This window comes from Clavelina lepadiformis, chromosome 5 (assembly GCF_947623445.1).
Source record: "Clavelina lepadiformis chromosome 5, kaClaLepa1.1, whole genome shotgun sequence".
NCBI lineage: Eukaryota > Metazoa > Chordata > Ascidiacea > Aplousobranchia > Clavelinidae > Clavelina > Clavelina lepadiformis.
In genome coordinates this window covers 21241469-21714890 of record NC_135244.1, presented here as the reverse complement: position 1 = coordinate 21714890, position 473422 = coordinate 21241469, and the positions used below count along the sequence as shown (strand labels likewise).

The following is a 473422-nucleotide window of genomic DNA, read 5'->3' as shown; positions in this document are numbered from 1 at the left end:
GTTTGAGCAAATCCTGGCACTCGTGCCGCATGTAACCCGCAAAAAGATTTTGTGCAGTCTGCAAATACTGTTGGAGTTTTGGTACGTTGTATTTTCCAGTGCAAAAACCGTATTTGATACAGTAAAATACACCAGAGTTTTATTTAAATGGGTTGCATTAGCCACAGCCTGAGGTAAGTAGCACATCGTTGAAGTGTAGTTGTTGAAGTTGCAACTTAATCATGAGGTGATAATGACTTTTTACAACTAACGTAACAGCATTGCGTGACAATACATGCATGCGATGATTTTAGCTGTTTGTTGCAAACACAGTTGCAAACAAGTATAGAAAGTATCAAGGAATGCGTTATTAGTGGTGCGGGTAAAGCATCAAGTTGATTAGAACAGCAAGCTCAGACCTTTGCTAACGTTGGAGTTTCGCATTTGCGGCTCGCAATGTTCTCCTCAAGCTTTAATGTAGCAAATGGTATGAACGGCTTGAACGCTGCATTTTGGAAATACAACAACTTGAAAAAGTTTTCCTTTTTATTTAGAATATTGATTTTTACAATCGTTGTCAAATTACGTGTTTAATTAACCTAGAGAAGATAATTGTTGTGTTTTAAATTGCAGAGGCTGATGCGGCAGATGCACAGCTTATCTGTCTTAACTTGTTATTTAGACTTAATCTACCTGCCGAATTAATGACCTGACTCCGTGGTTGCGTGCGGTTAGAATTCTCTAACCTCTTGTCAGCCGAAAGCTCTTACGTTATTACAGATACAGTTTATCAGAAACGGTCCTTTTATTGTAGGAACTGTACAGGTTCCGAATATTACACACAATCACAAACTTAGTAATCACCGTTTAAAACAGGTCTAAAGAATTGCAATTAACACGACTAACGTACTACGTTCGTACGACTCTGTCTCTCTGTCTGAGTGGTTACTCGCGTAGAAGTTTGAGCTTATAACAGCGTGGAGCGGTGTGAGCGGAAATATCCGACATAAAATACACGAACATTTCAGAACGTGTGAACGATAAAAATAAAGCGTTGGCAATGGGGATTACATTCAGTTAAAACTAGGGCGTTTTGAAATCACCTGGTAACGTATTAAACGGCGTTTTCACATGAAGTTATTTAGTTGGTTATATGTTGATGTGATGTTAGGTTATTTCCTGTATTTGACAACACAACCCAAGGAATGTCTATCATAGCTTTATTATAATGTTGTTGAACTTTATCTCGAATAACTTACGTGAAGTTTGAAACGGGTAAGTTAATTTAGTTGCTTGAGTTAATTTCATGCTCTGGAACAGATTTTTAAGCAGCAGTGTTATGTTGTATTCTAACGAAGAAAGCTATAGATATCGATACAATATTTGTGCTTGGTATGTTGAAAAGAAATAATACGGGATTCGTCCGATTCAAGTTGCTTGATCTTGTACATATAAAGGATCGGTTAAATTATTTTCTCTGCACATCCTTTACCTGATAAAATAACAACTTAGCTACTGTCTTTAGTGCAACAACAGACCCATTGTAAGAAACGTTGGGTTGGGGCTTTTAATGACTTACTTGGCTTTTAGTTTCCTAAATTTGGGCACAGACTTCATAGTAGGCTTAAATTTTTCGCCAAGTGTAGAACTTGTTTTAAACCAAATTACACTGAACAAAAGCCGCATTAGCTGTTTTTAGTTTAACCCTAGAATGCATACACGAAAAAATTTACGCTAATGCATAACAGGGGTCATTTTGACCCGTATTGCTATTAAGGTACCTGTACCGAATAAGGCCCACCTAACACTTTTTTGAAAATAACTCAAGAACCATAAATGAGAATAGACTGAAAAATCGTATTCTATTAGTGAGGGTATATGACTACAACATATTAAAACCACAATACCTGACAACCCCCCAAAAAAGTTTTATAAAGAAATTAAAAATTCCAAAAAATGGGCCTTATTAGGAGCATAGGCTCCTAATAAGGCCCACCAATTTTGTGAGTATTTTGATTCAAAACATAGTAATAGACAACATATAACATTATTAGAAATTTCACATTTGAAGTTGTACAAACATTTAAAAAGATTCCACTAGGCGCATCAAAGTAACTGCAACAATTTGCCAACTGATGACTGGAACCACTCTTGAAGTCTGGACATCAGTTAGCCAGGCATCTTGTATGGGCCTTATTAGGCGCATGTGGCATCAACGAAAAAAATGTCACATTTTTATCATCAGAAAAATTTTAGCAAAAAAAGTGCATTATCCTTTTCAATACTAAGTTGGTTGTTACATGAAAACTTCAGCCGGCTGATAACAGTTCATTTAACCGGCCAAATTCTCACTTACTTTTTTTCTAAATTAACAAAACCACCTTAACTGCAAATATAAATGTTTTTTGTGCTCTAGCGAATCGGTTGATCACGTGACAAGGATGAAATCTGGTAAACCATCATGAATTCATCTTAGTTTTTATGTAGGGACAAAATCTTTTATTTATTTGCACGGGTTTGCGAAATATGAGCAATGGGCCTTATTAGGGACCGGGCCTTATTCGGTACAGGTACCTTACATGCAATTCTGTTTTAAAGAAATTGAATATTTTTCTTCTTGTTCTTTCCTTGTCTCTTCCATTGGCGTTATGATGACATATCTAGAGTTTTTGCTGCATTTTAATGAAACAACCGACGAAAAACAGTATAAAGAAGTCGATGAGAAAATGAAAGAAAAGTCCAGAACAGTTCACATTACAACGTATAGCCTGATTCATTCACTGCATTTGTTGCATGTGATCATGGTCACGCTGTGCTCTGGGCACACGGGTCTGCAACTCTTGAGCAACATTTTGCAATTAACTTTCTTATCCTTTGCGTGAGGACATAAGTAACACCGCTTCCTCTTCTGCAACGTGTTTGCTGTTTGTAGGGATGTACTTCGAAAAGCTAAGCCACATCTCACCATAGCCTTTCTTGTGGCTCTGTGGAGTTGAGGAATTTTCTGTCTTGTCATCATGTGGGGCAAAATGAGGCAGTTAGCAAGATCTGTTATGAAACCTCGTCGCTTTGAACCTTGTCCACTCTGATAATCAGGATATACTTGTCTGAATATGGTATATGCATTTAGAGCTGCGATGTCGAACAGATTGTAAAAGAGAACTAGAGGCCATCGGCGGGTTTATCGTTTGCAAGTAGGCCTATATGTTTAAACCATTTGGTCAACCAAGTCAAAACCAATCTTTGTCTTGTTATAAAACCTGATGATCTTAGGCCTCTTTTTTGGGTCTTCTTCGTCAATGCTTATATCGTGATGCATGCTGCGGGTCAAAACGACCCCTGTTATGCATTCTAGGGGTATTTAATGAAAAATGCATTTTTCTTGTCAAAGGTAAAATTTTACAGAACAACCGTTTTCTCATCATGTATAAGTATAAAAGGCTAACAAAGTCAAGAAAATCTAGGAGTTAATTCGCAATATGTGTTAAGCAGTTATGATGAATAGCACCGTTTGGGTCATTTTGACCCCTGTTATGCATTCTAGGGTTAAATAACCAAAAAATCACAATTTTCAGCCAAGCATTGTGTATAACCATACAACTGCAGGCTATAGCACAGCAAAATCCGACTTTTTAAACTTTGAGCCCAAAACAAAATTTTCTAAACTTTCCAAAAAGTGGCCTCCACGGTATCTTGAAAAAGTTAGTGTAGTGTAGATTACCGGATTCGTGTTACCTACAGTACTTTGAAGGGCGACTTAATTGTGCTTTAAATTAAATAGTACCCAATATCAAAGATTCTTCGGGAAACATTGTAACCTACATGGAATATGCAAATACATGCAGTGCAGCTCCTTATATGAAATTTTAATTCAGCTTTAATAAAATCGGTCTATCAGCTTCATCTAAGTATAGGCCTATAACTGTTTTCACTTTTCGGTGAAGCCTGTCTTTGGTGTGCACTGAAGCGGAACGACCCTATAAGTTTGCTCTGAAAAACAACCAAAATCAACAGAACATAATAAATTTGCCCATTGATATTTAACGCATGTATGTTGAAAATAAAATATGTGATATGATAATGTAATATATTATAGTTGGCAAATTGATAAATTTTTTTAGATTTACTTGAAATTTTTTGTTAAACGAGTAATTATTGCTGGGAACTCAAACTTGATACAAGTTCATTGAAATGACCGTAATTGATTTCTATGTCATGACCATTGAAAAGCATCAAATAGTAAAAATGTCGCAGAATGCCGATCATGAATCATGATCAAAAAACTTAGCCTACCATCGCAGCTTGTTAGAAAGTAGGCTATTGTGATTGTGATTGTGGTTGTGGTTGTGGTGATGGTTGTGGTGATGCTTTTATTGCCAGGTGAGCAGTTGACTAGGGGTATATATATAGCCAAAATTCTTGCTTCCTCTTATAGTTTGCACTTCTGCTTTGACGTAGTGGCTGGTGGCATAGGCATAGGCTTACTGTAGTAGACCATAATTCCTAATATCTAGCTGTTTTAGGCCAGACTGCAGAGTTTGGCTCAGGTGCACTCAATAGTTTTACTGTTTTCCGTGAGCTAGCTTACAGTGGTGTACTTTAGGTGCGTAATTTTGCACTTAATGAATTGAAAAAAACTAATGCGCACTCAAATTTTAATTTAATTTAAAATGTGCTGGGGTTGAATCAGCCTATAGGCTTAGTCAGGTCTAGTACGGTATACAAGTGCGCATCCATAGGTCTTGTGGAAAGCATGGCAAATGCAACCTCCAGATTTTTCAAGGTTGTGCTTGGTACATTCGAATGTATCCTTTTTTACTGTGTAAAAGGATAGCCCACAGGCCTGACTGGAAAGTACAAAAGTTTCAGACGAGAAATCTGGTGAACAAAGCTGCAAAATTTGGTGTGTACCAAAGTCTCAATTCTGCGACCGAGTAGACTGGAGAGTTTGGCATAGGCACACTCAATACTGCTTTTCATGAGTTTAAGTTCAACGTTTAAGATGTGATATTTTGTGCTTAATGACTTGGACCAAACTTTTGTGCACTCAATTTTCAATTGATTTAAAGATTAAAAAAGTCAAATTGTGTACAATACTGTGTAATTGCGCATTTCCACTGCGTCTGAGCATTTTTGCGCGCCGCACTTGTCATTTTCAGTTGTTTAACACACCCAACATCTTTGCTTAAAACGGCCATACTCTGCAGTCCGGCAGCTTGGCGACTCAACTAAAACCAGGTCCAAAAATTTCAACAAAGCAACAATTATTGAAAAATGTTGTAAAAAGTTGTTTCACGTACAATTATGTCTAAACTATATATATTGTCGGTAGATACTGTACTAATCCATATTTAGACACTCGCTGCTTTGTGACTTAATAATTCCTCATGAGATCGTGCATAACGCTTCTGGTTGAAGTTTTGTGCTCGTATAATTACATTAACACAAAATAATGACGTCATGACATGACTCACGACAGTTGGCTAATGTTGTTAATTGTTTGAATAGAAAATTCAATTATCCACATAGCCACTAGTTTAATAATCCAAATGCTGCTAGGTTTATCGTTTATTGGGCTTCCAAAATGGACGATAAAACTTAGTCTCTTTACAGCTTTAAGTCAAGTTTATTGTTGGCCTGCTCTAAAGAATTTAATGAATTGAATGAACTCATCATGAATTTTTTGGTTTTGATGCTGTATCCATCTGTCCTTAATATTCTAAATAGTGAAATATATCTAAAAATGTTTGGCAAATCGTTGGAGTTTAGTATGGTATCAGACTATCCATACGTGGACTAAGGAAAGTTTTTGCACAACAACACAACTTTGTGATGATCCATTATCAGGCATTCAACCTCAGCTACTGAAACAGCTCTAGGCAAACATTGTCAATGGCAGCACCACTGAACCTGGTTTGCAAAATGACCACTTTGAAAGTTTTCCACAACACCATCAAGTCTTCAATTTTTATAACTTTTTTCTTTGTAGTTTTAGGTTTATGTTTAACCTGTTGTAGTGTTTGTTCTAAATCTCCTACCAACGTGTTAATGGACCTTTTGAGATTATAGCCTGATGTTGGTTGGATTAAAATATCCTTCAAATTATCTGTCACGTCAAAAATGGCAAATGCATCAGGGCCCTTTCATGCCGGTAAGAATACCAGTCAAATTATAATCATTATGCCAAACAATTGATACTATTTAACTGCAATACGATATTATAATGCTAAAGATTCTGCTTTCAGTTTTAATTATGCTTTGTTTGTGAATTAACTTTGCAAGGTACATATATATATTGCATTTAGTTGATTTTCATTTGTTAAGGCTGATCAATTAGTATGAAAACAGCTACATACATAGATGATTTTTTGAAGTTATCCCAAATGTCATGATTGCCCTTCACACAGTTTTATTTTATATGAAATGTACAAAAGTTGTCGTATATTTAATGGTGAAAGTACAATTACAGGCAGTAGCCGGGTTAATAAGAAACTACGTCCTCGTTTAAAAGTTGAAATTAATCCTCCAGAAAAAACACCCGTGAGTATCAGATTAACTTGTATATTCTGAAAGCAATGAGGTTCAGGAAGCATGTTATGTTTTACTGACTAACTTTATTCTGTATTTTAGGTAACGCAGTCATCCAAAGTCCCTTTTAAAACAAGCTCGGTAATGAAAATTAACGGCAAAGATATTGATATAAAAGCAGACGACCTCACAGTGATCGAAGAGTTGGGTCGTGGTGCATACGGGGTTGTGGAAAAGGTTTGAAGCAAATTTTTAAAGCACTTATGTCTTTTCAAATATATTATTTCATCATAAAAATTCTTTAGTATTTATTTGTTGGGAAAAATGTCACCAGTTTGTTTTTCCGGAAGAATTTTTGTTTTAAATCCATCATGATTGAAATGCACATAGATGCAGCTCAGAAACACAGATATTGTGATTGCCGTAAAACGAATTCGAGCAACATTAAATACACAAGAACAGAAACGGCTTTTGATGGACCTGGACGTGGCGATGCGTTCCGTGGACTGTAACTACACAGTATGTACATATTAGTCTGTTAACTTCATCATACTCTAGCTGCAATGGCGTACTTTATACAGTTCCGTGTAATTGTAAGTAATATTGGTGCCCTCATGTATAGGTAACTTTCTATGGGGCTTTGTTTCGACAAGGAGATGTCTGGATATGCATGGAAGTCATGGACACGTCTTTGGATCAATTTTATAAAAAGGTATCAATTTGTATTTTTAGAAGGTTACCCGTACACCTTAGTGGCATCTTACAGCCTACTCATTATGTTATTTCAACTAGTCCTTGTTGTAAATAGTTAGCAAACATCAGCCTTAATAACTACAGCTTAAGTAGGCTATGTACTTCAGTATTTTTCCCTGCATTTGTATTCAAGGGTTACATGCTATTGTAACGTCCACTATAACTAGCGCCTTACAAAGCATGTCAGAGTACATTGGATTTTTCTGAGGCTTAATGTGTTCTGGTTATGTTAAGGTCAAGGACCGAGGTCTGTCAATTGGTGAAGATGTGCTTGGAATAATTGCTGTTTCAATAGTCAAAGCGTTGCGATACTTGCAAGAAACACTTCGTGTCATACATCGCGACGTAAAGCCATCCAATGTTTTGCTTAATAAGGACGGTATGTAAAAGTATAAAGTATTAGGATGCAATGTTGTGGTGTTTTGTGATGTAACTGTACTGGTCAGTTAGCAAACTACGCATGCTTTATTTTCCATTCATACATAGATTTCTAAAAACAAGTATAGCCTATACCTATAGATCTGATGTACTTTTAGAAAGCTAGATTTAGTAAACTTTGAAGCCGTATTTTACTAAATGAAGAACACATGAAACATAGTATTAATTGCAATCTAAAATCGCAAAATGTATGAAGGTAACATTGTTGTTAGCTTGGCCGAACCCTTTGATGTATTGACGTACTGTAAGAGTGCATGCAACGCGCTTGTAAAGCAATCATGGAATATATTGGTTAATTACAATCAACTTGCTTGTACCATATCAAAGCAAGACAAACTTTCTTGTCTCTCCAAGTGGTTTGTGAAGACTGTAGACGGATGCAAATGGGTTTGGTTGTTAATCAACAGCTGTTCGCCATTGCATGCAGAAGGGAGTTAGCAGCAAATTACAATGCTGTATTGGTGTCTTGATTTTGAGCAGCTGCGTTTCTTCGTATCTTTGTTGCAACTTTAAAAAATCCTATTCTTCTATCCTTGTCAATACTTTGATTCATGTCTTTTATGTGATTGGCTTAACTGTGTTATTGCGCCATTGGTTTTACCCAGCGAGTAGATGCGATTGTCCAACTGTAATTTGCCGACTATTCCGTTTAAAGCAAGTTGTTAATAAGGTTGCGTCATCAAGTAGCAATGTTCAAAAAATATCACCGTCCCGTCCCAGTGGTGTTTCACCATGTATCTTTTCCCTTGTTATTATTGTTCTTAGGTGATCAACCTTCAGTCGGAATACTGTAAATATTGCGTCATGCGGTGATATTCAATAGCGTTTTGCTGTTTAACTACCGTTATAGCACGACATAATTTAGGAAAACTGCACGAGAGTTTTGTTTAAAGTTTCCATGCAAATCAGCTGCACGCAATTCCGGTTATAAATCTCAATTTGATTAAACCGGAAACTTAATTGATCTGTTGACCACATGTTGGCCACAACACATGATGCCCCTTGGCAAACTGAACTGATTTCGGCTTGCATTAAGAATCTTGTTCGTGTGGACACATTTATTAGATTTCCGAACAACATTTCACGCAAATCGTTTTGAATAATGTAATAGACGACAATAACATCTCAGTCTCATTACGCATTTTCGTAATAACCTTTCCAGACATATAGGATCTTTGGTACGAGCGCTGCGTTTCTACGTAGCCAAGTCACTGTGTAGGACACTGGTATGCGAGCTATGTCTGGCATTCGCGGACAATGAATTTGGTGTCATTACTCATTACGCAACCTTGAATACAAGGTCGGCCGCGAAGCAAACACGCCTTCGCACATATGGCAATGGCTTGCTTAAGCAAGTTTATTGCACGCAGAGTATGTAGCGACTGCTGAACGTCGGCGTGCAGTTCTTCCGATTTGGACATTGAAGTGCACAACGCATTTGCTGTCGACGATAAAGCGCTCGAAAATTTTTGGTAATGTTTCGTAACATGTTGATGAAGGTGCTTCGTGCTTATTGCGAATTATGTTCATGTACTCTGGCGATTGGAAAGTTGAATGGCCGAAGCTCGACTTGTGTGAGTTTCGCCCAAGGTAGTATAGCAACGCGAGACCCCTTTCACACACAAACGCGATTACTTTAACCTCGAGCGATGCTGTAAAGCTCGGGCCCACCCCTGAGTGAGTTGGCTTGTAAACGTTTCAAAGATTACCTTAAAGTACCATACTTGTGGTTGTGGTCATACTAATTTGGATGAAAAACTCTGTCCTTGCAGTTTTCAGACTTTGGACTGTTTGAGTAAACATTCGCCGTCTTGCATCATTTACTGCCAGGCCCCTGGTTGTTTCTGTGAACTAGTATTGGCTCGCTGTGTCTTATACTACAATCGTCCGTTGTATATGAAAGACACTAATAATTCGGAAATAATTTCTGATTGAAAGTTCGCTTTTGCAACCACATCGTAAACACGTTTCTAATCGTCAGAGCTTACTAATTTTAAAAATTTAATTCAAACAATGAGATGCCCAAAAGGATACTTATAAGTTATAACGCAAGAATGATTGTTGTATCAGCCCAATTATTATTATCGATCGATTTTTGCGTGGATACCGCCCTTACGTTCTTCCCACTATTGCTTTCATGCCCCGTTGAAGACCGCCGTTTGTTAAGATTTCCTTTGAAACGGTGGCAGCGGTTAGCTTTTTTATGCCCGGGGGTTTTGTCAAATTTACTCGAGCGGCCATTGTTTTAAAACACCGATTGGACACCCCAAAGAGGTATGGTTGTCAAGGTGTAATGTTTCTTCCCGCCAAAGGAAAAATACCAATCTGTTACGAGTGAAATTTCATACAGCGGTACCAAGACATTGCCTTTTACGCCTTCACACCCATTTTGGTCGAAGTTGTAACTGAAACCCAGCGCTTGTGAGTCACACTCTTGTAATCATTTTTTTTATTTTTATATACAGTTTGGCTGCAGTTATTTCTTGTTTTAACGTCACACGTCATCACCTTATGTTTTATTATAACAAGGCACCAGCGTTTTTGTTATCATTTTCTTGGGGGCTTGGGTTCGATGCAAATTTGCCATGCGGGAATTTTTCTTTATTATTGCAACGTTGGAAGGTCGAACCTTATTTAGTGAGAGGTATTTCCAAGCGCTATATACGCACGCGGAATGTAATTTAACCGAATAAAATTGTTGTGACGTCATCATGTTGGAAAATCCTTTGCAACTATTTTGGCAGCCTAGTTAGGATATTGAATACGTTTTCGCACAGTTGCGCTCTGTATTGTGACGAATTTTGCTCACACTGAAATAAGGTGAGTTGATTATGAGACCGTTTTTGATTTTCAGATATTTTTAGGCTTCAACAAATGCATTGTTTTGGGGTATATTGCGATTAAATTTTAAAAGCGGGATTTCCCAGTGTCAGTTAACGCAAGCACTGCCCCCTACACCCAGCAAAACACGCCATCTTGACTTTTCTCGACCTCAGCGAAATTACGATCAATTTGTTTAGTCTAGTAGTGCATGACAAGTTGCGATGACTCACATGATGTCGCCTTTCATGTTAGATCCACGCTAAGGCTCGATATCATGTGACCAACCAATCCCTGCAATGACCTTTTGGTCGCCTTTGACTGGCTACATCTTTCACCCGAAAAATTAGTTGCTGAATTGCCACTTAAGCACGTGTCGCTTTCAATTAAATATGTTGCCCAATATTCTTACACGATGTCGCAACAGCAGTTATTACAGTATTTGACGTGGCTTTGTCCACCCTTGTTGTTTGGTTCACGCTGTCCGTGCTTTTTATGCGACAACGTCTCGCTATTTTTCGTGGAAACCCTATTTTTGGTATCACTAACGAACTAATTGAATCACTTAAAATTATATAAGTTCTAAATGGTTCACATTTATTTAAATTAAAATATTTCATCTGCAGTATCTTTTCTATTGTCAGCTAAACATGTCGTTCGTCATTCGGCAAAATTTTTTTTCCCTATATCCATGATTCTGTTCGGTCAGTGATATTAATATCAGCACCTCATCATGTTTCCTTCACGACGTAGCTTATACAGAGTGAGCAGCCTGAGTTTTGGGTGATTATGGTGTAACTATTTGTAAGCTTATATCGTGCGGTTAAATTTACAATTCAAATGGCGCGCCAACAATTTGTGGATAATCGACAACATGTGCTTAATAATTTAAATTTTTTTTCAAACTAGCGCCAAACAACTTGCAATTTGCATTTCTAACCGAAACTCAATGGAAAACCGAAAATCCATTGTTAAATTTGGAAACTTTGCTGCTTTCTGCGTGTTATTCTCACCTCTGCTCAGTGACGTAGTTCACTGTTGCATGTATGTCAACCAATTGTCGATTGAAGCAGTTATTGCATTATATGATTCAACACACGAAAGGCAGGAGGCAAATTGATATGAAAGTAGCCCATGTGACCTTAGGAATGTATTGTGAACGCAGAAATATTTAGCGCCGCGCTTCCCAGAATTTTGTACTAGTAATCAGTTTTATGCGCTAATGGGGAGAAATTAACATTTATCTTGCTGTTAGTTGCGTTTCAGTTGCTTTCCAAGACAAATTTTCCAAGAACTATGTGATGGATTTGCTGATATGAGAACGTGACATTTTAAGTTGTTATTTGTCCTAATTTTTCTTTGGTCTTTGTTTAAAAGCACAGCCATGAGTCGCTTTCAATGCACAAGTTCAAAGCACAAGTCAAATCAGTAACTCACTTCGATCTACTCCAGTAGCAAATATCGTTTGCTTTTACTTATTTTCATACAATTGCGCACTTGAGTAAATCAATAACTTCATTATTCAATTCCATCTTTTCTTGTTAAAACTTAAAAATTGATTTTAACAAAGTTGAAAAATAGCTGTTTGCACTGTCCAATATTTACGCGCAGTACTATAACGAAAAGCAAACTTTTCAAAATAATACGGCGCTTGTCTTAGATAAACTCACGAAGTTTTAGAATGTAAACGTTTGTGAGTTTCGTGGGAAAATGAAGGCATTGTTTGTTAAGGGTCAGAAGAAATAGCTTCACAATAGCTTTGTTTCACTTTGACTCCTGCATTCGTATGAGGCCTGTCTATTGTTGTGACAATTGTTACGCCATAATTACATTTACAATCGCCAGACCGTCAACTCACCTACAGAGAAGAGACTTTGTTTGTTGTCTCTCTTTCACGGCTGTTTGTTTTTTTTATTTAAATCACGTGTCTGCGATGAAGTGTGACGTGAAGCTTATCTCTCTCCTTTCTCTATTGTAGGCGAAATGCCTCAAGTTTCCTACCTAATAGGTATTAAGGCCAAGTTGCCATAGATGAGAGACTCACGGTCTATTTTCAGCCGTCAACACCCGTTTTTAGCATCACAATTGCGGTGAATGACGTAACAATGGTGTTGTGTTCGAAATGTTTCAAACCCGCGGTACTTTGGCCTTGAATGAAGCTCTTGTTAAGTCAGCTACTACAAAACTCGTCTTGTCTATTTAGGGCTTAATCGGAAACATTGTCGTGTCTATTTTTGTTTATGATACAATACAACCTTGTGTTTGTTTAAAATTTCCTTGTCCATTCACACCGGCGATTGCGTACAATAAGCTATCACATTTCATCCTAAGGGCTTAAACTTCTTGGGGATTAGTGACCGGTTGAGTAACTTCTTGACAAGACTTTTGTTTCAGTCAAGGAATAAATATCACTACCTCTTGCCAAATTATGACATCCCTCCATCCTATTTTAATTCATGCAAGTCAAGTGGAACTGACTGGTGGTTACCTAATGATTTTGATAGGGCCTCTTTGCAAGTCTACTGTATTTGCTGTTTTTCATGATGCTTTCGTTGTACGAAATGATACCTTATTTTGAGCATAAAATTTGCGAAACGTTTTTAGTATCGGTCTTCTATCTTACATCTGTTTTTTTTTCAGTTTTATTTTGGGAACGTTTCTACCGCCCCCGGTATTGTTTTTACCACGTCCACGCACACAATTTTTTATGAGAAACGGTGGACTAAATGATTCTAGCAACTCGGCCTCATAGTACCAAGTTAAGGCAGAGATTTTAAAGTAAAAGTTTCCCACGGAATTTCCCAAATTTATCAAGATTTAAACTTGTTTTAAACCAGATATGATTAAGATGAGTCCAAATTAACCATTTTAATTTCAGACATCAACGAAATTGGAGTTATTCCTAATTTTTGAACATAGTCATACAATTTTACCCATTTCGCATTTAAATCCCACACGACTAACAACCTGAAAAAGTTTTTAAGTGTAACATAGCGCAATACTTGCAGATTAGTGTGTATCACCTCCTGTATTGTATGTCGTTCAAGTTACCGTGTTAGTAGTACAGTACGAGAAACATTTCGTGGCTTTACTGTATTCAGTCTCTTCCGATGAGGTTTTTCTGGCGTTAATTGTATCACCCGCGTGTCTTGAGTTCGAAATGACCTTTACGCTGTGCGTGGCGCGCTTGCAAATGAGACAACGTCCTATTCCTGCTTTCCCCAAACTTGGCCCTTCGGCTTGTTTGTGGCTAATTGGGAGGGAATTTTTCTTGTCAAGACATTTCGAGTTCATGATGAATTTTATGAAAATGTCAAATAGCATTTGCCGAGATTTGGGGCCAAACCTGAACAATAAGGGACAGTATTGTTTACCAAGTGACTATTTCACTATATTCAAGTCACGCCACCCATAGTACAAGATAGGCTGTAGTGTTGGGAGAATGGTTATCCAAAAAGTTTATTTTAGTTATTTAAAGTTTTATTGGAGTTGGATTAAGATTAAAAGGTAGGTTTAAGTTAGATTCAAGTTGCTATGCTATAGCATTTAAGCTAGGTTAATGAGATACTGTGAAAAATAGCTTCGAACGCACGATTTTTTTCTTGTGAAATAGTGGCAGTCAATTTTATAACCTTCACTTTTCTCCCAACGGTTTATATAATATATCTTTATCACTCACATTGATAACACTATTTGACCATTTTCTCGTTTTACGACCTAAACGCATTCACGTGATGATTCATTTGAAAGAGCTTTGATATAACGGCCGATGATTCATCCCGTCTTCCGCAATTTACTAAAACTGCCATTCTCGAAAGCGGGAATTTCCCATAGTGTTTGCGTTAGTTGAATAGACAAGGTTCAGTTGCGTTCCATCAATTTTTCACTCGTTCGTGACACCCAGGTCTTTATAAATAGAACAAAAAATTTCGTTTCAGGGCATGCGCGGAGCTAACCTCCATAAGAGAAACTCACCGCGCTATAACTCTCGTAGCACCTGCCCCCAACACAAGTGATAAAAATAATCAAGCATCTTCCTTGTTTAGGTCAAGTCAAACTGTGCGACTTCGGCATTAGCGGGCAACTGGTCGACTCACTCGCTAAAACCATCGATGCTGGATGCAAGCCATATATGGCACCCGAACGCATCGACCCTGACCTTAATAAGAAGGGCTATGACGTCAAGAGTGACGTATGGAGCCTCGGAATCACGATGATTGAAGTGGCGACCGGCCACTTTCCATACGACACATGGAAGAACCCATTTCACCAACTGAAACAGGTAAAACCCTCAATATTATATTTTTTACATTAATTTTTCATTAAAATTGGAAAGCACAAAGTTTCATCCGTCCCAGTACAATGAATTGTGGACAACCCACCAAGATTATGCGTCACAAATGATTTCTATTACGTATTAATGTTTGTGGAAGTTTATACGGTAAATTAGGCTGTGAAATAGACTATATAATGAATCACATATAGCAACGATGTCAAACTCAATTCGCAACTAGGGCCACATTGGAAATTTCGAGTAAAATGGCGGCCGCTCCAACAAATCAAACATGAGCTTAGCCAAGTTACTGTATTTTAATTAGTTTATGCTTCGCAGAATATGTTGTCGTCTTATATTCCGTCACATAACGGCTATGTTCAAATATTTTTGATTATATTCTCATGTTAATCTTATTGCTTATATGAAATTGATATCCTCGCTTCAACAAATATCACCAAAAAAAATTAAATTAGTGGATAATATTGTTTTAAAAGCACTGGGGAGTTTTCGGAGACGATATCGCTTAAAATTCACGATATTTTTGAGAGTTCCTGTTTCCCGTGACCATGAACTAGTCATGAGGCTTTCGTGCTTTTATGCTGACCTTTTCATACAGGTCATCGAAGATCCTTCTCCGTCCCTGCCCGCCAATCAATTCTCTAACGAATTGGTCGATTTTTGCCGCTGTTGCTTGCACAAGGACGCCGCCAGACGACCAAATTATCGCGATCTCGAAGAACACGTCTTCATCCAATCGCATTTGCACGAAAACCGTCGACAAATCTCATCCTTTATAAGTCTCATCCTTGGATGAGGTCATCGTTACCTCACCGATCTATGAGCTGTTACGTCGTCGATCACGTGACGTTGCCAATGCAAACTCTGATCCCAACAGGTTCTTTATGACATCACAATGGTTGCCTTTGGTAAGACCGAAACCGTAGATATAGAAAAGATCTCGCAATGAGCTTTTGATGCAGTAGTTACTTCAGGTAACAAAATTCTTTTATCGTCTCACGCTGTGAGCAGCCGACTAGCACAATGCCCCAGTATTGTTAAATATACCCACTGTCTGATTGGCCAAGATTGCACTAATTTTGCGACAAATTTACTATAGTGCGTTCGTGTGAATATTTCACCTTTAAAGCTTTTTGACAACTTGACCGAAGCCAAATTTTAATTACATTTTGATGACGTCATTAAAACATTTTATGTTGTCATAAAAAGTTTTGACAGCTTTTCACAATTAGTATGAAATAATGTACAATTATACATTATTTATTGCTGTTACCCACCACAATTTTACTGCATTATGCCTTTGTTTTCTAAACGCCCGTTGAATGGAGTTTTATGGCTGAAATATTATCTTTTTAAATCAAGTGCCTTTTATAACATGTTTGATCAACTTTTCATTGCTGTCGTTATGATGAATGTGTAATTGACAGAGGCACTTTTTACTTAAATAATGTTTATTTCGAAATTGTTGTTATTTTATCGGTCGTTACCGGTTCCATGGATGTCAACACCTCATAGAATCGGTTTAATGTTACACTTTTCAAATTAATAAATGATCCTAAATTAACAAATCGCCCTAAACCTTATTAGAATAACTTGGGTTGGCGAACGCTTAAAATTATGTTAATTCGAATAGACTTATTTACAGAACAAAGATTTATAACATGGTCTTATTTATTTGCAAACTAGTAATATTCAAAATGTCTGTAAAGTTATATTTTTCATGACGAGTTATTCACTGTTTTTAAGCAACCTAAAGTTCCGTAAAAGACAGATACCGAGACCGCATCTATTGAAATTGATCTCCAGTAATATAGGCAATTCAGGACCGTATTTACATTTTCCTTTACAATATTCGTCCTTCCCGGATTATATCGCTCCTACATAGACCGATACATTGACATCACCATGAAGTTAGTTATGTCTCTAGTTTTTGTATCTGTTTTAGTGCTCGTTTTAACTTTTTTTGCCAACTTTCACGTTTGGATTCGTGCAATTTTGCTGCGCCTTCGAAATGGACTTGCGAAATATATCCCGATGATTTTATAAATCGTCCTTTATAATGGTGTCACTGGAAATGAAATGTACAATGTCATTTCTATGGATTTTCAATTCTGGAAATAATATTCTTCACCAGCCAAGAAGCGAGTTCTTTCAGCGACTTGTGGTTTTCTGTGTGGTGTGAATTTTATTCAAATAAAATTTATGAAGCGGAGAGCAATCATGCTCATGATTTATCGTTTGATCACATCGCAACGTAAAGAAGAAATTTGTGCCTTACATAGCACAAGAAACAGAAAGGAGATGATTGCTTAAATCATTGCTTGTGTGCTGCCTGAAACCCTGATGCTAAACTTGAACTAAAATTTAGGATTTTTAAAATATTTCGCATAAGGAAAGTTTCTGTTGTTGACCTCTGAACCCTGAGTGGAAATGACGTTTAGTCTCTCGACCAGTTGTCAAGTGAAGCCAGTCCGTCGGGAAAACATGAACACTATTTTGTCGCCTATCATTTGTCTTTTCAGCACAGTACTTTAACTTTTGATTCAAAGTTTGATTTCAACTGTACAGTGTCTGCGGCCGATGTTAAAATATTTCCTTAAAAACTTGCAGTTTTTGTTCAAGTTGTCCGGATCTGGGCAAATCTATGGATAGATTTTATAAAGAGGAACTATGACTAATTTACATAACGTTTTGTGATGCAATAGGCCTAGGGTTGGTATGTATGAAAAGATAAGATTTCTCTGATTTCTTTCTTACAGATGATTTTAAAAACCAGTTTGGACTTATCAGGTAGCAGCTTAGTTGGTGCTGTTTTTTAACATGGGAATTGCCCTAGCATTTGGCGCCTTTCAAAGATCCGAGAAGTATGTAGATACAAGTTGGCATGAAAACTAGTGAATAGTGTATTTTTAGGTCAAAAACCCACTTCTGTTCTTGAACCTAGGTGACAGGAGCTGGAGCTATGGGAACCATGTCATATTCCATTATGAGGTAGTCCTAGCTATCGCCTACAACTGCTGAGGGATTAGACAAAACATAATGTAGGAACCTAAGTTAGTCATGCATGACAGAGCTGAGGGTTTGACAAGGGTAAGGTCAAGCTGTACGGAAAGATACCTACTGTCTTGCTTGCTGGGTGTTTGAGAGCTTCTCTGTTCTCACAACACCTTTCCTGTTTTCTAACAGTTTGTTTTCCCGTTCGGTACCGGTACTAGGCTATTCTAATAAAAACAAAGTCGGGTTATTTTGGTAAATCAAGAATGTTTTAGGCCTACATCGTAGATTAGCAATGCTACTGTAAGTGAAATGTCTGCGCATGAGAACCTTTTGGCACCTGTGGAGAAATTTGGCTCGTTTCAAACACGGGTGGTGATAGTAGCGTACTTAACTGCAATTGTAGCAGGACCAAATATCTGGATGACTGTCTTTGTAGTTTATACACCGCCCCATCGATGCTACATTCCGGAGCTGGATGACGGCAACGAGACGTCGTAAGTTTTAAAAGAAAGTTTTAAAATACGGCGTTGTGTTTGCTATAGTCTTGGATATACGTTGTTTTAATACACGTTCTATTACACCTGCTTGCACCACATCGCAGGTGGTGAAGATTTCTATCAACGTGTACCGTCACATGAAATGCAATTTTACTAAAACTGAATACAGAGTTGCAAGCAGCAAAGTGAAATGTCGTAGCGATTGTTTTGCTTTTATCTTTCCTTAACTGCGTTTCCGCTTTAATACTCCACTTGGCTTACCACAGCGACCGTAAAATAAAAAATATTCAGGTTATCCGTGAGATTGAATGAAAGTTATTATAACCTGTAAGTATGAATGCTACCTCACTTTGTGTATGAATGCTACCTCTCTGTATGTTGAACGTGCGTCGGTTGGTTGTTGGTCGAACCTGTGGCGATGCCGGATACTTGCGTAATTAATTCGGCTTCGCCGACTCCGCTGTGCCGAGAAACATTGCAACAGAAGCTGCAGAAAATATTAATAACGTAAAATGAGATTGTTTTACAATACCAAAGTGTTGCAATAAGCACAACGAGTGCTGCAATAGACATCTTTGTTTAATACGATGAACTGTCTAACATAATCCGGACCAACTTCAGACCCTCATAAGAGTAAAATGAATAGAATGGGATTTGAAATATTAAAAAGCACGACGTGATGATAAAAACTGGTAAACTTCGTTTTAGAAGAAAATTGATGGGCTTCAAGATTGAATAAAATGGGCGATAGTATTTGACGGACAAATCAAAGAAAACAGTGCGACATGATATGTAAGGTCTTGCACGTTGAGACACAAGAAGCACAGCATTATAATGCACAATTTAGGAAGATAAACAATTTGGGTAACAATTACTAAGCCAATAGGGTCATGTAGAAATTTTCAGTAAAAAGATGTACCATTTTCAAATGCTTGTTTATTGAGACAGGAGTTTTTCAGTTTGATTTTAGTCCTCGTTCATTTTACTCCCGCTTACATCATTTTTGCATGTTTTCAGTGAAAAGTGTCAATGTTGCTGGGTGTGCAACCATTGCACTGGTTAATGTCGACTTTTGCCGCTGATTTAATATAGTCTTTGACTATATACTTAATACATCTTTGTTGAATGGCGTGGGTGCAGTTAATCTAGTCAAAGAATGACGTGTTGTTATACCTATGTAGGTAAGGTTCGTATGAAACAGGCTCGTGAGCAGCAAACACTCGGGACTTAATGTTAAAGTGGTTGGAACCGATTGTTAAATAACAATTAAATAATGTAACTATAACACACAGCAGAAGAAATGGCACGTCTAGTAGTAACGTTGCCTCGCTATATACAGCAGGATGTTTCCGGATTCGTGTTGCATTGTTGTGAAAGGACATCACTCGTTGTACCTCAAATAGCTTCGTTTGCTTGCCTGATCACTAATTAAATGTCGCCAATTACAAGTGTTTTCGGTAAGCTTTGTCCAGGCCTAAAGTTAGGCTTTAGATCACTGATTTTCAACCTTTTCTTAAGAACCACACATAGCACAATTATATTGATTTAATTTAATTGACTTTTTTAATTGTGTCAATAACTGTAGATACAACTCCAAGGGAACCATTTCCCACAATATTTTTGGAACTCTAGGTTATTAATATGAGTGCATTTTTATTTCCGGCTGTTATTTAAGTTGACTGTAACACAGTCTTTCTTTGTCGAATCTTGTTATCGAAGCATTGCTTGCCCACTCGTTTATTCACGTTCTATTTTTGCGAAAACAATTTAACAGTGCCGAGAATTTACAAGCGTCAGGTGATTGGAAAAAACGACTCAAAACCACAACCTACAAATTTTCTAAATTTAGAGTTTTTTACCGGATTGTTACTGTATTTGAACTCAAACTTCCTTTTTTTGTGTAAAACTTAACAATGCGACAAATTGTTAGTTTCATAATCACGCTCCTTGACTCCTAGAGGTTAAATCAAGGGAAAATATATTTTGGCATTAGAAATGCTCTTGTACGCCATCTTGCTCTGAGGTTGGCTTACCAGCTGCAATGTAGTTGCTGATGTCGTTGTTAGTTTTATAAGTCATCGAAAACTCATCAGCTTAAAATGTTTAAATATTTCACACGCTTTTTGTCTGGTTGATTTGTCCATTACAGGGAAGTGGATTATGTTGTTGTACCAAGTAACCTGTCCAATAGCTCGGTAGCAAGGTACATCCCCGTTGTCGATGGAAATCTACAAAAGCCGGAATGGAGTTCATGCACTCGCTACAACGAATCCACTTCGGCAGGTGACAACAAGACGATCATTGTTTGTAAATTGTGTATATTTTAATCAAAGCGTTTTTGTAGCAAATCCCCACCAGGTTAACAGAACTAGAATCGCCAGGACATTTACTTTCCTCATGGCGGCTGATATTTCTTTTACTAAAACATTTGCAAAGCTCATGTTTAATGTCTGTGATAATATTTATATTTACACGTATTTATATGTATTTTTTACACTTGTAAACATTTATATATTTTTTGTTATATAGTTACATGCCTTAATAAATTATAATTTTTGTACGTTTATGCTTATGTATATATAATGCATATTGTATTATGTATATATCAATTATATATTAAATATATGAACATTATACATATAGTTATTTATGTATCTCTTTGTCGGGTTCTGTTTGATGATGTGTGACAACGAGTTTACTTAAATGAACCATCTTTTGCAGGTCAAGGTAATGTCAGTGCTGTTAGTTGTGACAGAGGATGGAAATACATGACAGGAGAAAATGTAATAACTGCTGTAAGCGAAGTAAGTGGCTCACACTTTTCACTGAAAACACTCACTCACTTCGAACAAGTTTCGGGAACCGTAACTGACATATGAGTTTAAATTCTCAGGATTTTATTGCAATATTAACAATGAAGAAAAAATAACCAAATCTTATGCTTTATTGCAGTAGTACATTGCCAGTTGGGAAACCTCTACATTTCCTTGGCAGAGTTAAATAACTTAACTAAATGTGTCTGTTATTGTCTAGTTTGATCTGGTTTGTGATAAGTCATGGCTTGCACCTCTGGTTCCATCTTGTTTGATGTTTGGTGTGATGGCCGGGTCTTTTCTTGGGGGCATTTTGGCGGACAGGTGGGAAACCTAAGAAGCATCGCTCTGCATAAACATACACCATAGGAATTAATGCAGTAATTCATACATTGCACAACGAAAAGGTTTGGCAGAAAAAAAGTTTTACTGGGTGCCCTGGTGATCTTGTGTGCCAGCTTGTCTATTTCTGCCTTTACTCCATCCTGGATCGGGTTACATGTCCTCACCTTTTTTATCGGGCTTGGTGGCGTTGCCCGAACGTCTATTCTTACTATTCTGCGTACGTTAACATCTTACTGTTGATTTTTGCTTTTGAATATCGACTTTCAGTAAATTTTAGTATGACTTTAAATCTTGGCAGACGTTTCGCATCAATTGTTGACATGCGCAAACCGCTTCGCTAATACACCTGACTTGCAATTAAGATGTAAATTGTAATCTATATCTTTGGCAGTGAGTGAAATTACGCCGAATAAAATTCGCTACAAAGTTACCGTTGCACACATCTTGTTGATGGCGGTTGGAAGCTGTATGCTGCCTCTAATGGCGTATCTTTTGCCTAACTGGAGGCACCTGTATGGCGCAGTGGGCTTGTTGCATTTTCTAGTACTGTTTCCGTCTTTCATGTAAGTAACGCTTTTCGTATTTAAACACAACTTGAATAGGTGGCCAGTTTGTAGCAGTTCATTTTAAAGTAGAACTTTGTAACTTTTAAAGAGTTATCGAAGAATCTCCGCGATGGCTGTTGGAAAACGGCAAACTCGATGAAGCGAGGAATTTGTTGCAAAAAATCGCAAAAATGAACAATGTTAAACTTGATGAAACGAAGCTACTGGAGCTAGGACGCGACAGAGAAACCAGACTGAACGTACGCGATGACGCAATAATTCATTCCACTATCAATGCAATGTGTTGTTTACATTTAAGTATTAAATATGAATTTGAGTTACTTAACGATGTTTTGATAACTTATGCGTTTACAAAGTTTTCTATCGACAGCAGGAAGCTGAAAAGAAACAGTGCGGAAGAAGAAAGCTCTCGTACCTCGACCTCGTCCGGGTGCCATTCTTGCGAAAAAGAATTATCATTCTCTCCATAGCATGGTAAGGTAACAACATGGTATTTCCGCGTTATTTAATTGGAAAATTTGTGCGAAAAGAATTTAGGGTTAAGTTTAACTTCGCGAGTTCTACCCAATAGCGAACTTTGAATTCATTCTTATACTTGCATCAGGTTAGCGGTTAACGTGTCATACTACGGCGTGTCGCTAAACGCGAACAACCTTGGGGGGAACCGCTACCTCACTTTCTTCGCGTTGGTTTCAGTCGAGCTGCCAGGCCATATTCTCTCCTACTTTACGATACGAAAGTTAGGCAGCCGAGTGGCGTTCATGATTTTCTCTTCAGTGTGCGGCGTCTTTATTCTGGCCGTACCCCTTTTACAAGCTGGTATGATTCAAACTAACTGAATGGATTGTTTGTCTTACAAGATACAGCACTTCAACTGCCACATTGCTCAATTAAACAAAGTATAAGTATAACGGAGCACAATATATAGTTAATGTAATTTTCTATAACTTATTAAGTCGACGATACTGCTGTTATTGTGAGCAATGTGATCGGAAAACTTTTTGCGACTGGAACCTTGTCCCTGTTGTACGCCTTCACTGGAGAATTATTTCCAACGCTTTTGAGAAGCCAGTCGTACGGTGTTTGCTCTGTTGTCTCAAGAGTTTCCGCTATGTTGGTGCCCTTCCTCCTATACCTTGGTATACACTTTGCTTATTGAACACTTCGTTGAGTAAAAGACTTAAGCACGGAAGAAATAAATTCAGTTGTTATATTTATTGTTTTTTGTATTTCAAGGGGAATTGTATCACCCCATCATCCCGTACTTGGTGATGGGAGCAATTGTCATTGGTGCCGCCGTAGGAATGTTCTTTTTGCCGGAAACCAAATCACAGCCAATGCCGGATACTATGGAAGATGCAAAATTGCAAAACAGGTGAACAGCTATAACTAAATTACTCTTATGACATAGACATATGATATTAATGCAGTTTTTCTTGTTACAGATTCATCTCAAAAGTTAGATGTTGAGAAGATGTTAGAAGTCGTTTCACAAGAAATTAAGAACCGTATTACGCGTTTAATTTAAACAACATCCTATCTTCATACGATGTTGTTCACAGTTTGCCAAAGGCGTTGTTTTGTACAAAGTTTACGAAGCAGCAAAGCATCGCAAAGCAAACTCAAAATTTACAATCAAATTGTTATGATTGCTTATACTATGGTTTCGACATTGGAGTACATGGGGCAAAGATTGTTTTGCGATCTGCTGAACCCAGTGACGAATACGTTTAGGCTTCCGCGAAGATAATGTATTATATGCACGAAATTTCTTTTTACACGATATTTGATATTATATATATATTGTGATATGATATTATACATTGTGATATGATATTATGATATTTTGATATGATATTATATATTGTGATATGATATTATATATTGTCATATGATTTTATATATTGTGAAATGATATTATATATTGTAATATGATATTATAAATTTCATATTGATACACGAATGCACGATATTTCTTTTTGCTTACAGCTATTGCGTAATACCAAAAAACTGTAAAATTAGACGACTTGCTGGCTTTAGTGGACACAAGTGTGTTACTTTTTTGTTAATAGTCAAACGCAGTCTGTTGTGAAAAAGTTGAAACGGGGCCGTGGTTGGCTGGAGCTGTTAAAGTACGAGGAAGATTGTCACAGTGCTTTGTTACAAACTGGTTTGGATTAGGCTGGCCGAAGCAGACGATTTTAAGCCTAAACAACCACTTAGTCTTCACCAGCGCTATGCGTTTGACACCATACTCCGATACTCACAAGGTCATTGAAGAAATTTTTGACATTGATCAAAAAAAGCGAGATAGATGAAAAATGTGAAATATTACTAAATAAATGCCTTGCTTTTATGGATTTTACAAGATTGTTTTTTGTGTTCGTATGCAAGTGTACCATGTAAGTAAGCAACTCTATTGCCTTGTACAGAGTTGAGATTTTTGTTCGAAGATTTGCTGAGTTCAGTTTCATCCGCACATATATATCCACAATTGACAAAACGTCATACTGCGCCATGTGACGTGATGAGGTTACGCGTCACATACTGACATTTAGGCATTCAAGCAACCGTTAACAATTAGCATCTTTATTACTCAATAAACCTCGATTGATAACTAGCAGACAATTTTCAAACCGACCCATAATAGCACCAGGGCACTCGGTCCGACTGCGAAGGTGCCCAGCAACAAAGCCTGTGGTAGATGCAGTCAATCTCAGTAATGCCGGGGTAGCCACATTCCTTTCTGTATGGTTCCTATATAATTAAAATTCGCAGACGTAACAGCATCCAAGCGATACGGGTAAGCTATTGTAATAGTTACACTGTAGATAATGAATCACTAATAATTAAGCTCAGACTGCATTTCAATCGAACACATTTGATCTTCAAACATCTCTTTTTGATGGTCCAGCTTGTGTGTAACCGTATTTTTCTTCACCTGTATGAGGCAAGTGTTCTCAGCTCCTATCGAAGTACCCGGATGTAGCGAATAAATACACCAGGGATCATTACCGCCCTCCTCTGGACACCAGAGACAGCTCATTTTTTCGCATTCAGTCTTGTTGATTCCCGGACGTCCACAGCGAAATTTTTGAAAACATTGATCACAATTCAGGCATTGTGCTTTGGCAACGATAAAAAAGTAATGATAATTTTTCGGAAAATGTTATCATTAAAGATTAATTGTAAAATCGATTGTTGCATATGAAATGAAATAATTGTTTCCAATATTCCTGTACTTGTGTCCATAGACATCGGTAATATAAACACATGGACATCGGAAACATAAGCAATAAAGTGTTTATATTTCCGATGCTTGTGACTAGCATTGGTAGTAACCAAGAGTACTTACGTGTAATTTTGACTTTATCCGAATGATAGCACCAGGGTATATCATACGGGGAATTCACTTCGTCCCAGCAACAACCTTTGCTTGAACAAGTCTTCTCATCAATACCGAACAATCCGCAATACAGCCTCATGTCTTCCTACATGGTGAAAACACAAACCATGCATGCAAATAAAAATCCGCGGCCAAGTTAGTTTATAGCGTTTTCTTTTTTGAGCTAAGCAACAAGCCAATCATAACCTAACCCCTTTCGAAGTCCCAGCTTGTTTACTCGCCTCAATATTGCATTTTTTTTCTTTTGACAGGTTCTCCTCCCATGGGTAGAGGCACCAGGGTTCATCTTCCATGTCAGTGGGGCACCACAGACATCCCTTTTCCAGGCATCCTGCCTCATTGACTCCGGAATACCCGCAGTCAACCCTTAAGGAACATCTATCACAGCCGGAACACTCGGCTGAGTAGGAAATAGCGAGTTGAAAAAGAGCTATGCTGTACTAAGCTATATAGTTGGGTAAAATAATACATAAATGCCTTAAAACAAAGCACAAATGATGAGACTTTAAACGGATTTTAGACTGTTATTACGTGATGGAGCAGATTTCATCCTGTTGGAGAAGAAACAGGACGGGATGTTTTCTCCTGTGGACTCTTCCCAGCAACAATGCTCCTCCTTGCAATTTGTTTCCGTAACACAGTTATCACCACATCCAACGCGCACGTTTTCCTGCAAACGTTTATATTGTAAGCTTGGTTAATAACCGCGGCAACATAAAGGCTTAAGCCTAGAACACAGCAAATCACTCGGCCCCTAGCTATTTATTTAAGCTAAGCTATATTTATAAGCTTATTTCTCCTAAGCTATTTATAAGCATCAATTACAAGACAATGCCTCACTTCAACCATACAGTCTGTTTTGTTCGTTTGTTTCCACGGATAAAAGCATTGTTGAATATTTCCAGCCGTTTTCGGACACCACATACATCCTTGCTCCTCGCATCCGGCCCGACTGACACTGTTATGTCCGCATCTTATCTGGTCCGCGCATTCAAAACAACTGGTGCATTGCTGTTCTGAATGGTAAAATGTTAATTTAAGCCGATAGCTGTTTGCCTTTCCACTTAGCTATAACAGAGGATAGTTGATGAGCACACAACAAGAAAGAACTTCCGCCTGAGCTGATTCTGTCAAAGCTGACATTTCTAATTGAAAATCCCCAAGTATGCGTGGTTCTAGCTACTTTTTTATCATGTCAATACAAAAGGACAAGTAGGCACAACAAACTACGCTGCAATATTAAGTAAACTCACCGCTTTGAACAAGTAGGACGTGAATGAACGCTACAAATATTCCAACAATAAACTTGAAACAATCCATTTTAATGCTTATATATGATCTAAAGCCCAGTTTAAATAAAGCAAGCTGGCTTTAGCAAAATGATGATAAAATTGAGAACGATCGAAGCGTTCTAGCTAGTCCAGATGTTTCCCGACAGATGCTCTTCATTAAGAGGCGTATGACGTCATTGCCTATGTAGTAGACTAAGATTTAATCACCGGTTCACAAAAACGTCTGTTTAAGAAATAAAAAGCCCCTAAGTTTGGGTTACATAACAAATCCATCTCGTCTGTTCATTAAGAGAAAATTTTTGCACAAAAAGCGTTGGTAAATATGTCTAAGCTGTCGCTTATTGGCTACAGTTCAGTTGAAAAGACATGAATAAAGGAAAATTATTTGACTCATCCGGCATTGTGATTGCACCATCGCAGAAAATCGTTTTTGAAAATCAAGTGCAGTATATATATGGTTATAAGCATCAATTATTTTTATGGCCTCATAGATCATACGTGTCAAACTCCCGGCCCGATTTACAATAAAACTTGCCCCGCAAAATTATTTATTTTGAACATTGAACTACTTCTGGACCGCTATATCATTGTACAGTATAACTTACTTTTTTCAAGCAAGAAACAAGATTATAACAAATCGCACAAAACAGCAGCACAGCAGTTGCCCCACCATACCATAGAATAAATCGATTTATTCTAACGCTCGTAATTTAGGCTGGTTTTTTCTTTATTGTTTCTTAATTCGTTAATGCTTTTGCAAGGAGATGAATGAAACATAATGACGTTAGAGAAGAATAATCAAAAATGGCCCATCCAAAAATTGTTAAAAACATCAAAAGTTTGTTTCGCTGCCTGTTCCGATTTTCGTGTCATGAAACATTCAATTAGTAACAATCTTCCTCGGACTTTAACAGCTCCAGCCAACCACGGTCTCGTTTTAACCTTTTCACAACAGACTGCGTTTGACTGCTAACAAAAAAATGACACACTTGTGTCCACTAAAGCCAGCAAGTCGTCTAATTTTACTGTTTTTGTATTACTCAACAGCTATAAGCAAAAATAAATATCGTGCATTCGTGTATCAATATCAAATATATAATGTCATATCACAATATATAAAATCATATGACAATATCATAATATCATACCACAAAAAATGTTTAACATCAAATATATCAATATCCTGCATATAATACATTATCTTCACGAGAGCTTAAACGTATTCGTCACTGGGTTCAGCAGATCGCAAAACAATCTTTGCCCCATGTACCCGAATGTCTAAAGCATAGTATAAGCAGTCATAACAATTTGATCGTAAATTTTGATTTGCTTTTCGATGCTTTGCTGCTTTATGAACTTTTCACAAAACAACGCCTTTGGCAAACTGTGAACAACATCGTATGAAGATAGAATGTTGTTTGAATTAAACGCGTGGTACGGTTCTTAATTTCTGGTGAAACGACTTCTAACATTTTCTCAACATTTAACTTTTGAGATGAATCTGTAAAAAGATAACAAAACTGCATTAACATCATACCTGGATGTTATAAGAGTAATTTAATTAAAGCTGCTCACCTGTTTTGCAATTTTGCATCTTCCATAGTATCCGGCATTGGCTGTGATTTGGTCTCCGGCAAAAAGAACATTCCTACGGCGGCACCAACGACAATTGCTCCCATCACCGAGTACGGGATGATGGGGTGATACAATACCCCTTCAAATACAAAAAAAAAAACAATAAAAATAACAACTGAATTTATTTCTTCCGAGCTTAACTCTTTTACTCAACGAAGTGTTCAATAAGCAAAGTGTATACCAAGGTATAGGAGGAAGGGCACCAACACAGCGGAAACTCTTGAAACAGAAGAGCAAACACCGTATGACTGGCTTCTCAAAAGCGTTGGAAATAATTCTCCGGTGAAGGCGTACAACAGGGAAAAGGTGCCAGTTGCAAAAAGTTTTCCGATCACATTGCTCACAATAGCAGCAGTATCGTCGACTTAATAAGTTATAGAAATTACATTAACTATATATTGTGCTTCGTTATACTTGAACTGTGTTTAATAGAGCAATGTGGCAGTTGAAGTGCTGTATCTCGTAAGACATAAAATCCATTTAGTTTGAATCATACCAGTTTGTAATAGGGGTACGGCCAGAATAAAGACGCCGCACACTGAAGAGAAAATCATGAACGCCACTCGGCTGCCTAATTTTCGTATCGTAAAGTAGGAGAGAATATGGCCTGGCAGCTCGACTGAAACCAACGCGAAGAAAGTGAGGTAGCGGTTTCCCCCAAGGTTGTTCGCGTTCAGCGATACGCCGTAGAATGACACGTTAACCGCCAACCTGAGGCAAGTATAAGAATGAATTCAAAGTTCGCTGTTGGGCAGAACTCGCGGAGGTAAGTTTAACCTTAAATTCTTTTCGCACAAATTTTTCTTTTAAAATACGCAGATATACCATGTTGTTACCTTACCATGCTATGGAGAGAATGATAATTCTTCTTCGCAAAAATGGCACCCGGACGAGGTCGAGGTACGAGAGCTTTCTTCTTCCGCTCTGCTTCTTTTCAGGTTCCTGCTGTCGATAGAAGATGCTGTTAATGCGTAAGTTATGAAAAAATCGTCAACTAACTCAAATTCATATTTAATACTTAAATGTAAACAACACATTGCATTGATAACGGAATGTATTATTGCGTCATCGCGTACGTTCACTCTGGTTGCTCTGTCGCGTCCTAGTTCCAGTAGCTTCGTTTCATCAAGTTTAACATTGTTAATTTTTGCAATTTTTTGGAGTAAATTCCTCGCTTCATCGAGTTTGCCGTTTTCTAGCAGCCATCGCGGAGATTCTTCAATAACTCTTTAAAATTTTAAAAGTTTTATTTTAAAATGAACTGCTACAAACTGGCCACCCATTCCGGCTGTGTTTAATAACGAAAAGCGTTACTTACATGAAAAATGGAAACAATACTAGAAAATGCAATAAGCCCACTGCACCATACAGGTGCCTCCAGTTAGGCAAAAGATACGCCATTAGAGGCAGCATACAGCTTCCAACCGCCATCACCAAGATGTGTGCAACGGTAACTTTGTAGCGAATTTTATTCGGCGTAATTTCACTCACTGCCAAAGATATAAATTACAATTTACATCTTAATTGCAAGTCAGGTGTATTAGCAGGCGATATGCGCCTGTCAACGATTCATGTGAAACGTCTGCCAGCATTTACAGTCACACAGAAATGTTGCTGACAGTCGATACCGTCGTGTGTGAGAAAATATTCTTATCAAATTATTACAAAAAGTTATTTAATCTACAAAATATCAACAGTATGATGTTAACATACGCAGAATAGTAAGAATAGATGTTCGGGCAACGTCACCAAGCCCGATAAAAAAGGTGAAGACATGTAACCCGATCCAGGATGGAGTAAAGGCAGAAATAGACAAGCTGGCACACATGATCACCAGGGCACCCAGTAGAACCTTTTTTCTGCCAGACCTTTTCGTTGTGTAATGTATGAATTACTGCATTTATTCCTATGGTGTATATTTATGCAGAGCGAAGCTTCTTAGGTTTCCCACCTGTCGGCCAAAATGCCCCCGAGAAAAGACCCGGCCATCAGACCAAACATCAAGCAAGATGGAACCAGAGATGCAAGCCATGACTTATCACAAACCAGATCAAACTAGACAATAAGAAACACATTTGGTTAAGTTATTTAACTCTGCCAAGGAAATGTAGAGGTTTCCCAACTGGCAATGTACTACTGCAATAAAGCACACGATTTGGTTACTATTTCTTGGTTGTTAATATTGCGGTAAAATCCCGAGAATTTAAACTCATATATCAGTTACGGTTCCCGAAACTTGTTCGAAGTGAGTGAGTGTTGTCAGTGAAAAGTGTGAGCCACTTACTTCGCTCACAGCAGTTATTACATTTTCTCCTGTCATGTATTTCCATCCTCTGTCACAACTAACGACACTGACATTACCATGACCTGCAAGAAAGATTTATAAAGAAATGATAATGAAAATGATGATATATAAATGATATATACATAATACAATACACAGTATATATGCATAAATATAAACGTACACAAATACAATGTATAAATTATTAATACAAGTAACTATATAGCATAAAAGTATAAATAAATACGTGTAAATATAAATATTATCACAGACATTAAACATGAGCTTTGCAAATGTTTTAGTAAAATAAATATCCGCTGCCATGAGGAAAGAAAATGTCCTGGCGATTCTAGTTCTGTTAACCTGGTGGGGATTTGCTACAAAAACGCTTTGACTAAAATATACACAATTTACAAACAATGATCTTCTTCTTGTCACCTGCCCAAGTGGATTCGTTGTAGCGAGTGCATGAACTCCATTCCGGGTTTTGTAGATTTTCATCGACAACGGGGATGTACCTTGCTAACGAGCTATTGGACAGGTTACTTGGTACAACAACATAATCCACTTCCCTACAATGGACAAATCAACCAGACAAAAAGCGTGTGAAATATGTAAACATTTTAAGCAGATGAGTTTTCGATGACGTATAAAACTAACAATTACATCAGCAACTACATTGCAGCTGGTAAGTCAACCTCAGAGCAAGATGGCGTAAAAGAATATTGCTAATGCCAAAATTTATTTTGGCTTGACTTGTGACAATGAATACACGTTGATAGAAATCTTCACCATTTGCGATGTGGTGCAAGCAGGTGTAATAGAACGCGTAATAAAACAACGTATATCCAACACTATAGCAAACACAACGCCGTAATTTAAAAAAATATTTTAAAACTTACGACGTGTTGTTGCCGTAATCCAGCTCCGGAATGAAGCATCGATGGGGCGGTGTATAAACTACAAAGACAGTCATCCAAATATTTGATCCTGCTACAATTGCAGTTAAGTACGCTACTATCACCACCCGTGTTTGAAACGAGCCAAATTTCTCCAGAGGTGCCAAAAGGTTCTCGTGCGCAGACATTTCACTTACAGTAGCATTGCTAATCTACAATGTAAAACATTCTTGTTTTACAAAAATAACCCGACTTTGTTTTTATTAGAATAGCCTAGTACCGGTACAGAACGTGAGAGCAAACTGTGAGAAAACAGGAAAGGTGTTGTGAGAACTGAGAAGCACTCAAACATCCAGCAAGCAAGACACTATATCTTTCTATACAGCTTGACCTTACCCTTGTCATACCCTCAACTCCGTCATGCATGACTAACTTACTAACCTACATTAGGCTTTGTCTAATCCGTCAGCAGTTGTAGGCCATAGCGGCATAGCCTATGTTACGTTTTCTTGAATTATAGGCTTTGTCAAAGCGAAAGTGAGGAAACGTATTCTTTGAGCACGATTGAATTGCACGTGAATGCCGATAAGTTTTAGCTTGCTTGGCACAGCATGACCTCTACCTACTTGAGCTCGTTACTTGCAACTTAACCTCAGGCTGCAAACACTTAGCCTCGTATAGTTACTTACAATTGACCACCACAACGGATTGTTTCAGTTGCATGTAAAATTAGTTATTGTCGTAGCTAGATAGCTGATTAACTTAAGCTGTCACTTGAAAGAATAGCCCTGTAGCACTAAAGAAACCACAGCAAGATATTAAGCTTCACTTGCCAATACGTAAATGTAGTTAGGTGTATGTTTTCATTGATTTACGCCTTGAATGCAAACTATTCCTTGATCGGACGTATATCTACCATTTTGGTTAGGTTCTTTTTACTGCTTACAGCAGCATATCAAGCAGTCTTACTTGTCAAGTGCTTACGATAAACTTAAGCCGTCAATTCAGCAGAAGTCATAATGTCTACGGTAAGAGGATAATATCACACATCTATTTTTCTGCCTTCTCAATATAGCCTAACCTTGTCAAATGATTGTCAAAACTACCAGACGAAATCGACTTTTCGATAAGGCCCCTTCAAGCTGTGAAACTTAGACGAAACGTGACATCGTTTTTACAAGAAGTGATGGAGCTATTAGCTTTTTGTAGGGCATATATTATAACAGTCATAGCTTATCAGGGGATTTTTGATACTCACTTTAACCCTTGGAATGAATATTTACAATCTCCCTGTTTTAAACTTTAAACTGGTACTAAAGGCACTACATCTCCACCAGAAAGCGACATGTAAATGGCAAATATAAGATGGTTGTCTCACGTTACTTTCTGTGTATAATTGCAGGAAAACACAACATGATCCCTGATGACGTTTTAACGTAAATCCTTTAATACGATATTACAAAAGCCTTTCTCCAGAAAATTAAATATGTTCACTCAACATTCCGTTTCTAACAAGCATCGGTAGGTAGTTATTAGCACGATATTGCAGCTAAACAATCTGGACAAAAAACCATGAAGAGATGCAGTGTTTGGAAAATTATATCGCCGGAAATACGTTGCAAATATGGCGTCTACTGTGAAAAATTCGGCGGGTAATGCTGAGCCTTAGAAAATATAAGAACTTGTCGTTAACCTAGCTTCGCCAAAGAACAAAGTAGACGTTGCTTATGAAAAAGAATATCGCAAATTTTTAAGCCTGTGCAATTGTCCGGTCCCAATAACATGAATCTACTAGTAGCCTATATCTCCTACAATAGGCTTATAGTTTTCAAAGGCGTACTTTATAGACAATCTTGAAACGTAAAACTGATTTGCAATATTCATTACACCCTAAACAACGCTATAAGCTATAATGGAGTAGACTGTACTGGTAAAGTATCTTACAGGCTCTACCCAAACTCGACATTAACAAAATTTCTTCGTTTACCCATGACATAAAAAGACTACACTTATCTGATACTAAACATACGAAAAATTCCTTTTGATTCGGTTGATAAGAAACATTTTACACTAGGAATTGCATATGGAAAAATACAAAATGCAAAAAAGAAGACAAAACTTTAGTTTCGATTTTATTTTCCAGTTATACTTGTTTAATCATGACGTTACAAATGATACTTTGTAAACTTCAGCGGCAAACAACAATTTCAATCAATCTTTTTTGTAGTTTTAAATGGTAAAGTATAAATGGTAACATCACACGACAACATATCTAACGGATGCCGTCAAGCTAGTACCATTTTCAACTTTAACTGAGGAGTAAGACTAAGACTGCGTTCATATAAGGGAAAGACAACTAGGTTCTGTTCCTGGTGGTCGCTCCGCGTGCGTTCACACTCGCTAAAAATGTGCGTTCATACTGTGCGGGTTTCCCGACCAGGAATCACGTTAGTCGCATGTGTGAACGATTAAAAATCAGGTTTCGTTCGAGGTTTGGCAACCAGTAAAATAACAGGAATGAAACCTGAAACCTGGTTTAGGAAGTCGTCTCGGGCAGTCAGGTTTGTATCTTATTTAAAGACGAGTAGTCGGGTTAGGTTAAGGTGCAGTATTAAGTATTCCAAAAAAAAGAAGTTTTATGGGTGTAAAATTGTGTATTTTGATGGGTTTAGCCAATTTTTATAAAAGAACCAGTATTTTCGGGTATTACCTAGGCCTAATTATCTATGTCAGAACGAAGAAGGTGCCGTAGGCGGTACTGCAAAAGAGCATATTGAAAAGCTTAACCAGCTAGCCTAGATCTATATGTATGTATATAAATATGCAACAGAGGAATAGTTTGCCTACTACATTTAATCATGTACTTATTGTGTTATAAAAAACATACAGGTACATCATCCAATACAGTATTGTAATAAACAAAGATAATGTGGTAGGCCTATTGTATAACACTGTAATATAATATAATATGTAATATAGCAACTGTAATATAACACTGTAATTTGCCACAGACTGGTAAAATTTAAATAACTTTATATAAACTTATTAGGTTACTCAACTGTAAGTCTAGTACAGGTTTTCAACTCACTATTTCCTACTCAGCCGAGTGTTCCAGCTGTGATAGATGTTCCTTAAGAGTTGACTGCGGGTATTCCGTATTCCGTATTCAATATCTGCAACTAATGTATAGTGCACTACTGCACTAACTTACCCGTATCTCTTGGATTCTGTTACGTCTGCGAATTTTAATTATATAGGAACCATACAGAAGGGAATGTGGCTACCCAGGCATTATTGAGATTGACTGCATCTACCACAGGCTTTGTTGCTGGGCACCTTCGCAGTCGGACCGAGTGCCCTGGTGCTATTATGGTTCGGTTTGAAAATTGTCTGCTAGTTATCAATCGAGGTTTATTGAACAATAAAGATGCTAATTGTTAGCGATTTCTTGAAATGCCTTTATGTCAACATGTGCCGTGTACCTCGTCACGTCATTTGGCACAGTATGACGTTTAGTCAATTGTGGATATATATGTGCGGATGAAACTGAACTTAGCAAATCTTCGAACGAAAATCTCAACTCTGTACAAGGCAATAGAGTTGCTTACTTACATGGTACACTTGCATACGAACACAAAAAAAACAATCTTGGAAAATCCATAAAAGCAATAAATTTATTTAGTAATATTTGACATTTTTCATCTATTTTTTTATTTCTATCGAAAGTTTTTTCAACGACCTTTGAGTATGGGAGTATGGTGTCAAACGCATAGCGCTGGTGAAGACTAAGTGGTTGTTTAGGCTTAAAATCGTCTGCTTCGGGCAGTCTAATCCAAACCAGTTTGTAACAAAACACTGTTACAATCTTCCTCGTACTTTAACAGCTCCAGCCAACCACGGCCTCATTTTAACTTTTTCACAACGGACTACTTTTTACAGCTAACAAAAAAGTGACACTTTTGTGTCCACTAAAGCCAGCAAGTCGTCTAATTTTAGTGTTTTTTGGTATTACGCAACAGCTGTAAGCAAAAAAGAAATATCGTACATTCGTGTATCAATATGAAATATATAATATCATATCACAATATATAAAATCATATCACAATATATAATATCATATCACAATATCCTAATATCATATCACAATATATATATAATATCAAATATCGTGTAAAAAGAAATATCCTGCATATAATACATTATCTTCACGAGAGCCTAAACGTATTCGTCACTGGGTTCAGGAGACCGCAAAACAATCTTTGCCCCATGTACCCCAATGTCTAAACTTTAGTATAAACAGTCATAACAATTTGATTGTAAATTTTGAGTTTGCTTTGCGATGTTTTGCTGCTTTGTAAACTTTTCACAAAACAAGGCCTTTGACAAACTTTGGACAACATCGTATGAAGATAGGATGTTGTCTAAATTAAACGCGTAATACGGTTCTTAATTTCTTGTGAAATGACTTCTAACGTCTTCTCAACATCTAACTTTTGAGATGAATCTGTAAAAAGATAACAAAACTGCATTAACATCATACCTCGATGTTATAAGAGTAATTTAGTTGTAGCTGTTCACCTGTTTTGTAATTTTGCATCTTCCATAGTATCCGGCATTGGCTGTGATTTGGTTTCCGGCAAAAAGAACATTCCTACAGCGGCACCAATGACGATTGCTCCCATCACCGAGTACGGAATGATGGGGTGATACAATTCCCCTTCAAATACAAAAAAAAACAATAAACATAACAACTGAATTTATTTCTTCCGTGCGTAAACCTTTTACTCAACGAAGTGTTCAACAAGAAACTTGTATACCTACGTACAAGAGGAAGGGCACCAACACACTTGAAGGTCTTGAGACAACAGAACAAACACTGTACGACTGGCTTCTCAAAAGAGTTGGAAATAATTCTCCAGTGAATGCGTACAACAGGGAAAAGTTGCCAGTTGCCAAAAGTTTTCCGATCACATTGCTCACAATAACAGCATTATCGTCGACTTAATAAGTTATAGAAATTACATTAACATATATTGTGCTCTGTTATACTTATACTTTGTTTAAATGAGCAGTGTGGCAGTTGAAGTGCTGTATATTGTAAGACATAAAATCCATTTAGTTTGAATCATACCAGTTTGTAAAAGGGGTACGGCCAGAATAAAGACGCCGCACACTGAAGAGAAAATCATGAACGCCACTCGGCTGCCTAATTTTCGTATCGTAAAGTAGGAGAGAATATGGCCTGGCAGCTCGACTGAAACCAACGCGAAGAAAGTGAGGTAGCGGTTCCCCCCAAGATTGTTCGCGGCTAGCGATACGCCGTAGTATGACACGTTAACAGCCAACCTGAGGCAAGTATAAGAATGAATTCAAAGTTCCCTGTTGGGTAGAACTCGCGAAGGTAAACTTAACCCTAAATTCTTTTTGCACAAATTTTCCTTTTAAAATACGCGGAAATGCCATGTTGTTACCTTACCATGCTATGGAGAGAATGATTATTCTTCTTCGCAAGAATGGCACCCGGACGAGGTCGAGGTATGAGAGCTTTCTTCTTCCGCTCTGCTTCTTTTCAGCTTCCTGCTGTCGATAGAAGATGCTGTTAATGCGTAAGTTATGAAAACATCGTTAAGTAACTCAAATTCATATTTAATACTTAAATGTAAACAACACATTGCATTGATAGTGAAATGAATTATTGCGTTATCGGGTACGTTGACTCTGGTTTCTCTGTCGCGTCCTAGTTCCAGTAGCTTCGCTTCATCAAGTTTAACATTGTTAATTTTTGCGATTTTTTGCAGTAAATTCCTCGCTTCATCGAGTTTGCCGTTTTCCAACAGCCATCGCGGAGATTCTTCGAAAACTCTTTAAAATTTACAAAGTTCTACTTTAAAATAGATTGCTATAAACTGGCCACCCATTCAAGCTGCGTTTAATTACGAAAAGCGTTACTTACATGAAAGACGGAAACAGCACTAGAAAATGCAACAAGCCCACTGCGCCATAGAGGTGTCTCCAGTTAGGCAAAAGAAACGCCATTAGAGGCAGCATACAGCTTCCAACCGCCATCACCAAGATGTGTGCAACGGTAACTTTGTAGCGAATTTTATTCGGCGTAATTTCACTCACTGCCAAAGATATAGATAACTATTTGTATCTTAATTACAAATCAGGTGTATTAGTAGGCGATGTACACATGTCAGCAATTGATGCGAAATGTCTGCTAAGATAAGGCCAAGATTTAGTACTAGTCATACTAAAATTTGCTGACAGTCGATACCGTCGTGTGTGAGAAAATATTCTTATCAAATTATTACAAAAAGTTATTTAATCTACAAAATATCAACAGTAAGATGTTAACATACGCAGAATAGTAAGAATAGAAGTTCGGGCAATGCCACCTAGCCCGATAAAAAAGGTGAGGACGTGCAACCCGATCCAGGATGGAGTAAAGGCAGAAATAGACAAGCTGGCACACATGATCACCAGGGCACCCAGTAAAACCTTTTTTCTGCCAAATCTTTGCGTTGTGTAATGTATGAATTACTGCATTAATTCCTATGGTGTATATGTATGCAGAACGAAGCTTCTTAGGTTTCCCACCTGTCCGCCAAAATGCCCCCGAGAAAAGACCCGGCCATCAGACCAAACATCAAACAAGATGGAACCAGAGGTGCAAGCCATGACTTATCACAAACCAGATCAAACTGGACAACAAGAAACACATTTAGTTAAGTTATTTACCTCTGCCAAGGAAATGTAGAGGTTTCCCAACTGGCAATGTACTATTGCAATTAAGCATATAGGATTTGGTTATTTTTTCTTGATTGTTATAATATTGCAATAAAATCCAGAGAATTTAGTAACGGTTCCCGAAACTTTTTCGAAGTGACTGAGTGTTGTCAGTGAAAAGAGTGAGCCACTTACTTCGCTCACAGCAGTTATTACATTTTCTTCTGTCATATATTTCCATCCTCTGTCACAACTAACGACACCGACATTACCTTGACCTGCAAAAGATGGTTCATTTAAGGAAACTTGTTGTCACATATCATCAAACACAACCCGACAAAGAGATATGGTATAAGTGGTTATTTGCTACAAAAACGCATAGACTAAAGCATACACAGTTTACAAATAGTGACCGTCTTGTTGTGACCTGCCGTGGTTGATTCGTTGTAGCGAGTACATGAACTCCATTCCGGCTTTTGTAGATTTCCATCGACAACGGGGATGTACCTTGCTACCGAGCTATTGGACAGGTTACTTGGAACAACAACATAATCCACTTCGCTACAATGGACAAATCAACCAAACTAAAAACGTGTGAAATATGTAGCCTATACATTTTAAACTGGTAAGTTTTCGATGACGTATAAAACTAAATTTGGCAACAACAACTATATTGTAGCTGACAATTAAGCCAACCTCAGAGCAAGATGGCGTACAAGAGCATTGCCAATGCCAAAGTATATTTTCGCTTGGTTTAACGTCTAGGAATCAAGGCGCGTGATTATCAAACTAACAATTTGTCGCACTTAACACTCAAAAAGGAAGTTTGACCTGAATTGCAGTAAAAATCCGGTAAAAAACTCTCACTTTTGAAAATTTGTAGGTTGTGTAGATTGAAGATGGATTGATAGATTGTTTAAAATTCAACATAAATAACAACCGGAAATAAAAATGCACGCATACTAATAAACTATATTTCAAAAAAACATTGTGAGAAATGGTTCCCTTGCAGCTGCACTCTCGCGAAACTTTGCCCATGTGAAATTTGCATGCGTGGTCACTTGGTAAACTTTTAATTGTGATAATAAATCATAATCGGCCCGGTAAGATAAAATTTATAACTGAAACAGTACAACAAATTATGCTCATGGGTGCAATAGTGTGATTTACCGATATTCACATTTCACAACAAACAATCCGGAAACACCCTGCTGCATGGAAAGGCAACGTTGCTGCTGTGCATGCCGTTTCTTCTGCTGTGTGTTACTGTTATTATTTACTTCATTTAATTGTTATTTAACAGTCGATTCCAATCATTTTAACATTAAGTTTCGTGTGTCTACTCTTTTACGCTCAACTTTGGTGAACCAATTCACGACCCTGTTTCATACGAACCTTACCTTCACACGTAAAACTACATTTTATGGCCATTCTTTGACTGGAGTAGCTGCACCCACGCAATTAAACATAAACTATATTATATCAGCCATATTAACCAGTGCAATGGTTGGAAACCCAGCAACATTAACAACTTTCAAATACTGAAAATATGCAAAAATGATTACGAGAGTAAAATGAACGAGGCCTATTAGTCAAACAAGATACCTCCAGTCTCAATAAACAAGCAATTGAAAATGGTACATTATTTTACTGAAAATTTCACATGACCACTTGGCTTAGTAACTGTTGCCTAAATTGTTTATCTCGTGACCTATTGTGCATTATAGTGCTGTGCTCCCTGTGCCTCAACATGCAAGACTTTACATATCATGTCGCACTGTTTCTTTGCTTTGTCCGTCAATTATTATCGCCCATTATTCAGTCTTGAAGCCTATCATTGTTGTTTTGAAACGAAGTTAACCGGTTTTTACCATCACGCCGTGTTCAAATCCCATTCTATTCATTTTACTCTGATGAGGGTCTGAAGTTGGTGCGGAATATGTCAGACATTTCGTCGTATTAAATAAAGATGTATATTGCAGCACTCGTTGTGCTTATTGCAACACTTAGGTATTTCAAAACAATATCATCTTACGTTATTATGCTTTGCTGCAGCTTCTGTTGCAATGTTTTCCGGCACAGCGGATTCAGCGAAGCCGAATTAATTACGCAAGTATCCGGAATCGCCGCAGGGTCGTACCAACAACCAACCGACGCACGTACAACATACAGAGAGGTAGCATTCATACACAAAGTGAGGTAGCATTCATACTTACAGGTTATAATAACTTTCATTCAATCTCACGGATAACCTTAATATTTTTTATTTTGCGGTCGCTGTGGTAAGCCAAGTGGAATATTAAAGCGGAAACGCGGTTAAGGAAAAATAAAGGCAAAACAATTGCTACGACATTTCGCTTTGATGCTTGCAACTCTGTATTCAGTTTTAGTAAAATTGCATTTCTCGTGCAATAGAACGTGCGACAAAACAACGTATATCCACGACTATAGCAAACACAACGCCGTATTTAAAAACATTCTTTTAAAACTCACGACGTCTTGTTGCCGTCATCCAGCTCCGGAATGTAGCATCGATGGGGCGGTGTATAAACCACGAAGACGGTCATCCAAATATTTGGTCCTACTACAATTGCAGTTAAGTACGCTACTATCACCACCCGTGTTTGAAACGAGCCAAATTTCTCCAGAGGTGCCAAAAGGTTCTCGTGCGCAGACATTTCAAGTTGCTTACAGCAGCATTGCTAATCTACAATGTAAAACATTGTTGTTTTACAAAAATAACCCAACTTTGTTTTTATAAGAACAGCCTAGTACCGGTACCGAACGTGAAAGCAAACTGTGAGAAAACAGGAAAGGTGTTGTAAAAACAGAGTAGCACTCGAACATCCAGCAAGCAAGACAGTAGGTATCTTTCCGTACAGCTTGACCTTACCCTTGTCATACCCTAAGCGCCGTCATGCATGACTAACTTAGGCTCCTACATTGTGTTTTGTCTAATCCGTCAGCAGTTGTAGACCATAGCCTAGGTTACGTTTCCTTGATTTACAGGCTTTGTCAAAGCGAAAGTGAGGAAAAGTATTCTTTGAGCACGATTGAATTTGCAAGTGAATACCGATAAGTTTTAGCTTGCTTGTCACAGCATAACCTCTACCTCTAACTTAAGCGGTCACTTGAAAGAATAGCGCTATAGCACTAAAGAAATCACAGCAAGATATTAAGCTTCACTTGCCAATACGTAAATGTAGTTAGGTGTACGTTTTCATTGAATTACGCCTTGACTGGGAACTATTCCTTCATCGGACGTATATCTACCATTTTGGGTAGGCTCTGTTTGCTGCTTACTGCAGCATATGAATTAGTCTTACTTGCCAAGTGCTTACGATAAATGTAAACCGTCAATTCAGCAGAAGTCATAATGTCTACGGTAAGAGGATAATATTACGCAATTATTTTTCTGCCTTCTCAATATAGCCTAACCTTGTCAAATGATTGTCAAAACTACCAGACGAAATCGGCTTTTTAATAAGGCCCCTTCAAGCTGTGAAACTTAGACGAAACGTGACATCGTTTTTACAAGAAGTGATGGAGCTATTAGCTTTTTGTAGGGCATATATTATAACAGTCATAGCTTATCAGGGGATTTTTGATACTCACTTTAACCCTTGGAATGAATATTTACAATCTCCCTGTTTTAAACTTTAAACTGGTACTAAAGGCACTACATCTCCACCAGAAAGCGACATGTAAATGGCAAATATAATATGCCTGTCTCACGTTTCTTTCTGTGTATAATTGCAGGAAAACACAACATGATGCCTGCTGACGTTTCAACGTAAATCCTTTAATACGATATTACAAAAGCCTTTATCCAGAAAACTAAAGATGTTCATTTAACATTCCGTTTCTAACAAGCATCGGTAGGTAGTTATTAGCAAGATATTGCAGCTAGACAATCTTGACAAAAAGCCATGAAGAGATGCAGTGGTTGGAAAATTATATCGCCGGAAATGTGTTGCAAATATGGCGTCTACTATGACACATTCGGCGGGAAATATTGAACCTTAGAAAATATATATGCATGTGCATGGCGCTTTGCTTCCTGTACACAATGTACAACATTGGCGCGTCTGCCAGTGTGGACATTGACCAATTGAATCTGCAATAGTAAAATGGACACAGGAAGTAGCTCTAGTTCGAGGTGACTTATGACGCTTAGTCCGCCCCCGAGTATCATAATATGCAATAGTGTCGTAACAAGCAATGGGCTTACCGGTGTTGCCTGAAACCGCAAATCGCATAACCGCAAAATTTTCGTTTGTAATTTTCGCAGTTTGTTTCCTAGAACGTTGATGGTTGAATGTTGTCTGGGATCACTTTGATCTGAATGCAGTGAAGTCTCGTTACTCCGGAGTTGATTAATGCGAAAATATTACCATCTGACACAAATTATAACAAAAAACTGATTTCTTCAGATATCTATTCAAATGCATTGCATCTGATGTTTTGTTTCGGTAAACTCAATCATCTCCATCAGTTGATCCATAAACCACACTTATCTGCTGTAAGGGTTGTTAAGCTTTCAGTTACCCTAAGTCCAAACTTTAGATTAGAATCGTATTCAACTAACTCCGAAACTAAAGCAAGATGCCGTAAGACAAGTGTAACATCGACACCACTCCAGGTTTTTTGACGACTTGCAGAAGAAATTGTAAAGTTATCGCAGTGTTGCTACTTTTAATTTATACAAGTAAGCAAAGAAAACGAGATTGCGCAAAGTCCGAGGCAAATTTTATTATAATAATACGACAACTTCTGACTAGATGAGGTTTCGGCATCTGACGTCATAAAACCTGAACAAGTAAGTGTTATCGATTTGGAAACAGTTTTCGACCCGGACGAAGATTTATTTTCGCTCGAAAAGATTTTATCGGAAACAGCTATAAAGCCAGGAAATTGTGACTATTTTGTTAGAAATACAAACTTTTACGAAAATGGGTTGGCAGACACGTCAACAGCATGATGGTTTAATATCTTTCAATATATAAACCTGTCGTTAACCTAGCTTCGACAAAGAACAAACTAGACGTTACTTATAAAAAAGAGTATCGCAAATGTTTTAAGCCTGTGCGATTGTCCGGTCCCAATAACATAAATCTACTAGTAGCCTATATCTCCTACAATCGGCTTATAGTTTTCAAAGGCGAACTTTATAGACAATCTTGAAACGTAAAACTGTTTTGCAATATTCATTACACCCTAAACAACGCTATAAGCTATAATGAAGTAGACTGTACTGGTAAAGTATCTTACAGGCTCTACCCAAACTCGAAATTAACAAAATTTCTTCGTTTACCTATGACATAAAAAGACTACACTTATCTGATACTAAACATACGAAAAATTCCTTTTGATTCGGTTGATAAGAAACATTTTACACTAGGAACTGCACATGGAAAAATACAAAATACAAAAAAGAAGACAAAACTTTAGTTTCTATTTTATTTTCCATTTATACTTGTTTAGTCATGATGTTACAAGTGATACTTTGTAAACTTCAGCGACAAACAACATTTTCAATCAATCTTTTTTGTAATTTTAAATGGTAAAGTATAAATGGTAACATCACAGGACAACATATTTAACGGATGCCGTCAAGCTAGTACCATTTTCAACTTTAACGGAGGAGTAAGACTAAGACTGCGTTCATATAAGGGAAAGACAACTAGGTTCTGTTCCTGCTGGTCGCTCCGCGTGCGTTCACACTCGCTAAAAATGTGCGTTCATACTGTGCGGGTTTCGCGACCAGGAATCACGTTAGTCGCATGTGTGAACGATTAAAAATCAGGTTTCGTTCCAGGTTTGGCAACCAGTAAAATAACAGGAATGAAACCTGAAACCTGGTTTAGGAAGTCGTCTCGGGCAGTCAGGTTTGTATCTTATTTAAAGACGAGTAGTCGGGTTAGGTTAAGGTGCAGTATTAAGTATTCCAAAAAAAGAAGTTTTATGGGTGTAAAATTGTGTATTTTGATGGGTTTAGCCAGTTTTTATAAAAGAACCAGTATTTTCGGGTATTATCTAGGCCTAATTATCTATGTCAGAACGAAGAAGGTGCGGTACTGCAAAGTAGGCGGTACTGCAAAAGAGCATATTGAAAAGCTTAACCAGCTAGCGTAGATCTATATGTATGTATATAAATATGCAAGTTAGGAATAGTTTGCCTACTACATTTAATCATGTACTTATTGTGTTATAAAAAACATACAGGTACATCATCCAATACAGTATTGTAATAAACAAAGATAATGTGGTAGGCCTATTGTATAACACTGCAATATAATACAATATGTAATATAGCAACTGTAATATAACACTGTAATTTGCCACAGACTGAAAAATTTTAAAAAACTTTATATAAACTTATTAGGTTACTCAACTATAAAGCCTAGTACAGGGTTACCATATTTTCGGGGCCTAAAATCCGGACACTCTTTGGTGCCCACTAGCCGTTTTTAAATCCGGACGTATGGCAACCCTGCCTAGTACAGCTTTTCAACTCACTATTTCCTACTCAGCCGAGTGTTCCAGCTGTGATAGATGTTCCTTAAGAGTTGACTGCGGGTATTCCGTATTCAATATCTGCAACTAATGTATAGTGCACTACTGCACTAACTTATCCGTATCGCTTGGATTCTGTTACGTCTGCGAATTTTAATTATATAGGAACCATACAGAAGGGAATGTGGCTACCCAGGCATTAATGAGATTGACTGCATCTACCACAGGCTTTGTTGCTGGACACCTTCGCAGTCGGACCTAGTACCCTGGTGCTATTATGGTTCGGTTTAAAAATTGTCTGCTAGTTTTCAATCGAGGTTTATTGAGCAATAAAGATGCTAATTGCAAGCGATTGCTTGAAATGCCTTTATGTCAACATGTGCCGTGTACCTCATCACGTCATTTGACACAGTATGACGTTTAGTCAGTTGTGGATATATATGTGCGGATGAAACTGAACTCAGCAAATCTTCGAACGAAAATCTCAACTCTGTACAAGGCAATAGAGTTGCTTACTTACATGGTACACTTGCATACGAACACAAAAAAACAATCTTGGAAAATCCATAAAACCAAGGCATTTATTTAGTAATATTTGACATTTTTATCTATTTCGCTTTTTTTTATTTCTATCGAAAGTTTCTTCAATGACCTTGTGAGTATGGGAGTATGGTGTCAAACGCATAGCGCTGGTGAAGACTAAGTGGTTGTTTAGGCTTAAAATCGTCTGCTTCGGGCAGCCTAATCCAAACCAGTTTGTAACAAAACACTGTTACAATCTTCCTCGTACTTTAACAGCTCCAGCCAACCACGGCCTCGTTTTAACTTTTTCACAACGGACTACTTTTTACAGCTAACAAAAAAGTGACACTTTTGTGTCCACTAAAGCCAGCAAGTCGTCTAATTTTAGTGTTTTTTGGTATTACGCAACAGCTGTAAGCAAAAAAGAAATATCGTACATTCGTGTATCAATATGAAATATATAATATCATATCACAATATATAAAATCATATCACAATATATAATATCATATCACAATATCCTAATATCATATCACAATATATATATAATATCAAATATCGTGTAAAAACAAATATCGTGCATATAATACATTATCTCCGCGAAAGACGCGGGAGCCTAAACGTATTCGTCACTGGGTTTAGCAGATCGCAAAACAATCTTTGCCCCATGTACCCCAATGTCTAAACTTTGATATAAAAAATCATAGAAATTTGATAGTAAATTTTGAGTTTGCTTTGCGATGCTTTGCTGCTTCGTAAACTTTTCACAAAACAGCGCCTTTGACAAACTGTGGACAACATCGTATGAAGATAGGATGTTATTTAAATTAAATGCGTGGTACGGTTCTTAATTTCTGGTGAAATGACTTCTAACATTTTCTCAACATCTAACTTTTGAGATGAATCTGTAAAAAGATAACAAAACTGCATTAATATCATATGACTATGTCATAAGAGTAATTTAGTTATAGCTGTTCACCTGTTTTGCAATTTTGCATCTTCCATAGTATCCGGCATTGGCTGTGATTTGGTTTCAGGCAAAAAGAACATTCCTACGGCGGCACCAATGACAATTGCTCCCATGACGGAGTACGGAATGATGGGGTGATACAATTCTCCTTGAAATACAAAAAACAATAAATATAACAACTGAATTTGTTTCTTCCGAGCTTAACTCTTTTACTCAACGAAGTGTTCAATAAGCAAAGTGTATACCAAGGTATAGGAGGAAGGGCACCAACACAGCGGAAACTCTTGAGACAACAGAGCAAACACCGTACGACTGGCTTCTCAAAAGCGTTGGAAATAATTCTCCAGTGAAAGCGTACAACAGGGAAAAGGTGCCAGTCGCAAAAAGTTTTCCGATCACATTGCTCACAACAACAGCAGTATCGTCGACTTAATAAGTTATAGAAATTACACCAGTTAATTATTATCACGGTTAATTATTACAGTTGAAGTGCTGTATCTTGTAAGACAAAAAATCCATTTAGTTTGAATCATACCAGCTTGTAAAAGGGGCACGGCCAGAATAAAGACGCCGCACACTGAAGAGAAAATCATGAACGCCACTCGGCTGCCTAATTTTCGTATCGTAAAGTAGGAGAGGATATGGCCAGGCAGTTCGACCGACACCAACGCGAAGAAAGTGAGGTAGCGGTTTCCGCCAAGATTGTTTACGTTTAGCGACACGCCGTAGTATGACACGTTAACAGCCAACCTGAGGCAAGTGTAGGAATGAAGTCAAAGTTCGCTGTTGGGCAGAACTCGCGAAGGTAAACTTAACCCTAAATTCTTTTTGCATAAATGTTTCAATTAAAATACGCGGAAATACCATGTTGTTAACTTACCATGCTATGGACAAAATGATAATTCTTCTCCGCAAGAATGGCACCCGGACGAGGTCGAGGTATGAGAGCTTTCTTCTTCCGCGCTGTTTCTTTTCAGCTTCCTGCTGTCGATAGAAGACGCTGTTAATGCGTAAGCTATGAAAACATCGTTAAGTAACTCAAATTCATATTTAATATTTAATACTTAAATGTAAATAACACATTGCATTGACAGTGGAATGAATTATTGCGTCATCGCGTACGTTGACTCTGGTTTCTCTGTCGCGTCCTAGTTCCAGAAGCTTTGCTTCATCAAGTTTAACATTGTTCATTTTTGCGATTTTTTTCAGTAAGTTCCTCGCTTCATCGAGTTTGCCGTTTTCCAACAGCCATCGCGGAGATTCTTCGAAAACTCTTTAAAATTTACAAAGTTGTATTTTAAAACGAACTGCTACAAACCGGCCACCCATTCAAGCTGTGTTTAAATACGAAAAGCGTTACTTACATGAAAGACGGAATCAGTACCAGAAAATGCAATAAGCCCACTGCGCCATACAGGTGCCTCCAGTTAGGCAAAAGATACGCCATTAGAGGCAGCATACAGCTTCCAACCGCCATCACCAAGATGTGTGCAACGGTAACTTTGTAGCGAATTTTATTCGGCGTAATTTCACTCACTGCCAAAGATAAAGATAACTATTTACATCTTAATTGCAATTCAGGTGTATTAGCAGGCGATATGCGCCTGTCAACAATTTATGCGAAACGTCTGCCAGCATTTACAGTCGAACTAAAATTTGCTGACAGGCGATACCGTCGTGTGTGAGAAGATATTCTTAATAAATTATTACAAAAATTAACCTAGTCTACAAAATATCAACAGTAAGATGTTAACGTACGTAGAATAGTAAGAATAGATGTTCGGGCAACGTCACCAAGCCCGATAAAAAAGGTGAGGACATGCAACCCGATCCAGGATGGAGTAAAGGCAGAAATAGACAAGCTGGCACACATGATCACCAGGGCACCCAGTACAACCTTTTTTCTGCCAAACCTTTTCGTTGTGCAATGTATGAATTACTGCATTAATTCCTATGGTGTATATTTATGCAGAGCGAAGCTTCTTAGGTTTCCCACCTGTCCGCCAAAATGCCCCCGAGAAAAGATCCGGCCATCAGACCAAACATCAAACAAGATGGAACCAGAGGTGCAAGCCATGACTTATCACAAACAAGATCAAACTAGACAATAAGAGACACATTTGGTTAAGTTATTTAACTCTGCCAAGGAAATGTTGAGGTTTCCCAACTGGAAATGTACTACTGCAATAAAGCACAAGATTTGGTTACTATTTCTTCGTTGTTAATATTGCGGTAAAATCCAGAGAATTTAAACTCATATATCAGTTACGGTTCCCGAAACTTTTTCGAAGTGAGTGAGCGTTGCCAGTAAAAAGTGTGAGTCACTTACTTCGCTCACAGCAGTTATTACATTTTCTCCTGTCTTGTATTTCCATCCTCTGTCACAACTAACAACACTGACATTACCATGACCTGCAAAAGATGGTTCATTTGAGTAAACTCGTTGTCACACATCATCAAACAGAACCCGACGAAGAGATACATATATAACTATATGCAGTGTTTTTTTAAGGTGTTTTGGGGGACCGAAACGGTCCCCCAAATTTCTCCAGCGGTTTCCCAAAATTTGGACTTGCAACTTACTACTACTATTTTTTGGTATTTAAATGAAACACTTGCGGTCTCTTAAAACTACTTAGCGGTCACCCAAACCAAACCTTATAAAAAACCCTGACTATATGTATAAAGTATATACATTATATATATAAATATAAACGTAAACAAATACAATGTATAAGTTATTAATACAAGTAACTATATAACATAAAAATATATAAATGTATACCAGTGTAAAAAATATATATAAATACGTGTAAATATAAATATTATCACAAACATTAAACATGAGATTTGCAAATGTTTCAGTAAAAGAAATATCAGCCGCCATGAGGAAAGCCAATGTCTTGGCGATTATAGTTCTGTTAACGTGGTGGGGATTTGCTGAAAAAAACGCTTTGACTAAAATATACACAATTTTCAAACAATGATCATCTTGTTCTCACCTGCCGAAGTGGATTCGTTGTAGCGAGTACATGAACTCCATTCCTGCTTTTGTAGATTTCCATCGACAACGGGGATGTATCTTGCTACCGAGCTATTGGACAGATTACTTGGTACAACAACACAGTCGACTTCGCTACAATGGACAAATCAACCAGACTAAAAACGTGTAAAATATGAAACCTATACATTTTAAGCTGGTGAGTATTCGATGACTTATAAAACTAACAACGACATCAGCAACTATATTGCAGCTGGCAAGCCAACCTCAGAGCAAGATGACGTACAAGAGCATTGTCAATGCCAAAATATATTTTCCTTTGATTTAACCTCTAGGAGTCAAGGCGCGTGATTATCAAACTAACAATTTGTTAAGTTTTACACAAAAAAGGAAGTTTGACCTCAATTACAACAATCTGATAAAAAACTCTAAATCTGAAAAATTTGTAGGTTGTGGATTTTAGCCATTTTTTCCAATCACTTGACGCCGTTAAATTCTTGACGCCGTCAAATTGTTTTCGCAAAAATAGAGCGTGAATAAACGAGTGAGCAAGCAATGCTTCGATAAGAAGATTCGACAAAGATAGACTGTGTTAAAGTCAACTTAAATAACAAACGGAAATAAAAATGCACGCATATTAATAACCTAGACTTCCAAAAACGTTATCAGAAATGCTTCTCTTCGAGTTGTATCTATAGTTATTGACACAAACTTGACAAGGTATACTTCTTTATAGAGAAAGTTAAACCAAAATTATTGTCCTATGTGTGGTTCTTAAAAAAAGGTTGAAAATCAGTGATCTAAAGCCTAACCTTAGGCCTGGACAATGCTTACCCAAAACACTTACAATTGGCGACATTTAATTAGGGATCAGGCAAGTAAATGAAGCTATTTGAGGTACAAAGAACGACGTCATTTCACAACAATGCAACATGAATCCGGAAACATCCTGCTGCATGGCGAGGCAACGTTACAACTAGACGTGCCGTTTCTTCTGCTGTGTGTTGTTTACATCATTTAATTGTTATTTAACAGTCAATTCCAACCACTTTAACATTAAGTCCCGAGTGCCTACTGCTTTATGCTCAACTTGGTGAACCGATTCACGATTCTGTTTCATGCGAACCTTACCTACATAGGTAAAACTACACGCCGGTTATTGACTAGAGTAGCTGCACCCACGCAATTAAACAAAGACTATATTAAATCAACCGTAAAAGTCGACATTAACCAGTGCAATGGTTGCACACCCAGCTACATTAACAATTTTCACTGAAAATGTTTTACTGAAAACGTGTAAAACTGAGGCAAACGCGAGTAAAATTAACGAGGCCCGATTAATCAAATTGAAAAACTCTTGTCTCAATAAACAAGCATTTGAAAATGGTACATCTTTTTACAGAAAATTTCTACATGACCCAATTAGCTTAGTAATAATTGTGGCCGAAATTGTTTATCTCGTGAGCTCTTGTGCATTATAATGCTGTGCTCCCTGTGTCTCAACGTGCAAGACACATCACATCATGTTGTACCGTCATGTAGTACACATCATGTTGTACCGTCATGTAGTACACATCATGTTGTACCGCTTTCTTTGATTTGCACGGATAACCTTAATACTTTCTATTTTGCGGTCGCTGTGGTAAGCCAAGTCGATTAATAAAGCGGAAACGCGTTTAAGGAAAGATAAAGGCGAAACAATCTCTACGACATTTCGCTTTGCTGCTTGTAACACTGTATTCAGTTTTAGTAAAATTGCATTTCATGTGACGATACACGTTGATAGAAATCTTCACCACCTGCGATGTGGTGCAAGCAGGTGTAATAGAACGTGTATTAAAACAACGTATATCCAAGACAATAGCGAATGCAACGCCGTAATAAAAAATTTAATTCTTTTAAAACTCACGACGTGTCGTTGCCGTCATCCAGCTCCGGAATGTAGCATCGATGGGGCGGTGTATAAACTACAAAGACAGTCATCCAGACATTTGGTCCTGCTACAATTGCAGTTAAGTACGCTACTATCACCACCCGTGTTTGAAACGAGCCAAATTTTGCAAGAGGAGCCAAAAGGTTCTCGTGCGCAGACATTTCAAGTTGCTTACAGCAGCATTGCTAATCTACAATATAAAACATACTTGTTTTACCAAAATAACCAAACTTTGTTTTTATTAGAATAGCCTAGTACCGGTACCGAACGGGAAAACAAACTGTTAGATAACAGGAAAAGTGTTGTGAGAACAGAGAAGTACTCAAACACCCAGCAAGCAAGACACTACATCTTTCCGTACAGCTTGACCTTACCCTTGTCATACCCTCAGCTCCGTCATGCATGACTAACTTAGACTCCTACATTATGTTTTGTCTAATCCGCCAGCAGTTGTAGGCCATAGCCTAGGTTACGTTTCCTTGATATATAGTCTTTGTCAAAGCGAAACTGAGTAAACGTATTCTTTGAGCACGATTGAATTGCACGTGAATGCCGATAAGTTTTAGCTTGCTTGGCACAGCATACCCTCTACCTACTTGAGCTCGTTACATACAACATAACCTCAAGCTACAAACACTTCGCCTCGTGTAGCTACTTACAATCGACCACCACAAAGGATTGCTTCAGTTGCATGTAAAATTAGTTATTATCGTAGCTAGATAGCTTGCAACTTACTAGCTTAAGCGGTCACTTGAAAGAATAGCGCTGTAGCACTAAAGAAACCACAGCAAGATATTAAGTTTCACTTGCCAATACGTAAATGTAGTTAGGTGTACGCTTTAATTGAATTACGCCTTGAATGCGAATTATTCCGTAATCTGACGTATATCTACCATTTTGGGTAGGCTCTGTTTGCTGCTTACTGCAGCATATCGGGCAGTCTTACTTGCCAAGTGCTTACGATAAACTTAAACCGTCAATTCAGCTGAAGTCATAATGTCTACGGTAACAGGATAACATTACACAATTATTTTTCTGTTTTCTCAATATAACCTAACCTTATCAAATGATTGTCAAAACTACCAGACGAAATCGGCTTTTCAATAAGGCCCCTTCAAGCTGTGAAAATCAGACGAAACGTGACATCGCTTTTTACAAGAAGTGATGTAGCTATTAGCCTTTTGTACAGCATATATTAAAGCAGTCATAGCTTATCAGGGGCTTTTGATACTCAGTTTAACCCTTTGAATGAATATTTACAATCTCCCTGTTTTAAACTTTAAACTGGTACTAAAAGCACTACATCTCCACCAGAAAGCGACATGTAAACGGCAAATATAAGATGGTTGTCTCACGTTACTTTCTGTGTATAATTGCAGGAAAACACAACATGATGCCTGCTGACGTTTTAACGTAAATCCTTTAATACGATATTACAAAAGCCTTTCTCCAGCAAATTAAAGATGTTCATTCAACATTCCGTTTCTAACAAGAATCGGTAGGTAGTTACTAGCAAGATATTACAGCTAAACAAACTGGACATAAAGCCATGAAAAAATGCAGTGGTTGGAAAATTATATCGCCGGAAATATGTTGCAAATATGGCGTCTACTCTGACACGTTCGGCGGGCAATGTTGAGTGTTAGAAAATATATATGGATGTGCATGACGCTTTGCTTCCTGTACAGCAGACATGTGCAACCAGTGGCCCGCGGGCCGCAGTGCGGCCCGCCAGGTTGTTCAAAGCGGCCCGCGTGGTGCTCAGCAAAATGTTAGAAGTTCATACTAGCCATCACTATTTGATGCAGTTTACATCAAAGCAATGGAAATTTTCGCATTTTCGTGTCGTGGACTACATTAAATCTATTTCTTAACTATATAAACTGCATAGGAAAGTCGTTTTATGATACTAATTTTTTCTGAAAAAATCATGTGGCCCGCGTTGTCATTCAAAATTTTGTATTTGGCCCTCCAGTGAAAAAGGTTGCACATGCCTGCTGTACAGTATTGGCGCGACTGCCAGTGTGGACATTGACCAGTTGAATCTGCAATAGTAAAAAGGATACAGAAAGTAGGTCTAGTTCGAGGTGACTAATGACGCTTAGTCCGCCCCGGAGTGTCATAATATGCAATAGTTTCGTAACAAACAGTGGGTTTACCGGTGTTGCCTGAAACCGTAAATCGCATAACCTTGTCATATACGCACAAAATTTTCGTTTGTATTTTCGCAGTTTGTTTTCTTGAGCGTTGACGTTTGAATGTTGTCTGGGATCACTTTGATGTGAATGCAGTGAAATCTCGTTACTCCGGAGTTGATTAATGCGAAAATATTACCATCTGACACAAATTATAACAAAAAAACTGATTTCTGCGGAGTAACTGAACTGACTGAAAGACTGAAGTAACTGAACAGTAACTGACTTCTCCGGAGTTGATTAGCCTAATTAAGTAAAGTTAGTAGATCGATGCTCATCTGAAAAAGTGAATAAGTTTTTCCAGAAACTCTCAAACTGTGTTCTATCAATTTTTACCAGAATTCTGGGAATTGTTTCCGGACTTCATGATTTTGCCGGAGTAGAAACACAAGGGAGCCTGGCTATCTTCTTCCTCTTCATCCTGTTGGGATGGCGACGTGGATTGCTTTTAGGTTGGCCTAAAGCCAAGACTATTAGTCTTTCTGTTAGACTCCTAGACAATTGTCTTTGACTCCGTTGCGTTTGCTGTCTCTATAATGTTTCTTCAAATCAACACCAGCTTCATAAAGTCTAATTGTTATATTGTCCGAATAGGTTGTATCAAATTAGAAACATTTTCATCATCTTTTCACATTTAAACAAAGCTATAACTCCAATTCAGTAATGATTTCAATTCCGAATAATTCAGCAATAACTTCAATTCAGCAAAACAGAAGAATCGGAAAGAGCGAAGAGAAGAGAAGAGAGCGATTTTACCCAAACAGTAGTTTTTATACTCCCGTGTTTGACCAATCAGAAAATAACATGTCATTTTTGCATTGCTACGTATAACCTATGACCAAAGTACCATCAAAACGTTACACCGTAAAATACAATGCTACTTGAAACACTTCAAACTCCTTTGTTTGAATAACTGCTTTAACCACGAATAATACATCTGTTTAAATATTCAATTGCCTCTAACTGGAGAAACACACAATCCGCTTATTAAAATGACAATTACATAACTATTTATAATTTGTTATGACGCCACAATCCCAACAGCAATTTATGTCAGTGCACTCTGTTTTGTTGATTCCGTCGTTGATTCTATCCTATCACCCCCCTGTTTCGTAGAATATGTTTGTTTCATATTTATGCAATAGCTATTGTTTACAAAAAGCGTAGTTACACTTATATTTGGTTTACTGAAACAGGTTCAGAATTAATAAAATTTCGTGTTTCTTCATCTATTTTATAGCAAAATGAAGGCAGTGCATCCATGAGCATTTTGTTTATTTAAATTCTAGGCCAACTCGTCACTTATAATGTCGGTCACGTGTACTGTAAAGCAACAAAAGATTCTCATCAAGTTATGAGGGCATATAAAACTTGAAGTTTGTTGACTATAAGGCTTATAGCATTTGATTAGGTTGGACAGCCATTGCAGGTCGTGTAACTCATAAAGCTTCACCTCAATATCGCAAACGTTGGTCCTTTTCTCAACTGGCTTCCAGGCATAAACACACCAAGATTCTTCACTTTTTATCTCATCAGGACACCACATGAAGTTTCTCATTTCGCATTCAACCTGTGCAATACCGTAGTTACCATAGAAACCGTAGAATCCTTTCAGTACATTCTTCACAGCTGGAACAACTTGTATTCGCACCATTGAGTTTTGATAACAGAGTGCAAGTCTTTGAAAATATTTAATGCACAAACCTGTTAAAATAATACTGGTACAATAAATGAGTTTTGCCTAATTCATAGCGTGTTTACTCACTTCCTTAGCTGAAACTAATAAAACCGAAGCCAAGGCAAATAATACAACAACTTGCATTTTGGTGCGTTGGTGCGTCCCTGCATGCCCTTAAATGATCTTGGAATTTTGGTAGTTGTTGTCAGATTCGTTCCAGATGTCCTGGAAACCTGTACCAAAGAAACGGAAAAGGTTATTAGGCTTTGATGTGGTTGTTATACAATGTGGATTTTAGTTATAAAGGTATTGGGGAAATTAATCTGGAATATTTAAAATGATATTTTTATAGTTATTTTCGTACCCACAAAAATAACCTGCAGTGTATACGGTAACCTACCACCAGTTGGAGTTCGTACGGCTAGGCAAGATACCGTACGGTATAATTTGCCGTGCCGTAAGATTCAACCTACTTTACCATCACATTACCTTTTATATGCTCGGGTAAAGGCCATGGTGCAAGTTTGCCAAATATTGTGTCACGTTTGATGGTGACTATGACGTCATACAAATATAATGTGCATGACGACTTGAGTTTGATCCTACATGATCCTATAGACATCTCACGAGAACAATATTTGGTTGGGAAGACAAGATTGTGTTTTCTTGTGAGTATGATGTTAACATTACGCTTAAGATATATGTATTTGGATCATTGTAATTCTAAAGTGCGTTGTTGAAATGTTCAGCGATCAGTTTCCATGTGATATTTTTTTAAATAACTCTGTGTAATGTGTAATTGTTTGCTGTGTTGATTCTCATATTGCCTTTCTCAGTGGTTTCTCGAAAACTTTTACGTCATGCAATTTGTGAAAATATTCACACTGCAACGCAAGCAAAAGATTCTTTAAAAACAAACCTTCACCGAAAGCTTTTGCGCAACCTGACAAATGAAAGTAAAATATTCAATTTGTTTACAGACAAGAACGGACGAATGCAAAACCGGAAAATCGTGACTACACTAACAGGCAATCATTACTTTAACGGAAATCATGCGCCAGACATATCGTCATCAAGATGCCAGTTGTTGTTGTTGTTGTTTACCATGCCCATCGTTAATAAAGCAGGAATCAGTAAACGACTAAACATTATAACACGTTGAATTGTTTTGCAAGATGCATCTGGCAGAAATGAAACTCACCAGATCTCAGTAAAGCAACACATTGTTCATACAGCATCGGGGTCAACCTCTTTGTGGGGTATTGTTTAACACAGGGCTTCACTCATGCACAAGCAGTGTTGAAGTAAAAAGTGTTTTGCGATAAACAATCTTCAATTTATATTGATGAGCAGAAGCCACGTATTTTGAGAGTCACTGCAAGTGGGCCAAGAACCATGAAAGGTTGAGAACCACTGGTACCATTAAGACCTTATTTTTCAGAAAATGTTAAATGCTTCGGACATTGCAGGGGCTACAGTTTTGCATTTGCATTGAGTTTTGCTCCATTCGTACTGAATTCTCAGAATTGAAAGATGTTTTGTGCGCTTCTGAAGTGGTTTACTGGAAAGTCATTCACTTAATTATGCAGTCACTAAATTTGCTGCAATGAGCGGACGACAACAACACGAGACTTGGCTTGAGCTCGGCTCGAGCAATCGTTACATCACGATTTTAATAAAAATCGCGACAAACGTAAATTACTGAATCTTTAAAAAGACGAGGTTTTAAAATTAAATATTGGCACAGTGGTTTTAAGAAGCTTTATACACAAACGAGTTTTAGATTTTTGTAAAACGTAAAAAACGACTCAGCACTATTTGTTCCAATGCGTTCTGTGCACTATAATATTGGGGCCTATGTCATTAAGTCACGCTTTCGCATTAGACCTTTACGAGTTCTTTCAATTGGTTTCTTTTGCAATGAACAATTACTTACAAGACCCGGAGCTAATCTGATCATTTGGTATTCATACAATATCAGCGAGAAATATTGAAAGATTATCACGTCAAAATTTTTTATGGCTTTTGTATTGGCTTGTATCAACGAACTAAACCCCTAACTCCATTTCTCAAGAAGAATTTACGGTCGGAAAACTTCACGAAAATGTTACAAATAGCAATACAGAAAGTTTGCTTCAGTCCAGTTTTTATTTTTCGGTAACGTCATTTTTTTATTGCACACTACACACGACGTTTTGCATTTATATCAAGCTTTCTTATGCTTTTATTTGGATGGGTTGTAGCACCATGGGACACCAGCGGTGTCGGATTGGGCCCAGCAACAGTTGTTAACGTTGACACACTCGGATTCCTCGATCCCAAAGTAACCACAGTCTTTTTTGACATCATCCTTACGAACAATGTACAAAAAGTTGATTAGCAAAAATAGTAAAACAGTCATAACAATGTTTGTAGATAAATGTATATTGATTTAATGAAGTAAGTCATATAAAGTGGTTATTGAGTCGAAAAACGTCTAAGGCTAAATAATCTTGTCCAAATCTTAATATTTCAATACGCTTTCGTATACCTCTACATCACATCCGGCAGGTTGTTCGATGGGGTAGCTGTAAAAGCAAGACGGTTCGTTCTCTGCTTCACACCAGAGACAACCCTTGGCCGCGCATTCTTCCTCGGTCATGCCGTAGTAACCACAGTCGTATTTCTTGTAGCAATTGTCGCAGCCGGAGCACTCAGCTGAAAAAGCGACACGAAATTAACTCAGAAAAAAACAAACAAATTCATTTTGAGAAACGTGTGTCTCAAAACTTCGCTTTCCGACGTTTATCAGACTTGTGAGGAAACTTACGCGTGTTTATGACTTTGCCGGGCATGAAACACCAGGGAGCCTGACTGTTTTCCTCCCCCTCCTCCCAGCAGCAATTGTTGTCAGTGCACTCTGTTTTGTTGATCCCGTAATAACCGCACTCTATCCTATCACCCCCCTGTTTCAAGGAAAATGCAAGACTTGGTCATGTGCGCCTTACTTTAAAAATGGTTTATATTACATATAGCAACTAATCCGCAGTGTCTATAAGCGTAATTAAACTGCGACTGCCGCTAAATTAACAGCTTATTTTGAGAGTTTTCCACAGAAAATGATTTTGATTTTGCGTTGGTTTGCGTTAAGTGGAATATATATGAAATGAAACTCGAGACAACTCACGTCAATAGCACAAACGCCTTGTTCTTCGTCAACTGGCTGCCAGGGATGGAAGCACCAAGGTTCTTCGCTGTCAATCTCACCAGGACACCACATGCAGCTTCTCAGTTCACATTCATCCTCTCCAATGCCATAGTAACCGCAGTCGATCTTCTCTGAACATTCTTGACAGCTGGAACAACCTTTAAAGAATTGTTAATTTTATGACAAAACAGTAACATTTTGGGAGAAATATATGTCCAACACCAACTCTTATACATTAACCAACAAAAGTTTTGGCCACTAAAAATTGCTCTAGATACTGTAGAGGTTTAGTGGACTATGATCATAGATATTTTAGTCACCTTCCTGGGCTGAAACCACCAAAGCAGAAGCGAAGATAAACAACACAACAAATTGCATTTTATCTGCACACAATAGAAATCGTTAAGTTTGCTTTAAGAAATATTTAGTTTTGTAGATTTTAAGTTGCAGTAAATTCTAAAAACGAGTAAGTTTCGAGTTTCTAAAAGTAGAAAGTTCAGTAAGAACATGCTTCATATTAAAGCTTATGATAATAATAATAATAATACATTATAGGCATAGACCTACTGCACGAACCTTTTTGACGTTCTCAGTTGTCTCCAACAGAATGCTACAGTCAATGATACGACAGTAATTTTGCTTCAATGTTTTAAAGGATTTAGCAGAATATGCTGAGAAAAAAGGATATTATAAGCACGTGATTCATCCGGCATTTTATTGGAAAGATTATGACAACCGCCTGAGTCAAACTGGTACACATACGAGCACCAATCACGTTTGCCGGAAAGAAAGCTTTTCGTCAGTAATCTCGTGATTGGCTAAATCGTTTCGCAACCAGCAGGAACTGCCTTGCAAAACAACATACGGGCACGGATAACGGATGTGTTTTATGCAATCTCTCTGAGACCGGCCTGAAAAGATTATTTTAAACCAACTTTTGATGTGGATAATCGAATTTGCTTGTGAAATGCTTCACAAATAAACTGTTTCATAAAACGTACAAGTCGTTTCGTCATTGTTGGAACAATACACCGTTACGTGGTGACGTTGTGATTTCAACCTACTTCTAATTCCCATCTTTGGCTTTATTACTGGAAATTAGCTGATGGACATTTAAAGTTTCACCTGATGGTTTGTGTAGATGTTTAAGTTATGTTATCTATGCTATGTCTATTTTATAGTCGTTCTTTGAACTCATTAATGTGTTGGCGTTACAAGCATTGCCGCGTCAGCTAGATAGCCCTTTTATTTGCTTATTGGTAATTCTGGTAAGTCTAATGCATGCTTTGTCAGTCACAGAAAATATGCAACGCGGTTAATGTTTATTTTGCGCTCTTTAAAAAGCGCCTCACCCATCTGTATTCAAGGATTAGTTAACTGATGGTGCACTGACACAGTATATCTGCTGAAAAAAGCGATGTCATTTGAAGTCAGTAATGAAGCACGTGCACTCCAGAAAGCAGTTAACAACAATCATTTATGTCTGTATTAGCGCACAGTCTCAGTTTTCATTCTATACCATACAACCTAAAGTTCCAATCGAGTTCCATCAAACGTTATTATCATCAAAGCTGTAGTTGCACAGTAGTTCATTTATAATCGATTTGCTGGGCTTGTGGTATTATAAGAAGGGTCGCCTGTAAAATTCCAGAATACATGTTAACCGGCGCAAGCCGGCCGAATCCGGAAGTCACCCTTCGACCATACAGTAGTTCACCAAATTGTGTGTATAAATGTACAAAAATAAAGACAGGCTACATGGTTTGTGGTGAGTGTAAAATGTCTATATGCAGACTTTTCAAAACTTCTCTTTTATTGATTTCATCAATATATCTTTTTTAGTTTATTTGCCATTTCTTTAAAATTGCTTTGTAGAGTTCGTTTAGTATAAATCCGACAATGCTTAAAATTCATCAGTTCAAACTAAAAGTATGCTGATCACACTGACTGCCACATATTAATTGAACCAAGATTGCTTATAGTTATAGACTTAGTTTAACAGTTCAACCGTAAAGAACTTTTGAACTAAGCTTATCTACGCTTACAAATGCGACTGTCAGCATATCTTGCAGTAGTGCAAGTTGTTTGAAATCTTTTGGAAATACTACAAAGTATACAAAAATGTCTTAGATCTGGGGTCACAATAAATCATGAAAAATTGCCTACTTGAAGTGCCACCAATACTTGTTCGTTCAAATCAGGAATACGCAGTGGTTCAAATCAATATTGGGCTTGGTAGCGTTCATCTTAAGCAGATAGATGGCAGCCCCGTGGAACTTGATTACTATCGAAGATTGCTTCACTTGGATTCTTCGCCCTCAAAGGCGTTTTTTCATCTCATCCAAAATATTTCAGAAAATCTAAAAACAGAGTCTTCGATGTCAATGCCATCTCAAACAAGCGATTTATTTTTGTAGTTCCTTTCAGACGTCACAAAAACCAATTTTTGTTTCTGGTGCGAAGATGTCACATAGATTGCATACAATTATATGATAAATGCCTATATTTGATTTGATATTGAGTTGGTGCTCAACCGGCCAACCCTCTAAATTTCAGAATAACAAACGCAGCCAACAGTTGGCGTACGGCAAGTCAAGTGTTTATGGCTATAGGTCACGTATAGTACAAAAGAGATACCTTCTTTGTCAAACTAATTATATTATGGTCATTTTTGACCATTTTTACCTGGTGTGGATTTGCATGCTTTTCAAATGCAATGTTTGATCGTATAAAGCAATAAATCAGCCTGATTCCCAACACCAGCTTTGTTTTCTAATTTAACATTTCTTTAATAATATGCAAATCGCAGTTTTACTAACAGTGACGTCATGCGTAAACTAACCAGAATGAATCATGTAAGACTTACAATAGTGACGTAATAATAAATTAACGAAGACCAGGGTTGGACTTAGTCAGCGCTCAGTGACAACATTTCTGCTTCTCATAGCTGCTGGGTTTAGTGGCTGGTAGTGGTACGTACGCAAATCAGAACCGAGGAGATTAGTTTCCCGGGGTGAAGTGCAGCTTTTGGTAACTTATCGTGGTTCAAAAACAACAGCTTCTAGCACAGTGCGAACAACTGAAGAGGCTATAATGCAAACCGAGCCAATTATTACAACATTGACATGCATGGCTTTTCTGTTGGTGAACACGAGCTTGGCCTTCAATATTGAAGGTGGTACCAAATGTTTTGCGCATTCTCCTTCCACGCCGAATAGCTTTTTCGGATACCAGTTCTCAGTTGCTCAACCGCTGGCGCCAGGGTCAGATGACATCAAGTAAGCATAACTGTATAAGGTAGGCTATAGTTCTAGAGCGAGTTGTAAGAACAGCTTTGTGTAGCTTACTTTGTCCCGCTGCACTTTTTGAAACAGAACTTAGGTATAAGCTCGAAATAATCTTGTTCTTTCTCTTGAGGTTAATCCTAGGCGCGCCATATGCCATCCAGCGGCAGCAGACAGGGAAAAACCAACCCATATCCTCAAATTTTCCATTGCCAGAGAGACTTAGTTCAGGAGATGTATTCTCGTGTTCCGTAAAATTGTTATCTCCCTATCAAAGCTGCACTTCGGTGATGCCTGAAAGGCCAAATAGATCCGCGAACCCGGATGTAATAACAGAAAGAGATGGGTTTGGTTTGACTTTAGCAAGCCCAAGGAGTAGCAAAATTCTGACGGTGAGCTGGACTTACCGGCATTGTCATAAAATGATATCCTTCGGAGAACGCATGCATTACGTATGCCCGCAATTTACATCCATCAACTTTTAGGCTTGTGCTCCGTTTCGTGCCCGAAGATGCTCCGACAGTTTCTTCACACATGGAGCTTGTTATAAATCTCCGGATTTTGGAAGTAATTGGGGAGCAACACCAAGAAGCATTTCCTCTAAAATGGATCCAGGTATAAGGAAATATGAAATTAAATTTCAACTTAAGTCAGTGAGACTTTATGAAATTTTTGACCAACATGATTTTCACATGAAATTCTACAACTAGAAGCTTAGCGGAATAAAACATATATTTTGATAAAACTTTTCTAGACCCTATTAGATAAAATGGTTACAAATAATACTTATAAACAGAATGTGATACCAAGCTAGACTTGGTTTTTCTACTGGACGGTTCAGCAAGCGTGTCAAAAGACGACTTTCAGAAAGTTCTCGAATGGTTGATCGCTGTTTCATCTCGTTTTGACGTCAGTGGCACAACAAACATTGGCGTGATTCAGTATTCACATTATTACATGGATATTGATGAGTAAGTTAGGGTTTATTCTGAAAAGGAAATGAGCATTGTGTGTTTGTGTGTAATTGTTGTAATAGCTATTGGCCTATTATGTCCAGAGGTGGGCAGTCGGTACTTTGAAAGTACCGTCGGTACCGGTACTTGGCAAAAAATGTACCGACGGTTCCGGTATTATTTTAAAAACGTATTTCGGTACTTTGTCGGTACTCGGTACCGGTACGTTTTGTATAAAAGATGCTGTTGCAAATGCAATGCTTGCCGCTACTCGCTAGTATGCCCCCGGTAAAGGTATGGCCTATGTGACAAAACATAGGCATATATAACGTTAATCGCTTGCAATTTTACTTGACATTTCTAGCTTAAAAAAGATCAACAGATATTAAAATTAGCATTAAGGATTAATTAACATGTAGTTTTGAAACATACTTGTTAAATTTATGAAATTATCACGTAAAAAATACCGAGTACTGGGACCGACAAAAATTTCTTGAAAAAAGTAATTCGGTACAGAGATTTGGTACTTTTTTTCAAAAGTACCGATGGTATCGGTACTGAAAAAGTACTGCGGTACAGTAATTCGGTACTACCCACCTACGATTATGTCTTTCTGTGTTGCAGCCCAGTGGAAGCATCACAATTCTTGGAGACAGAAATCGCTATCGGAAAAATAAAAGATTTTAGCAATTTCACGGTATGGTTAGGTCATAGACTTAGGCTTATATCTTAGGAAATATTCAGTAGGCTAAATGTTCATCAGCACCTCTGTAGGCTATATCAGAAGATTTAAATTTTTGTCTTTGGGCGGTGGAGTAACAGGCAGTTACGCTGAACATAAAAGTCATAATATTTAAAAAAAAACTAACTTACAAGTTTTGAATGTTGTATTTTTTGAAAGCTGGAACATTTTAAAAGTAGGCTTATATCCCACATACGGTAAAGCAAGTCGACAGACCCTGAGTGACCTTTACCCACTGTATCTGCAGGCGGCAGTCCACCAAATACAACGTCACGGGTACACAACTTACACTGCTCATGCTATCAATAAAACTGTGGAGGATTTTAAGAATTCATCGCGGTTCCACGATCCGACAACAACAAAAATCATGATTTTGCTCACAGACGGACGGTAAGAAGTTTAGTATTTTCACATAAATAACGCATGAGAGAAACCTGGCCTGTTATTTTAATTTTGAAAATAAGTTTTCTTTAAATAAATTTAACATAAAAAGGCATATGTACAGTATACGTAGGCTGTATACAGATCTGACGATGTGGATTACTTGGAGGCTTCTGCACACTACGCCAGGTCATTCGGAATCATCATTTTCGCGGTCGGAGTCGCTTCTTTCGCTGAGGAGGAACTCAAGGTGACAGAATACATTTTTAGCAAAGTAATCTTGCTGTTTGGCAAAGTCTGTTTCGAGCTCTTCATTCTGATGTTACGGAGGCTAACGGTCTCCTCACTCTATCTATAGATTAAATTGAAGTTATAACTTATATTTTTGGTCGTCAGGGTATAATTATTTTGTGCACAGCAGGCTATTATTAGCCTACTATCTTATGTTTTGTAGTCCTACTTCTATTGTCATAATTCTTGCGGTCATGATCTTTTTATTGGCTAGGCCTACCGATTTTTTAAAATATGAAAGTAGGCCTAAGTTAATGACCTCTAAGTATGTCGTACAGGTCATCACCGGGAATCATGCGGATATGGACGAGAACGAAAACACCTTCGGTTTAGAGAACTTTGACCAGTTGGTGACTACAGTGACCGCCTTGCAAGAGTCAATGACTGAAGTGATGAAATGTTTGTGAATAAAATCTTATGTTTCAGTAAATTTACAGCATTCTTTTGAATTATCAGTCATTTTTAGTTCCAGATGGATCAACAAGCCGGAATTTGACAAACGAGTTACAGCAACCGCACGTTGGACTTTCAGCCGCATATTCAAACGTAAGATAGTTTAAAGCATGTTAATGCTTACACATGAATGAAAGTAAATCTAGCGTGGTTGTCTGTGCATTGAATGTTTGTGTTCAATCGCTGTCGTGTCGAATTGTCCAACAAAGCAATCTAACGCATCTGGATTCAGATAATTCATATTTCGCCCTATACTTTCTGGCAATAACCCTCTAACACCGTGGCCCCACGCCAATAAACTTTGGCAACGCCAAAGCAAGTACTACCGACTCCCTATGTAAGAAAATGCCAAAGAAAGACACGACAATTTATGTAAGAAAATGCAACGCCAAAGAAAAGAAAACAAAATGTTACCACTATTCACTGAAATTACTTGGTAACTTTACCGGTGTAAGAGGTAAGTGCTTCCATCGAAACACAAGCGCATAAGTTTACCGAAGATATCTGAATGCAACATTGGCTCGCATTCGCACAGGTCAGTGTCTATCAACAGTCAAAAACTATTTTAATACAAAAACCATAAACATATATATCAGTGCATTCACATGCCTAGAGATGATTGTCGTATGTAATTGGTACAGAGTTGTATCGAGTTAGTAGTAAGCAAATATCAGTATATGAGATGGACGCTTTCACTCAGCGTAGAGAAATAATATTCCAGTTTTTCTTCAACTTCTTCTGGGTCGGTCTCGGTCTCGGTCATACTCGAATCGAGCAATGGTGGTGAGATCAGATCGGAAAGGGGGAAATCCCTGCTCCAAAATGCGCTGCAAGTGTTCTACAGGAAGCGAGTATAAAGTGGATATCACTGATTCGGGTACAGCTTGCAGGATTAGACATAATTTGTAACGCATTAAAATGAATTATGCCAAATAAATGCAGGAAAGTTAACAAGGGAAGCTGCATTAAATTTTCAATGCTAGCAGTTTGTTCTTCAAATTATATTAAATTATTATTCGTTTCATTATTATCAATCTATTATAAGATGTCAGATTTACTTTGCCATATTCGTTGCTACCAGAAGCTGTAACCCTCCATGTAACGGGCTGTAGGTTGGACAAGTAAGCCGTGATTTCATTGTAGGAGACCGCGAGAGAAAAGACTTTGCTAAAATCAACATCTTCATCAAGGTAAGTTTGGAGCGTGGACCTAAAGAAATAGACTTCAACAAAAGGCTGGCAATATTCATAATCGCTCAATAATCATAATCAACAAGAGTCATAATCGCTGACAAAAATCACCTTATCAGTTTGCTGATTTTGTTCAAAGGAAGTTGGAGAAAGACACGACAGTTAGCTGTGAGCTCAACAACATGGTGGAGATTTTGGATGCCTAAAAATTTCCGCCTCATCTTGTCAGCATCAGTGTCTTTGCTGGATGGTACTGGAAAGACTTTAGCCAACTTGGCGGCGGTGGATAGACGATGCGTGACGAAGAAGTTAAAGTAGTCATGTGACAACTTATCGAGTCCAATCTCGACCAAAACTTGAATTGGCAGTGTTCCGTTAAGCGAAGGAGCTTTTGCTTTTCCCTAGGTCACAAGGAGTTATAAACCACATGCCAATAAGCAACTAGTTGGTTGCCATCACTAAACAGCTGACAATAGGAAGAAAGCACGCTGATAAGTGGCACAAAGAAAAACTATAAATGGATTTTGGAAACAAACCACTTTTATTTTGTCAGGCTTGAATAATAAGGTTTATGAATTAATTAAAACAAATTCCACTTTTTACAGCACAACATTGTACAAAAAGGTGAGGAGTTGCCTGGGTGGCAGTTGCAGCTACACTAGCAAATGATACCAGGCCACTACACCAACAACCTAAACAATTGACAAGAATATCTACCTACATGCATGCTTAGCTTTGTCTACGCAAACTTTTGGGTCAATTCTGTTAGCAATAAGGACATATTCTCTCTGCCGTATTTAGCTTCACACCAAATACATCAGTAGCTACCTCATAAGATTGCTTGATCAAGTCAGCCATGATGGAGTCACTTGTCTCGTGGAGCCAGAAATGTGATGTTCGACCACTCACTATCTCGTCTATTATGATACTGAGACCATTTTTCAGTTCTTGCAAGCTTTGAGAGGTCTAACAAAACCAAATCAATTATGAAAAGTGCATGGACCAGTGCGGGGGTGCTTTGTGCAGAACTAAACCTACCTTCAAGACGTCCCACATGCACTCTGTAAAATCTAACTCTTCTCTTGGGACAATGACATTGAAGAGAATGTCTTCATCCTCTTCTGAATCTTCCAAGTTGAAAAAAAAATTAAATTAAGTATTTTACAAACAAAAAAGTAACAAAAAGTATCAAAGAAGCATATGCATCTGAAACATAAGGTGTAACAACTTACAAAGGAGGGGTTGTAAAAACACGACGGCTTTATAATGCTAGAGTGCAAGGTTGCATACTGTTACACTACATCTACTTTAACGGATGGTTGTACCAAGTAGAATTTCACAAATAAAAAATTAAGACGAGCAATAGATTGTTTTATATTCACAATCGATAACCATATAAATGTTAAAGCTATGCAAATGCTTGAAAGAACTTTTTATATACTTTTTTCTTGATCATCCAACTTTTGCTCTAGCATTTGTGAAGTTTTATAACCATTGAACACTGCTATGACCTCTCTGACCCTGGCAATAATGTCCTTCTTCTGTTTCTTTTCAACCTGAAACAATAAGCAAGCACTAATCAATATCCAAGAAAAATTCAACAACATTAAAGATATCAAGCAAAGTTGTATATATATGTTTTCGTTTCCAAAAAAAAATTATCTTTAAAGAAATGGGCATGATTTACGTTCTATAAAGCACACCATCGTAACAATAGAAAGGTAGCAGAATGTAAAAAAATATACTCTCACGCAGCGCTGAATAATGTTAAAACTAAAAAAGCAACAAACCTCATCAAAAGCTTCTTCCGGTGCCCACTTCACTTCCTGACTTGGACCGAAAACACTGAGTAGACCTGCAAGTTGATAGATCATTCAAGTTGAAAGAAAATAACGTGAATAAATACAATAAAAGCTTTGTCTCCTCCAAGTGGTAGAATCCCATTGAATTACTTTGCTAAAATGATGACCTTTACCAACAATTCATATCAATTAGCTCTACTACGGTATCATAATATTTATTACTGTCGATGCATGGTGTTGTATAAATCAGGGGTTACCAATTACCTTGTTGGTTAATAATTGTGTTTGTGTGATATGCAGTAAGTGATAAAAATATGATGTTAGAAAATATTGTTAAATGTGGACTAACATGTGACATGTCGAGGCTTATACAAGTCCAAGTAGTAACCAAGACATACTTGTCTGCAATGAAAATATATTTTACCTTCTAACACTTGAACATCTTTATACAAGGAATATGCTGGGCTTCTAATATCGCCTGGTACGGGACATATATTGACATTCACTGAAGATATGTACTGGGGGAGTACTTCAAAAACATCTCTCACCTAGAATGTATATTAAAGTAATTACAATAAAAACACTTAAGATCTCTCCTGCACCAGAGAACAAAGCTTTAAAATATTCACAACCACAGTCTTACATTTTTTCGTTTTCACAAATAAAAACATTCTAAAGCTGAATAATAACATGACAGTGACTTGTCCCCTCACACTATTACGCTAAATAATATTCCACATGATCAACTACAGAAACATTTCGTTACCAAGGAAAAATACTTAACACAAGTCACAACAGAAGACAACAATAAAACATCGCAGCATGCTGTGAATCACAGGAATTCAAATATTCCTTCGTACCTTCTTGCAAGTTACATCGGCAGTGATTGATGACATGTCAAGACCCATTTCAAGTGATTTCAAGATAGAGCTGCTGGCGCCAAATAACTGAAAGTGAGAGAATGACTGAAATACAGAGGAAGACGACTCTGGCAGTTCGCCACGTGCTCCCAGCATGTGTGGCTGATATAGGATTGGGTTTGTCAAAAATTCAACTTTTTTTTTCTCCCACATTTGCGATGGGAAAGGGCCTTTACAGGTAATCGTTTCCACAATGAGAAAATTTTCTGTGGCGATCTTAACTGCTGTGTCATATTGACAATGCACTAGAAGCCCGTATATATTGTTGTTGTTTTTGTGCCCGTCGCAAAATATAAAAAGTGGCAGTAATGCTTGGCACTGTTCGATGTTCTTTTTAAAGGAAATGGCAAAATAAGAGAAAAACCTCTGGCCCATTTGAAATTCAACAAGATGTTGAGGTTCAAGAACAGTCTGTCCAACGGTTTTACTATTATCAAGGATGACATCTTCAGACGATGAATTGTTGTCATAGATCAATGGATTTCCGTAATAATTTTCTTCGCTCAAGCCGTTATCATTACCACAGTTGTTTGTAATCCGGTCGTTTTTTACAAACATGAATGCCTTCACTTTGCAATTATTTTTGCCAGATATATTCGTATAAACACGCTCAAAAAGATCCAATCCAGTCTGGCTGGTATCTAAATTTGGGATTTTATTTGCCAAAGTACATCCATTCCAGTTTGCCACACCGTCACGATTAAAAGCGTTCAATGCAGAAAAAAAGGCGTCCATTATAAAATAGATAAAGGTTGTGACTTAGCCTATTGAAAAGTGAAACATTTAAACCTGAATTCTTGGAGACAACCTAGCCTACACTACAAACATTGTTCATAAGCAATAGCCTATAAATATAATGCAACTTCCCTCAGTAAGACAGCTACTCATTCAAACTGTAGCCTAAAAGCCCGAGTTTAGCCTAATAATGAAATTAAAATTTTACAAGTTTGGACTTTGCCGCAATTTTTATTGGGTAGCTTTCCCGAATACAAGAAATACTTAATTATAAACATCTTATAACACCGATATCAACAAACATTTTACGATATAGTTTGAGTACAATCCGCTGTTATCATTGTTTATAACAAAAATGCATGTAGCCAAGAACATGTCAAAATCTTTAAAAATTGTGTAAAATACAATGTTTTGTAGCGTACATTAATACTGTTTCAAACGCAGTTACACAGTCCACATTCACGTTTCGCCCGGAAGTGAAACACCTTGGTACAGAGCTATGCACTAGGAATTCTAAAGTAAATCAAAAGTACATAACACAACATAACTGTCTGGAATAATGAAAATAAATCTTTTTTGTCTCTTTCTCCATCTATTCTATAATAATCGATTGTTGTCATCTCAGAGGCAAGACGTTTTTTATTTGGTGATGGCTCTGATCAACTGATTGCAAAACAGCAAAACGGACGTCGATGTACAGAAGTTGACTTGTACCCAGAGAAAGCTGAAGCAAAACTGTGATATCAAAGGTCGCTCATCATGCTCAGGTTTGATGTTCTGATATAATGAGCATTACTTTGACAAAAAATCAGTTATGTGGTGTCTTTTTCATAAAATTTAGTGCCTCTACTATTAAAATTAGACATCCCAATTGGCTTTATTAAAACACTGTGTTTTCTAATATTCAGTAATTTTGAGGTTTGATGTTCTACGCACGTTAAAGCCTCCCATGCGGCGCCATTAATTTTTTGCTCTTCTTCTTGAAAGTTAAAAGTCAAACACCGAAAAGTGATTTTGAAAACAAGTGAAGAAAAGATGTCGTTGACCTCGAACATTTTTGAATCAAACTCATCCGAAAAAAACGTCCCAGCGCTTTTTACCACAGCTCCTCATTCCTCCAAAAAGCAACGATGAAAAGAAATTGGCAATAATTAAACTTCACAAAAAGTGGGCATTGGCCGCATTTGCATGTTATTTAAAATACCAGAACACGTTGACAGGTCTAATTCAAAGCTCGAAATCGAAGATAAGGTCTCAGTCACTGTCGGAAAAAACAAAAATCCCGAGTACGCTTGAAGCGTCTCGGGAAATTTCGTTAATTGTACATAATCATGACGTATAATTTTGGTTAACCGTTGGGGACCAAATGGTTTGTGTGGTGAAAAAAATTCCGTTATATAACGCCTTGGTTATAAAAACTTAGAGATCCCACTTGGCATCATTAGTCTACTAGAATTATTTCAGGCTGCAAAATTGTGTCGTCAGTAGGCGTCATTGGTATACTGTGAGTGACCAACAAAATAGCAACCAAGTAGGCCTAGGCTATTTCAAAAATTCGTTTGGAATTGGACTTTATTGCCTGCAGACGCCATAACAGATATGTCGCGAATGAGCAGCAATTGTTGATGAAAATTATGATTTCTGTTTTATTACATCACCAATAAATAGATATCAGCATTCCACTATATCGCTTATAAACGTTCGTTGTGGACGCTAAACTGTAATAAGATGTTCCACCGTTATAATTACAAACTTTCGTCAACTAATTATTAAACTAAGTAACAAACAAAAAATCAGCAACGTTCACGCAATTGTCATCCAAATCATGTTCATTTCATGCAAGAGTTCCATTCAATGACAAAACGCTGGATACGGAGACAATGAAAGGAAAGATTTGTAAAATGTTCGCAAAGTTACTTAACAAGAGGTCTGTCGCATCGCTTGTCCATGTTCTCTGGGTCGCAAGGCATTGGGAACCTATCAGGATCAATCTTGTTCATATTTCGCACCAGGAAACTGAGCGCGTGCTTGCAAGAGCCTAGCGGGGATTTCCAGTAACGACATGTTTGAGAATGATCTATTAAAGCATCTTTACAGGTGCATTCGTATCTAATTTCGAAGTTGTTGAAAATAAACTTTGTATTGCAATTGATATGCGCTTCGGCGTAATCCACCTGCATGTGACAAAAAACGCGTTTTTTTAGCGTGAGCTTTGTTAGTTTATACTGAAGTACCGTGCAATTCACATTAACTTTGACTCGCCTTTAACGTAGTGAAAGGAATTACGCTTAGGTCATCCATTAAAGATTTCCATGATATGCAACCTGATAAATAAAAAGTCAAGAAATATAAATCTATGGTTAAATATGTTGCAAACATTACTTAAGTGCTTTAGATATTGTTACATATTTCTTGCATTTATACAATTTTTAATCATATTCTAAGCGTACAGCGTGGAGGTGTACATGTCCAATGATATGATTCATTGCATGAAGTGTAACTTTTTCCCTGTGAAATAAAAACTTATTTAAAGTTTGTTAACAAAAGTTATATTACAAAGGTTTTTATTTCCATCTTTTCGATTTGCGATGATTTGCTATAACAGAAAGGTCTTAATCTTCAGCAAGATGTGAGGCAATATTTTGTCAAACTAACTTCAATTATTTTGTCTCCAGTGCACGCAAAAGTGCAAGTTGATCCTACTTTGTTGTCGTTGCTGCATTTTATTTCCATGTCATCTGGCAAAAACAATGACGGGCAATCTACAGTGAGAATATTGTTACTAATCATGCTGAAAACTGGAACTTTTTTACGGTTTGTTTATGTTATTTCTGTATGAAACCTTTCTTGTTTCAAAACGTTTCCGTGAAATTTGAAAGATTTTGTCGTATTTTGGCTGACAATTTTAATTACTACATTATATGGAACAGCATTCGGCTGGTCACTTCTTCGATTAATTGTTTAATATTTATTGATTAATCGATTAATTGATACCATAGTTTTGAAACTTTTTAGATCTTACTTATTCTCTTTCTACCTTTCATGTATCTTACCTCTTATCGTACAATAAGGAATTTCCGACGATCAAAGGTTAGAATGGTTGCACACCGAGTGAGCACCACCCTGTTAACGTAGACCAGTTGTTATTTAATACTTGTCTTTGCTTTAACAACAAGGTTTAAATGGCTTCATTATTTATGTTGAATGGATTTGATTCAGCAGCAAACCACGCACTTACAGAAAGTTTTTTGCCGTTTGTGCATGCAAAGTAGCAAACTGATTCCATCTTGTTGGCGTTCGTGCATTGCACATTGAGTCCATCGGTTAAATTTAACATCGCGCAACGTTCTGTGACTAAACACGAATTTGTAGATAACAGAATCAAATTTATGGTTATAGATTTTGTACAACAGAAGCTTACATGGACAAACGTTACGGTCAATAACAATAACTATCATTGCTTTTATTTTTCAATACCAGCATACAATAATCGAAAGATGTTTTTCTGCTATAAATGTCACTTGCCTTTTAGACCGCTACGATATGAAATTGAAGTAAAAACGGCTGACAAAGAAGCAACAGCCAAAAAGAGAAGAATCCCTCCAATTATTATTAGACCTTTCTTATGCTGAAATGGTCCTGATAAAACTATTTGTTTAGGCTCTCTATAAAGTGTACAGTATTTAAACCTAAGTTATAGCAAATATGACAGTGTCGTCGTACCTTTCCATGCAAGACTGACTCCACGACAACCGATTTTGGGGCATCGAATCGTATTAATGAATTTACCGTAACATTCAAATTGGTCGGAATCTTTTGAAACAAAATTTGATGTCAGCTTTTAACAAAAATTTATAGAAAAAAATGTTTATAATAAATATTTATAGAAAAATACAAAGTTGGCGAGTGAATGCATTTTCTGTGATAAGAACGTTACTGGATCGAGATAAAGACAATTTATCGTCATAACTGAACGGGCAAAACCTGACAGAAGTCGTTCATCGTCGCGTGATTCGGTTTGTGTTCTTGGGGTTTTCACAACATTTTCGCTGTATCCCTGGGAGTAAATTTCTTCCTGTTGCTTCTTATTGTGTGGTAGCTGAATCAGTTCTATTGGTTTCGTTTGAGCCATCACTCAGGACTGTTCATCTACTTTTTAGACTAGAGTTTTTTTCCAATTGAACTGCTGATCAAAGAAAGCTTAATTTAAGCCTGTCCTAGAAACTTTCCATAAACAATCTCACTGATATTCCGTTCAATAATTATCTTTTGTTATATTTGACGTTCTGTGAACGGTCTAACTCAATTGAAGCGAGATAAAAACGTTTCACGAGTTTACATTTTGGGGCGCGTTTGAATTATTTTGCAAAGTAACGCAAATCAAGATGCAATCTGATAGACCTCGCTGTTATTCGGTTAGTTCCAGTCTGTTGCCTTTGTTTAGAGCTTTGTAGTTGGTGAATGAGTCGAAACAAGTGCAACGCTGTTGTCTTTTAAGATCACCAAAATTTCCCCAGTCTGTTGTTCCACCTCTTTTAAAAGGTTTCGTTATTTCCAGTTCCTATTTTATTCGAAACAAAAGATTAACAAATATTTTATAGGGTAGTTTTTCTTTTTGGTCTTATCTTTGCAAACGAAGAGAATTTGAATAAATTGCATGAGCTTCTTGCATGCTAAACATCAGCCAATTTTGTTGTTAATTTTGCTGTTGTGACAATGATGTTAACATTTCACTGTTTGTGGAATCTTCAGTCATTCGCCCATTATCATTGTGTACAAACATCGACGGAATAAAAGTTTTGTTTTTTGATCAATTTTTGGACTTTTAATCTATCATTCTTGACAAGGACCATTTCGGAAAAAATTAGCGTTTGGATTAAAATAAAATTTTACCGATTTTATTATTCGAAGTTAGGTCGTATTCCTTTTACGTAATAAGATATTGTTTCACATGTTTGTCACGTGTCAGGTTTGATACAAATCGCCCAATAGAGACATATAAGAAATTGATTTTGTGTGCACGAGAGATGTGGTTCAAAATTTATGTAGATGATGATAAAGATTTGGTTTAGTGATAAACAGCATTAACGGAAACAACAGAGCAAGAAAAATATGACTTCGTTTAAATTTGACGATTGACGAGTGAATGCGAGATTTAACTCTGACGTAAAAAACCGCTGAAAACCCCTTTATTGAAAATCTAACGACGTCACACTCGAGCTTCATTCAATAACAGGTCAACTGAAAACAATTTGAACAAAAATGCACTGGTTCAAGTTTCGCGTTGCAGCGGGTGTTTTATCTTGTCACATTTTTAGCTAAAACTTTTCTCGAAATTTGTCACCAGATTGTTGTTGCAAACACGTTCATTTGCCTTGTTCGGCCCACTTTGTAGCCTACGACTGAAAGCAAAAGACATTTTTTACTGAGATATAATTGATTGGAATAATTTGACTGGCTACGTTTATCTGTAAGCAGATAACGATTTTGATATTGTTGGATGGACTATAAAGACAAGCATAAGTTTTCAATTTCTAAGAAGAATCATGACCAGAAAGAGAGAAGCAAAATTAAGTCAGTGGATCCGATATAGATTAACTATATTGCTGGTTTAGCTATAAGAAGCATCGTTTAAAATTTCTTAACCTCTTTTGAGTATGCAGTGAGCTGATATCAGGTCATATTCATTAACAAGTGCTATTATATAAGCGCCCTCTTTTTAGATGACAGGTACAAACATAGACAACATACAGTAGGCATAAGTATTTCAAATGTCAACAAAAAAAGAAAGTCTACACGAAGCATCGACTCTTCGTACAAGTTCAGACACGAGCGATCTTTTAGGCTGTGGGAGCTACGCAACAGTACGAAGATGTTATTTTGAAAAGATTCGAAAAACGGTTGCTGTAAAGTGTTATCACCTTAAACCAATCAACGGTGATCCGAACAAAGCTTTGCAAAAGTAAGTGCGTACTAAAGTATAAGTAAGACTATAGTATAAAACTAAAAGTAAATACTTGAAAGGAATTCTGTTACAAGCGTTAAGCTATATGTTGTGTAACAAAAAACTGTTAATCTCATTTGTTCATAGCGTTCAAAGGGAAACAGAGGTATTAAAGCGACTGAATCATCCAAACATCGTGAGTTATATCGGCTTTACTCAATGGGATCATTGCCACGGAATTATCCTGGAATATCCAAGTGCTGGCACTTTGGACAACTTGTTGGCCGACACTAGGATAGTCATACCTTGGCTACCCCGACTTAAATTTTCCTGTGAAATAGCTGACGGTCTCTTTTATTTGCACGACCACGATCCAAAGAGAGCTTACATCCACAGCGACTTGAAACCGCAGAACATTCTTCTGTCAGAGAAACTGGATATAAAAATAGTCGACTTTGGCTCCACTCACGTCTTTCAAAAGCACAACGCGACAACCGATTCTTTGTTCCTCTCACACACGACACAGCATACAGAGTTATATTCAGCACCTGAAGTTTTGAAGAATCCAAACGCTAAAAGAGATCCTTCATCTGATGTGTACAGGTTTGTTACAGTTCATCTTAAGTTTATCACGATTATATGATATCTATATACCCGTTCCACAATCACAACTTTAGGTTGAAAGTAAAGCGTTATGGGTGGGATTTTGTAGTTTTTTATGCTTTCTATTATTTTCACAGCTTTGGAATCGTTTTGTTTAATATCATTACAAGAACTAATGGATTTGGTGGCAATCCATCCGCAGCCATTGTTGAGCTCATTAAATCTCGGGGACAAAAACCTAACCTGAGAAAAGTGGACGAAATTGACTTAGTGCTGAAGCAAAGAGAAAACGAAATAAACTTGGAGATCTTTAAGGATTTGAAAATGTGGATGGAAAAATGCTACGATTTCAATCCAGAAAAACGTCCAGTTATGAGACAGAGTATAGCATAAGCATATATTTGCAATTATAGTAGACCAAAAACATTTCTTCATATAACTTTCAAAAGTTTTAATGACACTCAAAAAAAATTTGTGCAAACGTTTCTGTTTTATCCAGTAAAAGAAAAACTACACGAGAAACTGATGGTGATTCAAGAAACCACGACAATATCTCTCAACAACGAAACTCGCGATTTCAAGAAAAACGTTTTAAAAAGTTTAGACACACAATCAAGCTGCATTAAGGTTGGTTTGGACTCATTTGAGCATCCGTTTGAAAAAGTTCTTCTTTCATGTCCAGGTATGTCAACAAGTCTTATTATATCCGATATTGCTACATGATTACAAAAGTGTGATGTAGTATTGTAAAAGAGTAATAAAAAGCGTTCCCTTGTTCATTTTGAAAGATAAATGTAAAATTATTTGTGCTCATACCAGTTTGTGCGCCACTATTTACACATTGGTACTGTCTGATAAAGCCATGTTTAAACAACAGAATTCCTGAACGCATTATAGATTGATTACGTTCATCATTTCTTACTTACAATTGCAATTAACCAACCATATAATTTCCAGGGTATCAAACCACATCAGTTAACGACGCCTCGACTGACAATGGGCAAATGGAACTTACCCAGCTCCCACGTGAAGATAACCAGCAGATAGAAATTGAATGCCCACCGAACAGCGAATATTCATTGAACAACGCAGAGGGACCATCCTTGCTAGAAGACGGTCAACGACTCTTGTCAGGTTTTAACATTTTGATAAACTTGAAAACCAATTATAAACATCAGTTTGCTTCAACTAACTTACACTCAGACCCATATCGTAGTTAATCATATTCAAATCATTTTCATTCGAATCAAGTTTTATTAAAATTTCGGTTGAAATAGATGCTGAAATGAAAGGTGGCGGAAACATTTTTGGAACTAGTAAATGTCCTGACATCTTTTGTCGTGGAATTTATAATAAATGGAAAGGTAGGAGTTGAAGCGTTTTTAAGAGTATTTATGTCTTACCATCTTCCCATGCTATTTTATATAACACGTTACACTTCACTTTTCAATACGCAATAATATTTTTCTAGAATTTTCTGGCCTTCAAAGATGGTTTATTATCGGGGTGCCATTGTTTCTCTTAGTTGCTGCTGCTATGATACCAATTTTCATTTCAAATTCGCACGGTATCGTTGTCTTCATCCAAGCAAACAATATTTAACATCTTACACTGCTATCCTTAATGACAGTTTTTCATCCCATTTATTCACAGAATGCCCAACTTTGAACCTAACCAAAGGGCTGAAAATGAAATGTGTAAATGGTTACAAGATTGGATCTGTTTGTGACTTTGCTTGCACCGGCAACGCACTACTTCAAGTAAGGAAGCGTATTCAGTGAGCTATGTTGGTTGAAATAATTAAACTTACTAGATGTAACAAAAACTAATGACGTTACGTCATACTTTTAACAGGGTGTTAGCGAAATAACATGCGAAAGAGGTAATCTTTGGTCTTCCGGAATTCCTAGCTGCAAAAGGAAAGGTAAGGCCCGATGCTGACCGCAAAAAATCTCAGGTCTGTCTATTAAACTACAGTTATATGTTTTAGATTAAAAAGTTTGTTTAGGTGTATCTGATTAAATCAACAGTAACATCAGTTCTTTTGGCATGCATAAACAAAAGCAGCAAAATTTTAGCAGCAAAACATACTTTCATAGAATAGACATGGTGCCTGAATTAAACCTGAAAAAATAGTTTGTATTGACGTAAAACAAATGCAATTTTTTATCATAATTTTTTACCTTTATCACAGAATGCTTTGCAATAACTTTGCCAGACAACATGGAAATGAAATGCAGCGACGATAACAAAGTTAGATCAATTTGCAATTTTTCATGCACTGGAGACAAAATAATTGAGGTATGTGACCACAATTATGGTTCAAATCTTAGAATATTATGTGTAACGAAACCGAATTTCTAGTAATAAGATTTTTATAGTTATACAAGACCACAAAAATTTCAAAATAACTTGCTCTTTAACAGGGTTCAAGCAAAACAAGATGTAATGAAACAAGTCTTTGGTCAACAAGAACTCCGACTTGTAAAAAAGGTAAACTATAACAAAATGTGCACGAAATAGCAAAAACCTTATAAGTTCAAACCAGTAAATAGTTACAGCTTATTACGTAAATGTTCAAAAAAAACTATCTTGGCTTCATTTTTCAGGTTGCATATCATGGAGACCTTTCATCCACAGATTTGACATAACTCCTTACAAGCCATTCAATGTGAGTGAAAAGACGTTTATATATATTTAAAAACATTCATAATTATCATTCACCTTTGTGGTTTTGACAACCTGCTTTTACTGCGGTTCATCACACACAGGTGAAGTACGACGAAGCAAATATAAAATGCAAATCCTCTCTGAGATTGGTCAATTTGAAATTTGTTTGTAATTGTGAGTGCCGGGATGTTTTATCGGATAATCTTTACATTTGCCATTTCTGGGCTTCCATCACCGGTTCTTGCGAACATGCGCTCAGCTACCTGGTGCGAGAAATGAACAGGATTGATCCCAGCAGATATCCAATGCCTTGTGACCCAGAAAGCATGTATAAGAAATGTGATAATTCCTAAATTTATTGCTTTGCAAAAGTTTGAATTTTTTACCGCTTTGGGACATTCCATGCGATTTTTGCCTCTCTTAGATAATATGAAACTGGTTTTGCAGCAACTTCCTTACTATATTTTGTTGGCAATTTTTTCACAAAGTGTTTCCACATTTTTATTTGTCATTTTCTACAAAAATACATACAGTTTCAATGAAAAATTTTCTGAGAAGAACGAGGCAAAAGACGCGCACTCAGAAACTGCTATAGTAGAATCAGTCATCACTACACGTTACATATTTAGCTGCTAGCTTATAGTTTTATCAAAACTGATTACATAATACCGCAACTTTTGATCTGTCTGCAGCCCGAGATGAAAGATAAAGAAACAATAATTAATATCTTATACAAGCAAAGAGAAATTGTTAAAGCACTATCAGGAATAATTATCTATCGCGCAAACAAAATAAAACATAAGCTCAATAAATATTGCATAACTAAATTGGTAAGTTGTATTTAATTATCTTAATTAACGTTATTAAATCGGTAAGATCGCGCTTTTAAAAACGAGTGATGGAGAAAAAAATTAAACAACTTTTAGCATGAGTCACCAATAAAAGAAGCCATATTACGTCATACAACCGAGGAGGAAGCGTTGTCAGTTCGAAACTGTAAAAACTTCATGTGCCTTGCTTTGATTTGTTGAAGAATAAAGTTCATGTGGCTTAACTAGGCGCTGTTATAGTTTGATTGACTTTTGTCACAACCACTAAAACTTGTTTCTATAACTAAACTAATCTTACTCATAGTATTCTGGATCGTCAAATGAACAAGCATTACCCGAAAGTTACTTTATCGACTTATGTAACCACCTTAAGAGTGGTTTCAAGTCTTTCGAGAGAGTGCAGTTAAGTTTCAATCAAACTTTGTTAACAAAATTAACTAAGCTGCTTACCTGAATTTTCTGTTACTTCAATTGCCTATACCTTGAAAAACGCAATCTGTCGGTGGTATAGTCATATTTAATGTAACGTCCATTTTAGGCCTTTGTTTTTTGCATATCATTTCTCATCGATTTTCTATTTTAGCTTAATCTATTAGTTCAGCCTTCTGTTTTCTAATGCTCGAGTCGGCATAAATCTTGGTCGAGAATGTTTCGCATCGCTAAAAAACCGAAATCCAGACATTTCTAACAATTGAATGATATACACTAATGCAGGCATGTGCAACCTTTTTCACTGGAGGGCCAAATACAAAATTTTGAATGACAACGCGGGCCACATGATTTTTTCAGAAAAAATTGGTATCTTAAAACGACTTTCCTATGCAGTTTATGTTGTTAAGAAATAGATTTAATGCAGTCCACGACACACTTGTGCGACAATTTATTGAAAAACTGTGAATAATTGTCGATGGAAGATGAGGAAACTAAATTCAGTCAAGCGTATTTAATCACAGATTAATGTGATTTTTGCATTGCGTTGCGTTTTTCTCGCATTGCGAAATTATGCAACGCAGCATTGTTGCATCACAAAGGGCAATATTTCTATACACAGCGTGCGAAAATTTACATTGCTTTGATGAAAACTGCATGAAATAGTGATGGTATGAAGTTCTAACATTTTGCTGAGCACCACGCGGGCTGCAAGGACCAACCTGGCGGGCCGCAGTGCGGCCCGCGGGCTACTTGTTGCACATGTCTGCACTAATGGAATGATACTGGCGTATAGCGGCCGTTGAATGGTATTCTTCCTGTCGCTAGGTGACGCTCTCGAGTCAAGGAGAAATAAATGCTCTGCCTCAGCATCTACGTTTGTCATGTCACTTTCAGTTCTAATTTCAGACGTTGACCTTTGACCTTTTGACTCTAGACCTTCTTTATCTTGAGTGCTTTGATAAAATTCAGATATAGAGGCTATGTTATGAGCGAACTATAGCCTGGCAAGCACTCACCATCTGTAGTCAGATGGAGTCAAGCAATAAATGTCTAATTTAAGACACTGACTTCATTGCATAGTGCGGTCTATTAAGACTCAGTGTCTTTACCGCAACTCCATATAAGAAGCCGTAAATAAGTAAATGAGTGAGTGAGTATGTAAGTGCTTTAAGTAAATTTCAGTCCAGCACAGTCTACATTGATATATTTATACAATCACAATCAGATAATTACAAGTAAAATTACTCCACGAAAATACTAATACACAACATTTCTGCAACGTTGTTAAGTTAGCGATCTTTCACATTCCTTCTCCATGTTCTCTGGGTCACAAGGGACGGGGTATCTGGCAGGATCAATCTTGTTCATATCTCTTACCAGGAAACTGAGCGCGTGTTCGCATGAACCGGAGGAAGACCTCCGGAAATGACATGTTTGAGAACGTTCTGTCGAAACGTCCCTGCAGTTGCAATTGTAGTTAAGCTCCAAGTTGTTGAAACTTATCTTTGTATAGCATTTAACGTTCACATCACCATACTTCACCTGCGTGCAATAAAAATGGATTTCTGAGAATCTGGGTTGCTTCTGAAGAGATGTCTTACAACTGTCGCTGAGAGAAACTTACGTGAAAGTTAGTGTAGGGTAGCACGTTCATACTATCCATTAAAGATTCCCAAGACAGGCAACCTGATTTTTCAAGCCAAGACAAACATAATTTAAATTTAAAATATAAATTGCCAACTATTACTTTATTAGTTTGGTATAGTTTTGTTTATGTCATATGTTTTTGTTTGGTATATACGGTATAGTTCTTACAATTTGGACTTATAGTACTTATAGTATAGTATAGTATAGTATACTTATAGTATAGTACTTATAGTATAGTATATATAGTATAGTATAGTACGTAATCAAACTTTTTCTCTACCAGGAACCTTCCCGCTTTACAGCTAGTCACTTAGCTCTTTTTGCCTCATTAACTTTTAATAGCATTTTCTCTCATAAAAACATCCATCTTACTCTAAAACCAAAACGTAACTGAAAAAAAACCGTGGCCCAGCCGAGCACAGCACTGCACCAAACAAATTCCACGTGATGAAGGAATCAACATTATTAACATTTAATGGCATATATCTTAGATAAAAACGACCATCTTTCCACCATAAAGGCAAAACGTAGACTAAATTAACTCAACCAAAACTTTCCAGCCGAGCAACAAACCAAACACAGAATTAATCTTGGCCACATAGCAAGAAAATAAGCGTGGGACGTTAATTACCAATAGGTCCTCAGGGGTAGTGCGGTAATGCGGAACAAGAAATAAGCTAAAAAAAACCTTGCACGTGTAAATGGTAAAGAAGTGCGACAGTGCGAGAGAAGTTATGAAAACCGACAAGTATACACAAGTACACATAAATGAAGTAATGAACAGCACCAATAGAAACAGATGACACACACATATTGGACTAAATCACTGTATAATATAGTGCAGTAGAAAAACAGTGCACGCACACACTAAGGTAAAAACTCCATAACAGTTTACGGGGTAGTAAATATAAAAACAAACACTAAATAGTCATAAACAACTTACACCGTAAACTAGTGCTTTACAAATTGGGTGTTACAACATTAAAATGTAGTGCTTATAAAACTGGTGTGAAAAATAATCCCGTGACATATACAGTATAGTACTTACAATTTGGAGCTGCTGATGACCAAAGATTTGATTCGTTACATGAAATGCTACCTCCTCCCTGTTAAATATGAAGTTACATAACTTACAGATATCAATAAAATCTTTTGTGGAGTTGCAAAAACTCCTAATCGCTTTCTGAAATGTTTCTACAAACAAATACGCAAACCCGCCATGGTTCATATCAATTATTTCGTTTTGAAACAAATATCGAACCATTCTTAAGTAAAATGTGAATAGTTATAAGTTATGTCATATTTACAAGAATTTTCCTGTCTCCTGTGCATGTAAATGTGCAAATTGACCCAATCTTGTCACCATTGCTGCATTCCATTTTCAAGTCATTTTTCAAAGTTAACACAGGGCATTCTAAGAAATAGTGTTTTGTTAAAGATACAGCTCAAGCTACAAACAGGCCTTGTCTTAATAATATCTGTGCATTCTATTGAAAGTCCATCGGTTAAATTGAAGTAAAAATATTCGGAAAATAAATAGGCTTTAAATTAGAAGTCTATCTGACCGGAGTTTGATAAACCAGTTTAAAAAAAAGACATAAAAGTTTGGTATGAATCAGGGGTCGGCAACCTTTTGCTAGTCACGGGCCAAATGTCGAGTGTACAACTCTTTGGCGGGCCGGAAATTTCATTAATACTATAATTCACACTCACTTCAGTATATTACGCTACATTGCTGCAATCTCAATTATCTCAATCATACCAAACACAAGAAGAGCAAAATATATGTTTTCACACTTCAACAACACAGCATTAATGTGACACGGCATCTCTGTTTGTATCTATAACGACTCGTCTAGCCTACAGACAATCTCGTACTTAGTACGAGATACTAGTCTACCGCCTTCGCACCAGTTTTATGGTGTAACAATAGACTACTACGACGTTCTTATGGCGTAACAATACCCTAATTTTTTCAAACTGTGCTAACACTGCAGTTTGAAACTCAATAAAAAAGGGCGGGCCGTATTCTTGTGATAACTAATTAATGTGTCTCGGGCCGGACGATTTCACATGGCGGGCCGGATCCGGCCCGCGGGCCGTAGGTTGCCGACCCCTGGTATAAATTAAGCTATTCCTATTTTTATTAGTAATTTATAAGTTATTTCATCGCTACAGTCATTGTATAATTAGCCTAATGCATTAGAGTCCTTTCCGAACTCAGACAATTTTGTAATAAGTTTACTTACCTGATGTATCCTGACGTTGTAAGTGTGGAATAAGATATGCTGACAAAGATACAAGACCGAGGAGTACAAGAGGCCATCTAATAATTAGAAATTTTTTAAGTCCAGATAATTCTAATTAAAGCAGTGTAGGTACTTTGATACATTTATTCACGTTTCAAGAACGCTTTTAAATGCTATTAAACGTTCATTCATACCTTTCCATTTATCAATAATTCCATGGCAGCAGTTTCTGGAATGCTTAGATGTATCAAACAATTGCTCTTCGCTTTTCACTTTATCGGTATCTATGGGGGGAACAATTCATGTAAAACTTGCTGTAAGCAACAATTCTAAGGAAAATATCAACGCAACATGTTTTTCATTTAAACCTGACAGAAGCAATTGATTGTCTTTCGACTGTGATGGAACGAACGGATTGTTCTTGGAGTGTATATCTGGTAGGGAGGATGCAATCTGCAGGCGGTCATATGCTGGCGACAGAGTAAGTTCTATATGTTCATGTCGACGCAAAGTTTCATTGCATTGGTCCTGTTGAAAACCTGAACGAAGCATAAAAACCATCAGAAGTAAAAATGAATTAATGTGTTTAGGGATAGAGTTTGTACCGAACCTTAGCACCTATCACTTATTACAATTGACTAATTGTCATCTTCCGACTATCTTTAATTGTGATCTAACAACAAGCTACTGCAGGGGTCGGCAACCTTTTTGAGCCGCGGGCCAATTTGATAAAATAAAATATACTGGCGGGCCGTAACTGCCGGGACAGCTTTTCTGAAACGCGAATATCTTACCCTTAAATCAGGGGTCGGCAACCTTTTGCTAGTCACGGGCCAAATGTCGAGCGTACAACTCTTTGGCGGGCCGGAATTTTCATTAATACTATAATTGCTAAATGCTAACACTACAGTTTGAAACTCAATAAGACACGGCGGGCCGTATTCTTGTGATAACTAATTAATATGTCTCGGGCCGGACGATTTCGCATGGCGGGCCGGATCCGGCCCGCGGGCCGTAGGTTACCGACCCCTGAGCTACTGATACTATTGTTTGTTCCCTTACTGGTACGAAAAGTAAATACTCCGTGTAAATTCTTGCCTCCGCTTGACATTTTCTGTAAATAAGTTAATATTAACTATTAATATTAATATTAACTAACATATAACTATGGACGGAATGAAATTGAAACTGCAAAACAAGAATACTTGTGCCTCGGCTAATCTTTTAAAATTTCTTCCAAATTATATAGGTTTTTGCAAAACGATAAAAAATCTCTACTATGTGCAATCTCTGTATCTTCCATTTTTGTAAATTGACAAACATACGCGTCGAATTCTACTGCGTTAACCCAGTATATTAAAATGAAAGAGATATTTTTTAGGAAATCAAAAAGATGCAAAATAGGATTGACGTCGATATGACGTTTTGTATGTAACGTTATTACAATATAAATTGTCTTACCATGCCTAACACAACTTAAAATGAAGTGGTCCTCTTTTAAGCAAATGATTGCACGCTCCGCCAGATATAAATGAGCTCGGAGTATCCTGATATTTTGCAGGACACGCCTGACTGATTTTGCTAAGAAAAGCATGTTGTGGTGCAACCTCATCCAACGCTATTGTTCAGTCTAATTCTGCTGTACTTTGTTATGCAAACGTTCCATTAAACTTTTATAAAAACGTTTTTGAGTTTTTTCCCGCGTCTATACTTTGTGCTAGCTCAATGATTTTGACAACGTAAAATTTCGTATTACGTAACATTTGCATAACCAAGTAATTAATAAAGTACGCTGTAAATTACGTCCTTTGTGCTTTTTGTTTGTGCTGAACCACACGTTGCATCGTCGGTCGTCAATTGTGAAGAGGTGATTACGTGGACGTGGAAAGAAAATGAAGCTCTTCATACAGTGAGTCACATTAAATACGTCAACGTCATCGTACATGAACTGATGCTGTTTAAACAATTAAGTGCCCGAGTGAGTGCGCAAACTTCTCTTAGCACACATACATGAGCGTTGCTGCAACATTGTACCGAGGGAATTTATTATCATCACCGAAGCACTTCCAAGGTGTCTCTGGGAAGGTTTCAGTCGAACGCCCTCGCTTATCCATCATGAATTTTATGGTAAAGGGTGCACATTTTCTTGAGAGTTCGTTTTATTTATTGTTACTTTCGTATAATTGCATTAAAGGAAAAAATTAACTGGCTTAAAAACATTGTATGATGACGCCAATCTTGAGTCTTGTGCTATGAGAGGATGGCAATGTGTGTGCATTGTGCAGTAATTAGACACGAGGTTAACATCATCAGCACCAAATGCCCTTTATTGGAATTTCAACTAAATTTGCAGTTAAAGGTGGAATTAAAGTTCGTGAAAAACCTCGATCAATTTTACGCAACTTGTTATAAATGTTTTTTTGCATGTTCCGAAAAGTTTCATGCTGGCAATTAGCAGTAATTGTTGGCAAAGTCCCCGTGAAGGATATAAAGATGCATTTTTGAAAACAATCCTTGTCGTCCTTTGAGCCAAATTGTCTGCTGGTCACCCACATTTGATGTCGGGGCAGGAACCGGGAAACTGGGCAGCGAGGAAAATATTTGCGGAATTTAACAAGGTTTTCTTTCGCTCCGCATTCCATCAATAATTAACCCTACCCAACATCTGCTCAGATGTTTCTAAGATTTACTCGTAATTATATGTGTCTTGTTCAAGCTTTTCCTCCTGAAGCAAGAAACGCTCCACGCTCCATCCAAGGACTCGCTTAATTTGATCTTCGATTGGATGTTGCGCGAGTCATTCTACATAGATGCTAGAACAAGCTGGCTGTGACTTTTAATGCTGTGGTCTCGTGATGTATACGTGAAGATTTTTAATTTGTTCAAGATGACCGATTAAATTTATTTCCAACCTGGCTTGTGAGGTGACTTTATGTTGAAGAGGCAGTTTACGGTTTTATGACTGATCGTTAGAGCCGTGATAGTCTCCACCATGATAAACTGGTAGCTCGTAAATATCTGAAAAACTGACTGTTCACAACTGAAAAACAACTGCAGCATTCGTATCCCCACAAAAACTACCAAGTTGAGGTGGCAGCTTTAATAAAGGCGTGTTTACTCATATTCTATATTTCTTCTACCTTGCTATGCTAGGTATCGGTATGTTATGGCGAGGTAATAGATAAGCTCATGTGTTCTTTATTGAAGGCTGAAACCTCAGAGCTCACGACTATTACTAGTAAAACAGCAGAATCGTAGACTGAATAGCAAACGAGCATGCAGCGATTAAAACAAGTTTTTGCAGCGCGAACTAGCTTGAGAGCGCCAACTAACGATACATTAATAATACTTTAATGGCCGCTACAAAACAACTTGCTGCCAAAAGTCTACAACGCAAGATTAAAACAAGTGACATATTACATCATGTACAATAACACAATATACAGCATTAAGTATGATAATATAACGTTAATATCTCACATTACACTAAGTACGAAAAACTACATGATATTTTCACAAGAAACTCAAAATATTCTTCCACTACAAAGTTGATTGCATGAAGGTTATTAGAGCACTGTTGCAGGCAATGAGTTGCAGCTTGCATGGAATTCCTTGCTCTATATCAATTTATAGTTAATAGCCAGTGACCTGGTAATAAGTCATACTCCAAGGCAATGAAAAGTGGGAACTCCATTTGACCGTTAAAAAACTAAATATTGAGCAAAATAAAGCACAGAATGTGTGGATGTAATCCGATGCAAGTTCCCGGTAACACGGTCGTCCACTTTCACAAAATCGTTGAATAAATTCATGATGAACATAAAAACGAGTGGAACATAACGAGATACAGCGATGTCTGCAACAATGAAAATGTTTCACTGTAAAATGAGAACAATGCGTTCGAGAGAATGTGCATAATGACGTCATTCACAAAACTTGATGATGAAAGCAGCAAATTTTAGGGTCAAATGAGTTCAATCCTTCCGCAGAAGTCATTGTCAAGTGCGTTGTACAATCATACGCTGCTCAATACACGAGACAGTGGGGTAATTGTTCCATTTATCATCGTCATCAGATGTGTGGAATCTTTCTCGGCGATGTTCATCAACTTTCCAACATCAACCAGATTCTTCTCAAACACTCCGCTTGATGTCGTGCTTGAGCTTGTTAATGGTCTCGCAGGTGATTCGCTAAAATGAACGTTGAATCACAAAAACAATATTTCAGAAAACTTGTCTTTTAATTTACACGGAATGGAACCAAAATAAGATGGAGCTCATATGTGGATTTCTACAGCGCTTAATTTAATTTAATTTAACGTTTTAATTGTAACTTAGCTGTGTCAACTTGAAACGCAACTGCAACTCTAAAACAAGTTGGTTTTAAAATAAAGTAATAATTTTAAAATTATAACGTTTTCAGCCCAAAGCTCTTCCATTAAGGGAAAATAAATTATTAAATTTCGCATTTTGTGCGCCCAAACAGCGCAAACCACGTGATTGATGGCTGGTGTTTGATACACGAATAGTCGTACAGCGACAGGTTCATATTTATGCGTTTCACCTTTTCTAAAACGTTGTATAAAGTGTGTCAGTGACAAAACGCGATTCTTGCTTTATGTAAAATGGAATTACTTTTATTTTTTATTTGTTAATTTCAATTGTGACGTAGGTAATCGACGCAATCAGTTGAAACGGGCATCGGATAATAATTTATCACGAAGTAATGACGACACACAAGACCACACAAAGTTAAGATCAGAGGTGACGAACATGCGGCCCGTAAATCGGTTTGACAATCGCTCTTGCATGGCGAAGCATTCCGGCGAGACCAGGAATCTTAACTTTCTTTGACCTTTTTCTAATCTTTGCGCAATGCGATATCAAAAGCTGATAACACGATTGAGTCGCAGCAGTATGTCTTCAATAGATGGCCACACTTAACCTATGTATTTTTTGCGGCCGCGGGGCAGCTAAAAACCTGCCAAATGAATCGGTTGCGCTTGAAAGCTAATTATTATGCATGGGTTTTATTATTACTGTAGTTTGTTGTTCGTTATTGTTGATGAACAATTTCTTTTTTCGTTTCTAAAAGATTTCATAGTATGACTAAACAGTTGTGCGGCCGGCTTACTCAGCTGTAACTGACAAAGTGGCTCGCGACAGCGAATAGGTTCGTCACCTCTGGTTAACAATGTTCTAAAATAATTAAATTTGTAAAAATATGGAGTCCGTGTTTTAGTCAGCAAACCAACAACCAAGAGTGCTACTTACTTACCGGTTCAGGTAGCTTAGAGATAGCATCGGATATGCATTTTATTCCAGATGCACTGATCTTGCACAAGCCAATATTAAGCTCCTCGATCTTGCTGAGACAAGTCGAAATATGAGATGCTCCATCATCACCGAGATTATTGCTCCAAAGATTAAGCTTCTTCATCTGTAAAACAATATGCGGTAGATGAAGAGCAAGGAATTGTATTTTTAAATTAATACATTATATTAAGACTAAAATAAATACAATATTGCAAGCATTCTAATTAGTTTCTATAATAACAGCACAGGTAGTTCATGGATCTGCCAACTAATTTATTTTCGATCATAGATAAATAAATTTCGCATAAACGGCATCATCGGCGTCTATATGAGGAACCACAGAAACAACAAATATAAAAATAATTATAAGAGGCGAGTGAAGCATAAAAACTATAAAGCAAAAAATGTTAAAACCGGTAAAATGTAAAATGCTTAAATACAAAGTTAAATCAGGGCGAACAGTTTTCCTATCAGACAAATAGCACATTATCACTGTGATAAAGACAGTCCACTACTATTATGAGTAATCAAAGCGGCGAATCAGTGGCATGCTATGTAAACAATTGAGGAAGTGTAATCGTTATTTTATCTTTGGAAGCAATGTGTCTTGTATGTTTATGTCAGCATGTAAAAAGCTCACGCAATTAGATTCGGCATTGTCAAGGAAGGTCACCTTGCAGCATTCTGCTATGTTACCTTTATTAATGAGAAAACTATTATGATGGCATAAAACTGAGTTCTCAGGGCTGCTTTGTCATCTTGGTATTCTTTGCTGGCATTTTTGCCAAGCCACATATGCGCGTTCCATCTGCAAGTAAAACTGTTCTTCATTGGACCTACGTAAATGACGTTGCATTAGCGGTGGCTACGTACATACCTTAATCTCGGCAAGCAAGAGATTGATTAAGGTGGATGATCCCAGTAGAAACGGGGTAGATATCGTTTTCATGACCATGTTTATGTGTTTTCCGTGGCTGCCACACAATGCTCATTGGCCGCACGAGTTGGAAAGGCTGTGTTCCCGTTTCATATGAGCTGTTTGATGCGCCAAATAACGGTAATTGGTCAGTATGTTACCCAACGTTCGAGAGCGCTTGTAAGTCACGGTGGTATGTGGTTTAAAAGACCTTTCTTTGTTTCGTCGAACTGTAGAGTGCGAGCTAGTCCGTATGGCTCTGGTAACGTTATGTAAGTTTCTACGCTTTCCATCGTCATTCTTGTCATCGTCCTATTCTGACCATTTACTCTCGTTACATGAAAAGGTTTGTTTGTTGTTGTTGTTGTTGTTTGATTCTGGACGTCGTGATCTGACCAGTAGATTGCAGCGAACGAACCGGAATGACCTGTATCGACGTGTTGTCCAGCTCTCCCTGGGCATCTTGTGTGTTTTGAACAAAGGATGTGCGTAGGCAGGTGTATCATAGGAAGGTTATATGGTGTATTGTATTGTAGGCAGAGGTTGACGCTCTTTTTTCAACGTAGGAAAGAAATTACGAGCGCACTCCTTTTCGGAGGTTTATTAGTCGGACGAAATTTTTGTTTCACAAAACAACGCTGCGAACGCACAAAATGGACACAAACGTTAGGCAAATTTTTTTAGGTGTTTCAACTTCTTTAAAACTATAAATTTATGCAATTAGTGTTGCACGTCATTGACAATAATTCCTCAAATGACGTAATTATAAGGAATGGGGATGCTGCTGCAAACGTTAGGTGTAAATTACATTATTAAACAACCTACATTTTAGGTATATTTTATGCACATCAAAACATTTATAACTAGCTTTTTTTGACTCTCTGTAATCTCTGTGTAAACACAATTGAAATGCGTGCGATATCTGCACTCGGCTCTTGGCCTACATTGCCGTTTTTCTAAACTGCAATAGCAAACAACAACAACGTTTGTACAGTGACCTCATAACCGTTCTTTGATGACTATTTCTACGATCATAAATCAAGTATGGAAGGTATGGCAGTGACACTGCTAAAGTGATATCACATTGCCCGAAGCAAACGAGAAATATAACTTTCGCGTTTCGTGCAAAAGTAGATCACACACTACGTCGATAAAGTTATGGTAAGCAATAAAGTTTGGGAAAACTTTGTGAGAAAATACGTCCAATTGTGTGAAACCAAAACTCAATATTAAGTAATTACTTGTGATATAAACCTGCTTTGCCAAAAAAAAGCAACGAAAATAAAGCGCGTGGAAGAAGAAAAATTTACGGAATTACTTACCACAATGTGGCGCTTAAATTACGTAATCAGATTTTCAGTTATGTACAACACTATATATAGTGAATAAAAGAAGTGACTGCTACGAGACTAATTTCACGCACATTTTTGCTCCTCGAAGTTTATGGAAAAAAAGGAACAAAAATACACAGCAAGAACATGACATTAATTAATCGCAACTGCAACGCTAAAACAAGTTGGTCTTAAAATAAAGTAATAATTTTGTAATTAACGTTTTCATAAGTCATTCAGTCGAAAACTCTTCCAGTAAGGAGAATTTTTTTTTGATTTTTACCAATTTTTTGCGTTCCGGCCATCTTCAAAATCTCTTAATCCCAAATCGGCCGACTTAATTTTAACAAACCATTTACGCACTTGCGATTGCTTCCGTTAGAAACTGCTATATGTGTGGCAGTGACGAAACGCGTTTCTTGCTTTATGTAAAATAGAGTTACTTATATATTTGATTATATTTTGTTAATTTTAATTGTGACGTATTTAATCGACGTAAGCATGCAGTTGAAACGGACACTCGATAATAATTTAGCATAAAGTAATGACGAAACACAAGACTTCACAAAGTTTAAAATAGATCAAAAGTAACAATCAAGTGGCCCGCAAATCGGTTTGATAATCGCTCTTGCATAGCGAAGCATTCTGGCGAGACCAGCAGTCTTGAACTTTCTTTGACCTGTTTCAAAGCTTTGCGCAATGCGATATCAAAAACTGATAACACGATTGAGTCGCAGCAGTATGTCTTGAATAGATGGCCACACTTAACCTATGTATTTTTTGCGGCCGCGGGGCAGCTAAAAACCTGCCAAATGAATCGGTTGCGCTTGAAAGCTAATTATTATGCATGGGTTTTATTATTACTGTAGTTTGTTGTTCGTTATTGTTGATAAACAATTTCTTTTTTCGTTTCTAAAAGATTTCATAGTATGACTAAACAGTTGTGCGGTCGGCTTACTCAGCTGTAACTGACAAAGTGGCTCGCGACAGCGAATAGGTTCGTCACCTCTGGTTAACAATGTTCTAAAATAATTAAATTTGTAAAAATATGGAGTCCGTGTTTTAGTCAGTAAACCAACAACCAAGAGTGCTACATACTTACCGGTTGAGGTAGCTTAGAGATAGCATCGGATATGCATTTTATTCCAGATGCACTGATATCGCACCAGCCAATATGAAGCTCCTCGATCTTGCTGAGACAAGTCGAAATATGAGATGCTCCATCATCACCGAGATTATTGCCGAAAAGATCAAACTTCTTCATCTGTAAAACAATATGCGGTAGATGAAGAGCAAGAAATTGTATTTTTATATTAATACATTATATTAAGACTAAAATAAATACAATATTGCAAGCATTCTAATTAGTTTCTATAATAACAGCACAGGTAGTTCATGGATCTGCCAACTAATTTATTTTCGATCATAGATAAATAAATTTCGCATAAACGGCATCATCAGCGTCTATATGAGAAAACATAGGAACAACATATATAAAAATAAATATAAGAGGAGAGTAAAGCATAAAAACTATAAAGCTAAAAATGTTAAAACCATTAAAATGTAAAATGCTTAAATACAAAGTTAAATCAGAGCGAACAGTTTTCCTATCAGACAAATAGCACGTTATCACTGTGATAAAGACAGTCCACTACTACTATGAGTAACCAAAGCGGAGAATCAGTGGCATGCGATGTAAATAATTGAAGAAGTGTAATCGTTATTTTATCTTTGGAAGCAATGTGTCTTGTATGGTTATGTCAGCATGTAAAAAGCTCACGCAATTAGCTTCGGCATTGTCAAGGAAGGTGTTCGGTGATGGTAAAAATACGTAATGTAATCCAATGTTGGCAAAAAATACACAACGGTTGTTGCCTGTAATGATGCCACCATGTTGCTTACAAAACCCATGTCGGTGTTGTAATATAACATTGTCTAAACAAAACATAGTTCATATCGTGAGATAGGACTTGCCTTCCGCTGTATTCCATGAAAGCTTTGCTAACTGATTTTTGACGAGATTTATGAATACGTTGGGATATCAACTCTCAACTGTCTCAACTGTCAACTGCTACAATAAGTAAGTCCTGTTGGTTTCTTAAGCGGGTGGATTTGTGTGATTGAGCTCTTTTACAAGTACCGAGTTCCTGAAGATAATGTTGACTGTGTTTACAATATTCATTCATTTTGCTTCTTCAGTATTTAACACTTATTTTTTAACGCTTTTTTACAAATGCGGAGTTCCTGATTGGTTGCAATACGTCCAGACTTATTGGCTGCAATACCTGTTCAAGAAAGACCGTGATTCTGGACGTCCTGATCTGACCAGTAGATTGCAGCAAACGAACCGGAATGACCTGTATCGACGTGTTGTCCAGCTCTCCCTGGGGCACCTTTTGTGTTTTGAACAAAGGATGTGCGTAGGCAGGTGTATTATAGGTAGGTTATATGGTGTGTTGTATCGTAGGCAGAGGGTGACGCTCTTTTTTCAACGTAGGAAAGAAATTACGAGCGCACTCCTTTTCGGAGGTTATTAGTCGGTCGAAATTTTTGTTTCACAAAAACAACGCTGCGAACGCACAAAATGGACACAAACGTTAGGCAAATTTTTTTAGGTTTTTCAACTTCTTTAAAACTATAAATTTATGCAATTAGTGTTGCACGTCATTGACAATAATTCCTCAAATGACGTAATTATAAGGAATGGGGATGCTGCTGCAAACGTTAGGTGTAAATTACATTATTAAACAACCTACATTTTAGGTATATTTTATGCACATCAAAACATTTATAACTAGCTTTTTTTGACTCTCTGTAATCTCTGTGTAAACACAATTGAAATGCGTGCGATATCTGCACTCGGCTCTTGGCCTACATTGCCGTTTTTCTAAACTGCAATAGCAAACAACAACGTTTGTACAGTGACCTCAGAACCGTTCTTTGATGACTATTTCTACGATCATAAATCAAGTATGGAAGGTATGGCAGTGACACTGCTAAAGTGATATCACATTGCCCGAAGCAAACGAGAAATATAACTTTCGCGTTTCGTGCAAAAGTAGATCACACACTACGTCTATAAAGTTATGGTAAGCAATAAAGTTTGGGAAAACTTTGTGAGAAAATACGTCCAATTCTGCGAAACCGAAACTCAATATTAAGTAATTACTTGTGATATAAACCTGCTTTGCCAAAAAACAGCAACGAAAATAAAGCGCGTGGAAGAAGAAAAATTTACGGAATTACTTACCACAATGTGGCGCTTAAATTACGTAATCAGATTTTCAGTTACGTGCAACACTATATATAGTGAATAAAGAAGTGACTGCTACGAGACTAATTTCACGCACATTTTTGCTCCTCGAAGTTTATGGAAAAAAAGGAACAAATATACACAGCAAGAACATGACATTAATTAATCGCAACTGCAACGCTAAAACAAGTTGGTCTTAAAATAAAGTAATAATTTTGTAATTAACGTTTTCATAACTCATTCAGCCCAAAAATCTTCCAGTAAGGAGAAATATCAAATCAGCTGAATTAACTTTAACAAACTATTTATGCACTTTCGATTTTAACCATTTATAGTATTATGATGTAATATAAGCCAATACTTCACAAGTTAAAATATAACTGGGCCATTACGTGTGTTCGCTAATTTAAATCGAAGACTAACTTGCTACATAACTACAGTGTTGAAATAATAAAAACATCCAGCTCGGTAGTGGAGAGATTTAAAGCATACAAGTAGCAATTAGGCGAACCCGGTCCCACAGTCGACCTCGCTGTCAAACATTGTGACGTTGAAGGCGGTTAAAAACAGCCAAACGGCGCTAACAACGTGATTGAAGGCGGGCGTTTGATACACGAATAGTCGTACAGCGACAGGTTTACATTTACGCGTTTTATCTTTTTCTAAAAACGTTGTATAAAGTGTGTCAGTGAAAATAATACGAATAATAACTTCCTTTGTTAGAAACTGCTATGTGCGTGACAGTGATGAAACGCGATTCTCGCTTTATGTAAAATGGAATAACTTTTTTACTTCATTATATTTCGCCAGTTTCAATCGTGACGTATGTAATCGACGTGAGCGTGCAGTTCAAATAGACATCGGATAATTTTTAGCACAAAGTAATGACGAAACACAAGACTTCACAAAGTTTAGATCAGAGTTGACGAACATGCGGCCCGCAAATCGGTTTGACAATCGCTCTTGCATGGCGACGCATTCCGGCGGGACCAGCAGTCTTGAACTTTCTTTGACCTGTTTCTAATCTTTGCGCAATGCGATATCAAAAACTGATAGCACGATTGAGTCGCAGCAGTATGTCTTCAATAGATGGCCACACTTAACCTATGTATTTTTTGCGGCCGCGGGGCAGCTAAAAACCTGCCAAATGAATCGGTTGCGCTTGAAAGCTAATTATTATGCATGGGTTTTATTATTACTGTAGTTTGTTGTTCGTTATTGTTGATGAACAATTTCTTTTTTCGTTTCTAAAAGATTTCATAGTATGACTAAACAGTTGTGCGGTCGGCTTACTCAGCTGTAACTGACAAAGTGGCTCGCGACAGCGAATAGGTTCGTCACCTCTGGTTAACAATGTTCTAAAATAATTAAATTTGTAAAAATATGGAGTCCGTGTTTTAGTCAGTAAACCAACAACCAAGAGTGCTACATACTTACCGGTTCAGGTAGCTTAGAGATAGCGTCGGATATGGATTTTATTCCAGATGCACTGATATTGCACTTGCTAATATCAAGCTCCTCGATCTTGCTGAGACAAGTGGAAATATGAGATGCTCCATCATCACAGAGATTATTCCAGGAAATATCAAGCTCCTTCATCTGTAAAACAATATGCGGTAGATGAAGAGCAAGGAATTGTATTTTTATATTAATATATTATATTAAGACTAAAATAAATACAATGCTGTAAGCATTCTAATTAGTTTCTATAATAACAGCACAGGTAGTTCATGGATCTGCCAACTAATTTATTTTCGATCATAGATAAATAAATTTCGCATAAACGGCATCATCAGTGTCTATATGAGGAAACATAGAAACAACAAATATAAAAATAAATATAAGAGGTGAGTGAAGCATAAAAACTATAAAGCTAAAAATGTTAAAACCATTAAAATGTAAAATGCTTAAATACAAAGTTAAATCAGAGCGAACAGTTTTCCTATCAGACAAATAGCACGTTATCACTGTGATAAAGACAGTCCACTACTACTATGCGTAACCAAAGCGGCGAATCAGTGGCATGCGATGTAAATAATTGAAGAAGTGTAATCGTTATTTTATCTTTGGAAGCAATGTGTCTTGTATGGTTATGTCAGCATGTAAAAAGCTCACGCAATTAGATTCGGCATTGTCAAGGAAGGTGTTCGGTGATGGTAAAAATACGTAATGTAATCCAATGTTGGCAAAAAATACACAACGGTTGTTGCCTGTAATGATGCCACCATGTTGCTTACAAAACCCATGTCGGTGTTGTAATATAACATTGTCTAAACAAAACATAGTTCATATCGTGAGATAGGACTTGCCTTCCGCTGTATTCCATGAAAGCTTTGCTAACTGATTTTTGACGAGATTTATGAATACGTTGGGATATCAACTCTCAACTGTCTCAACTGTCAACTGCTACAATAAGTAAGTCCTGTTGGTTTCTTAAGCGGGTGGATTTGTGTGATTGAGCTCTTTTACAAGTACCGAGTTCCTGAAGATAATGTTGACTGTGTTTACAATATTCATTCATTTTGCTTCTTCAGTATTTAACACTTATTTTTTAACGCTTTTTTACAAATGCGGAGTTCCTGATTGGTTGCAATACGTCCAGACTTATTGGCTGCAATACCTGTTCAAGAAAGACCGTGATTCTGGACGTCCTGATCTGACCAGTAGATTGCAGCAAACGAACCGGAATGACCTGTATCGACGTGTTGTCCAGCTCTCCCTGGGGCACCTTTTGTGTTTTGAACAAAGGATGTGCGTAGGCAGGTGTATTATAGGTAGGTTATATGGTGTGTTGTATCGTAGGCAGAGGGTGACGCTCTTTTTTCAACGTAGGAAAGAAATTACGAGCGCACTCCTTTTCGGAGGTTATTAGTCGGTCGAAATTTTTGTTTCACAAAAACAACGCTGCGAACGCACAAAATGGACACAAACGTTAGGCAAATTTTTTTAGGTTTTTCAACTTCTTTAAAACTATAAATTTATGCAATTAGTGTTGCACGTCATTGACAATAATTCCTCAAATGACGTAATTATAAGGAATGGGGATGCTGCTGCAAACGTTAGGTGTAAATTACATTATTAAACAACCTACATTTTAGGTATATTTTATGCACATCAAAACATTTATAACTAGCTTTTTTTGACTCTCTGTAATCTCTGTGTAAACACAATTGAAATGCGTGCGATATCTGCACTCGGCTCTTGGCCTACATTGCCGTTTTTCTAAACTGCAATAGCAAACAACAACGTTTGTACAGTGACCTCAGAACCGTTCTTTGATGACTATTTCTACGATCATAAATCAAGTATGGAAGGTATGGCAGTGACACTGCTAAAGTGATATCACATTGCCCGAAGCAAACGAGAAATATAACTTTCGCGTTTCGTGCAAAAGTAGATCACACACTACGTCTATAAAGTTATGGTAAGCAATAAAGTTTGGGAAAACTTTGTGAGAAAATACGTCCAATTCTGCGAAACCGAAACTCAATATTAAGTAATTACTTGTGATATAAACCTGCTTTGCCAAAAAACAGCAACGAAAATAAAGCGCGTGGAAGAAGAAAAATTTACGGAATTACTTACCACAATGTGGCGCTTAAATTACGTAATCAGATTTTCAGTTACGTGCAACACTATATATAGTGAATAAAGAAGTGACTGCTACGAGACTAATTTCACGCACATTTTTGCTCCTCGAAGTTTATGGAAAAAAAGGAACAAATATACACAGCAAGAACATGACATTAATTAATCGTAACTGCAACGCTAAAACAAGTTGGTCTTAAAATAAAGTAATAATTTTGTAACTAACGTTTTCATAAGTCATTCAGTCGAAAACTCTTCCAGTAAGGAGAATTTTTTTTGATTTTTACCAATTTTTTGCGTTCCGGCCCTCTTTAAAATCTCTTAATCGCAAATCGGCCGAATTAATTTTAACAATCCATCTACGCACTTGCGATTGCTTCCGTTAGAAACTGCTATATGCGTGGCAGTGACGAAACGCGTTTCTTGCTTTATGTAAAATAGAGTTACTTATATATTTCATTATATTTTGTTAATTTTAATTGTGACGTATTTAATCGACGTAAGCATGCAGTTGAAACGGACACCCGATAATAATTTAGCATAAAGTAATGACGAAACACAAGACTTCACAAAGTTTAAAATAGATCGAAAGTAACAATCAAGCGGCCCGCAAATCGGTTTGATAATAATAGTAATAAGCTTGCATAGCGAAGCATTCTGGCGAGACCAGCAGTCTTGAACTTTCTTTGACCTGTTTCAAAGCTTTGCGCAATGCGATATCAAAATCTGATAACATGATTGAGTCGCAGCAGTATATCTTCAATAGATTGCCGCAATCAACCCATGTATTTTTTGCGGCCGGGGGAGCAGCTAAAAACCTGCCGAATGAATCGGTTGCGCTTGAAAGTTAATTATTATGGTCTGCTTGTTGTTGTTCGTATTTTTTTTTGTTTCTAAACGAATTCATAATATGACTAAACAGTTGTGCGGCCGGCTTACTCAGCTGTAACTGACAAAGTGGCGCGCGACAGCGAATAGGTTCGTCTCCCCTGGTTAAGAATGTTCTAAAATAATTAAACTTGCAAAAAAACATAGAGTCCGTGTTTTAGTCAGTAAACCAACATCCAAGAGTGCTACATACTTACCGGTTCAGGTAGCTTAGAGATAGCATCGGATATGGATTTTATTCCAGATGCACTGATCTTGCACCAGCCAATATGAAGCTCCTCGATCTTGCCGAGACAAGTCGAAATATGAGATGCTTCGTCGTTACCGAGATTATTGGAGGAAAGATAAAGCTTCTTCATCTGTAAAACAATATGCTGTAGATGAAGAGCAAGGAATTGTATTTTCAATCACATGAGTTGTCCAATATCAAAGCAAGGTATCAAAGGTTGGTATGGGAGATTTGCTGTTGAAAATAAAGTTGTTGTTATGACGTTATAACTTTAAAAATCTCTAGATAAAGAAACATTTTCAAATCAAATGTAAGTTAACTGCCAACAGTATTTGCAACACAAAATACATAAAATTGCCATGACCAAAATAAATACAACGTCATAAGCATTCTAATTAGATTCTGTAATAACAGCAGAGGTAATTCATGGATCAGCCAACTTATTTATTTGAGATCTTAGATATATATATATATTTCGCATAAACGGTATCATCAGTGTCTGTACAAGGAACTACAGAAGCAAAAAATATAAAAATAACAATATAGGTAAAAGCATAAACTATAAGCCAAAATCGGACGCTATTCGGCATTTCCGCTAACGAAAATAAGACCAATTTTGCTACAGTCACTACCTAAAAGTTACAAAATACGAAGGTAGGTCTGGTTACTATAAAGCAAACAGCAAAATTGATCCGGCAAAATAAACTAGCTTAGTCAAATGACGCGAAAAATAAAAAAACAATTCGCATAATTACCAAATAATGAAAATTAATATGTCACAAAGCAAAGCTAACTAAAAATCACACTAGACTGGCGTTAGGGCGATGTTTTGTAGCGGACAGGTCTAGAAGGAGCTAAGCCTGCATCTCGTCAGTAAATCAACATTTTCGCTTAGACATTTTCAAGAGTAAAACAATAACAAAGTTTAATCCAGGGATGTCCAACCTTTCATTATAGTGGGCCGCATTGTCACTTGAAATAATTCAATGGGCCGCAGAACCTATTAAATTTCAAGAAAAATGGATACATAAAGAGCTGACTGGTACATTTTAATTAGGCTAAGATTCAAAGTTCAAAATACTACTTGGAGTGAAAATGACTAGCGGGCCGCACAAAAATCTCAGGTGGGCCGCAGGTTGGACATCCCTGGTTTAATCTTTAGCACTAAACAAATTCTTGGAGCCAGCTCTTTTCTTAGAAGCGATGTTAAAAGCAACGCTCTTTTTTTTCTTTTTTAGCAACGTAATTATACGGAATGGGGCTGCTCTTACCAACGTTTGGTGTATATTACGCTGTTACAAAACCTACTTTTTGGGGATATTTTATGCACATCAAAACATGGATGACTAGATTTTTTATCTCCCTGTACTCGCTATGGAAACGCAATTGAAATGCGATCGATATCCTCAGCTCTTGGCGCACATTGCCAAATTTCGAAACCGCAAGAGCAAAAAACAACGCTTGTACAGTGACCTCAGAACCGTTCTTTGATGACTATTGCTATGATCATAAATCAAGTATGGAAGGTATGGCAGTGACACTGCTAAAGTGATATCACATTGCCCGAAGCAAACGAGAAATATAACTTTCGCGTTTCGTGCAAAAGTAGATCACACACTACGTCGATAAAGTTATAATAAGTAATAAAGTTTGGGAAAACCGAAAACTTTTGTGAGAAAATAAGTCCAATTGTGTGAAAAGAAAACTCAATAATAAGTAATTACTTGTGATATAAACCTGCTTTGCCAATAAACAACAATGAAAGCAAAGCGAGCGGAAGCAGAAAAATTTACGGAATTACTTACCATCATGTGGCACTTAAATTACGTAATTAAACTTTGAGTTACGTGCAACACTATATGTAATGAATAAAGAAATGACTGCTTTGAGACTAACTTCACGCGCATTTTTGCTCCGAAATGTTTATCGAAAAACATGAACAAAAAACACGAAACACTAAACATGTCAGAATCTTGTCATGGCGGTCCGATATAAAAGCTTTGTTTTATAAGTCGACAGCAAAGAGTCGACTTGTCATCACAGCGTTGTATTTCAAAGTCCCATGTTTTCAAAGAACAAAAGACTTATATCAAGCAACAATTGCCGCGGGACTTTTGTTTATCTCGACAATATTACCATCGGCGGTAATGCACAGCAAGAACATAACATTAATTAATTGCAACTTAGCTGTGTCAACTTAAAGCGTAACTGCAACTGCAACGCTAAAACAAGTTGGTCTTAAAATAAAGTAATAATTGTGTAATTAACGTTTTCGTAAGTCATTCAGCCCAAAACTCTTCCAGTAAGAAGAAATCAATTTGTGAATTTCGCATTTTTTGCGTCCCGGCCATCTTCAAAAATAATCCGAAACGTTGCAAAGTCTCAATTGTAAATCGGCTGAATTAACTTTAACAAACCATTTACGTACTTTGAATTTTACCCATTTATAGTATTATGACGTAATATAGGCCAATCCTACACAAGTTAAATATAGCTGAGCCATTACGTTCGTTTGCAAATTTAAATCGAAGATTAACTTGCTACATAACTACAGCGTTGAAATATTAAAAACATCCAGCTCGGTGGTGGATAGATTTAAAGCATACAAGTAGCAATTAGGCAAACTCTGTCCCACAGTCGACCTCGCTATCAAACATTGTGACGTTAAAGGCGGTTACAATCAGTCAAACACCGCAAACAACGTGATTGATGGCTGGTGTTTGATACACGAATAGTCGTACAGCGACAGGTTTACATTTACGCGTTTTATGTTTTCTAAAAACGTTGTATAAAGTGTGTCAGTGGAAATAATATGAATAACTTCTTCCGTTAGAAACTGCTATGAGCGTGGCAGTGACAAAACGCGATTCTCGCTTTATGTGAAATGGAATTACTTTTATATTTCATTTGTTAGTTTCAATTGTGACGTATGTAATCGACGAAAGCATGAAATTAAAACAGGCATCGGATAATAATTCAGCACAAAGTAATGACGAAACACAAGACTTCACAAAGTTTAGATTGTTCTGAAAAAATTAAACTTGCAAAAAACATAGAGTCCGTGTTTTAGTCAATAAACCAACAACCAAGAGTGCTACATACTTACCGGTTCAGGTAGCTTAGAGATAGCATCGGATATGGATTTTATTCCAGATGCTCTGATCTTGCACTCGCCAATATCAAGCTCCTCGATCTTGCTGAGACAAGTCGAAATATGAGATGCTCCATCATCACCGAGATTATTGTCCCAAAGATGAAGCTTCTTCATCTGTAAAACAAGATGCGGTAGATGAAGAGCAAGGAATTGTATTTTCAATCACATGAGTTGTCCAATATCAAAGAAACAATGCTTGGTATTGGTGATTTGCTGTTGAAAAAAAAATGTTGTTATGAACCTATAATTTACAAAAACTCGAGAAAAACGAAAATTCTACAGAACAAATTGGTAACCACATAGTAATTGATTACCAACAGTATTCGCAAGACAAAATCCATAAACATAAATAGAAACTGCTATGTGCGTGGCAGTGACAAAACGCGATTTTCGCTTTATGTAGGATGGAATTACTTCTATATTTCATTTGTTAATTTAAAGTGTGACGTAACAATGCAGCTGAAACGGGCATCAGATAATAATTCAGCACAAAGTAATGACGAAACACAAGACTTCACAAAGTTTAAATTGTTCTGAAATAATTAAATTTGCAAAAAACATAGAGTCCGTGTTTTAGTCAGCAAACCAACAACCAAGAGTGCTACATACTTACCGGTTCAGGTAGCTTAGAGATAGCATCGGATATGGATTTTATTCCAGATGCACTAATCTTGCACTCGCCAATATGAAGCTTCTCGATCTTGCTGAGACAAGTCGAAATATGAGATGCTCCATCATCACCGAGATTATTGTCCCTAAGAACAAGCTTCTTCATCTGTAAAACAATATGTTTTAGAATGGGTAGTTGAAGAGCAAGGAATTGTATTTTTATATTAATATAATATATTTAAGACAAAAACTAATAAATAAAAAGCTGTAAGCATTCTAATTAGTTTCCATAATAACAACAGAGGTAGTTCATGGATCTGAGAACTATTTTTTTTGGTTCTTAGATAAATATATTTTGTATACACGGCATCATCAGTGTCTATATGACGAAACATATAAACAACAAATATAAAAATAATAATATAGGTGAGAAAAAGCGTAAGAAGGTGGGTGAAAGCATAACCTATAAAGCTAAAAACGTTAAAAGCAGTAAACTGTAAAATGCTTAAATCAGGGCGAACAGCTTTCCTATCAGACAAATAGCACGTTATCACTGCGATAAAGTCAATCCACTAGCACTATGAGTAACCAAAGCGGGAAATCAATGGCATGCGCAGTAAAAAATTGGTGAGGTGTAATCGTTATTTTATCTTGGGAAGCAATGTGTCTTGTATGTTTATGTCAGCAAGTAAATAGCTCACGCAATTAAATTCGGCATTATCAAAGAAGGTCACTTTGTCGCATTCTGCTAAGTCCAGTTTATTAATGAGAAAGCTATTATGGTCGCACAAAAATGGGTTCTCAGGGCTGCCTTGTCCTCTTGGTATTCTTTGCTGGCATTTTTGCAAAACCATCTACCATCCATCTACGCGCGTTCCATCTGCAAGTAAAATTGTTCTTCATTTGACCCACGTAAATGACGTTGCATAAGCGGCATGTGGCTGTGTACATACCGTAATCTTGGCAAGTAAGAGATTGATTAAGGTGGATGACCCAAGTGGGGGCGGGATAAATATCGTTTCCATGACCATGTTTATGTGTTTTCCGTGGTTGCCACACAATGCACATTGGCCACACGGCTTGAAAAAGCTTTGTTCTCGTTTCAGTCGCCGTATATGCTAAAAATTTGCGATTTTCATGGTTTTGCTGGACTTGTGTTTTAGACCAACCAGAGGCCAGCCTGGCCGATGTTGTTATTAGTATGGGGCTTACCCTTAACAAATACCGCGTTAAAAACTTGCAGATCGCATGTTTTATTGTTTAGGTTAGCTGAGGGTTACTATATCTGAAAAGGCCAAATTCCTGACTGTCTCAGTGACCAACTTTTGCGACACCAGGCAGACGCTATTCGGCATTTCCGCTTAACGAAAATAAGACCAATTTTGCTACATTCACTACCTAAAAGTTACAAAATACAAAGGTACGTTGTATAAAGTGTGTCAGTGAAAATAATATGAATAACTTCTTCCGTTAGAAACTGCTATGTGCGTGGCAGTGACAAACGTGATCCTCACTTTATGTAAAATGGAATTACTTTTATATTTCATTGTTTGACTGAATTCATTTCTTAATTTCAATTGTGACGTATGTAATCGACGTGAGCATGCAGCTGAAACAGGCATCGAATAATAATTTATCACAAAGTTTAGATTGTTCTGAAATAATTAAATTTGCAAAAAACATAGAGTCCGTGTTTTAGTCAGCAAACCAACATCCAAGAATGCTACATACTTACCGGTTCAGGTAGCTTAGAGATAGCGTCGGATATGGATTTTATTCCAGATGCACTGATATTGCACTTGTTAATATGAAGCTTCTCGATCTTGCTGAGACAAGTCGAAATATGAGATGCTCCATCATCACCGAATTCATTGCGACAAAGATTAAGTTCTTTCATCTGTAAAACATAATGCTGTAGATGAAGAGCAAGGAATTGTATTTCAGGTCTTTTAAGTTGTCTGATGTCAAAGCGACATTGCTTGGAAATGGTGATTTGCTGTGGAATTAAATAATTGTTGTTATGACGTCGTAATTTACAAAATCTCGAGTAAAACATAAAATCTACAAAACAAATGAAAATTGATTACCAACCGTATTTGCATAACAAAAATACATAAACATGCCATGACCAAAATAAATACAACGTCATAAGCATTCTAATTAGTTTGTATAATAACAGCAGAGGTAGTTCATGAATCTGCCAACTAATTTATTTTGGATCTTAGTCGTACATATTTCGCCTAAACGGCATCATCAGCGTCTATATGAGGAAACATATAAACAACAAATATAAAAATAATAATATAGGTGAGAAAAAGCGTAAGAAGGTGGGTGAAAGCATAACCTTTAAAGCTAAAAACGTTAAAAGCGGTAAACTGTAAAATGCTTAAATCAGGGCAAACAGCTTTCCTATCAGACAAATAGCACGTTATCACTGCGATAAAGTCAATCCACTAGCACTATGAGTAACCAAAGCGGGAAATCAATGGCATGCGCAGTAAAAAATTGGTGAGGTGTAATCGTTATCTTATCTTGGGAAGCAATGTGTCTTGTATGTTTATGTCAGCAAGTAAATAGCTCACGCAATTAAATTCGGCATTATCAAAGAAGGTCACTTTGTCGCATTCTGCTAAGTCCAGTTTATTAATGAGAAAGCTATTATGGTCGCACAAAAATGGGTTCTCAGGGCTGCCTTGTCCTCTTGGTATTCTTTGCTGGCATTTTTGCAAAACCATCTACCATCCATCTACGCGCGTTCCATCTGCAAGTAAAATTGTTCTTCATTTGACCCACGTAAATGACGTTGCATAAGCGGCATGTGGCTGTGTACATACCGTAATCTTGGCAAGTAAGAGATTGATTAAGGTGGATGACCCAAGTGGGGGCGGGATAAATATCGTTTCCATGACCATGTTTATGTGTTTTCCGTGGTTGCCACACAATGCACATTGGCCACACGGCTTGAAAAAGCTTTGTTCTCGTTTCAGTCGCCGTATATGCTAAAAATTTGCGATTTTCATGGTTTTGCTGGACTTGTGTTTTAGACCAACCAGAGGCCAGCCTGGCCGATGTTGTTATTAGTATGGGGCTTACCCTTAACAAATACCGCGTTAAAAACTTGCAGATCGCATGTTTTATTGTTTAGGTTAGCTGAGGGTTACTATATCTGAAAAGGCCAAATTCCTGACTGTCTCAGTGACCAACTTTTGCGACACCAGGCAGACGCTATTCGGCATTTCCGCTTAACGAAAATAAGACCAATTTTACTACATTCACTACCTAAAAGTTACAAAATACAAAGGTACGTTGTATAAAGTGTGTCAGTGAATATAATATGAATAACTTCTTCCGTTAGAAACTGCTATGAGCGTGGCAGTGACAAAACGCGATCCTCACTTTATGTAAAATGGAATTACTTTTATATTTCATTGTTTGACTGAAATCATTTCTTAATTTCAATTGTGACGTATGTAATCGACGTGAGCATGCAGCTGAAACAGGCATCGAATAATAATTTATCACAAAGTAATGACGAAACACAAGACTTCACAAAGTTTAGAACGTTTAGATCAGAGGTGACGAACATGCGGCTCGCAAATCGGTTTGACAATCGCTCTTGCATGGCAAAGCATTCCGGCGAGACCAGCAGTCTTAAACTTTCTTTGACCTGTTTCTAATCTTTGCGCAATGCGATATCAAAAGCTGATAGCACGATTGAGTCGCAGCAGTATGTCTTCAATAGATTTCCGCACTTAACCACGTATTTTTTTGCGGCCGCGGAGCAGCTAAAAACCTGCCGAATGAATCGGTTGCGCTTGAATGATAATTATTATTATGCATGAGGTTTTATTAATTCCGCTTGTTGTTCGTTGCTGTTGATGAACAATTTCTTTTTTCGTATCTAAAAGATTTCATATTATGACTAAAAATTTGTGCGGCCCACTTACTCAGCTGTAACTGAAAGTGGCCCGTGACAGCAAATAGGTTCGTCACCTCTGGTTTAGACAGTTCTGAAATAATTAAACTTCCAAAAAAACATAGAGTCCGTGTTTTAGTCAGTAAACCAACAACCAAGAGTGCTACATACTTACCGGTTCAGGTAGCTTAAAGATAGCATCGGATATGGATTTTATTCCAGATGCACTGATATTGCACTCGCCAATATTAAGCTCCTCGATCTTGCTGAGACAAGTCGAAATATGAGATGCTCCACGATCACCGAGATTATTGTTCCAAAGAACAAGCTTCTTCATCTGTAAAACAATACGTTGTAGATGAAGAGCAAGGAATTGTATTTTTAAATTAATACATTATATTAAGACTAAAATAAATACAACGCTGTGAGCATTCTAATTAGTTTCAATTATAACAGCAGAGGTAGTTCATGGATTTGCCAACTAATTTTTTTTTGATTCTTGGATATATACAGTATATTTCGCATATACGGCATCATCGGCGTCTATATGAGGAAACATAGAAACAACAAATATAAAAATAATTATAAGAGGTGAGTGAAGCATAAAAACTATAAAGCTAAAAATGTTAAAACCAGTCAAATGTAAAATGCTTAAATACAAAGTTAATTCACAGCGAACAGTTTTCCTATCCGACAAATAGCACAATATCTTTATGATAAAGTCGGTCCACTAGTACTATGAGTAACCGAAACGGCGAATTAGTGGCATGCAATGTGAACAATTGGTGAGGTGTAATCGTTATCTTATCTTGGGAAGCAATGTGTCTTGTATGTTTATGTCAGCAAGTAAATAGCTCACACAATTAGCTTCGGCATTGTCAAAGAAGGTCACTTTGTCGCATTCTGCTATTTCAGGTTTAATAATGAGAAAACTATCATGATGGCACAGAAATGAGTTCTCAGGGCTGTCTTGTCATCTTGGTATTCTTTGCTGACACTTTTGCCAGGCCACATATGCGCGTTCCATCTGCAAGTAAAACTGTTCTACATTTGACCACGTAAATGACGTTGCATTAGCGGTGGCTATGTACATACCTTAATCTCGGCAAGCAAGAGATTGATTAAGGTGGATGATCCCATTGGTGGCGGGGTAGATGTCGTTTTCATGACCATGTTTATGTGTTTTCCGTGGTTGCCACACAATGCACATTGGCCGCACGGCTTGAAAAGGCTTTCTTCCCGTTTCATATGAACTGTTTGATGTGCCAACTAACGGTAATTGATCAGTATGTTACCCAACGTTCGAGGACGCTTGTAAGTCACGGTGGCAAGTGGTTTAAGAGACCTTTCTTGCTTCGTCGAACTGTAGAGTGCGAGCTAGTCCGTATGGCTCTGATAACGTTATGTAAGTTTCTACGCTTTCCATCGTCATTCTTGTCATCGTCCTATTCTGACCATTTACTCTCGTTACATGAAAAGATTTGTTGAACTACTTTCCTTGGGAAAGGAAACGCCAAACACTTTTCTATTAACCTTTGGTGGGCAGCGGTGAAATCTGTGTTGGTTTCACTCAACCTACGGAGCCTTTTTGCTTCTCCATAAAATATGAATTTGAAAACACGAACCGGATGGTGTGACTTTCTGTGTAAAACTTCCTTATGATAAAGATTAAACGGCCTTTGTCAGTGGGCTTGGCGTAATTTTTCGCTATAAAGCTACAGTCCCAAATTGCCGTTTTTCGGAAACGCAATGGCCAAAATAAAGCACTTACAAATCTAGAAGGTTGGTAATATCCATTCCGTCTATTGCTGTAATCATTGATGACAGGTGTAAGCAAAACATAACTCTTCAAAATAGAGTTCCATGAAAGGTTCTTTAACATTTACAACAAATAATGACAAGCAATTACTGTTGTAGTTAAACATATGTTCTACAACACAAATTTGCTACATTCGAATGCGGTTGGTGTTGGAATATGTACTGGAGTGTAAATATTTTTGAAAATAGTGAAGCCATTGCGTTCGTTTGCAAATATAATTCCAACATTAATTTACTTCAAAACTACAGTATTGAAATAGAAAACATCAGGCCCCATGGTGGAGAGAATTGAAGCATACAAGTAGAAATTAGGCGAACCCGGCCGGCAATCGATCAAGCTGTCAAACATTGTGACGTTGAAGGCGGTTAAACAACAGTCAAACAGCGTAATTGATGGCTCATGTTTGATACACGACGAGTCGTACAGAGACAGGTCTACATTTACGCGTTTTACCTGTTATAAACGTTGTATAACGTGTGTCAGTGAAAATAGTATGAATAACTGCTTCCGTTAGAAACTGCTAACTGCATGGCAGTGACAAAACGCGATCCTCGCTTTATATGAAATGGAATTACTTTTATATTTGATTATATTTCGTCAATTTCAATTGTAACGGATGTAATCGACGTGAGCACGCAGTTTAAATAGACATCGGATCATAATTTAGCACAAAGTAATGACGAAACACAAGACTTCACAAAGTTTAGATTGTTCTGAAATAATTAAATCTGCAAAAAACATAGAGTCCGTGTTTTAGTCAGCAAACCAACAACCAAGAGTGCTACATACTTACCGGTTCAGGTAGCTTAGAGATAGCATCGGATATGGATTTTATTCCAGGTGCACTAATCTTGCAATAGCCTATATCAAGCTCCTCGATCTTGCTGAGACAAGTCGAAATATAAGATGCTCCATCATCACCGAGATAATTGCCACTAAGATAAAGCTTCTTCATCTGTAAAACAATATGTTTTAGAACGGGTAGTTAAAGAGCAAGGAATTGTATTTTTATATTAATATAATATATTTAAGACAAAAAATAAATAAAAAGCTGTAAGCATTCTAATTAGTTTCCATAATAACAGCAGAGGTAGTTCATGGATCTGAGAACTATTTTTTTTTGGTTCTTAGATAAATATATTTTGCATACACGGCATCATCAGTGTCTATATGACGAAACATATAAACAACAAATATAAAAATACTAATATAGGTGAGAAAAAGCATAAGAAGGTGGGTGAAAGCATAACCTATAAAGCTAAAAACGTTAAAAGCGGTAAACTGTAAAATGCTTAAATCAGGGCAAACAGCTTTCCTATCAGACAAATAGCACGTTATCACTGCGATAAAGTCAATCCACTAGTACTATGAGTAACCAAAGCGGGAAATCAATGGCATGCAAAGTAAAAAATTGGTGAGGTGTAATCGTTATCTTATCTTGGGAAGCAATGTGTCTTGTATGTTTATGTCAGCATGTAAATAGCTCACGCAATTAAATTCGGCATTATCAAAGAAGGTCACTTTGTCGCATTCTGCTAAGTCCAGTTTATTAATGAGAAAGCTATTATGGTCGCACAAAAATGGGTTCTCAGGGCTGCCTTGTCATCTTGGTATTCTTTGCTGGCATTTTTGCAAAACCATCTACCATCCATCTACGCGCGTTCCATCTGCAAGTAAAATTGTTCTTCATTTGACCCACGTAAATGACGTTATATAAGCGGCATGTGGCTGTGTACATACCGTAATCTTGGCAAGTAAGAGATTGATTAAGGTGGATGACCCAAGTGGGGGCGGGATAAATATCGTTTCCATGACCATGTTTATGGGTTTTCCGTGGTTGCCACACAATGCACATTGGCCACACGGCTTGAAAAAGCTTTGTTCTCGTTTCAGTCGCCGTATATGCTAAAATTTTGCGATTTTCATGGTTTTGCTGGACTTGTGTTTAGACCAACCAGAGGCCAGCCTGGCCGATGTTGTTATTAGTATGGGGCTTACCCTTAACAAATACCGCGTTAAAAACTTGCAGATCGCATGTTTTATTGTTTAGGTTAGCTGAGGGTTACTATATCTGAAAAGGCCAAATTCCTGACTGTCTCAGTGACCAACTTTTGCGACACCAGGCAGACGCTATTCGGCATTTCCGCTTAACGAAAATAAGACCAATTTTGCTACATTCACTAGCTAAAAGTTACAAAATACAAAGGTACGTTGTATAAAGTGTGTCAGTGAAAATAATATGAATAACTTCTTCCGTTAGAAACTGCTATGTGCATGGCAGTGACAAAACGCGATCCTCACTTTATGTGAAATGGAATTACTTTTATATTTCATTGTTTGACTGAATTCATTTGTTAATTTCAATTGTGACGTATGTAATCGACGTGAGCATGCAGCTGAAACAGGCATCGAATAATAATTTATCACAAAGTAATGACGAAACACAAGACTTCACAAAGTTTAGAACGTTTAGATCAGAGGTGACGAACATGCGGCCCGCAAATCGGTTTGACAATCGCTCTTGCATGGCAAAGCATTCCGGCGAGACCAGCAGTCTTAAACTTTCTTTGACCTGTTTCTAATCTTTGCGTAATGCGATATCAAAAGCTGATAGCACGATTGAGTCGCAGCATTATGTCTTCAATAGATTGTCGCACTTAATCTACGTATTTTTTTGCGACCGCGGGAGCAGCTAAAAACCTGCCGAATGAATCGGTTGCGCTCGAATGATAGTTATTATTATGCATGAGGTTTTATTAATTCCGCTTGTTGTTCGTTGCTGTTGATGAACAGTTTCTTTTTTCGTATCTAAAAGATTTCATATTATGACTAAAAATTTGTGCGGCCCGCCAACTCAGCTGTAACTGACAATTAACTTACTCAGCTGTAACTGAAAGTGGCCCGTTACAGCAAATAGGTTCGTCACCTCTGGTTTAGACAGTTCTGAAATAATTAAACTTCCAAAAAAACATAGAGTCCGTGTTTTAGTCAGTAAACCAACAACCAAGAGTGCTACATACTTACCGGTTCAAGTAGCTTAGAGATAGCATCGGATATGGATTTTATTCCAGATGCACTGATATTGCATTTGCCAATATCAAGCTCCTCGATCTTGCTGAGACAAGTCGAAATATGAGATGCTCCATCATCACCGAGATTATTGCCCCAAAGATCAAGCTCCTTCATCTGTAAAACAATATGCGGTAGATGAAGAGCAAGGAATTGTATTTTTATAGTAATATAATATATTAAAACTAAAATAAATACAACGCTGTGAGCATTCTAATTAGTTTCTATAATAACTGCAGAGGTAGTTCACGTATATGCCACCTAATTTATTTTGGTTCTTAGACAAATATATTTTCCATAAACGGCATCATCAGCGTCTATATGAGGAAACATAGAAACAAGAAATATAAAAATAATAATTTAGATGAGAAAAAGCATAAAACTTATAAAGCTGAAATGTTAAAACCGGTAAGATGTGAATGCTTAAATACAAAGTTAAATCACGGCGAACAGCATTCCTATCAGACAAATAGAACGTTTTTACTGTGATAAAGACAGTCCACTAGTACTATGAGTAACGGAAACGGCAAATCAGTGGCATGCGATGTAAAAAATTGGTGAGGTGTAATCGTTATTTTATCTTGGGAAGCAATGTGTTTTGTATGTTCATGTCAGCAAGTAAATAGTTCACACAATTGGATTCGGCATTGTCCAACCGCCTTTTTGAGTTTTTCTACGATCGTCACCTTGTAGCATTCTGCTATGTCAGGTTTATTAATGAGAAAGCTATTATGATGGCACACGAAATAATTTCTCAGGGCTGCCTTGTCATCTTGGTATTCTTTGCTGGCATTTTCGCAAAACCATATATGCGCGTTCCATCTGCAAGTAAAACTGTTCTTCACTTGACCCACGTAAATGACGTTGCATAAGCGGCATGTGGCTGGGTATACATACAGTAATCTCGGCAAGTAAGAGTTTGACTAAGGTGGATGATCCCATTGGAGACGGGGTAGATGTCGTTACCATGACCATGTTCATGTGTTTTCCGTGGCTGCCACACAATGCACATTGGCCGTACGAGTTGGAAAGGCTGTGTTCACGTTTCATATGAACTGTTTGATGCGCCAGCTCACGGTAATTGATCAGTATGTTACCCAACGTTCGAGGGCGCTTGTAAGTCACGGTGGCACTTGGTTTAAGAGACCTTTCTTGCTTCGTCGAACTGTAGAGTGCGAGCTAGTCCGTATGGCTCTGGTAACATTATATAAGTTTCTACGCTTTCCATCATCATTCTTGTCATCGGCCTAATCTGATCATTTCCTACCGTTTGAAAAGATTTGTTGAACTAGTTTCCTTGGGAAATGAAACGCCAAACACTTTTGTTTTAGCCTTCGGAGGGCAGCGGTGAAATCTGTGTTGGTTTCACTCAACATACGGAGCCTATTTGCCTTTGCATAAAATATGAATTTGAAAACACGAACCGGATGGTGGGACGTTCTGTGTAAAAATACCTTATAATAAAGATTAAGCGGCCTTGGTCAGTGGGCTTGGCGTAATCTTTCGCTATAAAGCTTCAGTCCCAAATTGCCGTTTTTGGGAACCGCAATGGCAAAAATAAAGCACCTAAAAATCTAGAAGGTTGGTAATAACCTTTCCGTCTATTACTGTAATCATTGATGACAGGTGTAAGCAAAACAAAACTCTTCAAAATTAAATTGCATGAAAGTTTCTTTAAGATTTACAACAAATAATGACAAGCAACTACTGTTGCAGTTAGACACACGTTTTACAACGCAAATGTGCTACATTCGATTGCGGTTGGAAAATGTACTGGGGTGTAAATATTTTTGGAAATAGTGAAGCCATTACGTTCGTTTGCAAATATAAGTCAAAGATTAATCTACTTCAAAACTACAGCATTGAAATAGAAAACATCAGGCCCCATGGAGGAGAGATCTAAAGCATACAATAAGAAATTAGGCGAAGTCGGTCCGACGGTCGACCTCGCTGTCAAACATTGTGACGTTGAAGGCGGTTAAACAACAATCAAACAGCGGAAACAACGTGATTGATGGCTGGTGTTAGATACACGAATAGTCCTACAGTAAACCCACCACACCACACCACAGGTTTCCATATCACTCTCCTGTCCTAGCCAGACCATTATTTGGTAGTAAACCCTTAGACAGTGAAATTTTGTTGATGACTCAGTAGGTGGTAGGCGTTCTGGTGTCAAAAATGATTGGGAAGAGACTACTTTTTTTCTTAGTACTCTGTAGCGCAGTGACGAGAGGGAATCCGTCCGCGTGCCCCCAAAAATCACAGCCATCGCTTGACAACCTTCGTTCACAATGGATGCTGCTGTCGGCTTTGGAAGAAGGAAGTAATTGGCACAGTCTTTCAGAGTAGCATCACCCTTCACCAGCTTGTGAAAGACAGATTTCTTACCCACACCAAAGATTCTTGATGTTGTGTCACATCCAATGTAGGCATGTAGAAAAAGTAACTGGGAACATAATTCTTCACCCATCACCATTTTCAGTTCATTTATATTATATATGATACACTTTGTCAGCATTTACCTTGTCGAAACGGAAATATAGATCTTTGTTTGCTCGTTGCGCATAATGAAGGAGCAGGACCAACCGATCTGTGTATTCTCCAATCAACGTTGTCGAGTGTGACACTGCACTAAGAACAGCAGCCTTCACAATCGGAACATCAACTTTTGTAGGAATTTTTTTGGGGTTCAAGCCAAAAATTTCATATATTGACCCGACTAATAAGATAACTGCCAACAGTATTTGCAAGACAAAAATTCATAAACATGCCACGACCAAAACAAATATAATGCCATAAACATTCTAATTAGTTTCTATAATAACAGCAGAGGTAGTTCATGGATATCCCAAGTAATTTACTTTGGTTCTTAGATGTATATATTTCGCATAAACGGCTTCATCACCGTCTATTTGAGGAAACATAGAAACAAAAAATGTTAAAACCGGTAAAATGTAAAATGCTTAAATACAAAGTTAATTCACGGCGAACAGCATTCCTATCAGACAAATAGCACTTTATCACTGTGATAAAGACAGTCCACTAGCACTATGAGTAACCGAAGCGGCGAATTAGTGACATGCGATGTAAAAAATTGGTGGGGTGTAATCGTTATTTTATCTGGGGAAGCAATGTGTCTTGTATGTTTGTGTCAGCAAGTAAATAGCTCACGGAATTAGTTTCAGTATTGTCAAAGAAGGTCAACTTGTAGCATTCTGTTGTTTCAGGTTTATTAATAAGAAAGCTTTTATGATGGCACAGAAATGAGTTCTCAGGGCTGCCTTGTCATCTTGGTATTCTTTGCTGACACTTGTGCAAAACCACATATGCGCGTTCCATCTGCAAGTAAAACTGTTCTTCATTTGATCACGTAAATGACGTTGCATTAGCGGTGGCTACGTACATACCGTAATCACGGCAAGTAAGAGAGTGATTTAGGTGGATGATCCCCTTGGTGGCGGGATAGATGTCGTTTTGATGACCAAGTTTATGTGTTTTCCGTGGTTGCCACACAGTGCATATTGCCCGTACGAGTCGGAAAGGCTGTGTTTCCGTTTCATATGAACTGTTTAGTTAGAATTAGTTACTGTTGATGAACAATTTCTTTTTTCGTTTCTAAAAGATTTCAAAGTATGACTAAAAAGTTGTGCGGCCCCCGGCTTACTCAGCTGTAACTGACAAAGTGGCTCGCGACAGCGAATAGGTTCGTCACCCCTGGTTAAAATTGTTCTGAAATAATTAAATTTGCAAAAAAACATAGAGTTCGTGTTTTAGTCAGTAAACCAACAACCAAGAGTGCTACATACTTACCGGTTCAGGTAGCTTAGAGATAGCATCGGATATGGATTTTATTCCAGATGCACTGATCTTGCACTGGCCAATATAAAGCTTCTCGATCTTGCTGAGACAAGTCGAAATATGAGATGCTCCATCATCACCGAGGCCATTGAAGGAAAGACAAAGCTTCTTCATCTGTAAAACAATATGCGGTACATGAAGAGCAAGGAATTGTATTTTTAAAATAATATATTATATTAAGACTAAAATAAATACAACGCTGTGAGCATTCTAATTAGTTTCTATAATAACAGCAGAGGTAGTTCATGGATCTGCCAACTAATTTATTTTGGTTCTTAGATAAATATATTTTGCATAAACGGCATCATCAGTGTCTATATGAGAAAACATAGAAAGAACATATATAAAAATAATAATAAGAGGCGAGTGAAGCATAAAAACTATGAAGTTAAAAATGTTAAAACCGGTAAAATGTAAAATTCTTAAATACAAAGTTAAATCAGGACGAACAGCTTTTCTATCAGACAAATAGCACATTATCACTGTGACAAAGACAGTCCACTAGTACTATGAGTAACGGAAGCGGAGAATTAGTGACATGCCATGTAAAAAAAATCGGTGAGGTGTAATCGTTATCTTATCTTGGGAAGCAATGTGTCGTGTATGTTTATGTCAACATGTAAATAGCTCACGCAATTAGCTTCGGCATTGTCAAAGAAAGTCACCTTGTAGCATTATGCTATGTTAGGTTTATTAATGAGAAAGCTATTATGATGGCACAGAAATGGATTCTCAAAGCTGCCTTGTCATCGTGGTATTCTTTGCTGGCATTTTCGCAAAACCACATATGTGCGTTCCATCTGCAAGTAAAACTGTTCTTCATTTGACCACGTAAATGACGTTGCATAAGCGGTGGCTACGTACATACCGTGATCTCGATAAGTAAGAGATTGATTAAGGTGGATGACCCCAGTGGTGACGGGGTAGATATCGTTTTCATGACCATGTTCATGTGTTTTCCGTGGTTGCCACACAATGCACATTGGCCGCACGAGTTGGAAAGGCTGTGTTCCCATTTCATATGAACTGTTTGATGCGCCAAATAACGGTAATTGATCAGTATGTTACCCAACGTTCGAGGGCGCTTGTAAGTCACGGTGGCAAGTGGTTTAAGAGACCTTTCTTGTTTCGTCAACTGTAGAGTGCGAGCTACTCCGTAAAGCTCAGGTAACTTTACATATGTTTGTACGCTTTCCATCGTCATTCTTGTCATCGTCCTATTCTGACCATTTCCTCTCGTTTGAAAAAGTTTGTTGAAATAGTTTCCTTGGGAAACGAAACGCCAAACACTTTCCTTTTAGCCTTTGGAGAGCAGTCCAATTGTGCAAAAACAAAACTCAATATTAAGTAATTACTTGTGATATAAACGTGCTTTGCCAATAACCAACAACGAAAACAAAACGCGTGGAAGAAGAAAAATTTACGGAATTACTTACCACAATTTGGAACTTAAATTACGTAAATAAATTTTCGGTTACGTGCAACACTATGTGTAGCAAATAAAGAAATGGCTGCTTCGAGACTAATTTCACGCACATTTTTGGTGCGCAAAGTTAATGGAGAAAAATGTGTCAAAAAATACGGAACACTAATAATGTCAGAACCTTGTCATTACTTGTGATATAAAGCTGCTTTGCCAATAAACAAAAATGAAAATGAAGCGAACGGAAGCAGATCATCGTTCGTTTCTGACCATTTACTCTCGTTTCATGAAAAGATTTGTTGAAATAGTTTCATTGGGAAATGAAATGCCAAACACTTTTCTTTTAGCTTTTGATGGGCAGCGGTGAAATCCGTGTTGGTTTTATTCAACCTGCGGAGCCTTTTTCCCTCTGCATAAAATATGAATTTGAAAACATGAACCGGATGGTGGGACGTTCAGTATAGGAATAGCCGGCCATAGGCAATGGGCTTGACGTAATCATTGGTTAAAAAGCTACAGCTGGCCTCTGTTGAAGAGTGATGGAGCACGTCTATAGGCTTTAAGAGGTTTTAATTATCTACTGTCATCTTTATTTTTTGGAACCTCAAATCTAGGTGGTTTTAACCAAATCTTGTTTCTAAAGCATTTTCAATGCTGTTGATATTTGCCCCGTCGTATGATAGCGAGATAATATCATCGATAAATCTTTTAACAGCTCTGCTTTTTAAAAACTGTTCTGCAAAGGTGAAATTAATTAATACAATTCAATGTTGGTAAAAGATACAGAACGTATGTTGCCTGTAATGACGCCATCGTGTTGCTTATAAACCCATGTCGATGTTGTAATATAACATTGTCTAAACAAAACATAATTAATGTCGTGAGATAGAACTTGCCTTCCGCTGTATTCCAACAAAGCTTTGCTAACTTATTTTGACGAGATTTATGAATATGTTGGGATAGAAACTCTGTACGTCAGCTGCTACAACAAGTAAGTTCTGTTGAATTCTTGTGCGGGTGGATTTGTGTGATTGAACTTTTTTACAATTACCGAGTTCCTGAAGGCAACGTCGATTGTCTATAGCAATATTCATAATACTTAACATTTACTGTCTGCAATATGTGTTCAAGAAAGGCCGTGATTCTGCCGTGATTCTGAAGATAATGTTGACGGTGTTTACAATTTTCATTCAATTTACTTTTTCAGTATTTAACACTTATTAACTGCAATACGTGTTTAAGAAAGGACGTGATTCTGGACGTCGTGATCTGACCAGCAGACTGCAGCAAACGAACCGGAATGACCTGTATCGACGTGTTGTCCAGCTCTCCCTGGGCATCTTGTGTGTTTGGAACAAAGGATGTGCGTAGGCAGGTGTATTATAGGTAGGTTATATGGTGTATTGTATTGTAGGCAGAGGTGGGTACGAGACCGCTCTTTTTTAGGAGCAATCTTTTGAATGGCTGTTGTAGAAATGCACTCGGGATCACGTAGGTCCTTGCAGCCGTGTTGTAGATTGCGACGCGGTTGGACTCGAAGGCTGCAGCAGAGGGGCAGGATCGAGGCATTCAGCAACGCTACTCTCTGCAGATGTGGTTGCCCGGGCCCTGGTCCTTGCAATTTCTTGTGCCACGTAAAGGTCTTGTTGCTTTTGACGTAAGGAGTCTTGGGCGGCCTGGTTAGCTTCTTGGAATCGTCGCTCAGTTTCCTGCTGGATGTCCTTGCCTTTTCCCGTTCAGCTGTTTCTTGGGCTTGCCGCTTTTTCGTGTTTCGTAGATGCGTTGGGCCTCCTTCTGGGCGGTTCAGCCGCTCTCAAGTTTACTTTGCTGCGCAGTTGCTCGCTGCGAACGCTGCTTGCGTCGCCAAAAATCCTACGATCGGATACGTCAGAGACCGCTGCAAAACAATCAGTGAAATCCCAATCAGTGGTCTCACATTTTTGTCTGTCGGAGATTCTCGTCAGCGATGTCACCCTGGAATAAAAAAGCGTCAAGCAATTCCTGATAAATGTCATTGATTTTGACTTCAACACGCGGAGAGGCTCCCTCTTTCTTCATCATATACGCCTCAGCGCGGGTATGGGCTGCCTGTAGGTCTTTGTATAATCGGGAAACATTTTCGGAGTCCATGTTCTAATGGCAAATTACAAACGGAAATGAGACAAACACAACAAAGGAGATGAGGGTCGAGAAAAGCGACTAACGAACAGAAAGACAAGACAACGACGTACTTCTTCGGCCAAAAAAAAGGCAAACAAACAAACAATGACAACGGAAAAGTTAGCAAAAGAAAATGGCGTCAACGGCCTATAAATAACGAGACGGAAAGAAGTTCGAATAGAAAATCCTGAAGATCGGTAGGTTAGAGATCAGGCTTCGCTGTCGTCTTGGTTAAAAAATTTTGAAACTTTGGTCAGCAGCTAAAACGATGTTACGGAAAGGTTCCGCTTGTGGGTTTGCGCACTCCTCGTGGACACGCACCTGTTATGAAGTGACTTTATTTCCTTTTGCATCACGAGATAAATAGTTTAAGCTCTGGCTGAACCCAGACGAAATGATGACCAGAGTGAAGCAAAGCAAAAGTGCGAGGTTTATAAGAAAGGAACGCAGAAAATGTAAACTGAGTTAGCGAGTGGCGAGGAAGTAGAAATAAGGTGATTTTACGTTTCACGGTTTTCGAAAAAGAGGTGAAATAAAATTTCACAGTCAGGTCAACGAATTGCATTGTTTCAAAGTTCAGCCCAGTAGACTGAGATGACAAACACAACTTAACACTAGAACTGCAAGTAATTAAATATTTGAACCTCATGGCAAGCTACTGCATATAAAATCTGCGTGATAAAAAACCAGTCCTGGAAGGGCACTTTAACATGATCAAGGCCAGTTTGAAAAACTAACAAAATCTTTGCACAACATTTCGGCCTTAACAAAATCTATGGTAATATTTATGCAAAATGACAAACCGGTTCAGGTAGCTTATTGACAGTTGCAGCTAATGCTTCCCATCCAACCGGTGTCAGGCCAAGGTTTCTGAAGTTGCCATTGCCAAGCAGGTCTAAGCCACAACGTAACACATTTGATCGATTCATCTCATCATAATTGAAGTTCAATACTTTTGGCTGTGGATTCGAAACAAATCAGGATTTAATACAATGCTAAAAATTATAAATAAATAAATAAATCGTTTATCGTTTTAATTTACTGCAGTATTTCACATTGCTTAGTGCAAATAAAATTATATGTAACATCCTGGTGGTAAGGATATTGCCTACAGGCATTTTTACCATAAAAACAAACAATCTTACCAGGTTTGAACAATTTTTTATATGTTTTGTTATTACACGAACTCCTTCCTCAGTGATGTTGCAATTAGTCATGTAAAGTTTTTCGATCTTATCAAGGCAAGACATAATAAATGGAACTCCAGCAAATTTATTACCACTCAGATTGAGGTAACGTATCTATCACAAAAATCAAAGCATTAAAAGCATAGCAACAGATGCTTACGTAAAGTGCTTTGTGACAAACACTTTACTAGGACTTGTTTTCGTCACTTCTTTCACAATAGTTTCGACTCTTGAAGATCGAACAGTTATATAATTAGAATCGATGATCATTAGCCTAATATACAGCTAATAATCATTGTCTGTATCACAGTGATCAAGAAGATTTACAACCGGTAAGACGTAAAATGCTGTGTTCAGCCGCCTTTTTTAACTTTTTTTCTACGAACGTCACCTTGTAGCAAACTGCTATGTTAGGTTTATTAATGAGAAAGCTATTATGACGGCACAAAAATGAGTTCTCAGGGCTGCCTTGTCATCTTGGTATTCTTTGCTAGCTTTATTTGCCAAGCCACATATGCGCGTTCCATCTGCAAGTAAAACTGTTCTTCATTTGACCACGTAAATGACGTTGCATAAGCGGCATGTGGCTGCGTACATACCGTAATCTCTGCAAGTAAGAGATTGATTAAGATGGATGACCCCCGTGGGGACGGAATAAATACCTTTTCCATGACCATGTTTTTGTGTTTTCCGTGGTTGCCACATAATGCACATCGACCACACGGCTTGAAAAGGCTGTGTTCTCGTTTTAGTCGCCGTATATGCTAAAATTTTGCGATTTTCATGGTTTTGTCGGACTTATGTTTTAGAGTTTAGACCAATCAGAGGCCAGCCTGGCCGATGTTATAATTAGTGTGGGGTTTACCCTTAGCAAATACCGCGTTAAAAACTTGCAGATCGCATGTTTAGGTTAGCCTAGGGTTACTATATCTGAAAAGGCCAAATTTCTGACAGTCTCAGTGACCAACTTTCGCGACACCAAGCGGACACTATTCGGCATTTGATAGCAGCCTATTTTCTTACATCCTTACACAAGTAGCAATTAGGCGAACCGGCGGGCAGTCGACCACGTTGTCAAACATTGTGACGTTGAAGGCGGTTAAAAAGAGACAAAGAACGCAAACAACGTGATTGATGGCTGGTGTTTGAGACACGAATAGTCGTACAGCGACAGGTTTACATTTACACGTTTGACCTTTTCTAAAAACGTTGTATAAAGTGTGTCAGTGAAAATAATATGAATAACTTCTTCCGTTAGAAACTGCTATGTGCGTGGCAGTGACAAAACGCGATTCTTGCTTTATGTAAAATGGAATTATTTTCCTATTTAATTGGATGATTTCAATTTGTGACGTATGTAATCGACGTAGCCAAGCAGTTGAAACAGGCGTCGGACAATTTTAATTTATCACAAAGTAATGATGAAACAAAAGACTTCACAAAGTTTAGAACGTTTAGATCAGAGGTGACGAACATGCGGCCCGCAAATCGGTTGGACAATCGCTCTTACATAGCGAAGTAATCCGGCGAAGTCAGCAGTCTTCAACTTTGTTTGACCTGTTCCTAATTTTTGCGCAATGCGATATCAAAAACTGATAGCACGATTGAGTCGCAGCAGTATGTCTTCAATAGACTGCACACGGATTTTTTCGATTCGAGATTCGATTCGATTTTTTCGATTTTCGAATTTTTTCGCACACGGATTTTTTCAGGCCGCGGGGGCAGCTAAAAACTTGCCGAATGAATCGGTTGCGCTTCAATGCTAATTATTATTATGCATGATTTTTATTACTTTCGCTTGTTGTTCGTTACTGTTGATGAACAATTTCTTTTTTCGTTTCTAAAAGATTTCAAAGTATGACTATAAAGTTGTGTGGCCGGCTTACTCAGCTGTAACTGACAAAATGGCTCGCGACAGCGAATAGGTTCGTCACCTCTGGTTAAGATTGTTCTGAAATAATTAAATTTGCAAAAAACATAGAGTCCGTGTTTTAGTCAGTAAACCAACAACCAAGAGTGCTACATACTTACCGGTTCAGGTAGCTTAGAGATAGCGTCGGATATGGATTTTATTCCAGATGCACTGATATTGCACTGGCTAATATCAAGCTCCTCGATCTTGCTGAGACAAGTCGAAATATGAGATGCTCCATCATCACCGAGATTATTGTCATAAAGATCAAGCTTCTTCATCTGTAAAACAATATGCGGTAGATGAAGAGCAAGGAATCGTATTTTTATATTAATATATTATATTAAGACTAAAATAAATACAATGCTGTAAGCATTCTAATTAGTTTCTATAATAACAGCAGAGGTAGTTCATAGATCTGCCAACTAATTTATTTTGGTTCTTAGATAAATATATTTCGCATAAACGGCATCATCAGTGTCTATATGAGGAAACATAGGAACAACTAATATAAAAATAATAATAAGAGGTGAGAAAAAGCATAAAAACTATAAAGCTAAAAATGTTAAAACCGGTAAAATGTAAAATGCTTAAATACAAAATTAAATCACGACGAACAGCTTTCATATCAGACAAATAGCACGTTATCACTGTGATAAAGGCAGTCCACTAGTACTATGAGTAACCAAAGCGGCGAATCAGTGGCATGCGATGTAAAAAATTGAAGAAGTGTAATCGTTATCTTATCATGCGAAGCAATGTGTCTTGTATGTTTATGTCAGCAAGTAAATAGTTCACGCAATTAGATTCGGCATTGTCGAAGAAGGTCACCTTGTAGCATTCTACTATGTTAGGTTTATTAATGAGAAAACTATTATCATGGCATAAAACTGAGTTCTCAGGACTGCCTTGTCATCTTGGCAGTCTTTTCTGACACTTGTGCAAAGCCACATATGCGCGTTCCATCTGCAAGTAAAACTGTTCTTCATATGACCCATGTAAATGACGTTGCATAACCGGCATGTGGCTGCGTACATACCGTAATCTCTTTCAGTAAGAGATTGATTAAGGTGGATGATCCCATTGGTGACGGGGTAGATGTCGTTTTCATGACCATGTTTATGTGTTTTCCGTGGTTGCGACATAATGCACATTGCCCGTATGGCTTGAAAAGGATGTGTTCCCGTTTCATATGAACTGTTTAATGCGCCAGCTCACGGTAGTTGATCAGCATGTTACCCAACGTTCGAGGGCGCTTGTAAATCACGGTGGCAAGTGGCTTAAGAGACCTTTCTTGTTTTGTCAACTGTAGAGTGCGAGCTAGCCCGTATGGCTCTGGTAAGTGGTAACGTTATGTAAGTTTGTATGCTTTCCATCGTCATTCTTGTCATCGTCCTATTCTGACCATTTACTCTCGTCTGAAAAGGTTTGTTGAAATAGTTTCCTTGGGAAATGAAACGCCAAACACTTCTTTTTTAATCTTTGGTGGGCAGCGGTGAAATCTGTGTTGGTTTCATTCAAACTGCAGACTTTCTGCCTCTCTATAAAATACGAATTTTTAAACATGAACCGGATGGTGTGACTGTCAGTATAGGAATAAACGGCCATATGTAGTGGGCTTGATATAATCATTGGTTATAAATGTAAGGCTGGCCTGTGTTGAAGAGTGATGGAGCACGTCTAAAAACTCGAGGTCTTCATAATTATCCACCGCCACGTTTATTTTCTAGGTGGTTTTAACCAAATCCTATTTGTAAAGCATTTTCGATGTTGTTGATATTTACCTCGTCATATGATATCCAGAAAATATCACCGATAAATCTCTCGAACAGCTCTGCTTTTTGAAAACTGTTTAGCTTATTGGAATTGTCGCTCAGCTTCCTGCTGGATGTCCTTGCCTTTTCCCCGTTCAGCTGTTTCTTGGGCTTGCCGCTTTGTCGTGTTTCGTAGATGCGTTGGGCCTCCTGCTGGGCGGTTCACCCGCTCTGAAGTTTACTTTGCTGCGCAGTTGCTCGTTGCGAACGCTGCTTGCTGTGCTGTGGATGGACGTAGGCTTACAATCGGATACGTCAGGGACCGCTGCCAAGCGTTCAGTGAACTCCCGATGAGTGGTCTCACATTCTTGTCTTTCGAGATTCCGGTCAGCAATTGTAATTGTAATAATTGTGTAATTAACGATTTCATAAGTCATTCAGCCCAAAACTCTTCCAATAGGCAGAAATTTTTTTTTGAAATTTCGCCTTTTTTGGGTCCCGGCCATCTTCAAAAATAATCCGAAACGTTGCAAAGTCTTAATTGCAAATCGGCTGAATTAACTTCAACAAACCATTCACGTACTTGCGATTTTAACCTTTTATAGTATTATGACGTAATATAGGCCAATCCTTCACAAGTTAAATATAGCTGAGCCATTACGTTCGTTTGCAAATTTAAATCGAAAGCTAACTTGCTACATAACTACAGTGTTGAAATAATAAAAACATCCAGCTCGGTGGTGGAGAGATTTAAAGCATACAAGTACTAATTAGGCGAAGTTGGCGGGCAGTCGACCACGTTGTCAAACATTGTGACGTTGAGGGTGGGTAAAAACACACAAACAACGTGATTGATGGCTGGCGTTTGATACACGAATAGTCCTACAGCGAGAGGTTTACATTTACGCGTTTTACTTTTTCTAAAAACGTTGTATAAAGTGTGTCAGTGAAAATAATATGAATAAATTCTTCCGTTAGAAACTGCTACGTGCGTGGCAGTGACAAAACGCGATTCTCGCTTTATGTAAAATGTAATTACTTTTATATTCTATTACTTAATTTCAATTATGACGTATGTAATCGACGCAAGTATACAGTTGAAACAGGCATCGGATAATAATTTACCACAATGTAATGACGAAGCACAAGACTTCACAAATTTTATATTGTTCTGAAATAATTAAATTTGCAAAAAACATAGAGTCCGTGTTTTAGTCAGTAAACCAACAACCAAGAGTGCTACATGCTTACCGGTTCAGGTAGCTTAGAAATAGCATCGGATATGGATTTTATTCCAGATGCACTGATATTGCACTGGCCAATATCAAGCTCCTCAATCTTGCTGAGACAAGTCGAAATATGAGATGCTCCATCATCACCGAGATTATTGCCCCAAAGATTAAGCTTCTTCATCTATAAAACAATATGCGGTAGATGAAGAGCATGGAATTGTGATTTCAATCACATGAGTTGCCCAATATCAAAGCAACAATGCTTGGTATTCGTGATTTGCAGTTGAATATAAAATTGTTGTTATGACGTCATAAATTACAAAATGTCTAGAAAAAAAACATTCTGCAAAACAAATGAAGATAAGATCGATTCTCCATCTACAGTACATTGCCGTTCATGCAGTTCATGCCTAACTAACGTAGTTCCATGTTTTCAAAGAACAAAGGACGAGCTTATATCAAGCAACAATTGCCGCGGGACTTTTGTTTATCTCGACAATATCACCATCGGCGGTGATACACAGCAAGAACATGACATTAATTAATTGTCACTCAGCTGTGTCAACTTAAAGCGCAACTGCAACACTAAAACAAGTTGGTCTTAAAATAAAGTAATAATTTTGTAATTAATGTTTTCGTAAGTCATTCAGCCCAAAACTCTTCCATTAATGAGAAATAATTTTTTTAACTTCGCATTTTTTGCGTCCCGGCCATCTTAAAAAATAATCCGAAACGTAGCAAAGTCTTAATCGCAAATCGGCTGAATTAACTTAAACAAACCATTTACGTACTTGCGATTTTAACGATTTATATTATTATGACGTAATATAGGCCAATCCTTCACAAGTTAAATATAGCTGAGCCATGCATTGCAAATTTAAATCGAAGGCTAATTTGCTACATAACTACAGTGTTGAAATAATAAAAACATCCAGCTCGGTGGTGGAGAGATTTAAAGCATACAAGTAGCAATTAGGCGAAGTCGGTCCCACAGTCGACCACGCTGTCGAACATTGTGACGTTGAAGGCGGTTAAAATCAGCCAAACAGCGCAAACAACGCGATTGGCTGGTATTTGATAGACAAACAGTCGTACAGCGACAGGTTTACATTTACGCGTTTTATATTTTCTAAAAACGTTGTATAAAGTGTGTCAGTGAAAATAATATAAATAACTTCTTCCGTTAGAAACTGCTACGTGCGTGGCAGTGACAAAACGCGATTCTTGATTTATGTAAAATGGAATTATTTGAAATGAATGGAATAGAAACTGCTATGTGCGTGGCAATGGCATCGGATAATAATTTAGTACAAAGTAATGACGAAACACAAGACTTCACAAAGTTTAGATCAGAGATGACGAACATGCGGCCCGCAAATCGGTTTGACAATCGCTTTTACATGGCGAAGCATTCCGGCGAGACCAGTAGTCTTGAGCTTTCTTTGACCTGTTTCTAATTTTTGCGCAATGCGATATCAAAAGCTGATAGCACGATTGAGTCACAGCAGTATGTCTTCAACACAATGCCGCACTTAACCAACGTAGTTTTTGAGGCCGCGGGAGCAGCTAAAAACCTGTCGAATGAAAGAATATTAAGACTAAACAGAAGTACGGCCGGCTTACTCAGCTGTAACTGACAAAGTGGTCCGCGACAGCGAATAGGTTCGTCACCTCTGGTTAACAATGTTCTAAAATAATTAAATTTGTAAAAACATAGAGTCCGTGTTTTAGTCAGTAAACCAACAACCAAGAGTGCTACATACTTACCGGTTCAGGTAGCTTAGAGATAGCATCGGATATGGATTTTATTCCAGATGCACTGATATTGCACTGGCCAATATCAAGCTCCTCGATCTTGCTGAGACAAGTCGAAATATGAGATGCTGCATCATCACCGAGATTATTGTCACGAAGATTAAGCTTCTTCATCTGTAAAACAATATGCGGTAGATGAAGAGCAAGGAATCGTATTTTCAATCACATGAGTTGCCCAATATCAAAGCAACGATGTTTGGTATTGGTGATTTGGTGTATTGGTGATTTGATTGGTGTTTATGTATATTTATGTCAGCATGTAAATAGCTCACGCATCTAGATTCGGCATTGTCAAACCGCCTTTTTCGAGTTTTCTACAAACGTCACCTTGTAGCATTCTCCTATGTCAAGTTTATTAATGATGGCACACGAAATGGATTCTCAGGGCTGCCTTGTTATCTGGGTATTCTTTGCTGACACTTTCGCAAAGCCATCTATGCACGTTCCATCTGCAAGTAAAACTGTTCTTCATTTGACCCACGTAAATGACGTTGCATTAGCGGCATGTGGCTGCGTACATATCGTAATCTCGATAAGTAAGAGATTGATTAAGGTGGATGACCCCAGTAGAAACGAGAAAGATGTCGTTTTCATGACCATGTTTTTGTTTTCCCGTCATTGCGACACAATGCTCATTGGCCGTACGTCTTAAAAAGGCTTAGTTTCCATTTTATATGAACTGTTTGATGCGCCAACTCACGACGGTTTTTCAGTATGTTACCCAACGTTAGAGGGCGCTTGTAAGTCACAGTGGAAAGTGGTTGAAGAGACCTTTCTTGTTTTTTCAACTGTAGAATGCGAGCTAGCCCGTTTAGCTGAGGTAACTCAGGTATGTTGTACGCTTTCCATGGTCATTCTTATCATCCTATTTTTCTGACCCTCTAGTCTCGTTTGAAAAGGTTTGTTGAAATAGTTTCCTTTGGAAATGAGACGCCAAACACTTTTGTTTTAGCCTTTGGTGAGCAGCAGTGAAATCTGTGTTGGTTTCATTCAACCTGCGGAGTCTTTATGCCTCTCCATAAAATATGAATTTGAAAACATGAACCGGATGGTGGGACTTTTAGTATAGGAATAACCGGCCATAGGCAATAGAATAGCCGAGCCTAGACAATGGGCTTGACGTAATCATTCGCTATAAAGCTACAGCTTGCCTGTGTTGAAGAGTGATGGAGCACGTCTAAAAGGTCAAAAAGCTCGAGGTTTTGATTATCTATCGTCATCTTTATTTTTTAGAACCTAAAATCAAAACGGTTTTGACAATGAGATGTTGTTGATGTTTGCTTCACCGTATGATAGCCAGATAATATCATCGATAAATTTCTTGAACAGCTCTGCTTTTTGAAAACTGTTTTGCAATGGTGAAATTACGTAATTCAATCCAATGTTGGCAAAAGATACAGAACGGTTGTTGCGTGTAATGACGCCACAATGTTGCTTATAAAACCATGTCGGTGTTGTAATATAACATTGTCTAAACAAAACGTAATGCATGTCGTGAGATAGGACTTGCCTTTCGTTGTATTCCATCAAAGCTTTGCTAACTGATTTTTCGATGAGATTTATGAATATGTTGGGATATTAACTCTGTACGTCAGCTGCTGCAATAAGTAAGTCCTGTTGGTTTCTTGTGCGGTTGGATTTGTGTGATTGAGCTTTTTTACCAGTGTCGAGTTCCTGAAGATAATGTTGACTGTGTTTACAATACTCATTCATATTACTTTTGCAGTATTTAACACTTATTGGCTTTAATATGTGTTGAAGAAAGGCCGTGATTCTGGACGTCGTGATCTGACCAGCAGACTGCACGGTTAAAACGGTGTTACGGAAAGGTTCCGCTTGTGGGTGGGTTTGCGCACTCCTCGTGGACACGCACCTGTTATGAAGTGCCTTGAATTGCCCTTTTGCTCTACGCGAGGTTTCCGTCTTCACTGAGCTCACCTTAGGACACCTGCGTTACACTTTGACAGATATATATTTCCTTTTGCATCACGAGGTAATTGGTGTTAAGCTCTGGCTGAACCCAGTCGAAATGGTGAGAAGAGTGAAGCAAAGCAAAAGTGCGAGGTTTATAAGGAGGGAACGCAGAAAATGTAAATTGAGTAAGCGAGGGACGAGGAAGCAGAAATAAGGTAATTTTACGTTTTATGATTCTCGAAAATATGGTAAAACAAAATTTCACGGTCAGGTCAACGAATTGGATTGTCTGAAATTTCAGCCCAATACATTGAGATGACAAACACAACTTAACACTAGAGCTACAAGTAATTAAATATTTGAACCTCATGGCAAGCTACTGTATATAAAATCTGAGTGATAAAGAACCAGTCTTGGAAGGGCACTTTAACATGATCAAGGCCTAGTTTGAAAAACTAACAACATTTTTCAAAGCTACTAAAAGGCAACAGACAGTGCATGACAAAAAGATATAATATAAATGATTTTTTAACGACGCAAACAAATTGCAAGCAAATGTTAGCTTACGAAACTTTCGGCCTTAACAAAATCTATGGTATTATTTATGCAAAATGACAAACCGATTCAGGTAGCTTATTGATAGTTGCAGCTAATGCTTTCACTCCAACCGGTGTCAGTACAAGGTTGCTGAAGTTGCCATTGCCAAGCAGGTCTAAGCAACAACGTAACACATTTGATCGATTCATCTCATCATAATTGAAGTTCAATACTTTTGGCTGTGGATTGGAAACAAATCAGGATTTAATACAACGCCAACGCCAATCAGGAATGGATATAACGCTAAAAATTATAAATAAATAAATCGTTTATCGTTTTAATTTACTGCAGTATTTCACAATGCTTAGTGCAAATAAAATAATATGCAACATCCTGGTGGTAAGGATATTGCCTACAGTCATTTTCACCAAAAAATAAACCAAGCTTACTAGATTTGAACAAAGCTCTATTATGACACGAACTCCTTCCTCAGTGATGTTGCAATCCGTCATGTAAAGTTTTTCGATCTTATTAAGGCAAGACATAATAAATGGAGCTCCAGCATCACCAAATTTATTCCCACTCAGATTGAGGTAATGTATCTACCACAAAAATCAAAGCATGAAAAGCATAGCAACAGATGGTTATGTAAAGTGCTTTGTGACAAACACTTTACTAGGACTTGTCTTCGTCACTTGTTTCACAATAGTTTCGACTCTTCAAGATCGAACAGTTATATAATCAGAATCGATGATCATTAGCCTAATATACAGCTCATAATCGTTGTTTGTATCACGGTGATAAAAAAAATTTACAACATGTAAGCTATAACCTTAAACCAACAACCAATAGTGCTACATACTTACCGGTTCAGGTAGCTTAGAGATAGCATCGGATATGGATTTTATTCCAGATGCACTGATATTGCACTGGCCAATATGAAGCTCCTCGATCTTGCTGAGACAAGTCGAAATATGAGATGCTCCATCATCACCAAAAACATTGCCACAAAGATTAAGCTTTTTCATCTGTAAAACAAAATGCTGGAGGTAAAATGCAAGGATCTGTATTACCCTCTGATGCGACTACATGAGTTGTCTGATGTAAAATTAACATTGCTTGTTACAATGATTTGCATTTGAAAATTAAAATATTTTCATGACGTTCTGTTTTCATAATAATTTGCAGAAAAGGGAAATTTTGCAAAAATACAAAAGAAATTCAGCAAAGGACAAAGGATGTGCGTAGGCAGGTGTATTATAGATAGGTTATATGGTGTATTGTATTGTAGGCAGAGGGTGACGCTCTTTTTTCAACGTAGGAAAGAAATTACGAGCGCACTCCTTTTTGAAGGTTATTATTTTGAAGGCTTGATCCTGGACGTCGTGATCTGACCAGCAGACTGCAGGAAGCGAACTGGAATGACCTGTATCAGCGTATTGTCCAGCTCTCCCTGGGGCACCTTGTGTGTTTTGAACAAAGGATGTGCGTACGCAGGTGTATTATAGGTAGGTTATATGGTGTATTGTATTGTAGGCAGAGGTGGGCACGAATCCGCACTTTTTTAAGAGCAATCTTAAAAGCGACGATCCTTTTTCAACTAACCAATAGAACCATGAGCGCATTCCTTTGTAAGGGGTCACTTCCCAATAGGAAGACAATTTTGAGCCGGCAACACAGTGATTGTGACAATGTCGCACTGAAAGCGTCATATTAAAAAAAGTAAGGTGAAATAAAATTTCACAGTCAGGTCAACGAATTGGATTGTCTGAAATTTCAGCCCAATACATTGAGATGACAAACACAACTTAACACTAGAGCTGCAAGTAATTAAATATTTGAACCTCATGGCAAGCTACTGCATATAAAATCTGAGTGATAGATAGAACGAGTCCTGGAAGAGCACTTCAACATGATCAAGTTGATTACCAACAGTATTCGCAAAACAAAAATACATAAACATGTCATGACCAAAATAATTACAATGCCACAAGCATTCTAATTAGATTGTATAATAACAGCAGAGGTAGTTCATGGGGATCTGCCAACTAATTTATTTTGGATTTTAGATATGTATATTTCGCCTAAACGGCATCATCAGCTGGTATGTATGCGTAATCTCGACTATTCTCACTCAAATCAAGGTAACGTATCTATCACAAAAATCAAAGCATTAAAAACATAGCAACAGATGCTTACGTAAAGCGCTTTGTGATAAACACTTCACTGGGTCTGGTCTTCGTCACTTCTTCCACATAGTTTTTATTAAAAATTTTTATGATTGTTTGTTTTAGAGTGGACTGGAGAGTGACAATATTAGATATGTTTACATTTAATTCAACTTTTTACCTGTTTGTAATATGTTTGCTTTTATTTATAACTATTAGTGGGAATAACTGTCGATGCACAAAGCAATTAAGTTATACATTAAAATTTTTCAACAGCGTGAATGTCAGTTCCATTGTAAGTGTTGGTCAGACTAAATGTTTTTGACTGAAGCTTTTCTCTATTTCAATCGCTCTCTTCATATACTTAGTTCAAAAATGAAAATTATTTAATTTTTCCTGGAAAAAGTTGGATTTAGTATTCGTTATAGTGCTTCCGCATTATCATGTTAACTGCTTTTCTAGTTCCACATTAATTGTAATATTTGTCTATTAGATTAGACACGTAGTCTGCCAACACCTGTTCTTATAAAAAGCAAGGACTATTTGACAACGTGTGGTACCATAGCGTTGACAGACCCTAAGTCACACTTTTGCGTTAAATTAAGTTTGGAAATTTTGAAAACACTGACATTATTCTTAATCACTGTACGAAATATTTTTTGAATAACGTTTTGGATCTAAGGCATAAATCAAGGGTTGTAAGCCAACTACGGTTTGTTAAAAGAGTCAAGGTTTGCTTTTGTAAAAGTGAAAAGACATCTTGGCAGATTTGCCATTGATTTTTAAGCAAAATATTCTTCTGCTTTCGGTCTTCGAATTATAAGAACAGCTCTGTTTTATAAACAAACCACCAACATTTTTGATGAAGTGTCCGACTTCAGTGTTACATTCAATAGGTTTCCAAAAAAAAACAAAACTTACTACAACAAAAACACTCATCGGCTCACTTACCTTTTATGAATACACACTACTTAACAACATGGAGTACAACATACTTACCGGTTCAGGTAGCTTAGAGATAGCGTCGGATATGGATTTTATTCCAGATGCACTGATATTGCACAAGCCAATATCAAGCTCTTCGATCTTGCTGAGACAAGTCGAAATATGAGATGCTCCATAATCACCGAATTCATTGTCACGAAGATTAAGCTTCTTCATCTGTAAAACAATATGCGGTAGATGAAGAGCAAGGAAATCATTTCAAATTAAGTAGGTTGTCTGATGTCAAATCAACAATGCTTGGTATTGGTGATGTGTATTTAAAAATTTAAATTCTTCTGAAAATGAAGAAACAAGTCGAGTTGTAGAAAAAAATATCATGCTTTTTAACAACCATTTATTTTAAATCATCACTTATGTATCAAAAACATAAGTTAGACAAAATAAGCAGTGATTTTAATACAAGAAAAAAAATATTCCAACTCGAAGTTTGAAGCAATTTGTTAAACAACCATTTACACACAAGCAGTTCTAAAACGTACTGGATTTAAACAAATTGGTCAAAATAAACAAAATCGGTAAGGACTTGACATTGAAGTTCAACTTGCTTAATGGTAATTTTCCTTCCTTGGTCTTAAAAATGCTGTCTGTTTTGTCTAACAAACTTATTTAAAAATAAACTGATTAAATAACAAAAACTCAAAAGTGTTTGAAAAAATGATTTAAGTTGGACTAAGTCAACAAATTGCATTCTAAAATATGCATTGTCTGAAATTTCTGTCCAGCAAACTGCGATGACAAACAAAAGTCATCACTAGAGATACAAGTAATTAAATATTTGAACCTCATGGATAGCTGTATAAACTCTGTGTGACAAAAATCATTCCTGGAAGGGCACTTCAACATTCTCAGAACCAGCTCAAAAACCTAACGACACTTTTGAAAGCTACCAGAAGGCAACAAACAGTGCACGACAAAGAGACATCAGATAAATGATTCAAGGACGGAAACAAATTGCAAGTTAATTGCAAGTTAGCGTAAGTTTAATTTAAAAACACTTGTCTTTGCAAGCAAAACGTCTGATTGCAATTTGCTAGTATATATGTCAATATATATTATATTATAACTTGATAAACAACACTACTTTGACTTAAGCGTACAGTGGAAAAAATTTCTAAAAAAACTTGTTCACACTAATTATGTCACAATGATAGTTGGTTCATCTATTGTGCTATAACACTTAGCGTGATACTTTTCACTCTACACTGTTAACTGGAAAAATATAAAGGATACAATAACTAAAAATTATAACTATCATCAAGGTATTGTACTGTAGCAGCATAATCTTTATCCACGACTAAAACTCAGCGATGATTTCTCCCTGCTCAAGCCCGGGCTACTAAGCTCACCTTCGTTCAAGTCCTGGTAGACAAACACTTTTTTTAATTTTCAGATTGATTTGCCAGAACTCGGAACTATTCCACCGAAAACAAGCATTAATTATTAGTACCTTGTCCAAAAACATAAATCTCGTTTTCCCATTACGATGATAGTGTCATTGATCATTCAACATGGGCCACGATAAGCTACCGAGCCGATGCATTTAAATGAGACAGATGCATTTGCTATAAAATGTAATGAGCATATATCCGGTGTAGTATTCAGTTGGATAAAAGATAATTTCTTGTTCAAACATCTCAAGGCTGCATTAAAATGCCGGCAGGTCATACAATGAAGCCATAGATTGTTGCAAATGCGTCTGCTTTTAGGTTGTTACTTAAGTTTGGCTAACAGTTACCAATGTAACAGTACATTTGTAACTGTACAACAGTTTGGCTACAGTAACACAATACAAACATACCTTTGGGGCTATCTTCATAATAGAAACCGATAATGCTTCCAATCCTGCTGCTGTCAGTCCTGCACCATGATACACCTGAGTCGGAACAATGCCACGTCCTAATTTTAATGGTTGAAACCAATAATTCTGAATGCTATCCATCTTATCGTAGCTGATGTCAAAAACTTCTGGCTAAAATAATGAACCCATTGTAAGTCATTGACTTTATAAAGCAAATGCATAAGATATCACAATAATTTACAAAACTTTTTACCAAATTTTGCAAGTCTTTCATAACTTTGGCCAATGCTCTAACTGCTGCTTCAGTGATGTTACACTTAATCATATAAATTTCTTCGAAATTATCAAGATAATCGAAGATTGCTTTAAATCCATCATCACCAATATCACAGCCAGTGATTTTAAGAGTTTTCACCTATAATCAAATGATTTTAATGTAATATACAGAGTTGGGCAACCACTCTTGTAAAAAGAGCGTTGTTCATGCTCTAGCACAGGGGCGGGCAACATACGACCCGCGACGGGGTTTGGAGCGGCCCGCAGACAGTTTCCGGTTTGACATGATTATGTGGCCCATGGCCACGATACACGATTAATGTCGGTCGGCCACGATACACGATTAATTGATAAACGATTAATGTATTGATTCAGGAATCCGGCCCGCCAAGTACTTCATTTACTCATATAAGGTGCCAACCGAAGAAGTTGCCCGCCCATGCTCGAGCGTATCAATGAGAAAAAAAGCGTCCACTCATGCTTACGTTCTTCTTTAAAGAAAAGAGCGTAAGCATGTTGTCACTCACCCTCCCACTTATTTTGAATATCAAAAAATATTGTCACTCCGGCGCATTTCAAGACACCAATTGCATTCATATGTTGCAAACGTCCAATTTGCACTAAAAAACTTGTGTCTAATTTCAGCTGTAATTTCTCATCATTATCTGTTGTAAATGTCATAGGGAATTTCATGGAATCCATGCTAAAGAGTTTTGTTTTGGTCACACCTGCCACAAATAGTTAATAGACAACTAGAGTATTAAGAACTTTCTAGAATTGTAGATGCCAATATTAAATAATTTAGTATCCCTCACTTTCAAAGATGGCACGATAAATATCGTTTTCGCATCTTTTCAAAAGTAGATCACACACTACGTTGATAAAGTCACGATAAGCAATTAAGTTTGGAAAAAGGTTTGTCAGAAAATAAGTTCGATTAATTACGACTATAATAAATATCCTTTTTCATTTCAACTTGCCTGTAACATAAAACAAGACAAAAAGACGATTTTTTCTGGCAACTGCCATCAAAAAGAAACAAAAGTTTTGCAAAATTGAGACCCAATATTAAGCAATTCCTTGTGTTATTAAATATTATTATTATTATTATTATTATAATAAACGTGCTTTGCTAATAAACAACATTGATATCACAGTATCACCCTTACGGTCCCATAAATTATGTAATCAAATTTCGAGTTAAGTGTGATACTACTTACGAAGCATATATTGCATAAAAATACTATGTTTGCCACCAGGTATTATTTCAATAACAAAAGGAGCTCAGCTGGTGAATTAATTCTTTTATGAGCCAACATTTCGCAAACCCATGCGTGTGAGCTTCATTAAAGAAGATTAGAATATGTGAATAAGAAATATTTTTTGAAACATTAAAGTTTAAAGGTAAACAAATATATTTAACAGGTTTAAGTAAAGTAATAATATAATAGGATGTAATAAATGATAAAAAGAACACATTATTGTCACCTAAAAAACTCACAATTACTTTAGTTAAACCTGTTATATATATTTGTTTGCATCTAATTATTCTATTATTGTAATCCTGCTGTTATATAATATAATATCAAAATCCTCCTATTATTACAATGTGGCCTAATGAAGCTTACCCGCATGGGTTTGCAAAATGTTGGTTCATAAAAGAATTAATTCACCAGCTGAGCACCTTTTGTTATTGATATATCGATTAAGTTATAAAAATAACAGCAACGTGAAAGAAATTACGACATCAGGTGACAAATTGTTGTCGGCTTAAAAAACAAAGCATTTATATCGAACCGCCAAAACAAGGTTCTGACGTGCTGCTGTGCTTTGTGTTGCGTATTATGCTGCGAGCAAAAATTGTGCGTTGTTAATGTTGGTTGTGCAAAAGAAGAGCGACGAGCGAAGAACCCCCAAAAAAGAGCTCGCTCGTGGCTCCATTCCGAAAAAAAGTGACGCTCTGAAATCGCTCCTAAAAATTGAGTGCACTTTTGTCCACCTCTACTAAATCATATGGCATTAAATATCTATGGATGTACTGTATATATAACATTTTCAGTATTATTATTTTTGAACTATCTATGATGTCATAAACGAGTGTCAAAAACAAAACATGAAATTAACAGATGCAAAAACAAGTAAATCTTAAATAAATTTATAAACACCACAAATTACCTTATTGATATAATACTAAGTGAAAAAAAGTGAAATTGAATGCAATATAAAAATAAAATACAAAAATTTCATCAAAAAACATTCATTTGGGATTGATTCAAATTTGCTACATGGAGTATGGTAGTTAGTTTAAGTTTACAAAGTAGCATGTTATACCAACAACATTGTATTTAAACTTAGTGTCAAAAATAAAGATTATTAAAAACATCTGAGAACCTAAGTACTTGCACACATTGACTTACGTAAGAATTTGATCGGTGTAAGGTTTGAGGTATCTTCTGTAGAAAACGTTTACCGGCGTTTCCTATAAACTTTAATTTCACATCAACAGTATGAGGTTTAACACAAGCGCATAACACATAATTCAAACTAGCAATGTCACCAGCAATACAATTTCCAGAGAAAACAATATTAAGTGGTAAAGCCGCAGCAATTAATTTTTGAAGTGTTTCGTTTTGAGCCTCATGTGCCCAGACACAAAATTGAAGAACACTTTTAAAAGTTACTCTTTTAGAAAATTCATTGGTATTCTTTTTATACACTTTAGATATTGTATTCGTTGCAAACTGTTGCAGAGAAGAAGTATTCTTGGACGGCAAAGAACCATTTACACTTCCATCAAATAAAATAATTTCTACTAAGCGAGAAATTTTTGGGTTAGTGAGCCCAAAAGCAAACTTTAAAACAACTTCCCATCTACCATCTGAAAATTCAGGTTCATGTTGCTTAAAGTTGTCATCAACGAATAAAAGTGCAATTGCAGAAAAAAACTCTTGCCAAATCAAATGCGAAAAGTAATGAAGTTTTTTTCCATTTAGCACTTTTATCCTCAGATTGTTGTCTACATGTGAATCCACAAACGCTTGAATTGTTTGACTTCCAATTTCAAACAAAGTAAAATCCTTATCATAGAAAATAATTTGCTGGTTTTTAAAACAGTTAAGAGCAAACCGGCAAATTTTCTGAACTTCTCTTCCTATGCAATCTCTATCTAATCTCATGTTTTCAGATTCGAGAAACCACTCAAAAGTTTTAAGTATCACATCAGTGATAGTGTTCATATTTAAATAACTACCTTCTTTAGCTAAACCGATTTTGATACAATGCAGAGTTAAGATACAATTTATGGGAACGTAGCAATAGGCTTGAATATCAGGATGGTTCTCTAAATATTGTCCAACTCTGTCCGAATAATCCTTACAAATCTGCTGACACAATTTGTTCTGTGATTCACTGCTTAGACCAACGATTCGATATACAATATGAGGTCGACAAGCTTCATGCATTTCATACATTCGATGAGGCCTTGATGTTATAAACTTTGTAGCATGGCCAAGTAAATGACCAGATATGATACTTTTGATAAAATCTTCAGCGGTCGCTTCTTGAAACAACGTAACTGGTGGTGCAGACTTTAGATCACGGAATACTGCTTCATCAATACCATCCATTATGAGGATAACAGATGGTTTGCTGGATTCATCACCATTCAAATATTGTAACAAAAGCTTGTCATTATTTCCAGAATAGTATTCCCAGTTGTTTACTAAGCTACTGGGTAATAAAAAATGTAAAAGATTTGTGTAAGAGGTTTCAAAGTTCATGTTCCTAAACTGCATAAAGAATACATAATCAAATTTTATAATTTTGTTGTTGTTTTGCTTTGATGTTGTGTTTCTTGAATCAGCATCCAGAAGATTTTTTGTTAAATGCATAGACAGAGTAGTCTTTCCTATTCCAGCTTGTCCTACAATTCCAATGGAGTTGTGACAATATGGATTGCGACAATTACATTTACCTTTACTTTTTTTAGAATGTTGAAAAAGTTTGCTTAAGTCCGTATTGCCCTTGGAAGGCTTAAAGGCTTTCATCATTTCTTCTCTGCTAAGATAGTTATCCGACATTATACTGTCATCAAGTTTATTCGATTTTGTCTCAGATGTGATATCTGCAGCTACAAAACTTAGGTCTTGCTCCGGGAAAGGTGAAATGATGTAGGCAGTGTTCTCCCGAGCAGCTTTTTCTATTGCATTTCTTAAACAAGCACCTGCAACAAACAAGTTGAGCAAAATCTATATAAAACACATAAAAGTAATCGGCACAGCGCTGCAAACTACTTAATGACGTAAAATAATGTTGCAAGTTAAACGTGTAGTATAATAAGCTAACATGGTTTATACCAGGTGTGCCCAATCAGTCAGTTATGGTCTACCAGTAGATTGCAAACAGATCCCAAGTCGATAGCAAAGCCATTAGAAAAAAAAGTTATTTATGTGTAACTGTTTGTTTTGTGAGTTTGGGCAAATTAATGTTAAAGTTTTAGTTTTATTAAACTTTAACTTAGCTTATGAATTATATTATATTAACAACTAGCTTTTATGAATTACTGTTACCAATAAATACCAAGTGTTTGGGATATTAAAATCAATTACTTTTAATACACTTTCCTAGGCTTGAGTAATAATAATAATCGTAAAGTGGTATTTGTCAGTAATATGCCATTGCGATGTGTCAATGTCCTGCTTCTTAACAATAAGGGATGCTCGAGCTTGTGACTGAACGTGCAATCTGTGGCCAATACAGCTATTTATTATTTGCCTTGTACAAACGAAATGTATATTACCTTAAAAATTGAATATAATCAATTGACTGTGCCTTTGGAACCTATAAAAAATTCAATCGTTTGCCCAAGGCAAATCTTGATTGAATATCTTGAATATTTTCAAATTCAAATCAATTACCAAAAAATGCTAACAATTGAGAGGAGGTTTTCTGCATCCAAGCATTTGTGAGGGGTGGGTTTGTTACGTGACGTCTACCCCTGGCCTTACCAAAGCAGAAATTTAAACTGCAGGAAGGAGTTCTACGGCTCGGGTTCCAAATAGCGACTGTCAGAACAGCGACTGTCAATAGAGCGACCACACGACAGCGATTGATTTAAAACAGCGACTGTCAATGAAGCGACTACACGACAGCGATTCATCAAAAACAGCAACTGCCACAACAGCGACCTCACTTCTTTTATTAAATCCAAGGCTTACGCGCACACGCACTCTTTCACCCCCTCCACATATACCTTCCATCCCCCACACCTCTCTACACACGTATGCACGCACAAACAGGCAAACACTGCGTAGTGAAAGATTGAAACCAAAAGGGGCTCTAAAACAACATTTTATTTGGACTATCCATAGAAGAACGTATGAACAGTTCTCCTACATTAACAGGAGCTGCGGGGTTGTTGTCTGTTGCTTTCCTTTTCCGTCCGATGGTTTGACGCAGATTTGTGGAAGAACCAACAGCTGCTGCAACTTCTTCATTAACTTCGGTCAATGCATCCTGCACGATTCTTCGTGGTGGATCCCGTGTTCTTACTGCAGCTGTTTTTACACTGTTTTCAACTCTCCTGGCTGCCACTTCCGTAGGGTTTGGTGGATGCGTGTGGACGCCACTGCTCACTGGGGGTTGTTGTTGCTCACGATACTGAAGGCTTGTCGTTAGGCGACCTTTACAACCTGTTTTAGCACATCTCCAATTGATTGTATTTAACTTTGTTTTGTCTTTCCTGTACAAAAAGCCTTCATAACTTATCATGTCACTTCCTTTTGTTGAAATTTCAAAATCCATTGGGGCAAATTTTTCAAACGACCTTAAAATTAATGTGACACGTCATAGTGTTGCCTTCCATTTATAAATGCCCCATTCGACTCAGTGAATTCAACTCAGTGAACACGAGTTAAGTCGCTATCATAACAGTCGCTGTTTTAATGCGGTCGGCATTTATACAATCGGTTTGGAATGTCGCTCACTTGATTACGTCGCCATTATGACAGTCGCTGTTTTGACAGTCGCTATCCGGCCTGGATGCCGAATTCTACACAGGGGAGAAAATAGGAATGATAGCAGTTTTACTGCTTCTGTACCAATATCGTTCTATACCAATATCGGCTAAATATGTCTCTGTTTTGTTAGGAAATTTAACAAGTAAACTCTTCTTTAGGATTTTGAGCGTCTTTTCATTCGTTCAAGTCTTGTGTCCAATTTAAGTTTGCTATGTGAATTTCGTTGTGATATTACAATGTATATTCTGTTACGTGCCATTACAAATTTACTATGAATGTTAAGATTATCAAACTGTAAGATATAGGAAGAAACACCGCAAACAATGTGTGTGGATTTGCAATATGACACTAAACTGGTACACCATGAGTTTACCAACTTGAAAGATAGATCTTAAAAACAAAAAAGGTTGGGCATTCCTGGTTTAGATAATCGCCAATGCCATCTTTGGCTTTTTATAACTCAGCCACTTAAGACGTTCGTTAAGAAAATGTTATTACATAAATCTTGTTGCCAGTGAATTCAAAGTGAGACTTCAAATTAATCTAATTGATCATAGAAGTTTTAATGCTAAGCTAAAGCATTTGATTTAAAACAAACACATTGTATTTGGATCCAGAAGATATGAAGCAATAAGACAATGCACGCAAAATAGCCCTTGTTCTGTATGTTTATTGTTAATTTATCATAACTAGGCCGATAGTAATTTTACTTATCGCTCACAATGCGATAATTTCAGAGTGTTTTGACGAATAGGCCATTATTACCGTCGTCACTTTCACACATGGTGTTTCAGTCAAGGAAACAAATGACCCAAACTCTTTTACAGATTACCATGAAAATATATTTTCCCCTTTTAAGTTGACGTTGTATTTGTCCTACTTCTGTTCATTGTCCTTTTTTGTGTCTGTAATCTGTACATTATTATTTTGTACTCAGCAAGCTCCCAATTAAAACACCAGAAGTATTTTTTGGAATCTCCAGCTTCTTCATTTGGTTTGACTTGAGTGTCTGCTATTTGCTCTGCACTTGGTAAAATCCGTCAGAACTTCGGAAGCTTAAACGGCCAAATGTGCTTGGGTGAAATCCTGAGCTTAATCTCACACGTAAGCCTTGCAAGAACTTAAAGCTTTAATCTTACAATTGAGTTGTGAGTTAGAACACAAAGAAAAGTGTTCTTTCAACTTACTTTGTATTTTGAGGGATCACGACATATGGCCGTGAACAAACTCACCGGCGACAACTGGTAGTGGACAACTGACCGGCAACAAATTGGCCGGCGATCAAATTAACCGTGACGTAAACTGGCCGGCGATAAAATTAACCGGCGACAAATTGGCTGTCAAAAGGTCAAAATTCTAATTCACTATCTAACTTTTTTTGCAGTATGACACAGGAGCTGAAGAAAATAGGATATTAATTTTTGGCACCGAAGAGAGCAAAAGAGTACTAGAATTATCAGAAAACTGGCAAGCTGATGGGACATTCAAGGTTACCCCGCCAATATTTTCACAGGTTTACTCTATCCATGCTTCACGACATGGCAACCTTGTCCCAGCGTTGTACTGTTTACAACCGAACAAAGCACAAGAAATATATGAGCGGTTATTTCGCGCAGCGTGGCAACTGATACCAAATGCACATCCAACAAGTTTTTTGGTTGATTTTGAAATGTCTGCAATAAATGCAATTCGGATGGTGTTTGACTATGATGACCTCACAGTAAGTGGTTGCTTTTTTCATTTAAATAAAAATGTCAGGAAGCACATGCAACAAATCGGACTTCAAAGAAGGTATCAAAATGATCCAGGATTTGCACTACTGCTGCGTCACGTACCGGCTTTGGCATTTCTTCCAATACAGCATCTGATTGAGGCTTTTGAAACAATAGAGGAAGTTGTGCCTGATGAAATGCTTCCGCTTCTCGACAACTTTGAGCGTACTTACATCGGGCGTCGCTTTCGAACTCAGCTTTGAAGAGACCCGCCATATTCACATGACTTCTGAAACGTCCATGTTCGGGTATTAAATGGCGAAGCCAGAACCAACAACAAAGTTGAAGGTCACCACAATCTAATAAACAGGATGTTATCAATGCAACACCCAACCATTTGGAAATTTATAGAAGCTTTGAGGAAATTGCAGAACATAAACAAAAACAAGATTGAGGCGCTCTGTGCCCAAGGGCCTCCTGTCAAAAGGAGAAAATACAAGGATCTGGATGCGCGACTTCAAACAATCGTTGAAGATTTTGCAAACCGTGACATATTAGATTTGCTCAGAGGCATCGCCCACAACCTACAATTTGCGCAATAAACTTCCTTATTTGTCAAATAACAGTTTGTGTAAATTTTAGTGCCTTTACTATGTAGTGTCATATGTGTTTTGCAGTGAACGTCTTTTAATGTTGTTACTCGTATTTCTCGTATTTCCGGAAATATTTCTGTTAATTTTAATAAATGTTTCAATGTGTATTGAAATAAAAATATTTTTGTTAAAAACAAAGGAAATAGTTACAAACAAATATTTACATATCATATACTACCATCAAGTTAAACACAATAATTCAGCACTTGCACGGTCAATTTACCTCCCGGTCAATTTTCATTCCGGTAAGTCTGTTCCCGGTTAGTTTGTTCGCGGTCAATTTACATCACAGTCAGTTTGTTTGCGGTCAATTTACGTCACGTTCAGTTGTCCCCGGTGAGTTTGTTCGCTGTCATTTTCCCGCGGCCATATGTCATGGAACCGTATTTTGATGCAGTTTTTTATCTTATACTAATCTTGCTTAACAGTTTAGAAACTTGAGATAACAGTGTTTTCTATAGTCATGGTGACCAAAATGTCCATGTCTTGTGAGCACGTGCCAGAACAAGTGATTACAAGTTTGAATACTGTGAAGCTGCAACCATTGAAAAAAACACAGAAAAATTGTGTAAAAATGCAGTTTGCCTACCAGCAGATAAAGTTGACAAAGTATAAATCATCTGCAACCACAAAGTTTGATTTTTCAGCAGTTTTATGTGTTACTCATCAGAAACAGTGCAGAACAATGGACTTAAAAGCACACTCAGTTGTGTTCTATGGAGCGCTAGATAATAGATATTTGATGATAGATTTCTGATCATGCATATCCAGTTTGTATGTGCCTAATGCTAAAGCAAGCTTATTGCATTTTCATTTTACAAGACCAAGTTTCTGTTGAAAGATTTACACATATTCTTAACTGCTATTCATCATGCCCATGAATATTAACTAAAGTTTTTGTCATGTTACATTTGTGATTGACCAAGTATTTCAAACAAAGTTGGACAAGATTATATATAAATTCTTTGCAATATGAAAGAGTTTCTACAAGAGACAAGACAAGACAAGACAAGAGTTTCTACAGTTTCTTTGCAATATGAAACTTTTGTCTCATTTGTTTTTAAAACGTTCATCAAATTTCTGCAAATGATCGGTTAACTGTTGCTAGGTGTAAGAAACAGTAACAATTAATAATGACTTAGCTTTGTATCACCAACTAAACATTTTAAAACAAATTTCATATTACACGCACAAAATCATTCTCAATTTAAATATTTAGCCAAATCACTTACTGAGCTCTTCCAGGCTCCTGTTTTGTTCTTGACCAGATGGTTGATTATCTGCAAAGTAGAGAATCGTTTTAATTTTATTTAGTTCACAAAGATTCACAAACATTCAGTTTAGTTCAATGTGGTGTTTTCTTGCATGATATATTGGCTACAAAATATATATGTTAGCTAAAAATGTACTGAAAAAATACTGCATTAAGGAATAAATTTTGTGTTGTGGATTTTGGTACTACTATTTGAATATAAAAATAAAAGTGTTTAATAAACATCTTCTAGAGCAAAAACATTGTTGAAAATGCCAAATTTTGTAAACGATTGCAATTCCAATTTTCTTTTAATTTCCCATTTAACTAGTGATAAACATAATTTTTGAAAACATACCTTCCAAAATTACAACTTGAACATAAGCAGTGAACATCACTCGATACTGTACTGTAGTACTCAGCAAAGTAAAGATCTGACAACATTGTGCATCATGAAATATGTGTAAGCATGCTCGTACTCACATACTCTATTGTCGTTTTTGATAACAACATTATTAGCTGGTCCTTGATGATAAGAACTTCCTTTACCCTGAGAGATATTTCTTTGTTCACGAACTGCAAACAAAGTTGTGTTGTAAAAATTGTCAGTGTCAAAACCATTTTGTTTATTAAAAACATAGCATATCATATCTCATTTAGTTACCATACCATACAACAAGTATAACGATGCTTAAAAAAATATCATCACATGCACGCCCTTCCCACACATTCACACACTTAACTCCTTCAATTTCACGATGAACCGCAACCAGGGTTTAATTACGAGTTTGAGCTGAAAAGGGAGCACATCCTACTTCTGGCATTACAAAACCTCGCACCATGATAAATAGTTTTCAGTAAGCAAAAGAATGGTTCTTGGCAGTAAAGCCTGTCATGGTGGAATGCTTACAATAAAATCTTGTTTAAAAACCTGATCAAATTTTGTTTTATGTAGTTCTTGCTGTTATCAATTTTTTGTCAGCTTTAGCAGCTTATTACTAAAATAATATGATATTTCCATAAAAATGTTCAAAGACTTAAGGAGCAGGAAGCTTAGAACATAGGACATTGTTTGACTAGTAAATTGATTAGCACTGCTGCAAACTTCATCCACTGATAACAGCACCAGGTTCTGTTGATAACTTAGGCGGAAAAACAGCTTTCCAAAGCAGACAACTCACTTACAGTTTGAGATATGGCCAAAGTTTATTAATCTATGATTGCTTGACAAGTTTGCATTGGATTGGTCGATGACCTTTTTATTGGTAGAATGACATGAAATTGTGAGTAAACAGTCTTTGGATATTTCAAAATATTTAAATTATGCTAACTAACAAACAATCTTCTAAGCTTTCAAGCATCTAGCCCAGGCATGTGCAACCTTTTTCACTGGAGGGCCAAATACAAAATTTTGAATGACAACGCGGGCCACATAATTTTTTCAGAAAAAATTAGTATCGTAAAACGACTTTCCTATGCAGTTTATATAGTTAAGAAATAGATTTAATGCAGTCCACGACACACTTGTGCGACAATTTATTGAAAAACTGTGAATAATTGTCGATGGAAGATGAGGAAACTAAATTCAGTCAAGCGTATTGCGAAATTATGGAACGCAGCATTGTTGCATCACAAAGGGCAATATTTCTATACACAGCGTTATTTCCATTGCTTTGATGTAAACTACATGAAATAGTGATAGTGATGAAGTTCTAACATTTTGCTGAGCACCACGCGGGCCGCACGAAACAACCTGGCGGGCCGCTGGTTGCACATGTCTGATCTAGCCTATGTAGAAAAGTATATTTTAAAATTAAATTACATTTTAGCAAAGAAGCTCACGTTACAAACCAAGTTAAATGACAGAGAATGCTTTTATTGCTATACCCTTTCGTAACTCAGCTAGGACTTTAAGCTGGATGCACCAAGTTGTAGCAAACATATTTCATCTAATTTGGCCCACCTGAAAACTTCATTTCATCGTTGGCAAACATGCTATATCAACTTATTGGTAACTTTGGTCGAAAAATAAAGGCTAGGCGCCTAGGCGTGCACAAACGTAGACAATGTAATTCCACATCACCCAAACATTAACCAACTAGTCTTGCACAGAGTTGACAAAAAATCTAATTTCTTCACTGGCAACCCGAAAATGCTGCAATAGACGCCGATCAACTTGAATCACCTAATTTTATGTACCTCACACAATCTAATATAAAACAAAACACTGAAATAAATATTTAAAAATAAAGACCATCTTTGGTGACATCAACGTTGCTGTTACCCAAAGAATGCTAAATGTCAATACGTCTGAAATGGCATTAAACACTCATTTGAAGTAAAGCTCAAAATATTGCTAGATTTAAAGCAATCTCTTTGAGGAAACCACCAGTTGTCACCATTTGCTGATTTGTTGATAATCATAATAAAATCTAAATTTGTAACAAAACCTAAAACCCTAGTAATCTCTGATTGGACTCCAGGAGAAGGTGTGTTCTTCCCAGGCAGGACAACCTGTTTATGTGCCTCAACTTACAAAATCAATAGACCCAAAGAAACAAAGTTAGAGCATGTAGCCTATTAGAGCAATGAGTTTCCCTACACGAATCAGAAACACAACCGTCCGTGATGGCACCAAAATGTTTAAAATGATCAACAAACACAGCATAGTCACTAGTCAATGACCTTGTTGTTTCAAAGTTTTCATTTACAACAGCAAATCAAATTACAAGAAAGAAACTACACCATTTTTGATAAAAGCTGTTCACACAAATTGCTGTTTCTATGGGAGGGTGAGGATGAATTTGCACCTCTAAGAGTACTAAGGACCTCTTTGCACCTCTCTTCAACCTCAAAACTTTTTTCGATGTCCTGGGTCATAAGATTAACCCGAAGTATGTTTAAATTCCCACACCGGAAGTTCGCCTTTTTATGAGTCAATTATGGGTTTAAAGCGGGTGTTCGAGAAGCAGAGAAAGAGACAGCTGAAACTTCTCAAGCATACATCTGTTCCTTAGTTGATTACACTGGTCTACAAAAACAAAACAATTTTTAGTTGCATGAACTTTGATGATTGATTTAGGATAAGTTTTGGTTGCTGAATCCAATTCTGAGCTCAGAATTGCTCTATCACGTCAGGTTTTTTCGCTGCGCATTTTCCCCAATTTCATAAATTGATCAAATTTTGACTTTCATTAGCGACGGTACGGTGAGCGTATAACAGCAACAGATCAAATATTGTTATTGAAATCACCTATGATGAAACCTCGGCTGAAAGTTTTGTTGTAGTACTGAATGACAGAGATTTCGGTTAACTTTAATCCAATGGTTCTCAATCTTTTTCAATCACGGACCTCTTTTCGAATTTCGAAAATATATGTGGACGCATTCATTTTTCTTTGGTAGTTCATTACTTAGTTACCATCTTTATCTTTATACATCTGCCCTGCAGACTTAATCGGCTTTATAAATGCATTTTATGACAGCACCTTGCTCTTTAGTAAAACATAAACATTGTAAACGATAAACATAATATTGTTTGTACAAGGTAAAATAAAATTATGCGCTTTGGCAAATAACCCAAATGTGTGGTCATGTAAGCTTGTTTTGAAACATTAAAAGACACAGGATGTCTGCTTATCCAAAGAACCAAACTGCTTATTGTGCTGATCATGCTTAATCTGCTTATCATGCTTAATGTGCTTATCGTGCTAATTCTGCTTACTCTGAACTTGAAACTAACTTGAAACCAAACGAAAGACAGGGTGTAATTTTCGCAGTATACTTTCATTGACTTTATGGAGTCAGTTTGTGTTATTGAGTTGTAATTTTGGATTGTATTAAATACTATGTCAGCTGTCAAAAAGCGTACATGCGCCAATGACCCCAATATTTTTTGCTATATTTGTGGTTGCTTCACTGTCTCTTCTCAACGACATGAAATTACCGATTTTGTGAAAAGGTCTTATTTCGCTTACTTTAAGGTGAAGTTGGGGGACCAAGATAAAAGTTGGGCCCCTCATAAAGTATGCAGAAGTTGCGTGGAGAGTTTGAGATCTTGGTCTCAGGGCAAGGACAAACATCTGAAGTTTGGTATACCAATGATCTGGCGAGAACAAAAAAATCATCTCGATGATTGCTACTTTTGTCGTGTCAGTGTGAAAGGTTACAACAAGAGAAACAAGCACAAGCTGCAATATCAAAATCTTGCCTCTGCTCTGCGTCCTATTGCACACAGTGACGAAATACCTGTGCCTACCTTTACTCATCTGCCCGAAAGTAGTGAAGAAGAGCTTAGATTATACTCTGATTCTTCACAAACTGATAAAGAAGTTTCAGATTTAGATTTTCAACCCTTGAGCTCCTTTTCTGAGCAACCCTTATTGTTCAATCAGTCGGAACTGAACGATTTAATCCGTGATTTAAATCTTTCCATACAGGCCTCAGAACTGCTAGCTTCACGGCTCCAGGAAAAAAACCTTCTCCAGCTTGAATGATCTGTCACGTTTTATCGGAATCGAGAAAAGCTATTTCTGAACTATTTTTCTTCTAAAAGATCTTTGGTTTATTGCCATGATATTGAAGGTCTTCTTTTGCAATTAGGAATAGCCAAATATCAACCAGATGAGTGGAGACGGTTTATTGACAGCTCAAAACGAAACCTGAAATGCGTGTTACTTCACAATGGAAATAAATATGCATCGATTCCAGTAGGACATTCTGTGACACTCAAAGAGACGTATGAAAACATTAAGAATGTGCTGGAAACACTGAAGTACAGTGATCATGGCTGGGGATTATGTGTAGACATAAAAATGATGAACTTTCTGTTAGAACAGCAAGGTGGTTACACCAAATACCCTTGTTTTCTCTGCTACTGGGATAGCAGAGCCAAAGATGAGCATTGGATAAAAGATAAGTGGCCAGAAAGGAGCAGTTTAACATCTGGAGAAAAAAATATCATTCATAACCCGTTAGTGGATACCAAGAAGATCATCCTGCCGCCACTTCAAATCAAACTTGGCGCAATGAAACAGTATGTTAAAGCCCTTGGTCACAGTGGAGATTGCTTTAAGTACATATGCCAAGCCTTCTCAAGTCTTAGTGAAGAAAAAAAAAAGCTTTTAGTGAAGTCTTACTGAAGAGTTTTTAACGGCCCACAAATAAGGCAGTTGCTCAGAGATCCAAATTTTGCAGCATCAATGAACACATTAGAAGCAAGGGCATGGAATGCTTTTTCTTTAGTTGTTAGTAACTTCTTTGGCAACAGAAAGGCAGAGAACTATCGAGACCTCGTAAAAGAAATGTTGTCCAGCATGCAAGATATGAAATGCAATATGAGCATAAAGCTCCATTTTCTGAAAAATCATTCAGATTACTTTCCTGAAAACCTTGGGGACGTCAGTGAAGAACAAGGTGGGCGCTTCCACCAAGATATTAGAGTTATGGAAGAGCGCTACCAGGGCCGATGGGATTGCCACATGATGGCAGATTACTGCTGGAATTTGAAGAGAGAAATTTACACTACTACCCACAAACGAAAGCCATTAAAACGAAAATTTTCGAGTTCTTAAAGATTGTGGCATTACATTGAATGTTCAACGGTCAATTTCTAGTGATGTTTTTTAACTGAACACGAGGCTTTGTGTTCGTGTTTTGCATGATTAAACGTTCCAGCAGTTCTGATTAAAACAACCTCTACATTTCAAGGCGGTCTCTGATTTGCAGTATTATTTTATAATGAACATATAGAAATTATATATTATCTCAAAAACGTGATGTGATAGAAACAAAATAACGCCAGATTCGGATTCAGCGCCCCCAAATTAGGTAAAAAAGACCCAAACACAATCTGCAACAAAAATCGTGTTGACCAGTGTTATTAGCATCATAGGCTCAAAGCTTATGACTGCCAGGTTGGGGTTATTTGCTATGCCCAGGGTCCGACAAAAAATGGCTTTATTCTTTGGGCTGAAAAGAAGGGCAAGGTTGTTGTGCTGTTTAGGAAGCCAGAAATTCTCTGTCACTACCATCGTTATTATATCCACAGTCAGTGTGTTGGCAGTAAGTTGCCAGCGTATAGACTGAAGAGAATTACAAAGGAGGTATTCGCGAGGGTGTGGGCTAGTGGATGTTGATGATGTTAAAATTGTCTAAATTTATGCACAACCATTCATTCTCTACAGCCGACAGAGATTGTCAGACAAGTGACCATTTTAGGAAGGAGTTATGACGCTTCCAACTTGGAATGGGCTGAAAACAAATTTACCCAGTTCTACCAGGTATATCTTTTCGATATCGAACCGGATCACCAGTACATTAAAGGGGTAAATATATGCATTCATAGTAAACAGAACAATGTTTCTGAAATTAAAAAATATAATTTCGGAAAAGTTGCATTCAGAGTACTGCGAGAATATAGGCCTAATTAGCGGCTATAGCTAATAAGAACAACATAATGCTAAGCAGAAAATTGAAAGTTACAAACGAGTATTTCAAATTAAATGGGCCGGGTGGGTCTATACGCCAGCACACACAATAGCTTAAACTTAAAATCTACGTTGATTGTGCAAAGCAAAATATAGTAATTTAACGTTATGTAACAATATCGATTAAACGCCGTTTTGCCGTAAAAAGCATATTACTCGGCAATTTACCAAAGTTTTCCATCACTACTTTTTAATCATTGTACTCAGGTCAGTGAAGTTTCAAAACTTGCTATTTGGTGCGAACTTGACAAAATAATAGTGTTTTATTCATGCTTGTTGCAATACATTATAAAGACTTCTTCACAGTGAGTTACCTGTTGGGTTGTCTATTACCATAGCTGAACTGGAAGAAGTTAATTGCGTGAGGTTGGGCTGTTGTTGTCGTTTCTACAAAAAGTGGGCAGTTGTAAAATTCAGCAACAATAACATTTGGGGTATATAATTCTAATAAAACATAAGACCTAACGTAATAAAAAAGAACCAAATGTTGCAACAACTTTAATCTAAACACAAAAAAATGTCACCTTGGACAAAGTTTTAAATTCCATTTATCGTAAACAACTTGCACAGAAAAAATATAACACATAATTACTCAAATGTTGAACAACAGTTACTGTACCTTCATTGCTGGACTGGTTGTTGTCAATGCAATTTGCTGTAAATCATTGTTAGGCCGTCTGCGTTTTTCCATAGGTGGTTTTGCATTTGCATCTTGATGCTGAGTCTATGAAAAATACAAATAATTAAACATTATAAGTGAGGTAAAAATGATCTGTTGATATTTATGATGAAGCTGATGATGGCAATTGCTGGTTGGCTGGATCATTTCCAGTCTGACAGAGAAACGTAGGAGCTTGCCAATTATTTGCTGTACTTTCTGGAGGCACAAACTGCCCAAGAATCTAAAAAATTTCATGTGGATATAAAGTAGACACATAAACTTGAGGGGGTGACGTTTAAATTTTAGTGGTTGAGTGAGTTTATTTTGGTTGAAGTCCTCGTCAGCATTATGTGAGCCACATGTTATTCAGCCACCCAGGCTAGATGTTGGGGCACGTTTTGAGCAGCCACTACTGTCATCCAAAACCCTTAGGCCTTGTGTTCTAGTGGGAATACGGCATATAAAAAATCAGATGTAGTATGGTCATGATCCATGACATGTAACTGTTGTCTGTTGCAAAAAACCAAACAACTACGACAGAGGAACTGATTTCTAGAACAGTGGTTCCCAACCTTTTTAAACCGAGGGACCAGTAAAGATTTTAAAAAAATGTTCACGGACCGGCAACAAAAGATCATAGTGAATAGAACAGATATTTATAATCTTTTTGTTAACCAAGGTTGTTGTGTTTACGGGATCATCGAAAGCGAAATACACAAGTTTTACTGCCGTGAATCGGCCAAGCGTAAAATGAGTTTACAAGGAGTAACAACTTTGCAATACTATTCCCTATTGAAACTAGCTTGGCAGAAAGTAAGATACTTCGCCGACCGGCAATAAAATTATGTGGACCGGCGGTTAGGAATTGCTGGTCTAGAGTCATAGGCACTTGTCTAGTCATGTTTCAAGCGGTGTTATTAAAAGTCAACTCATAAATTTTTTGCATTTAGTGTTTCTTCACACCTTCTTCAGTATGCACAAAAAGACGAGAAAACTCACGGTTTTAATTTTATTGGCAAGTTGATAAACACAAGAGAACTCGTGGTTGGCTGCATGGGCAAGAATTCTAACAATGCCTTATCACGCTGTTAGCAATCGACATGTTCATAAATCACAAAAGTAGGTATCACAAAAATTTTAGTAAATGACAAGGGTATGTCTTACCAATGATTGGAAAAAAGAGAAAAGTTTCTTCCTGATGCCAAAAGAAAACTGAGAAAATTCATTTTTTACATCATTTATTGCCAATGGCAGATCTTCACTTTTAATTCCAGATTCTGAAAATCAATGAAAAAATAACACAATTTTTAACATGAACTAAACGTAGCCCTGCTTCAAATGAAAACTGATTTAAGATATCACCACTAACACAAGCTCATACATATATTACTGATCGACAATACATTGTTTAAATTTCGAACCTTAAATACGAATCAATCTTGTTTTGAAATAAATTTACAGATTTCAAATTTAAAAGTGGTTTTTGCCATGTCGTTCTCAGCTGACTCAGTAGAACGAAGGGTTACGTTTTTCATACATTTTTATCGTGATAACTTGCTAAAAGTAGAAGGCAAATGCTTGGAGAAATTAATCTTAAACTAAAGAAGAGTTGTGAGTAAATATATCAAACTAAGGAATTTTCAGAGCGTACACCAATAAATAATTGCCGGGTTACCAATAACAGTTTACAAGTATACACGCAATTCGTATCATTGTTTTTTAAACCTTTTATAAACTAAAACCATTTAGTATTTGGTATAAGAGCTCCGTAATTGGCTGACCACTTTGACTTGGCCATTGTAAATATAGCTCCCAAGTCCAACATTTGGACAATCCTGGTTTAAAATATATATACCCATGACCACCAAGTTCAGAGTGAGGTCGCAACCTTTTCTCGTTTGGTGCTGTTTCATACAACAGTCACCATCATGGTTAATTGCTTTTAATTTTAAATATTTGTGCAGCGTAGTAACCATAGCGTTCACTGAAACCGAGTATAATAGTCGTCTATGAAATGATTATACAAAGTAAATCAAACTTTCTGTTGGTAATAATTATAATCAGAATAATAGTGGTACCAAAAATAAGAACCAGATAGTTTTGGTTTATATTGCCGTCGAATCGCCCTACGTTTAGGAAGTTTTATTTGAATTATTTTTCTAGCATCACACACTTCATGCATTAGTTAACCATTGTGCTTATGCCTTTGCTGCTTCTACTTTCGTAAGGTACAATATTTATTCGTAGTGCTTATAGATAGAAGGAAGTATGCTTTGTATGCCGTTAACTTAAGTTACGATCTATTGCATTTAAAACGAAATAAGCCAGATCACTGTTTTTTTGTTTATACACCACCACTACGAGAAAATTAGTCTCAAAGCTGTCAAAACTTATAGCATTAATCTACCGCTAAAGCACATTCACAGCGTTTTTGAGCCTAACGAACAAGGGAGAGCAGAAAACAAAAAATGTGAGCGCATTGCATTTTGACAAAATAGCACCGATTCTATAACTGCTCGCAAAAAAGGAGGTCTTTTGTGAGCGTGCACACAATTGAGTGCATTTGTGCTCAGCTCTGGGTCTTTACACTATACCGCAAGTAAGTATTGACTGTACTGAAACGTTTAAAAACAATTAGTTGTTTAGATTTAAAAAGTTAGTTTGAAAAGCCGTAACGTTTTAACATGTGTTAGACGTAGAACTTTTTAAAAACAAAACCTTGCAATAAAATGGGCCTGTTAGGGCTAAGTTAGCCTTTTTGGCCATTATATATGTCCTAACTCTTGGACAATTGCCCGCCACTAAATATTATTTAAAAAAAACATAAAATTCTTGCTGTCACTTCTTCTTTAATTTATGGCTGACTTGTCGACAACAACATACCAGCAACAGCAGTGGCAACTTCGGGTTCCAAACCAAAGGAAACTGCTTCGTCATAAAATGTAGCCATTTTAGCAGTAAACCATCGGATTGATTTAATTCAAAAACAAATTTTACAAAACTGCCTCAAAGAGCGCCATAATAAGAATTTGTTCTGAAATGATAAAATGAAAGTATTAAAAACATCTAAAAATGATAAACAGTATTAATGCAAATTAGTTGTAACATAAATCAATCTTCTAATCCAAATCTAACTAGGCCCATATATATTTACATGAATAAAACATTTTGCCATTTCATTTTACTGTTTGCCCGTTTTCCTAATCTAACCCCCTTTCATGAACAAAGCGTTGCGGAACCTATAATTACAAGGTCAAATATCAACTATCTTTAGTAAAACTTAAACAACAAGCAACAACTTCAAGGCGCCTTCGAAAATATTTCAATTTCCAGCAGTGCACGTATCATAAATATCCCTTGCGAATTGTGTGTACCGATCAAAACATCGGATAATACTGAAGTACAGTACTATAACACTACTAAAACAGTCATTCCATAGCTACATATACAGGCATGGAACCAACCCTATCAGATTTCCACTATTTTTGTATATGTTGTTGTGGAGTAAATTCTGCAAACAGGAATGCAAAAATTATTCAAACAGCCCGGTTCCAAATTTTGACAGTTCAAAAAAAAATTTTTGGCCCATTTATGAAATTGCTCAAGCGTGAAATTTACACAAAAGATAAAGTAGTTATATATCGTCTATTTCTTGTGATAGCTTAAAAATTTAAAAAGCATTTAATTACTACGTCAACACCTTATTACATGCGTTATCATCCAACTTATATTTTATGCAGTTTAATTGCTAAAAGACAAAATCATTTATGCGTGTGACGATTATGTCACGACTCACGAGTTGTTTTCGAGATGTTTGGAATTTAATTTGGGATTTTGTAATTCAGTTGTTTACCAGACTTGATTTTTCCTTAATGACGTCAGATGATTTCCTCGATGGAACTAGTGTGCCACATATATATACTGTTGTAATGTTTTCAATCTTTCCTTTTTCCCTTTTACCGTCTCACGTGTTACTGAGCGCGATGTAACAATCAGCAAGATTTGCCCAAAGGCAAGAGCCTTTGTGTTATAATAAATAAAATTGGAACTTTATCATTTAGTAATTTGTATTGACAGAATTTAAGCAACTAACAGCATAGTCGCGCAATTTGAGAAATGAGAACTCAAACATCGAAGCAGAAGTAAAACAAGTTATCAACCATCAATAATCCTCGCTCATATTCAACAATTACCGCCAGCATATGCGGTCTTTATGACAGATGTGTTTCTTGTGTAATACTTTACACAAGTAGTGCACAAGCGAATCATTTCTTTGTCATATGCGTAACAACCTTCCACAGTATAACAGAACTTTAACTTTAAATATTTCCAAACCTTCTCCTCCGATTTTCCTCAAACCAATTTCTACAAAGAACAAATAAACTCTAGTTTTTATTTAATCCTAAATCAACCTTCTAATTCAAACTTCTATAAAAACCTTAAAAAGCTAGAATCAACCTTTTACACACCTACTCTCCTAACCTAACCCCCTATTTTGTGTGTGACGTACTTTCAGCGATATAGTCACTAGTCACACTCAGTTACAACATGCTAAACCTAAACATAAATAAATTACAAATGCTACGATGAAAAGACCAGAAGAATTCCTTAATTCTGTTGCATTGAGGGTAATAAACTGAGCATTGTTTATCATATGAGTCGAATTCAGGTTACTTTAGGTGAAGTTCACATGTGATATCATTTCAGACAGTTTCGTTTGCTTTGCGGCTTGAAACTTAGTAGAAGTCTTTAGAAACCTATTCTAGAACAACAGTAAATCTTTTAATTTTCTTTTTTTGCATGTGACAGTCACTGCTGTTGTTTACTTGGTAAAACATTTTTTACGAAAAGTCTTTGCGTGAACATGAAAATAGTAGACCTATAAAAGTGGCTTCAAGAAGCAGTGCACAATTGACACAATCACCCGCCTGAACAATAAAGAGAGCAATTCTTGGAGAATGGGGTAAGATTAGCTATTTTTCGGTTTTCAACCTATATTTTTTATTTTTTTTACGTCACAATGCTGCTTGCATTGGAGATCTAAAATACATTCTAGACCAGTGGTTCTTAAAATGGGGAGCGCGCCGCCCTAGGGGGGCGTTTAACACTCAGGGGCGCGAGAGATGACAAACTGTCTATTATATGAGCTATGTCTAAACATGCTTTCTTGACTTTCGCTATAGATTCATTTTTACTAAAATTTTTAAGTGTGTCACGATGGCAATTGTATTTTTCAAATTTGGATTTTGAAATACGTCAATTGTTACGTCATAATATTTGGTGTCTCTCCGCATTGAAGCGTATTGTTTTCGTTTACTCATTCACGCAGTCCTAGCTCGACTAACTGTTGTCTTGTGTTCTCTTTTTGCGGTGACCTGTTCTTTCTCACAACGGGGGGTTGTGACAAATGTTCCTTTGTACTTTTCTGTGGACCATTGTAGTAGCTTGCATGGTTAGTCATCACATTAACGAGTAGTCGCTCGTTTATAACTGCACATTGCCCGTCTGTAGCTCACAAGGTATAGAAAGCCTTTAGCACACTATATGACGTCATAATTATGAACTTAGGCACCATCATTGGTTTGGTAAGCGTTTAGTCTGTTGTGTCGGCCACCAAAAGAGGAAAAAATTTGTAAGTGTGTAATTTCCACTATTTAATTATTACCGTATTATTCTGATCAGATGTTTATCTTTAACTTGCATGTTTGCATACTGGTAGGCCAGATTAAAAAGCTTGCTACGTGAGAGGAGATTAAAATTAACTGCACGTTTAATTGCTATGTAGAGGTTGGGGTCGTTTAGGATGCAGAGGTTGATGCCGACAGATGCAGATACAGAGTTTTATCGGTCTTAGCTTACATTATTGACTTAGTTAACCTACTACATTAGTATCTGACTCTATTGTTGCGTGCGGTTAGAATTCTCTAACCTTTCTGACAGCCGAACGTTCTTATTATATTATAACAAATACCGTTTGCCAGAAAAGGCTTTTATTGTAGGTGCTGTACACTTTCTCAACATTACAAATAACCAAGAACACAAGTCATACGACTGTTTACACGATATCTACTGATTTGCATTCACCACGACTACAGTAGCACGGTATTACATATGTCTATAACTTCACGTCTGTGTCTGCGTTTATATCTGAGGCTCTGAGGACATCTCGCGCAGACGTTCGAGCTTATAAAACATTGTGCGATGTGCCGGAAATATATGACAAAAAAGGCATGAACATTTCAAGGCGAACATGAACATGCTAAACCTAAACATAAATAAATTACAAATGCTACGATGAAAAGACCAGAAGAATTCCTTAATTCTGTTGCATTGAGGGTAATAAACTGAGCATTGTTTATCATATGAGTCGAATTCAGGTTACTTTAGGTGAAGTTCACATGTGATATCATTTCAGACAGTTTCGTTTGCTTTGCGGCTTGAAACTTAGCAGAAGTCTTTAGAAACCTATTCTAGAACAACAGTAAATCTATTAATTTGCTTTTTTGCATGTGACAGTCACTGATGTTGTTTACTTTGTAAAACATTTTGAAGATTGAATCATAAAATTTTTTTTACGAAAAGTCTTTGCGTGAACACGAAAATGGTAGACCTATAAAAGTGGCTTCAAGAAGCAGTGCACAATTGACACAATCACCCGCCTGAACAATAAAGAGAGCAATTCTAGGAGAATGGGGTAAGATTAGCTATTTTTCGGTTTTCAACCTATATTTTTTATTTTATTTACCTCACATTGCTGCTTGCATTGGAGGTCTAAAATACATTCTAGACCAGTGGTTCTTAAAATGAGGAGCGCGCCCCCCTAGGGGGGCGTTTAACATTCATAGGGGGGGGGGCGCGAGATGTGACAAACTGTCTATTATATGAGCTATGTCTAAACATGCTTTCTTGACTTTCGCTATAGATTCATTTTTACTAAAATTTTTAAGTGTGTCACGATGGCAATTGTATTTTTCAAATTTGGATTTTGAAATACGTCAATTGTTACGTCATAATATTTGGTGTCTCTCCGCATTGAAGCTTATCGTTTTCGTTCACTCATTCATGCAGTCCTAGCTCGACTAACTGTTGTCTTGTGTTCTCTTTTTGCGGTGACCTGTTCTTTCTCACAACAGGGGGTTGGCGTAACAAGAAAAACTTTTACAAATATATCACTTGTAGAAATACTTAATTTACACTAAATGCATTTTCTTTAGTTTTACAACTATGATGTATACAAGAAGCCAGATGTTTTTGCTACTAACCTGTAAATATCCGATCAGTTTACGACGTATAATTTTCGAGTCATTAACAATTGAAAATTTATGTGCAGTGTCGGCCACACATAATAAAAATAGTAATGTCGTGCATCCGGTTTAAATAGGGTAAAACCAACGTCAGCCAGTATTAAAACCATAAAATGAAGAAAACTTAAGTTTAGTACTGATTTAATAACCAGGTACTTTAGTAATTAAACTAATTGTAGTGACACAAAATGAGTGGAAAAAAGAGAAAGTAAGACCAAAATTATCTGAAGTATTGCTTTATAGATACCACAGTGAACGGAAAAGTCGTGCTAAGCAACGACGTTTTGAGACCAAGTCGTTTGCAATGTCATCTTTATGAATATAAAGACAAAACCTAGGAACAAACTTGACTGCGAAGCCGACCTAAGATGTGCATTATCTTCTACAAAGCCTCGAATTAAACGTTTGGTTTCCCAAAAACAACTACATCCTTCACATTAATGAAAGTTAATTGAAAATAAATTGTTGTTTTATTTAATGCGTTTTTATTTTGCAATGAGGTGGGGCGTGAAATTTTTAGGTACCGTCATGGGGGGCGTGTGCAAAAAAATTTAAGAACCCCTGTTCTAGACCTTTGTAATATAGTGTATTGAGATTATAGTTTATGCATATACATCCACACGCCTCTACACATATGCTTTCAAATAGCTCAATATACCCTCACTGGATGGGGCAAGTTGAGCTACCTAGTGGAGAAAGTTGAGATGTTTTGTTGACTGGATTTTTTCTCTAAAAAGCTGGAAATTGAATTTATATTGTTCTACAAACTTCGTTTGACAGCTGGAAAGTGAAAATGTCTAATCTTTATTTATTCTCTGACAACTTAAATAGACAAAACAAATACTAACAAGGATGTTTTCAAGCAACACCAAGACACTACTTGCTAAAAAACTAACAGTACAATAAACGGACTTCAGACATAAGCCAAAAGCAACAAATGTTTCTTTGTACTTTTCCGTGGACCACTGTAGTAGCTTGCATCGTCAGTCATCACATTAACGAGTAGTCGCTCGTTTATAAATGCGCATTGCCCGTCTGTAGCTCACAAGGTATAGAAAGCCTTTAGCAGTTAGCACACTATATAACGTCATAATTATGAACTTAGGCACCATCGTTGGTTTGGTAAGCGCTTAGTCTGTTGTGTAGGACACCAAAAGATTGTAAGTGTATAATTTCCACTATTTAAATATTACCGTATTATTCTGATCAGATGTTTATCTTTAACTTGCATGTTTGCATACTGGTAGGCCAGATTAAAAAGCTTGCTACGTGAGAGGAGATTAAAATTAACTGTACGTTTAATTGCTACTGTTCCTTCCTGTGGCCCGAGGGATTTATCACCCAAAAACAACAAACTTTTCAATCTTGCCGATAGTACAGAAAGATATTAGCCAACTTTCTCCCAGTAGATGTAAATAAAGCAATAACTAAATGTGTAAAAACATATTTTAAATAACATTATCATAAGAAAGCCTAAACTTGCACTTTTCCAATGGCTCATCTTGCCTTATTACGAGCAAACATTTTAAGAACTATTTCAGGGTCTCTTATACTTTTGCACTCCAACTTTCAAAATGATTGAATGGGATGTCAAAGTTATTAAGTAAAAGAAAACAGAGTATGATATAACAATTGTTTACTACTCGATTCTGATATAGACCCCCATTAAGATGAAACAAAACCACCAGTGATTTGAAAGTTTATCATAATATGCTTCTATGATAACAATATTTGATGTGCTGACTAGTTGATCAAAAGGCTTTATTATATATTTATCAGAAATCAAGTTACTTTGTCTGTTGAGTTTTACTTAAATAGAAAAAAGAAATGTGGTTTTGCCTTTTATTTTATGTTATAAGTATTACCTTGGTGTGGCACAAATTCTGGCATTACATTTATATGCCCATTTATCAGGTGCACTGAAAGAAAAACTTTTCAGTGACAGTAGGGCTTTCAACGGCTGCTTTCATGTGGTTCACTGCGAAAAAACACACAACAATAGATTTTTGCACAATCGTTGTGCGCATGCGCAAAAATGCATTGTTCGAATTTTAATGACAAATGAGCTATAGCAGTTTTAACTGAGCACATGCTAAAAGCTTCTCATCACGTCACCAATTGCAGCCTGCTGTGTTTGAGTAGCACTCTATAACTGATGACAGGTGATGTTGCTGATCGGTATAGCACCCTGCTATTGGTGACATCATGTAGTTGCTGGATAGCGAGTGAGAGAGGCAGGGTTTGTAATCATAAGAACGGGTGTTACTGTTGTACAGCAGCCAGCTGCTTTCAAATAGCACTACTGTTATTGTTTACTGCTCAGTAATTGGCTGTTATTGGTATCAATTTTCACCAATAGCTGATGTCATTAAACAATTTAAATTTACAAAAAAGCGCGAGAACTGCACGACTCAATTTACCTCATTTTCTCTTACTGCTACTTTGTTTTAGTTTCCTTGTCTGTCATTATGTTGCCTTCTTATGGCCATACAGTATATATTTGAATTAATAGCCAACACTTTTTTAAGTGCTCCCTAATCCCTACTTTAAAATTCCCAATTTAAAATCTGATAGCACTCTTCTATAGCAGAGATGGTTATTGCCTGCGGCTGGCAAGTTACAGCCATAAAGATGTGGCCAACTCAAACACACAAAGGATATAACAGACATGCGTTTATGAAATGATCTGTGGAAGTGACTTCTTATTTGTGGTACCAATCATAGTTGTAGCGACAAGCTGAGGGCTACATCTCTAACTCTGGAAAACTAAAGAATGATTAATTATTTATTTTCACTAATGAATGTTGGCCATGTACAATGCTGTGAAAGTGAAATACAGTACAGTACAGTACCTTACAGTGAAATAAGCTAGTCGCTCTCAAAATTGAGAGTTTCTCCTTCATCAAGAGTGGGTCAAGCAGTGAATTGTTAAAGATAGGCAATTAAGGTTTAGGTTATGATGTTGTAATACTTACGTTTGGTCAAATGTAAACCGCAAAAATTGGCTTTAAATGCAATAAAAAGCAGTCAAAAAGTAGTACAAGCTGCCCTCGATAGTAAGCTTAATGTAGGCTAATGGTACAGTGAAAGCTGCACAGGGGCATCAGCCTTTGCAATATGCTTTTCTATTCTCCAGGAAATTATCACAAAAAAACACAAAATTCTAAAAAATCGTAACACAACTTTGAATTAAAAAGATATTCCAAAAACCTTTATAGTCTAATCCACAGTTTACAACTGTACAACTAAGCCAGAAGAGAGTACGATTAACTTGAACTTCTAGGCCGTAGGTAATCTCAACCAGCGTCATCGTAACTTTAAGACAAAGGCAAGTCCAAATGCAAGTTCTTAGATTAGTCAAGTTGCTTGACAGCATGCTGCTGCTGTTGCTGTTGCTTTTCTTGCACGATAGTCAGTTGAAGTCAGAAGTGTAGACTATGTCGTAGGATTTTGGCCTATGTTATGTCCAATTAGGCGTAATGTGAAGAAATTAGCAATGCGGAGAACTGTAATTGAATAAATCGCGATTGTTTTAAACATAACAAATCCGGTAGCCCAACAATTTGTGTCTATTTAGTTACCTTATTCTTTGGACAGCATACGCTACCGAATTTGGAATTGTTGTCTGCGATTACCTACATGACATCACAAGAGCCTTCAACTACGTCATAATTAGGCTAAGTTTGCGATTTTCTTTTGCGTACAATTACCTAACTAAGAATTTTTTTTCAAAACTATTTTACCAGAGTATTTAATGAGTGATGTTGTTTCCCATAAGATCAACTTGTTTTTGGATTTGCCCCTCACTTCAAAGCCTACAAAGCTTGTTCTTCAGTTCAAAAGTAAGGATTCAAACTTCGATTTTGCAATCTATGTCGTCATAATCGCATTCTAGCATTTTAATAATTCAATACCAAAATGGCGGGGACCTGTTTACCAACTACAAATACCATAGAAATCTCAAGATAAGTGAAGACAACAAAATTGAGAAAAACAAACTATACTGGCAGTAATTACGGAGTTACATTAACATTACAGACCTTCCTTGATCAGTTCAAACCTCTTAAAGCGATTTACAGTTTCGAAACAAAAACAACAAATTCAATTATAACATATTCAAAATGCAACATACAACAAAATGTTAATAAATAATAATCTCGATTCATAAGGAATCTTTTGCGTGCTGACTGGCATGAGCGCATTGCCACTACCATTAGATTGATTGCTTATATCACTGGAATTTTGCATTACTGTTTACCGCCTAATTACTAGTCAACTTCTCAGAACGAAGAACCCAGGATAAAGATTGTTGCCAGACTGTATCGTTCAGGCCAAATCATTACTATTGTATCTAATTGTGAATGTGAATGCGCTTCTGGACGTAGAACAGTAACGTTACGTCATACTACTTCCAGAAATAAGAACACTCAAAGAAAAGAATTCGGTTTGACTGTTGTAACTGTGTAAGCTCTGGACAGAAAGTTACACAAGTATAAATCGTAATCACTGTATCGCATAGTGTACCAGATAGGTCTGCTAGTCTCATAAATCTAATGACTCAGCTCATTAAACTAAACGCAAAAACCAAAAACAAGGTGTTAACACACTTCCGCTTGCTAAGATCTTGAATAAAACGATTCCCTGATGAGCTTCAACAGTCAAAATTACGTCTGTCGCATCGCAAGCCACGTCTAGATTGCTCTCCTGTATATCGTACTATCTTGTTATCGTCAGCCCGCGACGTACCGAAGTAATATAGAGGAAAGCAAATATTAGCGCTTCCAAGGGCCAAATCGCGTGACGACAACAGTGCAGGCAACATGAAACGAATAAAAACTTAAAACTCAGCTACAACGGAAGCATAAGTTCACTCGACATATCTACGATGCAAAACATGTGCAATTAAAAGTACATAAAACAATATAACTGTTTGCAATAATGAAAATAAATTCTTTCTCCATCTATTCTATATTAACCCACTTTTCGTAAATAAACAAAAATTCATTCCAATAATTGAGAAAAGTTAGAGCATTATCCGCATGTTCAAAGGAGCAGAGTTGCATGAAAAGCAGTTGCCTTGTGAGTTGTGACAAATGAATAGCGCAAATACACAGTATAGCGTTCTACCGCTACGTAGCTGTCAGTATGGCGGTCGCAATAAGTTATATCTATCCATAACTTTGTCATTCTTGTATGCGTGGTATCCAGTTAACAAAAAACCAAACCAATCAACCGCAAAATCAATCAAATCAAAACCCGAACCAGGATAAATGGCACTCATAATGACGTAACAAATATTCTCTTTCCAAATACGTTGATTTGTTGAAATTAAGGTTCATTTTTACAAAAAAAAGTTGAGGTTCAAATTTAACCATAATGACTTGTTTTTCAGTTTTGTCACAGAACAAGAGTTTTTATATCATAAGTTTCTTACAAAGTTTCCTAATTTTTCAAAACAAGAGTTTGCTCGAAACCGTGAAAATATCACCAAGCAAAGAACAATTTTGCGAACTTCGCCGAGTGCAATTTACCAGTTAATAGAATTGAACACCTAAGTTAGAAAGGCAAGTGTATAGTTATGCGTTATGCGTGAGCTTCAATGTTTTCATGTTAACAAGCGAAAGCTTTGTTGCGATAAAGCGAAAAGTTTTACTTTGATGAACGATAAAAGAATCAAAAATTCTCTTCGCAAGACGTGGCCTCTACATGATATGAGACATCAAACTCTGATCTTCGACAGATCTTACATTCATTTTAAATCTAAAAATGAACATTCTATTACTCAAACAATCTTTACATAATATCATCAGCAATCAAAAATCGTTTAAGGTTTGCAGGTCAGGAGAAAATAAGTTTGAAAAATCCCATCACGCGACCGTTGACCGCTATTTGACCTAACACGGAGTTATTGTACAATTTTTATCTTGTACCAGAAGCCAAATTTGGAAATTACAAGATAAGAAAAGTTGACACAAACACTTCACATCACATAAGCTTTTGTCAGGGCATATAATCAGACGAACTGTGATACACGAAAAGCACAAATATAAAAAAGTTTTTCCGAAATTGAACGCAGCGCTTTACCGCCACCTAGTAGTCAATGTGGCGATCGCAATAAGTTATGCTTGTCTATAATTTTGTTATTCATGTAAGTTCAGCTGTCAATAGGGGCAACAAGCTCAACCACAAAATCAGCTCAAAACACGCTAAGATGACGTATTATACATACGAACAACAAATCTCTGTTGGAAAACATTGAAAGGAGTATATACTGGGCCGGCTTTAGGTCGATGCAACTGCATTGCTGGGCACGCGCTGCATAACACAAAAAAATAACGATTTGGCTTTAAATTTCACAAATTCTAGCGTTATATTCTCACTTTTTCTTGAAAGAAAATGTTCCAGTGAGACAATGTCATGAAGATTTGTTGGGAGCTGATTCGCACAAATACATTATTTGGTTTACGTTATTATTATAATCATTGTTAAATCGAGATATTAATCAGCAAGACCACACCATCAGACAATGTAAAATTATTACGTTTTTGATGTACATTTATGTAAATTAATTAAATACCAAAATACTTAAACAGCTAAGCTTATGTTCAGTATAACCAAACAACCCAAGCAGAATAATTCCAAGCAGAAAATGTCTTTAATTTAATAGTTTAAGATTCAAATTCTAAAATTTCAGCGTTTACAGTTTTTGCTTAAATGCCAAATACCTTTCAGTATTTTAAAGTTAAATACAAGTTGTAGTAAATAGTACTAAGTTATATAGTAAACGAAAACGGAAACTATAGGAGCATACTTAACTAATGACTATTGAATGTATAGCAGCTGCAAATAGCACAAGAAAAAATATTTCTATTAAACTTTGCAAAAATCGTGTAATTGAAGACAAATTAAAGATCCAACTCAAAATTACCTGCACAAGTTGTTCAGTTAAATTAGCTTAGACTGCTTTGAATGATGCCATGTAAGCTCCTGTAATAGTTCTCACAAGACAAGTGACTTCAAAACATTTTCTGAATTATTTCCTGCTGTTAAAATCAGATCAATGAAAGCTTTGTTAGACTGACCACTGGCTTACAAAACTGATTACCTGAGTGACAAAGTGATAACGAAGGTTGACTTACAAACTACCACACAAACTAAACGGAACAGCGTTTGGATAAAAAAGGTTATACCACAGTCATTTGCTCTGTGCATACAAAGCCCACTACGCAGCCTCTCATAAAACCATGAGAAATCACTAACTTATTGTTTGTTTTCTCTCGCTCTCTTTAATCTTACGTAAATGCTAACAGACATTTGTGGCAAATTAAAATCTTCCAATATAATTTTAAAAACATGTAGAGAAAAAAAGCCAAGTTTGGGATGATTTGCGTTGTAATATTTCAGTATTTATTTGCATTGCTCATTCGCACAAACGTTATGGCAGATTTAAATGCACGTCACGTTCCCGAAGCTTTGTGGACTTGGTAATCTTTGACGTGCTCAGCTAACAGTGCTCTCTGCAGAACACCAATAAAAATTTAAAAGTTCCGGGAGCAAACATTCGCTTTGAGCAAGATACAGGTTTGAAAAGATTCTAACAACTCCACAACTCACTCTCACAAGTCCATAATAATTGAAAAAAAAGACGCAGGACGGGTTGGAGTGATTAAAACCGTCAAATCCAGCCATGCACAACTGTATCCACCTCAAACAGAAAAGCATCCTGGCCTACAAACCAAACCACAAATACAAGGTTACCTTTAGAGAAAATGCAATGTGATATCATAATAGCGCAATAATGGCGGTTTTGCGCAATCATAATCGCAACAATGCGCAATAATTATACCGATCGCTTTTAGACACAACAAGTTGACGACCAAGGTAAAGCTAGCCCGATTTCTCGTGCCATATCTATAGAATCAATGCTTATAGTGGCATAAAATATAAGCGTGGAGCGCAACCGTTGTACCTGTCGCTTTGTAAGTCGACAAATTGACGTCACTTTCAACAAGGTAAACACAAGCGAAAGACTCTAACAACTCCACCACTCACTCTTACAAGTCCATAATAATTGAAAAAAAGACGCAGGACGATTGGAGTGATTAAAACCGTCAAAGCAAGAAGCAAGAAACGCTCCACGCTCCATCCAAGGACTGTTTTAATTTGTTCAAGATGGCCGATTAAGTTGATTTCCAACCTGGCTTGTGAGGTGACTTTATTTTGAAGAGGCAGTTTACGGTTTCATGATTGATCGTTAGAGTGGGACAACCACCACCATGATAAATCCCGGTAACTGGTGTCTCGTAAATATCAGAAAAATTGACCGTTCACAGTTGAAAAACAACTACAGCATCAGATCACCACAAAAACTACCAAGTTGAGGTGGCAGCTCCAATAAAAGTGTGTTTACTCATGCTCTATATTCCTTCTACCTTGCTATGCTAGGTATCGGTAAGTTATGGCGAGATCAGATCGGTTGTTACAATCCGAGAAGTATATTTTCAGTAGATCTGATCCCAGTTAATATCCTCGCTCATATATTAAATAATAGATAAGCTCATGTGTTCTTTATTGAAGGCTGAAACCTCAGAGCTCACGACTATTAGTAGTAAAACAGCAGAATCGTAAACTGAATAACAAATGAGCATGCAGCGATTAAAACACTAAGTTTTTGCACAAAACGCGAACTAGCTTACGAGCGCCAACCAACGACAAATTAACAATACTTTAATGGCCGCTACAATGAAGCTTGCTGCCAAAAGTCTTCAACGCCAGCTTGAAACAAGTAACATATGACATCATGTACAATAACGCAATATACAGCAGTAAATATGTTAATGTAATGTTGATATCTCATATTACATTAAGAACGAAAGCTACATGATATTTTTCACAAGAAACTCAAAATATTTTTCCGCTACAAAGTTGATTGCATAAAAGTTATTAGAACACTGTCGCAGGCGATGATTTGTCAGCTTGCATGGGATTCCTTGCTCTGTATCAATTTATACTTAATAGCCAGTGACCTGGTAATAAGTCATACTCCAAGGAAATGAAAAGTAAAAACTCCATGTGACCGTTAAAGAACTAAATATTGAGCCAAATAAAGCACAGAATGTGTGGATGTAATCCGATGCAAGTTCCCAGTAACACGGTCGTACACTTTCAAAAAATCGTTGAACAAATTCATGATGAAGATAAAAACGAAATACAGTGATGTCTGCAACAATGAAAATGTTTCACGGTAACAATGGGAACACACAATAAAGCTTTCTTGAAATGGAACAAGAGTTTGCTTGAAATCGTGAAAATTTGCGGTTCAGCTTTAACAATAATGACTTTTTCTTTAATTTTGTCACAGAATATGAGTTTTTATGTCATAAGTTTCTTACAAAGTTTCCTAATTTTTCAAAACAAGAGTTTGTTTGAAACCGTGAAAATATCACCAAGCAAGGAACATTTTTGTCGAGTGCAATTCACCAGTGGTAGACGGCAAGTATAATAGAATTGAACACCTAAGTTAGAGAAGCAAGTGTACAGTTATGCGTGAGTTTCAATGTCAGGTTGTCATGAGACGAGAGCTTTGTTGCGATAAAAGGAAAAAGTTTTACTATAATGACCGATTAAACAAATAAAAATCTTCTTCGCAACTAGCAAGATGTTGCCTTTACATGACATGAGAGGTGATCTGATCGCCGAAAGTACGCATATAAATTTATTCTAATTCTCAAAAACTCATTTTATCAACCAAACAATCTTTACATCAGCAGAAAATAAAGTTGAAAGAATTACGTCACGCGACCTTTGACCGCTGTTTGATCTGTTATTATTGCACAGTTCAAATTGTTGTTAGTACAACTAGTATTGAGTGCAGGAAGCCAAATTTAGAAAATGTGCCGACATGATTTATTCTATAACCAATAGACCTAGTTAATCGTTTTCTAAAAAGTTTTTCACAAACATCGGTTTGTACCAGGGCAAAGTAAATTACTATTGCGTCATCGTTTGCTTGCTTAGCTGTCATTTGCCACCGTTTGACGTCTTAAACAAGAAATTAATGTAATTATTACTCTATCGTTCCATCAAACAAATTAACTAACTTATATAAGCATTAAGAATAGATATTGTAAACATTTTTGTGTCCAAAGCTAAAAAGTTCAACAATAACATTGAACAACAACGACTTTGAATATAATGTTAAATACGCTGTAACACAGTGTACTCAATCAAAAACAAAGTGAATTTTTTGCTTTGTTTCATCTTTTCTATGAAATCACACAAAAGAAAACCGCAAAAGCAGATAAATTGCATTTGACATTTCCAAACCAGTGTGATGTGTATTGTTACTCTGGCTGTTTCTTGTGGATTTCTTGTTGATGAAGAACGTCTAGTTCCCTCAACTCTTCACGTGACCTTACTTCGGTTAAAATGCAATCATAGCATGGAACCAAACCATACAAAGTGGGATTCATTTTTTGTGCCAATTAGACTGAAAAACGAGCGAAACCGAAAACGTTCCATTCAGTGCGTTTACGTTTACAATCTCATTGCAAACCTTTCTGAAGTCACGACGTGTTGTTCGGGGCAGATTGGTCTTGTTCGCTCACCACGCTTATTGTCATGTAGGCACCATACCGTTTCCTATTGGATTTGTTGATGTTTTAAACTTAAACTACCACTCGTTTGCATTTGAGAAAGACGCCCAACCATCCTACTGGCGACTAGAATAAGTCTAAAACTAAACAAAGTTATCAAATATTCATCCACGATTAATAGATCGTTGGACTAAAAAAGAATACCTAAAATTTTTGTAAACTTTTGCTCGCAGTATTTAAAGATAAGTGATGACGTGTAGTATTAGGTAGTATGACGTTAGAATTCTTCTTGTTACTTTAGGTGAATGCAAGGTGCCTAACCAAAGTGACGACGTGGTGTTGGCGGTTGTTATACCTTCGCCATGTAGTGTGTTGTGTGGGCTTGTGGCGTGGAGCTACACGTTCGGACGCAAGTACAACCACTCGCTGATATAACGCACAGAGATAAATAAATAAATAATTGACCGCACAAGGGGTGAATTAACAATGAAGAGCTTTCCGTAAATATTTGATCATACTATAGCAACGCTTCACCTTTGTGGTTACTGTCGTCATACACAAAGCTGTAAAAGTCTTTGTGATTGTACTTTCAAAAATCTGGTAGCAAAAAACATTTTGCTTCTGTCTATGTAAACTTGTAGCCTATCGATCAACTACAAGTACTATGATTACGCAACCGTATTTAAAAATGTTTAATCGGTGATTCCTTAGAGAAATGCAGGAATTGATGAGACTCATCTAACAAGTCAAACAAAGTGAATAGCGATTGTAATGATGTTGTGTTGTTAAATGTTATGATTTCTTTACTTGGGTGACTTCGACTTTCCTGCATTTTTCAAAATGTTTCTGGTCCCCAAACCTAGCCCGGAGTTACAAATTTTGAAAATAAACGACTTTCAGCAAAGTGAAATATTGGTTTTGATGACGTCATTGCTATTCAAATTTCGTTTTGTTGATACCTGCTTTCAGAAAGATGGAATTTTTTTTAGTGAAATAACTGTTTTATTACCTATAGCTTTATTTTTGCCATCACATCGGTCACAACGCGACCAAGTCTGTTTCGAAATTTGACTCGACTTAGTCAAGTCATAGGAAAATGTGATTCTCGACTCGAACTAAGGCAACGACTCCAATCCTTACTACATTGATTTTCGGTTTACTAAAACAAATGTAGGCTACTTTAAAAAAATTATAAAATTAAATTCAATTGTGTGCTAACAGAAATGTTTTCAAAGTTTCTCGTGCAAAACTTGCCCTCAAATTTGCTGAAACCTTATTTATTTATGACAAAACAAACAATGCTTCACATTCTCATATCAGTAGAATGAGTTAAGTCCATATGCTTACGTCATTAATCAAAACTGATTAAAATTGAAAGAATTTCACTAAATGCAACACATTTATCTGCACACAATGAAAAACGACAGCAGTAAATCAACCAACCGAACATATAGAGATTAAGTTACAGTTAATTCATCGTAAAAGGATGAGCCGAGAAGGTGCCTAGGCACTGCCTACTACGTAAAAAGATGATAATTGGAATAAACGTTTCTTTAACCAACGAACTTTCGCAAAAATGACCAAACTCCAATAATTAAGTTTAGAAGATAAGCGCTTGTGGGGTCAAATGCGGCGTCGGATTTTCCTGTCTACAGAAAGAAGCTGTAAGTGACATCGGATATGAATTAATCGCATTGGTTTGCGATTAAAATCTATTGTGGTTGTGAGGAACTGACACACTCCACCAATCTTTTTGCCTGACTGATTCTGGAAACCAGCATCGTTCGTATTCGTAATTAGACATGTACGGTGGGAATTTGGGTGATAAATTTGATTAAATGCATTGGCCCATTTTCGGTTTTTTAAATTGCCGAGTGAGCTAGTGTTTCATCTGTGGGAATCAAGTGTTGATTAACCGATTGATGAAAGTAACGTTAAATGATGCTACGCTACTTGATACCAAGTTGTCACCGTTGTTTTCTGTAAACAAAAAAATTCAGTTAAGTTATTTTATTAGCAACGGACGTAACTTAAGTCACTAATGCTAGAATTTTTAAGAAAAAATTTTCGGACAAAAATGGAGAAAGTTTTTTCCACTACCATGCTTTAAATAAACGTTTTCCATTATCAGCTATTAATTTATACTGAACCAGACAAGAAAATCACAATATGCAACAAAATAGTATTACCACTGCAACATATATCGTTGTAACAATTATCATATAACGAAGTACAAAGAATGAAAAAAACATAACTTGGCAATACAATTTAATCTTAGCGTAATTACTTACAACACAAGGTTGTGCTATAGGCAAAAGATTAACCAAAAAGTATCTCATTAACCTTTGCAAGTGGGCAATGTATCTAGAAATAGAATATTCTATGGTTTTTGGGGACCGAAACGGTCTTTTAAGTTTGTCCAAACGTCTCTCAAAAATTATACTTTTGCATTGATAATAAACAACTAGTCTTTAAAATTTGCGGTCTCTAAAAATTTCCTAGTGGTCGCCAATGCCAAACCTGAAAAAAATAACACTGAAAACACATATTTAAATTAAAAGGAGTCATTAAATAAAACAAGAAAAAATACAACTACAGTTTTTATGCTAGAAATAATTCCTAGAAGATGTGCAGAAATTATTGTCGATGGCAAGAGTTCAAGTATAACGCAAGCCACACAAAAACATTTTCTGGAATTTGATATGAACCAGGCGTCAAGATAGTAAGAAACACTTCTGCCAACTTACACCAGGAGATTCATCAACCGCCTTCCGTAATATACGTACACCTTCTTCAGTCAACTGGCAGCGGAAAACATTCAAAAAATTAATATTTTTCACACACTTTGACAAAGATTTTGCACCTTTCAATCCAATTTTGTTTTCTGCAACTTGAAACATTATCTGCAAAAAACATCCATTAATATGATATTTAAAACAACTAAGTTAACGCTAGGGTATAATTTAAAAATGGCCAGAAGGATAATTAATTTTTTCAAAAAACAGACTATTGATTAAGCAAGTAACTTTTCGAATGAAGGCTTTGTAATTTATTGCCAAGGCCTACTGTTTCAGCAGAATACGGTAGCAGCTCGGAGTGTAATAAAGTGCCCTACCTTTGAGGTACCACTCTATTCTGTTGTTGCTTTCATAACACTATTCACCTTTACACGGTTCTTCCACCATCATCTTTATCAGGTAATATAACAGGGCAGACCCTGTACCACCTGGTTATGTTTATTGCCAGACTTACTGTTTGAGAAAGTTTTTCGATTGCTCTGGACATGTCTTCTATTCCTATGTGTGTTATCCCACATCCTGATAATCCAATTCATTTAATTTTATGTAGACTTCTAGCAAGAGCTGCAGCACCAACATCGCCAATGTCATTGTCCCAAAGATAGATTCCTTCCATCTAATACATCAAATGTCATGACATATCGTAATTACTGTGCAACCACATTTCTTAAAATGACGTTTTAACTAAACCACACACAGAACATCGCTGTTTACCATAAATGCAGGTTATTTCGAATCACGAGTGTAATAAAAAGTTCACTTTAGGCATAATAACTAAAGCAAATCCTAATTATCGCAAAACCAGTGCAATTATGATTACAAATTAACATGTCACTATATATTCAACCAAACACACTCCAAGTCTTACTGGTTTTGTAAGCTGCAGAAGGCCATCGGATATGAATTCGGCACCTTCTGCTGTTATACCACTATCAGGGATATAGAGTTGTTTAATATTGCTTAAGCAAGTTGACAAAAATTGTGCTCCATCATTGTTGACTTTTGTCAAAGAAAAATCAAGATCCACCATCTGGAAACAGCAAGCAGTAGTAATAACGACTCTAACCTTGTCACGCTACATAAATCTACTTGTTTAGATATCTACCATAAGTGCAGTTAATTTGTTCAAATATGTACGATTGTTGGAAAGTTTGTTGACAAACAACTTAAACAAGCAGCCTATGGAAGATCTAGACCTGATGTTCTGGCAGACTCCCGATTACATCTGATAACGCTTTTATACCAGAACTCGTCATGTCGCAGTTTTTGATTTCCAGATGCTTCAACTTGTGCATACATTGAGCAATAGCTTTAGCTGCACGATCTCCATCTCTCACACCAGCCACAGAGAATCTGTTGAACTAAAATCAAGAGTATCTTTCAAAAGTTATAATGTAAAAAGACCTCAAAAGATGAATAAAACATACTTTTATGTGATGCGTTGAAAAACATTATTAAACAAAATCATCATTTGATAAAAAAATGTTGGAAATTGATAATTGTTGTAATGACTCAAATCATTGACTTGAATTGAGTTGACTCGAGTGACGTTTTTTGATGACCATACTTGACTCAAGTCAAGGGTTCTAAATGATTCAACTTGACTCGAGTCAAAGTCCAGAATCACTCAAGTCACGTTATGACGATTGTGAGAGATTAAAAGAACATTTTATGTAACAAAAACGAAGCATTTTCAAAAAAAAATACTCTTCGTAAGAAGTATCCAGTAGACTAATTTGTAGAAAACTATGACCTTATAGCAACCATTTTAACGCAACACATAATGTGACGTCAAAACAGTTTTTACGTTGAAAGGTATTGACTTGACTTACAATTTACATTGACCCGACTTGACTTGAGTCAGAAAAAAATGACTTGGTTACAACCTGTTAATAAGGTTTAAAATTTGCACTTAAAATTTTATGGTACTTACAGTACTACAGCACTTTACAAATTCACAAATCATTTCTACACCGGCGCCAGTTGAATTTGAGCAACTGTAATCCAACTTCAAGGCAAGATCCTCTAAATCACAAGTGAAACAGATTGGAGATGTTTGATCAGGATTTTCATAAGATAGAAAAAACTGTTTAGGTCTAAACTGATTTATCTAAAAAAAAACAGATCATTTCACATAAAAATCACAATATACAAAACAGAAAAGAATTCCGACTAATTTTAAATTTAATTACATACTTGACCTACAGACCCAAAGGTTGGTAATATGTTTAGTCAAACATCAAATGTCATGTGATTATTATACATACAAAGTGGTATTTAAACTGCTTTGCTTTTTTCAAACACAGGAACCAAGATGCTTTATTCAGACATGCATTACCTGAGCTTTTCTAAGAGCAGCAGTAAAAGTCTCAACTCCCTTTTCTGTGAACCCACAGTATGAAACAAAAAGTCCTTCCAATTTGCTCAATGAAGAAGCAAGAGAACTAGCACCTTTGTCACGAAGCAAGTTCGAACCGAGAGTAAGAGATTTCATCTACGTACACGCAGAAGTTAGTCAGCCATGCAACAATACCTGTACTTTCTAAACACTGAAAGATGTGTTCTTTACTTGTAAATATATATAACTGAACAAGCATGTATGAAATATAGACTATGATGTGCAGGCAATTATAGAAACAATTAGAAAATATTTTCAATTAGTGCCAAACTTTACAGGAGTTTTAAGCTGTCGAAGTCCATCTGATAAATATTTTGCACCAATTGCTGTTATTCCACAGTTTGATAGATCAAGTGATTCAAACTTGCTCAAATAAGTTGAGATAAATCTTGCTCCATCATCACCAATTTTTGTATAGCTCAATGATAGGAACGATAACTAAACATATGAAACCATGCAGTTTCACTTTCTATACACAAGTTTGAAATACTTGTACTTACACAAACAATGCATAAATCACAGAAGCCACACCTGCTGTTGTGATGGATCTTGCAATGAGCGTACTATGACTTTTGCATCATCACTTGTCATATCGCTGTTAGATAAATCTAAGTGTTCCAAATGTTTTAAATTATAAAGAAGTTGTGCAATAGCAGTTGCTGCACAATCTCCATATGACAGTCTTTTAAATGTGACGTTTTCAATCTGAAAAAATATTCAGACCAATTATTTCAATGAGCTGGAAAGCTTTAGAAAACAAAAAAGTTATAAAATGTTTATAAGCAGTAACCAGAGCTAGGTACGAGCACAAGCAGTTTTGAGTGCGTTCCATTTTGTAGGAAAGACCTCGAGAGTAACGCTGTTTTTTAAAAAAAAAAACAAACACAAAAACGAGCGCGTTCTCGTAATTCACTCGTCATCCTTGTTTTTTTGCACCAACAACATTGCAAATGCACAAAATGGATACAAATGGTTGGATTTTTAAAAATATCAAGTTTTGGAGTGTCTTATGACTATACTTCTATGAAAGTGACTGTTTTGAGATTAAATTTATGCACAATAAATCGCAAAAAGTTAATGGCGAAAAGTAAGCATTACAATACACAACACTAAGCACATCAGAACTATGTGATGACAATTAGATATAAACGCTTCGTTTTTTAAGTTGACAACAATGGTCAATGATAGGGAGGCTCACACAGATGAGCCAAGTTGTCATCATAATATAATAATTATAATAACATTTCTATAGCGTCATATTTTGGTAAAAAAAAACTAACCACATATAACGAATCATTTGAAAGTGAAAAATCTTAAATTGTTAAACATTGTCATCTACAATTGTAGAAGATTCTTAATACTCTACTCATCTATCACCATTTTTGACAGGTGTGACAAATCACAAATCTTTTCAACATCAGAAGGCATAAAATACCTTAGCATTTACAATAAATAATGACAAGTAATTATCAGGCTAGAGTTAGATACAAGCTTTCACTATGGATTTGCGATATAAAAATGCAATTGGTTTTTGAAAATGCACCAAAGTGAAAATATTTTGTAATCGCTAAAAAGAGCGGGAGCGTGGTACAATATAGAATTTTGTCTCAGAAACTTGAGAACTTGAGAAACTCACAAATCAATTCAACACCAACTCCAGTTATGCGATCACGATGGTAAGATGTTTTCTTAAGAAGAATTTCCATATCACATGATATGGTAATTAGACGATGGGATGCTTTCAACGGATCTTGGTAACTTAGTTCAAGCTTCTTCATCTATTTATAAAATGTAAAAGCAGCCGTGTAGATCATGCACTTTTATTGGACTTATTCAACCATGTTACTCTTAATTAAACTTGGTAGCTTTTTAACAAGTTCTATATTTATTGCTCTACCAATTATACAAGAAAAAACAAATTCTAACTTCGTTACTTAAAAAATTTAAATAGGATTTGCTCAAACTGTTTAACTTGCAAGATATTTTTTAAAAAGCCAGAGTGATCATCTTATAAAAATGCTCTTATCTAAAATGCTTATTGTAGTTAGCATATACCCAGTATAACGTGCACAAAAAATTATACACTTTTTATTAACAAAGTTTTTAACAAACACTAGAGCAGTTTGCATGTATCTAACCTGGTATGTTAAGTTATTGTCTATTGTAACGTTTATTCTCAGACTGAGTGACATTTTTGTATGACTTAAACCCGGCGATGATTCCTCATCACTTATGTCCAATGTTCCCTCTAACTTCTCACAAGTCTGAGCAAACACACTAACTCCCTGAGAGGTCCCTTACACCACTGTGAGCAACATCAGACGTGCGCACTGTGGACATTATTATGCGTTTATTTTATTTTCAATTCAGGTTGGATTTTTTCCCAACATCGCATAAATGTTTTTCGTAGATCGTGTCAACAGTGCGCATTTGCACACGCACGCAGTTTAGAGGGAACAGTGCTTATGTCCCAGTTACTGAGTCTTTGTGCAAGTTCCGTTTGTTATACAATTTTGTTTTCGTTTTTGAGTTTTAATATAGTATTGCCCAGATTTAGAACTATCTACCAGATCCACTGAAAAGTAGCAAGTGTCAGTAATGCTTTGCCCAAAGGTTTTTTCAGTGGTATAGCGCCACTGAGTATCAAACATGAAATACGAGCAGTGTTTAATGCGAGACCAGTGCACAAACCAGTCCCCTACTGAGCTGACACTGTTTGAGTTGCATGTATAACTTGCACATGACAGGTCTACAATATTCCTTGTTTTACAAACACCTACAATCTACTTTAACTGAACATACGGTTGTGTCTTTAAGAGCATCAGCAAAAGCTTTAACTCCTTTTTCTGTGAATCCACAACCTTTAACTGCAAGTTGCTCCACTTTACTCAATGAAGAAGCAACAAAGCTTGCTCCTTTATCCCCAATTGAATTGCAAGAAATATCAAGACAAGTCATCTATAACAAAAACGTAACTTTGTTGCAAAATATTAACTTTTAGTGCTACTTATCATGGACTGTAACTGTAAGCCCACATCTTGTGGGAAACAAAACCCATAATAGATTGCCATCAACTATGACATTTCAAATTTGTTTTTTATATGTTATAAAATATTTAAAAAACAACACATATGATCATATAGTAAGCTTGATGTTGAGTTACATATTCTCTTAAAAATACAACACATTAATAAAGACAGCAGGTACAGGTTGTTTGAGCGGTTTAAGTCCTTCTGATATAAACTCGGCACCATTTGCTGTGATGACATTTTCAGCAAGATAAAGCTTCTTTATTTTCCTCAAACAATTTGACAGATATTGCGCACCAGTGTCACCAATCTTGGTTCTGGCCAAATAAAGCTCCGATATCTATCAAACATAGATGAAAATGTCATAAAGAGTAAAAGAATGCAATAAAAGGTATTTACATATAAGAACATGTAGTGACATTATGTTAACCATAAAACATTGTTGCTAATTCATTTTCAGGTTCACCTACCAACCTACCAACCTTACCAGTCAATATCACCATTAACATGAAATCAGTTAAAGACCACTTACATAACAAAACAGTAACAGAAAAAAATTAAGGCCTGATAAATTCCAAATCACGTTGTAAGTAACAAATACGTACAGGAGCAGAGAGTTTACACAATCCTTCAGCTAGACACTCAGCAGCATTTTCAGAAATGTCACATCCATTAAGAATAAGACACGTAATCTTGTCTAAGCATTTCACCAAGCTTTGCATCTTTGTGAGATCAAGATTTCCTTTATTGCAAGAAACTGCAGATATCTGTATAAATAAGTAAAACAACTTTCAAAATTTTAAATTTCAGAAAATTCACAAATGGAAGTTGAAAGATCCAACCCATAGAATTAACAATAAAAGCCAAAAATGTTCAAAAAATTAAAAAATAATTCAGTTGTACCATCAAAATGCTACCAATGGAAGACATCTTTTCAAAGAAGTGTTGAAAACTGTCTTCAATAGAATTCACATGAAATTTTAAATCAATAGAATTCTTCCTCTTGCTCAGAACATAATGAAAACTGGTGATGTCACTTGGGAGCAAATCTCCGCCGATAGCTATCATAGTGGGCAATTTTTCGGCAATTTCTGGTGTCAGATCTTCATTCTGAAATTCATATACTAACGTACATAACTGGAGAAAACTTTTCAAATCAAAGCTTCTTTTCATAGAATCTTCAAGATATTTTGAAGTAAAATTCTTCAAATATGCCATTTTTCTCGCAATTTCATCATCATTGGGAGCAAACATGGTGGGAAATATTTCTTCCAACTGCTCACAAACATCTTGACAAAGAATTCCAAACATGAACTTGGTCACCATCTGCCACCAACTGGAGCCAAACTCGTGGAGGTGTTGCTGAAAGTCCTCAAGAGGCATGAACAAGATAAGGTGCATGGCGGATAAAAATTCTTGCCATATCATATGAGAAAAAAAGAAAACCTTTTTCCCTTCAATAACTTTGAAACGTAAATTTGACCTTTTGCCGTCAACAAAACTATGCAGAAAACAATCCAGGACCTTGTTGATGTTAATTCCATTTTTTTTAAGATCACCTTTTTTGAACAGCAACATTTTGTTCACAAACCCATACCAAGCTAAGGCTGGTATCTTCTTAAGTTCTTTCTGCATCTCTTCAGAATTGAGATTTTCTCGAAAATGAGAAGAATCAAGGAATAGAGAAAAGGCTGAAGTCATGATCTTAGACATTGTACAACGACTAAGTTGGTCACCTCCACTGCTTAAAAACTGATGAATGCAAAAACAAACCAGTTGGCAATTTACTGGTACATAGCAGTAAGCAAATATGTCAGGATGATTTTGAAGATAGGTCAAAACATCACTGTAAGATTCACCACAAATCTCTTTGCAGAGTTTATGCTGTGACTCTTTACTGAGACCAAGTATATTTGCCTTAAATCGTGGCCTACATTCATTGTGAAGATCATAAAACTGTCGCGGCCTTGAAGTGACATACTTTTTAGCATCTGGAAGAAGTTTACCTTGCAAAATATTCTTAATAAAATATTCTGCCGTTGACTTAGCATATTTGGAAATGTTAGAAGGTTGGGAAACAAAGTTGATATCAGCCTCGTCTAGACCATCAAGGATTATCACAACATTGGGATTGTTATCTAACTTATCAAGGACCTTATCTCTTATTTTCTCTTCTTTGATGTGTGAACTATATTCACACGAAGCACTGCTTAAAAGCAGTGGAAGGAAAAAGGTCTCCGTTTTAAAATCCATGTTTCGCACCGGGATATAAAAAATATACTGGCACTGACAATCATACATTTGTGACTTTTCTTTAAGCACTTTTTGGACAAGAATTTTAGAAAGTGTTGTTTTGCCAATGCCGGCCTCCCCGAGAATTCCTACAACATTTCCATGCTTTCTAATGTAATCCTGCTTGGCTGATTCTGTCTTGCACTTTATTTCTGCTTCATTTTTAGCTTCTTGTTGAGCAAGGGGCCATAATTGTTCTAAGGAGAGGTTTCCTTCAATTGTTTTGTACATTTTTTGAAAATCTTCTCTGCGATGATGATGTGTTGTTTCATTTGTGATAGAAGGCTCGTTGGATTCAGCAATTTCAAGTGACACCCAGTCAATGCTATGGTCAAGATCAACAACTGGATCGATGGTTTCAGAAGCATTCTTTGTTGCTTCAACAAGCCTTTTTTCCAAATCCTTACCTTTTAAAAAATAAAAATAAAATATTTACAAATTCGGTACTATAGTACCGAATTACTGTACCGCGGTACTTTTTCAGTACCGATACCGGTACCGACGGTACTTTTGAAAAAAAGTACCGAATCTCTGCAACGAATTACTTTTTCATTTTCAGTCGGAACTTCAGTCGGTCCCGGTACTCGGTACTTTTCACATGATAATTTCAAAATTTTAACAAGTATGTTTTCAAAAGTACATGTTAAATAATCCTTAATACTAATTTTAGCATCTGTCGATTTTTTAAGCTAGAAATGTCAAGTAAACTTGCAAGCGATTAACATCACATATGTTTTGACCTGGAACAATCTTTACCGGGGGCATAATAGCAGCAAACATTGCATTTGCAGCAGCATCTTTTACACAAAAAGTAGTTCAGTACCAAGTACTGACAAATTACCAACTACTTTTTTAAAATAGTACCAAATACCGGATTTTTTACATTTTTTGCCAAGTACCGGTAACGTTACCGACAGTACTAACACACTTTAACACCTAACACACTTTTTGTCTGTTCTTTGATTTCAAAAAAAGAATTATAAAATTAATTTTATCTAAATGATGCCCTTAATTTGCATCTTTATCTTATTACACGTAAGAATAAGGCGATTCATCAAGTTCAGTTTGAGTCCAAGTTGTATTCATATCACAAAAACATTGTTAGGAATGCGATTTATTCAATCATTCTTAAAATACTTAGTTAACACAAGACAAATATTCCTACCACTGGATACAAATCTGTATTAAACCTACATTATTTCTACTTAGTTACAATCTTGAGATCAAAGCAAATGTCAATCATATTTCAACAAACGGAAAGCTCAAAAAAACATAATATACTTACACAGTTCATCAATGTTCACATTTTCAACTATAGACTGATCTGTAAAGTTGTTGTATTTTTAGTACAATACAATACAATACACATTAGCATGTTGACATAATTAATTATTACATACTTACTAAAAAAATCATAACTTATAATATCATGCGAAGAACGGAGACTGGTATTTCTTACTTGTGATCGTAACTGGTCCAGAATTCATTATAACATTAGAATTAACTATGTTTGACCCTTGAATTGTGGTGCCTGTGCATTGCAGCGGTATACTTCTTTGGATCTAAGTAAAAAATGAATTAGAAGCACTAATAGCGCTGAAACCTAAATTGTATTCTCACTAATTCTTAGAAGTACATTGTATCAGATAATTGCAAATTGTATTGACAGAAAGCGTCTTAGATGTTGTTACTATGCAGCAGTGTGTAAGGTGCTATTCTGTCTTGACACTCACAATTTTACATGTTTTTGTGCTTAGTTTACATCTTGGAAAACTTGCTGTCACTATAAGTCTGAGATTCCTTTCAGTAAATTTAAGCAAATAAAATTCAGATTTTAGAGGCCAAACAGTCATATTTTTATACCTGATGATCCATTGCTTGTGAGGTTTGTCCTTCATTATCTTGTCTTTCAACATCCCTGTTGGGAAAAATTCTATTAAGGCGGAGTAAATGAAAGTGATAAAACTACACACAGAAACAATGAAGAAATTATTATAAGTGCTTTACAGTTGTAAGTACAAAGACAGCCTAAACAAGTCCAACTAATTCCGACAAAATAATATCACAAAATATTTGTTGCATAACTGTTCTTGTACATTTCAAAGTGATCAATACCATAAATATTAACCTCTGTGATCCAGTATCAAGCCTTCTTTGTTCCTTAGCATTTTCATCCATGTTTAAAAATACATCATTGTTTGTTTAATTCTGACAAAACTAATCGTGTGTTTTATAAAACTACAAAAACAAAAATTGAGCTAGTTTTCAATTACCCGTACCCACATTTATACCTGTTTGGAATTTAATTTGGGATATTGTAATTCAGTGTTTACCAGATTTGAGTTCTCCTTAATGACGTCAGATAATTTCCTCGCTTGAACTGGTGTGTCACATATAAATACTGATGTAATGTTTTCAATCGTTCCTTTTCGTGTGATCGATTTCACTGGTTACTACAGCGCTATGTAACATTCAGTAAGCTTTGCCCGAAGGTGAAAACCTTTGTGTTATAATAAATAAAATGGGAACTTTATAATTTAGTAATTTGTATAGACAGAATCAAGCAACTAACAGCATAGTCACGCAAATTTGAGAAATGAGAACTCATCCATCGAAGCAGAAGTAAAACAAGTTATCAACCAACTATCGTCCTCGCTCATATTCAAACAATTACCGCCAGCATATGCGGTCTTTATGACGGATGAGTTCCTTGTGTAATACTTCACACGAGTATAGTGCACAAGCGAATTATTTCTTTGTCATAGTACATTATCTTACAATGTGCCAAGCATAATATTATTTTTCAAGCTTTTACTAGGCTTCAAAGCTTTTTAAAGATCCTCCAGTTCAGTATTTTTGCTGCCGACTGGAATGTATGGCATTTTTTAACAGAAACTCCTGCATGCAAAGATGCAAATTTTGGTGTGATGGCGTTCAATCAAGCTTCAATTTTTTAATTTGATTATTATAATTGCCATTCAAGTAACCGGTTTTTATTTGTTTATTTTTTATAGATAAACATGAAGATAAAAAGTTCGGCGTACATTTTGACAAACCTTGTGTGTGCAGGTGCCAAATTTTCAATATGACGTATGCCAGACTGCAGAGTATGGCAAGAGCACACCCAAGATTTTTTTTCCAAAGCGCCATTGCACATCAGAACAAATCGTGTTTCCAAAAATAAAACAAGAGAATCACAAACACCGGCCAGCCTTGGGTCACGAATCGCAGTGCATACCAGCTGCTTCTTTACATACCAGCTGCTTCTTTGCACACCTGCACACCGGAATTTTGCCTCTGCACTCCTGAGATCTCGGCGAAAACTGTCATCCTCTGCAGACCGGTGCTCGTGGCCCCCGTAGAACGTTCCTATGGCCCCCCACGGGGTGGGACATTGGCCACCAGTTGAGTAAACCTGCACTATACTGTAGCTTTTGACACTTTGTAATTTGTCGCTTTCAGGTTTACTGGGACAGGAAGGTGTTGAGTGCATAGATATCTTATATATAATAACTAGATATCCAACTACCTTGCACTTGTGCTTTAAGAAGTGAAGCCAGTATGGGTCCGCCATTTTGTCAACAAGTGCGACCAGAAACGCTTTGGCGCATATGTGTTGAATGCAACATATGAAAGGATCATGTGAGATTGGCAAGTAGTTATAAAATGGAAAGACGTTTTTTTGATGCAGACGATGCTAAGCATTATTCCTGAAGCTCAATTGCATAGTTAAACGGTGTTTGACGTTTAAATATGGGCTAGCCCAGATACTGGAACCGCCCGTACCGCACCGGTATCATTAGCGAGCAGTTTGTGCAAATGGTAGGGTGTTTCTGGCATTAAATTGTGTAAAGTAATTTTTTGTTTGACCTACTTGCTTGAAGTTTTAAATGTTCGTAAATGAAAAATGTTATACTTGCTGATATTGGTCCAGATGGATAGGCTACCGGCAATTTGCAAAAATGTCGTGGTGGAGTAAGCCTATAAATTTTTTGAATTTATTCACTGGACAATTTATTTTGGTTCAAAACAGCTTCCAGATGGGAAAGTTTACCAAGTGTTCGGAAATTAAAATTAACTGTACGTATGATGGCTATTGTTTCATCTTGTTGCGAGGGGATTTCTCACCTAAAAACAGCAAACTTTTTCCATCTAGAACAGCTTGGAAACTGGCACACCAATTGGTTAAAATTGCCATGCAATAAACGGTACTCGCTGATGGTGGTCAACTGGTCAGAAAGGTCACACTATACATATATATATATATATATGTATATGTACATGTATATACTGCTTGGTTTGGGAAGGCAATGGCTACGGCCATCATCATTGCTAACATATACTGGTATTCTATTTATTATTATTATTAGCCTGTAACTGACAGTAATGTTATGGTGGTCAATATGTGGTAAAATGAATTCATGTCATAGGCAAATTGAATGAAGCTTTAAAGATTTCCCAAAAAAAACAACTTTTCATCATGCATAATATTAAAATGATTCAATTGTATTTGTTTTATTAAATCAGAAGGATTTATGAATCTTATGTGACTCTAACTTGCATTTTAATTAACACAAGATTGAAATCAGAATATACGAATGTATACGAAAAAAATTTTGCCTTTTCTTGTTGCAGTTGATGAAGCAAGCTGATATCTGTGAAAGCTTCTGTGGAGAAAATGTAAATATGAATAAAAGTTAACCTCATAGTGCTATATTAGGCTATATCGTAGTTCGTAGCTTCCAACCCTACCATCATAAAAAATTATATTTCCTAATTTTTTCGTATTGCCACACACGTATGATAATTACATATGTTAGAAAATTTTTTCAGATTATACTTCTGCCAAATATACATCTGGAAGGCTTATGTGCATGGAAGTCACTGCTCACCTCTACATGGTTATCGACTTTAAACTTATGGATTGTATTGATGAAAAAACTTATATGAATACAAACGTTTTTTTGTAGCTTTAGACGATTTTTATGTTGTTCAGTGGATTTAATTTTGGCAACGCAATATGTTTACAAAATGCATGCCTTGACACTTGGCATCATATTCTTCTTAATTGCAATTTTTCTCTGGCTGTACAGATTGAACATTCTGGTGTTAAGTTTTGATACTGACATTCCTTGTGTATTCCATGTTTGCCACCAGGCATAATTTCAACAACAAAAGGTGCTCAACTTTTGATTGGATTCTTTAATAAAACCAAAGTTTCCCAAGCCCATGCAGGTGTGCTTCATTAGAGCTTTATCCTTTTTTATTCTTTGTGTGTATTTACTTTCTTGTTTCTAAATTTTATGCTAAAGTTAACTTTGTTTGATGTCTTGCAAGCAACATTAGCTCTTATGATTGTTACAAACGAATTTAGATGAAATCTTAAAGAATGTGTTTTTTAAAAACTTCTACCATTTTTGAAATGTTTTACATAAAACCGAATTCTGTGTAGCTGTAAAACCGGTGAGTTTTGGGATTCGTCTGCAGCAGAGTTTTTCTTCCTTTGGGACAATTATTCATAGTGATGCAATAAATCAATGACATTCTTCATTACTTTACTTCAATGACCAACGTGTGAAACGTTTTGTTCAACCAGCAGTAGGCCTATTCTGTGAATTTCGTCTTTCTTATCAGTTTTAAGGAAAAGCTAGGAAGTGGCCGGTTCTGATAGACAACAAAGCAAAGAAATTCACAAGTTATACAAAACTTGTACATTTTAAAAAAGATGATATTTATCAATAGAAATGTATTGTGATACAGATAAACATTATTTTCGGCAGACAGGCAGTTTGTGTGTAACTGATGTTATCTTAATTTGCCCTTGAAAAATTGAAATCCACGATTTTCCCACCTTGTAGCAACTAGGCATAAGTAATGGGAAATGATTAGGATGGTGGACTATTGTACCCTGTTCACAATAGCATTCAGATCTTCTTACAGGGCCTATAGTCCTGTAGAATTTTTGGTCAACCTAGAAAAAATTCTTATAAAGACGTATTATATACTGTTGGAAAGATAATTTTATCAGCTTTTCAATGATAGGTTTTGTCATTTTTTTTATCTTGGGGAAAAAAGGTTATGACCAAAAACGTGCCAGGGGGTAAAACACTATTTTGCCTAACATTATAATACAATTATAAGCTAAAATACGATACCTTCGTAACAGAATACAACACCATAAATTGGAATATTACTATCAGCAAAGCAAACTAACAATAGGACAGCAAAAAAAATAAAACATAACTTTATTAAGAGGTATTTATCACACGTTTAAGGGGGTAAAAGTTGACCGAGACGGAGATAATAGGAGAGATTTCACCGAAATAAAAGGTTTTTCTTTTATAAGCAAGGTCATGTAAGCAACACATAAAAGTTATCTAAGACGTAGTGAAGATGTCTTTAGTTAAAATGCTATTTCATAGGGTATTTTGTTACAAAAATACACCAAAAATCTGTACACCCCCAGTCCTGGAGTGCCAAAAAAGCCCGGTCTTTCTTGGGTTAAACCAACTGTAAAGATGTAAAAACGATATTTACAGTTTTAAGTTCTAATAAAATATAAACACATTTCAATCAAAATCATGCAAACGCATCCATAAAATGTCTCTCTTCTTCTCCCAATTCGTCATCAAACACGACTGTAGTATTTGTGCATGTCATTCCGCAACATTCCTTGCATGACGATGTGCATGTTAAGCCCGCTTTCCGACAAGAGCAGCGTCTGTTACATGATCCCTTGCAGCTACATCGAATGATTTTCAAGACATCTTCTGGTGCAGCAGCTACATCCGTCATCACTGGAGAAAACATGTCATCTTTCTTTTGCCAACCCCATGACAAGGGTTTCAAATCTGAGTTGCTTAAAGTTCTCCAAACTTTCAGCTGCTGATATACTCTGAGGCCGTGGTGATATGCAGCTCGTGGTGATGGTGGAAGGAGAGCTGGATCAACGTGAGAACGATTAGACATGACCATTTCCTCGTACTTCTGTTTCCTGATTTGCGATAAAGTATACGTAGACGAGTTTAAAAATTCGAAGAACCGTATCGAAGCCCTACCAACTTGGTCTGGAGACACGTCGTCTTCGTAGAAAACATCGGCAACATTTCGCAAACTGCTTGATTTCAACTTCTCAAATACAGATATCTTACCGAATTTATGAATTGCTGAAGTTGTATCGCAGCCCGTAAATGCATGAGCGAATAACAAGTACTCCAAAACAATAACATCTACCTTCGCAATAATATCTCTAACTCTGTAGCACTGTCTTTGCTGGCTCATGGAACTTCTCATTCTTCTTCCAGTCACAACACCACAACAAGGCACCGCCATCAATAATTTTTGTGGAGTCCGGTTCTTTAGTCATTTCAATTTTGTCCAAGATGTGTGACTTTAGTTTTGATTTTTGCGCAGTTCGTAGAACTCCATCTTTGAACAGTGACATTGGGTACGGTGATAACTCGTAGAAGAAGTAGTCTGCAATTTCGTTTTCTGGCTTTCTCTCTATGACAACAACCAATCTCAAAAAGAGTATTAATGGATCAATGGTGATAGTATCATGGTCAATTTTCACACGGGAATTATACATGTTTAGAGAACCCTGACATGGACAGGGGAAAGAAAGTCAACTACACTTACCTCGTCGTAACTCACAGCAAATCCCAACCTTGACAGCAAAGTGTTCAACCATTTTGAAGAGAGGTGATTGTCAGTCGCTATAGCAAGTCCAAATTGCAGTGGCATTAAAGATCGTGTACGGGTTGCAGCAAACAAGGCTTGTGATAATGTTACCTGTTTAACTGGGGCTGTAACCAATTCGTTCATGAATACTTTTAGCAATTCAGGTACATGGGGGTTTTCTGTGCCAAGAATATCTTCAACTGAAGGATACGTACTGCTTTCGTGTTCATGATTTTTTATGGCATCCTTTATGAGTTTTGCTGCTGTTTTAACAATGCGCTCAGTCTCCTGAGATACATTGCTGTCTCTTTCCTAATACCATTTTTCACCTATAATTCCACTCACTCTGTCAAGGAGAATAATGTTACTCTTGCCATTTCTTTCGACGAAGCGCAATGAATTTCCATACTTTTCTTTTATTTTTATTTGGGTCATCTTCAATGAATAAGGTACCTGTACCGAATAAGGCCCGGTCCCTAATAAGGCCCATTGCTCATGTTTCGCAAACCCGTGCAAATAAATGAAAGATTTTGTCCCTACATAAAAACTAATATAAATTCATGATGGTTTACCAGATTTCATCCTTGTCACGTGATCAACCGATTCGCTAGAGCACAACAAAAATTTGATATTTGCAGTTAAGGTGGTTTTGTTAATTTAGAAAAAAAGTAAGTGAGAATTTGGCCGGTTAAATGAACTGTTGTCAGCCGGCTGAAGTTTTCATGTAACAACCAACTTAGTATTGAAAAGGATAATGCACTTTTTTTTGCTAAAATTTTTCTGATGATAAAAATGTGACTTTTTTTCTTGGATGCCACATGCGCCTAATAAGGCCCATACAAGATGCTTGGCTAATTGATGTCCAGACTTCAAGAGTGGTTCCAGTCATCAGTTGGCAAATTGTTGCAGTTACTTTGATGCGCCTAGTGGAATCTTTTTAAATGTTTGTACAACTTAAAATGTGAAATTTCTAATAATGTTATATGTTGTCTATTACTATGTTTTGAATCAAAATACTCACAAAATTGGTGGGCCTTATTAGGAGCCTATACTCCTAATAAGGCCCATTTTTTGGAATTTTTAATTTCTTTATAAAATTTTTTTGGGGGGTTGTCAGGTATTGTGGTTTTAATATGTTGTAGTCATATACCCTCACTAATAAAATACGATTTTTCAGTCTATTCTCATTTATGGTTCTTGAGTTATTTTCAAAAAAGTGTTAGGTGGGCCTTATTCGGTACAGGTACCTTATACATCATCCCCAAGTTCCTGCATCATGGAATGAAACTCTGCAACGGTGTACAAGTCCATATCATCTTCCATTTTTTTACACGCACCATTAAACAATGTCATTTTTTCAGTGGATGTTATACGAACAGGTGTCGAATACTGTGCAGGATTTTCAAACCTTGTTCTGCATGGTACATGGTATCTGGCTTCAGCAGCCACCAGGTCGTGTGCACTAAGCAGTCGTGCCTGAACAGTTTTAGCAAGTTTATCGTCTCTACTTTGGCATAAAGAAAGTGTTACGTAATATATTCCTGACGATTTTGTCCGCACCTCTTCAAATTTATTTCGATCAGGGTGCCGTTCATCAAACATACAACTATATCCACAGTAAAAACACTGCTTTTTAAAGTCGAACGACTGTTGATCTGACCGGGTCGATACTCTCTTGCTACTGGATTGTTTAGTGCTTGAGGCTGGACGTTTCTTGGATCTCGCATGGTTTCTCAAGAAATTACGGCATGATGTGTGGATATACGTAATATGGCCATTTTCTTTATTTTTCTGCAAAGTTGCTACCAGCGTTTCACAATCCAGTTTCAAAGCATGACCAATTATAGTGTCCAAAGGGTGTGTGGTAGGCCTACCTACCGTGTCGCGTTACAAAACGATGGCATTCAGCATAATCACCTTTTGTGAGAGGGAATTGTCGTCTTTTGTTATTAGCAACCGACCTCCAACTCCACACGTAGTGAATTTGTATTCAACGGTCGCTTGGATACGTCCAGACCTTTTTGAGTACGCGCTTATCTAACCAGGCAGGCTTGCAGTGAAGAAATTTGAGGAACTTTGCACGAAATGTCGGATCAGCCACCGCCGGTCGCCACCGGCTACAACCCGAATTATAAGGTTTGTTTCAAAGTGCTCGGGCAGTGAATGCAGTGTGATTGACTTTAAAAGGCTCGCCTCTTTCATTGAAGAATAGCCGGTCTAACTCCAGCAAAGTCTAAAGTAGTTTGTATTAGGCGCACCACTATTAGTATTAGTCTAACTTTTAGTAACAGAATAATCTAACAGCTTATGGATCTGAGAGTAACTTCGTCCGATAAAATAGCATTGACTTTCAGTAGCAAAATGATCTAATAACATATGTTAAAAAATAAAGTAGTTTGATAACCTCACTCAAGGTTAAAACATCGAGTTGTTTGATTCGTAGGATGCCCCAACCCCATACGGTCAGCCCCCATCCTCTGTCCATGTCCATGTGAATCAGACCCCGCCCGTCCACGCACAACCGGTCACGGTTGTCACACACACCACTGTGATGACCCAAAGTCAAGACAGTTCGATGCGTCAGGCCATTCCGGAACTACCGATGGCGCTGGCATGAGTTATCCTTTGCATCATCAACTTCGTTTTTCCCGGATTCGGTAAGTTTTCATATTCCTCCTCTAAGAGATCTGATAGTGACCTATGCTTGAGGTTACTCCCCAATACTTCTGACAGCACATAACAGTAATCATTTTACCGTGAAGTCTGTAAACATAAATATACAGTATATATACTCGTATATGTACATTGTACATCACATGAAAACACCAACATCAGGCACCATCATCGCCGGGTTCAGCGTTCTTTGCTGCGGCAACGTCGGACAGTCCGGGGTGGAAGGTTCGGGACTTTTTGCATAAACTTCTGGGTCGGAATTGCCCAGCTTCTGTTAGTTGGTTTCTTTTTCCTCGGTTGGATTTGGAGCATTATTTGGGGATATGCCTTCATTGCTTTGGCTGCTGGTGAGTACGTGTGTTTTTGGATGCTTCAAGTTGTCGTTTTATTATCATTTCAAATCAGTATTCTGCAAGATTACAATTTTGGGTTTCGTTCTTTCTTTTATAACTTTTATGCGCTTGCTATAGTTTAACATTCATCAGCTTAAACCTATTAACTCTATTACGTCTTCCTGTTGAAATAAGTGCTCTAATACCATCTCATCTATGTCACTAACTGAATACTGCAGCAGTTTATAATATTTTGCCAATTGCAAACGTTTTTGGGCTTATGGCGTACAGCGCCACCTGTGTGTTGTAATTACTCAATTACGTAACTGTAATTAGTTTTTTATTTCCGTTATTTCGGGCACGTTACAGGCTAAAGGGTCGAAGTATGAGTGTTCTCATTAAGCCATATGTTGCATGACGCTTTTAATGCACATGAACCAGGCATCAAATAGTCGCCAAACGCTTTTAACGTATTTTACCAAGTTCCGTTGCGTCTTCAAGTCACGAAACGTCACAAACGGGAATTGTTCAAACGACATTTTCTCTCTTCCAAACACCGCCTGTATGTCGTATATGAACCGTTCGTAAAACTTACCAGTAAGTAGTAGCTACAACGTAAGTTCGGGTTTGGTGCATAAAATTAAAAAACATTTTTGTTTGTCGGTCGGAAGAAGATGTCTTTCGGAAGATGTCTTCCATAAACAATAAGTCATATTTTTTATTCAATCCTGAAAAACATTTCAATTTTCAAACCGGCAAAAATGAGAAAAAAATTGCAGCTTTTTGCAGCAGATAGATTTGCGCATCTATTTCGAAATGAAGGGTGAATCAGTAAAAGGCGTTAAGCTAAATATTGTTAAATAAATTAGTAGTTAATTAATTAACTAGCTAGTTAATTAGCTAATTAGTTAATATTAAAATTACTGCCAAGTGTGTTAAGTTAAAAGTTATTAAATTCCCACCTGTGGGTTTTAATTATCTCCTTTTGATATTTTTTTTCAGCGTCGTCGGATCGCCAGGTCGTGTCTACAACCACGACAACAATGGCCGCATCAAACGTGCCGCAGCGATTACCGACTGTTTATTGAAGAATTTATATGAAGCGAATATGCTCTAGACTCTAGAGTTTTAGAAATTATAGTTGTAATGTTTTGCGAATTTGATGGAGAGTTGTATAATAAAGATTAAAACGCAAATGTCTCATAAAACCTGTAACTCTCAGCACGTGGTTGTTCAGTTTTGAGTGAGACCTGACACCAAATACAACCATCTCATGCATGATCATTGATCACAGTCATCTTTCCCGCATGACGTAGGTTTAATAATGTTGTCACATCGTAGATTTCGTGATATGATGACGTCGTTAGGGTAAGGTGTAATGCATATCTTAGTTCTACAACTCCAATGATCCCCAAACTGTTTTTATTATTCTAAGTATGAAATAATCAATCAGTGAGAAATAATCAACCAGTTGAGATTAAAATCTCCCACAAGGCTGGTCACCGCCGTCTGAGTGAGATGAAACCGCTGTAGTCACGGTCAAATAATAATTATCAGAAACGTGCAAATTTGGGGAAAATTTCTCAATTCATCATCATGAGATAAATACGTGCTCACCAACTGCTTTCCACGACTCATTAACGACGTCTTGTTTTGTAACCTTGTATGGACATTCCTTAACGAGATGTCCGGTTTCTTCGCAATAATGGCATGTTTTTACCTGGCCTGCATATTCCACCACGAACTTGTAATGGCCGAAATAAATGTAGGAGGGTGGTTTTGCTTCCATCAGGTCTTTCTTTAAAACTTTGAAGATTCTTCTTCCGTCTTTGATGCCCTTAATCCTGTCTCGACCGTGGACTGTCGATATGACCAACCCGATTCTCTTCAAAGCCTCCACCAGGCATTCTTGTGGAAAGTCAATTGGCACCCATCCAATGCTTAAGTGCGTATGAGCATCACCTTGTGCGATAACATTCATTACCCCTTCGACGTCTCTTAATTGTCCAGCAAGTTTGATGGCGGTTTCTTTGCTCATACAGGTAATTTCGACATTTTGGCCAGGTCTTTGCACGATTCCTTCTATAAACTGTAAAGGAACTCCAGTTTTGCTAAGCAAGGCGTAAATATCGGCTCTTCGTGAAGGTTCTTTTAGCCTTATCGAAACCTCTCTATCTCGGCTGTAGTTTGTCGGTGCTTGAAATCTCCATTGATTATTAACTCGTTCTGCATAGGTCTTCGTCTTTTCAGATGAAGCTTGCATCTCCATAACTAGTCTGAGAAAAGGCTTAGCCTGCCTTTGTCTTAGCAAACAAACGGGTTTTGTTGCTGTCTTCCTGATACAACTTTAATAACAATTAAGAAAGATTTATACTGTGAAGGGAAGTCAGAGTGACATAACCAATATTGAAATAATATAACTGAAAAATAAAAATAACCTTACGTTTGTGGTACGTTAGTGATACTTAACAAAAAATGCAATAATTGATAGTTTTGCTGAATATAGTTACGTATTTATTGTGTTTAAAACAGTTTTACTAACAAAATTTTTTTTTTTAGAACACTTTTAAAGATAATTACCTTGCTGTAGTTCAGGCATAAACGTTTGTCGAAAACACGCTTCTAGGTAATTGCCTACGTAATTGCTTGGCCGGCGTTTGAAGAAAAAGCGCGTTTCTAACCATTAATTAGTGAACCGTGACTACAGCGGTTTCATCTCACACAGATAGCAATGACCTGTTGGTTGTGTTAATTCTTATTTCTTGGTTTGTTCTGAATAGGTAAAATAACCACAACAGTTTGGCATTGCTGTAATGCTGTGTACTAAAGATAAGACATGTACTGACAAGACACGTACTAAAACTAATGACATCTGTATTTGTTGCTGTTATTGTTGTGCACTTAAGACATTCATTGTGACTGTAGTGAGACAGTATCGTCCATTTATTATTTTAGCATCCCTTGTGGGACTTCCCTTTTCACAACCACGAAATAGACATCAAGTTGCACCAAGAAAAAGAAAGTTTGCGCCACCGCAAGCTATTAATTATATAATTGTTAAAATATCGAAACACTGCGAGAAGTAAAGTTGTTTGCACGCGAAGATTTTTAAAATACTTGAAAGCAAAAGTTTTAAATGTTTCAAATTTTAAAGGAAATCATAGCGAAATAAAATACTGAAAAATTCTATCCGCCATGTTCTCTGTTTACAATATTTTTGCGGACAATATATATGTGTTTATTACTTTTGTTAAGTGTTTTTCATCACTTGTGCGTTAACACCACATGCAGGAACACCCGCATGTGCGTTAAATACCGCTAATTAATGACGTCAATATAATTGCTACAACTATTGACAATTGATTTTTCCTCACAAACAGTGTTGTGATGCCGCAAGTGGAATTCCGACTATTCACATAAAAGTAATGGAAACACATTTCATTCTCAAGGACTTGTGACGTAACAATAAACGCTATTGATGATTGATGCTATGAATGCTAACCGGTTTTTATTATAAAGCAAATGCCTTTACATGCACGGATAATGTATTAAATTGGTTAATTATAACTTTTGACTGTTACAAAGTGCGAAATTACTGCTGTTGAAGTGTATAATGTCCAACAGTTTCGAGCAGTTTTGCATCAACTACGCAAGTGAGCATTTGCAGCATTACTGCATCAAACACACATTCCAAGTTATAGAGGAGTTCGATATATAGAATCCTATGTTCCTGGTCGCATTTTCTCATTCAACATTGGTAATCAATTCTATCAATTTGAGAATTACTCTCTGAGACAAATAGACTCGGATGTGGAAACATTACGTCCGTCCTTTGCACCAGTAAACTTTACAGAACCAGATATTGATTTTGAAACATTTGTAGATGATTATCCTTGAGAGGAAGACCGAGGATTTGAAGACATCCAAAATATGCTAGCATCGATAAGCCATTTCAAGCTCACCCGTGATAAGTTTTACCATTTCCTAGATGCCAATAGCCTACTGATCAAATTAGAGATTACGATTTCTCTAGCGTTAGACACACAATCGAGAATACCTTCTCCAATGTGTTTTTGAGTTTTTTATTTTCTATCACAAATCCTGTTTTAGGCGGGATATTGGCTATTTTACTATTTATGGCAATGTTTTGGGGTTTTATCTTAACCATTTGGGTATTAACGTTTTACAGAGGCCATGTAGTCGACTTGGCACGATCTCTCATCTCTTGTGTCCGTCGAATCCGTCAGCCAACAATGGAAGAAAACGTCCCTCCCGACGATGCTCCAGCAAACAGAGTTGACTTAGTTGTAAGGCAGGAGGTCCGGCATACCGACGAGAATCAAAATGAACCGTTATACCTTAATTTGAGTCAACATTCGGATTGTCGCGGCGTTGACCTATTAAAGAAACATTAATAGAGAAGGCCTGCGCAACGGAGTCAAAGACACAATTGTCTAGGTCTCTAGGAGTTCTAAAAGAAAGACTGATAGCCTTTGGCTTCAGGCCAACCTAACAGCAATCCACATCGCCATCCCCACAACAATCCCACGATTAACGTTCTTCATGAACACCCACCAAAAATGTGGAAAATTCAAATTAACTAGGCTAGGCCCAAGGCAGTAAGGCCTGGTGGCTCGGTCAATCTATTTAAAGCGTGTATGCAGAGCGTGCTGTATTTGCAAGCCAGACTGGAAAGGTTAAAGAAAGGTTATAGGTTAGAGGTAATAGGGGATGGACCCTTTCCCCAGTCTGCATCAGAGTTTGGCATTTACCTATAAAGACGCACACAGTCAGCTACTGCTTTTCATGAGCTTTCAGTCTGTCATTGGCGGTATTAAGTTGTATAATTTTGAAATTAATGGTCTAAACAGAACTTTTGCGCACTCAGTTTTGATCGATTTCAAGATTAAATAAATCAAATAATGTAGGTTTATATTATTAGGCCTAGCCTAGCTATATTCCGGTAATAAACCCTTTCCGAGTTACTGTCTGGGTGGCAAGATTTTTTCGATTTCCTATAGGCTTAGCAATGGAAAATGTCGATCTACTTCCATTCTTTTTTAAATTACAAGCGTTTTGGGCATCGCATTGTAAAGATTTCGTTCAGGTATGTAACATACATGAATTTATTTACAAAATAAAGAAAAGATATTACGTAGGATAATTTTGTTTGGCATGTCTAGCAAAGTTTACAATAATCAAATAGAAGTAGTCTAAATAGGCTATAAATCGAATTGTTACATCCAAACACACTGCAGGTACCACACAAGCTCTTACACATTTTACGCTGCATCGTACACTGACCACGTAACATGACTTAGTATCGAACAAATCCAGTGCGTAGGATTCAAAGCGCTTTAAATTAAGAATTAATTAACTTATTTTAAAATTTTTTTATTGCGCAAAGGAATTTATATACTACTCACCTAAGAATCAAAGTGGATCGACAATTTCCATTGTTAACTATAGGCTAGGTGATCATAAATATCTTGCCGTCCAAAAATATGATGCCTCTAACTCGAAAAGTGTCTTTTGCACATGCATCCACTGAAGTTTATAAGTTTGCACTTCTGTTCATTGCATCCAAGCCATTTTTAGTTGTTTGGTGCACCCAAGATCTTGCTGAAAACGGCCATACTCTGAGGTCCGGCCCTTTCCGTGTTTAGGTTTAGCGATTACCAAGGATACTCTCTTAAGTGGTGTTTACTTTAACTTTTTTTATAACCTAATGGTTGTATATTTTACCTTGACCATCACAGTATATTTGTATATTTAAGCTTGACCATGGAATACGTTAAGTCGTGCAATTATATGAAGGTTTTTTTGAGGATTCGGCCATTTATTGGTCATGAAACTGTTCCAAATCAAGACCAGGTTAGTGTCAAACTGTGAGTAAAATTTTTGGACACAACAAATCCAGTTAAGTAGAGGATTGAATTAAGAGTATTAGTTAAGCGCAAAACAAAATCAATATCAGTTTATTTTGTCATGTATCTTTTTATCGGCTTTCATAGTTTTTAAATCATCATAGAAATGCATGGAAGTGTCAGAAGATGGGCATGTTTTAACGCTGCATGCACCAAAAGATTCAAACAAATTTAAAACAAGTGTTCATGGTGTTGGTGACAAAATTCAGTCATTTTTTTTACAAAAATATTTCCGCCGGATACCAGGTGAGTCACTCATAGAAAAGTGCAGTTCTAATGTTAATGCCCAGGTGTTCACTGAGAATTTGCTACTATTTAATTTGAATTAATCTACTAATTTGAATTAACTACCAATACATACTCTTGGACATATATAACATGATAGCAAAACCAATTAAAAATACAAAAATGTTTAAAAACTTTCTCTATCATGTTGCAGTCAAAAACAGTTTTTTGATTTAACTGCTCTAAAAATTGTTCAAGACTTCATCGGTGGCCAGAACTCATTAATTTTTACTTACGGCGTTACAAGTTCTGGTAAGTGATATTAAAAGAGCATTTTGTTACTTCTAGGAATGTGTTTGTTTATTGGTATTGTAGCATTCATCCTTTATGATGATAAAATTCAAACAATCCTCATTTAAACAAATCTTATAAAAATCTTTGTCCACCTTATTAAACATATGCTTCTATAACAGGCAAAACATACACAATTCAAGGATCTCCTGGCAATGAAGGTGTTATGTCTCGAGCTGTTGATGTAGTGTTTAACAGCATTGGTGAACAGTTAATCAAGGTAACTAATAGCATTTACTGATGAAACTGTCATTCTCATCTGGAGTGGCAGCACTTTGTAACATTAATAATGTTTTGCCTCTATGAAAGGTTTTTAATGATTTTCTGACTTTGCAGGAATCCAACTTGCATTTACAAAGGCCGACCAGTGTTGTGGTTCTTTCCGATGAGGAAAAAGCGGAAATGTTGCAACACAAAAAAAAAATATTAGCTTTGGCAGATGTAATTCACGACGTATATATTTTTTTGTATTTAAATGTTATGACAGTATTTACATAGTTTAATATTTAATTAATGTTTTGTTTGCATCCATGTAATATGTATCCCAACCATGTATATTACAAATGTGCATGTTAACATATATATGTAGAGTATAATTATGTAAGATTTCAGGTCCTACCGTTTTTATCCGAATATAAGCCCTACCTTCAAAATAAGACCTAGTCAACAGCGCGATGTACTTTGCTATCACTAGTAATGCAATGATGCAAGATGTAATCTTTTTACTTATTGCATTTTGAACTGTTTCATTAACGTTGTACTGCTATTAACATAGTCACATTCATACCGAGTCCAGGACAGTCTAGAACCGTCAATCAACTCATTGCAAAGTAGCGAGGCTACCACCTGTCCATCTGCTAATAACACAGTTACTGATGACAGTTCCCTTGCTGGTGATATTTCAGGGAATAAAAGGAGGTAATAACCAACCATCGCATCTCAACCCCTTTTCTCTGGCATTCATTTGAATCTAGTTCCCATACATGCATCATTCAAAGCATATATAACATATACATAACATATATAACATACAATCAATCAATGTAATCAATACTGTGTAATATTAACATTACTTTTGTTAGGCCTTCCTTTATGGAATTTGCACAAAATGTTGCCGATGATAGTTTTGTGGATATCAATGCCAAGGGACCAGTGAGGTACAAACAAATACATAACAAACGCTAATTCTAAACGTTTCGGCATAAGTTGCCGATATCCAAACTAAGGTAAAGTGAAGTTGATGTTTTGATTTCAGATACGTCATGTTCGTGTCTTTCGTTGAAATATACAATGAGCATATTTATGATTTACTGGAGCCATTGCCGAAAGACAAAAAGAAAAAGAGAACAATTCTCGGATTAGCTGAAGACAAAAAGTTGCCATTTGTGAAAGGCCTCAGAGAAATTCAGGTGGTATATTTTTTCGGTTTTAGTTTTAAACTTTACTGTTAATATACTTTATCAGGAATAGATTTATATGTTTTTAAATGTCTTGTTGTCTTTAGGTCAGTTCACGTGAAGAAGTTTTAAAATTACTTAGCATCGGTCGCAACAACTTACACATTGCTGAAACTAAACTAAACCACAACTCAAGCAGAAGGTAAAATGTTAAAGAACACGTCCTTGACTTCACTTGCCTTTTTATTGATATGCAATAGAACTGGCCTTATTCAGTTTTCTTTAAGTCGTCGATTTGTCAGATTCTTATTGCTAGCTGCAGAAGTATGTGCATCCTAATGTTTGCTTAGGTTGTTTAATTTATTGTACATTGAAGTAATTTGACAGTTCGATTTCTTCAGCAGTTTCTTTCATCCCTAAGACGTGTTTCGTTTATCTTATTATTCTTACTGTCATGAAATTAACCTATACTATATGTAACTGTGAGCATTAATTGTTAAGTAATCTACGACAAGATATAACTCAAATGATAAACACAGTTTTCGAGTCTATTAATTGCGTGAATGAACATGTTGAATTGCGTGAATGCGAATATTATAACTCCATAAATTGCAGCAACACTTCACAGGCACAACCAGAAACAATATATTTTGTATGTCACTTTGCTGCGGGGTCGAAATGAACCCTGTTACGCACTCCCGGGATACTTAAGGAAAATCATTTTTTCTTGTCAAGTAAAATTTAACAGAGACTATTTTCTCACCAAGTAAAGTCAAGCAAATCCAGGAGTTGTCAATATGTGTCAAGCAATCATGAGTAGCAGCGTTTGGGTCATTCTGACATCTGTCATGCATTCTAGTGTTAATCTCGAAAAGGTGTCGAATAAGACGAATTTATTAACATAGAAGCAATTTTGGAAAAGATTATATTTTTGCGAAATGTAGTATACAGTATATAAGAAAATATTCATCTAAATTTAAGATTTAAGAAACTATATGGCAACTTAATCCAATGCATTTCTTTAGCCATTGCATCTTTACAATTAAGACAGTCGGCATAAAAGAAACAGACAAACCTCAGCAAGCCAGAGTTACACAGTAAGTGTCTCATTATTGTCCAGCAATCCAGCAACAGGTAAAATGCTGGAAAAACGTTAACTGTACGATAACTTCTTTTAGATTCACATTTTGTGACTTGGCCGGCTCTGAACGATGGGGAAAGACCGACTGTTATGGCGAGAGGTTGAAGGAGGCTGGAAAAATTAACACGTCCTTGTTCACACTCGGAAAATGCATCGAGACACTGCGTCACAATCAGCAACACCCAGGTACATGGGCATCTTTTTAAAACTTAGTCTTATCTCCTCATTTATATCTGCAATGTTTTGTATTGAAATACGACTTACAGAAACATGGTTTACGATTACAGAAACAATGCACGCAGTGATATTCTCTGCAATGACAACCGAAGTAAAATTTGTCATTAAGTATGCTATGGACAATTGAAAAAATGTTTTCCTCAAAAACAAAATGGCGGCTTGGACTCAATAAGGAACTGCTGTCTTTAGGATAAAGAATCTGCTGACAATTCAGATCAGGAAGACGACAGTAGTGATAAAGAGCATGATGAAGCTTCCTGGAAAGAAAAGGAGGTAAGAAATTCAAAAAAGTTGGCAACACCTTTCCTATCTTCTATATGAGCAGATGACTGAAGTCATACCCATTCTATGCAAGAAAATCTTCCTTTAGCCCGGAATCAATAAAATATGATTACCATACGAGTCAGCCGTGGTTGCTGCAAAATTTTCGTCCACTCCCCAACATTCCTACGTTATGTCTTGCTTTTTGATTTAAAGTTCATATTTTTAAAATAATTCATGCAAGCACGAAAATGTTCAAAATGCAATGTGCCAATTTTGGGTGTTATTTGTACATATTAATGCAATATGTTGTTTTTAAAAGGTGATTATAATTATAAAGTGGGCTTATGTAAATTTGTTTTTCCATTGCTTGCAGTTGTACTTTAGCAAGTTTTTTATGTGAAATTTTCAATTCTATAACAGTTTTATATAGCTTGTCATGTTATATAGATTATAAAACTGTAGTGGCCTGGGTGGCATTTTTAATACCATTATATCATTTTTTGGAAAAGTACTTTCTAGCTATTGATTGAAGTTTATGAACTTGTCTTTTGAGAACACTTCAACTGTCGTTTGATATTTGGAAACCTACTCTAAATAACTTCATGTGAAAACTCCTTTTAGTACGTTGGGTTGTTCCCAGGTTGTTTTCAGCACCTGTGCTGATAAGAAATCTTTATTACAAATGCCTTTGTTTTCCTCACTGCACATGTTCTGAAATGCTGCGTTTTTCTGTTCGAAGATTTTCAATCCCATAGCTTCCCATAAGCTCGCAGCTTCCCCATTTTCTTCCCATAAGCTCGCACTATTACCGACGAACTCGGAGAGATACAGAGAGAGTCATATGAGTTTACTACGCTGGTCATGATGTTTGCAGCTCAATAGACATCTTACTAGCAGTGGTATTACTATGTTCTTGATTATGCGTAATATTGAGAAAGTGTACAGCACCTACAATAAAAACCTTTTCTTGTAAACTATATCTGTTGTGATATTAATAGCTTTCGGCTGAAAAGAGGTTAGAGTTTTCTAACCACAGGCAACAATAGAGTCAGATAATAATTAATTCAACAGGTAAATTAAGTAACATAAGTTAAGACAGAAGCTCTACATCTGCATTTAAATAACCTCTGCAAAACTATGCTTTTAAGCAAAATGCACAAGGTAACCCACTCAATACTTATAGTCATTGAAGTCAGTCGAAATAAGAAATATGTACTAGAAACATCTCTGATGGAAAGTTAAATGATGTAAAAACAGATCTGCAAAAACTTTTGTAGCAATTTTTGCAAAAACGTTTAGTACAGTACTAGGTCAAAAGTACAGTATTAGGCCTACTTGGTAAAAACTTATCCGATGTTTGGACCAGTGAATTATGCCAACGAAATATTTGTGTGGCAAAACAGAGTCAGGGGAAAGTGTCCTCCAAAAGAATAACACGGAACTGCATAAGAATAAACATATAAGGGAAACATTGGTCCTTAAGTAGGGCTATTTTAGACTCCAAGGATGATAATTTCCGATTCCCAGAATAAACAGGACCCGCGATTAACTACCAATGGATTCAAATACCACTTCTGGCACTATAATATTGTTGTGAAAGTCGTTTTATTTCACAGGTGACTTCTAGATTACTTCATCTCAGTTAGAATAACCCTAAGGCCAAGATTGCATAAATGTTAAGTTGACATAGAAGTCGTCGCTTGCCTATTGCTGCATATTTGGAACATAGACATCATAGAATTACAACACTGAAGCCAAAATACATCACAACAATGCATCAAAACATAGACATATTTACTTTATGCCTCAATGAAACATAAAAATTGTACGTTTTGAAGTTAGAGCAGAAATGCATTAAAATGAATAATTGTTTGATGGGGACCACCCATGTGATGTTAAGGAGGCGTTCAGTTTTGATGGAAACTCTGTTTTCAATCATCCTGAAAAGCTTCCTGAAGATATATGTCCTGGGAAGTTAGATTTCACGAAAAAGTTTATGACCGACTGCAGACAATTGTCTGAAAGAATCATGGATTCAAATTCGATAGGAATGGAATTGAAAGAGGAAATATCATCAACGCATCCACAACCTTCTCCACCGCTTTCACGGTCCACTCAAAGCCAACAAGCTTCTTTTAAAGTAGTGAGATTGTATGTCGATATCAGATTAAAAGCACTCCATTCCGCTTTTGGGGCTTGACTTACAGTGCACACGTTTTACAATAAAATGGTAGAAAGCCACCTTTTTCTCGCCAGCTCACCTCTACCGCCTGAAGCCCATGCGGGAGACCGCCGAAAACAGGACACGTATGAATCTGCACTAGACCACATCGAAACTCTTGAGGCGGTATAAACAACGTGAAAAACAACAGTGGACAAGCGAAATCAATCAAATCAGATCATCAAACCGTGTACACAAAATTTGGCTTCATGGTATGAAACGAAGCCGCAATTCTTTGTTTATTTATGGTAAATTAGCGTTGAAACAACCCACATTTCTTTTTTGATTCATTAATTAATTATCAATAAGTATTATGAGTGAAATATTTGACGAATGAACTTTGACGAATCTTCTGGGTGCAGCTGCCACACATTCCACCATGGCGGATCGTACAATAACATACATACATAGATTCCCACTAAAAAATTTGTAGGATGCCCCGACTTCCCCTTTCGGCAAACTGCCACTCCTTATCCAACAATATTTGGTCTTACTCTAAAATTCTAATTCATCAAACTTCCAAAACTGCTGAAACCTCAGTTTTGCTTGTGGGACTTCCCTATTCGCAACCAAAAAATAGACATCAATTTGCACTAAGCAAAATAAAGTTTGTGCCACTGCAAGCTATTAGTTATTTAATTGTTAAAATATCGAAACACTGTAAAAAGTAAAGTTATTTTCACGTCTTTTCTTCTTAAAAGACTTGAAAGAAAAGTTTTAAATCTATCAATCCTTAAAGGAAGTCAAAGCAAAAAAAAAAAGAGGAAAAAAATTCTATCCGCCACGTTCTCCGTGTACAATATTTTTGCGGACAATATATATGTGTTCTGTTATGTGGTTAAGTGTTTTTGATCACTTCCCATATGTGCGCCGCCTCCACTAATTAAAGACGTCAGTGTAATAGCTCAATTTTGTTGCCGAAGTGTTCCTGGGTTTAGTTGCATTGAAGTTACATCTGGAGGATCCAGTATTTAAAATCTATTCCTGGTTTATCTTTGATTTTGTTAATTGTGGCAAAAATAATCGATTACAGTACACCTCCGTTTTACAATCGGTTGTTATAGCAAGAGAGAGAGTCAAATTCAGTAACGCTCAAGCGACATTCGTGAAAATTATTTAGGTTCTATACAGTTCGCATCTCTGCCGTCCAACCGTTATACGATTTTCAAAATTGTGCACGAACGAAGACACGAGACCCATCAGTCAAGCTCCTAGAATAAGATTGTGACGTTTGTGGAACAATTATCTCTGCAAGTTCCTAGTTATGATAAGGAACAAACGTGTAAATGTATTCTTGACATTACTTGGTACAATTTGAAGCATAAATATTATCACCAGATCAAATTCTGTAAGATTTTTATGACAATTGATTTTTCCTCACAAACAATGTTGTGATGCCTCAAGTGGAATTCCGACTATTTACATAAAAGTAATGGAAACACATTTCATTCTCAAGGACTGGCGACGTAACAATAAACGCTATTGATGATTGATGCTATGAATGCTATAACCGGTTTTTATTATAAAGCAAATGCCTTTACATGCACGGATAATGTATTAAATTGGTTAATTATAACTTTTGACTGTTACAAAGTGCGAAATTACTGCTGTTGAAGTGTATAATGTCCAACAGTTTCGAGCAGTTTTGCATCAACTACGCAAGTGAGCATTTGCAGCATTACTGCATCAAACACACATTCCAAGTTATAGACGAGTTCGATATATAGAATCCTATGTTCCTGGTCGCATTTTCTCATTCAACATTGGTAATCAATTCTATCAATTTGAGAATTACTCTCTGAGACAAATAGACTCGGATGTGGAAACATTACGTCCGTCCTTTGCACCAGTAAACTTTACAGAACCAGATATTGATTTTGAAATATTTCTAGATGATTATCTTTCAGAGGAAGATCGAGGATTTGAAGACATCCAAAATATGCTAGCAACGATAAGCCATTTCAAGCTCACCCATAAGTTTTACCATTACCTAGATGCCAATAGCCTACTGATCAAACTAGAGATTACGATTTCTCTAGCGTTAGACACACAATCGAGAATACCTTCTCCAATGTGTTTTTGAGTTTTTTATTTTCTATCACAAATCCTGTTTTAGGCGGGATATTGGCTATTTTACTATTTATGGCAATGTTTTGGGGTTTTGTCTTAACCATTTGGGTATTAACGTTTTACAGAGGCCATGTAACTTAGTCGACTTGGCACGATCTCTCATCTCTCGTGTCCGTCGAATCCGTCAGCCAACAATGGAAGAAAACGTCCCTCCCGACGATGCTCCAGCAAACAGAGTTGACTTAGTTGTAAGGCAGGAGGTCCGGCATACCGACGAGAATCAAAATGAACCGTTATACCTTAATTTGAGTCAACATTAGGATTGTCGCGGCGTTGACCTATTAAAGAAACTTTAATAGAGAAGGCCTGCGCAACGGAGTCAAAGACACAATTGTCTAGGAGTTCTAAAAGAAAGACTGATAGCCTTTGGCTTCAGGCCAACCTAACAGCAATCCACATCGCCATCCCCACAACAATCCCACGAAAAACGTTCTGCATGAACACCCACCAAAAATGTGGAAAATTCAAATTAACTAGGCTAGGCCCAAGGCAGTAAGGCCTGGTGGCTCGGTCAATCTATTTAAAGCGTGTATGCAGAGCGTGCTGTATTTGCAGGCCAGACTGGAAAGGTTAAAGAAAGTTTAGATGTAATAGGCGATGGACCCTTTCCCCAGTCTGCATCAGAGTTTGGCATTTGCCTATAAAGACGCACCCAGTCAGCTACTGCTTTTCATGAGCTTTCAGTCTGTCATTGGCGGTATTAAGGTGTATAATTTTGAAATTAATGGTCTAGACAGAACTTTTGCGCACTCAGTTTTGATCGATTTCAAGATTAAATAAATCAAATAATGTAGGTTTATATTATTAGGCCTAGCCTAGCTATATTCCGGTAATAAACCCTTTCCGAGTTACTGTCTGGGTGGCAAGATTTTTTATCTGGGTGGCAAGAAAATGAACCGTTATACCTTAATTTGAGTCAACATTAGGATTGTCGCGGCGTTGACCTATTAAAGAAACATTAATAGAGAAGGCCTGCGCAACGGAGTCAAAGACACAATTGTCTAGGAGTTCTAAAAGAAAGACTGATAGCCTTTGGCTTCAGGCCAACCTAAGAGCAATCCACATCGCCATCCCCACAGAGTCATAAAAGAAAGACTAAAGCATTTGGCTTTAAGCCAACCTAAAAGAATCCACATCGCCATCCTCACAGAGTCATAAAAGAAAGACTAAAGCCTTTGACTTAAGGCCAACCTACAACAATCAACATCCCCATCCCCACAACAATCCCACGAATAACGTTCTGCATGAACACCCACGAAAAATGTGGAAAATTCAAATTAACTAGGCTAGGCCCAAGGCAGTAAGGCCTGGTGGCTCGGTCAATCTATTTAAAGCGTGTATGCAGAGCGTGCTGTATTTGCAAGCCAGACTGGAAAGATTAAAGAAAGGTTAGATGTAATAGGGGATGGACCCTTGTCCCAGACTGCATCAGAGTTTGGCATATACCTATAAAGACGCACTCAATCAGCTACTGCTTTTCATGAGCTTTCAGTCTGTCATTGGCGGTATTAAGGTGTATAATTTTGCATTTAATGGTCTAGACAGAACTTTTGCGCACTCAGTTTTTAATCGATTTCAAGATTAAATAAATCAAATACAATGAGACCTCGTTAATCCGGACCACTTCGTTTCGTCAAAAAATGTTGGTTTAGCGGGGTTTCCGGATTATCGGAAAGTAAAAAATCAATCAATCTTGCAAATGCAGCACCGTGTTCAAAACGCAGTATGCACCTTACTCCGATTCTAAAAGGCCAAGTTTCTGGCTGGACAGCAACTAAAATAAAATTATATTTTTTGTATGATCCAACCCAGTGTCGAACCCCAGAACCACCGAATGTAAGACGAATGCTCTAAGCCAGAAGTGACGAACATGCGGTCGCAAATTGGTTTGACAACCGCTCTTGCATGGCGAAGCATTACGGTGGGACTAGCAGTCTTGAACTTTGTTTGACCTGTTTCTAATGTTTTCGCAATGCGATATCCAAAGCTGATAGAACTAATACAACGTATTATGCAACGCAACGTAATTGACCACAACGTTATTATGCGTAGATAATCGGCTATTGTTTCGTCAACTAACTACATAGTGCATTAGGACAATCGTGAATCATTTTCGCTTAACTGTTAATAATCCGGTTTATCGGATTTTATTGCTATTTATTTAGCACATTTGTTCCAAAAATTTTGTGTTGGAGTCGGACAGCGGGGTTTCTGGGTTAAAGGGCTAAATAGCATAGGAAGAAATCCGTTCCCGGCAGTTTTGTGTCGGATAGCGGGGATTCCGGTTCATCGGGGTACGGTTTAACGAGGTCTCCCTATGTAGGTTTATATTATTAGGCCTAGCCTAGGCCTAGCTATATTCCGGTAATAAACCCTTTCCGAGTTACTGTCTGGGTGGCAAGATTTTTTCGATTTCTTATAGGCTTAGCAATGGAAAATGTCGATCTACTTCCGTTTTTTTTTTAATTACAAGCGTTTTGGGCATCGCATTGTAAAGATTTCGTTCAGGTATGTAACATACATGAATTTATTTACAAAATAAAGAAAAGATATTACGTAGGATAATTTTGTTTGGCATGTCTAGCAAAGTTTACAATAATCAAATAGAAGTAGTCTAAATAGGCTATAAATCGAATTGTTACATCCAAACACACTGCAGGTACCACACAAGCTCTTACACATTTTACGCTGCATCGTACACTGACCACGTAACATGACGTAGTATCGAACAAATCCAGTGCGTAGGATTCAAAGCGCTTTAAATTAAGAATTAATTCACTTATTTTAAAATTTTTTTATTGCGCAAAGGAATTTATGTACTACTCACCTAAGAATCAAAGTGGATCGACAATTGCAATTGTTAACTATAGACTAGGTCACTAGGTGATCATAAATATCTTGCCGTCCAAAAATATGATGCCTCTAACTCGGAAAGGGTCTTTTGCACATGCATCCACTGAAGCTTATAAGTTTGCACTTTTATTCATTGCATCCAAGCCATTTTTGGTTGTTTGGTGCACCCAAGATCTTGCTGAAAAGATCTAGGCCGCGCTTTTTATTGTGTTATTACAGTTTAATTCGTGCTACCTAATTTTATGTTGCTGTATTGCAGAGTTAATTTCTTGAATTCTCACTGATTATTTCAGGGCGTGAAGTAATAAAGGAACAACTTCAACAACTAGAAGTAATAAAACAAAAGGAGGCGGAGATGGAGAAATTGATGAATGTATGTGTAAAATATTTGGCTTGACTTAACTCTTTCACTATTAAACTAACTTTTTTACACTGACCATGCTGTTAAGAGCATGAAAGAAGCACAAGACGAAATGAGGCAGGAGAGGGAGAATTTTTTGAAAGAATCGTTCCATTCCTACCTAATGTATTTTCGGTTAATTTGGCTTAAATGTTTTCAGTTACACTTTATACTCCTCAAATTTTAGGTTTTCAACCCAGTTTTTTTCATTCACTAGACCACTTTCAAAGAATATACGGAGAAAGTGCAAAAACTCAACCAAATAATTGCGTATCTTGAAAGCAAGCTTCAAGAAACTCAAGAACTGGTAAAGAAAAAGGATACAGGTTATTATTTAAATTTGCTCATTGATGTCATTTCCAAAATCTTAATCTATAAAATGAATTATTTTGTTATTGAATTTGATTCTTCATGGTACAAGGAAGAAAATGATGTTACTGTTAGCAAAACAAGTTTTACAATGACAAAATTTATTTTAACAGTAACGTATAGCACACAATGCAGTGTTTTTTGCATTTTGAGAATAGTAAGCCTGCAACATGGCGTTGCCGTAATTCGTTACTGGACCGGTTATTAATGGCAAATATATCTCATTTCCATGTCTTTTTACATGTGAAGCTATATTAGCTGTGGTCCATTCTCTTAATATAGTTAATGTTGGAATACTTTCTTTTCTGGAATTCTGTTTTGTAATGAGTAAAGGGAACAGACAACTTTCTGGTATTTGGAAAAGTAGCGTTATAGAGCAAACAAAATGGTTTTTAACTAGATCGCAAGATTGAAAGCTCATCTTCACTTCAAACTTTAACTTTTGCTGCGTAGTTTGTTTCGTCTCACTCATTCAGGCATTCCTTTTTAAAGTTAATCACAGTTTTAACGGTTAGTGAATGCTTCAGCAGCTACAATTCCAATTTTCTAATCGGAAAACAGTGCAGCATACACACAAGTAAACAATTTCAACTATGACCATTACTTGAAACATCAGTATTTTCTATCGACTTGCAGACATTAAAGATTTGGAAAAGAATAAAACTGACAGTTTGAAAGTGCGAAAATACGAAACTTTGCACAAAGAACATGAAGATGGTGGGCGAAGTTGGCCGCGCCTTTTATTGTGTTATTACAGTTTAATTCGTGCTACCTAATTTTATGTTGCTGTATTGCAAAGTTAATTTCTTGAATTCCCACTGATTATTTCAGGTCGTGAAGTAATAAAGGAACAGCTTCAACGACTAGAAGAAATGAAACAAGCGCTTAAACAAAAGGAGGCGGAGATAGAGAAATTGATGAATGTATGTGTGAAATATTTGACTTAACTCTTTCACTATTAAACTAACTTTTTTACACTGACCATACTGTTAAGAGCATGAAAGAAGCACAAGACGAAATGACGCAGGAGAGAGAGAATTTTTTGAAAGAATCGACCCAATCCGGCAAGGAATTAACACAGGTGAGTGGCTATACATTTTGCATACATACTCATCCAAACTGAGCTGAAATGCGTACAATGAATTGTTACAGGTACGGTTGACTGTTGAGCAGTTATTTGCCAATTTGGCTTAAGTTTTTGTTTCGTGCAGTTTTTCATTTCTGTGTGTGTCCAATCATTTTTTATTTGTTTTATTTGTTTCTTTGTTTATTTATATTTTTACACACCACTCACTTAGGCAACTCTTAAGGGAAGTCCCAGGGAATTGACGTCACGCTTAACTAAGCGTCTGAAGGTCATCGACAAACTCTTTGACCGTAATGTGCGACTGTGCAAGCTTAATCTTATTACACGCATGTGCCTAATGGTGGCTAATTTCTTTTTCCTAAAGAATCGAATGAGAAAATATCGGATCATTCACTCGCTAGCACTTGAATCATTAGCGTAGTGCTTGTAATGGCGGTTTCTAATTTGGCTTTTGTCTTCAGTAACGCTTACACCTTTTCATACACTATAGATTTGCATTCTTTAGGTTATGTCACGCAATGTTGCTACAAATGCAAATTCGATTAATGCTTCAGCTATGCCTACAATTTCTAACTAAGTCTATTTTCGTTTTCATTTTTGAACGCTAAGCTCACTTAACAACATTGTCGGCATTCCTCTTATTATCTTCCTACTGTAGCGTTTAACTACTACCATGGTGTTAATGCTCAAAGTTTGGTGTTTTAAGTTGATATTGCTTTGCTGTAGGCGTATGCCCTTGTATGTTGCTGTTTCCCTTATTAAAGATATCAAAACATTTTCTAACGCAGACAGAGCTGCGTGTTGACGACGACGACGACGAACCGGCATCAACGGAAGTTGGCGTCGCAAAAATGGGCGATATTCTTAGCAGTTTACCGGTCGGCCAAGGTCTGTAGCAAGTTTTGACGTTCTTACACTAATCACTAGGGCAACCAAAAGTCAATATGGTCAATTTTTGTATGTTTCTGTTTTGTTTGATGCATGGAATGTTGTCTTATGCTGATTGCTTGTTATTTGTCTAGTGTTCTTATCACATTTCTAGCAATCACGCTGCCTATTCCTCGGGCTATAGCGACATTGTGTTCTTGTGGTTAATTACGCGCTGATTATGTGCTGTGCTTTGTTAAACTCGATCGCGATTTGCGTTTGGAGATTCATTCCAGGTTTGGGTTTGAGCGATCTACGGTACAATCGAATTTATATGTACCCCTCATCTGGCTTTGAGGTTTTGCTAAGATGCCTGCCTCGCATATTGAAATGCTCTTAAGGGGGCGTCAAACACCTAAGACTAAGATCTCTATGAATTTGTTGGACGTCCTACTTAAAGCTTTAAAAAACCTATTTAGACCAATCAGAAGGCAGCATAGCATGGCTGGTGTTGTTTTCTAGCCTGGGAATTACCCTAGCATTTGGCGTGCTTCAATGTTCCAGGTCGCGTGCAGAATTAGGCTAAAAATTAGCATGAAAGTAGCTAAAATTGGGTTTTAGACCGAAAATTTTACTGTTTCTTTTGCGCTTCTGTAAAAAAAGTTTGAATTATGGTTTTTTTGATGGCATTTTATGAAATGGTAGTCCAAAGCATACTGAATTAACATGCAAAATTTCAGAGAACCCCATGGAGGATTTTTCGAGTGATCAGTCTTTTAGTAAATGCACTGTATAATAAAACAAAGATTTTATGACATTTTTAGGTGATTGACGCCTCCTTAAATGTTGTTTTTAAAATTAGGATTGTAAACCAATTTGAAGACATGTAAAAGTTTCTCTGCCAGCTTAAAAAAAACTTTTTGTAAAAGTTGACAGAAACAAGTTTTTGAATATTTGATTTATCTGAAATAATTGATTTCCCAATTATCCCAATCCCAATCAAGATTCATCTCTTTCTGACGGCCAATTGCGGTAAGCTTAATGCCTAGAAACTATCACCCAGTTGGCAATACAGTTTGAACCGATCTAAGTTTTACCTACAAACAGATTTGATATTGTGATAAACGGCTTGCTTGCAGTTATTTGATTTTGAAGAGTTTTTTACGTGGAAAAGTTTTTAATCTGAAACATTTTTTCAAATTGATCTATCTTGTAAGAATTTTTTGTTTAGTTTTGTTTTAAACATCGACAGCTTCAGCCGCCAATACGACGGAAACGAGCTTCATAATCAACGAAGAGGAAGGAATTGTTGTCGGAGGTTAGTTGTGTGGTGTAGTTAGTAGTGTAAAACGCTGTTATGTTCAAAAGAATAGGTTTAAAAATCTATGTGTTATTTGTGTATGTGAAAGGTCATCAAAAAACATCTTCAAGATGCCTCAAAAGAACGTAGATATCTTGCGTGGTATCTTATGCAACGTAGTACTCAATTTGGTCTTAAAGTTCATACCTTCTGTTGTTCATTAAATTGTCCGCACTTTATCCACAACAAAGAAACTATGTTAATCTTTTGTCGAAAGACCAACTAGTATGAACAGAAAGAAGGCAGCTGAAACATATTCTGATTGTCTAATGCAAATTTATAAAGGTACTTTTGTTAGGTTTTGATAATTATTATATGAGTATATAGTACTATAGCCAAAATAACTCTATCTAACAGTGGTTATACTGAATATCATATCATCAATTACTGCTGTTGAATTTATTTGTTTTAGTCAAGGCATGAAACGATTTAAGAGACCAGCTTTGCTACCTGCTATTATTGCGGGCATTTAGGTGTTGAACTGTCAGTGTACAAGTTCTTCCACTTCTTCCACCATTTGCTTAATATAAAATAAAAATAAATAATTTCAACTGACGCAACGAGATGAGAAATATTTTTCATAACGAGGAATGCCAATATGGCAGTGACGTTTAGGTCTGCTTACTGACCAACAAGCACTTCCAACGTACAGGACGATAATAGGAGGCCAAAACATTTAAAGCAGCAAAGCAATAAGCTATTTTGAGTGTTGTGAAAACAATATTAACACCGTTAAGAGATGGGTGTAGAGTAGAACCACAAACTCTTGTACGTGACGTCACTTGGTTGCCAATCAAATGATTCCTCGTCGTCGCATTATAGCGCTCGATTTTTTCGCGTCACGTCTCTTTTTTTGATCCACTCTCCTTTTGTCCCTGCAATGACGTAATAGGCAAGTGTGTGATATATGATGGTAATCACGTCAACCAGTCGCAAAATTGTATAAAGTTGTAACGAATATCGTTGACCTAATACCTGGTTGTGACCTTGGGGTATTTAATATTTTTCATCCGTTCCTTGAAAAGTTGAGTTTGATTGCATTGAGTCGTGTCTTTATAAGGTTTCAATGGACCTGTTACAGATTTTCTTTCTTCAGACCGTTTGCTTTGGTCATCTTCAACTTGGTAGTTGACTTGGCCAACTTTCCTCACTACTTTATAAGGCCCTTTGTAGGGTAAATGGAATTTCCGGCATCTATCGACAGGAATGGCCGGGTTGTTCAGGAGGACACGGTCTCCTACTGAGATCTCCTTGCCGTGGCAATGCTTGTCGTGATGTCTCTTCATCTTTGCACGTTGTTCACCGAGAACCCCATCGGTAACTTGATCTGCTAACAGCAATCGGTCGCGAAGAGCGTCCATTTCATGCGCATACGGAGAAACTCCAGTGCTGTCCTAAATTGTGTTGAATTCAACATCCCGCTCCACAAACACTGGAGAGGGCAAGAAGTCATCTCCGCCAGCGTGATTAGTGAGCTTGGCCAACTCGCGAATTTCGGAGGAAGCTGGAACAACCTCGGAATCCGTTATGAAAACTTCATTGCGTTTTGGGATGATTGGTTGCGTTAGCAGAGGAACTTCTATTTCTCCTATAGACAAGCTCATCGAATTATAACACAAAGCGCAATGATGAGACTGAAGAAAGTCAACACCAATGATGAGATCATGACCCATATTGGAACACACAAGCAGATCAACTTTAAACACTAACGTTCCAATTGAGAACGAGACTTTACCTTTACCTAATATGGATAAATCACTACCGCCGGCTCCGACGAAACGTGTACCCTTCGGGGAGGCTGACAAGGGACCTTTTTCGGTAGAGCTCAACCCATCCCAGAGTGATTTCTTAACGAGGAAGACGCTGGCACCGGTATCCACCAAAGCACACACTGGCTTATCTCGGAAAACTATAGTTACAAAACGATGTAAATCTGCGCTTTCTTCGTGTCCAGTGACAACAACATTATCCAATTTAATCGCAGTCTCCTCTGTTAAATTATTCATTGGCGTAGACGCCCGTCGGCCTTTGCAATTGCTGTGAGTAGAAGTATCGAGGTTTCGAATACGTTTTGGACACTCCCTTACAAGGTGTCTTACTAAATCGCATCCAAAACACTTACGGCGGCGTCGGGCGTTGTTGGTTGACAAGCATTGATTGTCATCTCGGTATACAGAATTGCACAAAGCTGCATTCATTCGATCGTTGACCGTCCTCAGGTCGCCTCTTAATTCCGAGATTGCGTTCGCGATACGATTTTGTTTCCCGCTTTATATCTTTCAGTTTGTTTAGGATGGCAGACACATCCCGTAGTAGAAGGTATCGCCGAACAGATTTGAATCGATTCCACTCCAACAGGTGGGCATACCTGCGGAATAGTCTTAAAAATGACGTCGGCCGCTTCCATGAAGTTACGTTCGTACCTGAGAGTTGCCGGAATGCTGCTAGCCAATTGCTTGTCTCTCAAACCTTTGATCAGGCATAAATAAAGTAGTTCATTCTTTAGGTGACTGTCTTCATCCTCGGGGTAGCATCGGTCGCCGAGGGCTTTCAGCGCGTAGACGAAATCCGGTGCGTCTTCCTGAGGCAGTTGTACGCGTTGAATCAGTTTCAAGCGCAATTTGTGCGAGAATTCTGCGCCGTTGATTGCTTCGATGGCTCGCTCAACCAATGTCTTGTAAGATATGTCGTAGATATTTGTGTCCTTCCCCTGGATCTTCCATTTAAGGTTTCGGTCGATAGCGTCCAAAAAAAGGTGTCTTTTTACGTCGTCGGATGCGTCAACGCTGCCACAGTAAGAATTAAAAACTTTCAAAAACTCAAAGAGATCGTCACCTGAATTGAAACGAAGTGGTGTCATCATCAGGTTGAAAGCCATATCCGGGTATTGAGGCTCGAAATCTCTCGAGTGACGGTAGATCCTGGCGCGCTCGCCAATTTGTTACAGATTTTCTGTTGCCAGGTCCTTCTCCACCGCTTTCACGGCCCACGCAAAGCCAACAAGCCTCTTTTAATAAAGTCCGATTGTATTTCGATATCAGATTAAAAGCACTCGACTCCGCCTTTGGGGCTTGACTTACGGTGCACACGTTTTACAATCGAAATGGTAAAATATAATAAAGCAACCAGGGCAGTTCTAAGTGACCAACATCCACGACAGGTCCTCTTCCTAACCGCCCATACCCCGACTGCCTTGGAAAGCCACCTTTTCTCGCCAGCTCACCTCTACCGCCTGAAGCCCATGCGGGAGACGAAACGAAAGCAGGACACGTATGAATCTGCACTGGACCACATCGAAACACTTGAGGCGGTATAAACAACGTGAAAAAACAGTGGACAAGCGAAATCAATAAAATCAGATCATCAAAAGAAATAACAAACAGAATAAAAGTTAACTGATAACTTAAGCAAAACAAAAGCGTGGGAAGATGCACGAAAAACAAACAAACAATAGTGCGAAATATTATTTCGCCACAGACCTTTATGTGGAACCCATGTCAGCGGTGTTTTCAACTGTGACTTAAACATTATGTCACAGGCTAATCGATCTAGGATTTACATAAGCCTATATTTACATAGGCTAACTTTGTGTCGGATTGCATTGAAGCGAATAGTAAAATCGAACATTGAGAAACTTATGTCTTAGTTCCACAACGGTCCGATCAAGTAATTTTCTGGACTGGATTGTTTTTTAAAGAGTAAAAGGTTGGTATGAGTTTGTCTCTGTGGCGCAATGGATTAGCGCGCTGGACTTCTAATCTAGAGGTTCTGGGTTCGAGTCCCGGCAGGGATGATTGGCTTAATATTTTTAAAATCTTATCACTTAACTGTACGTAGGTTCATCCTAAAACCGACAAAGGCGACAGACTTGAAATCTGTTGGGCTCTGCCCGCGTAGGTTCGAATCCTGCCGACAACGGCGATATTAATTTTGCAAAATCACAAGTATATTGAGAAAAGTGCCACTTTAATGATTTCCTTTATACATAGATCATTAACATCGTACTTGTTGGGTTCTAGACTACCAGAGTACTAAAATTAATACAACGCTGTAAGCATTCTAATTAGTTTCTATAATAACAGCAGAGGTAGTTCATGGATCTGAGAATTGTGGTGCCTGTGCATTGCAGCGGTATACTTCTTTGGATCTAAGTAAAAAATGAATTAGAAGCACCAATAGCACTGAAACCTAAATTGTATTCTCACTAATTCTTAGAAGTACATTTTATCAGATAAATGCAATTTTTATTGACAGAAAGCATCATAGAAGTTGTTACTAAGCAGAAGTGTGTAAGGTACTACTCTATCTTGAAGCTCACAATTTTACATGTTTTTGTGCTTAGTTTACATCTTGGAAAACTTGCTGTCACTACAAGTCTGAAATTCCTTTGAGTAAATTTAACCAAATACAATTTAGATTTCAAACAATCATATTTTTATACCTGATGATCCATAGCTTCTGAGGCTTGTCCTTCATTATCTTTTCTTTCAACATCCCTGTGGGGAAAAATTATATTAAGGTGGAGTAAAAGTGATAAAACTACACAGAGAAACAACGATGAAATTATTATAAGTACTTTACACTTGTACGTACAAAGACAGCCTAAACAAGTTCAACTAATTTCGACAAAATAATATCACAAATATTTGTTGCATAACTGTTCTTATACATTTCAAAGTGATCAATGCCATAAATATTAACCTCTGTGATCCAGGATCAAGCTTTCTTCGTTTCTTAGGATTTTCATCCATGTTTAAAAATACATCATTGCTTGCTTCATCCTGACAAAATTAATCGTGTGCTTTATAAAACTACAAAAACAAAAATTGAGCTAGTTTTCAATTACCAGTACCCATATTTATACCTTACTTTAGAAGGCTGTTAAGATCAAGCATGTGCATCCGCCAGGTGTTTCTTTAAACCGTTAAGTGTTCCAACAAAAATGTCATGCGTTTGTGTCAACAGTAGTTTGTGCTAAATACCAATCGTAGGTAGGCCTACATGAATTTTATTGTATCGTATATATTTCGCTATTGTCTGTGGGGAGAAAAATAGATGGTGTTAGCCTTTGCAAATAATAGAAAAAATATATGTTCGTATGCAATCAACGAACGGGAATGAAGCAGCAAAACCTCAAAGACTTTTTTCAATTTAGTTTCACTTAATAGCTTGAGGTGCACTAGCTTACAATGTGACTAGCATAACACAGGCCAACAAAAAAATTTTTTTTTCAAAAGGCATGATATGTTAGATCGATTTAGGGGTATATCAGGGGCGCTGAGTCCGAAAATGCCATTACTTTTGCTGAATTGGCTCTATTTTTTGAGATATTGCTTTTTCCTAAATACGTAATGAAAAGTCACAAATGTATGCTAGTGAGTAACGTAGGTTAACAAAAACTGAAGCCATGTGAAGCAGCTATTTAGTTTTGCCCAAATGTTGAGTTGTCTGGCACAAATTTCTCGCTTGAGAGGTAAATAAGACCTTAGATTAGTTTATATCATCTCCCATCAAGCACTAACATAAGCCTTAACATCAACACATAGCATAACATTCTTGATTCGGCAACAAAAATAACGTTTTACCGGGACAGAGAAGAAATGTTAATGCAATTTTTCTCTCAAGAAGATAATTTTGTGTACTGTAAAGACATCGAAGGACTTCTTTCATCTACGGGTCTACTTGAGTATAAACCAGAAGAATGGAGGTCATTCATTGACAGCTCCAAAAAAGTTTGAAATGTGTGCTACTTCACAACGAAAATAAGTTTGCCTGTGTTCCCATTGGCCACTCATGCGTTTTAAAGGAACACTACCAAAGTTTAAAGATGGTCCTGAAGAAACTTTCTTATTCTGAGCATAACTGGGAGATATGCGTTGATTTGAAAATGTTCAACTTTCTCTTAGGCAACAAGGCGACTACACCAAGTATCCCTGCTTTATTTGTTACTGGGATAGTCGGGCCACTGATCAACGCTGGATTAAAAAGGAATGGCCTATACGTGAACAGCTTGTGCACGAAGATAAAAACATTGTAAATGAACCTTTGGTCATTTGTGATCGCATCATTTTACCCACATTGCACATCAAACTGGGTTTGATGAAACAATTTGTCAAGGCCTTAGATTAGATAAAGATGGTGCTTGTTTTGATCACCTGTGCAAAGTATCTCCTAGTCTTAGTATTGAAACGCTGAAAGCAGGAATTTTTGATGGGCCACAAATACGAAAATTAATTTAATATTAAGTTTTTCCATCACATATGACTGAAGTTGAGAAGGCAGCCTGGCACTCTTTCGTTGCAGTTGTAAAAGGATTTCTTGGAAACACAAAAGCAAGCAACTATGTGGATCTCATAGAAGTAAAGCTTACAAACTTTCAAGCTCTTGGATCAAGGATGAGCATAAAAGTTCACTATCTATTCAGTTACTTGGATCGCTTCCCTGAAAACCTTGGAAATATGAGTGAGGAACAAGGTGAAAAATTTCACCAAGATATCAAATTAATAGATGAGGATATCAAGGTAGATGTGATACTCACATGATGGCAGATTACTGCTGGTGCCTAACGCGAAGCTGTACACAAGCAGACTACAGGCGAAAGTCGTACAAGAGAACTTTCCTGCAGATAACTTTAAGCTAATTTGAGTAATTAACTAGAGTGCATCTAAGAACTTCACTAATGCACATTCTGAGATGGGTATATTTTTTCGTATAGTGTTTTGAATACTCCGTGGCAAATAAAAAAATTGATTGCTTGTTTATTTCGTCTGTTTTTACCAACTGTCGTCTTTCTTGTGTTGGCTTAGGCATACTTGGTTTGTTATTACCAAATTACTGCTATTTATTGTTTACTTCAAGCAAGTTTTAATGTGGTATTGGAAGCTTAGTCTCACACATACACACTGTTAAGAGAATCTGTTGAAAAGACGAATAAATGGGGCATTTTTTGTGTTGAATATACGGAAAAGAATAGACTTATGCAGCACTTCTTCATTTAGCTAATCTCATTGTGTCTTTAGCTTTTGCTCATTCTTGTGGTTTTAGTGCAGATAGACTTACAACAACATTTATTATAGGCTGTTCCTTAAGATAAAATGCAACCTACGTTCAAAATTAAAAGGTACCAAAAATATCAAAATTCGCTAATATCTTAAAAACTAGAGCCCATTTGCAAAAACTAATGGCATTTTCGAGCTCAGCGCCCCTGATATACCCTAAAATCGTTCTTACCTTCCATGCCAAAATTTTTTTGTTGGCCAGTGTAATATTATTTTTCAAGCTTTTACGAGGCTTCAAAGCTTTTTAATGATCCTCCATTCTAATACTTTTTGCTCCCGACTGGAATGTATGGGATTTTTTAACAGAAAATCCTGCATGCAAAGATGCAAATTTTGTTGTGATGGCGTTTAATCAAGCTTCAATTTTTTAATTTGATTATTATAATTGTCATTCAAGTAACCGGTTTTTATTTGTTTATTTTTCATAGATAAACATTAAGACAAAAAGTTCGACGTACAAACACAAACACCGGCCAGCCTTGGACCACAAGTCGCAGTGCATATACCAGCTGCTTCTTTGCACACCGGAATTTTGCCTTTGCAGACCGGTGCTCCTAACCCCCATAGAACGCTCCTATTAAAGCTGCACTATACTGTAGCTTTTGACACTTTGCAATTTGTCGCTTTTGGGTTTACTGGGACAAGAAGATGTTGACAGTCGCTCACACGAGTGTCAAGACCACACCTCTCTGAGTCTTTGGTTGCGAGCTTTCCTGCTTTGTTTGTCCCGCCATTTTCGAAGCTGAAAAAAAAACACCAAAGGGAAGTCCCCATAGTTATTTTAATTATTATCATGCAGAACTCTTAACTAAGAGAAATGAAGTTTTTAAAATTATAGCCATAAAAAGTAAAAGTTTAAAACAACGCTTTCCAAAAGTTCAAATTTTTTGTTTTTAATTTTTTGAAATCAAGCAGACCATTGAGGCCAAGTTGTAAAGTATAAGTTCATTTTTTAAACTAAACCGATATGCATAGTTCCAATTTTATGCAGAACTGACCTTTTTGTTACGCAGTGTATAGAAATAGGAAGTTTTAACTAGATAATACTTTATAGTATAGTATTTGACTACAAAATGCAACATGTTTTTAAGGAAACAAAATTTATTTATGTTTAGTTTTATTTATTGTAAAAACATTTCAAACCTATTCCATGGTCAAGGCTTCTATGCATCTGTGACATAGATATCCTATAAAACACGTGTTCCGAGCCCAGTTTGGGTCCCTTACCGTTGTCGTCAAATCTCTTCAATGGGCTTCATTTTTAATTGGTCAACAACAGTAGGAAGAGCAATCTAGTGTTTTATATAGGTATCTATGATCTATGATCAAGACTTTTAAAAGAATATTAATTTTAATGCATTTTTGGTCTAACTTCAAAACGTGCAATTTTTAGGTTTCATTCAGGCATGAAGTAAATATGTCTACGTTTTGATGTATTGTTTTGATGTGTTCTGGCTTCTGTGTTGTAATTCTGTGATGTTTATGTTCCGAATATGCAGCAATAGGCAAGCGATGACTTCTATGTCAACTTAACATTGATTAAATGCAATCTAGGCCCTAGGGTTATTCTAACTGAGATGAAATGATCTAGAAGTCACCTGTGAAATAAAACGACTTTCACAACAAACTTATATTGCCGGAAGTGGTATTTGAGTCCATTGGTAGTTAATCTATCGCGGGTCCTGTTTATTCTTGGAATCGGAAATTAGCCTATCATCCTTGGAATCGACCAAAGTAGCCCAACTAAAGGATCAGTATTTCCCTTTTATGTTTATTCTTTTGCAGTTCCGTGTTCTACTTTTGGAGGAGAGTGCCATCCAGCAACAAACAAACAAAACACACAACGGCCGCTACAACGTTACCCTGACTCTTACTCAGTTTTGCCACACAAATATTTCTTTGGCATAATTCACTGGTCCAAATTTCGGATAAGTTTTAACCAAGTAAGTTACTGTACTAAACGTTTTTGCAGAAGTTACTAGAGCTACTAAAAAAATTTTGCCGATCTGTTTTTACAACATCTAACCTTCCATCAGAGATGTTCTGATGATGAGCATTACTTTGACAAAAAAAAACAATTATATGATGGCTTTGTTATATAATTTAGTGCTTCCACTATTAAAATTAAAGATCCCACTTGGCTATATTAAAACACTGCGTTTTCTAATATACAGTAATTTCGAGGTTTGATGTTCTATGCACGTTAAAGCCTCCCATGCGGCGCCATTACTTTCTTGCAAGAATGTGAAGGTTAAACGTCAAACACCGATGAGTGATTTTGAAAACAAGTGAAGAAAACATGGCGCTGACCTCGAACATTTTTGAATCAAACTCATCAGAAAAAACGTTCCAGCGCTTTTTACCACAGCTCCTCATTCCTCCAAAAGGCAACGATGAAAAGAGATCGGCAATAATTAAACTTCACAAAAAGTGGGCGGATATCGAAGGAAAAAGCTAATTTATGGTAAAACTAAGATCGGCTGGGCTAAGTAAAAGGCAGGGCTGGGGAGCCACTGCAAAAAAGCATAGGCTCCGGAGCTATCAAGCATTCATCCACTAGCTCCAGCTCCAGCTCCGGAGTTATAAACTTTTAAACAGCGGCTCCGGCTCCGGCTCTGGCTCCAGCTCCGGCTCCGGTATAGGTTTTAAAAATAGCAGCTAAGACAAATTATCACTACGTAACACAATTTTTGTTTGGCTACTTTTTTTAATGCCCCTTTATGTATTTATCGGTGCTGAGTTCAAAAATTCAGTTAGTTTTTTCGTACCATCGTTACTTTTTGAAATACTGTATTCAAATTTTGATATTTCAGAAATTCAAATCGCCGTGCTCCTCACTGAAGTCACCTAGATTTTCTTGAAAAAAATCCAGATGCGAACATAAAAAATCCAAGCTTTTACACTTTATCATTGTGTTTATCTGAGGACCAACAAATATTCCTCCTTTTATTTTGGCAAGTGATAGTCTGGGAAACATTGAACGGATTTCTTGAAAAACTTGTCCTTGAAAATCCAAAGCTTTGACAAACTGTTTTACCAGACCTAATTTGATATGAAGTGGAAGCAGTAAAACTATTTCCCGGCTTACAAGAGGTTCCCTAATAACGTTGTACATTCCTGGGTTTTGTTTTTCCCATGTCGGCCATTAATTTTCTCATAGTGCTCACCGTCAGCTCTACTATTCCACAAGCACAGAAAGCAAGAGTATTTTGAGTAACCACCCTACAGACCAAGCAAAATTCCCAACATTTTAAAGTCACCACAAACATACCACTTAAACTGAGTGTAATTGATTTTAATGAGCAGTTGCTTGACGTTTTCATAATCTTCTTTCATCTGTAAGGAATAAGCAAGTGGAATTGATGGATATATGTTGCCATTGTGAAGTAACACTGCTTTAAGACTTTTGGTAGAACTGTTAATGAAACGCCACCACTGAGTAGGATCATGATCTATTCCAACAGCACCAAACAGGCCTTCTACATCTTTAGAATAGCAAAGATCTTCAAAAACTTCAAAGTAGACAGAAAACTCTAAACATTTTTGAATAAAGCATTTGAATAGCATTTTTGAAATCAGCGCTTGAAAATCATACAGATACTTTTAATAAATGTAGCCAAACAAAAATTTTTTTAAATTTTGTTGCGTAGTGATTAAAGTTTGTTATATTCAATACTGGAGCTGGAGCTGATAAATATTTTGTAGCTCCAGCTCCGGCTCCACAAGAAATGTTTAAAAAGGCTCCAGCTCCGGCTCCGGCTCCGGCTCCGGAGAAAATGCTTGGCTCCAAGGCTCCAGGCTCCGGCTCCGGCTCCGACTTCTCGTGCCATATCTATAGAATCAATGGATTTAGTGGCATAAAATATAAGCGTGGAGCGCAACCGTTGTACCTGTCGTTTTGTAGGTCGACAAATTGACGTCACTTTCAACAAGGTAAACACAAGCGAACAAATAAAAAGAAGGGAAGGCAAACAGTAGTAAATTGTAAATGAAGTGATTACGTGGACGTGGAAAGAAAATGAAATAAAGCTCTTCATACAGTGAGTCACAGTAAATACAAGATTAAAACGTCATCGTACATGAACTGATGCTGTTTTAAAAACCAAGTATCCGAGTGAGTGTGAAAACTTCTCTGAGCACTTATACGTTTTCATTTTCCAGTTTGAGTCGAATGAAAGTTTCTTTTCATTCGTTAATTCAGCGGGTTTTATCGAAGGCAAAATTTTATTAACGGAAGATCATAAAAGTTTACTGCAGACATCAGCCAACTCAGCAAAAATCGGGTGCTACATGAGAATTAAGTAACTGAATCGCAAATATTTTACTTTCTGAATCAAATCTGTCACAAGAAAGAGGAAGTTCTCAAAACACGTCATAATAACCTTTGTGCAAGCGCGTAGTTTAAACAATCGTATGATGTTTGTTAATCGCGTCTTTACCTCCAACACTTGTTTGTTTCAAAATCTTTGTCAAGAGCATTGTTGTTTTTCAAACTGATTCCAACAGAGAGACGCTCACAGCAATTAGTCGGGCGTTGAATTTTAATTTCGAGGTTTTTGATAAATTTCTTTCTTTTGCTGCCATAACCGTCACATATAACAACGATAAGGATCAGTACATAACAAGCTCATTACCATGTTTTTGGACATTCTGAAGCCTTATATCAAAAATTGTAATGCCCACGTGACACTATGAGTGTTATTGCAAACAGCCTGATCAAATTTGATCTCGGAACAGGAATCCTAATTTCCAATTAAATTTGAAGCTGTGGTTACGATAAGTATTTGTCAACTATTGTTATATGCCTTGAATATAAATACTACTCTTAATTAATGCTCCTTAAGTTCGATAAAGTCCGTTTTAAAGCAGTGAATGCCTATGTAGAAAATATTACGATGAATGCAAAAATAAATAGAGTTGTTCTAATGTTGAACTATTTCAATTTGCAACCTGTGGTTTTGGTACAATGACAGTTGCAGTATAATTAGTGGGCGTTGCTGCAACATTGTACCGCGGTAATTTATCATCATCACCGAAGCACTTCCAAGGTGTCTCTGGGAAGGTTTCAGTCGAACGCCCTCGCTTATCCATCATGAATTTAATGGTAAACGGTGCACATTTTCTTGAGAGTCATTTTATTTATTATTACCTCTGTATAATTGCATTAAAAAAAATTTAACTGGTTTAAAAGCATTGTATGATGACGTTAATGTTAAGTCTTGTCCTGTGAGAGGATGGCAATGTGTGTGCGGTAATTAGGCACGAGGTTAACATCATCAGCAACATTAGTTAACATTATAAATGTTTTTTTGCATGTTCCGAAAAGTTTCATGCCGGCAATTAGCAGTAATTTGTGGCAAAGTCAACGTGACCCCGTGAAGGATATGAAGATGCATTTTTGAAAACAATTCTCGTCGTCCTTCGTGCCAAATTATCTGCTGGTCACTCACATTTGATGTCGGGGCAGGAACCGGGAACCTAGGCAGAGGGGAAAATATTTGCGGAATTTATTGAGGTTTCCTTTCGCTCCGCATTCCATCAATAATCAATCTGCCCAACATCTGCTCAGATGTTTCTAAGATTCACTCGTAATTATATGTGTCTTGTTCAAGCTTTTCCTCCTGAAGCAAGAAACGCTCCACGCTCCATCCAAGTACTCGCTTAATTTAATCTTCGATTGGATGTTGCTCGAGTCATTCTACAATGGTCGCTGGAACAAGCTGGCTGTGATTTTTAATGCTGTGGTCTCGTGATGTATGCGTGAAGTGTTTTAATTTGTTCAAGATGGCCGATTAATACGATTTCCAACCTGGCTTGTGCGGTGACTTTATGTTGAAGAGGCAGTTTACGGTTTTATGACTGATCGTTAGAGCCGTGATAATCTCCACCATGATAAACTGGTAGCTCGTAAATATCTGAAAAACTGACTGTTCACAACTGAAAAACAACTACAGCATTCGTATCCCCACAAAAACTACCAAGTTGAGGTGGCAGCTTTAATAAAGGCGTGTTTACTCATATTCTATATTTCTTCTACCTTGCTATGCTAGGTATCGGTATGTTATGGCGATGTAATAGATAAGCTCATGTGTTTTTTATTGAAGGCTGAAACCTCAGAGCTCACGACTATTACTAGTAAAACAGCAGAATCGTAGACTGAATAGCAAACGAGCATGCAGCGATTAAAACAAGTTTTTGCACAAAGCGCGAACTAGCTTGAGAGCGCCAACTAGCGATACATTAATAATACTTTAATGGCCGCTACAAAACAACTTGCTGCCAAAAGTCTACAACGCAAGATTAAAACAAGTGACATATTACATCATGTACAATAACACAATATACAGCATTAAATATGATAATATAACGTTGATATCTCACATTACACTAAGTACGAAAAACTACATGATATTTTCACAAGAAACTCAAAATATTCTTCCACTACAAAGTTGATTGCATGAAGGTTATTAGAGCACTGTTGCAGGCAATGAGTTGCAGCTTGCATGGAATTCCTTGCTCTATATCAATTTATAGTTAATAGCCAGTGACCTGGTAATAAGTCATACTCCAAGGCAATGAAAAGTGGGAAATCCATTTGACCGTTAAAAAACTAAATAATGAGCAAAATAAAGCACAGAATGTGTGGATGTAATCCGATGCAAGTTCCCGGTAACACGGTCGTACACTTTCACAAAATCGTTGAACAAATTCATGATGAACATAAAAACAAGTTGAACATAACGAGATACAGTGATGTCTGCAACAATGAAAAGGTTTCACGGTAAAAATTAGACCAATGCGTTCGAGAGAATGTGCATAATTACGTCATACACAAAACCTGGTGATGAAAGCAGCAAATGTCAGGGTCAAATGAGTTGATCTCTTTCAGCGGAAGTCATTGTCAAGTGCGTTGTAAAATCATGCGCTGCTCAATACACGAGACAGTGAGGTAATAGTTCCATTCATCTTCGTCATCAGATGTGTGGAATCTTTCTCGGCGATGTTCATCAACTTTCCAACATCAACCAGATTCTTTTCAAACACTCCGCTTGATGTCGTGCTTGAGCTTGTTAATGGTCTCGCAGGTGATTCACTAAAATTAACGTTGAGTCACAAAAACAATATTTCAGAAAACTTGTCTTTTAATTTACACGGGAGGCAACAAAATAAGATGGAGCTCATATGTGGTTTTCTACAGCGCCACCTTGACATTCTACAACTAAAACTGAAAGATTCTCAAAATATTTTGTTACCTTCAGTGCTCTTCATTGAATAGGATCGATCAAAATAACCATCTCTGACTATCCAGACCAACAACCTTCGGTTTCTAGAAAAAAAAAACAACAACAAAAGGCTGAAAAGTTTTAATTGCAACTTAGCTGTGTCAACTTAAAGCGCAACTGCAACTCTAAAACAAGTTGGTTTTAAAATAAAGTAATAATTTTGTAATTAACGTTTTCAGCGCAAAACTCTTCCAGTAAGGAGAAATAAAGTTTTGAATTTCGCATTTTTTGCGTCCCGGCCATCTTCAAAAATAATCCGAAACGTTGCAAAGTCTTAATCGCAAATCGGCTGAATTAACTTTAACAAACCATTCACGTACTTGCGATTTTTACCAATTTATAGTATTATGACGTAATATAGACCAATTCTTCACAAGTTAAATATAGCTGAGCCATTACGTTTGTTTGCAAATTTAAATCGAAGATTAACTTGCTACATAACTACAGTGTTGAAATAATAAAAATATCCAGCTCGGTGGTGAAGAGATTAAAGCATAGAAGTAGTAATTAGTCTAAGTCGGTCTCACAGTCGACCACGATGTCGAACATTGTGACGTTTTTGTGACGAGAACAGCAGTCTTGAACTTTATTTGACCTGTTCCTAATTTTTGCGCAATGCGATATTAAAAGCTGATAGCACAATTGAGACGCAGCAGTATGTCTTCAATAAATTGTCGCACTCAACTCATGTATTTTTTTGCGACCGCGGGAACAGCTAAAAACCTGCCGAATGAATTGGTTGCGCTTCAATGCTAATTATTATGGTTCGCATGGGTTTTTATTACTTCCGCTTGTTGTTCGTTACTGTTGATGAACAATTTCTGTTTTCATTTCTAAAAGATTTCAAAGTATGACTAAAAAGTTGTGCGGCCCGCTTACTCAGCTGTAACTGACAAAGTGGCTCGCGACAGCAAATAGGTTCGTCACCTCTGGTTTAGATTGTTCTGAAATAATTAAACTTGCAAAAAACATAGAGTCTGTGTTTTAGTCAGTAAACCAACAACCAAGAGTGCTACATACTTACCGGTTCGGGTAGCTTAGAGATAGCATCGGATATGGATTTTATTCCAGATGCTCTGATCCTGCACCGGCCAATATCAAGCTCCTCGATCTTGCTGAGACAAGTCGAAATATGAGATGCTCCATCATCACCGAGATTATTCCAGGAAACATCAAGCTTCTTCATCTGTAAAACAATATGCGGTAGATGAAGTGTAAGGAATTGTATTTTCAATCACATGAGTTGTCCAATATCAAAGCAACAATGCCTGGTATGAAAATAAAATTGTTGTTATGACGTCATAATCTACAAAATGTCTAGAAAAAAACATTCTGCAAAACAAATGAAGATAAGATAACTGCCAACAGTATTCGCAAGACAAAAATACATAACCATGCCACGACCAAAACAAATAAATGCCGTAAACATAATAATTAGTTTCTATAAAAACAGCAGAGGTAGTTCATGGATATCCCAAATAATTTACTTTGGTTCTTAGATGTATATACTGTATTTTGCATAAACGGCATCATAAGCGTCTATATGAGGAAACATAGAAAAAACAAATATAAAAATAGTAATATAGGTGAGTGAAGCGTAAAAACTATAAAGCTAAAAATGTTAAAACCGGCAATATGTAAAATGCTTAAATACAAAGTTAAATCAGGGCGAACAGTTTTCCTATCAGACAAATAGCACATTATCACTGTGATAAAGACAGTCCACTAGCACTACGAGTAACGGAAGCGGAGAATTAGTGACATGCGATGTAAACAATTGGTAAGGTGTAATCGTTATCTTATCTTGGGAAGTAATGTGTCTTGTATGTTTATGTCAGCATGTAAATAGCTCACGCAATTAGTTTCAGCATTGTCAAAGAAGGTCACCTTGAAGCATTATGCTATGTCAGGTTTATTAATGTAAAAGTTATTATGATGGCACAGAAATGAGTTCTCAGGGCTGCCTTGTCATCTTGGTATTCTTTGCTGACACTTTTGCCAAGCCACATATGCGCGTTCCATCTGCAAGTAAAACTGTTCTTCATTTGACCATGTAAATGACGTTGCATAAGCGGCATGTAGCTGCGTACATACAGTAATCTCGGTAAGTAAGAGATTGACTAAGGTGGATGATCCCAGTGGTAACGGGGTAGATGTCGTTTTCATGACCATGTTCATGTGTTTTCCGTGGCTGCCACACAGTGTACATTGGCCGTACGAGTTGGAAAGGCTGTGTTTCCGTTTCATATGAGCTGTTTGATGCGCCAGCTCACGGTAATTGATCAGTATGTTAACCAACGTTCGAGGGCGCTTGTAAGTTACGGTGGCAAGTGGTTTAAGAGACCTTTCTTGCTTCGTCGAACTGTAGAGTGCGAGCTAGTCCGTATGGCTCTGGTAACGTTATATAAGTTTCTACGCTTTCCATCGTCATTCTTGTCATCGGCCTATTCTGATCATTTCCTACAGTTTGAAAAGATTTGTTGAAATAGTTTCCTTGGGAAATGAAACGCTAAACACTTTTCTTTCAGCCTTTGGAGGGAAGCGGTGAAATCTGTGTTGGTTTCACTCAACATACGGAGCCTATTTGCCTCTGCATAAAATATGAATTTGAAAACACGAACCGGATGGTGGGACTTTCTGTGTAAAACTTCCTTATAATAAAGATTAAGCGGCCTTAATCAGTGGGCTTAGCGAAATTTTTCGCTATAAAGCTACAGTCCCAAATTGCCGTTTTTGGGAATCGCAATGGCAAAAATAAAGCACTTACAAATCTAGAAGGTTGGTAATAACCTTTCCGTCTATTGCTGTAATCATTGTTGACAGGTGTAAGCAAAACAAAACTCTTTAAAATAAAATTGCATGAAATTTTCTTTAACATTTACAACAAATAATGACAAGCAACTACTGCTGCAGTTAGACACACACGTTTCACAACGCAAATTTGCTACATACGAATGCGGTTGGTGTTGGAAAATGTACTGGAGTGTAAATATTTTTGAAAATAGTGAAGCCATTACGTTCGTTTGCAAATATAATTCAAAGATTAATTTACTTCAAAACTACAGTATTGAAATAGAAAACATCAGGCCCCATGGTGGAGAGATTTAGAGCGTACAAGTAGCTTTTACGTGAACCCCGCCGGCAATCGATCAAGCTGTCAAACATTGTGACGTTGAAAGCAGCTAAACATCAGTCAAACAGCGCAAACAACGTGATTATTGGCTGGTGTTTGATACACGAATAGTCGTACAACGACAGGTTAACATGTATGCGTTTAACCCTTTCTAAAAACGTTGTATAAAGTGTGTCAATGAAAATAATATGAATAACTTCTACTGTTAGAAACTGCTATGTGCGTGGCAAACGTAGATCACACACTACGTCGATAAAGTTATAATAGGCAATAAAGTTTCGGAAAACTAAGGTCAGAAAATACGTCCAACTCTGCGAAACCGAAACTCAATATTAAATAATTACTTGTGATATAAACCTGCTATGCCAGTAAACAACGAAAACAAAGCGAGCAAAAGAAGAAAAATTTACGGAATTACTTACCACCATGTGGAAATTAAATTACATAGTTAAATTTTCAGTTACGTGCAACACTATATGTAGTGAATAAAGAAATGGTTGTTTTGAGACTAATTTCACACACATTTTTGCTCCGCAAAGTTAATGGAGAAAAATGAACAAAAAAATACGGAACACTAAACATGTCAGAACCTTGTCATGGCGGTTCAATATAAACGCTTTGTTTTACAAGCCGACAGCAAGGAGCCGACTTGGCATCACAGCGTCGTAATTTAATTCACGTTATATGTTTATGACAAGTGTGAACAAAACAAAACTCCTTGGCAAGCCCAAGTGGTGGTAACTAAGACCGAAAACTGTAAGAAGCGACTATGTATCGATTGCAGCCAAACAATTAACAAATTGACGCTATTGGACGGTTTTCCGCTGCCAAATATACATGAAATAGCGCATGATGTGTCTCGATTCTCCATCTACAGTATGCTAGACTTAAAGAGCGCGTACCACCAGGTAGAATTGGCGGCTAACGATAAGATTTTTACCGCATTTGAAACCGGTGCTAAATTGTACCAGTTTCACCGAATGCCGTTCAGCCTAACTAACGTAGTCTCATGTTTCCAAAGAACAAAGGACGAGCTTATATCAAGCAACAAATGCCGCGGGACTTTTGTTTATCTCGACAATATTACCATCGGTGGTAATATACACACTAAGAACATGACATTAATTAATTGCAATTTAGCTGTGTCAACTTAAAGCGCAAACTGCAACGCTAAAACAAGTTGGTCTTAAAATAAAGTATTAATTGTGTAATTAACGTTTTCATAAGTCATTCAGCCCAAAACTTTTCCAGTAAGGAGAAATAAAATTTTGAATTTCGCATTTTTTGAGTTCCGGCCATCTTCAAAAACAGTCCGAAACGTTGAAAAGTCTAAATCGCAAAACGGCTGAATTAACTTTAACAAACCATTCACGTATTTGCGATTTTAACCATTTGTAGTATTATGACGTAACAAAGGCCAATCCTTCACGAGTTAAATATAGCTGAGCCATTACGTTCGTTTGCAAATTTAGATCGAAGGCTAATTTGCAACATAACTACAGTGTTGAAATAATAAAAACATCCAGCTCGGTGGTGGAGAGATTTAAAGCATACAAGTAGCAATTAGGCGAACCGGCGGGCAGTCGACCACGCTGTCAAACATTGTGACGTTGAAGGCGGTTAAAAAGAGACAAAGAACGCAAACAACGCGATTGATGGCTGGTGTTTGATACACGAATAGTCGTACAGCGACAGGTTTACATTTACGCGTTTCACTTTTTCTAAAAACGTTGTATAAAGTGTGTCAGTGAAAATAATATGAAAAACTTCTTCCGTTAGAAACTGCTATGTGCGCGGCAGTGACAAAATGCGATTCTTGCTTTATGTAAAATGGAATTACTTTCATATTTAATTGGATGATTTCAATTTTGACATATGTAATCGACGTAAGCAAGCAGTTGAAACGGGCGTCGGACAATTTTAATTTATCACAAAGTAATGATGAAACAAAAGACTTAACAAAGTTTAGAACGTTTAGATCAGAGGTGACGAACATGTGGCCCGCAAATCGGTTTGACAGTCGCTCTTACATGGCGAACCATTCCGGTGAGACCAGCAGTCTTCAACTTTGTTTGACCTGTTCCTAATTTTTGCGCAAGGCGATATCAAAAGCTGATAGCACGATTGAGTCGCAGCAGTATGTCTTCAATAGATTGTCGCACTCAACCCACGTATTTTTTGCGACCGCGCGAACAGCTGAAGCTAGATTGATTAGATAGAACAGCAGAAACTAGCTAGATTGCACACGGATTTTTTCGATTCGAGATTCGATTCGATTTTTTCGATTTAATTTTCGAATTTTTTCGCACACGGATTTTTTCAGGCCGCGGGGGCAGCTAAAAACTTGCCGAATGAATCAGTTGCGCTTCAATGCTAATTATTATTATGCATGATTTTTATTACTTCCGCTTGTTGTTCGTTACTGTTGATGAACAATTTCTGTTTTCGTTTCTAAAAGATTTCATAGTATGACTAAAAAGTTGTGCGGCCCGCTTACTCAGCTGTAACTGACAAAGTGGCTCGCAAAAGCGAATAGGTTCGTCACCTCTGGTTAACAATGTTCTAAAATAATTAAATTTGTAAAAACATAGAGTCCGTGTTTTAGTCAGTAAACCAACAACCAAGAGTGCTACATACTTACCGGTTCAGGTAGCTTAGAGATAGCATCGGATATGGATTTTATTCCAGATGCTCTGATCTTGCACCTGCTAATACCAAGCACCTCGATCTTGCTGAGACAAGTCGAAATATGAGATGCTCCATCATCACCGAGATTATTGTCCCAAAGATCAAGCTTCTTCATCTGTAAAACAATATGCAGTAGATGAAGAGCAAGGAATTGTATTTTTATATTAATATATTATATTAAGACTTAAATAAATACAATATTGTAAGCATTCTCATTAGTTTCTATAATAACAGCAGAGGTAGTTCATGGATCTGCCAACTAATTTATTTTGGTTCTTAGATAAACATATTTCGCATAAACGGCATCATCAGTGTCTATATGAGGAAACATAGAAACAACATATATAAAAATAATTATAAGAGGCGAGTGAAGCATAAAAACTATAAAGCTAAAAATGTTAAAACCGGCAATATGTAAAATTCTTAAATACAAAGTTAAATCACCGCGAACAGCTTTCCTATCAGACAAATAGCACGTTGTAACTGTGATAAAGTCGGTCCACTAGCACTATGAGTAACCGAAGCAGCAAATCAGTGGCAAGCGATGTAAACAATTGATGAGGTGTAATCGTTATCTTATCTTGGGAAGTAATGTGTCTTGTATGTTTATGTTAGCATGTAAATAGCTCACGCAATTAGCTTCGGCATTGTCAAAGAAGGTCACCTTGTAGCATTCTACTATGTTGGGTTTATTAATGAGAAAGCTATTATGATGGCACAGAAATGGGTTCCCAGGGCTGCCTTGTCATCTTGGTATTCTTTGCTGACACTTTTGCCAAGCCACATATGCGCGTTCCATCTGCAAGTAAAACTGTTCTTCATTTGACCACGTAAATAACGTTGCATAAGCGGCATGTGGCAGCGTACATACAGTAATCTCGGTAAGTAAGAGATTGACTAAGGTGGATGATCTCATTGGTAACGGGGTAGATGTCGTTTTCATGACCATGTTTATATGTTTTCCGTGGCTGTCACACAGTGTACATTGGCCGTACGAGTTGGAAAGGCTGTGTGTTCCCGTTTCATATGAACTGTTTGATGCGCCAGCTCACGGTAATTGATCAGTATGTTACCCAACGTTCGAGGGCGCTTTTAAGTCACGGTGGCATGTGGTTTAAGAGACCTTTCTTGCTTCGTCGAACTGTAGAGTGCGAGCTAGTCCGTATGGCTCTGGTAACGTTATATAAGTTTCTACGCTTTCCATCGTCATTCTTGTCATCGTCCTATTCTGATCATTTCCTACCGTTTGAAAAGATTTGTTGAAATAGTTTCCTTGGGAAATGAAACGCTAAATACTTTTCTTTCAGCCTTTGGAGGGAAGCGGTGAAATCTGTGTTGGTTTCACTCAAACTACGGAGCCTTTTTGCCTCTGCATAAAACATGAATTTGAAAACACGAACCGGATGGTGGGACTTTCTGTGTAAAACTTCTTTATAATAAAGATTAAGCGGCCTTTGTCAGTGGGCTTAGCGAAATTTTTCGCTATAAAGCTACAGTCCCAAATTGCCGTTTTTGGGAACCGCAATGGCAAAAATAAAGCACTTACAAATCTAGAATGTTGATAATAACCTTTCCGTCTATTGCTGTAATCATTGATGACAGGTGGAAGCAAAACAAAACTCGTCAAAATAAAATTGCATGAAAATTTCTTTAACTTTTACAAAAAATAATGACAAGCAACTGCTGTTGCAGTTAGACACACGTTTCACAACGCAAATTTTCTACGTACGAATGCGGTTGGTGGTTGGAAAATATACTGGAGTGTAAATATTTTTGAAAATAGTGAAGCCATTACGTTCGTTTGCAAATATAATTCAAAGATTAATTTACTTCAAAACTACAGTATTGAAATAGAAAACATCAGGCCCCATGGTGGAGAGATTTAGAGCGTACAAGTAGCTTTTACGTGAACCCCGCCGGCAATCGATCAAGCTGTCAAACATTGTGACGTTGAAAGCAGCTAAACATCAGTCAAACAGCGCAAACAACGTGATTATTGGCTGGTGTTTGATACACGAATAGTCGTACAGCGACAGGTTAACATGTATGCGTTTGACCCTTTCTAAAAACGTTGTATAAAGTGTGTCAATGAAAATAATATGAATAACTTCTACTGTTAGAAACTGCTATGTGCGTGGCAAACGTAGATCACACACTACGTCGATAAAGTTATAATAGGCAATAAAGTTTCGGAAAACTAAGGTCAGAAAATACGTCCAATTGTGCGAAACCGTAACTCAATATTAAGTAATTACTGGTGATATAAACCTGTTATGCCAGTAAACAACGAAAACAAAGCGAGCAAAAGAAGAAAAATTTACGGAATTACTTACCACCATGTGGAAATTAAATTACATAGTTAAATTTTCAGTTACGTGCAACACTATATGTAGTGAATAAAGAAATGGTTGTTTCGAGACTAATTTCACACACATTTTTGCTCCGCAAAGTTAACGGAGAAAAATGAACAAAAAAATACGGAACACTAAACATGTCAGAACCTTGTCATGGCGGTTCAATATAAACGCTTTGTTTTACAAGCCGACAGCAAGGAGCCGACTTGGCATCACAGCGTCGTAATTTAATTCACGTTATATGTTTATGACAAGTGTGAACAAAACAAAACTCCTTGGCAAGCCCAAGTGGTGGTAACTAAGACCGAAAACTGTAAGAAGCGACTATGTATCGATTGCAGCCAAACAATTAACAAATTGACGCTATTGGACGGTTTTCCGCTGCCAAATATACATGAAATAGCGCATGATGTGTCTCGATTCTCCATCTACAGTATGCTAGACTTAAAGAGCGCGTACCACCAGGTAGAATTGGCGGCTAACGATAAGATTTTTACCGCATTTGAAACCGGTGCTAAATTGTACCAGTTTCACCGAATGCCGTTCAGCCTAACTAACGTAGTCCCATGTTTTCAAAGAACAAAGGACGAGCTTATATCAAGCAACAACTGCCGCGGGACTTTTGTTTATCTCGACAATATTACCATCGGTGGTAATATACACACTAAGAACATGACATTAATTAATTGCAATTTAGCTGTGTCAACTTAAAGCGCAAACTGCAACGCTAAAACAAGTTGGTCTTAAAATAAAGTATTAATTGTGTAATTAACGTTTTCATAAGTCATTCAGCCCAAAACTTTTCCAGTAAGGAGAAATAAAATTTTGAATTTCGCATTTTTTGAGTTCCGGCCATCTTCAAAAACAGTCCGAAACGTTGAAAAGTCTAAATCGCAAAACGGCTGAATTAACTTTAACAAACCATTCACGTATTTGCGATTTTAACCATTTATAGTATTATGACGTAATAAAGGCCAATCCTTCACGAGTTAAATATAGCTGAGCCATTACGTTCGTTTGCAAATTTAGATCGAAGGCTAATTTGCAACATAACTACAGTGTTGAAATAATAAAAACATCCAGCTCGGTGGTGGAGAGATTTAAAGCATACAAGTAGCAATTAGGCGAACCGGCGGGCAGTCGACCACGCTGTCAAACATTGTGACGTTGAAGGCGGTTAAAAAGAGACAAAGAACGCAAACAACGTGATTGATGGCTGGTGTTTGATACACGAATAGTCGTACAGCGACAGGTTTACATTTACGCGTTTCACTTTTTCTAAAAACGTTGTATAAAGTGTGTCAGTGAAAATAATATGAAAAACTTCTTCCGTTAGAAACTGCTATGTGCGCGGCAGTGACAAAATGCGATTCTTGCTTTATGTAAAATGGAATTACTTTCATATTTAATTGGATGATTTCAATTTTGACATATGTAATCGACGTAAGCAAGCAGTTGAAACGGGCGTCGAACAATTTTAATTTATCACAAAGTAATGATGAAACAAAAGACTTAACAAAGTTTAGAACGTTTAGATCAGAGGTGACGAACATGTGGCCCGCAAATCGGTTTGACAGTCGCTCTTACATGGCGAACCATTCCGGTGAGACCAGCAGTCTTCAACTTTGTTTGACCTGTTCCTAATTTTTGCGCAAGGCGATATCAAAAGCTGATAGCACGATTGAGTCGCAGCAGTATGTCTTCAATAGATTGTCGCACTCAACCCACGTATTTTTTGCGACCGCGCGAACAGCTGAAACTAGATTGATTAGATAGAACAGCAGAAACTAGCTAGATTGCACACGGATTTTTTCGATTCGAGATTCGATTCGATTTTTTCGATTTAATTTTCGAATTTTTTCGCACACGGATTTTTTCAGGCCGCGGGGGCAGCTAAAAACTTGCCGAATGAATCAGTTGCGCTTCAATGCTAATTATTATTATGCATGATTTTTATTACTTCCGCTTGTTGTTCGTTACTGTTGATGAACAATTTCTGTTTTCGTTTCTAAAAGATTTCATAGTATGACTAAAAAGTTGTGCGGCCCCCTTACTCAGCTGTAACTGACAAAGTGGCTCGCAAAAGCGAATAGGTTCGTCAACTCTGGTTAACAATGTTCTAAAATAATTAAATTTGTAAAAACATAGAGTCCGTGTTTTAGTCAGTAAACCAACAACCAAGAGTGCTACATACTTACCGGTTCAGGTAGCTTAGAGATAGCATCGGATATGGATTTTATTCCAGATGCTCTGATCTTGCACCGGCCAATATCAAGCTCCTCGATCTTGCTGAGACAATTCGAAATATGAGATGCTCCATCATCACCGAGATTATTGTCCCAAAGATCAAGCTTCTTCATCTGTAAAACAATATGCAGTAGATGAAGAGCAAGGAATTGTATTTTTATATTAATATATTATATTAAGACTTAAATAAATACAATGTCATAAGCATTCTAATTAGTTTCTATAATAACAGCAGAGATAGTTTATGGCTCTGCCAACTAATTTATTTTGGTTCTTAGATAAATAAATTTCGCATAAACGGCATCATCAGTGTCTATATGAGGAAACATAGAAACAACAAATATAAAAATAATAATATAGGCGAGTGAAGCATAAAAACAATGAAGTTAAAAATGTTAAAACCGGCAATATGTAAAATGCTTAAATACAAAGTTAAATCACCGCGAACAGCTTTCCTATCAGACAAATAGCACGTTATAACTGTGATAAAGTCGGTCCACTAGCACTATGAGTAACCGAAGCAGCAAATCAGTGGCAAGCGATGTAAACAATTGATGAGGTGTAATCGTTATCTTATCTTGGGAAGTAATGTGTCTTGTATGTTTATGTCAGCATATAAATAGCTCACGCAATTAGCTTCGGCATTGTCAAAGAAGGTCACCTTGTAGCATTCTACTATGTTAGGTTTATTAATGAGAAAGCTATTATGATGGCACAGAAATGGGTTCCCAGGGCTGCCTTGTCATCTTGGTATTCTTTGCTGAGACTTTTGCCAAGCCACATATGCGCGTTCCATCTGCGAGTAAAACTGTTCTTCATTTGACCCACGTAAATGACGTTGCATAAGCGGCATGTGGCTGCGTACATACAGTAATCTCGGCAAGTAAGAAATTGATTAAGGTGGATGATCCCAGTGGTGACGGGGTAGATGTCGTTTTCATGACCATGTTCATATGTTTTCCGTGGCTGCCACACAGTGTACATTGGCCGTACGATTTGGAAAGGCTGTGTTCCCGTTTCATATGAACTGTTTGATGCGCCAACTCACGGTTATTTATCAGTATGTTAACCAACGTTCGAGGGCGCTTGTAAGTCACGGTGGCAAGTGGTTTAAGAGACCTTTCTTGCTTCGTCGAACTGTAGAGTGCGAGCTAGTCCGTATGGCTCTGGTAACGTTATATAAGTTTCTACGCTTTCCATCGTCATTCTTGTCATCGGCCTATTCTGATCATTTCCTACCGTTTGAAAAGGTTTGTTGAAATAGTTTCCTTGGGAAAGGAAACGCCAAACACTTTTGTTTTAGCCTTTGGTGGGCAGCGGTGAAATTTGTGTTGGTTTCACTCAACATACGGAGCCTATTTGCCTCTCCATAAAATATGAATTTGAAAACACGAACCGGATGGTGGGACTTTCTGTGTAAAACTTCCTTACAATAAAGATTAAGCGGCCTTTGTCAGTGAGCTTAGCGAATTTTTTCGCTATAAATCTACAGTCCCAAATTGACGTTTTTGGGAACCGCAATGGCGAAAATAAAGCACTTGGAAATCTAGAAGGTTGGTAATAACTAGGGCAACCAGTTTTTTGACCTAAAAATTTTAAATTTTGACCTTAAAATTTGCAAATTTTGACCTTATTTTGACCTAAAAAGGTTGCATTTTCACCTTATTTTGCCCTAAAACGTTTAAATTTTGACCTCATTTTGAAAAACGCTATACTGATAGTCTCTACACTGTCTACAGCAACTTTCTAATCTAAAGCTGCATTTAAAAATGACAAAATGCTTTTCTAGTGTTGACTTTTTTTTTCGTTTTTGCGCATTAAGATTGACAACTTGCAGTTTCAAACGCAATGCCGTCACATCGTGACGTCACCAAACGCGCTGAAAAGCCTTCCCTCTTTTTGTGGCTTTGGTTCTAAGTAAATTTTGCGGGACTGGAATTGTTTGCGGTACAAGAAAAGAGAAAAACGGAAGAATAATATTACAAAATGGTTACAAAATTACAAGTTTAATAGATTTTGACCTAAAAAAAAGACCTAACGAAACAATTTGACCATATTTTGACCTAACGTAACATTTTGACTTTATCTGACCTAATAACTTCTATACCATACGTCGCACAAAGCTGAAACTTGTGTTGTGCTTGTTTCATAGCATTCTGATCATGTAAAAAAAAATTGACCATATTGACTTTTGGTTGCCCTAGTAATAACCTTTCCGTCAATTGCTGTAATCATTGATGACAGGTGTAAGCAAAATAAAACTCTTTAAAATAAAATTGCATGAAAATTTTCTTTAACATTTACAACAAATAATGACAAGCAACTCTTGCTGCAGTTAGACACACACGTTTCACAACGCAAATTTGCTACATACGAATGCGGTTGGTGTTGGAAAATGTACTGGAGTGTAAATATTTTTGAAAATAGTGAAGCCATTACGTTCGTTTGCAAATATAATTCAAAGATTAATTTACTTCAAAACTACAGTATTGAAATAGAAAACATCACGCCCCATGGTGGAGAGATTTAGAGCGTACAAGTAGCTTTTAGGTGAACCCGGCCGGTAATCGATCAAGCTGTCAAACATTGTGACGTTGAAGGCAACTAAACATCAGTCAAACAGCGCAAACAACGTGATTGATGGCTGGTGTTTGATACACGAATAGTCGTACAGCGACAGGCTAACATGTATGCGTTTGACCCTTTCTAAAAACGTTGTATAAAGTGTGCCAGGGAAAATAATATGAATAACTTCTACTGTTAGAAACTGCTATGTGCGTGGCAAACGTAGATCACACACTACGTCGATAAAGTTATAATAGGCAATAAAGTTTCGGAAAACTTAGGTCAGAAAATACGTCCAACTCTGCGAAACCGAAACTCAATATTAAATAATTACTTGTGATATAAACCTGCTATGCCAGTAAACAACGAAAACAAAGCGAGCAAAAGAAGAAAAATTTACGGAATTACTTACCACCATGTGGAAATTAAACTACATAGTTAAATTTTCAGTTACGTGCAACACTATATGTAGTGAATAAAGAAATGGCTGCTTTGAGACTAATTTCACACACATTTTTGCTCCGCAAAGTTAATGGAGAAAAATGAACAAAAAAATACGGAACACTAAACATGTCAGAACCTTGTCATGGCGGTTCAATATAAACGCTTTGTTTTACAAGCCGACAGCAAGGAGCCGACTTGGCATCACAGCGTCGTAATTTAATTCACGTTATATGTTTATGACAAGTTTGAACAAAACAAAACTCCTTGGCAAGCCCAAGTGGTGGTAACTAAGACCGAAAACTGTAAGAAGCGACTATGTATCGATTGCAGCCAAACAATTAACAAATTGACGCCATTGGACGGTTTTCCGCTGCCAAATATACATGAAATAGCGCATGATGTGTCTCGATTCTCCATCTACAGTATGCTAGACTTAAAGAGCGCGTACCACCAGGTAGAATTGGCGGCTAACGATAAGATTTTTACCGCATTTGAAACCGGTGCTAAATTGTACCAGTTTCACCGAATGCCGTTCAGCCTAACTAACGTAGTCTCATGTTTCCAAAGAACAAAGGACGAGCTTATATCAAGCAACAAATACCGCGGGACTTTTGTTTATCTCGACAATATTACCATCGGTGGTAATATACACACTAAGAACATGACATTAATTAATTGCAATTTAGCTGTGTCAACTTAAAGCGCAAACTGCAACGCTAAAACAAGTTGGTCTTAAAATAAAGTATTAATTGTGTAATTAACGTTTTCATAAGTCATTCAGCCCAAAACTTTTCCAGTAAGGAGAAATAAAATTTTGAATTTCGCATTTTTTGAGTTCCGGCCATCTTCAAAAACAGTCCGAAACGTTGAAAAGTCTAAATCGCAAAACGGCTGAATTAACTTTAACAAACCATTCACGTATTTGCGATTTTAACCATTTGTAGTATTATGACGTAATAAAGGCCAATCCTTCACGAGTTAAATATAGCTGAGCCATTACGTTCGTTTGCAAATTTAGATCGAAGGCTAATTTGCAACATAACTACAGTGTTGAAATAATAAAAACATCCAGCTCGGTGGTGGAGAGATTTAAAGCATACAAGTAGCAATTAGGCGAACCGGCGGGCAGTCGACCACGCTGTCAAACATTGTGACGTTGAAGGCGGTTAAAAAGAGACAAAGAACGCAAACAACGTGATTGATGGCTGGTGTTTGATACACGAATAGTCGTACAGCGACAGGTTTACATTTACGCGTTTCACTTTTTCTAAAAACGTTGTATAAAGTGTGTCAGTGAAAATAATATGAAAAACTTCTTCCGTTAGAAACTGCTATGTGCGCGGCAGGGACAAAATGCGATTCTTGCTTTATGTAAAATGGAATTACTTTCATACTTAATTGGATGATTTCAATTTTGACATATGTAATCGACGTAAGCAAGCAGTTGAAACGGGCGTCGAACAATTTTAATTTATCACAAAGTAATGATGAAACAAAAGACTTAACAAAGTTTAGAACGTTTAGATCAGAGGTGACGAACATGTGGCCCGCAAATCGGTTTGACAGTCGCTCTTACATGGCGAACCATTCCGGTGAGACCAGCAGTCTTCAACTTTGTTTGACCTGTTCCTAATTTTTGCGCAATGCGATATCAAAAGCTGATAGCACGATTGAGTCGCAGCAGTATGTCTTCAATAGATTGTCGCACTCAACCCACGTATTTTTTGCGACCGCGCGAACAGCTGAAACTAGATTGATTAGATAGAACAGCAGAAACTAGCTAGATTGCACACGGATTTTTTCGATTCGAGATTCGATTCGATTTTTTCGATTTAATTTTCGAATTTTTTCGCACACGGATTTTTTCAGGCCGCGGGGGCAGCTAAAAACTTGCCGAATGAATCGGTTGCGCTTCAATGCTAATTATTATTATGCATGATTTTTATTACTTCCGCTTGTTGTTCGTTACTGTTGATGAACAATTTCTGTTTTCGTTTCTAAAAGATTTCATAGTATGACTAAAAAGTTGTGCGGCCCGCTTACTCAGCTGTAACTGACAAAGTGGCTCGAAAAGCGAATAGGTTCGTCACCTCTGGTTAACAATGTTCTAAAATAATTAAATTTGTAAAAACATAGAGTCCGTGTTTTAGTCAGTAAACCAACAACCAAGAGTGCTACATACTTACCGGTTCAGGTAGCTTAGAGATAGCGTCGGATATGGATTTTATTCCAGATTCACTGATATTGCACCTGCCAATATCAAGCTCCTCGATCTTGCTGAGACAAGTCGAAATATGAGATGCTCCATCATCACCGAGATTATTGACACGAAGATCAAGCTTCTTCATCTGTAAAACAATATGCAGTAGATGAAGAGCAAGGAATCGGATTTTTATATTAATATATTATATTAAGACTAAAATAAATACAATGCTGTAAGCATTCTAATTAGTTTCTATAATAACAGCAGAGGTAGTTCATGGATCTGCCAACTAATTTATTTTGGTTCTTAGATAAACATATTTAGCATAAACGGCATCATCAGTGTCTATATGAGGAAACATAGAAACAACATATATAAAAATAATTATATAGGTGAGTGAAGCATAAAAACTATAAAGCTAAAAATGTTAAAACCGGCAATATGTAAAATTCTTAAATACAAAGTTAAATCACCGCGAACACCTTTCCTATCAGACAAATAGCACGTTATAACTGTGATAAAGTCGGTCCACTAGCACTATGAGTAACAGAAGCAGCAAATCAGTAGCATGCAATGTAAACGATTGATGAGGTGTAATCGTTATCTTATCTTGGGAAGTAATGTGTCTTGTATGTTTATGTCAGCATATAAATAGCTCACGCAATTAGCTTCGGCATTGTCAAAGAAGGTCACCTTGTAGCATTCTCCTATGTCAAGTTTATTAATGAGAAAGCTATTATGATGGCACAGAAATGGGTTCTCAAGGCTGCCTTGTCATCTTGGTATTCTTTGCTGACATTTTCGCAAAGCCACATATGCGCGATCCATCTGCAAGTAAAACTGTCCTTCATTTGACCACGTAAATGACGTTGCATAAGCGGCATGTGGCTACGTACATACCTTGATCTCGATAAGTAAGAAATTGATTAAGGTGGATGACTCCATTGGTAACGGGGTAGATGTCGTTTTCATGACCATGTTTATGTGTTTTCCGTGGCTGCCACACAGTGTACATTGGCCGTACGAGTTGGAAAGGCTGTGTGTTCCCGTTTCATATGAGCTGTTTGATGCGCCAGTTCACGGTAATTGATCAGTATGTTACCCAACGTTCGAGGGCGCTTTAAGTCACGGTGGCATGTGGTTTAAGAGACCTTTCTTGCTTCGTCGAACTGTAGAGTGCGAGCTAGTCCGTATGGCTCTGGTAACGTTATATAAGTTTCTACGCTTTCCATCGTCATTCTTGTCATCGGCCTATTCTGATCATTTCCTACCGTTTGAAAAGGTTTGTTGAAATAGTTTCTTTGGGAAATGAAACGCTAAATACTTTTCTTTCAGCCTTTGGAGGGAAGCGGTGAAATCTGTGTTGGTTTCACTCAAACTACGGAGCCTTTTTGCCTCTCCATAAAACATGAATTTGAAAACACGAACCGGATGGTGGGACTTTCTGTGTAAAACTTCTTTATAATAAAGATTAAGCGGCCTTTGTCAGTGGGCTTAGCGAAATTTTTCGCTATAAAGCTACAGTCCCAAATTGCCGTTTTTCGGAACCGCAATGGCAAAAATGAAGCACTTACAAATCTAGAAGGTTGGTAATAACCTTTCCGTCTATTGCTGTAATCATTGATGACAGGTGGAAGCAAAACAAAACTCGTCAAAATAAAATTGCATGAAAATTTCTTTAATTTTTACAACAAATAATGACAAGCAACTACTGTTGCAGTTAGACACACGTTTCACAACGCAAATTTTCTACGTACGAATGCGGTTGGTGGTTGGAAAATATACTGGAGTGTAAATATTTTTGAAAATAGTGAAGCCATTACGTTCGTTTGCAAATATAATTCAAAGATTAATTTACTTCAAAACTACAGTATTGAAATAGAAAACATCAGGCCCCATGGTGGAGAGATTTAGAGCGTACAAGTAGCTTTTAGGTGAACCCGGCCGGCAATCGATCAAGCTGTCAAACATTGTGACGTTGAAAGCAGCTAAACAACAGTCAAACAGCGCAAACAACGTGATTATTGGCTGGTGTTTGATACACGAATAGTCGTACAGCGACAGGTTAACATGTATGCGTTTGACCCTTTCTAAAAACGTTGTGTAAAGTGTGTCAATGAAAATAATATGAATAACTTCTACTGTTAGAAACTGCTATGTGCGTGGCAAACGTAGATCACACACTACGTCGATAAAGTTATAATAGGCAATAAAGTTTCGGAAAACTAAGGTCAGAAAATACGTCCAATTGTGCGAAACCGTAACTCAATATTAAGTAATTACTGGTGATATAAACCTGCTATGCCAGTAAACAACGAAAACAAAGCGAGCAAAAGAAGAAAAATTTACGGAATTACTTACCACCATGTGGAAATTAAATTACATAGTTAAATTTTCAGTTACGTGCAACACTATATGTAGTGAATAAAGAATTGACTGCTTTGAGACTAATTTCACACACATTTTTGCTCCGCAAAGTTAACGGAGAAAAATGAACAAAAAAATACGGAACACTAAACATGTCAGAACCTTGTCATGGCGGTTCAATATAAACGCTTTGTTTTACAAGCCGACAGCAAGGAGCCGACTTGGCATCACAGCGTCGTAATTTAATTCACGTTATATGTTTATGACAAGTGTGAACAAAACAAAACTCCTTGGCAAGCCCAAGTGGTGGTAACTAAGACCGAAAACTGTAAGAAGCGACTATGTATCGATTGCAGCCAAACAATTAACAAATTGACGCTATTGGACGGTTTTCCGCTGCCAAATATACATGAAATAGCGCATGATGTGTCTCGATTCTCCATCTACAGCAGGCATGCACAACTCAAAACAGTACACGGGCCGTTTTAGCGAAAAAATATTTTTCGCGGGCCGCGTGCTAACGTTGTTGTAACTAACGTGTAGCCTACTTTATATAATGTGACCGATTAACCCTTGAATAAGAGATATTGTTGAGAAGATGGTTACTGTCAAGGGACGGTTGCCTCTCGCACTACAGTATCTAGTTGTTTTTAACGCTTAGCGGCGGTAAAGCATCGGATTCGTTGATTATATGTAACTGTAACCGTGGAGAAAATGCCTGAATGAGCGAAATCACGGAATATCTCGTGGGCCGCATGAAAAGGTTTCGCGGGCCGCATGCGGCCCGCGGGCCGTATGTTGTGCATGCCTGATCTACAGTATGCTAGACTTAAAGAGCGCGTACCACCAGGTAGAATTGGCGGCTAACGATAAGATTTTTACCGCATTTGAAACCGGTGCTAAATTGTACCAGTTTAACCGAATGCCGTTCAGCCTAACTAACGTAGTCCCATGTTTTCAAAGAACAAAGGACGAGCTTATATCAAGCAACAACTGCCGCGGGACTTTTGTTTATCTCGACAATATTACCATCGGTGGTAATATACACACTAAGAACATGACATTAATTAATTGCAATTTAGCTGTGTCAACTTAAAGCGCAAACTGCAACGCTAAAACAAGTTGGTCTTAAAATAAAGTATTAATTGTGTAATTAACGTTTTCATAAGTCATTCAGCCCAAAACTTTTCCAGTAAGGAGAAATAAAATTTTGAATTTCGCATTTTTTGAGTTCCGGCCATCTTCAAAAACAGTCCGAAACGTTGAAAAGTCTAAATCGCAAAACGGCTGAATTAACTTTAACAAACCATTCACGTATTTGCGATTTTAACCATTTATAGTATTATGACGTAATAAAGGCCAATCCTTCACGAGTTAAATATAGCTGAGCCATTACGTTCGTTTGCAAATTTAGATCGAAGGCTAATTTGCAACATAACTACAGTGTTGAAATAATAAAAACATCCAGCTCGGTGGTGGAGAGGTTTAAAGCATACAAGTAGCAATTAGGCGAACCGGCGGGCAGTCGACCACGCTGTCAAACATTGTGACGTTGAAGGCGGTTAAAAAGAGACAAAGAACGCAAACAACGTGATTGATGGCTGGTGTTTGATACACGAATAGTCGTACAGCGACAAGTTTACATTTACGCGTTTCACTTTTTCTAAAAACGTTGTATAAAGTGTGTCAGTGAAAATAATATGAAAAACTTCTTCCGTTAGAAACTGCTATGTGCGTGGCAGTGACAAAATGCGATTCTTGCTTTATGTAAAATGGAATTACTTTCATATTTAATTGGATGATTTCAATTTTGACATATGTAATCGACGTAAGCAAGCAGTTGAAACGGGCGTCGGACAATTTTAATTTATCACAAAGTAATGACGAAACAAAAGACTTCACAAAGTTTAGAACGTTTAGATCAGAGGTGACGAACATGTGGCCCGCAAATCGGTTTGACAGTCGCTCTTACATGGCGAACCATTCCGGTGAGACCAGCAGTCTTCAACTTTGTTTGACCTGTTCCTAATTTTTGCGCAAGGCGATATCAAAAGCTGATAGCACGATTGAGTCGCAGCAGTATGTCTTCAATAGATTGTCGCACTCAACCCACGTATTTTTTGCGACCGCGCGAACAGCTGAAACTAGATTGATTAGATAGAACAGCAGAAACTAGCTAGATTGCACACGGATTTTTTCGATTCGAGATTCGATTCGATTTTTTCGATTTAATTTTCGAATTTTTTCGCACACGGATTTTTTCAGGCCGCGGGGGCAGCTAAAAACTTGCCGAATGAATCGGTTGCGCTTCAATGCTAATTATTATTATGCATGATTTTTATTACTTCCGCTTGTTGTTCGTTACTGTTGATGAACAATTTCTGTTTTCGTTTCTAAAAGATTTCATAGTATGACTAAAAAGTTGTGCGGCCCGCTTACTCAGCTGTAACTGACAAAGTGGCTCGCAAAAGCGAATAGGTTCGTCACCTCTGGTTAACAATGTTCTAAAATAATTAAATTTGTAAAAACATAGAGTCCGTGTTTTAGTCAGTAAACCAACAACCAAGAGTGCTACATACTTACCGGTTCAGGTAGCTTAGAGATAGCATCGGATATGGATTTTATTCCAGATGCACTGATCTTGCACCGGCCAATATGAAGCTCCTCGATCTTGCTGAGACAAGTCGAAATATGAGATGCTCCATCATCACCGAGATTATTGCCATAAAGATTAAGCTTCTTCATCTGTAAAACAATATGCAGTAGATGAAGAGCAAGGAATTGTATTTTTATATTAATATATTATATTAAGACTTAAATAAATACAATATTGTAAGCATTCTAATTAGTTTCTATAATAACAGCAGAGGTAGTTCATGGATCTGCCAACTAATTTATTTTGGTTCTTAGATAAATATATTTCGCATAAACGGCATCATCAGTATCTATATGAGGAAACATAGAAACAACAAATATAAAAATAAATATAAGAGGTGAGTGAAGCATAAAAACTATAAAGCTAAAATGTTAAAACCGGTAAGATGTAAAATGCTTAAATACAAAGTTAAATCACCGCGAACAGCTTTCCTATCAGACAAATAGCACGTTATCACTTTGATAAAGACAGTCCACTAGCACTATGAGTAACCGAAGCAGCAAATCAGTGGCAAGCGATGTAAACAATTGATGAGGTGTAATCGTTATCTTATCTTGGGAAGTAATGTGTCTTGTATGTTTATGTCAGCATATAAATAGCTCACGCAATTAGCTTCGGCATTGTCAAAGAAGGTCACCTTGTAGCATTCTACTATGTTAGGTTTATTAATGAGAAAGCTATTATGATGGCACAGAAATGGGTTCCCAGGGCTGCCTTGTCATCTTGGTATTCTTTGCTGACACTTTTGCCAAGCCACATATGCGCGTTCCATCTGCAAGTAAAACTGTTCTTCATTTGACCCACGTAAATGACGTTGCATAAGCGGCATGTAGCTGCGTACATACCGTAATTTCGGTAAGTAAGAGATTGATTAAGGTGGATGATCCCAGTGGTGACGGGGTAGATGTCGTTTTCATGACCATGTTCATATGTTTTCCGTGGCTGCCACACAGTGCATATTTGCCGTACGATTTGGAAAGGCTGTGTTCCCGTTTCATATGAACTGTTTGATGCGCCAACTCACGGTTATTTATCAGTATGTTAACCAACGTTCGAGGGCGCTTGTAAGTCACGGTGGCATGTGGTTTAAGAGACCTTTCTTGCTTCGTCGAACTGTAGAGTGCGAGCTAGTCCGTATGGCTCTGGTAACGTTATATAAGTTTCTACGCTTTCCATCGTCATTCTTGTCATCGTCCTATTCTGATCATTTCCTGCCGTTTGAAAAGGTTTGTTGAAATAGTTTCCTTGGGAAATGAAACGCTAAATACTTTTCTTTCAGCCTTTGGAGGGAAGCGGTGAAATCTGTGTTGGTTTCACTCAAACTACGGAGCCTTTTTGCCTCTCCATAAAACATGAATTTGAAAACACGAACCGGATGGTGGGACTTTCTGTGTAAAACTTCTTTATAATAAAGATTAAGCGGCCTTTGTCAGTGGGCTTAGCGAAATTTTTCGCTATAAAGCTACAGTCCCAAATTGCCGTTTTTCGGAACCGCAATGGCAAAAATAAAGCACTTACAAATCTAGAAGGTTGGTAATAACCTTTCCGTCTATTGCTGTAATCATTGATGACAGGTGGAAGCAAAACAAAACTCGTCGAAATAAAATAAAAAGTAGAGTCACTAGAGTGATGCATAAAAACAATGAAGCTAAAAATGTTAAAACCGGTAAAATGTAAAATGCTTAAATACAAAAGTTAAATCCGGGAGAACAGTTTTCCTATGAGACAAATAGCACGTTATCACTGTGATAAAGACAGTCCACTAGTACTACGAGTAACCGAAGCAGCAAATCAGTAGCATGCAATGTAAACAATTGATGAGGTGTAATCGTTATCTTATCTTGGGAAGTAATGTGTCTTGTTTGTTTATGTCAGCATATAAATAGCTCACGCAATTAGCTTCGGCATTGTCAAAGAAGATCACCTTGTAGCATTCTACTATGTTAGGTTTATTAATGAGAAAGCTTTTATGATGGCACAGAAATGGGTTCCCAGGGCTGCCTTGTCATCTTGGTATTCTTTGCTGACACTTGTGCAAAGCCACATATGCGCGTTCCATCTGCAAGTAAAACTGTTCTTCATTTGACCCACGTAAATGACGTTGCATTAGCGGTGGCTTCGTACATACCGTAATCTCGGCAAGTAAGAGATTGATTAAGGTGGATGATCTCAGTGGTGACGGGGTAGATGTCGTTTTCATGACCATGTTTATGTGTTTTCCGTACTTGCCACACAATGCACATTTGCCGTATTGCTTGAAAAGGCTGTGTTCCCGTTTCATAGGAACTGTTTAATGCCCCAACTCACGGTTTTTTATCAGTATGTTACCCAACGTTCGAGGACTTTTGTACGTCATGGTCCATTTCTGACCATTTACTTTCGTTTGAAAAGATTTGTTGAAATAGTTTCCTTGGGAAATGAAACATCAAACACTTTTCTTTCTTTCACTAAATGCGTGGCAGTGATAAAACGCGATTTCCGCTTTATGTAAACTGGAGTTACTTTATATTTTATTACTTAATTTCAATTGTGACGTATGTAATCAACGTAAGCAAGCAGTTGAAACGGGTGTCGGAAAATAATTTAGCACAAAGTAATGACGAACTCAAAACTTCACAAATTTTAGATCAAAGGTGACGAACATGCGGCCCGCAATCGGTGCGGTTGAATGCTAAATAATATTATGCATGGGTTTTTTATTACTGTAGTTTGTTGTTCGTTACTGTTGATGAACAATTTCTTTTTTTCGTTTTTAAAATTTTTTATAGTATGACTAAAAAGTTGTGCGGCCGGCTTACTCAGCGAATAGGTTCGTCACTGCTAGTTAAGATTGTTCTAAAATGATTAAAATTGTAAAAAACATAGAGTCCGTGTTTTAGTCAGCAAGCCAGCAACCAAGAGTGTTACATACTTACCGGTTCAGGTAGCTTAGAGATAGCATCGGATATGGATTTTATTCCAGATGCACTGATATTGCACTCGCCAATAACAAGCTCCTCGATCTTGCTGAGACAAGTCGAAATATGAGATGCTCCATCATCACCGAGATTATTGCCACGAAGATCAAGCTTCTTCATCTGTAAAACAATATGCGGTAGATGAAGAGCAAGGAATTGTATTTTTATATTAATATAATATATTAAAACTAAAATAAATACAATGCTGTAAGTATTCTAATTAGTTTCTATAATAACTGCAGAGGTAGTTCACGGATCTGCCAACTAATTTATTTTGGTTCTTAGATAAATATATTTCGCATAAACGGCATCATCAGTGTCTATATGAAGAAACATAGAAACAACAAATATAAAAATAATAATTTAGGTGAGAAAAAGCATAAAACTTATAAAGCTGAAATATTAAAACCGGTAAGATGTAAAATGCTTAAATACAAAGTTAAATCACCGCGAACAGCTTTCCTATCAGACAAATAGCACGTTATCACTTTGATAAAGACAGTCCACTAGTACTATGAGTAACCGAAGCGGCAAATCAGTGGCATGCGATGTAAAAAATTGGTGAGGTGTAATCGTTATTTTATCTTGGGAAGCAATGTGTCTTGTATGATCATGTCAGCAAGTAAATAGTTCACACAATTTGATTCGGCATTGTCAAAGAAGATCACTTTGTCGCATTCTGCTAAGTCAGGTTTATTAATGAGAAAACTATCATGATGGCACAGAAATTAGTTGTCAGGGCTGCCTTGTCATCTTGGTATTCTTTGCTGACACTTTTTGCCAAGCCACATATGCGCGTTCCATCTGCAAGTAAAACTGTTCTTCATTTGACCCACGTAAATGACGTTGCATAAGCGGCATGTAGCTGCGTACATACAGTAATCTCGGTAAGTAAGAGATTGACTAAGGTGGATGATCCCATTGGTGACGGGGTAGATGTCGTTTTCATGACCATGTTCATGTGTTTTCCGTGGTTGCCACACAATGCACATTGGCCGTACGAGTTGGAAAGGCTGTGTGTTCCCGTTTCATATGAACTGTTTGATGCGCCAGCTCACGGTAATTGATCAGTATGTTAACCAACGTTCGAGGGCGCTTGTAAGTCACGGTGGCAAGTGGTTTAAGAGACCTTTCTTGCTTCGTCGAACTGTAGAGTGCGAGCTAGTCTGTATGGCTCTGGTAACGTTATATAAGTTTCTACGCTTTCCATCGTCATTCTTGTCATCGTCCTATTCTGATCATTTCCTCTCGTTTGAAAAGGTTTGTTGAAATAGTTTCCTTGGGAAATGAAACGCTAAATACTTTTCTTTCAGCCTTTGGAGGGAAGCGGTGAAATCTGTGTTGGTTTCACTCAAACTACGGAGCCTTTTTGCCTCTCCATAAAACACGAATTTGAAAATACGAACCGGATGGTGGGACTTTCTGTGTAAAACTTCTTTATAATAAAGATTAAGCGGCCTTTGTCAGTGGGCTTAGCGAAATTTTTCGCTATAAAGCTACAGTCCCAAATTGCCGTTTTTCGGAACCGCAATGGCAAAAATAAAGCACTTACAAATCTAGAAGGTTGGTAATAACCTTTCCGTCTATTGCTGTAATCATTGATGACAGGTGGAAGCAAAACAAAACTCGTCAAAATAAAATTGCATGAAAATTTCTTTAATTTTTACAAAAAATAATGACAAGCAACTACTGTTGCAGTTAGACACACGTTTCACAACGCAAATATTCTACGTACGAATGCGGTTGGTGGTTGGAAAATATACTGGAGTGTAAATATTTTTGAAAATAGTGAAGCCATTACGTTCGTTTGCAAATATAATTCAAAGATTAATTTACTTCAAAACTACAGTATTGAAATAGAAAACATCAGGCCCCATGGTGGAGAGATTTAGAGCGTACAAGTAGCTTTTACGTGAACCCCGCCGGCAATCGATCAAGCTGTCAAACATTGTGACGTTGAAAGCAGCTAAACATCAGTCAAACAGCGCAAACAACGTGATTATTGGCTGGTGTTTGATACACGAATAGTCGTACAACGACAGGTTAACATGTATGCGTTTGACCCTTTCTAAAAACGTTGTATAAAGTGTGTCAATGAAAATAATATGAATAACTTCTACTGTTAGAAACTGCTATGTGCGTGGCAAACGTAGATCACACACTACGTCGATAAAGTTATAATAGGCAATAAAGTTTCGGAAAACTAAGGTCAGAAAATACGTCCAATTGTGCGAAACCGTAACTCAATATTAAGTAATTACTGGTGATATAAACCTGTTATGCCAGTAAACAACGAAAACAAAGCGAGCAAAAGAAGAAAAATTTACGGAATTACTTACCACCATGTGGAAATTAAATTACATAGTTAAATTTTCAGTTACGTGCAACACTATATGTAGTGAATAAAGAAATGGTTGTTTTGAGACTAATTTCACACACATTTTTGCTCCGCAAAGTTGATGGAGAAAAATGAACAAAAAAATACGGAGCACTAAACATGTCAGAACCTTGTCATGGCGGTTCAATATAAACGCTTTGTTTTACAAGCCGACAGCAAGGAGCCGACTTGGCATCACAGCGTCGTAATTTAATTCACGTTATATGTTTATGACAAGTGTGAACAAAACAAAACTCCTTGGCAAGCCCAAGTGGTGGTAACTAAGACCGAAAACTGTAAGAAGCGACTATGTATCGATTGCAGCCAAACAATGACCAAATTGACGCTATTGGACGGTTATCCGCTGCCAAATATACATGAAATAGCGCATGATGTGTCTCGATTCTCCATCTACAGTATGCTAGACTTAAAGAGCGCGTACCACCAGGTAGAATTGGCGGCTAACGATAAGATTTTTACCGCATTTGAAACCGGTGCTAAATTGTACCAGTTTCGCCGAATGCCGTTCAGCCTAACTAACGTAGTCTCATGTTTCCAAAGAACAAAGGACGAGCTTATATCAAGCAACAAATGCCGCGGGACTTTTGTTTATCTCGACAATATTACCATCGGTGGTAATATACACACTAAGAACATGACATTAATTAATTGCAATTTAGCTGTGTCAACTTAAAGCGCAAACTGCAACGCTAAAACAAGTTGGTCTTAAAATAAAGTATTAATTGTGTAATTAACGTTTTCATAAGTCATTCAGCCCAAAACTTTTCCAGTAAGGAGAAATAAAATTTTGAATTTCGCATTTTTTGAGTTCCGGCCATCTTCAAAAACAGTCCGAAACGTTGAAAAGTCTAAATCGCAAAACGGCTGAATTAACTTTAACAAACCATTCACGTATTTGCGATTTTAACCATTTGTAGTATTATGACGTAATAAAGGCCAATCCTTCACGAGTTAAATATAGCTGAGCCATTACGTTCGTTTGCAAATTTAGATCGAAGGCTAATTTGCAACATAACTACAGTGTTGAAATAATAAAAACATCCAGCTCGGTGGTGGAGAGATTTAAAGCATACAAGTAGCAATTAGGCGAACCGGCGGGCAGTCGACCACGCTGTCAAACATTGTGACGTTGAAGGCGGTTAAAAAGAGACAAAGAACGCAAACAACGTGATTGATGGCTGGTGTTTGATACACGAATAGTCGTACAGCGACAGGTTTACATTTACGCGTTTCACTTTTTCTAAAAACGTTGTATAAAGTGTGTCAGTGAAAATAATATGAAAAACTTCTTCCGTTAGAAACTGCTATGTGCGCGGCAGTGACAAAACGCGATTCTTGCTTTATGTAAAATGGAATTACTTTCATATTTAATTGGATGATTTCAATTTTGACATATGTAATCGACGTAAGCAAGCAGTTGAAACGGGCGTCGGACAATTTTAATTTATCACAAAGTAATGATGAAACAAAAGACTTCACAAAGTTTAGAACGTTTAGATCAGAGGTGACGAACATGTGGCCCGCAAATCGGTTTGACAGTCGCTCTTACATGGCGAACCATTCCGGTGAGACCAGCAGTCTTCAACTTTGTTTGACCTGTTCCTAATTTTTGCGCAAGGCGATATCAAAAGCTGATAGCACGATTGAGTCGCAGCAGTATGTCTTCAATAGATTGTCGCACTCAACCCACGTATTTTTTGCGACCGCGCGAACAGCTGAAACTAGATTGATTAGATAGAACAGCAGAAACTAGCTAGATTGCACACGGATTTTTTCGATTTAATTTTCGAATTTTTTCGCACACGGATTTTTTCAGGCCGCGGGGGCAGCTAAAAACTTGCCGAATGAATCGGTTGCGCTTCAATGCTAATTATTATTATGCATGATTTTTATTACTTCCGCTTGTTGTTCGTTACTGTTGATGAACAATTTCTGTTTTCGTTTCTAAAAGATTTCATAGTATGACTAAAAAGTTGTGCGGCCCGCTTACTCAGCTGTAACTGACAAAGTGGCTCGCAAAAGCGAATAGGTTCGTCACCTCTGGTTAACAATGTTCTAAAATAATTAAATTTGTAAAAACATAGAGTCCGTGTTTTAGTCAGTAAACCAACAACCAAGAGTGCTACATACTTACCGGTTCAGGTAGCTTAGAGATAGCGTCGGATATGGATTTTATTCCAGATGCACTGATCTTATAATAGCCAATATCAAGCTCTCTTGGGAAGTATCTTATCTTGGGAAGTAATGTGTCTTGTATGTTTATGTCAGCATGTAAATAGCTCACGCAATTAGCTTCGGCATTGTCAAAGAAGGTCACCTTGTAGCATTCTACTTTGTTAGGTTTATTAATGAGAAAGCTATTATGATGGCACAGAAATGGGTTCTCAGGGCTGCCTTGTCATCTTGGTATTCTTTGCTGGCACTTTCGCAAAGCCACATATGCGCGTTCCATCTGCAAGTAAAACTGTTCTTCATTTGACCACGTAAATGACGTTGCATTAGCGGTGGCTTCGTACATACCGTGATCTCGATAAGTAAAAGATTGATTAAGGTGGATGACCCCATTGGTGACGGGGTAGATGTCGTTTTCATGACCATGTTTATGTGTTTTCCGTGGTTGCCGCACAGTGTACATTGGCCGTATAGCTTGAAAAGGCTGTGTTCCCATTTTATATGAACTGTTTGATGCGCCAAATAACGGTAATTGATCAGTATGTTACCCAACGTTCGAGGACGCTTGTAAGTCACGGTGGCAAGTGGTTTAAGAGACCTTTCTTGTTTCGTCAACTGTAGAGTGCGAGCTAGTCGGTAAAGCTCAGGTAACTTTACATATGTTTGTACGCTTTCCATCGTAATTCTTGTCATCGTCCTATTCTGACCATTTCCTCTAGTTTGAAAAAGTTTGTTGAAATAGTTTCCTTGGGAAACGAAACGCCAAACACTTTCCTTTTAGCCTTTGGAGAGCAGCGGCGAAATCTGTGTTGAAGTGACACTGCTGAAGTGATATCACACTGCACGAAGACAACGAGAAATATAACTTTCGCGTTTCGTGCAAAAGTAGATCACACACTACGTCGATAAAGTTATAATAGGCAAAAAAAGTTTGGGAAAAACCTTGTCAGAAAATAAGTCCAATTGTGCAAAAACAAAACACAATATTAAGTAATTACTTGTGATATAAACGTGCTTTGCCAATAACCAACAACGAAAACAAAACGCGTGGAAGAAGAAAAATTTACGGAATTACTTACCAGAATTTGGAACTTAAATTACGTAAATAAATTTTCGGTTACGTGCAACACTATGTGTAGCAAATAAAGAAATGGCTGCTTCGAGACTAATTTGACGCACATTTTTTGTGCGCAAAGTTAATGGAGAAAATGTAATAAAAAATACGGAACAGTAATAATGTCAGAACCTTGTCATTACTTGTGATATAAAGCTGCTTTGCCAATAAACAAAAATGAAAATGAAGCGAACGGAAGCAGATCATCGTTCTTTTCTGACCATTTACTCTCGTTTCATGAAAAGATTTGTTGAAATAGTTTCATTGGGAAATGAAATGCCAAACACTTTTCTTTTAGCTTTTGAGAGAAGCAGTGAAATCTGTGTTGGTTTCATTTAACCTGCGGAGCCTTTTTCCCTCTGCATAAAATATTAATTTGAAAACATGAACCGGATGGTGGGACTTTCAGTACAGGAGTAACTGGCCATAGGCGGGTGGGCTTGACGTAATCATTGGTTAAAAAGCTACAGCTGGCCTCTGTTGAAGAGTGATGGAGCACGTCTATAAAGTCAAAAGGCTTTAAGAGGTCTTAATTATCTACCGTCATCTTTATTTTTTGGAACCTCAAATCTAGGTTTTAACCAAATCTTGTTTCTAAAGCATTTTCAATGTTGTTGATATTTGCCCCGTCGTATGATAGCGAGATAATATCATCGATAAATCTTTTAACAGTTCTGCAAAGGTGAAATTAATTAATACAATTCAATGTTGGTAAAAGATACAGAACGGTTGTTGCCTGTAATGACGCCATCGTGTTGCTTATAAACCCATGTCAGTGTTGTAATATAACATTGTCTAAACAAAACATAATTAATGTCGTGAGATAGGACTTGCCTTCCGCTGTATTCCATCAAAGCTTTGCTAACTTATTTTGACGAGATTTATGAATATGTTGGGATAGAAACTCTGTACGTCAGCTGCTACAACAAGTAAGTTCTGTTGAATTCTTGTGCGGGTGGATTTGTGTGATTGAACTTTTTTACAAGTACCGAGTTCCTGAAGGCAACGTCGATTGTCTATAGCAATATTCATAATACATAACATTTACTGTCTGCAATACGTGTTTAAGAAAGGACGTGATTCTGGACGTCGTGATCTGACCAGCAAACTCCAGCAAACGAACCGGAATGACCTGTATCGACGTGTTGTCCAGCTCTCCCTGGGGCACCTTGTGTGTTTGGAACAAAGGATGTGCGTAGGCAGGTGTATCATAGGAAGGTTAAATGGTGTATTGTATTGTAGGCAGAGGTGGGTACGAGACCGCTCTTTTTTAGGAACGATCTTTTGAATGGCTGTTGTAGAAATGCACTCGGGATCACGTAGGTCCTTGCAGCCGTGTTGTAGATTGCGACGCGGTTAGACTCGAAGGCTGCAGCAGAGGGGCAGGATCGAGGCATTCAGCAACGCTACTCTCTGCAGATGTGGTTGCCCGGGCCCTGGTCCTTGCAATTTCTTGTGCCACGTAAAGGTCTTGTTGCTTTTGACGTAAGGAGTCTTGGGCGGCCTGGTTAGCTTCTTGGAATCGTCGCTCAGTTTCCTGCTGGATGTCCTTGCCTTTTCCCGTTCAGCTGTTTCTTGGGCTTGCCGCTTTTTCGTGTTTCGTAGATGCGTTGGGCCTACTTCTTGGCGGTTCAGCCGCTCTCAAGTTTACTTTGCTGCGCAGTTGCTCGCTGCGAACGCTGCTTGCGTCGCCAAAAATCAGTGAACTCCCAATCAGTGGTTTCACATTTTTGTCTGTCGGAGATTCTCGTCAGCGATGTCACCCTGGAATAAAAAAGCGTCAAGCAATTCCTGATAAATGTCATTGATTTTGACTTCAACATGCGGAAAGGCTTCCTCTTTCTCCATCATATACGCCTCAGCGCGGGTATGGGCTGCCTGTAGGTCTTTGTATAATCGGGAAACATTTTCGGAGTCCATGTTCTAATGGCAAATTACAAACGGAAATGAGACAAACACAACAAAGGAGATGAGGGTCGCGAAAAGTGACTAACGAACAGAAAGACAAGACAACGACGTACTCCTTCGGCCAAAAAAAAAGGCAAACAAACAAACAATGACAACGGAAAAGTTAGCAAAAGAAAATGGCGTCAACGGCCTATAAATAACGACACGGAAAGAAGTTCGAATAGAAAATCCTGAAGATCGGTAGTTTGGAAATCAGGCTTCGCTGTAGTCTTGGTTAAAGAATTTTGAAACTTTGGTCAGCAGCTAAAAAACGATGTTATGGAAAGGTTCCGCTTGTGGGTTTGCGCCATAGACACCTTAAATAGAAGGACTAGTAACTCGCACTCTCGGGTTACGGAACTTGGGTCCCAATCATAGATACTAGTGTGCCGCCACAGATTCTCAGGTGTGCCGCGAATCTTTTGAATTTTGGAAAAGAACTGTATAAATATTTAAAATAAGGCATGCAGACAAGCATATGTGACTTTAAAGCTTTCTAACTGCTTCAATAGCTGATAAATAAGCACATGTGACGATGAAACCAATTATAGGCTATGGCAATGCCGATAGAGTAGGGTAATTTTTTAAAGCAACTTTTCTTTTTTTCTATTGCATAATCGGAACAAAGTTTTTTCAGGGGTCTCTGTTAATAACACACAATGCCTAAGAAATGTAATGTATATGGTTGTCGAGGCAATTACAGGGAGGAACCGTACTCCAAAGTGGTATCATTTCCAACTGATGAAGTAGAACGAAACCGCTGGATTAATGCCATGCCAAATGAGCGTTCTAGTTTGCTACAGCTTAAGCAGATCTATGCTTGTGCTAATCATTTTGACTGTGAATGGATTTCAGTTAAAGGTGGAAAAAGACCAAGCCAACCACCGTCCATTTTCCCTGGAGTTTTAAAGTCATGCTTAAAGCAGGTCTCCTCAGCACCCAGAACTAGGCCTAGAACTGCTTCAGCAGAGGCGAGAGCTGAAAAGGAACGATTCCGTACTGAAGGCCCGGATAAGATAGCTGACTTTTCTTCTTTTTGTAATGACATCAAGCAGCATTTCCCAAAGGATCATCTTTTTTTTTGTGATAGTGATGACATTTACATTTCTAAAACTGATGCAAAAGGACGTTCTGTTATTCAATTTCTTCATTTTCAACGCGTGCAATCGTCATTTGGATTTTTCCATCTTAAATGTGTTGAGAAAAATGGAAAGGACATACCTAAAACATATTTTTCCAAAGCTGGTTGTCTGCAAAAGAATAGCCTTCTCAGTAAATGGTCACAGTTAGACAAAATTCTGTCATGCATTACTGAGTATGAGTTCAAAGATACAGACTATCTAAAAAGTGCTGTAGAGGAATTGAATAGCATGAGTTGTTCTGATTCGCCTCATTTCCAGTTTATTTATGATCAGTTACAGTTACTGCTCACTCCTCCAGAAGGTCGACGTTTTGACAAAAATCTTTATATTCTTGCTGCCGAACTTCATAACATTTCTCCAGCTGCATATAAAATGATACGAAAGTCCGGTTCAATTGTTTTACCGAGAGTGGAACTGTTGAAAAAACTACTCTCCTGTAGTTTCCATGATGAAAACTTAGAGCAACTTTTCCAAAAGCTTCAACCTCAGCAGTGTCTCGTCAACATTCTTTTTGATGAAGTGAAGCTCACAGAAACACTTAGGTACTCAGGTGGTCGTGTTGTTGGTTATGCGCAAAATGGTTCTGGTGATACCGAAGTTCTTGCAACACATGCTTTGGTGATTGAAGTTGTCTGCCATTTTGGTGGCCCTAGATATATACTACGCATTTACCCTGTTGCAAAACTTAATTCAGATCAACTCAAGCAAATTCTATTGGAAGCTCTGGTAGCGGTAAAAAATGCTGGTGGTAGTATAATTTCTTGTGTAGGTGATAATTGCAATACAAATGTTGCAGTTTATGGTAAATTACATGGCCCTGGTAAAGTCTTCATTGATGCTATAAATTCTTATGCTTTCCTTGTTTTTGACTACGTTTATTCTTTTAAAAATATAAGAAATAACTGGATAACGGTGCATGATAAGGAACTTTCTTTCACAAAAGATGGAAAGACATATATTGCACGATGGAAGCGAGCTCATCTCAGCCATGCTTTGCGTCGTATCGATAGTCCAATGGTTGTAATTCAAGGAGCATGTCTTACTTTATCAAACATTCTTTTGAAAGCATTTGTGCTTGACAACAGTGACAAAGAAAGACAACTCGGCTGTTTGAGAAGAAAAGAAAAACTCTCTACTAAAAACTGAACAAGTATCTTTAGTATGCCAACAAGTATTTTGATTACTCATTTCTACAAATTTCATTGTTGTTTGTTGTTGTTTTTCATTGTTGTTTCACAAATTTCATTGTTTGTGTTGAAATATTCAGGCTAAACTGTCCATGAATACATTTTAATTCAGTCACAGGGGAACATACTGTGTGTTTCAGTTGTTTAAGTGAGAAAATATGCAATATTTTGAGTGATTTTGGACTATTTTTTCGTGATTTGACCTTTAGATGACCTTCAGATGACCTTGTAGAAGGTTAAAAGTATGAAAAAGTAATTCCTCACCCTTCAAAACCCCCCAAGAGACACCAGAATGAAGGTTTTACCATGTATTTGACACAAATTATGATGGGACCCAAGTTCCAACTTGGGACCCAAGTTCCAGATACCGAGCATAGAAGTTACCAGTCCTTCTATTTAAGGTGTCTATGGTTTGCGCACTCCTCGTGGACACGCACCTGTTATGAAGTGACTTTATTTCCTTTTGCATCACTAGATAAATGGTTTAAGCTCTGGCTGAACCCAGACGAAATGATGAGAAGAGTGAAGCAAAGCAAAAGTGCGAGGTTTATAAAGAAGGAGGCAGAAAATGTAAATTGAGTAAGCGAGGGACGAGGAAGCAGAAATAAGGTAATTTTACGTTTTATGATTCTCGAAAAAGAGGTGAAATAAAATTTCACAGTCAGGTCAACGAACTGCATTGTCTCAAAGTTCAGCCCAGTAGACTGAGATGACAAACACAACTTAACACTAGAACTGCAAGTAATTAAATATTTGAACCTCATGGCAAGCTACTGCATATAAAATCTGCGTGATAAAGAACCAGTCCTGGAAGGGCACTTTAACATGATCAAAGCCCAGTTTGAAAAACTAACAAAATTTTTGCACAACATTTCGGCCTTAACAAAATCTATGGTAATATTTATGCAAAATGACAAACCGGTTCAGGTAGCTTATTGATAGCGGCAGCAAATGCTTCCACTACAACGGCTGTCAGGTCAAGATTTTTGAAGTTGCCATTGTCAAGCTGGTCTAAGCCACAACGTAACACATTTGATCGATTCATCTCATCATAATTGAAGTTCAATACTTTTGGCTGTGGATTGGAAACAAATCAGGATTTAATACAACGCCAACGCCAATCAGGAATGGATATAACGCTAAAAATTATAAATAAATAAATCGTTTATCGTTTTAATTTACTGCAGTATTTCACAATGCTTAGTGCAAATAAAATTATATGTAACATCCTGGTGGTAAGGATATTGCCTACAGGCATTTTTACCATAAAAACAAACAATCTTACCAGGTTTGAACAATTTTTTATATGTTCTGTTATTACACGAACTCCTTCCTCAGTGATATTGCAATCAGTCATGTTAAGTTTTTCGATCTTATCAAGGCAAGACATAATAAATGGAACTCCAGCATCACCAAAATTATTCCCACTCAGATTGAGGTAATGTATCTACCACAAAAATCAAAGCATTAAAAGCATAGCAACAGATGCTTACGTAAAGTGCTTTGCGGTAACACTTTACTAGGACTTGTCTTCGTCACTTGTTTCACAATAGTTTGGACTCTTGAAGAACGAACAGTTATATAATCAGAATCTATGATCATTAGCTCAATAATCGTTGTCTGTATCACAGTGATCAAGAAGATTTACAACCGGTAAGACGTAAAATGCTGTGTTCAGCCGCCTTTTTTAACTTTTTTTCTACGAACGTCACCTTGTAGCAAACTGCTATGTCCAGTTTATTAATGAAAAGGTTATTATGATGGCACACGAAATGGGTTCTCAGAGATGCCTTGTTATCTTGGTATTCTTTGCTGGCATTTTCGCAAAGCCACATATGCGCGCTCCATCTGCAAGTAAAACTGTTCTTCATTTGACCACGTAAATGACGTTGCATAAGCGGCATGTGGCAGCGTACATACAGTAATCTCGGCAAGTAAGAAATTGATTAAGGTGGATGACTCCATTGGTGACGGGGTAGATGTCGTTTTCATGACCGTGTTTTTGTGTTTTCCCTGGTTGACACACAATGCAGATCGACCGCACGGCTTGAAAAGGCTGTGTTCCCGTTTTAGTCGCCGTATATGCTAAAATTTTGCGATTTTCATGGTTTTGTCGGACTTATGTTTTAGACCAATCAGAGGCCAGCCTGGCCAATGTTGTTATTAGTATGGGGTTTACCCTTAGCAAATACCGCGTTAAAAACTTGCAGATCGCATATTTAGGTTAGCCTGGGGTTACTATATTTGAAAAAGCCAAATTCCTGACTGTCTCAGTGACCAACTTTCGCGACACCAAGCGGACGCTATTCGGCAATTGACAGCAGCCTATTTTCTTACATCCTACCAATCCAAACGTTCATTTTTTCCTCAACACAGCATCACTGTTAAAGTTTGGGAAATTTTAAGTAAGGTTTTTTAAGTAAATTGAGTTAAAGATTGGGAAACATTTGTCAGAAACTAAGTCGAATTCTGCGAAACCGAAATACTTAATATAAATACGAAATACCGAAAACAGTTTCTTTTTTCGTTTTTAAAAAGTTTCATAGTATTACTAAACAGTTGTGCGGCCGGCTTACTCAGCTGTAACTGAAAAAAGTGGCCCGCGAAAGCGAATAGGTTCGTCACCTCTGGTTAAGATTGTTCTGAAATAATTAAACTTACAAAAAACAAAGAGTCCGTGTTTTAGTCAGTAAACCAACAACCAAGAGTGCTACATACTTACCGGTTCAGGTAGCTTAGAGATAACATCGGATATGGATTTTATTCCAGATGCACTGATATTGCACCTGCCAATATCAAGCTCCTCGATCTTGCTGAGACAAGTCGAAATATGAGATGCTCCATCATCACCGAGATTATTGACACGAAGATCAAGCTTCTTCATCTGTAAAACAATATGCAGTAGATGAAGAGCAAGGAATCGGATTTTTATATTAATATATTATATTAAGACTAAAATAAATACAATGCTGTAAGCATTCTAATTAGTTTCTATAATAACAGCAGAGGTAGTTCATGGATCTGCCAACTAATTTATTTTGGTTCTTAGATAAACATATTTAGCATAAACGGCATCATCAGTGTCTATATGAGGAAACATAGAAACAACATATATAAAAATAATTATATAGGTGAGTGAAGCATAAAAACTATAAAGCTAAAAATGTTAAAACCGGCAATATGTAAAATTCTTAAATACAAAGTTAAATCACCGCGAACAGCTTTCCTATCAGACAAATAGCACGTTATAACTGTGATAAAGTCGGTCCACTAGCACTATGAGTAACCGAAGCAGCAAATCAGTGGCAAGCGATGTAAACAATTGATGAGGTGTAATCGTTATCTTATCTTGGGAAGTAATGTGTCTTGTATGTTTATGTCAGCATATAAATAGCTCACGCAATTAGCTTCGGCATTGTCAAAGAAGGTCACCTTGTAGCATTCTACTATGTTAGGTTTATTAATGAGAAAGCTATTATGATGGCACAGAAATGGGTTCCCAGGGCTGCCTTGTCATCTTGGTATTCTTTGCTGACACTTTTGCCAAGCCACATATGCGCGTTCCATCTGCGAGTAAAACTGTTCTTCATTTGACCCACGTAAATGACGTTGCATAAGCGGCATGTAGCTGCGTACATACCGTAATCTCGATAAGTAAGAGATTGACTAAGGTGGATGATCCCATTGGTGACGGGGTAGATGTCGTTTTCATGACCATGTTCATGTGTTTTCCGTGGCTGCCACACAGTGTACATTGGCCGTACGAGTTGGAAAGGCTGTGTTCCCGTTTCATATGAACTGTTTGATGCGCCAGCTCACGGTAATTGATCAGTATGTTGCCCAACGTTCGAGGGCGCTTGTAAGTCACGGTGGCATGTGGTTTAAAAGACCTTTCTTGCTTCGTCGAACTGTAGAGTGCGAGCTAGTCCGTATGGCTCTGGTAACGTTATATAAGTTTCTACGCTTTCCATCGTCATTCTTGTCATCGGCCTATTCTGATCATTTCCTACCGTTTGAAAAGATTTGTTGAAATAGTTTCTTTGGGAAATGAAACGCTAAATACTTTTCTTTCAGCCTTTGGAGGGAAGCGGTGAAATCTGTGTTGGTTTCACTCAAACTACGGAGCCTTTTTGCCTCTCCATAAAACATGAATTTGAAAACACGAACCGGATGGTGGGACTTTCTGTGTAAAACTTCTTTATAATAAAGATTAAGCGGCCTTTGTCAGTGGGTTTAGCGAAATTTTTCGCTATAAAGCTACAGTCCCAAATTGCCGTTTTTGGGAACCGCAATGGCAAAAATAAAGCACTTACAAATCTAGAAGGTTGGTAATAACCTTTCCGTCTATTGCTGTAATCATTGATGACAGGTGGAAGCAAAACAAAACTCGTCAAAATAAAATAAAAAGTAGAGTCACTAGAGTGATGCATAAAAACAATGAAGCTAAAAATGTTAAAACCGGTAAAATGTAAAATGCTTAAATACAAAGTTAAATCAGGGAGAACAGTTTTCCTATGAGACAAATAGCACGTTATAACTGTGATAAAGTCGGTCCACTAGTACTACGAGTAACCGAAGCAGCAAATCAGTAGCATGCAATGTAAACAATTGATGAGGTGTAATCGTTATCTTATCTTGGGAAGTAATGTATCTTGTTTGTTTATGTCAGCATATAAATAGCTCACGCAATTAGCTTCGACATTGTCAAAGAAGGTCACCTTGTAGCATTCTACTATGTTAGGTTTATTAATGAGAAAGCTTTTATGATGGCACAGAAATGGGTTCCCAGGGCTGCCTTGTCATCTTGGTATTCTTTGCTGACACTTGTGCAAAGCCACATATGCGCGTTCCATCTGCAAGTAAAACTGTTCTTCATTTGACCACGTAAATGACGTTGCATTAGCGGTGGCTTCGTACATACCGTAATCTCGGCAAGTAAGAGATTGATTAAGGTGGATGATCTCAGTAGTGACGGGGTAGATGTCGTTTTCATGACCATATTTATGTGTTTTCCGTACTTGCCACACAATGCACATAGGCCGTATTGCTTGAAAAGGCTGTGTTCCCGTTTCATAGGAACTGTTTAATGCCCCAACTCACGGTTTTTTATCAGTATGTTACCCAACGTTCGAGGACTTTTGTACGTCATGGTCCATTTCTGACCATTTACTTTCGTTTGAAAAGATTTGTTGAAATAGTTTCCTTGGGAAATGAAACATCAAACACTTTTCTTTCTTTCACTAAATGCGTGGCAGTGATAAAACGCGATTTCCGCTTTATGTAAACTGGAGTTACTTTATATTTTATTACTTAATTTCAATTGTGACGTATGTAATCAACGTAAGCAAGCAGTTGAAACGGGTGTCGGAAAATAATTTAGCACAAAGTAATGACGAACTCAAAACTTCACAAATTTTAGATCAAAGGTGACGAACATGCGGCCCGCAATCGGTGCGGTTGAATGCTAAATAATATTATGCATGGGTTTTTTATTACTGTAGTTTGTTGTTCGTTACTGTTGATGAACAATTTCTTTTTTTCGTTTTTAAAATTTTTTATAGTATGACTAAAAAGTTGTGCGGCCGGCTTACTCAGCGAATAGGTTCGTCACTGCTAGTTAAGATTGTTCTAAAATGATTAAAATTGTAAAAAACATAGAGTCCGTGTTTTAGTCAGCAAGCCAGCAACCAAGAGTGCTACATGCTTACCGGTTCAGGTAGCTTAGAGATAGCATCGGATATGGATTTTATTCCAGATGCTCTGATCTTGCACCCGCTAATATGAAGCTCCTCGATCTTGCTGAGACAAGTCGAAATATGAGATGCTCCATCATCACCGAGATTATTGCCCCAAAGATAAAGCTTCTTCATCTGTAAAACAATATGCGGTAGATGAAGAGCAAGGAATTGTATTTTTATAGTAATATAATATATTAAAACTAAAATACATACAACGCCGTAAGTATTCTAATTAGTTTCTATAATAACAGCAGAGGTAGTTCATGGATCTGCCAACTAATTTACTTTGGTTCTTAGATGTATATATTTCGCATAAACGGCATCATCAGTGTCTATATGAGGAAACATAGAAACAACAAATATAAAAATAATAATTTAGATGAGAAAAAGCATAAAACTTATAAAGCTGAAATGTTAAAACCGGTAAGATGTGAATGCTTAAATACAAAGTTAAATCAGGGCGAACAGCTTTCCTATCAGACAAATAGCACGTTATCGCTGTGACAAAGACAGTCCACTAGTACTATGAGTAACCGAAGCGGCAAATCAGTGGCATGCGATGTAAAAAATTGGTGAGGTGTAATCGTTATTTTATCTTGGGAAGCAATGTGTCTTGTATGTTCATGTCAGCAAGTAAATAGTTCACACAATTGGATTCGGCATTGTCCAACCGCCTTTTTGAGTTTTTCTACGATCGTCACCTTGTCGCATTCTGCTATGTCTGGTTTATTAATGAGAAAGCTATTATGATGGCACAGAAAATGGGTTCTCAGGGCTGCCTTGTCATCTTGGTATTCTTTGCTAGCATTTTCGCAAAACCACATATGCGCGTTCCATCTGCAAGTAAAACTGTTCTTCATTTGACCACGTAAATGACGTTGCATAAGCGGCATTTGGCTGCGTATACATACAGTAATCTCGGCAAGTAAGAGATTGACTAAGGTGGATGATCTCAGTGGTGACGGGGTAGATGTCGTTTTCATGACCATGTTCAAGTGTTTTCCATGGTTGCCACACAGTGCACATTGGCCGTACGAGTTGGAAAGGCTGTGTTACCGTTTCATATGAACTGTTTGATGCGCCAGCTCACGGTAATTGATCAGTATGTTGCCCAACGTTCGAGGGCGCTTGTACGTCATGGTGGCAAGTGGTTTAAGAGACCTTTCTTGCTTCGTCGAACTGTAGAGTGCGAGCTAGTCCGTATGGCTCTGGTAACGTTATATAAGTTTCTACGCTTTCCATCGTCATTCTTGTCATCGGCCTATTCTGATCATTTCCTACCGTTTGAAAAGATTTGTCGAAATAGTTTCCTTGGGAAATGAAACGCCAAACACTTTTGTTTTAGCCTTTGGTGGGCAGCGGTGAAATTTGTGTTGGTTTCACTCAACATACGGAGCCTATTTGCCTCTCCATAAAATATGAATTTGAAAACACGAACCGGATGGTGGGACTTTCTGTGTAAAACTTCCTTACAATAAAGATTAAGCGGCCTTTGTCAGTGAGCTTAGCGAATTTTTTCGCTATAAATCTACAGTCCCAAATTGACGTTTTTGGGAACCGCAATGGCGAAAATAAAGCACTTGGAAATCTAGAAGGTTGGTAATAACTAGGGCAACCAGTTTTTTGACCTAAAAATTTTAAATTTTGACCTTAAAATTTGCAAATTTTGACCTTATTTTGACCTAAAAAGGTTGCATTTTCACCTTATTTTGCCCTAAAACGTTTAAATTTTGACCTCATTTTGAAAAACGCTATACTGATAGTCTCTACACTGTCTACAGCAACTTTCTAATCTAAAGCTGCATTTAAAAATGACAAAATGCTTTTCTAGTGTTGACTTTTTTTTTCGTTTTTGCGCATTAAGATTGACAACTTGCAGTTTCAAACGCAATGCCGTCACATCGTGACGTCACCAAACGCGCTGAAAAGCCTTCCCTCTTTTTGTGGCTTTGGTTCTAAGTAAATTTTGCGGGACTGGAATTGTTTGCGGTACAAGAAAAGAGAAAAACGGAAGAATAATATTACAAAATGGTTACAAAATTACAAGTTTAATAGATTTTGACCTAAAAAAAAGACCTAACGAAACAATTTGACCATATTTTGACCTAACGTAACATTTTGACTTTATCTGACCTAATAACTTCTATACCATACGTCGCACAAAGCTGAAACTTGTGTTGTGCTTGTTTCATAGCATTCTGATCATGTAAAAAAAAATTGACCATATTGACTTTTGGTTGCCCTAGTAATAACCTTTCCGTCAATTGCTGTAATCATTGATGACAGGTGTAAGCAAAACAAAACTCTTTAAAATAAAATTGCATGAAATTTTCTTTAACATTTACAACAAATAATGACAAGCAACTCTTGCTGCAGTTAGACACACACGTTTCACAACGCAAATTTGCTACATACGAATGCGGTTAGTGTTGGAAAATGTACTGGAGTGTAAATATTTTTGAAAATAGTGAAGCCATTACGTTCGTTTGCAAATATAATTCAAAGATTAATTTACTTCAAAACTACAGTATTGAAATAGAAAACATCACGCCCCATGGTGGAGAGATTTAGAGCGTACAAGTAGCTTTTAGGTGAACCCGGCCGGTAATCGATCAAGCTGTCAAACATTGTGACGTTGAAGGCAACTAAACATCAGACAAACAGCGCAAACAACGTGATTGATGGCTGGTGTTTGATACACGAATAATCTTACAGCGACAGGTTAACATTTATGCGTTTGACCCTTTCTAAAAACGTTGTATAAAGTGTGCCAGGGAAAATAATATGAATAACTTCTACTGTTAGAAACTGCTATGTGCGTGGCAAACGTAGATCACACACTACGTCGATAAAGTTATAATAGGCAATAAAGTTTCGGAAAACTAAGGTCAGAAAATAGGTCCAACTCTGCGAAACCGAAACTCAATATTAAATAATTACTTGTGATATAAACCTGCTATGCCAGTAAACAACGAAAACAAGGCGAGCAAAAGAAGAAAAATTTACGGAATTACTTACCACCATGTGGAAATTAAATTACATAGTTAAATTTTCAGTTACGTGCAACACTATATGTAGTGAATAAAGAAATGGTTGTTTTGAGACTAATTTCACACACATTTTTGCTCCGCAAAGTTAATGGAGAAAAATGAACAAAAAAATACGGAACACTAAACATGTCAGAACCTTGTCATGGCGGTTCAATATAAACGCTTTGTTTTACAAGCCGACAGCAAGGAGCCGACTTGGCATCACAGCGTCGTAATTTAATTCACGTTATATGTTTATGACAAGTGTGAACAAAGCAAAAATCCTTGGCGAGCCCAAGTGGTGGTAACTAAGAACCAAAACTATAAGAAGCGAGTATGTATCGATTGCAGCTAAACAATTAACAAATTGACGCTATTGGACGGTTTTCCGCTGCCAAATATACATGAAATAGCGCATGATGTGTCTCGATTCTCCATCTACAGTATGCTAGACTTAAAGAGCGCGTACCACCAGGTAGAATTGGCGGCTAACGATAAGATTTTTACCGCATTTGAAACCGGTGCTAAATTGTACCAGTTTCACCGAATGCCGTTCAGCCTAACTAACGTAGTCTCATGTTTCCAAAGAACAAAGGACGAGCTTATATCAAGCAACAAATACCGCGGGACTTTTGTTTATCTCGACAATATTACCATCGGTGGTAATATACACACTAAGAACATGACATTAATAAATTGAAATTTAGCTGTGTCAACTTAAAGCGCAAACTGCAACGCTAAAACAAGTTGGTCTTAAAATAAAGTATTAATTGTGTAATTAACGTTTTCATAAGTCATTCAGCCCAAAACTTTTCCAGTAAGGAGAAATAAAATTTTGAATTTCGCATTTTTTGAGTTCCGGCCATCTTCAAAAACAGTCCGAAACGTTGAAAAGTCTAAATCGCAAAACGGCTGAATTAACTTTAACAAACCATTCACGTATTTGCGATTTTAACCATTTGTAGTATTATGACGTAATAAAGGCCAATCCTTCACGAGTTAAATATAGCTGAGCCATTACGTTTGCCATTATATTTGCAAATTTAGATCGAAGGCTAATTTGCAACATAACTACAGTGTTGAAATAATAAAAACATCCAGCTCGGTGGTGGAGAGATTTAAAGCATACAAGTAGCAATTAGGCGAACCGGCGGGCAGTCGACCACGCTGTCAAACATTGTGACGTTGAAGGCGGTTAAAAAGAGACAAAGAACGCAAACAACGTGATTGATGGCTGGTGTTTGATACACGAATAGTCGTACAGCGACAGGTTTACATTTACGCGTTTCACTTTTTCTAAAAACGTTGTATAAAGTGTGTCAGTGAAAATAATATGAAAAACTTCTTCCGTTAGAAACTGCTATGTGCGCGGCAGTGACAAAACGCGATTCTTGCTTTATGTAAAATGGAATTACTTTCATATTTAATTGGATGATTTCAATTTTGACATATGTAATCGACGTAAGCAAGCAGTTGAAACGGGCGTCGGACAATTTTAATTTATCACAAAGTAATGATGAAACAAAAGACTTAACAAAGTTTAGAACGTTTAGATCAGAGGTGACGAACATGTGGCCCGCAAATCGGTTTGACAGTCGCTCTTACATGGCGAACCATTCCGGTGAGACCAGCAGTCTTCAACTTTGTTTGACCTGTTCCTAATTTTTGCGCAAGGCGATATCAAAAGCTGATAGCACGATTGAGTCGCAGCAGTATGTCTTCAATAGATTGTCGCACTCAACCCACGTATTTTTTGCGACCGCGCGAACAGCTGAAACTAGATTGATTAGATAGAACAGCAGAAACTAGCTAGATTGCACACGGATTTTTTCGATTCGAGATTCGATTCGATTTTTTCGATTTAATTTTCGAATTTTTTCGCACACGGATTTTTTCAGGCCGCGGGGGCAGCTAAAAACTTGCCGAATGAATCGGTTGCGCTTCAATGCTAATTATTATTATGCATGATTTTTATTACTTCCGCTTGTTGTTCGTTACTGTTGATGAACAATTTCTGTTTTCGTTTCTAAAAGATTTCATAGTATGACTAAACAGTTGTGCGGCCCGCTTACTCAGCTGTAACTGACAAAGTGGCGCGCGACAGCGAATAGGTTCGTCACCTCTGGTTTAGATTGTTCTGAAATAATTAAACTTGCAAAAAACATAGAGTCTGTGTTTTAGTCAGTAAACCAACAACCAAGAGTGCTACATACTTACCGGTTCAGGTAGCTTAGAGATAGCGTCGGAAATGGATTTTATTCCAGATGCACTGATATTGCACCCGCTAATATGAAGCTCCTCGATCTTGCTGAGGCAAGTCGAAATATGAGATGCTCCATCATCACCGAGATAATTGAAAGAAAGATAAAGCTTCTTCATCTGTAAAACAATATGTTTTAGAATGGGTAGATGAAGAGCAGGGAATTGTATTTTTACATTATATTAAGACTAAAATTAATACAATATTGCAAGCATTCTCATTAGTTTCTATAATAACAGCAGAGGTAGTTCATGGATCTGCCAACTAATTTATTTTCGATCATAGATAAATATATTTCGCATAAACGGCATCATCGGCGTCTATATGAGGAAACACAGAAACAACAAATATTAAAATAATTATAAGAGGTGAGTGAAGCATAAAAACTATAAAGCTAAAAATGTTAAAACCGGTAAAATGTAAAATGCTTAAATACAAAATTAAATCAGGGCGAACAGTTTTCCTATCAGACAAATAGCACATTATCACTGTGATAAAGACAGTCCACTACTACTATGAGTAACCAAAGCGGCGAATCAGTGGCATGCTATGTAAACAATTGAAGAAGTGTAATCGTTATTTTATCTTTGGAAGCAATGTGTCTTGTATGTTTATGTCAGCATGTAAAAAGCTCACGCAATTAGATTCGGCATTGTCAAAGAAGGTCACCTTGCAGCATTCTGCTATGTTACCTTTATTAATGAGAAAACTATTATGATGGCATAAAACTGAGTTCTCAGGGCTGCTTTGTCATCTTGGTATTCTTTGCTGGCATTTTTGCTAAACCACATATGCGCGTTCCATCTGCAAGTAAAACTGTTCTTCATTGGACCTACGTTGCATTAGCGGTGGCTACGTACATACCTTAATCTCGGCAAGCAAGAGATTGACTAAGGTGGATGATCCCAGTAGAAACGGGGTAGATATCGTTTTCATGACCATGTTTATGTGTTTTCCGTGGCTGCCACACAGTGCACATTGGCCGCACGAGTTGGAAAGGCTGTGTTTCCGTTTCATATGAGCTGTTTGATGCGCCAAATAACGGTAATTGGTCAGTATGTTACCCAACGTTAGAGGGCGCTTGTAAGTCATGGTGGCAAGTGGTTTAAAAGACCTTTCTTTGTTTCGTCGAACTGTAGAGTGCGAGCTAGTCCGTATGGCTCTAGCAACGTTATGTAAGTTTGTGCGCTTTCCATCGTCATTCTTGTCATCGTCCTATTCTGACCATTTCCTCTCGTTTGAAAAGATTTGTCGAAATAGTTTCCATGGGAAAGGAAACGCCAAACACTTTTGTTTTAGCCTTTGGTGGGCAGCGGTGAAATCTGTGTTGGTTTCATTCAAACAGCAGACTTTTTGCCTCTCCATACAATAGGAATTTAAAAACATGAACCGGATGGTGAGACTTTCCGTGTAGGAATAACCAGGCCTAGACAATGGGCTTGACGTAATCATTGGCTATAAAGCTACAGCTGGCCTGTGTTGAAGAGTGATGGAGCACGTCTAAAAGTCAAAAAGCTCGAGGTTTTGATTATCTGCCGTCATCTTTATTTTTTGTAATTTGAAATAAAAACGGTTTCAACCAAATCCTATTTGTTAAGCATTTTTTATGTTTGCCTCGTCGTATGATAGCCAGATAATATCATCGATAAATATTTTAACAGCTCTGCTTTTACAAAACTGTTCTGCAATGGTAAAAATACGTAATGCAATCCAATGTTGGCAAAAAATACACAACGGTTGTTGCCTGTAATGATGCCTCCATGTTGCTTACAAAACCCATGTCGGTGTTGTAATATAACATTGTCTAAACAAAACATAGTTCATATCGTGAGATAGGACTTGCCTTCCGCTGTATTCCATGAAAGCTTTGCTAACTGATTTTTGACGAGATTTATGAATACGTTGGGATATCAACTCTCAACTGTCTCAACTGTCAACTGCTACAATAAGTAAGTCCTGTTGGTTTCTTAAGCGGGTGGATTTGTGTGATTGAGCTCTTTTACAAGTACCGAGTTCCTGAAGGTAATGTTGACTGTGTTTACAATATTCATTCATTTTGCTTCTCCAGTATTTAACGCTTTTTTACAAATGCGGAGTTCCTTATTGGTTGCAATACGTCCAGACTTATTGGCTGCAATATGTGTTCAAGAAAGACCGTGATTCTGGACGTCGTGATCTGACCAGTAGATTGCAGCAAACGAACTGGAATGACCTGTATCGACGTGTTGTCCAGCTCTCCCTGGGGCACCTTGTGTGTTTTGAACAAAGGATGTGCGTAGGCAGGTGTATCATAGGTAGGTTATATGGTGTATTGTATTGTAGGCAGAGGTTGACGCTCTTTTTTCAACGTAGGAAAGAAATTACGAGCGCACTCCTTTTCGGAGGTTATTAGTCGGTCGAAATTTTTGTTTCACAAAACAACGCTGCGAACGCACAAAATGGACACAAACGTTAGGCAAATTTTTTTAGGTTTTTCAACTTCTTTAAAACTATAAATTTATGCAATTAGTGTTGCACGTCATTGACAATAATTCCTCAAATGACGTAATTATAAGGAATGGGGATGCTGCTGCAAACGTTAGGTGTAAATTACATTATTAAACAACCTACATTTTAGGTATATTTTATGCACATCAAAACATTTATAACTAGCTTTTTTTGACTCTCTGTAATCTCTGTGTAAACACAATTGAAATGCGTGCGATATCTGCACTCGGTTCTTGGCCTACATTGCCGTTTTTCTAAACTGCAATAGCAAACAACAACGTTTGTACAGTGACCTCAAAACCGTTCTTTGATGACTATTTCTACGATCATAAATCAAGTATGGAAGGTATGGCACTGACACTGCTAAAGTGATGCCACATTGCCCGAAGCAAACGAGAAATATAACTTTCGCGTTTCGCGCAAAAGTAGATCACACACTATGTCGATAAAGTTATGGTAGGCAATAAAGTTTGAGAAAACATTTGTCAGAAAATAAGTCCAATTGTGCGAAACCGAAACCCAATATTAAGTAATTACTTGTGATATAAACCTGCTTTGCCAAAAAACAGCAACGAAAATAAAGCGCGTGGAAGAAGAAAAATTTACGGAATTACTTACCACAATGTGGCGTTTAAATTACGTAATCAGATTTTTAGTTACGTGCAACACTATATATAGTGAATAAAGAAGTGACTGCTACGAGACTATATTCACGCACATTTTTGCTCCTCGAAGTTTAAGGAAAAAAAGGAACAAAAATACACAGCAAGAACATGACATTAATTAATCGCAACTGCAACGCTAAAACAAGTTGGTCTTAAAATAAAGTAATAATTTTGTAATTAACGTTTTCATAAGTCATTCAGTCGAAAACTCTTCCAGTAAGGAGAATTTTTTTTTGATTTTTACCAATTTTTTGCGTTCCGGCCCTCTTCAAAATCTCTTAATCCCAAATCGGCCGAATTAATTTTAACAAACCATTTACGCACTTGCGATTGCTTCCGTTAGAAACTGCTATATGCGTGGCAGTGACGAAACGCGTTTCTCGCTTTATGTAAAATAGAGTTACTTATATATTTCATTATATTTTGTTAATTTTAATTGTGACGTATGTAATCGACGTAAGCATACTGTTGAAACGGACACCCGGAAAAGCTAAAAACTTGCCGAATGAATCGGTTGCGTTTCAATGCTAATTATTATTATGCATGATTTTTATTACTTCCGCTTGTTGTTCGTTACTGTTGATGAACAATTTCTGTTTTCGTTTCTAAAAGATTTCATAGTATGACTAAACAGTAGTGCGGCCGGCTTACTCAGCTGTAACTGACAAAGTGGCTCGCGACAGCGAATAGGTTCGTCACCTCTGGTTAAGAATGTTCTAAAATAATTAAATTTGTAAAAACATAGAGTCCGTGTTTTAGTCAGTAAACCAACAACCAAGAGTGCTACATACTTACCGGTTCAGGTAGCTTAGAGATAGCGTCGGATATGGATTTTATTCCAGATGCACTGATCTTACAATAGCCAATATCAAGCTCTCTTGGGAAGTATCTTATCTTGGGAAGTAATGTGTCTTGTATGTTTATGTCAGCATGTAAATAGCTCACGCAATTAGCTTCGGCATTGTCAAAGAAGGTCACCTTGTAGCATTCTACTATGTTAGGTTTATTAATGAGAAAGCTATTATGATGGCACAGAAATGGGTTCTCAGGGCTGCCTTGTCATCTTGGTATTCTTTGCTGGCACTTTCGCAAAGCCACATATGCGCGTTCCATCTGCAAGTAAAACTGTTCTTCATTTGATCACTTAAATGACGTTGCATTAGCGGTGGCTACGTACATACCGTAATCTCGATAAGTAAAAGATTGATTAAGGTGGATGACCCCATTGGTGACGGGGTAGATGTCGTTTTCATGACCATGTTCATGTGTTTTCCGTGGTTGCCACACAATGCACATTGGCCGTATGGCTTGAAAAGGATGTGTTCCCGTTTCATATGAACTGTTTAATGCGCCAACTCACGGTAGTTGATCAGCATGTTACCCAACGTTCGAGGGCGCTTGTAAGTCACGGTGGCAAGTGGCTTAAGAGACCTTTCTTGTTTCGTCAACTGTAGAGTGCGAGCTAGCCCGTATGGCTCTGGTAAGTGGTAACGTTATGTAAGTTTGTATGCTTTCCATCGTCATTCTTGTCATCGTCCTATTCTGACCATTTACTCTCGTTTGAAAAGATTTGTTGAAATAGTTTCCTTGGGAAATGAAATGCGAAACACTTTTCTTTTAATATTTGAAGGGCAGCGGTGAAATCTGTGTTGGTTTTATTCAACCTGCAGAGCCTTTCTGCCTCTCTATAAAATACGAATTTTTAAACATGAACCGGATGGTGTGACTGTCAGTATAGGAATAAACGGCCATATGTAGTGGGCTTGATATAATCATTGGTTATAAATGTAAGGCTGGCCTGTGTTGAAGAGTGATGGAGCACGTCTAAAAACTCGAGGTCTTCATAATTATCCACTGCCACGTTTATTTTCTAGGTGGTTTTAACCAAATCCTATTTGTAAAGCATTTTCGATGTTGTTGATATTTACCTCGTCATATGATATCCAGAAAATGTCATCGATAAATCTCTCGAACAGCTCTGCTTTTTGAAAACTGTTTAGCTTATTGGAATTGTCGCTCAGCTTCCTGCTGGATGTCCTTGCCTTTTCCCCGTTCAGCTGTTTTTTGGGCTTGCCGCTTTGTCGTGTTTCGTAGATGCGTTGGGCCTCCTGCTGGGCGGTTCACCGCTCTGAAGTTTACTTTGCTGCGCAGTTGCTCGTTGCGAACGCTGCTTGCTGTGCTGTGGATGGACGTAGGCTTACAATCGGATACGTCAGGGACCGCTGCCAAGCGTTCAGTGAACTCCCGATGAGTGGTCTCACATTCTTGTCTTTCGAGATTCCGGTCAGCAATTGTAATTGTAATAATTGTGTAATTAACGATTTCATAAGTCATTCACCCCAAAACTCTTCCAATAGGCAGAAAATGTGTTTTGAAATTTCGCCTTTTTTGGGTCCCGGCCATCTTCAAAAATAATCCGAAACGTTGCAAAGTCTTAATTGCAAATCGGCTGAATTAACTTCAACAAACCATTCACGTATTTGCGATTTTAACCATTTATGTTATTATGATGTAATATAGGCCAATCCTTCACAAGTTAAATATAGCTGAACCGTTTGCAAATTTAAATCGATGACTAACTTGCTACATAACTACAGTGTTGAAATAATAAAAACATCCAGCTCGGTGGTGGAGAGATTTAAAGCATACAAGTACTAATTAGGCGAAGTTGGCGGGCAGTCGACCACGTTGTCAAACAATGTGACGTTGAGGGTGGGTAAAAACAGCCAAACAACGCGATTGATGGCTGGTGTTTGATACACGAATAGTCGTACAGCGACAGGTTTACATTTACGCGTTTATCTTTTCTAAAAACGTTGTATAAAGTGTGTCAGTGAAAATAATATGAATAAATTCTTCCGTTAGAAACTGCTACGTGCGTGGCAGTGACAAAACGCGATCCTCGCTTTATGTAAAATGTAATTACTTTTATATTCTATTACTTAATTTCAATTATGACGTATGTAATCGACGCAAGTATGCAGTTGAAACAGGCATCGGATAATAATTTACCACAATGTAATGACGAAGCACAAGACTTCACAAATTTTATATTGTTCTGAAATAATTAAATTTGCAAAAAACATAGAGTCCGTGTTTTAGTCAGCAAACCAACAACCAAGAGTGCTTCATACTTACCGGTTCAGGTAGCTTAGAGATAGCATCGGATATGGATTTTATTCCAGATGCACGGATATTGCACCAGCCAATATCAAGCTCCTCGATCTTGCTGAGACAAGTCGAAATATGAGATGCTCCATCATCACCGAGATTATTGCGACGAAGATCAAGCTTCTTCATCTGTAAAACAAGATGCGGTAGATGAAGAGCAAGGAATTGTATTTTCAATCACATGAGTTGTTCAACATCAAAGCAACAATGCCTGGTATTCGTGATTTGCTGTTGAATATAAAATTGTTGTTATGACGTCATAAATTACAAAATGTCTGGAAAAAAAAAATCCTGCAAAACAAATGAAGATAAGATCGATTCTCCATCTACAGTACATTGCCGTTCATGCAGTTCATGCCTAACTAACGTAGTCCCATGTTTTCAAAGAACAAAGGACGAGCTTATATCAAGCAACAATTGCCGCGGGACTTTTGTTTATCTCGACAATATTACCATCGGCGGTGATACACAGCAAGACCATGACATTAATTAATTGCAATTTAGCTGTGTCAACTTAAAGCGCAACTGCAACACTAAAATAAGTTGGTCTTAAAATAAAGTAATAATTTTGTAATTAATGTTTTCACAAGTCATTCAGCCCAAAAATCTTCCAGTAAGGAGAAACAAATTTTCGAAGTTCGCATTTTTTGCGTCCCGGCCATCTTCAAAAATAATCCGAAACATAGCAAAGTCTTAATCGCAAATCGGCTGAATTATCTTTAACAAACCATTTACGTACTTGCGATTTTAACGATTTATATTATTATGACGTAATATAGGCCAATCCTTCACAAGTTAAATATAGCTGAGCCATTACGTTGGTTTGCAAATTTAAATCGAAGGCTAATTTGCTACATAACTACAGTGTTGAAATAATAAAAACATCCAGCTCGGTGGTGGAGAGATTTAAAGCATACAAGTAGCAATTAGGCGAAGTCGGTCTCACAGTCGACCACGCTGTCGAACATTGTGACGTTGAATGCGGTTAAAATCAGCCACGTAAATGACGTTGCATTAGCGGCATGTGGCAGCGTACACACCGTAATCTCGATAAGTAAGAGATTGATTAAGGTGGATGACCCCAGTAGAAACGAGGAAGATGTCGTTTTCATGACCATGTTTTTGTGTTTCCCGTCATTGCGACACAATGCTCATTGGCCGTACGTCTTAAAAACGCTTAGTTTCCATTTTATATGAACTGTCTGATGCGCCAGCTCACGACGGTTTTTCAGTATGTTACCCAACGTTAGAAGGCGCTTGTAAGTCACAGTGGAAAGTGGTTGAAGAGACCTTTTTTGTTTTTTCAACTGTAGAATGCGAGCTGAGCTGTAGCTGAGGTAACTCAGGCATGTTGTACGCTTTCCATGGTCATTCTTATCATCCTATTTTTCTGAACCTCTAGTCTCGTTTGAAAAGGTTTGTTGAAATAGTTTCCTTTGGAAATGAGACGCCAAACACTTTTGTTTTAGCCTTTTGAGAGAAGCAGTGAAATCTGTGTTGGTTTCATTCAACCTGCGGAGTCTTTATGCCTTTCCATAAAATATGAATTTGAAAACATGAACCAGATGGTGGGACTTTCAGTATAGGAATAACCGGCCATAGGCAATAGAATAGCCGAGCCTAGACAATGGGCTTGACGTAATCATTCGCTATAAAGCTACAGCTTGCCTGTGTTGAAGAGTGATGGAGCACGTCTAAAAGGTCAAAAAGCTCGAGGTTTTGATTATGTATCGTCATCTTTATTTTTTAGAACCTAAAATCAAAACGGTTTTGACAATGAGATGTTGTTGATGTTTGCCTCACCGTATGATAGCCAGATAATATCATCGATAAATCTCTTGAACAGCTCTGCTTTTTGAAAACTGTTTTGCAATGGTGAAATTACGTAATTCAATCCAATGTTGGCAAAAGATACAGAACGGTTGTTGCCTGTAATGACGACACAATGTTGCTTATAAAACCATGTCGGTGTTGTAATATAACATTGTCTAAACAAAACGTAATGCATGTCGTGAGATAGGACTTGCCTTTCGTTGTATTCCATCAAAGCTTTGCTAACTGATTTTTCGATGAGATTTATGAATATGTTGGGATATTAACTCTGTACGTCAGCTGCTGCAATAAGTAAGTCCTGTTGGTTTCTTGTGCGGTTGGATTTGTGTGATTGAGCTCTTTTACAAGTACCGAGTTCCTGAAGGTAATGTTGACTGTGTTTACAATATTCATTCATTTTGCTTCTCCAGTATTTAACGCTTATTTTTTAACGCTTTTTTACAAATGCGGAGTTCCTTATTGGTTGCAATACGTCCAGACTTATTGGCTGCAATATGTGTTCAAGAAAGACCGTGATTCTGGACGTCGTGATCTGACCAGTAGATTGCAGCAAACGAACTGGAATGACCTGTATCGACGTGTTGTCCAGCTCTCCCTGGGGCACCTTGTGTGTTTTGAACAAAGGATGTGCGTAGGCAGGTGTATCATAGGTAGGTTATATGGTGTATTGTATTGTAGGCAGAGGTTGACGCTCTTTTTTCAACGTAGGAAAGAAATTACGAGCGCACTCCTTTTCGGAGGTTATTAGTCGGTCGAAATTTTTGTTTCACAAAACAACGCTGCGAACGCACAAAATGGACACAAACGTTAGGCAAATTTTTTTAGGTTTTTCAACTTCTTTAAAACTATAAATTTATGCAATTAGTGTTGCACGTCATTGACAATAATTCCTCAAATGACGTAATTATAAGGAATGGGGATGCTGCTGCAAACGTTAGGTGTAAATTACATTATTAAACAACCTACATTTTAGGTATATTTTATGCACATCAAAACATTTATAACTAGCTTTTTTTGACTCTCTGTAATCTCTGTGTAAACACAATTGAAATGCGTGCGATATCTGCACTCGGTTCTTGGCCTACATTGCCGTTTTTCTAAACTGCAATAGCAAACAACAACGTTTGTACAGTGACCTCAAAACCGTTCTTTGATGACTATTTCTACGATCATAAATCAAGTATGGAAGGTATGGCACTGACACTGCTAAAGTGATGCCACATTGCCCGAAGCAAACGAGAAATATAACTTTCGCGTTTCGCGCAAAAGTAGATCACACACTATGTCGATAAAGTTATGGTAGGCAATAAAGTTTGAGAAAACATTTGTCAGAAAATAAGTCCAATTGTGCGAAACCGAAACCCAATATTAAGTAATTACTTGTGATATAAACCTGCTTTGCCAAAAAACAGCAACGAAAATAAAGCGCGTGGAAGAAGAAAAATTTACGGAATTACTTACCACAATGTGGCGTTTAAATTACGTAATCAGATTTTTAGTTACGTGCAACACTATATATAGTGAATAAAGAAGTGACTGCTACGAGACTATATTCACGCACATTTTTGCTCCTCGAAGTTTAAGGAAAAAAAGGAACAAAAATACACAGCAAGAACATGACATTAATTAATCGCAACTGCAACGCTAAAACAAGTTGGTCTTAAAATAAAGTAATAATTTTGTAATTAACGTTTTCATAAGTCATTCAGTCGAAAACTCTTCCAGTAAGGAGAATTTTTTTTTGATTTTTACCAATTTTTTGCGTTCCGGCCCTCTTCAAAATCTCTTAATCCCAAATCGGCCGAATTAATTTTAACAAACCATTTACGCACTTGCGATTGCTTCCGTTAGAAACTGCTATATGCGTGGCAGTGACGAAACGCGTTTCTCGCTTTATGTAAAATAGAGTTACTTATATATTTCATTATATTTTGTTAATTTTAATTGTGACGTATGTAATCGACGTAAGCATACTGTTGAAACGGACACCCGGAAAAGCTAAAAACTTGCCGAATGAATCGGTTGCGTTTCAATGCTAATTATTATTATGCATGATTTTTATTACTTCCGCTTGTTGTTCGTTACTGTTGATGAACAATTTCTGTTTTCGTTTCTAAAAGATTTCATAGTATGACTAAAAAGTTGTGCGGCCCGCTTACTCAGCTGTAACTGACAAAGTGGCTCGCGACAGCGAATAGGTTCGTCACCTCTGGTTAAGAATGTTCTAAAATAATTAAATTTGTAAAAACATAGAGTCCGTGTTTTAGTCAGTAAACCAACAACCAAGAGTGCTACATACTTACCGGTTCAGGTAGCTTAGAGATAGCGTCGGATATGGATTTTATTCCAGATGCACTGATCTTACAATAGCCAATATCAAGCTCTCTTGGGAAGTATCTTATCTTGGGAAGTAATGTGTCTTGTATGTTTATGTCAGCATGTAAATAGCTCACGCAATTAGCTTCGGCATTGTCAAAGAAGGTCACCTTGTAGCATTCTACTATGTTAGGTTTATTAATGAGAAAGCTATTATGATGGCACAGAAATGGGTTCTCAGGGCTGCCTTGTCATCTTGGTATTCTTTGCTGGCACTTTCGCAAAGCCACATATGCGCGTTCCATCTGCAAGTAAAACTGTTCTTCATTTGATCACTTAAATGACGTTGCATTAGCGGTGGCTACGTACATACCGTAATCTCGATAAGTAAAAGATTGATTAAGGTGGATGACCCCATTGGTGACGGGGTAGATGTCGTTTTCATGACCATGTTCATGTGTTTTCCGTGGTTGCCACACAATGCACATTGGCCGTATGGCTTGAAAAGGATGTGTTCCCGTTTCATATGAACTGTTTAATGCGCCAACTCACGGTAGTTGATCAGCATGTTACCCAACGTTCGAGGGCGCTTGTAAGTCACGGTGGCAAGTGGCTTAAGAGACCTTTCTTGTTTCGTCAACTGTAGAGTGCGAGCTAGCCCGTATGGCTCTGGTAAGTGGTAACGTTATGTAAGTTTGTATGCTTTCCATCGTCATTCTTGTCATCGTCCTATTCTGACCATTTACTCTCGTTTGAAAAGATTTGTTGAAATAGTTTCCTTGGGAAATGAAATGCGAAACACTTTTCTTTTAATATTTGAAGGGCAGCGGTGAAATCTGTGTTGGTTTTATTCAACCTGCAGAGCCTTTCTGCCTCTCTATAAAATACGAATTTTTAAACATGAACCGGATGGTGTGACTGTCAGTATAGGAATAAACGGCCATATGTAGTGGGCTTGATATAATCATTGGTTATAAATGTAAGGCTGGCCTGTGTTGAAGAGTGATGGAGCACGTCTAAAAACTCGAGGTCTTCATAATTATCCACTGCCACGTTTATTTTCTAGGTGGTTTTAACCAAATCCTATTTGTAAAGCATTTTCGATGTTGTTGATATTTACCTCGTCATATGATATCCAGAAAATGTCATCGATAAATCTCTCGAACAGCTCTGCTTTTTGAAAACTGTTTAGCTTATTGGAATTGTCGCTCAGCTTCCTGCTGGATGTCCTTGCCTTTTCCCCGTTCAGCTGTTTTTTGGGCTTGCCGCTTTGTCGTGTTTCGTAGATGCGTTGGGCCTCCTGCTGGGCGGTTCACCGCTCTGAAGTTTACTTTGCTGCGCAGTTGCTCGTTGCGAACGCTGCTTGCTGTGCTGTGGATGGACGTAGGCTTACAATCGGATACGTCAGGGACCGCTGCCAAGCGTTCAGTGAACTCCCGATGAGTGGTCTCACATTCTTGTCTTTCGAGATTCCGGTCAGCAATTGTAATTGTAATAATTGTGTAATTAACGATTTCATAAGTCATTCACCCCAAAACTCTTCCAATAGGCAGAAAATGTGTTTTGAAATTTCGCCTTTTTTGGGTCCCGGCCATCTTCAAAAATAATCCGAAACGTTGCAAAGTCTTAATTGCAAATCGGCTGAATTAACTTCAACAAACCATTCACGTATTTGCGATTTTAACCATTTATGTTATTATGATGTAATATAGGCCAATCCTTCACAAGTTAAATATAGCTGAACCGTTTGCAAATTTAAATCGATGACTAACTTGCTACATAACTACAGTGTTGAAATAATAAAAACATCCAGCTCGGTGGTGGAGAGATTTAAAGCATACAAGTACTAATTAGGCGAAGTTGGCGGGCAGTCGACCACGTTGTCAAACAATGTGACGTTGAGGGTGGGTAAAAACAGCCAAACAACGCGATTGATGGCTGGTGTTTGATACACGAATAGTCGTACAGCGACAGGTTTACATTTACGCGTTTATCTTTTCTAAAAACGTTGTATAAAGTGTGTCAGTGAAAATAATATGAATAAATTCTTCCGTTAGAAACTGCTACGTGCGTGGCAGTGACAAAACGCGATCCTCGCTTTATGTAAAATGTAATTACTTTTATATTCTATTACTTAATTTCAATTATGACGTATGTAATCGACGCAAGTATGCAGTTGAAACAGGCATCGGATAATAATTTACCACAATGTAATGACGAAGCACAAGACTTCACAAATTTTATATTGTTCTGAAATAATTAAATTTGCAAAAAACATAGAGTCCGTGTTTTAGTCAGCAAACCAACAACCAAGAGTGCTTCATACTTACCGGTTCAGGTAGCTTAGAGATAGCATCGGATATGGATTTTATTCCAGATGCACGGATATTGCACCAGCCAATATCAAGCTCCTCGATCTTGCTGAGACAAGTCGAAATATGAGATGCTCCATCATCACCGAGATTATTGCGACGAAGATCAAGCTTCTTCATCTGTAAAACAAGATGCGGTAGATGAAGAGCAAGGAATTGTATTTTCAATCACATGAGTTGTTCAACATCAAAGCAACAATGCCTGGTATTCGTGATTTGCTGTTGAATATAAAATTGTTGTTATGACGTCATAAATTACAAAATGTCTGGAAAAAAAAAATCCTGCAAAACAAATGAAGATAAGATCGATTCTCCATCTACAGTACATTGCCGTTCATGCAGTTCATGCCTAACTAACGTAGTCCCATGTTTTCAAAGAACAAAGGACGAGCTTATATCAAGCAACAATTGCCGCGGGACTTTTGTTTATCTCGACAATATTACCATCGGCGGTGATACACAGCAAGACCATGACATTAATTAATTGCAATTTAGCTGTGTCAACTTAAAGCGCAACTGCAACACTAAAATAAGTTGGTCTTAAAATAAAGTAATAATTTTGTAATTAATGTTTTCACAAGTCATTCAGCCCAAAAATCTTCCAGTAAGGAGAAACAAATTTTCGAAGTTCGCATTTTTTGCGTCCCGGCCATCTTCAAAAATAATCCGAAACATAGCAAAGTCTTAATCGCAAATCGGCTGAATTATCTTTAACAAACCATTTACGTACTTGCGATTTTAACGATTTATATTATTATGACGTAATATAGGCCAATCCTTCACAAGTTAAATATAGCTGAGCCATTACGTTCGTTTGCAAATTTAAATCGAAGGCTAATTTGCTACATAACTACAGTGTTGAAATAATAAAAACATCCAGCTCGGTGGTGGAGAGATTTAAAGCATACAAGTAGCAATTAGGCGAAGTCGGTCTCACAGTCGACCACGCTGTCGAACATTGTGACGTTGAATGCGGTTAAAATCAGCCACGTAAATGACGTTGCATTAGCGGCATGTGGCAGCGTACACACCGTAATCTCGATAAGTAAGAGATTGATTAAGGTGGATGACCCCAGTAGAAACGAGGAAGATGTCGTTTTCATGACCATGTTTTTGTGTTTCCCGTCATTGCGACACAATGCTCATTGGCCGTACGTCTTAAAAACGCTTAGTTTCCATTTTATATGAACTGTCTGATGCGCCAGCTCACGACGGTTTTTCAGTATGTTACCCAACGTTAGAAGGCGCTTGTAAGTCACAGTGGAAAGTGGTTGAAGAGACCTTTTTTGTTTTTTCAACTGTAGAATGCGAGCTGAGCTGTAGCTGAGGTAACTCAGGCATGTTGTACGCTTTCCATGGTCATTCTTATCATCCTATTTTTCTGAACCTCTAGTCTCGTTTGAAAAGGTTTGTTGAAATAGTTTCCTTTGGAAATGAGACGCCAAACACTTTTGTTTTAGCCTTTTGAGAGAAGCAGTGAAATCTGTGTTGGTTTCATTCAACCTGCGGAGTCTTTATGCCTTTCCATAAAATATGAATTTGAAAACATGAACCAGATGGTGGGACTTTCAGTATAGGAATAACCGGCCATAGGCAATAGAATAGCCGAGCCTAGACAATGGGCTTGACGTAATCATTCGCTATAAAGCTACAGCTTGCCTGTGTTGAAGAGTGATGGAGCACGTCTAAAAGGTCAAAAAGCTCGAGGTTTTGATTATGTATCGTCATCTTTATTTTTTAGAACCTAAAATCAAAACGGTTTTGACAATGAGATGTTGTTGATGTTTGCTTCACCGTATGATAGCCAGATAATATCATCGATAAATCTCTTGAACAGCTCTGCTTTTTGAAAACTGTTTTGCAATGGTGAAATTACGTAATTCAATCCAATGTTGGCAAAAGATACAGAACGGTTGTTGCCTGTAATGACGACACAATGTTGCTTATAAAACCATGTCGGTGTTGTAATATAACATTGTCTAAACAAAACGTAATGCATGTCGTGAGATAGGACTTGCCTTTCGTTGTATTCCATCAAAGCTTTGCTAACTGATTTTTCGATGAGATTTATGAATATGTTGGGATATTAACTCTGTACGTCAGCTGCTGCAATAAGTAAGTTCTGTTGGTTTCTTGTGCGGTTGGATTTGTGTGATTGAACTTTTTTACCAGTGTCGAGTTCCTGAAGATAATGTTGACTGTGTTTACAATATTCGTTCATTTTGCTTTTCCAGTATTTAACACTTATTGGCTTTAATATGCGTTGAAGAAAGGCCGTGATTCTGGACGTCGTGATCTGACCAGCAGACTGCACGGTTAAAACGGTGTTACGGAAAGGTTCCGCTTGTGGGTGGGTTTGCGCACTCCTTGTGGATACGCACCTGTTATGAAGTGCCTTGAATTGCCCTTTTGCTCTACGCGGGTTTCCGTCTTCACTGAGCTCACCTTAGGACACCTGCGTTACACTTTGACAGATATATATTTCCTTTTGCATCACGAGGTAATTGGTGTTAAGCTCTGGCTGAACCCAGTCGAAATGGTGAGAAGAGTGAAGCAAAGCAAAAGTGCGAGGTTTATAAGGAAGGAACGCAGAAAATGTAAATTGAGTAAGCGAGGGGCGAGGAAGCAGAAATTAGGTAATTTTACGTTTTATGATTCTCGAAAATATGGTAAAACAAATTTCACAGTCAGGTCAACGAACTGCATTGTCTGAAATTTCAGCCCAATACATTGAAATGACAAACACAACTTAACACTAGAGCTACAAGTAATTAAATATTTGAACCTCGTGGCAAGCTACTGTATATAAAATCTGAGTGATAAAGAACCAGTCTTGGAAGGGCACTTTAACATGATCAAGGCCCAGTTTGAAAAACTAACAACAATTTTTAAAGCTACTAAAAGGCAACAGACAGTGCATGACAAAAAGATATAATATAAATGATTTTTTAACGACGCAAACAAATTGCAAGCAAATGTTAGCTTACGAAACTTTCGGCCTTAACAAAATCTATGGTAATACTTATGCAAAATGACAAACCGATTCAGGTAGCTTATTGATAGCTGTAGCTAATGCTTTCACTCCAACCGGTGTCAGTACAAGGTTGCTGAAGTTGCCATTGCCAAGCTGGTCTAAGCCACAACGTAACACCTTTGATCGATTCATCTCATCATAATTGAAGTTCAATACTTTTGGCTGTGGATTGGAAACAAATCAGGATTTAATACAACGCCAATGCCAATCAGGAATGGATATAACGCTAAAAATTATAAATAAATAAATCGTTTATCGTTTTAATTTACTGCAGTATTTCACAATGCTTAGTGCAAATAAAATTATATGTAACATCCTGGTGGTAAGGATATTGCCTACAGTCATTCTTCTCACCAAAAAATAAACCAAGCTTACTAGATTTGAACAATTTTTTATATGCTCTATTATGACACGAACTCCTTCCTCAGTGATGTTGCAATCAGTCATGTAAAGTTTATCAATCTTATCAAGGCAAGACATAATAAATCGAACTCCAGCATCACCAAAATTATTCCCACTCAGATTGAGGTAATGTATCTACCACAAAAATCAAAGCATGAAAAGCATAGCAACAGATGCTTACGTAAAGTGCTTTGTGATAAACACTTTACTAGGACTTGTCTTCGTCACTTGTTTCACAATAGTTTGGACTCTTGAAGATCGAACAGTTATATAATCAGAATCTATGATCATTAGCTTAATATACAGCTCATAATCGTTGTCTGTATCACAGTGATAAAAAAAATTACAACAAATAAGCTATAACCTTAAACCAACAACCAAGAGTGCTACATACTTACCGGTTCAGGTAGCTTAGAGATAACATCGGATATGGATTTTATTCCAGATGCACTGATATTGCACTCGCCAATATCAAGCTCCTCGATCTTGCTGAGACAAGTCGAAATATGAGATGCTCCATCATCACCAAAAACATTGCCACAAAGATTAAGTTTTTTCATCTGTAAAACAAAATGCTGGAGGTAAAATGCAAGGATCTGTATTACCCTCTGATGCGACTACATGAGTTGTCTGATGTAAAATTAACTTCAACAAACCATTCACGTATTTGCGATTTTAACTATTTATGTTATTATGATGTAATATAGGCCAATCCTTCACAAGTTAAATATAGCTGATCCGTTTGCAAATTTAAATCGATGACTAACTTGCTACATAACTACAGTGTTGAAATAATAAAAACATCCAGCTCGGTGGTGGAGAGATTTAAAGCATACAAGTACTAATTAGGCGAAGTTGGCGGGCAGTCGACCACGTTGTCAAACAATGTGACGTTGAGGGTGGTTAAAAATAGCCAAACAACGCGATTGATGGCTGGTGTTTGATACACGAATAGTCGTACAGCGACAGGTTTACATTTAGGCGTTTCACCTTTTCTAAAAACGTTGTATAAAGTGTGTCAGTGAAAATAATATGAATAAATTCTTCCGTTAGAAACTGCTATGTGCGTGGCAGTGACAAAACGCGATTCTCGCTTTATGTAAAATGTAATTACTTTTATATTCTATTACTTAATTTCAATTATGACGTATGTAATCGACGCAAGTATGCAGTTGAAACAGGCATCGGATAATAATTTACCACAATGTAATGACGAAGCACAAGACTTCACAAATTTTATATTGTTCTGAAATAATTAAATTTGCAAAAAACATAGAGTCCGTGTTTTAGTCAGTAAACCAACAACCAATTTTTAGATCGATTTGCCAGAACTCGGAACTATTCCACCGAAAACAAGCATTAATTATTAGTACCTTATCTAAAAACATACATCTCTTTTTTCCATTACGATTATAGTATCATTGATCATTCAACATGGGCCACAATAAGCTACCAAACCGATTCGACAGTTTTTGACCCCAATGCCCTTGTATGCAATGTAAAAGTAATCCAACAGCAAACAAGAGATAAAATAAAAAGTTTCAGTTACTGTGTGTTGCAAAATAGATATAATGAAATAGATATGGCGAAGTCCCAGTTTCACCTGAAACAAAAGTGCAAGCATGCAAAAACTTGTTTTGCTAAAGTAATCAAAATTTAAGCTTTGAGTCACTTTCACATTCTGTTTATTATTAGCAGTTATATGCTATAAAATGTAATGAGCATATATCCAGAGGAGGAATGAATTGGATAAAAGATTATTTCTTGTTCAAACATCTCAAGGCTGCCTTAAATTGCCAGCAGGTCATGCAATGAAGACATAAATTGGTGCATATACATCTGCTTTTTGGTTGTTACTTAAGTTTGGCTAACAGTTACCAATGTTACAGTACAACAGTTTGGCTACAGTAAGTCAGTAACACAATACAAAAATACCTTTGGGGCTATCTTCTTAATAGAAACCGATAATGCTTCCAACCCTGCTGCTGTTAGTCCTGCACCATGATACTTCTGAGTTGGATCAATGCTACGTCCTAGTTTTAATGGTTGAAACCACCTATTCTGAATGCTATCCATCTCACCGTAGCTGATGTCAAAAACTTCTGGCTAAAATAATGAACCCATTGTAAGTCACTGACTTTATAAAGAAAATGCACGAGCTATTACAATAATTTACAAAACTTTTTACCAAATTTTGCAAGTCTTTCATAACTTTAGCTAACTCTCTAACTGCTGCTTCAGTGATGTTACACTTAATCATATAAATTTCTTCCAAATTATCAAGATAATCGAAGATTGCTTTAAATCCATCATCACCAATATCACAGCCAGTGATTTTAAGAGTTTTCACCTGAAATCAAATGATTTTAATGTAAATCACAGAGTGGGGCAGCCACTCTTGTAAATAGAGCCCCGTTCATGCTCTCGCTTATCAATGATAAAAAAAGAGTCGCTCGTGCTTACGTTCTTCTTTAAAGAAACAAACATGCTCGTGTTGTCACTCACGCTCTTACTCATTTTGAAAATCAAAAAATATTTTCACTCCGGCACATTTCGAGACACCAATCGGATTCGTATGTTGCAAACGTCCAATTTGCACTAAAAAACTTGTGTCTAATTTCAGATGTAATTTCTCATCATTATTTGTTGTAAATGTCATAGGCAATATATCATGGAATCTCGTGCTAAAGAGTTTAGTTTTGGTCACACCTGCCAAAAATAGTTAATAGACAACTAGAGTATTAAGAACTTTCTAGAATTGTAGACACCAATATTGAATAAATAAGTATCTCTCACTTTCAAAGATTACACGATAAATATCGTTTTCGCATCTTTTGCAAAAGTAGATCACACACTACGTTGATAAAGTAACGATAAGTAATTAAGTTTGGAAAAATGCTTGTCAGAAAATAAGTCCGATTAATTACGACTATAATAAATATCCTTTTTACATTTCAACTTGCCTGTAACATAAAACAAGACAAAAAGACGATTTTTTCTGGCAACTGCCATCGAAAAGAAACACAAATTTTGCGAATTTGAAACTCAATATTAAGCAATTCCTTGTGATATTAATGTGCTTTGCTAATAAACAGCAATGATATCACAATATCACCATAAAACAAGGCGTGGTAGCAAAATTACGCGATTACTTATGGTCCCATAAATTATGTAATCAAATTTTGAGTAACGTGCGACTTACAAAGCATATATCGATTAAAAATACTATGTTTGCCACCAGGTATTATTTCAATAACAAAAGGTGCTCAGCTGGTGAATTAATTCTTGGATGAACCAACATTTCGCAAACACATGCGGGTGAGCTTCATTAAAGAAGATTACAATAATAAAATAAGAATAATTTTTTGAAAACTACAAACATAGAAAATTACCTAGATACGAGCAAGAACTAAGAAACGATTATGATGTATGGTAAAATTATGATGTAAAAAATGCAAAATTACATAATAAAGCAAAGATAAATAGTAGTAGTTAAAGGTAAACAAATATATATAACAGGTTTAAGCAAAGTAATAATAATAATAAGACGTAATAAATGACAAAAAGGACACACTATTGTCACTTAAAAACTCGCAATACTTTAGTCAAACCTGTTATATATGTTTGTTTGCCTCTAATTATTCTATTATTGTAAACCTGCTGTTATATAATATTATATCATAATCCTCCTATTATTACAATGTGCCCTAATGAAGCTCAACCGCATGGGTTTGCAAAATGTTGGTTTATAAAAGAATTAATTCACCAGCTGAGCACCTTTTGTTATTGATATATCGATTAAGTTATAAAAATAACTGCAACGTGAAACAAATTACGACATCAGGATGACAACGTGGCAAATTGTTGTCGGCTTAAAAAACGAAGCGCTTATATCGAACTTCCAAAACAAGGTTCTGACGTGCTGCTGTGCTTTGTGTTGTGTATTATGCTGTGAGCAAAATTGTGCGTTGATAGTGTTGCTTGTGCAAAAGAAGAGTGACGAGCGAAGAACGCCTAAAAAAGAACTCGCCCGTAGCTCCATTCCAAAAAAGCGACATTCTGAGATCACTCTCAAAAATTGAGTGCACTGTTGCCAACCTTTGCTAAATCATATGACAGTAAATATCTATGGATGAACTGTATAGATACCATTTTCAGTATTATTATTTTTGAATTATCTATGATGTCATAAACGAGTGTCAAAAACAAAACATGAGATTAACAGATGCAAAAACAAGTAAATCTTAAATAAATTTATAAACACCACAAATTACCGTATTGAATTAATCTTAAGTGAAAAAAAAGTGAAATTGAATGCAATATAAAAACAAAATAAAAAAATCCTTAAAAAACATTCCTTTGGGATGGATTCAAATTTGCTACATGGAGTATGGTAGTTAGTTTAAGTTTACAAAGTAGCATGTTATACCAACAACATTGCACTTAAATTTAGTGTCAAAAATAAATATTAATAAAACATCTGAGAACATAAGTACTTGCACACATTGACTTACGTAAGAATTTGATCGGCGTAAGGTTTGAGGTATCTTCTGTAGAAAACGCTTACCGGCGTTTCCTATAAACTTTAATTTCACATCAACAGTATGACGTTTAACACAAGCGCATAACACATAATTCAAACTAGCAATGTCACCAGCAATACAATTTCCAGAGAAAACAATATTAAGTGGTAAAGCCGCAGCAATTAATTTTTGAAGTGTTTCGTTTTGAGCCTCATGTGCCCAGACACAAAATTGAAGAACGCTTTTAAAAGTTACTCTTTTAGAAAATTCATTGGTATTCTTTTTATACACTTTAGCTATTGCATTCTTTGCAAACTGTTGCAGAGAAGAAGTATTCTTGGACGACACAGAACCAATTACACTTCCATCAAATAAAATAGTTTGTACTAAGCGAGAAATCTTTGGGTTACTGAGCCCAAAAGCAAACTTTAAAACAACTTCCCATCTACCATCTGAAAATTCAGGTTCATGTTGCTTAAAGTTGTCATCAACGAATAAAAGTGCAATTGCAGAAAAAAACTCTTGCCAAATCAAATGCGAAAAGTAATAAAGTTCTTTTCCTTTCAGCACTGTTATCCTCAGATTGTCGTCTACATGTGAATGCACGAACGCTTGAATTGTTTGACTTCCAATTTCAAACAAAGTAAAATCCTTTGCATAGAAAATAATCCGCTGGTTTTTAAAACAATTAAGAGCAAACCGGCAAATTTTCTGAACTTCTCTTCCTATGCAATCTCTATCTAATCTCATGTTTTCAGATTCGAGAAACCACTCAAAAGTTTTAAGTATCACATCAGTGACAGTGTTCACATTTAAATAACTACCTTCTTTAGCTAAACCGATTTTGATACAATGCAGAGTTAAGATACAATTTATGGGAACGTAGCAATAGGCTTGAATATCGGGATGGTTCTCTAAATATTGTCCAACTCTGTCCGAATAATCCTTACAAATCTGCTGACATAATTTGTTCTGTGATTCACTGCCTAGACCAACTATCCGGTATACAAAATGAGGTTGACAATCTCTATGCATTTCATATATCCGATGAGGCCTTGATGTTATAAACTTTACAGCATGACCAAGTAAATGACCAGATATGATATTTTTGATAAAATCTTCAGCGGTCGCTTCTTGAAACAGCGTAACTAGTGGTGCTGACTTTAGATCACGGAATATTGCTTCGTCAAAACCATCCATAATGAGGATAACAGATGGCTTGCTGGATTCATCACCATTCAAATATTGTAACAAAAGCTTGTCATTATTTCCAGAATGGTTTTTCCAGTTGTTTACTGAGCTACTGAGTAATAAAAAATGTAAAAGGGTTTTGTAAGAAGTTTTAAAGTTCATCTTCCTAAACTGTATAAAAAATACATAATCAAATTTTTTATTTATTTTTTTGTTTTGCTTTGATGTTGTGTTTCTTGAACCAGCATCCAGAAGACTTTTTGTTAAATGCATAGACAGAGTAGTCTTTCCTATTCCAGCTTGTCCTACAATTCCAATGGAGTTGTGACAATATGGATTGCGACAATAACATTTCCTTTTTTTAGAACGTTCAAAAAGTTTGCTTAAGTCCATATTGCCCTTGGAAGGCTTAAATGCCTTCATTATATTTTCTCTGGTAAGATTAGACATTACGCTTTCATCAAGGTTATTAGGTTTACTCTCAGATGTGATATCTAAAACTACAAAACTTAGATCTTGCTCCAGTAAAGGTGAAGGGATGTAGGCAGTGTTTTTCCGAGCAGCTTGTTCTATTGCATCTCTTAAACAAGCTCCTGCAACAAACAAGTTGTACAAAATCTATATAAATACATAAAAGTAATCGACGTAGTGCTGAAAACTACTTAATGACGTAAAATAATCTTGCAAGTTAAACGTGTAGTATAATAAGGCAACATGGTTTAGACCAGGTGTGCCCAATCAGTCGGTTATGGTCTACCAGTAGACCGCAAAAAGCCATTAGAAAAAAAAGTTATTTATGTGTAACTGTTTGTTTTGTGAGTTTGGGCAAATTAATGTTAAAGTTTTAGTTTTATTCAATTTTTACTTAGCTTATGAATTATATTATATTATTATACATTATATTAACAACTAGCTTTTATGAATTACTGTTACGATAAAAACCAAGCGTTTGGGACAATAAAATCAATTACTTTTTATACTCTTTCCTAGGCTTGAGTAATAATCGTAAAGTGGTATTTGTCGGTAGTATGCCATTGGGATGTGTCAATGCCCTGCTTCTTAACAATAAGCGATGCTCGAACTTGTGACTGAACATGCAGTCTGTGGCCAATACAACTATTTATTATTTTCCGTGTAAAAACGAAATGTATATCAGAATAAAAATTGAATATAATCAATTGACTGTGCCTTTGGTACCTATAAACAATTCAATCGTTTGCCAAAGATAAATCTTAATTTTTTTTTCAAATAAATCAATCATCAAATCAATTACTGAAATATGTAGTAACAGTTGACAGGAGGTTTTCTGCATCCAAGTATTTGTGAGGAGTGGGTTTGTTATGTGATCTCTACCCCTACAAAATCTTACAAAAAGATTATGTAGGCCTAACCAAAGCGGAAATTTAAATTTCAGGAAGGAATTCTACGCAGGGGAGAAAATGGGAAAGATATCAGTTTTACTGCTTCTGTACCAATATCGTTTTATTAATTAATGCTACTAACCTGATAAAACACTAAGTCAGTGATCATTTTCAAGTAGGCTAAAAATGTTTTTGTTTTTTTAAGAAATTTAATATGTAAACTTTTCTTTAGGATTTTGAGCGCCTTTTCATTCATTCAAGTCTTGGGTCCGATTTAAGTTTGCTATGTGAATTTCGTTGTGATATTACAATGTATATTCTGTTACGTGCCATTACAAATTTACTATGACAATTAAGATTAAGAAACTGTAGGATATAGGAAGAAACACCGCAAACAATGTGTGTGGATTTGCAATAAGACACTAAACTGGTAGACCACGAGTTTGCCTACTTGAAAGATAGATCTTAAAAACAAAAAAGGTTGGGCATTCCTGGTTTAGACAATCGCCAATGCCATCTTTGGCTTTTTATAACTCAGCCACTTAAGACGTTCGTTAAGAAAATGTTATTACATAAATCTTGTTGCCAGTGAATTCAAAGTGAGACTTCAAATTAATCTAATTGATCATAGAAGTTTTAATGCTAAGCTAAAGCATTTGATTTAAAACAAACACATTGTATTTGGATCCAGAAGATATGAAGCAATAAGACAATGCACGCAAAATAGCCCTTGTTCTGTATGTTTATTGTTAATTTATTATAACTAGGCCGATAGTAATTTTACTTATCGCTCACAATGCGATAATTTCAGAGTGTTTTGACGAATAGGCCATTATTACCGTCGTCACTTTCACACATGGTGTTTCAGTCAAGGAAACAAATGACCCAAACTCTTTTACAGATTACCATGAAAATATATTTTCCCCTTTTAAGTTGACGTTGTATTTGTCCTACTTCTGTTCATTGTCCTTTTTTTGTGTCTGTAATCTGTACATTATTATTTTGTACTCAGCAAGCTCCCAATTAAAACACCAGAAGTATTTTTTGGAATCTCCAGCTTCTTCATTTGGTTTGACTTGAGTGTCTGCTATTTGCTCTGCACTTGGTAAAATCCGTCAGAACTTCGGAAGCTTAAACGGCCAAATGTGCTTGGGTGAAATCCTGAGCTTAATCTCACACGTAAGCCTTGCAAGAACTTAAAGCTTTAATCTTACAATTGAGTTGTGAGTTAGAACACAAAGAAAAGTGTTCTTTCAACTTACTTTGTATTTTGAGGGATCACGACATATGGCCGTGAACAAACTCACCGGCGACAACTGGTAGTGGACAACTGACCGGCAACAAATTGGCCGGCGATCAAATTAACCGTGACGTAAACTGGCCGGCGATAAAATTAACCGGCGACAAATTGGCCGTCAAAAGGTCAAAATTCTAATTCACTATCTAACTTTTTTTGCAGTATGACACAGGAGCTGAAGAAAATAGGATATTAATTTTTGGCACCGAAGAGAGCAAAAGAGTACTAGAATTATCAGAAAACTGGCAAGCTGATGGGACATTCAAGGTTACCCCGCCAATATTTTCACAGGTTTACTCTATCCATGCTTCACGACATGGCAACCTTGTCCCAGCGTTGTACTGTTTACAACCGAACAAAGCACAAGAAATATATGAGCGGTTATTTCGCGCAGCGTGGCAACTGATACCAAATGCACATCCAACAAGTTTTTTGGTTGATTTTGAAATGTCTGCAATAAATGCAATTCGGATGGTGTTTGACTATGATGACCTCACAGTAAGTGGTTGCTTTTTTCATTTAAATAAAAATGTCAGGAAGCACATGCAACAAATCGGACTTCAAAGAAGGTATCAAAATGATCCAGGATTTGCACTACTGCTGCGTCACATACCGGCTTTGGCATTTGTTCCAATACAGCATCTGATTGAGGCTTTTGAAACATTAGAGGATGTTGTGCCTGATGAAATGCTTCCGCTTCTCGACTACTTCGAGCGTACTTACATCGGGCGTCGCTTTCGAACTCAGCTTTGAAGAGACCCGCCATATTCACATGACTTCTGAAACGTCCATGTTCGGGTGTTAAATGGCGAAGCCAGAACCAACAACAAAGTTGAAGGTCACCACAATCTAATAAACAGGATGTTATCAATGCAACACCCAACCATTTGGAAATTTATAGAAGCTTTGAGGAAATTGCAGAACATAAACAAAAACAATATTGAGGCTCTCTGTGCCCAAGGGCCTCCTGTCAAAAGGAGAAAATACAAGGATCTGGATGCGCGACTTCAAACCATCGTTGAAGATTTTGCAAACCGTGACATATTAGATTTTCTCAGAGGCATCGCCCACAACCTACAATTTGCGCAATAAACTTCCTTATTTGTCAAATAACAGTTTGTGTAAATTTTAGTGCCTTTACTATGTAGTGTCATATGTGTTTTGCAGTGAACGTCTTTTTTTTAATTTTGTTACTCGTATTTCTCGTATTTCCGGAAATATTTCTGTTAATTTCAATAAATGTTTCAATGTGTATTGAAATAAAAATATTTTTGTTAAAAACAAAGGAAATAGTTACAAACAAATATTTACATATCATATACTACCATCAAGTTAAACACAATAATTCAGCACTTGCACGGTCAATTTACCTCCCGGTCAATTTTCATTCCGGTAAGTCTGTTCCCGGTTAGTTTGTTCGTGGTCAATTTACATCACGGTCAGTTTGTTTGCGGTCAATTTACGTCACGTTCAGTTGTCCCCGGTGAGTTTGTTCGCTGTCATTTTCCCGCGGCCATATGTCGTGGAACCGTATTTTGATGCAGTTTTTTATCTTATACTAATCTTGCTTAACAGTTTAGAAACTTGAGATAACAGTGTTTTCTATAGTCATGGTGACCAAAATGTCCATGTCTTGTGAGCACGTGCCAGAACAAGTGATTACAAGTTTGAATACTGTGAAGCTGCAACCATTGAAAAAAAACACAGAAACATTGTGTAAAAATGCAGTTTGCCTACCAGCAGATAAAGTTGACAAAGTATAAATCATCTGCAACCACAAAGTTTGATTTTTCAGCAGTTTTATGTGTTACTCATCAGAAACAGTGCAGAACAATGGACTTAAAAGCACACTCAGTTGTGTTCTATGGAGCGCTAGATGATAGATATTTGATGATAGATTTCTGATCATGCATATCCAGTTTGTATGTGCCTAATGCTAAAGCAAGCTTATTGCATTTTCATTTTACAAGACCAAGTTTCTGTTAAAAGATTCACACATATTCTTAACTGCTATTCATCATGCCCATGAATATTAACTAAAGTTTTTGTCATGTTAAATTTGTGATTGACCAAGTATTTCAAACAAAGTTTGACAAGAGTTTCTACAGTTTCTTTGCAATATGAAACTTTTGTCTCATTTCTTTTTAAAACGTTCATCAAATTTCTGCAAATGATCGGTTAACTGTAGCTAGGTGTAAGAAACAGTAACAATTAATAATGACTTAGCTTTGTATCACCAACTAAACATTTTAAAACAAATTTCATATTACACGCACAAAATCATTCTCAATCTAAATATTTAGCCAAATCACTTACTGAGCTCTTCTAGGCTCCTGTTTTGTTCTTGACCAGATGATCTCCAAGGTTGATTATCTGTAAAGTAGAGAATCGTTTTAATATTATTTAGTTCACAAAGATTCACAAAGATTCAGTTTAGTTCAATGTCGTGTTTTCTTGCATGATATATTGGCTACAAAATATATATGTTAGCTAAAAATGTACTGAAAAAATAATGCATTAAGGAGTAAATTTTGTGTTGTGGATTTTGGTACTACTATTTGAATATAAAAATAAAAGTGTTTAATAAACATCTTCTAGAGCAAAAACATTGTTGAAAATGCCAAATTTTGTAAACGATTACAATTCCAATTTTCTTTTAATTTCCCATTTAACTAGTGATAAACATAATTTTTGAAAAGATACCTTCCAAAATTGCAACTTATACATAAGCAATAAACATCACTTGCCACTGTACTGTAGTACTCAGCAAAGTAAAGATCTGACAACATTGTGCATCATGAAATATGTTTTAGCATGCTCGTACTCACATATTCTATTGTCGTTGATGTTAACAACTTTATTAGCTGGTCCTTGATGATAAGAACTTCCTTTACCCTGAGAGACATTTCTTTGTTCACGAACTGCAAACAAAGTTGTGTTGTAAAAATTATCAGTGTAAAAAGTATTTTGTTTGTTAAAAACATAGCATATCATATCTCATTTAGTTACTATACAACAAGTATGACGATGCTTAAAACAATATCATCACATGCGTGCACTTCTCACACTTAACTCCTTAAATTCCACGATGAACCGCAATCAGATTTTAATTACAAGTTTAAGCTAAAAATGGAGCACACCCTACTTCTGGCATTGCAAAACCTCGCACCATGATAAATTGTTCTCATTAAGAATAAGAATGGTTCTTGGCAGTAAAGCCCGTCATGGTGGAATGTTTACAATAAAGTTGTGTTTAAGAACCTGATCAAACTTTGTTTTATGTAGTTCTTGCTGATATCAGCTTTTATTTGGTCAGCTTTGAGCAGCTTATTACTAAAATAATATGATATTTCCATAAAAATCTTCAAAGACATAAGGAGCAGAAAGCATAGGACATAAGACAGATTGAGTAGTAAATTGATTAGCACTACTGCAAAGTTCATCGACTAGTAACAGCACCAGGTTCTGTTGATAATTTAGTCGCAAAAACAGCTTTTCCAAGCAGATAACTCACTTACAGTTTGAGATATGGCCAAAGTTTATTAATCTATGATTGCTTGACAAGTTTGCATTGGATTGGTCGATGACCTTTTTATTGGTAGAATGACATGAAATTGTGAGTGAACAGTCTTTGGATGTTTAAAAACATTGAAATTATGTTAAGTAATAAACAATCTTCCAAGCTTTCAAGCATCTAGCCTATGTAGAAAAGTATATTTTAAAATTAAATTACATTTTAGCAAAAAAAGTCCACATTACAGACCAAGTTAAATGACAGCGAATGTTTTTATTGTTATACTCTTTCTTAACTCAGCTAGGACTTTAAGCTGAATTCCCCAAGCTGCAGCAAACATATTTCATCTAATGTTTCCCACCTAAAAACTTCATTTCATTGTTGGAAAATATGCTATATCTAAGGATGGAGTTTTCTACTTTTTGGCGTATAATAATATTTACTTTAAGATAAGTACAGTTATTAGCTTAATAGTAACTTTGGTTGTAAATTAAAGGCTAGGCGTGCGAAAAACGTAGACAATATAATTCCACATCACACCAACATTGATCAACTGGTCTGCATAGAGTTGAGAAAAAATGTAATTTTGTCACTGGCAACCCGAAAATGCTGCAATAGACGCCGATCAACTTGAATCACCTAATTTTGTCGCTTCACACAATCTAATATGATTATTTAAAAATATCGACCATCTTTGGCGACATCACCCTTGCTGTTACCCAAAGAATGCTAAATGCCAATACGTCTGGAATGTCATTAAACACTCATTTGAAGTAATGTTCAAAATATTGCTAGATTTAAAGCAATCTCTTTCGGGAAACCACCAATTGTCATCATTTGCTTATTTGTTGATAATCATAAGAAAATCTAAATTCGTAACAAAACCTAAAACCCTGGTAATCTCTGATTTGACTCCTGGAGAAGGTGTGTTCTTCCCAGGCAGCACAACTTGTATATGTGCCTCAGCTTACAAAATCAATAGACCGAGAGAAGCAAACTTAGAGCATGTAACCTATTAGAGCAATAGGTTTGACTTTCCAAATCAAAAACACAACAGTCTGTAAAAGCACCAAAAAAAAATTCAACAAAAACAGCATCGTCACTAGTCAATGACCTTACTGTTACAAAACTTTTATTTACATACTCCATGTCTTGCGCTTTTAGTATAAGATACGGAAAGAATTGAAAGATTTCGTCCACCACGCTAGCTTCTTGGCATTGAACGTCTCCAAGAGTGAGGAAGCTGCCTTATTACAAAGGTGCTTGGAGAGCCACAAAGAAAAGCGCCGTAAATGGTCTCGTGCTCTAAATCTCAAGTATTTGGTGCGGTGGCTGTTTGGAATGCTCTTTACCACAAGGAACAGAGCATTGCAGACATCTTTTTGATTAATCCTGGTCTGTGCAAGCAGGTAGCAAGAAGCATGATGTGGACTCAATCGAAAAAGGTTGAAATGCTTCCATTTAATTTTTCTTAAGTATCATCACTTCACTTGGGTACTTGGAATTAATTTCATGCGCTTACAAGCAGTAATAAATAGCAAGTGATATGTTGGGAGAGCGAAAATTTTTTAAGCAGATTTTTGTTCATTACGTTTTTGTCAACACCATAGCTTGTGAAGTTGTTGCTGTGCCCAGGGTTTGAAAAAGAGTGACTTTATCCTTTCGGCTGAACAGAAGGGCAACGTTGGCTGCCTTTTTACTCCAGTTACTCATGTTATTATATCCTCAGTCAGTGTGGTGACAGTAAGTTGCCAGCGTATAGACTGGAGAAAAAAACCAAGGTGACATTTGTTGATGGTTTGTAGACGTTGATGATATTAGAATTGTCTACATTGACACATAGCCAACCAATTTCTGCGACCGGCAGAAATTATCTCAAAAGTGAACATTTTAGAAAGGAGTTACAATGCTTCCAACTGGGGATGGGCTAAAAACAAAATTACCCGGTCCTGCCTGGTATATCTTTTCCATATCTAACCGGATCACGAGTGCATTCAGGAGGTAAATATAGTAAATAGAACAATGTTTCTGACACTACAAAGCACAATTTAGGAAAAGTTGCATTCAAACTACCGGGGTAATATAATTAGCAGCCAAAGATAATAAAAACAATATTATGTTAAGCAGACAATTAAACGTTAAAAATGTTTATTTCAAATAAGTATTTTAAATTTGACTGTGTTGTGCAAAGTAAACAATTGTGTGTCAACAACAACAATTGTATAAAGCAAACAGTAATAATGTAACATTATGTAACAATATTGATTAAATGCCATAGTTCTCTGTAAAGCATATTACTCAGCAGTTTACACAAGTTTTCCATCATTACATTTTAATCAGGTAAGTAGTGTGCGCAGTCAAGTGTTATTTTAAATACAATTTCAAACCTTGCTATTTGGTGTAAACTTGAGAAAATGCTAGAATTTTATTTATGGACCTTGAAGTCTTGTAGGGATTTGAATACATAATTGACACTCCTTTACATTGAGTTACCTGTTGGATTTTCTGTTACCGTAGCTGAACTGGAAGAAGTTGATTGGCTGAGGTTGAACTGTTGTTGTCGATCCTAGGAAAAGTAGGTAGTTGTAAAATTTAGCAAAATTAACATTTGGGGTAAATACAATAAAAATCAAGACAAAAAAACAAAACGACAACACAAAAAGAACCAAATGCTGCGGCAACTTTAATCTATATACAAAGAATGACACCAAGTACAAAGTTTCAAATGCTATTTATATCATAAATAACTTGCATAAAAGAGGTAAAACACAAAATTATTTAAGTATTGAAAAACATTTACTGTACCTGCATCGTTGGACTGGTTGATATCACTGCATTTTGCTGGGAACCATTGTTAGGCCTTCTGCGTTTTTCTATGGGTGGTCCATCTGCATATTGACCATGAGTCTGTGGAAGCTACAAACAGGCTTATAACTAACTCGGGGTACCAAGAGGAGGGAAAAGAGGATCAAAATTTCACATTAACTTTATGAACTTTACGCAAAAAAGTGCCTTTGCAAAATCCGATTGATTAAACTAATATATTTGTTACATGGTAGTATAACGACATTGTATTGTCTAAGTTAAAAAACTTCTGCTTATGTTTCTTCAATTATTCCTCTACGTAAATCATTGATTGCATAGTTCGAAAGAAGAATGTTTGTCAAATATTTTTTAGAAATGTACTAGTTGTTTAAATTGAAGAACCTTAACTTGAAGTAGTCGTGAAAAGTCGAAAAAATGTATTGCTAATTATAGTGTTACCACAAGTGATTCCTTCAAGGCATAATTATATTGAGATAATGAAATTTAACTTAAACTGCTTCTACCATTTAAAATACCGCCATATATGCCTTTAGCAGAAAAGTCTATTTACAACCTGTCAATCATTAAAATAACTTAATATCTCTGTTTACCAATGTCATATGATGGTTTCGTTTTGCTGGGGTTAAAAAGGTAAAAAGTTCTTTTGCATTGCATGTTAACCATCCTAGCTTTTAATTTCTTAGAATGGCATTTTGCGTACAAAATTTTCATAAATCTACCTCCATTATGACTCATCTAGCCAAATTTCAATTGAAATATTTGATTTATACCAAACGGTTAACGTCACTATGCATTCTTTCTCCCATTACCCCAAATAACAAAACATAATACGTTTATCATAAGATTACTCAAACGTCATGCGCATACTCTACTGCAGGGCTTCTCAAACTTTTTGGGTCTGCGACCTCATTTTAGAAAAGAAATTTCTATGGAACCCCTTGACAGGTAGTCTACATGTTAATGATGTTAAAACAATAAACGTCCAATTACAAATATCAAGTGGTATTTTTGTCTCTCGAAAAATCATACAAGTGCATACAATCCACAGACGTAAAGTGACTGTTGCCTGCAGTAATAAAAGAATCTCGTAATGGAAACAGTAAAACGAATAAAAAATAATTGAAATAAAATTTCATTTATACAAATTAAATTTGTTTTGCGACCCCAAAATTACAGTTTGCGACCCCCAGTTTGGGGTCGTAACCCACAGTTTGAGAAGCCCTGCTCTACCGTATTCAACCAATTCACTGGCTAAGTCAGATACCTTAAAAATGCATTGAACAGCATTAAATTTTTATGTATTTTTGAGTATATACTCTTTCTTTCCTTTGTAATCTTTCAGCAAACTATTTTAAGTCATGCTGTTAGTTCAATTAGTTTAACTTAATTAATTTACTGTGCTTGAAAAAAATTACAACCTGTTATGATAAGTATGCCATAAGCCTGTGCTTATATATATACTTGTTACTTTAAGCATGTCACAAAACTTTCCAGAACCGTGAAAAACTGCAGTTAAACATGCAATATCAAACAACCTCATGAACTGTCATGCATACTGCATACAAAGCCTGTTAAAAGACAGTTGAAAGACAGAGACAGACGATCAGTTGAAAGACAAGGATTTGCAGAGGCTGGTGCAGCAGATGCACAGCATATCTGTCTCAACTTGTTATTTAGACTTAACTTACCTGCCGAATTAATTATTTGACTCTGTGGTTTCGTGCGGTTAGAATTCTCTAACCTCATGTCAGCCGAAAGCTCTTACGTTATTACAGATACAGTTTATCAGAAACGGTCCTTCATTGTAGGAACTGTACAGGTTCCGAATATTACACACAATCACAAACTTAGTAATCACCGTTTAAAACAGGTCTAAAGAATTACAATTAACACGACTAACGTAATACGTTCGTACGACTCTGTATCTCTCCGTCTGAGCGATTACTGGCGTAGAAGTTTGAGCTTATAACAGCGTGGAGCGGTGTGAGCAGAAATATCCGACATAAAATACACGAACATTTCAGAACGTGCGAACGATAAAAATAAAGCGTTGGCAATGGAGATTACATTCAGTTAAAACTAGGGCGTTTTGAAATCACCTGGTATTGTACTAAACAGCGTTTTCACATGAAGTTATTTAGAGCAAGTTTCCAAATATTAAACGACAATTGCAGTGTTATCAATAAACAAGACTTCAATCAATAACTGGCAAACACTTTCCCAAGAATGATATAATGGTATTAAAAATGCCACCCAGGCCGCTACAGATTGAAACAAAAGCTATGACAATTGCACAATTGCATTTCTGCATGTGAAAAATGAACATGGTGTAAAAATGCTTTATAGCTATTCAGTATCGCACTCTTGAGGAATAAGGGTTAGGCTTATTGCCCTTATCAATACAGTTAAAATAAAATCTATTTTAAAGGTAGAGAAAGAATCATGTTGTACTTTGTTAAAAATATTTTCATCGTCACAATCGGTAAATCTCACTTTATTAAAAAGTTTAGCAACGATTAAGCTACCCTGTTCGACTGCATGAATTTTCTTAAGTTTTCATCCAGCGGCCATTAGCCATTGTTTTTTTTATTTTCTTGCATTAAACCTGTGTGCCCCTTAACCTGTTTCTCATTTGTATTACAAACAACAAAGAAGTAACTAACGATGTTAAACCTTCACACATGAGTCAAACGTCACAGTTATTTGAAATACTAAGCTTAATACTACTAATACTAATACTAGGCTAATACTACTAAGCTTTAAGTTAGGTTTCGTCATCAAACACCAGCCATTTGGTAGAGCTAATCACCTTACCGCAACAAGCAAAGACTTAAATTGCACGCTTACTATCTGTAGCAGTTAAAACGTTCAATTGAAACAATAATATTACGTTGCAGACTTGTTATCATGTGACATTAAAATGTAGTGGCACCCATTTTCATTTTTCATTTAAAAACATATTACAATTGTTATTTTCAGCAAATTTCATCTAAACATAAATTGTGTGCTCAGCATTGAGCAACATTACTACTTGCAGTCAACGTGAATCTTCGAGCATAACTACGTTTAAGGTTAAATTCAAATGTGTATTTTGTTACGTTTACAAAGGTTTATGTGGTTTTTACGCAAAGTCAGTAGTTTATTGAAAATTATTATTCCGCCAATACATGCTTTATAAATAAATTCAAAAGTAGAAAATAAATACATTTTGCAACTACAAGGTTTGCGATAAAAACATGACAGAATTAATGTTGTGAGTGAATGTGTCGATGAATTAATCAATCTGTTATTAAATCAGCCAGTATGCTTCTTGGCGTTGTTAATTATTATGACATTATTTCACACCCGCAACCACATACCAGTTACCAGCAAGAATCTCTGATATTAAAGAAAAATATAGTATTTCAATTTTTGATTATCTTGTATATATTTCAAATAGAAATTAATTTTTTTTTTAATAACGGATAAGTAGCTCTGTGGGAATGTGCATGAGCAATATAATGATTAAAAACAAACTAGTATTGTAAAGTATGATATGTCTCCAGCGTTTCATACCCAATACCAAGAAATGATTAAATTGCAAAAGTCAGTTGCAGTGGACAAACATGTGTCGACTGTTTTATTTGTGCAGAGCTATTGTATACCATACATAAATCAATTTAGGCAAGACACGTAAGGTGTAGTTCAAGAAATGCAACAACTTTTTTTGGTTTCGAGGTAAAAATTTAATGCCCATTACCATGAAATGACCCAAAATACTTCCTTGAAATACTCAAAATATTTGAAGACGCATTACATTAAAAGCACTACTAAATACACACTACTGCTTTTGACCAACGATTTTTGGGTTTCCCTTCTTCCTTATATATATCTCATAAGCTTGAAATACAATCCTATATTTTAACTTAGCTGTTTCACAGTCTACATAAACATTTTATGTTGCAAAACGTCATACTGCTAAGTGGATTTTAATATATAAATGGCCAGATACATAAAGCGCACATACCATTTTTATTCAATATATGCTGTTATTCTAAGTTGACAACACATTGGGCAAAATAAGAATGATTTGAAGCGTGCCATAACAAATGCTGACAAAATGCAGCCAAGAAACTACCTATTTGTCTGGAATCTAATATTGTGGACTATTTAATGTTGATTATGTGTCGTGCAAAATCTGAAAACAAATCAAATTGTAATCATTAACTATTTAAACAATGTTGGTAATTGGATTCTTAATTTACAAAGTCATCGTTAAATAAGACTAGCAAACACAGTCAGAATCATTAAGAGCACATAAGACAACATAAAACACAATGAGACAACACAACTTAACTTAGATACTTTTAAAATAATTCATATACAAACACGAAATTTAAAAACCAACCCATTAATCTGCTGTGTATATTATACCAATATTTATGGCAAATTAATTGTATGATAATTGGTGTAGTTACAATGTACTTATACAATTATATTCATTTAGTCTTACAATTAATTATCTCTAAAATTTGCCATCCAGGGGATGGCGAGCCTTCTACGTAATAAATAGGGCAACCAAAAGTCAATATGGTCAATTTGTTTTAACCTGCTCAGAATGCTATCAAACAAGCACAAAACAAATTTCAGCTTTGTACGACGTGTGCTATAGAAGTTATTCGGTCAGATAAAGTCAAAATGTTACGTTAGGTCAAAATACGGTCAAATTGTTTCTTTAGGTCTTCTTTTTAGGTCAAAATCTATTAAACTTGTAATTTTGTAACCATTTTGTAATATTATTTTTCCGTTTTTCTATTTTCTTGTACCGCAAACAATTCCAGTGCCCCAAATTATACTTAGAACCAAAGCCACAAAGAGAGGGAAGGCTTTTCAGCGCATCTGGTGACGTCACGATGTGAAGGCATTGCATTTGAAACTGCAAGTTGTCAATCTTAATACGCAGAAACGAAAAAAAGTTAACACTAGAAAAGCGTTTTGTCAATTTTAAATTCTGCTTTAGATTAGAAAGTTGCTGTAGACAGTGTAGAGACTATCAGTATAGCGTTTTTCAAAATGAGGTCAAAATTTTAACTTTTTAGGTCACAAAACTGGTTGCCCTAGTTATTATCATACAACTTAAAAAATCTGCAGGCACCTCCTTTCCTGTGTATGGCATTGCAATAACTTAAGTAAAAGTTATAAAGGTACATCTCTCATATTTGACAAATTTATACAACTGATTTGTGCCTGTGGCAATAGAAAAACATTTACAAAGAGATAAATCAGCATGAATCTGGCTGCATCGAAATATTTTCATATGGTTTAATGTTATTCAAATTTTATGCAGTTAGTAATTAATAGTCATTAAAGTTATTGATAAAAAATATCGAATGAAAGTCACCTTGTGAGAAAAAAATTTATAGAAAGTCATGCACAGATATATTTGAAACGTATCCCCTGCACATATACACACACTCATATGTTCAACTTTCTATACACGTAAGAGCTGTGTCTGTGTGCGTATTATGGCCTATATATTATGGCCTATATATTACAACCTATGTATTTATATATATATATATATAAAAGTTAATATATATGCTGTATCTTGTATAATTTACTATGTAAATGCAACATCTGAGACAAAATATAATTGCTTAAATAACTTATATTTATCAATAACAGCTATTACAACATATACAGTACAATAACAATTACAGTACAAAATAAATCATAATTGTGCTCATTATGATGTGCGAGAGAACGTTTGTTCAACTAACCTGGTATGAAGAAGATCCTATATAGGCAGAAGGTAGATTTATTTGAGCCTGGTTGGTTGACACACTTTGACTTCCACCCATTGGTGCTGATGGTGGAAATGGATAGTTAGAAGGTCCTTGAAGTAACTGTGAAGGATATGGTTGGCCTCGACCAAAGAATTGCGATGAACGCTGAATGGGTCCATTTAGATAGTTCTGAAAAAAGCATCAGGTTGTGAAACACATTTTGTTGTAAGGGTGATATTTTTGAAGTTTCTAGCTGACTGAGAATTCTTAGCTGGGACAAAAATGCATTTGGTAAGCTCATGTTATAGATCTGTAAGAACACCGAAGTTTAAACGAATAAATGTAAAATTAAGATGCGGGTCTTCAATAAAGTTCATTTTTCAAATTGTAGTGACCAGGGCTTACCCTTATACGAAACGCAGTCAATTTTCTAAGATTGCTTCTACACAAAATTTTTAATTATATGCAAACATTTGTTTGCAAGCCAAAGTAAATGCAACATATCAGCAGCACAATAAAAATCAAAACATTAATTATGTATTATGTATACAGTCGAATCCGCTTAATTCGGACACCGGATAACCCGGACAACCGCTTTATTCGGCCAAAATGCTCGGGAACGGAACAAAAGTAAAAATTGAACGCAAAAAACTCCTGTTAATTCGGACACAGGTTCGCAATTCCTATCGTTATATCGTTAGGTTATGACACAATAAACAATACTTCGTTTGTTTTAACACAAGATGCAATTGCATTATGAGTGATCATGGTGAAACGATGACGATTCTTGCAGTAACAATCGACAATGAACTCATATACCGCCGTGCCAGTTTTATAGTCGCTTTTACTTCGGTACAATTGCGTCCATCTTGTAGAACAGAATGGTACAGAAAAGTTTAGCAGAAAAAGTGAAATTGTTCACTAAAGTAAACGAAGTAAAAAATGAGGACGCTTCCTTGAGAGTTCGGCAGGTAGCGCTACGTTGGTGGGGATATCAAAATACAGTATACAGATGAAAAGTATTTGTTGAATCGTTTGGTATCGAAATACTGTACAACACAACTAACCTGAAGGTATAACTCTTGTGCTTTTTATGCGATCAGTGCCAATTACTGCAGTATAGCGCAGCTGCAATTCATTTATTACGCAACAGTTAGGGATGCACAATACAGAATACCTGGCTATTCTTGAATATTCTAGAATACTTAATTTCGAATCCAGAATTTCGAATCTATTCTGAAATTACGCGCGCCAATTTTTTCTGGGCAACTTTTTCTAAATAATAACGAACAAAAAGCAAAAATATTTGTACATTATTTTGAATTGTATTTGAATGACAAACAGCATAACATATGCTAAATCAAGCATCATACGATTCACATTTACACATCGAATTAATCAAGGAGTTGCTTGTTGCAATGTAGAATATTTAATGCTTCTAAGTGACTTCCGGTAAGTCGAGATCTCAAGACGGTAGCAGTTAGCCCTGCGCTGGAGAAGCACCTTTCTGATGCTGCAGATGATGCTGGCAGCGAAAGGTATTTCAGGCAAATGCTGTACAACATCGGGAATTCGTTTTTTTTTTAATTCCAATACTCTAACACGTCTGTGTTATTGGAGTTCTCTTTTAGGTAGGCTGAAACCTCATTATTTGCCATAGTGTCAATGTCAGCTCCCTCATCATCTGCATCTCCTTTGGTTGCTTCCTCCATTCCTAAATTAAACAAATTTTCCATCATGGAAACAGAACTGTGGCCAACAGGAATGGGATTATGGGGTGGTGCTATGATTGCTGCGGTTGTGTCAGTGTCAGACTTGGACTGAGAAATCATTTTTGATTTTAAATGCAGGCAAACCCTTGTTGCATAATGTGGTTTAAAGTCAAATCTGCATTCTATAGCAGATTTTATCTTTTGTCTAAATGCAGAAATATGCACACTAGCACTACTTGTAGAGGAGCCTGAGGAGGAGCTTGAATAGTTACTCAACAGCCCTTTAATTAAGGGTACAATGGCTGCAGTTGTCACATATTGATCTCCTTCAATAAAGTCACTGGCCACTTTTAGAGGTAACAGTTCTTCCACGAGTCCTTGAAGCAAGAACCAGTGATGATCTCTGATTTCCAAGTGGCTTGCTTTGGAACGGCTTGTAACTGTAGTGTCGCTTAGAATTTGCCGCACCATCCACTGGAGGTGGCAAAGCCTTTGAATCATCTGAAAGGTAGAATTCCACCTTGTAGCCACATCCAGCACTAATTCCAATGCACCGCTTTCAGTTTCACCCTGTTGTTGTTGCCGCTGTAACAATCGCAAAGCTTCTGCTGCCTTGTGTGACTGCTTAAAATATTGCACCAGATGCCTTGCAGCTGCTAGAGCAGATTTTATAGCAGGTAAGGAACAAGCATCTTTGATGCACAATTGCAGACTATGTGCCGAGCATCGAACATGTGTCCAGTTATGCCGTTCATTTAAAATTTCACATGCACGAACCATGTTGCTACCATTGTCTGACACCACAGCAAATATTTGACCTGGGCTCAGTGAATACTCCTCCAGTGTGGACTCAATCCAATCTGCTATATTAATACCAGTGTGAGAGTCCATGACTTGCTTAGTTGCGATAACAAAAGTTTGTAACTGACCGGTCTTGGTGACCAAGCAGTGGGCTGTAACACCAATGTATGATTGTTGGCGCAAACTAGACCACAAATCTGTGGTGAAAGATATATGATTAGCTGCTGACAAAATGTTTGTGATCTTCTTTTTGCACTTCAGTAACATGCTGTCCAGCTTCCTCGTAAAAGTCATTCTTCCTGGCAAGTCATATCCAGGTGCCAAAAACTGGATAAGTTGCTTGAAGTTGCTACCTTCAACGAGGTTAATTGGCCGTAGATCTCCAACAATTACGTTCATAATAAGGCTGGTAACTTTGGCTTCCTGGGTTGGAGTGAAAGCACGATGAATGTGTCCATCTAACAAAGTTTGATGGGACCTTTTTTTTGCTGCTGGTGGATGTGGTGTCACGGTATCACTGAAGAAAAAAATGCTAGTCAGGCTAAAGACTACTAATACTACTATTAAGAAATTCGATTAATCATTATTAAATCCTGGAATAAATTCCCAATAATTGATGCTTGTGTTACTTTGATCTTTATCAAACAATTCACTTGTTTAAGTTTGTTGCAATATAGAAAAACTGCTTATAGACAAGACACATGAGATATGTCAATGTCATTCATATACGTGTTATTGTTACACATAATGTGTTATAACTTACCTTTGTTTAGAACTTTCACCACTGTTGTTATTTGCGCTTGCAGAGAGACTGCCTTCAATTCCGCTGATATTTAAAAACAGATGCTTTGTCTTCAAGTGCTTCAACAGACTGCCAGTACTGTTGCAATATGATAAAATTCCCTTGCAATGGCGACACACCACTCTATTTTTTTCATCTGGCTTAGAAAAATGTTCCCACACGCTGGAACTTTTTTTTCGCCCACGACTAGTCGACATAATGCAGTGATAATATAGATTGATAATAATAGATAAAAGACCTTCTTCCTCTCCTCCTCCTCAACCTTCTGATCTTGGCGGACCCTTTTTGGTGCTGTCTGAGTGTCAAAGCAGTGGCGGACCCCTGAAGTTTAAGCAAACTAAGGGTTCTGAGAGACTGAGACTGCACTTAAATGTTTCTTTGCTTAGTTTTACTTAATAGTCTTGGTACACAACTGCCCTATTCATTCAAAATTACCTCAAACTGTGCGGATATTTTTACTTAAAATCACTGTATCCAGCTGTCTTCTCGTATAATCCGCAATCTAGTGCATCATAATAGGCCTTACCTGCGGGTGATAAATCTCAATAAGCTTTTGTATTGTCCCATCACAATAGGCATTTAAGCAAATGTTCAGGCTTATTTCAAAAAGCAATGATAAACAGCAAACATTTTTGAAAACTCTTACTTTATGTTGCAAATTTGGAAGTTCTCACGGACCAGCTGAAAACGTTTCGCGGACCCCCAGGGGTCCGCGGGCCACCGGTTGAGAACCACTACTGCTTACTTGATTACGAATCTCCCATTCACTCCCAAGCGTTGGGGAGTGAATCAATGCGCGCGGCGGCGTTGGGGAGTGAATCAATGCGCGCGGCGTCGGGGAGTGAATCAATGTGCGTGACTAAACTATACAGTACAGCACAATACACACGTAATAAATCATTCGCCCGCACACACATGCAGCGCTTGCAAACTTCACCTGTTTCGTTGGCTTCATCGTTTTGCGTTACGGATGATTAAACTAAAATCTAGACAGGACAAATTATTAACTCGTCATTATTTTCGAATCCTGAAATCCGAAAATAAACAGCAAATAAGATTCGAATACATTGAGATTCGAATCTCTAAGATTCGATATTCTATATTGTGCATCCCTAGCAACAGTACAGTATTTTAAATGTGTTGTTTGCCTTTACGCATGACCATGAAAGGAACAATTGATTTTCCGCTTAATTCGGACAAAGCCGTTTCTCCGCTTATTTCGGCCAAAAGTGAGCGGAACCAAAGTGTCCGAATTAAGCGGAGTCGACTGTATATGAATAGTCCATGTTCGGACAAAAACTACAGTGGAAAACAAAAACAATTGACATATTTCAGCATTATAGAGTTACTTACCTGGGTGTCTGCTGGGACATTTTGTTCAGAATACAGTGGACGTATTTGATGACTCAAGCCGGATGAATATGGTGCAGGATGAGATAATCCTTGCGAATATGCTTGGTATAATGGTGGGCCATATAATGCAGGTGGTTGATTAAAGTTGCAAGACACAGTTTGATGTCGACCATCTATTCCAGTTGGTAATGGTGGGGTCATGTACGCAGTATGTTCATTTAGCATGACATACTCTTCAACCAATTGAACTGATTGCATGTCAACTGGATTTGTGGAATAATTATTTTCCATCCTTTCTGCAGAGTGAGGTTTATGGACGTTGTTGTCCATTCCTTGCACCACTAAATATTTAAAAGTATTTGTTCATTTTCCGAATTAAATCTAGTAACCTTTATTTATTCTGTGACAACTTAAATAGATAAAACAAATACTAACAAGGATATTTTCAAGCAACACCAAAACATTTCTTGGTAAAAAACTAACAGTACAATAAACAGACTTCAGACATAAGCCAGAAGCAACACATGTTCCTTTGTACTTTTCCGTGAACCTCTTAAGTAGCTTGCCTCGTCAGTCATCACAATAACGAGTTGTCGCTCGTTTATAACTGGGCATTGCCCGTCTGTTGCTCACAAGGTATAAAAAGCCCTTAGCACAGTATATAATGTCATAATTATGAACTTAGGCACCATCATTGGTTTGTTAAGCGCTTAATCTGTTTTGTAGGCCACCAAAGGATGAAAAAATTTGTAAGTGTGTAATTTCCACTATTTAATTAATACCGTATTATTCTGATCAGATGTTTATCTTTAACTTGCATGTTTGCATACTGGTAGGCCAGATTAAAAAGCTTGCTACAAGAGAGGAGATTAAAATTAACTGTACGTTTAATTGCTACTGTTCCTTCCTGTGGCGCAAGGGATTTATTACCTAAATAACAACAAAATTTTCAATCTGGCCGATAGTACAGAAATATTTTAGCCAACTTTTTACCAGTAGAAGTAAATAAAACAACAAATAAATGTGTAAAAACATATTTTAAATAACATTATCATAAGAAAGCCTAAACTTGCTCTTTTCCAATAGCTCATCTAGCCCTATTACGAGCAAACGTTTTAAGAACTATTTTCAGGTTTCTTATACTTTTGCACTCCAACTTTCAAAAAGTTTGAATGGAATGAAGTTATTAAGTAAAAGAAAACAAAGTATGATATAATAATTGTTCACTACTCGATTCTGATATAGACCCCCATTAAGATGAAACAAAACCACCAGTGATTTGAAAGTTATTTAAAATATGCTTCTATGATAACAATATTTGATGTGCTGACTAGTTGATCAAAAGGCTTTATTATATATTTATCAGAAATCAAGTTACTTTGTCTGTTGAGTTTTACTTAAATCGAAAAAAGAATTGTTGTTTTACCTTTTATTTTATGTTATAAGTATTACCTTGGTGTGGCACAAATTTTGGCATTACATTTAAATGCCCATTTATCTGGTGCACTGAAAGAAAACTTTTTAGTGACAGTAGGGCTTTCAACGGCTGCTTTCATGTGGTTCACTGCGAAAAAACACACAACAATAGATTTTTGCACAATCGTTGTGCGCATGCGCAAAAATGCATTGTTCGAATTTTAATGACAAATGAGCTATAGCAGTTTTAACTGAGCACATGCTAAAAGCTTCTCATCACGTCACCAATTGCAGCCTGCTGTGTTTGAGTAGCACTCTATAACTGATGACAGGTGATGTTGCTGATCGGTATAGCACCCTGCTATTGGTGACATCATGTAGTTGCTGGATAGCGAGTGAGAGAGGCAGGGTTTGTAATCATAAGAACGGGTGTTACTGCTGTACAGCAGCCAGCTGCTTTCAAATAGCACTACTGTTATTGTTTACTGCTCAGTAATTGGCTTTCATTGGTATCAATTTTCACCAATAGCTGATGTCATTGAACAATATAAATTTACAAGAAAGCGCGAGAACTGCACCACTCAATTTACCTCATTTTCTCTTACTGCTACTTTGTTTTAGTTTCCTTGTCTGTCATTATGTTGCCTTGTTTTGGCAATACAGTATATATTTCAATTAATACCCAACACTTTTTTTAGTGCTCCCTAGACCCTAATCCCTACTTTAAAATTCCCAATTTAACATTTGATAGCATTCTTCATTAGCAGAGATGGTCATTGCCTGCTGCTGGCAAGTTACAGCCATAAAGATGTGGCCAACTCAAACACACAAAGGATATAACAGACATGCGTTTATGAAATCATCTGTGGAAGTGACTTCTTATTTGTGGTACCAATCATAGTTGTAGCGACAAGCTGAGGGCTACATCTCTAACTCTGGAAAACTAAAGAATAATTAATTATTTATTTTCACTAATGAATGTTGGCCATGTACAATGCTTAAAATTTAACGTTTTGTGTAAAATTTGCATTCATTGTCGTCTTAAAGTGTGTTTCAAAAACAGAAAATGTAAAAATTGGTTGCAAGCATGGTTGTTTAGCATAATAAGTCTTGCTTGTCTTGTGGGTCAAGCAGTGAATTGTTAAAGATAGGAAATTAAGGTTTAGGTTATGATGTTGTAATACTTACGTTTGTTCAACAAGAAACCGCAAAAATTGGCTTTAAACGCAATAAAAAGCAGTCAAAAAGTAGTACAAGCTTCCCTCGATAGTAAGCTTAATGTAGGCTAATGGTACAGTGAAAGCTGCAAAAGGGCATCAGCCTTTGCAATATGCTTTTCTATCCTCTAGGAAATTATCACGAAAAACACAAAATTCAAAAAAATCGTAACACAACTTTGAATTAAAAAGATATTCCAAAAACCTTTATAGTCTAATCCAGCGTGGTCCAACTGCAGGCCCGCGGGCCAAAGTTGGCCCGCGAGCACCGATTTTTTGGCCCGCGAACTGATAGTCAGCTTTGATAGTCGCTATTGTCGAGGAAGAACCTCGACCGCAGATGTCACATTGATCAGCATTTAATAGCTAAATTTTGAACTATTCTAATTTCAGTTCTAATATCAATGTCACATTGTTCTTCAGTTCTAATTTTACATTTCTTCAGTTCTAATTTAAAAACATTGGCCCGCAAGATAAAAAAATTTTCTGATTTTGGCCCGCGATGAAAAGAAGTTGGACCACGCTGGTCTAATCCACAGTTTACAACTGTACAACTAAGACAGAAGAGAGTACAATTAACTTGAACTTCTAGGCCGTAGGCAATCTCAACCAGCGTCATCGTAACTTTAAGTCAAAGGCAAGTCCAAATACAAGTTCTTACATTAGTTAAGTTGCTTGACAACATGCTGCTGCTGTTGTTTTCCTTGCACGATAGTCAGTTGAAGTCAGAAGTGTAGACTATGTCGTAGGATTTTGGCCTATGTTATGTCCAATTAGGCGTAATGTGAAGAAATTAGCAATGCGGAGAACTGTAATTGAATAAATCGCGATTGTTTTAAACATAACAAATCCGGTAGCCCAACAATTTGTGTCTATTTAGTTACGTTATTCTTTGGACAGCATACGCTACCCAACAAACCGGTAACGTACTGTTTGCCGTAGTTGAGCTATAGGCAGCCTGTCACCTATCAAGCTATTGGCAATTAGAGCAATTTATACAGCTGTAAAAGATACATACGTGATATACAGTAGGTATACCTGTGATGCTAAATTTATGAATTTGCAAGTGTTGTCTGCGATTACCTACATGACATCACAAGAGCCTTGAACTACGTCATAATTAGGCTAAGTTTGCGATTTTCTTTTGCGTACAATTACCTAACCAAGAATTATTTTTCAAAACTACATTACCAGAGTATTTAATGAGTGATGTTGTTTCCAATAAGATCAACTTGTTTTTGGATTTGCCCCTCACTTCAAAACCTACAAAGCCTGTTCTTCAGTTCAAAAGTAAGGATTGAAACTTCGATTTTGCAATCTATGTCGTCATAATCGCATTCTAGCATTTCAATAATTCAATACCAAAATGGCGGGGACTTGTTTACCAACTACAAATACCATAGAAATCTCAAGATAAGTGAAGACAACAAAATTGAAATAAACAAACTATACTGGCAGTAATTACGGAGTTACATTAACATTACAGACCTTCCTTGATCAGTTCAAACCTCTTAAAGCGATTTACAATTTCGAAACAAAAACAACAAATTCAATTATAACATATTCAAAATGCAACAGACAACAAAATGTTAATAAATAATAATCTCGATTCATAAGGAATCTTTTGCGTGCTGACTGGCATGAGCGCATTGCCACTACCATTGGATTGATTGCTTATATCACTGGAATTTTGCATTACTGTTTACCGCCTAATTACTAGTCAACTTCTCAGAACGAAGAACCCATGATAAAGATTGTTGCCAGACTGTATCGTTCAGGCCAAACCATTACTATTGTATCTAATTGTGAATGTGCTTCTGGACGTAGAACAGTAACGTTACGTCATACTACTTCCAGAAATACGAACACTCAAAGAAAAGAATTCGGTTTGACTGTTGTAACTGTGTAAGCTCTGGACAGAAAGTTACACAAGTATAAATCGTAATCACTGTATCGCATAGTGTACCAGATAGGTCTGCTAGTCTCATAAATGTAATGACTCAGCTCATTAAACTAAACGCAAAAACCAAAAACAAGGTGTTAACACACTTCCGCTTGCTAAGATCTTGAATAAAACGATTCGCTGATGAGCTTCAACAGTCAAAATTACGTCTGTCGCATCGCAAGCCACGTCTAGATTGCTCTCCTGTATATCGAACTATCTTCTTATCGCCAGCCCGCGACGTGCCGAATTAATAAAGAGTATTAGCAAATATTAGCGCTTCCAAGGGCCAAATCGCGTGACGACAACAGTGCAGGCAACATGAAACGAATAAAAAACTTAAAACTCAGCTACAGTGGAAGCACAAGTTCACTCGACATATCTACGATGTAAAACATGTGAAATCAAAAGTACATAACACAACATAACTGTTTGCGATAATGAAAACAAATTCTTTCTCCATCTATTCTATATTAACCCATATTTCGTAAATAAACAAAAGTTCATTCCGATAATTGAGAAAAGTTAGAGCAATATCATCATGTTCAAAGGAGCAGAGTTGCATGAAAGTTGCATTGTGATAAATGAATAGCGCAAATACACAGTAGCGTTCTACCGCTACGTAGCTGTCAGTATGGCGATCGTAATAAGTTATGTCTATCCATAACTTTGTCATTCATGTATATGTGTGGTATTCAGTTAAATCAAAAAACTCAACCAATCAACCGCAAAATCAATCAAATCAAAACCCTAACTAGGATTAATGGCACTCATAATGAGGTAACAAATATTCTCTTTCCGAATACGTTGATTTATTGAGATTAAGGTTCATTTTTACAAAAACATTTGAGGTTCAAATTTAACCATAATGACTTGTTTTACAGTTTTGTCACAGAACAAGAGTTTTTATATCATAAGTTTCTTACAGAGTTTCCTAATTTTACAAAACAAGAGTTTGCTTGAAAACTTGAAAATATCACCGAGCAAAGAACAGTTTCGCCAATTTTGCCGAGTGCAATTCACCAGTGATGGACGGCAAGCATAATAGAATTGAACACATAAATTAGAATGGAAAATGTATAGTTAGGCGTGAGTTTCAATGTTTGGATGTTTGCAAGCGAAAGCTTTGTTGCGATAAAAGCGAAAAGTTTTACTTTAATGAACGATAAAAGAAACAAAAATTCTCTACGCAAGACGTGGCCTTTACATGATATGAGACATCAAGCTCTGATCGTCATTTCATTCATTCATTCATTTTAAATCTCAAAACGAACATTCTTTTACTCAAACAATCTTTACATAATATCATCAGCAACCAAAAATCGTTTAAGTTTTGCAGGTTAGGGGAAAATAAGTTTGAAAAATCCCATCACGCGACCGTTGACCGCGGTTTGCCTTACACGGAGTTATTGTACAACTTTTATCTTGTAGGGAAGTCAAATTTGGAAATTGTGCGGACACGATTTATTGGTTTAAAGTTAATCGTTTTCTAAAAAGATAAATCTCCACAAACACTTCACAACACATCGGTTTGTACCAGCGCTGTATCAATTACTATTGCGTCATCGTTTGTTAGCATGACGTCATGTATAAGAAGTTGGAATAATTACTCATTCCATCACAAAATTATCTCATTGATCCAAGCATTTAGTTTAGTAGAATATGAACGATGAATAAAAACGTTTTTCAAAATTACATGACAAAACTTTTTGTAAAATTGAGACAATTTTATAAGCTCAATCTTTCAAAGTGAAAACCTCTTATCAGCTTTGACTGCGTTAAGCTGTGCAATGTGTTGTTATGTATGTGTTTTATAATTTGTGTGTTTGTTTTACTGTACTTCTGTTTTATTTGATTTTTATTCACTTTTTGGCTTCTGTGTCATTCTGTTTTGTTATAAATTAATTATTCATAGCGTAAACGTTTTAACTGCGTTGGTATAATACTTAACTCACTGACACAGGCAACGAAATATAATCATTTTAATCAAACACCATACTTTTCACTTCCCTCGGCTAACGACGTAAAGTAAACGATACGATACGAATGAAATGGTTAAACTTTTACAAGATAAGAAAAGTTGACACAAACACTTCACATCACAACAGCTTTTATCAGAGCATATAATCAGACCAGTTGTGATAAACGAAAAGCACATATATAAAAAAGTTGTTCCGTTTTACCATCACCTAGTAGTCAGTGTGGCGATCACAATAAGTTATGCTTATCTATAATTTTTTCATTCATGTATGTGCAGTTGTCAATCAGGGCAACAAGCTCAACCACAAAATCAGCTCCAAATATGCTCAAATGACGTGTTATACATACCAACAACCAATCTCTGTTGGAAAATATCGAAAGGAGTGTATACAGGACCGGCTTTAGGTCGATGCAACTACATTGGGCACGCGCTGCATAGCACAAAAAAATAACGATTAAGCTTTAAATTTCACAAATCCTAGCGTTATTTTCTCAACTTTTCTTGAAAGAAAATGTTCCAGTGAGACAATGTCACAAAGCTTTGTTGGCATCTGATTTGCACAAAGACATTAATTGGTTTACGTTATTATTATAATCATTATTAAATCAAGATGTTTATCAGCAAGACCACACCATCAGACAACGTATAATTATTACGCTTTTGATGTACGTTTATGTAAATTAACCAAATACAAAATACTGTATTTAAACAGCTAAGCTTATGTATAGTATAACCAAACAACACAAGCAGAAAAATTCCAAGCAGAAAATGACTTAAATTTAATAGTCTAAGATTCAAATTCTAAAATTTAAGCGTTTACAGTTTTCGCTTATATGCCAAATACCTTTCAGCAATTTAAAGTTAAATACAAGTTGTAATAAAGAGCACATTATAGTAAACGAAAACGAAATCGATCGGAGCATAAGCCTACTTAGCTAATGGATATTGAATGTATAGCAGCTGGTACAAGAAAGTGGTACAAGAACTTCTATTAGATCTCGCAAAAAATCGTGTAATTGAAGACAAATTAAAGATCCCAATCAAATATACCTGCACGAGTTGTTCAGTTAAATTTAGCTTAGACTGCCTTGAATGATACCATGTAAGCTCCTGTAATAGTTCTCACAAGACAAGTGACTTCAAAACATTTTCTGAATTATTTCCTGCTGTTAAAATCAGATAAATGACAGCTTTGTTAGGCTGATCACTGGCTTACAAAACTGATTACCTCAGTGACAAAGTGATAACGAAGGTGACTACAACACAGACTAAACGGAACAGCGTTTGGATAAAAAAAGGTTATACCACACAGTCATTTGTTCTGTGCATACAAAGCCCACTACGCAGCCTCTCATAAAACCATGACATATCACTAACTTACTGTTTTGTTTTCTCTCGATCTCTTACGTAAATGTTAACAGACATTTGTGGCAAATTAAAGTCTTCCAATATAATTTTAAAAATATATAGAGCAAAAAAAGCCAATTTTGGGATGATTTGCGTTGTAATATTGCACTTCAGTATTTACTTGCATTGCTCAATCGCACAAACGTTGAGGCAGATTTTAATTGCACGTCACGTTCCCGAACCTGTGTGGACTTGATATAATCTTTGACGTGCTCAGCTAACAGTGCTCTTTGCAGAACACCAATAAAAATTTAAAAGTTCCGGGAGCAAACATTCGCTTTGAGCAAGATACTGGTTTAAAAAGATTCTAACAACTCCACCACTCACTCTCACAAGTCCATAATAATTGAAAAATAGACGCTGGCCGGTTTGGGTTGATTGAAACCGTCAAATTCAGCCAGACACAACTGTACTGGGTTCTCAAACAACAAACAGAAAAGCATCCTGGTCTACACTCTACCAACCAAATCACAAATACAAGGTTACCTTTAGAAAAGTTTAGAGACAATGCAATGTGATATCATTATAGCGTAATAATTGCAGTTATGCGCAATCATAATCGCAACAATGTGCAGCAATTATACCGATCGCTTTTAGACACAACAAATTGACGACCAATGTAAAGCTAGCCCGACTTCTCATGTCATATCTATAGAATCAATGCATTTAGTGTCATAAAATATAAGCGTGGAGCGCAACCGTTGTACTTGTCGCTTTGTAGGTCGGCAAATTGAATTTACTTTCAACAAGGTAAACACAAGCGAACAAATAAAAAAAGGGAAAGCAAACAGTAGTAAATTGTAAAGAGGTGATGACGTGGACGTGGAAACAAAATGAAATGAAACTCTTCATACAGTGAGTCACACTAAATACAAGATTAAAACGTCATCGTACATGAACTGATGCTGTTTAAACAATTAAGTGCCCGAGTGAGTGCGAAAACTTCTTTGGCACACCTACGTTTTCATTTTCCAGTTTAACTCGAATGAAAGTTTCTTTTCATTCGTTAATTCAGCGGGTTTTATCGAAGGCAAACTTTTATTACCAGAAGATCATAAGAGTTTAATGGAGACATCAGCCAACTCAGCAAAAAAACGGTGCTACATGAGAATTAAGAAACTGAATCGCAAATACTTCACTTTCTGAATCAAATCTGTCACAAGAAAGACGAAGTTCTCAAAACACGTCACAATAACCTTTGTGCAAGCGCGTAGTCCAAACAATCGTATGATGTTTGTTAATCGCGTCGTTACCTCCAACACTTGTTTGTTTCAAAATCTTTGTCAAGAGCATTGTTGTTTCACAAACTAATTCCAACAGTTTTATGACGCTCACAGCAATTAGCCGGGCGTTGAATTTTAATTTGGAAGTTTTTGATACAATTCTTTCTTTTGCCGCCATAACCGTCACATTCGATGATAAGGATCAGTATATAACAGGGGTGGCCAGACCTGCTTCATGCTCGAGCCACATATAACAAATTCCAGTTTTAAAAGAGCCATAACACAAAACAATAAAAAACACGAATTTATTCACTTACAACGAAGTGTAGCTATTGATAAACATTAGTGCTGCGTGGTGATACTATGAGTCTTCACCTGGGCTTCACAAACTCTTTTTGCAATTATTAGTATAACCGTAACCAAGACTTAAAACTAGGTCAGCCCTGACGTACGTCTTCAATCTGACAATTTACTTAACTACAGTGTACAAGTTGGCACACTTCTGTACAATAATGTACTTTTTGGAGTGTAATTTGATTATTACTAACGATGAGTCCATTGTTACTACGTGTGACAGAACGCATCGTTTCATAATCTGATCAAATAACTTGTCTAGACGGGGAAAATTGCATGTCTAATTCAACAATGCTAATTCATTAAAAAGCCGCAATCAAAGGCTCAAAGAGCCGCAGTTTGGCCACCCCTGGTATATAACAACCTCTATACCATGTTTTTTGGGCATTCTGAAGCCATATTTAAAAAATTGTAATGTCTACATCAGACTACATGACACAATGTTATTGCAAATAGCCTGATCAAAATTGATCTCGCTAAATTGGAAGGTGTGGGTAAGGTAAGTATTTTTCAACTACTGTTATATGCCTTGAATATAAAAACAACTCTTAATCAATGCACGTTAAGTTCGATAAAGTCAGTTTTAAAACAGTGAATGCTTATGTAGAAAATATTACGATAAATGGAAAAATAAATAGAGTTGTTCTATTGTTGAACTATTTCAATTTGCAACCTGTGGTTTTGATACAATGCCAGTTGCGGCATAATTAGTGGGCGTTTCTGCAACATTGTACCGCGGTAATTTATCATCATCACCGAAGCACTTCCAAGGTGTCTCTGGGAAGGTTTCAGTCGAATGCCCTCGCTTATCCATCATGAATTTAATGGTAAACGGTGCACATTTTCTTGAGAGTTCGTTTTATTTATTATTACCTCTGTATAATTCCATTTAAGGAAAAATTAACTGGTTTAAAAGCATTGTATAATGACGTCAATCTTGAGTGTTGTCCTGTGAGAGGATGGCAATGTGTGTGCAGTAATTAGACACAAGGTTAACATCATCAGCACCAAATGCCCTTTATTGGAATTTCAACTAAATTTGCAGTTAAAGTTGCAAATTAAAGTTTGTGAAAAAGCTCGATAAATATTACGCAACTTGTTATAAATGTTTTTTTTTTCTTGCGTGTTCTGAATTGTTTCATGCTGGCAATTAGCAATTAGCAGCAATTGTTGGCAAAGTCAACATGACCCCGTGAAGAATATGAAGTGTATTTTTAAAAACAATCATCGTCGTCCTTTGAGTCAAATTGTCTGCTGGTCACCCACATTTGTTGTCGGGGCAGGAACCGGGAAACTAGGCAGCGGGGAAAATATTTGCGGAATTCAATAAAGTTTCCTTTCGCTCCGCATTCCATCAATATTTAGCTTGCTCTGCTAAAATCCACACATTTCATAAAGCAAGCTACCAGCATTTACAGGCATTGAAAATTAAAACTAAACGTTGCAGCATTTTTAAATGAGTTGACGTCATGATTCGAAATTCGATGTCCAAGATATGTTAACTTTACCTTGTTTTCGGGCCATTTACTTTGTCCAGTAGGTATTAAAATAAGACAACATGACAAACAACGTCATAAAAACACTAAAGAAATAATAATGCAAGTTTAATGATTACACCTTTTTGTGCTTTGTGCTTTTTGTGCACTTTTTGTACAAAAAAAAGCATCTTGAAAATATCTAGTTTTCTTATTTTTAATTTGTGTAGATTATTAAGTATGACGTCAAAAAGTGGGAACGGTAAAAATATAGCTGCATTGGTAGAAGCTTGTCGTAGTTTGCATTTTATGGTGTAAGAAGATGAAATGTAGATCAGGAACTCACCATTATTTGTTACTGAAACACCACCGGTTACTTGTCCTTCTTGATAATAACTGCCCGATGCCTGATTGATAATTCTTTGCTCATTGGCGAAAACATTTTCTATATTGTTAAAAAAATGTAAGGTTAAATGATATTAACGATTAATGGAAAATATACCGACGTACAGTATGATATTGTGTAGTTTATATTAACTACATTAACGTATTAACTCGTCTACAGTGCAAATCTTACCTTGAAAAGTATACTCTGAGGTAAATGATTTGTAACTATAGAATGGGTGACACTATATCATAAAAATATCGATAATAACCTAAAGGTTTGTTTGCAGTTTTGTAATTTTCTCGCTAATTACGGTCATCACCTGTTTTATTGTCACAATTGTCACCAAGATTTAAGGTACCTTGAACATTGGTAATTTTGGCATTTGATTGATTTATTTTTTTCTTGTTATGTGAGTAATTATAATCATAAACTAAAAATAAGTAATTTTCACTGTTTGCAGTCGTGAACAAATTAAAAGCAAAATTAGATAAAGAGAGATGAAATAAAAATTTACCGGAAACAAAATAAGTTTATGTCAAGTCACGTGGAAAGTGAGTCAACCAAAAAAATGGATCTTATTTTTAAACAACAACGTTATCAATACCAGATGGTCAAAGTACGTTTACAATAACAGGAAAGTTTTATTTCAGTTGTTGCAAAAACTTTATGTACTATTTTTGTCATCACCTGAGTTTCCTCTTATCACGTCACGCATATTCATGGTGCCTTCGTTGTCCAATCGAATTCCGCTTTCGTTCTGTTCAGCTATAAACAGCAACGATCATCAAGTTAAAAAGTTTTCATCATTCAGCAAGAAATTATGGTCAACTTTGATCACTACTTAATAGCAGAAGTTATGATAAAACATATGTAAACACTTACCATAATTGACCCCTTGCGAACCTACAACTCTGGCGTTGTGTATTGTGCTGCCTTGAAAATTTACGTTCGGATTTTGGCTGGGAAAAAAAATAAATACAAATATTCTATTTGTTACATGATTAAGTGATTTCATTGGTAGGCTGTGACGCGTTATGGTAGCAACATTTATGTTACTGAAAGGTTTCAGCTTATCTAAACAAATATTTAAAGCTCAATTTGTTTATCCTTGTCCTGGTGCTGATTACAAGAGTTTGATATAGCAAAGCAATGATCAATATTTACAAACTCTATTTACAGTTTTACCGTACCGATTGATTTCCATTCATTGAAGCAAATTAGCATGTAAACCAAACTAATCTTGAGTTTCATACACAGCATTACATATTGCTTATAGTAATGTCGATGTTTTAACAGAACACAAATGGCTACATTCTAATTTTTCAATGCCTTTTGTACTATTCGTTATTTCAAATATCTTCCATATTTTTACTTCCGCGTTGAGACTTTTGCCTAGAATTTATCATCTGCAATTGCTTTACAACGGTCGTTTCAATATTGCAAAATGTCTTCGTCATAAAACATACAGAGTCAACTAATGGTGGTAGGAATAATCAGTCAGTATATTACATTAGCTAATACTTAAAAGTTACCTCATCTTCGAAAATGTTTTTACCGGAGCTTGCTAATAAAACGTTTTAATGTTATATTGCAGATGCTTCTTCTTTAAACTGCAAAATGCAACGGTATTCCATTAAAAGCAATCTGTAGCCTAAAATCCTCTGTAAGTTGTCTTTATAGAAAACTATTCTACTGTATAATAAGGAAGTAGTTGGTTTCGTAAAGTAAAGCAAAAAATAATAATTGTGTATTAACGAAAAGTGCAAGCTACAGACAATTAGCCTGGTGACTTTCTGCTGTAAAGACTGGCAAGACAACTAAAAAGACAAAAAACGACAAAAACAAATCTAAAACTAAAAATAAAACTACAAAGTATGACGAATTATACTTAACTTACTGAAATAAGCAATTTAATTAAACACCATAATTTTTGCCATATAGTCCTGTCCTAAATAACGTAAACAATACTCTAAGAAACCATCAATATATGGATAATTGTGTAGGGGGCAAGAGAAGTTCACGAAACAACTTTACAGCTCTAGGACTTTTACCAACACCGCGGTGAGCATCATTGTAACTTTCACAATGACAAGCTCAGTAAACGCGGCTCGAGCGTTTTCTTCAGGCCAATAAAGATAATGATGCTATATCATACTCAAGCCATTGCCCAAACTTGAAGTTACATTTAAGTATTGCGTAACAACTTGTTCGAAAATGTAAGCAATTATTTTGAAGCATTTATACAAAATTATTAAGTTTTTGATAAACACTTAACTAAAAGAACCTATAGAAGCATACTTAACTAATGGATATTGAATGTATAGCAGCTGGTACAAGAAAGTGTATTTCTATTAGATCTCGCAAAAAATCGTGTAATTGAGGACAAATTAAAGACCCAACTCAAAATTACCTGCACCAGTTGTTCAGTTAAATTTAGCTTAGACTGCCTTGAATGATGCCATGTAAGCTCCTGTAATAGTTCTCACAAGACAAGTAACTTCAAAACATTTTCTGAATAATTTCCTCCTGTTAAAATCAGATCAATGACAGCTTTGTTAGGTTGATCACTGGCTTACAAAACTAGCTACCTGGTTGACAACCAACAAAACAAACGATAACGAAGGTGACTACAACACAGAATAAACGGAACAGCGTTTGGATAAAAAGGTTATACACCACAGTCATTTGCTCTGTGCATACAAGGCCCACCACGCAGCCTCTCATAAAACCATGAGAAATCGCGAACTTATTGTTTGTTTTCTCTCGCTCTATTTAATCTTGCATAAATGTTAACAGACATTTGTGGCAAATTAAAATCTTCCAATATAATTTTAAAAGGATATAGAGCAAAAAAGTCAAGTTTGGGATGATTTGCGTTGTAATATTACACTTCAGTATTTATTTTTATTGCTTATTCGTACAAACCGTTGAGGCAGACTTTAAATGCACGTCACGTTCCCGAACTTGTGTAGACTTGGTAATCTTTGAAGTGCTCGGCTAACAGTGCTCTTTGCAGGAAACCAATAAAAATTTAAAAGTTTCGGGAGCAAACATTCGCTTTGAGCAAGAATCATGTTTAAAACATCTCTAACAACTCCACCACTCACTCTCACAAGTCCATAATAATTGACAAAAAATACGCTGGATGGATTGGGGAGATTAAAACCGTCAAATCCAGCCCAGGCACATCTGCACTGGGTTCTCAAAGAGCAAACAGAAAAGCATCGTGGTCTACAAACCAAACCACAAATCCAATGTTACCTTTAGAGACAATGCAATAAGCATCGGTATATAACAATCTCATTACCATATTTTTGGGCATTCTGAAGCCATATATATGAAAACATGTAATGTCTACGTGACACTATGCTGAGTATTATTGCAAATAACCTGATCAAACTTTATCTCGGAACAGGAATCATCATCTCCAATTAAATTGGAAGCTGTGCGTACGGTAAGTATTTTTCAACTACAGTACTGTTATATGCCTTGAATATAAACACAACTCTTAATTAATGCTCCTTAAGTTCGATAAAGTCAGTTTCAAAACAGTGAATGCTTAAATGTAGTAAATATTACGATGAATGGAAAAATAAATAGAGTTGTTCTAATGTTGAACTATTTCAATTTGCAACCTGTGGTTTTGGTGCAATCTCAGTTGCAGTATAATCAGTGGGCGTTGCTGCAACATTGTGGTAACAGGTGACTTATTATCATCACCGAAGCACTTCCAAGGCGTCTCTGGGAAGGTTTCAGTCAAACGCCCTCGCTTATCCATCATGAATTTAATGGTAAACGGTGCAAATTTTCTTGAGAGTTCGTTTTATTCATTGTTACTTCTGTTTAATGGCATTAAAGGAAAAAAATAACTGGTTTAAAAGCATTGTATGATGACGCCAATCTTGAGTCTTGTGCTATGAGAAGATGGCAATGTGTGTGCAGTAATTAGACACGAGGTTAACATCATCAGCACCAAATGCACCTCATTGGGATTTCAAGTAAGTTTGCAGTTGAAGGTGGAATTGAAGTTCGTGAAATTTTCGATCAACATTACGCAACTTGTTATAAATGTTTTTTTGCATGTTCTGAAATGTTTCATGCTGGCAATTAGTAGTAATTTGTGGCAAAGTTAACGTGACCCCGTGAAGGATATGAAGATGCATTTTTGAAAACAATCCTCGTCGTTCTTTGAGCCAAATTGTCTGCTGGTCACCCACATTTCATGTCGGGGCAGGAACCAGGAAAGTAGGCAGGTAGGTCTTCTTTCGCTCCGCATTCCATTAATAATATATTCAAAATGTAACATATGACAAAATGTTAATACTGTAAATAACAATTGCTAATGAATAATTTAATATAATAATCTCGATTCATAAGGGATCCATTGCGTGCTGACTTGCATGAGCGCTATGTCGCTACCATTGGATTGATACCTTATCTCACTGGAGTTTAGACTTATTGTTTACCGCCTAATTACTAGTCAAACTCTCAGAACGAAGAACCCACGATAGAGATTGTTACCAAACTGTATTGTTCAGGCCAAACCATTACTATTGTAAATAATTGCGAATGTATACTTCGCTTCTGGACGTAGAACAGTAACGTTACGTCATACTACTTCCAGAAATACGAGCACTCAAAGAAAAGAATTCGGTTTCACTTTTGCAACTGTGTAAGCTCTGGAAAGAAAACTACACAAAAATAAATCATAATCACTGTATCGCATAGTGTACCAGATAGGTCTGCTAGTCCCATAAATCTAATGACTCAGCTCATTAAACTAAAAAAAAACAATAAAGTGTTAACACACTTCAGCTTGCTAAGATCTTGAATAAAGGGGTTCGCTGATGAGCTTCGACAGACAAAATTACGTCTGTCGCCTCGCAAGCCACATCTAGAATGCTTTCTGTATATCGATATCGAACTATTTTCTTATCTCCAGCCCGCGACGTGCCAAAGTAATTAAGAGGAAAGCAAATATTAGCGGCCCCATAAGCCAAAACGCGTGATGATAACAGTGCAGGCAACATGAAACGAATAAAATCTTAAATCTCAGCTACAACGGAGCACAAGTTCACTCGACATACCGTATTTTCTTGAATACTGTAGAAACCGCTCTCGAATAGAAACCGCACGATTTGATTAAAAATAAACAATAGAAGCCGCAAAAGACAATGATGAAATCGCTTCTCTACTGATAAAAGAAAACAAAGCAAACATATCTAACGACATGCAATAAAAACAACTCAAGTACTGTACATATGTTTTATTCCAACTACGGTATTGTATCAATGGTCATTCTCATCATCATCAATAATACTGATATCGTTCAAGTCATTATTATCACTGGAACTTCCATTTCCAAGGTAGGAAATTTTCCCAGTACTTATGGTAGATAAACTCGAATGCCCACTGAGCACCAATTAGAAGACAAAAACGTTCATGTAATAAAAATAGAAGCCGCACAAAACGTTCAAAAATGAAAAATAGTAGCCGCGGTTTCAATTCAAGAAAATATGGTATCTACGATGCAAAACATGTGCAATCAAAAGTACATAACACAACATAACTGTTTGCAATAATGAAAACAAATTCTTTCTCTATTTTTTCTAACTTATATTAACCCATTTTTCGTAAATAAACAAAACTTCATTCCAATAATTTGGGAAATTTAGAGCAATATCCTCATGTTTAAAGAAGCAGAGTTGCATAAAAGTTGCGTTGTGACAAATGAATAGCGCAAATACACAATAGCGTTCTACCGCTACCTAACTATCAGTATGGCGATCGTAATAAGCTATGTCTATCCATAACTTTGTCATTCATGTATAGGTGTGCTATTCAGTTAGGGCGAAAAACTCAACCAATCAACCGCGAAATCAATCAAATCAAAACCCGAACCAGGATAAATGGTAATCATAATGACGTAACAAATATTCTCTTTCCAATAGGTCGGATTATTGAAATTATGGCTCATTTTTACAAAGAAAATTTGAGGTTCACATTTAATCATAAAGACTTGTTTTTCAGTTTTTTCACAGAACAAGAGTTTTTATATCATAAATTTCTTACATAGTTTCCTAATTTTTCAAAATAAGAGTTTGCTTGAAACCGTGAAAATATTACCGAGCAAAGAACAATTTTACCGCAATTCACCGGTGATGGCCGGCAAGCATAATAGAATTGAACACTTAAGCTAGAAAAGCAAGTGTATAGTTATGTGCGAAAGCGAAAGCTTTGTTGCGATAAAAGCGAAAAGTTTTACTTCAATGAACGATAAAAGAAACAAAAATTCTCTTCGCAAGACGTTGCCTTTACATGAGATGAGACATCAAGCTCTGATCTTCGACCGATCTTGCATTCATTTAAAATCTCAAAACTAACATTCTATTACTCAAAAAATCTTTACATAATATCATCAGCAATCAAAAATCATTTAAGTTTTGCAGATCAGAAACAAATAAGTTTGAAAAATCCCATCACGCGACCGTTGACCGCTGTTTGACCTAACACGGAGTTATTGTGCAAATTTTATCTTGTACGGGAAGCTAAATATGGAAATTGTGCCGACACGATTTATTGGTTTAAAGTTAATCGTTTTCTAAAAAGATAAATCACCACAAACACTTCACAACACATCGGTTTGTACCAGCGCTGTGTCGGTATAATATTTAACTTACTGACACAGGCAACGAAATATAATCATTTTAATCAAACATCATACTTTTCACTTCCCTCGGCTAACGACGTAAAGTAAACGATACGATACGAATGAAATAATTAAACTTTTACAAGATAAGAAAAACTGACACAAACACTTCACGTCACATCAGCTTTTGTCAGAGCATATAATCAGACGAATTGCGATAAACGAAAAGCACAAATATAAAAAAATTTTCCGAAAATGAACGCAGCGTTTTACCGCCACCTAATAGTCAGTGTGACGATCGCAATAAATTATGCTTATCTATAATTTTGTTATTCATGTATGTGCAGCTGTCAATCAGGGCAACAACCTCAACCACAGAATCATTCAAATTAAAACCCGTCAAGAATTATAGACACTCATAATGACGTCACAATACTTCACTTTCTGAATACTTTTGGTATTTCGAATTAAGGCTCATTTTTTACACGACACTTTTAAGGTGTAGCGTTACAGTAATCACTAGTTCTTTAGTTTTGTAAGTTTTGTCACACAATTCAGATTTTACATCGTGAGTTTCTTACAAAGTTTGCTAATTTATCAAGACATGAATTTATAAAAACCATGAAAATATCACCAAATACAAAAACAGTTGGCCAATTTTGCCGCAATTCACCAGTGATGGACGGCAAGCATAATAAAATTGAACACCCAATATATAAAGGCAAGTGTATAGTTATGCGTGAGTTTCAATGTTTGGTTGTCATGAGACGAAAGCTTTGTTACGATAAAAGGGAGAAGTTTTACTTTAATGAACGATTAAAGAAATAAAAGTTCTCTTCGCAACGAGCAATACATTGCCTTTACATGATATGAGACATCAAGTTCTGATCGTCGAACGCTTATAGATTTATTCTAATTCTCGAAAACTCATTTTATCAACCAAACAATCTTTAGATCAGCAGAAAACAAAGTTGAAAAATCGGGTCACGCGACCATTGTCCTCTGTATGACCTAGCACCGAATTATTGCCGACATTGTTCTTTGTCCAACCATTATCGAGTATGGAAAGCCAAATTTGGAAATTGTGCAAACACGATTTATTGTTATGTAGTTATAGTTAATCTTTTGCTAAAAAGATAAGCCACAAACACTTCACAACACATCGGCTTGTACCAGCGCGGAGTTAATTAATTATTATGGCGTCGCCGTTTGCTTGCTTACCATGAGTTTGCTTTGTATCGGCAAGTTGCATGTGCATGACGTCTTGTTTAAGGAGTTCAATTAATTAAGTTCACTCCATTAAAATAATTATCTTATTGATATAAACTTTAAGTAAAGATACTGTAATTCAAAACTGTTACGTTCAAACATTAAAACAGTTACTTACTAATTTACTTAATGTTAGCAATCGGATTTAAACTTAACTTGTTAAAACTCAAGCTGATTGACGTTCTTGATCGTTCAAACTACTTCTATTAATTATGTATAAACCTATTTAGTTCTCCACAGTTGAACACAAACTAGCAAACGATAACGTTTGTAAGTTAATACTAAAACTCATAGCAAACTTTCAATAGATATAAAACTGGATATGTTTAAAACTTAAATGAAAATAAAACTTTTAAACGTACGCACTAATTAAAGCGATCAAAAACTAGTAAAATTAACATGTAAAAAGTTTTTTCAAAAACGATTTATAATTAATAAAACATTAATATTGTGGAGTACTATATACCCAACAAGAACCATTGATAGTGAAAATCAGTTATAACTTATAAGGTATTCAGTTTTGACTGCGTTATGCTATGCCGTGCAGTCCTGTATATGTTTTTAATAATCCTATGTACATTTCGACTTCTGCTGTTATTTTAATTTTGTTGCTTTTTTACTTCAGTTTGTTTTTCTTCAATTATTCTTAACGTGAATGTTTTCTGGGTTAGGTGGCCGTATTAATATTCTATCATTCTACAGCACCACTCTACAGTTAAACACTTTCACGTTTTAAAGTTGCTCATTAGTTATTTTTGAGCGTAAAAATTTCCTTTTAATTAATTAATTAGCACCATAGCAACATACCTTTTTCGTTCCATATTGTCAATAGCGAAAAATTAGCGTCTGGATAACATGCAAGTATGCGACCATTAAAACATGCGTTTCCTGGTATAAAGTATCTCCGATTGTTGTCATATCACAGGCGAGAAGTTTTTCATTTGCTGAACTGGCTGATGGCTCTGATCAACTGATTGGAAAACAGCAAAACGGACGTTAATGTAAAGAAGTTGACTGGTGCCCGAAGAAAGCTGAAGCAAAGCTGTGATATCAAAGGTCGCTCATCAAGCTCATGTTTGATGGTCTGATATAATGACTAATGAGCATTACTTTGACAAAAAAATCAGTTATATGATGTCTTTGTTATAAAACTTAGTGTTTCCACTATTAAAATTAGAGATCCCACTTGGCTATATTAAAACACTGCGTTTTCTAATATTCAGTAATTTCGAGGTTTGATGTTCTACGCACGTTAATGCCTCCCATGCGGCGCCGTTACTTTCTTGCAAGAATGTAAGTGAATCCAACGCAATGTGAAAGTTAATTACGTCAAACATCGAAGAATGACTTTGAAAACAAGTGAAGAAAAGATGGCGCTGACCTCGAACATTTTTGAATCAAACTTATCAGAAAAAACGTCCCAGCGCTTTTTGTTACAGCTCCTGATTCCTCCAAATAGCAACGATGAAAAGAAATTAGCAATAATTAAATTTCACAAAAAGTGGGCGGATATCAAAGGAAAAAGCTATTTTATGGTAAAACTAAGATTGGCTGGGCTATTTAAATGGGCATTGGCCGCATGCGCCAGAACACGAGCAGATCTAATACAAAGTCCGAAATCGAAGGTTAAATGAAGGTCTAACTCACTGTCGAAAATAACAAAAAGCCCGAGTACGTTTTAAATGTCTCGTGAAATGTCGTTAATTTTACATAATCGTGACGTGTAATTTTGGTTAACCCTTGGGGACCAAATGTTTTCTTGGATTTAAAAATGTTAATTTCATCAAAAAAATATTGTTTGGGTATATTTAAAATGGTTTGTGTGGTGACAAAAACTTTATTCACTTTTTGGCTTCTGTGTTATTCTGTTTTTTTTCTTCTGTTTTTAATTAGTCATAGCGTAAACGTTTTAACTGCGTTGGTATAATATTTAACTCACTGACACAGGCAACGAAATATAATCATTTTAATCAAACATCATACTTTTCACTTCCCTCGGCTAACGACGTATAGTAAACGATACGATACGATACGAATGAAATAGTTAAACTTTTACAAGATAAGTAAAGTTGACACAAACACTTCACATCACATAAGCTTTTGTCAGGGCATATAATCAGACGAATTGCGATAAACGAAAAGCACAAATATAAAAAAATTTTCTGAAAATGAATGCAGCGTTTTATCGCCACCTAGTAGTCAGTGTGACGATCGCAATAAGTTATGCTTATCTATAATTTTGTTATTCATTTATGTTCAGCTGTCAATCACGGCAACAAGTTCAACCACAAAATCAGCTCAAAACACGCTAAGATGACGTATTATACATACGAACAACAAAACTCTGTTGGAAAATAGCAAATGTAGTATACACAGGGCCGGCTTTAGGTCGATGCAACTGCATTGGGCACGCGCTGCATAGAAAAAAATAAACATAACGATTTAGCTTTAAATTTCACAAATTCTAGCGTTATTTTCTCAATTTTTCTTGAAAGAAAATGTTCCATGCACTGATGCATTTTTGAAAACAATCCTCGTCGTCCTTTGAGCCAAATGGTCAGCTGGTCACCCACATTTGTTGTCGGGGCAGGAACCGGGAAACTAGGCAGCGGGGGAAATATTTGCGGAATTTAGCAAGGTTTCCTTTCGCTCCGCATTCCATTAATAATAGTTAATTAATCTGGCCAACATCTGCTCAGATGTTTCTAAGATTTGGCGCGTTCTAACGGCAGAAAAGACGAATGAGTGTCTTTGATTAATTATAGTCGGCCAACATAGTTTTTGCTGCAGCAAAATATTGAGTGAAGCTGATGTGCCACAAAATGTGGTTTTAGTATTTCTGTCTGTGTGATTTGGTACAATATTATTTATTCACGTTTCAGATGCTTTGTGAAAATGATTATTTGTTTTTCTTACACGCTTACACAAGGATAATGTTTACACAGTTGGGTGCCTTTGGAGTATATTGTATACTTAACTTATGTTTTTCCCACCTACAGCCTATAGGTTAAATTTCTATTTAAATCTTATTTTCTTTTGTGTAATGATCTGGTCCAATGATTCTCTCTGCACTGGTGCGATGTTGACACGATAATTATATGGCTGCCACTATTTCACCGGAATAATCTTGCGTTCAAAACTATTTTTCACAATTGCTTGTTAAACTAACTTAAATGTTATAGGCTAACATGTTTACCTAAACCTAACCAAATTTTGACTTCTAATCTAAACCTAAATCCATTAAAACCTGAGCATGCAGCGGTTAAAACACAAAGCGCTAACTAGCTTAAGAGCACCAGCCAGCGATAAATAAATATTACTTTAATGGCCGCTACAAAGCAACTTGTTGCCAAAAGTCTACAACGCCAGCTTAAAACAAGTCTCATATTACATTAAGTACAATAACGCAATATACAGCAGTAAATATGTTAATATAACGTTGATATCTCATATTACACTAGGTACGAAAACTACATGAAATTTTTCACAAGAAACTCAAAACATTCTTCCACTACAAGGTTGGTTGCATGAAAGTTATTAGAGCACTGTCGCAGGCAATGAGTTGGCAGCTTGCGTGGACTTCCTTGCTCTGTATCAATTTATAGTTAATAACCAGTGACCTGGAAATAAGTCATACTCCAAGGAAATGAAAAGTAGGAACTCCATTTGACCGTTAAAAAACTTAATATTGAGCAAAATAAAGCACAGAATGTGTGGATGTAATCCCATGCAAGTTCGTAGTAATACAGTCGTACATTTTCATAAAATCGTTTAACGAATTCATGATGAAGATAAAAACGAGATACAGCGATGTCTGCAACAATGTGCATAATGACGTCATATACAAAACCTCGCGATGAAAGCAGCAAATTTTAGGGTCAAATGAGTTCAATCCTTCAGCAGAAGTCATTGTTAAGTGCGTTGTAAAATCATGCGCTGCTCAATACACGAGACAGTGACGTAATTGTTCCATTCATCTTCGTCATCAGATGTGTGGAATCTTTCTCGGCGATGTTCATCAACTTTCCAACATCAACCAGATTCTTCTCAAACACTCCGCTTGATGTCGTGCTTGAGCTAGATAATGGCCTAGATAATCGCCAAAACAAGTTGGTCTTAAAATAAAGTAATAATTGTGTAATTAACGTTTTCGTATGTCATTCTGCCCAAAATTCTTTCAGTAAGGAGAAATAAATTTTTTAATTTCGCATGTTTTGCGTCCCGGCCATCTTAAAAAATAATCCGAAACGTAGTAAAGTCTTAATTGCAAATCGGCTGAATTAACTTGAACAAACCATTCACGTATTTGCGATTTTACCCATTTATATTATTATGACGTCATATAGACCAATCCTTCACCAGTAAATTATATAGCTGAGTCCTTACGTTTGTTTGCAATTTTAAATCCAGACTAACTTGTTACATAACTACAGTGTTGAAATAATAAAAATATCCAGCTCGGTGGTGGAGAGGTTTAAAGCATACAAGTAGCAATTAAGCGAACCCGGTCCCACAGTGAAGGGTCACAAACATAGTGACGCTGAAGATGGTTTAAATCAGTCAAACAGCGCAAACAACGTGATTGATGGCTGGTGTTTGATACAAGAATAGTCGTACAGCGACAGGTTTACATTTACGCGTTTTATTTTTTCTAAAAACATTGTATAAAGTGTGTCAGTGAAAATAATATGAATAACTTCTTCCGTTAGAAACTGCTATGTGCGTGGCAATGACAAAACGCGATTTTAGCTTTATGTAAAATGGAATTATTTTTATATTTCATTTGTTAATTTAATTGTGAAGTATTAAATCGAAGAACCACAGCATACCATGCACCCTTCTGGAAACGGAGCGGTTGAAAGGGCCAACAGAACAATCCTTTTCATCATGAAGAATTATGTCCAGCGCGATCCACTATCCTGGGATAAATCCCTCTCCTCAATTTACGCCATTTGACACGAAGAGACAGGTGTTTCTCCACATTTCCTTCTGACTGGACGAGAATTGAGATTACCAGCAGATCTGATGACTGGACAGCCTTCAAGTCATCCATCGCCGTCGGCAATGTTCGATTTACAAGACCGTATGCGGTTTGTCCACGAAGTCGTGAAAATCAGACTCGAACAACGTCGGCAATCCATGAAAGCACGTTACGACAAGTCGGTATCGAGACAAGCTGAGTTTCAAGTAGGAGACAAGGTCATGCTGCGAAACACTGTCATATCAAAAGATGAAAAATGAACATTTCACCTCCCTTATTAAGACCCATACGTAGTTGTTGAGACTTTTCCGCCGGTAAATTATCTCATTCGCAATCATGAACGTACATTAAGAGTACATTTTAACAGGCTTAAAGCTAAGCAGACGAGACCATCATACAGAGATGCCTTCCGATTGTCAAGATAGTCGCCCAGAAGATGTCCCCCAGCAATTGAACATGCCCTTGACTGGAGCTTACTTTTTTAATAACCGATCAAATACAAATCGCCACAAGAGTAACAATTTTAATAACGTTAGTAACTCCTGAAATAACGGTCGACTTCGCCGAAGCCCACGTCGCACTATTCGTTACCCAGACGTAGAAACGTATTAATTGTTTATTTGTGTGATGCTTAATTTTATGTTGTTGACTACTTTCCTATGATTTGCGTTTTATATACCACAGTTTCAAGTATGATAGTATTTTAGTTCAGATCCGTTTATATACGGCCTATTTTAGCTATCAATCTCACGTTTTTATACCTTTTGTAGTGTTATTGGCATGGGGCGTGATTTGTAACCCACCTTTATTGTGCTTGTACTATGGTTGTGTTGTTATAGCCATCATATGGTTAAATTTCTTTTATAACAAGTTATTTTAAATTTTGCTGTGGTTCGCAATGTAATGTTTGTGTTTACATTATCTGCATAGAAATGCTGTACATTGATTTTCGTTTGTTTTTATTGGTGTGGTAATCATAATTTCTGGCACTAGCACACAGTTTTGCTGTGTTTAAAGAATCGTTTTTGTAAACCTTTTTTACGTGACCCACTATAGCATACGTTGTCGAAAAAGTTTTCTTCAAAATTAACAAATTCATCTGGGTAACAAAAGTAATGGCGGTTGCTTCGTGATTACATTGTAGTTTGTCGTTGTATTTACCATATACTTAGCCTACACCCTATTATGCTGATTGATGTTCAAACAATGCCAGTGCGAAACTTATTGGAGGGGGAAGAGTGTTACGTTGTTTTACGCTTGATTGTTATTCCGCAGTCTTGTCTGCCGGCGAGCGGAAGCGCTTGTCGGTTTGTCTGCGTCCTTGTCCTTGTCTTGTCCTTGTCTTGTCCTTGTCTGTTGCTACGAGTGATGATGAGATTCTGCCGATACCGGTACGGCTGCGTAGACGTGCCTAGTTTATATCGATTTTGAAATACAATCCTATAGTTAACTGCAGGTCTCTTAGAACCAGCACTAGAAAACGGCCGGTAACACTTGTACTTGTTGGTCATGAATCTTGGTTAGTGACTGAAAGAGTGCGCTCAAGGATGCAGGCTTCAGAAATGAGGTCTTTAACACGGGTTTATGACGTAACACTACTACATGAAATACATAGCACGGAAATCTTGAAATACATAGCTCCTACTTCTTCCAATTGAGAGGTCTCAACTACGATGTCAGCAGAATGCCTATAAGGAAAGAATTTCAAACCAAGTCATGCTTGCTACACCAAGTGGTAGAAGATCAATGGGCCAACCAGACACCAGGTGGTATACACATATATTGCTGACCTGGCCTGGTCACGACTAGGTATTCCTTTGGCAGAACTGACAGACGTGGTGATAAAATTAATGTATTTGCAGAATTTGATTGTACGTTAGAATATCCACAGCATTGCTTGTATAAATTTCACAACGTAAACAAAATAAAATATCTTACTTGCATGGTAACACTGATAGCTAAAATTCTTTGCGAATAAAACTCGTAGTTGCTGTCAAGCCGGTTATCAGTGTTTAAGCCTACATAGAAGGATTTTTGGGGAAAAACAGGATTTTCTTGCAATGTTGTTTCAATGCAACTACGATGTTAGCAGAATGCCTCAGGAAAAATTTTCAAACCAAGTCATGCTTGCTACAGCAAGTGGTAGAAAATCAATGGGCCAACCATCAGAAACCATACATACATATTGCTGACCTGGCCTGGTCACAACTGGATATTCCTTTGGCCGAACTGACAGACGTGGTGATAAAATTAATATATTTGCAAAATTTGATTGTACGTTAGAATATCCACAGCATTGCTTGTATAAATTTCACAACGTAAATAAAATATCTTACTTGCATGGTAACACTGATAGCTAAAATTCTTTGCCAACAAAACTCGTATTTTCTGTCAAGCCGGTTATCAATATTTAAGCTTACATAGAAGGATTTTTGGGGAAAAATAGGATTTTCTTGCATAGAGTCATTTCTTGCATAGTGATTTCAGTCATTTGTTCTTGCTGACCACTTCCCCTTTTCCTCATCACGACGCTATTGACCTAAAATTGCGGTTCAGTTTGTCTTGTTTTGCTATTGTAAGAAATGTTGTTTAAAAATAACTGACAAATTTATAAAGTACAATTAGCCTATTAGAATACTGTTAAAGAACCAATGTTTTGCCTTGGTTAGCATCGACAGTAGATCGTCATTTTTGGCCTCTTCCATCAAGACTTTGCACAGTGAAGTCGTAAACCAAGAACCATTCACTTCATTACGATAAGCCGAGTTACCTACAACAATCATAAAGAAAGTTATTGCACAGTTCCCAATAACAAGTACAAAAGAGTTTGGGCTTGATTAACAGACCTGAAGCAGTTGCAAAAGCAAGAAGCATATCAGCATTGTCCTTTGTAGTTCCCTCGCCATCAACCTGCGCATCATTCTTGAGCCAATCTGAAAGAGATCTTTGCTAAAGTGTCTGTTTGCACTGGATGTGATTGTGTCGTTGCACAGCTACGCAGTCGCAACATAAAATCGAAACAAACAAAAGAAACAAAATTTTATTAAATAAATAATTACAGATAAAAAGTTACTGAATGAACGATACTTTAGTATTACGTCAATTCCATTACTAGCCACAGCTATCTGACGTCACGCACTGTTAAATGACATCATGCGCCATAAACTCTAAACGCATGTGCCAGAGCTCATAAGCGCTTAAGTAGGTGGCGCGTTGTCGTAACTGCGAATCTTAAAAACGATCATACGGAATATACATAAGCTGCAAGAATTAAGACTGCCTTCAATCGCATGCGGCAATGGCAAAAGACAAATATGTTTGATTCGATGCGTTTACTTGTAAATGCGTTGACGTGCAACAATCCAATTTAGCGCGCAGACACCTTATTAACTCATTATAATCGGTAAGTTCCATAGAAATGTTGCTTTAACATTTTGCTGTCTTAACCAACGTAACAAGTAACTGTACAATGTAAACATCAAACTAAACTTACTGGTATTGAACTTGTAAGCCCTGTCGCGATCTTCATCGCTATCAGCTGTGGTAGTTAAACCTTAAATAAATTTGTAAAAAGATGTTGAATGACGAACCTCAATAAATTTTTGCTGAGTTACGTATACCACAGTCTTCTTTAAAAGCTAATATTATTGTTTTGTGAGTAAAATGCAGAAACTGAAATGTCTGCAAAGTATGATGTTGTAAGAAATATATTTGGCTTTTGTTTCGACTAACCACGGCAAAATTGAAACAAGAAGATTTTTGGTTTCCCAGCTAGTCCAGGGCATTGGCTTGCTGAAAACTTTTGGCACAAATCTTCGATATAAACCTTTTCCCAATCCCCAGAACAAAAGTAATCTCTTTTGTCTTCCTGATCTGTAAAGACGTTGTTAAAATACACTTGAAAGTTAAAACTGCATAAAATTTACAATTTGTTGTTGAGCGTAGCTGCGATGTTATGGATTAATCGTTAAAACTATATCATTAAATATTGTATAAAGAAGGTTACATTATTAAAATAGATTCATAGAAAAGAAATGACGAACTATACACACTTTGTCCACCGTGAGATCCAATATAAAGCAAGCTCATGGGAGCAGCGAAGTTTCTCGAAGAATTTAAAAACTCTTCAATTAGTTCCTCGATTTCCTTTAATAATAGTCAACATGATTGTTTTGCCAGAAGAAAACATTATCATAAAAGTTACAGCAACTTTATTTAATTTAGTCGATGTATTATGTGATTTTTCCACACGTGGTAACGCCTTACTGTGCTTGCCAGGTTTGTAATACATCATGTAAACTATGCTACTGTTCGAAAACCTAAATGATTATGTTTATTGTGTTGTGACGTAACGTTGCAATAGTAGCGCCCATAGTAGATATGAGCATTTCAGAAACAAAGGTAGGCCTATACAAAGGTGAAGCAGTCGCTGAAACACAATAAGCGTAGGTTATGCTGTCCGTGGGAACAATGTTGCTGCGAGCTAAAACCTGAACAGACAGAGCGTTTTTAATGTCTCGTGAACTGTACAGTGTACACTAGCATCGCACTTAACTCTTTTTCAAGATTTTGCCAAATTTCTACTTTAAAACCAAGTCCTATTAGAAGTATTTTCAAGTTTTCTGAATCTTTTTCTGCTCCATGTCTCACATTATCTGGGCGATTTTCAAACTTCACATTGTTAATTATCAGCGCCCTACTTTGACCACGATTGTTGACCGGGTACACCTGCAGTGTGATACCGAATATTGCAAAAGAAAATAATTGCTCACGTAAGAACAGTATAACCATAAAATGACGTTTGGCTTGGTTAAGTAGGATTCGGGATTTGGTATAAATATTTTAATGGCAAACCAAGGAACAAAATAAACTTACATCAGGATCGCTTTGATATTTCTTGTAAAAACAAGTTGTACAGCTCTGAACATGAATATCCTCCGTTGACAAAGTTGTTCTATCCTTAAAGCATTTTTCTGATGACGCTTGCTCTGTTAAAATCCACACATTTCATAATGCAAGCTACCAGCATTTACAGGCATTGAAAGTTAAAACTAAACGTTGCAGCATTTTTAAATGAGTTGACGTCATGATTCGAAAGTCGACGTCCAAGATATGTTAACTTTACCTTGTTTTTTGGCGATTTACTTTGTCCAGTGGGTATTAAAATAAGACAACATGACAAACAACGTCATAAAAACACTAAAGAAATAATAATGCAAGTTTAATGATTGTATCTTGTCGTGCTAAGGACGCACTTTTTGTACAAAAAAACGTCTTGAAAATATCTAGTTTTTATATTTTTATTTTGTGTTGACTATTATTAAGTATGACGTTAAAAAGTGGGAAAGGTAAAAATATAGCTGCTTTGGTAGAAGCTTGTCGTAGTTTGCATATTATGGTGTAAGAAGATGAAATGTAGATCAGGAACACACCATTATTTGTCACTGAAACACCACCGGTTACTTGTCCTTCTTGATAATAACTGCCCGAAGCCTGATTGATAGTTCTTTGCGTCTCGGCGAAAACATTTTCTATATTGTTAAAAAAATGTACGGTTAAATGATATTAACGATTAATGGAAAATATACAGACGTATGATATTGTGTAGTTTATATTAACTACATTCACGTATTAGCTCGTCTACAGTGCAAATCTTACCTTGGAAAGTATACACTGAGGTAGATAAGATAAAAGTATACCAGAAACAAAATAGGTTTATGTTAATTAGTCACATCGAAAGTGAGTCAACTAGACAAAATTGCGACTTATTTTTAAACAACAACGTTATCAATACCAGATGGTCAAAGTACGTTTACAATAACAGGAAAGTTTTATTTCAGTTGTTGCAAAAACTTTTATCTACTATTTTTGCCATCACCTGAGTTTCCTCTTATCACGTCACGCATATTCATGGTGCCTTCGTTGTCCAATCGAATTCCGCTTTCGTTCTGTTCAGCTATAAACAGCAACGATCATCAAGTTAAAAAGTTTTCATCATTCAGCAAGAAATTATGGTCAACTTTGATCACTACTAAATAGTAGAAGTTACGATAAAACATATGTAAACACTTACTATAATTGACCCCTTGCGAACCTACAACTCTGGCGTTGTGTATTGTGCTGCCTTGAAAACTTACGTTCGGATTTTGGCTGTGAAAAAAAATATAAACAAATATTATATTTGTTACATGATTAAGTGATTTCATTGGTAGACTGTGATGCGTTATGGGTTGAACTTTTATGTTACTGAAAGGTTTCAGCTTATCTAAACAAGTATTTAAAGCTCAATTTGTTTATCCTTGTCCTGGTGCTGATCATAAAATTTTGGGTATAGCAAAGCAATGATCAATATTTACAAACTCTATTTACAGTTTTACCGAACCGATTGAGTTCCATTCATTGAAACAATTTAGCATGTAAACCAAAACTAACCTTGAGTTTCATGCACAGCATTATGCATGGCTTATTTATAGTAATGTCGATGTTTTAACAGAACACAAATGGCTACATTCTAATTTTTCAATGCCTTTTTTACTATTTGTTATTTCAAATATCTTCTATATTTTTACTTCCGTGTTGAAACCTTAGTCTAGGTCTCTAGAATTTATCATCAGCAATTGCTTTACAACGCTCGTTTCAATATTGCAAAATGTCTTCGTCATAAAACATACAGAGTCAACTAATGGTGGTACGTAATCAGTCATTATATTACATTAACTAATACTTAAAAGTAAAAAGTTACCTCATCTTCGAAAATGTTTTTACCGGAGCTAATAAAACTTTTTAATGTTAAATTGCAGATGTTTCTTCTTGAAACAGGAAAATGCAACCGTATTCAATTAAAAGCAATCTGTAGCCTAAGATCCTCTGTAAGTTGTCTTTATAGAAAACTGTTCTACTGTATAATAAGGAAGTGGTTGGCTTCGTAAAGTAAAGCAAAAAATAATAATTGTGTATTAACGAAAAGTGCAAGCTACAGACAATTAGTCTGGTTATTAACCTTGATCGCTGGCTTACAAAGCTGATTACCTGCGTGACAAAGTGATAACGAAGGTGACTACAACACAGACTAAACGGAACAGCGTTTGGATAAAAAAGTTTATACCACACAGTCATTTGCTCTGTGCATACAAAGCCCACTACGCAGCCTCTCATAAAACCATGAGAAATCGCGAACTTATTGTTTGTTTTCTCTCGCTCTCTTTAATCTTGCATAAATGTTAACAGACATTTGTGGCAAGTTAAAATCTTCCAATATAATTTTAAAAATATATAGAGCAAAAATAGCCAAGTTTGGGATGATTTGCGTTGTAATATTTCAGTATTTATTTGCATTGCTCATTCGGACAAACCGTTGAGGCAGACTTTAAATGCACGTCACGTTCCCGAACCTGTGAGGGCTTGGTAATCTTTGAAGTGCTCGGCTAACAGTGCTCTTTGCAGGACACCAATAAAAATTTAAAAGGTCCGGGAGCAAACATTCGCTTTAAGCAAGATACATGTTTAAAAAGACCCTAACAACTCCACCACTCACTCTCACAAGTCCATAATAATTGAAAAAAACCTTCGTGGTCTACATATCAAATCACAGATACAAGGTTACCTTTAGAGGCAATGCAATGTAATATCATAATAGCGCAATAATCGCAACAATGCGCAATAATTATACCGATCACTTTTAGAGACAACAAATTGACGACCAATGTAAAGCTTGATTAAATTGACTTCTCATGCCATATCTATAAAATCAATGCATATAGTGGCATAAAATATAAGCGTGAAGCGCAACCGTTGTACCTGTCGCTTTTTAAGTCGACATATTGACGTCACTTTCAACAAGGTAAACACGAGCGAACAAATAAAAAGAAGGGAAGGCAAACAGTAGTAAATGAGGTGATTACGTAGACGTGGAAAGAAAATGAAATGAAGCTCTTCATACAGTGAGTCACACTAAATACAAGACTAAAACGTCATCGTACATGAACTGATGCTGTTATAAAAATTAAGTGCCCGAGTGAGTGCGCAAACTTCTCTGAGCACACATACGTTTTCATTTTCCAGTTTGACTCGAATGAAAGTTTCTTTTCATTCGTTAATTCAGCAGGTTTCATCGAAGGTAAACTTTTATTAACGGAAGATCATAAAAGTTTAATGCAGACATCAGCCAACTCAGCAAAAATGCGGTGCTACATGAGAATTAAGTGACTGAATTGCAAATACTTCACTTTCTGAATCAAATCTGTCACAAAAAAGAGGAAGTTTTCAAAACACGTCATAATAACCTTTATGCAAGCGCGTAGTCCAAACAGTATGATGTTTGTTAATCGCGTCTTTACCTCCAACACTTGTTTGTTTCAAAATGTTTGTCAAGAGCATTGTTGTTTCACAAACTGTTTCCAACAGAGAGACGCTCATAGCAATTAGTCGGGCGTTGAATTTTAATTTCCAAGTTTTTGATAAATTTCTTTCTTTTGCCTCCATAACAGTCACATACGACGATAAGGATCAGTATACAACAATCTCTTTACCATGTTTTGGGGCATTCTGAAGTCATATATAAAAAATGGCAGTGTCTACATGACACTACATAGGTCTGCAGGTCACTCACATTTGATGTCGGGGCAGGAACCGGGAACCTAGGCAGCGGGGAAAATATTTGAGGAATTTAGTGAGTTTTTCTTTCGTTCCGCATTCCATTAATTAATCTGCCCAACATCTGCTCAGATGTTTCTAAGATTCGGCGCGTTCTAACGGCAGCAGTGTGGAAAAGACGAATGAGTGTCTTTGATTTTAGTCGGCCAACATAGTTTTTGCTGCAGCAAAATATTGAGTGAAGCAGATGTGCCACAAAAATGTGGTTTTAGTATTTCTGTCTGTATGATTTGGTACAATATTATTTATTCACGTTTCAGATGCTTTGTGTAAATGATTATTTGTTTATCTTACACGTTTACACAAGAATATTTGCAGTATACCAGTGGGGTGCCTTTGGAGTATATTTTATACCTAACTTATGTTTTTCCCACCTACAGCCTATAGGTTAAATTTCTATTTAAATCTTATTTGATTTTGTGTAATGATCTGGTCCAATGATTCTCTCTGCACTGGTGCGACGTTGACACGATAATTATATGGCTGCCACTATTTCACCGGAACAATCTTGCGTTCAAAACTATTTTTCACAATTCCTTGTTAACCTAACTTAAATGTTACAACATAGTTACCTAAAATTAACCAAAATTTGACTTCTAATCTAAATCTAACTCCATTAAAACCATTAAAACTTCAAGATGGCTGTGATTTTTAATGCTGTGGTCTCGCAATGTATGCGTGAAGTGTTTTAATTTGTTCAAGATGGCCGATTAAATTGATTTCCAACCTGGCTTGTGAGGTGACTTTATGTTGAAGAGGCAGTTTATGATTTTATGACTGATCGTTAGAGCGAGAAAACCTCCACCATGATAAATCCCGGTAACTCGTAAATTTCAGAAAAACTGACTGTTTACAATTGAAAAACAACTACAGCATCAGATCACCACAAAAACTACCAAGTTGAGCTGGCAGCTTCATTAAAGGGGTGTTTACTCATACTCTATATTTCTTCTACCTTGCTATGCTAGGTATCGTATGTTATGGCGCCTGTTAACATCCTCGCTCATATATTAAATAATAGATAAAGTCATGTGTTCTTTATTGAAGGCTGAAACCTCAGAGCTCACGACTATTAATAGTAAAACAGCAGAATCGCAGACTGAATAACAAACGAGCATGCAGCGATTAAAACACTAAGCTTTTGCACAAAACGCGAACTAGCTTGAGAGCGCTAGCTAGCGACAAACTAACATTACTTTAATGGCCGCTGCAAAGCAACTTGCTGCCAAAAGTCTAGGACAGCTTAAAACAAGTGACATATTACATATTTACATTATGTACAATAACGCAATATACAGCAGTAAATATGTTAATATAACGTTGATATCTCATAATACACTAAGTAAGAATACTACATGATACTTTTCACAAGAAACTCAAAATATTCTTCCACTACAAAGTTGATTGCATGAAAGTTATTAGAGCACTGTCGCAGGCAATGAGTTGGCAGCTTGCGTGGAATTCCTTGCTCTGTATCAATTTATACTTAATAACTAGTGACCTGGTAATAAGTCATACGCCAAGGCAAATGAAAAGCAGGAACTCCATTTGACCGTTAAAGAACTAAACAATGAGCAAAATAAAGCACAGAATGTGTGGATGTAATCCGATGCAAGTACGTTGTAATAGCCTACGGTTGTACACTTTCAAAAAATCGTTAACAATTTCATGATGAAGATAAAAACGAGATACAGTGATGTCTGCAACAATGAAAAGGTTTCACGGTAAAAATGAGAACAATGCGGTCGAGAGAATATGCATGATGACGTCATACACAAAACCTGGTGATGAAAGCAGTAAATTTCAGGGTCAAATGAGTTCAATCCTTCAGCAGAAGTTATTGGCAAGTGCGTTGTAAAATCATGCGCTGCTCCATACACGATACAGTGGGGTAATAATTGTTCCATTCATCTTCGTCATCAGATGTGTGGAATCTTTCTTGGCGATGTGCCGATGTTCATCAACTTTCCAACTTCAACCAGATTCTTCTCAAACACTCCGCTTGATGTCGTGCTTGAGCTTGGAAATGGTCTCGCAAGTCAGTTGCTAAAATGAACCTTTAATAACAAAAATATTTTTTCACAAAACTTGTCTTTTAATTTACACGGAATGGAACCAAAATAAGATGGAGCTCATATGTAGCTTTCTACAGCGCTATACCTTGACATTGTATAATTAAAACTAAACGATTGTCAATAAATTTTGTCACCTCCCGTGCTTTTCATTGAATATGATCGATCATTCTCAATAAAATCGCCAATCCAGTCCATCAACCCTCGGTTTCTGGCAAACAAAACAACAACGAAACGTTGAATAGTTTTAATTGCAACTTAGCTGAGTCAACTTAAAGCGCAACTGCAACGCTCAAACAAGTTGGATTTAAAATAAAGTAATAATTTTGTAATTAAAGTTTTCATAAATCATTCAGCCCAAAGTTCCTCCAGTAACGAGAAATAAAGTTTTGCATTTTTTTCGTCCCGGCCAACTTCAAAAATAATCCAAAAGGTAGCAAATCGGCTGAATTAACTTTAGCAAATCATTCACGTATTTGCCATTTTAACCATTTATATTATTATGATGTAATATTAGCCAATCCTTCACAAGTTAAATATAGCTGAGCTATTACGTGTGTTCGCTAATTTAAATCGAAGATTAACTTGCTACATAACTACAGTGTTGAAATAATAAAAACATCCAGCTCGGTGGTGGAGAGGTTTAAAGCATACAAGTAGCAATTAAGCGAACCCGGTCCCACAGTCAACTTCGCTGTCGAACATTGTGACGTTGAAGACGGTTAAAAACAGACAAACAGTGCAAACAAACAATGACCTTTCCTAAACACGTTAATTGCACTTGCAGCACCAATTGCCTGAAATGCTTGAAACGGATTCATTTCCTATGTAAGTGACAAAAAGTGGTGTAATTATAAAAGGAGCTTATTTTTGTTCTTTGTCGGCTCTATTCCTAAATTCAGATTGTTAATTAGAATAATTTTTGAAAACATTTGGAATACCTCCGCATTAATACAAGATTGCAAGGGACGTCTTATTAAGTTTAGGAACTGATTGACATTCAAGGGACCATGGCAGCCGAGCCGGCCTTTTATTTTTCATTCCAGGAAAAAGCACACATGCACAAATGCAAAATTTTTCTGATTTCTAAATATAAGTTAAGTGAATTGCGATGATTATGACGTCCAACATGGCAAACGCTTCCATTTTTAATTTATCCACGTGCATTTGTAATAACCACTGATGAAATGCTTTCGATGAAATAAAATAACCCTGATGATGCGAATAACGCTGATGTTCGAATAATTACGGCACCACTGCACTCTTACAATATAACGACACGCACCACAAACCTTGCTTGTCATATCTCAAGGAAACAATGTTTCGTTAGATCACACGTCATACGCTCCACACGCGTCAAGGTTATTGACGTCATATGCCGGCGGCGTGTTGTGGCAACTATGTCTGAATATCCGCGTTCCGATTCTACACTAAACAATTAATTACTGTTAACGACGGATGAAGTTACTAACTGGATTGTACTAGTACCATAGTTCGTATCAAAAACATCAGAAGAGTTACCGATGCTACTTTAGTATTGCACTAATTTCTTTACAAGCCATGTTTCTGAAACCTCACACGCCACCTCAAAGGCGCGTAAGTTTTTGGCGCGTTGTGTCAATTGCGTCTAAATAGTTTCGTTTTATTAAAAAAATAATTACTGATAAAAACGGAAAGGTTAGCGAATGAACAATACTTTAGCATTGCGTCATTACGTCACACTTTAGCAATACTTCATTACCAGCCACAGTTATGTTACTTCACGCGCTGCTAAAAGACGTCATGCGCCATACACTCCAAACTCACATGCCAGAGCACATAAGCGTGTAAGTAGGTGGCGCGTTGTCGTAACTGAGTCTTAAACACGATCATACGGAATATACATAAGCTGCAAGAATTAATCGCAACCATGCGCGACGAATTGTTGGTTTTAGTGTGTTTATGTGTTTATAATCAGCCATAGCGTAAACATTTCAAGTGAGCGGTGTAATATTTAACTCACTGACACAAGCAACGAAATATAATCAAGCATCATACTTTTCACTCCCTTAATCAACGACGTTAAGTAAACGATATGATACCTAAAAAATGTTTAAACTTTTACTGGGTACAGAAGGATGACTCAAACATTTCACATCAGCTTTTGTCAGGGCCAAGGTAATTAAGCTGGTGTTACACAATCTTAAATATACTCTAGTTGCCTTGTTTTAATATACCTTGTAAATGGCGACACTACCGAACCTCAATGAACGGCCCACAGTAAATAGCACAACAGAATAGGAATGAAGCAACCATCAAAACATGATTGAATATCAACAAACTAACTAATTTATACTAAATGAGTTGTTACGTAATTACATCAGCTTTTTTCACTAAATCGATTCAACATAATTACGTCATCATTAGGCTTATAATTACGTCATAATCAGTACAACGCAGTAGCATCAAGCTGCAAAGTCTCTGATAAGAGCATAAAGCAGCAATGCACAATACGTCATAGTTAACCACTTGGTGTTGACAAAGCGCAATAAAGATTGCATTCTACACTCGGAGAATCAGCGTTCGCTTTCCCACTTCTCCCACCGTGGGAAAGATCGACAGCTTGCGTACAGTAAGTTATCGTGGTGGCACTGAGTCTGCAAGTCTGAACACAACACAAGCGATAACGTTTCTGGTGTAACACAGGTAAATACCATAAGCGATTCAATAATTGCACTTAAAGAGCGTAATGACTATTCTAGTAACATTTCAAATTAAATTAACAGCAATAATGCAATATTGTTTCTAAGATTTTTTTGGTTCTACCCGTAAGGAGATTTTATGAATGTCAAAACACACCTATTGCTCATACTTAGCAAATAACGAGTATAATAAGCATGTCTCTTTATTTCCCGGGATTGATTCTGTTATAGTTTTCCGGACTAATGTCCTTCACTGTCGCCTTTTCGCCTTAAATCCATGCCTCTAGGCCCTGGCCTAGAGCCTAAGTGGACGTATGGCGGTTGCCCCCGTCGAGTAAAGTTCAAGACAGGTCAACAGGAAACCTGTGTAGAGTAAGCGAAGCGCATTTGAAGTAGACCCTGAATTCTTCTAAGGCAGCATCTGTGAGTCTCCACGGCTTCCAGGTTGAATCGTTGTGTTTTAAATATGTTGGAAGTCATGAAACCATTTAGAGTATCCTGACGTCATGAAACGGAAACGTCATCCTGTGTCTCGTCAAGCGAGAGGAAACCTTCGGTGTGCTGGACACGGTTTCTGCAGTAAACCTTTTGGTCACGTGGTCGAGTCCAGTTATGCTTCTAGAAAGTGTCTGTTTTGTTCGGAACGATTTGATGGGATTGGGCAAGGTGTGACCCCTCAAGTCCAAAGTGTAATCTAGGAAATACAACAGACACATTAGTCGCGTAAATATTACACTAAAGGTGATATCTTTGTGATTAGAGAATATGTATACAACAACATATGTAAATACACCAATGCATAAGCGAACATAAAACAACAATTACATTAATATAAGAAATGAAGAAGTAATAAATATTTGCTGAGTGATCACTAATGAATTGTTCGCTATTAGCGCGATACTCGAAGTACACCAGAAGTAAATATGACGTCATTTGCGTGCGTGTAAGTAGCAGTAGTAATAACGCACATGTCTCTATGTTCAGAAAATCAGCGCTGAAGGCTTAGATATACGCAATTCTACAATTGCGTGAGTAAACTTAAGCTTTGAGCGCCTGCTATCGTTAGCGAGGATTTCTCAATAATTTGGTAATTTGAAAAGTTTAATCGTTAGCTGTTGACGAGTTTGATGCAAAGCGCTGTTTTTTGCTCGGAGTGACGTACTATATGACGTTGTGTTTGTACACGTTGTGTTCTGTAAGAGTGTAAGCGAGCCTTGATAAAAGAAAGTTTTCGAAGCGCTTGGATTCTATTAAAGAAAAGCGTTTAAAACGTCTTTGCGGCTTGTATCAGTGGCAACGTTTATTTGATCTTCAACCAAAATCATTCACTGGGCGCTTGAAAGAGTTGGTTGTGGTTTTTAATGCTGTGGAATCACGCTGTATGGGTGAAGCGTTTTAACCCTAGAATGGCGGGAAAATTTTTATAGCGTCTCTTACCATCCGGGTCCAATGGACCATACTTGGCAATACTTGCTAATCATGCTGATCATCATATTGCTAATCATCACATTGTTTAGTTTACAAAGTTGAAATTTTTCCAATGGTTGTTTTTATTTTTAAACGAAATGACAAGTAGTAATTGACACAACTTCAAGAAATTGGTGTGAAAATCTACCGACGAATTTTCAACGATGGTGTGCTAGCAGATTATTTTTTACATTGTTGGCAGAGGACTGCTGAATGCTGGGTGCATACAATTTTGCTGCAGCTTATACATAATGTTCGTGTTTTTCTGTCCATCTTGGTCAGACAAATCTTCTCTTCTGGAAGTTCGGAATGGGTAACTTCTTCAGCGTGACATCGGATTGTGTCTCTTGTTGTGACGTCTTCAAAGCCAGCGAGCTCTTTTCCTAGCTGAATATGCATGCTCCTGCGAGATATCTTTCTTCTGGCTTCTTAAAACATCTCCGTAGAGGAAAAAGTAGACTATGAAGGTTATGATGTCATAGAACATTGCCATTGGCCAACGTCGTGTCATTCGTTTCGTGGAGTAACAGCGAACCATTTGATTCATCGCATGCACACCTCCCTTAGTACTGTTGTAGTGTAATATTATTTCTGGCTTCTTGTCGATTCCTCGTTCTTCCCCCTTATCAAGATGCATTGTGCTCAGAAGAAGCGTAACTTCATCTTTCTTAGGACAATAGGATACGATCGTTGCATCAGATTGAAATCCGTACAAATTTGTTTTTTGTTCTCTTCCTTTTGTAGCAACTAATTCCGGGGGAAGTTCTTTTCGATTTTTCCGAATTGTCCCAACAATTGTAAGTCTTTCTTTTAGTAGCTTCCTGCCCAGATCAAAACTAGTAAAAAAATTATCACAGGAAATGTTTCTACTGCTTTTCTTAAAAGGTGAAATGACAATAACCACAAAATAAAAAACAACCACTGTAAAAAAATAACCACCAATGTAAAATAATCATTTCTGCCAATCCAGTCCAACAACCTTCGGTTTCTGACAAAACAACAACGAAACGTTAAAATTTTTTAATTGCAACTTAGCTGTGTCAACTGAAAGCACAACTGCAACGCTAAAACAAGTTGGTCTTAAAATAAAGTAATAATTTAGTAATTAACGTTTTCATAAGTCATTCAGCCCAAAATTCTTCCAGTAAGGAGAAATAAAATTTTAAATTTAGGAATTTTTGCGTCCCGGCCATCTTCAAAAATAATCCGAAACGTTGCAAAGTCTTAATTGCAAATCGGCTGAATTAACTTTAACAAACCATTCACGTACTTGCGATTTTACCCATTTATATTAATATGATATAATATAGGCCAATCCTTCACAAGTTAGGTATAGCTGAACCATTACGTTTGTTTGCAAATTTGAATCAAAGATTAATTGGCTACATAACTACAGTGTTGAAATAATGAAAACATCCAGCTCGGTGGTGGAGAGATTTAAAGCATACGAGTAGTTAGTTCAAATTAATTAATTTAATTTGCTTTCGCTTTCTGCTTCCGTCAACCATCGAATTTTGATAAGAATTGTTGGGAAAACTGTGGCAGATGATGCAGTCGTTCCATGAACATGCTGAGCTTGTCTTAGTTCAGTAGCGAGCTGAAACATAACTTTCTTCTCGAAATACTATCTCCAGTTTTCTTCAGCTTCAATAAAGGCGTGTTTACTCATACTGTATATTCCTTCCACCTTGCTATGCTAGGTATCGGTAAGTTATGGCGAGGTCAGATCGGTTGTTACAATCCGAGAAATACATTTCCAGTAGATCTGACCCCAGTTAATATCCTGGCTCATATATTAAATAATAGATAAGCTCATGTGTTCTTTATTGAAAGCTGAAACCTCAGAGCTCACGATTATTAATAGTAAAACAGCAGAATCGTAGACTGAATCACAAACGAGCATGTTGCGATTAAACCACGAAGTTTTTGCAAAAGTGCGAACTAGCTTAAGAACGCCAGCCAGCGATAAATTAAGAATACTTCAATGGCCGCTACAAAACAACTTGCTGCTAAAAGTCTACAACACCAGCTTAAAACAAGTAACATATTACATTAAGTACAGTAACGCAATATACAACAGTAAATATGTTAATATAACGTTGATATCTCATAATACACTAAGCACGAAAACTGCATGATATTTTTCACAAGAAACTCAAAATATTCTTCCACTACAAAGTTGATTGCATGAACGTTATTAGAGCACTGTCGCAGGCAATGAGTTGGCAGCTTGCGTGGAATTCCTCATTCTGTATCAATTTATGCTTAATAAATAGTGACCTGTAAATAAGTCATACTCCACGGCAATGAAAAGTAGGAACTCCATTTGACCGTTAACGTCAAAACTAAATAATGAGCACAATAAAGCACAGAATGTGTGGATGTAATCCCATGCAAGTTCGTAGTAATACAGTTGTACACTTTCATAAAATCGTTTATTGCATATTCATGATGAAGATAAAAACGAGATACAGTGATGTCTGCAACAATGAAAATGTTTCACGGTAAAAATGAGAACAATGCGGTCGAGAGAATGTGCATGATGACGTCATTTACAAAACTTGATGATGAATGCAGCAAATGTCAGGGTCAAATGAGTTCTCCGCTTGATGTCGTGCTTGAGCTTGATAAAGGTCTCGCAGGTGAGTTGCTAAAAAGAAGTTGAGTCACAAAAATATTTTTTCAGAAAACTTGTCTTTTAATTTAAAAGGAATGAAACCAAAATAAGATGGAGCTCATACGCAGCGCTATACCTTGACATTCTACAACTAAAACTGAAAGATTGTCGAAAAATTTTGTCACCTTCAGTGCTCTTCATTGAATTTGATCGACCATTCTCAATAAAATTGCCAATCAAGTCCATCAACCCTCGGTTTCTGGCAAAAAAACAACAGTGAAACGTTGAAAAGTTTTAATTACAACTTAGCTGCGTCAACTTGAAGCGCAACTGCAACGCTTAAACAAGTTGGTCTTAAAATAAAGTAATAATTTTGTAATTAACGTTTTCATAAGTCATTCAGCCTAAAACTCTTCCAGTAAAAAGAAATAATTTTTGGAATTTCGCATTTTTTGCGTCCCGGCCATCTTCAAAAATAATCCGAAACGTTGCAAAGTCTTAATCGCAAATCGGCTGAATTAACTTTAACAAACCATTTACGTATTTGCGATTTTACCCATTTATATTATTATGACGTAATATAAGCCAATCCTTTACAAGTTAAATATAGCTGAACCATTACGTTCGTTTGCAAATTAAATCGAAGACTAACTTGCTACATAACTACAGTGTTGAAATAATAAAAACATCCAGCTCGGTGGTGGAGAGATTTAAAGCAGGGGTGGGCAAACTACGGCCCGCGGTCCCATTTTATGCAACCCACCGGCACTTGCAGAAACTCCTACTCATCACTTACTGTTTTAATTAAACAGGTTAGAATTAGATGACAAAATATTATTCCCTTTACGAGTGTGTTTTTCTCTTCACTTTCAGTGCGTAAACACACACACGTCAGTCGCGCATGTATTGCAACATGCTTTCAGCAACTAGCCGTACACTTCTCACGCATTGTTTGATTCAATTGTTTGATCATAAAATACAAATACGGTAGCGGCTACTGTAGGCCTTTGTGATGAAGATTGCGTAGCTTTAAACGTAACTGAGTATGAAATGTAAAAATTGTGTTTAATATGAATATGCGTTTATTTACACACCGGGTAAATTTTCCTACTCTGCAATGAGAGTGTGCGGCCCCCCGGCTGCAACATTTTTTCAAATGTGGCTCTCAGTACAAAACGTTTGTCCACCCCTGATCTAAAGCATACAAGTAGCAATTAGGCGAACAAAGCAGACAGTCGATCTCGCTGTCAAACATTGTGACGTTCAAGGCGGTTAAAAACAGCACAAACAATGTGATTTATGGCTGCTGTTTGATACACGAATAGTCGTACAGCGACAGGTTTACATTTACGCGTTTTTTTTTCTTTTCTAAAAACGTTGTATAAAGTTAAAGCGTTGTATAAAGCGAGTCTTCCGTTAGAAACTGTTATGTGCGTGGCAGTGACATCGGATATCGGCGATCTTCGCTTATGTAAAATGGAATTACTTTTATATTTCATTATATTTCGTCAATTTCAATTGTGACATATGTATTCGACGTGATCATGCAGTTCAACTAGACATTGGATAATAATTTAGCACAAAGTAATGACGAAACACAAGACGTCACAAAGTTTAGAACGTTTAGATCAAAGGTGACGAACATGCGGCCCGCAAATCGATTTGACAATCGCTCTTGCATGACGAAGCATTCCGGCGAGACCAGCAGTCCTGAACTTTCTTTGACCTGTTTCTAATCTTTGCGCAATGCGATATAAAACGCTGATAGCATGTTTGAGTCGCAGCTGTATGTCTTCAATAGATTGCCGCATTCAAACCACGTATTTTTTGGGGCCGCGGTAGCAGCTAAAAACCTGCCAAATGAATCGGTTGCGCTTGAATGCTAATTATTGGTACTACGACACTTTATCGAACGACAGTTAATCGAACCGACAGATGATCGAACGACAAACTTTGACAATAGCTTCAAGCAAGATTTTTGCGTGTTTCTCAAACATTGAGACAATGAGCCATTGTGATGTGCGGTCTTTGTAATGGTGTGCATTAATGAATTGTGATATATATATCATAAAGTTGACGATATATATTTTATATCTATATTTTATATCTATATTTTATATTTATATCATAAAGTTGACGATTTATATTTTATATCTATATTTTATATTTGTATCATAAAGTTGACGATTTCGCATGGCGGCCGGCCTGCCATGCGAAATCGTCCGGCCCGAAACATGTTAATAAGTTATCACAAGAATACGGCCCGCCGTTTCTTATTGAGCTCGCGAGTTTACTAAAAAACTAGGTGTGGCCGACCCCGCACACACATTTTCAATCGTTAATTACTAGAAAACTATACGTCGTAGACTGATCAGATTTTTACAGGTTAGTAGAAACATCATCTGGCTTCCTGTATACATCATTATTGTAAAACTAAAGAAAGTGAATTTAGTGTAAATTAGGTATTTCTAAAAGTGACACACTTCTAAAAATTCTTCTTGTTACGCCGCGCCCCTGCTGTGAGAAGAGAACGAAAGAGAATAGTTAGTCAAGTTATTGGTGCGTAAATGAGTAATACGCTTCAATGCGGAAAGAGAGCAAAATTATGAAAATATGACAATATCTCAAAAATTACAAAATCCAACTTTATCAAACAAACATGGACAGATAGCTGAACATTTTTTATGAAAAGTCACCAGATTTCAATTTTCTACAGCAAACAATGCAACTGTACGCCACGTTTCGCTATGACTGTGTGCGGGAGAAGCAACAGTCGATTCGATCAACTGTCGGTTTGATCAACTGTCGGTTCGATGTAGTGTCGTTCGATCAACTGTCGGTTCGATCAGCTGTCGTTCGATTAAGTGTCGTTCAATTAACTGTCGTTCGATAAAGTGTCGTTCGATAAACTGTCTTTCGATTAAGTGTCGCATCACGCTAATTATTATGCATGGATTTTTATTACTTTAGTGTGTTATTTGTTGCTATTGATGAACAATTTCTTTTTTCGTTTCTAAAAGATTTCATAGTATGACTAAACAGTAGTGCGGCCGGCTTACTCAGCTGTAACTGACTAAGTGGCCCGCGACAGCAAATAGGTTCGTCACCTCTGGTTAAGATTGTTCTGAAATAATTAAATTTGTAAAAACATAGAGTCTGTGTTTTAGTCAGAAAACCAACAACCAAGAGTGCTACATACTTACCGGTTCAGGTAGCTTAGAGATAGCGTCGGATATGGATTTTATTCCAGATGCACTGATCTTGCACCGGCTAATATTAAGCTCCTCGATCTTGCTGAGACAAGTCGAAATATGAGATGCTCCAATATCACCGAGATTACTGTTCCAAAGATCAAGCGTCTTCATCTGTAAAACAATATGCTATAGATGAAGAGCAGGGAATTGTATTTTTATATTAATATATTATATTAAGACTAAAATAAACACAGTGCTGTGAGCATTCTAATTAGTTTCTATAATAACAGCAGAGGTAGTTCATGGATCTGCCAAATAATTTATTTTGGTTTTTAAATAAATATATTTCGCATAAACAGCATAATCAGTGTCTATATGAGGAAACATAGAAACAACAAATATTAGAATAATAATATAAGTGAGTGAAGCATAAAAATTATAAAGCTAAAAATGTTAAAACCGGTAAGATGTGAAATGCTTAAATACAAAGTTAAATCAGGGTGAACAGGTTTCCTATCAGACAAACAGCACGTTATCACTGTGATAAAGACAGTCCACTAGTACTATGAGTAATGGAAGCGGCAAGTCAGTGGCATGTGATGTAACAAAATTAGTGAGGTGTAATCCTTATCTTATCTTGGGAAGCAATGTGTCTTGTATGTTTATGTCAGCAAGTAAATAGCTCACGCAATTAGCTTCGGCAATGTCCAACCGCCTTTATGAGTTTTTCTACGAATGTCACTTTGTCGCATTCTGCTATGTCAGGTTTATTAATGAGAAAGCTATTATGATGGAACAGAAATTGGGTTCTCAGGGCAGTCTTGTCATCTTGGTATTCTTTGCTGGCATATTTGCTAAGCCAGCTATGCGCGTTCCATCTGCAAGTAAAACTGTTCTTCATTTGACCCGAGTAAATGACGTTGCATTAGCGGTGGCTAAGTACATACCGTAATCTCGATAAGTAAGAGAGTGATTAAGGTGAATGACCCCATAGGTGACGGGGTAGATGTCGTTTTCATGACCATATTTAAGTATTTTCCGTAGTTTCCACACAATGCACATTGTCCGTACGGCTTGAAAAGGCTGTGTTCCCGTTTCATATGAACTGTTTGATGCGCCAACTCACGGTAATTGATCAGTATGTTACCCAACGTTCGAGGGCGCTTGTAAGTCACGGTGGTAAGTGGTTTAAGAAACCATTCTTCTTTTATCAACCGTAGAGTGCGAGCTAGCCCGTTAGACTCAGGTAACTTTACGTATGTTTGTACGCTTTCCATCGTCGTTGTTATTATCGTCCTCGTCTGACCATTACTTTCGTTTGAAAAGGTTTGTTGAAATAGTTTCCTTGGGAAATGAAACGCCAAACATTTTTCTTTTAATCTTTGGAGGGAAGAGGTGAAATTTGTGTTGGTTTCATTCAACCCGAAGAGCCTTTTTGTCTCTCCATAAAATATAAATTTGAAAACATGAACCGGATGGTGTGACTTTCTGTGTAAAAATTCCTTATAATAAAGAATAAACCGCCTTGGTCAGTGGGCTTGGCGCAATCTTTCGCTATAAAGCTTCAGTCCCAAATTGCCGTTTTTCGGAACCGCAATGGCAAAAATAAAGCACCTACAACTCTAGAAGGTTCTTAATATCCTTTCCGTCTATTACTGTAATCATTGATGACAGGTGTAAGCAAAACAAAATTCTTCAAAATAAAATTGCATGAAAGTTTCTTTTACACTTACAACAAAATAATGACAAGCAACTACTGCTGCAGTTAGACACACGTTTTAAAACGCAAATTTGCTACATACGAATGCGGTTGGTGTTGGAAAATGTTCCGCAGTGAAAATATTTTTGAAAATAGTGAAACTATTACGTTTGTTTGCAAATATAATTCAAAGATTAATTTACTTCAATACTACAGCATCGAAATAGAAAACATCAGGCCCCATGGTGGAGAGATTTAAAGCATACAAGTAGCAATTAGGCGAACCCGGCTGGCAATCGATCAAGTTGTCAAACATTGTGACGTTCAAGGCGGTTAAACAACAGTCAAACAGCGCAAACAACATGATTGATGGCTGGTGTTTGATACACGAATAGTCGTACAGCGACAGGTTTACATTTACGCGTTTCACCTTTTCTAAAAACGTTGTATAAAGTGTGTCAGTGAAAATAACATGAATAACTGTAACCAAACTTTTTCTGACCAGGTAAGCTCCCCGCTTAACGGCTAGTCAATTAGCCAGACTGTCTTATTTTTACGAGTCTTCCTTAGATAAAAACAAAGGTCTTCACTTTATTAAAACCAAACGTAGACTGATCAGACACTAGCTCAACACCACACAGCCGAGCGCAACATTACCACAAAACCAATTCCACGCGACTAAGGAATCCCCGTGGGACGCTAAATACATTACTAATTGGGCCCTCGGGCTAACGATCTGAGACGTCACGAGTATAAACAAGTAAAACACGGCATATCGTGAACATGCATAAAGACAATGCGAATAAAAACGGTGTATAACGTGATGGATATAAAAACGGTGTATAACGTGATGGATATAAAAACGGTGTATAAAAATACTCTCGTGACATAACTTCTTTTGTTAGAAACTGCTATGTGCGTGGCAGTGACATCGGATAATAATTTAGCACAAAGTAATGACGAAACACAAGACTTCACAAAGTTTACAACGTTTAGATCAGAGATGACGAACATGCGGTCCGCAAATCGGTTTGACAATCGCTCTTGCATGGCGAAGAATTCCGGCGAGACCAGCAGTCTTGAACTTTCTTTGACCTGTTTTTAATCTTTGCGCAATGCGATATCAAAAGCTTATAGTACGATTGAGTCGCAGCAGTATGTCTTCAATAGATTACCGCACTCAACCCACGTATTTTTTGAGGCCGCGGGAGCAGCTAAAAACCTGCCGAATGAATCGGTTGCGCTTGAATGCTAATTATTATTATGCATGAATTTTTATTACTTCAGTTTGTTGTTTGTTGCTGTTGATGAACAATTTCTTTCGAGGATCGTTTCATCAACCTCCTCGTGGTGAGTCCTGGAAACTGGGAAATCTAACGATGACCAGGCTAATGATGAAGACAAGGAGACGCTTCCGCGGCGGTAAAAGGATAGACCCTCGGCCACGGAAACAAAGAGGTGACAATATGGACGTTCAGTGCGGGCAACCACTGCCCAACATCTTCCAGCTGAACGTCGAGGGCCTAAACGCAAACAAGACCTGCATTATCAGCCAACTGGCCACCAGGCACAAAGCCCTCATCATCCTGTTGCAGGAAACTCACTGCACAAATGTGGACCGGCTGGTGATACCAAATTTCACTCTAGCCGGACACACCCTAAGCAGGAAGCACGGCCTTGCCACGTTTGTCCACAGCAGGCTCAAGTGGAACCTTGCCGACCAATCTCCAACTGGATCGGCAATTTAGTGGCTTTGTGTGGACATTGATGGTGTTTAAGTTGTCAATGTCTACAGGCCACCGACCTCGCGACTAACACCAACAGCCATCCCAGTGTTCCCACACCCTAGTATCTATGCTGGCGACTTCAATTGCCAACATACAAACTGGGGTTATAATTCCACCAGTCCAGATGGAGAATGCCTGATTGACTGGGCAACCAAGAGTACCCTTGTGCTTTTGCACAACCCTAAGGATGCTCCAAGTTTCTTCTCTGGTCGCTGGAACACTGGTACTAACCCAGACCTGGCCTTCGCGAGCACTGGCCACATTAGCTGAAATTTGGACAGGCGTGTTTTAGAGAAGTTCCCAAGGTCCCAACATCGACCCTCGCTTATTATGACTCCAAGAACTATACTCCCCGTTCCAAGCGAGCCATACAAGCGTTGGAACTTCCACAAAGCCAATTGAGAACTATATCGTCTCACTACCAGCGAGCTCGCCCAGGACCTTCCACCTCCGGACACGGGCCTTGTAGATGAGGCTTACCAGGACTTCTGTTCTGCCATCGTCAAAGCAGCCAAGCGATCAATCCCACGCGGTCGTAGAAATAACTATAGAGTATAGACCATGCTGGGATGCGGAGTGTGAGAGCCTCTACCAGGCCTTTCTGAAGGCCCAGCAGGGCGAGGCATCAAAATCAGCCGCTTCTGCACTGAACGCTCGACTCGATGAAAAGCGGAGTGAGCGTTGGACAGAGGCTGTCAACACCATCGACTTTACGCACTCCAACCGACTGGCAAGGAACACAATCAACAACCTGACTGGCAGGTCCAGACAAATGCATCGCCCATGCCCCATCTCTGCCAACCGTATTGCCTCACAGTTAGTAAAGAATGGGGTCTATGGAGCGAAAGATCGCAAATCAGCCTACCTTGTTAACAATCAGGTGGCTGAGCTCTGGGGGATCCCTACACCTCCTGGTGAAACAATCTCTGGAGACTTTACCCCAGAAGAGTTTGCCAGCGCCCTCCAGCAGCTAAAGTCTGGGAAAGCTCCAGCCCCTGATTCCATTTGCCCGGAGCTGATTATCCATGCCGGAGCTGCCTTAAAGTCCTGGCTAAACAAATTCTTGTCTTCCTGTTTACACACACTCAAGCTTCTGAAAATCTGGAGAAAAGCACTTGTGGTTGCCATCCCAAAGCCGATGAAGCCGATAGAGGATCCAAAGAGTTATCGATCAATTTCCCTTTTGTGTATCCCTTTCAAGATCTTGGAGAGACTGATCTACGCCCGTGTCGAACCTATTATAGACCCACTGCTCCCTCAAGAGCAAGCTGGATTTCGACACGGAAGATCGACCGCGGACCAAGTTACTCTCTTGACTCAAGAAATCGAGGACAGCTTTTCGGCTAAGAAAAAAGCAGGTGCTGTGTTTGTCGATCTCACAGCTGCCTACGATATGGTTTGGCATCGCGGCCTAACCTGCTAGCTTTTGCGCCTACTGCCTGACAGGCACATGGTTTCTCTAATCCTGGAACTTGTCCGAAACCGCAGTTTCACCCTCACCACCGGTGATGGTGCAAAAAACAGATTGCGACGCCTGCGAAATGGTGTCCCATAGGGATCAGTCCTGGCTCCCCTCCTTTTCAACATCTACACCAAATGCCAAAAAGTTTGCTTACGCTGATGATTTGGCAATTATGCATAGAGCAGAAAACTGGCAGGAGTTGGAGGGGTCCCTAACCCAGGATATGGCAACCATATCCACTTATCTCCAGAAATGGAAGCTGAAGCTCAGTGTAAATAAAACGGTAACGGCTGCCTTCCACCTGTACAACCAGGAGGCACAACGTGAGGTCAACATCACTGTTGATGGACGTCCTCTCCCTTTCACTGCCGAACCAACATATCTTGGCATAAAGCTGGACAGGGCATGTTTCGTCGACACCTGGAGTCACTTCGCAAAAAACTAACAACACGCGTTGGGCTTTTGAGACGACTGGCAGGATCTAGCTGGGGTGCTGGAGGTACAACACTTCGCACAGCCACCTTGGCTTTGGTCCACTCTTCCGCCGAGTACTGCACACCAGTTTGGTGTCGTAGTGCTCACACTCGTCTCATAGATAAGCCGATTAATGACGCTCTGCGCTTAGTGACTGGATGCCTGCGCCCCACACCAACAGACAACCTGTTTGTCCTAGCAGGTATCCACCCATCTGAGCTTCGCCGCAAGAGAGCCACACTGTCTCTAGCACGCCGAGCACTGGAGCCTGGGCATCTTCTGCATGACCGGCTCCTGTCTCCTCCACTTAGAGGACATCGGCAGCTTAAGTCGAGGCACCCATTTGTCCCTGCTGCATTGGATTTACAGGATGACTTTAACCAGTCAAGCACCAATGTGGCAAGCTGGGCGGATTACAAATGGAGTATGGAGTGGCAAGAAAATTCCTCCAGACTCCATGGTTTTATTTCGGAGGCCAGTACATCACCACCGGGAATGCATTTTCCCAGGTGCGCTTAGACCAAGCTCAATCGCCTTCGAACTGGCGTTGGCCTCTTCCGCTCATCCATGCACAAATGGGGCATGGCTCCATCTGCGGCATGTAAGTGTGGTGCAGAAGAGCAGACTGCAGACCACGTCATAACATCTTGTCCCACATACCGCCATCCTTGTGGGAACCGTGGTCTGACAACAATGGATGAAAACCTGGTCAGCTGGCTAACATACACTTGCCCTACAATATGAGGTTTTTTGCTCACTCTCTCAAGAAACCATCTACTCCAAACGAAGAAGAAGAACAATTTCTTTTTTCGTTTCTAAAAGATTTCATAGTATGACTAAAAAGTTGTGCGACCGGCTTACTCAGCTGTAACTGACTAAGTGGCCCGCGACAGCGAATAGGTTCGTCACCTCTGGTTAAGATTGTTCTGAAATAATTAAATTTGCAAAAAACATAGAGTCCGTGTTTTAGTCAGTAAACCAACAACCAAGAGTGCTACATACTTACCGGTTCAGGTAGATTAGAGATAGCATCGGATATGGATTTTATTCCAGTTGCACTGATATTGCACTCGCCAATATGAAGCTCCTCGATCTTGCTGAGACAAGTCGAAATATGAGATGCTCCATCATCACCGAGATTATTGCCCAAAAGATCAAGCTTCTTCATCTGTAAAACAATATGCTATAGATGAAGAGCAAGGAATTGTATTTTTATATTAATATATTATATGAAGACTAAAATAAATGCAATGCTGTGAGCATTCTACTTAGTTTCTATAATAACAGCAGAGATAGTTCATGGATCTGCCAACTAATTTATTTTGGTTCTTAGATGTATATATTTCGCATAAACGGCATCATCAGTGTCTATATGAGAAAACATAGAAACAACAAATATTAGAATAATAATAAGAATTGAGTGAAGTATAAAAACTATAAAGCTAAAAATGTTAAAACCGGTAAAATGTAAAATGCTTAAATACAAAGTTAAATCAGGGTGAACAGCTTTCCTATCAGACAAATAGCACGTTATCACTGTGATAAAGACAGTCCACTAGACTATGAGTAATGGAAACGGCAAATCAGTGGCATGCCATGTAAAAAATTGGTGAGGTGTAATGGTTATTTTATCTTGGAAAGCAATGTGTCTTGTATGTTTATGTCAGCATGTAAATAGCTCATGCAATTAGATTCGGCATTGTCAAAGAACATCACCTTGTAGCATTCTGCTATGTCAGGTTTATTAATGAGAGAGCTATTATGATGGTACAGAAATGAGTTCTCAAAGCTGCCTTGTCATTGTGATATTCTTTGCTGGCACATTTGCCAAGCCACATATGCGCGTTCCATCTGCAAGTAAAACTGTTCTTCATTTGACCCGTTAAATGACGTTGCATTAGTGGTGGCAACGTACATACCTTAATCTCGATAAGTAAGAGATTGATTAAGGTGAATGACCCCATAGGTGACGGGGTAGATATCGTTTTCATGACCATATTTAAGTATTTTCCGTAGTTTCCACACAATGCACAATGCAAGAAGGCTTGAAAAGGCTGTGTTACCGTTTGATATGAACTGTTTGATGCGCCAACTCACGGTAATTGATCAGTATGTTACCCAACGTTCGAGGGCGCTTGTAAGTCACGGTGGCAAGTGGTTAAAGAGACCTTTCTTGTTTCGTCAACTGTAGAGTGCGAGCAAGCCCGTTAGACTCAGGTAACTTTACGTATGTTTGTACGCTTTCCATTGTCATTATCGTCCTCTTCTGACCATTACTCTCGTTTGAAAAGGTTTGTTGAAATAGTTTCCTTGGGAAAGGAAACGCCAAACATTTTTCTTTTAATCTTTGGAGGGAAGATGCCTTTTGAAGAAGAACTTGATGTGCCTTTTTGCCTCTCCATAAAATATAAATTTGAAAACATGAACCGGATGGTGTGACTTTCTGTGTAAAAATATCTTGTAATAAAGAATAAACGGCCTTGGTCAGTGGGTTTGGCGTAATCTTTCGCTATAAAGCTACAGACCCAAATTGCTGTTTTTCGAAACTGCAATGGCAAAAATAAAGCACCTACAAATCACAAGGTTCTTAAAAACGTTGTATAAAGTGTGTCAGTGAAAATAATATGAATAACTTCTTCGTTAGAAACTTCTATGTGTGTGGGAGTGACAAAACGCAATCCTCGTTTTATGTCAAATGTAATTACTTTTATATTTCATTTGTTAATTTAATTGTGACGTATGTAATCGACGCAAGTATGCAGTTGAAATAGGTATAATTTAGCACAAAGTAATGACGAAGCACAAGACTTCACAAAGTTTGGAACGTTTAGATTGTTCTGAAATAATTAAATTTGCAAAAAACATAGAGTCCGTGTTTTAGTCAGAACTGTTGATGCGCCATCTCACATTAATTGAGCAGTATGTTTCCCTACGTTCGAGGGCGCTTGTAAGTCACGGTGGCAAGTGGTTTAAGACAGAGTTGTCCAAACTTTTTTCACTGAGAGCCATGTGCTAAAAAGTTAGTCAGTGTCTGGGCCACTCACTATGTGTGAAGATCGCTGCTTTGCCTACAATACAATAAATATTGTAAAAACCATTTGGAAAAATTAAACAAACAAAACGAAGGCATTGGCGGCAAAATTAATTTTCTAATTGAAAATGTTAATGATTAGGTTGAGAAAAATATCGCCCAAAACATAAAATAATCACACAAATGTAGCGACTCGCTTGCCTCTATAACTCTTAAAGGCACCACAAACACAAAGTTTACGCCGACTAGCGCTATATGAAATAAAGCCATAGAAGAATTATTCTAATGAAATGCAAAATAGGCGGATAAAGGATGAGAATATTTCAACGTTCTTCGTGGGAGCAGTGATGCGATGCCAAAGACGTCAGATAATGCTTGTCAGTCATTCTGGTTCTCAGTATATTTTGATTAAGACATAACAAGTAACTTCCAAGTTGAGCGACGAGGCGTGGAAGATAAATCACAGCAGATGGATGTGGTTGCTTCACACTAGGCGTTTGATTTGAAATTCGTGCAGCCGAGCCAAGGAACGAAACTTTGTAGATTGTTGTTGTAGATTGCGACGCGGTTGGACTCGAAGGCTGCAGCAGAGGGGCAGGATCGAGGCATTCAGCAACGCTACTCGCTGCAGATGAAGTTGCCATGTCCCTGGTCCTTGCAATTTCTTGTGCCACGTAAAGCTCTTGTTGCTTTTGCCGTAAGGAGTCTTGGGCGGCCTGGTTAGCTTCTTGGAATTGTCGCTCAGCTTCCTGCTGAATGTCCTTGCCTTTTCCCCATTCAGCTGTTTCTTGGGCTTGCCGCTTTGTCGTGTTTCGTAGATGCGTTGGGCCTCCTGCTGGGCGGTTCAGCCGCTTTCAAGTTTACTTTGCTGCGCATTTGCTCGCTGCGAACGCTGCTCGCGTCCCTGTGGATGGACGTAGGCTTACAATGGGACACGTCAGAGACCGCTAGATAGACGTAGGCCTAGAGTAAGACTCTTCAGAGACCGCTGCTAAAAGTTCAGCGAACTCCCGATGAGTGGTCTCACATTCTTGTCTTTCGAGATTCCCGTCAGCGATGTCATCCTCTGACAAATAAGCGTCAAGCAATTCCTGGTAAATGCCATTGATTTTGGCATCAACACGAGGAGAGGCTTCCTCTTTCTTAATCGTAAATGCCTCAGCACGGGTGTGAGCTGCCTGTAGGTCTTTGTATAATCGGGAAACAATTTCAGAGTCCATGTTCTAATGGCAAATGACAAACGGAAATGAGACAAACACAACATAGGAGACGAGGTTCGCGAAAAGCGGCAAACGAACAAAAAGGCAAAACAACGACGAACTTCTTCCGCCAACAAAATGGCAAACAAACAATGACAACGGCGAAGTCAACACAAGAAAACGGCGTCAACGGCCTATAAATAACGAGACGGAAAGAAGTTCGAATAGAAACTTCTGAAGATCGGTAGTTTGGAGATCAGGCTTCGCTGTGGTCTTGGTTAAAAAACTTTTGAAATTTAAGTCAGCAGCTTAAAACGATGTTACGGAAAGGTTGACTCTGAGTGTGGGCTGGGGCACACTCAGCTTTACCGTAATTTACTTTCTTCCGCTTGTGTGTTTGCGCACTCCTCGTGGACACGCACCTGTTATGAAGTGACTTTATTTCCTTTTGCATCACGAGGTAAATGGTTTTAAGCTCTTGCTGAACCCAGCCGAAATGATGAGCAGAGTGAAGCAAAGCAAAAGTGCGAGGTTTATAAGGAAGGAACGCAGAAAATGTAAATTGAGTAAGCGAGACGCGAGGAAGCAGAAATAAGGTGGTTTTACGTTTTACAGTTCTCGAAAAAGAGGTGAAATAAAATTTCACAGTCAGGTCAACGAATTGCATTGTCTCAAATTTCAGCCCAATAGACTGAGATGACAAAGACAACTTAACACTAGAGCTACAAGTAATTAAATATTTGAACCTCATGGCAAGCTACTGTATATAAAATCTGCATGATAAAGAACCAGTCCTGGAAGGACAGTTTAACATAATCAAGGCCCAGTTTGAAAAAATAACAACATTCTTGAAAGCTACCAAAAAGCAACAGACAGTGCATGACAAAAAGACATCAGATAAATGATTCAACTACGCAAACAAATTGCAAGCAAATGTTAGCTTAAGAAACTTTCAGCCTTAAACAAAATTTATGGTAAAATTTATGCAAAATGACAAACCGGTTGAGGTAGCTTATTGATAGCGGCAGCTAATGCTTCCACTCCGACAGGTGTCAGATCAAGATTGCAGAAGTAGCCATTGTCAAGCAGGTCTAAGCCACAACGTAACGCACTTGATCGATTCATCTTATCATAATTGAACTCCAATACTTTTGGCTGTAAATTGAAACAAATCAGGAGATAATATAACGCTAAATATTATAAATAAACAAATCGTTTACGATTTTAATTTACTGCAGTGTTTTCCAATGATCAGTGCAGATAAAATTATGTGTAACATGCTGATGATAAGAATATTGCCTACAGTCATTTTTACCATAAAAACAAACAAGCTTACCAGATTTGAACAATTTTTTATGTGTTCTATTATTACACAAACTCCTTCCTCAGTGATGTTGCAATCAGTCATGTAAAGTTTTTCGATCTTATCAAGGCAAGAAAAAATAATAAATGGAACTCCATCATCACCAAATTTGTTCCCACTAAAATTGAGGTAATGTATCTATCACAAAAATCAAAGAATTAAAAATTAATCCTCTTATGCTGTGCTTAAACCAAGAAAAGACGAAAACTAAACCACAAGTTACCAACCCACGTTTATTAAAGTAACAAACCAGTCAAACATATAAAATTATCAACAGAGCAACACATTTTGACGAGTCAATGGATTACCAAAATTTTTCCCCTAATTCTCTTCGACATGTACGTTTTCAGTTGATGGCTAACAAATATATAGTTGATATCAACTATTCAGCGGAAAAAAATTTCCCGGCATTAGTCAGTATATATACCAACAACTAAGAATATTCTACACACTTACCGGTTCAGGTAGCTTAGAAATAGCATCGGATATGGATTTTATTCCAGATGCTCTGATCTTGCACTTGCCAATATCAAGCTCCTCGATCTTGCTGAGACAAGTCGAAATATGAGATGCTCCATCATCACCGAGATTATTGTCACGAAGATCAAGCTTCTTCATCTGTAAAACAATATGCAGTAGATGAAGAGCAGGGAATTGTATTTCAAGTCATTTAAGTTGTCTGATGTCAAAGCAACAATGCTTGGTATTGGTGATTTGCTGTGGAATTAAAAAATTGTTGTTATGACGTCGAAATTTACAAAATCTCGAGAAAAACATAAAATCTACAAAACAAATGAAAATTGACTACCAACAGTATTTGCATAAAAAATACATAAACATGCCATGACCAAAATAAATACAACGCCATAAGCATTCTAATTAGATTGTTTAATAACAGCAGAGGTAGTTCATGCATCTGCAAACTATTTTATTTTGGATCTTAGTCATATATATTTCACCTAAACGGCATAAAATGCATAATCAAAAATCAAAGCATTTAAAATGAATCCTGTTATGCGGTTGTGATGCTCACACCAAGAAAGGAGGAAAAATGAACTACAAGCTACCGAACCATTTCCCTGCTCTGCACCTCATCAATCAATTCCAGTGGTCAAGGAAAAAATCTCTGCTTGTAATTCTTTTTCACTTATTTTTAGTTGTGGTTAATACATAACTCTGGGTACTTTTATAACAAATTTTTACAAATATGTCCACAATAGAGTTGCTTTTTGCTATGTTTACGTGGTATGCATACTCGATTAGGGTCATTTTGACACCACCGGTATATGATGCTGTCTTTTATATTAGACCATGATAAGTAAGAGCTGTACAAATCAAAAATATCTTCTGACAGCAAAATCCTTATATTTAAAATAAGTCAACAGGGTTCACAACTTTATGGATAACTACTTCAAAATTATAGCCATTAAAAAACTGCTTCGGAGGTCAAGTTGACATCATAGTAAACAGATTGTTAAGTGTTGTCCAGTACTGTTTATTCATTTCTTCATTTGCTTTTAATTGTATTTTCTTTTAATGATCATGATTTGTGTGCATGCCTGATAATCCTGGGAATTCACTCATTTGTGTGTTCATACTTGCTTTTGCGCACCTTCATTTCATTATCTGTCGACATTCAAATGGCTAAGATTTTTTAAATGAAATAGCTATTATAACACCAGCTGTAGTCTAAAGTGTACATCGTTTGAAACGACAAAAACAACTTATTACTCGAGCTACTACCCGGTAGACTGCAATGACAAATACAACTCATCATTAGACCTACATGTAACTAAACATTTGATCATCACGGCAAGCTACATAAATCTGTGTGACGCATTTCAAGGAGGCGTGTGGTCAGAAATGAAGATTTCTCTGATTTCATTAGAGTCTTATGTAGGGCTTTGAAAAACCTATTATGACCAATAAGAGGGCAGCATGGTTGGTGTTATTTTTTAGCTCAGTAATTCGACTTCCTGTTGACACTTTTCAAAGCTTCAGGTTGTGGGGAAAACTCGGATAGAAATTGGCATGAAAAAGTAGGAAATGTGTGTTTTAAGGCCCAAAAATCCACTTTTGCCTTGGCGTCGATGTAACGGTATATAGAGATATGTGATTTTTGCCATATTCCTGTATGAGATAGCATCAGGCAAGCCTAGTTTATATGCAAAATTTCAGTGATACCCATATAGCAATTTTCAAGTAATTGCATTTTTTATAATTTTACTACATAAAAAACAAACAAAAAAATGACCCTTTTTTGAAGTCCGTACACCTCCTTCAACGTGATCAGGGCTCGACTCAAAGAACTAACAACACTTGATAATTATCAAAAGGCAATAGACAGCGCACGGTAAAAGGACATCAGATAAATCATACAATGAAACAAATGAAGCACAAGCAAGCAATAAGTTGAAAAATGTTCAGACGTAGACAAAATTTATGGTACAATTAATGCAAAATGACAAACCAGTTGAGGTAGTTTGTTGATAGCTGTAGCTAATGCTTTCACTCCAACTGGTGTCAGGTCATGATTTCTGAAGTCTCCATTATTGTCAAGCAGGTCTAAGCCACAACATAACACATTCGATCGATTTATCTTATCATAATTGAAATTCAATACTTTTGGCTGTAAATTGAAAACAAATCAGGAGTTAATTTAATGCTAAAAATCATAAATAAATAAATCGTTTACCGTTTTAATTTACTGCAGTGTTTTACAATGTTTTGTGCAAATAAAATTATATGTAACATCCTGGTGGTAAGAATATTTCCTAGTCATTTTTACTATAAAAATAACCAATCTTACCAGATTTGAACAATTTTTTATGTGTTCTATTATTACACAAACTCCTTCCTCAGTGATGTTGCAATCAGTCATGTAAAGTTTTTCGATCTTATCAAGGCAAGACATAATAAATGGAACTCCAGCATCACCAAATTTATTCTCACTTAAATTGAGTCGATCAATCTATTACAAAAAGCCAAGCATTAAAAATGAATTCTCTTATTCCTGTGCTCTGCTGTGCTCAAACTCAAACCAAGAAAAGCTGTGCTCAAACCAAGAAAGGAGGAAAAGTAAACTACCGAGCTATTTCCCTGCTCTGCACTGCACCTCATACAGCCTATTTGAGAGGGCCTTATTTTTCTGCATTAGGCCTACACCAATGGTCGAAACCACGCTATACTACCTATAGCAAGTCTTATTTTCCCCAAGAATAGCGGTACACATAGAGCAAGGGGTGTTCAAATGATTTCTGCCATGATCCACCACAACAAAACCTGACAAGGTGATGATCCACTAAATACGAATAGTAAACATATTGGACATGCTTCAATTTTTATGGTGCTTTATTTATGTAAATGTACCCTACATTGTAGGGCCTACAACATATTTATAACTTTGTAAAAGTCCAAAGTGAAGTGTGCTACAGCTGCAAGATTGTTTCAAGACTACATTGAAAGATCCACACAAAAAGTTGAAAAGATCCGGATCCGGATCGAGATCCGCCATTTGAACACCCCGGACATAGGGGTTTGCTTGCAACCACACTGTGCAGTATTTACACAACTCATTATTTTCAAACATCCTGCAAGCAAAATGTCTGCTGATGATGTCGGTTTAACTTCTTCGGATAAATCAATTCCAGTGGTAGAGGAAAAAATTTCTACTTCTAATTTTCTATCACTTATTTTTAGTTGTGGTTAATACATAACTTTGGGTACTTTCATAACAAATTTTTCCAAATATATCCACAATAGAGTTGCTTTTTGCTATGTTTACGTGGTATACATACTCGATTAGGGTCATTTTGACCCCACTGGTATACGATGCTGTCTTTTATATTAGACCAGAGGTGACGAACATGCGGACAGTCGATCACGCTGTCAAACATTGTGACGTTGAAGGCGGATAAAATCATTCAAACAGCGCAAACAACGTGATTGATGGCTGCTGTTTGATACACGAATAGTCGTACAGCGACAGGTTTACATTTACGCGGTTTACCTTTTCTAAAAAGGTTGTATAAAGTGTGTCAGTGAAAATAATATGAATAACTTCTTCCGTTAGAAACTGCTATGTGCGTGGCAGTGAGAAATCGCGATTCTCGCTTTATGTAAAATGGAATTACTTTTATATTTCATTGTATTTCGTTAATTTCAATTGTGACGTATTAAATCAAAATAACCACGTAGTTGAAATAGGCATCGGATAATAACACCATGTAACACAAAATTTGTCCATGGGTTAAAACTATTATTTTCTGATTTAGTATGGTCTAAATCAATAAAAATGAGCATTCAAAAAGTTCAAACTTTGGTTCTGACTTTATGAGATCAATTTATTGGAATTTTTTGACTAGTTTTGCTTTTTTAATGCCTTTGCTCCCACTATATTTTTTTGAATCAATAGAACGGAGTTAAATCTAATTTTAGTTGTTGTTGTTGGCTTTGTCATACTGAAATAATAACGGAAAATGTTGTTTCCAGAATCTATTTCTAAAAAATTACATAAAGCAGAAAAACACACGTATGCAAGGCGATTTTGCTACACAAACACGAGACAAAAGCCTTAAGGCCTGGTGCTATAGGTATTTATTCAAAACTGTTACAGAGCAAACCTACGCTGTCACTTAAAGCACTCAAAACTTATAACTTAATCACAAAGAAACATTTTTTCGAGATTGGCGACGATATGTGAGTTCACTTTCACGTAAAAGGTTCCATATATAGTCCCCCATCATATTTTCGTTGTACTGTCCTTGATAGCGTTCCTCAAAATACCTGATATCTTGATGAAATCTTTCACCTTGTTTTTCTGAGCAGTCCCCCATGTTATCCTTAAATTCATCAAGATAAGCATGTAGTACGTGTAGTTTCAGCGACATCCTGCATCCCATCTTCCAATACGCATCCACAAGTTCATCGACAAGTTCCATGTAATTCTCTGTCTTGTGGTTGCCCAGGAACCCGTTAACTACAGAAACGAAAGAAGTCCAAGCTCTCCGTTCAACCTCAGACAGCATCTCTGGAAAATTGATGGAATTTATAAGTCGCTTCAGTTCAGGTCCCACAAATACTCTAGCTTTGGTTTTTGCTTCTGACAATTTTGGAAACTGCTCTTGAATGTGCTTGAATGCGTCACCTTCTATATCATGGCAGTAGCATAAATCATCTTTAAACGTGAAGAACACTGAGAAGCCGCGATGTCGAGTAATTCGAACACTGTCATCCAGTAAGTCCCATTGCTTTAGTCTGGAAATGAGTAGCTCAGCATTCAACTTTGTCAATGACAGTTCCCTGACAAGATCGTTAATATCTTCTTGGTTGGGGTAGTAGGGCCACCTTTCACCAGCAACTCGGCGTTGGAGACAAGCAACAGATGATTCATCTGTTTCAGAATCTGTAGAGCTTGCGAGTGCTATGAAATGTTTATCGCTCAAGGGTGGTTGTGACACAGGCATGTCAGTCATGTTATGGGGTACAGGTGCAATAGATGACGGAATGTCAGGGTACTTGATAGAAGGTGCATTCTTTCCCTTCCGTCATTTGCTTGGGTCCACCATACAGAAGTAGCAGTCTGTGAGATGGTTTGTGGGCTCACGTCAGACACAGGGGATAGCAAAACGCATTGCTCTTTTCTCTCCTCTAAACCAACCTTCTAGAGTACGACAGCAGTATTCACATATGATGTGTGGTGCCCAACGTTTATCTTGATCACCGACTGGCATGCCAAAATATGCATGATAGGCTTCTGTCGCACGGCTGCAACTCTCCAGACAGTGCTTTTTTGCAAAGAACTCACCACACACAAAGCAGAAGGAATCTGAGTACTGAGCTGAGTACTTGCAACCATGGCTAACCATAGCACACTTTTAACAATTGCGATAAAACTAACAAAACCAGTAAAGATTCAATAAGAAAATACATCTGCTAAAAAATATCAACACAATCAGTCACACTACCTTGCTAAAACATTAAAATACCTTAATCACCTTAATAAAACTAAAACCAATCTAAATACCTTAAAATACCAATCTAATCAACATGCTCATTTTCATGAGAAGTAGCACAAATTTTAAACTAGCCGTAGAAACACAAATCCAAAGTTACGGTGGTATCATAAAGATTTTTCATGTATTTTCGGTAAAAGCAAACAGAAAATAGCAATTATTTGCCAAGGACAAAGAAAAAATTTTTTTTTGTTACATAGTGTAATTTAGCACAAAAGTAATGACGAAACACAAGACTTCATAAAGTTTAGAAAGTTTACATCAAAGGTGAAAAACATGCGGCCCGCAAATCGGTTTGACAATCGCTCTTGCATGACGAAGCATTCCGGCGAGACCAGCAGTCTTGAACTTTCTTGGACCTGTTTCTAATTTTTGTGCAATGCGATATCAAAAGCTGATAGCATGATTAAGTCGCAGCAGTATGTCTTCAATAGATTGCCGCACTCAACCGATGTATTTTTTGCGGCCGCGGGAGCAGCTAAAAACTGCCGAATGAAGCAGTTGCACCTGAATGCTAATTATTATGGTGTTGTTCGCGAGAGCGAATGGTTTGTCACCTCTGTATTAGACCATGGTTAGTAACAGCTGTACATACCAAGAATATGTTTTGACAGCAAATTCCTTCTATTTAAAATAAGTCAACAGTGTCCATAGCTTTATGGATAACTACTTCAAAATTATAACCATTTGAAAAACTGTTTGGAGGTCAAATTGACATCATGTTAAACGGAGGGTTAAGCATTGTTAAGCACTGTTTATTCAACTCTTCATTTTCTCTTGTTGATGATCATTTGCATGCATGCTTGATAATCCTGGGCAATTAGCTCATTTGTATTTCCATACTTGCATTTGCTCATCATCATTCTATCATGTTCTCAAATTCGGTTTGTTTTGTCTTAGCGGTGACACTTCTTTTTATTAGGCTCTGTTTGCATTTCAGTTTATCTCACGCGTCCACGTGATGCCGACGTTTGATCAACCTTATTACTGTAGTTACTGAATCTTTTTCGCTTAATTCCAAAAGTTTTTAACAGTATGAGAGGCAAATGAGTTATAAAATGTCGGTGACATTGAATGTTTTTAAATGAAAGATCTTTGTATAATCCAGTCTCTAATCTTGCTTTCACTTATATCTTCCAATTTGATAGTTATTTTGAAGTTATTTGAAGTTCCCTGGGAATATGTCATATTAACTATGCACCACAATGTTTTGGTATTACAAGTTTCATTGCTTTAGCATTGGTGTAACTATAAATAGTCAAGTTTGGCATACACGTATGACTATGTGTTCTCAGTTTTGTAATAAACTACTCTGGTGTGGATATTAGCTCTTAAAGAAGCGGTCAGATCTGAAAAAAGACACTCGCTTATTACGCAATAGCTGTGGCGAAAGTTACAACAAGTTGCTTTGAAACCTTTCCTCTACAAGCTTCTTACGCAATGTGTTAAATATAAGCAACATAGATTTACAGATCATGTTAACTGATGAATGTATAAAGATTTTAATTGACACAAATCTTTTATGTTCGACAGCACAACATGCGCATCAGCCGAATTTTAACTTACGATTTGAGACATATAACCTGTACATGAGCATATACTTGTTTTGTAAACAAGCAAACGTGTTAGAAACCGTGACCTTTCTCCGCCCCCTGGATCAAAGACGATGCACTGTTTGACAATCTCTGATACAAGATAAAATGATTTTTACACATCCATAAAATTGGAAAAAGTTTTCTTACCCTGTATGGGAGCTGTAAAAGAAAGAAAGCTAACGTTTGAGTTCCTTGAATGGAGATTCCACACCCACATAAATCACACTCGACAGTCTGTTCCTCTGGTGAAAACTTGATTTGGACTTTTTGGCGAGAATTTTTGTTGATCGTGTCCATCTAATTATGAAAAAAAATACGACAAAATATAGTAATAAAATATAATAGACATAAAAAACACTCAGGTAAAGAGAGTTTTACAGTTAAGTTTGATATCAGTTTTTCTCTTCCTTTATAATTTTATAAGATAGCATTTTTGATTTTTTGCATCATGCCTCAGTTAAGGTGACAATTCCTTGCAGATGATGAACATAGATGTAAAGAAGAGACATAGAGCATATGGAAAGTATCATATAGCTGTTCATTGATTGGGAAAGTGTATTCCCATTTTCAATATGTATTTTTTATTTCTTTACACAATGGTTTTAACAAAGTTTTGCCCTTATGAAAAAAAAAAGTTTTAAAAAAGGGTTTGTATGAACATACATTGTACCAATAATTAATAGAAGAATGTAAGATTTATCACAAAAACATTCCCAATATATAATCAAATAATGTCATTTTCAACAAAATAAAAAATTTCAATTATATGAATAAAAAACAAATAAAACAAAATGTACCATCACTTGTAGTAGATGTTCTACTTTGGTAGGACTTTTGATTTTTATTTCATTCATCTGGAGTTGCCAGGGTCTCTGTAGAAAATGTAGAAAAGCAACCAGGGTGATCACTTCGTCTGGATCAAGCGAGTCATCAATTTGAATGGTTGGTGGATTACACTGCAAGAATATACGAGTGATATTTATACGAAAAAAAGGTAAATATTTTGCGGTAAAGCGATTTTAAGTATACCACGAGCAATTTCAAAAATCACCTAAAAAATCGATAAAGTTTGTGTTATATCCATAAGCAAAAGTACGATCATATTTTTTCGATTTTTCATCCATGAATTGACAAACTAGACTATGATTGTTTTATTCAGATGTTTATTGATGTTAATGAAATCACTATGCAGATTATGACCAAAAAACATGACAATTGTAATAGCAGTTCAAGTGTCATATAGACAACGGATGGTTCTGTTATGTTTGCTATCAGTCAATAATAGCTCCCTCTGTGTTCATACATAAACTCTACTGTTTAATCAAAACCACAGTAGTAATCGTCAAAAATATCCAGCCAAAAGTAATCGCATATTTAAATACTAAAACTTTAGGTTAACTTTTTGCGTTACAAAAGCGTTTTAACCCAAAGTGTTCTTATTAGATAGTAAAAATATTAATTAGTGGCAGGTTAAGTACGTTATATTACCACACTTTTATTCAAGGGTAAAAAAATCAGACAATTTTTCCCCGATTATCCACAACTAAGACTTTTTAGGCACTTTTCTTGTGTGTTACCGAACTGCTTCTCTGTTATTGGCCAGCTCACGTAATTGCAAAAAGATGGATGGTAACGACTCAATTGAATTAAGTGGTTTCATTAGACTATACTGTAAAGTGCATCACATTTAGTAAAGAAGAAGGTTATGATATGCGCAGAATTAGGTGACAAGGCTTGGGTTAGTGTACGGCAAATATTAGCTCGTAGTGTTACCATGTTTTTATACACGCCGGTAAACAAGCTCAAAGTCGGTCCAACTATATAAGTCTTCTTACTGTTTTATTACAATTAAAGTTAAAGCACCTACTCTAACTGGTGACTACCTTTTTCCACAGGCTAAGTAATATGTAAATATCTCTTACAAAAGCGTTTTAACCCAAAGTGTTCTTATTAGATAGTAAAAATATTAATTAGTGGCAGGTTAAGTACGTTATATTACCACACTTTTGTTCAATGGTAAGAAAAACCAGACAATTTTTCCCCCGATTATCCACATCTAAGGCTTTATAGGCACTTTTCTCGTGTGTTACCAAACTGCTTCTCTGTCATTGGCCAGTTCACATAATTGCAAAAAGCTGTATGGTAACGACGCAATTGAATTAAGTGGTTTCATTAGACTATACTGTAAAGTGCACCACATTTAGTAAAGAAGAAGGTTGTTATATGCGCAGAATTAGGTGACAAGGCTTGGGTTAGTGTACGCTAGATATTAGCTCGTCGTGTTACAATGTTTTTATACACGCCGGTAAACAAGCTCAAAGTCGGTCCTACTATATATGTCTTCTTACTGTTTTATTGCAATTTGTTTTAGGCTTATGCCGACAGACATGAAGCCCAATGCTCCTCAACAAGAACCATTTGCTGCACTAAAAAAAGAATTAAAAATTTTATGGGAAGTTATAAAGGAATAGAGAAAATTGGAAGAGATTTTGAGTTTATCGCATCTTCAGCCACATCATCTTACTACTAAACATTATGAAAGTTAAAGTACCTACTCAAACTGGTGACTACATTCTTCCACAGGCTAAGTGTGTATTATTCGCTTAGTTAAGATATCCAAACTTTTCCTTCAAAGAGTCCAAGTGCATTAGTTCATGTCTTGCGCCAAGTAATTTTGCACAACCTACTTGAAGCGACACTCAAGATATCAATATGTGCACCTATGCCTAAAACCTATGCGCACTGGTTGACTGTGGAAATGCCAATAACTACATTAATGCCGTCACTACACAATCACTTCGATTAACCTCAACATGAGAAGTATCTATGACACAAACTGGCTTAAGATGTAGCATGTGAAGTTCCTGTGCAATTGACATATTCGTCAACAGTCGCAAATACGAAAACGTTCAACTCAGTGACATGAACAACTTAGGTGGCGGCGTGATCTTAGGCCAAGTAATTCAGAAATGACATAATTGGCTCATAATCGAATATGGTGCTAGTGGAGAAGACTATACCTTATCTGTGGGTACTGAATCTCTGCACCGAATTACTTTTTTCAAGAAATTTCAGTCAGTCCCAGTACACCTAAGTACTTTGACCTGGAGCAACCTTTACCGGGGGCATAATAGCGGCAAACATTGTATTTGCAGCAGCATGTTTCACACAAAAAATACCGGTACCGAGTACCAACAAAGTGCCAAACTACTTTTTTAAAATAGTACCGGAACCGTTCCATAATTGCGGCAAACATAGCCGCTACTTTTTTAAAATAATAGCAAATACAGCAACCATCGGTACGTTTTTTGCCAAGTATCAGTACCGTTACCGACGGTACTTTAAAAGTACCGACTGCCCACCTCTGACCTTATCCAAATCTATAGTCTCTGCCTTACCATCGACCTTTATGGCAACTGATTCCTACCTTCCACAGCTACCTAAATTTTGCAAGCCAATTGCAATCAAATCAAATCAACATAGCAAACCTGACAAACAATTTATTCGAGGACAAATCAAAAAGTTGTAGATTATGATGCAATTGTACCCAGTCGGTCTCCGTGGCAGGCACAGATCGTAGTTGTCCTCACTGAAGAAAAAACACGAATGTATTTTGACTACTCACAAACCATTTAACCTTGATATTCACGTGGGTGCATATCCATTTCCAAGAATAGATGACCTAATAAATAAACTTGCTGAGTACTCTGTCTTCTCGAATTCGACATGAAATCTGTATATCATCAGTTTCTGATATTAGAAACCAATCGTGTCTACACAGCGTTCGAAGCTGACGACAAGTTATGGCAATACAAAAGAATTCCGTATGGTGTCACAAACGGAGGGATCAACTTCTAGCGAGCAATTGACTGATCATTGATGAAGAATTTCTGAACAACTTTTTTGCAAACTGAGATGACATCACGATTTGCGGCAGGACACAACAACATGACGACAACGTCCAAAAATTGCTAAGCGTGTTCAAACACCGAAATTTAAAATTCAACGAAAACAAGACTGTCAAATCAGTTTCTCAAATCAACGTTCTTGGTTATAAAGTCCAACACAAAACAATGAAACCAGATCCTGGCCGACTACAGCTACTTCAGGAATACCCTATTCCAGGGAAGAAAAAGGCCCTGCAATGCCTTCTCGGCTTCCTATCTTATTATTCAAAGTGGATCTCATAGTTTTCCGACAAAGTGAAACCACTAACGACAGTCCAGTCCTCTCCACTCAGTGAAGATGCCGAGGAAGCGTTTCATTTAAAATGGAACTTGCCACCGCCTCATAACAGTCAGTTGATGAGACTACGCCATTTGTTGTTAAGTCCAACGCTTCAGATGTTACCGTATCGTCATCTCTAAATCAAGGTAGTCGACATGTTGCTTTTACGTCGCGCATTGTTTCACGAAAGTAAATTAAAGTTTCCAGTTATAGAAAAAGAAGTAACTACAAGTAATTATTGAAGCTACTCGGAAATGGAAAGGTCTATCACAACGCCAAAGTTTCGAACTAGTAACTGACCAACGTTGTGTAGCTTACATGCTTAATATTCATTGTTGCACATCGCCAAAATCAAAAACAATAAAATCTAAACTTGGTGTTTGGAACTTGCCTCTCCTAATTATTTAATTCGCTAACGTCCAGGCAAAATGAACCCAGTCACAGATTGCTCTAATGATCAACTAGCACCTCTATTAATGAGACAAGTCAACTAGAAGACATCCATAAAAACCTGGGCCACCCAGGAATCACCAGAATGCTGCATTTTATGTGTATGAAGAATTTACCGGTTCGTGCGAACCGATTCCTGGAATTTTAATGACTTCCGCGGTTGTTAACAAGCATACGTATAGGCTTATGTTATGTCGTCCCCGAGTCAAAATGACATGCAGTGAGAGAACCGGATGTTAAAATATTTCAATCCCACCAATGATCCTAACATATGCATGCGTCCGACATCCAGATGGACAAGAATCTACAGTGTCATTGAACAACCTCTCACCATGCCCTCAAGAAGCGACAAACAGCAACGAGACATCGGTTACAGAAGAACTCATAGGCAACTCTTTACCTAGCAATGAAGCTCCAAGCCATCCCCCAGTCGTGTAAGAATCAGAAATAGAGAACATGCTGATAGAAACAAATCTTCGTCGATCAAGCCAAACCAAAAAAGGGGTACCTCCAGCTCGTTATGGCAGACAGTGACATAACACGTACTGAAATGTAACTTGTGTTTCCTTGCTTATTGCAAGCCTATGCTAAATTAGATCAAATCCATGCATGTCCATTATAACAACCACGATTATTAGATCAAAGTTATTTATAAGTTGTTAGGTTAGCAAAAATTGATTTAATCTATTTAAGATTTTATTGAAGTAAAATTTAGATTAGAAGGTAGACTTAGGTTTAGTTTAGGTTAATATGTTATAACAATTAAGTTAAGTTAACAAAAAAGCATCAAATAAATGATTTTTTTCTGGTGAAATGGTGATGGCCATTACTTAATTGGAGCAGAAATCTTCAAGTTACATAATCAACTTAAGCGCAACACAGTAAAACAGAAAGCAAATGCTTCACCATTGAAGAAGTTGTAAATATCTTAATTCTTCTCACTGCTAATTTTGCATTGGCATAAATTGCATATGCTCATTGCGTTGTCTGTCGCACCGGCTGTGAAATATGACCAAACTGGCTAAACTAGTGAAAGCTTACCAAATGTAGCCACTTAACTATAAGTTTCTATGTCTTGCTCTAGCAAGGAACAGTGTAACATGTGTAACCAAAACTGCATGCTGACTGAAACCGAAACTGGTAGGCTACTATCTGAAAACAGTTATCTGTCTTATTGTGCAATACCTTTGACGTAATAATACGTTGCTTTCCACAATTATATCTAATGCGTAAACAATTAAGTGTGTGACTATTGGTAAAAACAATTAAATTGCTGAAAAAATCTACTACATTCTGATTTTATGGATGATGTTAGTACTCTGCCTATAGTGAAAAGATGGTTAATTTTTTACAGTGCGTTAGCATTGGAGATGTTTAGCGGAGCAAATATATAAAATGTTATATTTAAATCTGTATAACATTAGCATATTATTTTAAGTATGGAAAAGTATAATGTTAATAGTAGTTGACATTATTTTAAGTATCATATAGTATAACATACGACTCGCGGGCCGCATGCCATACCATTATCATGCGCAACCTTTTAATGCGGCCGATGATGTAATAACATTTTTCGGTTTATTACTTTGATTTTGAATAAGTGCGGACTTGCTTGTGTATTGCATGATCTCACATTATTGCTGTAATAATTAGCGAAAACAATCTAAGCTTTGTCTCTGCACAATGCGCATAGTTTAGTTTAGAGTATAATAGCTTAAGTGACTGTAAGGGTATAATAGTGATAGTGATAAGTGATAGGTATAATAGTGATAGTCATAGGTGAGTGTTTGGTGTGATTAGTTGTGATGTGTGACTGATAAGCATTACTAGTTTAGTTGTCAGCATTTGCAAAACATACCGCAATTGTTTCATTTATTGGCAGTTGGTTTCATTTTTTACTAACTCGGCGATGTCTCTTATTCGACTATATTGCATTGTACACACGTTACAATAGCTACATCAACGCTAGTATGCGGCCCGTGAAAAATAGATTTTCTTGTTGTGGCCCTTGTACTATTTTGAGTTGTGCCTGGTATAGTATGTCAACAGTAGTACATCAAAATCAAATAACCATTTCTTAAAAGTTTCAATTGGCAAGCACAACATAAATTTTTTTGTGATAATTATAAGCTCTTTTAATAAAAGAAATAACCAAAAATTTAAACTAAACAAGAAAACTAAACTGCTTCAAAATTACAATGCGTTATTGTGTGTCTGTTGTGAGATTAAATCAAAGCTAATGCAACGAGTTGACTAGAGTCAACAAACAAAGTTTATCATCACCTCTGCACTGCATAATATTGGAGTTGATAATATCAAGAGAACATTTCTCAAAAGATAGGGCTAAATTTTAAACAAAAAAGCCTTTAAATATTGCAGCTTATGTTCAATCCTTTTATGAGTAATTTTAAGTTAGTTTAGTTCTTGTCATGCTCTTGCTTCAAATTGCCAACAAAAACGTCGACATATTTTTGAAAAGTGGTAACGATTACCTTAATGTGCACTTTAAATGATGAAGTTGATTGTACGATGAGGTACATGAGATGTGTGATTTGATCCAAAGAAGGTGGCTTTGTCAATAAAACAAGTTGTGGAAAATATTGGACCATTTCCTTCGCATTGCTGTCTTCGCTTTTGTCATACAACCACTGACAAGCATGCAGCAAGTTATCAGCTGACGAGTCTGGCTGCCTTGCAGCAGATTTTAGCAACTCTCTGATTAAGTTTTGACAAAACACTTCTTTTGATTTTCTCGAAGCCTGGAATATTTAGTTTTGCAAATTTAGTCCACAAAACCACAATGAAATTCTAACAATAATATCAATTTAAAAAATACTATTAACTATTAAACACAATGCATATCATTAAACCATAGGTTAAATAAGGTAACTTTACCTTAAATAACCACCGATAAATGGCGTTGTAAGTAAATGATAAGCTTTCACCAAATCTTATGCTGAAACCCGACTGCGCATATTGAAGCAAATAACCCACACTACACAAATCAGTTAGGTGAACTTTTCCGTCAAGCAATATTTGTTTAGGAACAAAAGCAGCAACCTTTTCTGTCATTTCTGTCTTGTTTAGCTGATATATCCAGTTACAAATCTCAATAAAAGTGGAGGTTTGAAAACTTTCTCTTATGTTTTCCATCTCCTTACAAACAAAATTGTCTAGCTGCTGAAATTTCTTGTCAAAATCTACGACGGCTATGTTAAAAATGTCATTCAAACTGCTTTGTACGCTGCAGTTGCACAGTCCAAAGACAAACGATGCTACAACTTCCCATCTGCTCTCAAGAAAGCATGAAAGGTGATTTTGAAATTCACCAGATGGGACGTGAAGAATTAAATGAATGGCGGTAAATAGCTCATGCCAGATAAGATGGGAAAAGCTGGACTGTTTCTTGCCTTGAAGAAGATTGTCCAGAAGTTCATCATCTTTGGATGATGTTGTCACAAAAGTTTCAAGAGTTTCTGAACTAATTTTGACATGTGAAATGTCAATTTCGGTGAAAATGATTTTTCTGGCTTGAAAGCCATTCCAAGCTAAATGACAAAGCTTCTGTAGTTCTTCTGGTTTCCTTACATGCTGCTTTGACTTAGAATAATAATACAAGGCTCGTACAAATATGTCGGTTAAAGACTGAATGCCAGGGTTCAGTGAAGAGTTAAAGCCTAAGGTAAGCACACGATAAATTATGATACATTTGGCTGGCACATAACAAGAAGCATCAATTAATGGGTTTCTACTGAGGTAATCTTGAACTGCATCATACTTTTCTTTACATATTTGCTGACGAAGTTCGGCTTGAGATTTAACACTCAGACCTAAAATGTTTACAACACAACCCGATAAGTAGGCCTCATTTAATTCAAAGAATTGTCTGGGTCGTGACGTCAAGAGTTTCTTAGCATTGGCAAAGATATTTCCAGAAAGAATATTGGCAATAAAAATGTCTGGAGTGTAATTATCACAAAGATCACAGGTTAACGAAGTATTTTTGGAAAAAAAGAAATCTGTGTCGGCTTCATCCAAACCGTCGAAGATAAATAAAACATTCGGATTGTTTGATAATTTTTTCAGCAGAACAAAATCTAACTTAACGTTGTGCGACCATTTACTTTGGAAGCATCTCAAAACAAAATCAAGAAAATTTGACTCTATCAAAAAGTCTACAGCTCGAAATGGAATATAGAACAAAAATTTACATTTAGGAAGCAATTGTTCTTCTGTAACCAGTTTAATTATAGTTTTTGCTAAAGTGGTTTTTCCCATTCCAGCTTGCCCAATTACAAACACAGTGTTCTTGTTCTTGTTCTTGTTAATATAATCCTGTTTTGCTTCTTGGGTGACAAGCCTTTCAGCTTCTTTTTCAGCAGAATTTTGTGCAAGTGTAAATAAGTCTTTCAGTTCAATGTTTCCTTTTACAGATTCCCAGGCTTTAACCACTTCATCGCGTTTATTGTAATGACCTTCATCATCCGATGGTATTTTGGGAACCCGCTGAGAAAGTTCCAGTTTAACTGTGTTGATGGCAAATTCAAGTTTGATGGGATGAATGATTTCACCGCACACAACCCTAGCGTTTTTCTTTAATGTCTTTTTCAGATGGGATACTAAAATATTTAAAAAGTGTTTCTATACATGAGTTGGTCATGATCATCTTATAACTGGCAAAAACTTTAATTTTTAATCACTGTGTTCAAGTTTTAAATCCATGTAATTACTAGCTAACAACAGTCTTAGAGACCCATTAAGTTTTCTTACTTAAAACGTACGGAAACATTCTATGAATGATATTGATGACTACATTTCCGGCGCTTGTACGATGTTTGGAAACGATGCTATTTGAATGATTTTTCCGGTCACCTAATTGAAAAAAGTTTAAAAATAGTGTTTAAGTATTGTCAAGTGTCAGCATAGATGTCACAGTTCACACTCACAATACAAGCACACAATACAACACAAGTGCTTTGATTTGTTCAACTATCATGCTTAATTCATTTATTTCAATATTGTTATTGATTACAGTATATCGTTAGTTCGTGCATGTGCTGTTGCTTTATTACCCTCATCAACATTGATTGCTTTTATGCTTTATTTTTACATTTTATTGTTTGAATCTACACCATTGATAAAAAATAATGAACAAGAGTTAAAAGCAAATGTTTCAAACTTTAACGGTCTTAGATATCAACATGAATATATTGTTGTAGCATGTGTGCAAAATTACTGTGTTTTAACCATTTTTCAAGTACAGTAGCCACCGCTTTATAATCCCAGCCGCCTATTAAGCCCAATTCAGCACGGTCCCCATTTACACCATTTGTTGCTGTAGTTAAATGCTCCGCTTTATAAGCCTAAAACTATGTTTAAAAGCCCATTTTTGGAGATACAGTATTTCATATAATTTGAGCGTGAGTACATGGGTGATGACGGTTTTGGTAAAGTGGACTAAGATAGGCTTTACATCAAATGCAACCAAGCAGCGTATTGTTTCTGCACATCATCAATCTGGGCGACAAAATAACCACCGTATCCCATGCAAGTGTTGTGTCACAAGCTTGATTGTTCGTCTATAATCGTACTGTGACGTACTGTAACTGTAGCGGTGGGTAAAAGATTCAAAATTTTCAAAACTACAGTAACTTGAAAACTTAGCAAAGTGTGCAGCCAAAAGTGATCAAAAATCACTAAAACTGTATTCTTTTATTATTGTGTAAGAAAATTTGCCTGTTGTGTCTGTGTAAGATTGTCCGGTCCCAAGGGGGGCTTATAAAGCGGTGACTACTGTACTTGTAATTAGTGAGTTCCTGCCTAAAAACTTCACTGAAAGAAAGTTTGTCTTCCAAAGTTGTTGCAAGAAAAACAGAAACCTACTTGATTGTGGCTGGCTAGCTTGAGATGTTGAAGGCTGTTGTGCTTGCTGGTTAATTGTCATTTGGTTTATATTAACACCTCCTAAATACACAAGGTATCACAATATGAAAACAGGTCATTTGTGCAACTGGTCAAAACGTAATACAAAATTTCTCATTGCTTTGGACTATATAGTTTGAAAAGTTAATGACAAATTAACTGATTTCTGTAACAGTATTTTGTGCTACTTGCATCACAATTCACAGAAACACGTCTTCTAAAGAGACTTTATTGGAATTTTAAAACTCAAAAGCAAGGAAAGTAAAGAAAGCTTCATTATGTAGTTAAAATACTTTTTTGTCAAACATGTTTTTTACCGGACAAATGTATGTAGTAAACATATCTCAATAAAACGTACTTGAGAAGAATGTAATAAAGTTATTCAATGTAAACTTTTGATAAAACTTGTCATCAAGTTTGTATAAATAATTATATAGTACAATTGACAATGAAGAAAGCACTTGTTAAATGGCTGTGCAATTAGTTACATCCTAATATTAAACGTTTGAGATTATCCGCTGTTTTGACTTGAACACGATGTACAGATACGTACAATCACACCATAGAATCTTCTTCATGTTCTTAACTGTCATACTATCATAACTAGGTTGCTTCATAGGGTAAGCAGTGTCAGATTTTAGTGGGTGTCTTGGTGCCATGGCAACTAAATTTTGAATTCAAGTATCAAAGGTTGCCAATGTGACAGGTATCTAGAAAATTTAATTGTTTAAGATGTGATCTGTGCCAGACTACGCACAGCATGAAGAGATTGTATTAACCCTACCTAAAGTGGGTGATTACAGGGCAACTGTACGCCACGTTTTGCTGTGACTGTGTGCAAGGTCGGCCACATAAAGTTTAGATGGGGTTAAAAGATGTATTTGAAGGAAATGACACTGGCAATTGTGACCACACCAATGGGAGAAAAAGAGCAGAGTTTTTGTGAAATTTTAGACTTAAAAAACCTGCATGGTTGATTGTGTCTGTTGGCAGATTAAGCTTAGTTTCCCAGAGTTGGGCATCCAACTTTTTTAGGAATACCAATTTTTAACGAGCCAGGATGCCATTAGACATCCATTGAAAACAGTTAAAGGTATTCACTACAAAGAGCTCATAAAAAAGTTTGTGGTGCAAAACCAGGTCAGCATTGGGTTGATTTTTCAAGGAAAATGAAAAATGGGGGGGGGGGGGGTGGGAATTGAAAGTTGGAGATTTCCACATTGTGAGAGTGGAAGATCCACACAACATTATCGTTGTTGTGTAGTTATGTAATGCATTACGACAATGCTTTGCATTAAGTAATCTGGCCTGTTTTTCCAACTTGTCCCAGGACAAAAATTATTACTACTTTATTTAAACTGTAAAGATAAAACAAATTTCTTAGCAAGTAGAAGTTGCTTATAGCGTGCGAGAGTTGAATCCATTCTTCGGACTCACTTAAAAACTTTTGCAGTGTAATACAGATAACTGGCTGTACACATCACCGGTGACCACATTAAACAGGAAAAATGCATTATTATGAGGCGTTTTCAGAAATGTTATGCCCAATGTTATGCGTTTAAGTTTCTTTTATTATCTCTTTTCACACTTTGGGCTTTCTTGTCTCACTTCTGTTTGTCTGTCCCATGCTGCGCTCTTTGCTCTTGCAGCTGTTATCTCTTTATTATCTTACCTTATCCCTTCTTATCTCTTGAGTGTTCTCAAGACAAGCAAGTTTTTGTGTATTTTCTCCTTTTCTTATCAATGAGTTGCCTTTGCATTTCAATGCGCTAATTATCTTCAATCGTATTTATTCCCCTTCAATGACAGCGCAGGTAATATGAAAAATCATTATCTACTGCAATTAGGGCGAAACATTGACATTGATAGCAAAATATAAAAAAATTTAATTTGTAAGAAGTTAAACAGGTTAACTGAATATCAAAACCAGGGGGCAAACCTATATTTTACCCCCTATAATTCACAATTGGGGGGATGCCCAATGGCCACCCAGAAATCAACACCTATAGAGGTCGGTATAGTGGCAGCAAATTAAACGTACATATGTAATGAAATCATGCAGCAGAACTTAAAAAAATTGGATTGCTCAGTACTACTATTTGAAAAACTGTATGTTGTCAATAATGTGTCAGCAACCACAAGGCCGTGGCCCAGGGTTGGTCCGGAAAGAATACATTAGTAAAATAAAAAAAATTTATATATATATATATATATATAGATATATATATATGAGATTTACTCAGTCTGTCTGTAAGTCACAAACCGGAAAGCCTTTTTAACGGCAGATTCCAAAGAATTCCAAATTTTCACAGAAGATGCAATCGATAACCAGAAAGTTTATATCACCCTTTAATTTACCCCTGGGGCCATGCCAGGGGCAAAAACGACCCCAAGACACTTCCCTTCAGCTGCTTTGAAGAGAAAGAAGCACGCATACACTTGCCAAACCAGCACAAAAACTGGCCTGAAATTTTTTGCAATTTTGAATCAATGAAATTTTGCAATGCTTTTTGTATGCCCCAAACATTTGTTATTTTATTGAAAACCGGTCCACAAAATAATGAATGGTATAAGCCAAAGTGTGACAAAAAGTCGCCGACCCCTGTTGTAAATGATAAAGGATTGAAAGCCACACCATGAAAATCACGTATTGTTTTAATCATTGTTTCCTAACAGTCAACTTATTCCACCTTAAATCGATATATTTACTTTCAGATAAATAATAGCAATAAACATTTGTATAGCACCCCATAACTCCAATAAAAAACACACAAGGAGTTTTACAATCAACAGAATAAAACTACAGGTAACTTAAAGAATATAAAAAAAACAAAAATGTGCAAACGCTTTATTGACTTGTAATGGATGGAATTCTTTCCAAGTTCCCACATATGCTTCTCTTGCTTGACTTCATTGTATACAGTGGGACCTCGTTAATCCGGACCCCGAACAACCGGAATCCCCGCTATCCGACACAAAACTGCCGGGAACGGATTTCTTCCTATGCATTTTACCCCTTTAATCCGGAAACCCCGCTGTCCGACTCCGACACAAAAGTTTTGGAACAAATGTGCTAAATCAATAGCAATAAAATCCGATAAACCGGATTATTAACAGTTAAACAAAAATGATTACGCATAATACGCATAATAACGTTGCGTTCTTTATTGATTCAAAAGTACAGTACAGTGCAGCATTGCGCTTTGTAAAAAATTTTAGCCGCACAGCTTTTTAGTCATACTATGAAATACTGTACAGTATTTTAGAAACGAAAAAAGAAATTGTTCATCAACAAAAACAAACAACACTTCCGCGGTCGCAAAAAATACGTACAGTACATCGGTTGAGTGCGGCAATCTATTGAAGACATACTGCTGCAACTCAATCGTGCTATCAGCTTTTGATAACGCATTGCGCAAAGATTGGAAACAGGTCAAGGAAAGTTCAAGACTGCTGGTCCCGCCGGAATGCTTCGCCATGCAAGAGCGGTTGTCAAACCGATTTTCGACCGAATGCTCGTCACTTGGAGAACATTCGTCTTTAATATGGTGGTTCTGGGGTTCGACACTGGGTCGGATCATACAAAAAGTATAATTTTATTTTAGTTGCTGACCAGCCAGTAAGTCGGTACTTAGAATTGGAGTAAGGTGCATACTGCGTTTTGAACACGGTGCTGCATTTGCAAGATTGATTGATTTTTTACTTTCCGGTAATCCGGATACCCCGCTAAACCGACATTTTTTGACGAAACGAAGTGGTCCGGATTAACGAGGTCTCACTGTATACAGTAGTATATATTGTTATCATATGTGTGAGCAACTGTACGTATTTTTAACTTAATTTTCAAATGTTTTTCAGACATTTTGGAAATTGCTGATGGTTCTTAAGCGGCAGTTATCATTAAAAAAGCACAGTAAGATACAAAGTACTGTATGTCTTTTGGTTTTTTGCTTCAATTTGAGTTGTACCAATCAAAAGACTGCAAAAAAACTGCAAATCTTACATAATAAATGTTTTCTCTTGCTGTAAATGCGTAAATCTATAAAAATACTATACAATAAATACATGAAAAACAATCAACATATATGGACAAACATTGTAAATTGAGCGCACACAAATTTGTCCCCAAAAAAATGCGCACCGGTCATTATAGAAAACAAACAAAAAATAAATTATTGCTTTTCACATCCTTTTTGTTGACCTATGTTTCATCTAACCATACGATAAAGATAAGCTCACTGCATGTAGTCTGACCTTCTTATCTAAACATATTTTGTCAGGCTATTGATTTTAGGCCAATAACATTCTTCGCATTGGCTGTCTTACCTTTGTTGTGGCACGTTCTATGCTGGTAAGTTCGAATAAGTTTGTATTTCATCTGCTAATAGAGGGTCTTAGTTTTCGATCACAGGTAAAACATTTTTAAATCTTCCGCAAAGTTACAAGCAATAACATGCGCTTGAATTTGGTACACATTTTGCGGTTTGAACATTAAAAAACGCAGGTCACCTGGGTTTTCTTGAGACGACTCTTCGCGAGCCTGAAGTTTTTTTCCATTTTTTCTTTGGTGTCTTTTAAAATGTAAACCTTTATTTTATATGTCAAATATGTTTCATAAAGCTGTTTATTTCCACCCATGTCCACTGCAAAAACCTAACAAAGTGGACTCACTATACTAGGAAATAGGATTGCAAATCCTTTAATTATTTGAGACATGAAAAGTGGGTCGCTACTTTCGAATTGTGAATGAAAAGTTACATTGTACTTGTCGCTAAAAGGCACAATTCTACTGTTGGCATTAAAGCGCTTACTGCCTTATAACTTTAAAATCACTCAGCCTTATCATTTTCGCTTTCAGCGTGTTGTTTCAGTGATAAAAGCTCTCCCAATTGGAATGCAAAAGATGATATCATAATCGTGGTGACCGCAAAAAGAGAAAAGTTATTGGAGTATCGTTACGACTTAATCGAGAAGAGGAGAAACTTAATCTAGCCTAGCAACTTCAGAATTTAGTGGTGAATGTTTAAATCGAATTATGCTGGAGGATTTCACTCATAGACACCTTAAATCAGTGGTTCTTAAACTGGGGGGCGCGCCCCCCTTGGGGGGCGTGTAACATTCGTAAGGGGGGCGCGAGAGATGACAAGCTGTATATGAGCTATGTCTAAACATGCTTTCTTGACTTTCACTATAGGTTCATTTTTACTAAAATTTGAAAGTGTGTCATGATGGCATTTGTATTTTTGAAATTTGGATTCCGAAATACATCAATTGTTATGTCATAATATTTGGTGTTTCTCCACATTGAAGCGTATCGTTTTCGTTTACTCATTCACGCACTCCTAGCTCGACTAACTGTTTTCTTGTCTTCTCTTTTTGCGGTGACCTGTTTTTTCTCACAACGGCGGGCGGGGTAACAAGAAAAACTTTTACAAATGTATCACTTGTAGAAATACTTAATTTACATTAAATGCATTTTCTTTAGTTTTACAATTATGATGTATACAGGAAACCAGATGTTTTTGCTACTAACCTGTAAATATCCGATTAGTTTGCGACGTATAATTTTCGAGTCATTAACGATTGAAAATTTGTGTGCAGTGTCAGCTACACATAATAAAAATACTGGGATCACGCCAATTGACCGTGAACAAATTCACCGGCGATAATTGGTCGTGGTCAACTGACCGGCAACAAATTGACCGGGGACACAAATCAAGCGCTACGCATTTTATTTTTATTTTTTACGCAAATTAGCATTGTTGGTTATTCAAATTATATGATTTAAGTGATAATATGATTTGAGGTCAGTTGGTTCTAGGTAAATTTACGTCACGGTCAGTTGTTCCCGGTGAATTTGTTCGCGGTCAATTTCCCACGGTTAATTGTCGTGGAACCAAAAATACTAATGTCACGCACCCGGTTTAAATAGGGTAAAACCAACGTCAGCCAATATCAAAACCGTAAAATGAAGTAAAACTTAAATTTAGTATTGATTTAATACACAGATATTTTAGTAATTAAACTAATTGTAAGAGTGGAAAAAAGAGAAAGTATGACCAAAATTATCTGACGTATGGCTGTATAGATATAGATACCACAGTGAACAAAAAAGTCGTACCACAATGCGCGACATGCTAAGCAAAGCAAGCAACGACAAGCAAGAAAAGCTAAGCAACGACGTTTTGAGATCAAGTCGTTTGCAGCGTCATCTTTATGAATATAAAGACAAAACCTAGGAACAAACTTGACTGTGCAGCCGACCTAAGATGTGCATTATCTTCCACAAAGCCTCGAATTAATCGTTTGGTTTCCCAAAAACAACTACATCCTTCTCATTAATGAAAATTAATTGAAAATAAATTGTTGTTTTGTTTAATGCTTTTTTATTTTGCAATGAGGGGGGGCGAAATTTTTAGGTACCGTCAAGGGGGGCGTGTGCCAAAAAGTTTAAGAACCCCGCCTTAAATAGAAGGACTAGTAACTCGCACTCTTGGGTTACGGAACTTGGGTGACAATCATAGACACTAGTGTGCCGCCACAGATTCTCAGGTGTGCCGTGAATCTTTTGAATTTTGGAAAAGAACTGTATCAATATTTAAAATAAGGCATGCAGACAAGCATATGTGTCTTTAAAGCTTTCTAACTGATTCAATAGCTGATAAATAAGCACAAGTGACGATAAAACCAATTATAGGCTATGGCATTGCCGATAGAGTAGGGTAATATTTTAAAGCAACTTTTCTTCTCTTGTAAGTGTGCCGCGAGTGTTTTATAATTTTGTGTATGTGATTCTAGTGTGACTTAGTTCTATTGCATAATCGGAACAAATTTTTTTTCAAGGGTCTCTGTTAATAACACACAATGCCTAAGAAATGTAATGTATATGGTTGTCAAGGCAATTACAGGGAGGAACCGTACTCCAAAGTGGTATCATTTCCAACTGATGAAGTAGAACGAAACCGCTGGATTGATGCCATGCCAAATGAGCGTTCTAGTTTGCTACAGCTTAAGCAGATCTATGCTTGTGCTAAATATTTTGACTGTGAATGGATTTCAGTTAAAGGTGGAAAAAGACCAAGACAACCACCGTCCATTTTCCCTGGAGTTTTAAAGTCATGCTTAAAGCAGGTCTCCTCAGTACCCAGAACTAGGCCTAGAACTGTTTCAGCAGAGGCCAGAGCTGAAAAGGAACGATTCCGTACTGAAGGCCTGGATAAGATAGCTGACTTTCCTTCTTTTTGTAATGACATCAAGCAGCATTTCCCAAAGGATCATCTTTTTTTTTGTGATAGTGATGACATTTACATTTCTAAAACTGATGCAAAAGGACATTCTGTTATTCAATTTCTTCATTTTCAACGCGTTCAATCGTCATTTGGATTTTTGCATCTTCAATGTGTTGAGAAAAATGGAAAGGACATACCTAAAACATATTTTTCCAAAGCTGGTTGTCTGCAAAAGAATAGCCTTCTCAGTAAATGGTCACAGTTAGACAAAATTCTGTCATGCATTACAGAGTATGAGTTCAAAGATACAGACTATCTAAAAAGTGCTGTAGAGGAATTGAATAGCATGAGTTTTTCTGATTCGCCTCATTTCCAGTTTATTTATGCTCAGTTACAGTTACTGCTCACTCCTCCAGAAGGTCGACGTTTTGACAAAAATCTTTATATTCTTGCTGCCGAATTTCATAACATTTCTCCAGCTGCATATAAAATGATACGAAAGTCCGGTTCAATTGTTTTACCGAGAGTGGAACTGTTGAAAAAACTACTCTCCTGTAGTTTCCATGATGAAAACTTAGAGCAACTTTTCCAAAAGCTTCAACCTCAGCAGTGTCTTATCAACATTTTTTTGATGAAGTGAAGCTCACAGAAACACTTAGGTACTCAGGTGGTCGTGTTGTTGGTTATGCGCAAAATGGTTCTGGTGATACCGAAGTTCTTGCAACACATGCGTGACATGCTTTGGTGATTGAAGTTGTCTGCCATTTTGGTGGCCCTAGATATATACTACGCATTTACCCTGTTGCAAAACTTAATTCAGATCAACTCAAGAAAATTCTATTGGAAGCTCTAGTAGCGGTAAACAATGCTGGTGGTAGTATAATTTCTTGTGTAGGTGATAATTGCAATACAAATGTTGCAGTTTATGGTAAATTACATTGCCCTGGTAAAGTCTTCATTGACGCTATAAATTCTTATGCTTTCCTTGTTTTTGACTACGTTCATTCTTTTAAAAATATAAGAAATAACTGGATAACGGTGCATGATAAGGAACTTTCTTTCACAAAAGATGGAAACACATATATTGCACGATGGAAGGACATAAAAGCACTGTACAATGAAGACCGGAAAAACAGCATCCGTCTTACCAAGATCACATACACAGCTGTGTACCCAAAATCTTTGCAGAAACAAAGCGTGCATTTTGTATGCCAGATCTTCAATGACAAGACAGTTGCTGCTCTTTCAACTCTAAAGGATAAACTTGGCATTAACGAGGGCACCATCATTTTTGTCAAACTCATCACTGATTGGTTTCATATGATGAATGTGAAAGATCGATATTCCGGTATACAATAGCCAACATCGAAGCCGCAGAGTTGCTACTGACTCAGCACAACTTCATCTACGTTCTACCTGGTGTGTTTGCTGATGAGGCCCTTGAAAAGTTCTTTGGTCAAGCCAGACAACACAGTGGAGGTAATTTCTATATTGACATTGTAGATATCAAGGCAGCTGCAAAAACCAAAAATCTCCATGCACTTTTAAAATATGAGTCAACTCCGTGCGAGTCTCATGATGTGCCTTGCACCTCTAACATTTGCATTGATGATGATCAATTTGACATCACCATTGCTGACACTGAAGACCTAGTGCAATCTAATGACAGTGTCAAGCATAAATGTATTTTTCTAGCTGGATATTTGGAACACAAATATCCACCTAATATCTTGCGTATCGAAACTGAAAATGATGACGACCATCGGATTAATTCAGAGTTTCTCACAAACTTAAATAGAGGTGGACTAACTGTACCTCTACTCTCAACAGTACATTTCGTACACTCAGCCTATAAACTGTTTGGTAAGTGCAACTTGCATTGCTGCCGAGCTCATCTAAGCCATGCTTTGCGTCGTATCGATAGTCCAATGGTTGTAATTCAAGGAGCATGTCTTACTTTATCAAACATTCTTTTGAAAGCATTTGTGCTTGACAACAGTGACAAAGAAAGACAACTCGGCTGAGAAGAAAAGAAAAACTCTCTACTAAAAACTGAACAAGTATTTTGATTACTCATTTCTACAAATTTTATTGTTGTTTGTTGTTGTTTTTCATTGTTGTTTCACAAATTTCATTGTTTGTGTTGAACTATTCAGGCTAAACTGTCCATGAATACATTTTAATTCAGTCACAGGAGAACATATTGTGTGTTTCAGTTGTTTAAGTGAGAAAATATGCAATATTTTGAGTGATTTTGGACTATTTTTTTGTGATTTGACCTTTAAATGACCTTCAGATGACCTTGTAGAAGGTTAAAAGTATGAAAAAGTAATTCCTTATCCTTCAAAACCCCCCAAGAGACACCAGAATGAAGGTTTTACCATGTATTTGACACAAATTATGATGGGACCCAAGTTCCAACTTGGAACCCAAGTTCCAGATACCGAGCATAGAAGTTACCAGTTCTTCTATTTAAGTTGTCTATGGTTTCACTAAAAAAAAACTTTACACAGTGGATCGACGAGGACATGAAAAATGCTGTTCATAAATTTCTGCAAGGTAAAGAGAATTGCCGAATTATTGCAGATAAATATAACATGAATGGAAGCATTTTACGCAAAAGAGTGAAACGAATTAAAGGAGATCAGCTCATTATTAGCAGAGGTTGAAAACCTGCTCTCAATCATGAAGTTGAAAAAGAGTTAGGGCAATGTATTGGGAAAAAAATTCGGGTTAAGCCCATCCAGTGGACAGTTACCATCTATGGTACAAGATTATAGACATGGCTGTACTAAAGTCTCCGAATTCGAGGACGATTGTCAGGTAGACACCGGGTAAACTTGTTTATGCAGAAAAACAAAATCTCGTTGAAGAAGGCAAACGTCATTAACGCAGGGCGATATTTATTTTTTTTCTGTTTACAACATAGCAGAAGTACTTCAAGGATAGAACTGGGAAAACGAAGAAAGTGGCATGTTTCAAAGTTTGCTGCAGTGAAGTGTGTACTGTATTCAATGATGTCAAGTCAATAAATAGACGAGATTTGGCAAACTTTTGATGTGAATTGCTTGTGTGTAATTCTCTGTTTGCTTTGCAACGCTTTGCAGCAATCTAATGCTATTTATTATTTATTGATGTTTTTTTCTTTTTAATCAGGTGTAACACTTCACAAGTTTAAATTTTTCTTAGGTGTTAGTGTAATAAGTTTCACATGTTTTAATTTTGCTCAGGTGTTACACCTCACTTATTTTCATTATGCTTTACTACTTCAATAAATACCGTAAAATGGTTAAAAACATCGTCTTAGCCTATTGGTGTACTCATCAATTTTATTAGTTTATCTACTCAAGAAGCAAATCAAAGTATACCAGAAACAAAATAGGTTTATGTTAAGTCACGTGGAAAGTGAGTCAACCAGAAAAAAATAGGACTTATTTTTAAACAACAACGTTATCAATACCAGATGGTCAAATTACGTTTACAATAACAGGAAATTTTTATTTCAGTTGTTGCAAAAACTTATATTTACTATTTTTGTCATCACCTGAGTTTCCTCTTATCACGTCACGCATATTCATGGTGCTTTTGTTGTCCAATCGAATTCCGCTTTCGTTCTGTTCAGCTATAAACAGCAACGATCATCAAGTTAGAAATTTTTTATCATTCAGCAAGAAATTATGGTCAACTTTGATCACTACTAAATAGTAGAAATTATGATAAAACATATGTAAACACTTACTATAATTGACCCCTTGCGAACCTACAACTTTGGCGTTGTTTATTGTGCTGCCTTGAAAATTTACGTTCGGATTTTGGCTGTGAAAAACAATATATACAAATGTTATATTTGTTACATGATGAAGTGATTTCATTGGTAGACTGTGACGCGTTATGGGTTCAACATTTATGTTACTGAAAGGTTTCAGCTTGTCTAAACAAATATTTAAAGCTCAATTTGTTTATCCTTGTCCTGGTGCTGATTACAAGAGTTTGATATAGCAAAGCAATGATCAATATTTACAAAGTCTATTTACAGTTTTACCGAACCGATTGAGTTCCATTCATTGAAACAAATTAGCATGTAAACCAAAACTAACCTTGAGTTTCATACACAGCATTATGTATGGCTTATAGTAATATCGATGCTTTAACAGAACACAAATGGCTACATTCTAATTTTTCAATGCCTTTTGTACTATTTGTTATTTCAGATATCTTCCATATTTTTACTTCCGCGTTGAAACCTTTGTCTAGAATTTATCATCAGCAATTGCTTTACAAGTTACAACGCTCGTTTCAATATCGCAAAATGTCTTCGTCATAAAACATACAAGGTCAACTAATGGTGGTATGAAATCAGTCATTATATTACATTAGCTAATACTTAGAAGTGAAAAATTACCTCATCTTCGAAAATGTTTTTACTGGAGCTTGCTAATAAAACGTTTTAATGTTAAATTGCAGATGCTTCTTCTTTAAACAGGAAAATGGAACGGTATTCAATTAAAAGCAATCTGTAGCCTAAGATCCTCTGTAAGTTGTCTCTATACAAAACTGTTCTACTGTATAATAAGGAAGTGGTTGGTTTCGTAAAGTAAAGCAAAAAATAATAATTGTGTATTAACGAAAAGTGCAAGCTACAGACAATTAGCCTGGTGACTTTCTGCTGTAAAGACTGAACAGACAATTCAGTCCTAATTCTTAAACCAAGCTTGGCAAGTAGAGTATTAAACGCCTATCTATAACTGTAAGTTGCATGACTTACTTACGGTGAAATAGTCGCTCTCAAAATTAATAGTTTTTACTCGTTCTAAGTCATGCAGCTGATTGTTAAAAGATTGGCAATTAGGTTAGAAAATCGGAATGCAAATGTTGATCTTCGCTGCTTAAGATTTTATTGAAGTTAGATTTAAATTAAAAGGAAGATTTAAGTTAGGTTTAGGTTATGATGTTGTAATACTTACTTTTAGTCAACAAGAAACCGCAAAAATTGGATTTACACATACTAAAAACAGCCAAAAAATAGTATAAACAACCCTTAATAGAAATCTGCACGTAGGCTAATGGTAAAGTAAAAGCTGCGAAGGGTCAGGGACATCAGCCTTTGTAATATGCTTTCTATTTTCCAGGAAAATATCACAAAAACATAAGAATTTGGTTTAAAAAAATCGTAAGCCGACCTTGAATTAAAAAGAGACCTCAAAAAGCTTTATAGTCTAGGGCAGTGGTTTTCAACCTGGGGGTCACGACCCCCGGGTGGGTCGTTTGCCTTTTCTCTGGGGGTCGCGAAGACGACAATTAAATACCAATCACTATTACGAGAATGCCAATTAATTACCATAAAATTAACTGTAATGATATTAGTGAATGTTGTTGACAGTGAACGTTCAAACAGTTGAATAAAAGTTGAATGTTCAAACAGTGAGCAGCCAGGAAGCAAGTTGCGAGATAGACTATTATTTTTGCAGCTGATGATAGCCTAGGCAAGCCAGTGTAGGCCTACTATTGAGTTCCCGGTATCAATCATAGGTAGCCTACGCTAGCTAGCCTAGCCTGAGGAAATTTCAAAAGCGTTAAGATTTGTTGTCACTTTTAAGAGCAAGGTAACATTCGCTAGACATTAAAAAATAAAACTTGATTTTTTTCATTGCTATTTCACATGAAATAAGAGCATTTTAATTGCTTATTTCATACAGAACCAAGCTTACCGAGGGCTAACGAGCAGTATTTCTTGCTCGGTTTTCAACGAGCAAGAAAAATACTGCTCGTTATACCAAAGTCAGTAAAGTAGCGAAAAAATGACTTTTTCAAAATTTTCATCTTTTTCATCAAAATTGTTGGAAGGGGGTCGTTAGTTACATTGGGTTGTTAAAATGGGTCGCGGTATGAACAAGGTTGAAAACCACTGGTCTAGGGCATAGGCCACAGCTTGCAACTGTACAAACAAGTCAGAAGAAACTGATAAAATAAAGGTTGTGGTGAAGTTTGCTGCCTAATAGCTAACCACAGAGCTTTAAATAAACTTTCTAAAATTGTCCTGAAAAGTGCGATTAACAAGCACTTCTAGGCTGTAGGCAAACTCAACCAGCGTCATCGTAACTTAAACACAAAAGCAAGTCCAAATACAAGTTCATAGATTAGTCAAGTTGCTTGACAGCATGCTGCTGCTCTGGCTTTCCTTGCAGTCAATTGAAGTCAGAAGTGTAGGTCTTAGGAGTTTAACCTATGTTATGTCCAATTACACAGGAAAAAATAGTGACTGATAATAGTCCACAATTTTCATCATTGACTAATAAAATGCCACTTTCGTCCAAAAAAACACTCCCCACGCCTTATTTTGGTCCAAGTACCATAAACCTGCCTACATACAGTTCGCAACGCCTTTTTATGGCTAACTACGCACCACCGATGCATTGGAAACTATTATGGCTAAATAAAACCCAGTGTACGATGTGATTGGCGTTTACTTCGTTACAAGTGCAAATCAAGTGGCTTAATGTCATTCGTGTCACGTAATATATTCAGCCACTTGACACAGTCGGAGTTACCGGCTTAATAGTTGCTGTTACCGCGATGAACACCACATTAATATTTAGATGGTGACATTTCGTCACTGTTTAAAACTTTCTTATCCCTGCAATGCTATAATTTCATGAGTTTTTTACTAAATGCAAGGTTGTAAAAGGACGAAGGAACTTAAAAGTTTTCCCACGTAAGTACAGTAGGCCAAGATTTTTTTACAAATTTCATTACCCAAATTATTTTCCCCAAATGGTAAAGGCTTTTTTAAATAATCCGGAAATGTCAACGCACACAAGTGCTACAAATACTTCATTCACTTTTCACAAAAAAATAGGACATCTAGGCTAACAATCACAACAAAAATGTTCAAGGTAGGTTTGCTTGTTTGTGTTTTGATGTTGAGGTAAAGCAAGTTTGATGCCATTTTGAGTTTGGGGTAGGGTCAATTACATAAACATAATCTCTGGGTTGAGGTTGTTTGCACCCAGACTTACTTTCCTTGGACAATTTTTATTTTTTAGGTTGTGCCAGGGAATTGGAATATTTATCTCTTCCTGTAATTTTCTTTTGACAAGCGTAACGAAAACTAGAGTCGCGAACATGTTTCCGCAAATGGTTGTGGTAAAGTCGAATGGAGTTGCATGCATAATTTGCAATCTGATAGCTGGTACAGTTTCTACAAATAAAGAGCTTCATGATTTAGCACACAAAACCAAGTTTTTGGAGAACTATGCATAAAGTATTGCGGCTAACGATTACGATTACATGCAGGCAAACTAACTGGCCACGAAAAAGGAAGTTGAGAGAATTGGGTAGACCTGGAGAATATTTAGCCGGAAAGAAAAAAGTTTCAAAATAAGTTGGGAAGTATCCAACAATCCAACCAATAAAAGACAACTTTGCGGATGATGTCTTACACAAGTCTAGTAATACTTTCTTTTCAAACACCACACTGCAGAGATGGACCTTTGGTTACGAAATTTCGCTTTCAAGAATGGTTTGCATGAAGCTTTCATTAAAGGGATTGAAGGTTTGTTGGCAATTCTGTTGTTTTTCCAGGCATTACATATGTGGCATTTTGTTTTGCGGCAACCGATTATTCCATTTTTATTGTAAAACTTCATAACTTGTGGGAGCAAAGTTATTAAACTTAAAACTTCTATTGCTGTTCAAAACAACTTAGTTTCAAAAGCTTTCTGCTCCGTTTGCAAGACTTCCTTGTAACTAATTTCGTTTGCCGGTGGTGAGTTACGCGTTACGTTTTTACTTCGGACTTGATCCCAGAGTGATTCCATGCGTAATCAATGATTCGTAGAAAAAGCAAAAACAGAGGACGACGACGACATTACACATAACGCAGTAATGCTTGAATTGCGTGCGATTGCTAATACAAAAAAAGCTTTGTAATGTAGCCAAGACTGTTTTATTTTGCAACCATGAACCGTTGCGAACTATTTTCAAGTTTTGCGACATTGTTATGAAGGAGACCGGAGGGGCATATTTTTATGTAAAACACTGATCAGTAGCATTACCAAAGCTAGTTCAAAACGTTCAATATACTCCATTTGCACATATGTCTGGCTGTTGTCCGGCCAAAAATGAATCGATTTACATTCTGTTGTACCAACACGAGGAACGAGCTTCGTGATATTAAATGATTAAACTTTTGGCTATAAATTGTCTATTGCATTGGTGATTGGTTACTTTATTATGTAAAAGTCGGTTTACGCAGCGTTAATTGGTGGTGTACACACTAAATTTTATTACAATAGATATAATATGCATTGTATTTGAGTACTGTATTAGAGACTTAATGCTAACGTAAGCTTAGTAAATTTTGCAACTTGTTCCAAAATTATAGCCCTTAGTTTTACGGTCAAAAATGTAAACCTGTCTTTATTTTTAAAAAGCAAAGTTTGTGATTACTGCACTGCTTTTGCGTTATTATATTTCATTACGTTGGTAACTGCCATGGCTACTGTAATACATACTATAATAAAAATACATACCTATTATATATGTATTGTGTACAAGTTTGTAATTTGTATAGTGCTATATTTTGCGCAATTGAAATAATTTATCATAGTTTAAAAAAAAATATAGAGGATTTATAAGCGTTACCATTTTAACGAATAATTTACAATATGTGCACTTTGCAGTTGCCACAGTCACAGTATACGATCTGCCTTCATCTCTTCAAGAAGTTGGAACTAATATCAGTCCATTCAGTCTCAAAGACAGAAGACTTCTTGAAAGATTTTTTGGAACAGCGATGCAGCAGTTTTTGGTGGAGGTGAACAGTGGTTGGTTGTGAGTTAGGATCTAACAAACAAGATTTTGTATTTTCATTGTGGCAGTGAAGCCCTGTTCATTTGCCCATATCCGAAAGCGATTCAACAACCAAGTGGCAGCCTTAAATAAATTCACAATGACGCCACTTCTGAAAAAGAAAAATCACGCAAACGAGGTGGAAGAAATGTCATTAATAGCGATCAAGAGGAGGATGGAAGTTATCAAAAAATTTCCTGGTGACGAACGCACTGCGAAGACTTTAGAAAAGTACCCATCATACAAGTTGAAAGAAAAGGTAAGTGTGATTTTAACTGATATTTCATTAACTTAAGCATAAAATTTAAACAACAGGCTCTGCTTTTTGTCGTTAGTAAACATAAGATACAAAATCGTGTCAACGTTATTGTTGTAACGTTTTCTCTATTTTTGCAGTGCATAACCGACATTGCTATATTCTTTGGATATTCCTCTAAAGAAAACATGGTGAACAAGTGCCGGTTACGATTTTGTAATTTCATCGAGGGAAGGTCATTGTGCCGTGAAACAGGGTGTGTATGCCTAATGGAATTTTCCAAAGTTATGAACCAACTAGAAGCGGTTTCTTCTCTTAAAGAGCTATCTACTGTCATCAAGCTTATGAATGATGGAAGCGTAAAGCTCGTTAAAGATCGAAAACAGCCACATAATTTGTGTGCAGGTACTAAATGAGATCCGGGACCCGGATCAGTTGTTGTTGACCAATTGCAATTTGTTGATTTAGGAAAATCTGAAATTTTTTGTGTCTATTATCTCTGCTTTGTGTACATTTTATCCTGGATTCTTGTCCGAATGTCTTTACTTGTTGCATCATATGCAATATACGGTTTTATTACATTAACCAAAATAATAATTTTAAATAATAATAATTTCGCTTGAATGTTTACATTACAGTATTTCGAAACGAGGAATGTTTGTTTGCCTTCTTTAAGTTTATTGTAAAAACTTTATTATTATTGCATTTGTAGCCTATATAGTTTTTAGTTGACTATATGCCATTTTCCTTAGTTTCGTTCTCGTAGCTTGTGGTAGACGGCATCAAGCCGATTGTGAATTTTGAAAGTAATCGCTTTTTCTTTTCTTTGACTTTTTTGGAAGGATACATAATTAAAATTTTGTCAGACTGGTAATTATGCATTTTGGTCACGTGATGTTCAAGTGCGACATTTCAATTGGCATGGATTAAGCCAGGGAATCCCAGGCTGGTCTAGGTTCTATATGGGCGAGTATTTAGCCAGGTTTACATTAACTAGGACGCTCGCGGCTGAATATGGGGATATTCATAACCAAACACGATTGGAAAGGATTTAGTCGTTTCAGACTAGTATTTAGCCGCAAGAAGGACTGTATTTATCCAGCTGGTAGTGGCTAAATACCGGGATATTCATAACCATTTTTTTGGAACGCATTCAGTCACTTTTTTTTCCTGTGTAGGCGTCAAGTGAAGAAATTAGCAATGCGGAGAATTGTAATTGAATAAATCGCGATTGTTTTAAACATAACAAATCCGGTAGCCCAACCATTTGTGTCTATTTAGTTACGTTATCCTTTTGATCGAATACGCTACCCATCAAACCGGTACACCGTACTGTTTGCCGTTGTTGAGCTATAGGCTGTTACCTATCAAGCTATTGGCAATTAGAGCAATTTATACAGCTGTAACAGATACATACGTGATATACAGTAGGTAGGCTACCTGTATTACTAAATTTATGAATTTGCTACTGTTGTCTGACCTACATGACATCACAAGAGCCATCATCTAGCCCACGTCATGATTAGGCTAATTTTGCAATTTTCTTTTGCCTACAATTACCTAACCAAGAATTATTTTTCAAAACTATGTTACCAGAATATGAAGTGAGTAATTGTTTCATATAAAATCAAGTTGTTTTTAGATTTGCCCCTCACTTTAAATTTTCAGTTCAAAAGTAAGGATTAAAACTGCGTTTTTGCAATGCATGTCGACATAATCGCATTCTAGCATTTGAATACGAAAATGGCGGGGACCTGTTTGCCAACAACAAAGGCCATAGAAATCCCAAGATAAGTGAAGACAACAAAATTGAGATAAACAACATAGACTGGCAGTTATTATGAAGTTACTTTAACACTACACACCTTCCTTGATAAGTTCAAGCCTCTGAAGGCGATTTGCAATCTTGAAACAAAAACAACAAATTCAATTATAACATATTCAAAATGCAACTTATGACAAAATGCTAATGAACAATAATCTCGATTCAAAAGGGACCGATTGCGTGCTGACTGGCATGAGCGCATTGCCGCTACCATTAGATCGATTGCTTATTTCACTGGATTTTGCATTACTGTTTACCGCCTACTTACTAGTCAAACTCTCACAACGTAGAACGCAGAACCCAGGACAGAGATTGTTGTCAAACTGTTGTAAATGTTGTAGCCTACTATTGTAACTAATTGTGAATGTGTACTGCGCTTCTGGACGTAGAACAGCAACGTTACGTCACACTACTTCCAGAAATACGACCAATCAAAGAAAATAATTCGGTTTCACTGTTGCAACTGTGTAAGCTCTGGATAGAAAGCTAAACAAAAATAAATCGTAATCACTGAATCGCATAGTGTACCAGATAGGTCGGCTAGTCTCATAAATCAAATGACTCAGCTCATTAAACTAAACGCAAAAACCAGAAACAAGGTGATAACACATTTCCACTTGCCAAGATCTTGAATAAAGGGGTTCGCTGATGAGCTTCGACAGTCAAAATTACGACTGTCGCCTCGCAAGCCACATCTAGAATGCTTTCTGTATATCAAGTTATCTTCTTATCTCTAGCCCGAGATGTGCCGAAGTATATAAGAGGAAAACAAATATTAGCGGCCCCATAAGCCAAAACGCGTGACGACAACAGTGCAGGCAACATGAAACGAATAAAAAACTTAAATCTCAGCTACAACGGAAGCACAAGTTCACTAGACATACCTACGATGCAAAACATGTGTAATCAAAAGTACAAAAACAATATAACTGTTTGCAATAATGAAAAAAAATCTTTCTCCATCTATTCTATATTAACCCATATTTCGTAAATAAACAAAAATTCATTCCAATAATTTGGAAAATTTAGAGCAATATCCTCATGTTTAAAGGAGCAGAGTTGCATAAAAGTTGCATTGTGACAAATAAATAGCGTAAATACATAATAAAGCGTTGTTGAAATAGAACGTGACAAGCAGATGCATTGTGGCAAATGAATAGCGCAAATACACAGTAGCGTTCTACCGCCACTTAGCTGTCAGTATGGCGAACGCAATATGTTATGTCTATCCATAACTTTGTCATTCATGTATAGGTGTGGTATTCAGTTAAGGCAAAAAACTCAACCAATCAACCGCAAAATCAATCAAATCAAAATCCGAACCAGGATTAATGGCACTCATAATGACCTAACAAATAAGTTATTCTCTTTTCAAATACGTTGATTTATTGAAATTAAGGCTCATTTTTACAAAAAAGTTGAGGTTCAAATTTAACCATAAAGACTTAGTTTTCAGTTTTGTTACAGAACAAGAGATTTTATATCATAAGTTTCTTACAAAGTTTCCTAATTCTTCAAAACAAGAGTTTGCTTGAAACCGTGAAAATATCACCAAGCAAAGAACAGCTTTGCCAAGTGCAATACACCAGTGACGGATGGCAAGCATAATTTTAATAGAGTTGAACACTTAAGTTAGAGATACATGTGTATAGTTACGCGTGAGTTTCAATGTTTTGATGTTAACAAGCGAGAGCTTTGTTGCGATAAAAGCGAAAAGTTTTACTTTAAAGAACGATAAAAGAAACAAAAATTCTCTTCGCAAGACGTGGCCTTTACATGATATGAGACATCAAACTCTGATAGTCGACCGATGTTGCATTCAATTTAAATCTCAAAACGAACATTCTTTTACTCAAACAATCTTTACATAATATCATCGTTTAAGTTTTGCAGGTGAGGGGAAAATAAGTTTGAAAACTCCCATCACGCGACCGTTGACCGCTGTTTGACCTAACACGGAGTTATTGTACAACTTTTATCTTGTACGGGAAGCCAAATATGGAAAATGTGCGGACACGATTTATTGGTTTAAAGTTAATCGTTTTCTAAAAAGATAAATCGCCACAAACACTTCACACCACATCCGTTTGTACCAGCGCTGTGTCGGTTTAACTCACTGACACAGGCAACGAAATATAATCATTTTAATCAAACATCATACTTTTCACTTCCCTTGGCTAACGACGTAAAGTAAACGATATGATACGATACGAATGAAGTGGTTAAAATTTTACAAGATAAGAAAAGTTGACACAAACACTTCACAACACATCAGCTTTTGTCAGGGCATATAATAAGACGAATTGTGATAAACGAAAAACACAAATATAAAAAAGTTTTTCCGAAAATGAACGCAGCGTTTTACCGCCACCTAGTAGTCAGTGTGACGATCGCAATAAATTATGCTTGTCTATAATTTTGTTATTCATGTATGTGCAGTTGTCAAACCAGGGCAACAAGCTCAACCACAGAATCATTCAAATTAAAACCCGTCAAAAATTAAAGACACGCATTATGACGTCACAATACTTCACTTTCCGAATACTTTGGTATTTCGAATTAAGGCTCAGTTTTTACAAGACACTTTTAAGGTGTAGCTTTACAGTAATCACTTGTTCTTTAGTTTTGTAAGTTTTGTCACACAATTCGGATTTTACATCGTGAGTTTCTTACAAAGTTTCCTAATTTATCAAGACATGAATTTATAAAAACCATGAAAATATATCACCAAATACAAAAACATTTGGCCAATTTTGCCGTAATTCACCAGTGATGGACATAATAGAATAGAATTGAATTCATAATAGAAAGCATAATAGAATTGAATACCTAAGTTAGAGAAGCAAGTGTATAGTTATATAATATATAAAGGCAAGTGTATAGTTATGCGTGAGTTTCAATGTTTGGTTGTCTTGAGACGAGAACTTTGTTACGATAAAAGGCAAAGTTTTACCGTAATGAACAATTAAAGAAATAAAAATTCTCTTCGCAGGAAACAAGATGTTGCCTTTACATGATATGAGACATCAAGTTCTGATCGTCGAACGCTTATAGATATATTTTAATTCTCAAAAACTCATTTTATCGACCAAACAATATTTAGATCAGCAGAAAACAAAGTTGAAAAATCGGGTCACGCGACCATTGTCCTCTGTATGACCTAGCACCGAATTATTGCCGACATTGTTGTTTGTCCAACCATTATCGAGTACGGGAAGCCAAATTTGGAAATTGTGCAGACACGATTTATTGTTATAAGTTATAGTTAATCTTTTGCTAAAAAGATAAGCCAGAAACACTTCACACCACATCGGCTTGTACCAGCGCGGAGTTAATTAATTATTATGGCGTCGCCGTTTGCTTGCTTACCATGAGTTTGCTTTATATCGGCCGGTACCGTTCATGTGCATGACGACTTGTTTAAGGAGTTAAATTAATTAAACTCACTCCATTAAAATAATTCTCTCATTGATATAAACTTTAAGTAAAGATACTGTAATTCAAAACTGTTACGTTCAAACAATAAAACAGTTACTTACTAATTTACTTAATGTTAGCAATCCGATTTAAATTTAACTTGTTAAAATTCAAGCTGATTGAAGTTCTTGATCGTTCAAACAACTTCTATTAATTATGTATAAACCTATTCAATTCTCCACAGTTGAACACAAACTAGCTAACGATAATGTTTGTAAGTTAATACTAAAACTCATAGCAAACTTTCAATTGATGTAAAACTGGATATATTTAAAACTTAAATGAAAATAAAACTTTTAAACGTACGCACTAATTAAAGCGATCAAATACTAGTAAAATTAACATGTAAAAAGTTTTTTAAAACACGATTTATAATTAATAAAATATTAATTTTGTGGAGTATTATATACCCAACAACATTGATATACCCAACAACATTGATAGTGAAAATCAGTTATAAGGTATTCAGTTTTGACTGCGTTATGCTATGCCGTGTATCCTGTATATGTTATTGGTAATCCTGTGTACATTTCGACTTCTACTCTTAGTCTAATTTTGTTACTTTTTTGCTTCGGTTTGTTTTTCTTCAATTATTCTTAACGTGAATGTTTTCTGGGTTAGGTGGCAGTATTAACATTCCATCGTTCTACAGCACCACTCTACAGTTTAACACTTTCATGTTTTAAACCTGCTCATTAGTTATCTTTGAGCGTAAAAATTTCCTTTTAACTAATAAATAATTAGCACCATAGCAACATACATTTTTCGTTCCATATATTCAATGGCGAAAAATTACGTCAAGATAACACGCAAGTATGCGACCGTTAAACACTGCGTTTCCTGGTATACGGTATCTCCGATTGTTGTCATCTCAGACACAAGACGTTTTTCATTTGCTGAACTGGCTGATGGCTCTGATCAACTGATTGGAAAACAGCAAAACGGACGTTAATGTAAAGAAGTTAACTGGTGCCCAAAGAAAGCTGAAGCAAAGCTGTGATATCAAAGGTCGCTCATCATTCTCATGTTTGATGTTCTGATATAATGAGCATTACTTTGACAAAAAATCAGTTATATGATGTCTTTGTTATAAAATTTAGTGCCTCCAATATTAAAATTAGAGATCCCACTTGGCTATATTAAAACACTGCGTTTTCTAATATTCAGTAACTTCGAGGTTTGATGTTCTATATACGCACGTTAAAGCCTCCCATGCGGCGTCACTACTTTCTTGCTCTTCCTCTTGAAAGTTAAAAGTCAAACACCGAAAAGTGATTTTGAAAACAAGTGAAGAAAACATGGCGTTGACCTCGAACATTTTTGAGTCAAACTCAACAGAAAATACGTCCCGGTGCTTTTTGTAACACCACAGCCCCTCATTCCTCCAAAATGCAACGATGAAAATAGATCGGCAATAATTAAACTTCACAAAAAGTGGGCGGATATCAAAGGAAAAAGCTATTTTATGGTAAAACTAAGATCGGCTGGGCTATGTAAATGGACATTGGCCACATGCACATGTTATTTACTATACATTGCTCAAATAAATGTCAGAACACGTGCAGACGTAATTAAAGCTCGAAATCGAAATCGAATCAACTTTGTAGTGCAAGAATATATTGAGTTTCTTGTGAAAAATATCATGTAGTTTTCGTACTTTGTGTATTATGAGATATCAACGTTATATTAACATATTTACTGCTGTATATTGCGTTATTGTACATGATGTAATATATTACTTGTTTTAAGCTGGCGTTGTAGACTTTGGCAGCAAGTTGCTTTGTAGCGGCAATTGAAATATTATTAGTTTGTCGCTGGCTGGCGCTCTCAAACTAGTTTGCGTTTTGTGCAAAAGCTTCGTGTTTTAATCGTTGCATGCTGGTTTGTTATTCAGTCTACGATTCTGTTGTTTTACTATTAATAGTCGTGAGGTCTGAGGTTTTAGCTTTCAATAAAGAACACATGAGCTTATCTATTATTTAAAATATGAGCGAGGATATTAACTGGGGTCAGATCTACTGAAAATATTCTTCTCGGATTGTAACAACCGATCAGACCTCGCCATAACTTACCGATACCTAGCATAGCAAGGTAGAAGGAATATAGAGTATGAGTAAACACGCCTTTATTGAAGCTGCCAACTCAACTTGGTAGTTTTTCTGGTGATCTGATGCTGTATTTGTTAACTGTGAACACTCAGTTTTTCTGATATTTACGAGTTACCAGTTACCAGGATTTGTCATGGAGAAGGTCTACCACTCTAACGATCAGTCATAAAACCGTAAACTGTTTCTTCAACATAAAGTCACCCACAAGCCAGGTTGGAAATCAATTTAATCGGCCATCTTGAACAAATTAAAACACTTCACGAATACATTGCGAGACCACAGCATTTAAAATCACAGCCAGCTTGTTCTATCGACCATTGTAGAATGACTCGAGCAACATCCAATCGAAGATTAAATTAAGCGAGTCCTTGGATGGAGCGTGGAGCGTTTCTTGCTTCAGGAGGAAAAACTTGAACAAGGCACATATAATTACGAGGAGACTATTTCACCGTAGCCTTTGTCAAAGATACGCGGTTAGGTTAGGAGAATGCGTATGCGAAAATTTTATTTTAACTATTTCAAGTTTTAATGGAGTTAGATTTAGAGTAGAAGTCAAATTTTGGTTAGGTTTAGGTAACTATGTTATAACATTTGAGTTAGGTTAACAAGGAATTGTGAAAAATAGTTTTGAACGCGAGATTATTCCGGTGAAATAGTGGCAGCCATATAATTATCGTGTCAACATCGCACCAGTGCAGAGAGAATCATTGGACCAGATCATTACACAAAAGCAAATAAGATTTAAATAGAAATTTAACCTATAGGCTGTAGGTGGGAAAAACATAAGTTAGGTATAAAATATACTCCAAAGGCACCCCACTGGTATACTACAAATATTCTTGTGTAAACGTGTAAGATAAACAAATGATAATCATTTACATGAAGCATCTGAAGCGTGAATAAATAATATTGTACCAAATCACACAGACAGAAATACTAAAACCACACTTTTGTGGCACATCTGCTACATTCAACATTTTGCAGCAGCAAAAACGACTTGGCCGACTAAAATCAAAGATAATCATTCGTCTTTTCCGCACTGTTGCCGTTAGAACGCGCCCAATCTTAGAAACATCTGAGCAGATGTTGGGCAGATTAATTATTAATGGAATGCGGAGCGAAAGAAAGTTGCAAATTACTAAATTCCGTAAATATTTTCCCCGCTGCCTAGTTTTCCGGTTCCTGCCCCGACATCAAATGTGGGTGACCAGCAGACAATTTGGCTCAAAGGACGACGAGGATTGTTTTCAAAAATACATCTTCATATCCTTCACGGGGTCACGTTAATTTTGCCAACAATTACTGCTAATTGCCAGCATGAAACATTTCAGAACATGCAAAAAAACATTTATAACAAGTTGCGTAATGTTGATCGAGCTTTTTCACGAACTTTAATTCCACCTTCAACTGCAAACTTACTTTAAATCCCAATGAGGTGCATTTGGTGCTGATGATGTTAACCTCGTGTCTAATTACTGCACACACATTGCCACCCTCTCATAGGACATGACTCAAGATTGGCGTCATCATACAATGCTTTTAAACCAGTTATTTTTTTCCTTTAATGCCATTAAACAGAAGTAACAATAAATAAAACGAACTCTCAAGAAAATTTGCACCCTTTATCATCAAATTTATGATGGATAAACGAGGGCGTTCGACTGAAACCTTCCCAGAGACGCCTTGGAAGTGCTTCGGTGATGATAATAAATTACCTCGGTACAATGTTGCAGCAACGCCCACTAATTATAATGCAACTGGCATTGCACCAAAACCACAGGTTGCAAATTGAAATAGTTCAACATTAGAACAACTCTATTTATTTTTGCATTCATCGTAATATTTTCTACATAGGCATTCACTGTTTTAAAACTGACTTTATCGAACTTAAGGAGCATTAATTAAGAGTTGTGTTTATATTCAAGGCCTATAACAGTACTGTAGTTGAAAAATACTTACCGTACCCACAGCTTCCAATTTAATTGGAGATGATGATTCCTGTACCGAGATAAAGTTTGATCAGGCTATTTGCAATAATACTCAGCATAGTGTCACGTAGACATTACATGTTTTCATATATGGCTTCAGAATGCCCAAAAATATGGTAATGAGATTGTTATATACCGATCCTTATTGCATTGTCTCTAAAGGTAACCTTGGATTTGTGGTTTGGTTTGTAGACCACGATGCTTTTCTGTTTGCTCTTTGAGAACCCAGTGCAGATGTGCCTGGGCTGGATTTGACGGTTTTAATCACCCCAATCCATCCAGCGTATTTTTTTCAATTATTATGGACTTGTGAGAGTGAGTGGTGGAGTTGTTAGAGATGTTTTAAACATGATTCTTGCTCAAAGCGAATGTTTGCTCCCGAAACTTTTAAATTTTTATTGGATTCCTGCAAAGAGCACTGTTAGCTGAGCACTTCAAAGATTACCAAGTCTACACAAGTTCGGAAACGTGACGTGCATTTAAAGTCTGCCTCAACGGTTTGTCCGAATGAGCAATGCAAATAAATACTGAAATATTACAACGCAAATCATCCCAAACTTGGCTATTTTTGCTCTATATATTTTTAAAATTATATTGGAAGATTTTAACTTGACACAAATGTCTGTTAACATTTATGCAAGATTAAATAGAGCGAGAGAAAACAAACAATAAGTTCGCGATTTCTCATGGTTTTATGAGAGGCTGCGTAGTGAGCTTTGTATGCACAGAGCAAATGACTGTGTGGTATAAACTTTTTTATCCAAACGCTGTTCCGTTTAGTCTGTGTTGTAGTCACCTTCGTTATCACTTTGTCACTCAGATAATCAGTTTTGTAAGCCAGTGATCAACCTAAAAAAGTTGTCATTTATCTGGTTTTAACAACAGGAAATAATTTAGAAAATGTTTTGAAGTTACTTGTGTTATGAGAACTATTACAAGAGCTTACATGGCATCATTCAAGGCAGTCTAAGCTAAATTTAACTGAACAACTTGTGCAGGTAATTTTGAGTTGGATCTTTAATATGTCTTCAATTACACGATTTTTGCGAGATCTAATAGAAATACACTTTCTTGTACTAGCTGTTATACATTCAATATCCATTAGTTAAGTATGCTTCTATAGGTTCTTTTAGTTAAGTGTTTATCAAAAACTTTTTATATCAAAAACTTAATAATTTTGTATAAATGCTTCAAAATAATTGTTTACATTTTCGAACAAGTTGTTACGCAATACTTAAATGTAACTACAAGTTTGGGCAATGGCTTGAGTATGATATAGCATCATTATTTTTATTGGCCTAAAGAAAACGCTTGAGCCGCGTTTACTGAGCTTGTCATTGTGAAAGTTACAATGATGCTCACCGCGGTGTTGGTAAAAGTCCATGAGCTGTAAAGTTGTTTTGTGAACTTCTCTTGCCCCCTGCACAATTATCCATATATTGATGGTTTCTTAGAGTATTGTTTACTTATTTAGGACAGGACTATATGGCAAAAATTATGGTGTTTAATTAAATTGCTTGTTTCAGTAAGTTAAGTATAATTCGTCATACTTTGTAGTTTTATTTTTAGTTTTAGATTTGTTTTTGTCGTTTTTTGTCTTTTTAGTTGTCTTGCCAGTCTTTACAGCAGAAAGTCACCAGGCTAATTGTCTGTAGCTTGCACTTTTCGTTAATACACAATTATTATTTTTTGCTTTACTTTACGAAACCAACCACTTCCTTTTTATACAGTAGAACAGTTTTGTATAAAGACAACTTACAGAGGATCTTAGGCTACAGATTGCTTTTAATGGAATACCGTTGCATTTTCCTGTTTAAAGAAGAAACATCTGCAATTTAAGATTAAAACGTTTTATTAGCAAGCTCCGGTAAAAACATTTTCGAAGATGAGGTAACTTTAAAGTATTAGCTAATATAATATAATGACTGATTTCGTACCACCATTAGTTGACTCTGTATGTTTTATGACGAAGACATTTTGCAATATTGAAACAAGCGTTGTAAAGCAATTGCAGATGATAAATTCTAGGCAAAAGTTTCAACGCGGAAGTAAAAATATGGAAGATATTTGAAATAACAAATAGTACAAAAGGCATTGAAAAATTAGAGTGTAGCCATTTGTGTTCTGTTAAAACATCGACATTACTATAAGCCATACGTAATGCTGTATATGAAACTTAAGGTTAGTTTTGGTTTACATGCTAATTTGTTTCAATGAATGGAACTCAATCGGTTCGGTAAAACTGTAAATAGAGTTTGTAAATATTGATCATTGCTTTGCTATATCAAAATCTTGTAATCAGCACCAGGACAAGGATAAACAAATTGAGCTTTAAATATTTGTTTAGATAAGCTGAAACCTTTCAGTAACATAAATGTTGCTACCATAACGCGTCACAGTCTACCAATGAAATCACTTAATCATGTATCAAATAGAATATTTGTATATATTTTTTTTCACAGCCAAAATCCGAACGTAAATTTTCAAGGCAGCACAATAAACAACGCCAGAGTTGTAGGTTCGCAAGGGGTCAATTATAGTAAGTGTTGTTTTATGATATGTTTTATCATAAATTCTACTATTAAGTAGTGATCAAAATTGTCAATAATTGCTTGCTGAATAATAAAAAATTTTTAACTTGTTGATCGTTGCTGTTTATAGCTGAACAGAACGAAAGCGGAATTCGATTGGACAACGAAGGCACCATGAATATGCGTGACGTGATAAGAGGAAACTCAGGTGATGACAAAAATAGTAGATAAAAGTTTTTGCAACAACTGAAATAAAACTTTCCTGTTATTGTAAACGTACTTTGACCATGTGGTATTGATAACGTTGTTGTTTAAAAATAAGTCCCATTTTTTGTTGACTCACTTTCCACGTGACTTTACATAAACCTATTTTGTTTCCGGTAAATTTTTATTTTATCTATCTTTATCTAATTTTGATTTTAATTTGTTCACGACTGTAAACATTGAAAATTATTTATTTTTAGTTTGTAATTACTCACATAACAAGAAAAAAATAAATCAATCAAATGCCAAAATTACCAATGTTCAAGGAACCTTAAATCTTGGTGATAATTGTGACAATAAAACAGGTTATGACTGTGATTAGCGAGAATATTACAAAACTGCAAACAAACCTTTAGGTTATTATCGATATTTGTATGAAAAAAATGTCACCAATTCTATAGTTACAAATCATCTAGGCTACCTCAGAGTATACTTTCCAAGGTAAGATTTGCACTGTAGACGAGTTAATACGTTAATGTAATTAATATAAACTGCACAATATCATACGTCTGTATATTTTCCATTAAACGTTAATATCATTTAACCTTACATTTTTTTAACAATATAGAAAATGTTTTCGCCGAGACGCAAAGAACTATCAATCAGGCCTCGGGCAGTTATTATCAAGAAGGACAAGTAACCGGTGGTGTTTCAGTAACAAATAATGGTGTGTTCCTGATCTACATTTCATCTTCTTACACCATAAAATGCAAACTACGACAAGCTTCTACCAATGCAGCTGTATTTTTACCGTTCCCACTTTTTGACGTCATACTTAATAATCTACACAAATTAAAAATAAGAAAACTAGATATTTTCAAGATGCTTTTTTTTGTACAAAAAGTGCACAAAAAGCACAAAGCACAAAAAGGTGTAATCATTAAACTTGCATTATTATTTCTTTAGTGTTTTTATGACGTTGTTTGTCATGTTGTCTTATTTTAATACCTACTGGACAAAGTAAATGGCCCGAAAACAAGGTAAAGTTAACATATCTTGGACGTCGGATTTCGAATCATGACGTCAAATCATTTAAAAATGCTGCAACGTTTAGTTTTAATTTTCAATGCCTGTAAATGCCGGTAGCTTGCTTTATGAAATGTGTGGATTTCAGCAGAGCAAGCGTCAGCAGAAAAATGTTTTAAGGATAGAACAACTTTGTCAACGGAGGATATTCATGTTCAGAGCTGTACAACTCGTTTTTACAAGAAATATCAAAGCGATCCGGATGTAAGTTTATTTCGTTCCTTGGTTTGCCATTAAAGTATTTATACCAAATCTCGAATCCTACTTAACCAAGCCAAACGTCATTTTATGGTTATACTGTTCTTATGTGAGAATTTATATCCTTTTGCAATATTCGGTATGATACTGCAGGTGTACCCGGTCAACAATCCTGGTCAAAGCAGGGCGCTGATAATTAACAATGTGAAGTTTGAAAATCGCCCAGATAATGTGAGACATGGAGCAGAAAAAGATTCAGAAAACTTGAAAATACTTCTAATAGGACTTGGTTTTAAAGTAGAAATTCGTCAAAGTCTTGAAAAAGAGGTAAGTGCCATGCTAGTGTACAGTGCACGAGACAGTAAAAACGCTCTGTCTGTTCAGGTTTTACCACGCAGCAATATTGTTCCCACGAACAGCATAACCTACGCTTATTGTGTTTCAGCGACTGCTTCACCTTTGTGTACCTTCATTTCTGAAATGCTCATATCTACTATGGGCGCTACTATTGCAACTTTACGTCACATCACAATAAACATAATCATTTACGTTTTTCAAACTGTAGCATAGTTTACATGACGTATTACAAACCTGGCAAGCACAGTAAGGCGTTACCACGTATATGGAAAGGTCACATAATATGTCGACTAAATAAAATAAAGTTGTTGCAAATTTTATGATAATGTTTTCTTCTTGCAAAACAATCATGTTGACTATTATTAAAGGAAATCGAAGAAGTAATTGAAGAGTTTTTAAATTCTTCGAGAAACTTCGCTGCTCCCATGAGCTTGGTTTATATTGGATCTCACGGTGGACAAAGTGTGTATAGTTCGTCATTTCTTTTCTATAAATCTATTTTAATAATGTAACCTTCTTTGTACAATATTTCATGATATAATTTTAACAATTAATCCATTACAAAGCAGCAACGCTCAACAACAAATTGTAAATTTTATGCAATTTTAACTTTCAAGTGTATTTTAACAACGTCTTTACAGATCAGCAAGACAAAAGAGATTACTTTTATTCTGGGGATTGGGAAAAGGTTTATATCGAAGATTTGTGCCAAAAGTTTTCAGCAAGCCAATGCCCTGGACTAGCCGGGAAACCAAAAATCTTCTTGTTTCAATTTTGCCGCGGTTAGTCGAAACAAAAGCCAAATATATTTTTTACAACATCATACTTTACAGACATTTCAGTTTCTGCATTTTACTCACAAAACAATAATATTAGCTTTTAAAGAAGACTGTGGTATACGTAACTCAGCAAAAGTTGAATAAGGTTCGTCATTCAACATCTTTTTACAAATTTATTTAAGGTTTAACTACCACAGCTGATAGAGATGAAGAACGCGATAGGGCTTACAAGTTCAATACCAGTAAGTTTGGTTTCATGTTTACATTGTACAGTTACTTGTTACGTTGTTTAAGACAGCAAAATGTTAAAGCAACATTTCTATGGAACTTACCGATTATAATGAGTTAATAAGGTATCTGCTGCGCGCTAAATGCGATTGTCGCACGTCAACGCATTTGCAAATAAACGCACCGAATCAAACATATTTGTCTTTTGCCATTGCCGCATGCGATTCAAGGCTGCCTTAATTCTTGCAGCTTATGTATATTCCGTATGATTGTGTTTAAGACTCAGTTACTACAACGCACCACCTACTTATACGCTTATGAGCTCTGGCACGTGAGTTTGGAGTTTATGGCGCATGATGTCATTTAACAGTGCGTGACGTCACATAACTGTGGCTAGTAATGGAATTGACGTAATGCTAAAGTATTGTTCATTCGGTAACTTTTCGGGTTTTATCTGTAATTATTTATTTAATAAAATTTTGTTTCTTTTGTTTGTTTCGATTTTGTGTTGCGACTGCGTAGTTGTTCAACGACGCAATCACATCCAGTGCAAACAGACACTTTAGCAAAGATCTCTTTCAGATTGGCTCAAGAATGACGCACAAGTTGAGGGCGAGGGAAGTGCAAAGGAAAATGCTGATATGCTTCTTGCTTTTGCAACTGCTTCAGGTCTGCTGATCAAGCCCAAACTCTTTTGTACTTGTTATTGGGAACTGTGCAATAACTTTCTTTATGATTGTTGTAGGTAACTCGGCTTATCGTAATGCAGTGAATGGTTCTTGGTTCACAACGTCACTGTGCAAAGTCTTGATGGAAGAGGCCAAAAATGACGATCTACTTTCGATCCTGACCAAGGCAAAACATTGGTTCTTTAACAGTATTCTAATAGGCTAATTGTACTTTATAAATTTGTCAGTTATTTTTAAACAACATTTCTTACAATAGCAAAACAAGATAAACTGAACCGCTGAATTTTAGGTCAATAGCGTCGTGATGAGGAAAAGGGGAAGTGGTCAGCAAGAACAAATGACTGAAGTCACACACACTCTTTCCAAGAAAATCTTGTTTTTCCCCAAAAATCCTTCTATGTAGGCTTAAACATTGATAACCGGCTTGACAGCAAATACGAGTTTTATTGGCAAAGAATTTTAGGTATCAGTGTTACCATGCAAGTAAGATATTTTATTTTGTTTACGTTGTGAAATTTACACAAGCAATGCTGTGGATATTCTAACGTACAATCAAATTTTGCAAATACATTAATTTTATCGCCACGTGTGTCAGTTCGGCCAAAGGAATACCCAGTCGTGACCTGGCCAGGTCAGCAATATATGTGTATACCATCTGGAGTCTGGTTGGCCCATTGATCTTCTACCACTTGGTGTAGCAAGCATGACTTGGTTTGAAAATCTTTCCTGAGGCATTCTGCTGACATCGCCAAATCATCGTAGTTGAGACCTCTTAATTCGAAGAAGTATGAGCTCAATATTTGAAGATATACAGATTTCCGTGCTATGTATTTCATGTATTAGTGTTACGTCATAAACCCTTGTTAAAGACCTCATTTCTGAAGCCTGCACCCGTGAGCGCACTCTTTCAGTAACTAACCAAGATTCATGACCAACAAGTACAAGTGTTACCGGCCGTTTTCTAGTGCTGGTTCAAAGAGACCTGCAGTATAATCTAGAATTATATTTCAAAATCGATATAAACTAGGCACGTCTACACAACCGTACCGGTATCGGCAGAATCTCATCATCACTCGTTGTAGCAACAGACAAGGTGCAGCCAAACCGACAAGCGCTTCCGCCCGCCGGCAGACAAGACAGCGGAATAACAATCAAGCGTAAAACAACGTAACACTCTTCTCCCTCCAATAAGTTTCGCACTGGCATTGTTTGAACATCAATCAGCATAATAGGGTGTAGGCTAAGTATATGGTAAATACAATGACAAACTACAATGTAATCACGAAGCAACCGCCATTACTTTTTTTACCCAGATGAATTTGTTCATTTTGAAGAAAACTTTTTCGACAACGTATGCTATAGTGGGTCACGTAAAAAAGGTTTACAAAAACGATTCTTTAAACACAGCAAAACTGTGTGCTAGTGCCAGAAATTATGATTACCACACCAATAAAAACAAACGAAAATCAATGTACAGCATTTCTATGCAGATAATGTAAACACAAACATTACATTGCGAACCACAGCAAAATTTAAAATAACTTGTTATAAAAGAAATTTAACCATATGATGGCTATACCAACACAACACAACACAACAATAGTACAAGCACAATAAAGGTGGGTTACGAATCACGCTTCATGCCAATAACACTACAAAAGGTATAAAAACGTGAGATTGATAGCTAAAATAGGCCGTATATAAACGGACCTGAACTAAAATACTATCATACTTGAAACTGTGGTAATTAAACGCAAATCATAGGAAATTAGTCAACAACATAAAATTAAGCATCACACAAATAAACAATTATTACGTTTCTACGTCTGGGTAACGAATAGTGCGACGTGGGCTTCGGCGGACTCAGGATAGAGATTGCTGCCAAACTGTATCGTTCAGGCCAAACCATTACTACTGTAACTAATTGTGAATGTGAATCCGCATCTGGATTTAGAACAGTAACGTTACGTCACACTAATTCCAGAAATACGAGCACTCAAAGAAAAGAACTCGGTTTCACTGTTGCAACTGTGTAAGCTTTGGACAGAAAGCTAAACAAAAATAAATCGTAATCACTGTATGGCATAGTGTACCAGATATGTCTGCTAGACTCTTCTGTAGTTAATGACTGAGCGCATTAAACAAAACGGTAAAAACAAAAACAAAGTGTTAACACACTTCCACTTACTAAGATCTCGAATAAAGGGATCCGCTGATGAGCTTCGACAGTCAAAATTACATCTGTCGCCTCGCAAGCCACATCGAGATTGCTTTCCTGTATATCGAGTTATCTTCTTATCACCAGCCCGAGATGTGCCGAAGTAACAAAGAGGAAAGCAAATATTAGCGCTTCCATAGGCCAAAACGTGTGACGACAACAGTGCAGGCAACATGAAACGAATAAAAAACTTTTATCTCAGCTACAACGGAAGCACAAGTTCACTCGATATATCGACGATATAAAACAGGTGCAATCAAAAGTACATAACACAATATAACTGTTTGCAATAATGAAAATAAATTCTTTTTCCATCTTACTATATTATCCAATTTTTCGTAAATAAACAAAAATTCTTTCCAATAGTTTGAAAAAATTACGGCGATATTTCAAAGAGCATCGGTGCATCATCCTCATGTTTAAAAGAGCAGGATTGCATGAAAGTTGCATTGTAATAAATGAATAGCGCAAATATACAATAAAGCTTTCTTGAAATGGAACGTAGCGTTTTATCGCTACCTAGATGTCAGTGGGGCGATTGCAATATGCTATGTCTATCCATATCTTTGTTATTCATATATATATTCGGTATTCAGTTAGGGCAGTGGTTCTCAAACTGTGCGTCGTTTTAATTATCCAAGAGCGTCACACTACAATTCAGAATCGTAGCTAACCTTATATCAGCTCATAACAATATATAATTTCGTCGGACAATAACTTACTATCTTCTGGCACATGAATTCGAATTCTCTCAAGATTTGATAAAGTTTGTGAAAGCAAGCAAGCCCAAACATTACAGCAAAAGACATTCTTTTTTATTCATATTTCGTTTTTTTGTTCTATCAATAAATACAACTTTGATAATACGCGTCTTTATTAGATTCTTACCGCTGGTGCGTCGCAAGTCCAGCAAACTTTTCCAAAGGCGTCGCAACGAAAAAAGTTTGAGAATCACTGAGTTAGGGCAAAAAAAATTTACTAATCAACCACAAAATCAATCAAAACCTAAACCAGGATTAAAGACACTCATAATGACGCAACAAATGTTCTCTTTCCGAATACGTTGGTTTATACGAATACCTTTAACAATATCAACTTGTTCTTCAGTTTTGTCACAGAACATGAGTTTTTATGTCATAAGTTTCTTACAAACTTTCCTAATTTTTCAAAGCAAGAGTTTGCTTGAAACAGTGAAAATATCACCTAGCAAAGGAACAATGTTACAAGTGCAATTCACCGGTGATGGACGGCAAGTAAAATAGAATTGAACAACTAAGTCAGAAACGATGTATTAAAAAAATAAAAATCGTCTTCGCAACGAGCAATATGTTGCCTTTACATGATATGAGACACCAATCTCTGATCGTTGAACGTTTATAGATTTATTCTAATTCTCAAAAACTCATTTTATCATCCAAACAATCTTTAGATTAGCAGAAAATAAAGTTAAAAAAGTTAAGTCACGCGACCTTTGACCGCTGTTTGATCTGTGTAACAAACAAACGTTCAATGTTGTCGTACTTTAACTTTCTTCGATTTGAAAGGCATCTCTCTGCTTCAACCACAACTTTCGAAGAAGGAATGTCCGTATATCTGCCAGCTGTGGCGTTTCCCTTCTTTGCATTTCAGCATTAACCTTGAAAGTATTTCATTGCGATGATATTCAAGTTTATTGTCAGAAGTTAATACAATACAAAAGTTTGCACACAGCAGTTATAGGCTATACCAGACAAAAGTTACTTACGATGGTCATTAAATCCAAAACATGTTCTTTGTCCGCATGTTCAGAAAAAACTTTTTCAATCAAAGTTGCAAAAGACGGAGAAATATTCAATGATACATAACCATTAAACACAAGCAGTAAATAAAAGTTGACTCTTGCCTTAAAAAGTTAACAGGCTATTTTTGTGGAAATCAGAACATAAAAGTGAACCCCACCCCGCACAGAGCATCTTGCTGAGTGTTCTTACAATCAAACGAAGCAAAAACTTTCTAACGTGATCGAAAGTTGATTAAACGATACAGGTCATTTGTCATAGCAATCGCAGGCTTTTAATATGTATAACAAAGAGCACTTTACTCGGTACAGTTATGAAATTATTATAAATTACTTTACCTGGATTTGCTGCATAAGCAAGCAAGAGATGAGCTACAAATTCTTCTTTTTTGTAACGACTGCCTTTACCTAAAATATTTCAACGTATTTATTTACCAGCGTTGAAAAGTAATAATTAACTTTGTTAAAATTATTTTAACATCTACATCGCTTATAATTTACACAAAATGTTTCATTAGTTAGTGTTTTTAAGTGCTAAAAAAATAATCGAAATGGTATTCATTTACTTACTTTATTTACTAATGGTATTTATTTACTTATTAAAATTTACTTCGGCCTGGTTGATGCTCACATAAATTTCTTTATCTTTTTCTTCACTGCCACTATTTTTTTCACCATCACCGTTTGTTCTTTGTCCTCTACTTGAATCCATTTGTTGATTACCGTTGTCATCCATACTCATACTGTCATCGTTTTGGTCTCTCCTGCCCTTCTGCTGTGTGTCAAAGGCAGGTAAAGACAACTTTTACTTTACTACTGTCTGCTGTGCTGTTAAGTTTAAGAAATGTAAAATCTGCTCGCAAAAATCTGTTAGTAGATCCAATTCCAGCCTTTTATTTTATTGCACATTAGTCAAACCTAAAAGTTGTTTTTCCTATTCATGAATACTGGCTAAAAATGACGCAACTTCTGTACATGTAACACACCCGTGATTAAAACAACCTTTGACGATAAGTTGTCCATCTTGATTGACGATAAAGCATTCACGGTACTTTCAGTAACTTAAGCCAAGACAGATTATTACGAGCGCTACCGAAAATATAACACAAAAACTTTACAGGAAATTGTTACAGTTCGTTAAACTCTTTATTGTTTTACTCTGCTCTGCGATCGGTGTCAATTTTCTCAGCCACGTGTTTGCCTGTTTATGCGAAATCAGCAACGAGCATAGCGTATGAAGTTGTTATCACAGCGGGGGAGAACTTTTTCTTTCTTCATGACGCTAAGTGGTGTAAACAAAGATGGCGGAAACTTGTTATAGTTAACAACATGTAATGCAAATGTATGTGATGACTGGTGAGGTAGTAACAAAGATAGACAAAGTAAAAGGCAGTGGTCGATATTTGCTCACAAACAATGAAAAGGGTAAGTTGTCACCTAACCGCGTTTTCAGATATACCTTCATCCATATGATATTAAGAAAATCCATTGGTTTCAATAGTATCTGTGTGAAAGAACATCATGTATCAACTTTGTTTTAAATGTTTGTAATTTTGGAAATATACAGCGTTGTTTTATGAAGACTCTCAATTTAAACCATCATGGCCAAAAAATACAGTTTATGAAAATTAAATTAAAAAAATATTCTTTGTCTCCACATCTCTTACCCGAATCATCATCATCATCAGAGCAAGAACTACTGTCATCTCCATGATCGCTGTCTTCACTTTTATCTCGGCAATCTAAAACATGTTAACATATCAAATGTTGCTGTCGTTTTACAAACAGATTTACTGCAAACAAAAATTATTTCGGTTAGAGTACATTTTATCACAATAAGTAACTTTACACTAACAAATGCTGAACTTATTCACATTAATAAGCTACTGAAATTTAACATGGTATCAAAAGAAATATGCTTTGCCATTTGGGCACAAATATGATGTATCCTAATCACAACCAAATTTTCTTATGACATTTGCGACCTATAGTTACTGTAACAACAATTTGCAAATATGCTTTGGTTTGAATTTTTGTGTGAACACACTCGTGGCTTCGCTTTTAATTTAAAAAAATAACGCCGTTCTCAAGATCACTCAAAAAATAGGAGCACGCTCAACTATGCCTATAGGCAGTAGAATACTACCTTAAACAGTGCACAACAGAAGGCAAGCAACTTTCCTGAAAAAAAAAACCTAGACACTATTTGCATGTTCTTTATTTTGGTATCTCTTTGGTACAAAATGGTACATGTTGAATTGCCCAAAATAGGAATAGGAAAAAATGAAAAAGACCTTCAAAAAAGACAAATCTTAGAACCAAGGACAGTATGGCAACCCTGCCTGCAGGCTAATTTGAGCGTTAAAATCAAACACGGTGTTAGACATAAGACATAGTTAAAGGAATAATTTTTTTCAAAACCTTTCATGATATAAATTATTTTTAAAACATCCAACAGTGGGATACTTTCTAGATGCAAAACAATTGTTCATTAATATTGCTATTTTTATGCATAAAACCAGGGAAATGTGAAGAAACACTAGGCTACTGTAAAACTAGGCATGTTTTTCGTTGATGCTGTTACCTGTTGCGGTCAGGTATTGACTATAGTTCGTATTTATGCAGTCGAAAACCCGTTGCAACAACTTCTTTTTAATGCAAATTAATTAAATATTTTACTCCAAACTTTTCACATTCTTCTTTCGAAAACATTCTAAGTTTTCAAATTATTGCGAAAGTATTTATCAAGACTTATCTTGTACAAACAAAATATTCTCTGAACGTATACATATAGTTCGTATTTGGACATCAAGTTTTCAAACCTAAAACTTGACAACTCTTTCACTGTAAACAAAAACGCAGAAAACAAAAATATAAATTTTTTTCTACAAATGGTCAGTTATTTGTTTTCATTTTAGGTTTTCAAGCCAAGTTTGAATATTTCTGAGGACACAAACCTAAAGATTCAAGGGAGAATTGACCAGACATAACAATATCCTTCTTATCCAGAATGTTGTATTCAATCATATCACGCATTCCGTCTTGCACTGTGTGGGAATACATCAACTTGATACAGCTGGTTTGAAAGAGTTCTTTGTTTTCAATATGTTGTGAAGCAATGACACACCCATTCTCGTTTTTCATTTGCAAGGTCAAATCTTGTCCGTTTCTAAACACAGTATGTTTATGGTTCAGCTTTAATGATTGTTAATTTATAGGTGAGACAGCTTAAACATAAACAAAAAGGTTTAAATAAAAAAACCTTTTCAAAGGCAAATGATATAGGCCTATAGTTGTTCCATTTAAATTAATAAATAAATGTATATATTTATACAAGTCTATGCTGTTTACATATGACTGCATGTTTAGAAAAATGTTTCAAATTGGCTTCACAAAATAAGATTTTCTGCAACGTTTAACTTTTTAAAAGATGTTCTTACAACAGAACAAATCAAACCTTAAGCCTCGAAATTTAAAGATTTTATGAAACGTACGTTATTCTAACTTCAAATTGCTGTTTTTGTTCATTTGTTTTTTCAAAGTTGTCAACAATTTCCCATACAATGGTGGGTAAACCTGGATGGGAACCTTTGTAAAACTTAAACAAAAGCCTCTTCGAAGCAGTATCTGCTTCACTGATCTCCATCTTAAACCTTCAACATAACAGAAATTACAGCACAGAAACATACAAGAACTGTATGAGAATTACGAATACCGACTAACAAATACAGGACAATTCTTGAATTTTATAACAATGTCGACAATTTAAATACTGCCCTTGTTGTTTAACAAGTGATGCATTATGATAATTAGAAATTCCCAAATTATAATTCTAAACTTTCATCATTCAAAAAATGCCCATTTAAATGCATTAGCATAATAGCTCTTTATACTTAAGTATAGTTACTTTTGGAAAAACCAAAAGACCCCCGGGATTTGGCGTATATCAAGATATAAATGAAAGCTTTACAAACAACTACACCTGAAAAGTAGAAAAAGTTAAAAAATGACCACTCACTCATCAAAAGATTTAATTGCAAAATGTCCATAATTGAAGATCGTCTGATCGTTTGGCTCTGATTCATCTCTCTTCTTTGTTTTGAGCTAAGCAAAAAATTAGTAATATTATCGTAATATCATTACTCTCATATTCTCTTGTATTGTATACTATGCTCAATTTGGAAATTACGTATACACACACACTTATCTCAATCCTTATATTTTGAAAAAAACGTAAGTACACACTACACATATTGAGGGTTTTCAAGTTAACAAATTCATGTATTTTCTTCACTTTGCAATACATTGTACAAGAGTATTGTCTAACAATTTTGCATGTTGTAGGCCTTTTACATACTTTACTTGACAAGTAACTTTAGCCGTGAGTGTATACAAACAAGTATTGTACGTAAAGCGGTATCCGAATACATGAAACATGCACATCTGGACGAATAAACAGCTTAGGATGTTTGTGTATTGAATTTGTTTGTAAATGTCAATAAAGTTTCATACATTGCGTAGAGTAGAACTGAAGCTTTGCACATAATCATACGTATTTACTTTTTAATTTTTGAATGATTAAAAATAATTTTTTTATGCCCAACATGCTTCTAGGAACCTAAAAAATAAAGCGCATTTGCAGATTTGTGGAATACAATTGCTTGTCAATACTTGCCTGATACTTATCACTACTGCTTCCTTTAAGAGAATAACAAGTTGGTAAAGTTATGGTAACATCCTTCTGAAATTGTTCTGATGGAACACAATGAAGGACAGGTGTAGGTAAGATTTTGTTTTCATTCTACAAGAAAAGTTGTTCTTTTAAACAAATTTTGAGACAATAAAATTTATTTAAACAAGTTAATGCTTAAATAAGCAGCTTGAATTTGTTGCTATATGTTGCTCAGTATTTATAACTACAGTAAACATATATGCTACCTCCTTGTTGAATTCATATCGCAAAGTAAAAGTAAAATAAACATAATCCTTCAAAGCTTTTGGGGGAATTATAATTTCACAACCTCCAAACTGGATACGACCACCATTTTTTCCTATAGCCTGTAAACATTTCAAATATAAATTCATATGGTATTCCGTTCACTAGCATACACACTGAGGAAAAACAATGCTAGCTACAGGAATCTATCTATAGTCTATCGCAGTAGTTTTCAGCCTAGGGGTCACGACCACAACTGTGGTCGTCAGCCTTTTTTCTGGGGGTCGCAATGTCTTTGATGAGTGGGTGCATTTTTTAACTTTTTTTGAAGGAAATGAAGTGGTTAAAAGCTGGTTTGCGAAGAATTGAATTGTCTTTGATTAGTTTTTTGCTGTACAGTGCTGTGCAACAGTTTTATCTAAGACCACTTGCATTGTTTGGGTTTATTAGTGAAAAATGTGTTTAATTATTAAATGGATAAAAACGATTGTTACATAATAGTATTGTATAGATAAGCTGTAAAGGACTGTTACCACCTCATTTTAGTATTGTTAGCTTAGTTCTTTTTTAATTTTGCAAGTAGAGTACTACTGTAGTTTTATATTTTACTCTTTCTTAAAAAATGGGAAAAAAGAGGTCTCAAAAGGTCAGAAACAAACTAGCAGTAGAGCCAGATTTAAGGTGTGCTTAATCAACAACGGTGCGACGCATAGACAAGCTTGTCTCCAAGATACAGCACCAGCCATCTCACTGACTGTGCGTTATGACTTATTTATTGGAACCTTTCATACATTACTTTTGCCTTATTTTTAGATGTATTTGTGTTATTATTGCGTGTACATAATTGCATTTTGGAACACATATTTTGGAAGAGGGTCGTCAGGTCATCTTGGGTTGCGGTACGAAAAAAGGTTGAAAACCACTGGTCTATAGTCTCTATAGTCTCACATCTTTTAAATATGCTACGTAAACGTGCTGTAAAAATACACTTTTTTGAAAAAGCATGCAAGTGTTTTATACAGAATAAACACCTAACATTTACTCTGTAATTATGATGTATGGAATCTGGTATCAGAATTGTACTGCAAAGTCTGTATGATTGCAGAAAGTTGGCTACTTCGTCAATTTTCGACAAAATCATCGATCATACAACTATCTCTGCCCAGCATTTTGTCTCAAAAACTATTTAGTTGACACAATCGTAATCACACACACACACAAGAAAGTATCCACTTACCGCCCTTGCCCTGTATGGAATGTATTCCTGCGGAGTTTCTTTAATTTCTTTCTTCACAAAACCTGGAAAAAAGTTTATTAAATGACAATCACTGACTGAAGCCCAAGACTGTGACAAATCTTTACTGATTGCTATTGTGGTTTGCTCAAATATGATTTGATAAAACGATATTTTGGCTCTTACTAAATCGGATTGTGGAATACAGCCGATTCGCGCAAACTAATTACACAAATGGTTAAACAATGTTGCAAACCGGTTGCCGCTAGTGCACTATCTGTTGCAAGTGAAACGATTGGATCATTTCTGGTCAAATATTAATTATTATCAGAAACGTAACAATGCCTTAAAAACTAATAACTTTCGATTGTATATATGAAGTATCCTAAACGTAATGAGTAATAACATATTTTATGAACAAGTATTTTATGTACAGATGTCCGAACACAAACATCCGGCAAGGATGTTTAAATGTTCTCCAGAATCCGAGCTAGTTACACATATTGAAAATTAAAACTAAAAGTTGTAGTAAACAAGTTAATATCATAATTCGAAAGTCGACATTGAAAACATGTTTACCTTACCTTTATTTTGGGCTTGTGATTCACTTTGGCCAGTGATGGATGCTGAAATAAAACAACACGATGAACAAAGTGAAAAGCTCCATTGAAATTAACTCAATCTAAAATTGTTGGCCAGATGCTGCCAATTCAATATAAAAATGCCAGTATGAAAATGTTATTGTCAAAAAAGAAAATACTTTGGGATTTTTTTAAACGCATTTTTAGAGGAAAATTCAGTCGTTATGAAAAAAGAGGAAAATTCTTTAAAAGGAGTGTGCATAGTCGCCCTATAAGGTGGTCATGTGATGCAAGGATGTGGCCTACAAAGTTTGACAGTTTGTCAACTGACAAAAAGTTTGAGCAATTCGTTTATGTGTAAGGTGTGTTTGAGGGTGCAAGAAATTCTACCAGGTGGTATCATAAAAAACTGAAGCCATCATATAATTGCTTCAAATCTTTTGTTTCATTATAAACTGAAGCATAAAGTCGTTGCCTAATCGCTCAACGTAGGGGAGGATAAGTTCTTCACTGGAAAGGATAACGAGTGTTTTCAGGGGAACTTGGGAAAATCCATCTTGGTAGGAGTAGTACACAGCTTGTTGGAAATCAAATTCACACATTGGCAGTGTACGTGACACTTCCAGTCTATCCGTTCCCATGTTAAACTTCTGGCTGGTTTGTGAAACTATGGCAAGCTTAAGATATGGTTCCAGCCGGTCAAATGAAACCAATTTCAGTGATCCATTAGTCAATTCATTATCAAATCAACAATCTGAATTCAACAGTATTGACTTGAGCAGTAATTAATGCTACTGCAGCTTACATAAAAGTGCAAGGACTAAGCACATAAGTCTCTCTGGTTGGTAAGACATGAAGAGCGAACCAACTGCTTTACGTGAGATCATCAGTGTACTGAACTGCACGTTGTATGACGTATTTAAGGAATAGAAATAGGTCGCATATACTAAACATGGCCAAAATATAGCACAGCGTTTGTTGGTAAACACACGAAACAAAACACAAATAATTTTGTAATATCATCAGATCTGTACAAGAACGCTGCAACAATAAGGGCTAATTATTACAACTAGCACAATAGCATCTGCATATTAAATAGTACTGAGCTGCATAGACTTTGTGGCACATTTCAAAAATGTAGAGGTAAACGAGTCACTGCAACAGCATCAAATTATGATCAAACAAATGTACTACTATATGGTAGTTGCTAGACAACATGTTTTTTTCCAATCATTTCAATTTCAACCTTCAATGTTTACAATGTTCAATTGTATGTTTAGAAGTGAGGCTTGCTTGAGCTCATAGCCAAAACGTTTTGAAAATCAAAGAGGGAAACTTGGGTTTGGTGGTTGGCTTAAATGGGAAAGCATATGAAAATAGATGATCATTTGAGTCAAATTGTGTAAAAAACTTTCTTTTAATTTCCTATTTAACTAGTGAAAAACAAAATGTTTGAAAACATACCTACCAAAATTACAACTTAAAAATAAGCAATGGACATCACTTGCCACTGTACTGTAGCACTTATAATAAATATACGCTTACATAATAAATAGAACAATGTTTCTTACACTACAAAGTACAACTTAGGAAAAGGTGCATTCAGAGTACCGTGGTAACATAATTAGTGGCCGTAGGTAATAAAAACGTTATAATTGTAAGCACACAATTAAATGTTAAAAATGGGTACAGTATTTCAAATAAGTAGTCTAAATTTGATTGTGTTATGTAAAGCAAACAACTGTTTGTCAACAACAATTGTGTAAAGCAAACAGTAATAATAATTTCACATTATGTAACCATATCTGAGTCATTCCATGTATAATCAACCAATTTTTTAAAAATTTGTAACCACTACTCTTGGATTTTGATAATTTCAATATATGTTATAGACCTTGGAAAATCACGAAGATTAAAAAAAAAAATTTGAAAATATCTCCAGGCGTTTTCGAGTTATTCAAATTTGAATTTTTCGCCACACGATGGCTTTTGGTTAGTGAGCACTGGTCACGCTTCATGATTTTTTTTAATATCTTTATTTCTGAAGGTAGAATAATGAAACAAATGTCAAATTCACCATTTTTGGGGTCAAGGAATTCATTTAAGCACATAAAAAACCTATACCACACCTCCTTCATGGAGTAAATTAAGTTTTTTCATTAATGTCAAAGTTCAAGTTTACGATGCAATTACAAAAATAGCAATCGCATTGGAAACATAATTTTTGCACTTTTGTGTAGCATGGTTCATGTATTTTCATATATCCAAAAATTGGAAACTTGTTTTTTGTGCTTTAAGAGTAAAGTTGGTTTTAACAGCAAGCACTATTTTTATGATATCAAGTTTGAGTCAACTTGATTTTGATGAAATGGCTTAGATATTTTTCTGCAAATTGAAAATGATATAAGGGACCAATGAGCAATTTGGCTAGCCTATGGCAATCTGGACTTTTACAAAACCTAATACTTTTAGTATATCAGTACTGTATTGCAATTGCCTGACCTTTAACAATCATTGGAAAATACTTAAGAGTTTTGATTTTTGTTTCAATTTCAAAGCCCAGCAAGAATCTAAATGTTTAGTCTACTGGTTCTAGTTTTTTTAATTCAAAAGTGTATTTGAAGTGTTTTATCATTTACCATAGGCTCAATTTTGAGCAGATATTAGTGCAATAGTAGCCTTGCATTATTGTCAGAACTAGCATCTGCAGTAGATTTGTAGAGATAAAAAAAGAGAAATACAGGTATTGGATTGGTCTACCTGATTACGGGGAAAATAGCAACTATAGGCCTATAATAGTTCTAGCCTCCTCCTTTTAACTGACAATACTCTGTTTAGATTTAGAATGATAATAAAGCATTTATCTGTTATAAATGGAGTGTTGTAGTATTGGTGTTTTGTTGCAGCAAGACTATCATAAAACCTTATACACAGCAAAAATTGAATTGATACCTTTGGGAAGTTTATGTTCCGCAGACCGAGAGTTACTGTTATGGAGAACTGCTTTGAAAGACAAAGCAGAGCAAGTAGCCAATTTATGCATGCACCACAAAGAGATATTTTTGGCGCCAAGATTTGAGCACAGGTTCAAAAATTGTTGTGACATTTATAAATCTCACAAGAAGAAAGCCAAAGGTAGCATTGTAATTACACTTGGAATTGCCAAAAAGATGGAAAAACTCTCAATGTGCGTTAAACCTGGATGGCGCGTTTGTGCGACATGCTACAAAAGATTTCAAACAGATAATAATTGTTTGGGTGATTCAGAAACAAGTTCAAATCCATCTACAAGTGATTCTGACAGCTTAAAGTTCAGCTTTGATTGTAATCCAAAATCGCAGTTTCACCAAGATTTAGCAAAAGAAACGTTAAATGAAACTTTTCAATCTGTTGGCGTGTCTCCAGTTGGACCTTCACATAGTCTACCAAAACGACAGCGTATTCTAAAAGCAAAAGATAAATTATCAAAGGTGGCACGAAAATTAGAAAACTCTTTTGCAACTGTTATTGGCACGGAAGAAGAAAATATTACAATTCATGAAAACACTATCTTCACTTCAAATGAGATCAAGTTGGTGCAGAAAAAAGCAAATGACCAAGATCTGTTAATGGAACATGTCAAAACAAAGATTGCTGGTGCAAGTTCATATAATGAAAAAGTAATGCTCCTCACACTGAAACCCCAATCCTGGTCAATTAAGCAAGCTGCTGCCTATTTTGGTGAATCTGAGTATTTGATTAAACGAGCAATGAAAGAAAAAGAATCTGATGGGATTTTGTCCAAACCAACTATTCCAGGAAGAAACAAAATATCTGATGCCACAAAAGCTGCAGTTACATCTATGTATGAAAATGATGAATTTACCCGTTTAATGCCTGGAATTAAAGATTATGTAATTGTTTCCAAAAATGTTCATAAGCAAAAGAGGCTCATTTTGTGCAATTTGAAGGAATTATATGCCACATTTTGCGAAAAATATCCCGAGCTGAAGATTGGATTCTCAAAGTTTTGTTCACTCCGTCCCAAATGGTGTGTCCCCGTATCGTCCAAAGGCAGTCATTCTGTCTGTGTGTGCATCCAACATCAAAATGCAATTCTTCTGGTTGATGCTGCCAACAACAATGAAACATACAAAACATTGATTGACAAAATAGTGTGCAGCACGGAGAACAAAATGTGCATGTTGCATCGTTGTGAACAATGTCCTGGGTCTCAAGCACTAGAAGGCCTTTTGTTTGCACAGTATGATGAGGAACTTGATGATGAAGTCCAATGCCAACAATGGAAGTCTACAGACAGGATGGATCTTATCACAGTGTTAATGACGAGACATGAGTGGATTCAAGAAATTGCAAGAGTTTTGGATGATCTTACAAAGCATTCATTCATAGCTAAATGCCAATCTAGATACTTAAACTCCAGAAAGAGTTCTTTAACAGATGATACTTGTGTGATTTTGCTGGATTTCGCCGAGAATTACACTTTTACAATCCAAGATGAAGTACAAAGCTATCACTGGAACCAGCAGCAATGTACAATCCACCCTGCTGTTGTGTATTACATGCAAGATCACATCTTGATGCAGCAGTCATTTTGCTTTGTTTCAGATGACTTAACACATGACACAGCTTTTGTGCATGGGCTTTTGTACAAACTCACTGCATTGATTCCAAGCTTGTCCAGCACCATTACTAAAGTTGAATATTTCTCGGACGGTTGCGCTGGACAGTATAAAAATTATAAAAATATGCTGAATTTGTGCCATCACAAGTGTGATTTCAACCTGGAAGCGTGTTGGTCCTTTTTTGCAACCAGTCACGGGAAATCTCCATGTGATGGTGTAGGAGGTACTGTTAAACGACTGGTTAAGACAGCTAGCTTACAAAGACCTACATCTGACCAGATTACAACCACACAAGCATTCTATAAATATTGCTGTGACAACATCAATGGAATTAAATTCGAGTTTTTGCATTCAGAAGGTTTACAAAAGGACTTGTAATGGCATCAAGGTTTTTATTAGGAAGCACAATACCTGGAACACGATCTTTCCACCATTTTCAACCCCTTTCGAAATCTTCAATAGGATACAAGCGAACAAGTGATGATAACAAATTCACAGGTATTCATTACTTTTCACATTGCAACAGAGATGATTTGCAAGTTGCTGTGAATGACTATGTAGCTTGCAACTATGATGGAAAGTGGTGGATGGGATTAATCGACGAAGTCGACACTGCTCAGTTGGATGCCCAAGTGAAATTTATGCACCCACCAGGTCCTACAAATACATTTTTTTGGCCATCAAAGGACGATGTATGCTGGGTTCCTTTCCAGCAAATTCTATGCAAAGTTGCTGCACCGATTACAACAACTGGAAGATCGTACAGTATCACTGCAGAAGCTCTAAAAACAGTGATGAAAGCCTACACCGATAGAGAATGACAATAAGGTCAAGAATAAAAATAGGAGTAGGCCAAATTGAAGTTCAAAAAGTAACTCTAATTTACTGTAACCTCTCTCAGAGTGCACCATTAGCAGGCAGTAATTAATTTTTTTGGTGAATAATCTTTAAACACTAGCAGTTGGTGCCTTGGAATTGCAACCTTGCATATATTCATGACCAGTTATACGATATTGCTCAAATCTGGATTTTATATCTTATAAGAATCATAAAAATAGTGCTTGCTGTTAAAACCAACTTTACTCCTAAAGCACAAAAAACAAGTTTCCAATTTTTGGATATATGAAAATACATGAACCATGCTACACAAAAGTGCAAAAATTATGTTTCCAATGCGATTGCTATTTTTGTAATTGCATCGTAAACTTGAACTTTGACATTAATGAAAAAACTTAATTTACTCCATGAAGGAGGTGTGATATAGGTTTTTTATGTGCTTAAATGAATTCCTTGACCCCAAAAATGGTGAATTTGACATTTGTTTCATTATTCTACCTTCAGAAATAAAGATATTAAAGAAAATCATGAAGCGTGACCAGTGCTCACTAACCAAAAGCCATCGTGTGGCGAAAAATTCAAATTTGAATAACTCGAAAACGCCTGGAGATATTTTCAAAATTTTTTTTTTAATCTTCGTGATTTTCCGAGGTCTATAACATATATTGAAATTATCAAAATCCAAGAGTAGTGGTTACAGGGCCTGGTTGATTATACATGGAATGACTCATCTATTAAACGTCGTAGTGCTCTGTAGACTGTAAATCATATTACTTACACTGTTTACTTAAGTTTTCCACCATTACTTTTTAATCAGGTAAGTAGTGTGCGCAGTCGAGTGTTATTTTAGATACAGTTTCAAACCTTACTATTTGGCTTGAACTTGAGATAATGATAGATTTATTTATAGACCTTGCAGTCTTGTAAGGATTTCAATAATACATAATTGACACTCCTTTACATTGAGTTACCTGTTGGGTTTTCTGTTACCGTAGCTGAACTGGAAGAAGTTGATTGGTTGAGGTTGAACTGTTGCTGTCGATCCTAGGTAAAGTGGGCAGTTGTAAAATTTAGTAAAAGTAACATTTCGTGTAAATACAATAAAAAACAAGACCTTACACAACACAAAAAGAACCAAATGCTGCCGAAACTTTAATCTTTAAACAAAGAATGACACCAAGTACAAAGTCTCAAATGCCATATATGTCATAAACAACTTGCATAGAAGAGGTATAACATGAAATTATTTAAATGTTTAAAGTTTTAGTTAAATGCTATCTTATAACATAAAACATGTAAATATCAAATGTGAGGAAACTCCAAATCCTGTACAAACTATGAAAGATTAGTCAATATGTGAAAAATTTTCTTTGAGGTTGACTTCAATTAATGAAGTTTTGCAGATTGTACAGTAAAGATTTTTGCATCACTAAAAGCGCAATTTTATTCTCTACAACAGGGTGTTATGACAGTTGGTATTGCAATTCTACCTCTATGCAGTCAATGACGTAAAATAAGCGATATTATACGATACACTCGAGTCGAGCAAGCCCAATAAATAACTTGAAAAAGTAATGAACAGAAAAACAGACACAGATGTTGACCAGCTTTTGAGTGAAAACAAGACGCAGTTTCAACAAAGCATCTAAAGAGATTGAAACTGGAACGAATGCGGTTGGCCTTGGACTAGCCTACTACTAGCTAATTATGCTAAAAAAGGTAAGTAATTCCCATTCAGTTGGACCAACGATATAAAGAACATGATGGGAAACTACCTCCTCCTCGTTTGTTTCTTTATATCGTTGGTTGGACCGATGCAAAAGAAGATGAACAAAGAAGAAACTTAAAGACAAGATAGCTGCACAAAAATTTAAAGACAGTTAGAAGAGAAACTGAAGTGTAAGCGTGCATAGAAAAAGCTCTTGAGCTGCTACGGATTGTGAAATGTTCGAAGATTTGTGCAGGGATCATATCAGGGATCTTCTAAACAGAAAATTTAACTTTCCTTGATGTCAGTTTATCTATTTTGATAGGAAAGATGGAAATTTAGCAGGTAGCTACTTGTGATTTGGCATATGAAGACAGAAAGTTATTAATTTTGCTTATAAAAATTTATTTAAAAAAGTGAATAAAAATTGAATTAAAGTTTTTTGGCAAAATTTTGCACATTGACTAGCCTACCCTACCCTGGTCGGAAAGCTTGCTGAGTGCACATGCAATTAAAATCCACGATGTGTTCTGCGCGTATAAGCTTAAACTTGTCTTATGTTTGCTTCGAGTATGCAGTATGCAGGACAGTATGGATTGTAAGTTTTTGTGCACCGGACAGGGTAAATTTTAAAGACTGGTGTGCACCAGTAGGCAACAAAAAGTGCGCACCGGTATGCGCGAGTATGCTAAAAATATCGCTGTTGGAGAATTACTTAGCTTACAAAGAAGATTTTTGACCGACTTTGCGCACTTTGTGCACAACGTTTTCTTTCCATACAGGCAGGTCAAGGAAATTTTCTACGGGAGTGTTCAGGTAATTTCTGGTTTTGAAAATAGGTATTCCCTGAAAATGGGAACTCAGTTTATTGTATGTTGATTTACTAGTCTCATATCACCATTAATGGTGCCTTAGTTAGTCAGAAAGAGAAAAAATGTGTTATTTAATCCACGGTTATATCTGTATTGTGTATCTGTATAATCAAACCTTTTGGAGTTACCGTTGCCATCTGTTTGAGTTGGAGTGGCAAAATTTTTTATATTTAACAAAAGGAACTGTCATTCCACATTTATTCTTTTTTAAATTGCAAGCTTTCTGTGTATCACATTGTAAAGATTTCCTTCAGGTGATTACTGTCACTTTTGAGTAGCATATAAATTTTGCCTAAGTTTTATTTTACAGCACTTTGAACTGAACCTACACTTTGGTTTTGTTCGATATGAAATCACGTTACATGTTCAGCGTAACATGTGACGTGAAATGCCTGGGACTGTTCATACCGTAGTTTTAAAATTACACGGCAGATGCAATTGATCAGGAAAAAATACCGTAACGGTGAAGAGCCAAGACCTGTCTCCTTATGGTGATGTCAAAAATTTCATTTTGATTATTTTTTGAATGAGTAAAAAACGAGAGTAGATTGAATGTTAAACTTTGGCATATAGGGTAGGTTATTGAACCAAATGCAAAATTGAAAGTTTCAATAACGTCTATTAACAGTTTATTGCCCATTATATTTCGGAGTAAGCGTTTGTATATATTGTTGTATTATTTGTGTATATTGTTGCTGGTTACCGGTATTCTTTATTTGAAAGTTGAGTCGTTTGAAGTTCATTGAAAGAGGGGCGAAGAGGTCGATGAGCGATTGTGGGCCATTTAGCTTCTAAGCCAGTGCTTTTAGCCTTCCCAAACTGTGTGTCGCCACAGATTCTCAGGTGTGCCGCGGCTATGGCTATGTGAACATGGCTTTTTTGTTTTGACTGAAATTAAAACCTGTAAACGAGAGAAACTGCTTGGAACTGACGACGAAATGCGGGTATGTTTGTCAACAATGCAACCTCGTTTCAGTCGTATATGTTCGTATAAACAAGCACATCCATCGCATCAACACGTGAAAATTAATTTTTTTAAAGCAGTTTTTCTTCTCTTGTAAGTGTGCCGCGAGCGTTTTATAATTATTCTAGTGTGCCACAAGCTGAAAAAAATTGGGAACCACTGTTCTAAACGCTCATTGAGTAACCTATACCACAAGTAGGCCTACACTCGTTTATTCATAGCTCGGTGATAAATTAGCGAGATAAATTCTCAGGCATATGGTAAAGTAATTCACTACAACTGGTAACTATAGATAGTTACTTACCTGATACACAGGCTCATATGTTTCATGAAGAGTTTGAGGCAATTGTGACGCAATATGCCCTTGCAATGTTGATGGTGGTTGTTGCATAGCTGGTATGATAAATGATAAATAATAATGCCTATGATAATAAATGATAATGATAAATAATAAGTTAATGCCCAAGCATAGCCTATATGGTAAATATTCTTGTTGCTGAACTAACAACAACTGTGACTGAGAACGTTCAGAGCTAATAATACATCATCACAATAATTTCTGACTAACATACTAGCCTATGTATATTCAAAATATTAGACTGCATATTTATATACACAACGTTAATAGGGTTCTAGGTCGATTCCACGATTCGACGGACAGACGGCGGACGATTCAACCCACGGACGATTCAACCCGCGGACGATTCAACCTACGGACGGTTTAACCATAGATATCTTATATATAACAAAATCGTTGTTATATATAAGATACATCAGATATCTATGGATTTATATCATATTATATATCATATATAACATATCTATGGATTCAACCCATTTACAAAAACGTCTACGCAGTTCGTTATCAGACAGGGATGCCGCTTTTACCTCTATACCAATACACATCTTGTGTTGAAATATAAACAAGTTTATGTACCGTGTTGTAACTAGTAGACTTGCTTATCGAAAAATAAATAAAGCCTACACGTCGATTAAAAGTCAAACCTTAGAAACAACTGTTTGTTGATGGGAATGAAGATTTCCCGCAAAAAAGTTTGAATCGGGAGATCGAACATTTCGAGAATAGTATAAGTCGCTTGTCTCCAGCCAACTTATTATTTTGAAAATAAACGAATAACCTTTCCTTTTGCAGAGAGAAGGATTCTGTGTGCTATAATTCTGCTTATTTCTTTGTGTTAGTTTGTATAAGCTAAGTTATGCTTTACTATGATCAACTATGTAACTTCGGCTTCGTGGGTTGAATCGTCCTGAGTTGAATCGTCCGCGGGTTGAATCGCCGGCGGGTTGAATCATCCGTGGGTTTAATCGTCCGCGGGTTGAATCGTCCTATGTTGAATGGCCCTGGGTTGAATCGTCCGACCACCGTTTTTTACACTTATTTTTAATTTGATTTCTATTTCTTTTTGGTTTTAGCATGTTTCTTTCTTTTTAGCTATAGCCTTATCGTCGACGTTGTAAGTGTGTCGGTGTAATATTTAACTCACTGACATGTAGCGTTCGTGATAGCCTAATAATTGCAATAATTTATACAAATTGGCATTTGCATGAGTTTTTGTATTTTCTCCAGTTTAGATAATGCAATGTTGCAAAGCTACGTATTTATCGTCGTTAAGCAGTTATTTAAACAAGGAATTCCAAAACCAACATATTGACGCAGATTGAAATATTTGAAGTAGCATTGTATTTTACCGTGTAATGTGATGGTACTTGATCAGGGTTTCATATAATAGAAGATGTAACGTGGCTTGTACGTAAAAATGCATTGTTTCTAGTATCTTTAATCACAATCGTAGTTCCAAGCCAACATGTGACGTAGTTAAATGTGTCAAGTGGTTTTCTGTACCGGTACAGAAAACGGCGGTACCATGAGCATTGCTTCGACAAAAAAATTAATCATATGATGGCTTTGTTATAAAATTTAGTGCCTCCACTAAGCATCGATTCTTTATCAAGGTCAGTTCAGACTACTAATCTGTGACGTCAGTATGCGTCATTGGCATACTGTGAATGACCAACAAAATAGTAGCCTAGTAGGCTATTTCAGGAATTCGTTTGGAATAGGAGTTTATTGCCTGCAGACGCCTTGAAAGATATGTCGTGAATGAGCAGCAATTATATTGATGAAAATCAAAGTTTCTGTTTTATTACGTCACCAATAAATAGATATCAGCATTCCACTATATCGTTTATAAACATTCGTTATAAAGTATAGACGCTAAACTGTAATAAGATATTCCACCGTAATATTTACAAACTTTCGACAATTATTAAACCAAGTAACAAACATAAAATCAGCAACGTTCACGCAATTGTCATAAAGATCGTGATCATCATCATCATCATCATTGTCATAAAAATCATGATCATCATCATCATTGTCATCAAAATAATGAGCATTTCATGCAAGAATTCCATTCAGTGACAAAACGTTAGACATGGAGACAATGAAAGGAAATATTTGTAAAATGTTGACAAAGTTACTTAACAAGAGATCTGTCGCATCGCTTGTCCATGTTCTCTGGGTCGCAAGGCATTGGGAACCTATCAGGATCAATCTTGTTCATATCTCGCACCAGGAAACTGAGCGCGTGCTTGCAAGAGCCTAGTGGGGAATTCCAGTAATGACATGTTTGAGAATGATCTATTAAAGCGTCTTTACAGGTGCATTCGTATTTAATTATGAAGTTGTTGAAAATTAGCTTTGCATTGCAATTGATATGCGCTTCGGCGTAATCCACCTGCATGTGACAAAAAAATGCGTTTTTTAGCGTGAGTTTTGTTAGTTTATACTGAAGTACCGTGCAATTCACATTAACTTTGACTCGCCTTTAACGTAGTGAAAGGAATTACGCTTAGGTCATCCATTAAAGATTTCCATGATATGCAACCTGATAAATAAAAATCAAAAAATATAAATCTATGATTAAAAGTGTTGCAAAACATTAGCCTACTTAAGTGCTTTAGATATTGTTTAATATTTTTTGCATTTATACAATTTTTAATCATATTCTAAGCGTACAGCGTGGAGGTGTAGATGTCCAATGATTTGATTTATTGCATGAAGTGTAACTTTTTCCCTGTGAAATAAAAACTTATTTAAAGTTTGTTAACAAAAGTTATATTACAAAGGTTTTTATTTCCGTCTTTTCGATTTGCGATGATTTGCTATAACAGAAAGGTCTTAATCTTCAGCAAGATGTGAGGCAATATTTTGTCAAACTAACTTCAATTATTTTGTCTCCAGTGCACGCAAAAGTGCAAGTTGATCCTACTTTGTTGTCGTTGCTGCATTTTATTTCCATGTCATCTGGCAAAGACAATGACGGGCAATCTACAGTGAGAATATTGCCACTAATCATGCTGAAAACTGGAACTTTTTTACGGTTTGTTTGTCTTATTTCTGTATGAAACCTTTCTTGTTTCAAAACGTTTCCGTGAAATTTGAAAGATTTTGTCGTATTTTGGCTGACAATTTTAATAGCTACATTATATGGAACAGCATTCGGCTGGTCACTTTATCGAATAATTGTTTAATATTTATTGATTAATCGATTAATTGATTGATACCTTAGTTTTGAAACTTTTTAGGTCTTACTTATTCTCTTTCTACCTTTCATGTATCTTACCTCTTATCGTACAATAAGGAATTTCCGACGACCAAAGGTTAGAATTGTTGCACACCGAGTGAGCACCACCCTGTTAACGTAGACCAGTTGTCATTTAATACTTGTCTTTGCTTTAACAACAAGGTTTAAATGGCTTTATTATTCATGTTGAATGGATTTGAACATGATTTGAAACGATTCAGCAGCAAATCATGCACTTACATAAAGTTTTTTGCCGTTTGTGCATGCAAAGTAGCAAACTGATTCCATCTTGTTGGCGTTCGTGCATTGCACATTGAGTCCGTCGGTTAAATTTAACATCGGGCAACGTTCTGTGACTAAACACGAATTTGTAGATAACAGAATCAAATTTATGGTTATAGATTTTGTAGAACAGAAGCTTACATGGACAAACGTTACGGTCAATAACAATAACTATCATTGCTTTTATTTTTCAATACCAGCATACAATAATCGAAAGATGTTTTTCTGCTATAAGTGTCACTTGCCTTTTAGACCGCTACGATATGAAATTGAAGTAAAAACGGCTGACAAAGAAGCCACAGCCAAAAAGAGAAGAATCCCTCCAATTATTATTAGACCTTTCTTATGCTGAAATGGTCCTGATAAAACTATTTGTTTAGGCTCTCTATAAAGTGTACAGTATTTAAACCTAAGTTATAGCAAATATGACAGTGTCGTCGTACCTTTCCATGCAAGACTAACTCCACGACAACCGATTTCAGAACATCGAATCGTATTAATGAATTTACGGTAACATTCAAATTGGTCGGAATCTTTTGAAACAAAATTTGATGTCAGCTTCTAACAAATAATTATATAGAAAGAAAATGTAATATAACAAATATTTATAGAAAAATACAAAGTTGGCGAGTGAATTGCATTTTCTGTGATAAGAACGTTACTGGATCGAGATAAAGAAAATTTATCGTCATAACTGAACGGGCAAAACCTGACAGAAGTCGTTCATCGTCGCTTGATTCGAATTGTGTTCTTGGGGTTTTCACAACATTTTCGCTGTGTCCATGGGAGTAAATTTCTTCCTGTTGCTTCTTATTGCGTGGTAGCTGAATCAGTTCTATTGGTTCCGTTTGAGCCATCACTCAGGACTGTTCATTTACTTTTTAGACTAGAGTTTTTTTTCAATTGAACTGCTGATCAAAGAAAACTTAATTTAAGCCTGTCCTAGAAACTTTCAAGAAACAATCTCACTGATATTCCGTTCAATAATTTTCTTTTGTTATATTTGACGTTCTGTGAACGGTCTAACTCAATTGAAGCGAGATAAAAACGTTTCACGAGCTTACATTTTGAGGCGCGTTTGAATTATTTTGCAGGGAAACGTAAATTAAGATGCAATCTGATAGACCTTTCTGTTATTCGGTTAGTTCCAGTCTGTTGCTTTTGTTTGAAGCTTTGTAGTTGGTGAATGAGTCGAAACAAGTGCAACGCTGTTGTCTTTTAAAATCACCAAAATTTCCCCAGGCTGTTGTTCCACCTCTTTTAAAAGGTTTCGTTATTTCCAGTTCCTATTTTATTCGAAACAAAAGATTAACAAATATTTTATAGGGTAGTTTTTCTTTTTGGTCTTATCTTTGCAAACAAAGAGAATTTGAATAAATTGCATGAGCTTCTTGCATGCTAAACATCAGCCAATTTTTGTTGTTAATTTTGCTGTTGTGACAATGCTGTTAACATTTCACTGTTTTGTGGAATCTTCAGTCATTCGCCCTTTATCATTGTGTACAAACATCGACGGAATAAAAATTTTGTTTTTTGATTAATTGTTGGACTTTTAATCTATCATTCTTGACAAAGGTCCCTTTCGGAAAAAAATTAACGTTTGGATTAAAATAAAATTTTACGGATTTTATTATTCGAAGTTAGGTCGTATTCCTTTTACGTAATAAGATATTGTTTCACATGTTTGTCACGTGTCAGGTTTGATACAAATCGCCCAATAGAGACATATAAGAAATTGATTTTGTATGCACGAGAGATGTGGTTCAAAAGTTATGTAGATGATGATAAAGATTTGGTTTAGTGATTAACAGCATTAACGGAAACAACAGAGCAAGAAAAATTTGACTTCGTTTAAATTTGACGATTGACGACTGAATGCGAGATTTAACTCTGACGTAAAAAACCGCTGAAAACCCCTTTATTGAAAATCTAACGACGTCACACTCGAGCTTCATTCAATAACAGGTCAACTGAAAACAATTTGAACAAAAACGCACTGGTTCAAGTTTCGCGTTGCAGCGGGTGTTTTATCTTGTCACATTTTTAGCTAAATCTTTTCTCGAAATTTGTCACCGGATTGTTGTTGTAAACACGTTCATTTGCCTTGTTCGGCTCACTGTGTAGCCTACGACTGAAAGCAAAATACATTGTTTACTGAGATATATTTGATTGGAATAGTTTGACTGGCTACGTTTATCTGTCAGCAGATAACGATTTTGATACTGTTGGATGGACTATAAAGACCAGCATAAGTGAGTTAATATCAGGTCATATTCATTAACAAGTGCTATTATATAAGCGCCCTCTATTTTAGATGATAGGTACAAACATAGACAACATACAGTAGACATAAGTATTTCAAATGTTAACAAAAAAAGAAAGTCTTCATGAAGCATCGACTCTTCGTACAAGTTCAGACACGAGCGATCTTTTAGGCTGTGGGAGCTACGCAACAGTACGAAGATGTTATTGTGAAAAGATTCGTAAAACGGTCGCTGTAAAGTGTTATCACCTTAAACCAATCAACGGTGATCCGAACAAAGCTTTGCAAAAGTAAGCGCGTAAAGTATAAGTAAGACTATAGCATAAAACTAAAATTAAATGCTTGAAAGGAATTATGTTACAAGCGTTAAGCTATATGTTGTGTAACAAAAATCTGTTAATCTCATCTGCACATAGCGTTGAAAGGGAAACAGAGGTACTAAGGCGACTGAATCATCCAAACATCGTCAGTTATATCGGCTTTACGCAATGGGATCATTGCCATGGAATTATCCTGGAATATCCAAGTGCAGGCACTTTGGACAACTTGTTGGCCGACACTAGGATAGTCATACCTTGGCTACCCCGACTTAAATTTTCCTGTGAAATAGCTGACGGTCTCTTTTATTTGCACGATCACGATCCAAAGAGAGCTTACATCCACAGTGACTTGAAACCGCAGAACATTCTTCTGTCAGAGGAACTGGATATAAAAATAGTCGACTTTGGCTCCACTCACGTCTCTTCAAAGCACAACGCGACAACCGATTCTTTGTTCCTCTCACACACGACACAGCATACAGAGTTATATTCAGCGCCTGAAGTTTTGAAGAATCCAAACGCTAAAAGAGATCCTTCATCTGATGTGTACAGGTTTGTTACAGTTCATCTTAAGTTTATCACGATTATATGATATCTATATACCCGTTCCACAATCGCACGTTTAGATTGAAAGTAAAGTGTTATGGGTGGGATTTTGTAGTTTTTTATGCTTTCTATTATTTTCACAGCTTTGGAATCGTTTTGTTTAATATCATCACAAGAACTAATGGATTTGGTGGCAATCCATCTGCAGCCATTGTTGAGCTCATTAAATCTCGGGGACAAAAACCTAACCTGAGAAAAGTGGACGAAATTGACTTGGCGCTGAAGCAAGGAGAAAACGAAATAAACTTGGAGATCTTTAAGGATTTGAAAATGTGGATGGAAAAATGCTACGATTTTATTCCAGAAAAACGTCCATTTATGAGACAGAGTATAGCATAAGCATATATTAGCAATTAGTAGACCAAAAACATTTCTTTATATAACTTTCAAAAGTCCTAATGACACTCAAAAGAAAATTGTGCAAACGTTTCTGTTTTATCCAGTAAAAGAAAAACTACACGAGAGACTGATGCTGATACAAGAAACCACGACAATATCTCACAACAACGAAATTCGAGATTTCAAGAAAAACGCTTTAAAAAGTTTAGACGCACCATCAAGCTGCATTAAGGTTGGTTTGGACTCATTCGAGCATCCGTTTGAAAAAGTTCTTCTTTCATGTCCAGGTATACCAACCAGTCTTGTTATATGCGGTATTACTACATGATTACAGAAGTGGTATTATAAAAGAGTTAGAAAAAGCGTTCACTTGTGCATTTTGAAAGATAAACTTAAAATTAATTGTGGCCATACCAGTTTGTGCGCCACTATTTACACGTTGGTACTGTCTGACAAAGCCATATTTAAACAACAGAATTCCTGAACGCATTATAGATTGATTACGTTCATCATTTCTTACTTACAATTGCAATTCACCAACAATATAACTCTCAGGGTATGTAACCACATCAGTTGACGACGCCTCGACTGACAATGGGCAAATACAACTTATCCAGCTCCCACGTGAAGATAACCAGCAGATAGAAATTGATTGCCCACCGAACAAGGAATATTCATTGAACAACGCAGAGGAACCATCCTTGCCAGATGACGATCAACGACTGTTGTCAGGTTTTAACATTTTGATAAACTTGAAAACCAATTATAAACATCAGTTTGCTTCAACTAACTGAACTCAGACCCATATTGTAGTTAATCATATTCAAATAATTTTCATTCGAATCAAGTTTTATCAAAATTTCGGTTGACATAGATGCGGAAATGAAAGGCGGCAGAAACATTTTTGGAACTAGTAAATGTCCTGACATCTTTTGTCGTGGAATTTATAATAAATGGAAAGGTAGGAGTTGAAGCGTTTTCAAGAGTATTTATGTTTTATCATCTTCCCATGCTATTTTATACAACACGTTACACTTCACGTTTCAATGCGCAATATTTTTTTCTAGAATTTTCTGGCCTTCAAAGATGGTTTATTATCGGGGTGCCATTGTTTCTTCTAGTCGCTGCTGCTATGATACCAATTTTCATTTCAAATTCGCACGGTATCGTTATATTCAACCAAGCAAACAATATTTAACATCTTACACTGCTATCCTTAATGATAGTTTTTCATTTCATTTGTTCACAGAATGCCCAACTTTGAACCTAACCCAAGGGCTAAAACTGAAATGTGTAAATGGATACAAGACTGGATCTGTTTGTGACTTTGCTTGCACCGGCAACGCACTACTTCAAGTAAGGAAGCGTATTCAGTGAGCTATGTTGTTTGAAATAATTTAACTTACTAGATGTGACAAAAACTAATGACGTTACGTCATATTTTTAACAGGGTGTTAGCGAAATAACATGCGAAGGAAGTAATCTTTGGTCTTCCGGAATTCCTAGCTGCAAAAGGAAAGGTAAGGCGCGATGCTGACCGCAAAAAATCTCAGGTCAGCAAGCTATTAAACTACAGTTATATGTTTTAGATTAAAAAGTTTACTTAAGTTTATCTTATTAAATCAACAGTAACATCAGTTCTATTGGCATACATAAACAAAGCAGCAAAATTTAAACACATACTTTCGTAAAATAGATATCGTGACCGAATTAAACCTGAAAAAATATAACATAGTTTGCATTAACGTAAAACAAATGCGATTTTTTATCATAATTTTTTACCTTTATCACAGAATGTTCTGTAATAACTTTGCCAGACGACATGGAAATGAAATGCAGCGACGATAACAAAGTTGGATCAATTTGCAATTTTTCATGCACTGGAGATAAAATAATTGAGGTATATGACCACAGCTATGGTTCCAATCTTAGAATATTATGTGTAACGAAACCGAATTTCTAGTAATAAGATTTTTACGGTTATACAAAACCACAAAAATTTCAAAATAACTTGTTCTTTAACAGGGTTCAAGCAAAACTAGATGTAATGAAACAAGTCTTTGGTCAACAAGAACTCCAACTTGTAAAAAAGGTAAACTTTAACAAAATGTGCACGAAATAGCAAAAACCTTATAAGCTCAAACCAGTAAATAGTTACCGCTTATTACGTAAATTTTCAAAATAAATCTATCTTGGCTTCTTTTTTCAGGTTGCATATCATGGAGACCTTTTATCCACAGATTTGATGTAAATCCTTACGTGTCATTCAACGTGAGTTAAAACACTTTTATATCCATTTAAAAACAGTCATTATCATAGACTTATGTGGTTTTGACAACACGCTTTTACTGTGGTTTATCAAACGCAGGTGAAGTACTACGAAGCAAATATAAAATGTAGATCCTCACTGAGATTGGTCAATTTGCAATTTGTTTCTTACTGTGAGTGCCGGGATCTTTTATCGGATAATCTTTACATTTGCCATTTCTGGGCTTCCCCCAGCGGATCTTGCGAACATACGCTCAGCTACCTGGTGCGAGAAATGAACAGGATTGATCCCAGCAGATATCCAATGCCTTGTGACCCAGAAAGCATGCATAAGAAATGTGATAATTCCTAAATTTATTGCTTTGCAAAAGTTTGAATTTTTTACCGCTTTGGGACATTCCATGCGATTTTTACCTCTCTTAGATAATATGAAAGTAGTATAGTCTTGACGCCTCAGGAGTCCCCCCTCCATTTTACCTCCATTTTACCTCCATTTTATGTCGGTGCCGGCGCACCAGCGCCATCCGCCGGTCGAGTTTTTCAAATGTATGAATTTTTGTGACATCAGAAACTTGAATATCTTTTATGTAATGAAAAAGTTAGTTACATCATAGTTTCAAAAGCGTAATACCGTGTATTGCACTACGCATACAAGAATAGTGAAATGGTGAAACTTATGATTGCTAAAGTGAAATATCGGTTTTTTGTGGATATACAAGTAATGAAAGAATCAGTCATGTCATAGTGTATGGTAGAAAAGAAAAGTGATGTCATAGTGATACGTATTATTTCTAAAGGGTGAACATCTTTGGTGAATATCGAATGAAAAGTTAGTTACGTCATAGTTTCAGAAGCATAATACCATGTGAACCAATTGGATTCATCTAGAGAATGTGAACATTAACAAGTCCTGACTTACCCGCGTAATCTATCCTAATTTGTTTTAGTTTTGTTAAAATTTTGACAAAATTTTAACAGTTTATGGTGTAAACACGATAAACCGTGACACATTTCATATTAATTTATGTCGGTTCTACACTTTTTCCTTATGGTTTTAACGTTTAAATTGTTAAATATATAACACAAAGATTATAAAATGTATCAAACCAAATAGTGTTTAGGAAAAATATCTTTATTGTTAATGAGTTTTAACATGTTGAAGTATTTCAGTTTGTACTTTGGTAAATAGAATTTGCTAATTTTACAAAATTTTAACATTTTATGGTGTAAATACGATAAACCGTGAAACTTTTCATATTGATTTATGTCTGTTTTATACTTTTTCCTTAGATTTAACGTTTAAATTACACAGAATAAAAAGATTATAAATTGTTTCATACCAAACAGTGTTGGTTACCACAAGAACTTCACTATAACTAATTGATTGATAGAATTTTGTAATTTGACAAAATTTTAACGCTTTGTGGATATAATACGACAAACCATGACACGTTTCATATTGATTTATGCCTATTCTACAATTTTTTCTTGGATTTAACGTATTACACAGAATACAAATATTATAAAATGTATCATACCAAACAGTGTTTAGGAAATATACGTTTATTTTCAATGAGTTGTAACGTATTGAAGTATGTCATTTTTTCACTTTGGTGTATAGAATTTGTTAATTTGATAAAATTTTAACATTTTACGGTGTAAACACGATAAACCATGAAACTTTTCATATTCATTTAGGATTTGATTTGACAAAATTTTAACACCAAAGATTATAAAATGTATCATACCAAATATTATTTAGGAAAAATATGTTTATTTTAATGATTTTTGTTAAAACGCAACTTATAAGCTAAGTTGACTTAGGAAAAATGAGTAGAAATCATTTCTTTCGGTTTGAATGCATTCTTTTCTTAAGAAAGTCGAGAATGTATGAATATGATCAGTGGAATAAGTTTAAATGACTTAAATATTTCAACCATAGTAAGAAAAATTTGTATAGTTTTTTCTATACCTAACGAAACACAGCCTTAGTTTTATTCCATATGCTTTAAGATTTCTTCGCATTAACCAATTACACGTGTTCAGTATAGATTTATATCTCAAACTCTATTATTTTATCATATAGTTTACAGAGAAATCGAATGTCATTGTGATTCTTGCTGTGTCTTTTTAAGTTATAGATATAGAATATAATAAATTGTTTATCATAAACATTAAATTGATACGTAACACAAGGCATTTCTCTAAGCAACCTATCATATATAAATATAGACTGTTCTAGCATAGTAATATAGAATAGAAGTAATAGTGTCACGAGATTATTTTATGCACCTGTTTTGTAGACACCACATTATACACCGTCTTTTCTTTGCATTGTGTTGTTTTTATGCATGTTCACGGTCTGCCGTATTTTACTTGTTTATGTTCTTTTACTTGTTCTTGTACACCTGTTTTTATCAAATCTCTTGTGACGTCTCACGTAGTTACCCCAAAGGCTAAATTAGTATCGTGTTTTACGTTCCACGTTGATTCCTTCATCGCGTGGAATTTGTTTGGTGTAGTACTGTGCGCGGCTGGGCGACGGTTGTGGGCAGTTACGTTTCGGTTTCAGTGAGAGATGATCGTTTTTATTAAGTAAAATGCCATTAAAAGTTAACAAGGCAAAACCGGCTAAGTGACTAGCCGTTAGAGCGGGAAGATTCCTGGTCAAAGAAAGTTTGGTTACAATTGGCGAGCGCGCCAGGATCCCGCAGTCAACGAAACTATTCCCATAAACGTTTGGAAGTTTCACGATGTCCAGCATCTACTTTGCTATTCCGCCGCCAAAATATGAGCCCAACGAAGATTTCCTAAGCTTCTTCAACCGCTTCGACGCTTTTTGTACGATGATTGAAGCGAATCCCGCTTTAAGGAAACATCTTTTAATTAACAGCTTGGATGAAGATTTAAGCTGGGATGTACGAGGCAGAGACTTGTCGCTTTTCGACTTGGAGTACGATGAGTTGGTGAAAAGAGGTACCGAAGCGAGGCCGCCCATTTGTTCTACGGAAAGTAACAAATGTCGAGTATTAAAGGGGACTCAATTCGATGCCGACAGAGCAATATCTTCATTGGCTTTCGCTGTCCGAAAACGTATATGTGCGGTAGAAGCTATTGAAACTCCCGCTCCCGAAGAGCAGTCTGCTGAGTCTGCTCCAGCTGAAGAAGCTATTGAAACTCCCGCTCCCGAAGAGCAGTCTGCTGAGTCTGCTCCAGCTGAAGAAGCTATTGAAACTCCCGCTCCCGAAGAGCAGTCTGCTGAGTCTGCTCCAGCTGAAGAAGCTATCGAAACTCCCGCTCCCGAAGAGCAGGCCGCTGAGTCCGCTCCAGCCGAAGAAGCTGCCGAGACTCCCGCTCCCGAAGAGCAGGCCGCTGAGTCAGCTTCAGCACAACAAGCTGTTGAAACTCCCGCTCCCGTAGAGCAGGCCGCTGAGTCTGCTCCAGCCAGCAAGCAGCTCATTAGGGGCGTAAGTTTGTCTCGGTACGATCACGAAGTGAGCCAATCGAGTGATTTTTGTGCAGTGGAGTCGTCAGCGACACCAGGGGACGGATGTTCACCAAGCTGGACGGTCGGTTTGGGTTGCGGGGTGCTCATCAACAACGGAGCGCCAAACGATTAGAGCTACGAACGATGGTCGTTTACCCGGATATTGAATAACTTTTCCGGGGACGAAAAAGAACTGAACGGGGGGGCGATGTCACGAGATTATTTTATGCACCTGTTTTGTAGACACCACATTATACACCGTCTTTTCTTTGCATTGTGTTGTTTTTATGCATGTTCACGGTCTGCCGTATTTTACTTGTTTATGTTCTTTTACTTGTTCTTGTACACCTGTTTTTATCAAATCTCTTGTGACGTCTCACGTAGTTACCCCAAAGGCTAAATTAGTATCGTGTTTTACGTTCCACGTTGATTCCTTCATCGCGTGGAATTTGTTTGGTGTAGTACTGTGCGCGGCTGGGCGACGGTTGTGGGCAGTTACGTTTCGGTTTCAGTGAGAGATGATCGTTTTTATTAAGTAAAATGCCATTAAAAGTTAACAAGGCAAAACCGGCTAAGTGACTAGCCGTTAGAGCGGGAAGATTCCTGGTCAAAGAAAGTTTGGTTACAATAGTAATATAGTATAGTAAGATCCAATATTATTCATTATTGATGTGAAATAAGTTTGCTCACACTGATTTTAATTGATTACACCATAAGATTATAACAATAGTAACATATGCTAGCTTGCCTGTTCAATTATATCCCGACACCAGCTTTTTTCTCGAAACGTGATAGTACTCGGGACAGTATTATATCCGGTTTATTTCGCATTGTAACGTACCCGAATCACCTCATTGCATCACAACTGTGTAATCATTTACTTTTTAACCTGTCACTCAAGTAAAATATGTATCCGGATGCAAGTGACTTCCTGTCACTAGCTCAAAAACGTGACAGATTTTATAACCAACTGTTGTCAACAAGCTGTTTTGCTATAACCAAAACAAATTAGTATAGATTACGACTTCCTGTCACCAACTCAAAACGTGATAGATTTTATAACCAATTGTTGTCAATAAGCTGTTTTGCTATAACCAAAACAAATTAGGATAGATTACGCGGGCAGGCCTGGACTTGTAAATATAATGTTCACATTCTCTAGATGAATCCAATTGGTTCACATGGTATTATTATCTAGATGAATCCAATTGGTTCACAAGGTATTATGCTTCTGAAACTATGACGTAACTAACTTTTTCATTAGATATTCACCAAAGATGTTCACCCTTTAGAAATAATACGTATCACTATGACATCACTATGACATCACTTTTCTTTTCTACCACACACTATGACATGACTGATTCTTTCATTACTTGTATATCCACAAAAAACCGATATTTCACTTTAGCAATCATAAGTTTCACCATTTCACTATTCTTGTATGCGTGGTGCAATACACGGTATTACGCTTTTGAAACTATGACCTAACTATTTTTTTTCATTACATATCCATAAAAGATGTTCAAGTTTCTGATGTCACAAAGAATCATACATTTGAAAAACTCGACCGCAAAAAAATGATACATTTGAAAAACTCGACCGCAAAAAAATGATACATTTGAAAAACTCGACCGCAAAAAAATGATACATTTCTAAAAAGTCGACCGGTGGATGGCGCTGGTGCGCCGGCGCCGACAGTGCGCCGACGGAGCTCCGACGGGGGGACTCGTGAGGCCCCAACACTATACTACTTATGAAACTGGCTTGCAGCAACTTTCTTACTATATTTTGTTGGCAACTTTTTCACAAAGTGTTTCCACATTTTATTTGTCATTTTCTACAAAAATATATACAGTTTCAATGGAAAATTTTTTGAGAAGAACGAGGCAAAAGACGTGCACTCAGAAACTGCTATAGTAAGTCATCACTACACGTTGCATATTTAGCTGCAAGCTTACAATTTTATCAAAACTGATTACACAATACCGCAACTTTTGATCTGTCAGCAGCCCGAGATGAAAGATAAAGAAACAATAATTAATATCTTATACAAGCAAAGAGAAATTGTTAAAGCAATATCAGGAATTATCTATCGCGCAAACAAAATGAAGCATAAGCTCAATAAATATTGCATAACTAAATCGCTAAGTTGTATTTAATTATCTTAATTGACGTTATTAAATTGGTAAGATCGCGCTTTTAAAAACGAGTGATGGAGAAAAAAATTAAACTACTTTTAGAATGAGTCACCAATAAAAGAACCCATATTACGTCACACAACCGAGGAGGAAACGTTGCTATTTCGAAACTGTAAAAACTTCATGTGCTTTGCTTTGATTTAATTGAAGAATTAAGTTCATATGGTTTAACTAGGCGCTGTTATAGTTTTGATTAACTTATGTCACAACCACTAAAACTTGTTTCCATAACTAGACTAATCTTATATTAATAGTATTCTGGATCTTCAAATGGGTTGTATATCAGCTGAGTGACAGTTTATTTGAGTGACAGTTCATTTGAGTGACATAATTGCAGTTCATTTGAGTGACACATTGATAAGTACTGTTTAATTCATTTGAGTGACACATTGATAAGGACAGTGAAATTCATTTGAGTGACAGATTGACATTTGTTGATTAAGTTACAGTTGCTGTTAATTAGTAAATGCACAGATGACAACACACACAAGACAAGTTTAGAGAAAAAACAACTAAGAATCCTCAACCATCTCGTCGAATTCTTCTGTTAGTTCCGCAGTTGGTCCGATCTTCAAATTACGCGCAATTCGGCGGAGAAATACTTTCTGTGGAAGGTCTTCTTGCTGGGAAAACAAATTTCCAATGCGGGTTTCTTTTTGCCTTGTCATACGCGATCGGCGCAATGGTGTCGATGCACCAAATTCAAGGCCAAAGAGTTCTTGGGAAACTCTATGATGCTCGCTTTGAAACTCTTCAATTATTTTGAAAATGCTTTGGTGGTATCTGTTAACAATTGCATTGAAAGGGTGATGCCAGGCCTTCGGGATGTTATTTGTACGTGCAAGACCCGATTGTTGGAGTTGGCTGACACTCCAAAAATCAGGTGGGAAGAGGGGTAGGTGTCGATTTGTAGGGCGACGGTTGATTGGTCGTCCTCCTCGGCGCGTTGCGGTTTGGATTGGGCGGCCTAAAACGTACACTTCTTCGAAATATCTGAAAATTTCTGCCTCATTTGATGAAGCGTCTTGTGAAAGAACTGCAAATGCAGATGGTATTGCGTCAGCCTCTAAGAAGCTTAGCGCAAACAATGTTCTGATCTTTAAATTGAAATGAACTGTCACTCAAATGAACTGTCACTCAGTTGAGCATGAATTATTTGTCACTCAAATGAACGTTAAAAGAATGTGTCACTCAAATGAGCTGTCACTCAAATGAAATGTCACTCAGCTGATCAACTACCCTTCAAATGAACAAGCATTGCCCGAAAGTTACTTTATCAACTTATATAACCACCTTAAGTGTGGTTTCAAGTCTTTCGAGAGAGTGCAGTTAAGTTTCAGCCAAATTTTGTTAACGAAATTAAGTAAGCTGCTTACCTGACTTTTTTTTTACTCCAATTGCCTATATCTTGAAAAACGCAATCTGTCAGTGGTATAGTCATATTATTGTAACGTCCATTGAAGGCCTTTGTTCTTTGCATATCATTTCTCATCGATTTTCTCTTCTTGTATAATCTATTAGTTCTGTCTGTTGTTTGCAACTGCTCGTAACGGCATAAACCCTGGTCGAGAATTTTTCGCATCGCTGAAAAACCGAAATCCAGACATTTCTAACAATTGCATGCTATAAAGGAATGATACTGGCGTATACCGACCGTTGAATGGTATTCTTCTTGTCGCTAGTTGACGCTCTCGAGTCAAGGAGAAATAAATGCTCTGCCTCAGCATCTACGTTTGTCTTGTCACTTTCAGTTCTAATTTCAGACTTTGACCTTTGACTTTTGACTTTTGACTTTTGACTTTTGACTTTTGACTCTTGACTTTTGACCTTTGACTCTAGAGTCTAAACCTTCTTTATCTAGAGTGTTTTGATGAAATTCAGATATAGAGTCTATATGAGCGAGCTTTAGCCTGGCAAGCACTCACCATCTGTAGTCAGATGGAGTCAAGCAATAAATGTTTAATTTAAGACACTGACTTCATTGCATAGTGCGGTCTAGTAAGACTCAGTGTCTTTACCGTAACTCCATATAAGAAGCCGTAAGTAAGTAAATGAGTAAGTGAGTATGTAAGTACTTTAAGTAAATTTCAGTCTAGCACAGTCTGCATTGATATATTTATACAATCACAATCAGATAATTACAAGTAAAATTACTCCATGAAGATACTAATATACGAAATTTCTGCAACGTTGTTAAGTTAAAGATCTATCACATTCTTTCTTTATGTTCTCTGGGTCACAAGGACTGGGGTATCTGGCAGGATCAATCTTGTTCATATCCCTTACCAGGAAACTGAGCGCGTGTTCGCATGAACCGGAGGAAGATCTCCGGAAATGACATGTTTGAGAACGTTCTGTCGAAACGTCCTTGCAGTTGCAATTGTAGTTAAGCTCCAAGTTGATGAAACTTATCTTTGTATAGCATTTAACGTTCGCATCACCATACTTCACCTGCGTGCAATAAAAATGGTTTTCTGAGAATCTGGTTTGCTTCTGAAGAGATGTCTTACAACTGTTGCTGAGCGAAACTTACGTGAAAGTTAGTGTAGGGTAGCACGTTCAGACTATCCATTAAAGATTTCCAAGACAGGCAACCTGATTTTTAAAGCCAAGACAAACAAAAATTAAATTTAAAATATATATTGCCAACTATTACTTTATTACTTTGGTATAGTTTTGTTTATGTCTTTTTTTTGGTATATACAGTATAGTACTTACAATTTGGAGCTGCTGATGACCAAAGACTTGATTCGTTACATGAAATGTTACCTTCTCCCTGTTAAATATAAAGTTACATAACTTATAGATATCAATAAAATCTTTTGTGGAGTTGCAAAAACTCCTAATCGCTTTCTGAAATGTTTCTAGAAACAAATATGCAAACCGACCATGGTTTATATCAATTATTTCGTTTTGAAACAAATATCGAACCATTCTTAAGTAAAATATGAATAGTTATAAGTTATGTCATATTTACCAGAACTTTCTTGTCTCCTGTGCATGTAAATGTGCAAATTGACCCAATCTTGTCACCATTGCTGCATTCCATCTTCAAGTCATTTTTCAAAGTTAACACAGGGCATTCTAAGAAATGGTGTTTTGTTAAAGATACAACTCAGGCTACAAACAGGTCCTGTCTTAATTATATCTGTGCATTCTATTGAAAGTCCATCGGTTAAATTCAAGTGAAAGTTTTCGGAAAATAAATAGGCTTTAAATTAGAAGTCAACCTGACTAGAGTTTGATAAACCAGTTTCAATACAAGACATAAAAGTTTGGTATAAATTAAGTTATTCCTTTTTTTATTAGTAATTTATCAGATATTTCACCACTACAGTCATTGTACAAGCCTAATGCATTAAGCTCCTTTTCGAAATCAGACAATTTTGTAATAAGTGTACTTACCTGATGTATCCGGACGTTGTAAGAGTGGAATAAGATATACTGACAAAGATACAAGACCGAGGAGTACAAGAGGCCATCCAATAATTAGAAATTTTTTAAGTCCAGATAATTCTAATTAAAGCAATGTATGCACTTTGATGCCTTCATTCACGTTTCAAGAACGCTTATTTAAATGCTATTAAACGTTCATTCATACCTTTCCATTTTTCAATAATTCCATGGCAGCAGTTTCTGGAATGCTGAGCTGTATCAAACAATTGCTCTTCACTTTTCACTTTATCGGTATCTATGGGGGAACAATTCATGTAAAACTTTCTGTAAACAACAATTCTAAGGAAAAGATCAACGCATTATGTTTTTTGTTTAAACCTGACAGAAGCAGTTGATTGTCTTTCGACTGTGACAGAACCAACGGATTGTTCTTGGAGTGTATATCTGGTAGGGAGGATGCAGTCTGCTGGCGGTCATATGCTGGCGACAGAGTAAGTTCTATTTGTTCATGTCGACGCAAAGTTTCATCGCATTGGTCCTGTTGAAAACCTGAACAAAGCATAAAAACCAGCAGAAGTAAAAATGAGTTAATGTGTTTAGGGATAGAGTTTGTACCGAACCTTAGCACCTATCACTTATTACAATTGACTAATTGTTATCTTCCTAGATCAGCGGTTCCCAAACTTTTCTAAAAATTTTTCCTGGCGGACCCTTTGCAATTATTTTGATATTTAGTGGCCCTATCAAAATCAAAGAATGGTATAAGTAAATTGCAAAAACCACACAAATATAAGAAAAATCAAAAACTATCAAATACGATAAGCGTTTAATGGGATGGGTGCACTTGTTTTGCTGCAATTAACTCATCAATGTTTGGTTTGGTTTTGGATAGCGCAACTCTCATGTCGTGTACTATATCCACCCTCTGAAACTGCTTTAAAGCTTTAAAGACTAATTCTCATTGCGGACCCTCTGAAACTTCTTTACGGACCCCAGTTGGTCCGCGGACCCCAGCTTGGGAACCGTTGTCCTAGATCTAACAACAAGCTACTGATACTATCATTTGTTCCCTTACTGGCACGTAGACTAAATACTCCGTGTTGATTCTTGCCTCTGCTTGACATTTTCTTTAAATAAGTTAATATTAACTATTAATATTAATATTAACTAACATATAACTATGGACGGAATGAAATTGAAACTGCAAAACAAGAATACTTGTGCCTTGGCTAACTTTTTAAATTTCTTGCAAATTATATAGGTTTTTGCAAAATGATAAAAAAATCTCTACTATGTGCAATCTCTGTATCTTCCATTTTTGTAAATTGACAAACATACGCGTCGAATTCTACTGCGTTAACCCAGTATATTAAAATGAAAGAAATATTTTTTAAGAAATCAAAAAGATGCAAAATAGGATTGACCTCGATATGACGTTTTGTATGTAACGTCATTGCAATATGAATTGTCTTACTATGCATAAAACAACTTAAAATGAAGCGGTTCCCTTTTAAGCAAATGATTGCACGCTACGCCAGATATAAATGAGCTAGGAGTATCCTGATATTCTGCCGGACACGCCTGACCGATTTTGCTAAGAAGCGCACGTCGTGGTGCAACCTCATCCAACTCTATTGTTCAATCTATTTCTGCTGTACTTTGTTATGCAAACGTTTTGTTAAAGATTTAAAAACGTTTTTAAAAACGAGTTTTTTTCCGCGTCAGTACTTTGTACGTCCTTGGTGCTATTCTTTGTGCTGACTCGCACGTCGCAATGATTTTGAATACGTAAATTTTTTTTTGATACAAAATAGTAGTAAATTATTCTAATTAGCACAACTTTGATGTTAATCTATTCTACTGAAACATTCTATCGTTTAAATTTTTACAAAAATTTATTATACAGTAGCTATATAGTGTTATCGTGATTTGTAAATGTTGGTAATTCTAAATTTACTTACTTTAAAGTAACTTACCAACTTTAATTTATTGATAACTTTTAACTTACCAACTTTACTTTATTGGTAATTTTTAACTTACCAACTTTACTTTATTGGTAATTTTTAACTTATCAACTTACTTTGCTAAACTTTCGAAAATATCTTCACATTTTTCTTAAACCGAGATTATCGAGTTATTTTCTTTCAGATTGGCTCAGGAATGAGGCACAAGCTGATGGCGAGGGAAATGCCAAGGACAATGCTGATATGCTTTTTGCTTTTGCAACTGCTTCAGGTCTGTTAATCAAGCCCAAACTATTTTGTACTTGTGATTGGGATCTGTGCAATGAATTTCTTTACGATTGTTGTAGGTAACTCGGCTTATCGTGATGAAGTGAATGGTTCTTGGTTCACAACGTCACTGAGCAAAGTCTTGATGGAAGAAGCCAAAGACGAAGATCTATTGTCGATGCTGACCAAGGCAAAACATTGGTTCTTTAACAGTATTCTAATAGGCTAATTGTACTTTATGAATTTATCAGTTATTTTTAAACAACATGTCTTACAATAGCAAAACAAGACAAACTGAACCGCAAATTTAGGTCAATAGCGCCGTGATGAAGAAGAGGGGAAGTGATGAGCAAGAACAAATGACTGAAGTCACACACACTCTTTCCAAGAAAATACTGTTTTTCCCCAAAAATCTTTCTATGTAGGCCTAATCACTAACAAACGGCTTGACAGCGACTATAAATTTTATCGGCAAAGAATTTTAACCATCGGTGTAACCAAGCAAACAAAATATTTAATTTAGTTTATGTTGTGAAATTTATACAAGTAATGCTGTGTATATTATAACGTACAATCAAATTTTGCAAATCTATTAATTTTATCGCCACGTTTGTCGGTTCGACCAAAGGAATACCCAGTCGTGACCAGGCCAGGTCAGCAATATATGTGTATACCACCTGGTGTCTGGTTGGCCCATTGATCTTCTACCACTTGGTGTAGCAAGCATGACTTGGTTTAAAATTCTTTCCTGAGGCATTCTGCTGACATCGTAGTTGAGACCTCTCAATTGGAAAATGGCTCAACATTAGATTTACAGATTTCTGTACTACGCATTTCATGTAGTCGCGTTACGTCATAAATGCTTCTTAACATTGGAAAGACCAGCGGTCATTTTTGACGCTTTATAATTTTATTTTCTTTATTGCGGCCTTGTCTGTTAAAATTGGATCTTGGTCGCCCAACTCACAGGCAAGAAGTTTTTCATTAACGGACGTTAATGTACAGAAGTTGATTGGTGCCCAAAGAAAGCTGAAGCAAAGCTGTGATATCAAAGGTCGGACATCATGCTCAGTTTGATGTACTGTTCACGTTAAAGCTTCCCATGCGGCGCCACGACGAGCATTACTTCGACAAAAAAATCAATTATATGATGTCTTTGTTATAGAATTTAGTGCCTCCACTAAGCAGCGATTCTTTATCAAGGTCATTTCAGACTATTAATATGTGACGTCGGTATGCGTCATTGGCATAATGTGAATGACCAACAAAATAGTAGCTTAGTAGGCTATTTCAGGAATTCGTTTGGAATTGGAGTTTACTGCCTGCAGACGCCTTAAAAAATATGTCGTGAATGAGCAGCAATTACATTAATGAAAATCATAATTTTTGTTTTATTACGTCACCAATAAATAGATATCAGCATTCCACTATATCGTTTATAAACGTTCGTTATATAGTATAGACGCTAAACTGTAATAAGATATTCCACCGTAATATTTACAAACTTTCGTCAATCATTAAACCAAGTAACAAACATAAAATCAGCAACGTTTACGCAATTGTCATAAAGATCGGGATCATCATCATCATTGTCATAAAAATCATGATCATCAACATCATTGTCATAAAAATAATGATCATTTCATGCAAGAATTCCATTCAGTGACAAAACGTTAGACACGGAGACAATGAAAGGAAAGATTTGTAAAATGTTCACAAAGTTACTTATCTAGAGATCTGTCGCATCGCTTTTCCATGTTCTCTGGGTCGCAAGGGACTGGGAACCTATCTGGATCAATCTTGTTCATATCCCTCACCAGGAAGCTGAGCGCGTGCTTGCAAGAGCCTAGTGGGGAATTCCAGTAATGACATGTTTGAGAATGATCTATTAAAGCATCTTTACAGGTGCATTCGTATTTAATTATGAAGTTGTTGAAAATTAGCTTTGCATTGCAATTGATATGCGCTTCGGCGTAATCCACCTGCATGTGACAAAAAAACGCGTTTTTTTTAGCGTGAGCTTTGTTAGTTTATACTGAAGTATCGTACAGTTCATATTAACTTTGACTCGCCTTTAACGTCGTGAAAGGAATTACGCTTAGGTCATCCATTAAAGATTTCCATGATATGCAACCTGATAAATAAAATGTCAAGAAATATAAATCTATGATTAAAAATGTCGCAAAACATTACTTAAGTGCTTTAGATATTGTCTAATATTTCTTGCATTTATACAATTTTTAATCATATTTTAAGCGTACATCGTGGAGGTGTAGATGTCCAATGATTTGATTCATTGCATGAAGTGTAACTTTTTCCCTGTGAAATAAAAACTTATTTAAAGTTTGTTAACAAAAGTTATATTACAAAGGTTTTTTATTTCCATCTTTTCGATTTGCGATGATTTGCTATAACAGAAAGGTCTTAATCTTCAGCAAGATGTGAGGCAATATTTTGTTAAACTAACTTCAATTATTTTGTCTCCAGTGCACGCAAAAGTGCAAGTTGATCCTACTTTTTTGTCGTGGCTGCATTTTATTTCCATGTCATCTGGCAAAGACAATGACGGGCAATCTACAGTGAGAATATTACCACTAATCATGCTGAAAACTGGAACTTTTTTACGGTTTGTTTATCTTATTTCTGTATGAAACCTTTCTTGTTTCAATACGTTTCCGTGAAATTTGAAAGATTTTGTCGTATTTTGGCTGACAATTTTAATAGCTACATTATATGGAACAGCATTCGGCTGGTCACTTTATCGATTAATTGTTTAATATTTATTGATTAATCGATTAATTGATTGATACCTTAGTTTTGAAACTTTTTAGATCTTACTTATTCTCTTTCTACCTTTCATGTATCTTACCTCTTATCGTACAATAAGGAATTTCCGACAACCAAAGGTTGGAATTGTTGCACACCGAGTGAGCACCACCCTGTTAACGTAGACCAGTTGTCATTTAATACTTGTCTTTACTTTAACAACAAGGTTTAAATGGCTTCATTATTCATGTTGAATGGATTTGATTCAGCAGCAAACCATGCACTTACATAAAGTTTTTTGCCATTTGTGCATGCAAAGTAGCAAACTGATTCCCTCTTGTTGGCGTTCGTGCATTGCACATTGAGTCCGTCGGTTAAATTTAACATCGGGCAACGTTCTGTGACTAAAACACGAATTTGTAGATAACAGAATCAAATTAATGGTTATAGATTTTGTAGAACAGAAGCTTACATGGACAAACGTTACGGTCAATAACAATAACTATCATTGCTTTTATTTTTCAATACCAGCATACAATAATCGAAAGATGTTTTTCTGCTCTAAATGTCACTTGCCTTTTAGACCGCTACGATATGAAATTGAAGTAAAAACGGCTGACAAAGAAGCCACAGCCAAAAAGACAAGAATCCCTCCAATTATTATTAGACTTTTCTTATGCTGAAATGGTCCTGATAAAACTATTTGTTTAGGCTCTCTATAAAGTGTACAGTATTTAAACCTATAGCAAATATGACAGTGTCGTCGAACCTTTCCATGCAAGACTAACTCCACGACAACCGATTTTGGGGCATCGAATCGTATTAAAGAATTTTCGGTAACATTCGAACTGGTCGGAATCTTTTGAAACAAAATTTGATGTCAGTTTTTAACTAATATTTATAGAAATTAATGTTTTATAATAAATATTTATAGAAAAATACAAAATTGGCGAGTGAATTGCATTTTCTGTGACAAGAACGTTACTGGATCGAGATAAAGAAAATTTATCGTCATAACCGAACGGACGAAACCTGACAAAAGTCGTTCGTCATCGTTTGATTCGGATTGTGTTCTTGGGGTTTTCACAACATTTTCGCTGTGTCCATGGGAGTAAATTTCTTCCTGTTGCTTCTTATTGCGTGGTAGCTGAATCAGTTCTATTGGTTTCGTTTGAGCCATCACTGAGGACTGTTCATCTACTTTTTAGACTAGAGTTTTTTTCCAATTGAACTGCTGATCAAAGAAAGCTTAATTTAAGCCTGTCCTAGAAACTTACAAGAAACAATCTCACTGATATTCCGTTCAATAATTTTCTTTTGTTATATTTGACGTTCTGTGAACGGTCTAACTCAATTGAAGCGAGATAAAAACGTTTCACAAGCTTACATTTTCAGGCGCGTTTGAATTATTTTGCAAAGAAACGCAAATTAAGATGCAATCTGATAGACCTTTCTGTTATTCGGTTAGTTCCAGTCTGTTGCCTTTGTTTAGAGCTTTGTAGTTGGTGAATGAGTGGAAACAAGTGCAACGCTGTTGTCTTTTAAGATCACCAAAATTTCCCCAGTCTGTTGTTCCACCTCTTTTAAAAGGTTTGGTTATTTCCAGTTCCTATTTTATTCGAAACAAAAGATTAACAAATATTTTATAGGGTAGTTTTTCTTTTTGGTCTTATCTTTGCAAACGAAGAGAATTTGAATAAATTGCATGAGCTTCTTGCATGCTAAACATCAGCCAATTTTGTTGTTAATTTTGCTGTTGTGACAATGATGTTAACATTTCACTGTTTGTGGAATCTTCAGTCATTCGCCCATTATCAGTGTGTACAAATATCGACGGAATAAAAGTTTTGTTTTTTGATCAATTTTTGGACTTTTAATCTATCATTCTTGACAAGGACCATTTCGGAAAGAAATTAGCGTTTGGATTAAAATAAAAGTTTACCGATTTTATTATTCGAAGTTAGGTTGTATTCCTTTTACGTAATAAGATATTGTTTCACATGTTTGTCACGTGTCAGGTTTGATACAAATCGCCCAATAGAGACATATAAGAAATTGATTTTGTATGCACGAGAGATGTGGTTCAAAAGTTATGTAGATGATGATAAAGATTTGGTTTAGTGATTAACAGCATTAACGGAAACAACAGAGCAAGAAAAATTTGACTTCGTTTAAATTTGACGATTGACGACTGAATGCGAGATTTAACTCTGACGTAAAAAACCGCTGAAAACCCCTTTATTGAAAATCTAACGACGTCACACTCGAGCTTCATTCAATAACAGGTCAACTGAAAACAATTTGAACAAAAACGCACTGGTTCAAGTTTCGCGTTGCAGCGGGTGTTTTATCTTGTCACATTTTTAGCTAAAACTTTTCTCGAAATTTGTCACCGGATTGTTGATGCAAACACGTTCATTTGCCTTGTTCGGCTCACTTTATAGCCTACAACTGAAAGCAAAAGGCATTTTTACTGAGATATATTTGATTGGAATAGTTTGACTGGCTACGTTTATCTGTCAGCAGATAACGATTTTGATATTGTTGGATGGACTATAAAGACCAGCATAAGTTTCGAATTTCTAAGAAGATTTATGAGTACAAAGAGAGAAGCAAAATTAAGTCAGTGGATCCGATATAGATTAACTATTGCTGGTTTAGCATCGTTATTTTAGAAGCATCGTCATCAGGTCATATTCATTAACAAGTGCTATTATATAAGCGCCCTCTTTTTAGATGACAGGTACAAACATAGACAACATACAGTAGGCATAAGTATTTCAAATGTCAACAAAAAAAGAAAGTCTTCATGAAGCATCGACTCTTCGTACAAGTTCAGACACGAGCGATCTTTTAGGCTGTGGGAGCTACGCAACAGTACGAAGATGTTATTTTGAAAAGATTCGAAAAACGGTTGCTGTAAAGTGTTATCACCTTAAACCAATCAACGGTGATCCGAACAAAGCTTTGCAAAAGTAAGTGCGTACTAAAGTATAAGTAAGACTATAGTATAAAACTAAAAGTAAATACTTGAAAGGAATTCTATTACAAGCGTTAAGCTATATGTATATGTTGTGTAACAAAAAACTGTTAATCTCATTTGTTCATAGCGTTGAAAGGGAAACAGAGGTACTAAAGCGACTGAATCATCCAAACATCGTCAGTTATATCGGCTTTACTCAATGGGATCATGGCCACGGAATTATCCTGGAATATCCAAGTGCAGGCACTTTGGACAACTTGTTGGCCGACACTAGGATAGTCATACCTTGGCTACCCCGACTTAAATTTTCCTGTGAAATAGCTGACGGTCTCTTTTATTTGCACGACCACGATCCAAAGAGAGCTTACATCCACAGTGACTTGAAACCGCAGAACATTCTTCTGTCAGAGGAACTGGATATAAAAATAGTCGACTTTGGCTCCACCCACGTCTTTTCAAAGCACAACGCGACAACCGATTCTTTGTTCCTCTCACACACGACACAGCATACAGAGTTATATTCAGCACCTGAAGTTTTGAAGAATCCAAACGCTAAACGAGATCCTTCATCTGATGTGTACAGGTTTGTTACAGTTCATCTTAAGTTTATCACGATTATATGATATCTATATACCCGTTCAACAATCACAACTTTAGGTTGAAAGTAAAGTGTTATGGGTGGGATTTTGTAGTTTTTTATGCTTTCAATTATTTTCACAGCTTTGGAATCGTTATGTTTAATATCATTACAAGAACTAATGGATTCGGTGGCAATCCATCCGCAGCCATTGTTGAGCTCATTAAATCTCGGGGACAAAAACCTAACCTGAGAAAAGTGGACGAAATCGACTTGGCGCTGAAGCAAAGAAAAAATGAAATAAACTTGAAGATCTTTAAGGATTTGAAAATGTGGATGGAAAAATGCTACGACTTCAATCCAGAAAAACGTCCAGTGATGAGACAGAGTATAGCATAAGCATATATTAGCAATTAGTAGACCAAAAACATTTCTTTATATAACTTTCAAAAGTCTTAATGACACTCAAAAGAAAATTGTGCAAACGTTTCTGTTTTATCCAGTAAAAGAAAAACTACACGAGAGACTGATGCTGATACAAGAAACCACAACAATATCTCTCAACAACGAAACTCGCGATTTCAAGAAAAACGTTTTAAAACGTTTAGACACACAATCAAGCAGCATTAAGGTTGGTTTGGACTCATTTGAGCATCCGTTTGAAAAAGTTTTTCTTCCATGTCCAGGTATGTCAACCAGTCTTGTTATATCCGATATTGCTACATGATTGAAAAAGTGTGATGTAGTATTACAAAAGAATAATAAAAAGCGTTCCCTTGTGCATTTTGAAAGATAAATTTAAAATTAATTGTGGCCATATCAGTTTGTGCGCCACTATTTACACATTGGTACTGTCTGATAAAGCCTGACATATTTAAACAACAGAATTCCTGAACGCATTATAGATTGATTACGTTCATCATTTCTTACTTACAATTGCCATTCACCAACAATATAACTCTCAGGGTATGTAACCACATCAGTTGACGACGCCTCGACTGACAATGGGCAAATAGAACTTACCCAGCTCCCACGTGAAGATAACCAGCAGATAGAAATTGAATGCCCACCGAACAACGAATATTCATTGAACAACGCAGATGGACCATCCTTGCCAGAAGACGATCAAGGACTCTTGGCAGGTTTGAACATTTTGATAAACTTGAAAACCAATTATAAACATCAGTTTGCTTCAACTAACTGAACTCAGACCCATATCGTAGTTAATCATATTTAAATCATTGTCATTCGAATCAAGTTTTATCAAAATTTCGGTTGAAATAGATGCGGAAATGAAAGGTGGCGGAAACATTTTTGGAACTAGTAAATGTCCTGACATCTTTTGTCGTGGAATTTATAATAAATGGAAAGGTAGGAGTTGAAGCGTTTTTAAGAGTATTTATGTCTTACCATTTTCCCATGCTATTTTATATAACACGTTACACTTCACTTTTCAATACGCATAAATATTTTTCTAGAATTTTCTGGCCTTCAAAGATGGTTTATTATCGGGGTGCCATTGTTTCTCTTAGTTGCTGCTGCTATGATACCAATTTTCATTTCAAATTCGCACGGTATCGTTGTCTTCATCCAAGCAAACAATATTTAACATCTTACACTGCTATCCTTAATGACAGTTTTCCATCCCATTTGTTCACAGAATGCCCAACTTTGAACCTAACCCAAGGGCTGAAAATGAAATGTGTAAATGGTTACAAGACTGGATCTGTTTGTGACTTTGCTTGCACCGGCAACGCACTACTTCAAGTAAGCAAGCGTATTCAGTGAGCTATGTTGGTTGAAGTAATTAAACTTACTGAAATTGACAAAAAGCAAAAATGTTACGTCATTCTTTTAACAGGGTGTTAGCGAGATAACATGCGAAGGAAGTAATCTTTGGTCTTCCGGAATTCCTAGCTGTAAAAGGAAAGGTAAGGCCCGATGCTGACCGCAAACAATCTCAGGTCAGCAAACTATTAAACTACAGTTATATGTTTTAGATTAAAAAGTTTACTTAGGTGTATCTGATTAAATCAACAGTAACATCAGTTCTATTGGCATGCATAAACAAAGCAGCAAAATTTAAACACATACTTTCGTAAAATAGATATGGTGGCCGAATTAAACCTGAAAAAATATAACATAGTTTGCATTGACGTAAAACAAATGCGATTTTTTATCATAATTTTTTACCTTTATCACAGAATGTTCTGTAATAACTTTGCCAGACGACATGGAAATGAAATGCAGCGACGATAACAAAGTTGGATCAATTTGCAATTTTTCATGCACTGGAGACAAAATAATTGAGGTATGTGACCACAACTATGGTTCCAATGTTAGAATATTATGTATAACAAAACCGAATTTCTAGTAATAAGATTTTTACGGTTATACAAGACCACAACAATTTCAAAATAACTTGCTCTTTAACAGGGTTCAAGCAAAACTAGATGTAATGAAACAAGTCTTTGGTCAACAAGAACTCCAACTTGTAAAAAAGGTAAACTTTAACAAAATGTGCACGAAACAGTAAAAACCTTATAAGCTCAAACCAGTAAATAGTTACAGCTTATTACGTAAATTTTCAAAATAAATCTATCTTGGCTTCTTTTTTCAGGTTGCATATCATGGAGACCTTTTATCCACAGATTTGATGTAAATCCTTACGTGTCATTCAACGTGAGTTAAAAGACTTTTATATCCATTTAAAAACAGTCATTATCATAGACTTATGTGGTTTTGACAACACGCTTTTACTGTGGTTTATCAAACGCAGGTGAAGTACTACGAAGCAAATATAAAATGTAGATCCTCACTGAGATTGGTCAATTTGCAATTTGTTTCTTATTGTGAGTGCCGGGATCTTTTATCGGATAATCTTTACATTTGCCATTTCTGGGCTTCCCCCAGCGGATCTTGCGAACATGCGCTCAGCTACCTGGTGCGAGAAATGAACAGGATTGATCCCAGCAGATATCCAATGCCTTGTGACCCAGAAAGCATGCATAAGAAATGTGATAATTCCTAAATTTATTGCTTTGCAAAAGTTTGAATTTTTTACCGCTTTGGGACATTCCATGCGATTTTTACCTCTCTTAGATAATATGAAACTGGCTTGCAGCAACTTTCTTACTATATTTTGTTGGCAACTTTTTCACAAAGTGTTTCCACATTTTTATTTGTCATTTTCTACAAAAATATATACAGTTTCAATGGAAAATTTTTTGAGAAGAACGAGGCAAAAGACGCGCACTCAGAAACTGCTATAGTAAGTCATCACTACACGTTGCATATTTAGCTGCAAGCTTACAATTTTATCAAAACTGATTACACAATACCGCAACTTTTGATCTGTCAGCAGCCCGAGATGAAAGATAAAGAAACAATAATTAATATCTTATACAAGCAAAGAGAAATTGTTAAAGCAATATCAGGAATTATCTATCGCGCAAACAAAATGAAGCATAAGCTCAATAAATATTGCATAATTAAATCGGTAAGTTGTATTTAATTATCTTAATTGACGTTATTAAATTGGTAAGATCGCGCTTTTAAAAACGAGTGATGGAGAAAAAAATTAAACTACTTTTAGAATGAGTCACCAATAAAAGAACCCATTTACGTCACACAACCGAGGAGGAAACGTTGTTATTTCGAAACTGTAAAAACTTCATGTGCTTTGCTTTGATTTGTTGAAGAATTAAGTTCATATGGTTTAACTAGGCGCTGTTATAGTTTTGATTAACTTATGTCACAACAATTAAAACTTGTTTCCATAACTAGACTAATCTTATACTAACAGTATTCTGGATCTTCAAATGGGTTGTATATCAGCTGAGTGACAGTTTATTTGACAGTGACATAATTGCAGTTCATTTGAGTGACACATTGATAAGTACTGTTTAATTCATTTGAGTGACACATTGATAAGGACAGTGAAATTCATTTGAGTGACAGATTGACATTTGTTGATTAAGTTGCAGTTGCTGTTAATTAGTAAATGCACAGATGACAACACACACAAGACAAGTTTAGAGAAAAAACAACTAAGAATCCTCAACCATCTCGTCGAATTCTTCTGTTAGTTCCGCAGTTGGTCCGATCTTCAAATTACGCGCAATTCGGCGGAGGAATACTTCCTGTGGAAGGTCTTCTTGCTAGGAAAACAAATTTCCAATGCGGGTTTCTTTTTGCCTTGTCATACGCGATCGGCGCAATGGTGTCGATGCACCAAATTCAAGGCGAAAGAGTTCTTGGGAAACTCTATGATGCTCGCTTTGAAACTCTTCAATTATTTTGAAAATACTTCGGTGGTATCTGTTAACAATTGCATTGAAAGGGTGATGCCAGGCCTTCGGGATGTTATTTGTACGTGCAAGACCCGATTGTTGGAGTTGGCTGACACTCCAAAAATCAGGTGGGAAGAGGGGTAGGTGTCGATTTGTAGGGCGACGGTTGATTGGTCGTCCTCCTCGGCGCGTTGCGGTTTGGATTGGGCGGCCTAAAACGTACACTTCTTCGAAATATCTGAAAATTTTTGCCTCATTTGATGAAGCGTCTTGTGAAAGAACTGCAAATGCAGATGGTATTGCGTCAGCCTCTAAGAAGCTTAGCGCAAACAATGTTCTGATCTTTAAATTGAAATGAACTGTCACTCAAATGAACTGTCACTCAGTTGAGCATGAATTATTTGTCACTCAAATGAACGTTAAAAGAATGTGTCACTCAAATGAGCTGTCACTCAAATGAAATGTCACTCAGCTGATCAACTACCCTTCAAATGAACAAGCATTGCCCGAAAGTTACTTTATCAACTTATATAACCACCTTAAGTGTGGTTTCATGTCTTTCGAGAGAGTGCAGTTAAGTTTCAACCAAACTTTGTTAACGAAATTAAGTAAGCTGCTTACCTGACGTTTCTGTTACTCCAATTGCCTATATCTTGAAAAACGCAATCTGTCAGTGGTATAGTCATATTATTGTAACGTCCATTGAAGGCCTTTGTTCTTTGCATATCATTTCTCATCGATTTTCTCTTCTTGTATAATCTATTAGTTCTGTCTGTTGTTTGCAACTGCTCGAAACGGCATAAACCCTGGTCGAGAATTTTTCGCATCGCTGAAAAACCGAAATCCAGACATTTCTAACAATTGCATGCTATAAAGGAATGATACTGGCGTATACCGACCGTTGAATGGTATTCTTCTTGTCGCTAGTTGACGCTCTCGAGTCAAGGGGAAATAAATGCTCTGCCTCAGCATCTACGTTTGTCTTGTCACTTTCAGTTCTAATTTCAGACTTTGACCTTTGACCTTTGGCTCTAGACCTTCTTTATCTAGAGTGTTTTGATGAAATTCAGATATAGAGTCTATATGAGCGAGCTTTAGCCTGGCAAGCATTCACTATCTGTAGTCAGATGGAGTCAAGCAATAAATGTTTAATTTAAGACACTGACTTCATAGCATAGTGCGGTCTAGTAAGACTCAGTGTCTTTACCGCAACTCCATATAAGAAGCCGTAAGTAAGTAAATGAGTGAGTGAGTATGTAAGTACTTTAAGTAAATTTCAGTCCAGCACAGTCTGCATTGATATATTTATACAATCACAATCAGATAATTACAAGTAAAATTACTCCATGAAGATACTAATATACGAAATTTCTGCAACGTTGTTAAGTTAGAGATCTATCACATTCTTTCTTCATGTTCTCTGGGTCACAAGGACTGGGGTATCTGGCAGGATCAATCTTGTTCATATCTCTTACCAGGAAACTGAGCGCGTGTTAGCATGAACCGGAGGAAGATCTCCGGAAATGACATGTTTGAGAACGTTCTGTCGAAACGTCCCTGCAGTTGCAATTGTAGTTAAGCTCCAAGTTTTTGAAACTTATCTTTGTATAGCATTTAACGTTCGCATCACCATACTTCACCTGCGTGCAATAAAAATGGATTTCTGAGAATCTGGTTTGCTTCTGAAGAGATGTCTTACAACTGTTGCTGAGCGAAACTTACGTGAAAGTTAGTGTAGGGTACTAGCACATTCAGACTATCCATTAAAGACTTCCAAGACAGGCAACCTGATTTTTAAAGCCAAGACAAACAAAAATTAAATTTAAAATATATATTGCCAACTATTACTTTATTACTTTGGTATAGTTTTGTTTATGTCTTTTTTTGGTATATACAGTGTAGTACTTACAATTTGGAGCTGCTGATGACCAAAGACTTGATTCGTTACATGAAATGTTACCTTCTCCCTGTTAAATATAAAGTTACATAACTTATAGATATCAATAAAATCTTTTATGGAGTTACAAAAACTCCTAATCGTTTTCTGAAATGTTTCTAGAAACAAATATGCAAACCGACCATGGTTTATATCAATTATTTCGTTTTGAAACAAATATCGAACCATTCTTAAGTAAAATATGAATAGTTATAAGTTATGTCATATTTACCAGAACTTTCTTGTGTCCTGTGCATGTAAATGTGCAAATTGACTATTCATGCAATTTATAACTATTCATATTTTACTTAAGAATGTCATATTTACCAGAACTTTCTTGTCTCTTGTGCATGTAAATGTGCAAATTGACCCAATCTTGTCACCATTGCTGCATTCCATCTTCAAGTCATTTTTCAAAGTTAACACAGGGCATTCTAAGAAATGGTGTTTTGTTAAAGATACAACTCAGGCTACAAACAGGTCCTGTCTTAATTATATCTGTGCATTCTATTGAAAGTCCATCGGTTAAATTCAAGTGAAAGTTTTCGGAAAATAAATAGGCTTTAAATTAGAAGTCAACCTGACCAGAGTTTGATAAACCAGTTTCAATACAAGACATAAAAGTTTGGTATAAATTAAGTTATTCCTTTTTTTATTAGTAATTTATAAGATATTTCACCACTACAGTCATTGTACAAGCCTAATGCATTAAGCTCCTTTTCGAAATCAGACAATTTTGTAATAAGTGTACTTACCTGATGTATCCGGACGTTGTAAGAGTGGAATAAGATATACTGACAAAGATACAAGACCGAGGAGTACAAGAGGCCATCCAATAATTAGAAATTTTTTAAGTCCAGATAATTCTAATTAAAGCAATGTATGCACTTTGATGCCTTCATTCACGTTTGAAGAACGCTTATTTAAATGCTATTAAACGTTCATTCATACCTTTCCATTTTTCAATAATTCCATGGCAGCAGTTTCTGGAATGCTGAGCTGTATCAAACAATTGCTCTTCACTTTTCACTTTATCGGTATCTATGGGGGAACAATTCATGTAAAACTTTCTGTAAACAACAATTCTAAGGAAAATATCAACGCATTATGTTTTTTGTTTAAACCTGACAGAAGCAGTTGATCGCCTTTCGACTGTGACAGAACCAACGGATTGTTCTTGGAGTGTATATCTGGTAGGGAGGATGCAGTCTGCTGGCGGTCATATGCTGGCGACAGAGTAAGTTCTATTTGTTCATGTCGACGCAAAGTTTCATCGCATTGGTCCTGTTGAAAACCTGAACAAGTCATAAAAACCAGCAGAAGTAAAAATGAATTAATGTGTTTAGGGATAGAGTTTGTACCGAACCTTAGCACCTATCACTTATTACAATTGACTAATTGTTATCTTCCTAGATCAGCGGTTCCCAAACTTTTCTAAAAATTTTGCCTGGCGGACCCTTTGCAATTATTTTGATATTTCGTGGCCCTATCAAAATCAAAGAATGGTATAAGTAAATTGCAAAAACCACACAAATAAAAGAAAAATCAAAAACTCATCGGACCGGACTCATCGGATCATCGGACCCTCTGAAACTTCTTTACGGGCCCCAGTTGGTCCGCGGACCCCAGTTTGGGAACCGCTGTCCTAGATCTAACAACAAGCTACTGATACTATCATTTGTTCCCTTACTGGCACGTAGACTAAATACTCCGTGTTGATTCTTGCCTCTGCTTGACATTTTCTTTAACTAAGTTAATATTAACTATTAATGCTAATATTAACTAACATATAACTATTGACTGAATAAAATTGAAACTGCAAAACAAGAATACTTGTGCCTTGGCTAATCTTTTTAAATTTCTTGCAAGTTATATAGGTTTTTGCAAAATGATAAAAAAATCTCTACTATGTGCAATCTCTGTATCTTCCATTTTTGTAAATTGACAAACATACGCGTCGAATTCTACTGCGTTAACCCAGTATATTAAAACGAAAGAAATATTTTTAAGAAATCAAGAAGGTGCAAAACAAGATTGACCTCGATATGACGTTTTGTATGTAACGTCATTGCAATATGAATTGTCTCATCATGCCTAAAACAACTTAAAATGAAGCGGTTCCCTTTTAAGCAAATGATTGCACGCTACGCCAGATATAAATGAGCTAGGAGTATCCTGATATTCTGCCGGACACGCCTGACCGATTTTGCTAAGAAGCGCACGTCATAATGCAACCTCATCCAACTCTGTTGTTCAATCTATTTCTGCTGTACTTTGTTATGCAAACGTTTTGTTAAAGATTTAAAAACGTTTTTGAGTTTTTTTCCGCGTCAGTACTTTGTACGTCCTTGGTGCTTTTGTTTGTGCTGACTCGCAAGTCGCAATGATTTTGAATACGTAACTTTTTTTTTGATACAAAATAGTAGTAAATTATTCTAATTAGCACAACTTTGATGTTAATCTATTCTACTGAAACATTCTATTATTTAA

At 36.7% G+C, this 473422-nt stretch overlaps 34 protein-coding genes, 1 non-coding gene and 1 pseudogene across 60 annotated transcripts; 12 read left to right on the top strand and 24 right to left on the bottom strand.

Moving 5' to 3' along the window:
- The first annotated feature begins 5972 nt into the window (after positions 1-5972).
- Positions 5973-17030, top strand: LOC143459985 (dual specificity mitogen-activated protein kinase kinase 6-like). The gene is made up of 8 exons (XM_076957314.1): positions 5973-6130; positions 6449-6519; positions 6610-6744; positions 6898-7026; positions 7130-7219; positions 7495-7639; positions 14565-14800; positions 15411-17030. The coding sequence occupies exons 1-8, from the start codon at positions 6100-6102 to the stop codon at positions 15606-15608; spliced, it is 1035 nt and encodes a 344-aa protein (XP_076813429.1). The 5' UTR covers positions 5973-6099; the 3' UTR covers positions 15609-17030.
- Positions 17031-18098: 1068 nt separating this feature from the next.
- Positions 18099-23885, top strand: LOC143459423 (solute carrier family 22 member 4-like). 2 transcript variants are annotated; one of them, XM_076956577.1, is made up of 12 exons: positions 18099-18303; positions 20456-20589; positions 21028-21110; positions 21340-21443; positions 21527-21681; positions 21856-22027; positions 22119-22269; positions 22404-22504; positions 22635-22849; positions 22987-23169; positions 23267-23405; positions 23476-23885. In XM_076956577.1, exons 1-12 carry the CDS (start codon positions 18119-18121, stop codon positions 23498-23500), a joined length of 1647 nt encoding a protein of 548 aa, XP_076812692.1. In that variant the 5' UTR covers positions 18099-18118; the 3' UTR covers positions 23501-23885. The 2 variants fall into 2 exon arrangements, with proteins under 2 accessions (XP_076812692.1, XP_076812691.1); XM_076956576.1 differs by having other exon boundaries at positions 22401-22504.
- Positions 23886-24613: 728 nt separating this feature from the next.
- On the bottom strand, positions 24614-26866 carry LOC143459726 (uncharacterized). Of its 2 annotated transcripts, XM_076956978.1 has the most exons (6): positions 26690-26866; positions 26277-26452; positions 25968-26106; positions 25386-25836; positions 24972-25156; positions 24614-24787 (listed from the first exon to the last, which is right to left on the bottom strand). In XM_076956978.1, the coding sequence occupies exons 1-4, from the start codon at positions 26754-26756 to the stop codon at positions 25616-25618; spliced, it is 603 nt and encodes a 200-aa protein (XP_076813093.1). In that variant the 5' UTR covers positions 26757-26866; the 3' UTR covers positions 24614-24787; positions 24972-25156; positions 25386-25615. The 2 variants fall into 2 exon arrangements, with proteins under 2 accessions (XP_076813093.1, XP_076813094.1); XM_076956979.1 differs by lacking the exon at positions 24614-24787 and having other exon boundaries at positions 24829-25156.
- Positions 26867-27802: 936 nt separating this feature from the next.
- LOC143459593 (solute carrier family 22 member 4-like) lies at positions 27803-31258 on the bottom strand. The gene is made up of 11 exons (XM_076956809.1): positions 31086-31258; positions 30648-30730; positions 30315-30418; positions 30077-30231; positions 29682-29853; positions 29440-29590; positions 29205-29308; positions 28860-29074; positions 28545-28727; positions 28304-28442; positions 27803-28229 (listed from the first exon to the last, which is right to left on the bottom strand). The coding sequence occupies exons 2-11, from the start codon at positions 30681-30683 to the stop codon at positions 28205-28207; spliced, it is 1284 nt and encodes a 427-aa protein (XP_076812924.1). The 5' UTR covers positions 30684-30730; positions 31086-31258; the 3' UTR covers positions 27803-28204.
- A 4275-nt stretch (positions 31259-35533) lies between these two features.
- On the bottom strand, positions 35534-41044 carry LOC143460284 (solute carrier family 22 member 4-like). 3 transcript variants are annotated; one of them, XM_076957733.1, is made up of 12 exons: positions 40769-41044; positions 38703-38836; positions 38471-38553; positions 38147-38250; positions 37909-38063; positions 37500-37671; positions 37258-37408; positions 37023-37126; positions 36678-36892; positions 36364-36546; positions 36125-36263; positions 35534-36050 (listed from the first exon to the last, which is right to left on the bottom strand). In XM_076957733.1, the coding sequence occupies exons 1-12, from the start codon at positions 40951-40953 to the stop codon at positions 36026-36028; spliced, it is 1650 nt and encodes a 549-aa protein (XP_076813848.1). In that variant the 5' UTR covers positions 40954-41044; the 3' UTR covers positions 35534-36025. The 3 variants fall into 3 exon arrangements, with proteins under 3 accessions (XP_076813848.1, XP_076813850.1, XP_076813849.1); XM_076957735.1 differs by having other exon boundaries at positions 36372-36546; XM_076957734.1 differs by having other exon boundaries at positions 37023-37123; positions 40769-41043.
- A 4852-nt stretch (positions 41045-45896) lies between these two features.
- LOC143460285 (solute carrier family 22 member 4-like) lies at positions 45897-51403 on the bottom strand. 2 transcript variants are annotated; one of them, XM_076957736.1, is made up of 12 exons: positions 51194-51403; positions 49286-49419; positions 48613-48695; positions 48280-48383; positions 48042-48196; positions 47648-47819; positions 47406-47556; positions 47164-47267; positions 46819-47033; positions 46529-46711; positions 46293-46431; positions 45897-46218 (listed from the first exon to the last, which is right to left on the bottom strand). In XM_076957736.1, the coding sequence occupies exons 1-12, from the start codon at positions 51376-51378 to the stop codon at positions 46194-46196; spliced, it is 1650 nt and encodes a 549-aa protein (XP_076813851.1). In that variant the 5' UTR covers positions 51379-51403; the 3' UTR covers positions 45897-46193. The 2 variants fall into 2 exon arrangements, with proteins under 2 accessions (XP_076813851.1, XP_076813852.1); XM_076957737.1 differs by having other exon boundaries at positions 47164-47264.
- Positions 51404-57274: 5871 nt separating this feature from the next.
- On the bottom strand, positions 57275-58948 carry LOC143460900 (uncharacterized). Its single transcript, XM_076958576.1, has 6 exons — positions 58854-58948; positions 58598-58660; positions 58257-58435; positions 57900-58035; positions 57621-57787; positions 57275-57440 (listed from the first exon to the last, which is right to left on the bottom strand). Exons 2-6 carry the CDS (start codon positions 58653-58655, stop codon positions 57315-57317), a joined length of 666 nt encoding a protein of 221 aa, XP_076814691.1. The 5' UTR covers positions 58656-58660; positions 58854-58948; the 3' UTR covers positions 57275-57314.
- Positions 58949-61192: 2244 nt separating this feature from the next.
- On the top strand, positions 61193-66013 carry LOC143460491 (integrin alpha-X-like). Of its 7 annotated transcripts, none has more exons than XM_076958003.1 (11): positions 61194-61555; positions 61695-61953; positions 62047-62176; positions 62358-62532; positions 63139-63211; positions 63504-63646; positions 63782-63887; positions 64207-64317; positions 64395-64474; positions 65463-65571; positions 65711-66013. In XM_076958003.1, exons 1-9 carry the CDS (start codon positions 61371-61373, stop codon positions 64422-64424), a joined length of 1212 nt encoding a protein of 403 aa, XP_076814118.1. In that variant the 5' UTR covers positions 61194-61370; the 3' UTR covers positions 64425-64474; positions 65463-65571; positions 65711-66013. The 7 variants fall into 7 exon arrangements, with proteins under 7 accessions (XP_076814120.1, XP_076814118.1, XP_076814117.1 ...); XM_076958002.1 differs by having other exon boundaries at positions 64395-65258; XM_076958007.1 differs by having other exon boundaries at positions 61194-61574; positions 64207-64327; positions 64395-65258.
- LOC143460490 (protein zwilch homolog) lies at positions 65052-69078 on the bottom strand. Its single transcript, XM_076957999.1, has 9 exons — positions 68234-69078; positions 67798-67921; positions 67362-67426; positions 67013-67127; positions 66610-66698; positions 66400-66537; positions 65683-65972; positions 65440-65590; positions 65052-65219 (listed from the first exon to the last, which is right to left on the bottom strand). The coding sequence occupies exons 1-9, from the start codon at positions 69026-69028 to the stop codon at positions 65052-65054; spliced, it is 1935 nt and encodes a 644-aa protein (XP_076814114.1). The 5' UTR covers positions 69029-69078.
- A 1608-nt stretch (positions 69079-70686) lies between these two features.
- LOC143460032 (uncharacterized) lies at positions 70687-72106 on the bottom strand. The gene is made up of 5 exons (XM_076957386.1): positions 72082-72106; positions 71684-71790; positions 71479-71536; positions 71291-71352; positions 70687-71202 (listed from the first exon to the last, which is right to left on the bottom strand). Exons 2-5 carry the CDS (start codon positions 71759-71761, stop codon positions 70942-70944), a joined length of 459 nt encoding a protein of 152 aa, XP_076813501.1. The 5' UTR covers positions 71762-71790; positions 72082-72106; the 3' UTR covers positions 70687-70941.
- A 57-nt stretch (positions 72107-72163) lies between these two features.
- On the bottom strand, positions 72164-73359 carry LOC143460031 (uncharacterized). Its single transcript, XM_076957385.1, has 4 exons — positions 73013-73359; positions 72752-72841; positions 72554-72667; positions 72164-72382 (listed from the first exon to the last, which is right to left on the bottom strand). The coding sequence occupies exons 1-4, from the start codon at positions 73158-73160 to the stop codon at positions 72207-72209; spliced, it is 528 nt and encodes a 175-aa protein (XP_076813500.1). The 5' UTR covers positions 73161-73359; the 3' UTR covers positions 72164-72206.
- A 1402-nt stretch (positions 73360-74761) lies between these two features.
- On the top strand, positions 74762-78784 carry LOC143459889 (uncharacterized). Its single transcript, XM_076957202.1, has 13 exons — positions 74762-74990; positions 75120-75575; positions 75713-75957; positions 76075-76257; positions 76533-76709; positions 76853-76939; positions 77047-77142; positions 77229-77335; positions 77430-77499; positions 77770-77876; positions 78002-78068; positions 78185-78246; positions 78347-78784. The coding sequence occupies exons 1-13, from the start codon at positions 74800-74802 to the stop codon at positions 78596-78598; spliced, it is 2100 nt and encodes a 699-aa protein (XP_076813317.1). The 5' UTR covers positions 74762-74799; the 3' UTR covers positions 78599-78784.
- A 1916-nt stretch (positions 78785-80700) lies between these two features.
- LOC143460028 (uncharacterized) lies at positions 80701-83817 on the bottom strand. The gene is made up of 7 exons (XM_076957382.1): positions 83772-83817; positions 83598-83687; positions 83404-83480; positions 82462-82568; positions 82203-82260; positions 81132-81193; positions 80701-81049 (listed from the first exon to the last, which is right to left on the bottom strand). The coding sequence occupies exons 2-7, from the start codon at positions 83603-83605 to the stop codon at positions 80792-80794; spliced, it is 570 nt and encodes a 189-aa protein (XP_076813497.1). The 5' UTR covers positions 83606-83687; positions 83772-83817; the 3' UTR covers positions 80701-80791.
- Positions 83818-86581: 2764 nt separating this feature from the next.
- On the bottom strand, positions 86582-325637 carry LOC143459118 (uncharacterized). The gene is made up of 50 exons (XM_076956097.1): positions 325426-325637; positions 324548-324625; positions 323898-323974; positions 323703-323780; positions 322974-323072; positions 311613-311953; positions 306939-307133; positions 301159-301269; positions 300847-300919; positions 297668-297760; positions 297156-297212; positions 290982-292774; positions 288656-288817; positions 288403-288573; positions 286866-287027; positions 286420-286602; positions 286072-286227; positions 282990-283151; positions 276478-276639; positions 270145-270306; positions 264869-265030; positions 261883-262044; positions 260446-260607; positions 260080-260235; positions 249159-249320; positions 246171-246332; positions 241204-241365; positions 235960-236121; positions 231361-231522; positions 226611-226772; positions 130152-130313; positions 129735-129887; positions 129369-129524; positions 126787-126948; positions 125039-125200; positions 122153-122314; positions 120080-120235; positions 119738-119893; positions 115304-115465; positions 111446-111607; positions 109215-109376; positions 106778-106939; positions 104422-104583; positions 102691-102852; positions 102030-102191; positions 98892-99053; positions 95656-95817; positions 92068-92229; positions 88681-88842; positions 86582-87593 (listed from the first exon to the last, which is right to left on the bottom strand). Exons 2-50 carry the CDS (start codon positions 324550-324552, stop codon positions 87537-87539), a joined length of 8964 nt encoding a protein of 2987 aa, XP_076812212.1. The 5' UTR covers positions 324553-324625; positions 325426-325637; the 3' UTR covers positions 86582-87536.
- On the bottom strand, positions 116208-118904 carry LOC143458707 (uncharacterized; annotated as a pseudogene).
- Positions 135138-165720, bottom strand: LOC143459119 (uncharacterized). Its single transcript, XM_076956098.1, has 9 exons — positions 165548-165720; positions 154199-154349; positions 152480-152592; positions 151274-151378; positions 150969-151041; positions 144650-144742; positions 144147-144194; positions 136950-138754; positions 135138-135260 (listed from the first exon to the last, which is right to left on the bottom strand). The coding sequence occupies exons 2-9, from the start codon at positions 154263-154265 to the stop codon at positions 135255-135257; spliced, it is 2310 nt and encodes a 769-aa protein (XP_076812213.1). The 5' UTR covers positions 154266-154349; positions 165548-165720; the 3' UTR covers positions 135138-135254.
- LOC143460551 (ribonuclease inhibitor-like) lies at positions 170467-174475 on the bottom strand. Its single transcript, XM_076958115.1, has 7 exons — positions 174351-174475; positions 173946-174037; positions 173209-173373; positions 172881-173042; positions 172467-172628; positions 171962-172117; positions 170467-171194 (listed from the first exon to the last, which is right to left on the bottom strand). The coding sequence occupies exons 2-5, from the start codon at positions 173976-173978 to the stop codon at positions 172545-172547; spliced, it is 444 nt and encodes a 147-aa protein (XP_076814230.1). The 5' UTR covers positions 173979-174037; positions 174351-174475; the 3' UTR covers positions 170467-171194; positions 171962-172117; positions 172467-172544.
- On the bottom strand, positions 174716-216275 carry LOC143460550 (NACHT, LRR and PYD domains-containing protein 3-like). Of its 4 annotated transcripts, none has more exons than XM_076958114.1 (12): positions 216115-216275; positions 215947-216026; positions 215687-215741; positions 181191-181293; positions 181017-181055; positions 178343-180138; positions 178045-178206; positions 177618-177779; positions 177213-177368; positions 176047-176188; positions 174911-175115; positions 174716-174848 (listed from the first exon to the last, which is right to left on the bottom strand). In XM_076958114.1, exons 2-11 carry the CDS (start codon positions 215994-215996, stop codon positions 175111-175113), a joined length of 2670 nt encoding a protein of 889 aa, XP_076814229.1. In that variant the 5' UTR covers positions 215997-216026; positions 216115-216275; the 3' UTR covers positions 174716-174848; positions 174911-175110. The 4 variants fall into 4 exon arrangements, with proteins under 4 accessions (XP_076814229.1, XP_076814228.1, XP_076814226.1 ...); XM_076958113.1 differs by lacking the exon at positions 215687-215741 and adding an exon at positions 181595-181649; XM_076958111.1 differs by lacking the exons at positions 215687-215741; positions 215947-216026; positions 216115-216275 and adding exons at positions 181595-181649; positions 181860-181969; positions 182065-182471.
- LOC143459924 (uncharacterized) lies at positions 189386-191612 on the top strand. 3 transcript variants are annotated; one of them, XM_076957244.1, is made up of 4 exons: positions 189386-189547; positions 189855-190068; positions 190247-190431; positions 191419-191612. In XM_076957244.1, exons 2-4 carry the CDS (start codon positions 190025-190027, stop codon positions 191502-191504), a joined length of 315 nt encoding a protein of 104 aa, XP_076813359.1. In that variant the 5' UTR covers positions 189386-189547; positions 189855-190024; the 3' UTR covers positions 191505-191612. The 3 variants fall into 2 exon arrangements, with proteins under 3 accessions (XP_076813359.1, XP_076813362.1, XP_076813360.1); XM_076957245.1 differs by having other exon boundaries at positions 189386-189649.
- LOC143461243 (kinesin-like protein KIF20A) lies at positions 196209-197116 on the top strand. Its single transcript, XM_076959079.1, has 4 exons — positions 196209-196290; positions 196448-196589; positions 196783-196880; positions 197042-197116. Exons 1-3 carry the CDS (start codon positions 196228-196230, stop codon positions 196803-196805), a joined length of 228 nt encoding a protein of 75 aa, XP_076815194.1. The 5' UTR covers positions 196209-196227; the 3' UTR covers positions 196806-196880; positions 197042-197116.
- LOC143459773 (uncharacterized) lies at positions 211665-214683 on the bottom strand. 2 transcript variants are annotated; one of them, XM_076957043.1, is made up of 3 exons: positions 212221-214683; positions 211976-212120; positions 211665-211765 (listed from the first exon to the last, which is right to left on the bottom strand). In XM_076957043.1, exon 1 carries the CDS (start codon positions 213441-213443, stop codon positions 212640-212642), a length of 804 nt encoding a protein of 267 aa, XP_076813158.1. In that variant the 5' UTR covers positions 213444-214683; the 3' UTR covers positions 211665-211765; positions 211976-212120; positions 212221-212639. Both variants share the same exon structure in this region, with proteins under 2 accessions (XP_076813158.1, XP_076813159.1).
- Trnar-ucu (transfer RNA arginine (anticodon UCU)) lies at positions 214965-215038 on the top strand. Its single transcript has one exon. It is a non-coding gene; the product is annotated as a tRNA-Arg (tRNA).
- LOC143458706 (uncharacterized) lies at positions 257322-258997 on the top strand. Its single transcript, XM_076955557.1, has 2 exons — positions 257322-258699; positions 258917-258997. Exons 1-2 carry the CDS (start codon positions 257491-257493, stop codon positions 258995-258997), a joined length of 1290 nt encoding a protein of 429 aa, XP_076811672.1. The 5' UTR covers positions 257322-257490.
- Positions 308112-310456, bottom strand: LOC143458705 (E3 SUMO-protein ligase ZBED1-like). Its single transcript, XM_076955556.1, has 3 exons — positions 310221-310456; positions 308541-309974; positions 308112-308498 (listed from the first exon to the last, which is right to left on the bottom strand). Exons 1-3 carry the CDS (start codon positions 310454-310456, stop codon positions 308339-308341), a joined length of 1830 nt encoding a protein of 609 aa, XP_076811671.1. The 3' UTR covers positions 308112-308338.
- A 12146-nt stretch (positions 325638-337783) lies between the features above and the next one.
- On the bottom strand, positions 337784-343216 carry LOC143459120 (caspase-8-like). Its single transcript, XM_076956099.1, has 11 exons — positions 342657-343216; positions 341988-342064; positions 341793-341870; positions 341347-341445; positions 340790-340902; positions 339967-340060; positions 339647-339787; positions 339408-339467; positions 338761-338847; positions 338575-338684; positions 337784-338453 (listed from the first exon to the last, which is right to left on the bottom strand). The coding sequence occupies exons 1-11, from the start codon at positions 342659-342661 to the stop codon at positions 338331-338333; spliced, it is 987 nt and encodes a 328-aa protein (XP_076812214.1). The 5' UTR covers positions 342662-343216; the 3' UTR covers positions 337784-338330.
- A 9483-nt stretch (positions 343217-352699) lies between these two features.
- LOC143459116 (NACHT, LRR and PYD domains-containing protein 5-like) lies at positions 352700-397688 on the bottom strand. Of its 2 annotated transcripts, none has more exons than XR_013117742.1 (18): positions 397452-397688; positions 396789-396865; positions 396594-396671; positions 385782-385862; positions 384669-384770; positions 382794-384517; positions 382391-382657; positions 376019-376177; positions 375369-375518; positions 370422-370583; positions 370083-370241; positions 368069-368230; positions 367586-367750; positions 367249-367404; positions 363026-363187; positions 356607-356768; positions 353540-353662; positions 352700-353436 (listed from the first exon to the last, which is right to left on the bottom strand). XR_013117742.1 is itself a non-coding variant. In XM_076956094.1 (18 exons), the coding sequence occupies exons 1-17, from the start codon at positions 397454-397456 to the stop codon at positions 353624-353626; spliced, it is 3810 nt and encodes a 1269-aa protein (XP_076812209.1). In that variant the 5' UTR covers positions 397457-397688; the 3' UTR covers positions 352700-353436; positions 353589-353623. The 2 variants fall into 2 exon arrangements, 1 of the variants encoding a protein (XP_076812209.1); XM_076956094.1 differs by having other exon boundaries at positions 353589-353662.
- Positions 372192-374769, bottom strand: LOC143459117 (uncharacterized). The gene is made up of 2 exons (XM_076956095.1): positions 372759-374769; positions 372192-372641 (listed from the first exon to the last, which is right to left on the bottom strand). Exons 1-2 carry the CDS (start codon positions 373084-373086, stop codon positions 372274-372276), a joined length of 696 nt encoding a protein of 231 aa, XP_076812210.1. The 5' UTR covers positions 373087-374769; the 3' UTR covers positions 372192-372273.
- A 15346-nt stretch (positions 397689-413034) lies between the features above and the next one.
- Positions 413035-418208, top strand: LOC143460064 (caspase-6-like). 2 transcript variants are annotated; one of them, XM_076957426.1, is made up of 12 exons: positions 413035-413443; positions 414016-414092; positions 414215-414292; positions 414917-415015; positions 415466-415578; positions 415726-415899; positions 416298-416391; positions 416571-416711; positions 416891-416950; positions 417519-417605; positions 417682-417791; positions 417915-418208. In XM_076957426.1, the coding sequence occupies exons 1-12, from the start codon at positions 413439-413441 to the stop codon at positions 418026-418028; spliced, it is 1152 nt and encodes a 383-aa protein (XP_076813541.1). In that variant the 5' UTR covers positions 413035-413438; the 3' UTR covers positions 418029-418208. The 2 variants fall into 2 exon arrangements, with proteins under 2 accessions (XP_076813541.1, XP_076813539.1); XM_076957424.1 differs by having other exon boundaries at positions 413038-413443; positions 415463-415578.
- A 60-nt stretch (positions 418209-418268) lies between these two features.
- LOC143460065 (uncharacterized) lies at positions 418269-437791 on the bottom strand. 5 transcript variants are annotated; one of them, XM_076957431.1, is made up of 14 exons: positions 437682-437791; positions 434805-434877; positions 428375-428416; positions 427794-427855; positions 426559-426678; positions 426296-426421; positions 425639-425724; positions 425115-425273; positions 424578-424789; positions 423288-423362; positions 423058-423124; positions 422252-422902; positions 421588-422028; positions 420207-421479 (listed from the first exon to the last, which is right to left on the bottom strand). In XM_076957431.1, exons 1-11 carry the CDS (start codon positions 437766-437768, stop codon positions 423096-423098), a joined length of 1071 nt encoding a protein of 356 aa, XP_076813546.1. In that variant the 5' UTR covers positions 437769-437791; the 3' UTR covers positions 420207-421479; positions 421588-422028; positions 422252-422902; positions 423058-423095. The 5 variants fall into 5 exon arrangements, with proteins under 5 accessions (XP_076813545.1, XP_076813546.1, XP_076813544.1 ...); XM_076957429.1 differs by having other exon boundaries at positions 423080-423124; XM_076957428.1 differs by having other exon boundaries at positions 420208-421479; positions 422252-422395; positions 422779-423124.
- Positions 437792-439445: 1654 nt separating this feature from the next.
- On the bottom strand, positions 439446-442251 carry LOC143460457 (sushi-repeat-containing protein SRPX-like). The gene is made up of 9 exons (XM_076957953.1): positions 441977-442251; positions 441711-441800; positions 441513-441626; positions 441226-441341; positions 441025-441094; positions 440623-440729; positions 440418-440475; positions 440225-440286; positions 439446-440136 (listed from the first exon to the last, which is right to left on the bottom strand). The coding sequence occupies exons 1-9, from the start codon at positions 442122-442124 to the stop codon at positions 439876-439878; spliced, it is 1026 nt and encodes a 341-aa protein (XP_076814068.1). The 5' UTR covers positions 442125-442251; the 3' UTR covers positions 439446-439875.
- A 1334-nt stretch (positions 442252-443585) lies between these two features.
- LOC143460455 (uncharacterized) lies at positions 443586-448106 on the top strand. The gene is made up of 13 exons (XM_076957948.1): positions 443586-443820; positions 443947-444402; positions 444540-444784; positions 444900-445082; positions 445351-445527; positions 445670-445756; positions 445863-445958; positions 446045-446151; positions 446246-446315; positions 446589-446695; positions 446821-446887; positions 447005-447066; positions 447164-448106. Exons 1-13 carry the CDS (start codon positions 443630-443632, stop codon positions 447413-447415), a joined length of 2100 nt encoding a protein of 699 aa, XP_076814063.1. The 5' UTR covers positions 443586-443629; the 3' UTR covers positions 447416-448106.
- Positions 448107-454863: 6757 nt separating this feature from the next.
- On the bottom strand, positions 454864-457365 carry LOC143460415 (uncharacterized). The gene is made up of 8 exons (XM_076957909.1): positions 457223-457365; positions 456526-456696; positions 456353-456442; positions 456157-456267; positions 455729-455835; positions 455470-455527; positions 455285-455346; positions 454864-455202 (listed from the first exon to the last, which is right to left on the bottom strand). The coding sequence occupies exons 1-8, from the start codon at positions 457269-457271 to the stop codon at positions 454945-454947; spliced, it is 906 nt and encodes a 301-aa protein (XP_076814024.1). The 5' UTR covers positions 457272-457365; the 3' UTR covers positions 454864-454944.
- Positions 457366-457577: 212 nt separating this feature from the next.
- LOC143459592 (non-catalytic caspase homolog csp-3-like) lies at positions 457578-458803 on the top strand. Its single transcript, XM_076956808.1, has 3 exons — positions 457578-457587; positions 458296-458382; positions 458459-458803. The coding sequence occupies exons 1-3, from the start codon at positions 457578-457580 to the stop codon at positions 458605-458607; spliced, it is 246 nt and encodes an 81-aa protein (XP_076812923.1). The 3' UTR covers positions 458608-458803.
- A 946-nt stretch (positions 458804-459749) lies between these two features.
- On the bottom strand, positions 459750-462502 carry LOC143460458 (uncharacterized). 2 transcript variants are annotated; one of them, XM_076957955.1, is made up of 9 exons: positions 462177-462502; positions 461914-462003; positions 461721-461795; positions 461433-461548; positions 461248-461317; positions 460846-460952; positions 460640-460697; positions 460451-460512; positions 459750-460360 (listed from the first exon to the last, which is right to left on the bottom strand). In XM_076957955.1, exons 1-9 carry the CDS (start codon positions 462322-462324, stop codon positions 460100-460102), a joined length of 987 nt encoding a protein of 328 aa, XP_076814070.1. In that variant the 5' UTR covers positions 462325-462502; the 3' UTR covers positions 459750-460099. The 2 variants fall into 2 exon arrangements, with proteins under 2 accessions (XP_076814070.1, XP_076814069.1); XM_076957954.1 differs by having other exon boundaries at positions 461721-461834; positions 462177-462500.
- A 1383-nt stretch (positions 462503-463885) lies between these two features.
- LOC143460453 (uncharacterized) lies at positions 463886-467927 on the top strand. Its single transcript, XM_076957947.1, has 13 exons — positions 463886-464119; positions 464255-464710; positions 464848-465092; positions 465208-465390; positions 465670-465846; positions 465989-466075; positions 466183-466278; positions 466365-466471; positions 466566-466635; positions 466909-467015; positions 467141-467207; positions 467325-467386; positions 467484-467927. The coding sequence occupies exons 1-13, from the start codon at positions 463929-463931 to the stop codon at positions 467733-467735; spliced, it is 2100 nt and encodes a 699-aa protein (XP_076814062.1). The 5' UTR covers positions 463886-463928; the 3' UTR covers positions 467736-467927.
- Positions 467928-470251: 2324 nt separating this feature from the next.
- LOC143460379 (uncharacterized) lies at positions 470252-472872 on the bottom strand. Of its 2 annotated transcripts, none has more exons than XR_013117869.1 (8): positions 472623-472872; positions 472057-472227; positions 471884-471973; positions 471688-471798; positions 471260-471366; positions 470906-470963; positions 470637-470783; positions 470252-470553 (listed from the first exon to the last, which is right to left on the bottom strand). XR_013117869.1 is itself a non-coding variant. In XM_076957868.1 (8 exons), the coding sequence occupies exons 1-8, from the start codon at positions 472669-472671 to the stop codon at positions 470490-470492; spliced, it is 798 nt and encodes a 265-aa protein (XP_076813983.1). In that variant the 5' UTR covers positions 472672-472871; the 3' UTR covers positions 470252-470489. The 2 variants fall into 2 exon arrangements, 1 of the variants encoding a protein (XP_076813983.1); XM_076957868.1 differs by having other exon boundaries at positions 470252-470636; positions 470719-470783; positions 472623-472871.
- Between the last annotated feature and the right edge of the window lie 550 nt (positions 472873-473422).

Bases quoted from the DNA above. Each gene is read 5' to 3' on its own strand.
- LOC143459985 (XM_076957314.1), top strand. From the start codon at position 6,100: ATGGCAAATGCATCAGGGCCCTTTCATGCCG. The intron at 6,745-6,897 runs GTTTGAAGCAAA...AAATGCACATAG, and splicing joins CATACGGGGTTGTGGAAAAG to ATGCAGCTCAGAAACACAGA. The intron at 14,801-15,410 runs GTAAAACCCTCA...CTTTTCATACAG, and splicing joins CATTTCACCAACTGAAACAG to GTCATCGAAGATCCTTCTCC.
- LOC143459423 (XM_076956576.1), top strand. From the start codon at position 18,119: ATGTCTGCGCATGAGAACCTTTTGGCACCTGTGGAGAAATTTGGCTCG. The intron at 22,270-22,400 runs GTACGCGATGAC...TTCTATCGACAG, and splicing joins ACAGAGAAACCAGACTGAAC to CAGGAAGCTGAAAAGAAACA. The intron at 22,850-22,986 runs GTATGATTCAAA...TAACTTATTAAG, and splicing joins CGTACCCCTTTTACAAGCTG to TCGACGATACTGCTGTTATT.
- LOC143459726 (XM_076956978.1), bottom strand. From the start codon at position 26,756: ATGGATTGTTTCAAGTTTATTGTTGGAATATTTGTAGCGTTCATTCAC. The intron at 26,453-26,689 runs GTGAGTTTACTT...TTTACCATTCAG, and splicing joins CGTCCTACTTGTTCAAAGCG to AACAGCAATGCACCAGTTGT. The intron at 25,837-25,967 runs GTAATAACAGTC...TTTCCTACTCAG, and splicing joins GATGAAATCTGCTCCATCAC to CCGAGTGTTCCGGCTGTGAT.
- LOC143459593 (XM_076956809.1), bottom strand. From the start codon at position 30,683: ATGACAGGAGAAAATGTAATAACTGCTGTGAGCGAA. The intron at 30,419-30,647 runs GTAAGTGGCTCA...CTTATTGTCTAG, and splicing joins TAATAACTGCTGTGAGCGAA to TTTGATCTGGTTTGTGATAA. The intron at 28,728-28,859 runs GTATGATTCAAA...TAACTTATTAAG, and splicing joins CGTACCCCTATTACAAACTG to TCGACGATACTGCTGCTATT.
- LOC143460284 (XM_076957733.1), bottom strand. From the start codon at position 40,953: ATGTCTGCGCACGAGAACCTTTTGGCACCTCTGGAGAAATTTGGCTCG. The intron at 38,251-38,470 runs GTAAGTGGCTCA...CTTGTTGTCCAG, and splicing joins TAATAACTGCTGTGAGCGAA to TTTGATCTGGTTTGTGATAA. The intron at 36,051-36,124 runs GTGAACAGCTAC...ATCTTTTTACAG, and splicing joins GATGCAAAATTACAAAACAG to ATTCATCTCAAAAGTTAGAT.
- LOC143460285 (XM_076957736.1), bottom strand. From the start codon at position 51,378: ATGTCTGCGCACGAGAACCTTTTGGCTCCTCTTGCAAAATTTGGCTCG. The intron at 48,197-48,279 runs GTGGGAAACCTA...CACAACGAAAAG, and splicing joins GGGGGCATTTTGGCGGACAG to GTTTGGCAGAAAAAAGGTTG. The intron at 47,820-48,041 runs GTACGTTAACAT...TATCTTTGGCAG, and splicing joins ATCTATTCTTACTATTCTAC to TGAGTGAAATTACGCCGAAT.
- LOC143460900 (XM_076958576.1), bottom strand. From the start codon at position 58,655: ATGCAATTTGTTGTGTTGTTTATCTTCGCTTCTGCTTTGGTGGTTTCA. The intron at 58,036-58,256 runs GTGAGTTGTCTC...TCCTTGAAACAG, and splicing joins AAGGCGTTTGTGCTATTGAC to GGGGGTGATAGGATAGAGTG. The intron at 57,788-57,899 runs GTAAGTTTCCTC...TCGCTTTTTCAG, and splicing joins CGGCAAAGTCATAAACACGC to CTGAGTGCTCCGGCTGCGAC.
- LOC143460491 (XM_076958001.1), top strand. From the start codon at position 61,371: ATGCAAACCGAGCCAATTATTACAACATTGACATGCATGGCTTTTCTG. The intron at 61,954-62,046 runs GTGAGCTGGACT...ATCAACTTTTAG, and splicing joins GGAGTAGCAAAATTCTGACG to GCTTGTGCTCCGTTTCGTGC. The intron at 62,177-62,357 runs GTATAAGGAAAT...ACTTATAAACAG, and splicing joins TTCCTCTAAAATGGATCCAG to AATGTGATACCAAGCTAGAC.
- LOC143460490 (XM_076957999.1), bottom strand. From the start codon at position 69,028: ATGGACGCCTTTTTTTCTGCATTGAACGCTTTTAATCGTGACGGTGTG. The intron at 66,538-66,609 runs GTAGGTTTAGTT...TGGTTTTGTTAG, and splicing joins GCATGTGGGACGTCTTGAAG to ACCTCTCAAAGCTTGCAAGA. The intron at 65,591-65,682 runs GTGATTTTTGTC...CTATTTCTTTAG, and splicing joins AAAATCAGCAAACTGATAAG to GTCCACGCTCCAAACTTACC.
- LOC143460032 (XM_076957386.1), bottom strand. From the start codon at position 71,761: ATGGAAATAAAATGCAGCAACGACAACAAAGTAGGATCAACTTGCACT. The intron at 71,537-71,683 runs GTTAGTTTGACA...TTTATTTCACAG, and splicing joins CTGGAGACAAAATAATTGAA to GGAAAAAGTTACACTTCATG. The intron at 71,353-71,478 runs GTACGCTTAGAA...TTTATTTATCAG, and splicing joins GACATGTACACCTCCACGCT to GTTGCATATCATGGAAATCT.
- LOC143460031 (XM_076957385.1), bottom strand. From the start codon at position 73,160: ATGGCTCAAACGAAACCAATAGAACTGATTCAGCTACCACACAATAAG. The intron at 72,842-73,012 runs GTTTTGCCCGTT...TTGTTTCAAAAG, and splicing joins CGATGAACGACTTCTGTCAG to ATTCCGACCAATTTGAATGT. The intron at 72,383-72,553 runs GCAAGTGACATT...ATTCGTGTTTAG, and splicing joins ATATCGTAGCGGTCTAAAAG to TCACAGAACGTTGCGCGATG.
- LOC143459889 (XM_076957202.1), top strand. From the start codon at position 74,800: ATGTCAACAAAAAAAGAAAGTCTACACGAAGCATCGACTCTTCGTACA. The intron at 76,710-76,852 runs GTTTTAACATTT...CGGTTGAAATAG, and splicing joins CGGTCAACGACTCTTGTCAG to ATGCTGAAATGAAAGGTGGC. The intron at 78,069-78,184 runs GTAAACTATAAC...TTCATTTTTCAG, and splicing joins AACTCCGACTTGTAAAAAAG to GTTGCATATCATGGAGACCT.
- LOC143460028 (XM_076957382.1), bottom strand. The intron at 82,569-83,403 runs GTAAGTAAACTT...ACTATTTCTTAG, and splicing joins ACAACGTCAGGATACATCAG to AATGCCCTGTGTTAACTTTG. The intron at 82,261-82,461 runs GTAAATATGACA...CATATTTAACAG, and splicing joins CAGGAGACAGGAAAATTCTT to GGAGGAGGTAGCATTTCATG.
- LOC143459119 (XM_076956098.1), bottom strand. From the start codon at position 154,265: ATGGCTACATTTTATGACGAAGCAGTTTCCTTTGGTTTGGAACCCGAA. The intron at 152,593-154,198 runs GTATGTTGTTGT...ATTGATTTTCAG, and splicing joins AGTTGCCACTGCTGTTGCTG to AATCTGGAATTAAAAGTGAA. The intron at 144,743-150,968 runs GTAACTCACTGT...CTTTGTTTGCAG, and splicing joins GGTAATAGACAACCCAACAG to TTCGTGAACAAAGAAATATC.
- LOC143460551 (XM_076958115.1), bottom strand. From the start codon at position 173,978: ATGATTTGTGAATTTGTAAAGTGCTGTAGTACT. The intron at 173,374-173,945 runs GTAAGTACCATA...TCTTGATTTTAG, and splicing joins TTGTAAAGTGCTGTAGTACT to TTCAACAGATTCTCTGTGGC. The intron at 173,043-173,208 runs GTCTAGATCTTC...TGCTGTTTCCAG, and splicing joins GGAGTCTGCCAGAACATCAG to ATGGTGGATCTTGATTTTTC.
- LOC143459924 (XM_076957244.1), top strand. From the start codon at position 190,025: ATGAGTTATCCTTTGCATCATCAACTTCGTTTTTCCCGGATTCG. The intron at 190,069-190,246 runs GTAAGTTTTCAT...CACCAACATCAG, and splicing joins CTTCGTTTTTCCCGGATTCG to GCACCATCATCGCCGGGTTC. The intron at 190,432-191,418 runs GTGAGTACGTGT...ATTTTTTTTCAG, and splicing joins CTTCATTGCTTTGGCTGCTG to CGTCGTCGGATCGCCAGGTC.
- LOC143461243 (XM_076959079.1), top strand. From the start codon at position 196,228: ATGAAGGTTTTTTTGAGGATTCGGCCATTTATTGGTCATGAAACTGTT. The intron at 196,291-196,447 runs GTTAGTGTCAAA...AAATCATCATAG, and splicing joins CTGTTCCAAATCAAGACCAG to AAATGCATGGAAGTGTCAGA. The intron at 196,590-196,782 runs GTGAGTCACTCA...ATCATGTTGCAG, and splicing joins ATATTTCCGCCGGATACCAG to TCAAAAACAGTTTTTTGATT.
- LOC143459773 (XM_076957043.1), bottom strand. From the start codon at position 213,443: ATGAATGCAGCTTTGTGCAATTCTGTATACCGAGATGACAATCAATGC.
- LOC143460550 (XM_076958114.1), bottom strand. From the start codon at position 215,996: ATGGATGAAAATCCTAAGAAACGAAGAAAGCTTGATCCTGGATCACAG. The intron at 181,056-181,190 runs GTAAGAAATACC...ACAACTTTACAG, and splicing joins TGGACCAGTTACGATCACAA to ATCAGTCTATAGTTGAAAAT. The intron at 180,139-181,016 runs GTAAGTATATTA...ATTTTTTAAAAG, and splicing joins TGTGAACATTGATGAACTGT to GTAAGGATTTGGAAAAAAGG.
- LOC143458706 (XM_076955557.1), top strand. From the start codon at position 257,491: ATGCCTAAGAAATGTAATGTATATGGTTGTCGAGGCAATTACAGGGAG. The intron at 258,700-258,916 runs GTAGCGGTAAAA...CTTTCACAAAAG, and splicing joins AAATTCTATTGGAAGCTCTG to ATGGAAAGACATATATTGCA.
- LOC143458705 (XM_076955556.1), bottom strand. From the start codon at position 310,456: ATGTCGACTAGTCGTGGGCGAAAAAAAAGTTCCAGCGTGTGGGAACAT. The intron at 309,975-310,220 runs GTAAGTTATAAC...TTTTTTCTTCAG, and splicing joins GGTGAAAGTTCTAAACAAAG to TGATACCGTGACACCACATC. The intron at 308,499-308,540 runs GTATTGGAATTA...GATGTTGTACAG, and splicing joins AATAACACAGACGTGTTAGA to CATTTGCCTGAAATACCTTT.
- LOC143459118 (XM_076956097.1), bottom strand. The intron at 301,270-306,938 runs GTTAGTTGAACA...GCCTGTTTGTAG, and splicing joins TAGGATCTTCTTCATACCAG to CTTCCACAGACTCATGGTCA. The intron at 88,843-92,067 runs GTAAGTATGTAG...ATTGTTTTACAG, and splicing joins TCTCTAAGCTACCTCAACCG to ATGAAGAAGCTTAATCTTTG.
- LOC143459120 (XM_076956099.1), bottom strand. The intron at 341,871-341,987 runs GTAAGTGTTTAC...TGCTGTTTATAG, and splicing joins TTCGCAAGGGGTCAATTATA to CTGAACAGAACGAAAGCGGA. The intron at 338,454-338,574 runs GCAAAACATTGG...CCGCAATTTTAG, and splicing joins TACTGTCGATGCTAACCAAG to GTCAATAGCGTCGTGATGAG.
- LOC143459117 (XM_076956095.1), bottom strand. From the start codon at position 373,086: ATGACTGACATGCCTGTGTCACAACCACCCTTGAGCGATAAACATTTC. The intron at 372,642-372,758 runs GTGACGCATTCA...TCAATTTTCCAG, and splicing joins CTACTGCCATGATATAGAAG to AGATGCTGTCTGAGGTTGAA.
- LOC143459116 (XM_076956094.1), bottom strand. The intron at 370,242-370,421 runs GTAAGATTGGTT...TTCAATTTACAG, and splicing joins TAAAAAATTGTTCAAATCTG to CCAAAAGTATTGAATTTCAA. The intron at 367,405-367,585 runs GTAAGCTTGTTT...TTCAATTTACAG, and splicing joins TAAAAAATTGTTCAAATCTG to CCAAAAGTATTGGAGTTCAA.
- LOC143460064 (XM_076957424.1), top strand. The intron at 414,093-414,214 runs GTAAGTGTTGTT...TGCTGTTTATAG, and splicing joins TTCGCAAGGGGTCAATTATA to CTGAACAGAACGAAAGCGGA. The intron at 415,900-416,297 runs GTAAGTGCCATG...CTATTATTAAAG, and splicing joins GTCAAAGTCTTGAAAAAGAG to GAAATCGAAGAAGTAATTGA.
- LOC143460065 (XM_076957430.1), bottom strand. From the start codon at position 437,768: ATGCAACAACCACCATCAACATTGCAAGGGCATATTGCGTCACAATTG. The intron at 424,790-425,114 runs GTACGTTTCATA...TACTGTGTTTAG, and splicing joins CAATTTGAAGTTAGAATAAC to AAACGGACAAGATTTGACCT. The intron at 423,125-423,287 runs GTAAGAGATGTG...TCTTTCACACAG, and splicing joins TGATGATGATGATGATTCGG to ATACTATTGAAACCAATGGA.
- LOC143460457 (XM_076957953.1), bottom strand. From the start codon at position 442,124: ATGGCTCAAACGGAACCAATAGAACTGATTCAGCTACCACGCAATAAG. The intron at 441,095-441,225 runs GTAAGTGCATGA...CTACGTTAACAG, and splicing joins CAAACGGCAAAAAACTTTAT to GGTGGTGCTCACTCGGTGTG. The intron at 440,137-440,224 runs GCGAGTCAAAGT...TGTCACATGCAG, and splicing joins TTCCTTTCACTACGTTAAAG to GTGGATTACGCCGAAGCGCA.
- LOC143460455 (XM_076957948.1), top strand. From the start codon at position 443,630: ATGTTAACAAAAAAAGAAAGTCTTCATGAAGCATCGACTCTTCGTACA. The intron at 444,785-444,899 runs GTATAGCATAAG...TGTTTTATCCAG, and splicing joins ACGTCCATTTATGAGACAGA to TAAAAGAAAAACTACACGAG. The intron at 445,083-445,350 runs GTATACCAACCA...TATAACTCTCAG, and splicing joins AGTTCTTCTTTCATGTCCAG to GGTATGTAACCACATCAGTT.
- LOC143460415 (XM_076957909.1), bottom strand. From the start codon at position 457,271: ATGTCAAGCAGAGGCAAGAATCAACACGGAGTATTTAGTCTACGTGCC. The intron at 455,528-455,728 runs GTAAATATGACA...TATATTTAACAG, and splicing joins CAGGAGACAAGAAAGTTCTG to GGAGAAGGTAACATTTCATG. The intron at 455,347-455,469 runs GTAAGTACTATA...TTTAAAAATCAG, and splicing joins GTCATCAGCAGCTCCAAATT to GTTGCCTGTCTTGGAAATCT.
- LOC143459592 (XM_076956808.1), top strand. The intron at 458,383-458,458 runs GTCTGTTAATCA...CGATTGTTGTAG, and splicing joins TGCTTTTGCAACTGCTTCAG to GTAACTCGGCTTATCGTGAT.
- LOC143460458 (XM_076957954.1), bottom strand. From the start codon at position 462,324: ATGGCTCAAACGAAACCAATAGAACTGATTCAGCTACCACGCAATAAG. The intron at 461,835-461,913 runs GTTCGACGACAC...TAGTTTTATCAG, and splicing joins AGTTAGTCTTGCATGGAAAG to GACCATTTCAGCATAAGAAA. The intron at 461,549-461,720 runs GCAAGTGACATT...TTCGTGTTTTAG, and splicing joins ATATCGTAGCGGTCTAAAAG to TCACAGAACGTTGCCCGATG.
- LOC143460453 (XM_076957947.1), top strand. From the start codon at position 463,929: ATGTCAACAAAAAAAGAAAGTCTTCATGAAGCATCGACTCTTCGTACA. The intron at 466,279-466,364 runs GTATCGTTGTCT...ATTTGTTCACAG, and splicing joins TTTCATTTCAAATTCGCACG to AATGCCCAACTTTGAACCTA. The intron at 466,472-466,565 runs GTAAGCAAGCGT...TTCTTTTAACAG, and splicing joins CCGGCAACGCACTACTTCAA to GGTGTTAGCGAGATAACATG.
- LOC143460379 (XM_076957868.1), bottom strand. From the start codon at position 472,671: ATGTCAAGCAGAGGCAAGAATCAACACGGAGTATTTAGTCTACGTGCC. The intron at 472,228-472,622 runs GTAAGGGAACAA...TGACTTGTTCAG, and splicing joins AGTATTTAGTCTACGTGCCA to GTTTTCAACAGGACCAATGC. The intron at 470,637-470,718 runs GTAAGTTTCGCT...TATTGCACGCAG, and splicing joins TACCCTACACTAACTTTCAC to GTGAAGTATGGTGATGCGAA.